Source organism: Homo sapiens, chromosome 21 (assembly GCF_000001405.40).
Source record: "Homo sapiens chromosome 21, GRCh38.p14 Primary Assembly".
Taxonomy (NCBI): domain Eukaryota; kingdom Metazoa; phylum Chordata; class Mammalia; order Primates; family Hominidae; genus Homo; species Homo sapiens.
The window spans coordinates 25783662-26360377 of NC_000021.9; the positions used below are offsets into that span (position 1 = coordinate 25783662).

The following is a 576716-nucleotide window of genomic DNA, read 5'->3' on the forward strand; positions in this document are numbered from 1 at the left end:
CTCACTTTGATTGATTTGAAAAAGTGGAGGGAATCAGACCATTTGGTTTTTTTTCCTTTGTTTTTGACAAGATTTTTGGTGCACAGTTTGAGAAATGGCAGAATTACCCCCCAGCTAAAATATTCGGAGGCTCAAAATTCATACTAACCTTTCTTGTTTCCTAAGCTGAAAAAAGCTGCCACGCAGGGTTCTTATGGCAGGTTCTTGTCAAATTCTCACACTGAAGAAAATCAATGACATATTTGAGAGCATCAAGCTTCAGAAGAATTTAGCAAACAGGATGTCAGAAACCTTTCAGAAATAAAATCATTCACCTGGGTGGATTTAGGGCTGAAATTATTCCATGATATGTTTGATAAACTTTCATGCCACTGAAAACATTTCTCCCTCATATTTAGGCTTCTAAAGGTTTTCTCGACTTTCTTATGTTAAAAATTAACCCATCTCATCTCTGTTGAGAAATAAATAATGCCCCATATCTTTGAAAAGATAAATCAATGTTAAGATTATGTTCTATGTCCTCACTTCATCTGTGAGGATGTCAGAATTTCTTTTGGCTGTTTGTCAAGTCATTGGCAATATCAGAATTATCTCTCAGAAGAGAAATAGTTGAACTTGTGTCACCCTGTGGGATCTATTGGGAGTGAATTAGATTGTGGAAACGGCATATGCTCTATCTGAAAGTCAATCTCAGTTCACTAACTAGTGTCCTAGAAATCTGAAGGAGGTAAGGATGAGAAACAATGTTTCCTCAAATCTCTCTATATTTTCACTATTTCCTAAAAGTTGATAACTAGAAGATCAATTTAGTATCTCTTTGGGGAGGAGCATGAGTAGGGACTGTGGTGTGTGTGGGTTTGTTTGTTTTTTTTTTTTTTTTGGAGATGGAGTTTCACTCTTGTTGCTCAGGCTGGAGTACAATGGCCAGACCTCAGCTCACCACAACCTCTGCCTCCCAGGTTCAAGTGATTCTCATGCCTCAGCCTCCCAAGTAGCTGGGATTACAGGCACACACCACCACATTGGCTAATTTTTATATATTTTTTTTTTTAGTAGAGATGGGGTTTCTCCATGTTGGTCAGGCTGGTCTTCAACTCCTGACCTCAGGTGATCTGCCCACCTCAGCCTCCCAAAGTGCTGGGATTACAGGCATGAGCCACCGCACCCGCCCTGTTTTTTCATTTCTGTTCCCTCTGATTGAAATGCTTCCTCTTTTTATCCTTCCTTTTCCTTCTTTCTCTCTGTCAAAATTCCCATTATCCTTTATTGTCCAGAATTGACCAGACTGTCCTTGAACACACTTCCTTTGAAGCTACACTCACCTGATTTTCCACCTCACTGACCCCTACTTTTGGGTTCCATACTAGACTCCTTTTTCTCTTCCAACCGCACATTAGGTGACTGTAACGTTACAAATCATCTATGTGAGTCATCAATCTTCATATCCAGCTTTGATCTCTCCCAGAATCCATTAATATCTCTATCTGCTTACAAGGATGTATAGTAAGACATTTTAATCAAAAAATGGCAAAAAGAAAACTCTTTTATTTTTTTTAGACCGAGTCTTCCTCTGTCACCCAGGCTGGAGTGCAGTGGTGCCATCTCGGCTCATTGCAACCTCCACATCCTAGGTTCAAGCCGTTCTCATGCCTCAACCTCCTGAGTAGCTGGGACTATAGGCACAGCACCACCACGATCACTAATTTTTGTATTTTTAGTAGAGGGGGTTTCACCATGTTCACCACGCTGATCTCCAACTCTTGATCTCAGGTAATCTACCACCTCAGCTTCCCAAAGGGTTGGGATTACAGGCATGAGCCACCGCACCCTGCCCTATCAGTAAATATTATATTATAAACACCTATCACAAATGCATAGGTACTCAGATGGATTTCTGGAGATGATTCTTTAAATGTGTTTAATTATGTTGATTGATTTTTGAATCACAAACTGATTTTGTTTTCCTGTAATGAACCCGGCTTGGCTCTGATGTATTATTTTGGCATGTTGCTGGATTCGGTGTACAAGTATTTTGTTGAAGGTTGGTTTTTTGTCTGCAAACATAAGAGATACTGGTCTGTAATTTTCTTTTCTTGTTGTCAGGCTTTCCTGTGGGTTTTTGCTGTCCCCATAACTAAGTTGGAAGTGTTTCTTTTGTCTCTTATTTCTGAACATTTTTGGATAATATTGTTATTTTTTCTTTAAATATTGGATAGACTTCACCAGTGAAACCATCTAGCCCTGGAGTTTTCTTTGTGAGGAGACTTTTTTATTAGTGGATTACACTTCTTAAGTAGATATAGGAAAATTAAGAGTTTCAATTTCATCTTAAGTCAGCTTGGACAAGTTGACTCTTTTTCCAAGAAATTTGTCCACTTCATCCAACTTGTCATATTTGTTGGCATAAAATTGCTATTATCCATTGTCTATAGAATCTGTGGTATATCTTGCTTTCATTCTTGACATCGAAATTTGGGTTTGTCTCTTTTAAAAAAAAAAAAAGGTCTTGCTAGGGATGAATCAATTTCATTGATCTTTTTAAGGAATTAATTTTTGGCTTTGTTAATTTTCTGTTATTTGTTGTCTTCTCTACAGATTTATGCTTTTATCTTTATTGCTTTCTTTCTTGTTTGGGTTTAATGTAATCATATCTTTCTGGCTTAACGTGAAAACTTATGTCACTGGTTTAACACATTTACTTATTTTTTGAGAATCCACAGACCATTTATTAAGATAAATCTTATTTGAGTCCATAGACAAGTCTTGATAAATTTAAAAGGATTAAAACCACACAAAGTATGTTCTCTGACTATAAGGGATTTAATTAGAAATCAATAGCAGAAAGATACGTAGAGAATACCCAATGATTTGGAAATTAAACAATACATTAAAAAGAATTTTTTTACTATATACATTTAAAGCTGTGCATTTCTCCTAAACATAGCTTCAGCTCCATCAAATACATTTTAGAATGTCGTACTTTTATTATAATTCAGTTTAAATATATACTAAGTTCCTTTGTCATTTCCTATTTTGCACACTTGGATTATTTCAAAATATATTATTTAATTTCAATATCTATCACAGTGGCTTTTGTCATTGTGAGAAGTTACGAAGATTCCAAATTTCTTATGAGTGGGTATTGTTTGCTCATAAAAGTTTAGCCCATTAAAAATGATGTGGCATATGAAATAACATAACATTTTATTTCCTTTTTTATTACTTCTTTGTAAAATCCAATTTTAAACATTTTATTAAAAGCAAAAAGTTATGATATAGTATTAAAATATTTCATTTTGGGCTGGGTGCAGTGGCTCTTGTTTGTAATCCCAGCACTTTGGGACACCGAGGCAGGTGGATTGAGGTCAGGAGTTTGAGACCAGCCTGGCCAACATAGTGAAACCCCATCTCTACTAAAAATACAAAAAATTAGCTGGGCATGGTGGCAGGCGCCTGTAATCCCAGCTACTTGGGAGGCTGAGGCAGGAGAATCGTTTGAACCTGGGAGGCGGAGGATGCAATGAGCCGAGATCACACCATTACACTCCAGCCTGGGCAACAAGAGAGAGAAGCTGTCTAAAAATAAATTTCGGTTTGAAGAATACATACATCAGTATCTATATATGTAAATCACATGTATTTATGTATATGTGATCTTTACACCACAGGTAACTTAAAAAATGTGAATGCTGTTCCCTAACAGACCTTTTTACTCTCTTCAGAAACTTCATAACATGGATATTTGAAGGAAATCCTAGAGCTGAATTTAAAGACGGGGTTTGAGGAGACTTGAGTCATTCTGTATAGTAAAATAAGATTTTGTTGTTTTGTCATTGTTTACCCATAAAATGAGGGAGGAGAGCTAAGCACTATGCCTATGAAGCCTGCATTGCAGAATCTTTCAGCAAGATTAATGTCAAATGTGGAATTTTAAGATGTTGACATTACTATATGTCAAAGAGTGTTATAACAAAGTATCATTAACCAGTGGCTTATAAACAACAGACATTTATTTCTCACAGTTCTGGAGGCTTGAAAGTCTGATATCAAGGTGCTGGCAGATTTGGTGTCTGGTGAGGACCCACTTCCGGGTTCATAGATGACGCCTTCTCACCACTGGGTCTTCATATGGTTAAAGGGGCAAGACAGCTCTCTGGGACCAATTTTATTTATTTATTTATTTTGAGATGGAGTTTTGCTCTTGTTGCCCAGGCTGGAGTGCAATGGCACGATCTCTGCTCACCACAACCTCCGCCTCCCAGGTTGAAGCGATTCTCCTGCCTCAGCCTCCCAAGTAGCTGGGATTACAGGCATGTGCCACCACCCCGGCTGATTTTGTATTTTTTGTAGAGACGGGGTTTCTCCATGTTGGTCAGGCTAGTCTTGAACTCCCGACCTTAGGTGATCCACCCACCTTGGCCTCCCAAAGTGCTGGGATTACAGGCGTGAGCCACCGCGCCCGGCTGTCTGGGACCAATTTTGTAAGAGCATTAAACCTATTCATGAAAGCTCTGCCTTCATGACCTAATCAGCTCCCAAAGGCCCCACCTCCTAACACCATCACCTTGGTGACTAGGTTTCAACATGTGAGTTTTAGGGAGACGCAAACGCTCAGAGTATAGTAGTTATATCCTTCCATGTCCACTATCGCCACCTGCACATGTGCCTCTCATAAAAATGCATTGAAAAGGTGAGTTTGGAGGCAATTAACCAAAAATCTACCCAGTTTTAGATTTAGGAAATGTAAATCTTAAGGAATGGAAAGCCTTCCTGCAGACGTCTAAGTTGTGTTTGGGTGTGTATTTATTTGAGTATATCTGCATATAAGTGTTAAAGAATCGGAGGACAATTCACTAATACACATTCGTTATCTCTAGAAAAAGGATTTTTAACACATTTGCTTATTCCAATTTCTACTATAAAAATAGATCACTGTAGTCATACTCCCACTTATGGTTAAGATGGTATAACCAGAATGAGGTAAGTCTCATTTATTTATCAGCTTAAACTGAGATTCCAGGGTTGCAGCATGCAGAGAGAGTAGAAACCACTGGGAAGCCAAGACAGCTAGAGTTCACAGAGCAGAGAGAAAAAAATCGCACAGAGATCAAGCTTGGGAGATCTGCAAAGGGTTCCCCTGGGGCTGTCCAGTGAGACCTGGTCAGTAGATATACACGGGAGGATCCTACCCAAGGCTGGGGAAGGAGCCACGTGACAGGAGCACAGGGAACAATCCTCAGAGCATACACAGGAGAAGTAATGGTTGTGCTTCCACCAGCCAGAGAGGAAAACCTTATAAGGCATAGAGTACTCGGAATGCTAGAGACTAAAGGCTGCCCTGATCCTACCTGACAAAGTTTAAAAAGAAAGCCTAGTCCCAGCGGGGCGTGGTGGCTCATGCCTGTAATCCCAGCACTTTGGGAGGCCAAGGCAGGTGGATCACCTGAGGTCAGAAGTTCGAGACCAGCCTGGCTAACAAGGTGTGAAACCCCGTCTCTACTAAAAATAAAAAATTAACCAGGTGTGGTGGCATACACCTGTAGTCCCAGCTACTGGGGAGGCTGAGGCAGGTGCTTGAACCCAGGAGGCAGAGGTTGCAGTGAGCAAAGATCGCACCACTGCACTCCAGCCTGGGTGACAGAGCAAGACTCAGTCCCCCCCCCCCCAAAAAAAAAAAAAAAACAAACCAGCAAAGCCTAGTCCCAGAATAAAATTTAAAATGACTTTTGGGAATAAAAAGTAATAGATTATTGTTAATTTCCATTACTTTAAAATCTGATCCATTACATATTATATGCGTGTATCAAAATATCACATATACCCCCAAAATATATACAACTATTATATGTCAATTTTTTAAAAGTTGTACCCAGTCTTCAAATTCCAACTAAAATGCTAACTGATTCCTTCATCTGAATTTTTGTAGCATTCTTTTATGGCAATTAACACAGTCTATATTTTAGAGATTTTATCCAATTGTATTGTAAATGGGTTTTATCTATTAGGTTGGTGCAAAAATAATAGCGATTTTTGCAATTACTTTTAATGGCAAAAACCACAATTACTTTCGCACTAACCTAATGGTTGTGCTGTAAATTCCCAGGGGATAGGGAACACCCAAGATTCATACAACTTTGTGTAAATATGTTAACCATCTTGCATTATTAGTGCCTTACATAAATCTGATTTTAAAATATATATTTGCCCAGTAAATGAATATTTCAGTAAAGTTTAATAAAAAAATATAAGTATTAACTGGCTATTAATTCATATGAATTTATGTAGAAGTCTTCTTAAAAATTTGAGAGTTAACTTAAGAATCATTCTCATATCATTATTGCCAGCATGTTTTCCAAAGTATGAGCCTAAATATATGGACTAGCCAGTTCTCATGGCCATTAGTGTACACTTGTAAAATTATTTTTATTTATGTTGGAATTTGCAAAGTCTATTTTCAAATCCAACTGGGATTATTTTTATGGCAGAGATTATTACAGCGGTATTTCTAAGTCATGTAGAAAAAAATGTGAATCTGGGAGGTTCTGTGATGCTTAGAGATTTCAGTTCCAACTTGTTCCAGTTGATGTCACTATGGCAAAGGTATCCCACACATGTGGCATACAGCAGCGGGGGAAGGAGGATACAAATCTAATAATGTGGCCAAATCAAGAGGAAACGTATTTGGGGGCAAGGCTAAAATGGGAATGGGAGCATGGCAGAACATCAGGATTCCACATCTGGAATCAGAGGGGCTGAGTGAATGCATTTACCTGATCTTCTATGAGTCAGCAAAACAAACACACAAAGCCATCGTGAGTTTGGAAGCTGTGAAACTGCTGCTCTTTGCAATGACAGATCTTCCTATGCTCTGAACTGCAGCAATACATTGAGGTAGCAGTAATTACAGACTTTCATATGGCTTCTCTGCTCTGTAGAAGTAGTAAATGAACCTCTTGGGGCTAAATTTCTAGCTTTGGGCTCCTGCACCATCTTTCTCCCTACAGGAAGTCACGACAGACAACAGAGGAAGTCCAAAGCAAGGACAACGCTGTTTATGAAAAGGAGTGGTAATGGTTCAGAGTGAAAATTAACAGATGTTGGGATAAAAATGTCTGCCTGGGTACTTTATGGCTCCAAAGTAAATAATATGTCCCTGAGTTTTAGCAGCTGTTTAGGGACTCCTGTATCTTAGTGTTAGTTTAAACGGCAAGGTAAAGGAACTCATGTAACTTAACACTGTTCATCAACACAAACTTACTGGATATCTTTCTGAAATGTGAAAACAGATCTGTTTTCAGATACTATTCAACTGTGCAAGGAGGCAAACAGATGTATTCATTAACACTCCCCACAGAGCATATTGTGATATTTGCAAATGGAAAATGCTGGAGCTGAGGTTACACAAATGTTTTCTGTTATGAAACTTCCTTCCATAAGACCATGATTTTCAAGGAGGATCTCATTTAGGACTGTTTTTTGTTGTTATACTTTCTGTAATGGGTGATTTTTCTAATTAAGATAATTTGCATTTTAACCTTGTTTTAGAAAGTGATTATTCTTTTTTTTTCTGTCTAAAGGTAGATAATGTTACCTGTTTAAATTCATTTTTTTAACCCAAGTTTTGCCTCAGGATCTATAAGTCAATTTTTTATAGTAAGATATTGGATGCCCAGTGAAGAAAAGGTTTTTGCCAAGCTGAAAGAAATTCAAGGCAAGATTGTGAGATGTCATTGGTACAATACACACCAACTAAGAATCCTTGTTTCTGTTTTATGCCTATGAACCAATAACAGTGATCAGTGTGGGGACATTTCATTGGAATTCTGCCTGAGAAAAAGCAGGAGTGTTCAGTCCTTCAGCGCCACCAACAGCTCTGGATGCCAAAGGACCATGCTGGTAGGGCTCAGAGTGCTCAGACAGAAGTATGAGGCAGAGTTTCATGGGGAAATGAGATGGGTCTGAGATGGGTAGGAAGAGGGGGAAAATGGGCCTCTCAATGCTCTCATAGCCTCTTAATGCTCTCAAAACAGCCACTGAGGCAATGAAATTTTTTTTTAACTTTTAGGTTCAGAGATACATGTGCAAGCTTGTTATACAGGTAAATTATGTTTCAAGGGGGTTTGATGTACAGATTATTTTGTCACCTAGGTAATAAGCATAGTATCTGATAGGTCGTTTTTTGATCCTCACCCTCCACCCACCCTCCACCCTCAACTAAGCCCTGGTGTATGTGGTTCCCTTCTTTGTGTCCATGTGTTCTCAATGCTTAGCTTCCACTTATAAGTGAGAACATGCAGTATTTGGTTTTCTGTTCCTGCCTTTGTTCACTTAGGATAATGGTCTCCAGCTCTGTCCATGTTTCTGCAAAGAACATGATCTCATTCTTCTTTTATGGCTGCATAGTATTCCATGCTATATTGTACCACATTTTCTTTATCCAGTCTACCATTGATGAGCATTCAGATTGATTCCTCATCTTTGGTACTGTGAATAGTGCTGCAATGAACATGCACATGCATGTCGTCTTTCTGGTGGAATAATTTGTATTCCTTTAATTATATACCCAATAATGGGATTGCTAAGGTCGAATGGTAATTCTAAGTTCTCTAAGAAATCACCAAACTGCTTTCTGCAGTGGCTGAACTAATTTACATGAGCACCAGCAATGTATGTATATGAGCATTCCCTTATCTTTGCAACCTCACCAGCATCTGTTATTTTTTTACTTTTTTATAATAGCCATTCTGACTGGTGAGAGATGGTATCCCACTGTGGTTTTGATTTGCATTAATTAAAAGAGATTTATTTATTTATTTATTTGAGACAGGGTCTGGCTCTGTTGCCCATGCTGGAGTACAGTAGTGTGAACAGGCTCACTGCAGCCTCAACCTCCCAGACTCAGGTGATCCTCCTGCCTCAGCCTCCTGAGTAGCTGGGGCTACGGGTGTGCACCACCACGTCTGGCTAATTTTTAAATTACTTGTAAAGATGGGGTCTTCCTATGATGCCCAGGCTGGTCTTGAACTCCTGGGCTCACGTGATCCTCCCACTTTGGCCTCCCAACATGCTGGGATTACAGACGTGAGCCACCACAGCCAGCCTGAAACGAGTTGAAAGGCACAGGGAGAACCCAGGTTTCTGTGGACTCCACCAGGACATGATGGAAAATGGACCTTGAATGAAATTCCTTGATTACGTGGCTAGGAAGACTCCTGGTATCTGCTGTGGTAACTTCAAGCCACAGAGGAGAGACAGAAAATTCCCTGAGTCCGGGGGATAATAGTCATGACAAGGGTGAAACAGAAAACGAAAAAAAAAGAGAGGAAGGGTTGATACCTGTTGACAGAATAAACACTACAAAGGAAAATCATCCTTGTAAAGTAAATTCTGTCAACATGAATCTTGTTCGTCAAATTTGATTTTAATATTGAGAGTAAGATAGTTTTCAGTTTGTCTGCTGGGACCATGATGAAGCACTTTCTTCATCTAGAATTTCCCTGGTGATCTTTCTGGGGATATTTTTCTGTATCCCAAGCTTTCAGCAAATTTTGATGTGTTGCCCACTTTGTGTGAAGAGAGATACAAAAGAAGCTTATGTGACCCCTGCTTCCCCATGTGCAAGACAAAACTGGCCCCTAATGAATTGAGATGAGATTCCCAAGATTTGGGGACTTCATGGAAGGGTAAAATTACAAAACAATAACAATGTTCTAGTTTTCTAAGGCTGCCATAACAAAGTCCTATGGACTAGGTGGCTTTAACAACAGGAATTTATTTCCTCACAATTCTGGAAGTTAGCAATCCAAAATCACGGTTGGTTTCTTAGGTCTTGAGGGAAGGACCTGTTACACACTTCTCTCTCCTTGACTTTTGACGGATTTCTTTTCCATGTGTCTTCACATCATCATCTTTCTTTTTCTTTCCCTCCCTCCCTTCCCCTCTCTCTCCTTCCTTCCTTTCCTTTGTTTTTTTTTTTTTTTTTGAGAGAGTCTCACTTTGTCACCCAGGCTGGAGTGCAATGGCACTATCTTGGTTCACTGCAACCTCTGCCTCCTAGGTTCAAGCGATTCTCCCACCTCAGCTCCTGAGTAGCTGTGATTACAGGCACATACCACCACGCCTGGCTAATTTTTGTATGTTTTGGTAGAGATGGGGTTTCACCATGTTGGCCAGGCTTGTCTCGAACTCCTGAACTTAGGTGATCCGCCTGCCTCGGCCTCCCAAAGTGCTGGGGTTATATGCATGAGCCGCCACACTTGGCCATGTCATCTTCCTTCTGTTGCTTGTCTGTATCGGAAGTTCCTCCCGTTATTAAGGATACCAGTCAAAAGGTGGGTTATTAGGCCCACCCTAATAACCTCATTTTAATTAATTTACCTTTTTAAAGACTCTATCTTCAAATACAGTCACATTCTAAGTTTCTGGGGTTTGGACCTCAATATATGAATCAGGGGCTTGGGGACAGGGGGAACATAATTCAGCCCATAGTAAGCTACAACAACAAACCCACAAGCCAACAACCTGAGGTGGATGACACATGCTTTCAAAATTTGTATTTTGTAAAATCAGAATTAAAAAACATGGCTGGGTGCAGTGGCTCATGCCTGTAATCCCGACACTGTGGAAGGCTAAGGCAGGAAAACTGCTTGAGATTAGGAGTTCAAGACCAGCCTGGGCAACACAGTGAGACACCCCATCTCTACAAAAAATTTAAAAATTACCCAGGCATGGTCATGTATGCCTTGTAGTCCCAGCCATTCAGGAGGCTGAGGTGGGAGGACCATTTGAGCCCAGGAGGTAGAGGCTGCAGTGAGCCATGATGGTCACTGCACTCCAGGCTGGGTGACACAGCAAGACCCTTTCTCAAAACCAAACAAGCAACGAACAACAAAACAAAACCTATGACATTATAATTTAATAAATTAACAGAAAAAGGATGTACTAGTGATGTAATCAAAGAATAAAGGAGTATTCTTTAAATACATTTAACTTTTTAAGCATCTCATATATTTATCCTTATTTTTTAGGACCAGTGAAATTTTGAAATTTTCATTAGTAACTGGTGAGGATGTGCTGAAATACATTACGGTAATTGTAACATGGCGCCCTAGGTAAAATTTGGTTCTAATATTTTCAAAACCTTAAATATGCTGGTAGAAACCTCGCAGGAGGTGAGGCCTAAATATATCCTGAGACCTTGCTTCTGGGAAAACCACCAGAAGGGATTATTTGATTATATCCATATTAAGCTGATAGTTTAACCAAAAGAGTAATTTCTAAGGAGGTAGAATGTTCTGTGACATCATGAGAGAATGAGAGAGCAAGAGTGACATAGAGGAGTTGAGGAGGTAGAGCAGCCCTTTTTTTTTTTTTTTTTTTTTTTTTTTTTTTTGAGATGGAGTCTTGCTCTGTCGCCAAGCTGGTGCAATCTCGGCTCACTGCAACCTCCAACTCCCTTGTTCAGGCGATTCTCCTGCCTCAGCCTCCCGAGTAGCTGGGATTACAGGCACGCACCACCAAGCCCAGCTAATTTTTGTATTTTTAGTAGAGACGGGGTTTCACCATGTTGGCCAGGATGATCTCAGTCTCCTGACCTTGTGATCCGCCTGCCTCTGCCTCCCAAAGTGCTGGGATAACAGGCGTAAGCATCGCGCGGGGCCGGGTGGCATTTTTATAAAGAGTTTATTTCCCTTTTTAAATTTAAGCTACACTATGCCTATGATCTGCTACTCTTTCTTATGGAGGTAGGGGTGTGTGCGTGTGGGTGTGAGAGAGTGTGTCTTGTTCTTGTTGTTGCTTCTGTTGTTGTTAAAGAAATTATTCATGAGTGATGCAGGGTTGAGACTTAGCCATTGATAGAAAATACGTGAGGGCAGATCTTCATCTCACACAAAGAGGGAACTCAAGTGATAAAGTAGAATTGAGCCTGGACTATAATTTTGATCTCTTGCATGTGAAGCTATTAAAACAGAATCATACATATTTGGAGAAAGGTTCTGATATTATACTAATGTATTCTGGTGTGATTTCTTACCGATGCCCTATGACAAATTCCAAGCCCTATAGGCAAAGTTTTTGTTGATGCAAAAGGATATTCTCATCAGTTATTTCAGAAAGAGGTGCATTCTAAATGAGGAAATTAGGACTGACAACTCAGTCCTTAGATTGGCTTGGCAAGGAGAAACTGTATGGCACCTGTTTCTGTTGTATAGATCTTTGCTGGTAGCACGGGATACCAGTGTCAGGAGACTAGCTCAAAGGTACTCTGTCTGGGTAGAGGATTACATACTTTCTATCCTCATGCACACTGGGCCAAGGCATCCGGTAAAGATGGCTCCTGGACGAAGAGCTCTGAAAGCTGCAGTATCCATTGGCAGCTGAAATAAAACTGTGTATTGCATTGAAATGACTTTCTGTCATTCGAGTTAAGTCCTGAACGTTGAGTTAAGTCTTACTAAAGGCTGCAACCTGTCTCAGTTGTGCTGAGCAATAAAAGAGTAGGTTCCATGTTTGGTCCATGTGGGAGGGACTTCCGCTCTTTAGATAATATATTGGTCCTGATGTTATTAAATTCTTATTTTATTCATTATAAATGTTTTACATGAACTAAAAGTATTGCATTAAAATATTTATTGCAATCACTGAGTTTTTCTGTGCCTCTGCAAATTTTACACCCCATTATCAGCACTGATTATTTCAACTATAAAACGTCATGATCTGTTTTACAGTGAGACAAGGAGTTTTAAGTTTCCAAGTTCACAGGAAATGAAACAAGAAATGTAACAATATGGTTTTATATCACATTTTGGGAGGCTGAGGCGGGAGGATCACTTGAGGCCAGGAGTTTGAGAGTAGCCTGGGCAACATAGTGAGTCTCCTGTCTCTTTAAAAAAATAATAAAACAGTAAAAATTTTTAAAAATACAACTTATCAAAATTTGTGGGATGCAGTGAAAGCAGTGCTTAGAAGGAAATTTATAGCATTAAATATATATATTAGATGAAAAGAAATATCTAAAATCAATAAGCTATAGGAAAGGAAACTATAGAAAAGAATAAGAGTGATGCAAACAGAGAAAAAAATAAAAATTAGAGCAGAAATCACTGAAATTGAAAATAAACCAAAGAAAATGAACGAAATCAAAGCTGGACTTCAGTTAATAACATTGTCACTACTGGTTCAATAATTGTGACAAATGTACCATACTAATGGAAGATGTTAATAATTGAAGAAGCTGGCTGTGAGACATGTCTCTGAACTGTTTGTATTATCTCTGCAAATCTTTAAATACATAGCTGTTACAAAAACAATGTTTTTTAAAAAATATTAAATATCTGGTTTGAGAGGGTGAATTCATTACTAAGCAAGTTGGCAGTATCTGCTTTTAAAAAAGCTTTGAGAATGACACTAAGGACCCATATTTTAGAGATGGCTCAGATCCGACATGGCCAAGACTCAGGAAAGGCATATTTTGGGTTCCTTTTGAAGTGTGAAATTTGAGTATGAAATTGTCTGAGATCTTCAAGCAGTCACCTTCCATCCATTTCCAAATGGGACAGGATATAAATAAGTTTATTGCTTTTGAAAGATCATGTGTAAAAGGGCTACAAAAACAAGGACATGGAGAAAAGGCAGAAGGTGCTTCTAGAAATAGGATTTTAAAAAGTGAAAGTTCTGCGTTAACAAGACTTGCAAAAAAACTGCTTAGGTTGGCAAGAGCTATTTTTTGAAAAAGGAATTTTGAAGGAAAGATCAGAGGTACTTGTCCCACATAAGGTCTGCTTTAGAAAAGATGGGATATTAATATTGCTATGTCACCTAATTTTGACTTTTAGAACAGGAACACCCCAAATAACAAGGGTGGTGTAACAAAATAGAAAGCTTGTCTCATTCTCATATTGAATTTGGAGCCAACTGACCAGGGCTTGGTTTCCTCATCTGTAAGATGGATGACAACAGCACATCATGGTGATGGTCATCATCATCATAACTATTAGACTGTGGCCGGGCGCAGTGGCTTACGCCTGTGATCCCATCACTTTGGGAGGCCGAGGAGGGCGGATCACCTGAGTAGGAGTTTGAGACCAGTCTGGCTAACATGGTGAAACCCCGTCTCTACTAAAGATACAAAAGTTAGCCGGGCATGGTGGCAGGCGCCTGTAATCCCAGCTACTCAGGAGGCTGAGGCAGGGGAATCGCTTGAACTTAGGAGGCAGAGTTTGCGGTGAGCCAAGATAGCAGCACTTCCCAGGCTGGGTGACAGAGCAAGACTCTGTCTCAAAAAAAAAAAAATAAATAAATAAATAAAAAATAAGAATCACAAACACATGTATGCACAACCCAAACACTGACAGAGAAAGCTCTGTAAATGAACATCCTAAGCCTCATTCACACAGGACAGCTTTATAGATTTCTTAACATCCCTGTTTTTAGCTATAGAATTGCTAATTGTGCAACAAATGCTATAGAGGTGCTCGCTTGGCATAAAAAGGAACAGTGAAATCCATAAGCCTGAAATCCATCAGCATACTGAAAACCAAAATGTGGGAATACTTTGGGAAGGAAGTATGTGTGTGGTATGGGAGAGAGCACTGGCTTTGCAGCCAGGTAGATTTAGATTGGACCCTGTCAGAGCCACTCACTCATAGCTTAAACTTGGAGACTTTGCAAACTTCGTTTTCTTTTTAGTTTTTTTTGGAGACAGGGTCTCACTCTGTCACCCCAGGCTGAAATGCAGTGACATGATCATGGGTTGCTGCAGACTCAACCTCCCGGGCTAACATGATCCTCCCACCTTAGACTCCTGGGTAGCGGGGACTATAGTTGGGTGCCACCACGCTCCGCTAAGTTTTGTATTTTTTGTGTGGAGACAGGGTTTCACCATGTTTGCCAGGCTGGTCTTAAACTCCACTCCTGGGCTCAAGTGATCCACCTGCCTTGATCTCCCAAAGTGCTAGGATTACGGGCACGGGCCACGGCACCTGGCCTGCAAATTTCTTTCGTCCTGCATTTCCCCACCTGTAAGGTGAAGATGTTCCCTGGAGATCTGTATTGTTAACGCTCTTAAACCAGTGACACACCCAGAAACTAGGACAGGGATGCTATTAGAATAAGAAAATATGAGAAATATGAGGATAGGAAAATGTTTCAAAGCAAGTTGCATGTAATGTAAACTAGATCTCTGAAGACAGGGCTGTTATCTTCCTGCCTAAAATAAGTGGTTCTGTATTATGGAACTTAGCTTTAGCTGGTGGATACTAGCCATGACATTTTGACTCAATGAACAATAAACTCTTCCACTGTCTCACTTCTCAAGACCCCCCAGATGTAACCTGCTAAAACACCTACAGATTATTAATTTTTATTCATATGCTCTCTGACTTGGTAGCAGGGGAGAGGCACTTAACGTTCTTTAGACAGAAGATGAAGAAACAGACAGTATGTCAACAAATTGTTAGTGTTAGGAGCCCTTTAATAACTTCAGCGAGGCATCCTTTTAGGAGCTCTAAAAATAAGCTTCAAATTTAAAGTGGCACCTAGAGAGCTGAGATTACAGGCGTGAGCCACCATGCCTGGCCCTATATTTAAATTCACGTGTATGCACACCATACCCAGAAAACCCCCTTTGAAAAAAATAACAAAGTTATTTCTAATTGGCAACATACAGAGTTGTACAGCTTATTGTTTACAAAATAAATCAAACTCTTAAACTGAACGACAGGAAAGTGAGAGTTTAAGATGAGAGCGGTTTTCTGCAAATTGGGACCAATACCTATTTTAGTCACCATTCCAGGTCTCCTGTTATCTGAATAGTGTCTTGTCTGATAGACTAAACTTACACACCATTACTATTGTTGATAATGCTAATAAACTAGAAATCAATATAATGAACTTTAGCCTGAAATTCCTTAAATATAAGTCTTTGCATTATGCCCAAGGTATTTTTATTGTATTGTCTTAAAATTTAGATTTTAACATTTCGTTAAGTTTAACGTAAGAAATGTATTCTTTAAGAAAAAACTTCCACTTTGGATGTTTTTTTTGGAAGAAAAATGCCAGGGACATCATCATACCTAGAGAGATTTAAAAACAGAATGAAGCTAAAACCAAAAATTTGGTTTTATACATTTTTTTGAGATGGAGGTTTTGCTTATTGCCCAGGCTGGAGTGTAATGGCATGATTTCGGCTCACTGCAACCTCTGCCTCCCGGGTTCAAGTGATTCTTGCCTCAGCCTCCTGAGTAGCTGGGATTACAGGTGTGCGTCACCACACTTGGCTAATTTTTTTATTTTTAGTAGAGACAGGAGTTTCACCATGTTGGCCAGGCTGGCCTCAAACTCCTGACCTCAAGTGATTCGCCTGCCTTGGCCTCCCAAAGTTCTGGGATTACAGGTGTGAGCCACCGTGCCTAGCCCAAAAATACGTTTTTATTACAGAAAAAAAGTTGGTTTCTTTGGTACAGATTTTTTTCCCCCATAACAACTTGCTATAAAAAAGTAAGACTCACCTCTCTTCTTCCAGCAACCCCCAGGGAATAAGATTATCCATCCAGTAGAGAATAGAACTAGGAAAGATAAATCCCTCTTTGACTTCTGATATTCTATTTTTCTGATGTTTTCTGTACCTCCATTACTGGTTTGACATAATATTTGGCCTTTGAGTTTTTAACTTTTCCCAGTTGTCATTCTTGAGAAAGTGAAAAGATAATAAGTTTCAACATAAATTTGGAGTAAGCTCCAGTTTTCACACAAACACAAATCACAAGGCACTTACAATGTTTCACGAGCTACAAGTCTTTTAAAAATACCACCTATTAGCCATTGAACACAGGGCTGTTACAAACTTATTTATCAGAGGACATAGTTGCTATGCTCTCCATATAACAACAGTTTCAAAAACTTGCAGCCATTAAAACTACATTTTTTTGGCCGGGCGCGGTGGCTCATGCCTGTAATCCCAGCACTTTGGGAGGCCAAGGCAGGTGGATCACCTGAGATCAAGAGTTCGAGACCAGCCTGGCCAACATGGCGAAACCCCATCTCTACTAAAAGTACAAAATTAGCCCGGCGTGGTGGCACGTGCCTGTAGTCCCAGCTATTCAGGAGGCTGAGGCATGAGAATCGCTTGAACCCAGGAGGCAGAGGTTGCAGTGAGCTGAGATCACACCTCTGCACTCCAGCCTGGGTGACCAAGTGAGACTTCGTCTCAAAAAAACAAACAAACAAAAACCTTTTTTTCCTCTCAAATCTTTTGATCCTGAATTAATACAGAATCTTATTCAAGTGGATGCTAACTCCATTGTGTGGAACTTTTTTTCTTTTCTTTTTTTTTTTTTGGACAGAGTCCTGCTCTGTCGCCCAGGCTGGAATACAATGGTGGAATCTCTGCCTACTGCAACCTCTGCCTCCCGGGTTCAAGCAATTCTCCTGCCTCAGCCTCCCGAGTAGCTGGCATTACAGGCCCCCGCCACCACGTCCAGCTAATTTTGGCATTTTTAGTAGGGACGGGGTTTTGCCATGTTGGCCAGGCTGGTCTCGAACTCCTGACCTCAAGCGATCCCCCTGCTTCGGCATCCCAAAGTGCTGCGATTACAGGCGTGAGCTACCGAGCCCAGCCTCTTTGGGACATTTCTTCTTTTCTAAACATACAGCAGTGGTGGTGAAAATATAAAATGAAGATATAAAAAGGCATAGTGATGCTCAAAACCCAAATTAGGGTCTGTGTAGACTGGGAAGCAGCACTTGGACAGAGACAGATGAGTGAGCTGAAGATCCAGGACTGTGGTTGTGGGTCGGAGTTGGGCTCTGTCGGGATAAATCGCTCCGCAGAAGACGGGCTAGAGTCTGCTCACCATTGAAGGAAAGGCCAGTGCGGTTTTTCTGCCCCTGAAATGTTATTCAGAACTCCTGCTGCTGACACTTTACCACTCAGGTTTCTGCGACAGTTGGGTTTCTGTGGACCTGAAGAAGAGGGAGGACACAGACTCACAAGCCGGAACGGCATGCGACGAGCCCCCCAGAGGCCCATAACTGAACTGCAGTGTCTCCAGCCGCGCCCTGTGCAATGATTTGGTTCTGCATTGCGCCCCCTAGAGGTGAGTGGAAGCAATGTCCAAGCTGTGGGCAAGTAGGATTGAGTACCCGAAGGGAGTGAAAGCAAAAAGCAAAACGCAAAAACAGCCAAGGAGCCTGCAAACCAAATATTGAGAATGCATGAAGAAATGCAATGCCAAGAAAGAAAACTGCAAGATCATCATCAAGTAAATGTGGGTCAGATAAAAATAATAGGACAATCTGAAAGAAGACTTTCACATAAATATTTAAGGTACTTCAAGGGAAAATTAAGAGAAATATTCTAAAAAAAAAAAAGTAAAAGGTAGAGAAAAAAATGTAAGACAAAATAGGCATAAATAAACCAACTATGGGTAAACATGAAAAATAACTGATTAGAAATATGAAAAATAAAAATCATAAATATACCTTAAGAAATTGGATAAAGTATATTGGACATAATTGAAGGAGAAAATTAGTTGATGAAACCATTCATGCAGAAATAGTGGATAGATGGAAGGCTTTCCCCATGTATTCAAAAGAAGGTCCAGAAAAGAAAATGGAGGGAAGAGTAGAGAAATTATATTTAAACAGTGACTAGCTAAGGCTTTCTCAGAATCAAGTTCAAACACAAGTTTTTAAATTAGGAGAGGGCTGGGTACAGTGGCTCTCACCTGTAATCCTAGCACTTTAGGAGGCTGAGGCAGGAGGATTGCTTGAGCCCAGGAGTTCGAGGCTGCAGTGAGCCATAATCACATTACTGCAACACTACACTCCAGCATGGGCAACAGAGTGAGATTTTTGTCGCAAAAAAAAAAAGTAAAAGTTAAAACATAAAATAAATTTACTAGAAGGGTAGTTCAAGTACCAAGAATAATGAAAAATAAACCAAAATAAGACACATTATAGTAAAACTAGGAAAATTTAAGTTACTGGGAAAAAAGATTACCACATATTAATAACTGAAGTTATTATCAGCAAAGATAGATGCATAGAGTGAAATAGTATCTTAAATAACCTTAAAGGCCATAATTATTAGCCTAGTGTTTTATACCCAGAGAATGAGGGCTATACTAAGAGTTGGCCACAGATGTCTTCTTAATTAAAAACAATACTGGTTGGGCATGGTGGCTAATGCCTGTAATCCCAGTACTTTGGGAGGCCAAGGCAGGCAGATCACAAGATCCAGGGGTTCGAGACCAGCCTGACCAACATGGTGAAACTCTGTCTCTACTAAAAATACAAAAATTAGACGGGCGTGGTGGCACATGCCTGTAATCCCAGCTACTCAGGAGGCCAAGGCAGGAGAATCGCTTGAACCTGGGAGGCGGAGGTCGCAGTGAGCCAAGATGGCACCACTGCACTCCAGCCTGGGTGACAGAGCGAGACTCCATTTCAAAAAGAAAAATAAAAAATAAAATAAAAACAATACTAACAACAAAAAACTATTAAAGGATATACTTCAGCAGGAAAAAATCTGAACCCAAAGAAAAGGCATTGAGATACAAAAATACTGTAAATATGGAAACTGATAAAATATTTTGGTGAGAATAATATGGACTATGTAAATAAAATTATACCTCTAAGCAAGAAGAAAATGAAAGAGCAGAAAAGCAATAATGAAGCAAATAAAAAGTATGGTGATCAGGAAGATCAGGAAAAGAAAAAGCAAAGAATGAGAATAAGAAAATAGAAACAATTCCAGCTGTGTAAATAATCACTAACGGTAGACAGATTAAACTCACCTTTTAAAGAGACTGAAATGATCAGAATGGATAATAAAGCAAAATCTAGCTGCATGTTGCCTACAAGAGGCATAGGTTAGAATTTTAAAAATAAAGGGATGTATAGTTATGCAAAATGGGAACAGTGAGTGAGAAAAGGGTGCTAAATACCTCCTTGCACATTTTTTGCTGTGGCAAGTTTCTGTGAATATATAGTTATTTCAAAATAGTTATCAAAAAGGGGAGTGGATAAAAAGCTATAGCATTCAAGTATCAACCGAGATAAAGGGGCATAGCAATATTAATACCATACAAAATCGAATATAAGACAAAAAGAATTTAATAGGGATAAAAAGATCAGTCCATAATAATTGAAAGAACAATCCACTGAGAAAATATAATAATTGAGAACCTGAATATACCTATAATAAAACCCAGAACTGTATGAAACAAGTTCTTATGGAATTACCAGGAGAGAGAAAACCACATAGTAGTAAGATTCCAGTATATCACTATCAGAATCTGATAAATTGGACCAAAATTAGTAAGGATGAGATTTACAAAATACATTGGCTTTATCTGATAGATACCTAGAATTCTCTCTCTGGCAAGCAGACATACATTTTTAGAGAGTATTTACAAAAAGTGTACAGGGCATTTCAAAAATTAACCACACACTATATCACTAAAGAAGTTTCAGCAAATGTCAGGGATTGAATATGACATAGACAATGTGCTCGCCTCATCATTCAATTAAATGGTAAATCAACAAATCTGCTTTTTATTTTTTATTATTTTTAGAAATAGGGTATATCACTTTGTCACCTAGGCTGGAGTGCAGTGGTGCAATCATAGCTCACTGCAGCTATGATTGAACCTGGGCTTAAGCCATCCTCCTGCCTCAGCCTCTCTAGTAGCCAGGACTACAGGTACGTGCCACCATGCCTGACTAATTTAAAAAATATTTTGTAGAAATGGAGGTCTCGCTATGTTGCCCATGCTGGTCTTGAACTCCTGGGCTCGAGCAGTCTTCTGGTCCTGGCCTCCCAAAGTGCTGGGATTACCTGTGTGAGCTATCATGCCCGGCAAAGTCAGTTTTTAAAACTATTCATATGGCTGCAAACCTAAGAACTTACTTCAAAAGAATTCCCACAAAAGAATTAACAAAATTCTTAGAACTGAATGATAATTAAAGTAAGTATATCAAAATATATGGGATTCAAATATTCACATTAATTTCTAACTTTAAATGCACTCGTTTAAAAAAGAAACAAGAAAGAAATGAGTGAAGAAGGTGTCTCAAGAGCTAGATAAGGCTGGGTGTGGTGGCTCATGCTGTAATTCCTGTACTTTGGGAAGCCAAGGTGGGAGGATGGCTTGTCCGCAGGAGTTTGAAATCAGCCTGGTCAACATAATGGGACCCCCCCACCATCTCTAGCCCCCCCCCCCCGAATTGTTTTTAATTAGCTAGGTATGCTGGCCTGCACCTGTAGTTCCAACTACTACTGAGGTTGAGGTGGGAGGATCACTTGAGCTCAGCTGTGAGGTTGAGGCTGCAATGAGTTGTGATAGCATCACCATACTCCAACCTGGGTGACAGAGCAAGACTCTGTCTCTTAACAAACAGCTAGATAAATGTAAGGAAACTATAAGAACAGAAATAAAGACAGAAATACAAATGAATGAGATAAAATAGGAAGGAATAGAAAGGGTCAAAAACGATTAGGATTAAGTAAAAGAGAACAAAAATATATGAAATTTAGAAATCATGAGTACTTTGAGCAATTTTATACCAATAAACCTGAAAAATTGTGCAACTGTAATTATCTAGGAAGAAAAGTATTAACAAACTCAAGAAAAATAGAAAAAAATTGATACCCATTTTAATTACACTGATATTATCAAAGCCTCCCTTGATAGGTGTTTCATGGACTCAAATATGTGTCTCAAATCTAATGGCAGATGCTGAAAATTGCAGGCAGGTTATTTAAGACAGTCATTTTACTCATGAATAATTCTGTGTAGTTCTCTTTCCTCTGGAGAGAAGTAGAGGTTTTTCATTTAACAATGATTAATTTTTTTCTAGTTTATCCTGGGGAGTCTGGCTTGTTATAAACAATACTGGAGGAATAATTTTTTGGTAAATACCGTTTGTCTGCCAAATTGATGATCTCTTTAGAGAGTGTTTTTGTTGTCTGGTTGGTGTTTTTTTTTGTTTTGTTTTGTTTTGTTTTTTTTTTTAAGAGATAGGGTGTCACTCTGTCACCCAGGCTGGAGTGCAGTGGTACAATCATGGCACATTGCAACCTTGAACTTCTGGGTTTAAGCAATCCTCCCACCTCAGCCTCCTGTGTCACTAGGACTATAGATGCATGCCACCACACCCGGCTAAAATTAAATTTAAATTTAAATTTAAATTTTTAATTATTTTTTTTTTTGGTGGAGATGAGGGTCTCACTATGTTGCCCAAGCTGGTCCCCAACTCCTGAGTTCAAGTAGTTCTCTCATGTTGGCCTCCCAAAGTGCTGGGATTACAGGCGTGAGCCACTGTGCCCAACCAAGATAAATTCTTGACTGTGGAATTTCTAGATCAAAAGTTTCAGTGCACTTACTGGTTGAGAAAACACCATCCCAGGCACCATCTCCCAGTGCTGCAGAGGGGAAGACTACATGGAGTTAGAACAGCTAGAGTTCCAGGACTAACCCCACCCTGTCACACATCCTTTCTCACTTAGCTACTGCCAGAACACCAAACCCCTTCAATCTGTATGTCTAGTGAGATCATGTAATTTATTGTCTGAACTTGGACATACACTAAACTGCATGTCAGGATGACACATACATGCGGGGACAGCCTTGGGGGGTTTTGTCATCTTACTCATGACCCCTATTGTTCAAAGCACGTCTCCCATAAATCTGACTTGATCCTCTGTACCCCTGCCCCTACCACGCCCACACCCATATTTTTCACTGTGGCCTTCAGGTCTGCACACAGCAGATCTGCATACATTCGGTCTCTTTGCGAAATGTTTCTTTTGCTTCCTGAATTCACCAGAAATGCAGCTCTCCGTTGTGAACACTCTTCTCCCTTTGACTTGGTGCTGCATTTTAGGTGTTATTGACCGGGTTAAGGGATACGCAGAAACATTTCTGGGTGGGTCTGTGAGAGTGTTTTTGGAAGAGATTAGCATTCGAATCCACAGACTGAGTAAAGAGGATCTGTCCTCATCAATATGGGTGGACATTATTCAATCTGATGAAAGCAGGGATAGAATAAAAAGGTGGAGGAAGGGTGAATTTGCCCTCTCTTCTTGAGCTGGGGCATCTATCTTCTATCCTTGAACACTGGAGCTTCTGGTTCTCAGGCCTTCAGACTCTGGGACTTACATTACTGAGACCGCTGGTTCTCAGGCCTTTGACCTCAGATTGAGAGTAACACCGTCAGCTTCCCTGGCTCTCAGATCTTCAGACCAAGACTGAATGACACCACCAGCTTTCCTGGGTCTCCAGCTTGCACACAGCAGATCATGGGACTTCTCAGCCTCCATAATTGTGTCCAGTTCCTATAACAAATCCGCTGTTACATATCTTATACAAATCCTATTGCTTCCCTTCCTCTGGAGAACTTGACCAATACACACCCTCTTCAGGGGAGCTATTTTTTCTCTTATACTCCTTGTATATCAGGGTGAGAATATAAAATTCAAAGGCTTCCTTCTTGCATTTCACTGCTATTTCCAGACCATTTATCCATCTTTTTGGGGCTGGGGAGTTGGGGGAAGGAAAGATTTCACTCTATCTTTGAGGCTTAGACTACCTGACTTGAAATATTCCCTCCTCTTTATGGCTGTTGTCTGGTGGCATCCCTACCACTCCTCCTCATGGCTGAGGATCGACTGTCAGCTATAAACATTTATCTCTACATAGACTGCCATCACAATGACCAGCAACTTCAACAATTAACATGATAGATTGGCTCTTTGATAGTATTATGTAGTGGCCGGGTGCGGTAGCTCAGGCTTGTAATCCTAGCACTTTTGGAGGCCGAGGTGGGTGGATCACCTCAGGTCAGGAGTTTGAGATCAGCATGACCTACATGGCAAAACCCAATCTCTACTGAAAATACATAAATTAGCTTGGCGTGGTGGCACGCCTGTAATCCCGCCTACTCAGAAGGCTGAGGCAGGAGAATTGCTTGAACCTGGGAGACGGAGGTTGCGGTGAGCCGAGATCGTGCCACTGCACTCCAGCCTGGGTGGCAGGGCAAGACTCCGTCTCAAAAAAAATAATAAATAAGAAAAGATAATATTATGTAGTTACTGTTATTCATTTTACATTTGATAATGTAGTGTGGAAGTTTTTTCAAAGAGTCCCTTTAAAAATTAGATGCCAATCTGATATATTTACACATATAAGCATGTGAGTGTCTGGATTTGCTTCCAATGGTAAAGGAAGATTGGCCATGAGTTGATAATGACTAAGATGGGTGATGTATGGATGGAGGTTTATTATGCCCTCTCTACTTTTTATGTTTAAGGGTTCCGTAACAAAACAGCAAATGAATCTGGGTGTTCCAAACCACCATGAGCTCTTTTTTCCTTGACTGCTACTCCCATGGAATCACTCAGTGTCATAGTCAGACTTAACCTTGTCAGCCCAGAAATTACCACCTCCAAAATTCCCATGTCATGCCTCTCATTCTCACAGCACTACTGCCTGTATTTCAAGCTCCCTTACTTATTCTAGGAAATTCCAGCATTCTCAACCTCATTAAGAGTTCCATTTTGGCTGGGCATGGTGGCTCACGCCTGTAATTCCAGCACTTTGGGAGGCCGAGGCAGGCAGACCACTTGAGGTCAGGAGTTTGAGACCAGCCTGGCCAACATGGTGAAACCCCATCTCTACTACAAATACAAAAATTTGCCAGGTGTGGGGGTGGGTGCCTGTAGTCCCAGCTACTTGGAAGGCTGTGGCAGGAGACTCGCTTGAACCTGGAAGGCAAAGGTTGCAGTCAGCCGAGATGCCACTCCAGCGTGGGTGACAGAGCCAGATGACAATGTCTCAAAAAAAAAAAAAAAAAAATTTTTTTTTAAAAGTGCTCCATTTCATTGACCCAACCACCACATTCTCTCTTGTTCCTCATCCCCTTTGTGTATTCATTTGCCTCCTCGTCTAGCTTAAATGATGTTGAAAATTCTTGCCACGTCTTCAACTCCCTTGCTTTTTTTCTTTCTGACATACTTGACTAAGGAAATTCTGACAGTTGAAGTCTACTGTCTGCCATCCTGGGACCAGTGGTTGAGCAGCTGAACATTTTTAGGAGAAATTCACCCAAATGGGCTGACTTATTTATCTTTAAATTCATGTTTACAACATTTGAACTGGCATTCAACACTGTCCAGTAACCTACCAAAATTTTCCTAATGTCTGCCTACCAAGATGACTAATTCATCAGCCTCTCCTCTTTCATCAATCCTGTTGCCCACCAATTATAGCTGATGATATCCTTCGCGCATCACTAAAGTGATAAAATTAATCTGAGAGAAATATTTTACTTTCTGATTAACTAAATCTTCAAACCTCTTACATCTGCATTCCCTTCTTCCTATCTATTCTTTCCTTTCCCTAAATAACAATTTCTCCACATGCTGTCAGAACAATTTTCCTTCCCAGGAACTTAGCTTCTTTGATGGTCTGCACTCTGTCTGCATTACTAGTCTACTAGTTTACACTGGATCATTCCCACCAGGGCCTAGGCTAGCTGGGACTTCTCAAACTGAAATTTGCACATGAGTCATCTGGAAGTCTCATAAAAATGAAAATTATGATTCAGTAGGTCTGGGGTGGGGCCTGCAATTCTTCATTTCTCAAAAACTCCAAGCTAATGCATGGGTTCATGCATCTCATTCTTTGAGTAACAAGGCTTTAGTGCATTTTAGAATCCAAGTAACAGGTGTACATATGGTAGAAGTACAAGCAGAAGTGATATGAGAAGTACCAAGCACAGCACAGGTATCAAGCCTCAAAAGAAAAACAGGCCATATCTCTGCAGAAGCAAGCACCTTAGGGCCTTCTGCTAGGTCCAGGTCGAACTGTTTAGTGTGCAGATTATGAACTGGTCCAGAACTGTCCAGTGGCAGTTGTGGGGATTGGGGAGCTTAGAGCAGTGGATTTTAACAACTGTGCTTGAGTATTTCAACAATCAGTAATTTGTACCAGTATGTACCAGCTGAATGCAGCAAATATGGTTTGGATATTCATCTCCAAATCTCATGTTGAAACGTGATCCCTAGTGTTGGAGGTGGGGCCTAGTGGGAGGTGTTTCAGTCATGGGGGCAGATCTCTCATGAATAGGGGTGCTGTCCTCATGGTAATGAGTTAATCCCTCTGTGAGTTCACATGAGATCTGGTTGTTTAAAAGTGCCTGGCACCCCCTCCCTCTCTCTCTCGCTTTCTCTCTCACAGTGTGATGCTCCCGATCCTCCTTCACCTTCCATCATGATTGTAAGCTTCCTTAGTCCTTGCTACTAGCAGATGCTGGCGCCATGCTTCTCATACAGCTTGCAGAACCATGAACCAAAATAAACCTTTTTTTTTTAAATAAACTACCTAGTCTGAGATATTCCTTTATAGTGATACATAACTAAGACAGCAATCTTTATGTCATATGACAAATTTTAGAAGAAATTAACAAAATATTCAGAGAGACAGCTCTGAGCTCAAGTTGGGAAGAATATTCTTACAGTGCCAACCAAAAGTGAAGTGGGCTGAGTGAAAAATAATTTCCTATTCCTGAAAGGATTTAATCCCAAGTGAAGTATTTGTCACAGAATACATAGAGAATTGTTTGGGTTACAGAAAAGGGGTCCAGATCCAGACCTCAAGAGAGGATTCTTAGATCTCATGCAAGAAAGAATTCAGGGTGAGTCCACAGAGTAAAGTGAAAGAAGTTTATTAAGAAAGTAAAGGAATAAAAAAATGCTACGCCACAGAGAGACAGCCCTGAGGGCTGCTGGTTGCCCATTTTATAGCTATTTCTTGATGATATGCTAAACAAGGCATGGATTACTCATGCCTCCCCCTTTTAGACCATATAGGGTAACTTCCTGACATTGCCATGACATTTGTAAACTGTCATGGCATTGTGGGAAGGTAGTAGTGATGATGACCAGAGGTCACTCTCATCGCCATCTTGGTTTTGGTGGGTTTTAGCCAGCTTCTTTACTGCAAGCTGTTTTATCAGCAAAGTCTTTATGACCTGTATTTTGTGCTGACCTCCGATCTCATTCTGTGACTTAGAATGCCTTAACCAACTGGGAAGGTAGCCCAGTAGGTCTCAGCCTCATTTTACCTGGTTCCTATTTAAGGTGAAGTTGCTGTGGTTCACACCTCTCTGACATTTGAACTAGATAATTTAAGATTCCTTGAAACCTTAGATTCAATGAGTTCTACTCCAGTAGAGAACTATTATCACTCCAGTGTCATCTTAAAAAAAAAATCTAAAACTCAATTGGACTTCAAATTGCAGTTTACTTGACGTCACAGTTTACAGACTGTTCAGATTTTTTCAGAAAGAAAAATTTTAAAATATTTAATGGATCAAAAATAGATATTCTTTCCCAATCTTTCTAATTCTTTTCTAATTTTCTTTTTCTTTCCTTATTGCACCTAATAAGTAAATTTTTCAAGAGCATAGAAAAACAGTCAATAAACAAAAATCAGTTTCTGAAGACTCGTGGTAAACAGTTGGAAAGTGAAATTATGATAAAGAAAAACATTTACAAGCAAATGCAGCCAGAACATGATATACTTAGGGATAAGCTGAACAAAATACATGTAAGACCTGTTTGTATACCCAAAACTACAAAATAGTGCTTGAAGAAGTAAAAGAAGACATAAATAAATGGAAAGATATACCATGTGATTGGAAGATTTAATATTGCTTAGATGACAATTTTTCCCAAATTGATCTATAGATTCAATGCATCCCTGATCAACATTGTATAGGCTTTTTTTTTCAGTAGAAATTTGAGCTGATTCTAAAATTTATGTGAAAATACAAAATACCTAGAATACCCGGGGCAATTTAGAAATAGATGAACAAAACTGGAAGACTTACACTACCCAATTCCCAACCTACCTTCATCATGACTGTGACATTGGAGTAAGACTCAATGGACTAAAATAGAGAATCTAAAAACCTTGCTTATATGGTCAATTAAATTTTTTTTCTCTTTTTTTTGAGACAGTGTCTCACTCTGTTGCCAAGGCTGGAGTGCAGTGGCACCATCTCGGCCCACTGCAACATCCACCTCCGCGTTCAGGCAATTCTCCTGCCTCAGCCTCCTGAGTCGCTGGGATTACAGGTGCGTGCCACCATGCCTGGCTACTTTTTTGTATTTGTAGCAGAGACGGGGTTTCACCATGTTGGCCAGGCTGGTCTTGAACTCCTGACCTCATGATCTGCCCACCTCGGCCTCCCAAAGTGCTGGGATTACAGGCATGAGCCATCGCGCCTGGCCAGTCAATTAATTTTTGACAAAGTTGCTAAGAAAATAAAATGGGAGAATAATAGTTTTTTCAACAAATGGTACTGGAATAATTGGGTATCTGTATGGACAAAACTGAGCCTCAATCATGGTATCACACCATACGTGAAAATTAACTAAGTAAATCATTAAATATAAAAGTTAAAACTTCTAAAAGAAAACTTCTAAAACAATCTTGAAGTGGAGGCAGATTTCTTAGAACATGAAAATTGCTATAACCTATATAAATGTGTAAATAAATGGGACTTTATGCAAATTAAAGAGTGTCTATCTTTTGAAAAACTATGTCAAGAAACCGAAAAGGCAAGCCACAGTCTGGGAGAAAATTGCAATATATTTTTCTGACAAAGAACTTGCATCCAGAATATACAAAGAACTCGAACTCAATGAAAAGTCGACAAAATATTCGAACAAACATTCCAATAAGACGATATAAAAATGACCGGCTGGGCGTGGTTGCTCATGGCTGCAATCCCAGAACTTGTAAAGGCCAAGGTGGGTGAATCGCTCGAGCCCCAGAGTTTGAGACCAGCCTGGGCAATATAGGGAGACGTTGTCTCTACAAAAAATAAAAAATGAGGTGGGAATGTTGCTTGAGCCCGGGAGGTGGAGGCTGCAATGAGCCATGATTGTGCCACTACACTCCCTCCTGGGCGATGGGAGTGAGACCCTGTCATAAAAAAATAAATAGGTCGGGCGCGGTGGCTCATGCTTGTAATCCCAGCACTTTGGGAGGCCGAGGCGGGCTGATCACGAGGTCAGGAGATAGAGACTATCCTGGCTAACATGGTGAAACTCCGTCTCTACTAAAAATACAAAAAATTAGCCGGGCGTGGTGGCGGGCGCCTGTAGTCCCAGCTACTCAAGAGGCTGAGGCGGGAGAATGGCGTGAACCCGGGAGGCGGAGCTTGCAGTGAGCCGAGATCGCACCACTGCACTCCAGCCTAGACGACAGAGCGAGACTCCGTCTCTGAATAAATAAATTAATTAATAAGGCTAATATTACCATAAGAAGATGCTCATATTTATTTAGGCATCAGAAAATGGAGATTAAAGCCCTATTAAGATACCACTACACATCCTACCTCTGCGAGAATGGCCAAAATTAAAAAGACTGACAGTGCCAGTTTTGGTGAGAATGTGGAGTAACTGGGACTTTCAGGTATTATTGGTGGGAGTGAAAATAGTATGGTACGCAAAGCTGCAATAATCAAAACAAAACTGGCATGGAGACAGACCATAGAGACTAGTGGAATGGAATAGAAAAAACGGAAATAACCCCTGTCACATATGGTCAAATAATTTTTGACAAGGTTGCTAAGATCATTCAATGGGAAAAGGGCAGTCTTTTAAACAAATGGTACTGGAAAAACTGGATGTCCACATGCATGACAATGAAATTGGTCCCTTACTTTACAACGTACACAAAAGTTAACTCAAAGCGGATCAAAGACCTAAACATAAGAGCTAAAACTATAAAACTCTTAGAAGAAATTATAGCAGAAAATTTTCATGATGTTAGGTTTGAAAATTATTTCTCGGATATGGCAATAAAAGTAAAAATAGATAAATTTGACTAAATTAAAATTTAAAACTTCTGTATATGCGTATGAATAGCCAAAATCAACAAATGAGGAAAAAGCAACTTACACAATGAGAACATACTTACAAATCACATTTCTAATAAGGGGTTAATATCCATAATATACAGTATAAAGAACTCCTACAACTCAGCAAAGAAAACCAAACAGTCCAATTTTAAAAACGGGCAAAGAATTTTTTTTTTTTTTTGAGATGGAGTTTCACTCTTGTCACCCAGGCTGCAGTGCGATGGCGCAATCTCGGCTCACTGCAACCTCAGCCTCCTGGGTTCAAGCGATTCTTCTGCCTCAGCCTCCTGAGTAGCTGGGATTACAGGGGACCACCATCACACTAAGGTAATTTTTGTATTTTTAGTAGAGAGCGGGTTTCACCAGTTAGCCAGGCAGGTCTTGAACTCCTGACCTCAAATGATCTGCCCATCTCAGCCTCCCAAAGTGCAGGGATTACAGGCATAAGTCACCACACCTAGCCTTAGGGCAAATAATTTGAATGGACATTTCTCTAAAGATGTACAAATGAGCAACAAGCACAAAAAAGATGTTCAGTATTACTAATCATTAGGGAGATACAAATGAAAACCACAAAGAGATACTACTATTAAAAAACCTGAAAATAGCAACTGTTGCTAAGGATGTGGAGGAACTGGAGAAATTCACTGTTGGTGGGATTGTAAAATGGTGCAGATGCTGTGGAAAACTATATTGTTTTCAAAACAAAGATTGAATATAAAATTACCATATGATCAAACCACTCCCCTTCTGGTTATACATCGAAAAGAATTGCAATCAGGGTCTCAATGAGATACTTATCCACCCATGTTCACAGCAGCATCATTTAAAATAGCCAAAAAGTAGAAGCTAACCCAAGCGTCCACTGGTGGATAAATAAACAAAATGTGGTATGTACATACAATAGAATATTATTCAGCCTCAGAAAAGGAAGGACGTTCTTTCTTCTTCTTTTTTTTTTTTTTTTTTTTTTTTTTGAGAAAGAGTCTCACTCTGTCGCCCAGGCTGGAGTGCAGTGGCTCGATCTCAGCTCACTGCAACCTCCACCTCCTGGGTTCAAGCAATTCTCCTGTCTCAGCCTCCTGAGTAGCTGGGACTACAGTTGCATGACACCATGCCTGGCTAATTTTTGTATTTTTAGTAGAGATGGGGTTTCACCATATTGCTCAGGCTGGTCTCAAACTCCTGACCTCAGGTGATCCACCCGCCTTGGCCTCTGAAAGTGCTGGGATTACAGGCGTGAGCCACTGTGCCCAGCCAAAGAAGGACATTCTGACACATGCTACAACATGGATGAACCTAGATTCAGGACATTATACTAAGGGAAATAAGCCAGTCAGAAAAAGATAAATACTGTATGATTCCACTTATATCAGGTACCTCAAATAGTCAAATTCATAAAGACAGAAAATAGCATGATGGTTGCCAGGAGCTGGGGAATAGAGAGAATGGGAAGTTGTTTAATGGGTACAGAGTTTCAGTTTTGCAAAGTGAAAAGACCTTTGGAGATTGGTTGCACAGCAATGTGAATGTACTTAGTGCTATCGAACTGTATACAGTCATCCCTCAATATTTGTGCAAGATTGGTTCCAAGATCCTGCTCATTGCCAAAATCTGTGGATACTCAAATCCCTTATATAGAATGGTAGTATTTGCATATAACCTCTGCACATCCTCCTATATACTTTAAATCATTTTTAGATCGCTTATAATACCCAGTACAATGTAAATGCTATGTAAATAGTTGTCAGACTGTGTTATTTGTATTAATTTTTTAATGTTGCATTTTAAAAAATATTTTGACTGCTCTGCATTCGGATGAATCTATGGATGTGGAGCCTGCAGTTACAGAAGGCCTACTGTACTTAAAAATGGTTAAGATGGTTACTTTTATGTTAATTAATTTTTAAAAATTAATTTTGAATAGTATGGTACAACCCCTTTGGAAAACACATTGGCACTTTTTTATAAAGTTTTTTTTTTTTTTTTTTTTTTTTTTTAAAACAGAATCTTGCTCTGTTGCCCAGGCTGGAGTGCAGTGGCATGATCTCAGCTCACTGCAACCTCTGCCTCCTGAGTAGCTGGGACTACAGGCCTGCACCACCACACACAGCTAATTTTTCTGTTTTTAGTAGAGATGAAGTTTCACCATGTTGGCCAGGCTGGTCTCGAGCTCCTGACCTCAAGTGATCTGCTGCCTCTGCCTCCCAAAGTGCTGGGAATTATAGGCCAGAGCCACGCGGCCGGCCTCTTTTCTATAAAATTAAATGTACACTTTCCATAATATCCAGAAACTCCATTGCTACACTTTTACCCAAGATAAATAAAAACATGTCCTCAAAATGACTTGTATGCAAATGTTCACAGCAGCTTAATTAATAGCCCCAAATTGGAAAGGGCCATCAATAAGTAAATGGATAAGCAAATTGTGATATTTATACAATGAAATACTTTTTAGCAATACAAAGGAATGAGCTATTGACACATACAACATGGGTGAATTTTTAAAATATTATGCTGAGTGAAAGAAGCCAAAACGAAAAAGTACTTACTGTATTATTCCATTTATACAAAATTCTAGAACAGGCCAAACTAATCTGTAAAGGTGGAAAGCAGATCGTGTCAAAGGGAGAAAACAAAATTGACCCAAAGGGCATGAGACGGGGGTGATAGAAATGTTCTGTATTTTAAGTGTGTTGGGGGCCATGTCTGCACGCAGTTTTGGAGCAAGCAAGCAATACTCTTTCTTGGTCAAGCAAATGAAAGCGTTTCCCAGATTCTGATAAAAGGAGCAAGAGACTCTCTGCTAGAATATTGATTTGTTCCCTGACATTTACAGTGAGGTACTTGAAGAACTCCCACCAAAGCTATTCACAAATGTGAAGCTGCAGAGTTTTATGTACGGTCGTGGGTGTTACTTGCCAACATTTACCCCGACTTTGCTGTACTCTTTCAGCATGTTGATATTCTCAGTAATTTTCAGGCCTTTTTTTTTTTCCTTTTTTTCCCTTGACTTCTCATCAGCTCCAAACCTCAGATCTCTGTTTCCTTCCAATACAATTTCTGAGTCCAGAGTGACATGAAGACTGACATAGCTCACCCACGAAATTGAAGTCCATTGAAAAATCCCCATTGCTTGGCTTACAGTCCACCTTTCTGTATCTCAAAAGCATTTGATTAATCTCTCCTGATTTCCCACCATGATCCATGTGGTGGTTGCACCAGGCATCCTCTCTCTTCTTCTTCCCACAACTTGTCTTTCTGCCAGGGACTTTGCTTCCAGTGTTACTGAGAAGATAAGGCCATCACATGTGACTCCCTCAGTTACACGTTATTCTTCATGTTATTTTTGATTCTGCGCTTCCAGCTTTGCCAGCAACCTAAGCCTAGGTAGGTGCTCTTCTTCTCTGTTCATTCTTGGTGCTGTAGTGGCTGGTGGGGGTTCATTCCACATATAAGCTATTCATTGCCATTAAGGCTTTCACTTGCCCGTTTTAAACAATTTTATTCCATACAAAAATATTCCAGAACTTTTTGTACAAGTCACTGCCTCATTTACCATTTGTACCAATTGTACTAATTATATCAATGTACCTGCCCACAAACAATGTGTAAGAGGGATTTTCACTGCACTCAACAATCCTTAGAGAGGCAATAAAGCATAGTGGGTGAAAGAGCTCCACCAAGTACTAGCCACATGACCTTGACTGAATTAGTTTGACTTCTGTGCTTTAGTTTCCTCATCTGTAAAACAGGGATAAATAATAAGACCTAGTAGGGATGAGTTGTTGCAAAGAGTAAATGGCTGGTAGATGGAAAACACTTGGCGTAGTGCTATATAATAGTGCTTAGTAAGTGCTATACACACACTAAATCTGTGCGTGTTGGTAGCTGAAAGTAGCTCTGTTGGGGATTTCTTCTATAAGTAATAATGTTGAACATTTATTCACATGTTTTTGGTCATTTGTTTTCTTTTGGGAAATGCCTTTTCAAGTCCTTTGCCAATTTGTTTTTGTTTTTGTTTCTTTTTCAACCCTGGCCTACAGAACTTTGCCAATTTGTAATGGCCCACAAATATTTCTTCACTGATTTTCAAGCTGTTTATGAGCTACGGCTATTAACTTTCTGTTATCCCGTTTTATTATTCGAAAATAGCTTTTCGGTCTGTTATTGGCCTTTATATTTGTTTATAGCATCTTAACATTTTTTTTTTCTTCTATGACTAGAAGATTCTTTCCATTATTGTATCACTTAAAGTTTCTATTTTCTGTATTTTCTCCTTCCTCCCATCCCCAGTCTGGCAACTGATAGAAAGTGCCTTGAGCTCTTTGGAGGAAAGTGCCCATCTGAAGTGCTCATTATTCAATTTTGGGGCTGTTTAGTAAATAATAATAATGTTTCTAAAGAGATAACTCCATACTGTACTTGTAAATCAAGGAATTTGTCCTCCAGTCTCCTCAAAGAGTGAGGCTATTACTAGAGAAGTACCATCATTGGCTGAAAAAGATGGACATTTGAAAAGCCACATATAACAAATGTTAAAAAAGAAGCCTCCTTCTTGAGATTGAACACTGTCTTCTGTAGACTTCCCTCAGGAAATGAACCTCCGAGAGCTGCTGTTGTTGCCTTTGCTTCTCTGGCCGTTTGTCAAGCTAAATTGAGTGGAGCTCCTGTGTGTTGTCTGTTTAATCGCCCTCTTTGACAGAAGCTTTCTCATTACCTACCTGGCCCTGTTGCAAACCAGCGCCTGGAGGCAGACATATTGCACACCATTTCCTCCAGGGTCTTGCTGCAGGTTGTCTCTGGGAAGTAATGAAAATCTGGAATGTTCTCAGTGGGCGGGCTTCAGACCCACTGCCCCCTGCCATGAACCCTCAGCAGGCCAGCAATGTAGTAAAAGCCATTAGTGAAGAAATCTGGAGGAGTTCACCTCTAGGCAGGATGATTTGACTTTTGGAAGATATTCTGGAGTTAGCCAAGATATTTTTATCTGAAAATTATTTCTGTCTTATAACTGTTCCCTGGAGGCTCTAAGAATAGCAAAAACTGACAAATTTTGTTTTTGTTGTGGTTTACTTTCCTTTAATCTGCTAACGAATCTTTTTGGCTCCACATGAGGCTGTGTCTCTGCAGCTGCATTCTTCAGGGCTGTTTCCCCTCAGTGTTTGGGGTATTCTGGCCTTTGATACAGAATCTTAATCTTAAGCTGTCTTGCCATGACAGGTGTTCATTTTGCCCAAGACTTCTTAGTTTAGGTGAATGTCAGGCAGAAACTCTTCTCTCTTCAAAAAGAAACATTAGAGCAGAATAAGAAAAAGCAAAACCACCTTTCCAGAGCCTTTTTAATAAAGGGATTCTTCTGTGTTTATAGGTTGTTTCATGACCTTGAGGATGACTTGCAGGCAAAATAAATTATTCAGAGGTTACCTTGGTTTTCAAATTAATAAGCAGGTTGTTAAAGGAATGCTTTCAAAGCCCTACTTCTTAGATTTCAAATCTTACACGTCTAGCAATTTGTTTTTCTTTTTTTTTTTTTTTGAGACAGAGTCTCATTCTGTTGCCCAGGCTGGAGTGCAGTGGTGCGATCTTGGCTCACTGCAGCCTCTGCCTCCCAGGTTCAAGCAATTCTCCTGCCTCAGGCTTCCAAGTAGCTGGGACTTCAGGTGCATGCCACCACACCTGGCTAATTTTTGTATTTTTGATAAAGATGGGTTTTCAATATGTTGGCCAGGCTGGTCTCAAACTCCTGACCTCAGGTAATCCACCCTCATTGGCCTCCCAAAGTGCTGGCATTACAGGTGTGAGCCACCATGCCCATCCAAGTCTAGCAAATTTTAAGACACACAAGGGAATATAGTGGGTTGAACAGTATCCCCCCCAAAATTCATGTCTAGCCAGAACCTCAGAATAGGACCTTATTTGGAAGTAGGTTCATTGCAGATGTCATTTCCATAAGGATCAAGATGAGATCATACTGGATTTGGGTGAGCCCTAACTCTAATGAGAGTGCCCTTCTTAGATGCAGGAAAACACACACACACACACACACACACACACACACACACACACACACAAGAACGCCATGTGAAGATGGAGACAAACACTAGAGTTAATGCTGCCACAAGCCAAGGAATTCCCCGAGCCACCAGAGACTTGAAAAGTCAAGAAAGGATTTTTCTTTTTCTTTTTTGGAGACGGAGTCTCGCTCTGTAATCCAGGCTAGAGTGCGGTGGCGGGATCTCAGCTCACTGCAACCTCTACCTCCTGGGTTCAAGCAATTCTCCTGCCTCAGCCTCCTGAGTAGCTGGGATTAACAGGTACCCACCACCATACCCAGCTAATTTCTTTTGTATTTTAGTAGAGATGTGGTTTCACCATGTTGCCCAGGCTGGTCTGGAACTCCTGAGCTCAGGCAATCTGCCCGCGTCAGCCTCCCAAAGTGCTGGGATTACAAGCATGAGCCACAGCGCCCAGCCAGGAAAGAACTTTTCTAAAGAATTGTCAGAATTGTCTGTGAGAGCATAGCCATGCTGACACCTTTATTCCAGTCTTCTGGCTCTGGATATGAAAAAAAATAAAATAAATTTCGGGTTTTTTTGTTTTGTTTTGTTTTTTCCTGAGATGGAATCTTGCTCTGTCACCCAGGCTGGAGTGCAGTGGCGCAATCTTGGCTGCCTGCAACCTCCATCTCCCGGGTTCAAGCGATTCTCTTGCCTCAGCCTCCTGAGTAGCTGGGATTACAGGCGCCTGCTACCACGCCCGGCGAATTTTTGTATTTTTAATAGAAATGGGGTTACACCATATTGGCCAGGCTGGCCTCAAACTCCTGACCTCACGTGACCCACCCGCCTTGGCCTCCCAAAGTGCTGGGATTACAGGCGTGAGCCACCGCGCCTGGCCAAATTTCTGTTGTTTTAAGCCACCTAGTTTGAGGTAATTTGTTACAGCAGCCCTAGAAACTAATATAAGGGGGTTTGATCCTTGGCTTTATTTACAAACTTAAATTTCTTTAAACAAAACGGAAGCTAAGGTATTTGATTACCTTTTTAAATATTTCAGTTATCTAACAAACTTTCCAAGACACTTGTGTCTTGATTTAATTAGCTATTTCCCTATTTCGAACACCTCTGTTGCTTTCATTTTTTTCTTGAAATCATAAAAAATATAGCAAAGTGTACATTAATTGTAAACTATATGTACATTTCTTTGCAAAGGTAGACTCTGGCATTAAAACTGTTAGCATTTGGGCTGGTCCAGTGTGCTTGGCTGATGGGAGCACAGTGCTGATGAGACTAAGATGCCAATTAGCCCTAAAGAGAGAAAAGCTGTGTCCTCCATGGCCCGGCTAGAACGTTTGATTCACTTAACAGGTGCATGCCACTGGGCAACCAGGGAGAGATGTACCCATCCATTATTGTTAAAGGATAAAACTCAAACATTTATATTGGTTTCTCTGATGACACCAACTTTATGTTTTGACAAGGAACATTATTTATACTAATATGTGAAAATAGCTAAAGCTTCATTCAGACATTAATCTCATAGGAAATGTTTGCACAAAAGGCAGGGAGATGGAAGACCAAGACTTCACATGACATTTCATCACAGACCAATGGCAGAATGAGCTACAGAATGCAGTTTTAACACTATATGTCTAGTGGCATAATCCTTCTAGCTTTAACTGGCAGCTTTTTTTTTCTAGGACTAAAGCCACCAGCATAATAAACATCTTTTAGATCTGCCTTCACCACAGAACTGTTTTTAGGAAACTCATCTATGATCCCAGGATTCACTGTTTGAAAGGAGTTGCTGGTGTTACCTTCAGAGACCTTAAATTGGTTTGAAATTATATAGTCACTAAAGAGATTGTGATTGTTATTTTAAGTTTTTTTTTTTAATTTGAGATGGAGTCTCACTCTGTTGCCCAGGCTGGAGTGCAGTGGCACAATTTCAGTTCACTGCAACCTCTGCCTCCTGGGTTCAAGCAGTTATCCTGCCTCAGCCTCTCAAGTATCTGACATTACAAGTGTAGGCCACCACACCCAGCTAATTTTTGTATTTTTAGTAGAGATGGGGTTTTGCCATGTTGGCCAGGCTGGTCTCGAACTCCTGACCTCAAGTGATCCACCCACCTCAGCCTCCCAAAGTGCTGGGATTACAGGCGTGAGCCACTGCACCCAGTTCATTTTAAACTATGCCTCAGTTTTCTCCTTTCTAAAATGGGGATCACAAGGACAACTACTTGATGGAGATAATTAATACATGAGTTTAACATAATATGCTCAGTAATTGGTACAAAAAAATAGCATAAATAAGACCTACTATTTGATAGCACAACAGGGTGACTATAGTCAATAGTAAGTTAATTGTGCATTTTAAAATAATTAAAAGTATAATTGGATTGTTTGTAATACAAAGGATAAATGCTGGAGGGGATGGAGACCGCATTCTCCATGATGTGATTTTTGTTGTTTTTTTTTTTTTTTTGAGACAGAGTCTCGCTCTGTCGCCCAGGCTGGAGTGCAGTGGCGCGATCTCAGCTCACTGCACCCTCCGCCTCCTGGGTTCATGCCATTCTCCTGCCTCAGCCTCCTGAGTAGCTGGGACTACAGGCGCCCGCCAGCATGCCTGGCTAATTTTGTGTATTTTCAGTATAGACGCGGTTTCACCATGTTAGTCAGGATGGTCTCGATCTCCTGACCTTGTGACCTGCCCGCCTTGGCCTCCGCAAGTGCTGGGATTATAGGCATGAGCCACCGCGCCTGGCCATGATGTGATTATTATGCATTGCATGCCTGTATCAAAATATCTCATAAGTGTGATATACATCCTCCATGTACTCTCAAAAATTAAAAATTAAAAAAGAACATGCTTAAAACAGCCTTTAAACTAGTAGCCATATATAAATGTTAGCTGTTACTTCTTCTTTAGGCTTTGGACAAGGAACGTATCTTTTCTGTGTACCAGTCTATTTCCAGTGCCAAACTATAGTGCCAAGCAAATAGTGAGTGCTCAATGAAGATTTGCAAGCGACTTAATAGCAATTGAAGGAACACAGAGGGATTGACTTTGCCTTGCCTTCTTGACCTGTTTTATGTTTTTGTTTCCCTTAAACTTTATAATTTAGGGATTAGGAGCAGCTGGTTGCTTATGTTCATAACTCAAAACACAAAAAGAGCTCAGCGGGTCTAACAGGGAGCGCAGCAATGTCTTTCACTGCTTAGACGGTGAACGGCTAAAGTTTATTTCCACGTTAACTGTTTTCATTGATGAAAACTGGTTAGAACATTATTTTTGGAGTGTTAGATACTGAAAAGATTGACTGTAAATCCATAATTTTCACAGCTGTGTTCTCCAAAATTTTCTTTACTCCTACAAGTGAAGAATGAAAATTACAGAAATATATCTATGTGTGCATAGGAAGTCGTTTGCTTTTGGGAATTCTCCAGTTGGTAATTCAGTTAATTTGCTACAGTAACTTACGATCTCCTTCTCAGAGTTAACTTCCTGATCCTCTTGAATTGCAGGTGTATTTGTCAGGTGTGGACAGGCAGGTCTGCGGTTGGGCTTGCGTCTTCCTCAACAGTTCTACTTCTGCCAACTGGGTTATAAAAAGCTCTGCTGCAATCTGGTGGTTTAACTTGAGGTATAGTTTCCCCGAGAGACGACGTTAGGCCTTAGGTTTCATAACCAGACCAAGCAATTCAATTAATCTTACTATCCATGAAGGGTAATTGGATGTAAATAGCACTAGAGAATCCAGCCATCGTTTATGACGATCATTGTAGGGGCTGTTTTTAGGCTGTCAATTTAGTGAGCTAGAAATACATCTTTCTTAAAAGTGAAATTAGGGACTACACTTCTCTCCATCCTCCATTTGCTGTCTTTGAAGGTGAAGTGATAATTCTGGCCAGGCGTGGTCGCTCACGCCTGTAATCCTAGCACTTTGGGAGGCCGAGGCGGGTGGATCACCTGAGGTCAGGAGTTTGAGACCAGCCTGGCCAACATGGTGAAACCCCATCTCTATGGGAAATACAAAAAAAATAGACAGATGTGGTGGTGTATGCCTGTAATCCCAACTACTCGGGAGGCCGAGGCAGGAGAATCACTTGAACCTGGGAGGCACAGGTTGCAGTGAGCCGAGATGGCGCCACTGCACTCTAGGCTGGGCAACAGAGTGAAACTCCATCTCACAAAAACAAAAACAACAACAACAACACAAAGAAAGAAAGTGATGATGCTTCTAGTCTTCCCCTAAGTAGGAGATGACTCCTCTGGACAAAGGATGAGAATGAAGAGTCAGGGGGAAGCAGGAAGCCCTGGAAAACAAGAACCATCTGCTGGGTAACCTCTGAGCTTAGTCTGCCTTTTTTGAAGTTCCCAGGGCTTGATTTATGGCACACCATGAACTCTGTTGTTACAATTCTTTATTTCCAATTACAGCATGATCTTCTTATTGAATGATGAGTTCCTAGAAGATTGATCCTTGATATACCCTTTATCATCACTGTTTAATCACAACGCCTGCCACATAGTAGGGGCTACATAATTGTTGAAATGAAATCCCTCCAGTTTCTAACCTTTCCTAACCTGTTCAGGAGAATTATATAACTTGATAGGTTCTTCACTACCTTTCCTGTCGCTCAAGGAAGAACTCAGCTTTCTTGATATATCTTGTGAATTTCATTCCAAAAAAGTGAAATAAAAATAGGGCATCTATTTCTACCCAGACCCTGTAGAGAACGACAACAGGCCATGTATCTGATAGGTGTGTTGGCCATGTGTCGGTGTGCTAGCCTGTGTGAACCTTGGTCCCTGTAAGGAGAGGGTATCCCCACTAAGTGAGTCCCCGTCCGTGGTAATTGTACTCTATGCCAGACAGTCAGATAATTCTGAGTGGTAGAGATCGGCTGGATTTCCAATGTACCCTAACAATAGACTGTGTTCTATCCTGCCTTGGTTTACCTGAGACGCTTCTGCATCTTTTTTTTTTTTTTTTTTTTTTTTTTTTTGAGACGGAGTCTCGCTCTGTCGCCCAGGCTGGAGTGCAGTGGCGGGATCTCGGCTCACTGCAAGCTCCGCCTCCCGGGTTCACGCCATTCTCCTGCCTCAGCCTCCCAAGTAGCTGGGACTACAGGCGCCCGCCACCACGCCCGGCTAATTTTTTGTATTTTTAATAGAGATGGGGTTTCACCACATTATCCAGGATGGTCTTGATCTCCTGACCTCGTGATCCACCCACCTCAGCCTCCCAAAGTGCTGGGATTACAGGCGTGAGCCACCGCGCCCAGCCGAATCTTTTCAGCCTGTTCCAACTCTTACCTCTTTATTTGAGTTACCATGACTAGGACTCAATTGCTGGAGATAAAAAAAATCTTGACCAAGACAATACAGGTAGTTCTTTAAGGACCAAAAAAACCCCATCTTCTACATTTAAGAGGAAAACCAATCTCACAGGTCTTTACAGGAACAGAGAAGGACAGCAGGGTTAGAGATCTGTACATACATTGATCAAGTCAGGTGTGGTTATGTGCTGGACCTCAGTTGGAAGAGAGCGAATTATCTAGAAACTCAGTGAGGAGGAAAGAGAGCAGGGATAACTACTGATAGTAGAGCATGTATGTCCTTGATCGTCGAGAAGGTGAAGGCAGAATTCATTTATAAGTAAAGAAGATTCATGGTATAGAGACCAGATATGTTAGGGGATGATGGCCTTTTATTTTATTCCTGGTAGACTCACTTGAGGAATAAACGTGGAGCACCAGTGGCTTGTGCTTAAATATGTCTTCTGTATATTTTGCTCAGTAGAGGCTTAATTGGGATAATTTCTACTTCTAATGTATAAAAAAGCCAGTGGTTAGCACAATTTCCAGAAATATTCACAATGTGTTCCATAGGAATGATTTCCCCCTAGTCTCATTTTTGAGACTAGAACCCTCTGGAATTACACAATATGGGAATCTTGTGTGTAAAAAGTGTAGAAGAATTAAGCTTACTGGTAATATACATCTTGATGTCAATCATTTGATTCATTTTCTTACTTTAATGATATTAACCTGTGAGATGGATTTTTGATTGATGGACCAGGGTAGTGGCTTTCAGAGAGAATGCCAAGAACACCAGTGTCTTGCTCCGTCTTAACTCCCAATTAAAAAAAAAAACTTTTAAAATAAACTTTTTATTTTAGAATGGGTAGAGATTTTCAGAATAGCTGTGAAGATAGTACGGAGTTTCCATATACTCCACACCCAGCTTCCTCTGTTATTAGCATCTTATATTAATATGGTACATTTGCCATAATTAATGAACCAATGTTAATATTATTAACTAAAGTCAATACTTTCTCTTTTCTTTCTCTTTCTTCCTTCCTTCTTTCCTTCCTTCCTCTTTTATTTCCTTCCTTCCTTCCTTTCCTTCCTTCCTTCCTTCCTTCCTTCCTTCCTTCCTTCCTTCCTTCCTTCCTTCCCTGCTTCCTTTCCCCCCTCCTTCCCTCCCTCCCTTCCTCCCTTCCTTCTTTGACAGAGTCTCACCTCTGTTGCCCAGGCTGCAGTGCAGTGGTGCCATCACAGCTCACTGCAGGCTTAACCCCCCAGACTCAAGTGATCCTCCCACCTCAACCTTCTGAGTAGCTAGGACTACAGGTATGTGCCACCATGTCCAACTGATTTTTTGATACTTTTGTGGAGACAGAGTCTCACTATGTTGTCCAGGCTGATCTCCAACTCCTGGCCTCAAGTGATCTTCCCACCTTGACTTCCCAAAGTGCCGGGATTGCAGGCATGAGCCACTGGACCTGGCCTAAAGTTACTCTTTATTTTACTTCTTTTTTTTTTTTTTTTTTTAATTCTAGGGAGCTATGACTGCAAGGGCTACCATATGTTTATTGTAATACTCAATGGTTTCCTCTATGTATTGAAGCTACTCTATTCTGAATATGGTTCTTAAGCCTTCCTAACCGTAAAAATCACATTGGAGCTTTAAAAATGCATGTTGCTAGGTTCCCCCACTGAAGATCCTGATTTATTTGGGCAAGGGAGTCGCTGGGCAAGAACCTACCTTTTTTTTTTTTTAAAAAAACAAACACAGGTGATGCTAATACAATAGTCTCTAGACTACATATATTTTGAGAAAATAGACCTAAACTATAAAGGGAAATTAAGAAATCCTTAGTACCACTTAGAAGTTGCCATATCTATTTCTGTGATGCTAAAGGAAAATTTTACTGTAAGTTGTTTTTTTTGGCATCACCCCAGAGCATAACACACAATTAGTATCTAACTCAATCATTTCTCTTCTTAAAAGCACTTTGCTGTCCCTCTTGGATGGGCAGGGCCACTTTCCAATGTGCTGCAATAGCATTTTGTTAAAACCAACATCTCATGTTAACACAACTATTTGTGGGCTTACACAACAAGAATAGATGGAGAAATATATCCCGGGAAGGAAAATATTATTATTAAAGAAAAACCTCAACTGACTAGCCACATTTTTATCCTGTAGGGATAGCAGAATTCACATCATGGAAATTTTTATGTTTTCCTTTAGAAAAACTACTTACGGAGCCCTTTGGTTATAAAACAAAAAGGCCCGGACCCATCTAGATTAGAGAAGAAGAAAGGGAGCTAAACTGATCTTCATGATGAACTTCAACGGAGTCATTCCTGAGGATGGAGGGAATGATCTATGCTGGAAAGGGCTATGTGAGTTTTCTTTAACCAGGCTCCAGAAGGAATAGGTTTCCAATCCCTGGAACTTAGAGAAGCCAGTGCAGAAATGGGCTGAAGCAACGTGATGAAAGAGTGAGATGCTACAGAAGAGACAACCAGGGAGAGGTTCCCTGGGGCAGAGAATGGTGGATGAGATTTAGGATCAGTGTTGCCAGATTCTGTCTGTTGCAGATTATTGCCTTTTTATCCTAGTCCTTTGTATACAATAGCCTTGTGTTAGTGGGTCATGTTTTAAAGCACAAGAACAAGGCAGATTGGACAGACCTAAAGCAGTATAAGGAGGTAGAGTCAGATGGCCCAAAATGATGAAAGAGAGGATTGGAGTAGGAGTCGGGTCTGGGACTCCTCAGAATTATAGGTGAGTGTGCTGGATATCCTCATTCATATGCATGGCACTTCGAGTTATTTGATCTGGACTCATAATGGCAGACAGACTTAAGGACTCAGGGTTATATTAACAAGAAATACCCTAAAGATTCTTTTGTCTTCCTGCAGATCTGAAAGATGAATATTGATAGAAACTTTTGTAACAAAGGCATATCTCTCCTACCATTTTTCCTCTGATTATGTTGTTCTAGTTGTCTGTGATTCTTATTGTCAGCACAGTGCTGAATTTTCAAATAGACTCTTGCTTATGAAGCTGGCAGTATTTCATTATTTATGACTTTGTTCAACTTCATCTAGTCTAAACACAAAGTAGATAGAAGTTGTGTTTTTCTATTGCTGACAGCAAAATTCTCTTGCGTGAACATATTTCTTTACACAGACAAAAGATGTTGAGCAAGGCATGATAGTTTTTGCACAGTACAGCTGAGGAGGATGGATGGAATGACTGCTGCAATATAAGAAACTAAGAAAAAATTCAGGGCAAAAGATCCCAATCTATATAAGCTAGTAAAACTGGGATATAAACATGAAAATTAAAGAGATACATTTTCCTGTAGCCTTTGTGCCATAAATTATATGAAAAGGGTGACCAATAGAAGAGAGAAATTTGTTCTTTAATCCTCTGGGAAATGCTAAGGAGTCATTTCTTTTTTTTTTTTTTTTTTTTTTTTTTTGAGACGGAGTCTCGCTCTGTCGCCCAGGCTGGAGTGCAGTGGCGGGATCTCGGCTTACTGCAACCTCCGCCTCCCGGGTTCACACCATTCTCCTGCCTCAGCCTCCCGAGTAGCTGGGACTACAGGCGCCCGCCGCCCCGCCCGGCTAATTTTTTGTATTTTTCGTAGAGACGGGGGTTTCACCGTGTTAGCCAGGATGGTCTCGACCTCCTGACTTCGTGATCTTCCCGCCTCGGCCTCCCAAAGTGCTGGGATTACAGGCGTGAGCCACCGCGCCCGGCCCCTTAGCAATTTTAAGGTAACATATTAATAGGTTATTGGGATTAGGACATATACACCACAGATTGACTATAGATTTCATGTTCCAATTCATTCATTTTTTTCACCAGAGCCACTGAGGAAATTTTTAATATAAGTCATGAAAAACGATGGGGCAAAATTGGAATTGCATGATTCCTTGCTTCCAGTAAAAAAAAAAAAAAAAGGTTAAGGATTAAGTAAAGGACTAATTTAAATTGGGCTCCCTACTCCAACCAATTATTCAGATTGTCTCATTTGATAGCCTCAGGGTGCTGCTGATACTGAATAATTTGATCCTTGTCTGGAATCTTTTCCTTGACTTCATTATTATACTTGTTCTTATCTACCTCAGGTTGAAATATATGTGATGGTCATGGCAGGTTTCTTGATAAAAGAATTTGGCTTGTTTTTTCAACCCATCACTAGAAGGTACCTTTTGGAGCTATCAGGTCATGGGGAAGGCTGTTCTGGTAAGACCTGTCCAGACTTAGAAAACCATGACAATTAGCACCCTTAGAAGAGGAAAATTTGGCTTAGAGGCAGGTAACAGAGACTCTCTTTAGAGAAAGAAAGGGTTATTAAATAATCTAGTGCAACACAATCTAATAGAAGTACAAAATAAGCCACATACATAATTTAATTTATCTAAAAGCCACATGAAACACAGTTTAAAAAGCAGATGAAATAAATGTTTATAGTATATCCAAAGTATCATCATTTCAACATGTAATCAACATAACAAATTATTGTTAAGACACGTTTTAAGTTCTTTTTCTATACACTATGATTTAGGATCTGGTGCATACTTCATATGTACAGCACACCTCAATTCAGTCTAGCCACATTTCACTTGTGCTACAGCCACAAGTGGCTGCTAGCATCTACTACATTGGTTAGAGCCTAGTAGAAGCTTATTGTACTTAATGGACATCTTTAGATAACCTTGTTTATTGAGTCCTTCACAGCATTCTCTACTCTTATCCACATCAGTTCTAAAGCTTGACGCCCCTTAGATGAGATAGTGGCCACAACTGTCTGCCTCAACACCAATGTACTACTTCCTTTTCTCTTGGCAATATCCACTAGAGAAGCAAGAAAAAGTAGCACTCACCTCCCCATTCTTCTTTGCAGCTAGGGGTGGCCATGTGACACAATTGTGGTCAATGAGTGGTCAGCAAAATTATGATCAAGGGTTTCTGGTAGCTGGTGCCTCCCCTTCCTTCTTCTGGGTGTTCTGAATGTGAGGCCTGGAACTGTAGAATCCCGAATAATCTCAAAGACACATGGGCTGACACCATGAAATAATTGAACCAACGCTAACATTCACCAACCTCCACATTTCTTTCTACAAAAATCACTGGGCACAGTGGCCCACACCTGTAATCCCAGCACTTAAGGGAGGCAAGCCAGGAGTTCAAGATGAGCTTGGGCAACAAATTGAGACCCTGTTGCTAAAATAAATAAATAAATAAATAAATAAAGTTAGCTGGGCATGGTGGTGTGAGCCTATAGAGTAGGCTACTTGGGAGGATCACCTGAGCCCAGGATTTCAAGCCTGTGATAGTGCCACTGCACTCCAGCCTGGGTGACAGAGCAAGACCTTAACTTTAAAATAATAATACACTGGGCACGGTGGCTCACACCAGCACTTTGGGAGGCTGAGGAAGGCAGATCACTTGAGGTCAGGAGTTCGAGACCAGCCTGGCCAACATGGTGAAACCCTGTCTCTACTAAAAACACACAAAGTAGCCAGTGTGGTGGCGTGCATCTGCAGTCCCAGCTACTCAGGAGGCAGAGACATGAGAATCACTTGAACCTGGGAGACGGAGGCTGCAGTGAGCTGAGATGGTGCCACTACACTCCAGCCTGGGTGACAAAGCCAGACTCATCTTGAAAATAGTAATAATAGTAATAATAATAATAATGAAGAAAACACCATAAAAACCTTAATTATTTAAGCCATTGTTCGTGGATTTCTCTTTGACTTGCATTTTATTTCACCTCTAAGTGATGCAAAACTTTCTGGAGCCTGCTCTGAACAGACTACACTCCTCGTTTGCCCTCTGGCTTCCTGCTAGCTCTGACAATGGGGCACTACAGGGAGACAAGAAAGTAGGAGGAAGGAGAAAAGACTCCCATTTTCCTTTTTTGTTCCAATCAGGGTTGTCCTGAAATACCTAGGGGGATTTCTAATTCCTTACTGGACTCTGACTGATACATCCCCTGCGGCCTCTTCTCTACATGGAATTTAGAAAGATAGTTTTAGGCTAGGCGCAGTGGCTCACGCCTGTAATCCCAACACGTTGGGAGGCCGAGGCAGGTGGATCACCTGAGGTCAGGTGTTCGAGACCAGCCTAGCCAACAGGTGAAACCCCGTTTTTACTAAAAATACAAAAATTAGCCGAGTATGGTGGCATGCGCCTGTAGTCCTAGCTACTTAGGAGGCTGAGGCAGAACTGCTTGAGCCCAGGAGGCAGAGGTTGCAGTGAGACGAGACTGCATTACTGCACTTCAGCCTGGATGACAGAGTGAGACTCCATCTCAAAAAAAAAAAAAAAAAAAAAAAAACAAAAGATAGTTTTAAAGCATAATTCAGTTCATATATACAGTGGCTTCTGATATCAATAAAAATGAAACCCAAAGTTTCTTCTACAGCCAGTGAGATGTTATTTCTTTGATCCTTTCTCCTACCTCTGCTCTGACACAACTGTCAGAGGCATTTGAACTAGAGTGACTCCATCCGGAACAGGGGCTGGGTAAAATAAGGATGAGGACTGCTGGGCTGTATTTCCAGGAAGCTAGGCAGTCTTAGTCACAGGATGAGACAGTAGGTCGGTACAAGATATAGGTCACAAAACCACCTCCTGATAAAGCAATGTGGTAAAGAAGTGGGCCAAAACCCACCAAAACCAACATGGTGATGACAGAGACCTGTGGGCATCCTCACTGTTCATTAGACACTAATTGTAGTACATTAAAATGCTAAAAGACACTCCCACCAGTACCAGTTTTACCAGTACAGTTTACAAATGTCATGGAAAGGTCCAGAAGTTACCCTATATGGTCTAAAAAGGAAAGCAACCCTCAGTTTTGGGAACTCCTCAACCCTTTCCTGGAAATCTCATGAATAATCCACTCACTGTTTAGCATATGATTAAAAATAACCATAAAAATAGCCAACCAATATTCCTTGGGGCTGCTCTGCATATACAGTAGCCATTCTTTTATTTCTTCACTTCTCTAATAAACACTCACTTTTCTCTGTGGACTCACCATTAATTTTCTTGCACAAGATCCAAGAACTCTCTCTTGGGGTCTGAATTGGGACTCCTTTCTGGTAACACAATCACCCAGAGTTCCTTCCTCTTCCAAATCAAACCAACCCAACATACTGTCACCCTAGGGACTCTGCCTGTAATAGTCCTTCCGGATGGATCCTCACTTTGCTCCAACCCTCCGTTGGTTCAGCCCTCTGCTCAAATACCACCTCATTAGCAAGGGCTTCCCTCACCACCCCTATAAAACACAGTTCCCTGTCCCTCTCAATCCACTCACCTGCTCCTTGTTTTTCCCTAGTAGTTTCCCCACATGATGTTTTGAAACTGCCATTGCAAAATTATAACCGAGAAAATTATTACAGTGAAAGAGAGCTGACCTAACCAACTTTGTCTTGCTTCTAAACTCCTAGCTGTCGTTGTTCACTCATGGGTGTAGGCCAAATTAACTTTGGGAGGAACTTAGTTTATAGTTTAACTTTGAAACAAAGATGATAACAGCCCTTTCCCAAAACAATCCCCTTTCCTTCCTGGGGACTAGACTGCTTTTGCAGGACTAACAAAATTGGCCAAATGATGAGAAATTATGGTTTAGGAGTCATGCAGTTGGAGGTTACAAGATTCTGACCCTCCCCAAATTGCTCCTGGGGATAACATCACTATTGTAAAACCTAAGATCAGTGCTTGAGATATTTTGCAAACCCTGCACTTGATGGATCAATATACTGGCTCATCTGGTCTTGTGGCCCCACCTAGGAACTGACTCAGCGCAAGAGGACAGCTTCAACTCCCTATTATTTCATCTCTGACCCAAGCAATCAGCACTCTCAACTCACTGGCTCCTACCTACCAAATTATCCTTAAAAACTCCAATCCCCAACGAATTTTTGGGGAGACTGATTTGAGTAATAATAAAACTCCCACACAGCCAGCTCTGCATGAATGACTCTTTCTCTTTTGCAATTCCCCTGCCTTGATAAATTGGCTCTGTCTAGGCAGCGGGCAAGGTGAACCCACTGGTCAGTTACAGTTTTACATGCTTGTTTACCCATATATTATTCATCTCTCCCAACTAGAATAAAACTCCAAAAGGGTAGGAACTTTGACTATTGCATTCATTGCCTTATCCCCATTGCCTGGAACAGTTTCTGAGACAGGACTCATGGGAAAAGGATCAGTAGGAAATGGAAAGAGATGGTATCAGTTTCAAGTATGATGATTTTCGAGTTGCCCCTTGAATATTCCTGTGGACATACCCAGTTGACAGAGACACTTGAGTCTGGAGCTAATGGAAGACATATAGTTAGTTGAATTAGATTTGATTAAAGCTATAGGTTTAGATGAGAACATCCAGGAATGGTTCATAGAAAGAGAGGAGAGTCATGATAAAATTGCACAAGACATAATATCAAAGAGAGAGATTGATACAATGATAGAGGTAGGAGGCAGAGAAATTCCAGGCAGACAGGGACGGGTCCCTGACAAAACTCCACCTTCAAGCCGAAAAGCCTGAAACCCATGGCCCAAAGTGAGAACTTCTATCCATTTTCCTGCTTAAATGTTGCCTTTTCCTAAACTACCCATGACCCACCCCACCCCCCATCCTGTGCCTATAAAGACCCCAGACTCAGTCAGAGAGAAGTGACTTGACTTCAGAGGGATGGCTTGATGGCTTGACTTCAGAGAAGACTGGCCAGAGATGGCTGGACTTAAGGGGAAGATTACTTGCCCATCCCATCCCCTTTCCAGGTCCCCTTCCCCTGAGAGCCATTTTCACTGTTCAATAAAATCCTCTGCATTCACCATCATTCAACTCGTTCACACAACCTCATTTTTCCTGGAAGCCAGACAAGACCTTGAGAGCTATGAGTGCAGACAACCAAAAAAGGGCTGTCACACTGGCCCTTTGCCGTTGGTGGTGGAGGGCAGCCGCCTCATGTGATGAGGCAAAGGGCCCACTGAACTGTTAACACTTAAGCCGAACGTGGCTGGCAGAGCTGAAATAGCACTGTAACATGTCCTCTTGGGCTTCAGGGGTCTTAGGTAGCCCCACTTGGATGCTGCCATGGGGCCTGCATAGAGTTTGCTCCTGCTGGCACCCAAAAGCAGCTGGCCAGATCCCGTATTTGCTTGCCTACTTGCTTCCTCCCACAAGGGGTTGAGTGTGGCAAGCTGAGTAAATGGAGTTTATTTCTGCCAGCACTCAAAAGTGCTCCCTCTGGTTCCTGCACTTGTTCACTCATATTTTGCCTCCTGTGAGAGGTAGAAAGGGGTGGGCTGAGTAAACAACGCACCCCTGTCTTGAATTCCACAAAGGAGTCAAGAAAATATCCTGCTTCAATACCAGGGGGGCTATGCAGCGATGTTATGAATGACCATCAGATTAGAGAGAAGTGGTGCTGCAGAAGTCCCGAGAGGAGAAATTGTCCAGGGGAAGGTGACTCAATGCCACAGAGAAGACAGGTGAGATCAGGACTAAACTTGCCCTTTTGGTTTGGTAAGCAGGGAATGTAAGCCAAAAATAAAATTCTAAGCCCTTCCAGCTGAGTGACGGACCCCTCCCTGCCCCCCATCTCTGCCAAGGGCATTCCAAAGAATTATGAAAAACTAGTACAGGCCGTGATGGGAAGGAAGGGTCTGACACGCCTCATTATACCCTCCTCCCTTTGGAATTCAGGTATGACTAACCAGCACTAACCTTAAAACAGCAATCTTAGGACTGACAAAATAAACTCCTTGTAGCAATAAGATACCAACATGACAGATAACAGGCCCTGAAAGAAATCAAAGTATTTTACCTGAAAACATATTTCTTTGACATATTTTGAAATGGCCCGGCAAAACTGTATCTTAGGGGAAAATCTACATTCTGTAGAGAATCACTTTCCTTTTCCAGGTCTTTTCCCTCATCCAGGAGATAATTAACTAAGAGTCTGGCACCTTTTTAAGTGTGATAAGAAACATTTACAGTCTATTCTCTGAAACCTGCTACCTGGAGGCTTCACCTGCATAATAAGAACCTTGGCCTCCACATCCCCTTGTCTTAACCCGGACACTCCCTTCTGATTCCAGGTCTTTACATACCACCTTTACTCTTTCAAACAATTGTCAATCAAAAATCTTTGAATTCACCTATGACCGGAAGCCTCCCTCTTCACCCCTCTACCCCTGCAACATACACCTTACATGTATTGACTGATGTCTTACGTCTCCCTAAAATGTATGAAGCCAAGCTGCAGACTGACTCCCTCGGGCACGTATTCTTAGGACCTGGGGCCGTGGTCACTCATGTTTGGCTCAGAATAAATCTCTTCAAATATTTTAACAGAGTTTGACTCTTTTCCTCGACAGGAAGCTTTGTCAATGCTGGTGAGGGCCATTGTGTAATGATGAATTGAGAGTTTTGTGGAAAGCCAGATTACCATGGATTGAAGAGTAAACGAGATGGGAGAGTGTGGGTTTATCTTTTGTAAAGAGTGTCTGAAAGGAGGAAAGACATTTCCTAACTACAAGACAGATTAGGTCAAAAGCAAATTGTCTTTTTTTTGGTTTGTTTTTTTAAGAGGAAAGATAGTTGGATGTTCCACACAGCACTGGAAATGAGTGACTGTTGCTGAGGACACAGGCCAAGGCCGACTTGGAAGGCCTCTGTACTCTATGTGGGCACCATTTCCAGACTCGCTGTTGTGCAAATCTGGGTTCATAGAGGTGCCTTGCTGAGTCTCTGGTACTGTCTTTTCAGTAAGTCCTCTTTTGAGACATGAATTGAAAGCACCATAGAAACAATGGACCCTCCCACTCTGCTCTGAAGCAGGCCTAGCCCCTGACTCCCTACGTTGCTGGGTGGAAGCCAGTCCTCTCTCCAATTTTGCAGATTTGCTATCTAAAGAATTTGCAGGCCAGGCGCAGTGGCTCACGCCTGTAATCCCAGCACTTTGGGAGGCTGAGGGAGGTGGATCATGAGGTCTGGAAATCGAGACCATCCTGGCCAACACGGTGAAACCCTGTCTCTACTAAAAATACAAAAAATTAGCCAGGTATGGTGGCAGGTGCCTGTAGTCCAAGCTACTCGGGAGGCTGAGGCAGGAGAATGGCATGAACCCGGGAGGCGGAGCTTGCAGTGAGCCGAGATAGTACCACTGCACTTCAGCCTGGGTGACAGAGCGAGACTCCGTCTCAAAAAAAAAAAAAAAAAAAAAAAAAAGAATTTGCAAAACCTTACACGTTCCTCTTTTTATGTGTTTCCTGCAAGCTGCAGGTCACATATTGGAAGAAGATCCTTGGAACAGAGGGATTGGTATAGCCCTGAGCTTCCCAAGGTAAACACACAAGCCAAGTCCTAGCAGCACCAGGTTAGGGTAAATAAAAAATTTGAAAGGAGCAAACTTGCTTTTGTTTTAAAATATCATAGTTTAATGAGAAATTTGAGCCTTGGTGACTGTCTTAACCCTTTTTTTTGTGAATATTGACGATAGGCCTTGATCCATAGTATGCCACGGGTACATGATCCTTTCACAAATCTATGGTGGTGAAAAATGTCTCTTTATAATGTGTTGTGTACTGGTAATCTGAGGCTGGAAGAGTTGTGGATGTGGTAAAAATCAGTCTTTGTGGTTGGCCCACATTTTTTTTCTTTGGCCTCTGGCAACTGCACCCTGTGTGTGTGGGCATAAGAACAGTATGGATCCATCACCTTACTGGCTTGTCAGCAATTACATAAGACAGCTCCACTTTCACTGAGAGTAACAATAATAATTTCTTCTGAGGACTTTTCTGGAAATGAAAACACTTTAAGCAAAAAGCAGTGATCTAATTTGGAAGCAATACCTAGCAGAAAGTGTATTCGTTTCCTAGGGCTGCCGTAAAAAAAAAAGACCACAAACTGTGTGGCTTCACACAACAGAAATGTATTCTTTCCCAGTTACAGAGGCCAGAAGTCCAAAATCAAGGTGTTGACAAGGTTGGTTCATTCTGGAGGCTCTGAGGGAGAATCTCTTCCATGCCTCTCTCCCAGCTCCTGGTGAGTGCCAGCAGTTCTTGGTGCTCCTTGGCTTGCTGATGCCTGACTCCAAATCTCTATCTCCATCATGTGGCATTCTGTCTGGATGTCTCTGTGTCCCTGTCTTCACAGGGCCTTCACATGACACCAGTCATTGGAACTAGTGTGCATTCCAATCCAGTACGACCTCATCTTAACTTGGTTACATCTGCAAAGACCCTGTTTTCAAATAAATTCACATGTACTTGAACTGGGGGTTAGGGCTTCAACATATCTTTCTGCGGGAACACAACTCAATCAAGAACAGGAGGCTATTGAGAAATAGGTATTTAGAAGAGCTCAGTAAGAATCCACATTTAGCATACAAGGAAGGAACATGGTATGCTGAGTAGTGAATTATAACTTTTATGTATTCAAGCTTTGGTAAAAGCTGGAATCCCTCTGGGGAAATTAAGAAAAAAAATCCCACTTTGATAGAGGCTGAAATTCTTGGTAGTGGAAAGCAGATGAGCCCACTCTGTCTAGCACATATAGCAGTTTCCCTCTCTTTAAATTGGATAAGTCTGGCCTGGAAACTAGAAATCTCGGTTGACAGCCATAAACCACTTAGAAGTAGTCAGAATTACAGTCATTTGCAATATACCATACCCTATAAGAAGAGCATCTCCTTAATCATAATATCCAACTCTCAGACTATCCTTTTATAGACATTGAGGCTACAAAGGCATTTTCTTGATGGATTCCATGGTCCCGGGAACTTCTCAGAATCTGCATGGCTTATTCTGGGAAATTTGCCAGACCTCAGCCTTTTAAATTTGTGTAACTTACATGATGAATAGTGTATTGTGTAGGAAAGCCTATCAAAATAAACCAAATATTTCTTCTTTCCTTATGATTAGAAAACCTGTAGTTTGTCTCTCCGAGTTAGGCATTACATTATGTTTCCTCTGGGTTCATTTCATTTTATAATTTAAAAAAACTATAGTGTATTATTGTCTATCTGTGCCATTATTTTCCTTGAGTTTAAAGATGTCACATCAAACAGAACTCTTTTTTGAACTGAATCTCTATTACTGGGGACCTGCACGTTTTGAAGCTGGCTAGGACTAAACATTTTCTTCATACCAGCTGTCACAAATAATTCAGTCTGCTAAATTCTAATACACTGGCAGAATGGGTGAGCAGTCCCTTGAAAAGAGAATTTTAAATATCAGTCTCTTCTCTCTTATATCAGTGTTCAGAAATTCCAGTGAAAACATTTGGGGAAGCAGACAGAATTAGTAATAATGGAATTAGAGTGCTTTCCACATGCCCATTTTGTGTTGATCTGCATTTAGGTGGAGGTTAGAACTCAGTCCCTAAGTCTTGAAAGTTTGATGGCATGCAGAGCAATGTACTGAGACTATGGGTCCCAGTCCTCAGGAATCTTATTGCCTCACCCCTCAAGAAGAAACCAATGGTACTAGTAACGACAAAATGCTGGAGACTGTATTAGTTTCTTTTTGCTGCTGTAACAACACAAAATTATTATCTTATAGTTCTGGGGGTGAGAAATCTGATGTGATCTCGGCTAAAAATTAAGGTATTGGTATGACTGGATTCATTCTGGAGTGCTCTATAGGATTATATGTTTGCTTTACTCTTCCAGCTTCTAGAGGCGTCACATTACTTGACTCATGGACCCCTCTCAACTTTACAACCAGCAATGGTTGGCCAAGTCTTTCTCATGTTGCGTCACTCTGACAGTGACTTATGCCTCCCTCTTCCACATTTAAGGACCCTTGTGATTACATGGGCCACCCAAGTAATCCAGGATGATGGATCCAGCCAATTGGCAGTTTTAATTCCATCTGTAATCTTAATTCTCACTTGCTACATAGCCTAACATAGTCACAGGTTCTGGGGATTACGATGTGGACATCTTGGGAGGTTGTTCTTCCATCTACCACAGAAGAGAGTAAATATATCCCAGAGGTCAGTCACGTGTCCTCTTCTGATCAGAAAGGTAGGAGGCTTAGTTCTGAACTGTGCTGCTCTGTAAGTGTATTTTACTGAGTCATTCTGGCACTGGGTGCAGTGAGAGACAATGCAAATTGCAAACCGTATCCAATTTCTGCCTCATTACTGTTACCAAAATGCCAGGGGCCTGCTGCTCACCACACAGAAAGCTGATCACTGAGACAATGAGTATTATCAGGGAAGAAGGCTTTCATTGCGTACTGCTGCCAAGGAGATGGGATGCAAGTCTCAAATTGGGGGTTCATATAGCAGGGAAGTAATGTAGCCACATATATTGTGTTAGTTTACTCTCACATTGCTATAAAGAACTACCCAGCCAGACATGGTGGCTCACACCTGTAATCCCAGCACTTTGGGACGTCAAGGCAGGTGGATCATTTGAGGTCAGGAGTTTGAGTTAGCCTGGCCAACATGGTGAAACTCCATCTCTATTAAAAATACAAAAATCAACCTGGTGTGGTGGTGGGCACCTGTAGTCAGTCCCAACTACTTAGGCAACTGAGGCAGAAGAATTGCTTGAACCCAGGAGATGGAGGTTGCAGTCAGCCGAGATCATGCCACTGCACTCCAGGCTGGGCAACAGACTGAGACTCTGTCTCAAAAATAAATAAGTAAATAAATAAAATAAGAACTACCTGAGACTGGGTAATTTATAAAGAAAAGAGACTCAATTGGCTCACAATTCCACAGGCTGTACAGGAAGCATGTTGGGGAAGCCCCAGGAAACTTACAATCATGGCAGAAGGGTCAAGGGGAAGCAAGCACGTCTTCACATGGCATCAGGAGAGAAAGGGCAAAGGGGGAGCTCCTACGCACTTTCAAATAACCAGATCTCATGAGAACTCTATCATGAGAACAGCAAGGGGGAAGTCCACCCCCATGATGCAATCATCTCCCACCAGCTCCCTTCCCCAACATTGGGAATTACAATTCAACATGAGATTTGGGTGGGGACACAGAGCCAAACCATAACATACAGGAAATCAGGAATTAGGGGGATGTAAGGAAGAGGAGTTGTCTAAATGCAGTGATCTGGTGAGTTTCAGTTTCTTGATACTATCTGGGACGTCTGGTGGTCAGTTTCCTGGGAAAGATACTCAAATTAGACAAATGTAAGTTTCAAGTTTTAAGACCAGGAGAGTCAGTTTCTATGTTTACTCAAAAAGATCACAAACATCAGTTCTACAAGGAAATTAGCCAGTTTCATTATTTCCTCCATTACCCCCTAAACCTGAGCATGAAATTGTCATCTTTTCCAGTAGCTGGGAAAAGCTAAAGATCTTGATTTTAAATGGCAAATCTAAAGATCTTAAGAAGGGCATCAAGCAGATGCCCTTCCCACTCTTCCATCAAGGAAAAGTGTCTGCTTCCTTGTTCATAGATGATGCCTTCTTGTTGTGTGCTCACATGGTAGAAGGGCAAGGGGCCTCTCTCAGGCCCCTTTTATAAGGGCACTAATCCCATTCCTGAGGGCTCCACCCCTCTGACCTAATCACTTCCCAAATAACTTCCCACCTTGTAATACCGTCACCTTAGTGGTTAGAATTTCAACATATGAATTTGTAGGAGACACGAACATTCACAGCATAGTAGATACGCACCACATCGATGCAAGATATTAACAGCAGGGGAAATGCATGCAGAAGGACAGGGGATATAGGAACTTGCTGTATTTTCAGCTCAATATCTCTATAAACCTAAAACAGCTCTAAAATATAAACTCTATTTAAAAAACAAAAATGCTGTCTAGCCAGTGTCTTTTAGGGTCCAGATGTGGGGGCCATTTACATTTTGGACTGCGTAGCATAAAGGAAAATTATGTAAAGCATGAACTGTGTAAGCTCTGACAACATGTCCTTGTGGGCAGGAGCAGACTGCAATTTCTGAGGCATATAAAACACGGGGTCCTCTGCAGGAAAAGAATAAATACAAAATGAAGTAGGAAATAAAATACTTATTTGGAAGAGGCTTTGCAAGTGAGGGATCCTGACACTTAAGTTTCATTAACTTTATGACATCTATCTTGGCTTGTGCGTGCTGACACAGAGAAAGTAGGGGTTCTGAGGGAGGACAGAATGCCATAAACACAGAGAGAGAGGCAAAGCCGAGAGACCCAGAGAAAGGGAGAGAAATCATTTGAGGGCCTTCCTTTCTACTTTTTTGTTGCAGGTTTTATTTTCTTGTGAAGCCGAAATTTGCTACCCATGAGTATTACCAACAACGTGCCCCTGTTAGCTTAAACTAATGTGTTGGAACCAAATACCCAGCAGACGCAATATCCCTTATGAGGAGGGGAGGGGCAGTTGGAAGTGGTTCCATTTTGTAAGTGGCACCACTGAGGCAGAAAGCCAAGCAGTAACCTGCTCAAGAAAGGCAGTATAGTATGGATGGTTCAAACAGAGCCTACTTCTTTGATTTTCAGTCCAATGGTCTCTTCATTGTCTTTGGAGGGGAGTTAACACCTCCTGAGAAAGCCAGTGCATTACGATCTCATTACTTATTCTCTGCCCACATGACTGGTTCTGAGGTTCCTTGAAATTCAATTCTGTCTCCGTTGGAGACTGAGAAATAATGAACTGAGGATAAACCAGGGTAGGTGTCATCACAAGATGACATTTTTGACAGTATGTCCAGAGGCCGCTGTTCATTACAGTTGCTTGTTGAGACCTCCTCCTGCCTTCCACTGGAGTGATGTGCAGTGAGGGTATTTCTGTAACTTTTCCTCCAGGAAGTTTCCTTTCCACTTTGATGTAACAGAGGAAACAGACAGTCTTAATTTAAGCTGAATTCAACTGTAGGCTCCTTAAGCCCTAGAGTTAGGATACAACTGGACAATGTGGCAAAAGACATAACACATACCGCAGATTTGTTAGAAAGAATGCATGCGGCAAGCGTTGGCCAATTATTCCGGTGTCACCTGGGGTGGCATGTTATTTTATGCTGTGGCGCTATTGCTAGTGATGGCCGCTGTGTATTTGCTCTCCAAATCCATGGAGATAGTTCAATGCCTTTTTACTGTGTACACTTGGCAGCTGCTAACTGCAGACATAAGAACAGAATCTCTGAGGGTAGATGGAGAAGCAAGTTATGTGACCATTTTTCTGTGTTCTCAATGCCCTCACTATACGTAAAAGTAAAGAATACAATTTCACACTCTCTCTCTTTTTAAGCAATTATAAGATGTCCAGGTCAGTGCTGAGAGATTTCCAAACACTAGCACAAAAAGTTCCTGAAAGTGGTCTTGGATAGGAGGAATGATTACTCTCTCCACTGAGGCAGGTGGAGAAGTGGCAGACACAGAATTCAAACCTAGGTCTCCCCGACTGCAGTGATCTGTTGCCCACCCACTGTTCAACCTTCCATTATAGTACTCACCGAATGCCTTCCCAGATGGGGTCCTCAAGTCCCTGCACCATGTGTCATCTTTGTATCTATAATATCTAGCTCAGTTCTTCTTACTTTCTGACACAGCGCCTCACTCTGTTGCTCAGGCTGGAGTGCAGTGACACCACATAACTCACTGCAGTCTTGATTTCTCGGGTTCAAGCTATCCTCCCCTGTCAGCCTCCCAAGTAGCTGGAATGACAGGTGTGAGCCACCATGTCTAGCCTCAACGCTTCTTAAAGGAAGTGAGTGAATGAATGAGTTGTAGCCCCAGCTTTGATCGAGTTGCTCAGAATGTCATAAAAAAGGTGGCCATGTGGATGTTTTGGTGTCCTTTTTCCAGGGGGATTTCTTCCTGTGCTGGAGGTTCTCTCTTGAAAGTTAATGGGTCTCAGCACAGTGCCTGAAGTGATTTGTGGGTTGGATCCTCTTAGGCAAGAGCCCATCTGTGGGAATCAATGTTTGGCTTATCCAGTAGACAAATTAGTCTGACATCACTATCCCTTTGAGGGACAGGCTGTTGTCTCCTTGTCAAGAGTGGATCATTTGCTGTTTAGTTTTCCTTCGGTACAGAAGGGCTTGGGTTTGGGGGTGAGTGATTCAGCACTTGGTTAATCAGCTATTCTGCATGGCATCAATGTTTTTGAATTTTTGAAATAAGTCTTGTGGATTCCTCTCCACTCCTCTTCTGTTTAGCACCACCTACACCTTGGTAACTCTGTCTGCTGACACTCGTTCTCCTTCAGTTTCTCCCCCACATTCCCTTTCTGCTGCCTGATGAATCTCTGGGGAAAAACTACCTCTCAAGGTTTTCCTGTCAAATGTTCCCTGGTAATGAGAACAGAGCTGAGTTTTTGGGTCGTTGCTATGGAGAAAGTGTGTTTTCTCATTGCCCTATTATATTTGAGTATGTTCCCAGTCTGAAATCTGTGGGTGACACTGCATTTGCACCCCCTTTTTAGGTCTATTGTATCTCAATTATATAAGCCTCAGTGTGCTTTTTTTTGTTTTATTTTTAACAGTTTTTATGTTCCCCTTTTACCACCCAGTATAACAGGTGGCCTCACGTCAGTGGTTGAGGTTGAAGACCATGAACCTAATATCTCTCCTGCATTATATTGCATGCATTCTGCTGCTCTTCATGCAGAAAGAAAACATTCAATTTTTAGATTCATGTGAACACTACAGAAATAACTAATATGTGATGAACACTGGCTCCTTCCATACTTCTCACATCTATTGGCTATTCCTGTGCTTCTAACTAGTTTTTATTTAACAACATTGAATGCTTAGGCACTGATAGATTCTAGAGCTTTACCTTTCTTTCTTCCTTTTTTTTTTTTTTTTTATAGCTGAAACCTTTCTTCTATGGAAATGGTATGAAAACCCGACAGGGAAAACAAATAACCGAGGTGAGAGAAAGGGGCTCAGAGCTCACCACTGCTCTTGTTCCTTGCAGGGGTCCGTCAGGTTCATCCACAGAACATCTTGGGCTGGCAGAGTTCAGATGGAAACCCACTCTACAAGTTGCCACAAAAATGAACAGACTACACGGATTTTGGGAGCTTACAGCTGAACGGGGAAAATGTTATGTGATCAACACGCAACTCATAGTCAAACAATGTCCTAATTGCTTTAAGAGCAGTAAGGTAGACCCTGAGTGTCAGACAGTATGGTAGATAGGACAGTGGGCATTGGAGATCTGGTCAGAATCCTGATTCTTCAACTCTCTCTGAGCAAATCAACTTGAACAACTTGAACTTCTTTGAATCTGTTTCTGACTTGTAAAATGAAGATAATGTGACCTACTTAACTTTTTCCAGATTTGTTGACAGGATCAGGCATACGATTGAGTGCAAAGTACTTAATCCAGTGTCTGGCTTATTGTCAAAGAGAGTATTGATAAAGACATTCCTCACAAGAATAATAGCTACCACCATTGATTGCTTTCTATGTAGTAGTCACAGCACTAGACAGAACTAGGAGTCTTGCCTCAGTCATCTCAGTGTCTTCTCTAAGCCTCTTCATGAGAAATCTTACAAATCAGGTCATTAAAATACAGGCTTAATATCTTATTCATGTATTTATTCATTCATACAACAAATATTTACTGAGCAGCTCTTAAATGCTAGGCACTGGTCTAGTCTTGGGGGACACTACAGAGATCTCTGCCCTCATAGATTAGATGTTGCTTTTTTTTTTTTTTTTTTTTTTTGAGATTCAGCCAGGCTGGAATGCAGTGGCGTGATCTCGGTTCACTGCAACCTGCACCTCCTGGGTTCAAACAATTCTCCTGCCTCAGCCTCCCGAGTAGAAGAGATTACAGACACCCACCAGCAAACGCCTGGCTAATATTTATATTTTTAGTAGAGGAAGGGGTTTCACCATGTTGGCCAGGCTGGTCTCGAACTCCTGACCTCAGGTGATCCGCCTGCATCGGCCTCCCAACATGTTGGGATTACAGGCATGAGTCACCGTGTCTGGCCAGATATTGCATTTTAATGGAGTAAACAGACTATAAAACAGTTGTATTACTTGGATGGTGGTTCAAACAGAAGGAAATCTCTGAGATGACCCTCAGGTTTTAATCTTGATGTTTTTACCTGATAATCAAGATCTGGCTTTGCTCAAGGAATCTACTCCATATTTACCCTCTGAGTTCTGAGATGATTCTTTTCTCCTGGAGTTCATAATCATGTCACAAATGCCACATTTATCAATACATGTGATTTAAGGTCCCATATCATCTCTTTGAAAAAAACTTGCTTGGAGATTCTGTGCTTGTTCATGCTTCCCAATTCAGTCCATGCATCCAATCCAATTTTAAATGTCTTCTCTTCTGGGAAACTGTCCTAAGTCCTTTAGGTCTCCCCTGATCCTAGTACAGACTTATGTCTGTCATAGCAGTAAGCCTTCAATATCCCAATTCGTTGTTTATGTATCTCCCTCCTTACTGTTCTCTGTGTTTCTTGAAGGCAAGGACCGTCTTTTATTTATTCCCTTTGTATCCCCAGAATCTAGCACATATAGCACTCCATTTTTTTAAGCTGATGATGAAGAAAAAGACCAATAAAAGATCTGTAGAAATACTATATGCGTATTTACACAAATGTCTATACTTAGGGGGAAAGTACAGCTGAATCTTTCAATATGTTTTACCACCTGCTCTGTAGATGCTGTAGATTGGTGGCTATAACTTGTGGGTCTCTGTGGTTGGTGAAGGTGGTGGTCAACTTGGTATTTCTAAACAGGTCTTTGTTTGCATTTATCTATCTGCATTTGCTTACCGCGAGCTATGATATTTAGAAATGTGCTTCTAATACTGTTATCTCAAAGTTCTTGCTCTGGAATGTAAGCATCTTGATTTAGATACAGAGAATGATAGGCAATGAAACCTGCCTGAAACGAATTAGCTAATTGGTTTCAGTTCTCCTAAAGAATGAATTTTCATCTCTGTCCTGTCTTCTTTCTTCAGATCAGTTCAGGACCTTTCTGATGTGATTTATCATAACAGAACTGTAATTTACATCAACCATCTGAATGTCCCTATGTAAGTGGATCGGGGATTACTTTTACTTGCTTCTTGCGTGACTCAATTTTGGAGAACACTCAACTGTTTACTGTCAGAATCTGTTCTCGAATGAGACAGATGTAATATGAAAAGTTAACAGTGGCCTGTGTCTCTATGATGTTTGCTCCCTCAATCTGTTATGCATTGTTTTCTCAAAAGTCATTTTCTAACTCCCGTGAATGTGATTCATTGATGATCTCTGCTTCAGACTATAAAGAGGGCTTAGAAAGAAGTAAACACTCAAGAGTTTAACTGGCTTAGTGTTTGGAGTTGCCCTTACTGGGCTCAAAGGATGCCACTTGCCTGTAATAACCAGCCACCCCAAGTCAGAGCCAGATGGAGGTGTGGGACTACAGGCAGAATATTAAGTTTGGCACCTTTCCAAACAAAAGTTCTTTAAATATTTTCCAGCATAGGTAAAGAGGAGAGGCTAAGAGCTGTGTTGGAGCAGGAAAAGGAAGGAGGACATGGGGGTTGTGCTCAGTTTCTTTGCTATTGCTCCAAGAAACTCAGCTTTGGCCCCAGCTTTTGTAACCCACATAGCTAAACAAACTGAGCAGGTTACCACATCTTCTTCTTGGGCCTTGTCTCATCTCTCACCCTAGCAGCAGCTTCTCAAAGTATTCTTCCCCATCACATGGAGTATCTTCTGAGATGTGCACAAAGTACCCCTTTCTCCATCTAGTCCATGTCTAGTGAAGTTTTTTTTTTCTAATCATGTATTAGTGTCTCTTACAGACTGAAACCTGGGACAGAGGCCTCATGCCCCTTGTCAGTCTTGCTCCAGATAAAAATCTCATTTATGTGACACACTTTATCCTTTAATTCTTCAAGCCTGTACTTTGCACATCAAGCTTCTACAAGAGTAGTTGGTGCTTTTGTCCTGAAGTCAAATTCTATGCTTTGTTCTCAAGTGGGTCATGGACCCCATCACTAAAGCACAGAAGAGAAACCGCTGCCTCCTTTCGGCCTATCTATATTCCGCTGGGCTATAGGCCTCACATCTTCACCATGCAGTATAGTCCTCATGACCTTACAGCCACACACCCTAGCCCCACTGCTCTGAAATCCTTGGACCAGCCATATGTGCCATGCAACATTACCTTGCCTGCACTCTGGCTTGTCACCTTTTCAAACAGCAGAGGAGCCTTTGCTTACCCCACCTGTGGGGCTGGTTTTTCCTGTAGCTGAGCAGGACCTTCATAGCCAGTTAGTATCTGCTTCTCAGATGGGGAAGGTTTACTAAAAGCACTCAACAGAGGCCACTTTCCTGACAGCTGACTGCATCCCCCATGGGCTAAACCATCTAAATCTCCTTCGGCACCAACCCATTTGCTTTACACCTTTAAGATCTCATACTATGCTCAATTTCTCACCATCATGCCTGAGACTCCGAAGATTAATTCCACCAAGTCTATGTTAACTGTCCTCTAGTTTTTCTGATGCTCTGTTTGTTTCCTTCACAGAACTTCACATGTTGTAATTATTTTCCTGTTCCTTTGCCTGTTAATTTCTTTGCCCCTTGATACAGTTTGGCTCTTGTGTCCCCATCCAAATCTCATCTCAAATTGTAATCCCCACATGTCCAGGGAGGGACTTGGTAAGAGGTGATTGGATCATAGGAGTGGTTTCCCCCATGCTGTTCTCCTGATAGTGAGTGAGTTTTCATAAGATCTGATGGCTTAAAAGTGGCACTTCCCCCTTCCCTCTCTCTCTCTCTCCTGCTGCCATGTAAGACATGCCTTGCTTCCCTTTCATCTTCCACCATGATTGTAAGTTTCCTGAGGCTTCCCCAGCCATGCAGAACTGTGAGTCAATTAAACCTCTTTTCCTTATAAATTACCCGGTCTTGGGTAGTTTATTATAGCAGTGTGGAAATGGACTAATACAGAAAATTGATACCAGGATAGTGGAGTACTGCTATAAAGATAACCTGGAAGTGTGAAAGTGACTTTGCAACTGGGTAACAGGCAGAAGTTGAAACAGTTTGGTGAGCTTGGAAGAAGACAGGAAAATGTGGGAAAGTTTTAAATTTCCTGGAGACTTGTTAATTGGCTTTGACCAAAATGCAGATAGTGATATATGGACGATGAAGTCCAGGCTGAAGTGGTCCTAGATGGAGATGAAGAACTTATTGGGAACTGGAGTAAAGGTGACTCTTGCTATGCTTTAGCAAAGAGACTGGTGGCATTTTGCCCCTGCCCTAGAGATCTGTGGAACTTTGAACTTGAGATGATTTAGCGTACCTGGTGGAAGAAATTTCTAAGCAGCAAAGCATTCAAGAGGCGATCTGGCTTTTTCTAAAAGCATACAGTCAGTCGTATGCATTCACAAATAGATGGTTTGAAATTGGAAGTTAGGTTTAAAAGGGAAGCAGAGCATACAGGTTTGGAAAATTTGCAGCCTGACCATGAGGTTGAAAAGAAAAACCCATTTTCTGGGGAAGGATTCAAGTCCAAGCCAGCTGCAGAAATTTGCCAATCACCAAGACAATGGGGAAAATATCTCTGAGGAATTTCAGAGATCTTCAGAGCAGCCCCTCCTATTACAGGCCCAGAGGCCTAGGAGGGAAAAATGGTTTAATGGGCCAGGTGCAGGGTCCCGCTGCTCTGTGCAGCCTTGGGACTAGGTGCCCTGCATCCCAGCTGCTCCAGTTCCAGCTATAGCTAAAAGGGGCCAAGGTACAGCTCAGGCAGTGGCTTAAGAGGATGCAAGCTTCCAGCCTTGGCAACTTCCACGTGGTGCTGGGCCTGCAGGTGCAGAGAAGACAAGAGTTGAGCTTTGGAAACCTCCACTTAGATTTCAGAGGATATATGGAAATGCCTGGATATTTAGGCAGAACTCTGTTGCAGGGGAAGAGTCCTCATGGAGAACTTCTACTAGGGCAATGCAGAGGGAAAATGTGGGGTTGGAGCCCCCACATAGAGTCCCCACTGGGGCACTGCCTAGTGGAGCCGTGAGAAGAGGACCACCGTCCTCCAGACCCCAGAATGGTAAATCCACTGACAGCTTGCACTGTGCACCTGGAAAAGCCACAGGCACTCAATGCCAGCCTGTGAAAGCAGCTGTGGGGGTGGAACCCTGCAAAGCCACAGGGGTGGAGCTGCCCAAGGCCATGGGAGCCCACCTCTTGCATCAGCATGCCCTGAATGTGCGACATGGAGTCAAAGAATATTACTTTGGAACTTTAAGATTTAATGAGTGCCCTGTCAGGTTTTGGACTTGCATGGGGCCTGTGGCCCCTTTGATTTTGGCAATTTCTCCCATTTGGAATGGGAACATCTGCACAATGCCTGTACCCCCATTGTGTCTTGGAAATAACTAACTTGTTTTTGATTTTATAGGCTTATGAGTAGAAAGGACTTGCCTTGTCTCAGATGAGAGTTTGGACCTAGACAGTTGAGTTAATGCTGGAGTGAGTTACGACTTTGGAGGACTGTTGGGAAGGCATGATTCATTTTGAAATGTGAAAAGAACATGAGATTTGGGAAGGGCCAGAGGCGGAATAATAAAGTTTGGCTCTGTATCCCCACCCAAATCTCATCTCTAATTGTAATCCCCAAGTGTCAAGGGAAGGACCTGGTGGGAGATGATTGGATCATGGAGGTGGTTCCCCCATGCTGTTCTCATCATAGTGAGTGAGTTGAGATCTGATGGTTTTAAAAGTGGCAGTTTCCCCTGCACCGTCTCTCTCTCCTGCCACCATGTAAGACATGCCTTGCTTCCCCTTCACCTTCTGCCATGATTGTAAGTTTTCTGAGGCGCCTCCCCAGCCATGCAGCACTGTGAGTCAATTAAGCCTCTTCCCTTTATAAATTACCCAGTCTCGCGCAGTTCATTACAGCCGGGTGAAAATAAACTAATACATCCCTGGTAAACTCTAAGCTTATCAAAAGCTGACAATGTCTAATGGTTCACTATGATACCCTTGAGCAACTAGCGTAGTGCCTGCACTCATTGGCCTTCAATTATTGTTGAATTAATGAATGAATTTTGCACCCTCATTTTAGATGGAATGGGATGCTCTAGGAGAATTTGTTCTTGATTTCATGGCCATATGTAGAAAGCCTTGTTCTAGAGGCAGATGGACATACATAATAATTAAACAAGCCAATGTTTACATTTGTGTAAAATGCCTATTATCTTGTAGTTGAATCATTTCCAATTTTTCCTAGTATAATTTTCTAATGTGCTAAATTTAGTATTTGTAAATGAAGTTTTGAGTTGCCTTAATATTCTCTCTTCTTCTTTTCTTAAATAATTCATGACCTGAAGTACCCTAACCTTTTATTTTCTCTACTTGTTCTTTCCTACTGTAATTTTTTAAAATCTCAGGCAACCTGAGAGGCAGCTGAATTCTTTTGTCATGTTGTATCATGTCAGCATTACCACACAAGTTTCTCCAGAGGCTGTCTTGTAATTACACTTGATTGGCTGATTATTCCTGAAAGGCAAAATAAATTTTACAGCTGTCTAGGTAAACTTTAAAAACATCCTCCAAAATGTGATATGTGTGAGGCCTGCCTTGGGATCATGACTTTCGATGGAACTAAACCAATGGTCAATGACCCATCATGGTATAGGCAAGTTCACCATCATCAAGAAATCAGTCTTTTTTGTCCTGTGCCTTCAATCTGATATTTCTCTCTACTAGAGAGCAAGAACATCTAGTCCCAAAGCCTATAGAGAATGTTAGTGGTTGCCTAGCAACATCATTTCCAGCACAAGTTTGTGGCTTTCTAAGCAAGGGAAGGGGGTAACCTTCCTGTCTTTCTCAGCTCCCTGTGAGTCTCTTGTATTTTTTTCTACTATGTTGACCTCTGGCTGATTGAAAACATATAAGATGATGTGTGGAAAAACTCTTTCAGATAGTTAAGTGTGAATACAAGATGGGATTATCACCTCTCATGAAAGCCCATTCTAGTCCCCGATTCTTTAGCGCAGTGTCTTTGCAGTCAGAATATGAATCGCTCGTTGCCAATTTTTGGTATATTCTGATGCGAGCAGAACTGCAAATGTTGGCCCCGACAAGCAAATTAACCACCTCCTAAATTATTTTGTTTTTTCTTCTGGAGATAAGTGGCCTGTTTTGTGGTCTGTTCTGTTGGTCCCCTGTCTCTCATTCCCCAAGCACTGCAAGGTTGATTTTTAAGAATATGTATTGGTGATTGCTGCTATTTCCAAGTGAGTTTGATTTACCTACTTTGTTTATTTTAGGTATCATGCACTTTCTATTTGTTGAGCCTCCTTAACTATTTCTCCTTATGTTTCACGTCTTCAAAACTTTTGTGTCATGCATCTGCCAAGCCAAAATCAGGAGTTCAATAAAGTCACTTGAGAATTATAAAAACATTTAGTTGTTGGGAGATAAATCTCTATAGGTCTCAAACATTTCTGCATGTCTTGTGAACAGAGCTGCCTTTGTTCTGGGATATCTTTTCAAGGATGCTTGCACAGCCAACAGTCTTGGAAGATAGAGATACTGTCTCCCTCCAGAGCAAAGGGAAGATTTGCTTAGCCTGGAAAGATAATGATAGTATGTCCTTCTGGAGCAAAGAAGGAACTTAGCTCATGGTTCATTATAAAATATGTAGGTTCCCTGCACTTGAGTCCCTCTCCTTTAGCACACTTAATTTCTTAGGTCTCTCTTTATATTTCACCATGGGAATTGGGGCTTGGAGAACTGGTGCAAATGCTAATACTCTATTGCTGAAGCTGTCAGTAATAAAGACTTTTGCCTCTGACTCAGGAGTCTCGTGTCTTCTGCCTGCATCTGTGAAATTGTGGCCAGACAACTTATTGTCTTGAAAGTATGGTAAAATATCAGACCCTTCATAGTTCTAGTCAAGTTCTTAGTAGCTTAATGCTCACTAGTTCAGTAAATATATGTGTTGGAACATATTTAAAATTGGTCTTAAGATACATTTCTTTTAAGGAACATTTTAGAAATTTTAGAGACCTGAAATTCTACATGACTTTCTACCAAGAGAGGATCAACTTTTGGGTTGAAAGAACTGAAAATGCAATGATGATCATTGCATTTTACTAATCAAAACTTATTTTCAATCTTCATTTTCAATAAAATTAAGTTAAAATTTCTTAGCTGGCATAACAAAGATAGTATGGATTTGGCTTACCTTACCTTTCTACATATGCCCAAAGCTCCGGAAAACTCAAATGTTGGAAGTAACTGATCTATATTTCACTAGACTTTTGTTTTCTGGTATTTCTCTCAGTGGGTGGTACTGTAATTTAGCAGCCATCCAAAATAAAACCTGAAAGCCCATTACTCTTCCCTGTTCTTCATTAATCCACATCCAATCATTAGTGTGTTAAAGATCTCTGTTTTCAAATATTGCATGTGCAGAGACTAAAAAGTGCACTGTATAAAATAGAGAGTATATTGGTAGTTACCAGAAGCCGGGAAAGGTAGGGGGAAGGGGGAGATGAAGATTGATTGATTCATGGGTACAAATATACAATTAGATAGAAGAAATAACACCTGGTATTTGATAGATCAGTGGGGTGACTACGGTTAACGTTAATCAATTGTACATTTCAAATTAGCAAGAAGAGAGTAATTCAAATGTTCTTAGCATTAAAAAATGATAAATATTCAAAGTGATGGATATCTCAATTACCTTGATTTGATTATATGAATGTATCAAATTATCACATGTACCCTGAAGATATTTACATTTATTATGTGTTAATAAAACAACTCTAGTCTTTTAAATATGTCCCCTATTTTCCACGCTTAGTATCAGAACTCTCTACTTTTTGCTTGTTTGAATCATTGCATTAGCTTTCTAACTGGCTTCTTTAATTCCTATTTGTATATTTAAAATCTGTCTTCCCAACTGGGCTCAGACCAGTGTGATACATCCAAAATACAAAACTGATGCTGTTTAAAGTGTGCTAGCAGCCCCCCTTTTTACACAGAATAAAGTCCATGCATTTCAGGATGGCCTCCATGAACTGGCCCATCTATATCTCTTTGGCCTCATGTTTATTTTATGATCTGTGGGATACGTATGGCTAGTGACCGAGAGCAAGGGCTCTGGAGTCAAAGCATCTGTTTATATTATGGTTTTTTCATCTATGAGCTGAGTGACCCCAGGAAGATTTAAATAGTATTCCATGGCTTAGTTTCCTCATATGTCAGGTGGGAATACAAAGAGCAGCTACTCATAGGGTTGTTGGAAGAATTTAAAAAATAATTTGTATAAAAACACACATTGGTCCATTTTGTGCTGCTATCATAGAATACTACAGACTGAATAATTTTTAAACAGTTTAAGTTTATTTGGCTCACGGTTCTGGAGGCTGGGAAGGCCAAGACTGAGGGTCTGCATCTGGTGAGAACCTTCTTGCTGCATCATAACATGGTAGAAGGCATCACATGGTGAGAGAATGCAAGAATAAGAAAAAGTGAAGGGTGCTGAACTCACCTTTTATAAAGACACCACTCCCTTGATAATGAACCCACTCCTGCAATGACAACATTAATCCATTCATGAGGATGGAACCCTCATGACCTAAACACCTCTCATTAGGTTCTGCCTCCCAACACTGCTGCATTGGAGATTACGTTTTCAACACATGAACTTTGGGGAACACATTCAGACCATAGAATAACATTTAGTGAAGTGTCAGGCACATAACAGATATTCTACAATGTCAGTTATATTAATATTAAACTGCTTGTTTTCATCATGTGCCATGTTTTTCTATTCTTTGTCTTGCTGTCTTTTGTTTTCCTTTGTGTAAAATGTTCTTGCTCTGCTTCACTATGGAACAGTGGTTGACAGCATGGGCTTTGGGTGAGATTAAAACAGGTTTGGATTCAGACACTTCCATGGATTAACTGTGCAACATTACAAAGAGTGCTCAAGAAGTGATTATTATTATCCTATGTACCCTTCAGGATTCAGCTCAGGGGAAATCATCTCTGTGCCAGTTATGAGGCTATTACCTTTTGGCATCAAATCTATCCTTCCATAGTTGGCATTTTGATGCTGGGGCCAGGATTCTGCAACCTGCATTTTTACTTTGCCTGCAGGCTCCGTGTTAGGCTCCCTCTACTTGGGAAGGAAGACAGAAGCAGCAGGGCTGAGGGAGGAAGAAGGGACTTCCACCTCCTGTTTGTGTCCTGTGTGCCTCCTGCCTGCTGCCTGTTCCTACTAGGCTGTTAGTTCTTGTTTTATCTTTTCAAAAGACAGAGATGAGGGTGAGGTCAATGAAGCATCTGCCTCAGGAACAAAATTTAAGGGAACACTAATACTAAGGAATCAGGATAAATTACTGTATATTCAAATATAATATTTTAAAAAATCAAAATTAAATGAAAAAAAACCCATAATGAACAAAATATCAAAATTTTAGTAGAGACCAGTGCCCGCTGAGCCACATTAGAGCCTGGGGCCACTGGTTTTAATAAAAACAAACTCATCAATAATATATTCAAAATCTACTTTGTTGCTAATTTCATTTTTAGTTGAGAGAATTACTGTGTTTGACAATTTCTCTTGTCCAAGAGATGATCTTTAATAATTTTTACTTAGCTTAAGCTGATACAGAGTGATAACAAATTAGCTTTTGGCATAAGTAAAATATTAAACTTAAAATAACACTGTGGGCTGGGAGTAGTGGGAGTAGTGGCTTATGCCTGTAATCCTAGCTCTTTGGGAGGCTGAGGCGGGTAGATCACTTGAGCCCAGGGGTTGAGGCCAGGCTGGGCAACATAGCCAAACCTTGTCTGTACAAAAAAATACCAAATTAGCTGGGTGTGGTGGCACATGTCTGTAGTCCCAGCGACTCAGGATGCTGAGGTGGGAGAATTGCTTGAGCTCAGGAGGCAGAGGTGGTTGTGAGCTGAAATTGTGTCACAGCACTCCAGCCCGGGCAACAGAGCAAGACTTCATCTCAGAAAAATGGAAAATAAAAATAACATTGTGAATTTTAATACACCTACTTTTCGGACTTTCAATATTTTTCTTTTTTCTTTTTCTTTTTTTTGAGATGGAGCCTCCCTTCATTGCCCAGGTTGGAGTGCAGTGGCATGATCTCAGCTTTGTAACCTCTGCCTCCTGGGTTCGAGCAATTCTTCCACCGCAGCCTCCTGAGTAGCTGAGACTACCAGTGCACGCCACCACGCCTGGCTCATTTTTGTATTTTTAGTGGAGACCACACTGTGTTTTACCACACTGGCCAGGCTGGTCTCGAACTCCTGACCTCAAGCGATCTGCCTGCCTCGGCCTCCCAAAGTGCTGGGATTACAGGTGTGAGTCACTGTGCCCGGCCAGTATTTTTCAATTACTTTAATGTTCTGGAAAAAAATTATCTTAAAAAATATACAAAATTCCCAGCCAGGTGTGGTGGCTCACGCCTGTAATCCCAGCATTTTGGGAGGCTGAGGTGGGCGGATCACAAGGTCAGGAGATCGAGACCATTATGGCTAACATGGTGAAACCCCGTCTCCACTATAAATACAAAAATTAGCCAGGCATGGTGGCGCGCGCCTGTAGTCCCAGCTACTCAGGAGGCTGAGGCAGAAAAATGGCGTGAACCTTGGAGGCGGAGGTTGCAGTGAGCAAAGATTGTGCCACTGCACTTCCAGCATGGGCAACAGAGCGAGACTCTGTCTCAAAAAAAAAAAAATATATATATATACATACACACACACACACACACACACACACACACAATTATGTATCTTTCTTTGCCTCAGCTCCCTGTGGTTCACCACAGCACTGCCTTTTCACTTATCTAGTTCTCAAGTTTATATGTAGGTAACTATTCTTTGATGCCCTTATAAGTTACACGACCCTGAGTGGTCAGCATCCCCCAACTTCTTAGAGGGACAAGTGGCGTGCAGCCACCCGAGATTGAGCAATAACAGGTCTCTTCTTTTTATGTGGCTCTTCCACCTACACGTGCCTACCTGCCAACTAAACTTGCACATGTACTGTAGTCTTCCTTATCCCCAAAATGCAGCTTGCAGATGGAACGAACAACTGCCAGTCCCCCTCATGACACCAACACGACAAAAAAGAGTCATCCCACTAATCCCTTTACTTGTGGATTTAGGACTTTCTGCCTCCACTATTGCACTTGGAACTGGAATAGCAGGCATCTCAACCTCTGTCACAACAGTCTGCAGCTTCTCTAATGACTCCTCTGCTAGCATTACAGATATATCACAAACTTACCCCAAAATCTTACTTCAGTCTAATCTCTCCCACTTCAGGTTCCTGTGCCACCCCTAATCCTGCTCAAAGCAGCCCTGAGAAACGTCGCCCATCACCCCTCCATACTGCCCCCAAAATTTTTACCCCAAGTTTTCATTACTCTTTCTCGTTTTATTTCTTCATTATTAACATAAAAAGGAACGTAAGGTCCTCTGAGCTGGCCACACCATGGTAAAGCCAAGGCATTCCCCGCCCCACCCTCCCCCCATGATAATGTACTTTGTGATATTCCCCCTCCTTGTGAATGTACTTTGTAACATTCCTCCCTGCTATTTTGACAATACATCCTCCCCGCCCTTGTGAAGGTACTTTGTAACGTCCTCCCTGCCCTTGAGAATGTACTTGTAACATCCATCCCCTGCCCGCAAAAATTGCTCCTGACTCCACCGCCTATCCCAAACCTGTAAGAACCAATGATAATCCCACCCTTCTCTGACTCCTTTCTCGGACTCAGCCCTGCACCCAAGTGAATAAACAGCCCTGTTGCTCACACTAAGCCTGCTCAGGTGGTCTCTTATACGGACACACGTAACAATATTAAGTTCTCTCTGTGATTTCTACCTCCTGAACAGATTCTGACAACCTCAAAGTGCAGAGTGGATTTCTTCCTGTTCTCTTTCCCTCTCTTGGGCACTTCCCCACATTTATACTTTGCTAATTTTCTGTATTCCAAGAAATATAGTCCTCCCTGCCCTGCACAGGCATTCATTTGTTCCTGTGCAAATTCAATCCATTCTTCAAGATCCATCTCATATGTCATGAAATCATTCTTTACCCTGCACCAAATGAAATGTTTCCTTATTTCATGGGACCATAGAGCTGTACTGGCATCCATACCATCTTACTGTACCTTGTTTTGTTGCTATTTGTGCATATATCCTATTCCGCCCCGTCCTCCCATCTGAGTTGTAACTTTGAAGATCAGGGACTGATCTTCTGGTCTTTCTCATCTTTGAACATTTCCTATTTGGTGAGGTCAGGAGCTTTGGAGCACTAGTCACAGAGAGAACTGGAGAAACAGCTGGGTCATGAAACACCGGGCTTCTGCACATTGGTGGGAAGCAACACCAGTAGGTGTTGAAGTTAGTTTTCTTTACATTCCCAGTGATCTCAAAGCTTGCTTCCTTTTTTGCCATTTCTGCCTTGATGCTCAGTTTTGGTCCTGAAAGGAACGATTAACTTTTCTTCTTTCCTTAGCCTGCTGAGCACAGGGTGGCATTTAAAACAGTTGAGAGCGCTCTCTCCCCTGAATTAGAAAGAGAGTGATTTCCAGGAAGCAGAAGTTCCCTTGGGATGTTTGCCAGTGGGAGTCAAACAGCCCTGTGTGAATGGCTTTGTGAGCCAAGACCTTCTCTTCACAGAAGTGATGTGATGCTGGCAGGACCCTTTAATGAAGGGACCATGGTAATTGAGATCAGTGGGGATATTCTGCTTACTTCTATAGCAATCAAAACACCTCCTACAAAATCAAAACATTAGGAACAGCCCATCCTCAGCCTCCCACTGGCCCCAACTTTGTTCTTTTAGAAAAGTCAAAGCCCACTGAGACTGGGGGGTAACTTTGTCAGAAGTTTGTTTATTTATATAGTTTAAAGACGATTATTTTCAAAGTGGAAGCCAACTGATTTCAGACTACAAAAAGAATTTTCCAAAAACAAAGCTACGAGGTCAAGTTTCAGCTTCATAGAAGGGATAATTTGGGCAAACTTCGCCAACCACAATAGAATATGACATATTAAATTACTGCTCTGGAAAAGGCATTTGCGTTTGTAGACCTCAGGAAACCCTGAATCTTGAGTGCAGTCTGAGCTGAGAGCTTTCCCTGAGAAGCTTGCATCTTTATAATACTGACTGCTGACCCACTTTAAGGTCTTTGTCCCCAAACCACAGAGAGAAGAAAACAAGATAATGCAGGTCCTACTAGAGACTCTTGTACCTTGGTGTATTTATGCACCCACTGGTGGGCATTGCATTTCCAAACTAGGGCCATGGTTGATTTCATGCTCAACCTCATGGCATTATTTACTATAGAATAGAGGATGAAAACCCCAAAGTATCACACTAGATTCCTGGTCCTTTCAGTATCTTTTCAAAAGCTTGGTGGGGTTTTCTTTTAGAGTCAGCCACACTAACTCTTTTTGATCATTAAGATGCTCTTTGCGGTAACCTTCTGTAGGTAAAGGGAGACATGGTACATTACACCTAGAGGTAACCAAAGGAGAAAATATATTTCCCTAGGTCCATCTGTTTCTTGTTTTACCTTCTCATTTATTCATTCACTGAGAGCATACTCTGTGCCTGCACCATGCTAGGAGCTGGTATGCAGCATAAATAGGAAATACATAATCACTGCCCCCAGGGAACAGCCTCTTCAAATACTCAAGCCTAGTGTAATTAAGGTAGCTCCCTCCGGATCTTTGAAAGGCTTTAACAGCGATAGCCCCTCAACTGAGAAACTTTGGATGTACTCAGTGAACTAAGTCAAAGCCTCAGATATTTGGGCATGGGAATTTTATGTAAAAACTAAAGGTGCTTTTAAAATATCATAAGCGGCTACTATTCACTCTGCCCGCCCCCCACCAAGTGGTTTCAACCAGGGGCAATTTTGCGTCCCAGGGATATTTGATGGAGACATTTTTAATAGTCATAACTGGGGAGAGGGTGTTATTAGTATCTGATAGGTAGAGGCCAGAGATACTGTTAAACATCCTACAATGCACAGGACAGTACCCCAAAAAGAATAATCTGGCCTCAAATATCAGTAGTGTTGAGTTTGAGAAACTCTGTTTTCCACCAATACAACTGTAACTTTTTTTCTACTTTTAATCAAGAAAGACAACTATTTTGAAAAATAATGCTATACTTGCCGAGTTTATAACTTACATTTCACATTAACAGTAAGCTGTAATTGGTATTTACATGTATCTTGACTATACAGTTGGGTTTTTTTTTCCCTGTCTTTCACTTGTTATCACATTAGATGTTGGGAAAGAACTAGTATTTTTGATTCCCAGTAGTTCTGCCTGACTCTAGCTTATGAGCAGAAAACCTCTTTTGATCTTCAACTTCTTGCCTCTAATGGCCTCAGCAGACATTCTATGCATCTGCCCCCATCACCTCTTGTCTCTTTCTCAGAAAGGTCCTGGGAATTTAGTATTCTTTCTTTAGAGATAGAAAACCCGAAAGCAAAAGGAGAAGGCTTAATCAAGGTCACCTAGCAGGGCTTTGCACGGGCTTTCTGCCTCTCCCTTGGCTCATTATTCACTGGTCCCTTCGGGGGAAATGTACACTATAAATCAGAAAAGACTATCATCTGTACTCTGCTAAATGTGTAAAGGTTAAATTTAGTCAGGCAGGTGATTTATACTTGCTTATTTCCTTTAAAACCTCATGGAGAATTAAGGGAGTTTTCAGCTAGGATGACAAGGAAGGAAATCTAATATTTCAGAGTTCTGCTGTTATTCTTCTTGGAGTATGAAACTATCATTTGTTTAAAAATTCCATGTATCCAGGAAGGCTTGCATCAGAATACATTTTTGTAGACATTAACTCATCATAATTTGATTAAACAAAATTTTGGTGTTGCATCTGTTAGGAATATCCTGAGTCACATCATCCACTCAAGGCAGAGAAACTGGTCTGCAAAAGCAAGGGTCGAGAAGTCTCATGAGGAATGTAGTAGACCGACTGGGAGAAAGTTTCTAAGAAATGATATGAAAGGGTTTGGTTTGGTTATGGAGATCATAAAGTGACAGATTTTTATAAAACTAGTGGAACTGCCAGCTTAGGAGATTTTCACGCACTAAGTCAGGCCATTCACTTTCTTTCCTTAGGAGGCAAAAAGCAATAATTCACAGTTATACATAGGAAAAAAAGCATATTCCCTCCTTTCCAATGTACCGCCCTCCCACCTTTTCTCATTACTTATTTTCCTTTCTTGTGATTTTTTTCTTTATTATTATGATCAACACATATCAGACAATATTTGGTGTCAAAGATGTACTTAGAGTAAACAATATTTCCTAAGGCCTCATTTACAATATTCGAAACTTGACCTGGAGAGCAGGTAGATTTTTATGTTAGTGGCCCCACTGAGAAATGGAGAACAAGGTGGTTCACCATGGCGCAGGGACATTTTGTGTTGGGCATGACAAAATATTTGAAATTAACAGTTATGCCCATCACCACAGTAAAAGGTGACTTTCAGAATACTTAAAATTCAATAGCTTAGTAATGTGTGATCTTCATCCACCCCTCCACCTCCACCTCTCCTTGCTATTTCTGAGGTTAAGACTTGTACTCTTATCTGAGGAACATGACTCAGAATTAGAGTACATAGTCTATGGAAAGATCATCAGCCTTGACTTCCTGGGCTCAGGTGATCCTCCCTTCTCAGCCTCCGAAGTAGCTGAGACTGCAGGCACATACCACCGTACCATGCTAGTTTTTTTTTTTTTTTTTTTTGGTAGAGATGGTGTTTCTCCATTTTGCCCAGGCTAGCTCAAGTGATCGGCCTGTGTGGGCCTCCCAAGGTGCTGAGGTTACAAGTCTGAGCCACTGCTTTCTTTATATCACTTTACTACGTAAATGACTTCTTAGTTGTGAATACATTTGATTTAGTGGTAAATAAATTTCTTCTCCCTGGGTTGTGGAAATATGAGTTTCTAATTTCATGACAGAAAAACTCAGCAACCAACTGTATTTCTTAATTATACTTTCATCTGAATGCTGCTTGTCTTAATTTGTTATGCTACAAATGACATAATAGTAACCCAAAGATTTGCCGTCTAAACATGTGTCTTTTAAAAGCTCAATAACTTAATGGTGCATTTTCGGCTGAAGCCAGTGTTTTGTTCGTACAATTCATGATTGCTTTCTGTTAAAAAGCATGACTGTATATTAGAATAGAATTTAACCCAATTTATTATGCTAAGGCATGAACAATCAATGGAACATAACCAACGATTGAATGGTAAGACTCGAAGAAAAAAAGAAACTGCCAATCAACCAAATATTTGCAAAATTAGTTGCAATAGGCTGAATTTTGTGTCCCCTCTAAAAATTCATGTGTTAAAATCCCGACACCCAAGATGATATTATTGGGAGGTGGTGCCTTTCGGGGTGGGGCCTTTTGGGAGGTCCTGCCCTCATGGATGGAATTAGTGATCTGGAAAAAGAGGCCAGAAAGAGAAAAAGAGTGGGGAAAACTCTGACCCCGACTCTCATCATATAACTTACATGAACATCAGCATTCCAGAAGACGGCTCAGTGGTTCTTTGAAATAATCTGGAATTAGGGGATGTTGTCTAAATTTATCTGCCTGCATCTTGTTCCAATAAATATATAAATTATAGGTTCAGGACTTCCAAAACAGGGCAAAAACTGAACTATCAGAAGGCATGGCAAAAACAGTTACAGCTAATATTGAGAAATAACAAACTGTATATACATATACTCGTACATTTTTCTATTTAGTATTCATTTATTTATTTTTCCAAAAGGAATAAGACCCACAGTTTTCAATATATTCTCAAGTGATCCATAAACTATAAGAAATTAAAAACTGCCTGTAAAAATCTGCATGATAAATAATATTTATCATAATGATACTAAAATGTAAACACCATAAAGGCAGGTGTTTTGTCTATTTTTGTTCACTTTTCTATCCCCAGTACCTGGGACATAGTAGGGACTCAGTAAATGTTCATTAAATGAAGGAAGAAATCACACAAATGCATTGTAAGAGCATAGTATTCTACTAAATAGCTAAAGAAAGGCCAAATGTTATTCAATACAAATTAAATGTTCCTGCTTTCTCTCTTTTTTAATTTTTTTTAATTTTTATTATTATACTTTAAGTTCTAGGGTACATGTGCACAATGTGTACCCTAGAACACGTTGTGCACATGTACCCTAGAGCTTAGATTATAGCTGTTAAGCAGAATATTCAAATGACTAGTGCCTTAGGCCATTGAGGGTGCTGTAACAAACTACCATAAACTGGGTGGCATATAACAATAAAAATTTACTTCTTACAGATCTGGAGGTCTGGGACCGCCAAGATCAAGGCACCAGCAAATTCAGTGTCTGGTGAGGTCATGCTTCCTGGTTCACAGATGGCTTTCTCACCGTGTCCTCACATGGCCCAAGAGACAAAGGAACTCTCCTCCCCATTGTCTCTCTCTGGTCTTTATTATGAGGTCACTAATTCCATCCATGAGGGCAGTCACTCTCAAAAGGCCTCACCTCCCAAAGGCGCCACCTCCTAATACAATCATCATGGATGCCAGGATTTTAATATATGAATTTTTAGGAGGAACACAAAATTCAGTGTATTGCAACTAATTTTGCAAATATTGGCTGATTGGCAGTTTCTCCACTTTTAATGCCATTCATTGGCTCATGCTGCCTAAGGAGTCTTGTGGCTTTTGCTCTTTTTTGCTTTATCTGCCCATTTGTCAATTTTCTGCAAGCCTGGTGGAGACCAAGCAACTCAATCAGCTCTTCCTCTTCCTATTGCCCTCAGAGCACCTCCTAGTGGCAAAAAGCAGGCATTGTAATCCCAGCAAGGCTTTTGAAATTTGCTTCTTTCATCCATTTATTTAGTTATTGCCTGCAAATGTTTCAACGATAATGTAATGATCCCTCTGCTGTCCAAAGGTTTGGAGAATGTTATGAAAGAACATTTTTGTTTTTTTCTGTAGCCTCTGCACTGACCTGTATTTCTGTTCCCAGGTGACTTGTACCACAATTTGGGGCAACAGAACATGCATTTAATGTTGGGTATAAACTTTTAATAATTAGAAAACTGAGAATGCCAAGAAACTATTACATGGTACATCTGTATAAGAGTATTTAGAATAAAATGTATGTGTTTTCTTAACACAAATCAAGTAATTTTGGGAGTTGATAAAAGGCTAATAGTTCAGAAAATTAAAATTATATGTTAAAGTCTTCTATGAAAAATACTTAACATAATTGCCATGTGAGAGAGCTGGTAAACATTAATGAAATTTCAAAATCAGTGCATAGAAGAGGGACATGGTCGATGGTTGAAAGTAAACAGCAGACTGGCCAGAAATCTGATTACAAAGACCATGCAAAAATGAATAGGGCCTGAAGATACCAAATTCCTTCTGTTTTAAACCAAATTGATTTTCCCCTAAAAGAGTGTTAATAAAATACTTCACATAGTGAGTTTAACTTTTCTTTCTCAGTCTCTAAGTTATCTGGTATACCATTGTTTTTGATGAATTGCTTCTTCCTTAGTTTATGTTTTGTGTCATTTCAATCTAAATTGGTTCAAAGGGACACCTTCAGATTTTCTTCATTGGCAATGACTATTGAGCCCCTATGAGAGTACAGTAGTCCCCCCTTATCTGAGGGACATACCTTCTAAGACCCACAGTGCACATTTTCTATACATACATACCTGTGAGAGTTAATTTGTAAATTAGGCGGAGTAAGAGATTGACAACAATAACATAATAAAATAGAACAATTGTAACAATATGCTGTAATAAAAGTTATGTGAACATGGTCTTTTTCTCAATATCTTACTGTAATGTACTCACCCTTCTTGTGATGATGTGAGATGTGAGATGGCAAAATGCTTACGTGCTGAGATGAAGTGATGTGAATGACGTAGGCATTGTGACTTAGCATTAGGCTACTATTGACCTTCTGACCTATTGTCAGAGGGAGGATCATCTGCTTCAGGTGATTCTGGATCATTAAGCCACAAGGATGACGAAGGTTGGGAGTCAGAAACAGACAGTGTCAATGACTGATGGGTGGGTTGTGTCTACAGTGTGAATCTGCTGGACAAAAGGATGATTCCTGTCCAGGGCAGGACAAAGCAGGACAACATGAGATTTCATCTGAGATTTCTCCTCAGAACCACGTGCAATTAAAAACTAATGAGTTGTTTATTTCTGAAATTTTTCATTTAATGTTTTCAGACCATGGTTGACCACAGGTAATTGAAACCCTGGAAGGTGAAACTGCAGATAAGGAGGACTACAGTGTTCAACTATTTACAAATAATGACAGTGGCCACAAAGATTACCTTGAAAAGAGACCGTGAGACAGTTTCACACAGACTGTGCCTGGATTTCCATGAGTCTCTGCCAACTGCTTTTTAAGGTATTATACCATATAATAATGTTTTTTAAATCTTTTAGTTGGAAGTGATTTTTTTTTTCTTGAGACAGAGTCGCGTGCTGTCACCCAGGCTAGAGTGCAGTGGCAAGATACCAGCTTACTATAACCTCCGCCTCCTGGGTTCAAGCGATTCTCCTGCCTCAGCCTCCTGAGTAGCTGGGATTACAGGCACCTGCCATGATGCCTGGCTAATTTTTGTATTTTCAGTAGAGATGGGGTTTTGCCATGTTGGCCAGGCTGGTCTTGAATTCCTGACCTCATGTGATTCACCTGCCTTGGCCTCCCAAAGTGCTGGGATTACAGGCATGAGCCACTGTGGCTGGCATTTTGAAGTAATTTTAGACTTTAAAAAAGGTGCAAAAATAGAATAGAGTACTCCGTATACTCTTCATCCAGCTTCCCCTGTATAACTATAGCACAACATTTTACATAACTATAGCACAGTCATCAAAACCAGGAATACAGTACTGTTTCAATTTTAAAATAATGTGCCTTAGCTGATGATGTTCTTGCTATACTTTTCTTTCTCATCTCTTTAAGTCTTTGTTGCTTCTCTTCTTCAGAAAGAGTAAAATTGAATTCTAGAGAGGTCCACTCATAAGAGGCAGACCTGGGCAATGAACTCGTTTTTTTGCCCTGTGCTCTTGAAACTGGATTCTCCTTTCTCAACAGCGTTAAGCTTCAGTTCTCTATGTTGCCAAAAGCCAAAGTTTTAGCCTGGGGCTCAGAATATTGGCTTATTTTTCCTGTATAAAGAACTGTCAGACTCTTCTTGACAGGGGTTCATATTAATAACCCTAATCTCCATCTCACGGTAGAACATGCTGTCTACTTAATAAGAACTTTTGCCCCTTTTCTGTTAATGCCATCCCTTTACACAAAAAATGAAATACATATATCATGAAGCTAATTATGTTCAGCTTAAATATTTATTTCAGGATGGTTCTAAATCCTATCTCTGGTCTGGTTTAGTGATTTTCATAATGCTTAGACATGATGACCATTTCAAACTGAAACCAAGAAAGAATATGAATATTTCTTTATAAAAATAAAAACACTTTTCTTTAATTAAAATAAAACCAAGAAGTTTCATGTGAAAGGTCACATTTCTAGCTCGTGCTGTGTTGTCAGCATACTCCTCCAGCCTTCTTCTCTCTCTCTCTGTGTGTGTGTGTGTGTGTGTGTGTGTGTGTGTGTGTGTGTGTGTGTGTGTTGTTTTGGGAATGTGTATAGCATCTTATCAGGAGCTGTTGGTTTGAGGTCAATGCCATCTCCACTGTCATCCCGATCAACAGTAAATACAAGAGTAGCTTCATGTTCTCCACAACAATAGAAAAATCCCTCCTGGGATGTTCTTTGGGAAGTACAAGAAAAAGCCATTAAAAGTTTCATGTTGACCTTTCTTGCTTTACAGAGGTTTGTTGGCAGGAAGTGTCTTGGTTTTCTTGATGGCAGAGATAAAGAAAAAAAGAAAAAAAACAAACGTGAAAAATTCCAAGGATCAATTTGCTATTCAGTTTGGAAAATAGTTATTTACAAGAAGCACTGTGGCATCTACAAGATCTTGCTACCTCACCCAACTACTCCCTCCCTAATCCAAAAAAATGAGAGAAACCCATTGCAGTCTGTGGTTGGGGTTGATTAAACATCCCTTGGGGCCCTAATGCCCTCGAAATGATGTGAAATCACTGGGTTGTGTATCAAAAGGGCAGGGTGAGCTCCTGGCTCATCTGACTTTAATCTCAAATGGCTCCACACTGGTAGTTGAGAACAGACAATTACTTCATTAACTTTTGGAAAGTCTGAGGCATTTGTGTTGCTTTCTGGACTGTGCTCTGCTACAGGGAGAGAAAAGACGAGGTCCAACGAGGCCATTCATGCCTGCCAAGTTTTCCTTTCTTTCCAATCCAGGAAACATACATTGGTAGTGGGTAAGATCCAATATTTTATAATGCTAAGACAGAGAGACTCACCCACTGAACAGCCCAGAGTGAATATTCCCCAAGTCTTGGCTGGCATGTAAGCCCAGAATCTTCACCCTTACTCTCAAACCTTTTGCCACCTCTATCCAAGAATTATTTTTAATAATGTCATGTTCTCTTCTTTCCCTTAAATAAATCCACTCATATATGAAAATTAAAAAGATTTATGTGTAGGGAATCATACACATTTGTCAGATTTATCTGTAACTTTAGGAATTTTTTTTTTTTTTTGAGACGGAGTTTTGCTCTTGTTGCCCAGGCTGGAGTGCAATGGTGCGATCTCGGCTCACTGCAACCTCCGCCTCCCGGGTTCAAGCGATTCTCCTGCCTCAGCCTCCCAAGTAGCTGGGATTACAGGCATGAGCCACCACGCCTGGCTAATTTATTTTATTTTATTTATTTAATTAATTATTTATTTTTAGTAGAGACAGAGTTTCTCCATGTTGGTCAGGCTGGTCTCAAACTCCCGACCTCAAGTGATCCGCCTGCCTTGGGCTCCCAAAGTGCTGGGATTACAGGCTTGAGCCACCGTGCCCGGCCAACTTTAGGAAATTTTAGAGAAGATTTAGAGGATGGTTTAGAGAAAAATATTATGCAGGAGACATTGAATTGTTAGGAAAAGCCACTGTAGAACTGGGGGCTGTTATTGCCAAAAATATTAGTTTGGTACAAAAGTAATGGCGTTTTTTGCCATTACTTTGAATGGTAAAAACCGCCATTACTTTTGCACCAACCTAACAGTTAAACCAGCAAAAGCGACACACATTTTACAAAAGAGTCATGTAATTCTGTATCTGAAACTGCCAGCAGCAGGGTGTTTTTTCATCCATTACTGCCATCTGAATATTTTCATCTTTTTGCCTCTGGGCATTAAAATGCAACTAATCCACCACCCACAAAACCCATTAGCATAAACAGTAAAAAAATGAGTGGTCAGACTACACAGTGATAGCACTGAAATTACTTGAGTAAAATGCAGATGTAATGAGGATGTCAGTTTCAGAGCAGTTTGCATCATAATAGACTGAACTGTCTTGGACTTCAATTCTGGGTTCTTTTCTAGATGACTATTGTCCTTTTTTTAAAAAAAAGAAAACATCTGTGTCCTGTTACTTTTTTTTTTTTTTTTTTTGCTTTCCCCCAAAGTTTTCTGATGTTAGAATTTAGAATTTTGTCTACTGTTTAAAAAGGAAAAAGAAAAATTTTCCACTAGCTCTCCTTTGAGAGAATGAGAGAATTCTAATTGCTTCTCCACTATAAAAGCACAAACTTCCATGAAAATGGTCATCGGAGAGCAGAGGTGACAGGATGTATACTGCTGAACTTTTTTGCTTCCACTCTTCTAGATAACTGCTGAGAAAGGCCCCCTTTAGCTTTGATATCCAAAAGGCAAAACAAAGAAGGTAAGCACCTTTCAGCAGGGCAAGGACAACTAATGTGTTCTTCTGCCCACTGCAGCTGAGACCCATGGTGCACCTGCATTCTTTTAACTGAGACAACAAAATTCTCCCTTTAATCCCCTTTTGGAAGGAGGAGGGAGAGAGTACTACCATGATGTATGTATTTTCCTTTCCTTACCTCTTTGTTCCTGAGTTTTTGCTTTTCAGACAATAAAATCATTAGAATTAGAAGAATTATTATTATTATTCCTAGTAATGTAGCAACTGTCAGTTCCAAACAAGCCTCCTTGGCTCTGACAATCCCATGCTCTGCTATACAACACAGTGAAAATTGGGAGCATAAACTCATTCTGTTGCCTCAACAAAATTATATTATGGGGTGAAGTCTATTGGGGATGGGGCAGGGTACTTCATAGCATGAAGAGAATGCAGAATAATGTTCTTAGTCCCCTGTCTGTGTGGCCTATTGAAAGGGAAGAGATTATAAACCCTACTGTGGAGTTAATAAAAGTAGAATCTGTAGGCCAGGGACTGCACGCAAGTTGACCTCTGTTGGGGAAAGCTCTGGGGGTACAGTGCTGAGAACCTCTCCTGGGAGTCAGATGTTTTTTGAATTATCTTTCTGTTTGAAGAAGAATCTGCCTTCCATTCATTCATTCAGGGCTCTTTTGAGTAGCCCATGTTTCAAATGAGCCAGGAGGGACCAGACATGTGATTATAAAAATACATTGAAATTGCCAAGGTGGAGTCTACAGCAGTGGTCCCCAACCATTTTGGCACACGAGGGACCGGTTTTGTGGAAGACCATTTTTCCACAGACCAGGAGTGGAGAGGGGAGGATGGTTTCGGGAAGATTCGAGCACATTACATTTATTGGACACATTATTTCTATTATTATTATATTGTAATATATAATGAAATAATTATACAACTCACCAAAATGTAGAATCAGTGGGAGCCCTGAGCTTGTTTTCCTGCAACTAGATGGTCCCATCTGGGGGTGATGGGAGACAGTGAGAGATCAGAAGGCATTAGAGTCTTATAAAGAGAGAACGAATTAGATCCCTCCCATACGCAGTTCACAATAGGGTTTGTGCTCCTATGAAAATCTAATGCTGCGGCTGATCTGACAGGAGGCCACGCTCAGGCGGTAATGTGAGTGATGGGGAGCGACTGTAACTACAGATGAAGCTTCACCTGCTGGCCTGCTGCTCGCTTCCCTCTGTGTGGCCCTGGTTCCAGAGATTCCTGGTCTACAGGAACTCGTCTCTCTTAGGTCTTTTTTCTTGAAGAGGGATTTGCTTTCCCAAACTTTTTTTTTTTTGAGACAGAGTCTCCTTGCCCAGGCTGGAGTACAGAGGTGCAACCTTGGCTCACTGCAACCTTGACTTGCCAGGTTCAAGTGATCCTCCCACCTCAGCCTCCTGAGTAGCTGGGACTACAGGTGGGCACCACCATGCTGGGCTAATTTTTTGTATTTTTAGTAGAGACAGGGTTTCACCATGTTGCCCAGGCTGGTCTTGAACTCCTGGGTTCAAGTGATCTGCCCACCTCAGCCTCCCAAAGTACTGAGGTTACAGGCATGAGCCACCGTGCCCGACCTTTCTGGAATTTTTTTTTTTTTTTTTTTTTTTTGAGATGGAGTCTCACTCAGTCGCCCACGCTGGAGTGTAGTGGTGCGTTCTTGGCTCGCTGCAAGCTCCGCCTCCTGGGTTCACACCATTCTCCTGCCTCAGCCTCCCGAGTAGCTGGTGCCGCCATCACGCCCGGCTAATTTTTGTTTTTTTTGGTATTTTTAGTAGAGACGGGGTTTCACCATGTTAGCCAGGATGGTCTCGATCTCCTGACCTCGTGATCCACCCGCCTCAGTCTCCCAAAGAGCTGGGATTACAGGTGTGAACCACCGCGTCTGGCCCTTTCTGGAATTCTTGAATCTTTAATAAGATTCTAGGCTATATGTGCCTTTGGTTGAATTCTCCTGAGTTGTTTCTATTTCTCTGAGTTTGCCATTTTTCTTCCTCTATTAAGTATCTGTATTCCAGGGTTTTGTGTAATTCACCAAAGCTTTTATAATAATTTCTAAGAACAATTTTGATCAAAGACCTAAGAAGACAAATAAAATTCTTCAGTAATAGGTATAATTTTCATCAAATGATTGCTTTCCTTTTTTTATTGTTAGGGCTCTATTGCTAAACGTGAAAGGGGAGCTGTCTCATAGATAAAACCCTCTGGTGTTCTGAAGGATGAATGGGAACAGTGGAGGCAATTTATCAGAAGCCTGTTTTTCTCTGCCAGGTCCTCCAGCCCATTTCCCCCAGGTCCATGGAGAGGAAACTCTCATAGGAAACTGACATAAACATAGACATTTCACTTTGGTCCAGCCAATCTACCATTAAGAATATTCAAATCCATTTATGAATGGATCTTGAGAAAGAAAAAATATATTGCTATGTTGGTTATTTTGTAAACGCCCAATGGGTTCACTTTGCTTGCCTAAACAGAGCCAATTTATCAAGACAGGGGAATTACAAAGGAGAAAGAATAGTTCACGCAGTGCCAGCTTTGTGGGAGACAAGAGTTTTATTGTTACTCACATCAGTCTCCCTGAGCATTCAGGGACTGGTGTTTCGAAGGATAATTTGGTGTGTAGGGACTCGAAGTGGGGAGTGCTGATTGGTTGGGTTAAAGATGAAATCATAGGAGGTCAAAGTGAGTTCTTGCTGTCTTCTGTTCCTGGGTGGGATTGCAGAATTGGTTGAGCCAGATTACCGGTCTGGGTGGTGTCAGCTGGTGCGTCGAGTGCAGGGTCTGCAAAATATCTCAAGCACTGATCTTAGGTTTTACAGTAGTGATGTTAGTCCCAGGAGCAATTTGGGGAGGTTCAGACTCTTGGAGCTGGAGGTCGCATGGCCCCTAAACTGTAGTTTCTAATCTTGTAGTTAATATGTTAGTCTTGGGAAAGGGTTATTATCAATTTTGTTTCAGAGTTAAACTATAAACTAAATTTATTCCCAAGGTTAGTTCAGCCTATGCCAAGGAATGAACAAGAACAGCTTGAAGGTTAGAAGCAAGATGGAGTCAGTTAGGTTTGATCTCTTTCACTGTCATAGTTTCCTCAGTTATAATTTTTGCAAAAGCAGTTTCACTTTCTAGTGTCTAATATTTTAGTAAGTCCTTCTCCTTCCTCCCATTTTCCTACCTTTTTGATCCTTTCTCTGTGCTACTTGCCAAAGTGTGCCAATTTCAATTCACTCATTTATTCAACAACTACTCCTTGAGCATCATCATGCACAAGGCACTAGACTAAACACTAAGGATTCATCCGTGAAGAAGACAGACAAAAAAAAATCTTGTCTTTGCGAAGTTTACGTTCTTGTGAGAGGAAGGCAATAAGCAAATAAAAGAGTAAAACATATGAGTCAGATGGTGCCCAGGAGAAAAGTGATGAAGAGAAGGATATATGAAATGCTTCTTCGTATGCTGTTAGGGCAGGGGAGAGAGTTAAGTTTTGGCAACCATGGTCAGGAAAAGCATCATCAAAATGGTGACATTTGATCAAAGACCTAAGAAGACAAGGGAATAAGGTGAACAGATAACCAGTGCGTTGCGATTTTTGGGTAGGGCTCAGTGGTGAATGCTCCTGTCTGCTCCACACGGCATCCACAGAGGCGTGGTGGTGGCAGGTGCCTGTAGTCCCAGCTACTCGGGAGGCTGAGGCAGGAAAATGGCGTGAACCCGGGAGGCGGAGCTTGCAGTGAGCCGAGATCGCGCCACTGCACTCCAGCCTGGGCGACAGAGCGAGACTCCTTCTCAAAAAAAAAAAAAAAAAAAAAAAAAAAAGATGGTCCTAATTTCAACACCTTGTATGTTAAGTCTCTGGATAAGCATTACCACCTTTAACAGTGGTTTATAAGTAAAAATTGTATTTTGCCACAAATCTGCAATTTGGGTAGGGCTCAGTGAGGAATGCTCCTGTCTCCACACAGCACTCAACAGAGGCAGCTGAGCCGAAGGATGGGGGTATGTTTCCAAGATGGCGCCCTCATGTGGCTGGTGAGTTGGTGTTGGCTGTCAGCTTGGGAGTTTGGCTGGGGGCCTCAGTTCCTCTCCATGTGCAGTGTGCACCTGTATGTGCAGGAATGGAGGAATGGAGTTATCATTTACTGAGAAGTGAAAGGCTAAAGGAGGAGCAAGACATCTGGAGTCAGATGTTGGACACATTAAGCGTGAGATGTCTGCTAAATATTCAGCAGGCAACTGGGAACCTGGAGTTCAGAATGGAAATTATAAAAAGAAATTGCCCTACCAAGGGAATTAACATCCTTGTCTTTCATTACTAGTTAATTATGCTGAGCTGACCAAGACAGGAAATGGCCATTACCCATACTTATCCCTAATAGAATGTGTATATTTATCCAAATGTGGTAGTTTTAAAACAAGTTCTTTGACATTCTTCCCATCAAGAGATGGAATCTATGTCCCCTTTCCTTGACCTAGGCAGGCATTTGTGGTTGCCTTGGAACCAACTGGGTATGACAGAAGTAATGTTATGGAACTTTTGAGGGTGAGGCATAAAAGGCAATACAGTTTCTGCCTCTCTCTTTGGGATGTTCATCCTTGAAACCCAGCCACCATGCTCTGAGAAAGCCAGGGCCACATGGAGGTGCACATTGCTTGTGGAGAGGAACTGAGGACCCCAGCCGAACTCCCAAGCTGACAGCCAACACCAACTCACCAGCCACATGAGGGCGCCATCTTGGAAACACATTCCTCATCCTTCAGTTCAGCTGCCTCTGTGAGTGCTGTGTGGAGACAGGAGCGTTCCTCACTGAGCCCTACTCAAATTGCAGATCTGTGGCAAAATACAATTTGTACTGTATAAACCGCTGTTAAAGGTGGTAATGCTTATCCAGAGACCTAACATACAAGGTGTTGAAATTAGGACCATCTTTTTTTTGTTTTTGAGAGGGAGTCTTGCTCTGTCGCCTAGGCTGGAGTACAGTGGCGCGATCTCGGCTCACTGCAAGCTCCGCCTCCCGGGTTCACGCCATTTTCCTGTCTCAGCTTCCCGAGTAGCTGGGACTACAGGCGCCCGCCACCACGCCAGGCTATTTTTTAAATTATTTTTAGTAGAGACGGGGTTTCACCGTGTTAGCCAGGATGGTCTCGATCTTCTGACCTCGTGATCTGCCCGCCTCGGCCTCCCAAAGTGCTGAGATTGCAGGCGTGAGCCACCGCGCCCGGCCAGGATCATCTTCTAAAAAATTTTTTTTTAGCCATTGTATTGCTAGTGCCTGGCATTGTCTGAGTATATGCAGTAGGCACGCAATAGCTGTTTTAAATGAATGAACCAAGATGAAACATCTGTGACCATCTTACAAATGGAAGGAGGGAAGGTTGAAAACACTGAGAAAGTCTCCTAGTTTGGAGGAATAGAGTTCAGCTCAGGAAGAACGTAGTTCAGGGTAATTTTTTTTTTTTTTTTTTTTTAAGACAGAGTCTTGCTCTGTTGCCCAGGCTGGAGTGCAGTGGCATGATCTCGGTTCACTGCAACCTCCGCCTCCTGGATTCAAGCGATTCTCATGCCTCAGGCTCCAGAGTAGCTGGACTTACAGGCACATGCCACCAAGCCCGAGTATTTTTTGTGTTTTTAGTAGACACAGGGTTTCCCCATGTTGGCCAGGCTGATCTTGAACTAACCTCAAGTGATCCACTCGCCTTGGCCTCCTAAAGTGCTGGGGTTACAGGCATGAGCCACCGCACCCGGCCAGGGTAGTTAAAAATTGTATGCTCTGAATGTGTAAAACAGGTTGTCCAAGAAATCTTATGGACAATAAAAGTCATTTACTTTGGAAATTATTCTAAAACATTTTGAAATAGAGCAATGTTAGAAATGAGATGCTGCCTCTGCTAGTTGCCTCAGAGCTGGTTAGTTAGCAGAGGATAGATTTTCTCGGTTTAATAGCCATAAAGGATCTTCATATTCTGATTTGATCTGCAAATGTATTCAACAAAGTGACTGCATGATGAAAGCAAGAAAATTATATAAATAATTTCCACTCCAATTTTTCGTATATGCCCAAAGTCATACCAGTGTAGAGCCTTAACATGTTTGTATGTAGGGGACAGGGAACAGAAGCGTATTAATAGACACAGGGCCATTCAAGGATCCTCTACAAGACAGTCATTCCTGATTGACTAGCCTAAATCAGAAAATGGTGTGTATGGTTAGGCCAAAATTAGTCTCTTCTTTTTTTTTTTTTTTTTGAGACAGGTCTGGCTCTGTCACCTAGGCTGGAGTGCAGTGGCACAATTTCGTCTCACTGCAGCCTCGACCTCCCGGGTTCAAGTGATTCTCCTGCCTCAGCCTACCGAGTAGCTAGGAATCACAGGTGCGTACCACCACGTCCGGCTAAATTTTTGTATTTTTAGTAGAGACAGGGTTTCACCATTTTGCCCAGGTTGGTCTCGAACTCTTGACCTCAAGAGATTCACCCGCCTCGGCCTCTCACAGTGCTGGGATTACAGGTGTGAGCCACTGTACCTTGCCTACATCCTGTATTTTCTAAAACATGCATTGCATTTATAATCATAGTGCATATTTTAAAGCAAAGACAGGAATCTGGGTCTCTTAACTCAGGAAAAGATTTAGGTTTAAGTTATTGCTTTGCATATATGAATTATAATAAATACTTTTCATGTGGCTGATGTTAGACAGTGTAGAGAAGAGAAGCAAGAGCAGAAACTCAGGGTCCACCAGCATCCAAAGCAGTGATTTTTATGATCCTTCACAGCTTAATCATGGGTGTGTGTGTGTGCTTGTTGAAAATGCAGAGTCCTGGGTCTCCAGAGATGATCTCAGTAGGCCCAGAATGGGATCTGGAAAACTGCAATGTTTGGCCAGGCTCATAGGTGATTCTGATGTAGGTGAATTCTTTGAGAAACAGAGATGTGAAGGACAGTGCTTCTCTTACCTACAGGACTCAGGTAGGAGAAAAATGAGACAGTCATGGCTGGGAAGCCAAGGGACTTTTGGGAAAATATATGTAAAATGTACTAAAAGCACATTATGATGATATAACAAGATGTTCTCCACCACAGCTGTGTATTAGAATCATCTGGGGCACTTTAAAAATATACCAGTGTGCAGATTTCCTCATAATGGTGGTAAATGTCCCTCTTTCAGCATGACTAAGAGATAAGAGAAGCTGCAATTTTCCAATTATCTGTGCATAGAAGAAAAAAAAATCCAACAGAGTGCCCACTGTGGGCCTGCAGCAAGCAGCCACCACAAACCTATGGGTGCAGAAATCAGGGGAGAGGAGTCTCAAGAGATTGGGGAAAAGGGTGGAGGGAAGCAGAGAACTTAGAGAAAAAACAGACAAAGCCACTCCCAAAAGATAAAGTGAAACAATATTTACAAAGAGAATGAACAAGGCCGGGCATGGTGGCTCACGCCTGTAATTCCAGCACTTTGGGAGGCCGAGGTGGGTGGATCATCTGAGGTCAGGAGTTCGAGACCTCCTGGCCAACATGGTGAAACCTCGTCTCTACTAAAGCTACAAACATTAGCCGGGTATGGTGGCGTGCGTCTGTAATCCCAGCTACTCAGGAGGCTGAGGCAGGAGAATTGCTTGAACCCAGGAGGTAGAGGTTTCAGTGAGCCAAGATTGCACCATTGCACTCCAGCCTCGGCAACAAGAGTGAAACTCGGTCTCAAAAAAAAAAAAAAAAAAAAAAAACCAAAAAAAACGAGCAATGATGGGCACTTGGCAGTTCAGAGCCCAGGCTCCGGAGTGGGGCCTGACAGTGTGCAGACCAGACATGGAGAATCCATGCTTGTTGGGGAGAATCAGACACAGGGAGAGGAGTGGTGCTTCTGGGAGACAGGCACAGCAGAAGAGGAGACAGAACAAAATTAAGCATCCTGCAGAAAATAGGAGACACAACAACTCTTCTATCTTTCCTGTCAACATCAGCCACAGAAGCAACTGCACAGAACATTGTTGAACTGAGGGAAGAAGCTGCTCCTAACTAGGTCTCCTGCCCACAGAATGAACAGGAAGAGGAAGGAGTGGACCAACTTCTATAGAGAACAACTGCCAAAGTCAGAAGTTGCAAATCAAAGTTTTTCTGCTGGTGATGTCTCCTCGATATAACCATGAACTTGATGAAAATTCTAAGACAACACTCAATATTTATGAAATATTCTCCAACCTGCATCTGGGAACATGGAAAATATCAATATGTTGAATCGGAAATATAAAAACTAGGTAGAGAAATCAACAAAAAATAGGAGAAAATGAAGCCAGAGCTGATTAAATTCAGGAAAAAAAATAGAAGAAAATCACAAAACTTTATCAGTAATAAAGAACAGATTACAAGGTGCCCCGAAGAGAATGGGTTCAAATAAAAACTTAATAAAGGGTATTGAATAAAAGAAGGATAGCCAAGAGAATGAAAAGGAGATAAAATAAAAAGGACCAGAGAAGATAGTTGAAATGGAAGCCAGACAAAGGAGGTTGCATATTTGTATTATTGGTGTTCCTGAAGAAAAGAAAAACAATATAACAGAATATTTAAAACTCTAATCCAAGAAAAAGTTCCAGAAATAAAAGAACTGAGTCAACTCTACACTGAAAGGGCCCAGTGTGGTATATAGGAAAACTGACCACAAATAATTCTGAGATAGCTCGGAAAATTATTAGACTTATAAAAAAAAAATCCTCAAGGCTTCCAGGCCCAAAAAATATTTACAAAGAGAATTAAAGATTGGCCTCAGATTTCTCAAAAATAACATGCAAACCAAGAAAACACTGGAACACCATTTTCAAGAAACCTAAGGAAAAACAAGCTGCTCTTCAAGTTTCAAGGTCACAGAAAATCAGTTTCAAACTCACCAGAATTCCAGGAATACAGTACACGTGCTCTTGCTGAGCAATTTACTGGAGGGTGAGTTTCACCCAACCAGAATATTTCTGGGAACAAAAGGACCAACAGAGATCATTTCACATATTTGACTGTAGAGCTGAGAATAATGTAAGAGTTCGTTCATGGGTTAATGAAAAACATGGATATGTAAACATTATATACTGATAAAGTAGAACAAATACAACTAAAAAGGTGGGAGAAGGGAGAGAAAAGGGGAAAAGTAGAGTAACACCATTGACTGACATATAGGTAATAGGTGGGAATCAGTATCATCTAGAAAAGACAGATAGTAACAGGTTAAGAAAGAAAAAAGGGGCCGGGCGCAGTGGCTCATGCCTGTAATCCCAGCACTTTGGGAGGCCACGGCAGGTGGATCATGAGGTCGGGAGATCGAGACCATCCTGGCTAACATGGTGAAACCCCGTCTCTACTAAAAATACAAAAAAATTAGCTGGGCGTGGTGGTGGGTGCCTGTAGTCCCAGTTACTTGGGAGGCTGAGGCACGAGAATGGTGTGAACCCGGGAGGCAGAGCTTACAGTGAGCCGAGATTGCGCCACTGCACTCCAGCCTGGGCGACAGAGCCAGACTTCCGTCTTAAAAAAAAAAAAAAAAAAAAAAAAAAGGGAGTAAGAGCACTACAGAAGATTAGTATAAAAGCAACCCATTAGAATAAAGATACAAGACCCAGCGCGGTGGCTCACACCTGTAATTCCAGCACTTTGGGAGGCTGAGGCAGGTGGATCACCTGAGGTCAGGAGTTTGAGACCAGCCTGGCCAACATGGTGAAACCCCGTCTCTACTAAAAATAAAAAAGTAGTTGGGTGTGGTGGCACGTGCCTGTAGTCCCAGCTACTCGGGAGAATCGCTTGAATCCGGGAGGTGGAGGTTGCAGTGAGCCGAGATCACACCAGTGCACTGCAGCCTGGGCGACAGAGTGAGACCCCGTCTCTAAATAAATAAATAAATAAATAAATAAATAAATAAATAAAAGACACAAAATTCATAAGCCAAAAGAAAACGCAAGAGGATAGACACAGTAAATATAATACATTCAGCAATTACAATCTAAAATATGACAGAATTGACATCAAACATGGTAGTTATATCAAAACTAGATCGGCTTAATTTGCCTATTAAAAAAGATTATTTTCGGATTGGCTCGTATAGCAAAAACTCAACTGTGTGCTGCACACAAGATACACACCGAAAATGCAGCAATTGAAATAGCTAAAAATAAAGGAATGAACGAAAATTTACCAGACAAATGGAAACAGTAAGACAGCAGGCATTGCAATCCCGATACAGAAGTAGAGACTTCAAGCCCCAAACAGAACACAAAAGAAATATAGAGCTATAAAATGGCCCTTGGGCATATGAAAGAATAGCCCAATTATTCATAAGATAAATACAACTTAAAATTGTACTGAGATTGTACTCTTCCTGACCCATCATATTAGCCACAGCAAAGTCTCCCCAAATCTCATTAATCTTTTTTGCGCAGCAGCTACTCCTATAATTCTATTTGGCAGCACTTCAGTTTTGTATAAATTACCTATTGATTAATCCCCAGACCATTGGGAGAATACTATCAATATACCTCAATTTAAGAATCAAGATTATAAGGCATTATCTTTTCATAATTATATATGTATGTATATATACATTTGGCTAGACATTTTTTTCATTAGCTTTAAAATTGTCAGAGGCGTCTGAACCAGAGCAACTCCATTTTGAATAGGGGCTGGGTAAAATAAGGCTGGGACCTACTGGGCTGCATTCCCAGAGGGTTAAGTCATTCTAAGTCACAGGATGAGATTGTAGGTCTGCATAAGATACAGGTCATAAAGACCTTGCTCATAAAACAAGTTGCAGTAAAGAAGCCGGTCAAAACCCACCAAAACCAAGATAGCAATGAGAGTGACCTCTGGTTGTCCTCACTGCTACACTCCCACTAGAGCCATGACGGTTTACAAATGCCATGGCAACATCAGGAAGTTACCCTATATGGTCTACCAAGGGGAGGCATGAATAATTCAGCCCTTGTTTAGTAAATAATTAAGAAATAACAATAAAATGGGCAACCAGCAGCCCTTAGGTTCACTCTGCCTATGGAGCAACCACTCTTTATTTTCCTACTTTCTTTAAAACTTCATTTCCTTTTCCTCTATGGACCCGCCTTGAATTCTTTCTTGCATGAGATCCAAGAACCCTGTCTTGGGGTCTGGATTGGGACCCCTTTCTGGTAACAAAATGATCAAAGTTAAAGCTGTAGTTACTGTAACTGAGTTGGCCTTGGAATGCCATCCCATATAGTGCCATGTTTGAGAGCTGGTTTTCATTTCATTGGTGGCATTAGAAATGTACTATTATATTAGGGTTAATTCGCCCTGCTACCCCAACTAGCTAGCTACCTCCCCTTGGGCCAGGCAAAATGGAACAGTAGCTTGTACATATGAATTGTTAACATGTACATATCTTCATACAGCAGTCATGTCTAACTGTCCCTAACAGGGCAAGGGAGATGACCGGTCATTTTTTCTCATGAAAACAAGATACACTCAGGTGAGTTTTGAGTTTGTTCACCATGCAGAATGTGACGAGATAAGTTTAATTTTCTAGCTTAGTGTTTTTAGCTTAAAATGTTGCAATCTAAAGCTAAAATGTTCACCTGAGGCCAAGGACAACACAGCAAAAACAACAGGGCCAATGTGTCCTCAGACCTTTGGAATCGCAGTCAGATATCACTATGAACTGAGTGTTTGTGTTTCCCCCAAATCCCTATGTTGAAACCCTAATCCCCAATAATGGGATGTGGAGGTGGGACCTTTGGGAGGCAGTTAGGATTAGATTAGGTCATGAGGGCAGAGCCTCACGATGGGACTAGTGTTGAAGGGAAATGAAGAGACCATCTTATTCTTCACCATGTGAGGATGTGACCAAGTATCCTCATTTTTCTAAGAAAAAGAGAATGAGTTACTATTTTTTTCTCTTCTTTTCTCCATTTTCCAGTTTCCCATGTCCTACTTAGCCCTTTAGAAATGCAATTATAATTGTTTACCTCTCCTTCACGAGACACTCCCTACAGGGCAAGGCTGTCTAACATGTGTTTCAAAGCTCCAGTGAAACTCTCCCTCACCAGGAGACTGCTCAGGAGACAACAGTCAATTTACAACCCAAATTATGCCCGCTACAAAACTCTCCCCCACCTGGAGACTTTCGGACACCTTTGTAATCGAATTCTGTCCACAAAGACGTCAACTCAACCGCCTGGTAGATAAGGCACCACAACGAGTACAGGGACCTCCACCTGCTCACTGCCTTCCCTGCATGTCATTCGTGCCAGGCCCTCCTTTTATTTATTTATTTATTTATTTATTTATTTATTGAGACGGAGTCTCGTCTGTCTCCCAGGCTGGAGTGCAGTGAGCCGAGATTGTGCCACTGCACTCCAGCCTGGGTGACAGAGCGAGACTCTCAAAAAACATAAATAAAATAAATAAATATCCTACACTGGTCAGGACAACTCCCTTCAACAAGGAATTATTCCCTGCAAAATGTTAGTAGCGTTCAGGATGAGAAACCATGCTTTACAGATAATCAGCTGTCTTAATTTTTATTTCCCTGGAACTTTTCCCTTTGTCTCTCATTTGGGACAAACTTGAGGGCCAAAATATGGCAGCAAAATGTTTTAGATCAAGTAAAGACTGTAAATTAGGTCTATGAAATATTTTCCCAGCACTGGGAGACACATGTTGGCCCCAACTTCCTACTCAGACTTGCAATTAAGACACAACAGGTGTGGGTACCCAACATGCGAAGACTTCTCACTGGTCTGTACGTCAGTAAATGGTCAAGATTGTTACTATGGAATCATTCACACCAGCACAATGGTGCTCCTCCAAGAATGTATTTATTTACATGAAAACACCATTTTATACAAATTGAAGACACATCTTAAAAGAAGGGTTTGTCCAGGCATGCCTTCCTCATCCCCTTATATTGCCACTTCCATTTTCATCTTCTTTTGTATCATAAATGAAACTTCAGACTGGTTAAAGAAAATTGAATCTGCCTCTTCTCCCCACCCAAAATTACTTCGATTATTTAATGTCTGTAGTCATCCTTCAAAGAAAAGTCTTGCCCGGGGTTATTTTATTTAATTTATTTATGTAATACAGTGTAGAAAGCGATCATGTCATAAGCAATGATTCTGTACAATCATCCTGCAGAAAATTGTTTTGGAGAATTCTTGGTAATTGAAGACCAGCAGAGCACCCCTCCCCACCCGCCCCGTAAAAGTGCTTACAATGAACAGGGATTCTTTTCTTTATCAAAGACCCAAAGATACGTGGACAAAAAAAGAAAAGCTTGAAGTCTCAATGCCTAATGTGTGCACATAAAACAGGCACGAAGAAACAAACGTGTGTATCCTCTTAATTCCTATATCACAAATATAGCAGAAGCAGCAATCTGTACAGTAAAATGCAGTCATGGAAAAAAAATCTCTCTAAAGCATCTGAAATACTTAAAAATGTTTAACTTTAAAATGCATAGTGATCAGGAAAGGAATACTTAGGCAAGAGAAGCAGCTGAACTCCCACGTTCACATGAAGCATCCCCCATCGATTCTTAAAGCATATGTAAAGTAGGACTTAATTGGGTCACAAACCACAAGAATAATATACAACTGGCTAAGGGGCTATGTGATAAATAATCAGGAGAGAATCTATTCATGCACTAGTTTGATACAGCTAAATTCTTTACAGTACACAAAACCCATTAATAATGTAGTATAGAGACCAAAATGTAAAGAGAGATAGAATACATTACTGATGTGTGGATTAATTCAAGTTCAGGCATCTACTTGTGTTACAGCACAGCTGTCAAAAGGCGATAATGAGTAAATCATAAAACGGGTTTGTTTCTTCCCACATTATTCTATAAATGGACACCGATGGGTAGTGAAGCAATGGTTTTGCTGTCCAACTTCAGAGGCTGCTGTGGCGGGGGTCTAGTTCTGCATCTGCTCAAAGAACTTGTAGGTTGGATTTTCGTAGCCGTTCTGCTGCATCTTGGACAGGTGGCGCTCCTCTGGGGTGACAGCGGCGTCAACCTGAAAAACAAGAGGAGAGCTGAGTAAAAAATAAAAATCAATCTTTTAAGGGTGAACATGGAGAAGCAGTAAAAAGATAAGGAGTACAGTACTCTTCTTTTGCCAAGATTGCAGAACACCCATAATTTTCTCCCCCACTTTGACATCTTGGAGCAGAACGCCTTTGCCCACCAGTTACACAGATGCTGTGCTCCATCTAGCCACCAGGTGGCGGTGGAAACCTTGACGCGCTTGCAACGTGTCCAGTGGTTGTTTCTGGTTCCCCAACTCCACAGTAAGTGGATAAACCCAGTGCAATGGTATTTTTTCCTCCCCTGTTGGGTCCATAAAGGACAAACAGAGTCAACGGAAGCCTGTTTTACGTGGAAGTGTTTTGGTAAAATAGATAAAACCACAAGAGTATCATGGAGGGAGATTCAGCAAAGTATACTGTATCTTGGGTGACACTCAAATCTGTGTAGAAAAATACTCGATTTCCTGGACTGCTGAATTTAGTCTAGCCCATTTCTATCAAATTTTATGTTTGTTAAAATGTTAAGGAGAGGTTTGAGAATCAATTAAAACAATAACATATACCAAAGGGGGCTATTATTTGGCACAAGAAAAAAGGAAGAGCAAGGACGACGCCATTCTAGATGATGTAATTTTTTAAAAACTGAGAATTAAGATACTATAGAAGTATGTTCAGCTCAAAGTTTAAAATCAGACCCTCTCTGTTAATATGTTGCTTTACCTCTAAGGTCAGGCCAGTAACTGAAGACGTTTTTCTCCCCCTGTCACTGTTAGAGCTGTGTGTGGCATTTACTGTCTGCAGGTTGGGCAGGGTACTTACCCCTACAACGTGGGCAGTGGCTGTTCTTGTTTTACTATATTTGTTATACCTCTCCCCGTTCGCAGAAGAGAGGAGGTCCTTAACTCTGCTGAATGAGTATGTTAAAATTCCTCTTTTGTAAAACCATGGTAAGATGAAGAGAATAAATAGAAAGTCATCAGAATGAAGAGGCATGTTTTCCAGAGAAAAGTTTGGATGTACCATAGAGAAGATATTCCTTCAAAGGGATATTTCCTAGAATGGGCTGCTCATTCATCTCTGGGAGAATACTGCAGGCCCATTCCCCCTTGTTGAGTGTTGCCAAGTGACATTCCTCCCTTATGCAGCTTTTCCCCCTACACACCCCATCTGGCATGGATCTGAGCCTACACAGCAATGCCCCTGAAGCCAAGGAAGAAAAAGTACCAGCGAGGATGTAGTGTCAGCAGTAAGACATGAGGTCTCGAGATGGAGCTAGATATGTCATGACTAGACCACACTGGCTGATAACAATTCAGACTAAAAGATCTGTCAATATGGCCGGGTGCAGTGGCTCACTCCTGTAATCCCAGCACTTTGGGAGCCTGAGGTGGGTGCGTCACTTGAGGTCAGGAGTTTGAGACCAGCCTGGCCAACATGGTGAAACCTTGTCTCTACTAAAAATACAAAAATTAGCCAGGCGTGGTGGTGCACGCCTGTAATCCCAGCTGCTCCACAGGCGGAGGCAGGAGAATGGCTTGAACTTGGGGGGTGGAGTTTGCAGTGAGCCAAGATTGTGCCACTGCACTCCAGCCTGGGAGACAGAGTGAGACTCCATCTCCAAGAAAAAAAAGGCCAGGTGAGGTGGCTCAAAATCCCAGCCCTTTTGGGAGGCCAAGGCGGGTGGATCACGAGGTCGGGAGTTTGAGACACGCCTGGCCAACATAGTGAAACCCCATCTTTAACAAAAATACAAAAAAATTTAGCCAGGCACAGTAGCACGTGCCTGTAGTCCCAGCTACTCCAGAGGCTGAGGCAGAAGAACTGCTTGAACCCAGGAGGCTGAGGCTGCAGTGAGCCAAGATCGTGCCACTGCACTCCGGCCTGGGCAACAGAGGGAGACTCTGTCTCAAAAAAAGTAAATAAATAAAAATAAATCTGTCAGTATAATCAGGTCCCCTGTGGTCCCTTCGGATAGCCCCACTTCATGAAGTGATTGACTCTTTTCAGTCTGGGAGTGAGGTGGAATGACTACCAGTGGCTAATCCCAAGGCAGCTGGAATAGGTAGATATACAGCTCCCTCATCCCTTGGGACAGAATGTTCCATCCATTATGTGCCCATTTTTTTTGAGTTGGAGTCTTGCTCTTGTTGCCCAGGCAATCTCGGCTCACTGCAACCTCTGCCTCCCAGGTTCAAGTGATTCTCCTGCCTCAGCCTCCCGAGTAGCTGGGATTACAGGCACCCGCCACTACGCCTGGCTAATTTTTGTATTTTTAGTAGAGATGGGGTTTCACCATGTTGGCCATGCTGGTCTCAAACTGACCTCAGGTGATCCGCCTACCTCGGCCTCCTAAAGTAGCACTAGGACTACAGGCATGAGCCGCCATGGCCATGTGCCCCGATTCTTACGTTTCCATTTATGGAAGAGACTGTGCGCCACTGTGAATCCCTCCCATCTACCACCCTGTGGCTCAGAGCTGCCTGAGTTCCCCTGCATCCAAACCCTCAGCTTACTCCAATGACAGACCTAGGCATCTCCCCTTAGCACACTCCCACCAACAAGCTCTGACCAAGGCCAGTACTCAGAGGACTCTGCTCAAATGGATGCTCAGCTTCACTGTCCTTCTGGGAGCAAATCACAGATATTTTCCTTATCCTCTCCTCTTTCCTTTGCTGTGCACTGTTGTCAACAAATGAGGTCACCTGGCTTTAACTGGTAACTGTGTAATTAGCCTCCAACTTGTAAGTTAAAAACCATGGTTAAAGATTAGCACCAATAATGAGAGATTTCATTCACTCTGTAAATCTGTGTGCCAGGAGACAGCCTATCTGCAGCAGTACGCCATTTGAACTTGGGCATCATTTTTGCTCCCCATCACCTCGAAACTGAGAACTCAAAGAATGCCCAGGTTAAAAAAAATTATCTTGCTTAGGAGATCAAGCACAAAGCTGCTATGTTTCTGATTGTAGAAAAAAGCCACAATGCTGCTTGATTGTTGGAATATTATACTTTTATTTCTTCCAGGAGGCACATCTACCATCACACTGGCTGTCAACAATCATTTGCATGCATCAAGGGCAGGGGAACACCTGGCAATTTGATAGGTTTATCTCCTCTTCAAACTCCAAAGCCTAACGCTTAAGAGTGCCCTGCTAGAGATGCGAGGCTCCAAGGCTGGTGCACAATCCAGACCTCTAACTCTCCTGTCTTTTCTTGGCTTCTGTTTTGCTACTTGATAATCCTATTACCTTTTGCCACTGAGAGGACAGCTACATTTTGCCATTCCTGCCATGGGGCAGCTTGGCCCTCAGACCTTAGAGGGCTTAGGAGCTACAGAAGAAGGGATTATCTTGACAAAAGGGCATCCAAGGAGTATGGATTGGATCTTTAATCTCCAGCCCCTTGAAAGCTAGATGCGAAAATCTGAGTACTCATGTCTATGGATAAAGGAGGAGCACCAAGTAAGGGTAGCCTTCCTCTCCAGCAGGCTCACCAATCTCTTCCTCATGGCTAAGCTACAGCAGTGGCATGGGCCACCATGTGAAGGCCAGCCCTACCACGACCCTGTGCAGACAGGGCCTCTGCACAGACACAATATTATTTCCCTTAAAGCAGAGCCAGGGAGGGTTTGAGCCCATGGTGCTTGTTCTGGAAGGAATGATAAGACAATGAAGTCAGAATTTCCATTTTCCAACTGGGCAGGAACATCTGTCACTTGCTGGGATGAAGACACACATACATACAACCACTGAATATTCATTCTCTTCCCAGACTGCCTGGATTACACAGCAGCAGGAAATGATCTGAGGTCTTCATGTGACTCTCGGTACGCTGCACCTTCCTGAGACCTGGACCCCTGCACTGCATGGTGGCATGGCTTCAACTGGCTGCTGCCTATGACACACGCTGAAAAGAGCTGAGCCCAAATAGCCTGACCAGCCTTGTTCTAAAATAGCTTTGAGGAGAACGTTTGACACTCTTTGGCTAACCTCCATACCCCCTGACCCTTTTCTCCCTGAACTTGATTCATTGGAACCATTTAGTCCTTCACTGTATCCAGAGTAATTTAGAGCTCAGCTATCCGCCTGCAGGGACAAGATTCTATTTGGGTGACCTTAGTTTCTAGGTCTCCTCCTATTGCCCCTAGAGTATTTACATGCGGGTGTGTGAGCTTGGAGGAGAGGCAGGAAACACCACGTTTACATTTTATTATGTACAGTAACCAGCAGGATGTGGATTAATAGATGTCCTTTTATACAAGGGACTGAGTCAGGCCAAACGACAGAATCCTGTCATTGAGATGGACCAGACGAGTAAAGGAGGGTAAGGGAACTAAGGCGAACAATACAACAATAGTGTGACACATCAAAGGAGCCACAAGTCTGCGGAAAAAAAAAATAAAAGCAAAGAAAATAGGAAGTTTTCAAGCTAGTGACTTATCCCTCGTAACCTCCCAGTAACTGCCTGCTACCTAGTTGTATAGATGCTTGTTTTCCTAATTTTGATGCCATCTCTCTATAGTTATATATAACTAGAAGGCAGTTGACTATGTTTATGGCCAACATCAAGCAATTCTTCAGGCAGGTTCAGGAACTCCTTTGCTATCCCTTCATAATTTTTTTTTTTTTTAAGACAGTCTTGCTCTGTCACCCAGGCTGGAGTGCAGTGGCGTGATTTTGGCTCACTGCAGCCTCCATCTCCTGGGTTCAAGCGATTCTCCTGCCTCAGCCTCCTGAGTAGCTGCGACTACAGGCGCATGCCACCACGCCTGGCTAATTTTTTGTATTTTTATTAGAGACAGGGTCTCACCATGTTGGCCAGGCTGGACTCGAACTCCTAGCCTCAAGTGATCCACCTGCCTTGGCCTCCCCAAATGCTGGGATTACAGGTGTGAGCCACCACGCCTGGCCTGTGATCATTTTTGATGCTTTCCTTTGATCTTCCAATTTCTCTTCCTGCTGCTCACTGTAAGCCACTCCTAGGTTCTGCACCCCCCCTCACTTTTCCTTATCGTGGCTTTCCATTCAACCTGACCACTCTCTCCAACTACTCTACAATGCCAACGTCAGTGCGTCTGTATCCTGGTGGGTCAGCTTCTGGCCGGGAAGAAAGGACCTCTAAGGACATCTTTTTATACAGTCACCAGTGTGACAGCATATTACTTAGAAAAAGTCATATGCCATACCTCCATAAAAGCCAAATAAAAGGAACTCTCTTCTTATTTAGATCATTAATGAGATAACCAGGAGGTGGGGGCGGGGAGACTTCTGGTGTTCAAGTGATCAGATCTGTGAGAGGAAAACTTTTTCACATCCTATAATAAAGAGAAGCTGTGCCCCCAACTTCTCCTTATTAAAGGTGACATGTCTGGGGAGAGTAGCAGAAAGAGCTACAATACGTATTTTTAAATATCCAGTGTCTATGTATGTGAATGTAGAAAAGTACCGCTTGCTACTAAACAGATCCTGGGATTAGTGGGCTTTGCAGGAACGTCCTAAAACAGGAGCAAGGTGGTTAATTCAGCTAGTGCTGAGATTTCCAGCCACCAGAGGGCTATTCTGACATGGAGGGCACATTTGGGGAGTGGTAATAATAAAGGGCTATTGCTTCACTGCTTGAAGCACCAATAAGGCACAGTTACCTCCTTGGGAAAGCGTGGCCAATGGCTCACAGAGTGACTCTCTGGCCTTATGGCTAAGTAAATTCAGTAAGTCAATATTTCCTGCTTATTTGAAAAAAAAAAAAAAAAAAAAAAACAACAACTAGCAAGTGCTCATTTCCAAATGCTAACAACTCTACCAATAAAAATACAGTTATGGGCCACATAATGACATTTTAGTCCACGACAGACCAAACATATGATGGTGGCCCCATAATACCGTATTTTTTACTGTACCTTTTCTAGTTTGTTTAGATACGCAAATCCCTGCCAGTGTGTTACAACTGTCTATAGTATTCAGTGCAGCAATATGCTGCACAGGTGTGGAGCCTAGGAGCAATAGTTGTAGGTGTGTAGCCCAGGTGTGTAGCAGGCTATACCATCTAGATTTATGTACATGTACTTTATGATGTTTGCACAGCGATCAAACCGCCCCATGCCACATTTCTCAGAACGTTCTCTCCAGTGTGAAGTGGTATGTGACTGTTCTAGGCTTGTTTCATTTATACATTTGTTCTCAGGAGTTTTTTTCCTAGGGTTCCTATCTCTGTGATCTTCTGCGGGCATTTTTCACTCTAAAAACAAAAAATCTCCTGGAAACCAAAGCTTTCATCATGACTTCTTCAGGCACGATGGTATGTAAGTACAATGGTATTCTGTCCTGAGTGACTGAGGTGAGTCCAACTGGAAATATTGATGTACTCATTTTTGTTCTTACTGAAGTAGGGTTACTGATTAATGAAGGTTAGCCAGAGCCGGAAATAAAGGTATTTCCATGTACTTGAGGGTGAGAGTGCCTGTTAAGGTAGGAAGAGGATGTTGCAGAAGCATCACTTCTGTGGGTGCAGACGCTGGAATGCTAAGAAAAATGGTGCTCTGAAAGCCCACCGTGCTCTCTCACCTGGGAACATGCCTAGGCTGGGTTGCAACTCCCTGTGTTCAGGTTCTACCATCCCAGCTAAACTACATCTTTTTTGAGGACAGAAAAGCGGAATGTGGTCTATTTCAACATTGCTGTACAGACACACTATGGGGCTGCACAGAGGGCTGCTTTCAGGAAGGACAGTCACAAAGGTCTTGAGGGGAAGGAGCTGAGAGGAAATAAACAAAACAAACACGAATGAGGTGGAGCCCCTCATCTAGAAAGGCTTCCAGTTGCTCTCCAGTAGACAGCAAAATGAGGAGAGAAGAGCTGAACAGCCATCCTTCCCGATTTTGCTCCTGCAAGGATACCTCCTGGCTTAAAAATTAATGTCAGAATCTGGGTCAAAGTGTCAACTTCTCCTCTGACATTTTAAGTCCAATGAGACACTGCTTGGTAAACTGACTAAAAAAAGAGCGTTTTAATTCAGGCAGCTGGAAGAGCACTTAAAAGGCAACCGGTTATCTGGGAGGTGAGAGATACCATTTTCCACTCCCTGAGGCTTGCGCGGAGAACTAAAAGGAAGGAGTGTTAAAATGATGTGTCAGGGATTCTCAAATCCGACTGCACATCTCATTCATTTGGGGAAATTTTCAACACTCAGATTCGCAGCCTCCTATTTGGGGATTCTTTTTCCTTAGGTCTGAGGTAGGACCTGGTCTCACGCACAGCCAGGGGAAGGAGCTCCAGGTGGAGGCCTTGCTTTTATGCTCAGCATCACTGGGGTCTGTTACGGGCTAAAACGTGTCCCCCTAGAATTCATATGTTGAAGTCCTAAGCTGCCAGTACCTCCACCTGTGACTGTATTTGCAGATAGGGTCGAAGAGGTTATTAAAGTTAAACAAGGTCATCAGGGTTGATCCTAATCCACTATGACTGGTGTCCTTGTAGGAAGAGGTTAGGACACAGCAGAAAAACAGAGTGAAGGTCATGTGAAGATACAGGGAGCAGACAGGCATCTGCAAACCAAGGAGAGATGCCTGGGGAGGAACCAACCTGGCTGATACCTTGATCTTACACTCCAGAAATGTGAGAGGGTAAATTTCTGTTGCTTAATCCACCCATCTGTGTTACTTTGTTATGGAAGCCCGAGGAAGCCAAGTCTTTGGCCTCTGGCATCAAAGAAGGCAACTTCAACGGACAGACCGGCAACAAAGAGAATTATATTAAATAAACTAAAAAGTGCTCTTGAAGGCCAGGCATGGTGGCTCATGCCTGTAATCCCAGCACCTTGGGAGGTTGGGGAGGGCGGATCACTTGAGGCCAGGAATTCAAGACCAGCCTGGCCAACATGGCAAAACCCTGTCTCTACTAAAAATACAAAAATTAGCCAGGCGTGGTGGTATGCCCCTGTAATCCCAGTTACTCAGGAGGCTGAGAGTGAGGTAGGAGAATCGCTTGAACCTGGGAGGTGGAGGTTGCAGTGAGCGGAGATCATGCCACTGCACTCCAGCCTGGGTGAAAGAGCAAGACTCCATCTCAAAAAACAAAGAAACAACAACAACAAAAGAAAACAACAAAACCATGAAAAAAACCAAAACAACAACAGCAGCAAAAAAGGGGTCTTGAATTACTCAAGTATGAAGACATCTTTATTTGCTCAAATATGGAATTAAATTTTTTTAAAAATTAATTTGAGCAGAAATGAAATAAGCTGATACTAATGAAAACCTATCTTACACTGTTTTGAGGGACATAAGCTTAGATACTATCACAAAAGGTGCAATGGCCAAACATGACAGTGGGGTCATTGCTTTTATGTGCTCACACTCTGATCTATGGGTCAGTCCGTTCCTTTCCACCCTGCTGCCTGCTGTTCTCTTGGTTTCCTTCCTCACACTGCTCATCCACGTCAGTATGAATGGGGAAATGAGGCTCCACCCCAATTTCCATCAGCAGCTTCTGTTGTAGTCTGCAGAGGTTTTAATTGCTGAGCAAAATGAAATTTCTGGCTTCACCACAAATTTCATTTATTTAAACTCTGCCTGTCCTCTTCTAATCAAGAATGGTTTAGAGCCCATTTCCTTGGGGATAGTGGAATCTTCAACTCCCTAGAAACACCTGGACTTTTCTCTGATGGAAAAAGCAATGGGGGCCAGACGCGGTGGCTCACGCCTGTAATCCCAGCACTTTGGGAAGCCAAGGCGGGTGGATCACCTGAGGTCAGGAGTTCGAGACCAGCCTGACCAATATGGTGAAACCCTGTCTCTACTAAAAACAAAAATTAGCCGGGCATGGTGGCGTGTGCCCATAGTCCCAGCTACTCAGGAAGCTGAGACAAGAGAATTGCTTGAACCCAGGAGGCAGAGGTTGCAGTGAGCCAAGATCCAGCCTGGGCAACAGCGCGAGACTGTCTCAAAAAAAAAAAAAAAAAGCAATGGGGAATATGAGGGGAAATCTGGACTCTGAGCTTGACCTTGCATAATTTGAACCCTTCTGTCTCGGCCTCAGTTCCCTCATCTACAAGATGAGAAGATCAATTTGATTGGTCATCATCAATAAATCTTTCAGCTCTAAAAATTCCATAACTCTTAAAATATCGCAATTAAATGTCACACAAATTTTTCAGTTTCCCTGTGCATATAAAAGTTATGTTTACACTATACTCTCTGCAAGACAGTTTCCTAAAAAGTTGCATATACTGTGAGATTTTAACACTTTTTCCCCCATCCAAATGGCATTTCAAATGCATAAAAATAACTTATTCGTAAATTTTCTTTCTCTCTTTCTTGTTTTAGTATAGCACCTTGAAACTAAGATATTTCAGGTGGAAGTGCAGGGTAATAGGTTGCAGAACTCTCAAATAACAATCATGTATGTTTTGGTGGGCCATTTGGTATAGTGTGATTTCCTGAGAAACTTTAAAGGTAAGAGTCTGCACTGAAAAGTCACATTATTTACTATTACCTGGTTGTATTGAGAGGCCAGACTATTTAAGACAAAAGAAATCCAAGAATAAACATGTTTAGTTTTTTTGGAAAAAGCAACTTCCTACTTCTATTTTTATTTTTAACTTCTTGTACTGGTTTTTGTTGCTTGTGTTTGAAAAAAAAAAGTCTAAGAGTAATCATGCTTTTTTAAAGTCATGCATTATCATTTGTATTATTTTGATAACTTCAACACAAATTGTAAGTTGAGATAACAACACACACTCTCAATACCTTGAGCAGAATATTCACGGTAAGTTGCAATGAATGAAAACCAAAACAAGAAAGAACAACTGTAACCCAAGCATCATGGAAGCACACTGATTCGTTTTTTAAAAGAGATACTTAGCTAGTTCTTAGCAAAAAGCTAAGCCTAATTCTCTCATAGTCTTAATTCCCACTTGGAAACATGCAGTCAAGTTTACCTACCTCCACCACACCATGATGAATGGATGTGTACTGTTTCTTCTTCAGCATCACCAAGGTGATGACGATCACTGTCGCTATGACAACACCGCCCACCATGAGTCCAATGATTGCACCTTTGTTTGAACCCACATCTTCTGCAAAGAACACCTTGAAAACAAATTAAGAAAAAGAATTTTAATTTCTAAATGCAATATAATTTACAATTTATAAACGCAATTAGAAGAATTTCATTTCTTAAATGCAGGGGACATTTGGATGAGGTTATATAAAAAGTTTCAGTATATTCTCTGCCCAACTGGTTGGTCAAATATTTGATGCTTACTTTAAAAAAAAAAAAAAAAAAAGAAATCACATATTTTCCTACTAAGAATGATAATCATAGTTTATAGAAGGATGTACAACATGTGGCTTCCCCAGTTCGAGGAAGTCTACTTTCCCCACAGGTCAAAACCGAAGTCTGCAGGGACCTGAAACCCTTTGACAGGTGGAACATTTGGTGAGTGGTGGGAAGATAGCGCTTGGATCTATCAAAAGCTGGAAAGGCACGATCATACTAATGAAAGGAGGTCAGCATTTTCCTAGTCATAGCACTCTGAGCCCTGATGTGTGACTCTAAGTGACTGAGACTTAGGTGTTTTTCAACTCTGCAGATGTCCTAATTTCCTTGGAGGGACACTTTTAATGCACAGGAATAGGCATTCTGAAACAAAGGAGTTAAACAATAGAAAAAAAGATATCTTGTTACCTACTTTTAGCTATAGTAATTCTGCAGAATTCTAATTAACCTTTAGCAGTGTAATGCTTTTTAAAGCATAATGTTATTTCAAAGTGAAGTACAGGCAACAAGAATTTTAAGTCACTCATAACTCATGCTTTCTAACTATTGTCTCCAGAAACCAAAATCTGAAATGTTGCTTTATTCTTGCTCTTTATTTGGATTAAACATAAAAATAATTTTGAGAACATTGTAAAGAAGGAATAAAATTTCATTTACTGCACTACATTGCTTCATACTGTTTATAAAAGCAAGTCATTATTTTTCAACTTTATCTACTTGAATGAAATTATAGAAGCACACCACAACTTTTATCATCTTGTTATATAAGGAGTTGATCTTATGCCAGATGAAGTAAAACTAAAGCTAAATATTACCACGTTTGCTCTGCAACTTAATGAAAATACAGGCATACATAGCTTTATTGTACAGTAGTGCTTACAGATAGTATTTAAAAAAAAAAAACAAAAAGGTTTCTGGTAACCCTGCATCGAACAAGTCTATTGGTGCCATTTTTCCAACAGTGAACACAGGTTCACTTCATGTCTGTGTCACATTTTGGTAATTATTTAAATATTCAAACATTAAAAATTATTATATCTGTTTGGTGATCTGTGATCAGTGGCCTTTGATGTTACTATTTTAATTGTTTTGGAGTGTCATGAAACATGCCCATAAAGACAGCAAACTAAATCAATAAATGTTGTGTGTGTTCTGTCTGCCCCCCAAACTGGCCACTCCACCCCCTCAACTCCCAGGCTCCCTATCCCTTGAGAGACAACAATATTGAAAGTGGGCCAGTAAATAACCCTACAGTGGCCTCTTAAGTATTCAAGTGAAAGGAAGAGTCACAGGTCTCTCACTTTAAAGCAAAAGCTAGAAATAATTAAGCTTAGTGGGCAAGGCATATTGAAAGCCAAGATTCTTGTGCCAGTTAGCCAAGTTGTGAATGCAAAGAAAAGCTCTTGAAGGAGATTAAAAGTGCTACTCCAGTGAGCACACAAATGATAAAGCAAAACAGCCTTATTGCTGATACGGAGAAAACTTTTAGTTGTCTGGATGGAAGATCAAACCAACCACAACATTCTCTTAGGCCAAAGCCTAATCAAGAACAAGGCCCACAACTGTCTTCAATTCTATGAAGGATGAGAGAGGTGAAGAAGCTGCAGAAGAAAAAAAAGTTGGGAGAGGTTGATTTCATGAGGTTTAAGGGAAGAAGCCATCTCCATAACACAGAAGTGCAAGGTGAAGCAGCAAGTGCTGATGTAGAAGCTGCAATAAGTTATCCAGAAGATCTAGATAAGACTCCTGATGAAGGTGGCTACACTAAATAACAGATTTTCAGTGGAGATGAAACAGACTTATTTGGAAGAAAATGCCATCTAGGACTTTCATCACTAGAGAGAAGTCCTGCCTTCAAAGCTTCAAAGAACAAGCTGACTCTCTTGTTAGGGGCTAATGCAGCTGGCGACTTTGTTTTTGAAGCCAAGACTGACCATTGTAAAAGTCCTAGGGCGCTTAAGAATTATTCTAAATCTACTGTGCCCATGCTCTATAAATGGAACAAAACTGGGATGACAGCACATCTCTTAACAGCATGGTTTACTGAATATTTTAAACCCACTGTTGAGACCTACTGCTCAGAAAAGACTCATTTCAAAATATTACTGCTCACTAACAAAGCACCTAGTCACCCAAGAGCTCTGAAGGACAGGTACAGGGAGATTACTGTTGTTTTCATGCCTGCTAACACAACATCCATTCTGCAGCCTGTGGATCAACTTTCAAGTCTTATTATTTCAGCCTCTTATTATTTCAAAATATATTTCAAATATATTTTGTAGGGCTATTCACTGCCATAGATAGCGATTCCTCTAATGGATCTGGGCAAAGTAAACTGCAAACCTTCTAAAAAGGATTCACCATTCCAGATGCCATTAAGAACATCTGTGATCCATGGGAGATCAAAACATCAGCAATAACGGGAGTTTGGAAGACAATGATTCCAACTCTCATGGGTGACTTTGAGGAGTTCAAGACTTCAGTAAAGGATGTCACAGCAGATGTGGTGGAAATAACAAGAGAACTAGAATTAGAAGTGGAGCCTAAAGACATGACTGAACTGCTACCATCTCATGATCAAACTTGAATGGATGAGGAGTTACCTCTTATGGATGAGCAAAGAAAGTGGTTTCTTGCAATGGAATCTACTCTTGGTGAAGATGCTATGAACACTGTTGAAATGACAACAAAGGATTTAGGATATCACATAAACTCGATGAAGCAGTGGCTAGATTTGCGAAGACTGACTCCAATTTTGAAAGCTGTTCTACTGTGAGCAAAATGCTATCAAACAGCATCACATGCTACAGAGACATCTTTTTGTGAAAGGAAGAGTCAATCGATGCAGCAAACTTCATTATTGTCTTATTTTAGGAAATTGCCACAGCCACCACAAACCTCAGCAGCCACCACCTGGATTAGCCTGCAGCAGTGAACATCAAGGCAAGATTCTCCACGAGCAAAAAGATTAGGACTTGCTGAAGACTCAGATGATCATTAGCATTTTTAGTAATAAAATATTTTACTAATAAAAGTAAAGTATATACATGGCTTTTTTTTTTTTTAGACATAATGCTATTGCACATGTAACAGACTAGAGTATAGTGTAAATACAAACTTTTTTTTTTTTTTGAGACAGAGTCTTGCTCTTGTTGCCCAGGCTGGAGTGCGATCTCGGCTCACTGCAACCTCTGCCTCCTGGGATCAAGAGATTCTCTTGCCTCAGCCTCCCGAGTAGCTGGGACTACAGGCACATGCCACCATATGCAGCTAATTTTTGTATTTTTAGTAGAGATGGCATTTCACCATGTTGGCCAGGATGCTCTCGACCTCCTGACCTTGTGATCCACCTGCCTTGGCCTCCCAAAGTGCTGGGATTACAGGCATGAGCCACCGTGCCTGGCCAACATAACTTTTATATGTACTGGGAAGCCAAAAAATTTGTGTGACATTTTGTTGCAAAATTTGTTTTATTGTGGTGTTCTGAAATTTCCAAGGTATGCCTGTACCTCCCTAAAAAATTCTTTCAATTTAGCCTCAAGGTAGTCAAATGACTGATTTTTCTAAGCTGAAACTAACATACTAGCAATCTGGAAAGGCAATATAAAATATAGCAAATGAAGCAACTTCTAAAAGTGTTTTACTCGTGGTTTATAACAAAATGAGAAATTGTTCATAATTATTCCCTTTACTAAACAAATATGCTAGCTCAACATTTTTATGAAAAGCAAATCATTAATTAGCTAATATACTAGTGTGAGGTAATCAGGAATAAATACAAGTCTGGACATATGCCTGTGCCTTTAAGAAAATACTGTAATTTTGTAATATTCATTGCACTAATTATAATACATTATCTTAACTAGTCCAGTAGAGGGAGCTGATTCTCCTAATTGCTGCCGCTGCCATTAGTCACTGTCGCATTATAGGCGTTAGTGTAATTGTGGGGATGGGCTTATATGACACAGGCCCCAGGCCCCGACAAATGCAAATCTGTACATTAATCGTCAGCTTTCTACCCCACCAACTCTTCAACTCTTTAGTGGTTCCCCAGTTTTTATTAACCTCTTCAGCAACAGCCTCATCAAGAGAAACCCTGATCTTATAACAACTGATACTAGATTATCTTGCCAATGAAAACCATGCTTCAAAAAGCTAAATGTCTTTCTACAAAAAAAGAACTATGGGAGTTAAGAATGCAAATCCAAATCCCAAGTCAGTTTTTTATTTGCTACAATTATTTGGAGTCAAGTAAGGCATAAATAATAATTTGGAGGTGTTTCTTTTAGAGATTAATACTAGGATTTATCAACTTTATGAATATTGAAAAGACATTTTCTGCTTGGAAAAAAGTAACACTCACACACACACACACACAAAACAAAACAAAAGAAGTGCCTGAGATAACTTTAAGTATTATTGCTATGGAAATTTTCTTACCATTTTTCTGTCCACCACTGAATGTGATAAAATTGTCGTCTTCATTAATTTAACCCTCTTACTGCACCTACTGATAAGATGGAACCCTAACATAATCCACGATTTGATTTATCTCCATTTCTAAGCTTTTGGTAAAGGATTTTATATAACTACTAGAGCTGACCACAAAGGAGATGTGGCTTTTTGATTTACTCCAATTCTAACATTAGGGGGGAAAAGTGATTTCATCTGAAAAGGAAGCTGCTGTCTTCTTTGCACAAACCTTTTGATGAATAACACTATCGGGAACATCATGGGGTCCTGCTCACTCCATGATCTTACTCTTGCAAGAGAAGTTAAATCATGGGAGGTAGGGGAGGGAATGAAAAGAAAGAGCTGGGGGAGAAATGAATGGGTAAAGGAAGACAGTTCCGGATGTGAATTTAAGCCACATAAAGTGTTCTGTAAAACCAAGCAGTGTATGCATGTGTTTGATCCTTCAAATAAACCTATTGTAAACCTATTTTCCCAGAAAACACAGTGGAAGTCAAAGTGGCTGCTATATTGAAATTAATTCCACTTTAAGTCCCGAGTCATGCACGAACTTTGCTGCCTTGTAGTCTGAAAGAACTATACATACAGCCTCTTTCTTTTCTTTTTTTTTTTTGGGATGGAGTCTCGCTCTGTCGCCTAGGCACGATCTCAGCTCACTGCAACCTCCACCTCCTGGGTTCAAGCAAGTCTCCTGCGTCAGCCTCCCCAGCAGCTGGGACTACAGGTGTTTGCCACCACACCCAGCTAATCTTTTTTGTATTTTTAGTAGAGATGGGGTTTCACCATATTGGCCAGGCTGGTCTCGAATTTCTGACCTCGTGATCCACCCGCCTTGGCCTCCCAAAGTGCTGGGATTACAGGCTTGAGCCACTGCGCTCAGCCTAGCCTATTTATTTTCTTCATGTTTTCATGGTAATCCTATAGGCAAGCATTGTATTTTTATCTTTTCCTTAATTTGATTTCTAGCACAGGATGAACCAGAGTTAATAGGTCATTTGGCAAGACAAACAGTAGTGGAAAGAGGTAAATTATTTTACGTACCAATTTTTGATGATGAACTTCATATCCTGAGTCATGTCGGAATTCTGCATCCATCTTCACTTCAGAGATCTCCTCCGTCTTGATATTTGTCAACCCAGAACCTGTATTACATCATAATTAAAGTATGCAGGACAACCAATTAGTTTTACTCATAAATAATAACACTGTAAGACAAAGCCTACCCAAAACTTCTTTCTAGGCCTGAAGTTAGAAGAAAATTGATAAATGACTCTTAAAGAAAAATGATACCCTATATTTAAAACTTCAATTACTACCTATTTTGAACAAAAAGAAATGAAAGGGTAAGGGAAACCTGAAAGTAAGGCTTCTGCTGCCTTTAAATACATGCTATAATTTTTGAAAATGGGGGAAAAGCAGAAGTTAAATCCTGGTTGAGAGGTTGGCAAGGATTTGTTCCTGGAATATGTTGGCTTGGCTTACGGGCTTATTGTTTAGCCTATTATGTGTCTTTTTCCATGTGCACTCATTACTTCAGAAATAATAATAAAAGGCTTTAAAAATGAGCATTAATTACCTGGTAGAACAAAACTGCTACTTTGGGGCTTTGTTCCAATTACAAATAAATTATGTTCATGTATCTATGCAGTGAAGCGTTGTAAAAATTATATAATTTTAGTCAAGTGTTCTAGTTACACAGATTGTAATTGGTTCGTCTGCTGAATAAAGAGCTATAGTACATAATTTTAAAAATGCTTCTTAGCAACTAACAGAATTTATAACCTACGAACTCTTCCTTTTCTATAAATTGCTATATGATTCTTAACACTAATTGTTCTGATGAATTTCATTATTCAAATAATAATTTGAAGCTTAAAACAAAATGCAGAGTCATTTAAAAACCAAAAACATAAGTAAAAAATGTAAATGTCAGTGTCCATGCTATAACATTTAATTATCAAACATCAGAATTTTAGGATGAAAAGGGCTTTTGAAGTCATCTTCTCTACCGTGTTCCCACCCAGGGGCAGATTGTCAGTTCCTGTTTGAACATAGAGGAATGTATCAATTTCCCTCCATTTTTTGATAGATTTGCCTGCCCAAACTGTCCTTTTTTTACATGAAGCCAGAATCAGCTTCCCTGTAACTTCCATCCTTTGAGCCTGATTCAACACAGAGCAAGCCTAATCCTCCCTTCCACATTAAAACCTTGAACAGGTATCACGACCCTAAGGAGAGGCATGTTCCTGCTGGTTCTTGTCTTACTTGGGCTACACATTCCCAATTCCTTTGGCTCCCAGGGGAATTCACTTCCTGCTCTTGGCCTAATCACTCTTTCAATCTTGTCTACGAGATTCTGGGAAACTTGTGACACATCTTGCTGACACTGAAAAGCACAATGTCCACAGCATATGATGTGCCAGTCTAAGAGCACAGCCTATACAAGGAGAAGGTAAGGATAATCTGACAAAACCTAGGAAATCCACGCTGGTTGTGACCTAGCACCATTTCCTCATCCAATTGTTCAAAAAGCTTCCACTTGATAACCTATTTGAAAAGAGACCCACAATCAATGTCACTCTATACCTGGCTTACAGATTGTGAAGCTATCTTCTCTCCTTTTTGCTATTCAGAACTTCATTTTCCTATCCCTACCTTCCCAGCTTTCCACAAAGACCACAGGCAATGGTGCTACTTCCCCTTCAAGTTCTCTTAGCCTGCAGTTGGTCTGGGTCATAAGAACTTGGACTTGGGTAGCAAGATGTCATAGTTTAAAATATATCCACAAATTTGCTGATACTCCTTCCTTCAAGAGGGAGAACTTGATTCCCTTCCTTCGAATGTGGTCGGGATGTAGTGACTTGCTCTAGTGAACAGAGCATGATAGAAGTGATGGTGTATGACTTCTGAGACTGGGCCAAAAAAGGCACTAAAACTTCCTTAATCTCTTTCCTGGACCTCTTGGTGCAGGGGTGCGAGATGCCATGTTGTAGGGACGCTCAAGCAGCATTACAGAGTTCACATGGTAAGATACTGAGGTCTCTTAGTAACAGTGACGTGAGTGAGCCACGTTGGAAACAGACCCACCAGGTCCAATCAAACCTTCAGATGACTTTAGCTCAGGCAGTGTCTTAACTGCAACCACATGACGGACACTGTGCCAGAACCATCCAGCTAAACCACATCCCAAATCCTGACCTATAAAAACTGTAAGAAACTAATGCTTGTTGTTTTAAGCTGCTAAATTCTCGCGTTATTTGCTACGTAGCAATAGGTAACTAATGGGCTAGGGCTTTCTTTTCTCATGTTGATCTATCTCGGGCTTTAATTTCCTTTCATCAGAAGTTCATTCTCTTTAATATAGACATAAAAGGCACAATGGAAGTGGGACAGTTTCCCTTTCTCATTCTTTAACTCTGGTCCTCTCAATGACCTAACCCTCAACCCCCAACTTCTTGCTACGAGACCCACAGAGTTCTCTATTCTTATTTATTTTCTTACTTTAATATTGTTAAGTATTTTTTGGTTAAGTTTCAACTCATTCTGCTGAAACGAACCTTTCTGACACTTATTTTTATAGGGTAGTGATGCTAAAACTCTCTTAATTCTCACTGGCTGTATATTTTAATCTTTCTATAGCCCTTTTAAATCTGAGATCCTTATATAACCAGTGATTTCTTTAGAGCTCACTCCTTTTCTGTTATTAAGATCTGGCAACGTGCCAAGCACGGTGGCTCACGCCTGTAATCCCAGCACTTTGGGAGGCCAAGCTGGGTGGATCACTTGAGGTCAGGAGTTTGAGACCAGCCTGGTCAACATGGTGAAACCCTGTCTCTACTAAAAATACAAAAAAAAAAAAAAAAAAAAAAAAAAAAAAATTAGCCAGGTGTGGTGGCGGGTGCCTGTAATCCCAGCTACTCCAGAAGGCTGAGGCATAAGAATCGCTTGAACCCGGCAGGTGGAGGTTGCAGTGAGCTGAGATTGTGCCACTGCACTCCAGCCTGGGTGACAGAATGAGACTCTGTCTCCAAAAATAAATAAATAAATAAAAGATCTAGCAACACAATAGGTTAGAACTATATTTCTGAGATTTTTAAGAAAACTTTCTTGAACAGTTTGAAGAGTCTTCCCTTTTAGATTTTGGAGCCAAATATTTATACTGAAAAATAAAAGTAAAGAATGAGCTCTGGCCGGGCACAGTGGCTCACACCTGTAATCCCAGCACTTTGGGAGGCCGAGGCGGGAGGATCACGAGGTCAAGAGATCAAGACCATGGTGAAACCCCGTCTCTACTAAAAATACAAAAAATTAGCCGGACGTGGTGGCAGGCACCTGTAGTCCCAGCTACTAGAGGCTTAGGCAGGAGAATGGTGTGAACCCAGGAGGCAGAGCTTGCAGTGAGCCGAGATTCGTGCCACTGCACTCCAGCCTGGGCGACAGAGTGAGACTCCATCTCAAAAAAAAAAAAAAAAAGAATGAGCTCTCGGCCAGGTGCAGTGACTCATGCCTGTAATCCCAGCCTTTGGGAGGCTGAGGCGGGCAAACAGTTTGAACTCAGGAGTTCGAGACCAGCCTAGCCAATATGGCAAAACTCTGTCTCTACTAAAAATACAAAAATGAGCCAGGTGTGGTGGCACATCCCTGTAATCCCAGCTGCATGGGAAACTTAGGTGGGAGGATAGCTTTAGCCCAGGAAATGGGGGTTGCAGTGAGCTGGTATCATGCCACTGTTCTCCAGCCTGGAAACAGAGACAAATCCTGTTTTAAAAAAAAAAAAAAAAAAAAAACAAAACCAAGAGCTCTCCACTAAAAACTTTACAAGCCCACACTACTTTTGAAATGATACTGTGAATACTTTTGGTGGTCCAAAAAAAAAAATTCATATTATCAAGTCAGCATGACAGATAAATTCATGTTTACAGCTCAATAGTTTGAGAAGCTCTTGGCAGAAGAGCTCTTGCTATAATAGTTCATGTTTGTTTAGCATGAATAGTCATCTAGGGAAGACTTTTTACATTAAGCAAATCTTACTAAAAGACAAAATCAGTAAGCTGGCACATAGGGAAATATTCATAATAAGGTGATAATGCATGTAATAAAATGTGATGAGTAGTTTCAAATAAATGGCAGGGACCTTGGTTTGCAGGCTTACTTAGAGGTCTTTCTTGAGTTGTGCTGATTTCACCCTAAGCCCTGGTGACTCCAGCTCTCTCTTCCTGTAAGTCATGATGAGTGGACAGAGCCTTTTGTTCATGTGGGGGCTAAGGGAGGTATGTCCTTCATGACACCTCTTGCATGGCTCGGGTCAAGGACCTGGTTTCCCTTTATTTGGACTGCAGAAGGGTGGTGATGAATTGTAACAGAAAGGGTAGCTTTCTACCCTATGTGAAGAGCTCGCTAATGTGTTTTTCTTTTTTATTCTGGTCAAACTGTATAATTAGTCCTTCAGAGTCTATTTTTTCTTTGGAAGTAAGCCAGGAGGAGGAGCTATAATGGCCACTATGCCCCCAAATCACCACTGTTATTACAATGGTCCCTACTTGACACTGCATGCTGGAAGCTACCATATTCTGTTTTTTTAGATATGAGAGTTAAGGAGAAGCCATTTTCCTCAGTCATGATTATAAAGCACTGGGTGGGGGAAAAACAAAAACCTTTTTTTAACTTGTTTCTGAGGACAACAGTGATTATTCAAAAACAATGCCATCACTTGAACGGCATGACAATCTTGGGAAGGCTTTCTAAGTTTGGAAAGGCTAAAGATATAATTCGGCACATTAGACTCAAGTGGGTGGTCTCTAAAATGTGAAGAAGAACCAAAGCTATGCTACAAAACACGGGGAAATTAGCCCAAATGTTTGATAAACTTACTACAAGCACAAAAACAGAACACACGCATGGCTTAATACATGTGCAGTAAATACTGCTATTCATAGACAAACCTTAACTAGAATCTTCCTCACTTCATATCTGAGCATTCTTTCTCAACTTTAGCCATCTTACTGGGCAACCCAAGCCTACGCTGTGTATGAAAGGAAGCTTGGCTTAGGCCACCCTCTCTTCTGAATAGAATTGTTCCCTTCTTCTTTGCCAATCCAGGTGCCTCAAATCTTTCATAACCTCTCTGGAAGCCCATCTCCAGTAAGTTCTCTACTTAACATGCCCCTGGGTTAGTACTCCATCTCCTCCCATCACAGAACATTCTTGTTAGCACTTAATGTTGCTTTGTATTTCCTTGTCTTCCAAATTCCATCTCATGTTTCCAAATATGCAAAATTCCTTCTATTATACCTCAAGCTCCTGAGAGCAGGGACCCTACCGTTTAATTTCTTTCAAACCTAGAAAGAATTTAGTGGATTGATCTTTGTGAAATCCCCAAGTGACATCATATTCTTACTGTTATGAGAAAGGTTTTGGATGGTTTTCTCCCACCAGTGTAATACCATTAACTATTCTCTAGCTCTTCCTTTAAAACACACTGTTTTTGTTTGACAGCGTTTGGAGGTGTCCTTTTTGTTAGATTTAGATTAAAAAAAATTTTTTTTAAAAGAATAGGCCGGGCATGGTGCTTATGCCTGTAATCCCAGCACTTTGGGATGCCGAGGTGGGTGGATCACCTGAGGTCAGTAGTTCGAGACCAGCCTGGCCAACATGGTGAAATCCCGTCTCTACTGAAAATACAAAAAAATTAGCTGGGCATGGTGGGGCGCATCTGTAGTCCCAGCTACTTGAGAGGCTGGGGCACAAGAATTGCTTGAACCCCCGAGGCAGAGGTTGCAGTGAGTTGAGATCGTGCCACTCCACTCCAGCCTGGGGGACACAGCGAGACTCCATCTCAAAAAAAAAAAAAAAAAATCAAAAAACAATTTTTTTAAAAAAGAAAAAAACATTGACTGGTAGTGTCACCTGTTCCTGGATGTTTCAATAGTAACATATAGGCTCTCCTGGCCCAATGTAGAAATTTGATAAAATTGAATGAGTCGAATGAGCGCTTTCTAAGTTACATTTTATGCTTGTAGATGAAGAGCATGTCTTTTAAAGAGAAGCACCATGAAAAAAGTCCCAAGGCAAATGACCAACCTGAGCTGGCTGTGGTTGCAATTAGAACTGAACTGACCCTCAGCCCGAGGCCTTACAAGTTGGCTGAGCAGAACAGGAATGTCAACTCCTGGCTCCTTGAGATTCCCTTACATGACATTGACAATAAGGAGGACATTAGAAGAACTGAAACTGTCTCTGACTCACTATAATTTAAGTTCCCCTTAAAAGCCTACAGACAGAAATTCATAAATCAACGAGACCAGCTGTCAAGACGTGTCACACTACTGTCTCTGCTGCCACTGTTAATCACAGCATAAAGGCATGAAGATGCCACAGGCAGACTCTCAGTCTTCATCAGTGACCGTGCTTGGAGGCAGTCATGGCTCGAGCCTGTGGTGGAAGTGTGAGGGACAGGGTGGGTCTCCTGGTCTGCTGCTGACTGTATCTGAACCAGGCAGCAAAGGTTGACCTCTGTGTATTAATATCTTCAAAGAAAGTTAATTCCCTGTTCTTTGACTATCGCCTGGGGACATTATGAGGATAAAGAAGAAAATAAATATGGAAAAGTATGTGTTATTTGGGATTAAAATCTCCCTGGAATACACAAATTTGTCAATTCAATAACTTTCTTCCTCTTTTTGATTCACTGAAAGCACTGGCTACTATCAGTTGGGTGAGGTTGTTCATAGAGTAGACACCAGGCACATATATGCTTCTGCTGTGCTATGACATTATTCATAAAATAAAAATGTGTTTCTTCTTAATGTTTGTGAAACTGTAAAAAAAGAAGTGTCTATTTCAGTGTTAATGGGATTTTTAAGTAATACATAAAAAAAGGGCTTATGTGCAAAATTATGCATCCACATCTGTTGTGTTACTTTAGCCACTCATTGAGAATAAGTACATACAACCCACAAAACAGAAGATGTATTTTGGGCTCTGGAAAGAAACCAATTCTGGTATTTTCAGGAAATCATGTCTACTTCAGTAACTGATTGAAGTTTGAGCCCAGTTCAGTTAGAAAATTACCCATCTGGACACCAAACAAGAAAGGAGAGATGTTCACACTGGTATCCAAGTCATCACCTGAGAGTCTACATCTATCTGGGCTTCTGTTTTTAAGGACAGGCTGTATATAATCGTCTCTGTTTTTGTTTTGTTTTGTTTGTTTTAAAGAAAAAAGAAAAAAAAAAACCCAAATTTGGAAGGGCTCTCTTTTAGGTTTCAAAGGGAAAGCTCAGAAACAAAAAAAATCATTTCACTCGGAACTTGGGAAATGAAGAGTAAGGAATAGTCAAGGGGAATTTTTAAAAGTTTGGTTTCTAAGGTCACTTCAAATTCTACTCTGCAGTAAGTACAATTGAGAGAGGCTTAAAATGCAGAAAGGAGACAACGTCTGCTCGAGCTTAGGCCCAAGATGCGGAGAGGCACAAGTCAAGCGGTTCTGATACCTGGTCGAGTGGTCAGTCCTCGGTCGGCAGCAGGGCGGGCATCAACAGGCTCAACTGGGCACAGGAAGCAAGGGACACAGAAAGCAAACAAGACAAATCAAGATGGTAAGTCGTGGCTCCCAAACATAGTCGAGCAGGGAAAAAAGCATATGCAATAAACAAGTTACAAAAAAGGAGCAGCCAGAAAAGAACCACAGTGAGTTAATCCCGAGCATCGAGGACCAGGAGGGGCACCACTTTAAATGGCTTATCGCTATTGATGTGCCAGTCCTGCTCCTTAGTTTTCTAATAAAAGCCCTCACCAGGATACGCAGCAACATCAAAGAAGAGGGGTGGGGAGGGTGGATTTCCCTCTGAGCTAGTTTAGAGATAGTTTCTTGGCTTTTGATTAGAAATAAAATATTCCCAGCCTAGCAGAAAACCTTAAAGATACTTCCTTTTACAACTGCCCAATCTTATCTTATTTTACAGTTAATTAACTACAAAAGGACTCTGTTAAATTTCCAGGGGAAGTGCAAATATGAATTTATCAGGAGAGCAAAGTTTTACTATATAATCTGCCATTTAGTGAGTGAATCAAATTTGTCCTTAGTATGAGGGCAGAAGAGGGAAACCGCAGTCTTTTTCTCACTTTTTCAAAAAGGCTGGCTTCCATTTGACAGATGACATACAGCTGAAACGTGTGAAATGAGGATATTTCATTTTATATTTGCCATTGTTCACAATTTTCCCTTTTTATGTGTTCTGGGTCCGACCCAAAGAAAGCAGTGTGGACAGCATGATATTCCTCACCATCATCTGACCTTTCCAAAGCACTTCTGATGCTCAGAAAATACTTCCTTGTTTTACGCTGGCGTTTGAAGAAACAAGGAATGGGGACAAAAGTGAAGTTTTTAGGATTAATAATGGTCATAGGGTAAATGAAGCCACGGAGGTAGGTGCAGGGGGAAGCTGCTTTGGTAAGGTGGCAAGTGTAAAGGGAAAAAGGTAAGACAAAGTGAGCACAGGTGCTGAAGGAGACACGGTGTGCTCGATGAAATGGCTTCTAACAATTTCAGCAAAACCATCCAGCTTACTGATGCACACAGGCCAGGCATTCAAAGGTGGGATTCTCAGTCCAAATCGATTTTGGATGCCACATGTTAATAGAAACAGTGAGGGAGAAAAAAAGTGGCAGTAAGCCAAGTCTCCAAAATATAAGAAAATATTTCCGGGAGCACTAGGATATTTGGATGAAATAAAAATTTGGTCCTTTCTCATGTAGAGACTGGCAGCATGGTGGAGTCAAAAGGAGGGTGAGGCATCTAATCCCAGGCCTGGGCCCAACATTTACAATGTCTGTGGCCTTGGGATGCGCCACTTCTGTGGCTGTTTCTCCATATGGAAACAGAAATGTTAACATCTGCATCTTCTAATTATGGTGAGGAACAAATAAGTAACCTTTAAAGCCTGTTTGAGACCCTACCAGATACTACAGAACTGCACTGATTAAATATCCTATGATTAAATATTCCATAGTAACTACTGATGCGAGAGTGACTATTCTCTAGTATTTCACTAGTGCATTAGAGGAAGACATAGTTCACTTCCTTCTGCAACTCCCAAATACATTTCGACAATGAGGTTTGGTTTTTCTATACTTCATTTTTTTTCCTATTTGCAGCAACCTGTAATGAGTAACTGTATTACTCCTTGTAAAATGCAGTTAGTTGAAAGGTCATTGTACTTTGTGAGAATTTCCTGATGATGAGGGACCCAATAGTGCTTCAACTGCAGTTAAGAACACAACAGACCACATGCACGAGGGCAAACGCGTACCTTGAAGTGGTGGTGAGCACATACATCAATAGTTACGTTATTAGAAAATGTATATGCAACTCGGGGCAGTAAGTTAAGTGTACCTGTGGTTTAAATGCAGGCTGAGGAGCTGGTAGTCCCACGGGCCACTGCTAATGTCACCACTTACTTTCTCTGTGATCTGGGGCTAATCACATTCTTTCTGAACTTCAGTTGTGTCACAAAGTAAATGGTTTTTCCAGGGTTCAAATGCGTATACTTATGTGAAAGAAACTTACAAATGATATTGTCCTATAAGTTTCTCTGCCTCTCCCCGCTCTTCTTCTTCTTCTTCTATTTTTTTAAATAGGCATGTATTATTTAAAAACAATAATAAAACCCTAACCCTATTTTTTAGGAAGATTAAACAAAACTAGTTTCAGTGACATAAACCCTAATCTGCTTTAAAAGATTGAAGCTGATTTAGTATAAATTAATGCTCAAAAAATAAGTAGCTCAGGGAGCAGACATTAAAAGTTTTTTAAAAGGCAATTATGATATCATTGCCGAAAAAAAAGAATACACACCAACAAAACAAAGTAGTGTGTTATTTCCCAATCCACTGCAAATACTTTCCAATTTTTCCAATTGACCTTTACTTAACCAGACAGTAACTTCATCAATGAAGTGCTAAAAAACATCTTACATTGGCTGTTTAGTAATTTAAAAACAAGAAATACATTATCTTAGCTTTAACTTTTAATAGAGTTAAAATAAAATGTAAGCAGAAATGAGTTATTCTCTTGCTCTCAGTAGCTTTGAATCAAATCCTTTGCTGTAAGAGGAGAGAAACAGAATGGTCAGACCTCTGGGATTTTTGAGTCTGTTACTTCTGGTATTCTTTGTAATAAACCTCAACTATTAACCGTGCTGCCTTGTACAAACTCTCTACCAGGCCAAAGGTAATGAGGAATCAGCAGTACACCAGTTTTACATATAGATAAGAGGCTGACAAGAACTGGTTTGTAAGTTTAATGAAATATTTATTTAATCTAAATTTCAACATTTAAATTGGCTTCCTCATTGCCTCTATAAAGCTAGTTAAAAATATACTAGAAGGCAGCTTCACATTTTGCAAATACATCCATACAAGTCTTATAAGACCTGCTTTGTCTCTTTAAAAATATTATTTTATCTACATATTATATCTAGGTATTATCTACAAAGAGGCAGACTGTTGGCCACAAAGACTTGCTGGCAGTCACTGCATGCTATGCTGCTCTTTGTGGCTGCCCTTCTCAGGCAGTCAGGAAAAAGTAGAACAAACACAAATGTCATCAACGCTAATGCTTCCAGCCAGATCATTTCACGATCTGTGAGCACAATTCTGTAACAACAGCTTCATTTCAGCCTAGCCATTCATTTAGGTTTTGTGGATGTGAAAACCAAAGAATAAAAAATTGTTAAGGCAAATCACAGCACATTGGAAAACTCTGATATGCTTATTTTCTTCAATGTAAATTTAAAAAATGGGCATCAGAACCTCCTCTGGATTTCACTGATTGTTCTTAAGAAAAACAACAAATTTTTGGTAAGCATTTGAAACTATGATAATGAGGACTGCATGAAGAACAAAAGGAAATCCTTTGAGAATTTTAGATATTTTCAGTAGTTGGGTGTATGTGTGTGTGTGTGCACATGTCTGTACAAAGAAAGACTAACAAGTTTCTGGGGAGAGGTGGGAGACGGTGTTAGAAGAGAGACGGCTTTAGGACTGTATCTCATTATATGGCTTATTATATTCATTATTTTAAGGATACATTGTTGAGGCCATAAGGTGATTCATCTTGAGACAGGCTGATAAAGTCTCTCTAATAAGATCCTGGCTCCATTAAAAAAAAAAAAAGCTACCACTGACATTTACTACGTTCCAGGAATTTTGCTAAGAGCTTTTTTATGCCTTCTTATTTAATGCTCATACTATACCTCTGAGTTAGGAATTATTGTCAACCTTATTTTACAGACGAGGAAGCAGCCAGAGAGGCTAAGTAACTTGCTCAGAAGCACATAGCAGGGCTGGAATTTAAACTCGGGTCTGTATCATTCAGGAGTTCAGGGGTATGGGGTAGTATTTAATATCCTATGAGATGATGGCCGTCTATTTTATTTAAAAACCAATTGGGGCCGGGCGCCGTGGCTCATGCCTGTAATCCCAGCACTTTGGGAGGCTGAGGCGGGCGGATCACGAGGTCAGGAGATCGAGACCATCCTGGCTAACACGGTGAAACCCTATCTCTAGTAAAAATACAAAAAATTAGCCGGGCGTGGTGGCGGGTACCTATAGTCCCAGCTACTCGGGAGGCTGAAGCAAGAAAATGGCATGAACCTGGGAGGCAGAGTTTGCAGTGAGCTGAGATCGCGCCACTGCACTCCAGCCAGCCTGGGCGACAGAGCGAGACTCCGTCTCAAAAAAAAAAAAAAAAAAAAAAATTGCTTAAGTGGCTTTTTAAATTGTTTGCTATAATCAATATATATATGTCAATGTTGGGACTGATAATGAAGAGTACTGCAACTCAAGACTCTGACACTGCAAGTTCTATTGCCTCCCAAAATTGTTATACCAGATTCTACTGTTCAAACAGAATCATCCAACAAGAATATCAGCTCTTTTCATGAGACCTAGGCAATGTAATAGCTGCGTGTTTGTCAAGTATCCAGAAGTACTTAATCAAGGGCTTTGCTCAAATGGACATCCTGGCAATTACCAAGGGTTCACAGTGTATGTGTGTGTGTGTACATTCACACGTGTGCACGCAGATTTTCTCCTAAGGCTGATGCAACAAGGTATGCTGTTAGTAAAAGAGCAAATTTAGCGTGCATTCAATTTACAAAATGAGATCGGACATTTTTCACTAAAAATTCTCATTAGAGACTGAATGAAGAGGACCTTCAATGACCAAAATCTATCTACCTGTAAAGAAACAAAACAATCTGCACTCAATACATTTAACAGGACAGTTTTCCAGGTCTTTGATAATGAACTGTCCCTAAAATTGTTTTCTTCTATGTGATTAAGAATTATTTTCATAAATGGTAAAGTTTTAATTATTTTTACATTGTCAGTAACATGCTGTTTGCTATTACTGTAAGGTGCCCTTTTTCAAATTAAGGAAACAAATTTGGGGTGATGATTCACATTGTGAAAATAGTCTATATATTTTCTGCAATGGTTCTTTAGAAAAAACTTGTCCAGTACACTTAAGGTCTAATATTATATTTAGATTTAGTACTAATTGCATGTTATAAGGTATATATATTTTTTACTTTATTTATTTATTTTTTTTAAATTTAAAGTCTCGCTCTGTCACCCAGGCTGGAGTGCAGTGGTGTGATCTCAGCTCACTGGCCACGTCCGCCTCCCGGGTTCATGCCATTCTCCTGCCTCAGCCTCCCGAGTAGCTGGGACTACAGGTGCCCGCCACCACGCCCGGCTAACTTTTTTTTGTATTTTTAGTACAGACGGGGTTTCACCATGTTAGCCAGGATGGTCTCGATCTCCTGACCTTGCGATCTGCCCACCTCAGCCTCCCTAAGTCCTGCGATTACAGGCGTGACCCACGATGCCTGGCCTATAAGGTATATTATAAATATGAAATCTCCATCAACATTTGCTGCTTTGATAAAGAAAATCAGGTAAAGTGCTGTTGTGTTCTTAAAAAACATGTTATTTGTATCTAGAAATCAAGGTGTTTGTGTGTAATTGTATACTTCTGAACATGTAGAAAAAGATAAAAGAAGCTGAAAGATATTCTTGCCTGAACAGGTGTTTCTGCTAAGAAATCCCTGTGAAAAAGGATGCCATCTACTGCTCAAATTTGTTGATAGAGAAGAATCTTACTTCTCTGAGGTACCAAAGGAAAAAACATTTAGAGCAATGTGCTCCTTAATTTTGGCAGCTGCCTTAAATTTAATTTTCTAAACACAAATTAAGTCTTAAGCAAAATTAAATTTTATTTATATGTAGTTCTCTATCTTTGCCTTTAACATTTAATTCAATCTGAAATTTCATGTAAGAATAAGTAGCCAGTGAAGACTACTTTGGTGCCTGTCAAATCTGCATCTCTGCAGGCCCTCAAAACTCCTCTCTGTTGGTAAACTGTAATTTTTCCTTATTTCACTATCTATCTGCTTTTTTGGAAGGTGGCATTCTAGGTCATTACGTCATAAACACAAGTTGAATTTTGTGCTTCCATTCCAGAGGGAACAATATACCTCACAGTTAAAAAACATTTCTAAAAAATTCCTACCAAAAGTCATCACTTAAGAACTTAGTCTCCTGGTGCCTCCATTTCCTCATTTGAAAAAGTCATAAACATAATAATATGATATACAGTACATGCTCTTTATGTATCCACTTTTGTTATATAATGTACCATTTTATATTAAGAAGAGGAACTGGAAAATAAAAATTAGAAGAATGTTATTGCCACACATTTTCCTTGTGAAGAACTGCCTCTTCAATAATACACTGTGGCTCCCCTTCGTCCGGGAGTGTTCACTCGAAGGATAATATTCCCTAGAATGCAAACCTGGACATGTGCGAAACAAGAGGCCCTTTACCTGCAAATGTTATGTAAATCATTACCATTTTGTTTTGCCACCTATACAATGGAGTTGTTGTCTTTTCCAACAATTGGCAGTTTACATGCTTTGCAGCATAAAAAATATAAAGAATAATTTACACAGATATATTATTTTAATGACATAGTAACTCCTAGTATTTACTTTTTAAAGTAAAATTATAATGAAAATATTTATGACTACATCAAAAAAAATTCACCACTCAAGAACATACAAAAGATAACTCTCTCTCTTGCACACACGTTATGTATGTGTATATATACCTCCCAGAACGCCCTTGCTGGCTCAGGGGACTCTTACCTTCGTTTTCTGTGTTGGCTGGCACAGAGTCAGCCCCAAAAGAATGCCACGGCTGGAGATCGTCCAGGCTGAACTCTCCATTCACGGGAAGGAGCTCCACGGTGGTTTTCGTTTCGGTCAAAGATGGCATGAGAGCATCGTTTCCGTAACTGATCCTTGGTTCACTAATCATGTTGGCCAAGACGTCATCTGAATAGTTTTGCTCTTTCTGAAGCAGCTCATCTAAACCAAACAAAACCATCTCTTTGGTGAGTAACAACAATCACAACAGCAGCAGCAGCAGCAGCCACCATTTACTTCTGCCAGGCAAGACTTCAACTGCTTTCACGTGCATGATCGCGTTTAGAGCCATGACATAGGTACCATTATCATCTCCCTTTTACAGATGTGAAAACTGAGGCACATGGCATTCAAGCTACTTATGCAAAGTCGCAGCTCACAAGAGCTGCTGGCAGGACTGCAGGCAGGAGCATGGCAGCCGGCCAATGTGCTGCAGCGTGGCACTGCTAGAGGTGAAAGGCCACAGGGGCTCAGCTGCCATTTCCTCCTGACACAGTTAGACGTCCCTAGTATACAATGATCGCACAGGAATAAACGCCAGGCTTTGGTGTGGCGGCAGTAAGTGAGGCACAATCTCATTCAAGCTGAAAGACAACAGACAATCTCCTGTCTTGCCTTGCACACTTGCAAGGATAAGAAAAGCATTAAAGGGCCAGTAGTTTGCTACCTTCTTGAATAGTTTTCACTGTCTTGCCTTGAAAAAAAATCTGCATTTCCTAAATGCTCCTCTTGTGCTGCATGACCTATGCTCTGAGGCAACAAGGAAACTGTTCCCTTGCCCTTCCAGATGTAGCCCTGCAGACAGACATCCAGCCTTCTCTGGACTTAACCACCCCTGGCTCCCCGTATTTCCCAATGTGAGCAGACACCAAATATCCTGCCTTTCTCCTCTGTTGCTTCCCTTTCCAAAGAATGCTGTCAGTGCCGCCTACCCCCCCACTTTAAAAATTGATTAAACAAGAATCAGCTTTATGGAACATCATTGACTTATCTTTTCTTACTGGAAAAAGAGAGCTTAGAATATAATCTTGTATCATGTGTAATTACTGCTTTAAAAACTGACCCCAGGATATGAAGATTTGTGAGTCTTCTCTTATGTCACCAAAGATTCACCATGTTTTTCTCTGATTTTTACAAATTAGAGACCGACAGACAGCACTGCACTATTAACAATAATATTTGATTAACCAAAATGTCTCATTTTCCAATCATAGCTGTGTCAAGAGTTTGCTGTAGTATATATTTCAGACACATCACTGGTTAGTTTTATTGCTAGAGAAAATGAAAATAAGATCAGGATTTAAATTTGATTTGTAACATTTTACAATCATCTTTCAAATTCTCTTTTCTATTGACAAAAAATGTATCTGAAAAATTAAAATTCTGTTCAAATATACCCATTAAAATAATTTGATGGAATAGCATTAAAGCTTGTGATTAATATCTTTTCATGTAGTCAGTTTTATTGCAAGTGATTTTAAATGATGGAAGTCCCAAGCAAATTAGTCCTTTTGAAGTCTAATCTGAGTTATAATATATCCCTATTCACTGTGGCACCGTTTCTAAAATTCAATACTTGATGCCCATGATGACCTTTCCCTTACAGATAAAAGACCCTCATTAGATTTCCTCCAACTTTTTCATGTTTTACAAAGCCATAGGTAGCGGCTAATAACTTAGCCAATGTCTGATTAAATAAATTAAATGAGCATTTCTTTTATATAAATCTTTTGCTTGTGACTGTTAAGCACTTACTATGCTAAAGAGAGGATATTCTGGAATACTAATAATTATTGGTGCATACACATTCATCTTGACAGGAAATAACCTTTGCCAGCGAGAAAGCTCTTGAACTCCCCAGGGGCTACGCTGTTCTTGGGTCTGTGGTATCTACTATCACTTACCATGTCCTTTATTTGGAAATGTTCTCACTGTTTCGCATACACAGTACTTATCTTCTTCCCTGTGACATCTCTGAATAACTCTTTTTACTCTTTTTTTCTCCTCTCTTCATCCCTGTCATTTTCTTCTTGTATCTCTTTCCATCTCTTTCTACAATTCTCCCCTTTGGAAATCCCATCGACTCTTGAAACTCTAAAGATCTCCTACCTTTGGGTGAATCTGAAATGTACTTCCCCAGCTTTGACTTCTCCCTCCCACTCAAATTTGTATATTTCCAACAGTTTGCTGGAGATACCAACTTAGGGCTCCCTCCTGATCCATGCACTTGGTAGGTACACAACTGTACTCAAGGTCCCTGGCTTTCCCTTCCACCTTTCCTGTTTTCTAATCATGGCAGAACCATTCTCCCTCCCAGTCACAGGCTTGAATCCTTCAGAGCCATCCAGGACTCCCTGTATTTCTTCGTGTCCAGTACTCACACTACCGACAAATCCTTTTGCATTCTATTTCTGAATTCTCTCAGCCATTTCCTGCTTGCTTTTCCACACCACCCTCACCGCCCCTAGGAATATGATTACTTTTCGCCTGGATAATTACGATAGTCTCCTCACTGCTTGCTATGGTCTGAATGTCCCCCAAAGTCATGTGTTGAAACTTAAATCTCCACTGTGGTAGTAGTGAGAGATGGGGTCTTCTGGAAATCAAGTCATGACAGTTCCACCCCGTGCCCCCGAATGGACTACTGCCTTCTAAAAGGGCTAGAGGAAACCAGCACAGGCCCCTTTATGTGCATCTGCCATGTGAGAACAGTTTTTGCTGCCTCTGGAGGATGCAGCCACAAGGCGCCTTTTTTTTTTTTTTTTTTTTTTGAGACGGAGTCTTGCTCTGTCGCCCAGGCTGGAGTGCAGTGGCGCAATCTCGGCTCACTGCAAGCTCCGCCTCCCGGGTTGACGCCATTCTCCTGCCTCAGCCTCCCGAGTAGCTGGGACTACAGGCGCCCGCCACCACGCCCGGCTAATTTTTTGTAGTTTTAGTAGAGACGGGGTTTCACCGTGTTAGCCAGGATGGTCTCCATCTCCTGACTTCGTGATCCGCCCGCCTCGGCTTCCCAAAGTGCTGGGATTACAGGCGTGAGCCACTGCACCCGGCTTGATCCTGGGCTTCTCAGCCTCCAGAATTGTAGTATTTCTATTGTTTGTTTATAAATTACCCAGTCTCTGGTATCATGATAACAGCACAAACCGACTGAGACAATGGTCTCCCTGCTGGTTTTTATTTTACGTTTGGTTCCTGAAATCTTAGTTCCTGACACACAAGAATGGCTCCCTCTTTGTTTCAGTGGGTCTTCATTTTCTACCGAATTAATTCCAACTCCTTTGCCAGATGCTGAAGGCCCTCTGTGGTCTGGGCCCACCCCGTATTTCTAGCCATGGAACTCACAGCTCCAGCTGTCTACACCACACCTCTCTCTCAGGCTAAATAGCTTGGGGTATTCCCACAAAAGACCATGCATACCCATTCTGACACTTTTGTTTTCTATTCCTGCTATCTTGGAAGCCCATCTCTGCTCATCTACGTTATTTGAACTCTTTAGAGCCCAGCTCAAATGCCCTCTCCTGTATGACTCTCCTCTCCCAAGGCAGGCATTATTAATCTGATGGGACAAGGAGACTGAGGCTGGGAGAAAGGAACCAATCTCTTCAAGACCCAATGGCCAGTAAGCACCAGTGCTGAAATCCAAGTCCTGGGCTTCATAACACCAGCCTTCCCATGTTCAGCCCCTATCTATTTCAGCCTCTCGTATTATCACAAAAGTAGCTGTAGAAATTAGGCATTATTAAGCATGTCTGTTCCAATATCTTTAGCAGTCTCTTCCACCCTTGTGGATTTGTAAGCTGACTTAATCACCGTTAGTCCTATGGAATGGTTATTGCTTTTGGTCATCAAATAAGCATTTCTCAGGCAGGGGCAGCTGGAAAGGGCCCTGTGCCCATCTTAGCCCTTGGCAGTAAAAAGGCAGAGGAGCAAAAGATCACAGTGAGAAATCTTACACTTGTACTTCACAGAACAGTCAGGGGAGGTTGAGGTACGCTGTAGTACCCTTTTCTCTTTTCTCTGTTACACTGTTGGTAGAAAAGTTCCTCCAAATGGCCACCAGCATGCTGAGCCCCATGGTGGTTAATTATATTCATTTTCAGAAAATGTAAGTGAAAAAGTGACAGATTCAAGAAAAGGTACATTTTTAGCAGAGTGAAACACACTTAGCCTTCGTTTTTTTTTTTTGGTCGTTGTTCAAAATAGGAAGAAATCCACATTCCTATCTTAATTCAACACAGAAAATTTAGAAATAACCACCCCTGGCTATGTCATTCAGAACAACGAACCTCTGCCTCCTGGGTTCAAGCGATTCTCCTGCCTCAGTCCCGAGTACTGTGATTACAGGCACACACTACCATGACCGGATAGTTTTTATGTTTTTAGTAGAGACAGAGTTTCTCCATGTTGGCCAGGCTGGTCTCAAACTCCTGACCTCAGGCGATCTGCCTGCCTTGGCCTCCCAAAGTGCTGGGATGAGGCGGGAGCCACTGCGCCTGGCCGTCAGTGTAGTTTTAAGAGAAAAAAAGAGGTAGACATGATGGATTACCATTATCAGAAGTGGAATTCAATTTCGTCATCATAAAATGTCTAAGGCAGCCAGCTACCTGTAGACATGACTAAGGGCTCAGGATTTTACCAGTGGCTTACACACTGGCACTGGGCAATTGAGCCTATGACAAAATACCCAGAGACAAATATGATTCTTTCATTGTTCATTCTGAGTGGGACTTTCTTTGACTTCCATGGTGAGACTAATCACACCGAAACCACACTTCCACTACATTAGTGGCCCTGATGGATTATCCTTTTATCTGAATTAATTTAATACTTAATTACAACACTCTGATGGCCTGCAATGGGGATTTTCAGAACTTTTAAGCATCTATATTTGCCAACCGCTATATTAAACTAAGAGACTGCTTATTTTCCTCCCAAGACTTATTTTTTCCCCTTCTAAAAGCTATTTGTTATGACCCAAAATTGTAGCGTTTATCTTTGAAGTCAAATATCTTCTATAATATCCAAGCATTTGAACCTTGTAGTTAACAGTGGAAATATTTAACTGAGTTTAGTGGTGATAATATTTAAAATATGGCTTCATCAATAACAGAGGTATTTAATTTCAAATACCAAACACCTAATGAACCCCATCACCTTGCTCTTTTACAAATGCTTCGAGGTGGCCAGGCGTGGTGGCTCACGTCTGTAATCTAGCACTTTGGGAGGCCGAGGTGGGTGGATCACGAGGTCAGGAGTTCAAGAGCAGCCTGGCTAACTTGGTGAAACCCCGTCTCTACTAAAAATACAAAAATTAGCCGTGCATGGTGGCGGACGCCTGTAATCCCACCTACTTGGGAGGCTAAGGCGGGAGAATTGCTTAAACCTGGGAGACAGAGGTTGCAGTGAGCTGAGATCATGCCACTGCACTCCAGCCTAGGCAACCGAGTAAGACTCTGTCTCCAAAAAAAAAAAAAAAAAAAATGCTTTGAGGATGTATACGAGGCATACTTAGAGTAACAGAGGGAAGAAGCCCTACCACTTAGTTATCATTGTAAACACTTTAAAGAAAACAACATCAAAAGATAATAATTTCATCTTCAAACAGCTAAATATTTTGTTTTTTCTTAGATATTCATGATCATTCATTTTGAGAAAAATAGCCTTATAAATAAAAGAACTGCTGAATAGGAAGCAGATGAATTCATCCAATATTCTTTTAATTATTAATCCACTAGCCAAATGTCTTCTAAGAATTTAACGGTCACATCTTACGATTAAAGAAAATAAAATTTATGGGCATTAAATCAATCAGTTATGTGTTACAAGTGTCAGTTATAATTACTGAACAGCTTCTTCCATCCACTGAACACAAGTGGGTTGGAGAAGAACATTTTCTTCATATAAAGGAGGTGCCACTCAGCCTTTTCCCTGTAAAGTCTGGCTGTTAAAGCTCTGATCTGAATCTATCCATCTGACAAAGGTCTAATATCCAGAATCTACAAGGAACTTAAACAAATTTACCAGAAAAAAAAGAAAAACAACCCCATCAAAAAGTGGGCAAAGGATATGAACAGACACTTCTCAAAACAAGACATGTATGTGGCCAACAAACATATGAAAAAAAAAAAAAAAGCTCATCATCACTGGTCATTAGAGAAATGCAAATCAAAACCACAATGAGATACCATCTCACACCAGTTGGGATGGTGATCATTAAAAAGTCTGGCAACAACAGATGCTGGCGAGGATGCGGAGAAATAGGCACGCTTTTACACTGTTGGTGAGAGTGTTAGTTCAACCGTTGTGGAAGACAGTGAGGAGATTCTGCAAGGATATAGAACTAGAAATACCATTTGACCCAGCAATCCCATTACTGGGAATATACCCAAAGGATTATAAATCATTCTACTGTAAAGACACATGCACACATATGTTTACTGTAGCACTATTTACAATAGCAAAGACTTGGAACCAACCAAAATGTCCATCAACGATAGACTGGATAAAGAAAATGTGGCACATATACACCATGGAATACTATGCAGCCATAAAAAAGGATGAGTTCGGGAGGTGGGAGCCAAGATGGCCGAATAGGAACAGCTCCGGTCTACAGCTCCCAGCGTGAGCGACGCAGAAGACGGGTGATTTCCGCATTTCCATCTGAGATACCGGGTTCATCTCACTAGGGAGTGCCAGACAGTGGGCGCAGGCCAGTGGGTGCGTGCACCGTGCGCGAGCCGAAGCAGGGCGAGGCATTGCCTCACCTGGGAAGCGCAAGGGGTCAGGGAGTTCCCTTTCTGAGTCAAAGAAAGGGGTGACAGACGCACCTGGAAAATCGGGTCACTCCCACCCGAATATTGCGCTTTTCAGACCGGCTTAAGAAACGGCGCACCACGAGACTATATCCCACACCTGGCTCGGAGGGTCCTACGCCCACGGAATCGCGCTGATTGCTAGCACAGCAGTCTGAGATCAAACTGCAAGGCGGCAGCGAGGCTGGGGGAGGGGAGCCCGCCATTGCCCAGGCTTGCTTAGGTAAACAAAGCAGCCGGGAAGCTCGAACTGGGTGGAGCCCACCACAGCTCAAGGAGGCCTGCTTGCCTCTGTAGGCTCCACCTCTGGGGGCAGGGCACAGACAAACAAAAAGACAGCAGTAACCTCTGCAGACTTAAATGTCCCTGTCTGACAGCTTTGAAGAGAGCAGTGGTTCTCCCAGCACGCAGCTGGAGATCTGAGAACGGCAGACTGCCTCCTCAAGTGGTCCCTGACCCCTGACCCCCGAGCAGCCTAACTGGGAGGCACCCCCAGCAGGGGCACACTGACACCTCACACTGCAGGGTATTCCAACAGACCTGCAGCTGAGGGTCCTGTCTGTTAGAAGGAAAACTAACAAACAGAAAGGACATCCACACCGAAAACCCATCTGTACATCACCATCATCAAAGACCAAAAGTAGATAAAACCACAAAGATGGGGAAAAAACAGAACAGAAAAACTGGAAACTCTAAAACGCAGAGTGCCTCTCCTCCTCCAAAGAACGCAGTTCCTCACCAGCAACGGAACAAAGCTGGATGGAGAATGATTTTGACGAGCTGAGAGAAGAAGGCTTCAGACGATCAAATTACTCTGAGCTACGGGAGGACATTCAAACCAAAGGCAAAGAAGTTGAAAACTTTGAAAAAAATTTAGAAGAATGTATAACTAGAATAACCAATACAGAGAAGTGCTTAAAGGAGCTGATGGAGCTGAAAACCAAGGCTCGAGAACTACGTGAAGAATGCAGAAGCCTCAGGAGCCGATGCGATCAACTGGAAGAAAGGGTATCAGCAATGGAAGATGAAATGAATGAAATGAAGCGAGAAGGGAAGTTTAGAGAAAAACGAATAAAAAGAAATGAGCAAAGCCTCCAAGAAATATGGGACTATGTGAAAAGACCAAATCTACGTCTGATTGGTGTACCTGAAAGTGATGCGGAGAATGGAACCAAGTTGGAAAACACTCTGCAGGATATTATCCAGGAGAACTTCCCCAATCTAGCAAGGCAGGCCAACGTTCAGATTCAGGAAATACAGAGAACGCCACAAAGATACTCCTCGAGAAGAGCAACTCCAAGACACGTAATTGTCAGATTCACCAAAGTTGAAATGAAGGAAAAAATGTTAAGGGCAGCCAGAGAGAAAGGTCGGGTTACCCTCAAAGGGAAGCCCATCAGACTAACAGCGGATCTCTCGGCAGAAACCCTACAAGCCAGAAGAGAGTGGGGGCCAATATTCAACATTCTTAAAGAAAAGAATTTTCAACCCAGAATTTCATATCCAGCCAAACTAAGCTTCATAAGTGAAGGAGAAATAAAATACTTTACAGACAAGCAAATGCTGAGAGATTTTGTCACCACCAGGCCTGCCCTAAAAGAGCTCCTGAAGGAAGCACTAAACATGCAAAGGAACAACCGGTACCAGCCGCTGCAAAATCATGCCAAAATGTAAAGACCATCAAGACTAGGAAGAAACTGCATCAACTAATGAGCAAAATCACCAGCTAACATCATAATGACAGGATCAAATTCACACATAACAGTATTAACTTTAAATGTAAATGGACTAAATTCTGCAATTAAAAGACACAGACTGGCAAGTTGGATAAAGAGTCAAGACCCATCAGTGTGCTGTATTCAGGAAACCCATCTCATGTGCAGAGACACACACAGGCTCAAAATAAAAGGATGGAGGAAGATCTACCAAGCAAATGGAAAACAAAAAAAGGCAGGGGTTGCAATCCTAGTCTCTGATAAAACAGACGTTAAACCAACAAAGATCAAAAGAGACAAAGAAGGCCATTACATAATGGTAAAGGGATCAATTCAACAAGAGGAGCTAACTATCCTAAACATATATGCACCCAATACAGGAGCACCCAGATTCATAAAGCAAGTCCTGAGTGACCTACAAAGAGACTTAGACTCCCACACATTAATAATGGGAGACTTTAACACCCCACTGTCAACATTAGACAGATCAACGAGACAGAAAGTCAACAAGGATACCCAGGAATTGAACTCAGCTCTGCACCAAGCGGACCTAATAGACATCTACAGAACTCTCCACCCCAAATCAACAGAATATACATTTTTTTCAGCACCACACCACACCTATTCCAAAATTGACCACATAGTTGGAAGTAAAACTCTCCTCAGCAAATGTAAAAGAACAGAAATTATAACAAACTATCTCTCCGACCACAGTGCAATCAAACTAGAACTCAGGATTAATAATCTCACTCAAAGCCGCTCAACTACATGGAAACTGAACAACCTGCTCCTGAATGACTACTGGGTACATAACGAAATGAAGGCAGAAATAAAGATGTTCTTTGAAACCAACGAGAACAAAGACACAACATACCAGAATCTCTGGGACGCATTCAAAGCAGTGTGTAGAGGGAAATTTATAGCACTAAATGCCCACAAGAGAAAGCAGGAAAGATCCAAAATTGACACCCTAACATCACAATTAAAAGAACTAGAAAAGCAAGAGCAAACACATTCAAAAGCTAGCAGAAGGCAAGAAATAACTAAAATCAGAGCAGAACTGAAGGAAATAGAGACACAAAAAACCCTTCAAAAAAATCAATGAATCCAGGAGCTGGTTTTTTGAAAGGATCAACAAAATTGATAGACCGCTAGCAAGACTAATAAAGAAAAAGAGGAGAATCAAATAGACACGATAAAAAATGATAAAGGGGATATCACCACCGATCCCACAGAAATACAAACTACCATCAGAGAATACTACAAAAACCTCTACACAAATAAACTAGAAAATCTAGAAGAAATGGATACATTCCTCGACACATACACTCTCCCAAGACTAAACCAGGAAGAAGTTGAATCTCTGAATAGACCAATAACAGGAGCTGAAATTGTGGCAATAATCAATAGTTTACCAACCAAAAAGAGTCCAGGACCAGATGGTTCACAGCCGAATTCTACCAGAGGTACAAGGAGGAACTGGTACCATTCCTTCTGAAACTATTCCAATCAATAGAAAAAGAGGGAATCCTCCCTAACTCATTTTATGAGGCCAGCATCATTCTGATACCAAAGCCGGGCAGAGACACAACCAAAAAAAGAGAATTTTAGACCAATATCCTTGATGAACATTGATGCAAAAATCCTCAATAAAATACTGGCAAACCGAATCCAGCAGCACATCAAAAAGCTTATCCACCATGATCAAGTGGGCTTCATCCCTGGGATGCAAGGCTTGGTTCAATATACGCAAATCAATAAAGGTAATCCAGCATATAAACAGAGCCAAAGACAAAAACCACATGATTATCTCAATAGATGCAGAAAAAGCCTTTGACAAAATTCAACAACCCTTCATGCTAAAAACTCTCAATAAATTAGGTATTGATGGGACGTATTTCAAAATAATAAGAGCTATCTATGACAAACCCACAGCCAATATCATACTGAATGGGCAAAAACTGGAAGCATTCCCTTTGAAAACTGGCACAAGACAGGGATGCCCTCTCTCACCGCTCCTATTCAACATAGTGTTGGAAGTTCTGGCCAGGGCAATCAGGCAGGAGAAGGAAATAAAAGGTATTCAATTAGGAAAAGAGGAAGTCAAATTGTCCCTGTTTGCAGACGACATGATTGTTTATCTAGAAAACCCCATTGTCTCAGCCCAAAATCTCCTTAAGCTGATACGCAACTTCAGCAAAGTCTCAGGATACAAAATCAATGTACAAAAATCACAAGCATTCTTATACACCAACAACAGACAAACAGAGAGCCAAATCATGAGTGAACTCCCATTCACAATTGCTTCAAAGAGAATAAAATACCTAGGAATCCAACTTACAAGGGATGTGAAGGACCTCTTAAAGGAGAACTACAAACCAACTGCTCAAGGAAATAAAAGAGGACACAAACAAATGGAAGAACATTCCATGCTCATGGGTAGGAAGAATCAATATCGTGAAAATGGCCATACTGCCCAAGGTAATTTACAGATTCAATGCCATCCCCATCAAGCTACCAATGACTTTCTTCACAGAATTGGAAAAAACTACTTTAAAGTTCATATGGAACCAAAAAAGAGCCCGCATCGCCAAGTCAATCCTAAGCCAAAAGAACGAAGCTGGAGGCATCACACTACCTGACTTCAAACTATACTACAAGGCTACAGTAACCGAAACAGCATGGTACTGGTACCAAAACAGAGATATAGATCAATGGAACAGAACAGAGCCCTCAGAAATAACGCCGCATACCTACAACTATCTGATCTTTGACAAACCTGAGAAAAACAAGCAATGGGGAAAGGATTCCCTATTTAATAAATGGTGCTGGGAAAACTGGCTAGCCATATGTAGAAAGCTGAAACTGGATCCCTTCCTTACACCTTATACAAAAATCAATTCAAGATGGATTAAAGATTTAAACGTTAGACCTAAAACCATAAAAACCCTAGAAGAAAACCTAGGCATTACCATTCAGGACATAGGCGTGGGCAAGGACTTCACGTCCAAAACACCAAAAGCAATGGCAACAAAAGCCAAAATGGACAAATGGGATCTAATTAAACTAAAGAGCTTCTGCACAGCAAAAGAAACTACCATCAGAGTGAACAGGCAACCTACAACATGGGAGAAAATTTTCGCAACCTACTCATCTGACAAAGGGCTAATATCCAGAATCTACAATGAACTCAAACAAATTTACAAGAAAAAAACAAACAACCCCATCAAAAAGTGGGCAAAGGACATGAACAGACACTTCTCAAAAGAAGACATTTATGCAGCCAAAAAACACATGAAAAAATGCTCACCATCACTGGCCATCAGAGAAATGCAAATCAAAACCACTATGAGATATCATCTCACACCAGTTAGAATGGCGATCATTAAAAAGTCAGGAAACAACAGGTGCTGGAGAGGATGTGGAGAAATAGGAACACTTTTACACTGTTGGTGGGACTGTAAACTAGTTCAACCATTGTGGAAGTCAGTGTCGCAATTCCTCAGGGATCTAGAACTAGAAATACCATTTGACCCAGCCATCCCATTACTGGGTATATACCCAAAGGACTATAAATCATGCTGCTATAAAGACACATGCACACGTATGTTTATTGCGGCATTATTCACAATAGCAAAGACTTGGAACCAACCCAAATGTCCAACAATGATAGACTGGATTAAGAAAATGTGGCACATATACACCATGGAATACTATGCAGCCATAAAAAATGATGAGTTCATGTCCTTTGTAGGGACATGGATGAAACTGGAAACCATCATTCTCAGTAAACTATCGCAAGAACAAAAAACCAAACACCGCATATTCTCACTCATAGGTGGGAATTGAACAATGGAGATCACATGGACACAGGAAGGGGAATATCACACTCTGGGGACTGTGGTGGGGTGGGGGGAGGGGGGAGGGATAGCATTGGGAGATATACCTAATGCTAGATGACGAGTTAGTGGGTGCAGCGCCAGCATGGCACATGTATACATATGTAACTAAGCTGCACAATGTCACATGTACCCTAAAACTTAAAGTATAATAAAAAAAAAAAAAGATTTGAATTTGCAAATACAAAAAAAAAAAAAAAAGGAAAAAAAAAAAGGTTGAGTTCATGTCCTTTGCAGGGCCATGGATGAAGCTGGAGGCCATCATCCTCAGCAAACTAACATAGGACCAGAAACCCAAACACTCATGTTCTCACTCATAAGTGGGAGCTGAACAATGAGAACACATGGACACAGGGAGGGGGACATCATACACCAGGGCCTGTCCAGGGGTGGGGTGAAAGGGGAGGGAGAGCATTAGGACAAATACCTAATGCATGCGGAGTTAAAACCTAGATGACGGGTTGATGGGTGCAGCAAACCACCAAGGCACATGTATACCTATGTAACAAACCTGCATGCTCAGCACATGTATCCCAGAACTTAAAGTAAACAAAGAAAAAAAAAAAAAGCTCTGATTTGGACACCAGTGAGAATATGAAGTCCCTCGGCTTGCTGGATTTTCTTCTGTCTAGGATCGAACCTCCACTGCTATTACTATTTTCTTTCCTTTTTGATTCTTTTGGATCCCATGGAAAAATATTTATCTGCAACTTCTCCACAAAATGGAAATTTGTTTTTAATCTTATCTAACAGGAGATTCGCATATGACCAATTCTTATCTTTTAAATAAAAATTTACTTATGTGCCTGCCTGAAAGGACTGAAGATCATACCTCTACGCTCTCTTCCATGTCCTTTCTTCTCTCTCCCCTGACACAGCTGCATTGGAAGTAGCTGTAAATGGGATGGACTAATTTTCCCTACCCAGGAGGCCCACTGTAAATCAAGCGGTCACCCACTTCCAGCTAGGCATTTTGCCACACCAGGGCTATGAGAAACAGATTTAATTTTCCAATCAGCAGTTCTGTGCATGTCTGATTCTTGGCTCAACATACAACTGCTATGCTGTTTATTATACTTCATCTCTCCATGGCCTCTGAAACTCCCCAAGGCTCGGGTTCGTCATCCGCAAAATCGTGGGAGGCTGGTTCCATGGTTCTTGCAGTCCCTTCGCTTTGAATCCTTTTGTCTGTACTCTTGCTACATGGGTGTTCTCTGGGAGTTTGTTAGACATGCAGAACCTCAGGTCCCACCCAGATCCAGGGAATCAGAATCTGCATGTTAATGTGATCCCCAGGTGACTCTCATGCATGTTACCATCTGAGAAGACCTACCCTCCACCACACTGACCACAGCCACGAGCTGTACCAAGACACCACCACACAACAGCCTCGGTTATCCCTTCATGAAAGAAAAACAAACATAATGGCTGGGCGTGGTGGCTCACGCCTGTAACCCCAGCACTTTGGGAGGCCGAGGTGGGTGGTTCACTTGAGGTCAGGAGTTCAAGACCAGCCTGGCCAACATGGTGAAACCCGTCTCTACTAAAAAAATACAAAAATTAGCCAGGCACGGTGGTGTGTGCCTGTAATCCCCATTATTCAGGAGGCTGAGGCAGGAGAATTGCTTGAACCCGGGAGGTGGAGGCTGCAGTGAGCCGAGATTGTGCCAACTGCACGCCATCCTGGGCAACAGAGCAAGGCTCTGTCTCACAAGCCAAAACCAAAAACAAACAACAAACAAAAAAACAATTCTCAAAAACAAAGCAAACAAAGCAAGGCATGAGATGAGTGTGAGCCAAGAAACAATACTGCCAGGGGAATATTGCCAAAACACCAGAGTCATGCCTTGAAGTTTCTTATCATCAGGGTCACATTTCTGAACCAGAAAGCCACAGGAAAGGAAAGACTGGTCACAGACTTCCTTCTTCCCTGGACCATTTGTTACGGGAAGTTCTCAGGAAACAGGTCAGTAAGTGTAGAGGGCATCACAGGACAAACTTCATTGCTGGGTTTCCCAGAAAAGAGCAGCTCTCCCCTACTGAAGACACTTTTAGCAGACGGGCCTTCACTAGTGAGTAAATATACTAAAGAAGCATGGACTTACTTGTAGGTCGGTGGAGCAGCTGATTTGGGAGAGAACCCATGAGATCTTTAAGGACGGTAGGGATGTTCTGATTAGCATATATGCTACAGCCATCTGCGATGCCAAAGCCATACTGTGATGGGACTATGCCAGTTATGACACCTTCATAACCATGAGAACTGCACTCATGGCCTTTTCATACCCATCTGCTGATTTGATAACCACAATAATCTTCCTTAGTGGGATCACTACTCCCACTGACAGTTGAACAAACTGACATCCATCCTGAGAAGTATACTTAAAACTAGCAAGTGGCAGAACTGAAATCTGAACCCAAGTATCCCAATTCCTAATGCAACCTTCTCACTGTTCCATGAAAAGTTCCATTTTATAGAGGACATGGCTATATTACTTGGATTAGAAACTAATATTAAAGAAGCATATCACGCCTGTAATCCCAGCACTTTGGAATCATGAGGTCAGGAGATCGAGAGCATCCTGGCTAACATGGTGAAACCCCATCTTTACTGAAAATACAAAAAAAATTAGCCAGATGTGGTGGTGGCACTGTAGTCCCAGCTACTCGGGAGGCTGAGGCAGGAGAATGGTGTGAACCCCGGAGGCGGAGCTTGCAGTGAGCCGAGATCGCGCCACTGCACTCCAGTCTGGGCAACAGAGTGAGACTCCGTCTCAAAAAAAAAAAAAAAAAAAAAAAAAAGGAAGCATAAACCCATCTATCATCACAAGCACCCTCTTTTTCATACATTTCAAATTTTTGATAGGTTTGAAAAAGAATGAATTCGACGGTATCTTTTAGAAGCCAGGATAAAAGAGATTAAAGCAGTAGTCCAAGGTCACGGAGATTCCTGATGGTGGAGCAGGGCTGAAAAGCTCCCTCTTCTAGCTAAGTGAGGCCTGCCTGTCACTTTGCTTGGACAGCCCATTCTCAATAGCACTTTCCTCCCAGAACACTCTCCCAAGTCTTTAGGTTTCCCTTTCTCAGGATGAATACGATGGCTACGTGAATGGCCAGAAGTTTCACCAACTCTAAGTCAAATTGTAGTGTAGCGACCTAGGCACTTCAATGGTCAAGAGAGATACAGCCCTGTATGACGCGGCCACATTTTCCAACTTGGGGAAGAATTTATACACATATTATCACAAAGTAAATGCTGTACCACAAATCCAGTTTTTATCTTGACCTCCAGAAAATTAGGTCAGTTATTTTTAGCTACACTATCAATCTTGAAAATCTCCCAGAGTTAAAACTCAGACTACATGTCTAAATCGGGGTTTATTTTTGTTTAAAAATAACAGTTTCCTGGCCACACATGTTTAAATGAAGCATGCTTTGTCCCCTTATGGTAACAAACTGCCCTGGAAGGGACACAAACAAAGCTTCACATCATTTGTGAAAATATTCCTTATTGCTAGGGACATTTTCCTGAAATATCACTTGTCTGGCTTAGACTGAGGGTACAGAAGAAGTCCCTTTTCCTTTAAAACACATTTCCTTTTGGCTTTCAAACATCATAGATCAAAGAACTTAGACCTACCAGTGGCATCAGTCAGTAATCAAGATAAAGACCAGCCAGGCTCCCTGGCATCTAAAAGCAGATTGTAGGGCTCCTTTTTCCCGTTTACCTGTAGAACTTGTGCCAATGTGCTGATCTGATTTCCAACTACATTAGGGAGTCTTGGTCCTGCCTGGGTTGTCAGGAACTTAAAGTAGAGACTAAAAAACAACTTTATGGCCAGGCGCGGTGGCTCACGCCTGTAATCCCAGCATTTTGGGAGGCTGAGGTGGGCGGTTCACGAGGTCAGGAGATCGACACCATCCTGGCTAACGAGGTGAAATCGCGTCTCTACTAAAAATACAAAAATTAGCCGGGCATGGTGCAGGCGCCTGTAGTCCCAGCTACTCAGGAGGCTGAGGCAGGAGAATGGTGTGAACCTGGGAGGCGGAGCTTGCAGCGAGCCAAGATTGTGCCACTGCACTCCAGCCTGGGCGACAGAGCGAGACTCCATCTCAAAACAAACAAACAAACAAACAAACAAACAAAAAAACCAAGTTTATATACTACAGAAATAATCTCTGAAAGATGCTGTATTAAGATTACAACACACACACACAAACACACACACACATATCTTCTTGTTTTGAGGAAACGTACAGTGAAGTATTTAGGTGTAAAGGGCCATTATGTCTGCAACTTCCTTTAAAAATTTTTAAATATATTTTTAGAACTTTTCTAAGTCTCCAATTATACTAAAACAAAAAGTTTAGTACTGTAGGCATTGTCAGCTTTAATTTATACATATTTGGATGTCTTCCTCTGGTTCGATTTATAGTGAAATTACATCATATGCCCATTAATGTGATACAAACTGCATGTCTTCTACAAACAAAAATAAAAATAGAAGTGAATGTAATTTTGATGCCTTTTTTTTTTTTTTAACTGGAGACAGAGTCTTGCTCTGTCACCAGGTTGGACTGCAGAGGCGTAATCTCGGCTCATGGCAACCTCGGCCTCCTGAGTAGCTGGGATTACAGGCGCGCATCACTACGCCCGGCTAGTTTTTGTATTTTTAGTAGAGACAGGGTTTCACCATGTTGGCCGGGATGGTCTCGATCTTCTAACCTTGTGATCCACCCGCCTCGGCCTCCCAAAGTGCTGGGATTACAGGCATGAGCCACTGCACCCGGCCTGATCCCTCATATCTTTTAAACATAAGTCAATTATTTCATATGGTCTTTAAGCCAAGAAACAGCTATCTCTTCACTCTTCACATGCTGGAGGAAAAACTGGCTGCCTGGCTGGTTGAGAGATGTGTACTTTGATGGCTGACCTGAAGACATTTCAAGGTGATTGTTACGTGAAATTCTCTCTTCAAATCTGACTTGAAGAGTCTAACCTCTGCAGCATATGTTATGACTTCACTGTGAGTCTTCTTTTATTAATAAAATATAATGTTTTTACTAATTATAAGAGTAACATAAATTTCATGCCAAAAATGTAGAAAAAAGGAATGAGAATTCATTTACAATTCTAACAGCAGAAATAATCAAGAGTAGTGGTTTTTTTTTAATGGTTTTATTCTTACAGCATTATTTTCGTCTCTTTATCACTTTACTATGCAATTTTTATGACTATGCTTAAGGAGAGTAAATTTTTCGAAGTTATTGAGGCAATGGAGAGTCTTTGGAATGAGGATAATTAGGCCTGAGGACACAGAGGAATCATGAGGAAGAATTCTCCAGTTTCATTCCTTTTTCTGGGTACAGTTTGTTTCTCCTTCTAAGTAAGTTCCTAGATATAGAATGAATTGGAAAAAATGAAACGTGAGGTTTGCTACGTCTATAACAGTATCACATTTCATTTTTTAAAACTGCCAATGCTTTCAGTGAGGACCAGAAAGTACAGTGAGAAAAAAAAATTCCTCAAATATTAGTTTTCATGCTCTTGCACGCATTTTTATAAAGGCAAAAGTCATTCTGGTGCCTGTATACAATCTAAAGGCATAATCTCCTGGAGCCTTCAGTGCTGGTTTTGGGGTTTTCTGGAGATCAATCCACAGTGTCCCATTTTTTCTGCTGGAGCTCTGAACCCACTAAGAGAGAGCAAGAAGAGATGTAAACCTCTCCTTTGCTTCTGATAAAGCCAAGCCCTTACTAGTCCACATGATGCTTTCTCTGGGGAGTGAGTCACATACAGGAGACATGGCTTGTCCAGCTGCGTGCTGGACTGAATTTCAGCTCCAACCTGAACCTTCCAACAGGACAAGGGAGGGAGGAGAATGGGCCGTAGCAAGACTTGCCCACAGCATTGCCATAACAGCTGTGCAGGCTGTGGGTACAACTCTAAGAGCAGCACTCATTTTGTAGTTTCAGTGAGTCGTGTCCCTAAAGCCGTGTCCTGTGTGACCAGCCCCGTCTCTCAAGCTCATGAGAGAAGTCTATCTGACCGGGATAAGAAGGATCCTGGGGCGGGCCCAAGCAAATGAATGAATTGGGAAACAGTGCCCCTCCCGGCAGCCAGCAAAAACTCCGCCATGCTGTGAAGAAAGTGCATTCTAATTGATTCATGTTGATACATGCTGAATTGATGGAATTTTATACTTCAAAGGATGCAAAGAATTGGTTAGCAAGTCTGATGAGCTCATGGTAGAAAGGATGATTTTCAACATCCATACATAGTGAATTTCATTCAAAGAGCCTAAAAAGACTTATGCAGATAATTATAAGGGGATCAGGCAAGTGTGTAATAGCACAAATTATATATATATATATATGTAAAATCACAACACAGGATTGGGTCCTTTTCCCACAGACAGCACATCATCCTTGTATATATGATAGCTCATTTGAAATGTTTATTTATGCAGATTTTAAAAAGCACACAAACCCTGTAAGCACTTCTGCACAGTGGCCTACTCGTGTTTTCTTTAACACAAAACTTGCTTTCTGGTGAACAATTCTAGATATAGCAATGGTTCTTTCTCCTCTGCTTTAGCTTATTCACAAGCTTCTTTAACTTCTTTAACAACGTGTGGGGAAACCAAGCCTGGCAACAGAAAGCACTTCACATGGGGGGCTTGGAAATGAATGGAAAGCGTCTGTCTTCAGGAGAGCATTCACGATGCACAGGAGTGAGAGAAGCTGAAAAGAGTCACTTTAAAAGAAATAATCTGCAACCAAGAAAATCAAACCACTTTATCATAAACTAGTGAGCCCCTCCCTCCCTGCCTGCCTTCCTTTTTCCAGGGGAGTGCTAGAAATAACTTCATCAATTTCTTTTCACTTGAAGGGCTCATGGTTCAGAAGAAAAGATGGGCATAAAAATAATTACTATTACAAGTGTTATGGTAGGGATACCGACAGAATGACAAAGAAACAAGCCTGGGCTTTAGGGATGTGACTAGTGATATTACAGTGGGGCCCCAGGGAAAGAGATCATTGTCCTAGCAGATACAAGTGCATGTACCGAGGCACAGAGGACAAGCTGCCCAGGATCTGTGACTCTTCTGGCTGCTGTGGTACAAGGGAAGTGAAAAGGGAAGCAGCTTAGCCAAGAGGCTTTCAGTTTGTGGGATACAGAGGGCAGAGGAATACACTGACCTATACCATGAGTATGCAATTAGCAAAATCCCAGCCTATGGGAATTCTACGGGTCAAGTGACCTGCGCTTCATGAACAGGTAAACTGTAAAAAAAGGATGGAGGAGAAGCCTGGAGATTATAAAAGACTAACCAGACAAGTCAGCAGTAAAAAATGGCCAAAAGCATAGCCGATAAGGATGCACACAAGAGTGATACAGCCAGAAAGATATTTCAGGAACTGGCCCAAGGAAAAACAGTGGGCATTTTGGTGGCGGTATTTGGGATAGGGCGAGATGCTATCGGGGTGGAGGATAAACTTCTAATTCTTGACCTGAGTTTAATCTACGAAAAGAGAAAATATGGGGGAGAAAGGTTCTGTTTACACATGTTGAGTTGCAATCTTTCAGAATATTGGGTGGAGCCAATGGAAACATGGACCCAGAGAGCTCACTTCTATGCTGAAACAGCCCACAGGGAAGCATCAGAATGAAAATGGAAACGTTCCCAATACTAGCAGAACTCCACAGGCGCTTTGAAAAAAACATCCACATTAGATTCCCCAAAAGGGATTTATCTGGTAATAAATTCTGCTAGACAATGAACAGTTCCACCCATGATAAAATAACATGTTGTTGCTGCAAATTCTTTGTATTGTCTAATTGCAGTGCTTAACGTAATAAAATCAGGCTGGTGTTATTGTTAAGAACTAGAGAGTGAAGCATTTTTTATCCAAATAAAGTGCAATGGGTTTTAAATCAAATCATTTTAGAATAAGAATCCTATGAGATAATAATAAAATGCAACTTCATCTTTTCCTGCCGAGAACAAAGAAGAAAATAGTGTAGGAGATGAAAAGTAAAGTAGACCCAACCTTTTTGCTAATTTGTTTTTAGATACGTACTCCATGCAGACAATGGTGAAGTGAAGTGAAGTGAAGGGGTGTCATCTTATTCACCTAGAGAACCACAAATCTTGGTGCTGGAAAGTACGATCCATTCGACATGATGGACTATTTCCCACCCGGCCACTCACTCGAGAATGGATAACCTGTTTTCCCGCCTGGGGTAACTGCTTTCCATGGATGTACAGCTTCAGGCCTCATACGAGAGGATCTCACAACAATCTCTTCAAACTTTTTCTAATCCCCACACTTTCCAGTCTTGGCACAAGACCTCATCCAGGCTTCTGAGTCTTTGTTGAAAATTTACACAAAATTCTAGAAATGTATTTTCTTTAAGATAGTTACTTTAAAAATGTTATTTTCATCTCAGCACAGTTAGCCTTTCCTTATCTGTTCTTAAAATGTTTCAACTTGAAACTAAAAAAGAAAAAAAAAAACACATTTCATCTCAAATTATGATATACTAAATAATTATTGACTTGGCCCCAAACATTTCTACTCTTTTCTTCTTACACAATCAGATTTAAAAATGTAACTACCTTTTCTAAACATACAATATTAAAGCATACTCAACTTCAGTAACAGGTAATGAATGTACCTCAAAAGTCAGAGCCTCTACGTTAAGTACCATAGTGCTCCAACATCGTTTTTTACATTTTTAAAATTTTATTTTTTATTGATACATAATAGATGTGCATATTTTCAGATTATATGAGAAAACTTAATATATTCATATAATTTGGAAAGATCAAATCAGTATAATGGGATATCCATCACTTAAATGTTTTTCTTTTCTTTTTGCTTTGAGGAAGGGTCTCTCTCTGTCACTCAGGCTGGAGTGCAGTGATGTGATCATAGCTCACTTGAACCTTGAACTGCTGGGCTCAAGTGATCTTCTCACCTCAGCCTCCAGAGCAGCTGGGTCTACAGGCATGCACCATCACACCTGGCTAATTTTTAAATATTTGTTTTGTAGAGATGGGGTCTCACTATGATGCCCTGGCTAGTCTTGAATTGCTGGGGTCAAGTGATTTTCCCACCTCGGCCTTCCCAAGTGCTGGGACTATAGGTGTAAGCCATCGTGCCCAGCCTGTCTTCTTTACGCTAGAAACTTTCAAATTAGGTTCTCCTAGCTATTTTTAAATATACAGTAGATTACTGTAAATTAGTCACCTTGCTGATAATTAAATACTAGGTCTTGCTTCTTCTATCAAACTGTGTATTTGTATCCATTAATGAACCTCCCTTTGTAAGTATGATGTAAGCAATCCTTACTTGGCTACACTATAAGCTTCAACAACAAATTAAAAAATGATTCACATTATAGAGCATTTATACATGCCTTTTCATCTTCCAAGTGTGGTAAACATTAATTAACCCTGGCTAATTAAAACAGCCACAGTTGACACATTTACTCATTAATCAGCCTCAAGCAAATGCAAAGCATTAAACTCTTTCACGTTTTGGTACCAATTAAATGTTATTATTTTTTTTTTAATGAAGAGGTCATAAATTTAAGACATGTAGTTCTTAGATTTAAATTTGATAGTGGTTGAAAAAATTTGACAATAGTTCACATTCTTAAAAGTCAAGGAAAATAAAAACATAACCGCATTATGGGTTGAATTTTCCCCCAAAATATATGTTGAAGTCCTAATGCCTACACCTAAGAATACAGCCTTACTTGGAAACAGGGTCTTTGCAGATATAAGATGAGGTCACAATGGAGAAGGGTGGGCCCTTAATCATATTAGAGAAGACACAGAAACAGAGACATGGGGAGTAACACCATGTGAAGACAGAGGTGGAGATTGGAGGGGTGCATGTACCAACCAAAGGAATATCAAGGGCTGGCAGCAGCACTAGAGCAAGCGAAAGGCATGAAACAGATTCTCCCCTAGAGCTGTAAGAGGCAGTGTGGCCCTGGCAACACCTTGCTTTAGGACTTCTAACCTCTAGAATAATGAGATAATGAGAGTATATTTCTGTTGGTTTCGGCCATGCGGTTTGTGGTAACTGGTTCCAGCAGCCCTAGGAATCTAATACACTGCCCATGTAAGTGAATATTAGCTATTTGCTGATAAGACAAGAATTTCTGGTTATAATAAATATACTGGAATAGAATGTGGTTTCTTTTTTTTTGAGATGGAGTCTCGCTCCAGTCACCAGGCTGGAATGCAGTAGCGTGATCTCGGCTCACTGTAACCTCTTCCTCCCAGGTTCAAGCAATTCTCCTGCCTCAGCCTCCCGAGTAGCTGAGACTACAGGCGCCCGCAACCATCCCCGACTAATTTTTGTATTTTTAGTTGAGACGGGGTTTCACCATATTGGCCAGGCTGGTCTTGAACTCCTGACCTTGTGATCCATCTGCCTCGGTCTCCCAAAGTGTTGGGATTACAGGCGTGAGCCACAACACCCGGCCGAATGTGGTTTCTTAGTGAGTCCTTTACTCAAGGCTGGAATTAAACAAAGGAGATGAATCACGAGCTCTATGATAATAGTCTAATAGTCTAATCTAGCCCTCTTAAGTGCAGAGATGTTTTCCCTCTGAACACCCGTGTGTTTCAGCTCTGTTCCTCTTCCAATGCCCTTCCACAGGGAACAAATCCTTTCTTGACCACCAATGGCTGCATGACTTATCCTGAGAAGATCATGGGGATTTTGGATGCCAGGTCAACCCTTACACTCAGCAAGGAAGTGGAAGGGCCTCAGTTTCAAACACTTTGTAAACACAGAGGTTAGGTCATTTCCTCTCCAATAAGCCAGAAGCTGAGCTGTCCCTGGCAGCAAACTGTGTGTCAAATGCCTGGCGGGTTTCAGGTTTTACTAACTCCAGAGTGACGAAACATCACCACCTCTAATGCCAGAAAGAAGTCAGCTGTTGTACCTGTGTCACAACTAAATTTACTGAAGTCAGGGCAGCTGAAGTAATCTATAAAACTTAGCATGTCAATTTCAATTTAGCGTTCACATTCAACAAATTGTGTATTTAAAAAAAAATCTCCAGTAGTCTAAAAGTTTTCATTTTATTCTTGTGTAAAATCTGGAAGACTGGAATAGAATGTTTTATGGTATGAGTGTTTAGTAGCAACATTAGGTTAACTGTGACCTTTTGGCTCAAGACATGAGAAAATATAGCTAACAATGCTTGGTTATGGGTTTGTCACACTATACTTTGTTATACTATCCAGCAGTATCCACCTGCTTTAACAGTGTGGATACACTAAAAACTAATTTAAAAAAATCTGGGCTGGGCGCGGTGGCTCACACCTGTAATCCCAACACTTTGCGAGGCCGAGGCGAGTGGATTACAAGGTCAGGAATTCGAGACCAGCCCGATCAACATACTGAAACCCCGTCTCTACTAAAAATACAAAAATTAGCTGGGTGTGGTGGTGCGCGCCTATAATCCCAGCTACTCAGGAGGCTGAGGCAGGAGAATCATTTGAAACCGGGAGGCGGAGGCTGTAGTGAGCCGAGATCGTGCCACTGCATTCCAGCCTGGGCAACAGAGTGAGACTCTGTCTCAAAAAAAAAAAAAAAAAAAAAACCTGTCAAATCCCTCCATACAAGTGTATGCACTTCACATACCAAGGAGGTCTAGGATTTGAAGTTCATCAAGGCCGAGTTTAGGCTGCCAGACCACAACCTCGTTTTAATGCCTTAGGTGCAGAAACAGGAGAAATAATACCTTCCATGCCTCCCCTGACTAGCTTTAGGATAAAGAAGCTGTGCACTAAATAGACAGTAGCTGAGGAACGATGAAGAGGATCTACCCAAAGTATGAATAAGCCAACTGCTATGGATCGAACTGTGTGCCCCTGAAAATTCATGTATCAAAGCCCTAACCCTCAAGGGACCTTTGGAGATCAGACCTTTAAAGAGATAATTAAGGTTAAATGAGGTCATGGGGGTGTGACTCTGATCCAATAGGACAGGTGTCCTTATAAGAAAAGGAGGAGGCCGGGTGCGGGGCTCACGCCTGTAATCCCAGAACTTTGGGAGGGCAAGGCAGGTGGATCACCTGAGGTCGAGAGTTCGAGACCAGCCTGACCAACATGGAGAAACCCTGTCTCTACTAAAAATACAAAATTAGCCAGGCATGCCTGTAATCTCAGCTACTCGGGAGGCTGAGGCACGAGAATCGCTTGAACCCAGGAGGTGGAGGTTGCAGTGAGCCAAGATCGTGCCATTGCACTCCAGCCTGGGCAACAAGAGCGAAACTCTGTCTCAACAAAACAAAAGAAGAAGAGGAAGAGACACCTCTCTTTCTCTCTGAGAAAGACCATGTGAGGACATGATGCGTAGGTGGCCATTTGTAAATCAAGGAAGAGAGGCCTCCTCAGAAACCGACCTGCTGGTACCTTGATCTTGGACTTCCAGCCTCCAGAAGCATGAGAAAAATAATTTCTGTTGTTGAAGGATTCAGTCTGTGGTATTTTGGTATTTTGTTATGGCAGCCCTAGCAGACTAATGCATTTATCTAGTCACACTCAGACAAAAGAAAGAGCACAGGTCAGAATAGCTTTTTCTAGAGGATTCTGTTTTCTTTCTTTCTTCGGCTTCTTTTTCTTTTTTTCCTGAAGGCAATAGCTGAATCTGAGAGTAACAAGGGGCTCACCAGGGATGTGCAAGGAATTTCTTGTACTGCCCCTTTCATGGAAATGACAAGGAAGTGATTTATTTCAGATGTGACTCAGTTCAGGATTTGAAAGCACATGTGACAAATGGTCAAGTAAAGAAAAAGCTTTTCTTTTTCTTTACTTGACCATTTGCCACGCAAGTTCCCAAGTTCTTCCTCCCTATCTTGCTTCATTACAGGCAGTGGGAAAAATCCAAACAGCTTCCCCCTGTGTCTGGGACATCTCCAGCTCTGTGGTGTATTTACTTTGAAGGAACAAAAAAGGGGATAGTATATGACTTCCATCCCAAGTCACTATAGGATATACTTTAAGAAACAAGGGAGTTTAAATTGCTCTGCTGTATAACCTGCAAAATTCATCTCCTACTGCAGAATAGAGTGAGTTGCTTCTCAGGATTCGCACCTGGAGTTGGTATTCAGCACATGTTTTCTTTGTAACATTTCTGTCAATTCTCTAAAAAGACCACACTTTTTGAGCTGGCACTAGGCTCTCTGACAATCTTCCAAGACGAAGCTTTTACAGTCCATCATTTACAATGCTGACAACTCCAGGCACATTTTGTCAATTTTCCCTTTCATCTCTTATTAAAATAAAATAATATCACTTTGGATTTGAAGAGAGCCTAAATGGATAATTCTTTAAGCAGAATGTCAGTATCAATGATAGAAAGGGAAGAATCTAAGAGGGAGGTAAATGTTCTATAAGTAGAGAAGTAGGTTCACAATTTCTGAAACAGCAAATCAAACAGCAAATGGGGGAAAGTTATGAAAGGCAGAATTTTGTGACTCAAGCCCATCTTATGCTTATACAGTTTTTTGTTTTTGTTTGTTTTGAGATAAGGTCGTCCCTCTGTCACCCAGCCTGGAGTGTAGTGGTGCCGCCAGGCCTCACTGCAACCTCCAACTCCTGGGCTCAAGTGATCCTCCAACCACAGCCTCCTGACTAGCTGGGATTACAGGTGTGTACCCCTAAACCCAGCTTATTATTTTTTTGACTTTTTGTAGAAACAGGGTCTCCCCATGTTGCCCAGGCTGGTCTTAAACTCCTGGGCTCAAATGATCCTCCTGCCTCAGCCTCCCATAGGGCTAGGATTACAGGTGTGAGCCACCATGCCTGGCCTTTTATACTGTTTATTCCCTTTAGATACAGTTAATGGACATTAATAAGCAGTTTATGCCAATCCCTTTTCATAGCTAATAAGAAGTCTTATCTTGGATAAATAAAACCTAGCCACTAATGCTGCCACACCCAAATAAACTCTCTATGCATCTGAACTTCTTGAGGTTAATAATGCTTCATTGTAATATTTTATAAAATCACCACTTTGGAAGTGAACACCACTAGAAATTCACATGGCCAGTTTATAGATGGGGACTGGGGGAAGCAGGGAGGATCTCTGCAATCCAGTAGTTAGGCTCTGCCAGAATGTATTTAGAGTTGTCTCTAAATACATTCTGAGTCTCTGCTTCATTTTTTTTTTCAATGAAAATGACAATGTCTGTCATCCCATGTTCAAGACAAATATAACAAGTTTCTAAGAATCCTTATATTTTTGTTATTGCATATAAGCATGAGTTTTAAAAACCTCTGAATGTTTAAAGGATCACCTGGGGGAATAAGAAAAATGCAGATCTCTGTAGGTCTGAGGTAGAGCCCAAGAATCTGTATTTTTAACTAGAATTCCTCTAAATTACTGTGCTTCACTTGGCCCCAATTACACATTAGGAGACAATGATTTCAGGATGACAATCAGCCTTTTCCATCCAAGGACTTAAAGCAGCTAAACCGAAGACACCGACAAATACCAGATACTTTTCTCAGTCTACTGGCTGATGGCACAAAAGTGCAGAAGTCACGTAGGGCAGTATGGAAAGCTCGAGCTAGGACTGGAGTCAGCGAGAGACGCTAGCTTCCCCTGTTCGTGGATTCCGAAGCCTCAAGCCCACATTAACAAGGCCTTAGACGACAGTAAACACCCAGACTCAGGCTCCTACAGAGGGCCCCCAGTTCTGCTCTAATATACCTATTTTTCTTTAAATAAAAAACATCTGATTTTTGCACCCCAGGTATTTAAAGACACACTTTGATTTCTGAAAGGCTTTTGACCACACATGAGGAACTCCTTGGGCCTTGACCATTTTTAGCACTTTCACAGTTTCTGATTTTGATCAAGCCACTTAATCACCCAGGATTCTGAATCTGAAAACCAGGAGGGTTTAATTCCACTTTCATGTTCCCTTGAGGAGCTGTTGGCAGCAGGATGAAGGCAGGTCCATACAGAACATGGGAAGGAAGCCAGGAAGCCAGCTTTTCCTTTCACATCAAAGAGATCTAGAAAGCAAAACCTGTCTCACATTTGCATACAATATTAGACTTACATATGGATGCCATGTCTGTCAAAAGACAGGCTAATTAGGGCATTAGTTTCTTTAATGGTTGCGATTTAGTAATTCACAAATAGTCCCACTTAATTTTTCATCCTATACCTAAAGGATCTACTTCACACTTGAAGTTTAAGAAGGCTTCTCCCTTAAGATAGAAAGAAGGCATTCAAGTATCAAAATACTGGTTTCCTGCCAAAAAATAAGGGATGAGAAAAAGCAGACACTTAGCTTATCAATCAAAATGCTGGCAGGGAAAGACTACTGGATTACCAAGTTCATTCCCCTAGCCTGCACTGATTCCTCTTTTTCTCTAAAGTTTCTTATTTTTTCAGTTTTTCTCATGATACTGACATTGCCAACCAGCAGTCTGGAAACTGTTCAGGTTGATTCTTAGCAGAAAATCGAGGGGCTCTCCTGTTACTGTTAATATCCTTAAAACACTTAAATTTGGTTAGTTTGCTTCAAGCATTCTCAGTATATTACAAAAAAAAAAAGTACTCAAGAATTTCTAGACTTTATTTTGACTGACATCAGCTACCCTAATGAACAGGAGGGGACAACAGCAAGGTATATTAGGAGCATCTCCTTCCTTTTTAATCAGAATTATATAGGAATTAAGAACTCTAAGGCCACAGTAGAGTATAGTATCTTGGAAGAAGAAAGCGGAGAATGTCTGACATTTTCACTGATCGTTTAGGCTGATGGCTTAAACCATTTCCACCCAAGTTTCTTACAAGTTAGCATTTCCAGCCAACATTACCTACTGCAATTTCTCTATAATCTTAAGGGTATTGAGCCCCCAAATGAGAGAGAGAAAAGAGATGTAAACTAAACAGGAGTCAGAGAAGGGGAAACTGAGTCTGTTGCACATCATTTACCCTTTAACATGATTTTAAAGGTAATAATGCTTATAAAAATATTAGTAGTAGTAAGGGATATCAGGTGACAAGCAGAAGTGCCCCTCTCCACAGATATGCCAGTGTATCTGTAGAAATACGGTGCTAAAATTAGAAAAGACTGAACATTTTAATTTATTAGGTAGACCCAAATAGTCTAAAAGGTTTCACCCATATACTTAGCAATAGTTTATGAAAGTTCCTTTTCACCTATCCTTATCATGACAAGGCATAACAGATTTTTAAAAAACTACCAATTGGCCATAATTTTTAAAAAATTACATTTTCATTGGTATTAATAATAAGAAGTTGTTCACCTTTTAATCTACAACTAATTATCAGATATGCATGCATTTTTTTTCTATGAATTGCAGCTGTTAAATTTTTGTGAATTAATCCAATGCATCAATTCCTTTGGGTTTTCACCTTAAACATTTTTGTGGCATACAATTTGTATAATGTGAATTTAGAAGATAATAGCATAGGTGACTGGGGTGCTACAATGGATTCTCACCTATTTATTAACTTTTTAATGAGTTGATTAGTCTCTAAATCAGTAATTCGCAAAGTTTAGCATTTATCAATGTCACCTGGACAGCTTGATAAAATACAGATTGCTCAGCCCCATCCCTAGCTTTGCTGATTCAGGAGGTCAGGGGTGGGATCATGGAATGTGCTTTTCCAACAAGTTCCCAGGTGATGCCAGGCGATGCTGATGTTGCTAGACTAAGGACCACACTTGGAGAACCACAGCTCTGAAATATTCCCTGGGCATGGTATTTGCAATACATACTTTATACCTAATAATTTGTTTCAGGACACACAAATGCACATGAGATTTGATACATACTCTCAAAAAGCTAACAATCAGTTAAGTGGTAATTCACTGACATGTACACATCAAAGTAATGTTAGACACATGTAATAGGCCAAGATTGGGGATGGGCATTATAGGCAGATGGAATAACATAAATAAATGCATCCAGGGCTATGGATATAAGATCAGCCTGGCTGGCAAAGTCAGACTCATGAAGGAGATTAATGGGAAAACCTATCTGTTTTGTCTGTCTCAGGTTATTTTGAGGATCAAGTGAAACTTAGAAACAATAACAACAAAAAAAGCAAAGTCTGTGATCAAGAAGAATTACTCTGTTGCAACAATATAAACTAAGAAAAAAATACGCAAAATTCTCTGCTGCCTTGGGAGATGATCTCATGATGTGTATCATTTACTTTTAATATTTTTATTTATTTATTTTTGAGACGGAGTCTCGCTCTGTCGCCCAGGCTGGAGTGCAGTGGCGTGATCTCGGCTCACTGCAACCTTCGCCTCCCGGGCTCAAGTGATTCTCCTGCTTCAGCCTCCTGAGTAGCTGGGATTATAGGCATGTGCCGCCATGCCTGCCTAGTTTTTTATTTTTAGTAGAGATGGGGTTTCACCATGTTGGTCAGGCTGCTCTCAAACTCCTGACCTTGTGATCTGTGCGCCTCAGCCTCCCAAAGTGCTGGGATTACTGGTGTGACCGACCGTGCCTGGCCAATGTGTATGATTTAATAGCCAGCAGCAACAGGCCACTAACATGCCATCTGCTAACAGGGGCTCTAGCTATTAACATCAACAGAGCTAAAAACTCTTATGTCTGATCCCTTGCAAATGGCGAAGACCTGGCTGAGAATTATTATCTCATGCTTTCAGAGAAAACTTTGCTTGTCCTGCACTGAAAAATCTGGCTGCAATAATCACATGGAAGAAGGTATGTTTGTTGGCATGGTTCATGGGCTGGCTTATGACTTCTAAGCAGAAGATACAAAATAATATAAAAATCCTGCAACATGCACAATGTAGCTGATATTCATGTTCTCTTTAAATATCTTAACACTGACTTACATATTTAAGGGTGTGGAGTCTTTGAGCTTGGGAAGCATCTTATTACTGAGGTACAAATGCTAAAAGAGGGACATTTCTTCTATCTACCGCATTTTCAATGAAAAGATGCTGAAGGTGAATAAACAGCTCTGCAAACCCAGTTTTGTTTAACTTGGCAACAGCAGTAAGTAAGTATCACTGGACACAGAGACACTGGAATAGATTCAGTCTTTAGTCTTATTCATCACGTCTGACCTTGGGCATATTACATGGTTTTCCTGAGCCTATGAAATCATGCGGCTGAACGAGCTGAAAACTAAGATTCTTTCCTTTGCTAATAAATTTCAGCAAACGATAGGAGTAAGAACGGCTGTCTAACGAGACTACCAAATGCTACGAGACGCAGCAAGCAATGTCCCTTTACCTAATGGATACAGCTTCTTAACTGTTTATCCAAAGTCTCCCCAAGCAAATTCTAAATTATTCTAAATTATTTGAGTAACAAAGATTGGGCCCTTATACCTGTGACGTGTCTGGCAATGACAAAGAATGTGGAACATGGGAAGCATTTAATACATATTTATTGAAGATCCTGTGTCCTTATTTCTTCAATCTCCTTGCTATTCACAATGGCGAATGATATGAATATACATATATATATCCTATCATGGTAAATATATATAACATAAATCTTACTGTTTTAACCATTTTAAGTGTAACGCTCAGGGTATTAAGTATATTTCACGATGCTGTGCAATGTGATGGACGATGCATCACGGCCATCCATCTTCCCCACTGAACTATTTTCAATATTGCCAAATTGAACCTCTGTGCCCTTTAAACACTAACTCCACAGTCCCTCATCCTCTCAGCCCCTGGCAATCAGCATTCTACTTTCTGTATCTATGAATTTACTACCCTAGGTACCTCATGTAAGTAAAGTTCCATATAAAACACTTTACAAAATTTGCATGTCATCCTTGTGCAGGGGCCAGGTTAATCTCTTTAATCATTCTAATTTTAGTATATGTGCTGCTAAAGCAAGCATCATATATATACTTCTTTTTTTTTGAGATGGAGTTTCGCTCTTGTTGCCCAGGCTGGACTGCAATGGCGCGATCTCAGCTCACCACAACCTCTGCCTCCCAGGTTCAAGCAATTCTCCTGCCTCAGCCTCCTAAGTAGCTGGGATTACAGGCATGCACCACCACGCCTGGATAATTTTGTATTTTTAGTAGAGACGGGGTTTCTCCATGTTGAGGCTGATCTCGAACTCCTGACCTCAGGTGATCTGCCCACCTCGGCCTCCCAAAGTGCTGGGATTACAGGCGTGAGCACCGCACCCAGCTTTTTTTTTTTTTTCTCTTTTGAGATGGAGTCTCGTTCTGTTGCCCTGGCTAGGGTGAAGTGGCAGGATCTCAGCTCACTACAGCCTCTGCCTCCTAGGTTCAATTCTCCAACCTCAGCCTCCCGAGTAGCTGGGATTACAGGCATGTGCCACCATGCCCGGCTAATTTTTTTATTTTTAGTAGAGACAGGGTTTTGCCATGTTGGCCAGGCTGGTCTCGAACTCCTGCCTGACTCGGCCTCCCAAAGTGCTGGGATTACAGGCGTGAGCCACTGTGCCCAGTCTATCACATATACACTTGTGAAAACTTCTAAGACTTCCTTACAAATAAAAGTGGTGACTGAGAACTAAGCCATATACCTAGTGATATCTCAGTGGTGATGATAAAGTTAGTTTTTATTTGACAAAATCTATTTGCTATCAGAATACTATACTTAAAAATCATAAGCTTTAACAATTAAATCGCATGTATAAAAATTTTAGAGAACATGCAGCTATAGCAACTTCAATGCTATACAGGAAGCTGAAGACATAGGTCCACACCTCAGTATCTGCCCTCAGGGGATGGGCAGACAAATTTCAATGCCCCCCCCCAACCAAAAGCAAAGACACAAAAGGCATGTACAAGACAATACAAGTTGTTGCCAAGCACTGTTTCAAAGAAATAAGATTTAACTCATGCTTTTAGGAGCATATGTAAATACATAATAATTATCAAAAGACAAACACATTAAACAGGCTTTTTTAAACGCACTATCTGAAGTCAATGAATCCATCAACAGGAGCTGAAATTAAGTAACGCCCTGGCCTTGACCCTCTGACCCCGTTTCATGCTCGAAGTCCAAAGCCTCTTCACAAATAGTGTTTAGGTGCACACCAAGTCAACATTCCTTTGGACACGTCTCATAACTTGGAACCGGTTAATAGATGGATCCACTATTTTTGATGAGATATTATAACTAACCTTCTATGATTTACTTTCTAAAGCAGCCCATAGTGCATACGGCAGGAAAACTGTTAACTAATAATGGCACTTACTCAGAAAATACATGCAAAATTTGTTTCTGAGTTGAACACCAACAAGCAAATTAACATGTCTTCCAAACTCCGTCTCACATGAAACAAACTCATGTCATTCCCAGTTAGTGTTTGTGGAAACATATTTCAAAATTAATCTCAAAATTCGGGAAACATATTTCAAAATTAATCTCAATTTGGATTCATCTCCATACTCAGGGTGGCAAACATCACTGATTTTTTTCCCCTCCTCTTTTAAAAAATGAACCTTGAAGGCAGATGCTTGTGAAAAACAGAATAACCAGCCCTTGTTCCAGTCTAAAATCATTGGTTGTTCCCAAGACTCTACAAAAAAAGCAGGACACATCTGCTCTAGTGTTCCATGCCAGGAAGTAGTTCCACAGCCACCACTGTGGTCTGACTTCACTTCCCAATCATTTTAATTTGGATTTCTTTTTAGATTTTGTTTCAAATTACAGGGCCATACAAACGAGCTGGTGAGTTGAGAAAATAGCTTTGGAACTGCATTGGATCATCAAAAGAAACGGCAGACTTTGGCGTGGGAGACCATGCCTCAGGCTCCATCCATTTGGTTGAGGTGCCCACACATGCACAAAAATAAAAGAATGGCATAAAAACAGACAAAAACTACTGACATGTCAGTCATCATGGCTTAAGGAAAAGCTCACAAATAATTTCTCTGGAATCTCACCAAAATTTGGAGTAAAAGATGATAGCATGCTAAATCAGTTCTCTTGCTACTTCTAAAATACTAACGTTCCTGAATGGGGCTCAAGGTGGAATCATTTCGAGGCAAATATCAGTTCTAGTAGATAAAAGTGTTGTTTAAAACCTCATTAACATTATATATAAATATTCCCCAAAATGATCTACAGATCCAATGCAATCCGCACTTTTTTTTTTTTTTTTTTTTTTGCAGAAATGGTAGTGGGGGCAGGGGGTGAGGAAGATCTTAAAATTCATGTTGTAATGCAAGAGACTCCGGATACTCAAAGTAATATTGAAAAAGAAGAACAAAGATAACGGACTCACACTTGCTGATTTCAAAATTTACTACAAAGCTACAATAATCAAAACAGTGTGGTACTACAGTAAGCACAGGCACACAGATCAAAGAAAAGAACTAAGAATTAAGAAATAAACCCATATTATCTATGGACAATTGATTTTGTGTAATAGTGCCAAGACCATTCAATGGGGGAAATAATAGTCTTTTTCTTCCTTTTTTTGAGACAGGGTCTTGCTCTATTGCCCAGGTGGCGTGATCAAGGCTCACTGCAGCCTCAGCCACCCCAGGCTCAGGAGATCCTCCCACCACAGCCTCCTGAGTAGCTGGGACTACAAATAGATGTTATCATGCCTGGATAATTTTTTTGTAGAAATGTGGTCTTGCCATGTTTCCCATTCTGGTCTTGAACTTCTGGGCTCAAGTCATCTGCCCACCTTGGCCTCCCAAAATGCTGGAATTACAGGCATGAGCCACTGCACCTGGCAAGAATAGTCTTTTTCAACAAATGGTGCTGGGACACTGGATATTTATATGCAAAAGAATAAAGTCAAACCTCTACCTCACACCATATATGAAAATTAAAATGAATCAAAGATTTAACTGTAAGAGCTAAAACTACAAAACTCTTAGAAGGTAACAGGTATAAATCGTTGTAACCTTGTTTCGGACAATGGTTTCCTAGATACCATACCATAGTAACTGCCACAAAAGAAAAAACTGATAAAATAGACTTCTAAATTGAAAATTTTTGTGTGTCAAAAGGATCCTATTAAGGAAGTGAAAATACAACCTACAGAATGGGTAAAATATTTCCAAATAATGTATTTGATAAGAATTTAATAGTATCCAGAATATATAAAAATTCTTACAACTCAATAATAACAGCAGGCCGAGTGCAGTGGCTCACGCCTGTAATCCTAGCACTTTGGAAGGCCGAGGTGGGCAGGTTGCCTGAGCTCAGGAGTTTGAGACCAGCCTGGGAAACATGGTAAAACCCTGTCTCTACTAAAAATACAAAAATTAGCTGGATGTGGTGGCATGTGCCTGTAATCCCAACTACTGGGGAGGCTGAGGCACGAGAATCGCTTGAATCCGTAAGGCGGAGGTTGCAGTGAACTGAGATCATGCCGCTTCACTTCAGCCCGGGTGACAGAGCGGGACTCTGTCTCCAAAAATAAAAATAAAAATAAAAATAAAAATAAAATTAAGAAAGTAAGGTAAACAACCCAATTAAAAAATTGGGCAAAGAATCTGAACGTACATCATTTATTTGAACTGAACAAAATAATCCATAACAAACCATTGCAATCGCATGAAGAAAACACTGTGGTTGATATTTAATTCCTCAAATTTCTGCCAGCGTCCATTTGGAGCACAATAAACAAGATCAATATACTGCACTGAATTATACATATTAAGGTCAACAATTTGTCTGCCAGAATGGTAGAGAGCGCAATATTTTTTTAAAAAAGGAAACTTTTTTTACATTCATTATTCCTAGAAAGTGTATTCTTTTTAATGTAGCTAAAAGGATTTACTTTTTCCTAAAATTATGGAGTAGAAATACATAAAAGAAAGTATCTGTTTGCCAATGGTAAAACTATAAAAATCATTCAGGAAAACGGATGCTGTATTACATGTGAATTTTTAAAGGTCATTATCAATGACTTCCACAGATCATCTGGATGACATATGCACTATATTTACAGATTCCATAATTAAGCTCCAAAGCAAGAAAAAGAGAGCTTACCTAATATCACAACCAAAAAAGGCATAGAGAGCTAAACGTATACAAAGCACTCTACTAACCACCACTATGGGGTGAGTTCGACACCTGCAGGTCTGTAACCTCAAGTCTGCAGACAGACCAGTTGGGGACCTAAGGTATGAAGTGTACTGGCATTCACACATTTGTATCTTGCTGTGTGGAGACATTTCAACATGGCAGTCCAAATGTCAGAAAACTAGGAGGCTGTCTTAATAGTATACCGTACTTTGCCATTCATTTGACAAAGCATTTTCATTTATAAATGAGTGGTTCTATTTTGAAAGAGAAATTGTCTTGGGTCAAAGATATACATTTAGACACAGGCAGCTAAACTTACAGGCCTCATGTCTGTTACTTAATAACACTAGGGAAAATATGAATAAGGAGCTCTGAGACTATTATGAAACCAATGGGGGAACAAGGCTTTGGTTGTTGATAATATGTATAAATGTTCTTGGCCAGATGTGGGGGCTCACGCCTGTATTCCCAGCATTTTGGGGGGCCAAGATGGGCAGACCACCTGAGATCAGGAGTTCGAGACCAGCTTGGCCAACATGGTGAAACCCTGTCTCTACTAAAAATACAAAAAAATTAGCCAGGTGTGGTGGCACACGTCTGTAGTCTCAGCTACTTGGGAGGCTGAGGCAGGAGAATCACTTGAACCCGGGAGGCGGAGGTTGCAGTGAGCCGAGATCACGCCACTGCACTCCAGCCTGGGTGACTGAGCAAGACTCCATCTCAAAAAAAAAAAAAAAAAAAAAGTTCTTATGTCCAAATACTTAAGTCAGCTGTAAACCATTAAATCTATATACATTTAAAAGTCATTTCTTATGAAAAACAAAGTCACACCTATGTTCTTATAAGAACAAAGTGACAGCTCTCTATTTGCTGTTATGATTTTTTTTTTTTGATGTTCATCCTTGACTAACAATTACACATAAGGATACTTGAAATTCTCAATAACATTAAATTTCTATTTTGTTGGGCTGGGAAGTGCTATAAATATTCTATTTTAAACCTAGTCTACTTTGGACCCACTAAACCCCCAAATCAACAGGCTTATTAGAAACAGAATATGGAAACACTGTCTTTGAAATAACCATGCTGCATTTTTCCTGAAGAGTGGAACATTTTATCAAGAGGCCACAGTAAAATTGTAATAAAAAATAAGCATCCTTTCATTATTGCGAATTTCTTGATTCCCCGCCATATCTTTCAATCCTGCCCCATTCACTATGGATTTATTCAGCCAGAGATCTTTCCCGCATCTGGTTTATAATAATTCATGTTTTTATTAATTTTGAATGCTAGAAGAAAAAAAATGGGTATGAAACAATTATGCCTTTGTTCCCTCTTTATTTCCTACTGCCTTTCTCATAAATTGGTTATTATAGCATTCTGTAAAACAGCCATCTCTGAAAAGAGCTACATTTTTAGCCTTGAGGTAGCTGCAAAGAGAAGCACACTTTGATAAATAACCTCAGTGCCAATACAAAGAGTAGAATAGAATCCTTTTAGCAGAGATTTAAGGAAGATTACAAAGGACAAAGAAAACACCAATCATTTTTAAGTAACAATTTGACAAAGCAAAGGTTGAAAGGATGAAGGGATTCTGCCCTTTTGAAGGATTAATAAATAATTAAAGCAGAATATGAACACTGAAGAGGAGCCATAGTTTCACTGAAATAATGATTCCATCGTTTGTTGAATGAAAAAATATTAATGAAGACCTACATAGTGATTTAAAAGAGGAGATTTTATCTCTATACAAACAATGCCTGAGGCCATTCTTTGCAAGAAATCTTCATAATCTGCCTGAAAATAACTTTTTAAAAAATAAAAACATTAATAAATGACTGAGCCTGGGAACTTGCACATAATAATTAAAATTGAATGAAAAAAATATGAAATTATAAAATAAAACACGGGCCTTTTATAACACAACAGGACACTTGAAAATTCACACTTATTTGTCATGGGAATAGCTTCAGACTGTGGTTGGCGGTCAAACAGGACAGCACAATTAAATCAAGTAGATGACCAAATAGCAGAGGGTCATGGTACAAAGAAGGACCATGTTGTAAAATTTTATTAATAAAGGTCCTCAGAACCCTGATTTATGCTTTGTTATCTTGGCCAACCACATCCATTTAGTTAGCTTGATCAATCACAGCTTTAGAGGATGCTGTGGCCTAGGAAAGAAATTTGTTTTGTGTGGTGCTTACGCTAGATGTCAAGGAAGGAGTTTTGGTCAGGTCTTTAGGGTTACGGAGGAGCCCACTTCATCAGTCCAAGTTAAGGAGCATCTGCCTTTTTATCCTGGGGACTGGCTTCAACCTTATATTTATAATTACTAATATCTAAAAAGTACCAGGGTCCTTGCTGGATCTTGAGGAGGCAAGGATGACCAACATATATCTGGAAGAGTTCACAGGATGGAGGGTTAGTAGAGATATAAACAAATAATTTACTCCAAGTTAGAGTATGGTATTGGAGGTGGATACCCAGTGCTTTCACATTGAGGTTAAGTAGGGGAAAATTCCACTTCAGAGAGGAAAATAGGCAGCAGAAAGAACACAGATTTTGGACTTCTGGCAGGTCTTGGCTTCCACCCCACTTTCATCACTTTACTATCTGGGCTGGGCAAGTTGGCAAACTCTCTTAGGTTCAAAGTTCAATTTCTTCAACTGTAAACTGGGGATGCTATCACTGAATTTCCGAGTATCTTCACTAGCCCATATGCTGCCTTTGTGTGAAATGCAAGAACAGCCCACTTCCAGTGGGTGTGCACAATGCCAGAGGGCTTGGCTCCTTGAGTGGGATGTAGAATAAAATTATCAGTCTCCACTCTTACCCTAAACCACCTGCCACTGCCACATCTCTATATGGCGGTCCTGTACCTCAACGGGGAACATTCATAAAGAAAGAATGTGACCATCAGCATTATCACAAAGAGGCACTCATTAGTTGGTTACATGGTTGTCACTCAAATGCCAGCTCTTTTCTCCGTTCTCTATGCAAATTAGAAAGGGTTTATAGGACTTGGGCATTTTACTTGAATCTTGAAAGGTGCAACTTTTCAAGCAAGGAAAAACCACAAGCAGCTTTTTTTTTTTCTTTTTTTTTTTTTTTGGAGACGGAGTTTTGCTCTTGACGCCCAGGCTGGAGTGCAATAGTGCAATCTTGGCTCACTGCAACCTCTGCCTCCCGAGTTCAAGTGATTCTCCTGCCTCAGCCTCCTGAGTAACTGGGAATTACAGGTGCCTGCCACCATGCCTGGCTAATCTTTCTATTTTTAGTAGAGATGGGGTTTCACCATGTTGGCCACGCTGGTCTTGAACTCCTGACCTCAGGTGATCCACTGCCGCCGGCCTGCAGCTGTTTTTTTTGTTTTGTCTTTTGTTTTTAAGGGAACTTGCATAGTTCCGAAAAGGAGGAATTGAAGTGGGAGGGGGCCAATGTGAGATAAGAGGTAGGGTGACTGGCTGGGAGTCTAATGACACTGATGAGAGGACAGGATCTCAGGTAAGTAGGGGATGTGCAGAGATTTCACATGAACACAGAAGGCCAAATATACAGAACTTGCAACTAATAAGAAATAATGGGTGAGGGAGAGGAAGGCATCATGGATAGTTTAGGCCAACCAAGAGAACTCAGAATAGAGTGTGTAAAACAAGTAAATTTCCAGAAGGACATGAGTGTTATACACATTGATTGCAGGTTCAGAGGCACATGGGATATTTGGGGTCTGGAATATGGCACTGGGATTCAGTACGCTGGCTGTGGCTAGACCCATGAATTTGGGATTCACTGAAGTTAGTGGGAAAGTAGCATGAACAGACAGGATGCCTCAGGGAAGCACAATGGAAGATACAAGGCCAGGGCCAGAACTCACAAGCATGATGAACCCTATGCTCTGGTCACAGTTTACTGCTCACAAATTTAATGTCAATTTTCCCCTTCACCGATAGCATTCCTTCTTCTCAGCATGACTCCATTCTTCCTCATTTTCACCCATAAAAGAGAATTCTAATTGGAAGCATAATTTACTGAAGCAGATATACCTCTCCCACTAAAGATACTGGCAGTTCCCCAGACTGGTGAAAACCTCTTATCCATAAAGCAACTGTTACCATTATTTAATTAAACCATTGTATCTCTCTACAGATGTTTGACTGCATTAAGCACATCCTAATTGCTTGTATTTATAAGCACAAACTTCTATACAAAAGGCATGCATTTTTAGGGACTTTAAAATTTTCTCCTTTTGCCAGTGTCTCTGAATTTTAGTATGCTATTTGTACTGAACTGACTCCAAATCTAAAATTTGATTATATACAGAAATAGCAAATAAATGCAACTCAGACTAATGACAAAGCATTTAATCAGAGAATATTAGAACGACTACAAGACATAACCTGGAAAAAAAATCTATGAAGAACCTATTTAGAAAGTAAGCTAAAAGCAACACTTTTTATTATGAGAAATTTTAAACACATACAAAAGTAAAAAGAATAACATGAGGAACCTCTAATAACATTTGGCTTAAGCAATTAGCACCCCTGGCCAATCTTGAAGTTTCAACTATATTCCTACTAAAAAGGGACGTATTGTTTTAAATGTTCCTTCAAATGAAAAAGGACTATAGATGACAACTAGGTTCAACCCAGAAAAGCTATTCTCCCCAGCAAACCACTTCTGTAGCTTTGACACTAGCAGCTCAGATAGTGTACAGGGTTCGTTATTGCAAACTTCTCTTTCTATAGAGAACAGTCATTTAAAAATGGAAGCACCCAGGATTCCAAATGAAAGGTTTTTAAAAAAGATTATCTTTCAGAATGTGGCATCTGGTATATTTAGAATGATATATATGTCATTACTTAAAAAAACCCAACTAATGGGTGGATTGAGAGCATATTACATACATACACACACACACACACACACACACACACACACACATTAAGAGCACATACGTAATATGTTCTTTATTTTTATTATACTTTAAGTTTGAGGGTACATGTGCACAACGTGCAGGTCTGTTACATATGTATACATGTGCCATGTTGGTGTGCTGCACCCCCTAATATGTTCTTAATCCAACCTAATGGCTGTTTTTTTTTTTCTTTTTACAGAAAAAGATTCCATGATACTAGTTATCTAAATATCCTCCCTGGTACTGAGATTTGAAGTTTATTGTGCTGCCCTATTCTTGGGCATTTCGTAATATTCAAGATATCTGAACCACCATCTGTTCTGTGGAAGTGTGACTAATTAGTGGCTAATGTTTTCAGTAGTATAGTGCCAAATAAAAAGTTCTAATAATTTAATTATAAAGAGTCAACAATAATTGCTGGGTGAGGGTGGAATATTGGTCATCAACTTTTTAGTCCTTTGTAATGGCTTATTTCCCTATAGTTATTACCTATGCCACTTCAACTGAAGTCACATGTGAAAACAGGCTTAAGATAGCTGTAAAAAACAAACAAACAAACAAACAAACCATGTTTTCTAGAAGATTTTAGCTTCAGTTCATTAAGACTGATAAATTATTTCATTTTGTACCTTCTACAACTTTTTGGAGAACTTCTTTACACTTATTTAATACATAGTATTTTAAAGGTTCCTTACTGATGTCTATTCTCCAAGTATACCTGAAAAGTATATTTGTTTGCTAAAGAAACTTGATACAGTGAAAAATTAATTGGAGATCTCTGTTCTCAATTCATGGTGTAGACTAAAAACTCCACCTCCACTATCTTCATAAATTCTTGCTCAACACTGAGTTGCTCCTTCTGAACAAAAGCTTGGCACACTATGAAGTTGCTTTTTTTCTCTTCTTTTTTAAATTAGAGAGGGGGTTTCACCATGTTGGCCAGGCTGGTTTCGAACTCCTGGCCTCAGGTGATCTGCTCACCTTGGCCTCCCAAAGTTCTGGGACACTGCACCTCCCTGACATATGAAGTTTCTTCTGCAAGTTATGTAGCTCAAAGTATAATTTCAGATTCCGTCCATTAATGTGCAGTACTGAACAGAACATCATCACTTGACACATGCCAAATATTTCACAGCAATACAAACAATATTTACAAGGCCACATAAATCAGGAAAGAATGAGCAGAATAACACTGGCATAAAATGGGAAAAAGTGAGGGCCAGCTGTTCCCTTGAGCGGTGTTTCAGGCACTTCAAAGTCGGACTTACTGTAATGGGTACATCCATCTACAACATCCTGGGTGCTCTGATTCCAGATGATAACCTGTATCTATTTCCAACCCAATTAACAAAGGGTAGGATTCTTTATGGGGAAGGATATGCCAGATACATATTGCTTATATGTTGGTAGACTACACACTAAATCTCCAGTATAGGTACATATGCTTATATTGAAAGATGCACCAACATAATCGTCATCTATGTACCTTTGTGAAGTAAGTTAAACAGTTATGGGCATTTTGGCAGCTGACAGAGACTCATGTGGTATTTTATTCTCTTTCCAAGAGAAACAGAAATGAGAGATCTTAAATGAAATCATTAGTCATTAGGAAAACTAGGGACATAAAAGACAGTGGGCACACAAGGTCAGTTTCCTGGTTTTGATAATGGACTATAGTTACGTAAGATGTCACTGGTGAGGCATGTGGGTGATGGATGCATGAGACCTCTCTGTACTATTTTTCCAAGTTCTTGTGAGAGTACAATTATTTCAGAATATAAGTTTAATAGCCCACTATCTTTTAAGTTTAAACAATGATGTGGTTCAGAGAACACTCATGGCTTCCCTGCTCAGCCATCAAAGAGAATTGTGACTTACTGAATATAACAATAACCTCAAAGTCACAAGTCACAGTTATGTGTTTTGGCTGTGCTACTTATAATGCATGTGACACAGGCCAGTAAGTTACTCAAATTTTAAGTTTGAGCTTTTTCATTTGTAAGATGGAACAATCGTGACACTCAAAAGATGAAGAATGAGTTTTTTTCCCCATTAATTGTAAAGTACCAAAGCATCATAATTTGAGAGCCATAACAAGATTGGGCAAATTAGAAAAAATGCTGCCACGTATAATTCAATAACAAGTGTCCAATTATTACAAAACTATACCCTAAGTCAGGCGACATTCCTCCAGTCTTACAAGTATGGAGAGGTAAGAACTGATTCAATTGCTAAGGCTAGTAAGCTAGTTCCAGCCTGACAGTTTCATCGTAAAAGGCAAGCTGTTCTATTAACTTCCATATTCCTCAAACAGATAACTCACTTCCTCAATTTTCCTCTGGGGGAAAATACATGTCCATGTGCAGCATCAAAAGAACAGCTTACTTACCAACTTCATCCTGAATCTCCTCGGCCACTGCAGGCACGTTGTAGAGCAGGGAGAGAGACTGATTCATGCGCTCATAAATCACACGGAGGTGTGTCATAACCTGCATCAAAGGATGACAACTCCAGGTCAACAATGTCTGGGGGTAGGAATGGTTCTTTTTCTTTCTTTTTTTCTTTTTTTTTTGAGACGGAGTCTCGCTCTGTCGCCCAGGTTATTTTTCTTACCAAGCACTGCAGGTAGATACAAACTTCCAAAAGAAAACTGACAAAACACTGCTACTGTTAAAAAGGTTGAACTGAAAGGGCAACTTTATTTTTCTTGTTCTCCTATTTCTGTTCTCTAACTTTTTGAGCTCAGGTTTAAGACTTGATCTTGAAACTTACCATTATCTTGTATGCTTATAACAGCCAATTAAAAAGGCTACCTCTGCCACCTCTGATTCCTAATACTGAGGCTCTCTTAACAGGACCCTCATGCCTAAATACATTTCTTTGCAAATTTCCCCCTAGAAAACAACGTATTTCAATTTGATTGGCTATTTCATGCTATATATATTTAACTCTTTCATTCAAGAAAATGTAAAATTTCACATTTCCTAAGGTAGATCCCAGTTTTCAGCCTTTGGGAACCGGGGAGTATAAAATACATTATTACTGGGCTTCATTTAGGCTCACATGAAATCTCAACATTCCAGTAGGTTTATGATTGCCTGCCATACTTCAGTTGAACCAGTTTTCAAGATTTTAGTTTATACAACTTTTGTTTTTCTCATTTTAGTCATTGGTTTTAATCAGTTCCTTAGCAATCAGTTAGCAGTAGACTAAGATTTTTACATTTGTTATTTTCATAACTCAGAAAATGCCAAACCACATATTGCTCTAAGACAAGCTTTTAGAATTTACCAGAAGTTAAAGAGCTCTTGCCATAGGGAAAACACCTATAGGTGCTCGGAGAATGCGTGGGATCCTGTCACCAACCCAAGAAGCAAGAATCCTGGATTGTCAAAGCTGCAGAAGATGATTATACCCCACGCTTACCTGGGACCGGATCTGAGCGGCTTTCTTGGGATCCACCATGCGCACATGCTCGAAATGCTTTAGGGTGTGCTGTCTGTCCTTCTGTTCTGCGCGGACATACTTCTTTAGCATATTGAACACGTGACGAGGCTGTGGGAGGAAAATGAAAAACTCTTTTTCAAGTTTGTGCAAAACACTGCTTCTTCCATTGGCGATGGGTTAGAGGTTCCACTAATGCATCCGGTCATGTGAACGTACTGTGAGTCACCTTTTTGCAGGTCTGCCTTCTAAACATTTCTCCTACTCCTTTCTTAATGGGTAATTACTTAGATCGGCTGCTTTTCACTTCCACAAGAGCATTTAACATTCTCGACATATATGATGACTGTCCTCCTTACTCAACATTTTCTTTTTAAATAGGAGTACTCTGCTATAGAAAGAGAACAGATTTGAGGTCTGTCAGGTTAAGTTAGGTCCTTCTCTTTTCGCACCCAAGGGGCATATGTGAGACTACATTGCTACGTGTACATTTTGAAGACCAGAGGTAATGTCACACAGATAATCCCATCACCAGTAACATGTAACATACGAAATCAAAATGAGAAAAACAGGAAATTTAACCACTATTTTGTAAGCCAAGGAGTAACTGAACTGTAAGAGACATTATATTTTTCTAGGAGAAAGGCCATTGCTAAACTGTATTTATTTTACTCTGAAATTTAATTAAGTTCTTTCTAAGCTATCAGATTCTAATTCTTTCAGCAACAATTACATTTCGTCTTAAGTGCTCCTATTTTCTTTCTAATTGGTTCCATTTCATTTTTATTTTAGTTTTACCTGAAAACATCCATCCTAATAAAAACTAAGGACAAAGATTCCCTGGTCTTCAACAATTTCATCACTATATGCATTCCACTACATGATTTTGTAAGATGATTTCCAAAAACACAACATTTCTTCTTCATTAAAACAAACAAACAAAAAAACCAGTTGTGAAAATTCATGTTGGGAATAGAATTTTGGTCATTTGGGCAAACCTAGCTATTATTAACCCATGTGTCATGAGTACCCTGAAAACCAGTTGGAAGGTACAAAATTTATTCCAGAGATGGTGTGTGTGGTGGTGGGGCGGGTGGTAATGGAGCTTTTGTTGTGTTATCCATATCCTATGGGATGTGCCTCTCCTTCCCCTTTTGCTTAGTTAACTTAGGAGCCATCTCCCTGCCATCTCAGGTGGAACGAGGTACCCTTTTTCTGTGCTCCTATGAAATACTGTGCAAATCCCCATTAATGTACCTAACTCATTAAATTATCTATGATTCTTACTCCCCTCTTTAATGTGAGATCCACAGGGCTGGATTTGGTCTTTTTTCTTTATTTGGAACCCCAATAACACAGTGCTTGACCCAGAGGGTGCTCTGTATTTGCTTGGTGAATGCCTGCCACAGAGGCCATGCTACTGTACTTGAGAAAACAAATACATATACACAATAAAAATAAAACAACTTGGGCTCATCTGCCTTCTTTTTTCCTAAAAGAAATGTGCTTCTCTATAATCCCCAGAAAGACAGCCATCACAGCTTGCAACAGTTCTTGGCAACTTATTACAACTCTCATCTGAACTGTGAAATCTGGTTGAATTTACAAATCAGAGGATGACCTTTTAAATCTCAGAAGAAAAGTAGTAAAAGAGGTAATGACTGATAAGCTATATCTCTATATATTGAAAAGAGGATAGGTTATACATGTGAATTAAAAAAAAAGAACATTTGAAAACATCAGAGATTAAAGGCTGACTCTTGTTGATTGTGAAGGATATTTGATATGCAGAGTTGTGTGATCAGGATCTTGCACAACCACCCTCGATGCTTGCTTGTTATTAAGCACCAAGGTCTTAGAAATCTCTCTAGTTCTGTTACCATTATTCATCCAAGACTGGAGACAGAAGGGGCTGTGACTAATCGCATTTAACCATGATGTTCCTTCCTGGCCTTCATGGATGCTTTCTTAGTTGCTCTATTTCATTTTTCTCCCTTGTAAAGGATTTATTGTTTTGAAGAAAATGGGATGAATTTTTAAGAGTTTAAATAAGAAAAAAAAAAAGCACTTCAATTAAAAAAGTAAGGATTGCTTTGGGAGTCTGAGGCAGGAGGATCACTTGCAGCCAAGAGTTTGAGACCAGCCTGGACAACATTACAAGAACCTGTCTCTACAAGAAAATTTTAAAAATTAGCTAGGTGCAGTGACACATGCCTGCAGTTCCAGCTACTTGGGAAGCTTGGTCAGGAGGATTATTTGAACCCAGGAGGTTGAGGCTGTAGTGAGCCCTGATTGCACGACTGTACTCAAGCCTGGGAAAGAGAATAACTGCCTGTCTTTTAATTAAAAAAAACAAAAAACAAAAAACAAAAACAGTAAGAATTGCTTTTCATCATAACTTCTTTTTTTCCAGTTAGTCATCTATGAATGTTTTTGTAAGATATTTTGTCCTAAAAGGACTGTCACCAACAAGCAGGTACACCAGGATGCCATGGCCCCAGGCTGGCCTTGGCATTACTACTTCAAGCTAAATTTCAATTTAGAGAAGATGCAGGTCATTTCTGATGACCAACATCTGGATCTCCCCTTTTCTTCTCCTATCACAACAAACAGCATATATTCCCACTAATTATTATTATTATTATTCTTTGAGATGGAATCTCGCCCTGTCTCCCAGGCTGGAGTGCAGTGGCGTGATCTTGGCTCACTGCAACCTCCGCCTCCTGGGTTCAAGTGATTCTCCTGCCTCAGTCTCCTGAGTAGCTGGGACTACAGGCACGTGCCACCATGCTCAGCTAATTTTTTTGTATTTTTAGTAGAGACGGGGTTTCGCCATGTTAGCCAGGATGGTCTCCATCTCCTGACCTCGTGATCTGCCCGCCTTGGCCTCCCAAAGTGCTAGGATTACAGGCGTGCGACCAGTGCACGGCCAATTAATTATTCATGTTAACATACATTTAAAAATAAGCACAAAAGCCTTGACTTTTCCCACCTATGCAATTCAGATGGCAGTATCTTTCAGATAGTATTTGCAGATTAAATGTGTTCAGTGATAGTTACCCAGAATGATGCGTAGTCCATTGCTGATACTCAATACACATTTATTTCTTTCACTCAGGCCTTATCTATAAATCATCGACCCCTTTCTTTCCTCTAAGTAATAAGAGTTCAATGTGTATTGACTGCTTCTGAATGAGACAGTATATTAAATGCTTTTTGCTGGTAACTCATCAAATCTTCGTCTCAGCCCTATGACAGAGTCATAGCAGCTCTCCCCACCTTATTGGTGAGGCATGAAGCACAAAGGAGATTGTGGTTACATAGGCTACATCCCTGGCCCAATGGTTACACAGCTAGTTAGTGTTAGATTTGAAGAATGGGTTAGTCTCACTGTCTTGGCTCCAGAGCCTCCTTCTCCTAATCACTTTGTGATCTGGCCCTTCAAGGAGAATCTAAAATAGACCAAGTTTAAGATAGTTCTACAAAGCAACTTACGAAGTTAAAAACAGGCCAGGCGCCGTGGCTCACGCCTGTAATCCCAGCACTTTGGGAGGCCGAGGCGGGCAGGTCACGAGGTCAGGAGTTCCAGACCAGCCTGGCCAACATGGTGAAACCCCATCTCTACTAAAAATACAAAAATTAGCAAGGCATGGTGGTGGGCGCCTGTAGTCCCAGCTACTCGGGAGGCTGAGGCAGGAGAATTGTTTGAACCTGGGAGGCGGAGCTTGCAGTGACCTGAGATTCCACCACTGCACTACAGCCTGGGCGACAGGACGAGACTCCGTCTCAAAAACAAACAAACAAAAACAAAGTTAAAAACAAAGAAATAAGTGCATGGTTAGAAAAGACAGTCTGTTCCAGGAGTACTTGCCTGACTTTCTAGTTTTTACAAGTGCAGGTAATATTCTGTGGGCCATGCTAACATCAGCTCCTTTAATTGTGCAGAAGGTTCAGATTTAGCTTGTTCAGTCTCTCAATTACTGTCCTAGGTTTCTGGAGTTCCATTATTCCTTAGCTAATGCATGAAATTATTTAGCTAATTATTAAGCTAATGTGTGGGGAGAAGAAAGAGCAAGATAGGAATGTCCTCTATCCATGTGGATAAAGGATTAGGATTACTGGAAAGTGATTCAAGGTATTAAAGTTAGGCTTTTGTGACATTCATGGTTTCTAGTGCTAAATTCATCCTTATCTTCTATTGAGATGGGTAATTAAATGGTGAATGTATTCACATGTTTTCAATTGCTGATCTCATTTAATACTGCCATTCTCCTTCAAAATATATTCCTAACTTATCCTGAAAATCCCCAGAGTTTGATAATAATGTTCCCGGACTGAACTGAGGGTTGGGCTACTATACCTCACAGCCCAATAACGAGATGCAGATGAACTGGGAGGAAGAGAGTTTTTATTTTTGTAACCTTTTACAGGGAGATGGCCTGGAAATTAGTGCCAGACCAACTCAAAATTACAAAGTTTCCAGAACTTATATGCCTTCTAAGCTGTATGTCTACGTGTAAGTGTGCATTCATCTCATGACAGAAGTGATTAACTTCTTTAATCCATAACTAAGGTCTGAGTCCTGAAGACCTTCCTCTGGAGTCTCAGTAAATTTACTTAATCTAAATGGGTCTAGGTGCTGGGGTGATTACTCTTATCTTGTCTCCTGCTAAATCAGGGAGGTTTGAGGAGTTCCTGCAGACCTCCAGTAAACTTGTTCTTGGAGGCCTGTAGAGTTTCTTCAGACTCCCAGTAAAACTTGTTAATCCTAAATGGGTCCTGTTAAGAATTCCTTGGTTTTGCCAGGAAAGGCCTAGGCAAAACTCTTGGTGGGCTTTTGTTACATTCCAGCCTCTGTATAAGGGCGCTGGCTTTTTTTTAGCTTTTAGTATTTAACTGAACCACTCAGTCAGTACGGAAACAGCTGTTACGGAGGCCTGCATTAGTGAGATTTGGCCTGCCACAATAACAGAGTAGCAAAGGAGGCTCTGAGGACTCCCCAGGCCTCAGCTCCTCCAGGGATAATGAGACCTGGGAAACCCCTTCACTGTTTATGTAAGCTGAGATGCGCATTTTGTGTGCATCTACATAAACACAAGCCTTTTCTTCCTAATGCCTATTGGATAAGCAAAGCCTGGGAACATCAGATAATTCAGGAAGACCTTAGGATATCTCCCAATAAATGAATTTGCAGGGTTCTGCTTCATTGATTTGGCCACCTAAACACATCTCTAGGAATCATGCTTGGAAATGAAAACAAAATCAGATTACCTTCTTTGTTGGACGGTAGGCAAATAAATCATACCAAATAAAATGGTAGTTATCTCTATCCCTCAGAAACAAATACTATTTTTAGTTAAGAAAGAAAAAACACAGGTGTAAAAAGAAAATAATTCTTGGGGCCCCCAAATCACTAAGCTAAAGGGAAAAGTCTAGCTGGGAACTGCTTAGAGCCAATCACCCTGATTGTCTACCCTGGAGAGGCTAATCAGAAACTCAAAAGAATGCAACTGTTCATCTCACCTATCTCTGACCTAGAAGGCCCCTCCCCACTTCGAGTCTTCCTGCTTTTTGTTTCAAGCTGTCTCGCCTTTCCAGACCAAACCAATGTACTTCTTATATGTATTGACTGATGCCTCATGTCTCCCTAAAAATGCATAACACTAAGCTGTGCCCCAACCACTTTGGGCACATGTCATCAGGACTTCCTGAGGCCGTGTCACAGGTGCATCCTCAACCAGGGCAAAATAAACTTTCTAAATTAACTGAGACCTGTCTCAGATTTGCTGGGTTCACATAGATAACAGTTCCCTATACTTTTATATTTTTGTTGAGGTTAAAAAAAAGACCTCCCTCCTTTTGATATATGATTCCTGCATATTTCACTCAAATAAATAAATAATTGCCCTCACAACTTTTGGCCAAAATACAAATCCTCCAGGCTTAACATTTGTTATTTCTTGAGCTATAATAATGTATCTAAGAATAACAAGGTGTCCTGATTGTCTAGTGAGGTTTATTTTATTATGCTAAGACAAAGATGAATTTCTTAAAATTTTAATTAAAAACACAGAAACCTTCATACAGGAATGGTAGGGAAAAACCCCTCTGTTATCTCTATAGAAACATATTCTCTTAAAGTAATTGCTATTACTATTGTCACAATATTCATACTTAAGACGGGTTATTCATATGATCAGAAAAACAAAAGAATTCAGTGGCTCACGAAAAGGATATTGATAAAGAGAGTTTAAGAAACATTTTTTTTTTTTAACCTGCAGGCATATAATCCGGATCACCCTCATGTCTTTAAATCTTCTGTTACTAGCAATAATTTTTCTGTGTATTAATACTACAGTCTGGTTATATTGGCATTAGATGGCTAATCTCATTATTAAAATATATGGCAAAGAACAGAGGAAGAGATCTGTCCCAGGAGGACTAATTATACCGAATCCTATTTATTGTCACTACTGTTTCTGAAACAGTGTTTAGCTCATAATTATGTGCTGTCTGTTTGCAACTGATGTGACATTTTTTAATTTGTACTAAACTCACCTCACAATCACACTGCCTTTTAAAAAATCATTCAAAATAATTTATTAAAGGATTAAGAACAGGCACCACCGAAATGGCTTAGACATCATTTACAGCAAGAGGAAAGAGAAACATAAGATTTACATTTTAGAACATTACTCATTTTCCTCTCTGGAAACAAGAGCGTAATGTATTTCTACCTCTAGGCACAGTTCCTGCCACAATTTGGTTGCTAATAAATATTTGTTAATTAAATTAATGAGTAACTTGCAGCTAGATACAATTTCAGAAATAGGCCCAGTAGTGCAGAATATCCTTCATAGTCTTCAAGTAGAAAACAAACACCTCTCTACTCAGAATAGTGGCCTTCCCAATTTTCACCGAAATACTGACATTAATAAACCTACTTGATGTATCTATATAGTGTGCTTGGGTACTTTAGAAAGTAGTTTTAACTGGGAACTCTTCCCAGAAAATATTTAATGGACTTCATAGCGTGCACAAACTCGTCTCAAAGAGAAGATTCATTTCATTAATTTCAAAACATCTCACATATTGTGTTCTTATAGTTTGATGTCAAATTGATGTAGGTAATATTGAAGAAAATTTAATGGCCTTTCCTGATAAAAGCTAACACGGTTTTGGAGATGGAGTCTCACTCTGTCGCCCAGGCTGGAGTGCAGTGGTGCACCTCCACCTCAACTCACTGCAACCTCCACCTCCTGGGTTCAAGCAATTCTCTTGCCCCAGCCTCTTGAGTTCAGCTGGGATTACAGGCGTGCACCCTCACACCGACCTAATTTTTGTATTTTTAGTAGAGAAGGGTTTCACTATGTTGGATAGGCTGGTCTCAAACTCCTGACCTCAGGTGATCCACCTGCCTCGGCCTCCCAAAGTGCTGGGATTACAGGCGTGAGCCACCGCCCCTGGTGCTAGTACATTTTTTATTGATTTCCCCATTTCTTAGACGTATTTACTTTTTCATTTTTCTTTTATACGATTTCTCAAATTTGGTGTTGCTGGGACTTGGGAAAAGTCTCATACATTTGACTAATGGCAGGATGACTCAATGCCAGTCACGTCTGAATATGTAGCTTATTACTTGACAGTTCACGTGGGAAGTGTATTAAAATTATTAAGTCCTATTGTCCCACTCCACAGCTTTATGCTTGATCTAGAAATCTGGCATCTTATCATAATAGACACTTGTGCCCTAAACCCGTTTCTTATGGAAGGCAGTGAAGTGTCAAGAGCGTTTAAAAGCCCTGGGCATAATCCTGCCAAGAAGGAAGTAAATGACTCACTGTACGGGAATCACCCCAACCTTTCCAGGTCACAGAAAACCCTCTCCTGGAGCATTAAATTGCACCCTGGTGGTTTCCAAAACTGAACAAAGCAATTCTCTCCTGCTTTCATAAATAGGTTCAGAACTATTATTTTCACAGTTTTACACCCTGGATTTCAAGAAATCTTGAGCATATAAAATGTAGAAAATTTCCGTGTGCAGGTTTAAAAATCACACTTTAGAGAGTTAAGTCTCTCTGTGCTTGAGATGATCTTAGTTAAACGTAATATTTGGGGAAACTGCCATGGGGACCTCTGAATCACCACCTTTATTGTCTTTAATGCCAGGAGTTGAGCTGAATTTTTAAAGTCTCCTGCAAAATTTATCCACCTTCCTTTCTTCAGAAAGGCAAACAAATGATCTTTGTAGTTTAAGGTGAGTATAAAAGGGCAAATGATAATCCCATGCCAAGGTGGACACAGAAGTCTTGAATGAAGCAATGGAGAAAATGGCAGTAGATTCTCACACTCTCCCCCTTTGGTGTTTCTTAAGTTTTAACAATATGGATCCATTAGATGGAAGGATATTGAACAACTAATCTCTATTAATCCACTTAGTTCATAAGGCCAGAGCAAAACTTTTGTTTATGGCCAAGGAGTTATCCCAATGTTCCTTCCCAGGGTATCCGGTTTGCTGATGCGGCTCTGATTTTGTACTGAACATGACGCAGGAGCATCTAGGAGTCATCTATCATCTGTTCTCTCCTTCCCGTGGAAGCAGATCACTTCCTCATAGGGATGTGTCACCAAAGCCTCCATGTACTTCCTCTAACAATCTTTCTCCTCTTACGGAGGAAGACATCTTCCTACTTCACAATTTTGTCTCAACTTTCAATGAATCCTTTTGATTTTCTAATTATGGCTAACAAAAGCTAAAACAACAGAAATTGCAGAAAGAGGAGAAAAATTAACTCCAATTTGCAGACGGAATAGGAGGAATCCCTTTATTAAATCACTTGCTCCTAGTTACAGGTTATAAAGATGGCAAACCTGGGAAGTAAAGACAAGAGTTTATGTTATAAAAGGTAGAAAATAGGAGTGGTTTTAATTCTCTCATCACTTAGTGACCTTTTTTCTTTTCTTTTTTTTTTTTTTTTTTCTGAGACGGAGTTTCACTCTTGTTATACAGGCTGGAGTACAATGGGGTGATCTCCCCTCACTGCAACCCGGGTTCAAGCGATTCTCCTGCCTCAGCCTCCCGAGTAGCTGGGATTACAGGCATGCGCCACCATGCCCAGCTAATTTTGTATTTTTAGTAGAGACAGGGTTTCTCCATGTTGGTCCGGCTGGTCTTGAACTCCCGACCTCAGGTGATCCACCCGCCTTGGCCTCCCAAAGTGCTGGGATTACAGGCATGAGCCACCACGCCTGGCTGACCTTTTTACAAATCTGGTAGGTTTCATAAATTTTTTCCAGGGTATTTTGCTAGTTCTCAGAAATAATTTATTTTGGTTGTTCAGACCACAGTCATAAATTAGTGAAGGCAGCATATAGAACTGAAATTTAGCACCCAACACAACCCCATGATTCATGCTTTCAGACAAACTCTAGCACAGAATGGATAAAGAGCTAAGATCTTCTGACCTGGGAATACAGAAAGGACAGAAAATGTTTGGACTTGTATGTCTTCAAGCTTTGTTTAGTCAAACAGTGAAACATGTGTACACTTAATGATGAACAGAATTAGTAATACAACCCAGAAGGCAAAGCGCACAGTGTTGCTGAAATCATAAGCAAAAGATATGTTCGACTAACTCGGACCCTTGCAGAGATTTGTCAAACGGTCTGATCATCCGAAAAATGCCAACTGTGACATATTCTTGACTTTTTAAGAGAGATTTACAGCAATCTGCTTTAATTTTGCATATTCATACTTGGACTATGGTGGTCCTGCTTCATACATCCTCTAACTGGTTAGCCTATTCAAAGAAAAGTACATTTGCATTTCTTTTAATTTTACCCTCTCCTCTTCCCATACCTAGGCAGTGTTATGACCTATTAGAAATTCTGAGTTTTTTGTTGATATTAAAACATTTATATAAGGAAACTCAAGGTGATGATACTTAAAAGCCAAACATCACCTGGCATCTTTAAACTGGTATCCATGGTCAACCTTCACAAAATGAATGAACCCCTTAAAGCTTATGCGAGATTGTGTTTGCGTGTGTATGCGTACATGTTTCCAGGGTGAGGATTCTTTGCTACCCATCTGTTCTCTATCAGTCATACCAGGCAGGTGAATAACTACTGGATCTTTAAATGTGCTATTTGTCTACAAAAACTAAATATTTATATTTTCATAATACATTTTCATTCTCAAAGATAAAATGAACATATATATTAACATTAAAATACGTAGGTTTGCTGGAAGAAAGCAGAGCGTAAAACCATACGGTGCTATGGGTTTTAATAGCATCCTGTGAAGACCTATTTGCATTCTGAAGGCAGTGACTGAGCAGTGCTCCACTGTGGAGGGAATCTGGGTGATGAATATGGCCTCAGTGGCAAAAGACAGCTTTTAAGCTAATGCCTTCCCAACATACTTCTTAATGTTCTATGTAACTTAATTAAACCCAGAAACCACTAGTATCTCTTGTTACATACTTCCCATTTGTATGTAGCAAGATTTTATCGAACTTGGTAAACATTCAGAAGGTAGGGAAGTAATAGTACTGAGTGGCTTTACTGAAAGAGCATGTATACCATTCAGCATAGTTTATAAGATTTTGTTCACTAAATGCTAATTCTCTCATTTTCCTTCCCATTCACTATCTGTTATTGGGTTTGCCCTTAGGAGTGCCCAAGCTAATGAGTCCCCCTTTGCTCACCAATGTATACAGAACTCAACTAAAAATAAACGGATGGTGAACAAATAAATAATAAATATGTAAGTATAGAGCAATTATTTACTTTTCTGAAAGATGATCTTTTTGGCCTGGCAGTCTTTCAACTTTTAATTCCATTCTGATTAGCTTCATAAAATTTTGGTTAAATTCAAAACCTGCTGGTGGAATGCCTTAAACATTATAATATTCATCTGTCCACATACCAAGAACTCAGCAAATAATTTTTAACTTACTATCAGTTACATTGAGGTACAGATGTCCCATATTTGCTTTGGAGATATATGCTATATACATATATTTTATAAGATAATTTCTTTTGCAACGAAAAGTGATGGGTAGAAATAATTGGTTTGTTGGGTGAAGGGCAATTAGCGGTATCATATAAAAGCTCAAGTTTAGTACCACAATTTCTTTTTTGCTTTAGAAAAGAAAGGTACACCAACACCCACATTGGTTAAAGTTTGGTTTAGTTGTAATCCACATCATATAGTGGCGAAAAATTTATTTATGAGGTGGTTTAAACCTTCTCATGCCATCACCTGTTTACCTGTGACAAACCTCCCATTAATGTCTACCCTTGTTATCTCCAATGACGGCTGTTTCTTGTTGAACATTTATTGCTCTTCTGCTGGAATTTACCAAATAGCCTTGAGCAAAATCTCAACTTAGTGATGAAACCGTGCTCTTTAATGAAGAGTCTCACAGAATTCATGTTCTATCAAAGAATTATGTGAAGAAGTTTCCAGAGATCTCAGCAAAATTTAACATGTGGCTGAACCATTCAAAAATGAGAAACCAAAGAAGGATGCCGATGCTATAGAAACTGCCAACATTTTTTTTTTGCTCAATTAAACTGATAGCCTGAATGTGAAGCAGCAGATAGAAGCATGAAATGAATTTCAGTATGGATAAGATGGTTTCAATCGTTAAGACACTGAAAAAATCCAAACAACACAACTGGGATAGATAAACAGATGTACAGGAAAATGTTTCCTAATTCTCACTTCCCTTTAGAAAATGCAGTTGTTGAAGTCAGAATAATAATCATGATAACTGTCTGATGAAAGATTTAGACTAAGTATCTGTAAAAACACCAAAAATCTCAGAATTACAAAGAAAGCTTTGGCTGTGTATCCCTTATCTTTAAAACAGTTCAAGTCTTACAAATTAGGGGGTGCTAAGGTTTTCCAAACCTAGGCCTACAATAGAAAGTTGATTGAAATAAAAAATCCCTATCTGGCCTTTGGTTTAACTGTACAGGATCACATTAAGTCTAATTTCTCTTCAACAGTCAGGACATATCATCATCTTCTGTCTATGAAGGATAAGCAGAACGCTGAGAGTTACAAGGGGAAAGGCTCAGACAGCATTTAGTTCCTGTTTCATGAAGCTATGAATAGTTTGAGTACGAGCCCTGACAAAGTAAAAAGCAGGAAGTGCATGACTGTAGAGGGCAGGTTAAGAAATGATGAATGCTTAGCTTTAAGTATTTAATCTGGTAGCTTGCAGGCCTCCAAAGGTGGTAGAAGTTAACCTCCTGTGCTGCAGTTCTGGAGAGGCATTTAATTCTTCCAGGGGGAAAAAGTGCTAACTCCTTGATTTTCCAAAGAAAGTCTAAGGAAAGTAAAAAGGTGAAGGGGTTGGTGTTTAGAAGAGTCACTAGCCTTCAACAGAGTAAGAGTTTTTTCTGAGTGCAAAGACACAGCTCTGCTCAACTTTTTTTTCCCATGGGGAAAACAACTATTTTAATAATTGTAATATTTCAAGTATTTATCTCATTTTTTAACTTTTAATTTTGGAACAGCGTCTTGCTTTGTCATCCAGGCTGGAGTGCAGTGGCACCATCACAGCTCACTGCAGCCTTGACTTCCTGGTTCACACTCACACCTCAGCCTCCAGAGTAGCTGCGACTACAGGCGCGCACCATCATGCCTGGCTAATTAAAAAAATCTTTTTTTTTTTTTTTTTTTGTAGAGATAGGGCCTTTCTATGTTGCCTAGGGTGGTCTCAAATTCCTGGGCTCAAGGGATCCTCCCACCTCAGCCTCCCAAAATGCTGGGATTACAGCTGTGAGCCACCACATCTAGCCTAAAGTATTTATTTTAAATACATGTGCCTATATATGTATGACTCTAAATATGAGTCAAACAATGCATTTTTAGGTTGACCATTCAGTGTATTTGCCTATAGGTACATAACTAAATCAGAAATTTGAAACATACAGTATACTCAGACACAGGGACTCAGGAAATGAAATTCATTAGTAGAACAAGGAATTCTAGCTGCACAAAAACAACATCTCATAACACTTCCACGTTTAGGTTTAAAAACTGAGTAAAAGTATGATTTAAATCTGAGCTTCAAAGAAACTGAAAACAATCCACATTGTTTTGGAATCCCGTGTTTGCAAAGTCTGAGAATATACGGTAGAATTTGTTAAGGGTTAGACAGGTAATTATTCTAAGTGGTAACATCTACAGAATCTATGGAAACGACACTTTTGATTTACTTATATTCAAATACCATTTACTGAATACAGTTGTCTGCATTTTCCAGGCACGGTGGTTAAGTATGAGGGAGATCTCAGAAATATTTATGTATGACTCCTATTACAAGATGTGATCTTTTTCAGACAACCACCAGTAAGCTCTGGATTTATGTCTTCAAGAGGAAGGTATAAAAGTCCTCAAGAAGGCATTTAATTACGCCTGCAATCTCAGCACTTTGGGAGGCGGAGGCTGGCGGATCACGAGGTCAGGAGATCCAGACCAACCTGGCTAACACGGTGAAAGCCCGTCTCTACTAAAAATACAAAAAAAAAAAAACATTAGCCAGGCATGGTGGCGGGTGCCTGTAGTCCCAGCTACTTGAGAGGCTGAGGCTGGAGAATGGTGTGAACCCAGAAGGCGGAGCTTGCAGTGAGCCAAGATCACGCCACTGCACTCCAGCCTGGGCGACAAAGCAAGACTCTGTCTCAAAAAAAAAAAAAAAAAAAAAAAAAAGAAGGTATTTACAATTTTCTTGTGCCTGCCAAAGTGCAGACCTAAGTGCCAGGTCAAGCCATACAACATTAAAACTTAAATGAACACCTAAAGATGGTAACTTAACAAAAATGGCAAGTAATGCCCCCTAGACTCCAGGCCTGTGACCACCCAGCCACATTTTATTACAAAGGAAAGATTTAAAGGTGAGTCATGGTGGCTCATGCCTGTAATATCAGCACTTTAAAAAGCCGAGGTGAAAGGATCGCTTGAGGCCAGAAGTTCAAGACTAGCCTGGGTAACACAGCGAGACCCTGTCTTTACAAAAATTTTTTAAAAATTAGCCACACATGGTGGAGCTTCTGTAGACCCAACTCTCATGAGGCTGAGGCAAAAGGATTGCTTGAGCCCAGGAGGTTGGGGCTGCAGTGAGCTACGACTGGACCACTGCATGCCAGCCTGGGTGAAAGAGCAAGACCCTGAAAAGAAAAGAAAAGAAAACAAAAGAAAAGAAAAGAAAAGAGAAAAGAAAAGAGAAGATTAGAGAAGAGAAGAGGGGAGGGGAAGAGAAAAGGAAAGGAAAGGAAAGGAAGGGAAGAAGGAAGGAGGGAGGGAGGGAAGGAAGGAAGGCAGGAGAGAAAGAGAAACAGAGAAAGAGAGAGAGAGAGAGAAAATAAATAAATAAATAAATAAATCCGAGTTAAGAATTTAACAGGAATCCTTAGATCAATCAACAACAGTGATCTGATTTTTGACAGTAAAATATTTCTTCCTAATCCAGTTTTTAATTTTTTTTTCAAATGAACATGTTGCCTAATTCCATATGAAGCAATGCGGAGGCCCACAATAAGCACGATTACAACCACTCTAAAATTATCCCCTTTGATAAAAGATGACACTTCGGCAAACATTCTTGCCACTGCCTTTCCTGTGATGGCTGATGAGACTAAACTGAGAGTTTAAATGTACATTTGTTAAAGCCTCCATTCAGCCCTCAGCTTATTTTTAGTCCCATCAATGTCCATTTAGCAAAGATCTTACTTTAGAGATTGGACTTTCAGCTGGAACGCTTCACAAGTTTCTGCTATAAAGATTCTGGTCTCAGCACCCACCAGCCTATCCTTCTCTGGCAAATGATCACACGGCTCCTCTCCTGAAAGCGTGTTCTCCAAAAAAGAGAGGAACCAAGGAACTTTTGTTCTGCAGAGATATAAAAAAAAATTTCCTGACAAGTGCCTTGCTAAGATAGAGAATTTTGGCAAATAGAAAATGAAAACGCTAATATGAATATTCTTTTTCAAAAGCTCTTTGTTTAGAGAGGAAGCTCGTTCTAGTGAGAAGGCACCACAGTGACTCGCGGCTCTACCCTCTCCCTTCCCAGCAGTGTCACCCTGAACCAGCCGCTCCATCTCCCGAGGTTGCAGTGATATCATCGGTAGAACAGGGTAAATAGTATCTTACGTCTTGGAAGAATGCCACGAGCTCTTTAACGGCTCCTCATGGCTTTCTGTGCACTGTAACTTTATCCATAGAAAGAAAAATCAAAATGGTGAGGAAAATCGGTGCAAATGGGTGACTTTCTGGTTAAGTTGCATAAAATGCACAAACAATTCCAGCCAAGATTGAGTGAGAAGAACTGGATTTACCCTCCTGCCTGAACCACCAATAACTGGACAATATATTCATATACAAACAGCGTTTCTTTTTTTTTTTTGAGATGGAGTCTTGCTCTGTCACCACACTGGAGTGCAGTGGCACAATCTCGGCTCACTGCAACCTCTGCCTCCCAGGTTCAGGTGATTCTCCTGCCTCAGCCTCCTGAGTAGCTGGGACTACAGGTGTGCGCCACCACACCTGGCTAATTTTTTGTATTTTTAGTAGAGACGGGGTTCACCATGTTGGCCAGGATGGTCTTGATCTCTTGACCTCGTGATCCGCCCGCCTTGGCCTCCCAAAGTGCTGGGATTACAGGCGTGAGCCACCACACCTGGCATAAACAACATTTCTGCAAGACATTAGACATCAGGTGAAGGACACTGATTCCTGAAAAGGGGAAACAAATGAGGACTTACAGCTGCCAAACTCATGGCCCTGAATTTCCAGGTCATGGTTTCAGGTGGGGAAACCCACACAGAGCCTAGAGGACTCGTGGAGTGGAGGACATGAAGTGTGTGGAGAGATCAAGGTAGTTGTAATTCACAGGACAGGGTATTGGTGAGGAGAGAGTTGCTCCAAAAGAGAATCCAGAGATGTGCAGAGTGATCCCTGAGAATATAGCTGAGTAATGATGGGTACATGCATGTGAAAGAAACTGAAGCCAGGGGGAAAATCACCAAAAAGAATTAGCATTAACAGTGCTTGGTGTTCACACAGGGACAGGAATAATGCCTCTTCCCACGAGTCAGGTGAGAAAACTTAACATTCATGGTAGATGACTGAGAAGGGTCTTGCCTCACTAGTAAGGAATAACTAGTCCTAGGCTGATAACTGCTTCTATCCCACCTAACAAATCTAAAAATGCAAAGCTCAAAAGGATCAAACTGTTTCCAAGTAACTCAACTATGTGACAGAAAAAAGCTCAAGAATATTACAAAAACACCTAGCATTCAACAGGTTTAAATTCAGCGTCCGACATTTAATAAAAAATTATGAGGCATAAAATGATACAGGGAAATGCCACATGTAATAATAAGCAATCAAAATTGATTCAAAGTTGACAGAGATGTTAGAATTAGCAAACATGGATATTTAAACAGTTTTCATATAATAACTGTATTCCATAGGTTCAAAAGTTAAGATACAGACGATATTATGGGTGTTGGGGGTAGCCCAGGTTAAATTTCTATATACAACAACTACAGTATGTGAGGTGATAAGATGAAAAACGGCCAGATGGAATTAAGGGCAGACTGAATGATACCATGGCATATCAAAATTAAATTGTTAAAAACCAGTGATATAGAGAAAACTGTAAAAACAGAAAAAAAAGACATGTTATTTTTAGAGAAATAAAGATAAAGATATCAACACAAATAAGACAGCAGAGTATCATCTTTCAGGCAGTGAAAGAGAAACCTCAATCCAGTATTTTTTACCCAGCAAAAATATTTTTCAAAACCAAAGGTATAAAAGGGACATTTTTGGTCAAAGCCAAACAAAGATTTCATCACCAACTTATGTGCACTCAAACTTTTTTTTTTAAAGAGACAGGATGCCCTTTGTCACCCAGATGGGAGTACAGTCATGCAATCACAGCTCACTGCAGTCTCGAACTCCTGGGTTCAAGTGATCTCCTATCTCAACCTCCTGAGTTGCTGGGATTGCAGGTACAAGCCACCAAGCCCAGTCTCTAAGACATTTTAAAGGAAATCTCTCAGGCAGAAGGAAAATGATACCAGCTGGATCTGCGCAAAGAGTTTACAGCACCCAAAATGATGACTTCATGGGTAAACATGTTGTTTTTTTTTTAAATTTACAACTCATTAAAAAATAACTGTTTAAAGAAAAACATCAACAATGTAGTAAGGAAAAAGTATGACAACAACCGCTTACAGAGAGAGAGAGAGATGAAAAATGGAAGTACTTTTGTAAAGTACTGTCTGTGGAGTGGTATAATATCATTTGAACTGACATAACATCATCGTGACAAGTTTAGAATGTTTTCTATAAGCCTAAAGCAACCAGTAAAATAACAAACTAGTTATAACTTATAAACCCACAAAGGAGATAAACCAGTAAAATAACAAACTAGTTGTAACTTACAAACCAACAAAAGAGATAAAATAGAATCATAAAAAATTTCTAATTAATCCAAAAAAAAAAGAGGAAAAAAGAAGAACAAGGAACAGACTGGACAAATAGCAAACAAATATCAAGATGACAGATTCAGTGACAACCATATCCATAACCTCATTCAGTGTACATGGTCTTCCCAATCCAAAGGAAAACGCAAGACCCAATTACATGCTGCCTACAAAAAATACACTTCAAATATAAAGACAAACAAGGTCAATAAGAGTATAAGGATGGAAAAATGCACCACATTAATATTAATCAAAAGAAAGCTGGAATAGCTTTATTAATATTAAAGTAGATTTTGGAGCAAAACATTACAAAGGATAAAAAGATCATTTCATAAGAAGAGGCTCAAGGAGGGCCTAACAGCCTGGAACATTTACACGCCTAAAAACACAGCCTCAAACTATACAAAATAAAAACTGATAGCACTGTTTAGAAAAATGGCCCGGTCCACAATCACAGGCAGAGCTTTCAATATCCCTTGCTCAATGACAAACAGAAAGAACAAATGGCTGGGCATGGTGGTTCACGCCTGTAATCCCAGCACTGTGGGAGGCCGAGGTGGGTGGATCACCTGAGGTCAGGAGTTCGAGATCAGCCTGGCCAACATGTTGAAACCCTGTCTCTACTAAAATACAAAAATTAGCTGGGTGTCGTGGCTCACCTGTAATCCTAGGTACTTGGGAGGCTGAGGCATGAGAATTGCTTAAACCCAGGAGACAGAAGTTGCAGTGAGCTGAGATTGCACCACTGCACTCCAGCCTGGGTGACAGAGTGAGACTCCATCTCATTTAAAAAAAAAAAAAAAAAAAAAGAACAAGTGGACATAAGTTACACACTCATGCTCAGAAAGTTCCTTCCATTCCAAGTAAGCTCTCCCACAGAATGCCGGTGAACACATCTATGCCTGTACCACTCAACATGCCTTTTTGGGGCAATGATCACTGAAAACCATGAATAAGTCTCATCATTGCTAATGTCATGACTGACAAATGCTTCCCCACAGAGAATATGGCCACTGCTCTGAGATGGAAATTTGAGTTCTAATTCTTTCTGGTCCACTAAAAATTCTTACAACTCAGCCAAATCTCAACTTTCCTTGACCTTAGTTATATTATTATACTTACATGATGAGGGGGCTGGGCAAGGTTACTTCTAAAATCCTTTGCCATGGTCTGAATGTTTGTGTCTCTCCCACCCCCAATTCATATGTTGAAACCTAAGCCACAGTGTGATGCTATTTGAGGGTGAAAGCTTTGGGAGACAATTAGGCATGAGGGCAGAGCCTTCAAGATTGACATTAGTACCCTTATAAAAGAGGGCCCAGAGAGCTCTCTTGCCCATTCCACCATATGAGGATACAGCAAAATACAAACAAAAACAAAAATAAAATAAATAAAAGATAAACAAAATTTAAGTTCTATGAACCAGGAAGCAAACTTTCACCAGACAACCAAGTATGCTGATGTCTTGATCTTGGACTTCTCAGCCTCTGCAACTGTGAGAAATAAACTTCTGTTGCTGATAAGGTACCCAGTCTATGGTATTCTGTTACAGCAGCCTGAAGGGACTGGAAGACATCCTTCCAGCTTTTGTGTTCGAACTTGAACTATGCCATCAATTGTCACCACCTCAGGAATATTAAATCAAGTCAGGGCTTGCAATGTGAGTCCCTGGGAGTCCTGTCTGGCTGCTCTGTGGGGAAGTGTGAGTACCTGCTGTGTAGAGATGACCTTGTGGAGGTAGCTGCCCTGTGACCCTTTGACCTTCAAGATGGAATGGACAGGGGTTGAACCTCTGAATAACAGTGCTCAAGGCATTTCTCCTCATTCTTTTTGTATGGCTTCCAGTTCCCAGTGCCCCACCCTTACTGTCTGTGCTGTGACCTGAAGTGTGAACTCGGCTGCAGCGAGACCTACCCGAGGAGGAACAGCCTGCAGAGCGGTGATGTAGTTCTCCAGGGCCAGGCGGCGGCGGTCATTGAGCATGGCTTCCACTCTGGCCATGTGTGTCTCCACCAGCTGCTGTCTCTCGTTGGCTGCTTCCTGTTCCAAAGATTCCACTTTCTCCTGGAAATGCTGCCATCATAAACACATATGTCCATGGGGACTGAATAAGTAGGATGAAGCAGCAATTTCAAGTCTTCTAAAAAAGACATCCTATTCCATTTTCTTCTAGTGCTAAAAAGTATCCTAAAGACTGCATAGTCATTCCAACATTGACTAATTCTACGTTTTATAGCTTACTTCACTTTCTTGCACTCTCCAACCCTCATCAAACCTACTTTCTCATTGAAAATCAGTATTTCATAGGCTCTCTGAAGGCTGATTTGACTAATAACTTTGGATAAATATATGCACTCTTGAAACTCTTATATTACATATTAAAAAAAAATCCCTCTCTTACTAACAGTACCTCAAGTAATTGACCATAATAAACTGTTGGTTTACTTAAGGTAATTTTGAGACTGGTTTCCATCAAAAATTCAAATTCTCATAATTTTTGCTGGAGGGAGAAGCAGCAGAAGATTGTGGTGACTGAAAAGATGTATTATTAATAAAAAGTAGATTGCAAGTTACAATGTGAGTTTTATGGCAATGAATTATAACTTGAAATAATTGGGAGCAAATATAAGGCAGGATTTAAACAACTCAATTACTAGACAATGATTAAGAACAGCTGAAGTTCATGGGACTATGAACAATCACACGTGAGGTGCTGGCAGATAAAGGTAAACCTGCAGACACTCATTAAAAAGACTGCTGGCATGTGATGTTTGGTAGGAAATGGGTTCAGGTTTTACCTGGATAACTGCCTTCTTATCAGCTTTAGGCAAGTTCTTTGCTTGACGTTCTGCCTCTTCCCATTCTCTCATGACCTATAAATTAAGGAAACATTTGAATTTAAAATCATCAGTTCATCCTTTGAATACAGACTTAATAGGATGGATGATTATGTTTTTCCTCTATTTTTGTCATTTTAGATATTTAAAAAATTTATTACATACCCCTTCCTATCTGAAGAATATTTGACCTCCCACTAGGATATAAATAATTAATCACAGCAGTATATTAAACATAAATGTTCATATTTATTGCAGGAATATAGCTTTTTGAGTCAAGGTTGGTCTTTTTTTACCCCGAGAACTGACAGTCATTTGATTTGATGTGAACAAATACCAACTATTCATGGAAGGCACACATTAACTGAACAAGGTCTTCCAATATTAAACTGAACACCTAAGTTTTACTCTCTTATGAAAGCAACTGAAACCATTTTAAACTGTATATTTTGACTTTAAAGAAAATATGACATTTTATGTGTGTGTGTGTCATGAATACAATGCCAAAAAGCAGTACATAATGGGGGAAGAAAAAGAAGACTTCTGCTGTCTAATATCCTAAGACCTATCCCCCTTTAAAGAACTGATGGGGAATTAAGGCCCTTTGAGCTTGCCAACCTAAGTCATGAACAGCAAGGATTACGCTAAGTCCTTCCAAAAACTCCAAGAAAACATGTAATATTCTGAATGCAGCAAACATGTATTTTTTTACAAGTAGCACTAATTTAGTAACCAACTGCTATGGTTTGAATGTAACCCCTAAAAAGCATGTGTTGGAAACTTAATCCCCAGTGCAACAATGTTGAGGGGTAAGTCCTGTAAGAGGTGATTCAGTCTCTGTCCTCATGAGTAAATTAGTATCATTATGGGGGGAGTGGGTTTGTTATTGTGAGAAGTGGGTTGTTATAAAACTCAGTTTTGCCCTCCTCTTGCCCTTCTTCCTTCCACCATATATGATACAGCAAGGAAGTCCTCAACAGATGCCAGCACCATGTTCTTGGACTTCCCCACCTGCAAAACTGAGAGCCGAATTTTAAACTTCTTTTTCTTTACAGATTATCCAGGCTGGGGTATTCTATTATAGCAACACAAACTGACTAAGATATCAGGTGAATGTGTTTTGTAGGAAATCAATGCTTCCTGCTCTCAACTTTGATGTTCACCTGGATTTCCCTGAGAGAAGTTCACTCATTAACCTGATACAAAAAGTAAAAGTCTGCACCTCTGTATGTTGTTCAAAGAAAATATTAACTTCCTACCACCTACAGCTGCCTTTTCAAGTGTATGACAAGTAGAATTTGTTTGAAGTGCAACTCTGAACTAGGTAAAATGAAGAAAGATCAAGGAAACAAAATATTGGTTTGGTGCCAGATGTGTACTTGCATACTCTGTGTACTCCCAAAGCATGAGAAAACTTGATTACTGTATTATAAGAGCCTGTTTTTTGTAGGTACTTAGCCTTAAGGAATAGACTCTTCTAACATACTTCAAGATGGGAAAGAAAAAGAGGCTTGGAATAAATAACTATAGATAGAAGACTTCTATGAGACAATACTATATCAAATCACCATGTGGGTTCCTAATTACAGATTTTATTGTCCATTGGCATTCATTCTTTGTATATGATAGGCAATTAGCTTCTTCTTGTTGTTTTTGTAAAACCATGGAGGAAACAAGATGGAATAAATATTTCATTACACTTGAAAAGCATATCAAAAATAATCTCAAGGTTCACAGCAAAATTGGGACAAATGCCCTGCTGCAATGAACAAGAATAGAACATGGAAGAAAAGAAACATATTGTCCCATCTGCTTTGGTGCTTCTACCAAGTTAATAAAGGGAACCTGTGGGCAAGGGGGAAATGGAAGACCATCTTTGCTTTATAGATGAGATAAGCCTTGCAATATAAATATTTCAATTTCCTGCTTTGGGAATGTTCACAGTGGTGGTACTCTACCAACAATTCTTCAAGCAAGGAATCTCAAAATTAGTTTGAGATAGAAGTTCAATGTTCTACTGCAATGTGAGAACTGATTTCCCATATTACATTTACATTTTTTCCATTTTACCTCATACACTTTAAGAAACTGGACTTTAAGCTTTAAGCTGGGGGAATCCATGAAATAATTAAAGAGATTTATTTAGCTAATGAGTTGCAAATAAGCATTACTATAGAAATTAACTCACATTTTGATTTTCAGAACAATTTAACAATATCCTATACCCCCACAAATAAACAAATCACCTGCACCATCCCACTAAGACTCTACTGCAAATGAATACACACTATATGTAGGCTGACCATCTCCCTGTGAACAGTGAATTTCACTGTGGGACTGATAACAAGTAGCATTACTGCTGACCCTGTATTAAGAGCTTTACAAAATCTATCTAATTTAATTGATTCCTCACAACAGCTTGTGAGATTAGCCAGGGCCATCCCATTTTACGAACCAGGTTAAGGTACCAGCTCGAGGCTATGCAGGTAAAAAAGGGAGAGGGAAGAATATAAACCAAGATCTCTGTGGCTCTAAAGATCATGTTTTTGTACCCTGTGGTACCCAATTTTTTATTATAAAATAAAAAATTCATTAGGTGAGCTAAGTTTATTTATATTTAGTGACAGGAGAAAGGGGCGCTCTTAAAATGTTGCTGCTTATCTTAAAAATAAAAACCTAGGCCAGGCACAGTGGCTCATGCCTATAATCCCAGCACTTTGGGAGGCCCAGGCGGGTGGATCACAAGGTCAGGAGATCGAGACCATCCTGGCCAACATGGTGAAACCCTGTCTCTACTAAAAATACAAAAATTAGCTCGGCGTGGTGGCACGTGCCTGTAATCCCAGTTACTGGGGAGGCTGAGGCAGGAGAATCGCTTGAACCAGGGAGTTGGAGGTTGCAGTGAGTCTAGATTGTGCCACTGCACTCCAGCTGGGTGACAGAGCAAGACTCCATCTCCAAAAAAGAAAAGAAATAAAAACCTATGAGTTGGGTCAGCTTTCAATTTGAAGGACTTCATTTTAAGCATATACTAAAAGTAGTAAGTTTATAAGTAATAAAAGTGCTCACACATGGTTCAGCTGTAGATTTCTATTTGACTAGATGCTAGTCACGACATATAGCAACAAAAATCTACAGGTTTAGCAACAAAAATCTACAGGTTTAGAGTTATACTCCACAATGGCAACAACAAACCAAAATATGAAAAAATTCCAAAATCCTCTGTATTTGTAAGAAAACATATAACAAAAACTACAATAAAACTTAATTTAAAAAACCGCACAATTTTTAAAATTTAAAATTCTCAGGACCTGGCCCTTGCAGTGGCTCTATGGATTCTTATAAAGCAATTTTCCACTGCAGGCACAAAGGTATCAATTTCATTTGGATTTATCAATCTTCAAAGACTTGGCTGTTTCATGCAGAGAAAATGACTACTACTAAGTAGAGATTTAAGAGGCAGGCAAGTTTAAAGTTGAAAAGTCCCTAGATTTCAGCACCACAGACTATGAAGATACATATTGATTTCAGGTGTCTCACATTCCTATGACCACTGGAATCTAGTAGACAACATTCTCTGCTCTGGGACAACATCTCTTAGGTTATATCAGATATATCTGATGACTAAAAGATGAACAAAATCTACAAAATCATGAACTAAGTCACAAGTTACACAGATGTGCTAAAAGTTAAATTATTATTTTAAAGAAGACCTGTCACATCTAAAACTAACAGAGAATTTGAAATAAGTTTTCTTAATAAGGTCAAAAATGAACAAGATATACTAGGAGAAAAAATCCAGGATTAAAAAAACACACATTAAAAAAAATGCTACAGTGGGTCCACGATGAATGCAGGTAGCAGGCTTCATGACTTGAGGTCTCAAGGTTTCTATCCAGCTTGGAAAGATAATGCAGGTGTGTCCAGAAATCACTAACAAAACCGGGGAGCAAATATTTAGAATTAAATGAAAGGTAAGAGCAATGACTGCCTGTCTCATTCTGAGTATGAAGTGGGGTGTAAGGAATGGGTGAGATGTGTCAGCGTGAAGAAGAGTGGGAGGGCATTTCCAGAAGAACTCAATGCCAAGGGCAAAGGGAAGCCCAAGATGAGATGAACAGACGATGAGCAGAGTGGCCTGATCAGAACAGCAGCTTAACGCTGTACAGAAAGCAAGGGTAGCAGTTGAGAAGGAAGAGGTGGTAGGAAGACCAGAGTCAGGGTACAGTGGTAGGCGCTGAAAATGACAAGCTGAGCATTCGGTGTTTATTTTTGTCATTGTTCTTTTTTTACGACTTCATGTGCCCAGAAGTGGATTTGTGAGGGCACAGGAAGCCTCTGAAAGCTTCATAAAGAAGGGAGATAGGATGTAAATTCAAATGAGGACATTTCAGTGGCAATAAGTATGATTCATAGTCCTCCAATGCTTTCCGAACAGTGCCTGTGTCTTTCCTAAGGAAAGATCTGATTTTCTTGGCATCAGGTGAAAACTTAATAATTCCCTGTGGCTAGCTTTCTAGTTCAATTAGCTGTTAGGTTTTCATCGTGGGCAGCCACTAGAACTGCACATTATATTCCAGAGCCAAAAGTACTGTGATTATAAGGCTTTTTTCCTCTTTATGTTATTATACCAAAGTAGATCCAAGTATTGTTATTCATCTTAAGGCAAAACAAACAAACAAAAAACAAAACAAACAAACAAAAAACAGTACCTGTGTTGTACCTTTCTAGATAAACTATTAGTTTTATGTTTTCAAGGGTAGATTTTCTTATTATTCAGGTGAGGCCAAGAGGTCAGGAGATGATTATCATGGAAAAGACAGTTTGTTACTCAGCTCCCAAGAAGCCGGTACATGCCACTACATGCAGGGTCATATGGGAAGCACCAGGGTTGGTCAGGAGGGGAAAACATGAGCAAGAGCCTTTTATTGTGGTTTTCATGGAAAGAATGAGCGAAGCAGGGTAGGCGGGTTTAGGACTGATTAGTTCAAATAATGGTGATGGGGCATGAGGTTGTCCCTAGTGGTCTGGTACCTGGTCCTGGGGTGATTAGAGCAGGTGAATAGTGGCCCAGAGTATAAGAAGGTGGTTGGGAGTAAGGAGCTTTTGATTGACTGGTTTGCATGGGAAAGACATGCTCAGGGGCCATTCATTTGGCCCTGGGAGGGAGGAATCTTCCTGGGGTCAGCAGGGACCCAGATCAGAAATTACAGGAAAGATTAATTGTCTACTAAAGACTGACTGTGATCTTAGAAAATACGCAGCAGTCTAATTCATAAATTGCATTTAATGTCTCTCAAGAGATTAAGCATCTGTGCTAAGACAAAAATTTCTCCTATCTTCTGATATTTGCCACAGAATATTAACACTAAAAATGAATGGCTTACTTTAACCTGAGATCTTTATTCATTCACTTTTATGTCCTACTTCTTTTCCCCCCACATTCACTCCTAGGTTTGTAGACTACAAATCAGAAAAGTGACTGGAAAATAATAAGTCCATATTTGTTGATTGAATGAATGAATGAATGAGGAATCTGAGCAAGGGCTAAAATCCTCCATATTATCAAACTCCAATACAACATCCAGTGCCTGGTAGCAGACATAGCTTCAATTGTAGTTGATAGTATATATGGATTAGCCATGTTTTAGACATAAGTTATTTTTTAATTTGCTTAATTAAGGACCTGCTAAAAAAAAACAAACCAAACCAAAACAGGTTTTTTTTTTTTTTTTTTTTTTCAGCAAAGTATAATGAAAGGAGTACTGTACTAGGAGCAAGAAAGGCCTGGATTCTAAATGTTGTCTCTGGCTCACTGATTTTGCTTTGTGCTAAAATGGGAAGCCACTCTCTCGAACCTCTATTCCACTATGTATCACTTAGGAGACTAGATGAAATAATCACTATGGTTCAGCTCAGTTTTAAGTCTCTATGATTTTACAGACTGTAAACAATCGTAGGTTCACAATTATAACAGTCTGGGATTTAATACAAAACCTCATCTTTACTAAAGAGCATTTTGATGGATTTTAATTTACAACATGTTGATTACAGGTACTACATATACACAGAATAATAATGCCAAGTACCTTTCTTCGCCAGAGAGAATGTTACAGACATCATTTAATTTGTGCTTACAAAATCCAACTATACCTGGATCCTTCCTAGGCAGCATGTTCACGGAGGATGCAAAAAACCCACAAACTGTGCCCACACAGTAAACATTTAAAATTAGAACTTTACATCTTTAAAGATCTTGATAAAGCCAGCAGGCCTGTGGGGAGACTGAGGCAGAGGCAAGCTCAGGTTTCCCAATATCGTAGGGCTGAATGATGGAAGAGCCAGACTTACCTGGGACATTCTCTCTCGGTGCTTGGCCTCAAGCCTCTCTTTGGCTTTCTGGAAATGGGCATGTTCATTCTCATCCCCAGGTGTCTCGAGATACTTGTCAACGGCATCAGGGGTACTGGCTGCTGTTGTAGGAACTATAAAGTAGAAGAGAAGGAGGTTTGAGAAAAAAAAGCCAACAACAACAGAATAATCCACTCGTTTAATAGAAAGCCGTATTTTCAGTTATTTCTCAGAACAGAGAATTTAGTAAAGCAGCGCATACAAGACGTTAATGCTGTTTAAGAGAACACCATGAGACACTGTGCAGCACAGTAAGGATGTCTTTCACCACTCCCAAGTACAGAATGAAGGAAAAATCTTTAAAATGGTCCATTTTGCAATTATAGCATTAGAGTTCTTTACGAAACAAGCATGCAAAGAGCAAAAACAGTTGGTGCTGAAGACATGTTTTTCCAAATCCCCATGCTTTCCTAAATTACTATTTTGCAATTTTGAAAGTAAATGATGATATCATCAATATCATACACTAAGACTCCTGCAGAAACCACAGATATCTGTAATTAGCCTGTTGTAGAATAACGGCACCCCAGGGAAAAGGTAAATGTATGATGTATTTAGATAACTGAATTACGAAGACAACCTTCATGAGACAGTATGGAAACACGACAAAAGATATATAAACATCAATAAACACATTTTTGAATCACAAAAGGACTTTTCTGTCTTCATAAATTTGACAATAGTCAATGAATTCATTATGCTAGTTGTCAAAAAGAAAGTGATTTCTATTTTGAATTCAACTAATACTGCTAAGCAATATTTGAATTGCAACATATACTGCTATATTATGTAACTCATGAGCCAAGTGAATTATAATACCTATACAAGCAATTTTCCAAAAGATTAGTGAGAATTCAGAGTATTTATGAGCTTAAAAGCAAAAAGAAAAAAGAATTTTGACTTAAGAGGAAGCATATTTAACATAAAAAACAAAATGAGACGTTTTCACTATCTTTTGAGATCAAATCAATTGTTTCATTCAAAAGGTTATTCAAATATCACCAATGTTCCAAGTATTCCTATTGAATTATTACCTGTGTATTACATTTGGGATATAATATCTCAAAGAGGACTTCAATGAGAAGAATTGATAGCTAAGTCATTTTGAAACTAAACTTGAAGTTAAATACGTTTTCTACATCCTTCAAGAAAATGTCTGGAATCTTAATCCAAAGTCTTCAAAGATATTAACTAAAACCGGAAGGCTGTTAAATAATTAAACAGTATCTTTCATTTTAAAAAGAAACATTCGTTTTGATTTTTTCCCTCCACTTCAATCCTGATTAATAATCATTTTTCAAAAAATAAAAGCAGTTGAGTGTCTATCCAGATGTTGCTTTCAAGTGGAAGGAAGGAGGCAGGGCATATTCCTGGTGCCTTTACACAGCTGCCCCTGTCTTCTCTGTAGCAAATGAGGGAGTGGTGTTCCTTCTTACATTGGCAGCAACGGGGGAAGGAAGGAAGGAAGGAAAGAGTCATGTGGGGATTTGCAATTAAGCACATTTGGATTTGAATCCCATTTCTTTTTCAGATCAGCTGTGACCTGGGGCAGGAAACTTAAGCACTCCATGTTTCAATTTTTTTATCAAGTGGTGATAACATGCCGCAGGACATGATAGGAGAGCTGGGAAAATGAGATACCATACCACATGTAAGTCATCCGGCAGAGAGGGTGACACACAGTGGAGCTCATACATGTTAGTGGCCTTCCCTCCTCCTCTGCTTAATACATCCTGTTCAAATCTCAGAGCTAATGCTAACCACGGGAAAGTTCTGATACTTTTATTCAAAGCCACTGAAAATGTTTTGGTAGAAGAGTGCAATAATAAAGAAAAAAAAGAAAAGGACAAGTTTTAAAATTTTAAAAATTGAGAAAAAGAAACAAAAGAAAATACAAACTAACAAAAAATAAATAAAATAGAACCACTGAAAATGAATTACACACAGGATCACAAAGTGCAACCTACAGGAAAAGCAGTATGTATTTTTCAAAAAATGTTAGGTGTAGCCCACATAAAAAAGGCCGAAAGTATCAAAAATAAGTAAATTGTTAATTTGTAAGATTGAAACAATAATTTTGAATATTAAGACCTTTTTGGAAAAAAGGTAAATGTTTTTCTCCATAGCTTCAAGCAAACCAATATGCAAGTATTTTTAACTTAATCATTAAGTTAAAATGAATAAATGCTAAATACCACGTTCTTACTGACTTTAACTTAATGATTAAGTTAAAAATACTTGCATTTCAAGTTCCCAACTTGAAATGAACATGGTATTTAGCATTTAAAATGTGCTTCCCTAGCTTTAGTCATCTTCTCATCTTAACTGGTAGAGCTCAAATGAGAACAAGTTAAAGTAAAAGCAGAAAATAAAACAGTAACATTCTTTTGCATAGTCCAATCTGGCAGAATGACATGTTTAGGCAAACCATATTTTATGTTTGAAACAAATGAAAATGTATAAATATTTGGGGTTATACCTGCTGATGAAGATAGTCATCTGGCTGTAACTGTTATAACCATAACATAAGCACCCCTTTGGAAAACTGGAATCATAAAACTTACTATATAAGAAGGAAATTTTTTCAGCTCCTATGGTTTGCGAACACTGTCTACTGTATAAAGGAAAGAAGATAAACACTATAATCTGAATCACTATAATCAGATTGGCCTAAGTAGAAATGCACTTAGCAACATAATAAGAGAATAACCATGGAACATGAATGTGAGGTATGTTTAATAGGACTGAGGATATTAAAAAGGATAAAAACCTTCTTTTTAGGCACGTGGAAATGAATATGAATACTATATTACCAACTTAATCCATTGAATCCAGAAATATTTCTGTGGTAATTAATTTTCTGTGCCAACTTGATTGGGCCGCAAGGTGCCCAGATTAAACATTGTTTCTGAGTGTCTTTGTGAGGGTGCTTCTGGATGAGATTAGCATCGGAATTGGTGCACTCAGTAAAGTAAATCACCCTCCTCAACATGGGCAGGAATCACCCGATCTGCTGAGGGTCTGAAAACAAAAGGGCAGAGGATGGAGCAGTTCACCCTTTTTATTTCCTGGCTGCCTGAGTCAGGATATTGGTCTTCTCTTCTCCCTGGACTGAAATTTACACCATTGTCTTCCCTGGTTCTCAGGCCTTTAGATTTGGACTAAATCATACCACCAGCTCTCCTGGGTCTCCAACTTGCAGACAACAGATTGTGGGACTTAGCCTCCATAATTGTTGTGTGAGTCAATTCTGCAGAATCAATCTCTTCCTATACATATATATCCTATTGGTCCTGTTTCTCTGGAGAACCCTGAGCAATACAATTTCTCTTCAAGTAAATCTTTGTTAACAGTCCCAGTTATTTCCCATAGTTGAGGAAGCTGTGTCTCTTTTTATCTTTAACTCAAATTTTTCAGCCATTCATACAAACTCCCCATCTCAATTAGTGTGAGTGAAATTATCCTATATTCATACCAACCAGCAAGCCAGATTACTGTCTAGTCAAGCAGAGAAGGATAGCATATGCTGATATTGTTAAATGAATTTAATAGTTCATTACTACTGCTCTGCAGCTGGTGAGGATCCCGGAAGGAGAGAGCAATTTTAAGGTGGAGTATGTCCAGAGAGCTCAACTTCTATTTCGTGAATATCCTTATATCCTAAAGAGATTAAATTCATAGGACTGACTACCATTTTGTGATTATGTCCACAGAAGGCCAGAGACACGTGTGCCCTATGTCCTCACCCATCAAGGTACTTCCTTTTGGGAAGGGAGTGGGGCTCAAGGAATGTCAGGATATGTCACAGGACACAGAGGAAACAGGAAGCTGTATATCAGCAGGTCACTGATATATTTAAGGTACTTAAAACACAGGTCACTGTAACCACTTAGAAAGTGGAAACAAACTGGCTTTAGGAGGGTTTATTTCTGGTTTTGCATTTTAAACTACCATAAAGCAGTTTATCCTGCTCACAGACCTCTGAGATTCCACGGAACCTCTGATAAAGGCTAGGATTTCGGCCGGATGGGGTGGCTCACACCTGTAATCCCAGCACTTTGGGAGGCCGAGGTGGACGGAAGTTTGAGACCAGCCTGATCAACATGGAGAAACCCCGTCTCTACTAAAATAAAATAAAATAAAAAAATTAGCAGGGTGTGGTGGCGCATGCCTGTAATCCCAGCTACTTGGGAGGCTGAGGCAGGAGAATCGCTTGAACCTGGGAGGCGGAGGTTGCGGTGAGCCGAGATCATGCCAGTGCACCCCAGTCTGGGCTACAAGAGCGAAACTCCGTCTCAAACAAACAAACAAACAAATAAATAAAGGCTAGGATTTCCATGTTGGCACTCCGTCTCAAATAAATAAATAAATAAAGGCTAGGATTTCCATGTTGGCCAAATGATAACAGCCTCTTTTCATCAGAGCCCACCATGCTAGGCATGTTCTGTGTTCTCGTTTAATACATGGGAAGAAAAAATTACCCTATTTTATTGCGTAGAGGCAAAACACTATCATTTAACATACCCATTTGCATCCCTAAACACACACAAATAAAGTCTGTTAAGATTGGGTAAGCCATAAAAAGGCTGTAAAGCTAATTTTTAGAGTAGTAAAGGGCCAATCCATCCACATGCTGGGGCACTGTAAAGGGTTTTTGTTGTTTTGTTTTGTTAATGAGCAGCACAACTTGGCAAAACAACCATATGCTTTGTTATGATGTCCGTTGGCTTGTTTTCTATGAAACAGCTGTTCCTGCCCCAAACACTATCTGGCAAATCCTTCAACAGAAGTTGGGTCATAAAGCAGGGATCAAGTGAAAGAGCCCATGGAGCTAGAATATGGAGGACGTTCTGGCCTTGGGTCCCTCCTTCAGCCTGCTCACTCATGCCTTCTGCAAGCAAGCTGGCTAGGTATGTTCCCCCCTCCACAAAAACCTAGACTTAAAACGAGACAAAACACAGGGTTCAATATCCTTAGCTCTAGGTTTTGACCTCTAGATGCCTAGTCATTAGCAGCAATACCAACATCACATGCATAAGCTTTTAACTTTTTAAATGACCTTTGTATTTTAGTCTCCTAACAGAGCCTTGAGGGGCATGGTAGGATATATAGGCTATTACCTCCCTTCCTTTTAATAGTGATCATGTGTATCTAAACACTCATAACAAATGAAAAAATGTAACAGAAAAGCAGTTCTAATTCCTAGTACATCACTGCTTCAAGGTGAATATTTGCTTCCAAATATACAGTGGCATTTTGGATGACTAACGCCTTCTACATAAGCCACATCCTTATTCTTTGCCACCCTGGGAAGTCAGAGGTATCAAAGCAGCTGAGACAGCAGCTCTGACATGGACAAACTATCCTGCCTTTAGTGCGCCTGTTCATTCTTTTATTCCTCCAGCCCACCAACATTGCAGCCCTTATTATATGTGAGGCACATGGGAGAAACCAATGAGAAAAACATGAAGGCCCTGATCCTGGTGGAATTATATTCTAGGGAAAGAAACAATTACCACAAGAATTTTTTAAAAGCCAGTAAGTCATATTGTTAATATGTGATTTGTATTATGGAGAAAAAGAGGAAAAAGAAAAACAGAGCAGAGTTCAGAAGGATCGGGAGAGCTGAGGGGAGAGGGGAAAGGTAGACCGCAGTAAGTGAGCGACCAGGCAGAGTCTTAAGTGAGGAGGTGACATTCAGATCTTCCCAGCTGGCTGCTGGAAGGACATGGCAGGCAGATGACAAAACTAGCACGGAAGCCCTAAGAGTTGAAGCTGGCTGGCAAATTCCACGAGACCCGCATGGCCAGAGCTAAAGAAGCAAGAGAGGAAGTAGTGGGAGAGGCAGGGAAGAAATGGGGGACATCATGTACAGCCTTAAAGCCACAGTAAGGATTCTGAGGGACCAGCGTGGGCTGTTTGAGGGGGAGTATATGTGATGGGGCGTTTTGTTGAAGGATCACTCTGGCTGCTATGGGACAAAAGTAGAAGGAAGATCTTTTAAGAGGAAAAGACAGGCTGGGTGCAGTGGCTCACGCCTGTAATCCCAGCACTTTGGGAGTCTGAGGCGGGCAGATCACCTGAGGTCAGGAGTTTGAGACCAGCCTGACCAACATGGAGAAACTCTGTCTCTACTAAAAATACTAAAATTAGCTGGGCGTGGTGGCAGGCGCCTGTAATCCCAGCTACTCGGGAGGCTGAGGCAGGAGAATTGCTTGAACCCGGGAGGCGGAAGTTGTGGTGAGCCAAGATTGTGCCATTGCACCCCAGCCTGGGTGATAACAGCGAAACTCTGTCTCAAAAAAAAAAAAAAAAAAAAAGGAGACAAAGATGAAGGTGGCTTGGACCAGGGTGGCTGTCACAGGAGGTTGTTGCCCTCAGCCCCCTTCCCACACGAGAAGGGTCAGATTCCCTTCTTTCTCTCACACCAAAATGCTGTATTACCTCAGGGAACTGAATATGAAAACGGGAGAAACTGCTTTCACATGTGCGTGAGGGCTCATTTCAATTTTAATACTGATACACGCATGCTTGTCACAATACTGCCACTTCACACTGTGATCTATTCTCAATACCTGCCAGAGCTCTGTTTTCTGGGGTGAAGTAACACAGGTTAGCTTTCAGTTTATTCATAAATGGCGATGCTGCACCCAACGTTCCTATCACAAAATGCTCCTCCATCACTGGGGCCAAGACACCAACGAAACATTTTCCATACCTGTGTTTCCTCTGAGAAAACTGTTAGCATTTGAAGGGAAGTTACTTTAAAACAGGGGAAAACCTGCTAATATCTTCAGGATGAGGCAGACGTCACTCTCCTAGCCTGTCTGAAGACTCCTTAGAGGATAATCCATTAAGTTGAACTGTACATGCACTGATTTCCCTCATTTTAGTTCTGATTTTGTAATCATTGCGGAGCACTCCATTTCATATTCATACTAATGTGGTACTTCACATTCATATAAGAATGTGGGGTCAAAATTAAAGGCACTGTGAAAGATTGCCCCTATCATTTTGATATGCATTTGTTTCCTCAGGCTCTGGGGTGACCCATAATTTTACAGTCACAATGGACTCAGGACACAAAAGAAGAAATGACCCACCTTCAAACAGCAATGACCGTGGCCATCTCCAACAGGCCAGAAGGCTGAATGTTTCCCTAAACCAAGGCTTATGAATGGCATTCAGTCGATATATTAATATTAGATTCTAACAAGAAAATTGGGTTAGTCTCCTTTCATCAGCAGAAAAGCAATTTATCTCTACAGCCTTGGTAACAGAAGATTAAAACAAATTAAGACCTATATAAATCATTGCCTTATCATTGAAAATGCTATTTGATACCGACCCAGCAATGTTGTCATTTGAGATGGCTATAATTTAGGAAAGGAGACAAGGAGGATCATTTATATATGAGTGAAATATAAACTTGTTAGCGTTCATGTGAAACTTTAATCTTGAAACATGGCAGAGCTTTCCGAGTGCCATGCTTATTATAACTTAAAAAAAAAGTGTCTCTAAAAAAAAAAAAAGTGTCTCTCCATTTTCCTAATTTCAAAAATAGTTAAAACTCCTAACGCATTCTACATTCAAATATTTATCCTAACCATTAAGTCCAAGATAGAGGAGCCATTTATAACAAGAAAATACAGTTTGTGATCCTCCAGTGTAATACCAGACTCTCTTAAAAACAAAATAACAACAAAAGAAAAAACAAAGGCATTCTCCCCCTAATATGCCCTTGTATTACAATTTTATAGTCAGTGCAATCATAGTTGGTGGAGAACACTATCAATGCATCACATGGACATAAGGTAATAAAAATATAATCTATGATGTGTTTACTCTAGTCAAGCTACATTTCTTTTTTATGTCCATGGACACATACTGACATGGGAATTTTTTCAAATATATGAACTGAATGTGAAGGAACGAATGCTGGCATTATTTTTTTATTAACATCTATTCTCTATTCAGCACATCACACTAAAACTTAAAAGCAACCTCAAGTTTGAATCTAAAAAATATATGTGAAGCAATAGCAATAACTGGCGTCCAGAATGGGTTAACCTTAGGTTATTGTTTTTTGTCAATTTGTCAGAAGCTATTCTTGACTTCGTTAATGGAGGCACATAAAGAAATAACCTGTCATAGCTGCTCAACACTCAATAGATGAGTTCGAAAAGTCAAAATCTTCAATATTGTCCAGTTTCATATAAACTGTAGCAGTAAAAGGAGATGGTACAGTTAACCTCTATGGAGGTCTTAAGGATAAAGCTGATTTCATTTTACCCCAGCCTTCCAGAGCAATCTTCTCCTACACTTCTATATTTCCTTTATATGGTTATTTACCTCTACGGCATATCTGGGTCTCAACTCATTAATAAAATTATCAGGTATTGATAGCCAGTACTCAGATTCCTTTGCTGGTGTCTCTCAAAATACCTGGCCTCGCACATCCTGGGGTCAAAAATAACTGCTGCACAGTTCACAACTGCAAAGATACGGAACCAACCTAAGTGCCCATCAACCAATGAGGGATAAAGAAAATGTGGTGTATATATACCACGGAATACTAGTAGGCCAGAAAAACCACAAAATAAAAGTCTTTTGCAGCAACTTGGATGGAGGTGGAGGCCATTATTCTAAGTGAAGTAATCAGGAATGGAAATACAGTATGTATTCCCTTATAAATTGGGAGCTAAGCTATGATTATGCAAAGGCATAGAGTGGCATAATGGACATTGGAGACTCAGAATGAGGAAGAGTGGGAAGGAGGAGAGGGATAAAAAACTACGTATTGGGTACAATGTACACTACTCAGTGAAATGGGGACACTAAACTCTCAGACATCACCACTATACACTTCATCCCCGTAACTAAAACCACTTGTATCCCCAAAGCTATTGGAAAAAAAATAAAAATAAAAATAAAAAAACCTGCTGTATTAAACCAAGGATCAGCTTGCTGGCTACCTTTTTTTTCCCCCTTGAGATGAAGTCTCGCTCTTGTCCCCCAGGCTGGAGTGCGATGGTGTGATCTCAGCTCACTGCAACCTCTGCCTCCCGGGTTCAAGTGATTCTCCTGCCTCAGCCTCCTGAGTAGGTGGGATTACAGGCGCCCATCACCACGCCCAGCTAGTTTTTGTGTTTTTAGCAGAGATGGGGTTTCGCCATGTTGGCCAGGCTGGTCTCGAATTCCTGACCTCAGGTGATCTGCCCGCCTCGGCCTCCCAAAGTGCTGGGATTACAGGCGTGAGCCACTGCACCCAGCTGCTGGCTACTTTTATAAAAGTAGTATTATCGGAACACAGCCTTGTCTATTTGTTTACTTATTGTCTATTGTTGCTTTCATGCTACCACTGCATAGTTAAGTAGTTATGACAAACTGCATGATCTACAAAGCCTAAAATATCTATAATCTGGCCTTGTATGAAAAATATTTGCTGACCACTTTATTAAACGATCCACTTACCCTCTTTTGGCAAATAGCTAAACAACAGAGCAGAGACATAATGAACATTCTTTTACCACAGGTAGAACATCTCTAATCTGAGAATCTGAAATGCTCCAAAATCTGATAATTTTTGAGCACTGACATGACATCATGGTGGCTGGGATAGCAACACCTTTGTTCTCTCACAGTGCAACGTACAGAAACTTTGTTTCATGAACAAAATTATCAAAAATACTGTATAGGCCAAGCGTGGTGGCTCACACGTGTAATCGAAGTACTTCGGGAGGCCGAAGCTGGTGGATCACTTCAGGTCAGGAGTTCAAGACCAGCCTGGCCAACATGGTGAAACCCTATCTCTACTAAAAAACACAAAAATTAGCTGTGTGTGGTGGCAGGCGCCTGTCATTCATTCCAGCTACTTGGGAGGCTGAGACAGGGGGATCTCTTGAACCCAGGAGGCAGAGGTTGCAGTGAGCCGAGATCACGCCACTGCACTCCAGCCTGGGCAACAGAGCGAGACTCCATCTCAAAAAAAAAAAAAAATTGTATAAAATTATCTTCAGACTTTTGTATAAGGTGTACATGAAACATAAATGAATTTCATGTTATTTCATCATGAATACATCAATATTCCGAAATCCAAAATCTGAAGCACTTCTGGTCCCATTTTAGAGAAGAGATATTTAACCTGTATTCAAAGTAGATGGCCCTTCTTTTTAAAAAATGCTGAGTTGCTAAGCAATCCAGTTCCTTTCAATTTTAGGGTCATCTCTAATTATTATGGCTTTGAAGAAAAAGCCATTCTTCCTATCTAAGCATTTCCAGATACCAAAGATTTAGCTTTTCACACTTGTTAATCTGATAGAATATACTGGCACTGACGTGACAGGTAGTTTAATTCACCATCACATCTTTTAATGCTTTAAAATTGTTCTCCCTCCCTAGGTTGGTTGGGGAGCAAAGTGTAATCCCAGGTTGCCTAATCTAATTTGGCAGTTTTAGTTCCAATGGTATTGCAGAATGTGCTAATGGGAACTAACATTTGCTACTGCACAGTGAAAAGAACAAGAATAGTGTGATTAAGAACAATAGTTCAAATTTGGCCAAAGATTAAATGGCCTAGGCATTCAGACTTCTGTCTTATGGCTCCTGTCTTTACAACGACCCTGGGGTTAAGGTGGCATATTCCATTGAAAGGCTGCGTGGTGTGAGTTTTCTACGATTTGAAAATTATGAGCTTCTGCGGCAACAAACTTGGAACCTGGGGATGGAACTTGGGGCCTGACTTGTTAAGTTCCAATTCTTTTCATATTCTCTGTAAGTGTACCAGTCTGTTTCATGTCATCTGGACCATTCTGATGTGCCTAGAAATCAATCTTTTTCCCTCCCTCAATCCTGCATGGGGTCAGGCCTACACCTCTGCACAAACTATAAGGCCATCAAACATAATCCTAAAGTACAAATAACCTGTGTAGCAAGACTATAGGACATCTCTACAGATGGTTGTCCTCCAGCATATCCTGGGATTCTAGGAAACTAAGATGAAACAGAGAGGAGAAAGGGGTGGTGCATAGGTGAACCAATGACTTCAAACTAAGGGATTTGCTGGTTTCTCTTCTGCTGCCACAGTAGCTTACATTAGAGCAGGAAAACTACGAGACCTTCAATACTATAGTCAGGACAGCAACAGCAACTTCCACTTTACCTTGCAAATATTGAGAGCTTGGACAATAGTCTAACAAATTCAATTTCAAACATCTGTCGAGAATTGGATGATGCTGACATTCTAACATTTCAACATGCCCCCAAATTTGTGGAAAGTACACGTGTTTACACCAGGAGAGTTCTATCTCTGAGTCAGATGTGGGGAAACTACTACTCTAGAACAGGATTCTCAACCAGAATGTGACCCCCTGGGCACATTTAGCAATGTCTAGAGACATTTTTAGTTATCACAGCTGGAGTTGTGTTAATGGCATTTAGTGGGTAGGGGTCAGGGGTACTGCTAAACACCCATATGCCTAGGACAGACTCCTAAAAATTAATTATTTGAATCAAAATGTTAATAGTGCTGAGGTTGAGAAACCTTGGTTTAGTTGTTTGTACCACATGTCAGCGCAAATGAAGGAGCCTGAGATGGGACACACTTTGGCCAGATCACATGGTGCAATCTGCTGACTAAAAATTGGCATGATGCTCTTTGAGAGATTAAATGCCATTAAGGAGTTGGTCTGTTTGCCTTTTGGGATGCAGTCTGATGGAGACAGCACCAGAAAAAATGGTCACACTCTCATATTTAAAATATAAATGAATCCACAAATATTTATATAATTTTATTGTCTACAAATACTATATTTTGAAGATTAAATGTGAAACCTTTTGCACTGTCCTAAACCCAAATGGGCAGGTGCAAAACTAATGTCAGAAATTAACTCAGCTCTCGTAAGATTCTTTATCCCAAATGAGAAAGGGTTTTTTTTTAATGATTTGAATTCCTATGTTCACGAATAAAATGAAAGCTCTCAGCCTTATATTTGTGGTTTAGATTTTTATTTAAAATAACAACAATAAAATATGTCCCTAAAATTGCAATGCTCAAAATTGGTTTTTATGACAAAAGTTTGAAACCTAGAAATGCCTGATTTATGGCAAATTATTGTTTTTATAATGCAAACCATCATACATTTTCTCCCTAAGTGTAATCTTTTATCAGTTCAACTGAAGAGCTTTTTCTATCTCCTTTCACATTTGTTATTTGACTAGAAGCAGCTTAGACTGAGCAACCTGTAAAACCAACCACCTTTGTGCAGAAATATCATCCAACTGGCTCTAGATTGTTGAAGGAGCAAAGTCAAGTCCAAGTTGCCCAGTCTAACAGGCTTGCTTACCTTCTAGTTCAGCTCCTTTTCTCTGAATTGAGTCTGCCATCTGAATTTGACCTCCAGATGACCATGACTTTTTCAAATCAAATGTGCAGTTTGCTATAAATAAGACCACATAGCTGCACAGGCTATAAATAACTAGAAATTATATGTTTTTTTCCTTGTCTGTTTGTACTAGCACTGCAAAACCCTTCACTTGCTGTGATTGAATAGTCTCTGTAGGCAGACAAGAAAATATAGCTGCCCAAAGCACTTCATCCTCCTAGAATGGAAAGGTGTCAGGATCCCAAATACACTGCAAGTAGATGGAGAAAATTACTGGGAAGGAGAAAATTACAAAAGAGACTTTCAGTATCTGTTTGGAACAGTGGATGATGAAAGTGGTAGTTACGTGTACAGCATGAAAATAAATTTATCAGACAATGATGCTTGTTTCCATCAGTTATTAAAAATGGAAAAATAGAATTCTTATAAATGCTAAAATGAAACAAGAGAAAAATAATCACTGTTTTATAAAAGAATGGGAAAGACATTTAATTTACTGATGCGTGCTCTATTCATGGCATTTAGGAAAAAATGTTAACATTCTTCATCCTCTTTTCACTGTTTTCTGTATTCTTAAAATGTGCTTCTGAATCGCAAATGTGATTTCACTAACCGGCAAAACAATGTCAGAACCAATGCTTAGCCATTTGGTGTGGAGTGCGGCCAAAACGTCATTTTGGGTTTCAAAGCCTGGTCCTGCCATGTTCGATGGCTTGGGACAAGTCACTAAGCTCTTGAAGCCTCATTTTTTCTCGTATGTACAAAAGGAATGAGGAAAATGCCCACAAAGTGTTCTGAAGAAAAATTAAATGATCTGTGAAAATGCTCGGTACAATGCAACTCAACATGCGTACCTATGTCAACACTATAGTGGAATAGCTAGAGCTTTTTCCTAGTCTGTCAACCCACTTGCTGTACTTACAGTGTTTTTAGAGAAAAATGCTTTTTTCACAACAGCAAAAGAAACGTTTATGTTGCAGCAGTACAAACCACATCCTTCAAAAGTTATACATAATGTGAATTATTCTGAATATTTTATGGAGGCCATTAAAAAACTTTATAGTTTAGGATGCAGTCTTTTTTAAAATACCTAATCCTTCATCTATAATTTATCATCTTTAAAAAAGATAACTGGCTTCATCAGTTTTGAGATGAGGGTTTTTTTTTTTCAGGATAATGTACACAAATGCTAATTATAAAATATCTAAGTTACAACTGAAATTGTGCCTCTTCTTCCAGCAATCATAAGCATAAATGGCATATATCATCCCTAACCTAACACTGGATAAATCTATTTCTGGATGGAATCCAAATTCAAATATGAGTACTAAAACCACATTTTAAAACTAAACTCGTCTGATATTACAACTGAAATAAAAACAAAACATAAGACACTGTAAGTAAGGCCTGCAGTGGCTGGACAATGCATTTCTTTATAGGAGGCTCTTTCTCTACTTCCTAGTCAAAAGGTGAGCACCTCTAACCTACCATTATGCCTTCTGGGAGAGGAGAAAGAGGGGTTCCTAATGTCTAAAAGTGACCCTTCATGTCTAAAGTTGAAACCGGGTCTTATAACACACATAAATTGAAATCTGCGTGTACGAATTAGTCCATGTACTACAATACCATGAATATTAAGTACTTTTTCTGAGGAAACAAGTTACTTATGTATTATAGTCTCTTGTTAAATCATGGCATCTTGATGTAACCGAGTACTCTATTTTAAAGATCTTTCTTCCTTTCTTTTCCTTCCAGTTTTAGTAATGAAATGGTAACCTTTGCTCTCTTTCTTCCCACCAGGCACTCCCTGCACAGCGCTTCCATTATCTAATTACGCTTATAATTATTATTAAAATTATTAATGCTTGCTTAGAAGTTCCACTGACTGACTTAGGCACCTTCAGAATTCTCCCTCATCAGGAGATCACCTCAAGGCTGCAGTTAATTTACAACCCGATTGTGCGGGATGCGCCAGCCCACTTACCGAACTGGATAATAACTCAAGTCTTTGGAACAAGTCCTGTATAGCAGCACCTCCTCACCCCTCCTTCATGCCCTGCATTCCAAGCTCCCCTTTTTAAGCCTTTGTTTTTTAATCCAAAATTTGAGATGGTTGCTTTGAGGCAGGAGCCTGGACCATTTCCCCATTGCTAGCTTTGCTAAGTAAAGTCACTTTCCTTCCACTGCACCTAGCCCTTGTTCTTCAGTTCTGCAAAAGCAGTGAGAGGCTAAGCCTGCTCTCAGTTACACTGATAGCTTTTAGGAAATAAAATAGTAATGGCAAATACAATACAATGATGTTGTCCATATAATATTCAATAAAACCAGACTAAATAAAAAGGAAATTGGTCAGAAATAGAAGAAACTTAGTCAATGATGTTCTTAGCCCAACATCTCAAGCTGTCTGGCAAAATCAGATGTAATTACAAGCAAGGTAATGGGAAGAAACATTTTACTAAGACAGGTGTTCAAGAAACACAAAACCATGCAAAGAAGGTGATGATGCTGGAGTTATGTGAACCAAGCAGCATCCTCCTCCCCTCTTCCCTTCCCTCAGGTGAATGACAACGTACGTTTAACAGGATCTCGGGCAAGAGGTTCCTGGGTAGTCTTGAGTAAACTTTGGGACACTATGGAAAAAATAAGAGAACATAACTAAAAACAAAAAGAGAAACATGGGAATGATGGCTGAAATGCACGAGTCCACTGACAAAAAAACAACCTAACAAACAAAATCACTCACTTAGGTTTGGTCCCTCCAACAAAACCAAAATGAACATATAAACATAAGATCTATTTTCGTAAGAAGTTAACATTTGAGAATGCTGGATATTTTGTCTCTGATAGTATATCCGAGTAACAACAGGTTTCTTAACAGAAGAGGATTTCTTGCTCCTTTTGTGCCAAATATCCCCAATTCCCTTCGATGCATTTTTTCACAAAAACTCCATTTATTTCACTCATTCATAGGACAGCATGTGGCTCTCGGCTCTGGCTGTTTGCTGAGGCTTATACTCTCTACTTATTCTTGTCCACCCATCTAACTGATCTTCAGCCTTTGCCTTCTTCATACATTATTCTGTCACCTTTCCCCTCTAAAATCAGGCATAGCTAGCCTCATCTAATACATCTCTGTTGGGAGCATCGACCTTTTGCAAAACCCTCAGCAAACTGTGTGCCACCCAGGACACCTGGACAGGTGCCCACTGGTCACTCCCAGCCCAAACTGATCAAAGGGAGAGAGTGTTAGGTGAAGGGATGGCAGTACTGGGGTGAGGTGGAGAGAATTTTAATCTCTTGAAGCAAATTCATCACTGCTAATAATTAAAACCAAATAAATCTCTTATTACCAAAAACTATACATGATATTTCAGAAAATGAATCCACCCAGGGAAAGGGAGAAAAAAGTTGCAAATCTGCCAGGAAACCTCTCCCACCGGCTAAACCAGTGAGAATCACTGTAACAAAAGGCCTTTGTTCCAAAGGCTGCAGGCAACAGAATTCTCCATTGTGTTCGCAATACCTGACCTAATTGACTGCTTTGTTTGAAACTGAAGAAGGGAGTCCTTTGAGCCAGAAGCTGCAATCATCCAATCAGAGCCAGAAAAAAAAAAAAAAAAAGCCCTTGAGGTTATCAGTTCCTACACCTGTTCACACATGGGACTGAAGCAGTCATCTCATTCACTGGCGATGGCAGGAGACCAACAGGAGCTTTTCCATTACATTCCTCTTAGATCCTGGGCTCCTTTACAGTGGGGGTATTAATGGTGCAGGCCCTTCTGTTGTTTTGCTTAATCCTAAGATCTTGCTGCAAAACAATTTATATAATCCCTAGGAATCTCAGGCAGGAAATGTGGCTGCCACCCTTGCAACACAGCGGAGAATTAGGCAGGAGTCTCTCAAAAAAGTAATACACAGTTATTGAGTTTCATTTTTAGTTATCAAGCTGAGCTGAATAATTACTTCTTGAGTAGTTCATACTTCCTACTCATGAACAACAACAACAAATAAATAAATAAATAAATAAATAAGCACAATTGGGAATTTCACTTGGAAGTCTGTTAACGACATGGAAGTCTCACATCTGGTACTGGACCTCCTGAGAATTACCTCTTTGGGGAAAATTTCATCATGCACTTAAGTCATCATGACTTCATATTTTTATCCCCCGGAATTATGAAAAGCTTAATGTTCAAGAGAAAGACTTTGAAAATTATGTTCTGGCGGGGTGCAGTGGCTCACGCCTGTAATCCCAGCACTTTGGATGGCCAAGGCAGGTGGATCACTTGAGGTCAGGAGTTCGAGACCAGCCTGGTCAACATGGTGAAGCCTTGTCTCTACCAAAAATACAAAAAATTAGCCGGGCGCAGTGGCATGTGCCTGTGATCCTAGCTGCTGGGGAGGCTGAGGCAGGAGAATCACTTGAACCCGGGAGGCGGAGGTTGCAGTGAGCCAAGATCACGCCATTGCACTCCAGCCTGTGAGACAGAATGAGACCCTGTCTTTAAAAAAACAAAAAAAATAAAATTATGTTCCTCGAGCCTTATGTCATTGAAAGTTTCTCACGTTAAGTCAAAAGTTTTCTTCTACTTTCAAGAGAAGAAGCAGAAGTTTGACCTGGCAAATGTCTGTGTGCTGAGCTCGGAGGGGGCAAGACGGGCACTTCTACCCTCCGGCATTTGAGATGCATGAGCTCAATTCAATCACATTCCCTCATCAGCACAATAAAAGACATGTTATGAACCAACTTAAAGGTATTCATCACAGCCATACACCTTATCAATGCAACTCAAGCTGCATCAGCCAGGCTTCCAGTGGTAGACAGTATCTGCACAGGTAGTGCACATGCATAAACATGAACACATATGTACACGGACAAACACATAAGTATGCATTTGCAGAAACGGCTGGCTGCAGAAGACAAAACAGCCACTCCAGCTTTGTTTAAAAGAGAAGCACTCAAAAGTCCCTCTGGATTGCAAGACATATGTGCTACAGCTAGGAAGAGAACACATCCATGGCCATGCTTTATCAGGGAAAGACGGAGAGGTGTGCTCATGATTGAACATACTGCGGAGACTCTGAGCAATTAGAGAAGTGGACAGAAATGTGGTTAGTGGTAGCAACAGGCCCATTCCCAAGAACCAGGAAAATCAATCTGTTACAAAAAGCAGAGTCAGTGGCGAGAGAGACGAAAGGTGGCCAGGCTCGAAGAAGGGTCCACTTACTGGCGCTGCCACACACGGCCATGCAGTACTCTTCTGTGTCAAAGTTGTTCCGGTTGCCGCCACATCCGCCGTAAAAGAATGGGGCACACTTCCCTTCAGTCACATCAAAGTACCAGCGGGAGATCATTGCTCGGCACGGCCCCGTCTCGGCTTGTTCAGAGCACACCTCTAATCAGAGGAGATGTGGGGAACCACATTTAGCATGAAAAGGCACTGTCTCTCTGTTCATGTATACACGTTTACTTCTTTTAATCCTCCCAGTGGCAACCTGGACTGGTTTATTAGGCAGCATCTACCAAACATTTACTGAGGAATTTAACTGGCCACCAGGACTAGAGATTTACACCTCTCAGAGCATGCACTGTCATCTGGTTTAATGAGTGCAGGACTCGGTAGCAATAAAAGGATTCCGGCCAAAGGTGAAAAGATCATTTGGCTGCTTTTAGATGAGTATGAAATGACGGAAGGTATCTGCACATCACAACAATTCTCCATTATAAAAAATAAACTTCTCTTTTTAAGAAGTCAACTTTCATGTAAGGAAACTGCTTTGGTTATGAAGCGAAAGTTTAAGCCCTCACAAACATCTGATTGCTTTCCTTAATAAATGATTGCCTTAACTCAAATATAAAATTAATTGCATATATTTTGAATGTTTTCCAGTGTTGGAAGCTGTCTGTCCATTGACTTTATCTGGAAACACATGTCATATCTGTAAATGTGACTTATACTCAATGACATTAACTTAAGACCATTCATTTGTATATTAAGATATGTACTAATATAAATGGTCTTAAATTAACTCTGATTTAAGACCATTTTATTTGTATATTAAAATATGTATTTATATATTATACATTAATAATTTAATTACATATGCATGAAGTACATCTATAACAACGTATTATTAATTCTGCTATTTAATTGATATTTATATATTAAAAATCTGTATTATTTGTATATATTTACATACACATTAAGTACAACTATAACAATGTATTATTTAATTATGCTACTTAATTGATATTTATGTATTAAAAATCTGTATTATTTGTATATTTTGTATATTTACCTGACCCTTGGGCAGGAATGTTCCAAACAATAAAACGCAGTCAATCAACTCCAACTGATTAATACACACCACGCACTGTTATACATTAAAACACATCTTACCTGTCAACATGTCTTGCCACCCTCCCCAAGATCAGTTTCACTCATCCCTGATTGCCTCAAAGTCAATCAGTGACCCATCCAATTGCATGTATAAAGTCAATCCTGAGTAGAATTATAACTCTACCTCCCATGTATATCCCATTTTTATTGGAAGTGAAACAACAGCCCAATTCTCTCTCTGGGTTTGTGCCCTGCCCTTGCTAGACTGACGCCTTAGCACACACAGATGTCTTCTTAGTTTTACTGACAGAGGAAAAAACACCTTTCTAAAAGATGAAAGCCACGCATCACCCATTACTTCCAAGTTAGGAATATTCAACAGATTCTTTTTTTCTTTTTATGAGACAGGGTCTTGCACTGCCGCCCAGTGGCACAATCTTGGCTCACTGCAACCTCTACCTCCTGAGTTCAAGTGATTCTTGCGCCTCAGCCTCCCAAGTAGCTGGGATTACCCTTGTACCAGCACGCCTGGCTAATTTTTTGGTATTTTTAGTAGAGATGGGGTTTCACCAGGTAGGCCAGGCTGGTCTTGAACTCCTGGCCTCAAGTGATACACCTGCCTCAGCCTCTCTAAGTGCTGGGATTACAGGCGTGAGCCACTGCCACTGGTCCTTCAACAGATTGATTCTAATTAGCCAATCAAAGACAAGGATCCATCACATCTAGGCATGGCTTTGAGCTTCACAGGCCAGAAGCTGCTCTGTCAGTAACTCAGAGGGGATATGGTCCCTAGACCCAATTCACTTTTAATAAATCAGGGTGCCAGTCCTTTAATTTTGGAAGATAAATAAAATTGCGAAGTAGATGGGATACTTACGTCAACAAGTTGGTTGGGTTTCATCCTGTAAGAGTATTGTGTACAGAAATCCAATTTGCTTTGGGAGCGTGGACTTTGAAAGCAGCAGTACTGAGTGAGATGGCCTTAATGATGGATGATAATGAGGTTGATGCTTTCGTAGCCACGTTTCCATCTGAAAACCACGTGAAGAGTGTCAGATCATCTTCATGTCCGTTGCATGGCGCATTTCTCCTGCGGAGTGTTTGACACCTTCTGGGCTTAGTGCTGACTGTCCCTCCTGTTGACATCATCGTGATGGTAGCCACCTCTGGTTTTACCAGTACTTTATTGCATCTACTGAAAGAGCAACGTGTATAGGGAAGTAAAACAATAGTTAGTCCCCATTTGTATTGACATTGTGGATCCCATCAACTATAGCCAGCAGTGGTCTCTGCTCCCAGAGCTTACCTTCAGTTGTAACAAACATCTACAGCTTCACTTTGCTTTCCTTCTCTGTATCTCCTTCACCAATGTGTACATATTCATGTCACATGCTCTTTAACGTTTCTAAGACACAACAATACCCATTATTAATCTCTTACTCAGGCAGTGTTAATTCCAATAAGACTGCAAGGCAGCAGTGCCTCCAGAGCCTGCACTGTGCCGGGAATTGGCACTGGGATTGCAAGCACCGTGGTCATTGCTACCAAGGGAGGCACAGAATCCCTTCACCCCATAGTCACGGGAGCATTGGCAACAAAATTTACCATGCCTTGGCAATTTATGCTGACCCTCACATTTTGGCATTAAAAAAAAGTATCATCTTAGAGTACCAAATATGTGTCTTCTTATAGATGTGTGCCACGGGCCTCGCAGTGAACATCACAGCTCTGCAGATGCACAAACCTTGTCTTTATGAGTCTATATATTAAATAAAAGTGGTAGAATTTTGGATGGGTGCAAGTCAAGTAATGGGATAAAAGAATGATGATCGAAGGAGATGATTCATGATAACTATGTGCCCTTATGTGAAACCTAGCAACAATTTCTTACTTATGATAAAGGCACAATCTCCCCAGTCCAGAATCTAAATGGCATTATATTAACATTTTCCTATACCACTAATTAAACATAATGCTACATTCATTTTATTTTCTTCTGCCTCATTCTATAACAGCTATGAAACCATTTGTTATAGCTAATTCGTAGAAGCCAGGCTAAATGAGCCCTAATCAACTAGAACAAGCATTCAGAACTCAAAATCCATTTACATGTTAATTAAGTAAATAGTATAAGCTACACGTTGAGCCTACAACTCTTGCTGGAGTCTCCAGCTGTAAGAGCCTTAACTCCTTCCTTTCATAAAGGCCAAGAAAAGAGTGAGTTAGTCCCTATTCGGGGAGTGTTGGTTGGTTCTCCCAATCCTGTTAGGGGCAGTTGGCACTCTTGACTTTGAACGGCCCCCAAGAGTTTCACTGCCTTGGTGGAGTCCAAGTGGGCATCATGGGCAATAGCAACAGATCCCACAATACTCAAATACAAAAGGCTACCTGAGATAATGCGGTCAGGAATGGGTGTAACAGTGTATGTTAATTTAATGTCAAATACATAATGTATGGAGAAGATGTACGTGAGGCTGGAAGAACAGGACTGACAGTGTGCTTTTGTTACTTCTCAATCTCTAAGAGACAGCTACCTTGTCCAACTGGTTCTCATCTGCTGACATGGAGGATGAGCAGATAGGCCTTCTCTTAACATGCAACCCCTCTCCTGGTGAAAAAGAGCTTCTCGTTATAATTCCCCCAATTGTCAGCAACCCTGATTCCCCATCACCTCAACTCTCACTTCCCAACACTTTCCCTCAGGGAAATAATGAGAACAGCAACTTCCTACAGCAGTGAAGCTGACTTCGGAGAGGACTGGGAAAGGAATGGAACGTATCCTCTATCACTCATAATTATATTCCTACTCTACTACAGGGAAAGGGAATGCAACTGTTTGTTTTCTCTGACTTTTTTGCTAACCCTTTATTATTCCAGAACAATTTTCCATGTAGTAGAAAAGAGAATCTTAGCCTACTCTGGGAGAAGCTGGGACTGAGGGTAGGGTCAGCACCAGCGATGTATGATGCTAATGCTTTTACACAAAGTATGAATAAGCACACAAGAAATGGCCAGTGCCTCTCAGAAGTGAACACGGAGAAGCAGCAGCATAGACTTGGGTTAAAGCAGTGTTAAGGGATTAATGTCAATTTAATAGTTGTGATACTGTACTGAGTGAAGACTATGCAGGGTCTCTTTGTATTAATTCTTTTTTTTTTTTTTTTTTTTTTTTTGAGACAGAGTCTCGCTCTGTTGCCCAGGCTGGAATGCAGTGGCACTATCTCCACTCACTGCAGGCTTCGCCAAGCTCCGCCTCCCAGGTTCACGCCATTCTCCTGCCTCAGCCTCCTGAGTAGCTGGGATTACAAGCACCCGCCACACACCGGCTAATTTTTTTCGATTTTTTAGTAGACACGGGGTTTCTCTGTGTTAGCCAGGATGGTCTCGATCTCCTGACCTCATGATCCGCCTGCCTTGGCCTCCCAAAGTGCTGGGATTACAGGCGTGAGGCACCGCGCCCGGCCTCTATTAATTCTTTCAACTGCATGTAAATCTACAATTGTCTCAAAGAAAAGATTTTTAATTTTTTTTCTTTTTTATTATACTTTAAGTTCTAGGGTACATGTGCACAACGTGCAGGTTTGTTACATAGGTATACATGTGCCATGTTGTTTGCTGCACCCATAAACTCGTCATTTACATTAGGTATTTCTCCTGATGCTTTCCCTCCCCCAACCCCCCACCCCCCCAACAGGCCCTGGTGTGTGATGTTCCCCGCCCTGTGTCCAAGTGTTCTCATTGTTCAATTTCCACCTATGAGTGAGAACATGCAGAGTTTGGTTTTCTGTCCTTGTGATAGTCTGCTGAGAATGATGGTTTCCAGCTTCATCCATGTCCCTACAAAGGACGTGAACTCATCCTTTTTTATGGCTGCATAGTATTTCATGGTGTATATGTGCCACATTTTCTTAATCCAGTCTATCATTGATGGACATTTGGGTTGGTGTCAAGTCTTTGCTATTGAAAAGATTTTAAAAAGCCCACATAAAAAAATGAATATAGGAAGCCAGGCATGGTGGCTCAAGCCTGTAATCCCAGCACTTTGGGAGGCCGAGGTGGGCAGATCACCTGAGGTCAGGAGTTCAAGACCAACGTAGTCAACATGGCGAAACCCTGTCTCTACTAAAAATACAAAAATTAGCTGGGCATGGTGGCGTGCACATATAATCTCACCTACTCGCGAGGCCGAAGCACTGGAATCACTTGAACCTGGGAAGCGTACATTGCAGTGAGCCAAAATAGTGCCACTGCACTCCAGCCTGGGCGACAGAGTGAGACTTGGTGTCAAAAAAAGAAAAAAATAATGATAATATAGGAATATTGATTTTTCAGTTTGCCTAAGAGTTCTAACCTTGTCTCTTTACTTGACTCAGAGATTGGAAGATTTGGAAATCTCAGTTTGAGAAAATTTCCTTTACATCCCTCTCTAGCAATGGGATATTAGTAAGAGATCTAACCAATCAAGATGCTCACCAAGTAGAAGAGTTTTAGAGCACTGAGACCTGAAACACATCTTCAATAAGCCGCATCTAGTTTCATGGAAGATAAAAATATCTCAAGAGAGAGTTCAAATGCTTATGTTTACATTTTCTATTTTTCTCAATAGCATAATTTCTTCCTTCCTAATCTACTGAAACTTCTAAAAACATCAGCAAAAAACCTGTTTCACATTAATTACTATTATCACTCAGTGGAAATTTATAAATCAGCCACTAAATGTAGAGGATGCAAAATTAGACCTTATATAACTAAACCCAAATAAGATTCCTGTGAAAATTAAAACCGTATCTTCAAAATGTATACTATATGTAATTATTATGTCAATTAAAAATAAAGTTGAAAAGAAAACAAATTTAAGAAAAAACAAAAAACTCTTCATCTGCCTTCTTTGTTCTCTTCTCAAAATGTAAAATACTGAGAAAACTAACATTTTGAAATCATTTTTGAAATCAAACTTATTTTTTGATTTCCAATCCACCTTTCTGTTCAAAGTAAATATCAGAGATAATAATGGAGAAAATTTGTTCAGAAAAATAAAAGCAAGAATATTTCCTAAAGAGAAATGTTAGAAACATAGGCAAAGACTTACATGGCTATCTAAGGAACCACAATCCTTTATTGATGTTGAATTTCTTACACTTTCAAGATCACAAATAGCTTTTCTGATATTCACTTATCTGAATTCTGCTGGCAAGGAAGCATTATGCCTTCTTTTGTAACAACTCTGCTCACTCTTCAAGACAAAATGCCATTTACTACACTGAAATGCTGGTGTATACGAAACACAAAGCAAAATCATGTGCTTCTAATAAAACTCCACGCATTTTATCTTTGTAAGGTAGGCCCTTGCTGAGATTTGTGCTCGTGTCAACGCTACATTCCATTTTCTAAAAATCAGTATAACACAAAATAATACAGAATCTAAGCCAGAGCTCCCTGGATTATACAAAATGATTATGCAATTCATTGTTCAAAAAATAATGCTCAACCACAAAAAATTAGTTCTGAATAGATATTTCAAATTGGAGTGAAATTCTTTGTGGACAACCAAGGTTAGAAAGCTGATTTTACATATTTTAATAAATTTAGAATGAACACAGTTGTGAAACTGGCAACCAGAATGGGGAGAAAATCTCCACTTTCAAATGTACGATAATTATAATGCCTTCTTATGAAGCAAAGTTAACAGATTAGCAAATAATTCGCTGTAAATAAAGTGGTAAATAAAGAATAAAGCTGGTTTTAGAATAAAGCAAAGCTGGTTATTATTATTTCATTTTTAATCATTGAATTTCAAGTATTCTCAGCCTACTGGAATGTATGTGAAATAAAACTATATTCCATGTGATGTATAAATTTTAAATTTACAAATTTTGGGAAAGCAGTCACAATCAAACTAGTCATTTAGAGAGAGCTAGGAACTATATTTTCTGAACTTTTTTTTAAAAGGCAACATTTTATAGCATTATTTTCTCCATACTCTACAAGAATATCTACTTAAACTTCACATAATACAACTATTTCTCCTTTCTGACAGAAATTCCCTATCTTGAACTCTTTTTCTCCAATTTTAAGTAGAGTAAAAAGGGCAAATGTAAGACAAATATAATTTATTTTTGTAATAAGTTACTTCCTTAATGTAACAGTGGAATAAAATGAAAACGACATAAATATTAAAATCCACTAAGTATACAAAACTTCAATATTTCAAATAAACGTTATAATTTATAAATATAATTATAATATATTAGATTATAATATATTATATAAAAACTTTATAATTTATAAATATAATTTATGTATTATATTTATAAATTATATATTATATACTATATATTACAATATATAATTATATAATACAATATACAATTTATATACATTTTATATAAATGTTTACATAATACATATATCTGTCTGAGCTCAATGTAGTTCATAACAACTTTATTTTTTTAGCCTAAGTTATTGCTGTAATTCTAAGTATTACTACGTGGTGACATTTCATGAGCCTAAGTTATTAAAATCAAACTTGTATTCTGTTGAAAAATAAGCAGACAATATTTGCATTTGATTCTACTGATGAAAAAATTTTAAAAGCCAACACAATAGAAAACTGGTTATTTTTTAAGAACGTGATTTTCCCAATTCTGGAACCATGTACTTTTAATAGAAAAGAACATTTTTCAAGTGCTTGTACGTAGTGGCAAGCAGTCGTCAAAAAACATGTTTAGAAAATTACTCTAATAAGGCAATAAATTATCAAATATTTATGACCTAGTAATCATATTTTACTAAATAGAAGCATGTAAAATTAGGCAAGCAAGCTTGAACTGAAGTCTTATGACAAATCTCACTTAAGCTCCAAATATGGATTGAAATACAAACAAAGATGATGCAAACAGCTGTGCATGCTAATGAAAGCACTGCTTCAGTACAAGAGGATGGTGCTAATTTGTCACGGAAGTAACTAGAAGATATCCGCAGTTGGCTAGCCTTTTTACTGAATTGCGTTAATTCTCTCAGGCTAGCCAATACATCTGTCATTCTAATTATACCTGACCCAATTCTCATCTCTCCATGATGAAAGATTGTTTATAAAATGCCACCTGAAGGAGATTTACTTGTAAAGTATTTAGACTAATCAGGACTCCCGTGACGGTGTTAGGGAACACTCACAAAAGGGTACCACTGTGGTTTTTCCTCAACCTTTGTTTCCTGTTTGTTATGGGAATAAACTTGCTCTTCACTGAGCTGCGTGGTTAGCGTGCAACAGGCTATTAACAAGAAGCTCAAAACTCGGGATATCATGTCCTGTATTGGAAAATAAGGGGAAGTGCTTTTTCTTACTGAATGAGAGACAGGAGTATGCTGGGAAACTGGCACTGTCTAGAAAAACAAACAAATAGAACACTCTTGAGTTACAGTGTATGCCAACTGCCATGGTATAAATACTCCCACCATTGGTATTTCAAGCTACTAATGGCTATGGCTTACAAAATTCCTCTATACTGTAATAATTAGCTTTTACAGGCTAGCAGGAGTTGGCTACACTACCATGTTAATGACAGGAAATAGGGGCACAAGTGAACACATGTAGGGAGACTGTAAGAGTTTTTCGGTTTCCTTGGTCTTGAGGTGTGAATTTAAGGAAAGAAAAGCTCAGTAGGTAGATGTCTCAGGATTGCCTCATACTTGTTGGTATCTGTAATATACCAAGAACAATAACACCAAAGGTAAGAATGGTTTTCCTTTTCAGTTTCTTACTTCCTGTCTCAATGCTGCAAATCTGCACCATATGGAAGGCAGGAGACGCTACTAGAGTCTACTACTCAAAATAGGATCATGGACCAGCAGAGTCAACACCACCTGGGACTCAGGCCCCCCATACAGACTCAACAACGATTGTTTTCCAAGGGCCTTGGATAACTCGAATGGATATCTCAGTTTGAGAAGCAGCATGATCAACCTTATCTTTTAAATGCAATAGATATGTCAAAACGTGAGACATAAGATTTAATCATTTTCCAAAAGAAGTAGTTAGGGAAGAATTAGTAAAAGTTGCATAGGTTTTGGCTTATTAAAAGAAGTACACATATATTTGGGAAAAGACAGATACAACAAAATTAGTAGTCTTAAGATTCAAATATACAGCTCAACAACTTAATTTGAACAGATTGAACAGATTGTCTATACACATTTATTTTACTCTGAAGTTCTGTCCTATCTCAAGCAACATTAAAACAGCTTCGATACCTCTGCCTTAGATCCAGTACCAAGATCATAATTTTCTTACTCATATTAAGACTATTGAAATACCAGACTTCTTAGAAAGCTGAATTCAAGTGGTATCATTCCTATAATATCCCAGAACATCAGAAATATCAAAGTTTTTATTTTTACTTGTAAAAATAATGAAGAAAGCCAAGATCAATTCAAGGGCTTAGAATATACTTCCTTTTTCTTTTCTTTTCTTTTTTTTTTTTTGAGACGAATCTCGCTCTGTCACCCAGGCTAGAGTACAATGGAGTGAACTCGGCTTACTGCAACCTCCGTCTCCCGGGTTCAAGCGATTCTCCTGCTTCAGCCTCCCGAGTAGCTGGGACCACAGGTGTGTGCCACCACGCCCGGCTAATTTTTGTATTTTTAGTAGCGAGGGGTTTCACCATGTTGGCCAGGCTGGTCTCAAACTCCTGACCTCAGGTGATGCACCCACCTCGGCCTCCCAAAGTGCTGGGATTACAGCATGAGCCATCGTGCCTGGCCAGAATGTACTTCCTTATACCACTTCTCTGTAAAGAAAGAATTAGATGATATTTCTGTTCCGGTTTAAAAAAAAAAAAAGAAAAAAAGAATGCCTCTAGATGTAGGTCATGGGTTGGAAGGATGGTCCTACTGTTTCATGTCCTTTTCTGGGGAAGACTGACATGTACACCTCTCCATGTTAACTGGCTTCTTGTCACAATCTCTAGCAGGCAAAGAACCTACAGATTCCAGCTGGGAACAGCAGTGTCTCTGGTTACAGCACAGATGCTAATCACCATTTGCTATTTTATAACAGTGGACAAGGGGAGAGTGAATTCCTTTTGAACAAAAAAAAAAAAAAACAAAACAAAACTAGGAAAGCAGTTTACCTCCATATCTCACTGTCTACATGGCAAATATGCATACGCAATGTTTCAAGTCAACATTTTATGTTGTTTTCTGTTTCTAAATAAAGCTACTAGACTACATTACACATTTTATCAAATACTTGCTTTTACCTTACTAAATGTGTATTTATCATATTTGCTTTGGCATATTTTTGTTTATTTTACTTTTTCTTATACAATAAAAAATGTTCACTGGTTATCTACAATGTGCAAAGCAGTGATACAGAAGTTAGAGCTTACATTAAAATGAGACCAGCCGGGCTTGGTGGCTCATGCCTGTAAACCCAGCACTTTGGGAGGCCGAGATGGATGGATCACTTGAGGTCAGCAGTTCAAGATCAGCCTGGCTAACATGGTGAAACCCTGTCTCTACTAAAACTACAAAAAAAAAAAATATATTAGCCGGGCGCAGTGGCAGGTGCCTGTAATCCCAGCTACTTGGGAGGCTGAGGCAAGAGAATCGCTTGAACCTGGGCAGCAGAGGTTGCAGTGAGCCAAGACTGTGCCACTGCCTTCCAGCCTGGGTGACAGAGTGAGACTTCGTCTCAAAAAAAAAAAAAAAAAAAAAAGCAAAAAACAACAAAACAAAAAAAACACACAAAACTTAGCTGGTCTTGGTGAGGCACACCTGTAATCCCAGGTACTCGGAGACAGAGGCAGGTGAATCGCTTGAACCATGGAGGCAGAGATTGCAGTGAACTGAGATCGTGTCACTGCACTCCAGCCTGGGCGACAGCAAGACTCCGTCTTTGGGGGATGAGACACAGTATTGCACGGGTATTTCTCTGTTCACTTTTTTATTTTTATTTATTTATTTTTGAGACGGCATCTCAGTCTGTCTGCCGAGACTGGAGTGCAATGGCACGATCTCAGCTCACTGCAACCTCAACCTCCCAGGTTCAAGTGATTTCTTTGCCTCAGCCTCCCAAGTAGCTGGGATTATAGGCACCCATCATCATGCCCGGCTAATTTTTATATTTTTAGTAGAGACGGGGTTTCACCATGTTGGCCAGGTTGGCCTCAAACTCCTGATCTCAAGTAATCCGCCCACCTCAGCCTCCCAAAGTGCTGGGGTTACAAGTGTGAGCCACCACGCCTGGGCTTCTGTTCACATATCTAAAGCTGCTCATCACTGCAGATCTCAACACCATAGCCCAGTGTTTTGCAACCAGAGAGAGTCTATCCCCTACTCCTCCCAGGGGACATTTTTGATTGTCATCACTTGGGGGTGCTGCTGGCATCGAGTAGAGGCTAGTGATGCAGCTAAACATCCTACAATGCACAGGACAATCATCCGCAACAATTATCTGGCCCAAAACATCAATAGTACTAAGGTCCAGAAACCCTGCCATAGCCCAAGCAAACACCAGAAGGATTCGTGATGCATTTTAGTAACTTTGCCCACCAAGACTACTGGGCAGCAGTCACCAGCACTTCAGAAATCCTGGGTAACAAATGCTAGTAAATTTCCAGAACAGATGCAATCATAAGAATTGGCAAGCAAGACTTTTCTTTGCTCCTATCATGAAACATAAGAACCTAAAGTCACGTGCAAGCAACATAAAATTGCCATCCATATTCTGTGATACTTGCATATTCTGTCTAGAAATTATACCCAATAAGAACATATATAAATTTAAGAAAGAGGCAACCCTACTCTCATAGTTAAAACACCTGAACAGTCTTACCATTATTATCAACTAAATATAGCGTAACCTTTAACATTTCCTCTGCCTTAATCTTTTTTTTTTTTGGACAGGGTCTCACTGTCACCAAGGCTGGAGTGTGGTGGTGTGATCACGGCTCACTGCAGGCTTGACCTCACCTGGGCTCCAGCGACCCTCCCACCTCAGCCTCCTGAGTAGCTGGGACTATAAGCCTGTGACACTACAGCCAAAACAACAATTTTTTTTTTTGGTCTCCCTATGGGGCCCAGGCTGCTTGCAAACTCCTGGGGTCAGGCGATCATCCTGCCTCAGCTTCCCAAAGTGCTGGGATAACAGGTGTGAGATACCATGCCTGGCCTGTAAACACTTTTTTTTTTTTAACACTGTAAAAGTCTCAATGTTTACAATTTGGGCTGCTGTCTTGAAAATTAAGGGATTCTCTTGAGCATCATTTTTATATGAGATTCATTCATTCTTGCCTCCCCTTGACTTTTTACTCTTCTACTAACAGAATCACAAAAAGTCAGGCATATTGGAAGAGGTGGTTGGAAACCAAAGATGAATTTTCAGGAGGGCAAAATGGTTAAAGGCTGAGAGAAGCAGCTGGTTAGGCTGTAAGCCACTCTGCTTTTGGAAACTCATTGTTCTGCAAGGGAACTAAAGATCTCCATTCAAATCCACAGCTTTGTAACCTGCTCAAGGAATCTGACTGTACTTAATCAGACCTATGGCTTGGCTAAAAACGTGTGCCCGGTTGGGTGTGGTGGCTCAAACCAGTAACCCAGCACTTTGGGAGGCCAAGGTGGGTGAATCACCTGAGGTCAGAAGTTCGAGACCAGTCTGGCCAACGTGGTGAAACCCATCTCTACCAAAAATACAAAAATTAGCCAGGTGTGGTTGCACACACCTGTAGTCCCAGCTACTTGGGAAGCTGAGGCAGGAGAATTGAGAATTGCTTGAACCTGGGAGACGGAGGTTGCAGTGAGCCAAGATCGTGCCACTGAATCCCAGCCTGGGTGACTGAGACTCCATGTCAACAAAACAAAACAAAACAAAACAAAACAAAACAAAACAAACAAACAAAAAGGTGCACCCAGCTGGTGCAGTGGCTCACACCTGTAATGCTAGCACTTTAGGAGGCCAAGGCAGGTGGATCACCTGAGGTCAGGAGTTCAAGACCAGCCTGGCCAACATGGTGAAAACCTGTCTCTACTAAAAATACAACAGTTAGCCAGGCGCGGTTGTGTGCGCCTGTAATCCCAGCTACTCAGGAGGCTGAGAGAGGAGACTCACTTGAACCCGGGAGGCAGAGGTTGCAGTGAGCCGAGATCGCGCCATTGCACTCCAGCCTGGGCGACAAACAAAAACTCCATCTTAAAAACAAAACAAAACAAAAAAAGTGTGCCCATGTAAATGTATGCATGTTTAAATGAACCTGAACCTCTGAGTTGCTGGATTTCTTCTTTGAGGTTTGATTTTTTTTTTTCTTAATTGCAAATTCTTGAGTTGAGTACAGTTATTGTGCCTGAGGCATCTGCACACTTTTTTTTTTTTAAAGCAACTGATTTGGGGAAAATATGAGAAAGACTAATATTCTTTAAAAATCTAGTTTCTGGCCTTTAATTAAATTGGACTAAAATTTTATTTTTAATAAATCTAGATATAATTGTATTAAAATGCCTTTCACTGATTACTTCTGCTATTCTATTTTTTTTTAATTGGTAAAGCCAGGTTCTCACTATGTTGCCCAGGCTGGTGTCAAATGTGTATCTTTGTGAATATACTAAACCACTGAATTCTCTCTCACACACACTTCTATATGGCTCTATTCCCTAGTCTCATCACATTTTAAGCAACCTAATTATCTGAGTGGGCTTTCTAGATTGAGACCATTAAACTACACGGAAAGATGCTTGTCCATGTCCTGCTTCACTCTGCCTCTATCAAAGTGTGTATCAAACACCTCGGAATCAATGGCTGCCATGACATGGGGCACAAAATAACAGGCTGTTACCTGTCACATCTATGGTCAGTGCTGACACTAGTTCTCTTGACATCATTAGCAAGCATGCTACAACCCGGGCGAGAGTAGAAGTGCATCCTCTCCATCTTCAAAACACAAAGGTAAAGGCCTGAGGCTTGCTCTATAAGGAGGAGCCATTACCCTTTTGCCCTGTTCCCAAATACTCCCTGGAGCTTTAGTTTCATTTTTGTACAGCATGCTACTACTGAGGCCTCCAACTGAAGTATGTGAGTTCATGTTCGGGTTCACAGCAAGTTAAGTTCACAGTTTACCCCAAGCTTTGTGGAGAGTTAAATATTAATCATAAGTAAAAATCCCGTTAGTGAATTATAGGATACCTTGTAAGTGTCATGTCCATTACAAACAAGTAACAACAGAGGCATGAGAATTAAGCTAAGCTTTGTTTCTTCTCCCCTTGAGATCAATACAAGCTACTCTGATTTACTTCAAGTATGTATTGCATTCATTCTATTTGGTGCTCTATCACCCAGTAAATCCCTATTCTTCCTTTATAATTACTGATACGCCAACTTCTCTGCAACATAGTAGGTGAAAACTTTTGTTCCGGGCTGAGCACTTTCTCTTCTCCATGCTGCCAAAATTCCTTCCTAGGCAGGCCTGAGAGACTCATCCCTCTCAAGGACAATGCAGATATGGCTAGAAGCAACCTGAGCAAGCCACTTTGTTCCTATCTCTGTGCCCCCAGCAACCAATGCCATGTCTGGTACCTACAAGTGCCTTGTGGATATTGGTGAAATGTATAGCAATAAATCAAATGGTACTTCTCCCAGATTAATTGTCACCAGAAGAAGAAAAATAATTTAATTCTGCCAAGGTCAATCACTTAGCCCAATATAAGCAATATTCGGATCAAACCTTTTAGCTTTTATCATCACATGAGACGGTGAAAGAGCCATCTGTATCAGTGTCTCTATCTGTTCACTTAACAGAAGAACTCCCACAAGGCTTAAAATACCTGCAAGAAATAAAACTCTATCTTGAAATGCAGTGGCATCTAATACTATCTTATCCAATTTTCAGCTGGATTTAAAATTTAAGTGCAGATATTTCAATATACAGTGTATATTCACACAAAAAAAATTTAAGCAAGAAATGTTTCTTTTAATCATAACATAATGTTCTCTCTAAATATCAGCTTTATTATACCAATAGATATGGATAGGTTACATTTATGCCTTTTATAATTAAAAGTCAACTTATTGGTTTACCTTTAACATTCCTCATTAGTAGTAAACATTAGTTTGCTAATGTTTCAAATGCAATGGAGGATCGGAATGATGATATAACCATAACTAAGAGAGCAACTAAGGTTAATTGAGCAGTTACTGTATACCAGGAATTATGCAAAGTGTTTCCTATAAATTAATTAATTTAATCCTCACAAAATAGTTAAATATTGGATAGGTCTTATTAATCCCTATTTTACAAAAAGAAGCAATGAGGATTCAAGGTTATTTGATTTATACAAATTTACACAGTTAGTAGCTTGTAAGGCAAAGATTTGAATCTGGACAGCTTGAGTTTGTAAATTGAACACTTACTGGGCATGATGGTAAGCGTTTAACATAAGTTACCTAAAGTCATTCTTACAAGAAACATGCAAGATAACATTACCATCTACACTACACACATAAAAAACAGGTTACTTAACTGGCCCAAGGTCATAAAAATTCTCTCAAACACTATACTAGTCTATCTCTAACCAAAAAAAAACAAACCCTACCTCAAAAGAAATCAACTTGATATGGCAGTATGTGAAATAGAAAGAACTTCACAGTCACCGTCTTATAGTGAGAATCAGGGGTTAGCAAATGGTTTACTGAAAAGGCCAGATAGTAAATGTTTTCAGTTTTGCAGGCAACACAATCTCTTTTGCGATCCTCAACTCTACTTCCAAAACATGAAAACATCCATAGACAATTTTTAAACAAATGGGATGGGCTGTGCCTAATAAAACTTTTGTGTAGAAAACAGGAAAACAGGCTATTTTTGGCCCCAATTTGCTGACCCTTGATCATTACTCTTATTTGTGGACCCCCGATCATTTTTCTATTTTTTTTTTTTGAGACGGAGTCTCGCTCTTGTCGCCAGGCTGGAGTGCAGTGGCGCAATCTCAGCTCACTGCAACCTCCGCATCCCAGGTCCAAGCAATTCCCCTGCCTTGGCCACCTGAGTAGCTGGGATTATGGGCACGCGCCACCATGCCTAGCTAATTTTTTTGTATTTTTAGTGAAGACGGGGTTTCACCATGTTGGCCAGGCTGGTCTCTAACTCCTGACCTCAGGTGATCTGCTCACCTCAGCCTCCCAAAGTGCTGGGATTACAGGCGTGAGCCACAGCGCCAGCCTGATCACTTCAAGTAAAAATTCTAAAAATTCAGAAATGCACAGTGTAAAATAATAGATGAATATATGCCTATATCAAAGGTATATGCATTTACAAGGGAACACAGGTTGAAATGAATTTGTGTGTATTTATAAAGAAAATAAAAAGTGTAATTTTGACATGAGTGTAGCAGAAATATCCTGGCCTATCTAGGTCCAAATTCTGATTTCATCACTTAACCAGTTATGTGACCCAGGACAATTTATTTTATTCTTTTTTTGAGACGAAGTTTCGCTCTGTTGCCCAGGCTGGAGTGCAGTGGCACAATCTCAGCTCACTGCAACCTCCGCCTCCTAGGTTCAAGCGATTCTCCTGCCTCAGCCTCCTGTGTAGCTAGGATTACAGGCGCATGCCACCACACCTGGCTAATTTTTGTATCTTTAGTACAGATGGGGTTTCACCGTGTTAGCCAGGATGGCCTTAATCTCCTGACCTCGTTATCCGCCTGCCTCGGCCTCCCAAGGTGCTGGGATTATAGGCATGAGCCATTGCGCCCAGCCCAGGCCAATTAAAAAAATTTTTTTCGGCCACGCATGGTGGCCTGTATTCCCAGCACTTTGTGGGGGGCGGGGGGCGGGGGGCGGGGGGTGCCGCCAAGGTGGGCAGATCATGAGGTCAGGAAATCGAGACCATCCTGGCTAACATGGTGAAACCCTGACTCTACTAAAAATACAAAAAAATTAGCCGGGCATCGTGGCAGGCACCTGTAGTCCCAGCTACTCGGGAGGCTGAAGCGGGAGAATGGTGTGAACCCGGGAGGCCGAGCTTGCAGTGAGCCAAGATCGCACCACTACACTCCAGCCTGGGTGACAGAGCGAGACTGTATCTCAAAAAAAAAAAAAAAAAAAATTCTTGGCCTTAGAGATCTTGGCTTTAAACGGGGAAGTAAAATTTCCACCACACAGCATAGTTACAAGGTTTAAAGACAGAGAATCACTGCTTTAAAGCACAAGAGGCCTGTTTTCCCGGCTACTTGGGAGGCTGAGGTTTGAACTCAGGAGTTTGAATCCAGCCTAGGAAACATAGCAAAATCCCGTGTCAAAAAAAAAAAAAAAAAAATTTAAATTACATTAAAGGGCAAGAGTGGTGACCGTGAAAATCTATATCTGCAACAAAGGCTTCAAAAATCTGCCAGTCTCCCAGGAGGTAAAATGCTGTCTGCTCTGCCCCAACGATGCCTTCCACAGTAGCAAAGAGCCTAGCCATCAGCAGGGGTACAACGAATAGTTGCTGAATAAATGGAACATAAGGAAGAAATGTCCAGTTCCTCTGGACAGGGCACAATTGGCTAGATTAAATAAAAGATTATGCCATTTATTACAATACCCATTTCAATCAGAATTTAGAATTTATGGCTCAATCAAAACTACCCTGATATCTCTGGTTTCTGAAGTACAATCCCTTCTTGAAGAACAGAAAATTAGGAGCAAGTATCTAAATACACCACTGTTGTACTCAAATCGGTAATGGCTTATTCCACTAGACCAATAACCAATAATATCCAAGTATTTTTTTAACAACCAAAGATGACAATAAGCCCCCAAAACCAGATAGATCTTGCAATCGTGTGCTCACTTTTATTTTTATTTTTTTGAGACAGGGTCCCACTCTGTTGCCCAGGCTGGAGTGCAGCGGATGTGCTTACTTTTAAACAATAATTTTATTCTACTGGAATCAGTGACAGAGAACAGACATCTTCTCATTTGGGTATCATCGATTCTAACACAATATGGCAGAGAAGATTATGACTACGCTAAAAGTGTCTTATTTTTCTTCCCTCCATTTCTTTCCGGTTTTAACGGGTTATGAAATTATTGAGTTTTTTATGAAGCACATTAAGGACTGGTATCAGTAGCAATATGTTGGTAATGATGACAATTTTCTTAGAAAGGATGGCTGTAAATCACATTTTGTTCCAGGTACTGAAACACTAACACTGAAAACAAGATTGTAAGCCTCCCTGCAGTATCTCATCTTTGCAAGTCACTTCTAATTTTTATGTTGAACACAGAAGCAACCTACTTGTAATTAGAGTTTTACAAAATGAGTAATCACCTATGGCGTTGCCATTGCTCTCAATTAGGGAAGAACCACAAGTCACCTTTTGTAACAGTGAGGAGGAGGAAAAGGACTCTTTGCAGCTGACCCCTTTAACGTTACCCTCTAAAACATCTACTTCTTTACTGGAATTAGCTACAAGCACAAAAAAATTATCTCGCATGGGCACAACTGACCATAACATGTTTCTGTTAGGCCCCCTTTCCCAGGAAGACTTGCCTCAATTAGAGCTTTTGTTCAGGAGTTTGAGGTGGAATGAATGGACCTGCATTAAAGATTCCTCTATTTCTGGGGCATTAACAGTTGCTATCTCTCAATGACCAGGTATCTTGCTTTCAGAAGGTTGCTTTTGTTGCTCTTCTTGCCAACAAAATTATTAACTTGTTATTTTTTAAGGTTCATTTCTTTTTTGCCTTTAGCCTGGAGTGTTTTGTTTATGAAATTCTTTTAACTGCCTTCGTCTTTCTACAGGAAATAAAACAATACAACATCTCTGTGTTCCGTCTTAATATCAAATAATACTACCTGCAAAACTCAAGCAAAAAGAACTGGACTAATGCAGACGATAATGAGACCAATTTATCTCAAGCAAATTGTCTTGTTCTAGAATATGGGCCTAAGTTTATGTGGCATCCTCTCATTGTACTGCATAACTGATGTCACTCCTTGTTCACCTGTTACCTCAACAGTACTAGCATCAAAACAAAATCTCTTTATTGTCTCCTGGAAAAATCTGCAGCGCACAGTAGCTTCTGAATTAATATTTGTTAATTAATCACCTGCAGTTAATGCCCATCTTTGCCAGCCTGGCATTGAAGGTCTCTATATTTTGGTCCCAACCTAAAAGACATCTGCTCTAGCTTAAATTGGACCAATCCTGTCTCCTAAATATGCCTTTCCATGGCACCACATTTGTTTTGCTAGTCCTGATGACTCTACAGCAAAATCCACTGGTAGACACACCACCCACCCACACTTTTGGCTCTAGTTCAAATGTCATGCTCTCCATGGAACCTTCTCTGATCAATCCAGAAGTTCCCTCTTACTCTCGGAGGCAGGTTCTGTGTTCACATTTCTTACAACACAGATGGCTTTGTACTTCTTTGACTTCTATTTCCTAAGAGATTTTAACATCCACTAGGGTTAGCTGGTCTGTGTGTGCTCATCATCCATTCCACATGGCCTAGCAAAATGGCTTGTACCAAGCAGGTGCTCAAAATCTAATGTTTCAAGTAAAATGGGACACTAAACTGGTTCTATTAAACAGCCCAGCTTGATGGAGATTCACCAAGGACTTTCAGTCCCACTGCAGGCTGCTAGCTGCTGTAATTTGTATTCACACTTCATTTAGGTTTCGAGAAGAGAAGCCCTGAAAAGCTGTCCTTCCCTGCTACAGGCATCAGGCTAACAAGTTCATTTGACCAGATCTGCCATAGTTGGTCCTAACAGTTGTATGAAAAACACCCTGAGAAAGCATGTCTCAGTATTTGAAAAATGGTGGTTTAAACAAAATGCGCATTTACTAGCACATTTACTTATGTGCTAAAGTGAGTAAGAAACTGTCATTAAGTAGGGAATGATAAACTTAATCCATCTTGCACTCTGTTCTTTTTTTTCAAAGAACATGTAAAACTTTCAATAAATTTTAAGCTAACGCTGAGTGTTTAATTCAGAATAATCTCAATTTTAAAAGCTCAAGTTAAAGAAATGTAGAACCTCAAAAATACTGTGTTAAGTGAAAGAAGTCGGACACAAAAGACCATGTATTATATGATCCCACTTATAATAACAGTCCAAAAAAGGGCAAATCTATAGAGACAGAAAGTAGATTAGTTGTTGCTTGGGGCTAGAGGTGAGTAGAGGGCTTAACTGGGAGTGAGTATGTGTGATCTTACTGGAGTGACGAAAATGTTCTAAGATTAGATTATGGTGATAGTTGCACAGCTTGGCAAATTTCTTAAAGCCGCTGAATTATATACTTAAAAGCAAATGAAACTTATATGTAAATTACACCTTAATAAGGTAAAAAATGCAACAAAGGGAAGAAAATACTATAGTGACAACTATGAATATAGTTGAGGGAGACAAAATAGCCCATGTTAAGCTCTAATAGAACAATAAATCTGAAATCATTAAACTTTAGCAAAAAGTGAGAGAAAGCCACTTTTTGTAAATGCTGTAACATTTGTGGTTGACCTTTATAAGTATTTGCAGTACATTAAAATTCAGTAAGTACATATTCATTCAATCTAGCTCTAGAAGCATCTTTTACTATCTGCCAAGCAGATGGCAGATATGAAATGCAGAACTCTTTAAGGAACAAATGCATACTCTTTAAGGAACTCAATCCAACAGTTTACTCGTTTCTGTAACATTTGGTCATTTAATATCAACTGAATGTTTGTTTTTATTTCATGGAGACAAGTATGACCTTTAGTTCTTTTAGTTCACAATATTTGCAACACAAACATTAATTCAATAGAGAAAGTCTAAGACATTAATACTATATTTACTTCTTGAAGAAAGCACTGCCGTACTTCCCAATAAAACAATGTAAACTCAACATAAATCACCTCTGTTAAAATTCATAGCATAAAATAATGCGATACTCACCAAATCTTTTTTTTTTTTTTTTTTTTTGAGACAATCTTGCTCTGTCACCCAGGCTGGAGTGCAATGGTGTGATCTCAGCTCACTGCAACCTCCGCCTCCTGGGTTCAAGCAATTCTCCTGTCTCAGCCTCCCAAATAGCTGGGATTACAGGTGCGTGCCACCACGCCTGGCTCATTTTTGTATTTTTAGTAGAGATGGGTTTTCACCATGTTGGCCAGACTGGTCTTGAACTCCTGGCCTCAGGTGATCCGCCTGCCTCGGCCTCCCAAAGTGCTGGGATTACAGGTGTGAGGCACTGTGCCTGGCCCAAATCTCCTTCTTTAATGAAATCTAATCACAACTACTCACTCAACTAAGATTTATCGAAACTACAAGCCAGGCACTCTGTGCAATACTGAATAAAATCAAGTCCTTACCCTCAAGGAGCTCATCGTCTAGGTGGTAACAGACAATATTATATAACAAACACTCACTGCCAAAGGAATACCAAGGAGTCACCTAACTCAGTGTTTGTCAAATTAGATGACTACCTGGTTGGGCGGAGTCTTGTAGAATTAACTTGGGATTTGCCAAGCAGCATATACAAGGTACAAAACAAACTGTATAATAAAGATTTCACATTATTTGAAATTGTTTGCTTGTTAAACCAAAAAAATTTCACAAGCATAAGAAGCCTTTTGGAAAAAAAAACATGTTTTTGATTGGGGAAGGCAGTGGTGCTAGGGTGGATATTTCCAACTCTGGTATTACGCTTTCTTTTCCTTGGGGGTGGGGGGAATCCAAGCAAATGGTGGATTACCTCGAACCACCTCTTCCACAGACTCTGTGGTGGTGGTGGTGGTGGTGGCAATGCTGGTGGTTCTCTCTGTGGCTTCTTCGTAGGGTTCCTCAGCCTCTTCCTCTACCTCATCACCATCCTCATCGTCCTCGTCATCATCGGCTTCTTCTTCTTCCACCTCAGCCACTTCTTCCTCCTCTGCTACTTCTACTACTTTGTCTTCACTGTGAAGGCAAACACAAATAACAGAAAAAGTCAATTAAACACATTTCAGGGAAGGAAAAGAAAAGTCGTCCATATGGAATTTTGGCAATTTGAGAAGAAACACACCCAAAACTTCAATTCAGCAGGTCTAAGTATAAATCCCAGCTCAGTGGGTCTGCAAAAATTTTTATCCTTGGGGACAGTTCTTAGTTTCTGCAGTTGCTAAAAGGGGATGCCATGAGTCTAACCACAGGACATTCTGGAAAAGGGAAAATTACGGAGACAATAAAAAGATCAGCGGTTGCCAGTGGTTCAGGGGGAGTGGGGAAGGGATGAATAGGTGGAGTAGAGAGGATTTTTAGAAACTACTCTGCACGATACTGTCATAAGTAATAATAGATACACAGCATTAAGCATTTGTCAAAACCAAGAGACTATACTACACAAAAAGTCGCCTCTCATGTTAAAACAGGAATACTGGTTAATAATAGTGTATCGATATTGGTTCAAACGTACCATACTAAGGCAAAATGTTAATCCAGGGGAAACTGTTGGGGAGTGGGGAAGTGAGAGGTAGAGGGAACTTTTTGTAGTTTCTGCTTGAATTCTTTGTAAACCTAAAACTGCTCTGAAAAATGTAGTCCATTATAAAAAGTGGGGTGGTGGATATCAAAACTGAGTTTGCCGTATTATGGGAATTACTTCTCATAGTGCACATACAAGAGCCGCAACGCATTGCACGGTAGCGGATACTCAGTATATGCTGGTGGAAATTGGTTTAAAAACTGCAACTGAGAGCTTAAACTGGACACACAGGTGGAAGATGAAGCTGACTTAAGTAAACCTGCAATGCCCTGTGGTCAGGGATGCCTGCTGGAACTCACACAGGTGGAAGATGAAACTGACTTAAGTAAACCTGCAATGCCCTGTGGTCAGGGATGCCTGCTGGAACTCACACAGGTGGAAGATGAAACTGACTTAAGTAAACCTGCAATGCCCTGTGGTCAGGGATGCCTGCTGGAACTCACACAGGTGGAAGATGAAACTGACTTAAGTAAATCTGCAATGCCCTGTGGTCAGGGATGCCTGCTGGAACTATTTAGTTGCGTACCCTATGGTTACTAACTGCTTATGTTTTGTAGAAAACCAAATATTTCAGTGGTTCTCAAATTTCAGTGAGCATCAGAATCACCTGGAAGGCTTATTGAAACACAGATCACCTACCTGCTAAATGTGGTGGCTCATGCCTGTAATCCCAGCACTGTGGAAGGCTGAGGTGGGAAAAAACCTAGAGGCCAGGAGTTTGAGACCAGCCTGGGCCACACGGTGAGACCCTGTCTCCAAAAAAATTAAAAAAAAAAAAAAAAAAAAGCCAGGCATGGTGGTGTGCACCTGTAGTTCCAGCTACTCAGAAGGCTGGGGCGGGAGGATTGCTTGAGCCCAGGAGTTCGAGGCTGCTGTGAGCTATGACTGCATCACTGCATTCCAGCTAGGGAGACAAAGACACTGCCTCCTTAAAAACAAACAAAAACCAGCCAGGCATGGTGGTGTGCACCTGTAGTTCCAGCTACTCAGAAGGCTGGGGCGGGAGGATTGCTTGAGCCCAGGAGTTCGAGGCTGCTGTGAGCTATGACTGCATCACTGCATTCCAGCCAGGGAGACAAAGACACTGTCTCCTTAAAAACAAACAAAAACCAACACAGATCACCAGGTGCCTGTGGCAGTTTCTAATGCAGCTCCAGAGTTTCTGAATCATGAGGCCTTGGTGGGGCCTGAGAATGTGCATTTCAAATTCCCAGGTAATACTGATGCTGGTGGTCAGGGGAAAATATTCTGAGATCCACTGCAATATGCTGAGAATAATGGCAAGAGATAACCAGTAACTCAGTGAAATTGGGAAGAGGATCAGAAATATTTATGGTATTAAACATTTACATGCTGATGCATCATAGTTTGTAAAAAATAAGCAAATTTGGATGGCAAAAGAAGGGCATGTCTAGAACAAAATTAAAAAGGCCTATTAGGAAATCCTTGTGGAAATCATGTACCTGTCAAGGCAGGCATGGTTGACAGCATTTGAATATCTAATAGTAAAAGCCTATCGTATACCACCTAGCAGGACTAGAGGAATAGATGTCCTTGATCAGATCACAAAACCAATACAGGAGAAAGACCTAGATGTGGCAGGGGGTTTCAACCTTTCTGGGGCAACTACCACAGGTCTATTCGAGAAGTACCATAGTAATAGAATTAAAAGCTGCTATGCTGACATTATAATGTACCCAGAAGGAAAAAAAAAAGCGAGAGGGAGAAAGCAGAAGGGAATTATTACCACAGAGCTGATTCTGGCCAACAAGGAGAAGCTCATCATTGGGAAAAGTGATAGGAACCCGGGATTTGTAGCCACAGGAAGCCTTGGACTCGTAGTGAGAGCACAGCATTATGTAGGAAATCAGATTCCAAACACGTGAGACAAGCGAACACTATGATTCCATGATCTACGACAATAGAAAGGAAGACTCCTCCATAAACCTGAAAGGCTTTCAAAGTCTAACAGGACCGCCATAAGTAGTTTTGCTGAGAGTGAAAGGGAAAGATATGTAAAGAGATTAATCCATCAATGGCAGGAATTCTCTGATTACCTCAGGATTTAAAGCATGTGTTACACAAGTTGTATAAAGATGTGTATGATCCCCATGGAACACCTGACTCTGATTACGTAGGATACAAGAATAGTATAAAGGGCGTTTATAAAAGTTTCAAAAAAATGTGTATGACCCCCAAGTGGAACGCCTTTCTAACTCTGATTAAATATGATGTAAGGATATTAAGTGAAGACATCCGAAGAAGTTTAGCATGTGGCTAAAGAATAAAAAGAAACTGATTAAGCAGAATAATTTATTAATAGCAACTTACTCATATGTTAATAAATGAAGTGTTAATACAGAGAAAATCCTAATCAGTTATTGTAACATTTCCACAAGACTAGGACGAAATAGGTGAAAAGAGAAACAGAAAACACTGGCACTGAAAATCAGATGTTGGAAGCCTTTATCTCCTCGTAGAAATAAATGAGGTGAAATAACTGACTTTTTTTTTTGACTGCCCAAATTATTGCACGAAAGTTTACTACGTGGGGCTACATTTCAAAAGAATCCTTAACAGTTGCTCAGCTGCCCTGAGCTTCTGCCTTTGCATTTTTCTGTAGGATCTCACTGTTGTATTACTGGTGAATCAAAGAAAGATGACCTGATGCATGTCATCAGTTAATTTACCGTGTTTGAGATCTCTTACTTATTCAATCAAATCATGGGCACTAACTAGCGCTGTTTTCCAATTTAAGTGGAAAATTCAGGGAAAGTCAGGAAGAAAAATCAAACCAGTATTCTCTTTAAATCATGATGTATACACGTGATCTTGAACCATGACTGGAATGACGATGTCCAAGTGTACCATCCAGGGTTTGGACAGCACCGTGTTTCCAGGTGGGATGGTGAAAACATGACCCTGGGTATCCCCAGGTTCCTTCTCCAGGCTTCTTTGTTATTACTTGGATGTGGCCCTTAAAGCTCTGAATAGAAACCATGTTTGTAAAAACAGCTGTTTAGTGTGATCTGCATTCTGGTATGTGTCTAGCCGTGAAAAAGAGTGAATTATATGCCCATCATCCATCCCTGCATCTGCCTGAGCAATTTACTGGCATAATAACCAGGAACGGAGACACGTAATAAATAGTTCAACCGGCTAAGGAATTAAATTACTTGGCCTAAGAGAACTCAGGTCCAAGTTCTTATTACCATAGCTTTGATTTCTGGAATTAAATTTAGATGTCCATGAATTCAATTATTCATTTGGACACTATTTAAAACAAGAGCACACGGTTTTGTTTGAATAATGCTGCATCTTCCCAAAGAATGCCAAACACAACAACATTACAACTTTTAACTGCAGTTTTCATGAACAGCTAGAAACACTGAAAGGAAAAAAATGACTTTTCCACCACTTCTTCAAATGCTGGACAGACTGTTGTCCTGTGGACTTGTTTTGAAAAGCTCATCACAGTTTAAGGAGTTGCAAGGGAGGAACAGTTTATGGAAATATAAAGCTGAGCATCATAAAACAATTTCCTTACAAACAATCAAATAACAACTCACAATAAAATAAACGCTTGGCAACATAGTGGAACATTCATACCACATTCGCAGACTTTAGTGGCTATCAATTTATAGTGGGTGGCTTTTACAGCTTTTAAACACCAATAACAAACATTTTTACAGAACAAGGGAACCATCTGAAAATGCTGACCATCCCCAGAGTATCTGAATTTAATAAGGTCAAAGGGACATTCCTACGAGGAAATAAATCACTGATGATAAAATTTTATGTGTCAGCATGCGAGATTTTACTTGGATGAAGGAGAAATGACATCACAAAGGTGACTCTCCTTCTGTTTCTAACTAAAGCTGACCTTGATATAATTCCACATGCAGGTGCCGCCTGATAAGTCCCTTTACAGAGTGAAAGATTTTGATTCACACACCAATTTTCATTTCTGTTTATTAAAGTCATGCCAAAAAAGTCACCATTTGTATTTTCTAAGAAAGCCATATGACATTCTAGAAATGGCAAAATTATAGACAGTAACAGATCAGTGGCTTGGAAAGGTTAAAGGCAAGAGAGGGTCGAACAGGAGGAACACAGAGGATTTGGGGGATAGTAAAAGTACTCAGTATGACACTACAATGGTGGGTACATGTCATTAGACAGTTTTCCAAACTCACAGAATAAACAATGCTGAGAGAATGCTAATGTAAACTATGGACTTTGGGTGATAATAATGGTGTCAGTGTAGGTTCACTGATTGTAACAAATCGCTCTAAGGGGGACGCTGATAATGGGAGAGGCTGTGCAAGTGTATGAACAGGGAGTATATGGGAGAATCTCAGTACCTTCTGCCTAATTTTGCTGTGAACCTAAAACTGCTCTAAAACAATAAAGTCTATATTTATTCTTTCACAGTCTCTGTTAAGACGGACTTTTTTCTTCTTGCTACAGATAAACAGGGAGGAAATGACAGAGAGAAAGCTCTGATTCTCATGGTTATGTGAATATGGACTATCATGAGATCCAACCTACTTGCACTGATGAGGGAAGAGGGAAGACAACCAATGTCAGTTCCTGAAATGCAACCAACCAGGGGAAAGCTCAGCAGGAAGAGGTTCAGACTCTTCCTCTGTGGATATGAAAATGGGAAAAAAGAGTCTAGAGGCTCCCAGAGTCAGAAGAGAGAGAAAATACAGTAGTTTTTTTCAAGAAGATAAACAGACGGTTCTCCTTCTCTCTGTCTCAACTCTCCAAACTGCCAGAGTCTAAACTGGAAGGTACAATGGCTGGATAAGTCAGTTTGTCCGAAAGGAAAGCAGTTTTTGAAATTACTGCTACTAAATTAGGAAAATGTTTCCGGGGAGGGAGGGCAAAGTAAGAAATAGCCAGTACTTCTCCCGCATAAAGGCACTGTTAGAAGCGAAACACAAGGGGACACATCACCTAATTCTATTTGAATTAAATATGAAAACAAGCAAACTGCAGGCAAATAGAACTCAGGGGAAAGGCCAGTAACTGGCAGGGGCCAGGAGAGAGGATTCTAGGGGCCAGCAAGTCTCTGTGTTCTGGTCCGGATGCTGGCTATCTAGTTGTGTGGTCTTAAAAAACTTTGCTTACTTGCATTACCTCTTATGTGTACTTCTCTCTAAATAAATCAGTAAAAAGGTTGAAAAGGGTTTCTTGTTACTTGCAGCTAAAGGCATAAGCCCACCTGGGGCCCTAGGTTTAAGGCCTCCAGCTTTAGGAAGATAACCACATGACTGGACTACCAAAAATTCATGACTCAGGCCTGAGGAGGTGGCTCATGCCTGTAATCCCAGCACGTTGCGGGGCCGAGGCAGGCAGATCACTTGGGGCCAGGAGTTCGAGACCAGCCTGGCCAACATAGTGAAATTCCGTCTCTACTAAAAATACAAAAAATTAGCTGGACGTGGGGGTGCACGCCTGTAATCCCAGCTACTTGGGAGGCTGAGGCATGAGAATCACTTGAACTCAGGAGGCAGAAGCTGCATTGCACTCCAGCCTGGGTGACAGAGTGAGACTCTGTCTCAAAAAAAAAAAAAAAAGGAATAAATAAATAAAGTCATGACACAGCTGATTAAGAATGAGCTATAAATCACAATCTTGATCTGAAATTAGGCTATATCATCATTCTTACACATTTAATGAATACTTATTCTGAGTGAGACAATTCACACTAACTGCTGTATGAGTAACAGACATACTGCAGATTAAACGCTTCAGAAATTCAACAGAGAAGTGATTGTTGCGAGCCAGAGGCATCTGAGTTGGCCGGAAGTGATAGGTGGCTGTGGGGATGAGGCAGGAATATCCACATAATGCACAAGTGGAATAAGAAGTAAATAAAATATAATGAAATTTTACACAGGCACTGAGTTTTAACAGTGAGGAAGGGTAAACTGCAGAGACACGGGGATTCAGGTATTTTTTTTCTTTAGCCAATGGATAAATATTTGAGTTGAAAGGCATATGTACAAATTGATGATAATGAGCAAAAAAGTGGCAATGCATTCATTCATTCATCCATTGAATCATTCCATTAAGTACCTCTCTAAGCCAACCCCTAGTAATTCAATCAACAATATTCGCTGTGCTTTACCAAGTGCCAGTACTATTCCAGGTAGTGAAGATAAAGCACTCAATTTCTTGGAATCTATCTATTAGTTGGGGAGGTGTAATATGAGCAAGAAAAAAAATTATGGAAAAGTACTATAGGGAAAGGAGATGGGGCTAATTGCTAATGAATGACTATGATAGATGTGTGCCAGGGATGGGTAGCATTTCAAACAGGGTGGTCAGGGAAGGGCCCCACGGAAGAGCCATGTGAACTAAAAATGCTGAAGTCGGGCACGGCAAAACCAAGAGAGTGCATGGATGGCTGAGGCAGGGGTAAGAGCAAGTGCAAAGGCCCAGGTGTGAGGAAGAGATTAGCACGTTCAGCAAAAACAACAAAGGGCCAGTGAGCTTAGGGAGTAGCAGATGAGGGAGGAAGTATAAGATCTGGTGGTGGAGACAGACAGGCATAGTGTTACCCAGTACGGTTACATTTCTTACAGCAACTGGAACGACTCAATGAGATTTAAGTTGCAATGATGTCTCTGGCTGCTGGGCACAGAATGGTCTCCAGGGAAAACATGAATGGATGCTGGGAAGCTGGACACTGGGCCAGGAGCTAGGGGTACACTGGAAAGCAAAGGTGGCTCACAAGGCAAGTAGCCAAAGGCCAGACACTGACCTCAGCACCTGTATAAATGCAAAATTACTGCCCTGATAACAATTACATACAGCCAGAAGACCCAAAAGAGTGAGTGCTAGTGTGTCTAGTGAGGCAGAGATTCCAGGTGTCTAGTGAGGCATGACTGAAATGTGACCCAAAGAAGGTCCGAAGTGAATGAAGTCCAGGGGCCAAAGATAGCTCTCCACTAGGCAGGGTGGGTAGAGCATGTGCAAAGGCCCGGTGACAGGAGGGAGGGAAACCTGAGCACCTGAAAGGGAATTGGCTGACAAGAACAGAAAGTGGGCTCCAAGAATGGCAAGTCAGCAGTGGCACAGAGCAGGTCTTGGCAAACTGCAACCCGCAACTTGTTCTTGTACATCCTGTGAGCTAAGGGTGGGCTTTGCATTTTTTAAAGGATTATAAAAAGAAAAGAAAGGGGGTAAAAATGACAGCAATATGTGACAGAGATTGTATGCGACCTGTAAGGCCTAAATACGGATTGTAAAAATGACCATTTAAAGTCAAACCAACTTCTCTCAACACATGCTCCTGTAAACCCTGCCCCACTTACGTTAGTGAATTAGTGAATTTCTAAAAAAAAATTACTGAAACAAGCAAAGAGATCCGAGAAGCACTAAAGCCCAGCTTTTGTGTAAACCAGCAGTTCCTGGGCAGAACCTTTAAAAGACAATCTCTCTTTACTCTGCTATCTCAGTACACACTTAGGGTAACATGAATATCCTAGCAATAGAGCAACAATCTAAACAATACCCCTGGGACATGATATAAGACAAATCCAAGGAGTGGACAGTTTATAGGAAAACTGGTACAGCTTCTTCAGCAAGTCAGTGTCAGGATATAAAAAGTGCTATTCTGAATCCTAAGAATTAAGGATGTAAGATGCTGGCCCTGGTGCCGGATAGGATGTGAAATGCATAACCTGTGAAGGACCTTTCTGGAACTCAGGGAGAATCTGAATATGGACATGGTATCCAATGGTACTAAAAATTTATGTTAATTTTGTGGGTGAGATGGTATCATCTGGACTCTGTAGAAAAATGTTCTTAGATTTTAGAGACATATACTGACATCTTAAATATGCTTCCTATCTGAACTTTTCTTTAAAATATCTTGGCATCATAAAAAGTATGTTTAAAGGGGGAAAATGATATTCTGGCAAGACTTAAATTTGGAATATAATTACAGTAAAAGGCTAAATTGCTTTTTTAAAGGCTATCTTGGAGGCAAGAAAAGTCATATATTATCAAAAGCAGATTATTGTTCTGACAGCTTTATGAACCAACTAGAATTAAGGAGAAGCACCTAAGGTCATAAAAAGTTTTGGAGTCATTTTAAATTCTTGATATGTGAAAAAGTTTGGTTAATCAGATGCTAGGCCAGAAAACTGTGAACGAGCAAATTCCTCATGTCCAAAGGTTTAGCTGCTACTAAGGATGGGTGATCCATATATATTTTGGGTGGAGAGTTGGAAGTATATGACCTTTGGCTGTCTAACAAATATTTGAGTTCCAGGGTCTGCTCTGGAGTCTAGGGATGCTGCAGAGAATAAAGCAGACAAAATTCCCTGCCTTCCTGGTATTTACATTCTACAGGGAAGGAAAGATATAAGAAAACTAAAACAACGATGTTACACTAGCACATTACAAGGTGACAAGTGTTACAGAGAAAATGAAAGCAGCAAAGCTAGGGGTGGGCTGGGGCTGGTAGTTGGCCGGGCTGTTGCAGTTTCTACAGAAGATGGTAAAAGAAGATGCCCTGAAAAGGTGTCAATGCAGCAAGAACTATGTGCCTGGCATCTCCTTCCACTGTGTCCATACACATGAGAACTACTACACAGCTATAGGTGGTCTGTGTCCAAAATGGCTACAAAGCAACCTAGGAAAGTCACAAAGTAAGAGAAAAGCCTGGTCCTTTTCTTTTGGGGGCACTTTGTGAAGACCTATTCCTTAGAAAGAAGAGAGAAGCTGCATGCTTCTGGGCTTCTCCCCCTCTTTTTTGGGAAAAAATAATTGGTTCTGTTAAGGAAGTGTATCAGTCTGTTTTCATGCTGCTGATAAAGACATACCCAAGATTGGGGAGAAAAAGAGGTTTAATGGGACTTACAGTTCCACATGGCTGGGGAGGCCTCAGAATCATGGCGGGAGGTGAAAGGCATTTCTTACATGGTGGCGGCAAGAGAAAAATGAGGAAAAGGCAAGAGAAAAATGAGGAAGAAGCAAAAGCAGAAACCCCTGATAAACCCATGAGATCTTGTGAGACTTATTCATTATCGCAAGAATAGTACAGAGAAGATCAGCCCCCATGAATCAATTACCTCCCCTGGGTCCCTCCACAACATGTGGGAATTCTGGGAGATATAATTGAAGTTGATATTTGAATGGAGACACAGCCAGTCCATATCAGGAAGCAAAAACAACAAACTCTGCTCCTCCTTCCAGCACGCTCCCCAAAATGCAGCAATACCTTGTCCTGCCCCAGATTCGTAAGTGGAGCCCCATTCCTAGGAGAAAACAGATACATCTGCACCACTGATCCTCAGTGGCAGAATATGCCAGGTATCTGTCCAGGAGAAGAAGCCATGTGGCTCAGGCTACAGGGTTTATAGCCCAAGGCCTCCCTTGCCTCTGTGCTCTGAGGGCTTGAAGTAAGTAGAAAAGTACTTTAAATTGTATCATAAAGGTAAAGATGATGTAGCTTCTTGGGTTAGCCACAACATTTAGGAAAAGCATGTTCTGGAGAGGTAAGACTTTTAGTTGATTTTCCATTAGTGAGCTAACATTTTTCCTCTTCCAACAAGCCCACTTTCTTGCATTGGTAAGTATTAAGTATCTTTTTTTAAAGTATCTGTGGTTGGTTGGCATCTGAGAAATCTGTAGGGTCAAATATCAAATAGACACCCCTAGCACAATGCCACAAATGCACAAGGGATGAGGCTATGAAATTTGTGAATTCTTTTCCTTTCTCAAGGAACGACTACACTTACATATACTCCAGTTAATTGTATGTTCTAGTTATGTAGATCCTAGAGAGAAGGTCTAGTGTGGTGATTAATGGTGACTTTCCAGAGCTCAGCCACGTGGGTTTCATTCTCAGTGCTGCCACCTGCCAGCTCCAATGTGACTATGAACATGTCACTTAGGCTGCTGTGACTTGGTTTCCTCATCTTTAACATGGGATGGAAATATTAACCACCTCAGGGGATGGTGTGAACAGCCAATGATGTAAATAACACACTTGGAACAGCACATGATAAGAGTTAAATACTGTGCCTATTTACTGTTTTTAACTACAGCTTAAATGTATACTTATGACATTTCTTTTCTTTTTATTGCTATTAGGTTTTGAAAATGGTATAAAAATATCATTTGTTTTTCACAGGTAATGTTTTTCTTGGGGCTTATTATTTTAGAAAAAAAAAAAATATATATATATATATAAAGAGCTATCCTTTACTGGGCGCTATGCCTAGTAAGTTCCCAACTGCTGACTATAGGCTCAGAGCCCTGCAGAGATGGGATGTAAACAAGCATAAAACAGTGTTTTCAGTGAAGTGCATATTAACAATAATGGGCTGAACAAAGAATGTTCATTGGTGGAGTTTGGGAGGGACAGACTGAAGAATAATCTGTTGAAGAGGTAACAGGTAAACTGGGACATGATGAATGAATAGAAATCTACAAAGAAGGTAGCAAACAGGACACTGTAGAAACAGGGAATGGCACCCGTAGCAGATGAAGAGTGATATGGTTTGGCTGTGTCCTCACTCAAATCTCATCTTGAATTGTAATCCTCATAATCCCCATGTGTCTAGAGAAAGACCTGGTGGGACGGAATTGGATCATGGGAGTGGTTTCCCCATGCTGTTCTCGTGACAGTGAGGGAGTTCTCAGGAGATCTGACAGTTTTATAAGGGGCTGTTCCCACTCTGCTCCTCGCTCTTCTCTTTCCTGCCGCCTTATGAAGAAGGATGTGTTTGCTTCCCCTTCTGCCATGATTGTAAGTTTCCTGAGGCCTCCTCAGCCATGCAGAACTGTGAGTCAATTAAACCTCTTTCCTTTATAAACTACCCAGTCTTGGTTATATCTTTATAGCAGTGTGAAAATGGACTCATACAAAGAGTGCTACAGGAATTGCCAATTCTCAGTATGGTGGAGGAGGGGGTGGACTGCAGGAAGGGAGCTGACTAGCTGTAGCTCTGCTCTTTTATGAAGGGCTTTGTTTCACAGGCTGAGGAGTCTGGACCATCATCTAGATGCAGAGCCTAGTAGAAAAGCCTGAAGCAGAAGAGTGGCAAGGTTAGTTGTATTGCAACAAACATGAGCTAGCAGAAGCATGGAGGACAGATAGGTGGAGGAGCGACAGTTGGGATGTGAAGGCGGTGCTCGTGAAGCCTACTGAGAACTTGGATAAAATAACAGCACAGAACTGGTGACTGGGGATGAAGGGAGTGAGTAAGAGGAGGAATCTGATGCTTTGAGTTGGAGAATAGTTACTAATGGTAACAGAGGATACAGGAGGAATTAAGAAATGGAGCTAATGGGTTCAGCTTTGATCATGGTAGACTTGAGATTCTGTAAGACCCCGCTGGAGAGGCATACAGCAGACAGCTGAAAACAAAGAACAAAAAAATCTGAGCCACTAATACACAGGCACTGCTTTTCTATTTCCATTAAATAAACAGTGCTGCACTTTGTTGTTTTTTAAACTAAAGAGCTGCCATTCCTGAAAGACCACAGATAATAGACCAGATGCCCACTCACTTTCTGCATGGATAATATGTCCCACTGTGATACCATTATTTAAGTAGAAACAAAATCTAGCCTTATGAAGTCTAATTATACCATTCCTCCTCCTTCCTTCCCCTCTCTCTCCCTGCAAGCATAATTCAAGACTGCTTTCCCATTCAGAGATCTATGTGAGAATTTTAAAACATTGTTGCTGATTAGTCTCTCTAATCAATAAAAGAAATCTACTATCGGCCAGGCACGGTGGCTCAGGCCTGTAATCCCAGCACTCTGGGAGGCTGAGGCGGGCGGATCTTGAGGACAGGAGATCGAGACCATCCTGGCTAACACAGTGAAACCCCATCTCTACTAAAACACAAAAAATAGCTGGGCATGGTGGCGGGCGCCTATAGTCCCAGTTACTTGGGAGGCTGAGGCAGGAGAATGGCGTGAACCTGGGAGGCAGAGCCTGCAGTGAGCCAAGATCATGCCACTGCACTCCAGCCTGGGCGACAGAGCAAGACTTCTCAAAAAAAAAAAGAAAAAGAAAAAGAAAAAAAGAAAAGAAAAAGAAATCTATTATCGATTAGATTTGATAAATCTATTATTGACTAGAGAGACCAATCAGGAACAATGTCTAAAATTGTGTATGAAAAGCCATTCACTCATCAAATGCTAGTGGCTGCTAAGTGTCTGGCATTCTGCTGGATCCGAGGCTCCAAAAGGGAAAAAGATAAGCTCCCTGTACTCAGAGAGATTACATTCTATGGGGGGAGAGAACGACAACGAACCAATAAAATACTAAAATGTGATTCATTTCAGAATGGAAGTAAATAGGCTGCTAGGATTGAGAATAATGAAGAAGGGGTGTTTTCTTCAGAAAAGAATGATCAGGGCCAGGCATGGTGGCTCATGCCTGTAATTCTAGCACTCTGGGAGACGGAGGTGGGAGGACTGCTTGAGTTCAGGAGTTTGAGACAAGCCTGGGCAACAAAGTGAGATCTTGTCTCCACTAAAAATTAAAAAAAAATTAGCCAGGTGCAGCCTGTAGTCCCAGCTACTCAGGAGGATCTCCAGAGCCAGGGAGGTCAAGGCTACAGTGAGCCATGATCATGCCACTGCACTCCAGCCTAGGTGACAGAGCAGGACCTTGTCTCCAAAAAACAGAATGATCAAGGGAATTCATTCTGGAAAGATGGCAACAAAACTGAGGCTGAAGGTGGGACCTTGGAACATCCATTATAGACAATGAGATCTGTCAGCCCGGGGGTTAGCAAGCTGGGGATATTGACTTGTGTGACACTGAGCAGGGGAGAGTCGGGGGAAAGAGAGGCATGGGGTGATACTGCGGAGGTAGGGAGGAGCTGGGTCAAATACACTAATACCTGTAAGGAATGTAGGAGGTCAAACCTGACACCAACTACGTGTTTGTTAGTTGTTACCCGTTATCAATTATCCTCAGCATATCCAAATAAGGCTTCATTGTTTTCTCTCTGTGCACTTGGTTTTTAAGCGTATTGGTAAGCCACGAACACAACTTAAATTTGGGGGTTCCAGGATCTGCTTTATGTAAATAAACACTCTACATCCTGGCTGCTGTACAGAGAATGGCTTGGTGTGGGAGAAGAAAGCAGCGCATGTGTCAGGGAGAGAGAACGAGAGCAGAGATTAGCAGGATACGGAAATAACTCCAGCAAGAAACAATGGGAGTTTAGATTAGTGCTGGAAAAGATGGAGATAAGTGGATAAATCCAGAATTCATAGGATGTGCAGAAGAGACGATGATGAGTTCTAGGTTCTCAGCAATAATCCCTAGGAGAGGGCATAGGACCATTACTGAGATAGAATAGCTTTGAGAGAACCACATTGAGGACTGGGTAGCAGGGGAATTAAGAACTCTCATTTGGACATGTTAGGATTCATATGCCTATGAAATAACTAGGTAGAGTCTGGCCTAGAGAAATAAACCTTGGCCTAGTCTACTTACAAATGGTATTTAAAGTCAAGGGCATGGATTACAGCAATCAGGAAGAGCGAGCCAGAAAGAAAAATAGTATAATAATTGTAAAGAGATAGCCAGTGTCAGGAATTTAATGGATGAAATGTCAAAACAAAACAAAATCAGCCAAGACAGGATAATTAAAACCACAAAGGCTAGGGTGGGGGTGGGGGGTAGAACTGGGGGGTGGGCACTCCTAAAGCCTGCATAAACAATGTGTAGGAAAGACAGGCTGGAAATGACAGTGACACACAGGTTACTAGACAAAGGGCTTCTGAGAAATGGCAAAGGTAACCAATTCTAAGAACTTACTAATCTTAAGGTGATTTATAGATAAAAGTCCCATCCTATAAATGTCTGGATTCTTGAGCCCAGAGATATTCTGGGTCTGTCTGTACTGGTATTCTGCTGGGCAGGTAAAGGGGTTATGAAGAGAAGTACTATCTTACTTGCCTGTCAACTAATACTGATGACAGAGCAAAAGCGTCATGCACTTTACAGTCGTGGTCATAGCCAAAGATTGCAGATGTCCTAGACACAGTATTTGAGACAGAGAATGGAACATACATAGCCAAGTTACTAATATACATGTTGGGTAAGAAGATTCCCAAATGGAAGGAAGGTAAAAAAGCTCTGTTCTAGTACAACCATTTGAGGATAGTATGGAGATTCCTCAAAAAACTAAAAATAGAGCTACCATACGATCCAGCAATCCCACTACTGGGCATTTATCTAAAGGAAGAGAAATCAGTATATTAAAAGAGGTATCTGCACTCCCATATTTACTGCAGCACTACTCACAATAGCCAAGATATGGAATAACCTAGATGTCCAAAGAGACTAATGGATGAAGAAAATGTGATGTGTGTGTGTGTGTGTATGTGTGTGTGTCCGTGCGTGCATGCACGTATAATGAAATACTATTAAGCCATACAAAAGAATAAAATCCTGTCATTTGAAGCAACATGGATGGAACTGGAGGACATATGTTAAGTGAAATAAGCCAAAAACAGAAAGTTAAACACCACATGCTCTCATATGCAGAAGCTAGAAAATGTTGATTTCATAGACGTAAAGAGTAGAACAGAGGATGATGGAGGCTGGGAAGGGTAGGTAGAAACTGAGGATAGAGAAAGATTTGTTAAAGGATACCAAATTACAGCTAGATAAGAGGAATAAGTTCTAGTGCTCTACAGCACTGTAGGATGACTACAGTTAACAGTAATATATGACATAATCTCAAACAGCTAGAAGCAGGATATTGAATTTTCCCAACACAAAGAAATGATACATGCCTGAGATGAATATGCTGATCAGTCTGATCTGATCACTGTGTACCCTGTAAATGTGTACAATTATTACATGTCAATTTTTAAAAATAAAAATTTTTAAAAAGGTACCTTTTAATGAACGGTCTATGCTTAAAATGTTGCTAGGTGTGTTTCAACACCAATGAGTTATATCTGAGGTTGGACCATAACTAGACGAGGCACTTAGAGATGCGGTAACTGTGGTCTCAGCATCCTGTTCCACTGCACTTAGTTCCACCATCATTGTATTACAGTAAATGCAATATTGCTATCCTGTGACTACCTTGTAAACATATTTTCATAAAACCAAAGTGCTTCATTACCACTTCTGATATGTGTATGAGTCCTTGGCTCCAATTTTCCAATAATAGTAGCTATACAATTATGTTGAAAACCATTTGAGGCTAACCATTAACATTCAAATGACGTACAATGGGAAACGAATGAATAGTATATTCTAGGAGATAAAAGATCAAACCTTTGATATATCTTCTCTTACTTATTAGTAGTTAGAGTTTAAGATACAATATTTCTTCTAAAACCATTTCAAAAATATAATTTAAATATAAAATTGAAGATCCTAAAAAAGTATAGAAGTTTTAAAGTAGAATGACTTTGCTATTTGAATACCTATTTAAATTTCTATTTAAAATGTCCAAAACAGCCCAAATCAATTCTACCTTCATTTTTATAGCAGTTTTCTAATCATGAGACATCATACTTTCTAGTCCTTTTTGCTTCCCTAAAATAAAAAAACTCCTACATATTTAAATTCATAAATAAGAATTATCATTACTTGATTACTACCAAAACTAATTTTAATAATGTTCTCAACCTTATCTAGGATAGAAGTGCTTAAGGAGCCATTACGTATTATTATTGATTATGATTACAAGACCTACAATAATTTTAAAATAACTAATTAAAAAGGGAACATGTTATAATAGCCATGATTATCAAACCAGAGGTGGGAGATGAGTCATTGAGCCCCAAGGAGAGTCTTTGTATTCGACAGTGTGAGATGATGGGTAGAGAAGTGATTTGACTAAGAAAAAAATCACCCCAGCTGGCGCGGTGTCTCACGCCTGTAATCCCAGCACTTTGGGAGCCCGAGGCAGGCGGATCACCTGAGGTCAGGAGTTCGAGACCAGTCTGGCCAACGTGGTGATACCCTGTCTCTACTAAAAATGTAAAAACTAGCTGGGCGTGGTGGCAGGCACCCGTAATCCCAGCTACTTGGGAGGCTGAGGTAGGAGAATTGCTTGAACTCAGGAGACGGAGGTTGCAGTGAGCCGAGATTGTGCCACTGCACTCCAGTCTGGGCGACAGAGTCTTAAACAAACAAACAAACAAAAAAAACATCCCATGCTGCTGGCCTGCTCCCCCAACAATTCCAATCTACGCATTTTAAACAAGTCCACTGTAAACTTTACCGGCTTGATATGCATTTACACCAATTAGTCGTTTTGGAAGCAAATACCGTGATACAGATTATTGCAATTTTCCCCATGTTTGAGGTAAAGAAATAGGCTCAAAAAGATTATATATGAGGGTAAAGCACATTTTAAACCTTTGAAGATATTTTTGAAGCAAAGATTATCTTATTTACTTACAAGTCTTTTCTTTCCTTGACTACTTGGATGCGTCTATTACACCTGGTTTCTGTTTCCACCCAATGTCTTTTTAGGCAGGTTAGTTCTATCATCATGAAATCACTGTAAGTGCAATACTGCCCTTTCCTTCATGATGTCATTCATCTCTTTCCCAGTTTGTTATCTAACACGTATTAACATTTTAGTATCCAACTACATTAATCTCATGACTACTAGCATTGAAAGAACTGATAAAAAGATAAAAGCAAACCCTTACTGCCTGGTTTGACAATAAGTAACAGCTCTTCACAAAGGCTGGCAATTAGGTCACTAAGCAAAAAATCTTGGAAGACCAAATTCGACCAACAGCAAACAGTGGTCTCAAATGTAAAAGAAAACTTAGGTTATATGCTACGCTTACAATAGCAAATTATGTATACTGCTTGAATTACTATTGATCTAAATAAAATGGTGCTATGCTATAAAGATTATTTTCAAATAATTTCTAATATCAAACTATACTTTTGAATACCCTTGGCAAATCTTTTCCAGAATTACACATTCCTAAAACAATGAGCCAATCCACAGGCACGTGTGGCCTACTATATGCTCAACATTCACTTCTCTTTAAAACAATTTACATGACAAAACAAAGTACAACAGTGAACATTCATCAGTTGCACCTTCAAATGTCTGACAACACAATCAGATGATCTGTGTGTCCTTTACTTATTAAATTGATAACAAATAGAAAATAAAATGTAGATCTGAAGGAAGCACTTAATTTTTTTAATTTGCTCAATTGCAAAAAATTTATTTATATAAATATATAAAATGAATTGCTATATTAAAAGAATAATACAAATTAAAATACTATAAATAATAACTTGACTGCCTTACAAAATCAATTTGAGCTACTGTATTTACAGATTGAGTAATCCTTATCCAAACTGCCTGGGACCAGAAGTGTTTCAGATTTCAGATTTTTTTCAAATTTTGGGATATTTCCATACATATAAGATATGTTGGAGATGGGACCCAAGTATAAACATAAAATTCATTTATGTTTCAAAAATACCTTATACACACAGCCTGAAGGCAATTTTATACAACATTTTAAATAATTTTTGTTTCAGAAAGGAAGTTTGTATACATTGAACACATAAAGTCACATAATTTTCTACGTTTGCTGTCATGTCAGTGCTCAAAACATTTTGGATTTTAGGGCATTTCAGATTTTGGATTAGGGATGCTCAACCTGTATTTTATGGTAATAAACCGCATTTCTTTAAAAATATTGTACATTCTTGGCTGGGCATGGTAGCTTATGCCTGTAATCCCAGCACTTTGGGAGGCCGAGGCCAGTGGATCACTTGAGGTCAGGAATTCGAGACCAGCCTGACCAACATGGTGAAACCTCGTCTCTACTAAAAATACAAAAATTAGCCAGGCATGGTGGTTGGCACCTGTAATCCCAGCGACTCGGGAGGCTAAGGCAGGAGAATCGCTTGAACCTGGGAGGCAGAGGTTGCAGTGAGCCCAAATCACACCACTGCACTCCAGCCTGGGCAACAGAGTGAGACTCCGTCTCCATTAAAAAAAAAAAAAAAAAGCTGAGTGTGGAAGCAGGCACCTGTAATCCTCGGGAGACTGAGGCAGGAGTACCACTTGAACTTGGGAGGGGAGGTTGCAGTGAGCTGAGATTGCACCATTGCACTGCAGCCTGGGTGACAGAGCGAGACTCTATCTCAAAACAAACAAACAAACAAACAAACAAACAGTACATTCTAGAGTTTAAGCTAATGAAGACTGTTCTCCCAGTATCTCACTCCATACAAAAATATATATTAAAAATTCAGGTGATCATGGCTTTGGCTAAGTGGCATTAGTCTACCACCTACAATTTTACATTGAAACACTGGGGATACTGCAAATGTTACCTAGTAAACTAAAAGTGTTACTTTGTAAACAGGGAGGGCAAAAAAGGAAGCTAGTTAGCTCCCACTTGGGACAGATTTTGTTCACTCTCTACCTCTACTCAAAGGAAATAGTTTGAACATCTCTAAATTATTTTCGTAATAATTGCCTTCCTTCCAAAACAAACATGGACTTATAATTTTGCTGAGTTCCTTGTGGTAAGTTACTGGTACTAGTTTAAGCCACATGGCTCCCAAGTAAAGCCAACAGTTTTTGGCTTGATATGCTAATATGTAGATTTTGAGGCCACAGTAAAATTAATTAACTAATTAAAGGGTTATTTTTCCATGTCACAATGGAGAGTCCTATCTAAATTAGGGGTTTTACACTGAAGATACAAATATCCAGATGGTTTCAACAAGAAATTAATGTTTCGGTGTACTATTGCCAGAGACCAGTTAAAATCATAAGAATCTGTATTTTCTTCCTCTTTTCCTACTATTTTTAAGCCAGGGAATTTGTACAGTTTAATTAAAAGATACTGGAGGGAAGAAAAGAGTCCATGCATCAGTAGCTTAGGATCCTTAGCACTGAATAATCCAACCCTCCAAATAACTCTTACAAATGAATCCTACAGTATTTCTCATTCAGCAATATCCTGTTACTGGGGCAACCTGTGCCATTAGGTCTCAGTAAGCAGCACAGTCTCATTGCCAGATGTAGCTCAGACAGCAGCAACTCAAGCCCTGCACTACAGAGGCATCTCCTCTTCCAGCCATCACCTGCTTGGAAACAAAAACAGACCCCACTGGTTTGGCCACACATCTGTAATCTGCTTAAGGCTATAAAAGTGTTTTGCTTTTCTTTTTGACATACATGTAGTCCAAGTTTATTCAATACAGGAATCGAGCATTTCTAAATAAGGACCTCAAAACTGGCAGCCAGTTCCCTCAAAAGAAAATGCAAGTTTCTGCTATTCTCCTATTCGTCATTTTCAAATGAGTTCTCCTATTTCAGTATAGACAGTCAGAAAGCCTCACACAGTCCTGGAAGCTGCCAACCCAGCATTATGACAGCTGCTTCTCAAAGCCATGAGCCATTTCATTAAATCCACTCTTACTTGACTCATCCACTGGCAAAGATTTAAAGCTTTAATTTATCTTTTGTATGATTCACTTTGCGGCCCTCTAAAGTTGTTAGGTTTTTTTTCCTTGAGCATTTAATATCATTTCTCAAAATGCAATGCAGAAAGGCAGCTGAAAGATTATATATTCAAAAACTTGTAACTCCAGAGATACAAATAAAAAGATATATAGTCAAATACAGCCTCTCTTTCTCTCTCACCTAATTTTAAAGACAAAGTACTGAATAGACATAAATTCTCATGACAGCCTGAGCTCATCAGGTAAGGCTATGAATGTTTCAACATCACTAGCTAAGTGGAAGACGGCATGTGCATAATTTATTACATGATTGAATGACAAGTTTTCACTAACTACAAATCATGTATTTGTGAAATGCACCATCTATAATACCATCTGGTTATTATTTTCTGAGAAAAGTTCTCAGAGCACAATGACCATAATTAAATTTGCTTTTGACTAGATGTAGCACTGTGCCACCTACAAATTGAGCCTGTGCAAGCGTTTTATGATGACTGCATTGATTATTGTTATCAAGATTTCACCCCTTGGTCTGGCGTGGTGGCTCATGCCTGTAATCTCAACACTTTGGGAGGCCCAGGCAGGAGGATCACTTGAGGCCAGGAGTTTGAAAACAGTCTGGGCAACATAGTGAGACCCCTGTCTCTACAAAAAAAATAAATAAATCAAAATAAATTAGGCAGGCATGGTGGCAATGTGTTTGTAGTCTTAGCCATTTGGGAGGCTGAGGCAGGAGGATCACTTGAGCCCAGGAGTTCAAGGTTACACTGATCTATGGTTGCAATACTGCACTCCAGCATGTGTGACAGCAAGAACCTGTCTCCTAAAAAAAAAAATCACTTTAATATAGTATCTGGAACATATCAAATGCTCAAGAGGTTTAGTGCCCTTCATTACACTGGAGGAAAAAGGTGACATTTTGTACCTCTGCATGCTCAGATACAGTTTGTTTTTGAGTTGGAAATATTTCATACTTCATCTTTTCTTATTCTTACAATTTTCCTTTATTTATAATGTAGCCATCCCTCTTCTGCCCATGGAAATAATGAAACATGGGACCCATCATGCTATGTTATTAGACTCCTGATGCAATTTTACTTAATTACTGCATGTCTAGAATGATATTCCTTAGTTTTTCTTTTCTTTTCTTTTCTTTTTTTTTTGAGACAGAGTCTTGCTCTGTTGCCCAGGCTGAAGTGCAGTGGTGCGATCTCAGCTCACTGCAACCTCCACCTCCTGGGTTCAAGCGATTCTCTGGCAGTCTCCCCAGTAGCTGGGATTACAGGCACATGCCACCATGCCTGGCTATTTTGTATTTTTAGTAGAGAGGGGGTTTTTCCATGTTGGCCAGGCTGGTCTTGAACTCCTGACATCAAGAGATCTGCCAGCCTCGGCCTCCCAAAGTGCTGGGATTACAGGCATGAGCCACCATGCCTGGCCTAGTTTTTCTTTTTTAAAGACCAGTTAGTTTTGGTGACACTATTAACCTTAAGTTAACATGATGACGTAGGTGTATGTGTTTGATGTGAATGCCAATGTGATTCAACTCAAATACTTGTTGAGCACCTAACTACCTAACTTATAGAAAATTATGCCAAGTATTTTCCTGCATCAGGTTGTACAGGCCTCATAATAAATGTAAATTCTTGGTAAGTAGGATAGGCTGTTAACCTTTAGAATACCATCAGGTCTTGGACACAATTTTACCTTTGAGTTCTGAGCACTTCTAACTACTTGTGGGCTGATATTCTCACTTTATCCATTCATAGAGAAAAAGAAATTTAATCGACTAAAACTCATTCTAGCTTGTACTTAACCATGAGTCTGAGATATGGTATGAACCTCGATCTTTTTCCTATATTGTGTTCCTATGTTACAAAATATTTATCATCCGAAGAATTATTTCATCATTAGCCATCAACTATTTAAAAACTGTGCTAAAGAAGACAAAATAATATGAGCATGAAAGAATGATATAATTGCCTAGAAAGGTGATGCAATAGGGAAATTATCACATTTTTATTGCTGTGTTCCCAAAGTACTGCATCATCTTTCAAGATGGTTTAAAAAAAGTCTGCATAGTCCCAGCTACTTGGGATGTTGAGGCATGAGGATCACTTGAGCCCAGGAGTTTGCAGCTGTAATGCACCATACTCACACCAGTGAATAGCCACTGCGCTCAAGTCTGGGCAACAGAGTGAGGTCCCATCTCTTTAAAAAGCATGATAAAAAGAAGTCTGGAGACTCACTGAATATAGTCAAAAATCATCTTCCACATATTGGCAAATAGGAACAACTGACAGAAGGAGGCATTTTACCAATTAGATAAACCAGAAGAAGAATGAAATTGATCACGTAAGTAAAACCTTAGGCTATGAGCCTTCACATGATATCCTAGATGAATTTTCTCAAGCTCAAGAATTGACAAGTGAGCAATGTATTTCTTTCTTTCTTTCTTTCTTTTTTGAGGTGGAGTTTCGCTCTTATTGCCCAGGCTGGAGTGTGATGGTGCAATCTTGGCTCACTGCAACCTCTGCCTCCCTGGTTCAATTGATTCTCCTGCCTCAGCCTCCCGAGTAGCTGGGATTACAGGCATGCGCCACCACGCCTAGCTAATTTTGTATTTTTAGTAGGGATGGGCTTTCTCCATGTTGGTCAGGCTGGTCTCGAACTCCCAACCTCAGGCGATCGGCCCACCTCGGCCTCCCAAAGTGCTGGGATTACAGGCGTGAGCTACTGCGCCCGGCTGAGCAATGTATTTCTAAGAATAAAAAGGAAATATGGTATTCTCATCCACTTAGTCATTCAACAGGAAGGATATCATCACTCAATATTATGTGACAAAAACATTAACCATCATTGCTAAAATGATGTGACAGTATTCCTTGCCATTTTATGATGCTTATGCAACACATTTTATGTCTGTGCAACACATTTATTTGATACCATTAGGAAGTGGACAAATGCCCAAGGCAGGAATCTCTCTAAGGTGATTAGAAGAGATAATGCAGAAAAAAAGGGGGAAAAAAAGACTGGCTTGATCATTTTAATAGCTGTTTACAAATCCAAACTTGAAAACATTTTATTCCTGAGGGAAGATGGCTATATTCTCTCTTCAATAAAATTATGAGCTGTCAATGTTTTAAATATCTTAAATTTTTACAATAATTAAATGAAATTGCAAGTATAAAAAAAAAAGACCAAGAAATATGATGAACCTAATAGAGATGTATTTGAAATGTAGAACCAGTATTTGTAAGACGGATATATTTCAGGTTCGTGCATGGCAGGTGATTAGCAGCTAGCTGCATTCCAAAGGATAATGCTCATTTCAGAAATCCATACCTTCAAAACTGGGAAAATACAGAATAAACATGTGGGTTTACCATATTTAAATTCTTCGTAAAATTAAAATATTTACTATGTTAACTCTTATTAAAATTGCTAATAGTTATTTCTCACTATTCCTTTATTCTTAGTTCTGTAAATTGTTTACCAAATAATCTAAAAATATGAAACAATAATAATATAAACGGCCCACTGTATCTAGATAGTCAATGGTGCTGGCCTGGTTTTCTGGTGTAGTTAGAGGGCAAGGTGACGTCTTGCCATATGTGACACTCCAGCAATCACCAGAACTGATGAAGTTTAAACTGGGTTCAATACGGAATTGTATATTCCAATGCACGCACACCTGCATACATGGCCATACGCACCCACACAAGCCACCCCGAGCTGTATTAGTTCATTTGCATGTTGCCGATAAAGGCATACCTGAGACTGGGTAATTTACAGAAGAAAGAGGTTTAACTGGACTTACAGTTCCACATGGCTGGGGAAGCCTCACAATCACGGTGGAAGGCAAGGAGGAGCAAGTCATGTCTTACATGTATGGCAGCAGGCAAAGAGAGAGAACTTGTGCAGGGGAACCCCTCTTTTTAAAACCATCAGATCTCGTGAGACTTATTCACTTCACAGGAACAGCATGGGAAAGACTTGCCCCCATGATTCAATTGCCTCCCACCGAGTCCCTTCCACAACACATGGGAATTCAAGAAGAGATCTGGGTGGGAAAAAAGCCAAAACATATCACTGCCCCCCAAACCAGAGAGTAACATTAACTAACCTGGCCAACATGGTGAAACCCTGTCTCTACTAAAAATACAAAAATTAGCTGGGTGTGGTGGTGAACACCTGTAATCCCAATTACTCGGGAAGCTGAGTCAGGAGAATCGTTTGAACCCAGGAGGCAGAGGTTGCAGTGAGCCAAGATCACACCACTGTACTCCAGCCTGGGCAACAAGAGCAAAAACTTCATCTTAAAAAAAAAAGAAAAAGAAAAAGAAAAAAAAAAACTCTTCCAAGTTATACAGTCTTAATGAAAATAAGACACGGTCAAAAGGAATCACTCCTCCAGATCTTAAGCAGCTCTTTAAAAAAAAAATGTTCAAAGAAATAGAAAAAAAAAATCATCTAATTATCCAGAAAGATACATCAAGTTACCTCTCAGCACACGCTCACCAGTGTCTGCAAACCTAAACCTAAAAGAATACATCGATAATTAAAGATTGTTTCTTAAAAAAAATGTGAGTACCTCCTCTGCAAGAGGAAAAGTGTGACTCTACAACAATTAGAGGGTCTTCTAACATTTCATTTGCTTTACGAATTCAGCAACCCCCATGGACCACTGGGTTCAATCAGATTCTGCAGTTCCAGGTGAGGAGCAGCTCTGCCTCCAGGGCTAGGCTGCCTACCTGGCTAGTCTTACAAGTTAGCTTTCCAAATGAATTTTCCCATGGAAAAAAATCTTACCCACGATGGCTGGAGTCTGTGTATTATTAACATTATGTACGTAATTATTATTATTAACATTATGCTACATAATGTTAGTAACAGTCTGGATTATGCTACATTACAGACTGCATAAATAGGTATTTTGAGGTGATCTGAGAATATGACCATTACAACACTGGAGAAAAATATACTCGGTAATTTACACATAAATTTCTGAAACACTACCTGTTTTGCCTATGTTAAAGATTTACCTCTTTTTCATACCTCTTTTTCAATGAGGTCATAAAACAGAGCTCATCCTACAAGGAATGTTTCTCTAAATGCCCCATTAGCGATAGAAAAACACTCATCTTCTATCAAAACAAGCCTCATTAACTACCAAACAACAAAATACTGTGAATCAAATATTGTTTCCAGGAAAATGGTAGCTCGTTTCTCCTTCTTCAAGAATTGTCACGTAGCATCCCCTGAAGATGTTTTAAGTCAGGTACGTTAAACTTCTATTCTGATTTTACATTTCAAGTGTCAAAAGGAGGGCTGGTTCCTGGAACAAGGAGGCTGCCAGTTGGCAGGAGCCCACCTTGTGTGTGGATCAGTGATGCAACACCTTTCTGGTTTTGTCCACATGAAAGAAGCCCTGCCCGCCTGCAGGGCTACAGGAAAAGAAGTTAAAAAATAAAATGGTGCAAGTGACCTGATATACTAATTATACTGAATCCAAACCAATTTTTTTAAATTTTAAAAACAAGAATAGTTAAAAACAATAATAAAAATTCAGTGGCTCAGCCTTAGAAAACATTACTAGGTTATACAAACCGTCTGTCTTAATGGAAAAATAAAGAGTGATAAGAAATTTCAAGTCATCCAGGAACTACACTGTCCAAATATAGTAGTCACCAGCCACATGTAACTATCAAACACAGTGTGTGGCTAGTATGAATTGAGACGTGCTGTTAAATGTTAAAAGAAGTGTTAAGACTTCTTACGAAAGAAAGAAACATAAAAAAAGAATGTGAACTATCTTATTAAATTTTTCATATTGGTCACATGATATTTCAGATATACTGGATTAAATAAAATGTTGTTAAAATTAAATTCACCTGTTTCTTTTTACTATTTTTAAACTGTCTATTAGAAAATGAAAAAGTAAGGCCAGGCACGGTGGCTCAAGCCTGTAATCCCAGCACTTTGGGAGGCTGAGGTTGGTGGATGACGAGGTCAGGAGTTCGAGATCAGCCCGGCCAACATGGTGAAACCCCACCTCTACTAAAAGTACAAAAAAAAAAAAATTAGCTGGGCATGCTGGCACATGTCTGTAATCCCAGCTACTTAGGAGGCTGAGGCAGGAGAATCGCTTGAACCCGGGAGGTGGAGGTTGCAGTGAGCCGAGATCACGCCACTGCACTCCAGCCTGGGTGACAGAGCGAGACTCCATCTTAAAAAAAGAAAACGAAAAAGTATGTGGCTCACATTACATTTGTATTAGACAGTTCTTTGCTAAAAGATGGGAGGCTCTATAACAGGGCCTATAGAAAAAAAAAGGCAAAAAAATTTCATAATGTTTTAAGAAAGTTTATGAATTTGTGTTGGTCCGCATTCAAAGTCGTCCTGGGCAGTGGGCTGGATAAGCTTTCTACAATATCCAATCGTGGACCATGAAGTCCTTACCAAAAGCTATGAAAAAAAATTTAAAATATACAATTTACTTTGTCTAATATTTATTGAGGACCTATGTGCAAGACATACCAGACACATAAACTATAGTTTGGATTCTAACAGATAAAAAGAGATATGACTACAATTAATTGGAAGATAAGTTATGGTCTTATAAGAAAAAGGTAAAGCAAGGGTAGTATAGCAGAGCAAGGCACCTGTAAAGACTTGTAAAGGCTGCATCTTTTCAGGTGAACATTTATAAATATATAGATTTTGACGGGTCATAAGAAGTGGCACTTTAGAGTTGACAAATATCTTTATCATACATTAACCCCATTTGACAAAAAAAGGAAAAATATTTCAGATGGGGCAGAACGGTGGGAATGAAAGCCTAGAGAAAGAAAAGGTCAATGGTTTTAGGATGCCAGGAGAGTCACATACATGTATAAGGCTGAAAATGCAGGCTGAAGCCATGTAAGAGACTTCTGAATGCCCTGCAAGAGAATTTGGACTTTTCTACAGGTAGAATAAACCATCAAATATTTCCTACCAACTGTCAACAGGATTAAAAACACATAGTAGAAAGATAGTAACACATGGGAAAGAATTATCTGGGAGGAGGGTGGATGAAGCCTGGGGGTGTGGGGGAGAGGGAGACTGAAAATGCAAGAAAGGGAGAGGAGATGATTGAGAGTCCAGCAGAACATAATCATAAAAGGGAAGACAGGAAACAAAGGGATAGAAGAAGGTACAAGAGTTGCTGAAGTACAGGAGAAAATTCAATGGTTTATTCAACAAACACGTACTGGGCACCTACCAAATGTCAGGTACCATGTTGCAGAAATTCACAATGGATGACGGTGGAGGGGTCATCTGTAGAGCATGAGAGAGAGTTACGCTGGGAACCAAGGAGAATGAAGTTGGGCTGGATCAACTGCTATGGGGAAGATGATAGGTCATCAAGACAGAGATAATTAGGTGCATCTAGTAACATTAAGATCCCAGCTGATGTTACAGCATGAATAAGAAATGGAATTAAGTGGTAAGGTTACATGACTTGATACTTTAGAAATCCCAGAAGCAACTAAAGAAAGAAATTAATTTTTCCTAGCTATGGAGAATTGACAAAAATATGTTTAGAAAATGTGAAGGGTTTCAGCCAAGTCAAGGATGTTCAATGGAATAGGTAAGAATGGTTATCCATTGATTCCATCCTGATTAGAAAGGCAGGCAGGGAAAAAGAGGATAATGGACTAAAAGCCTGAACTGGGGAGGTGATTATGAGGGAAGATCATGATCAGAGAGGAATATCAAAGCTATAAACCTTATGGTACTATTTCTAAGGAATTTCAGAGTCTAAAGCATGACTGTGTTCAGGTACTGAAATGGGATGTAAATGAAGGTAACTAGGAAGGAGCTGGCTAGCATTTCAACTGAATATCAACCTGGATAGTGACATCATCACTGAAGACTGTAATTGGTGGGGGTAACCATATGACCCAGTTTGCCTGGATCCTTCAGTTTATGACTGTGGTCCCAGTGTTCTAGCTGATATAGACAATAAACTCTATGGGGGCCCTAGTAGCAGATTACACCAGAAATTAAAAGAAAAAAAAACAAGCATCCTGTAGTTTGCCGATTATAAACTTACAACTCCTATTGAATGTGCTGTTTGGAAATCTGTAGCTCTAGGGAACATCTAAGAGAATACTGAAGGAATAAGATAAGTGATACAATCATCACCCTTCGGGGGATGAGACAGCATAAAATCAATGCCTGAACCAGATGGCATTTCCAACCCAAAGATTCTCATTTTATAATTTTATGATTTGAATATAGATGTTTGCCTTCAGTTAAGAATGAGAATCAGGTAAGAAGTAACGGGACTAAGCTCCCTAAGAAAAAGAGGCGAAAATAGGTTTCTTTACAATCAACAAATCAAAGGTAGTTAAAAAAAATTAACAAGCATTTATTAATGCCTTTGACTTCCACTATGAAGGAAAAGAAATGATAAAAGGCCAAAAAAAAACCCTTACACATCCACACAGAGAACGCCCAAAATCTCAAACCAAACCTTTAACGAAAATTCACCTTAAACTAATGACTGACAATCCCAGAGAGCATTTAAAAATATTTTTAAATTAATGACCAAAACAGAACGCCATTATTATTTCAACTCCCTGTTAGAACTACCAGTAACCTATGATAGTTATCAGTGGGATTTTGATCCCAAGTTTAATATTAAATAGTTAAAATTAACTCTGTGATGGGTGACTGATATTATTAATTCAACAGGATGCCATAAAAATTCATAGTTCAGATTTTTGCATAACAGCAGACTCTGATGGGAGTGGGCAGAGACCTTTTCAGTGATAAACAGAAAGATTAATTTACAGGATACAAATACTCCATACAAGATGTTTCAGCATCTCTGAGGCTGAACACAAAGGCCACCTTACCTCCCATCTGCATAGTCTGTGTCTGCTCCGCCCCACCAGACATCCGAGTCATCCTCCTCCGCATCAGCAGAATCCACATTGTCACTTTCTTCAGCCAGTGGGCAACACACAAACTCTACCCCTCGGAACTTGTCAATTCCGCAGGGCAGCAACATGCCGTAGTCATGCAAGTTGGTACTCTTCTCACTGCATGTCTACAAAGTGTAAGGAGAAAACAGTGAGTGGTAGAGTAGATGTGTTTCATTGTAAGAAAACTCCACATAAAATAATCAACATGCAGACCCAATATATTAGGAACCAATTTCACAAAGGAAAAGATTATTTGCTTTTTGAGTGAATTTACAACAGGATTTTTTTTAGCATGGGTTACACTTTGGTACTCTTTTTATTCTTGTTTATTATTTATTTAATAAGACCACGATGTTATATAATAGAGGTTTATACGAACAACTGGAATGGAAACTAATTGGGAAATAAGATGTAGCAGTCTCCACTGGTGAACAGATACCAGAGAATTAATGCCTTCTGGCTTAATTCGTGTATCCAGAAATTGTGCGCATTCCAGGTAGATCCCCAGCTCACTCCTACCTCCCTTACAGATGGAAGTTTATCTCACATGGACCTGCCTTATCCTAGAAATTCTGACTCTCTTGGTTCACTTTCAGAGTAACAATCCTGGGAAGAGAAGAAATTATCCCCTGCAGCCACTAAGAATCAGAACTTACAGTCATTAGAGATTTCTCCTTGAATGTCTTTTTGCTTTTCTGGGATTTGCTAAATTTGCACAAATCTAGATTAGCATAAAGTTCTGAGAGCATCCACTAGTGATAAATGAAGGATGAATAATTCAAGACATAAAGGTAGACAATGAAAATATTACAGACTGTATTTTGACCTTATGGGAGTCATTTCCGTTTCTTAGAGACAAAGGATTTTTCTTTTGAAAACACAGAAGGAATAAAAAATGAGGTTATCAAATAGGTAGCTGGACTTCAAATTATTTGGTTTGTTTTCTTAAACTCAGCAAGCTCTTAAACCTCCAAAACACATTTTTACATAAAAAACATTTTATTCTACAGTGGATCCAAATATACTATTTTATAAGAGGCATAAAATAATACTAAATCTTCAGTGGTATTTTCTGTCTAACAGCTATAAAGCTATGATACAATGGTTAAGCTAAGCTAGATCAGATTTCTCAACCCCAGCACTATTGATGTTTTGGACTGCCTAATTCTTGGGGGTGGCGGGTGGTTATCCTGTTGACTGTAGGATGTTTAGCAGAATCTCTGGCCTCTGGGCACTATCAGATGCCAGTAACACCACTCCCTCAAGCTGTAATAACAAAAAATGTCTCCAGACATGTTCCGGTGAGGGACAGGGGATCAAAATTGACTCAAGTGAAGCACTATGAGCTAGATAAAGGAGCCTAATTCTAGTTAGCCTAAGACTGATCTTGCCACAAATAAACCTATATAAATTTATTAGGAAACCTATCAAGGGGACACAGCAGCTGTGAAGGTGGTCTTACCACACAGTGACCTTTTCATGCTAAGTATCTTACATCTTTTATTGGCTTAGCCAAAAGCAGAGGTTAACCAAGTGCTCGGTCAGACTCACCCTGTGGAAAAATCAAGATGGTAGGCATGGCCTGCTGAATATAAAACTGGATGGTATAACTGAGAAACTGAATTCTAACTGGAGCTTTCAGGCTGGTATAAAAAAGCTACTTCACTGTTCTACCACTGTATTCACTAATAGATAACAGGGGAAAAGGCTAAATTATTAAAAAATTGTATATGACAAAAGAAAACAACAGGTGCATAAAAATAATCTGAAGGGTAAACTTTAAAGTTATAACTATTAGAGATTATATTTTTAAGTTATAAGGCATGGCACAGACAACTTATATTTTTAAGTTGCGAAACACGGCACAGGCACATAATGAATCTAGTTCAACTGGCCCTATTTTTGACTTTTTAAAAATATTCATGGATGGGGAGGCTGCGCATGTGTGGGGACAGGGGGTACACGGGAACTCTATTTTCTGTTCGATTTTGCTGTGAACCTAAAATCACTCTAAAAACTAAAATCTGGGTTACGGATAGTAGCACTGGGTTTTTTTCTTAAATAACTTATCAACATAGCTGTTGCCTCAAAATACCCCTAAAATGCCATTAAGCACGTCCCCAGGAAATCTTCACTTTGCAATAAGAAAGAATTTATGGGCTGGTACCTCTTTGGCGACGGTGTGCCAGTGAAGATGAGTTTCGCAAACATCCATCCTCTCCTGGTGTAAGAATTTGCACTTGTCAGGAACGAGAAGGGCATCACTTACAAACTCACCAACTGAAAGAAAGGAAAACCACTTCCCGTCATTCCATCTGTATCACAGTGTTCTTACCGCAGAAGACATCAAGGAAAGATAGACTTCAAGACAAGTTAAACAGCCTTTTAATGCCTAAGCAACCCAATCAAGACCCTACTACCTTTAGAATGTTACGTCTGGCCTCCTTAAGCAACTCCGTTTCTTGCCACTTCAAGTTTGATGGTTAAAATAATGCCTAAATGCTGCAAGTGAAATTGTCCCTTAATTAATCTGAATTTCTTGCTTCAAAATTAATCCTAAAAAAGCTGCTTAACTAGAGAACCAATTACCATTCTACTACAACAGGGGAGTAAAATATAAATATTGACATTGTCTAGGTAAGCATTTGAGCAGAATCAATATAAATCCCTACTTTTCTTTCTTGGACATTTTAATCTGCTTGTAAGTAACAGAAATTTTAGCATTTTTCTACTTCCTAAGCAAAAAACCCAAAAGTGTATTTTATATATATGTTTACATAACACACATAAGAGAGAGAGAGTTTAATTCAGTTTATTCTGAAAACTGTCCCTCAGACTTTTGTTAAATCTTTAAAGAAAATGTATATTATGCAAATTATTTCTAGGCATTTCTGGTATTGAAGATATAAAGATATTACATAAAGTCCTACATGAACTCAGTCTAATGAAGGTAAAAGATGGATAATTACCACATTATATGTAAGCTGTAAACTTAATTTTTGTTTACTGCAATATTCCCAGCTTTTAGCACAGATTCTTGCACATAGTAGGCAATAAATATCTGTTAATGAATGAACAAGTTAAATTCTGTAATAGAGATAAGGAAAGTGTCAGGCCAGTATCTTGGGTGCAGTGGGAAAAACCTCAAAGAAGAAACAATATTCGAGATGAATCTGAATGGTGAGAAGTAGTATGCCACATGGGAAATGAATTGAACTTCCATAACGTAAGGATAGACTCTGTCTTGCTTGCCATTATACCCCCACAATTCCTGGCCTAGTTCTGTCAAACATCAAGAACTCTATTATAGAATCCAAATGGATGGATGGATGGGTAGCAAAAGACCCTTCAAAATGAGGGAGCCTCCTGTGCAAAGACAGAGTAAAGAACCAGCAAGGCATATTTGCAGCCCATCTGGATATGGGTGGAAGCAGAAAGCAAGTGGCAAAGGGAGTCCAGAAGGAAGTAGCACTGGGGAAGCATGCTGGACTCCAATTTTAAAGAGGCTTAGGTTTTGGATGCCATTTTGGAAGAAGCAACATAGGCCAAAAGTTTTTTTTTTTTTTTTTTTTTTTTTAAGATAGACTCTATAATTAAGTGAAGGATAGATCAGCATAGTGAAACCATGAAAGCAGGGAGACCACCAAGTAGGTCACTGTGGTCCTTCAGGCAAAACATGCAAGAATAGACATAAACCCACAACTCCCACGGAGCAAGGAATACAGATCGTCCACACAGCAGCAAAGACAGGAATGAATGTCTTTCTTTCATAGTACGCTATAGGGCATTTTCTGAAATGCAACATAAAGAGGGATTAAAAGCCCTAAGAAGGGGAAGGAAGTAACTTTTCATTCTCATAAAAGGGTTTAAACTTTAGTCTGTTTCTAGCTCAAACATGTAAGATGTAGCATGATACTGAAGTACTTATTTCAATAAGTACTATTTAGATAAAAATCTAAGCAAATCATAGGGGAGAATAAGCACTGTATCTTGTCATTCCTTAAATCTTTAAAATGATCAATGATGCCCATAGCAGTATAGTGTGTGTTGCAGGGAATGCAAAAATTATGAGACATGGTACCCCAAAGGCTGCAGGTGTCACTTTGCAGGGAAGAAACCAGTGAGTACTGAGCACACACCCCATGCAGCTCCACAGGGCCACATCACGGGTTCTTTTATAAACCTCACTTCCCAGGGGAGGAATCTCCGCCAAGAAACCTAAGGCTACCTAACTCAGGAGATTATAACCTAGCCCCAGAGATAAGCATTAAGATATAAATTATAAGGAAAGAAATAACATGATAATGCAAATGATACCACATTTCTCTTTTACATAGAATGATATAAAACAAAACAAAACAAAACAAAAACAAAAAACACAAGAAGACCTGGAGAATGGAAAGTAAAGGTAATCTCATCCAAAACAAATACACCATTCCCAGGTGGATTTCTCAGGGTTTCTGAGGGCTCTCAGGGTTTCTGAGGTCAGGGACTAACCCTAGCTGCTTGGAAGAATACCTGATATCTGAGGCATCCCAATTTTCTAGGTTACAGGAGGCCAGAAGTACCCTATGGCCTGAAGATGCCCACCTCATCTGTCAGCTCTGCTCAGTCATATTTGCAAATGTCCAAACTAAGAAGTGATGCTTTTCTATTTGACAAGTAACTACTGGAAAGATTAAATGCCTGTCATGTACAAATAGGTCAAAGAGTTTAAAAAATCTAATGCTGGCCCAAAGCTACTAAATCAGTTCGTGAGAAGAGCCAGAGCAGGTATCAGATACACTCGACCTTGGCCTGCAAGAGTTCTTGGGGGCATAAATCAGACAGTAAGTGCCAAACCACAAAACCAAATCATCTTGTTTTATCTGCCCTTAGTCAATCTGCTGACGACTAGATTATAATGCAAAGCTAAAGTTACCAAAACATATTTACTTATTCACCAAAAGGACATGTACTGCATTAATCTTTTTGTTTGTTTGTTTTCAGACAAGGTCTCACTCTGTCACCCTGGCTGGAATGTAGTGGTTGGATCAATGGCTCACTGCAGCTTCGACCTCCGGGGGTCATGCAATCCTCCCACCTCAGCCTCCTGAGTAGCTGGGACTACAGCTGTGCACCATCATGCCCAGCTAATTATTTCACTTTTTGCAGAGACAGGGTCTAGATATGTTGCCCAGGCTGGTCTCGAACTCCTAGGCTCAAGCAATCTGCCTGCCTCAGCCTCCCAAAGTGCCGGGATTACAGACATGAGCCACCACGACCAGCCAGTCTGAACATTTTTAATGAGGAGTTGGTAAACAAGCTTTTCTTAAAAGCCTGAATTAATTAAAAGTTGCCTTGGATATTAGGAGTTCATTAGCTAAGGATGTTACTCTTACTTTCATCTGGCAGAAAATCTATCCAAGAGAACCATATTCTTGAACTTGTGTTTAGGACAGAGGTTGGCAAACTACTACTTGTGGACCAAGTCTGCCCACCCACCACCCCCCTGCCCCCAACACCTGTATTTCTGCATTAGACTGACTATAACAATTGTTCATTATGTTTATAAGTGGTTACTGAACTTTCTAACTTGCAAAACATTTCATTTGATACTGCCAAGATGGTCTTAGCTTCTTATATTGCACAAAGCTAAGAAATATGTGTCCCTCAAAATGAGAATGGTTTTTTAAAGGATTAAAACTGGTTACTTAATAAGCTCTCAGGACTAATGGCAAAATAGAAACCTCATTGTATTCTAACATTAAAATAAAATTTAGCAGTGGACAGCACTGCTTACATTACTTTTAAAATTTGATGAAACATGTTAGAAGGTTACACATCAGAAATTGTAAGCGATTCAACCACAAAAATCTGTTTTTAAAAACTTTTAATAAGCGTTAAGAGTGCTAAAAGTATAATGAAGCCTTTTTCACCAACTGGCTTAGCACGGTTTATATTTTCTCTTTTTAATTAAAAAATATTGTACTTAAAAATCTTTGCTAGGACAGCAGTTACATGGAAACTGTACTTTCTACTCAAACTTGCTGTGAACTTCCACTGCTTTGTTTTTAAAAACAAAGTTTATTAATTTTAAAAAGCCTATGATCGTATATACCTGGAGTTTCTCTCCACAGCCACGTATACCTTATTTTTATAAATGCTTCTGCTTATTTGCTTTGATCTTTCAGGTAAAAAGAGTTCTTAACAGAATTCTGATGTAAGAGATCAAAGACTAAAACAAATTAAACATCATAATGAGAAATCATGTTCCTGTTTACAGCAAACTTTAGGCAATTTGGCACCATTTATTTCAAGTGGATAAATTCATCAATATACAGTATGCATGTTTATTGAGAAACATACAACCTGGTTTCTTGCTAAAACAATTCACAATTTATATTCAAAACGCATGTCACACACCACACACACACACACACACACACACACCCAACTGAAAGGGTGTTTTCAAAGCTAATGAACAAAATCTGGGTCTGGCTTCTTGGCTATGAAGTCTTGGCAAGGTGAACAAGGATGGCAAATTCAATAGGAGTCTGCAGGCCTCAATCTGCTAGCTCTTTGGTGGTCTTTGGGAGGACTGTCTAGCTCAAATTACCTCATTTTGCAGATGGGAGGAAAAGAGCTCAGGTCAAGTGACTTGCCCACAGAGCCAACTGGCAGAAGAACTAGACTGAAAATCCAGGTCTCCAGTTCTCCATCCAAGAGTGGTAACTCAACTCACTCATTTAAACTCTGTTCAAAATGGTTCATTTGGCCCATTTCCTTTGGCTTTTACAAAAGTAGTTCACTTTTAGACTGTGAAGTACTTTAATATTATAATCTACAATGTGGTCAATTTGACAATAAAACTAGACTTAAATTAGCTAGCAAGCCATATAGAACAGCTGGGAATGCAGTCAGCGGCAGAGAATAGACCACATGTCAAACCGTGGCTTAAACACACGGTAGGATTATGTATCTCACCTAAGAAGTGACACTGAAGCTAGGGCCACTGCAGATATTCCATGATGCCATCAGGGACCAGCGTATTCCTATCTTTCTGTACTGCCATCCTGAGCACGTTGGTTTTATCCTCGTGTTTTATGGTCACAGAAATTCAAGACTCTGTGTCCAAGTTCCAGACAGAAGGCAGGAGAAACAAGACAAAGGTGAAAGGTTTTCTGTTGTTGTTTTTTCCTCTAATAAAGCTTTGCTGTTACTTGGGAGGGACATACTCCTCAGCAAATTCCACTGAGGCCATATGTGCCATTACTGTGATCTGGTCACATGCACCTGCAAGGGAATCTGTGAAAGTATTTTCAGCAGAGCACATTGTCACCCTGAACAAAAAAAATCTGGAATTCTTTTAGAAAGGAAAAAATGGGAATGAATATCAAACAGGCGAGTAGCAGAGGCTCCCACACTATGGAATTTAAAGTATATTTTTCGATTTCTTTATGTTGTCTTTTCAAAAGACAGACAGAATTCCAGGAAGCAAACAGAATTCAGAGTAAAAAGTACTGCAACTAAAACCACAGTAACTTCCCAATCCATGACATTGGGAAGAATGAGAAGGGAAAGATGTATCAAAACTGACTCTGCTGCCAGGATGGCGGCACCTGGGGGTGTCATCCCAGCTACTTGGGAGGCTGTGGTGGGAGGATCACTTGAGCCCAGGAATTTGAGGCCAGCCTGCATAACTTAGAGAGACCCTACCTCTAAAAATAAATGTTTAAAATAAAGACATTAGGCCGGGCGCGGTGGCTCACGCCTGTAATCCCAGCACTTTGGGAGGCCGAGGCGGGCGGATCACAAGGTCAGGAGATCGAGACCATCCTGGCTAACACGGTGAAACCCCGTCTCTACTAAAAATACAAAAAATTAGCCGGGCGTGGTAGCGGGCGCCTGTAGTCCCAGCTACTCGGGAGGCTGAGGCAGGAGAATGGCGTGAACCCGGGAGGCGGAGCTTGCAGTGAGCCGAGATCGCGCCACTGCACTCCAGCCTGGGCGACAGAGCGAGACTCCGTCTCAAAAAAAAAAATAATAATAAAGACATTAAAATAAAAAAAAAACAGACTGCTGAAGTTTTGAGCATCAGAGTGGGGTTGAGTAGATTAATGTAAAAGATTCTAGAGCCATACACAGGTTCTTCAAGGCACAGATTATTTGAATATCAGATTAAAAGACAATATTTCTATGAACTGCTGGGGACTAAAATGATGTTGGCCAGAATCATGGGAATGAAAGGCCAAAAATGCCTGAGGTCTTTGGACTTCTGCCCGAGGTGTGCCCTCTCTTCCTCATCTCTCAAGAGGTAAAGATGATTCAAGAAAGTGGGGGAAATGTTCTGGCAATGTAATTACTGTAAAATGCCAAAGCCTCGGTTTCCTTGTGCTATGGGCCCAGATCTGCCTTGTGAAGATAAAACACCAGTATTGTTAGTAACTCTGAACTGTGTGCCTGCCACCACCCTCAATACTTCACGTGCGTCTTCTCTCACCGTCCTCAGAACCACACCAAAGCAGCTACAATGATTTCACTTTATAAGAGAAGGCAAGGGCCGGGCACAGTGGCTCAAGTCTGTAATCCCAGCACTTTGGGAGGCCGAGACGGGTGGATCACAAGGTCAGGAGTTCGAGACCAGTCTGGCTAATATGGTGAAACCCCGTCTCTACTAAAAATACAAAAAAATTAGCCAGGCGTGGTGGTGCATGCCTGTAATCCCAGCTACTCAGTAGGCTGAGGCAGGAGAATCGCTTGAACCTGGGAGGTGGAGGTTGCAGTGAGCCAAGATAGCACCACTGCAGTCCAGACTGAGCGAAAGAGCGAGACTCCGTCTCAAAAAAAAAAAAAAAAAAAAAAAAAAAAAAAAAGAGAGGGTGAGACTGAGAGACTATGTAACAGTCCAGGTCACATAGAGAGTAAATGGCAGAACTGGGAGAATTAAATGAATTAATATCCCTAAAGTACTCAACTAGTGCCCAGAACAAAGTTGCTCAATAAATTATATTAATAGTATCCTTCTCCCCAGTATCTATCTCATCAACCACAGTAGTTTCTCATAATAATAATCATAGTAATCAAAACAGCAACAGCTACTCTTCATCATTCACTAATCACCTATTTCGCACCTACTGAAGACACTGGGGTTTTATATGTTCATTGCACCATCACCACCTACTTGTAGCCCCACAGAGATGACATGGTACTGTTTTACATGTGAGTACTGCTTATGATGGGGTGAATACATGACAGCAATCAACACAGCGGGGTGGAGTCCCTACGACTGGAGAAGCAGAGAATCTGAGTGATCAACTCTTTCAACTCTTGCACCGAGTGCTGGTCCTGGCTGGGAGGGGGTGTTTCCTAAATCCCCTCTTGCAGCCACTGTCCTTTATCCACTAACTCTTCACTGCATACTTACAATTATGTCTCAGTGCTAAGAATACAGCAGTGAACAAAACAGATAAAACGATATATGATCCTAGCGGGGAAGCGATAAAAAATACAGATAAAAATACAGTGTCTGTTGGATGGTAATAAATGTTACATAGATAAAGCAGAGAAAGGGGTGGTTTGTTTGTTTTTTCTGAGGGGTGAAATTTTAAATAGGGTGGTCAGGGAATGCCTACTTGAAAATATGACATTTCAGTGAAGACTTGAGGAAGTGAGGGAACAAAGTATTCAGAATCAAAGGGAAGAATATTCTAGCCAGAGGAAGCAACAAGTATTACACAAAGTCTTGAGGCAGATGCATGCCTGGTGAACTCACAGAAGAACAAGGAGATCAGTGCTGTCGTGGAGGAATGATGTGGAAGAGATCAGTGGGCAAGCGAGTGAGTGACAGCCAGGACAGGACAGGGACAGCTGACTGCACGGGGCCTTAAACATTGTCCAACTCTGGCCAGTACTCAGAGTAATGCTGGAAGGCTCTGGGGTGGTTTTCTAAGCTAATTATTCTTGCCCTAGGGGGTCAAGACTAGAAGTGAGAAGACCAGGAAGGGGGCTCTGGCATTAATCCAGGTGGGAGATGACAATGACTTGGACCAGGATGAGAGCAGTAGAGGTGGTGCGTGTTCTCAGATTCTGGATGTCGTCTGAAGGTCAGATCTAAATAATCAAATAGAAAGGAGTCAAGAATCTAGCTTGTTTCTATTCCAACAGCTAGAAGATGCTTTATACTGAAGATGATGGAAAAGTCTGGACAAGACTTTCCTAATTTTTCTGTGTAGATGTGTAGACAGGTAGAACTTTTGAGAATTATGTACTTACTAACTTGTATACACTAGATATGTGTATATGAAAATGACAGCTACAGATAAATGTTTTCTTAAGTGATTTTTTATTTTACCATTTCAGACTCTTACTCCACAAATTTTTTTGTCTTGAATGTGCTCATTATATGCTATCTTTTGTAACTTTCACATTAACAAATAGGCTGGGAAAATTTTCCTGGGAGGCATCTGTACTCAAGAGACGGGACGATTACTTCACAGAAACAGCCAAACATTTCTCAACAAACTTTCCATGTGATAAAACTGTTATGGTTTTAGCTTCAGAGTGTGGGCAGTTACTGGGTTCTCAAAGAGGACATGAGGGTGAATTACACATCCTTTTAAAAAGTGGCTGTTGCCGTCACCAGCATTTCACTGTAACTATTACCGGATAATAGTGAGAACTGACAGATGGGATTCTTCAGATGAGAACTATTTGCCAGATGGTAGGAACTAAATGGATCAAGATAAGCAAAAAGGCAAAAGAAGTGAAAACTAAAAGTTTTACCTAAATCATCTCTCCAACTTTTCCAAGTGCACAGATCCAGCCTCACATACGTACCATATACACACACAGATGGCAGAGTGAGTATAAGACAGAATAGTGCTGGCCGGGAGTGGTGGCTCATGCCTGTAATCCCAGCACTTTGGGAGGCCGAGGTGGATCACAAGGTCAGGAGTTTGAAACCAGCCTGGCCAATATGGTGACACTCCGTCTCTACTAAAAATACAAAAATTAGCTGAGCATGTTGGCGCGCACCTATAGTCCCAGCTACTCGGGAGGCTGAGGCCGAAGAATCTCCCGAACCAGGGAGGCGGAGGTTGCAGTGAGCCAAGATCACACCACTGCACTCCAGCATGGGTGACAGAGCGAGACTCTGTCTCAAAAAACAAACAAACAAACAAACACACACACACACACACACACACACACAGAATAGTGTTTAACCCAGGCTCTGAATAACACTGGTCTTAAAATAATAAAAATAGTGCAAAGGATTTACTTTAAAAAAGAGAAAAGAAAAAAAAAACCACGGGAACAAAATAAGTATTTATGGCCAGGCATGGTGGCTCACACCTATAATCCCAGCAATTTGGGAGGCCGAGGCAAGTGGATCACCTGAGGTCAGGAGTTCGAGACCAGCCTGGCTAACATGGTGAAACCCCGTCTCTACTAAAAATACAAAATTAGCTGGGCATGGTGGCGGGTGCCTGTAATCTTAGCTACTCGGGAGGCTGGGGCAGGAGAATCGCCTGAGCCGGGGAAGCAGAGGTTGCAGTGGGCTGAGATTGTGTCATTGCACTCCAGCCTGGGTGACAGAGGGAGACTCTGTCTCAAATAAATAAATAAATAAATAAATAAATAAATATTTGTTAGCAGTCTTGCAGCTTTTAAAAAGATCCATATAGGTGTGGGTTAACAAATTTTTTTATATTTTTTATTTTTTATTTTTTTAAGAAAGAGTCTTACTCTGTCTCCCAGGCTGGAGTGCAATGGCACGATCACAGCTCACTGCAGCCTTGACTTCCTGGGCTCAGGTGATCCTCCCACCTCAGCTTCTCGGGTAGCTGGGACTACAGGCACATGCTACCATGACCAGCAATTTTTTTGTATTTTTAGTAGACATGGGGTTATGCCATGTTGCCCAGGCTGGTCTCAAATTCCTGGGCTCAAGCAATCCACCTGCCTCAGCCTCCCAAAGTATTGGGATTACAGGCATGAGCCACTGTACCCAGCCTGGGTTAACAATTCTGATACGGCTACGCACATATACTGAAACTGAACAATTAAGTACATAGATGGTGGATGGAGTGAGAATTTATACATAACCAAGGAGGAGAGATATAGTGTCCATGTGGTAATACGTTAGAGTAGGAAACATCCGGATGAACTTGTATTTAGCTTAATATAGACTAGATATTATAGCTTAATATAAATACAACTAGTTAGCTATAGAAATATTTATAGATCTGCATAACATAAGGGTGAACATGGACAAATACATTGCCTTGCTCTATCAACTGAGAAGTCTTAAAAGCAAAGAAACTCCAGTGGCAACGAGCATCCTTAACATCCAGATTTTAATACTATTCTCCAATAACATTACTCTCCAATAAAAGGAACAAGGGCTCCTTGGAGGAACAGCTGATTCTAGGATTAGGGCTGAAAATATGCAAGATGAGACTGCAGCATCTTGTAAGAAAAAAAAAAAAGAGGCTATGTCAAATGAGCATAGGAACCAAGTGAAAGGGCTTCTAATAGCTAAAGCCGGAATAATTTGAGCAATAAAAATTATGAAGTAGTGCTGGATTAGAAATCAAAGTACAATGTAAATATCCATGAGTCTAAATGACTGAATGAATGAATACATAAATAGGAAAAAAGAGACAAATCTCCTGCGCAGAAGAATTCCAAATAATTTATGTAGATACTCTGCCCTCAAGAAAATGAAGCATAATTCTCTGCTCCTTAATTGTGGGCTGTGCAAACTGACTTCCTTCCAAAGAGTAGAGCACATAAAGTGGGAAGAAGAGTAATTTTCAAGTGGAGAAACTCAACAACCACCACCTGAGCCAGGTGATCAAGGTCAATGCCAACAGGGCTGTATCATGTTGATAAACACGTACCCTTGATATGATGTGATGAAATGGGCATTTTACCTCTGTGGTCTTCCTTCTTAAAACCAATAACCCCAGGCAAAGCATGAGAAAATTCCCACAGAGGGGAATCCTACAAATTATCTGACCAATACAAAACCTTTAAGGTTATTAAAAAACTAGAGAAGTATAAAGAAACTGTCATAGCCAAGAGGAAAGGAGGCTATGGAGACCTGACAATTAAATATAATGCGCCTTCCTGGATGGCATCCTGGAACACAGAAAGGACATTAGACAAAAACTAAGGACATCTGAATAAAGTATAGACTTTAGTTAATAACCATGTATCAAAATTGGTTTACTGACTGCAACAAATGTACCATATTAATATAAGATGTTAACAATAGGGAAAACTGGATGCAAAGCCTATGGGAACTCTCTGGACTATCCTCTCAATTTTCCTGTAAATTTAAAACTGTTGTAAAATATAAAGTCTATTTTAAAAAAATTTAATGGCTTGATATAAAAGTTCACATAATAAGGTGTCATGCCAAACTCCTACTGACTGCAATGTGGATGGCACCAGGTTCAAGAGCCAGAAGAGGCCCAGAGCTAGTGAACCGTATGTCTCATAGGGTTTTACTGGGGGCTTGCATACAGGGTAGAGAGTCCAGTGGTGGTGGGTTGGACAGAGGAACCGCAGCCGCTTGCAAAAGGCATGTGGTCTCTACAGCATTCTCATTTAACACCCTCCCCCTAACAATCTCCACCTGGCAACTTCCACTTAACTCATAACAAAGGGTCTCAATCCCCGGCGAGGCCCATGTTCCACAGAAGGAGATGAGGGCTCAGATGTTCCTTACAGATAAGGAATGGCTCTCTGGGTTAGCCACTCCTGGATTTCTTTGTTGTTGTTTTTTTGTTTTGGGTTTTGTTGTTGCTGTTGTTTGAAACAGAGTCTCATTCTGTCGCCCAGGCTGGAGTGCACTGGCGTGATCTTGGCTCACTGCAACCTCCACCTCCCGGGTTCAAGCAATTCTCCTGCCTCAGCCTCCAAAGTAGCTGGGACTACAGGCCTGCGCCACCACGCCCAGCTGGTTTTTGTATTTTTAGTAGAGACGGGGTTTTGCCACATTGGCCAGGCTGGTCTTGGACTTCCGACCTCAAATGATCCACCTGCCTCGGCCTCCCAAAGTGCTGGGATTACAGGCACCGGCCACCCCGCCCGGCCCACTCCCGGATTTCTTAACTCAGAACTCAGAATCAGGTGCACCTGCCACACAGGATCATTGTCAGGGCATGTTCAAGTCAAGTGATCCCTGTCAGGTGCATCTACCATACATAGAGGCATACCTATTTGATTCCACATCAACATTCTAGCCTTCAAAAAAAAGTCTATAAAATTATTGTAGTTGAAAAGAACTAGAATTAAAAAGAGCTTACCAACTCAGGCATCTCATCTGTGGTATCTATTAATAACTAGACAGCGCTTGGTTTGACTTTTTTTTAGAAAAAAATATAAGTAATGTGGCATTTAAATTTTTTAAAAATTCAAGAATTTCAAAATTATCACATATATACCGAAAATTCTTTGCTTTCCAAATTTAACCTTGTCTTAGGAATGTAAACTAACTGGTCAGAGAATTCATTCCCCTTTACAAATGAGGAATCTTGAGCCTGATGAGGTTTGCACAAAGCTAATGACAGAGGTGGGCTCAACTCTGAAAACCGACTCTCATTCCAATGTTCAGGACCCCAAGAAATGTTACAGTAGTCTTACTAATTTTGAATGACAGCTTCCTCATTAACCAACCCAAGATAAGTTATAGGTGCTTTTTTGTTGCCTCTTTTTGACTGCACTATTAGTCATATCTTGATTTTATCAATAACAGGACTTCTTGTTACAAGTATTTAATAATTCCAACATTCGTTAAAAGATGGAATTGTAAGAGTAATAGTTGTTAAAGCTTTCCAGATTAGGGGTTTTCAAACTCAAACCATGCTTCAAAATCACCTGGGATCCTGATCAGTCTGCAGATTCATCTTCTCCCTAGCTCCACAGCCTAGATCTGATTTACGTGTTCTGGGACGCGCCTGAAAACAGACCTTCCCAGGGTGGCTCTGCTTCAGGTGGCTCATGGATCACACTTTGAGAAATGATATTTGGAGCAGGGCTTCTCAAGCTTTACAGTGCCTATGAATCACCTGGGGGCCTTGTTAAAATGCAGGTTTTGATTGGACAAGTCTAGGGTGGGACTGAGTCTGCTTTTCTAACAAGCTCCCAAGTGATGTGATTCAGCTGTTCCTTCCGGCAGTAAGGGTCTACTTAAGATAACCCATTACAACTAATCTCATTAAGGTTTTTAAAAATTTTAAGTTACAAGTTATTGCTTTGTAAGACACTCTTTGCTTACCCACTTTTAATTATACAGTTTAGTGTTAAGTAGATTCATATCGTTGTACAACCATCACTACCTTCCATCTCCAGAACTGTTTTCATCTTGCTAAACTAAAACCCTGCACACCATTAAACAACTCCCCATTCCCCCACCTCCACTCCCCATTCCCCCACCTCCACTCCCCATTCCCCCACCTCCAGAACCTGGAAACCACCATTCTGTTTTCCATCTTTTTGAATTTGACTCTTCAAATTCAAAAAGGTACCGCATATAAGTAGAATCAAGTATCTGTCTTTTGGTGACTAGCTTGCTGTGTCCTTTTAAAAAATAAAAATTTTCATGCTTCTCTTCCATAAACCTGCATCTCATCCTATAGATTTGTCACTTTTGGCACCAACTTAAGGACTGAGCGCCTTTTCACACATCCCTAAGAGCCAAGCTGCTCCTGGTTCGCCTTTTGTTTAATTATAGAAGTTACAAAATAAGGTAGAAAGAGTTCTAGATTTGAAAACAACACAATGACTCAAGCAGATCAAGTGATTTCCAAATATTAAAAGGTGATATGATAAATGCCTCCTGGCCAGAGAGGTGCACATAGGGTGAGAGACAAGAATAAAAATTAAAACTTAACATAATTTGATAAGAGATCATCTCTGCTACTGCTGAGTATTACTAAATACCATTCTATGCAGGTCCATGTAGGATACAAAAGAACCGAGATATAGTTCTGGACCAAAACAGCTTGGAGCAGCTTTGTCTCACAGAAATATAATAGAGGCCACATATCTAATTTAAAATTTCCTGTAGCCACATTAACATAAAAAGGTAAAAAGAAACAGGTAAAATTAATTTTATTAATATATTTTAACCCAGTACATCCTAAATTTCATCATTTCAACATGCAATCAATGTAAATAATTATCATTAAGACATTCTACATTTGTTTTTTTCTCCCAGACTAACTTTTTAATATCTGGTGGGTTTTTTATACTCACAGCATAGTTTGGACTAGCCAGGTTTCAAATATTCAATGGCCATGGGTGGCTAGTGGCCACCGTTGGGCAAGACAGACTTAGCATCAGATTTTAGAGATCAATAATATATTTCAAGGAGTAGTGACTTGAATGTGGACAGGTTGGGGTTATGGGAGAAAATCTAAAGCCAAAGACACAAACCTAGGCAGAGAAACCATAATAAGCTTGAATACACTGAGACTGCAGTACACCATTTTATGCGCTATGCTATCTTAACGCATACATTTTAGTCAATGGGAGGCATATCACTAGGATTCTATGTTACCATCATTAACCCTATTGATCAGCAAACTGCTCATCTCCCCCCATTTCTCTTGTTGCAGTTCTCATATCATAAATTGTATTTATAGGTGTGTGATTAATTCTAATACAGAAATTAATTTAAGGTTTCCTTTAGACTTGAACCTACTTTAGCTTAGTTCAGTCCTCTGTATCCCGAGAGATGAGCTGAAAAAGCAGATATAGTAGAGATAATTCTAAATTCCCTACTTTGTTTCTTCAAAATATAGGTATTCTCACTGGTTGCTTTCTCCTAACACTTTCCTTTCTTTCTGCCTTATTTAAAAAAAAAAAACAAAAAACTCAAAGCCTGATAGATTTTAGAGACGCAATTAATTAAGGTTATATACGGGGCTTTTTAAAAACCACATAATTGCCGACAAAATACCAACCAGGTTGGTGTTCCGTGAGGCAAAAGAACCACAAGTCATTACCAAAACCTTAACTCATATGGGAAGGTAAAAATATACAGCATGCTGTTTTCACATACCATACTCAGAAAGCCATGTGCGAGGGAGGCTATAATCAAGACAGGAAGAGGCATTTTCACAGATAACTTCTTAACGGGGTTGTAGACTGTCACTCTCACGCCCCTCACTTGTTCTTTCCAACCTATTACCATCTGGCCTTGCTCCAACAATCTGCAACTCTTCTTTCAAGGTCAAGAACAACAAATGCCATCAGTCTCTTCTCAGCCCTCCAGTTCTCTGACTACTCTGCCACATTCTCTTTTTTTTTTTTTTTTTAAAGAGACGGGGATACCCTCTGTCAACCAGGCTGGAGTGCAGTGCTGTGATCATAGCTCACTGCAGCCTCCTGGGCTCAGACAACCTTCCTGTCTCAGCCTTCCAAGTAGCCGGGACTACCGGCACATGCCAACATGCCTGGCTAATTTTTTTTTTAATTATTTTTTGTAGAGACAGGGGTCTCGCCACGTTGCCCAAGCTGATCTCAAACTCCTGGCCTCAAGCAACTCTCCTAGCTTCAGCCTCCCAATTTGCTGGGATTCTAGGCATGGGCCACTGAACTTGGCCCACTTTTCTTCTTTAAATTCAATCTTCTCCAGTTTCCACCAATCTATCTCAAGCCAATCATTCTTTCCCTCTCATTGGCTCCTCTTTTCATAATTCTGATTATAAAGTAAGGCTCTGTCTTCTACTCTTCTTGCTTTCTCACTCAGACATATCATCCATGCCTAAGGGTCAACAGCCTCCTCCACTCTTTCAATTCTGACCTTTCACTTAGCATTCCCAGTCGCTTGCTGCATGCTTCCAATTGCAGGGTATTAATTACTTTTAGCAAATGTACTAGAATCAAGTGCCCAACTGATTATCAAATTCCGGAAGTGTACCCAAAGGACAATGACTAATTCCTCATTGGGTCAAAGTCTTTCCTATGTGGAAGCAAGAGAAAGGAACAGAACTAACACTGAACATTGTGAGGAGCCCAAAACATGACTCCTGCTGAACACATTCTATTTGGTTGTAGAACCCAACCAATATAGGCCCCGTTGATCGATTTCCCCACAACAAGAGGAGGTCATAAAAATCATGCTTCCACTTTCTCAATAGATACTTATCGCTCATGAATGTCTGTGAATCAGAAGACCATGGGACTATAACTCTACTCCACTCAAACTCTCCATACTCCCAAAGCTGGACCTCATGGTCCTCAGATCATGTAATACTCAGACACAGCACTCCAGTAAACCACTTTCTGGCCAGAAACTCATCCTTCCCATAGTTCCTCTCCCTTCCATCCACTACAGCTTGTTCATCATGATCCTGAGGTCCTGGATGCTGCAGCACTCTCTGCAGTTATCAGGGGAGGCTTCACTGCCTTCAGTTCATTTCCCTGCCAGCCTGGTCTAGGACCCTCAGCACACACACTCATCACTGCACATATCACCAACGACCACCCACATGCTTTTGATGCCCAGGCTCATTTGGTCCAGCCTATTTCTCTCCTAAGTGTGAGACTCAATAAATACACAACCACCCCACTGTGCTCTTCAAGAGCTTATTAACTGCCTCTTTTAGATTCTCCTGGGTATAGTCCAGACTTAAAATGCCTCACTTTGGGAGACAATGTAATTTAACCATTGGAGGAACAAATGTTGGTCTATATATTTCAGGCATTTTCCAAATAAAAACCTCCAAGAAAAAGCAAACTTGTATCTTAAAAGATGCAGAACTATTTAGGGCAAAAAGTACACAGAGAATGAGAAAGAAAAAAGATGTCACTGCATTTAACAAAAGAGTTAACAATATTGTTAACAATAACAAGAGTTAGCCATGAAGTAATTAGGATATAGTACTTGAAACTGGCACCACCTTTTACCAGGCATTACAATATTGCTATGAGTTCACAAAGCTCTGTTAGAGCAGAGGAAAAAGAAGGATTTGAATTCTGTCACTGTACTAGCAACACCACCTAGGGATGAGGAAGACAATATCTAATAGAATAACAAATAAAGTAAGTATACATGATTCATCAAGCTCTTCAATAAAAATGTATTTTAGAATTTATCAACATCCCTTTTGAATCATGTTTCAAAAATCACACAATCTGTTCAAACACGGATAGACCCCCAGATAAATCAGAATCTCTCTCTCTGTTACCACGCCTCTGTGGACTTAGAAATCACCACTTAGATTTGTAAACAAGGCTTAGTTTCATTATTGTAAATCAATTTGGCAGGACTTATCACTCCACAGAGAGCTGAAATAATTGAATTTCTGGACTTCTAAGGAAGAAGGTTTAAGTACATTAAGGCTTCCAAAAGGAAGATCACCAACTCTTCTTTAGCAGAAAATGCCCCTGGAGAATTTTGAACCATTTCTTGATCTAGTGGCAACTGGATGTTATCAGTGGCAACTAAGGTATCTGTCTACACCTGCTGAGGCTCACAAGTAAAAACTAAAAAGTACTGTGAATCTCTGTGATAATGGAGCGTAAAGCTACCACTTAAGTCTTTATTACTAGTAAGTAACGGATTTTAAGAAAAAAAGAGATACTCAAATCTATCTATAGATAACCAAAAAACCAAACAAAACACCCAGAAAAATCTAAGGTTGAAGAACATATATAATTTGAGACTTTTGAAACAAAACACCCAGAAAAATCTAAGGTTGAAGAACATGTATAATTTGAGACTTCTGATCAGAGCCTTCCTCAATAATGTAAGTTTAAAAACTATTACCAAAGTGACAAGATCCCATGTCAGATAGCAGAATGAGAACAAGGCTACTCTTCAACTTAGTCATCCTCTTTTATCACTACAACTTCAATCATAGATGTAAATGGAAATTTCTGCTTCCTTTGCTACTTTTCTGCTTGACTGAATTTTATAATGAAAAACGTCTGTTCCTTCCAGGCAGAGCACGAGTGTCATTCAAATTGTACACACCAGGCAAAGAGTGAATGCATTTGTTTAGATGCAAAAATCATTTAAATATGTGTCATTATAGGCTGCAGCACATTTGCGGATTCGGCAGTTTAAAATTCTCTTAAGCAATAAAGCAAGGCATCAAATGAAAGTGCACTCAGGCTTCAAACATCTTCAGACTATGTTTTCCTGTTTGCACACAGCGAGCCCCGCCTTCCTTTCCTGACCCCACTCAAACAGAAAGCAGTGGAACCATGCCCTAGCCCATCCTATTACCCCAAACGTCTTCCAGGTCAGCAATCCAAAGTCACGTGAAAGCTCCATCTTCAGTTTCCCTCTCCAGGGAGCAAATATTTTGAAGAGCAAGCATTCCAAGCAAGCAGAAACTCAGCCTTTAAATCAAACTAAGCTTAAAAGTAAGGTCCTGCCGCACACAGAAGGCAACAGAAAAGTGTCTGAAGAGATAGCTCCCATTTTATATTTAACATTTAGAAATGAGAAAACTGTGTGTGATTAATGCTTATAATTAGAGGGGGTTAACCCTTATTTCAAATAATGTAGTTCCTGTCTTTCATTTAAAATTATAAAGATGACTAAAATGTACATGAAAGGAAAATTACAGTTAGGATCTGCTGTGTTTTAACCCAGAACTGTGGTTTTTTGAAGAAAATGCTGGAAAAGATTCTGATTTGGTAAGAATATCTGGATATGAGAATCTTCTAAGAAAGGTGATTTACCATTTTCAGGCCAAAGGCAGAGAGTTTCTAACAATGATAAAATTAACAGGCTGTAGGATCTTCATTCTCTAAGCTTCAGGTGACCCTTTTAATGACTAAATAAAGTGTGTACTCAAGGTCACCCACGAGGAAGAAAAAGGTCAGTTCCCTCTCTTGAGGGACCCCCTCCCCACTCACGCTATTACACAGCAATTCTAGAGATTCACTTCATTTTTGGTTTATGTTCAAACTGTCTGGATATTTCAGGGCCTTCGCTTTTAAGTTTCCATAATAGGGCAGTTGACTATTTATATAAGTCCCTGGAAAATGTGTATTTTTAACGTCATCTAGAGTAGGCCACCTTTGGGGGAAAACAGCTAATGGGTTAAAAAGCCAACTGGTGTACCAAGTATGTACAAAAGACATCTTTTATAACAGTTCTCACGTGCAAAAGAACATTCATTAAGTATAACAATAAATAACAGGCAATATGTGCATTTTTCCAGACCCTAAGCACTTGATAAAGCCATATTGTCATTTTACACTCATTTTTAGTAGCTGTTTAATTGGTATTCCTGTATAGGACAGTTTTGTAGGTTTCCGGATTATTTCACATTCTCTTCTTCCTAGTTATAAATTTTGGTACAACTGTAAGCTCTCCTCACACTGTAATAATTACATTGCTGAGACCACATCTGTTTTTTTAAAAAAGATATTTTGCAAAAAATATATTTAAGTTGAAGTATCTGAAATACTTTTCAACGTCAAACTTTGAGAGGATTATGCTTAATTATATATCTTCACATCTTTAAATTGTTAAAAATGAATGCATAAATATTTCCTAGGGATTTATGCTTGATTCATTTGATTCTTACATACTAGTTGTTATTTACCGGCAGAGAAAGCAAAAGCAAAAAAAAAGAAAGCAAAAACAACAAAAATAGTTGATTCTGGTGCTAGTCCAGAATCAGGTTGATTTCTGCATCAATAGCAGGGTTTCTACATTAAATTCATTCAAATTTAATTAGTTCTCTGCATAAAATCAAGGGTCTAGGAGAATTTAATAAAAGCTGAAAACAATCCTATCCTTTGCCTGAAACAGATTTTTATCCCAAATGGTACTCAGCAATAAGCCAACAGAGAAAAATGGAATAACAGACATATGCCATGTTCACGAGTTCTCTGTTTAACCTAAGAAGTCTGAATTTGCCATTTTTTGATAAGGAACTGGTGTACATCTTAGAAGAAATATTCCATTGAGTCTGAATTCTTGGTGGAGCACCCGCAGAAAGAGAACCAGTAAATAGTATGTATGAGGCCTGGCCTGGACATAATGACTCAGGAATCATCAATGCAGGCCTCTGAAAAACCACTGCACTTATGAGATCTCCTAGCAAGTATGTGTTGTGTGAGAAAATGGACAACCCCAGGGTACTCCTATTAAACACTGATATTTAGAATTTCTGAATTCTGATTCTAAATATTTTGCAATATTTGGAATTTCTGAATCCTAAATATTGCAAAAGGTGGCGCGGGGAGGACGGGGAAGGGAGCCTGAAAGGAAAATGGAGGACAGCAGAAAGAAAATCAGAAGCAGCAGAATGACATCAGTGTGGGGAGAATGCACCCATCAACCGATGCCACTGAGAGACTGTGGAGGACACAACAGTGCCCAGTGAGTCCGACAACCAGAATGATAGCAAAGAGCTCATTCCCTGGAGCTCAAGGAACAGATGCCTGATAACAGGTGACTGTGGAGGGAACTGGAGGTTACGAAGATCACACAGGAACTTCTGACTACCATATAAAGAAGCATATCTGTGAAGAGACAGAGCGAGGGTGGAAGTTAAAGGAATACACAGAGTTGAATGACTGGAGTGAGGGATCAGGGAGCTCTAAAGAAGAGGAAAAATATGAGAAGGCTAAATACTATTGAGATGTGAAATTAAATACAGGGTCAGTAGGCCAAGGGTCTTTATGAAGTCAAAGATCAGATACAATGAGAGTAAAGGACCTACTGAAGAAGCTGTGTGCACAGATGCCCAGGAATTCAGACTCACCTAAGAATTTAGAACAAAGGTGGAAAAAGAAAACTAAGCTCAAATTATTTAAATAGTACAACAGGGTAACTTCTTGACATACTGAACATGAGCCTATTCATGTTAAATATGCTTGGAGAATATCATTAGTCCATGGCTTACAATCAATTCTAAGCTTTCAAGAAAGCAAGAGCTACAGGACCTATTCATAAAAATATAGCAACATTGGGAAACTAATTATCTTCCCAGCTGATAAAGATACCATCCAATAAATAGGGGGATCTTCAGTGACATCCAAACCTTCAAAAAATATATTTTAAAATGTTATACCACGTTCTCGGAAGGTAGTTAACACTAAAAAAGATTTGGGGGAACTGAAGCTGAGTAATATTCTTGAAAATACAGGTACCTAATCAATAAATAAAGAGAATGCCCCCCAAATTTTTCATGGCATGAAAATACTTAAAGGTTTAAGAGGGGAGTACCTACATCTATTAATACACCAAACACCTACTGAAACGCCACATTCATGTAATCACTTAATAAAGACATTAAAATAGGATGACAGGAGTTCATGTTTAGCATTTATAAATAGTATCCTAACCTTTAAGGTACAACATAAGAATCTGAAATTTCTAAAATCTATTATCACTGAATAATATTTAGAAGCAGATTTCTGTGAAAATTAATTCTTAAGGCCAGGCGTGGTGGCTCACGCCTGTAATTCCAGCACTAGGCCGAGGCGGGCAGATCTGTTGAGGTCAGGAGATCGAGACCATCGTGGGCAACATGGTGAAACCCCCTCTCTACTAAAAATACAAAAATTAGCCAGGCATGATGGCGTGTGCCTGTAGTCCTAGCTACTTGGGTGGCTGAGGCAAGAGAATCGCTTGAACCCGGGAGGCGGAGGTTGCAGTGAGCAGAGATTGCGTCACTGCACTCCAGCCTGGGTGACAGAGAGACTGTGTCTCACAAAAAAAAAAAAATCTTTATCATTAGCCTTAAAAACTAAGGACAATGAAACTATTATAAATGAATCTAATGGTATGTTTTATCTCTAAACACAGATGCCTCTGATACACTGACTTTTTACTAGACATGTGTAGGATAGGTTTAACCCTATTTCTGGAGTTGAATGTTCTTTTTATTAAGATCCAAAGACACTTGGTTTCTTCTCTTCTGAGATCCCTATGTTACTTCTTGGTTGTTACATAAAACCTGCTCTTCCTTTGTTGATCAATAAGGAGTAAGTAAAGTAAATGATTTTGCCATAATCTCAGAAATTCTTTTAGGCATGTGAAATTGCTGCTCCACATCTTCTGTCTTTCTAATGTTTGGGCTATTCTTTCTTTTCCCTTTCCTTTTCCAATATTTGGCTACATCCTCAATTCATTCATTAAATCTATATATTTATTAAATATGTACTATGTACCAGACATGTTCAAGCTCTGGGAATATTTCAGTGAATTGACAAAAGTCTCAATTATCGAAGAGCTTACATTTTGAACAAAAAGCAATTATTTCCCAATGTTTGAGCACCGCAGGAAAGGGTTAACCATCAGCATCATGCACTACTTATTCACAATATAGCTGCACAATTATTGTTTCCTCTTATCAGGCCCTCAAAGCCACTGATTATAATACTTTGTCCCAACCTATTACCCTACAAGTTTGCTAGTAAAATTCGAAGATGACCAGGAGCTATTTGCAGGATACTACAGGCTATGAAAGTATTACTCCAGAGTATAATCAGTTTTTTCCCCAATCCAATTGTATCATCTATTAAAAGAGCTAACATAATAAAAAGCTATATCCTGATGCCCAGAATTTACAGCGTAACAAGGACTAAGAAAGCAGGTATCTTAGAGGTAACTTTAGCCTATTAATGACATGTGCAGTACAAATAAAACCACATTGAATGTACAGATATTTTTCTGGACATCGAATAAGAGAAATAATCAAATGAATTAATGTCTGTCCAAATCAAAAATCTCTACAAGTGTTCCAACTTTAATGAACCAACTTAGTTCTATTCTAATTTTCTATTATTATTTCTCAAGGCTACCAACACAAACTACTTTCCCTGGAACATCCCCATGAATATATTTATTTATTTATTGTTTAATTTTTTTTGAGACGGAGTTTCGCTCTTGTCATCCAGGCTGGCGTGCAGTGGCGCGATCTCGGCTCACTGCAATCTCCGCTTCCCGGTTTCAAGTGATTCTCCTGCCTCAGCCTCCTGAGTAGCTGGGATTACAGGCGCCCATCACCATGCCTGGCTAATTTTTGTACTTTTAGTAGAGACGGGGTTTCACTATGTTGGCCAGGCTGGTCTCCAACTCCTAACCTCAGGTGATCTGCCCACCTCGGCCTCCCAAAGTGCTGGGATTACAGGTGTGAGCTACCACGCCCAGGCCCCATAAACATTTTTAAATCTACACCTCTTCATTTTCTTTACGTATCCCTCAGGATCCACATCATGGGTCTACTTTCTTTCAAACAACTTTTACCATATGCTCCAGCTCACACTACCATCTCCCTACCTCCTATGCTCACAACAACCCCTCATATGACTTACATTAAAAAGTTTACAATTATTAATTAGGATTGGAAGTTTCCAACAGATTTGTAGTCAGGAGAGACTATTCAGGGAACATGAGTCTAGTTTTGATCACATTGAGTTTGAAGTTCCTGAACAAACACGTGTCACTAAAGGAGTGAAGATAAACATGCTTCTAGAGTAAAAACAATCACAAGTACAAACCTCTACAACATCTTACACAGGGAAATTCAGCCCTAAAGTCTATCAAATGGGCATAAAGGTAATTTTATATTTGTATAATCTTAGGTTATAGCCAAGAAAAAGCAAACATCTTGTGAAGTTGAGATATAGCATACAACAAACTCAGCTCAATTAAACCACAGTTTAGCTTTATCTAATTCAAAGTTAGGACGCCTTTAACAGTAACTTGACTTGCAACTTCTAAGCTTAAAAGAAATTTTAGGCTGGGCGCAGTGGCTCACGCCTGTAATCCCGGCACTTTGGGAGGCCGAGGTGGGCGGATCACGAGATCAGGAGATGGAGACCATCCTGGCTAACACGATGAAACCCAGTCTCCACTAAAAATACAAAAAATTAGCCGGGCGTGGTTGTGGGCGCCTGTAGTCCCAGCTACTCAAGAGGCTGAGACAGGAGAATGGCGTGAACCCAGGAGGCGGAGGCTGCGATGAGCCAAGACTGCGCCACTGCGCTCCAGCCTGGGCGACAGAGTGAGACTCTGTCTCAAAAAAAAAAAAAAAAGAAAGAAAGAAAAAAAGAAATTTTCCAGATTAAAACAAATGTCTGGAAACCTTAAACTCAACTTCTTCCTGCCATCAAATATAGGCCTCCTTGATCGATTTCTCCATAACAAGAGGAGGTCATAAAAATCATTCACGGCCATCTCATTTAGTTGTCTCTTCTGCAACTTACTCCCTAAACTCTGTGCTTAAATAACTATTCTCCTGATTTTTCCGCTGTAGGTCTTCCCACTATGGAACATGAGCCCACCCCTTTCCCTTCCCACCATCCTACTGGTATGGTTTTACCCCATATATGGCATCTGTATTGTGAGTCTGCCAGAACGCTCATACTTAGGCGTATTTTTATCTTCGTATCTTACAACGCTGTTATTTTGTACTTTTGGCTTTTCTTTGTCTACAGTTAATATTTGCCCCATTTAAAAAATTTGCCTCATTTTCTATGCATCCATCAATACTGTATCTTTCCCAAACGCTCCAGTAGAACCCTAAGAAGCATGCTAAGTACAGGAAAATCTTTAACGCAGGTAATGCATCAATGCCATTTTTTCCTGGAGGCCTCTCTCCTGCGACCAGCCTCGTTCGTCTCCTCCAATCTGGACTAGCTGCTCTCCAGACGGTTGCACAGCTGTTGCCTGAGATTTCCCTTCACTATAGGGTTTCAAAGCCAAAGCCTAAGACTCACTGACAGGAGAAGGAAAAAAAAAAAAAAAAAAAGACAGACACTCCTGGGATGCATCACCAACAAGTTGAAATTTATCAGGGGATATGGAAGAGGGAATGTTTAATGAAACCACTCAGTGACTAATATGATAAAAGAGAAAGACGACAGAATTTATCCTTTCACTGAACACTGAAACAAATATTGAGAACCTTCTTTGTCAAGTACTAAAATCTGAATATTTCCTAACAGCCTTTGACACTGAAATTAAAATACGTCTTAATCCAGACTGTAGATTCATCTTTATGTCGTTTCTTATATCCATGATGCTTATTTGTGTACCTGAAAAAAAGCATATTCTTTTCCTCAGTGCTAATTGAGAACTGGCTTTAAAAATTCATTCTTTATTTAATCACAAACATCAAATAACTTTTTAAAAATATAATACGTGAGAAAAAAATTGTCCTTAATTTCATTTCAGTATTCCCTTCATAATAAGTAAATAAACAGTTCTGCTTTTATGGGTATTATCTGGAATTATAAAGATATGCTGTACCTAATTCACAATAGTAAACTGAAAAATTTTAAGTCCACAAAGAAGCACTTGTTTAGTTCTTTTCCTAGGGAAGAAATACATCAAAAGTTCCCATAATTTATTATGAGAAGTCTATGTCTAATATATTTTACATATTTATATACTATTTTTAATGTAGTTCATTATTTAAAACATAATGAAAGCTTGGGTTTCATGGCAAAGGCTGAAGTTAATTCAGTTAATGCCATTATTTTATGTTGTATGTAAGCTACTCTTCTACCCCAAGAATCGTAATAATAGCTGTCTGTACCACTCTAAACACTTCCTTAAATTTCATATTCTTCATCTGGCTACAATTATCCACATGGCATAAACCATAGAGCTCTCAATCCCAAAATCTTAAGTTTTGTCACACACAAATTCTGTTTTCTACTACAGCTGTCTGGAAAGTTATTTACTGGCTTGAATGGTTAAAAAAAACATCAAACTCGGCAGGGTGTGGTGGCTCACGCCTGTAATCCCAGCACTTTGGGAGGCCGAGGCGCGGATCACCTGAGGTCGGGAGCTCGAGACCAGCCTGACCAACACGGAGAAACCCCGTCTCTACTAAAAACAGAAAAATAGCTGGGCATGGTGGCACATGCCTGTAATCCCAGCTACTTGGCAGGCTTAGGCAGGAGAATCACTTGAACCCAGGAGGCGGAGGTTGGGGTGAGCTGAGATTGTGCCATTGCACTCCAGCCTGGGCAACAAAGAGTGAAACTCCATCTCAAAAAAAAAAAAAAAAAATCAAACTCAAGACAATATCTCAAGATTTTTATTTGCTTTGGAAAATGACACGATGAGAAGAGGGTTCTGAAGACAAAGGGGAAAACTGTTTCCTTTCTCTGCTTGGGGTAGGGACTGATGGAAACACAGTGCTTGAGAAAGATGCTCAGAAGCGGCTAGAGTAGAAAAAGAACTTTGAAGAAAGTCCACTTTCTTCTTTGATTCCTCATCATAACCATTTGTAATCATTTACCTCAGAATAAAAGAGAAAATTCCACGACAATAAACACAGCTTGAGGTTAGCTAGAAATACTGTTCACATTAAATTTATGGTAAAACAGCAAGCTGAAATGGTGTGGGAATTATCTAATAATTTCCAAGACTGAATTACGCAGCTATAAAGCAACAGCAGCTGTTTACTGGTTGGCCCAGAAAAGTTCACATTTCAGACCACCAGATCAGACATAACAGTATTAATTCCTCATACAGGGAGAAATTTTTGAAGACTCAACATAACAGAAATCCAGTGTTCAGCTGATACGTTATTAAATCTGACGGCATTTTTATGGCATTTTTAAACTATGACACAGCTTCAGGAAGTCCTGAAAACTTGAGCCTCTAAAGGCATTTTTGTCTTTTTTATACAACATAGGTGCAAAAAGCTGAAAAATGTGACCATGACCGTGTGAAATTTAAATTATACCTTACTTTTTATTTTTACTTCTGTGGATGCCAGTGTCTGTCTTAGTCTGTTTCTCCCTATATACACTGTATATGGAAACCAACTAAAAGCCTATCTAGGCCGGGAATGGTGGCTCACGCCTGTAATCCCAGCATTTTGGGAGACCAAGGTGGGTGGATCACCTGAGGTCAGAAGTTCGAAACCAGCCTGGCCAACATGGTGAAACCCTGTCTCTATTAAAAATACAAAAATCTGCTAGGTGTGGTGGTGCACGCCTGTAATCCCAGCTACTCGGGAGGCTGAGGCAGGAGAATCACTTGAACCCGGGAGGCAGAGGTTGCAGTGAGCCGAGATCTCACCATTGCACTTCAGCCTAGGTGACAGGAGTGAAATTCCGTCTCAATAAACAAACAAACAAACAAAGCAGCATCCATAAGAAATTAACACAAAATATGTTTAGCTGTTCATTTGAAAGCAAATGACTGGGGTTATAATTCACTTGTAACACTTAATAATCTCAAAGTTTTGATTTGTGAATTCCATTATCTCTTGGAGAAAGCTACAACACACATATAATTAGTGGTCTAACTCAAATAGTGCTGGAATTTCCTATAGAAATGGCTAAGCATGAATAACCAAAGTCGCAGGTGATTCCTAAGATTCTGCTCATTTTTTAAGTTTTTTTTTAAGTTTTTTGTTTCTTTCTGCTCATTTTTTTTACATGACTGAATTAAAATAGCTTTTAAAAAATTTCCTGCTTTCCGCCGGGTTGTGGTGGCTCATGCCTGTAATCTCAGTACTTTGGGAGGCTGAGGCGGGTGGATCACGAGGTCAGGAGTTCAAGACCAGACTGGCCAAGGTGGTCAAATTCCGTCTCTACTAAAAATACAAAAAAAAATTAGCCAGTAGTGGTGGCAGGCACCTGTAATCCCAGCTACTCGGTAGGCTGAGGCAGAGAATGGCTTGAACTCAGGAGGCAGAGGTTGCAGTGAGCCAAGATCGCACCACTGCACTCCAGCCTGGGCGACGAAGCTAGACTCTATCTCAAAAAAAAAAAAAAAGAAAAAAAAATCCTGCTTTCCAAAGATTACTGGTATCTTTTACTGGAAAATGGTTCCTAAAGACCATAATCTAGGTGCAGTACTGGTGTTTACCGCTACTGAGTTGGTCTTTTAGGCCTTTTCATTATTTTTAGGCCTGCAGCGGACAGTATTTATGGGGAAAAAATGTTATCTGAAATCTACAACAATATGTTATACTGAGAAATGATACCTAAAAGTCAAACTCATGACTACAGGGTATCTTTTTAATAGATTATATGTTACATGTGAATCTTCTTTTACCACATCAAAATTCTGATTCTCAAATACATGGGATGATTGAATTAAAATATCACACAACTATTCACTTATGTTACACCATATTACTTATGCACCAGGCTCAGAATTACACACTAATACTACCACCATTAATAGAAAAACAGTTGTTTCTTTACCCACATCTTCTTCTCATTCTTCCCCATTAAAGTTACTGTCACAACAAGGCTGTTTATTTCACCTGGGTGCAGGCAGGCTGAGTCCGAAAAAGAGTCAGGAAAGGGAGATGGGGTAGGGCCATTTTGTAAGATTCGGGTAGGTAAAGGAAAATTGCAGTCAAAGGGGGTTGTTCTCTGGGGGGCAGGGGTGGGGGTCACAGGGTGCTCAGTGGGGGAGTTTTTGAGCCAGGATGAGCCAGAAGAAGGAATTTCACAAGATAATGTCATCACTTAAGGCAAGGACCGGCCATTTTCACTTCTTTTGTGGTGGAATGTCATCAGTTAAGGCAGGAACAGGCCATTTTCACTTCTTTTGTGATTCTTCACTTGCTTCGGGCCATCTGGGCGAATACGTGCAGGTCACAGGGGATGGTTTAGCTTGGGCTCAGAGGCCTGACAGTTACAGAATCTCTTTATTGTCACAGCATGTAGCTGTGGAATACTATATTATCATACTTTTTACCATCGTTGAGTCTTAGTTTTTATGTTTCTCCTTAATGCTCATTACCCATCCTTATATCAGTTTTTCTCTAGGTATTTTGGGTATCTGAAACTTGTTCTCTAGCAGATTCTACAGGAAAATAATGTGAAAATATGCCCTGAGTTATTGTACGTTGATATTTATTTCATGTGATCATATCTGAATGTCAGTTTGATTGAATATAAAATCCTTGTTTTGGCTGGGCATGATGGCTCATGTCTGTAATCCCAGGACTTTGGGAGGCCAAGATGGGTGGATCACCTGAGGTCAGGAGTTTGAGACCAACCTGGCCAACATGATGAAACCCCATCTCTACTAAAAAGACAAAAAATTAGCTGGGCGTGGTGGCGGGTGCCAGTAATCCCAGCTACTCAGGAGGCCGAGGCAGGAGAATCGCTTGATCCCAGGAAGTGGAGGTTGCAGTGAGCCGAGATCACGCCATTGCACTCCAGCCGGGGCAACAAGAGTGAAACTCCATCTCAAAAATGAATAAAATAAATAAATAAATAAATAATCCTTGTTTTGCATTGGCTTTCTTTGATATGTTAAATGTTGCTTTATTTTCCTTTGGCATAAAGCACTGCTGTCAAAAAACTCTTATTAAAATATAGTTTCTTTGTAAGTGAAAAACAAAAATATTTCCTGCCCTCAAAAATTATAAACTTAGTTACCAAAAAGCAAAAAGTACTATGTGTATACATAAAAGCAATATACATTCATTACCATCTTGAAAACAATTATTTGGATATAAACTTTAAAATTATAAAATAATAGTATTCATTATAAATGAATGAAAACAGTAATGATTTTTAAAAACTACTACTCTTATCATGACCAATTACCTCTTCTTTTTGAAAAGTGAACTAGTTCCTACCTTAAAGACTTTGTTGACCCTCTGTCTGAATACCTAAAATACATCTCCTTTCTTGCCTTGAAATCTTATCCTTGAAATCTTGGCTCACAATGCTACTTCCTGTCAAGTCTTCCTTAAATTCCTGAGCTGAAATCCCATCCCCTTCAGGCCCACTATCAACTCTGTAAGAGGGAGGCCCACATTTCACCCACCTCCAGGGGCTCACACACTGTGGGTGATCAATAAAACGTACACAATGAATACGTAACTGACCTTTTATTGGTCAATTTTGTAGGACTTATTTCTCTGAGAATATTCAATTAACTACTTCCTAAGGTGGAAATTTGGAAAAGCAATATTTAAAATTGTTTAAATAGATTTAAATAGTAATTATTTTAAATGGCCTTAAGTAGAAATTACAGGCGCTTTTACTCTATCAATAAAAAAATCATAGCTAAATGTAGGGGTATCCATGCTTATGTTAAACTCAGGATCATAAATCAGTATTAAAATTTTCCTCCATATTTTCATAAACAATTATGTGGCGCATATATTTTATTACACCAACTATAAGATTTGCAAGGCATTCCGCCAATAACTGTTATATAAAAATCAACTAAACACAAATTTATCTACCAGGATGTTTATCACAGCATCATTTATAACAACTATTACACCACCACAAAATAAAGAAAACCACCTAAATGACCATAAAAAAGAGTAAACACATTACAGTGTCTGGTGTGATGCTACATTAAAAATTATGCTCTCCAAGAATATTTAATTTCACAGGTAGAGTATTCTAAAAATGTTAGGTGTAAAAAGCAAGTCACAAAACAGGAAACGATTAAATAACACTAAAAACAAAAGCAAAACATACATGAAAAAAATGTAGACTGCAAGGAAGCCAAATGGTTTTGATTATTTTTAGCTAGTGGTTGTATTTTCTCAACTTTGTACGTTGAATATATGTTACTTTTGTAATCAGAGAAATTTCTTTTGAGCACACATTTGCAATTCTTAGCATGTACTACAAATCAGATGTCCATTAGCCTTGCTATTCATTTTTCAAAGCAATTACTAACAAGCCTTGGGACAATATCATGCCAAATAAGCTGGGTTTCTTTTTCTCACCTATCATCTAGGACCTACAGAGATAGATAAATTCTGTGCTTCAAGAAAATATCAGCAAAGCCCACTCATAAGCCATAACAGCAGTTTTTCAAAAGTTATCGTTTCTTTTTAATGCCTCGTTACTTAATGACACCTGAATACAACTCCAGTAAAGAAGACAAAACTGAAGATGTAATGAAGTATAAATCACCCATGCTATTAGAGCTCTTATCAATCAAAACATTAGTTGTTAAAAGTCCCAGAAAGAGGACACAATACCAGGTACAATAATTAAAATGAAAAGAAACAAAACTGGAAACGGAGCCAAGAAACACCACTACGCTTCCTTCTTTTCAAAATGCGATTGTTAAAAAAGTCAGTCTCCTCAACTCATCCTCTGTCCTGAGTTTTAGAAAGCAAATCAAGCAGGAGCCAATGCAATTGAGGCAATTATGGAACTTGGGACAGGGCCAAGGAAGTGCTGCAGTGAGCCATGGAGGATGACCTACCTAGAAGGGCTCCATTTTTTTTTTTTTTTTTTTTTTTTTTTTTGAGACTGAGTCTCGCTCTGTCCCCCAGGCTGGAGCGCAGTGGCGCGATCTCGGCTCACGGCAAGCTCCGCCTCCCGGGTTCACGCCATTCTCCTGCCTCAGCCTCCCGAGTAGCTGGGATTACAGGCGCCCGCACCACGCCTGGCTAATTTTTTTGTATTTTTAGTAGAGACGGGGTTTCACCGTTGTTAGCCAAGACAGTCTCAATCTCCTGACCTTGCGATCCGCCCATCTCGGCCTCCCGAAGTTCTGGGATTACAGGCGTGAGCACCGCGCCCGGCCGAAGACACCATTTTTATAGGTGTTCTTGCTTAATCAAATGGAAGAGGGCTTCACTTTCTAAGTCTTCCTCACCCAGAAGGAATCTGTGAGATAAATGTAAGCTCTTCCCATTCTTCCTTCTGGCCTGAAACAAATGTGGCTGCCATATGCAATTTTGGAGGGAAAAAAAATTAAGGAAGATCAAGAATCTTCCTGAAGAATCAGTGATGATTAATGCTGCTTAAATTTTGTTGAAGATCGTATGAATGAACGTTATTTTCTTTTATTTTGGCATCATGGTGTTTTCAAAACTAAAGTGTATTTTCCCATACTGTATGTATAAAGCTCATAAAGTACAACTACCAAGAGATAAAACAAATTAATGATCATTCTGTGTCGACTTTCAAGTCTTTTGACTTTTTTCTATTATCCTTCAATGGTACTACATACAAATACAAAATTATATGTACTGATTTCATAGTCTATCTTTTGCTGATTATAAAAGCTACTCATTTATTATACAAAGTCATAGAAAATTGCTTAAATAAAATCAAAATCACCTGTAATCCCACTGTTGGGAGATAAACACTGATAAGATTTCTTTTCCGGACATGTTTTCTTTTACTTAGTATGCTGGTTCTGAAGCATGATTAACGTTGACCATTCAAAGGTCCCATGGGAAGGCCACATATAAAGGAGTCTGATGTCTCTCCAAGGATGGCTGATTAGCCTTTCCTGATGAAGAAATGCCCAGCAATTCTGGTCATTCCTTATGAGACCATGATGTAAACAATCAAGAACATTCAAGAATTTGCATCCTTCTTGTATGCAGCAGCTGGGCTCATTAAATAATGAGAATGATGAAGTCATCATTCTCATCACAGTGCATGTATAGGTCCCACACATGCATCTCCCATGACTTCAAAATTAGTAGGATTTCCACAGTGCAGGTCGGTGGGGAGAGGAGGCGCCATGGGCACCAATTCTCTAGCACACTGGATTACATACGGGGATTTACAAGATCCTTAAAGTCTACAATAAAAATGTTTTTCCATCCTCATCGCCATCTTTAAAGTTTGGTGAACTCTCATGTGACATTTCTGACTATTGTGTTGTACTGATGTGTCTCAAGAGAGTTGTTGTTTACATAAATTCAAAGAATTACCCTGGTATAAAATGTCACAGTATTCAAATACATCCTTTCCATGCTAAAGAAGATAGCTGTAGATAATTGATACAAAGGCAGCCAAGAAACCCAGAAAACAAGGCATGCTTTTCCTAAAATTGTATTAAAACAATAAAATTCAAAATTAATATGAATTGAATACCTTTCTCATTTGACCATATCTGATAAGATTTCTGGTCATTACTACTTACACATTTGGAAGGTCTTAATTACAAAATGAAACAGAATGACATTTAAGGTAAAATTCTTTCACTTGTAATTCCTTTTTTGGATTAAGCTATTAACCTGACTTTGCCCCAATAATTCAACAGTAATTTATTTTACGCAATGTTCCTTGCCTTTGCTGGTCAGAGACAAGTACAGAAAAGTGCCAATTTCAACAGTGGATCTATTACACCATGAAGAGCAGTCATTCAAATGGAAAGGGTTGAAAGCTTTGCAAAGAAAATATTCTCCTTGAGTAACAGTAATGATGTGCTTGAATCACACATGAGATAATTAATAAAATGTTCACATGATTAAGATGAATCTTACCCTCTGGTTCCAGAGGTACTACCAAAAGCAAAGGGTGAGATGAGAAAGCCAACTTATTCTCAAGGGAAATTATCCACTCCATGGGAAGAAAGTGGCAACAGCAACCTGACATACTTTCCCCATGCAGACAAGAAATGTATAGCACATATGTCCGAGGCAAAATATTACAGAAAAATAATCCAGTGCCACACTGGATCCTTCATCTGATAAAGAGGTTAGGAAGGTTGTATGCCACACATAACAAGCATTTTTCTCTCTTCAAGCTTTGTTTTGAATTTTAACACGCTTAATGTTTAAGATAATTTTATTTTGTTTGCTAGGTCAGTAAAAAAAAAAAACTCTTGTCTAAAACATATATTTGGATACAGTCAAGAGATTTTAGAGCATACTTATGTTAATGCTGAACAGTAATTCTTTGTTAAGCAGGAATAATATGTAAGAATGTTACCTACTACTACTATAAAGTAGAAAACATATCACATGGAGATTTATCCTATACTAGGTCATGGTTGTCTCCTCTGTCAACACAACGATAGCTGTGAGTTTCTTTTTTAGTGCTATTGTCTCTAATTCATAGTGAATATTTGTTTTAAAACAAATTTTTGTGTATACTGTAAAAAACACTGGACCAATAATCAAGAGAGCTTGGACTGTAGTGCTGACTCTCCCATTTATTTGCTGTGAGTTATAGCAAGAAATTCAACCTCTCTGGATCTTGGTAGTTGTATAGCCTGTGAAGAGAGACGAAGAACTAACACTGCCTGTCTATTAAGTGCAAGTAAAATGTACATCAGTTACACCTATGTCCCTATGTTACCTATGTTACACCTATTGGAAAACCTATGTTTTTCAGTTCCTTTTCCTGAAAGACAAGGCATGCTCTACATACTCTACCAGGTTATTTTATCAACTCTGTATTATACTCTGGGCTTGAGACCTTTGGAAAATTTGCCACTACCTAAGAAAAAAGCAGCACCTATATTCCTTAATTCTAATCTAAGGTTAATAACAAAGTAAGAGACAACATATGCTCTACTTGTCATATTAGGGTCTAATTTCAGGTCCAATGGAAAAGGACCAGTGATTCATAAAATGAGAAAATATGGTAAAATGATTCAACACGCCAAGTACCTACAGGAAATAGCAAATGATTATCTAGTCCCATAGTAGTCAAGAACAGTTAGTGTCAACGTGCTCATTTCACATCAGACACAACCAGAACTGAGAAATTTGCTTAACATGTCACAAGTGACCCAACTTTTTGAATTATGTACCTCCACATCAAAGGAGCCCAGAATCTGTTCGGAGGATGAAAGAGAAATCTGATAATGGTTGATGGCAAAGCCTTGGCAGGAATAAACTCCTTCCCTGAGAAAGAATTATTTTATAGGCTTCTCTCCATTTCTCCTTGCCAGTCTCCAGCCTGTGCTTCACAGCTGGGTAATTATCTGTCAGTGGAATGATATATTTTCAAGTGGTTCTCTTTCCATAATGGTTAAAAACATAAGGTGAGGACAGGTCATTAACTTTACTATCAAACAGGTATTTGGTAGATGAGATTAATTATTTAAAACCACATTACTTAGGCTGTTGTTTCCCTAAATGGTGCATAATGCAGTGTAGCACAACAAATACAAATATTTGGACAGTCTCCGTGTAATTATAATATTATTATAAAATCTTCTGACTTGATATTGAGATCTGAGAACATCTTTTATATCCTTTATTACTTGTTGTACTGTTCGTTCACTTGGAGGTTTTTTTGTTTGTTTTTGTTTTTTTAAGAGACGGGGTCTCATTATGTTGCCCAGGCTGGTCTCTAACTGCTGGGCTCAAGCAATCTTCCCACCTCGGCCTCTTACAGTGCTGGGATTATAGGCTTGAGCCACCACACCCAGTGGAAGGAGAGCTTTTCAGAGATGAGGAGGCTTGAAGAGCAGGGGCAAAGGAAGTGATCAACAGATAGGATAAAATAGACCTGGGGTTCAAAGGATATTTGCTACAACAACTGGCACTAGGTAGTAAATAACAATCTTAATGTGGATTTCATCTTTCCATCAACTTTAATACAAATCATTCTGAATAGAATATGAAGCAGAAAAATCTATGTAAAATGATAAGTTCACTTCTGAAACATGACTGCAGTTTTGAGTGTCATACCAGGAGCAATAATGCCCATCCAAAGCCCTACCTGTTCTCAGTGAGCTTACATTCTAATGAAAATATATTTGGAATACTTCATAGAACAGGTAAGTAAGAACCAAAAGAAACAAATCATTAACAAAGCCTGGCCCATCAAATTAACAGACTCATGATCTACTTCCTAACTTGTACTGAATTGTTCAATCTCTGTGTGTTATTTCTTGGTGTAATAACTAAGTGAGTATAAAATACACAGTTCCTGGGGACAGATGACTTCTATATTTTTTTGAGTAGGAGTTCTGTATCTAGAATTTAAGTGCTGCTTATTTTCATCTAATTAAACTGCACTTTTTGATGAACCAGAAAAGAGTTGAGGCCTTATAAAGCATATAGGAACAAGGAATAAGGAGGAAAAAGGAAACTCTTGAATTATCAGATGTTTAAGAAATCTAGTTTTCTACACTCTCTTCATCAATTACATTGTAAGTAAATTCACCAGGTGAAATCTTCTTTCTAATGCCCAGTGTTTTCATTTTATGTCTCAAATTATGCACATGAATGAACAGCAATCAGTATGCTCTTAGGACATTCATTTTTGACCATATATTACATAGATCTCCGGAATCTTCAGTAAATATCCTTACTTTGTAAGTTTGCTGTTGGATTTTCTTTGAAATATTCCTTTTAACCTTTATAAGAAGTCATCAGAATATACATCAATATTTGTCCACAATCTCCACAGACAATCTCTATATCCTTATTTACAACCTGCCTACTGATGAATACACTTGTGGAAAACATCTAGATGTAAGATACCAGAGCAAAGAACTTGACTTCTGCAATGACTGGTCACATAAAAACAACAACTAGGAACAGACTAATAACCAAGTTAGATTAAATATGGAGTATGACAGTTTCCAGAGGAAAAGAGCACGATACCACATAAAACTACTCAATTTTTTTAAATAAAATGTTGAGGTAAATTTGAGGTTTGTGACAAAACAAACATTAAACATTAGTAATCAGACTGTTTCCTCCAGTTTGATGTAAGCAGAAAAAAAGCCTTCCCAATTCCAATTCCTCTACTATCACCAAATAAGAGGAGTAGTTATTGTAGAACAGCCTTTTTTTTTTTTTTTTTTTTTTTTTTAGAAATTAACAAAATGCTGCAGCTTCACATTAGATTCTTTCTTCTAGAAAGTCTATGTGAAGAAACACACAAGGCCCCTGTTCATGAGAATCATCTATGCGATACGGTAAAATAAGAATTCCCGGATCCGCTACTATAGGCATTTTTCATTCAGGAGTCCTGGAACTGGCCCAGGAATTTGTAATTTCAATATACACCCTGGGTAAATTCATTCTGAGGCAGGGAACTCAAAAATACTGCTCCTATAGGGTCAGTGCACAGAATGTAACTGCAAGAGTCCAAAACACAGTACAACACAGAGTGGCAATGTGCTGAAGAACAAGTCTGTGTATGTGACCTAACAGGAGCATCCTCTTTTTCTTCCCTCAAGACCAGGCCCCCAATCAACACCAGCCCCACGGCCGGCCGGCTCACCTAAGCAGCGGTAGGGAATCACAAAGTGGGGATGGGTCTTGCACTGCTTGCGGCCCCGCTTGCACCAGTTCTGGATGGTCACTGGTTGGTTGGCTTCTACCACATTGGTGATCTGCAGTTCAGGGTAGACCTGGGAGAGCACACAAAAAGAATCAATTGTTACTTGAGGCAGGGGCTGGCATTTACAAGCATCTAACAAGCCTCCACTGTAAGGTACAGGTGGAGTGTCCCTTATCCAAAATGCTTGGGACCAGAAGTGCTTTCAAGGTCTCTGACTTTTTCCGATTTTAGAACATCTGCATTATATACTTACTGGTTGAGCATCTGGAATCCGGAAAGTCCAAAATCCAAAATACTCCAATGAGCATTTCCTTTGAGCATCATGTTGACATGCAAATAGTTTTGGGTTTTTGAGCATTTCGGACTCTGGATTTTTAAATTTGGGATACTCAACCTATACCACTATCCACTAAGAGTCAAGCCTGCTCTACCTCTGACCAAGCTAAAGAAATTCAGTACAAAGAAAAAGATAGCAAATGAACAAGCATCTAGCTATTCCATTCAAAATATTAAGCAATGCAACTTTTTAATTTATTGTACTCATTTAGACTTAAAATATTATTTTTCCAGGGGAGCTAAAATAGAAACAAGAGGGGGAAAGGAGGATTCTTACAAGCATGGGGTGATTTTTGATGTGAAATAAATTGGTGTAGGATAATAGTCTGTAATGTCCTAAACAAACGTTACAGTAGATATGGCTGGGGATATTATGTTTAGTAAAATTCAACCTCCCCCTATCTCTCACTAATCGGACAAACATTTTACAGGATATGACACATAGAAAGCTTTCTATATAAAAATCCTGCTCTTATTCCAAGTAATTTACATGAAAATAACTTATCGAAAAGTTATCAAGGGTGTCATTTAGATAAAAATAAACTCATGAATTCTCTTTGCTCCTATAACTAACTACAGCCCCTTGCTTTGATTACTGTTGTGAATACATCATGGTGTTTAACTGAGCACTTAGAATGAAATGTGAAACTTGATCAATTAAATCACATTTGTGAAATATCAAACCACTTCTATTTATTAATGAGTAGAGATTTGAAAGAAAAACATAAACATAAAAATCTATTTCGAAAATGTGCATTCCCTTGCATAAACCTTGCATTGCAACAGGGTGGTTGTTTTGCCAGATAAATAACAACGAATAGAGAAGTGACGGTATAAGCAAGGGAATGATTAGAATGCTGGGCCATGCAATCTCAAGTGGCAAAAGTGAGAACATGAGGGGAATTAGACACAGGTAAAAGGTGGTAGGGACCAGTGGAATCTGAGTCCACTGATCACACTCCAGGGGCTAAAGAATGTATGGCGCACAGGACTGGAGAAAGTGAGGTGGTAATAAGTAGTACTTGGAGAGTCAAATAATTGAAATTAAAATTTTGGAGGAGTTGCAGTGATTGGTCATTGCAAGGAGTATAATATGACCATTGTAAGCAATGGGTGATGGAGAATGATGAAAACAAGGTCACTGGAGGGATGAGAATCATGAACTGACAAATTGGAATACTGGAAGGATCATTGAGATCAATATTAGGATCACTTAAGAATCAGCAAATGAGCAGCTACACCTGATGACAGCAAGGCAGGAGCTAAAATCTTCAAAGTCTGAATGGTGAACATCGATGAGGTAGAAAGAGGTCTGGAGATGACCAACAGGTGGAGGAGCAAAGTGATTTGTCTGAAAGCATGCACTTCAAGCTGAGGTAGGGGGGCTTTTAGGGAAGAGAAAGGAAGAGTGGTTTGGAAACAAAAATGAAGAGGAAAAGAGGAAATGAAGAGGAAAAGAGGACATTCCCACCTCTAGGGGCAACGCTGTGAGGATTTTGAGAAAAGAACTTCGACCTGAGAAGGCTACAGGAGAAGTAGTGCCTTCCTTGGAGGGAGAACAAGGTTTCTGAGCAAGATAACATCCATGGGGAGTTAGACGATACACGGAATTTCACTCACAATTGTCCATGACATTCAGAGGGCTTGACAAATCTAAATTAATAATCCCTTATCTTTGAATAAAAGTAACTGAATCAGGCTGAATTTACTGCTTCCATTTTAATAAGGCAGTAGGAGAACTATGCATGGCTTGATGTCAATTGAGCGTGACTCAATCTCTGTCTAAAAAGTTGATATTTTGTTCATCATGGAGTTTTTTTGCAGTAATTTTGATTTTTAAAAATATTACATTAAAAATTCTTAATCTCAATTCCTGACTGCCTTGTTTACCTCACCTTAGTCCCAGACCCCAAAAAAATCAGTTAAAAAATAAGGTACTGTGAATGAATAAATAACACTGTGGGGTACACACCTAGAAAATGGAATGTCATTCAACACTAAAAGGAAATGGGCTATGAACCCATGAAAAGACATGGAGGAACTTAACTAATATTGCTAAGTGAAAGAAGCCCATCTGAATAGGCTCCATACTATATGACATTCTTCCCACTATATGACATTCTGGAAAAGGCAGAACTATGGAGACTAAAAAGATCAGTGGTTGCCACGGGTTTGGGTGGTTGGGGGCAGGGGGAGGATGAACAGATAGAGCACAGAAGATTTTTAGGGCAGTGAAACTACTCTGTATGGTACTACAATGATGGACATATGTCATTATACATTTGTCCAAACCCAAAAAATGTATACCGCCAAGAGTGAACCCTCAGGGAAACTATGGACTTTGGGTGCTAATGATGTATCAATGTTGGTTCATCGATTGTAACAAATGTACCATTCTGTGGGGGATGTTTATAATAGGAGAGGCTAAGCATGTGTGCAGGTAGCAAGTATATGGGAAACCTCTGTACCTTCCTCTCAACTTTTCTGTGAATCTAAAACTGCTCTAAAAAACCGTCTATTTTAAAAACAAAAATTTAAAAATAAGGTATCAATCAGTGTAGCAGCAGGGGATAAACTCAGTGGTAGAGGTATATGCTAAGAGAACACACAAAGAAATCTCTAAATCAGAATCCTGGGGTGGGTGCTGAGAGAGTTATTCTTGAAACCACTGCCACAGTAACCTAGCTCCAAAGGGATCCTGCTATTAATACTTCTCTTTATTTTACTTTGTTCTTAAGTATCTTAATATCTCAATGCAGGCACTTTAGATCACAGAAAATGCTCTAAAAATGCCACTAAAAATTTAATATTCCCATGGCTTTTTTCCTATATAATGAAAGGTGAAGTGGCTTTTTGTACAGGAATATAATTCTCCCACCGTCTTTACTTGTTTATTAGATCACAAAGCTGCAGCACTCATGAGTCATAAACTGTATGACACCTGAGAGTCCACCCTGAGGGACATGACTTTATGTGCAGTAAAGTGTGAGTTACTGCATCTTTCTAAAGGGTTCTTTTCACTGAAAGACAACCCTGCTGAGAATTTCCTCAGGAGTCATCGGTTTTCTATAAACCCAGTGGCAGGCATATTCACATCATGGTTCCCTCTATACAACTTAAAACCAACGAATTGTTTGTAGGGTACAAACTGATTACCAGGAGAAAAGGATCTCTTTTTCATGTTGGTTGCATACCATCTTCAGATTCCTATGGTAATAGTTGGTGCAACAGGGCAGTAACTGATTAGGTTGACTATTTCCAAGTAGGTAGAATTGCAAATTGACAAATTAAAATCCATGAAGACGGGGCTTTTCCCTAAAGACTAGTACTAGAACTTTATACAGTGATCAGCCAAACACAGAATTTACTTCCAGTTCCCACCAGGAAATCTAGAACATGCGTGTTATTTTCTGTGCTTCAGCTTCTCTCTCTATAACACCAACAATGACAATTGTTAATATGCAGATGGATGTGGAGATTACAAAATTTGAACCAGGCCGGAGACAGTGGCACACACCTGTAATCCCAGCACTTTGGGAGGCCGAGGCGGGCGGCTCACGAGGTCAAGAGATCAAGACCATCCTGGCCAACATGGTGAAACCCTGTCTCTACTAAAAATACAAAAATTAGCTGGGCGTCATGGCACACGCCTGTTAAGTCCCAGCTACTCCGGAGGCTGAGGCAGGAGAATCGCAGGAACCCAGGAAGCGGATGTTGCAGTGAGCTGAGATCACACCACTGCACTCCAGCCTGGTGACAGAGCGAGACTCGGTCTCAAAAAAAAAAAAAAAAAAATTTGAACCACATAAAGCCCATGCATAGTTTTTTCCTACTGTCCTATTAAAATGGAAGCAGTAAATTCAACCTGATTCAGTTACTTTTATTCAGAGATAAGGGATTATTAATTTAGATTTTCCAAACATAATGCAATTTTGCTGTTCCAACATCAGGAGGTTTATTTAAGGGGGAGAACATTAGCAATCAAGGTAACAAAACTTCTTCTGAAGCAGAGCAAGACCCTTTTGATAAAGCAACTGCCACATGCACAGCCAACTCCCAGCTCAGAAAGCAAACAACGAAACAAAACAAAAAAAGAAACAAACACGTTAAAATTTAAAATTCCAACAAAAATTCCCAATATCATCCCTAGGTTTTTATTAAATAACCCCAGTAAACATCCAGAGAGGAAAAAAAGCCTTTTTATGTTTACATAGATATAAAAATATTTATATTTATATAAAATATAAATATATAGCTCATTTATAAAGATATAAATATAGTTCATTTATATTTAAAGATATAAATATAAATATAGTTCAACATTTTAGACAAGAATAAAAATTTCATCAGAAATACAAATGTTCTCGTGGCTAGATTAAGTTCCTGATTTTTATCATAACTATAGTAGTCCTCCCTTATCTGTGGTTTTGCTTTCCATAGTTTCAGTCCAAAAATATTAAATAGAAAGCTCTATAAATAAATGAGTTTTATTTTTCTATTTATTTAATTAATTTATTTTTTTTTTGAGATGGACTCTCACTCTGTCGCCCAGGTTGCAGTGCAGTGGTGCAATCTCAGCTCACTGTAACCTCCATCTCCCAGGTTCAAGCGATTCTCCTGCCTCAGCCTCCTGAGTAGCTGGGACTACAGGCACCCACTACCACACCCGGCTAATTTTTGTATTTTCAGTAAAGACAGGGTTTCACCATGTTGGCCAGGATGCTCTCAATCTCCTGACCTTGTGATCCACCCGCCTTGGCCTCCCAAAGTGTTGGGATTACAGGCGTGAGCCACCGTGCCCGGCCTATATTTAATTTTAAGAAAGAGATAGGGTCATCCTATGTTGCCCAGGCTGGTCTCAAACTCCTGGCCTCAAGAGATCCTCCTGTCCTGGCCTCCCAAAGTACCAGGATTACAGGCATGAGCCACCATGCCCAGCCAACAATAAGTTTTAAATTGCGCACCATTCTGAGCAGTGTGATGAAATCTCAAACCCACACAGTCCAGAAAGTGAATCATCCCTTTGTCCAGCGTCTCCATGCTGTACATGCTACCTGCCATTGATCACTTCATCACAGCGCTTGTGTTCAAGTAACTCTTATTTGACTTAATAACGGCCCCAAAGTGCAAGAGTAGTGATGGTGGCGTAGTGTCATAATTGCTCTATTCTATTATTAGTTGTTGTGAATTACTTACTGTGCCTAATTTGTAAATTCAACTTTATCACAGGTATGTACCTATAGGAAAAAAACATAGTATATATTGGGTTTGGTACTATCTAAGGTTTCGGGCATTCACTGGGGGTCTTGGAAGTTATCCTCTGCAGATATAGGAGGACTACTGTAAGTATCGGTTCAATGTTTTAATATTTTCTTTGCAGCATCTCAAATCTTACATAGGAAATAAAGATAAAAGTTCCTTAAGCTGCTTAATTTGCATGTGTTTTCCAAAACATACATGTATTGCTAATATGACAAGCATTGCAAATAATTTGCTAATACAGCAAACATTAGCAAATCCTAACTCTCATACTCCCCTTCTTTTCTAAAATGTTTTTTATGTGAAACCCAATTCCAACTATTTCCTTGATTTTCCTTTTTAAAAAAGGACTCGAGATACTTATACTTAAAGCAGAAGCAAACCCAAGCCTCTGTCAGCTAGTAGAAAAATAAGCTGTCCTCAAGTCCTACAAATTTTCCTAAATTATAGCCACACAGAGCATTTGCTGTATAAATACGTACACTGTGTTCCAAACACACTCTTACCTAAGATCCCTTAGACTACACTTCAAATGCCTACGCCCATTAGGGTCCCCCCACATGGACAAACCTCCTCTGCACACAGTGAAATAATGCTAACCCCTCTTACAGAATGTTTTCTGGTATTTATCAGTGTGCCTCACATCGCTATTAAGTTTGTATCTGTACTGCCTGCCTGGTGAAAAGAAGCTTTCCTCAAGGGCAGAAAACATAACGTGGCATGTTATAGCCTCCCCGTGGAGCCCCACATCCATCATCTTTGGCTTTCAGACTATCAGGAGGCTGCTGACCCCCAACTCCTTTTATGTGGTGCTCCCACCCTCAGCTCTCTGAAGGAGGACTCATTAGTGACTGTATTTCAAACTCTGCAGCACCATCCCCTATAGCTTATTAGAGCCCAAGAAAACCAAACTGTACGTAGCATTCTTTCCCTCAAGGGCTTTCACGAACACACAAAGGCTGTCGTTAGATAAGGAAGAAACTTGACTGGAGGTGAGCATAAGTCTGAGCCACAGGTGGCATGTCAACACCCATGGGTGCATGGTGGCTTGCGCCTATAGTCCCAGCTACTCGGGAGGCTGAGGTGGGAGGACAGCTTAAGCGAGGAGGTCGAGGCTGCAGTGAACTGGGATCACGTCACTGCACTCCAGTCTGGGCAACAGAGTGAGACCCCGCCTCAAAAAAACAAAAAACAAAAACAGAACGTAACAAAAAAACAAAGAAAAGCCCCCAAAAAACCATGGGTGGACTCAAACTAGGCATCTGGAAGAAGCAGTTAGTCCAGGAAAGGAAAACAGGGAATACTCAGAGAGACAAGGGAAGATGAGAAACAGACAAGACTGGATCTGGCAGAGACCGGATCTGACAGGGCCTGCCTGTGCCCTCTAACTCTTTTAAGTCTTGGGATGTGCATTTGGATTCTAGGAGATGCCTTGTCCCCTTCAATAAGCCCTATTTCTAAACATAAGCTCCTTTAGTAGCTTTATGCTCCTTCCAATTGAACAAAAGCCAAGAAAAAGGCCCGGCTTGCATGCTAGTTCACTAATTCCCACCACATGATGCCCTCAATCTCTGTGCGCAGACCATTCTGTCCTACCACTGCATCCTCCACTTGCCTTGATCACTTTATCTGATCCCTGACCACTTGCTACCTCCTATTCTGCTGATGGGCTGTCTGTCCTATTAGAATATATAATCCTTGAAGGCAGGGACAATATGATTCATCTGGTGTTCCCTCAACAGTGGCAAACCCTGGGATAGCACAGTAAGTGTCTGATAAGCATGTAATTAATATTTCTGGTTAAGGTCAGAATCCATTCAATCAGGGACTTTCAGTATACATTAAGTTCCCTTTGGGTATTATAAACCTATCTCTTAAATAAGATATTCTAAATAGTTGTTGGATTATGGGCTTTTGAGGGAAAGTAAGTATCTCAATGCCTTTCAATATTGTTCTTCCAAGTAGATATGGACAGCTTATACAAATCATAGCATCTGCTATAAGCAGTAGATTACTGTAAATAAGCACTCAGCTGAGGAAGGCATTTAGGAAGAGTGACAAGTTAAGCTCTCACTTGGGCTAATGGGGCCCATTCAGTTAGTACAGGAGTCTGAAAAGCAGCCTACCTACCTGGTCATACAGCCATGTTTTATCATTGAAAGTGAATGTATCAGTACATGAAATAATTTTAAGAGTGCATAGGCCGGGCGCGGTGGCTCAGGCCTGTAATCCCAGCACTTTGGGAGGCCAAGACGGGTGGATCACAAGGTCAGTAGATCGAGACCATCCTGGCTAACATGGTGAAACCCCGTCTCTACTAAAAAATACAAAAATTAGCCGGGCATGGTGGCAGGCGCCTGTAGTCTCAGCTACTTGGGAGGCTGAGGCAGGAGAATGGCGTGAACCTGGGAGGCGGAGCTTGCAGTGAGCCGAGATCGCGCCACTGCACTCCAGCCTGCGAGGCAGAGCCAGACTCTGTCTCAGAAAAAAAAAAAAAAAAAAAAAAAGAGTGCATAAGAAATTCCAAATCCTAACAACCAGGAAAGAGGGGGAATAGAAACAATCTTAGATCATATTATATTAATATTTTTATATATAATAATTATTATTAATATTAAAAGCTTATCATCGGTAGCCTAAGTAGTTTTGTCTACTGAAGAAATACCTTAAAACCTGGTCACCATCAGAATGTTTTGTTCCACATTTTAAAAATCTGAAGTCTCTCTTCTCACTATCTCTCCAAGTTGGAAATATATTGATCTCAGACAAGATGACATTTAAGTTGCTAAATACGTAAAGCAAGAAAAGACATTGATGATATTTAAGAAAGCCAAGAAGAGAAATGTATATATTAAAAAAAAACTTTGTAAAGCCATATGTTGTCAGAGTCCTACAGAAACTTTGTCTCTATTCCCAACATTAAGGGCAAATGGAGAACCGAAAAGTCCCTTTTGTAAACAGGCCACCTAAGACAGGTGATTAATGCCAAAAGTCCTAAAATGACCAAAGGTATTTCAAAAACACAAAATCAAACATGGCTAACAAAAGGCTGAAAACAAAGTTAATGAACAGAGTAAATGGAATTGGAAATTGCTACTAATTCTGAAAACAGTTTGCCTACTTTTCTACTTAGTCATTCAATTTTTAAAATTCACCTTTAGCCAAATTCTTATTTCTTTTTGAAAACGCTAAAAATTATGTGGTACTAATAAAATGTTTTAAATATATTAACAAAACGTCAATGAGTAACATGTGATGCTTTAGCACATCTTAATTTACAGGTCACTGAAAGAGATGAGCTGAAACCCGCATGTGTTTTGCCAGGATTGCTGGAGAACCTGAATAGTTAAGGGAAAAAACCTGCATTCCAGACTGACTCAGGAACAAGACTGACTAGATTTGATCATTACTGCAATTCAGTGACAGATAGATGGGAGGGTTCATTTTACTATTCTTTCTACTTGTACATATGCTTGTAATTTTGCATTTAAAGCACTGAAAATTTAAATAAATACATTTAGTCCAGAGGAAACAGCCAGGTTTCTAAATTTATAACTGCATGTGAAAAAGGAAAAAAAAAAAAACCCAGATCCAAATTGTGTCTGCATGACTGCAGCTAGCATATATGAATATATACATGAAACAGAGAATCAAATGCTCTATACCAAATTGTTTCAGAGATAGCCTATCTTGTATATTTTCATCGTCTCAAAGCTTTTCCATACCAGTCCCTTTTTCAAAGAACATATCCAAGAAGAAAGTAAGAAAAATGTCATAACTGAGGGTTTCCTAAGTACCAGACATCACTGCAAATGTTTTATGTGTAGCACATCATAATCCTGAGTTAGTAATTACTCCAATTTATTTAAGATGAAACTAGAACAACTAAAATCGATGCCATTTCTAAGCATTCAAAGAGTATATTAATCATAAATTTTAAACTACTCGGACTTAGGCATATAAACCAAGACAAAGCATGTCCTAGACAATATATACTTCTGTTTCTGGATTTCAATGACATTCTTTAAATTTTCCTGGAATACAAAGAAATATCACATCTTAAACTATTCTCAACAAAAATTCTTTTAATAATGAGGAATACTGAAAATACAATCTCTAACTTAATTGAGAAAGAGAACTGGAAAACGAAAACGTTCTCTGCTTGCAACTTAATGAGGCGCTGAGAGGCAGCGTGCAGCTGATGAAACGCTACTGCAATAATGGGAGGTATCAGCATGCTATGTTTCCAAATGATGGCCTTATGTAAAAGCAAAGGCGGTAAAATGCTGCAGGGCGTTAGAATATTTCCCAATAATCTGGCCAAACTCTGCTTCTGACATTCTATATAAATATATTGTTATATCCACACTTTCATACTCAGAGTTGGAAAATCCTGTCAAAGAACCTTGTTTGATAGATAAGCTATTCTAATTTCAAAGTGTTGAATGAAAAACAAATTGTGGGTGGGAGGGAAGAGATGGGAGAGAAATAAAAATAAATAGGACAGGACACAATTGTGAAAACACAAGCAGATGTGTACACATAGCCTAGATTTTCCTATTCTCTCTTTCAATGTAGGGCTAATTTTCTTATTTTAAAATATCCAAACTGGCTTCAACTTTTTAACCCTAGAAGAAATCTACGGTCAGTAAAGCAATCCTTACATTTATACAGACCAGAAATGCATAAAATATATCCACATATAGACAGCCTGATCCCTCCATTCAAAAACTGTCTCACTCAATATGAATTTGAGATCTTTCAAATTCCAAAACCACAATGTATACGTGCCTATGATTTGCCAATTTTCAGCCTACAAGGGTGAAGGGTGCCCATAGCAAAGTAATAATGGTCAAGAATGTACCAGACCTTCTACCATAGGATAATGTATATAGTATACCTTCCAACTCGGTAAGATTAAAAAGACTACCTCTGTTGTTTGCTTTTTATTTAATTTTAATTTCATACAACTGTAGAATGGAAAAAGAAAGGTTGAGAAACAATTCGTGTCTGGGAATCCCATGTTCAGTTATGTATTTTAGAGGAGAAAGTTGGGCAAAGGAAATGGTTTTGCTCAACTCATCTAACAGGCAGTTTCTGCTTTGTGCAGGCACTGCTGTGCTTTGTTTGCTGATCCTGTTAATCTATAGATTAAGCAACTGTTCATTTAAAGCCAGAAGGTTAAAAAGGCAGAGAACAGATAATGTTAAATGGTGGGAAAGAAAACAGGAAAAAGAGAAAATACCCATAAACCAATAAAAGAGATGATAAAGCCACGTTCACCTAACTTTCCCAATTGGAAATCTCTGCCTGCATTTGAGGCTTAACCTGTTCAAAGTTCCCTCCAGAGACCTGCCCTGCAGTGTAAGTTACCAGAGACATCAACACCTTCAAGAAGCCCCTAGACCCTAGCCCCTAGCTCCAAGAAGTGCACTGCATGTTATTAAAAGAATAGAGAGGCTGGAAGAGCCTGTTTCAAGTTATCTCTTTTTTTTTCCTTTTTTTTTTTTTTTTTTTTTTTGGGATGGAGTCTCACTCTGTCGCCAGGCTGGAGTGCAGTGGCGTGATCTCGGCCCACTGCAACCTCGGCCTCCGAGTTCAAGCAATTCTCCTGCCTCAGTCTCCCGAGTAGCTGGGACTACAGGCGTGCGCCACCATGCCCATCTAATTTTTGTATTTTTAGTAGAGACGGGGTTTCACCATGTTGGCTAGGATGGTCTTGATCTCTTGATCTCGTCACCAGCCCGACTCGGCCTCCCAATGTGCTGGGATTACAGGTGTGAGCCATGGCACCCGGCCCAAGTTCTCTCTTTAAAAGAGGAAGAATAGTATGGGGACTCATCCAATTTCTTGTTTAACTGACAATATGTAACTCTTACAACACTTGCCTGTGTGTTTCTATCATAAAGTGAGGATATGGTTTAAGACTGTGAGGATACAGTCTAAGACTGAACAGGCAGCCTTCCTGGACTGCTCGGGTGACAAAGAGCAATGATGCCCTTAATACAGCACCTCAGGATATCATGAATGAGGGGATGGACAGGATGATCTCCCACAATGCTTTTCACACTATTATTTTGTAATTTGAATTCCTTCTCTCCCCAATCTAATCTACTCTTGGAAACAAGCTAATTTTTCTAAAAGTGTCTTGACCAGAAAGCATTCATGCTAAAAATCTGCCATAGCTTCCACCTATCTCCAGAATAAGACCCTCCAATTTGCAACCTCATTCTACCTTTGCAATTTTCTAAATTTTCTTCACAATTTAATTGTATTAATAGATTTATAAGGTCCTTATGGGCCAAGAATGGTATCCCGCCACTCAGCAACACCTGACACAAAAACCTAACAGTGCCCAATAAATATAGACTAAATTTGCCTGTATTAAATTTGGGAAGAAATAGATTCTTGAGATGTAGAATTGAAGTACACTTCCTTTATTCTTCTGGAATCCCAAAGCCTTTGGTTTAAGTAAAACTATGTGGTTTTTTTTTTTTTTTTTTTTTTGGAGCCGGAGTCTCGCTCTTGTCGCCCAGGCTGGAGTGCAGCGGCGCGATCTCGGCTCACCGCAAGCTCCACCTCCCGGGTTCACGCCATTCTCCTGCCTCAGCCTCCCAAGTAGCTGGGACTACAGGTGCCCACCACCACGCCCGGCAAATATTTTTGTATTTTTAGTAGAGACAGGGTTTCACCGTGTTAGCCGGGATGGTCTCGATCTCCTGACCTCGTGATCTGCCCGCCTCGGCCTCCCAAAGTGCTGGGATTACAGGCGTGAGCCACTGCGCCCGGCCAAAACTATGGTTTTTAAAAAATTTCATTTCATCCCAAAGAAACAGGACAATAAAATCTAACAATTCTAACTTTTAGCCCCTGGTTTTAGAATATGTTTCAAGGGGAATATTATTTTTGTTTTGTTCTATTTATATTTATAAATTCCTCAGGCCAAAATTTTGGTACTATAATAGTTTATTAAAGCAAGTGGCCACTTTATGCTGTTAAATGATGAATAACTGCCAGGCACAGTGGTTCGCACCTGTAATCCCAGCACTTTGGGAGGCCAAGACAGGTGGATCACTTGAGGTCAGGAGTTCGAGACCAGCCTGGCCAACATGGTGAAACCCCATCTCTAGTAAAAATACAAAAATTATCTGAGAATGGTGTGGGCACCTGTAATCTCAGCTACTTGGGAGGCTGAGGCACGAGAATCACTTGAGCCCAGGATGCAAAGAATGCAGTGAGCCAAGACTGCACCACTGCACTCCAGCCTGGTTGATGGAGTGGGACTCTGTCTCAAAAAAAAAAAAAAAAAAAAAAAAAAGATGAATAATTGACGTAGTTGTATTCGAGTTGTTTCCATAATGCTATGAGAGATACTTTTTGCTTCTAGTATAAATAACAGAGGAAAAGCACTGTTTTCTATCAAAGAATGTCAAAAGAAAATAACAACTCAACAGTCTACTGTGGTCATCTATGATTCACACAAACTACCCTAAACACTAAACAAAAAGAACAATATAAGGATTTTGCATGCTTAATGTGTTTGGAAGCATACTTTGTAATATTACAACCAAATATTTTAAGTCATACTATGGATTTATGACTTTACTATTGAATTATCATGGCCTTTGCATTTGAAGCGGATAAAAACAAACTGAAGGCAAATCTGGACTACACGCCAACATTCCACCAACTCTTGCCTAAACATGTCTTTAGAATTCTGTCGATGGAAGGCTGGGTGCAGTGGCTCATGCCTGTAATCCCAGCACTTTGGGAGGCCGAGGCAGGTAAATCACTAGAGTTCAAGACCAGCCTAGCCAACATGGTGAAACCCCATCTCTACCAAAATACAAAAATTAGCCACATGTGGTGGCGTGCACCTTGTAATCCCAGCTACTCAGGAGGCTGAGGCATGAGAATCACTTGAACCCAGGAGGCAGAGGTTGCAGTGGGTTGACATCATGCCACTGCACTCCAGCCTGGGCGATGGAGTGAGATCCCGTCAAAAAAAAGAAAAAGAAAAAAAAGAATTCTATCAATGGATAGAAATGGTCTCTGCAAAAGGAAAGTATAGGCTCCATTTTATGGGAAGCTCTCTCAGCATAAGCTGGATACAGAACTCCTGCCCATTACCGCTCCAATCTCTGTGCCAGAAACTACCATCCACAAGCATTTACCTAACGACGACTAGCGTGCTCTAGGTCAGAGCTAAGTGTTGGATAAAATCCACTGTAAGGCATGATCCCTAGAAATGTTAATTCTCACAACACTTTGGGTCTGTAGGGCTTTTGCCTACAGAAGCCACAGTAGGTCTTTGTCTTAGCTCAAAATGCTGCCTTACTGTGAATGGCTTAAACAACAAAAATGTCTTTTGTCACAGCTCTGGAAGCTGGAAGTCCAAAACCAAGGTGCCAGCATGACCGAGTTCTGGTGAGGCCGCTCTTCCTTGCTTGCAGACAGCCACCTCCTTGCTGTGTCCTTATGTGACTTCTTCGTTTGAGCAGGGAGAAAAAGGCAAGCTCTTTGGTATCTTTTCTTATAAGGGCACTAGTTCCATCACGGGGGCACATACTCATGACCTCATCTAACAGTTATCACCTCCCAAAGGTATCATCTCCGAATACCATCTCCGAATAGCCTGGGGTTAGGGTTTCAATATCTAAATTTTGGGGGAACACAAACATTCATCCCATAACAGTCCTCAATACATACTTGAAAAAAAAGGGGGGAAAAATCTCAAATGGTGCTAACACAAAATATTTTTTAAATGCATTGAAAGGCAGGTATTTGACCAATGACTAGGCAGAAGCAAAACTATTACGATTGGGAAAGAGGAAAGAATACATAAGCACAAAGAATTTGGAAGACTTGGGATTAAACAAAGACTCAATTTAAACCATAAGATCCAAGTTATCTTCTCAATCAAACTTTACAAGGGTTTATAACCAAGAGCAAAAATAAAAGACTGTGTTTTTACTTTTTCTCTTGAACCTTGCCCTTGACCAAAACCTGGATCAAAGAATCAAGGGCAAAAAAAACACTATGAATGATAACAACAAAACAACCCAGTAACACAAAATACAAATTCAGAGAAGCATGAGACTATGAAAGGAGCAGAGTAGATAATTCACAGTCAAAGTTATGTATTTATCATCATGTTAAGCTATGCACCAACATGTATACTGCAAAGCAATCCTTTGGAAAAACAAATTAAACAATGAGTTAAACTTGTGAGCAAAAAGTCAAAACGACGTGACGGTGATGAGTTCTGTTGGTTTTGTTCTATCCTAGGACCAGACTGTTAACAGCCACCTCAGACTTAGCCAGCTAGTTATCTCTAAAATATTTTGGTCATGAGAGACACAAAGTGAGAACGCAAAGTAAAAAATTCATCCACCACTATTGGGAGAAAAAAAAAATCATTAAATGAGTAGCTCTGTCAATGGTAACTAATGGTTTCCACGCATTTTTTTCAAAAAAAAAAAAAAAAAAAAAGAAGAAGAATTTGCCCAATGACAGATACCAGAATACCGTGAATTTTCATGGTGCTGAATCAAACACCCATCAACCAGGAATTCTATACCTAATGAAGCAATTGTTCAATAATAAGAAAAACATTGTTCAACAATAAGAATGATTAAGATGAAAGTCATCCAACAAAACGGAATCAAAATATTAATGTAATACAGGGTTTGAGATGATCTGATGAAAAGACTAGCTGTAAACAATGAGTCCAGTTAAAGACAGACCCTATGAATGAGAAGTATGGCAACAGAGGAGATGGTAAGATTATAACTTTGAAAATATAAAAATAATACAACTTATAAAACCTGTGAGAAGGAAACGTGGTAACATTGTGAGAGTATTCTTTTCCTTGCCGTTCCTAGCAATGAATCCATCAATACGGTTTAAAAAATAAAAACATGAAGTTAAAAAAAAAAGGCAAAACGAACACTTTCCAACACACGCATGAAAATCCAAGCCTACAAATGAGAACTATTCATTATTTCTAATTATAAAAGAAAAACACCAGAATAGCTACAATGTGGAAAGTGGCAGGAAGATCCTGAAATATCTATAAAGAATGTTCTAGAGAATTCAAGATGCACAATTTGAAAGAAAATGTCAACACTGTCTAAAACTTCTGAGTGAACTTGTCTCCCCTGCCACCTGCTCAATACTCCCCAAAAAGCCACTTAAAATCCTAATGCATGATGCACTCCCTCACCTCGCCCTGTCCAGCCTACAAGCCTTTTCTAATCCATACCCACTGTGTTGCAGCACTGGGGTCATTCTTCTATTTTGCCCATGCCATTCCTCATCCCTCTTCTGGCAACAGCTCCTCTCCCCACATCACACGGCCACACCCACAAGGCCAAGATGGGCTAGTCCTGATACTGAGTCCCTGCAGATACGGTGGTGGCTCCAAGGGCAGACGTGTAACTCAAAGCAGTGCCAACCAGAAGCACTCCCTGATAATGCCCATGGGCAGAACAAAGTTGGGATGCCAAACCAGGACTAACACTACCAGAGGTCGTGGCTACCAACATCCCTGGTCTCCTTGAGGACACCCATCTTAGCAGGAGAAAAGGAGTAAACACACAGCAGGAAGGTAAGCAGAAACAAAAGAGACCCTAATGGGGAAATTCTAGGCAGTACTGACCCTCGGTTCCAGCACCTAGGGATCTCATTTCTGTGTACATTTTTAAGAAATTGGGTAAGCATCCCCCACACTACGATCCTTCCCATCAGTGGGAGAAAATATTCTCCATATATAAAATACAAATTGTTTAGGGGGTTTTTATCACCTGGCAAAAGAAACTGCCTAATTAACCCACCCTATCTCCCCATTCTTCCTCAGAAAAGGAGATGTTCCCTCCCCTTTCCAAGACCCAGGCAATCACATATCCACTGGATCTCCTTTCTGCCTAGTTCTTACAGAACTGAATACCATAGTCATAGCTTACTGTAACCTTGTACTCTTGGGCCCAAGCGATCCTCTCACTCAAAGCGCTGCGACTACAGGTCTGAGCCACGGAGCTCGGCCAAAACCTAGTTCTTAAGAGATACCTGCAACTAGTGCTTAGGATGGGTATCAGTCCTTCCCACAGTTTAGTTTAAGCTTCCTTAGGCCCAAATTCCTTCCATTTAAAAATCAAAATCACAAAGCCTTTCCTTTTGTCTTCAATGACCTCAAAGCTTTTTGCCTCTAGGTCTTTCCTCCAGGAGTCCACAGCTGACTCACCATTGACCCACGTTGTTTTTCCTGCAATGGACTACAACGTAACTTCTCCCCATGCTATTCCACAGGGTCAACAATGACCTTCTATTTGCCAGATCCTAACAATGTTTTGTCACACACACATACAAATGTCCAAAAACAAGATATGAGCAAAAGAGATTGCTGGGTGTCCTAGCATTGAAATGCAGGTGTTGTCTTGCAGACCCTGAGGGTGGCGGGGAAAGGATTATCTGATTCTACAGCATGTTCCTCCAGTTGACTTGCTACTAAATAAGCTATTTTACGACTTACACCCTTAAAATTCTTACACCCTTATTACTTACATCCTTACAAGCTATTCCACACCCTTAGAGCTTTGTAAAGATGGATACTGCAGACACCCCATAGCAATGCAAGTGTTCCTGTACCATGGAAATAATTTGACGATATTCCAGATAATTCCAGATGATTCCTGTTCATAGCCATGCAACTCAAGTGTGCTGGGGAAGGAATTTTAAATCTCTCCAAGTCAAAATGAACCATTTTTCACATCTTACAGTTCATCTCATTAATGAATTGAATAAAATATTTGACATGTGTTCAGTCTGCATGACAGACATGATTTTACCATGTCAAAAACTACACTTCAACTGCTTTCCGTTTGCATCATGCTTGCACTCTTATCTTTCCCCTCATTTAGAAATTTACATGGCTTGCCTTCCAGCATGTAACGCCTCCTACTTCCTATCCTATCTCTCTGGCCACTGCTCATCTCCCTCATGGGGAATCGTCTCTCTTTGTTTGCCTTCAATGCTGCAATTCCCCAAGGTGCTTTCCTTCGGTTCTTCTCCACAGGTGTCACTGAGTGGGTAAAATGAGTGCAAGTACTTAGCATAGTAGCTGACCCTTTGTGACCCTTTGTGAATGCTCAATGCTGATGGTATTAGTGTCACTGTCACCATGTAGTTTTTAGATTGCTAAAATTATGATTTTACAAGCTTTTCTCCCCCTTTGAAGAACAGGCCCTGTGTTCTGTTCATCAATGCACCCTTAGTATCCAAAGACATTATGTCTGAGGAGGAAGAGAGCACCACAGGGTTCTAGAAAGGCATATAATCATCTTACATCCAAATGTATTTAATGAAAGATGTATTTAAAAGGACCCCAAACAAGCCTTGTTCCCTGACTTGCAACATGCAGTGAAGTTCTGGTTGAAGGTATGGAGGGACTCATTTCTACCTCCCTCTCCCACTTGCCAGATCATGGGATCTAAGACCCTTACAGCTCAGAGTCACTGGTGGCTCGGGATAGCACAGAGAACAGCACTGTTCCACGGAAACAGAATGCAACTGCCTATGGAACCTCAATTTCCTCACTGCCACGTGAAACGTCAAAAGAAACAAGTGAAATCAATTTTAATCACATAGTTACAACTCAGTAACATTTATGATGTATTTAACAACATATTCAAAACATAACTATTTCAATGTTAAACCTATATAAAAATGAATGTGATCATTTTACAGGTTTTCTCACATTATATCTTTGAGATACGGTATCTATCTTACACTTATAGCACACATCAGTTTCCACTAGCCACATTTCAAGTGCCAAACAACCACATAGGGCCAGTGGCTACAGTACTGGACAGCACACGGCTAGAGGCTGCAGCATGGCAGTCTCTGGGAGAACGAAGATATATGGTAGGGGACATAGTGATAAAGCAAGAAGGTGATTTGTTTAAATGCAAATCTACAATCACTCCTCTTCTCTGAAAAAATAAAGTCTAGGCCGGGTGCGGGTGGCTCACGCCTGTAATCCCAGCACTCTGGGAGGCCGAAGAGGGTGGATCGCAAGGTCAGGAGTTCGAGACCAGCCTGGCCAACATGGTGAAACCCTGTCTCTACTAAAAATAAAAAAAATCCCGGCGTGGTGGCAGGCGCCTATAATCCCAGCTACTCGGGAGGCTGAGGCAGGAGAATCATTTGAACCCAGGAGGCAGAGGTTGCAGTGAGCTGAGATTGTGCCACTGCACTGCAGCCTGGGCCACAAGAGCAAGACTCTGTCTCAAAAACAAAAGAAAAAAAAAGAAAAAAATAAATAGATAAAAAATAAAGTCTAGTGACTTCCTGTTGCTACAAAATAAAGCCCAAATCCATTAAAATGGCTCACAAGGTATGATGTTTTGGCCCTTTCTTACTTATGGCGCCTAATGTTGAAGAATCTGGCTGGTGTGTATCATCCAACAAGACTTCCGTGGGTGGGTGGTAGGCAGAGGACAGATAATACCAGAATTGCAAGAGGAAGGTGACAGCAAAGGGCTAATTCTCCCCACTCATGGTGGCCACCAACAATCTGGTAAAGTCCAGAACTGGGAAGAACCACTCTGTGCTCAACCCTTTGATACAGTTTGGCTCTGTGTCCCTACCCAAATCTCATGTCGAATTGTAATTCCCAGTGTTGGAAGTGGGGTCTGGTGGGAAGGGATTGGATCATGGGGGTGGTTTCAATGTTTAAGCACCATCCCTCGAGTGCTGTCCCGTGACAGTGTTCTCATGAGATCCGGGTGTTTGAAAGTGTGTAGCACCTCTCCCTTCACACTCTTTCTCTTTCTTGCTCTGGCCATGTGAACATGTGTCTTCTTCCCCTTCACCTCCTGCCATGATTCTAAGTTTCCTGAGGCCTCCCCAGCCATGCTTCCCATACAGCCTTTGGAACCGTGAACCACTTAAACCTCTTTTCTTTATAAATTACCCAGTCTCAGGTAGTTTATTACAGCAATGTGAGAACAGACTAATACACCCTGGGACAAACAACAGGCTAAGACAGAAAGTAAAGCTACCCAGGCATTAGTAGGATCTCTAAGTGAAACGGGAAAAGAGGGGTGTTCCTGGGGTCAAGAAGAGTAATTTTTGGTATGGCCACCATACAAATGTGAAAACATCTGGTTATTCATACGTGAAACTAAGGGAAGAAAAACTTAGATGCAAACTATGACACATGTATCAAAATAGTCGATTCACCAGAAAAGGACAATTTGGTCAATGTCATAAACTAAATTTTAATTCTAGCCTTTAAAAAAAGTTTATTTGACACTCAGAATACATAGTCTGTATGCATATATCAAAAAAATGGTATCAAAAACATATAAGTATGCACAGAGTTCTGATTTATAAAATTTATAACTTATCTACACAATTGTACTACAAGAACTCTTCAGCAGAATGTAAATATTATTTCTAACATTGACACTTTATAAAAGTCACACCCAGGCAAAAGCTGATTTATTATCAATCCATACTTAGTAAATCAGCACACAGAATGTTCTTGTAAAAATACATATAATGGACCATACGTGGTAGCTCACGGCTATAATCCCAGCACTTTGGGAGGCTGACATGGGTGGATCACAATGTCAGTAGTTCAAGACCAGCCTGGCCAATATGGTGAAACCCTGTCTCTACTAAAAATACAAAAAAATTTAGCTGGGCGTGGTGGCGGGTGCCTATAGTCCCATCTACTCAGGAGGCTGAGGCAGGAGAATCATTTATACCCGGGAGGTGGAGGTTGCAGTAAGCTGAGATTGCACCACTGCACTCCATCCTGGGCGACAGAGCAAGATGTCATCTCAAAAAAAAACAAAACAAAACAAAAAATACATATAATGAACTTAAGTATTAGTGATTTCCACTATTCATCATTTCACATCATGGTTCATACTCCTTTCAAGATAAAAATTACTTAATATGTAATATATTGTGATAATGTAGATGCTTTTTGCTTCTCAAAACACCAATTAGTAATTAGAGCTTGTCCTTTCTTAAACAGAGCGCTATCAAAACAAATTAAACCTTTTAATAATAATAATTTTAGTATTTACAATTTAAAATAAAAGGATCTCAATAGAATAGTAATATTAATTAAACAACAAACATTCATTATCCAAGTAGGCTAAAGAAAAATTTCTAGTACAAAAAGGATTACAACAAAAGAAAATGTTGCCAGGCTATCTGCTGTTTATAATGAGTGTCGAGAATTCTGCTTTGCCAACAAGCATAAGACTAATTACTTCTAATGTTCTTAAGATGCAGTCACATGCAGAGATAACTATCTAAGAAGTGTGAGATAAAATGCCTGGAACTCCAGCTATTTTAAATTGAATAAGAAAGGAGCACCCTGTATAGTAACAGCAAAAAGACTACAAAGAATTAAACAAAAATGAAGATCTCCACGAAATGACAAAGGATGATTTCCAGGATACAAAGTTAAGTTAAAAAAAAAAAAAAAAAAAAAAGCAAAGTGCAGAACAGTGAACTTTGTACTTTTTTTGTACAAGAAGGAAAAATATGTATTTTCTTTTGCCAAAAAAATAAATCAGGAACAATGAAAATGTTTATCAATAGAGAATGAGTGAAAAGTGAGCTTTCTGAGTATATTTCATAGAACTAACATGATAGTCAAAAAGTAAAATTAATAAGGGAGGAAAAAACCAAACTATAATAGAATACAAACAGATACAAATGAACTAAAATATGTATCAAGCTGGTAACAGAAAAAAATTAATGCTAGCACTTTTAACCAAAAGACCTTGACTGTAGAGCCGTGGTGAGATATATACTGAAGATGAAAGGAGTGTGGAGGGCTGAGCATGGTGGCTCATACCCGTAATCTCAGCACTTTGGGAGGTCCAGCCAGAGGATCGCTTGAGCCCAGGAGTTTCAGACAGCCTGGCCAACACAAGGAGACCCCATCTCTACTAAAAATTAAAAAAAATCAGTCAGGCCTGGTGGCATGTGCCTATAGTCCAGCTACTTGGGAGGCTGAGGTGGGAGGATTGCTTGAGCCCAGTAGGTCAAGGCTACAGTAAGCCATAATCTTGCCACTGCACTCCAACCTGGGTGACAGAGTGAGGAAAAAAAAAAGTGCTGTGACATCTTAAACTACTGTTTAGTGATGGTCATAATACGACATCATAATTTTAAAAACATTTATATGTATATCATAGGGTAATGCAAATAAATATATTAATGGTATGGTGAATCATTAGGAACCAAGATTTTTACTGTAGGGTTAAAATACTGATGCAAAATACAAGAAGTTAAATTTTTTGAAAACAAATGCATGTGATCCAACGTGAATTGCTAGCCACCGGACAGGACTTACTTCTTGGCAATACTGCAGGATGCCTTCCTTGGTATCAATGCAGGTTTTGGTCCCTGATGGATCTGAATCCCACTTCCCATTCTGGACATTCATGTGCATGTTCAGTCTGCCACAGAACATGGCAATCTGGGGTTCAGCCAGCAGGCCAGCATTACCATCAGTGGGTACCTGAAAGAAGAAGCTTCAGTTAGTTATAGTATCCATAGCTCCAAGGCAGAGGCTTGGAGGAAGAACAGGGATAACTATCAAAAAGAGTTCTATTCTTGCTCATTCTCAATTAGGAATCAGCCCGGTCTTCAACACTCCTTTAGATTAAGTGTTATGTATGCTACAGATGTTCTTAGCCACCTATAAGGCAATGCTTTCTTTTATACTAAAACAGAGAAGGAAATTACCAATACCGAAAGGAATTTATTCATGAAAAATTTACACGTTTTCCCATATGAGATTTTGTGGTACCTGCTGAAAGGTTCTGACAACAAAATTACACGTTTTCCTATAATAAATATAATCACTGTGGAGGCTACCGCATTCTTATAATAAACTCCACTGACTCACACAGAGCATGATGCCTGCCAGGCCCTGCCTGATGACCAAGACTGAAAATAATATTTGTGCCACCTCTCAGCACTGAGAGCAAGTATGGCGTTGGTAGTTAGCAAGTGACTGTATTATGATTTTGAACAGAAAAATTCACTGTAGAATTCACCATCCACAAATATAACTGAGTATGTTGGCGATCCCTCCTGGTTTCCCCCAGAATATTCTCTGGTTATCAGTCTCAACTCTTAACAAGTCTGTTAAGAGTGCTGGTGTCTCCTCTCCCAACCATCTGCAAGGAGCCAACATTTTCTCATTTGGAGCTCTACATAGTGCCTGCTGGGTAGTAAGTAAGGGGTCCTAGCTATTACCATTGCAGGCAATAGACCACTTCACAAAATAACTTCATGAAAAAGGGTGCCTTCTGTATTTTCAAACTCTTCTGTGTACAGGCATTACCTTTACAAAAATATTTTTAAAAGAGAAAATGGAAGTCCTGAAATATCTATACCGTGTCACTTAACAGGTTCTGGTATCTCAAAAAGAAAAAAAAATTCAGCAAGAAATGAAAAATATATCCACAGGAGTAAAGGTGTTATTAAACCAATCAATTAGAAGGCATATTAATCATGATAGGCCCTCCCTTGTCAAATCCAGCTGCTGGGGAAATGTGAGACACCCATGCCAAGAAGAATTAACTTCCAGCAGAAGCCATTCGTTCACACACTCAAGAACTGGGTGATTCCACGATAACTTGTATCATTCCTAAAAACTGTCCACAGGAGGAAAAACACCAACTAAAATTGCACTGAGAAATTTTCAGTTAAAGAAATGAAACAGTTTCCAAACATTTCTTCCCACATAAATGTAAAATAAGATACCTCTGGCCATTTTAGTCATTTTTACACATACTTCGTCAAAACCCAACAGAGGACTTAGGTCCTTACAACAAAAAAACAAAACAGGTCTTAGATTGAACCAAGTCATGAGTGCAAAAGCTGCTGGCAAAATCTCTAGAGCCATGTTTTCAAGTAACTTTTCCAATATTTAACGAAATTCTGCCTTTACATTGCCAGATGGTTAAGTCAAAGCAGCCGATGCCAAAATATCCAGATCATCTGCAGAAATAGCTAGAACCCCTCAACTCCATCTGAGCCCCTTGCCACTTCCTGTGACTTCCATGAAACTGGGGGGTCTCATTCTCTGACAGATGCAAAGCAGCAGGCTAAGTAGAATGCTCTATAAATTTAAATTTCACAGCTTTCCTGAGGGATTAAGAGGAAATTCATTGTCTTGATCTTAGAAATCGAAATGCAAATGTTGTCAATCTTACTGAAATAAGTAGTATAGATAATAACACTGCAAAAACATTAAAGAAAGTCAAATAATAATCAGATACCTGTGGATAAGGCCCTACATCAGATGCTATGGAGGGCCCTGCCCGTAAGGAATGTACAATCCACTAATGGAATCGCCATTGTTCCCACAGTACTTTATTCTGTTCACCTTCCGAATTCATTCCTGTCCCAAAGATTTCCAGTCTTGGCAGCATGTTGTTAACTGTACGGAGACACTAATGAGCCTTTACCATAGCTGGTAAATATTCTGTTGAAACAGTCTCCTCCTCTGCCTCAAACTCTCTCTGTACTTTTGTTTATCCACAATCTGTTCATTACAATGTCTAAGGAAAGCGTTCTACCTTCTTGTCAATACAAATGCACTTGATTCCATTTCCTCCCCGCAAGGAGAGGAAATTGACAATTTCTCTCCCCAGGGTAGCCAGCCTCCAAGAAGGCCCCCAATAGTCCCTGCCTCCTGCTATTCATGGACCCTGGGAAACTCCACAATGTATCAGGGTCTGTCTGTGCAACAAATGGAGTACAGCAGAAGTGATGATGGTGTAACTTCCGAGCATGTATATATTAGACTTAAAGATGCTGCAACTCTTTTAAAAACAAACCCTTTGCTACCAGAAAGGTCACTGAAGGGCATGATGATGTGTAACATCCAAAACAAGGTCATGAAGGGCATCACAATTCTTCATTGCTCTCTGGGATCACTCACTGTGAGGGAGGTCATCAGCTGCCATGTTCTGAGACATTTGGTGCTAAAACCAGGAAAGTTTTTGGCAAAATACACTGGATCACCCTACCTGACAAACCAAGTAAATGCTTCATTTTTTTTTCCTCTTTTGACTTAACTTCCTTTGATTTCTTCTATTTTTCACTTTGTCATCCTCCCTGCTTCTTGACTTTACAGCTATTTTAATGTCATCTGTTGGCATATGTGTGTATGCTGACTATCAAAAAGTGGTAATTTTTTAAACATTTTTTTCAAATAAATTTATTATGACCCTATAATTGTCTCATGTTCTTGCCATTTTTTAATGCCATCTGTTGGCATATGTGTGTATGTTGACTACCAAAAAGTGGTAATTTTTAAAACATTTTTTTCAAATAACTTGATTACGGCGCTATAACTGTCTCATGTTGTCTTCATTTTAACAATGAGAGTTTAGACTAGAAAATATATGCTTCAGTTCCTGTCAGGTTTTCCACCAGATGAGATTTAATATTAACTTTAAAAATAAATGTTTGGAGAATCGTGATGATTAACATGCTCTATTTTCTTCAAGTGGAGATCATTTAATAATTTAAACTGCGAATCCTCAATAATAGGGTAAGCTGTTGAATTAGAAATTGTAAAATTGGTTGTGTGTATAGATCTTCTTACATTTGACATTACAAGAGGCCCTTCACAAATAAATATCAACTCACAAAAGCCATGTTTCTCAAGTAAAATTTTTTCCCCCCGAACCAACACCAGATGTGTATATGGAAATCAGAGCAATTAGCTTGGAGATACAAATTGAACCAGAAACCTTCCTATTCTTACTGAAGCCCATCTGCAAACAATTCCATGCTTTCACTACATATGCCTGTCTCCCTGAATTAAAACAAGACAAACAACTCACGGCATCCTCACCTGCATCAAATAACCCATTTATGAAACAAAGCCTGGTTGCTAAGCGCAGCCACTCCCTGGCATTCAGCCAGAAGGAAATGTGGCCACATTAAACATTGCCATCCAAGGGTTAACTCCCTTTTCCTGAGTGAAGCCTCCAAGAAATGACTTAATAAATGATACACAGGGTCCTATTCAGGATCTGTTAATATGGACACTCTTAAAATTGAAATCTTTTAAGATTCAATTTACCTGCCAAATACCTGAAATCTGGCAGGTATTTGCTGCCAGTAAAAAAGCACAGTCTTACAAAGTCATCCTAAAGATAATTATTCCTAATTTTTTAAACATTTTTATTTTCTAAAAGAAAAGAAATATAAATACCTTAGTAGATGGGAAATATAACCACTTAACTACTACATTTTAGTTCTATTTATGTCTTAACACTATTCTAAGGTGAGTTAAGATTACTTTGCAAAAATCTAAGACAACATTTAAAAGATGAGAACTGTGATATAACTGGCCGTTTGTGGTCTATGCTTTTCTAAGACTGAATATGAAGGTAATTCTTGTAAACTGAATGACTTGCCACTGACATCATAAAACTGGAGATGCTTTCCCATGGGAAAACAGTGTTCCTGACAATGAACAAAATAACCAGCTAAAAACAATGAAGCATTCATAAATTGCCTCAAAAGCAAGAGGCTGTTTACCAAGTGCTCTGAACTACAGAGACGTACATATCAAACTTAAAAATGCTACAAGTCTTAAAAACAGAAAGAAAATATTTTTGTTACCAGAAAAAAAATATTTTTGAGCCACAATATAAAGAATACTGAAGTGAAATGGACTTTCCAAAGCAATTTTTAGAAATGGCTTTAAAAGAGGCTTAAGGGGATAACATAAACGAATATAAACATATATACCTAATCTGGACCAGTCTGCAGATGTGAATCTGGAAACCCTACGCCTACAGTTGCTACAATTTTCAATTAAATGCAAAGCCACCTTCTTGAACAAGTTCTCTTGTTGTCCTTTCAAACAGGGTGTTCCCTTTCTCCAAAAAGTTTCTCTCTGTTATCATCTAGGAGATCAAAATTCCTTATAGAGCAGGCTTGGCAGCATTCCTCCCCAACAGGGTCTCAACTAGGAGGGAAAAGTGAACAAGGAGCTCTCTGTTTTGCTAGCTGAGAGGTCCTGTTTGGCAAGGAGAGGGCACAGATCCATAGCTTAGTTGCATCCGTGGATTTATGTAATTTTAAGGTTTCTGGCTAATGAAAGCCATCTGTTTTCTGCATTTGAACCACCCGCTGACTAGTCTAAATAGCTGGCCTCATATAATGAAGTATTTGGTACTTTTTAATCAGTTCAAACTTCTTCGAGTCAGATTCTTGCATAATCTCAGTATTTTTTTTTGGATACACTGTCACACTCCACCACCCAGACTAGAGTGCAGTGGCATGATCTCGGCTCACTGCAACCTCTCCGCCTCCTAGGTTCAAGCTATTCTCCTGCCTCAGCCTCCCAAGTAGCTGGGACTACAGGCCTGTGCCACCACGCCCAGATAATTTTTGTATTTTTAGTAGAGACAGGGTTTCACCATGTTGGCCAGGCTGGTCTCGAACTCCTGGCCTCAAGTGATCCTCCTGCCTCGGCCTCCCAAAATGTTGGGATTACAGGCATGAGCCACTGTGCCCAGCTTTGTAGCGATACTATTTCTATCACATCCATGGTTTCCTGACATAAATACTGGATTCCCTTAACCTGGGCATAATTCAACTATACCCCACAAGAGTGCTTTACATTTTCATATTAAAACATTTAAATTCTCCATTGTCAAATGTAAAGAACTATTTTCTAGAATCATAATCTAGAAAATCTGAGTGAACCCCTTTCAGGGGAATAATTCATCTGTAGGGTTTTCTTTTAAATGCCAAAAAAGTATTTCCAGTGTAAGCGGAACATCTGCAGTTGCTCATTTCATCACTAACAGAGAACTGAAATTAAAATCAGAATCACAAAAGTGGACCATAAGAGGGAGGAAAGGGCACCAGGTAAGGATATGTCCAAGGCCATGGGGTTATAGGGACAGAGAAGGGAATTCAACCTATTCCGTCAAGGGTTCTGTTAATGTGACCGGGCTGTCTCTCAAATTAAAATGGAAAATTGCAATTTTCCAAGGCTTTGCCCCTGTGTGTGTGTGTGCATGTATTTGTGGTGAGCAAAAATAGAGAAGCTATTAAAAAAGAAAAATAAAATGTGATGACTGAAACTGCAAGTGGTTTCTATTTACCCTTGTGGAGAGTTGCCACATCTATTCACAGCCACTATTTGCTACACAATTATTTCAGAGCTTGAGTTTCGGCTTAAAAAATGATTTGCCATGAAAGCGAATAGGAGAAAAACAATTCCTTTCAGAGGAGTAATCTACATATTTCACTCCTGGAAACCTGAAATTCTTTTTGGGTCACTGTTGATCTGGCTTCTAATTACAAGCTATCCTCCCTTGATGTTTTTCACGGCCTCTGTTGATATTAGATTGGTGCAAAAATCGCAATTACTTTTGTGCCAACCTAATACCAAGCTTTTTTACTACTCAAAGGATAGATGTTCTCAAGTTGACCCAAAACTCCTACCCACTCATAAGAAGGCCAGTAAGTCATGCTTGCTGCTGGTGCCCAGTAGGAAATCAAGAGGTCCCTCAATAGGAGTCTTTGTTATTCACTACTCGTGAAATTAATAACCAACATTTGAAGCATGCATTTAGGCAGGACCCAGTAAGAGTGGCATCTACTGCTAGGACTGATATAAATGAATATAAAAGTGGAATTACAAAAAATAGAGCCTTATGCATGGCAAACAAACTCTTAGCCTCAAAAACAGTTTACAATCTAGTCAATGTCCATTTAGTCTTAAAAGGTGAATGTTTTCTTTTAACTTCATATATATACATACACACACACTAACATATATGAAACCATACACATACTATATAGTATGTGATGAAATGAGCGAGATGTAAAAAGTTCATCTCTTTCATTCTGTCTTTACAGTTTTTCTGTGTGTCTTTTGTTTTGTTTCGTTTTCTGAGACAGAGTCTTGCTCAGTCGCCCAGGCTGGAGTGCAGCGGGGTGATCTCGGCTCACCGCAACCTCTGCCTCCTGGGTTCAAGCGATTCTTGTGCTTTAACCTCCTGAGTAGCTGGGACTACAGGCGTGCACCACTACGCCTGGCTAATTTTTGTATTTTTTAGTAGAGACGGGTTTTTGCCATGTTGCCACTCCTGACCTCAAGTGATCTGCCCGCCTCGGCCTCCCAAAGTGCTGGGATTATACGCATGAGCCACAACGCCTGGCCTGTCTTTAAAGTTTTACTGACATGTCTCATACAGTCACCAAAGGGAAAAAAAAATGAAAAAAAAATATATATATAGTATTTGAGATCTTTATCCTATTCTGACTCTCTCAATATTGCCATATCTCATCAGCCTTGACCTTGTGAACATGCAGATAGAAAAAGGGTTAGAGGCAAAAATCAAAGACCTACTAAGGCCTTTGCTCATTATCTCATTTGACTCAGAAAAACCAAGATAAGTCACTTCCACATCTATTTAGATAATCAGAAGGGCTCAAAACCCGCCTAGAGTCTACTCAAGAGTGTTATTCCAAAGCACATGCTTGCTTTTTGACAGAACAAGCCAGCTGGCATTCCTGGTACTAGATGTCAAGCTTTTTTAATTCTTCAATCTTGAATATTATTTTCAAGTAATTTTTCCCCCATGGCAGTACTATTTTGCATGTCTTTGTTACTGGCTTTTAAAAAAATTACTTTTAGAGCAAGTAAAACGGGAAGCAAACCCACAGCTTAAATGTCTAATTTGCATTTCTCAAATTTAAATCACTAGATGTTAATATCTACTAACCTCTGGTAGTTTCCTCTTTAAGAAATCTCTCCTGAAATGCAAACACAAATTTCTCCAAAGTTAGTTCTTTCCTTAAATCTAATGCAGCCAACTGAATCTGCAAAGTAGAAGTCCAAATCTCCCAATGTTCCAACTACTAATGTTTATCAACCCTTACTTTATTTAATGTGTATTTTCTAGTTTTTCAACAGTTGACATATACCTACCTATGTACATATACACATGTATATATACCTGCTATACAGCTACTTGTATGGTATGTAGTGGGAGTGCTAGAATGAACACACACACACACACACACATATACACACAGTTTAAGAGCTCAATTTGCACAAATCTCAAATGCTGGTACTTTGCTAAGATCTCATTCTAGAATTAGTGCATTTAAGTCCATGTTGCTAACAAGGTGGAGGACTTGGTAACTGGGCTCCTCAGAGAGAGTGGTTTGAATGGCATTCACTGAAATAAATTTGATAGTAACAAATAAATGATTTTCCAGTATGGCTTCTACTTGTTCTGACAGCTAGGACAGATTAGCACCCAGCACAGAATACAACAAAGAAAAATCAAAATCTATTATTCCTCTTCATTTTTGGTACAAGAGATATTCTACATATATTCAATTTCTAAATTTCTACTGTTTTATATCAAATGTAGCCAAGCTAAGCCGGGATCAGCTGACCCTTGAGCTTGTGGGCTATAATAAATGGTTATTGTTCTAAGCCACTAAATTTTGGAGTGAGTTTGTGGCTTTGCAGCATTTTTGTGGCAAAAGAAATTAACACAGTCATGTATTTGATAGGAATAACTAAAATACTAAGTGATAGAATCAAGGCATAGATTGTTTCAGAAGGTAGAAACTTTCTCAAGTTGCCTTTTTTTAGGCAGCTGGGAGTACAGGCCCATACCACCATACCTGGCTAATTTTTCTGTAGAGACAAGGTCTCAGTATGTTGCCGAGGCTGGTCTCAACTTCCTGGCCTCAAGTGTTCCTCCTGCCTTGGTCTCCTAAAGTGCTGGGATTACAGAACTGGTCACCATGCCTGGCCATAAATATTTTATATTTAATGTATTATGTAAGGTAGGATCAGTTATGGCTTATGATCTATACACTTTGGGTTGTCCTAGAATTGGAAAGAATCTGAGCAGAGGCAAATAGAATGATACTGTAAACACATGTACTGAAGCTTTTAAGGAGATGGTAATCAATCTTTGCAATCTTTAGATCTGATTGATTTTGTGAGCTTCTTTTCTCCTACATTTTTTAGACCTCTGCAAATGATAAACAATTTGTACAAAGGCATAGTTTTTAAAAAAAATTAAACATATTTTGTTTACACAATATATTTCTAAAAGGAAATATTTCAAATCTGAAAGCAATCTAATGCTATTAAATAGACCCCGTTCCTGCTCATACCTCACATGTGGCTATGTGAATACAAAAATCTTATAATTATACTTCTCCCAGCAAAGGACATGCAAATTTCATCACCAAACATTCATGCTACTGCAATCACACTCCATCAAGCCATATGTGTTGAAATCTGTGTAACAAAAGCAGTGAGGGCTCTTGCCACACGTAGGCTCCCGCCCAGCCCTCTCCGGGAGGTAGGTATGTATGCAGAGAAGAGAGTGGGCTGAGAAATGGAATTCTGGCATGTTGGGTCAAGCAGACTGATCATGTGACACTCGCACTGAGATCCTACCAAATTTCACCATGTGGCAGAGTCAGCACCAAACAAATCCCAAAGTTAAAGCCTCAGTTATCACCTGGGTTTTGCTGCATAGACCTAGCCAAATATGTGTAAGAGTTATGAGCTCTAGACATAATTTATTTTATTGCCCTGAAATAGAGTATCCCCACATAATTTGCAAGTTTAATTGCAATTATATTCCTGGGGGTCACTCCTCATACCTGCACAGTTAGGATATTGCCAGGTTATTCATGGTACCTCACACAACACCTGGCAGTTATACACAGATCCTCATCTTTTTTTTTTGGAGACGGAGTCTCACTCTGTCGCCCAGGCTGGAGTGCAGTAGCGTGATCTCAGCTCACTGCAACCTCCACTTCCCTGGTTCAAGCGATTCTCCTGCCTCAGCCTCCTGAGTAGCTGGGATTACAGGCGCGCGTCACCACACCCGGCTAATTTTTGTATTTTTAGTAGAGATGGGGTTTCATCATGTTGGTCAGGCTGATCTCGAACTCCTGACCTCGTGAGCCACCGCGCCTGGCCTTACAGATCCTCATCTTTTATGCAATATCATATTCATCACTAAATAACGACACAGCATAAAAATGAACTTTTACTTTATCAGTGGTACTTTACAGCACTACAGTGAGTTTTCTAGAGTTTAAGGCTTACGCTAATATGCTTAATGCACAAGTAAGTGCAAACTTAACAGGTTTCTTTCTGGTTCTTTTATTTTTCCCCTCTATTTCTTCTCATTGACCCACTGCAATGTTGACCCACTCGGAACGTAGAGCATGGGCAAAAAAAAGAACCAAGAGACCATTAGAGAAGAGAATAAGTCTTTGAAAAGCTGCAGGTGGGAATATAATGGAAAACAAGATTCCAGAAGAGGTAGTGGGTCTACCATTTAACTAGAACATGCCCAGTAGAGCCATACTGATAAATCTGCATCTTAGAGTTGCTGATATACTTGGACAAGGGGAAAAAGAAGCATATTCCTCTATCCTTTGTCAGCCCAGAAATTTATCCCAACCCTATTTTCCTATACAGTTTCTACCAGCTTTCAGGCGTCAGGCCATTGTAAAACCAACATAGGTGGAGAGGGCAATTCAGGCTAGGATGGGGAGAGGTAGTTAGCGGGATTTCCAGTTCTGGGCTATAGTGAGGGAGTCAGTATACACTGCTGAGTCTGGTACATACATTCCACATTGTCCATACCCTTTAATATCTTTACAATTTCTAATACCAAAGTGGTATGAAAATACTAATGAAGTTAAAGACCCTTACCAAAATGCTAATTTTCCAGGTTAAGTTATCATATTGTCTTCAATGTGCATTAAAATCTCAGAGCAGCTATCGGGGGATAAGGAGAGTGAGTACCCACTAAGCTTGGAGGCCAGCTAAACTCTCTAGAAAGTCATTTCCATCTGACTTCCCACCAGCATGAGGCAGAGCAGTTCAGAGCATTTTTCAAGTGAGTCGGCCTGCCGTTACCAATGCCAAATTTAAAGCACTTATATGTTTTATCACAAGCCCATGAGCTTGTGATTTCATAAAATGGTACTAACTGGTCCTTGCCATGAGTAAATTCAAGTAACACGTATGAAGAAGATTTTAATAAAATTTTTTATTAGAAGATTTTAATAAAATTTTTTTATTAAAAGATTTTAATAAAATTTTTTATTTTATTAAAAGATTTCTTAAAGGTCATTAACGCAAGTCATATTAGAAGAGATCACAGGCAAGTAGACAAAAAGAATTTACTCCGTGAAAGCTCACTGAAACAGGAATTCGGATATTTGACATTTACTTTTGTTCTTGTCTCTCATATGTACACATCAAAGCACACACATTCACATGGATGTAAAGATAGTAAGAGGCCACCTGCAATCAGAACAAGTGAGATTATAAATAAGTATATTATATAAGAATCCAAGACAAGAATTCCTTACTTTTAAGGAAAGGGCATCAGAGATTTATGATCTTAGACCTTTACCTTTCTATTTTTAGCAGATTTACAGAAATATTGCAGGAACAGAACATGAAGTCACTTATTTTTGATAAGCACAAAGGATATTTACATTATATCGTCTGGTTTATTTCCTTTCAAAGTGTCATAACATTTACTCATCAGCCTTTACTGTGTGCTTATAACTCTCATACTGTTGTGGTTTTATTACTAGGATTTTTGGTCTAGGAGAAAGCTGCTTTACAAACATAATAGAAATTCAGTGAGAATATTAACTTGACATAAAAACCCAAGATAATTTTCAAACAGCATTCTTGTTCATTGTTCAAATTGTATTCTGTTAACTTATTTAGTTTAAGCCAAGATTACTTCTTTTCCTGCAGACTTGGAACACTAAAGAATACTCCAGGTTTAAATTCCAGGTTATTTGCTTGATAAGCCTGGGTAGATTGTCCTTCTTAAATAACTTACACCAAAGCACTATCAAAGAAGCTCTCCCTTTGTAGAGCCCTCAGATTCACAGAAGGAATTTTTCGAATTGCCATTTCTATAGGAATAAAGGCTATCAGGAACCACAATACTAGGAGAAAATAATTCTGAAGGGGAGGTAGCAGTGAAGACTCTTATTTCTATTTTCTTGACTATATTTATAAAAAATTGTTGCCGAAAGAACAGAAGACCAAGAGCCAAAAATCACACTGCAGTCTTACTCTTGGATGTAATGTTACTATCAGTTTCAGTGACACAACATCAGAGGCAATCTGATATTGACAATGGTAAAAATATGCAGACGCCAATATTAGGAGGGTGCAGTTAGTTGACAGTAGAGCCTATAAGTATTCATCTAAGTTTTCTCTGTTTGAAGAGAAGAAAAGAGAACATCAAACATTTCTAGTATATAGAGCAAGGATTCCTAATCTTTTTTTTTTTTTAATGTGCAAACAAGACAAAAGTTACTTCACTGTCTAGGGGTTATTCCCTACTCTTTAGCACTGGCCTGACTCTCTCACTCCCACATATAAGCATTCAATAAATACTTATGCCAACAATTAAGAAACACCTGGCATGAAAAATAATAACAGTAATAAACTAGAAGGTAGAAAATGTAATTATTGACAAAGGTGTGGAACAATACAAAATAAATTCCACTTTAGATACCTGTGAAATTTTTTATTGTGGCACCAGGAGAGTAATTTCCTAACAGAGAAAAGAAAACATAGCATCCACACCTCTGTCTTTACCAATTCCTAAATACCAGCTACAGTTCAACTTGTCCACGGACTTCAGGCTCCTCCTAGAAAACAAGAAGGCTTAAAAAGCAAGACAACCTATTAGCTATGTTGCTCAATAAATTTCAATGTTAATTTCCTAATTCTTTGATAACACATTCCTGAACTCCTTTGTAATTCAGGCAACATTTTAAAAATCAGATGATCTAACTGGACTCCAAGAATTACATAAACAGTGTGAGCAGTGAGACTTCGAATGTGCAATCAACTATTTTTTTAATCCTGCTGCTAAAAGCCTTCAGTAGCACAGAACTGGTTGTCAGAGATTTCAGTGTAACCTAACACCTAACGTGAATGACTGCTGTACAAAAATACAGCTGAAAATACTATGAGGAAGAGATAGAAACGGATTGTTGATGGCTAAGCAAAACAGCAAATGCTGATGGTTATCAAACACATGCCGTTCCCACTCTACACAGATAAGATTTCAAAGCTGTTTGAGTCCTAGGTTAAGTTTTGGGCAAGTTCTGGCTTGATGCCTTATATTCAGATAAACATTTTCCAGGCAGTGAACATATTCAAAGTTGGGGACAGTGGGGTAACCCGAAAACATTCCTGACCTTGATGGACAGATAATCCAATGGTGGAGACACAAATAAGGCCAAATTGGCTAACCAAAGGTGCTGGAGTGTTAATGCAGAGGTCTGGCAAGGGTACACCGAAGAGCTCTCAGGAAAGAGTGACTGGTTTGACTTGGAGAAGGAGAAGGAAGGCAGACCAAAGATCAGAGCAGAAAACATGCCCAGGCTGAGTATGGGTCGGACAGGAAGCATGAAAGGTAGCACAAGGCTAGCGTCCAAATGACCTTGAATTTGTAATAAACGTGTGAAGTCACTGGGAGCTGCTGCCACATTCCAAAGCAAGCAAGAGCAGCATCCCACCAGTGTATGAGGAGGATGCGGGGGCCCCAGGACAACTTTCGTGGGCCTCTTTCTCTCTTAAAAAAACATTAAAAGCTATATTTTAGGGCTCTGTTGATTGGTATAAAGACAACTCTAAGTCAGGCTGGATTCATTATTGTATATTCATGATTATTATCTTGTTCTTTATTTTTCCTTCTGATTTTAAAAGAAATTAAACATTTTTGAGGGCTCCTAAAGGTACTGCACAGCCAAGACTACGGTCTGACTGGAAGCACCAGGAGTAACAGGAGGCAGTAAACAGGAGTGGAGGTAGGGAAGATTCTAAGGCTTGTAAATTTCAAGGATGAGCACATTCGGTGCGGTGTTTAGGGGGTGAGTCTAGAGTGCTTTCATGGCCAAGGTCAACAGGCATTATTAGAGTGCACCAGGCTACAGAATGTGAGTTTGTCCTGACGGGGGTGGGGGAGAAAAAGAAGGAAAACAATCACTACCTCCCTGATTTATTAGCAAACATCCCATTCTGTCTAGCCCCACATCACATCAGGAGTTCTAAGAGTCAATCTGGCAGAGCAATTCATCTACGTTTCATTGCCTTGAGTGATGGGAACTTATTTTAATTTTCAAAACTAGCATATGTTTAACAGACTTGTGCAGAGCTGCCTATGTGACCTGGGGAAAAAATTATCTGGACTCTCACCATGCAGATTATCAGCTTGAATTGCTAATGCATTCCTTACCCCCGACGGATGTCTTTTTGACATGTCTACAGAGGAATAAGCCCTAAAACACAGAAATAACAAACTGTACAATCTATATCTCGCCCTTGGGCAGGAGGGGTATTGCACTGTGTGGGAAAGATTTACATTCTACCAAAAAATCTAAGCAAAGAGTATTTACATAAGCACAAAAATTTTTTCACAAACTTGTTCAAATAAACTAAGAGAAGAACACAACTGTGATCGCAAAACAGATAACATCACATAGATTCTGGCTTCTGACTTTACTGCTGTTGTTCATAGCATGTAATTCTAGATAATAAGAATTTTAGGTAATTAGAATAGAAGTGCCTCTTCAGATGTGCTAAAATGTTACGTGCATGGCTGTTTCTAAAGAGGGAATAATGTTGGTGTACACCTAACGCTAACCAACTGTGCCCTAATGAAGGTAAATCCCCAAATATCCATAACACTCACTTTGTTTTCTGTGTACGGCCAATCTCCAGTCAAGAGCTCCTTTACCCTGACACTAGTCTCACCCATGTTGTTCAGCTATGCAGTGGTTCTCCAACAGGGTAAGCTTGTTAACTACATGGGTCCTAGGCCACTTTGCTTTTTGAGCCCTATGAACTGTTTCTAGGTAGAGGTTCAAAGTTCTTGGCAAAGATGATTGTCACGACTTGGGTGGTGCTACTGGCATCTATCTAGTAGGTAGAAGCTAGGGATGTTACTAAACATCCTACAATGTACAGGCAGCCTCCGCTGTAGGCCCTCCCCCACCCAACATAAACAATTATTTGGCTCAAAATGTCAGTAATTCCCAGGTTGAAAACTCCAACCTAAGCCTTTACTTAGGGGGAAAGAGTCATGTCTTACTGTTCTCTGTATTTCTATTTGTTCACAGAACAAAATTAGCATTCAAATATTGGTTGAACCAAACAGAGTTTCCACTCAAAACATAATTAATCCAACTGACATCATATAAAACAATAACTATGTAAACTGTAAATCCTACAAAATACAGCCTCCCTTCCACAGAAGCAAAAAAAAAAAACGTTAATTTTTAAAAGGTAGTTGGTGTATCAAAAGTTATTAACATTAAGCAAGATAACCCCTTCAACTCAAGATTACAGAAGATTGCCCCATAATTATTTCATATAAAATGATCAAAAATAATTTTATTGTATTAACTCCCTGTGGGTCAATTTATAATAGTAATCTTTTAATTAAGAAATCTTGAGGGTTAATTATCCAGCTTTCATTTAAAAAAAAAAAATGAGGTGGTAACTATTTCTGGGCAAAGTTCACCAGGAAGCAAGACAATGCACTCATAACTAGGGTTCCAAGACCAAGCAAGCCAGTCAGAATCTCTCTGTAGGTAAAGACTTTCAAATTCTAGCCAATCATTTCATAATGAACAACTTAGACAAACGGAGAAAAGGCTTAAAAACTGGAATCTCTTTGAATAATGTATTAACTCTACTGGAATAACAAATATATACTAATAGGTTACATAAATCAAAAGCCCTATGAAAATATATAACTAAAAAAATTATTGCTAGAAACCTCTCTATGTCTTGTATCTGCAACTATGAACAGGGTCTAATCCATCACTGTCTATATCTCTAGAGACCTCAGGGGACTTACAGCTGGGTCAGGGTCACTGTAGGAACTGGCTGAAGGGACCCACACATGAAAGTACCAATATGATCTTTGGAATCAAAAGGCAAAAGTCAATTCTGTATTTAGTAATTACCAGCTGTTTGGAGAAAGCCAGTTAACTTTACCTCTTGATTTCCTTTATCTCTCAAATGGACATAGTAACATCCCACCTCACAGGATATTATGAGGATTAAAATGCAGTAATATACATAAAATGGAGAGTAAGCACTTTAAGAGCTAATCATATTGTCTCAACTTGTATCTAGCAGGAAGAGGGAAAAGAAAAGAAAACTAAAATGAGCACGTTCGTAAGACATCTGGGGAGCCTGAACTGATGAATACACAGCATTTGAAATCTCCTGCGAGCTATCCCTACAAAGATACCTGCTATTTATTCAGGAACCCTGAGAGAGGATTTCCTGCACTAAAGAAAATGCTGACTATATAACCACATATGACACACTGGTTTAAAGAATGTCTTATGCCATTTAAAATAGACAATCTTTCCTTGTTTATCTGCAAGACGTCTGCCTGCCAAGTTGTCTCTAAAAGAGACAAACTGGTAACGACACTGCAACACGTGTGTCGTCAACCCCAGCTACACGCTCAGTGTGGCAGATCTGACTCACCAAGTCTACATAGTATTTTTAAACTATCTAAGATATTTTAACTCATGCAGTTTAATGGCAATTTTAGCTCTTTTCAGAATGTCTGATATAAGGTTCATGAAGTCCACTCTGACAATTTACTATCCGTGAATCACAATGATTCTAAACAGAGCTAAGAAGCAAATTTCAAGATATTAAATTTTTTTGGTTCATTTCTTTAGCCACAGTATTAAATTTGTTTCTACACAGAACTTCTCTTGTGTAAGAAATTTGTTATTGCATGCTTATACCACTAAGTTATTAAATATATCACTAGTAATGTATACTCAAAATGGCCCAGTGAGGTTTAAGACATTCGTTTCGAAGTATGAATAAATGCCTCATTTCATATCTAATTCAGTGTTCTCAAAAACAGTTTTCAGAAAATGTCAACAGTTATTACCTGGGAGTGGGGAGAATTCTGTCATAAAACACATATGGGAAATGGATCATTCAAGATGGATACTGGAGGCTTTTGAAAAAAAAAACCGTAATAATGAAGTCAGTTTAACTTTTTTAAAACCAAGGTTTCCCAAAATGTATTTGACCGTGGGCCACTTCCATTGTGACACATTTAACATGCTTGGAACTGAATTTGAAAAATGTACTAAGAGATTTGAAATGGATGATCAAGCAAAACTTAACCAGATCATTCTGAGTGAAACAAAATAAACAAAACCAAAAGAAGCCTTAAAGGGAACAAAAGCAGGAGTGTTACCAAGCTCCTGCAGAAATGATGATTATAATAACACATCAGATTTGGCTCTAGGCAAAATAATTACATGACATGAAGAATTGAGAGCAAGAAAAGAGAGGATTAGAATGAAGGAGTGTTTCCAAAGGCCTAAAATATTTCAGAAGCAAATCATGAGCATTCAGAAAATGCCAAAAGGGTACAAGTCAAGAATTTTATAAGGTCCCAATGCAGTGTAAAATTCCAGGTCTTGGACAGGCACCATGGCTCACGCCTGTAATCCCAGCACTTTGGGAAGCCGAGGCAGGTGGATCATGAGGTTAGGAGTTCAAGACCAGCCTGGCCAAGATGGTGAAACCCCGTCTCTACTAAAAATACAAAAATTAGCCATGCGTGGTGGCAGCTGCCTGTAATCCCAGCTACTCAGGAGGCTGAAGCAGAGAATTGCTTGAACCCGGGAGGCAGAGGTTGCAGTGAGCTGAGATCACACCATGTATTCCAGCCTGGGTGACAGAGTGAGACTCCGTTTCAAAAAAAAAAAAAAATTTCAGGTCTTAGGTCTTTTAAACTATACAGGTGAACTAAATCATGGTGGTTTGTTCCAAACTAAGTTAAATTTTCACTTAGCGATATAAACGTGAGATGGCTAATGACAAGCAGATGCACAAATTTTATCACATCCCTGGATTCCTAAATTGCATTTGTGAAATTCAATAAAGTGACACGAAGTATAGACAATAAGTGAATAAGAACTAAGAACAGAAAAAGTAGAAGACATGGATATCTGCAGCAAAGCCCACACCCGAGGGGAGAAAAACATTAGTGCTGTTGTTTCCATGATACGAGCACAGGTTCCTACACTGATTTCACAATAAAAAATACAAATTACTTCTAATTTTCCCATTTTCACACAAGTGAAAGAGAGTTCAGCCCAATTTCTGAATTAAATTTTCCTTCCTATAGAGGGAAGGTCTTTAGAAAATCTTTACAAAATAGTACTACACATGCCTTGTGATATTAGGGTGATACGGTGATAAATTAAAAGCAACAGGTAATTAATATGATTAATGTAATACCCAGAGAACTTCACTATTTCTTAAATGTTTTCCTGAGATGTTATATTGAAACGTTGTGCTAAATGTCATTACATAAAATGTTGAGCATCACACAACAGCTGACAAACTAACCTTCCAAAAAGAAAGGAATAGATGGTCATTCACACGAAGGTTACATTTTACAAACAAAACTGGACACACAATACCATTCTGTGATGTTTAAGATACAACAAAACATGTACTGCTTTTTTAAAAATTGCTGTAATGAGGCTCTCACAGTTATTCACGTTTTATTTAGCTACAAGTTTTAAGATATCTGTGAAAGAAAACTTCTTTGTTTTAAGTTCTTGTTTGAAGATCACCAAGCTTCTATAGTGTCTCTCTGAAGTGGTGACACGCTGACTTCCAGGCACAAGCCAGGCACAAGAGAAGCTCTGCAGGAAACAGCAAGGCCACTCTCCATAAGGAGACAGGCTTGGCCATGACAACTGTGGCTTAGAGCTGAGGAGCACAGCAACTCACAACTAATGTCTTTGAATTTTAGGTACCAGCACTGAGAATCAAGTTCCTTTCCATGTTTTAAGAAACTAATAAAATCCTCAAGAAGACCTGTTTTAGATATTCATGACATTTCCTAAGGCATTCTATAATGTTAAAATACTTAGAAATGACTCAACCATTTGGCTAAGCTTACGCTAAGGGCAAATTCCTGTTTCTAGATGCGTCAGGTCTGGACAGCACCAATATGTGAGCTTCAACACCCAGAGACTTGACTTCTATTTAGCAATTTATATTTTTAGTAGTAGCCTTCCCTTCCTTCCTTCCTTACTATCACAGAAAAGAACAAAGAAAAAAAAATTCTGCTTCAAAAGCCAAAGAGTTCACTACTAAGAATAAATTCTATTATCTTCCTTAGACTATGCCTATTACTGGGTAATATAAATATATGTTGTTGGTCAGATGCAGTGGCTCCCGCCTGTAATCCCAGCACTTTGGGAGGCCGAGGCAGGTGGATCACGTGAGGTCGGGAGTTCGAGACCAGCCTGACCAACATGGAGAAACCCCTTCTCTACTAAAAATATAAAATTAGCTGGGCGTGGTGGCACTCACCCGTAATCCCAGCTACTCAGGAGGCTGAGGCAGGAGAATCGCTTGAACCCAGGAGGCGGAGGTTGCGGTGAGCCAAGATCGCACCACTGCACTCCGGCCCAGGTAACAAGAGCGAAACGCCACCTCAAAAAATAAATAAATAAATAAATAAATTAATTAATTAATTTAAAAAAAAAGGTCTGTTGTCAATGAAGTAGTGAAAAGGCCCGTAAAACAAAACACTTCATTATTTACCAAAGGAGCACCGAGGTTTTCCAGCGAAATGCAACCATTTTATTGTTCACAGTGATTCTATAAACGTTTTTCCTTTAAGACAATTGCGCATAGAGCAATACACTCAGTCAGTCACTCATATATTTGTTGGCTCTTTTTACTAAGCCAAAACAAAGATTATTAAACTCTTATTAGAGACAACAACAGTGTAATGGAGGCATGCTTAAATAAGGGAAATAAGAAAATTTATACTATACTGAGTATAATTTAAGCATTGATAGCCAAATGACCAATACGGCAATACTTGAGAAATGTCCAGTCATAAGAAGCTCCTCTGAACGATAAAGCCAAACTTACTGACAACTGACTTGAACTAATACCTAATTCAAGTCATCTGAGAGATCTAACCAACTGTTCTCATCAGTGAGAAACATTATATGTTATCTATTGCACAATATGACTGAAAGATAGTCATGTCTTGAATCTCAAATCTTCAGAATGATAAACCACAAAACTCTACTTTGACACCTAATGTATACAGATGAATGTCTGTCTACTTCCTACTGGAATCGTGATAGTTGAATTAAGATTTTTTTTTTTTTCACTCAGATCCTGTTTTCTTAAATAAGGAAAAACAATAATAAACTTACCATATTAAACAACTAAAAATCAGTTGTCCATAGATGACAAATGTGATACAATCTAGCTGTCACTAGATAAAAGGTTAATTTTGTAAACAGAGTCAGTTAAAAAAATAAACAAAAAAATAAGCAATTTAAGATAAAAGTACTTTGGCATGGTGAGACATTACACTCACTGGGGCCAGGAGTTCAAGGCTGTAGTTTGCTATGATCGAGCCTGTGAATAGCTACTGCACTCCAGCCTCACATAGGGAGACCCTATCTCTTTAAAAAAGAAAAAAGTGATGTCTCAAATATGGTGTTTGGGACTCACTAAAAATAACTAAATTTAAGGGGGAAAGATTAAATTGGTATTATATATGCCATATGCTTAAATTCTGATTTTAGCTCAACCTTATAATTAAATCTGTACTTTGCACCCATTAGACATTTCAGCAAACTGAAGTTCATTCAAATCAAAATCTACAAAAAGAACAAGATCCCAAGGCACTGAATTAGACTTTTAATATTCAAGATGTAAAATAGGCACTCTTTTAAGAAATTACTTTTAGTTCTCCTCTACCTTTAAAAAAAAGTTTCTCTCCTACTCGTGAACTAATTCAGAACTTTACATTTCTGTTACACAGCATATGATTTCTGCTTTATTACTTGGATATCTGTTTAGTATTCACAACATATATGTATCTCCATTAAGCCCAGAATTCTTTGACAGATGGTCTCACCCAAAGAACTCATAAATACTTGATTACTTCAACTTAGTTTGCAAAAATTAAAAAATCAGTAAATTATGTTACAGACTATAGTATTTTGAGTGTTAAAATCACTTCTAAAGAACACCATCACAACAGAACCCTAAATTCAGAATCGGGTTGACATGGTCTAAGAAAGTGAATAAACGGGTAAGTGATCTTCCTAGTGCATCATATTCTACACTAAAAATTCACCATTTATACTTCATTTCTGAAACTCAATGTCAAAGAGAAGATTAAAAATCTGGGGGCTGGGCACAGTGGCTCATGCCTGTAATCACAGCACTTAGGGAGGCATGGGTGGGTAGATCCCTGAGCTCAGGAGTTGGAGACCAGCCTGGGCAACATGGCAAAACCCCGTCTCTAAAAAAAGATACAAAAATTAGCTGGGCATGGTGGTGCATGCCTGTAGTCCCAGCTACTTAGGAGGCTGTGGAGGGAGGATCGCTTGAGCCCAGCAGGTCAAGGCTGCAGTCAGCCAAGATTGTGCCACTGCACTCCAGCAGAGTAAAACCCTGCCCCATCTCTCAAAGACAAAACAAAACAAAACATCTGACAGTTCCTGAGTAATCGGCAGCCTACGTAAGGAACCTATTAATACTGCATATGCAATTTTTATTAACACACTTGCCAATATCCTCATTTTAGGACTAGTCTAATGTTTGTATGATGCCAGACTAATTTTGAATGTCTGAATTATTCACAATTACTAGGAAGACAAATCATTAGACTATGGATTCAGTCTACAATCTTATTCTATATCTTTTGGCTATGTTAACTGATTAACAACTAGAATAGGCCGGGCGCGGTGGCTCATGCCTGTAATCCCAGCACTTTGGGAGGCCGAGGCGGGTGGGATCATGAGGTCAGGAGTTGAAGACCAGCCTGGCCAAGATGGTGAAACCTCATCTCTACTAAAAATACAAAAACTACAGCACGCTTGTAATCCCAGCTACTCGGGAGGCTGAGGCAGGAGAATCGCTTGAACCTGAGGGGCAGAGGTTGCAGTGAGCCGAGATCGCACCACTGCACTCCAGCCTGGGCGACAGAGCGAGACTCTGTCTCAGAAACAAAACAAAACAAATAACTGGAATAAAGAAAACAGTTCCCTGTCCGTATCAAACCAATCAGAACCAATATAAGAAAATGCTCTTCCACCAAAATACAGATTTGATATGGTTGACCAGATAATACATTTCTCTTCCTGGCCCTAATCTAGAACTTAACTTGGTTGTGACTTTGATTTCTGACATTTACAAAATGGCATTCAGTCCTTTATAACCCATTGACTTCGCTTATGTTGAAATTCCTTTGCAGGAGTTTCCAAACATGTTAAAGTACAGCATTTGGAGGAGAAGCAATGTTTGCCTCCTGGACTCAAGCGATCTTCCCACTCAGCCTCCTGAGTAGCTGGAACCACAGGTGCACACCACCACTCCCAGCTATATTTGTAGAGATGAGGTCTCCCTATGTTGCCCAGGCTCATGACAAGGAATACTGCATGCCAATAATGGATGCCAGCTGAGTGTCCTCTAATTCAACTGGATTCTGACACTGTACTTGGAGATTACACATCCCACAGGCTGAGGGCTCAGTACCACAAAACTCCCCCAACTTCAGATGTCAATCACAAGCCCCAGGTTGTAGCCTGTGCTTCTGACCAACTGGCTACCATTCCCCAGACCCCTTACTTCGTTTTGATTCATTGCTGGAGCACCTTCAGAGAACTAAGAGAAATACTTGCTTACATTCACCCATTTATTTTAAAGGATATTACAAAGGACACACAGATGAACAGCCAGATGGAAGAGATGCACGGGGTGAGGTGCGGCTGAAGAGAAAACGAGATTCCATGCCCTTTCCTGACATCCAACCCTCCAGGAACCTCCATGTGTTCAGCTATCTGGAAGTTCCCAGAACGCGGTCCTTCAGGGTTGTTAAGAAAGCTTCATTATGTAGGTATCATTGATCATTAGTTTATCAACTCAAACTTCAGCTCCTGGAGGTTGGGGAGGGTGACTGAAAGTCCTAACCCTCTAATCACATGGTAGGTTACCCAGCCACCAGTCATCTCATTAGCATATAAGACCTTCTTAGCACTGGAGATTCCAAGGATTTTAGGAGCTAAATGTCAGGAAACATATACATCAGGAAGACCAAATAGATGCCACAGTATCACATGACCATTTTCTTGGAGTCAAGATATTTGTTCTTCCTTAAAACTTCGATGTTTCTAAATATCCAAGGTATCCACATAAGGTTAAAAATAAACTTCTCACCACTCCACTTGTCATTTAAAATCATCCAACATTTTAACATTTCATCAAATCTCTATATCTATACAATAGTGCCCATCTCTTCATGTTTTTAAGAGCCCTGTCCTCACACTATTCTTAGTGAATAGACAGCAAGAGATATTATTCCCTTCTTACAATTATGCTCTGTGCATAATAAGATAGCAAGCCAAAGATAAAGCCAGGATTAGAAGTACTTTCTTAAATTGAGAGCTTATCAGAAGGTAAAGCTGGCTAACATGATTATCTATGTAACAGCACCAGACCTTCTCACTTCGAAATTCAAGACATCTCCAACCACTCAGAAAGGGTATGGGGGTTGAAAACAGCCACATTATATGCACGACTTCTATAACTTAAAGATAGCCAAGTTCATATCAAACTAAGTTATTGAATTTTATATCACTTTCTAACAAGTAATCATAGAACCATGACAAAACATACAAAATACAGAAGTTTTCTCCTTGACTTGGTGCAAATTCAATCCAATTACTCCACAGACCTCTTTTATTTTAGTCACTCAAACTTTGATTTTTCATTTCCTTAGTCGTACATTAGGACAAATGCAAATTATATACAGAAGGCAGCACATTTAGCCTTATTATCTCAAACTCATTCCTAAGCAAGTACATCTGCCTGGATGGTGAGGCCTCCATCAGAGGTTAAATGCAAGCCCTAGCTGGAAAGTTACTGGAAGGGCATGTGTCCTACCTGCCTTTCTCTCTCATCATCCCAGATCTTTATCTCCCCAATGTCACCACATTAGGAGTGTTTTGCATATAAATCAAAACGAAGCCCCAGAGAGCCCTTGGTAGGAATATCTGGACTTGTGTTTTAGAAATAGTTTTGTCAGCCAGGCACGGTGGCTCACACCTGTAATCCCAGCACGCTGGGTGGCCGAGGCAGGCGGATCACGAGGTCAGAAGTTCGAGACCAGCCTGAACAACACAGTGAAACCCTGCCTCTACTAAAAATACAAAAATTAGCCAGGCATCGTGGTGCACACCTGTAATCCAGCTACTCAGGAGGCTGAGGCAGGAGAATCGCTTGAACCCAGGAGGCAGAGGTTGCAGTAAGCCAAGATCACACCATTGCACTCCAGCCTGGGCAACAGAGTGAGACTCTGTCTCAAAAAAGAAAAAAGAAAAGAAAAGAAAAGAAAAGAAAGAAAAGAAAGAAAGAAAGAAAGAAAGAAAGAAAGAAAAGAAAAGAAAGAAAAGAAATAGTTTTGTCACATACACATCTGTGATCCTCTCACTCTGCACGCCACTGCCTCTCTGAAAGAACCAACATACCACACAGGCACGCACACGATGGACAATATACAGCCACCGAGCAATCATATACATCTTTTAAAAAGAAACAGGCAATTTCATGATTCTACTGTACCCTGGATCCATCAGGCTTTATCTAGGGAGTGCTATTTTTAAAATATGTACAGGCTTTTTTAGGTCCTCAGTAAGATCATGGAAGTGTTTTGCTCCCTAAGGAAAACTGAAATTTGAGGTATAAGACTGGAGTTTTACACCTCTAGAATTCATCTTTGGTAACCATGCCCATTTGATTTATAAATAATCTAAAAATATGGATTTTTAAGGAGCAGTGTATTTACCTTAGTCCACCTCATCTTTTTCTTTTCAGGAATGTTATCACAAAAATGTGTGCTGATTACTTCCTTGTATCTGAGCTTTGAGCAACTTACAAGGCAGACACTGGACCTAAAACACAGGTTGGTTGTTTTAGAAGAAGAAAAAAAAAAAGCTGGTTTTAAATCTGGATTTAAGTCTTGGCCCTGACTCCAAAGCAGGCCAGTTTATGTGCCTGTCTTCTGTTGCCAGATCTGTAGAAACTAGAATGTCATTCTCCGCTGAGAAACCACAAACTAGTTTCCTTAGACCATTCGTCTTCCTTTTTGAGACAGTCTCAATGTCACCCAGGCTGGAGTGCAGTGGCGCGATCTCTGCTCACTGCACCTATGCCTCCTGGGTTCAAGAGATCCATCTCTGCTCACTGCACCTATGCCTCCTGGGTTCAAGAGATCCTCCCGCCTCCACCTCCGCCTCCTGAGTAGCTGGGACTACAGGCATGCGCCACCACACCCAGCTAATTTTTCCTATTTTCAGTAGAGACAGCATTTGGCCATGTTGCCCAGGCTAACATCAAGTGATCCGCCCACCTCGGCCTCCCAAAGTGCTGGGGTTACAGGCATGAGCCACTGCGCCTGGCCCTCCTTAAACCATTAGTTTTCAAACCGTATTTGAAGTTCCTCAGAGGTGCGCCAGTATTTGAGAGAAGGTTAAGGTTTCAATGAGAGCAAATGAGATTTTAAAATCTTTTCTATAAACGGGGGTTCTATCCCATCTAAATTTTGCTTTTTTATGAAAAGGGTTACTGCCCTTTTTTTAAACCTAAGTAAAAACCCATACCCTTTACTTTGTTACAGGTGTGTTATAATTTCAAGTTGTCTTTTAAGTATGAGATAACTTTCATTGTTACAAAACAAGTGGGTTGGGAGTGGATCAACGAGACGGAGGTTTGCTCCTTCATTTAACAAAGAAACAAGACCAGAGAGCTCTTTCCTCACTGGGAGTTAGAAATGACCACAGACGCTAAGAACAGAAAGCAAGACACCAAAACTAAGAAAGGTTTTAGGAGCTACAATCTCTCATTTAGAAACTCCAGATAGAATTTTAAAGAAAAAAGTAAAAACAATATATTTCTACAATTCAAATAATATAAGTCAGAGTAAAAAACAAACAAACAAACCTACTTAGCACAACATAAAAATATTCTGGTTACTCATCCTAGAGATTTAAAAAAAAATCAGGAGGTGAGGCAGGTCCTATTTTTGTTCCTTCATTTAGTGGATCTGAGTCATGGCTGTTCCAATGATTTTCCTGATGAAACAAAATACATGTTTGTTCCATCAACAAAGGGCTACCCTAGGAAACTCATCTTCTACTGCAGTAAGAAGGGTATCATAGGTATTTTTTGTGGTTCTAATGGGTACTCAGAAAATCCTTATGTGATTTAATATACTCTTAAAAGGACCGTCTGAAACCAAAACATGTACTAATATCCAGTGGCCTTTCTCTCTGTATACTGGTTTAATAATAACATTCTGCATCAAATCCTTTCAGAAACCTATGAACAGAAGTAAAATGATATGATACCTGAGAATTATTTTAAAATGCTTCAGAAAAGAAAATGGGGCAGGGGGAGGTGCTGAAACAAGAACAGCAAAATGTGGTCAATTTTTGAAGCTGGATGATGTATATGTCTGAAATTTAACATAATAAGTTTTAAAATCTTCTTAGAGAGTTGGCAGATCATATACTATACACAAATATTGTACATGTTATAGGATCAAAATATGGGATTAAACTAAGGGACTGAAACTACTTATAGAATGTCATTCTCAAGCCAGGCACAGTGGCTGATGCCTATAATCCCAGCACTTTGGGAGATTTCTTGAGCCCAGGAGTTCAACACTAGCCTGGCCAACACAGCGAAACTCTGTCTCTACAAAAAAAAAAAAAAAAATTAGCCAGGCATGGTGTTCCTCTCCTGTAGTCCTAGCTACTTAGGAGGCTGAGGCGGGAGGATCGCTTGAGACAAGGAGGTTAAGGCTACAGTAAGCCATGATGACTCCATGGCACTCCATCCTGGGTGACAGAGAGATAGCCTGTCTCAGAAAACAAAACAAAACAAAACAAAACAAAACAAAACAAAATCCTCCTGCAAATATTCTGTTGGTGGATAGTTTTCAATGTATACAATACAGTCAGTACCTGTTACTCAATATTTATCCATTGCAAACACAACACAGAAACCTAAGGAACTCAAAAAGCAAACTGACATTTGTCAGGAACTGCTCCCTTGTTGGTCAAAGAAGAGGAAAAGGAGGGCTTTCTTCGATATTATTGTCTACTTTCTTGGTAAGCAATAAAGTGTTTGCAGTTTTATGTAGACTGGCGGGGTGGGGCGGGGAATTGTGACACGGTTACACTTTCGTATATATCAAGTTACTCCCATACATGATTTTAGGTAGAGTCTGTATTTTAATGTGGTAGAAAGGGGTGATTAGTATCTTGAACTGCAGAGGCTACAAAAAACAATGATGCAACATTACGTAAGGGATGAGAAATAAGTAAATAAGTAAAAAAAAATAAGTAAATTGAAAAGTTTGTTAATGCACAAAACCAAGTAACTGGAGAGAAAAGGACAGAAGAGTCAAAGAATCAAGGTCCCCAGACCTAGAGTGAGAATGTACATTATCGTGTGCATACCTTAATCTCAAATATAAGCTCATTATCAAATAATTGTGCAAAAAAATCATCTGTTACCTTGTGAAGGATAGAAAGGGTTATTTCTTCCAAAGCTCAAAATGTGGTCCACAGATAAGGTAAGGTTACATTAGTGGTTCTCCAATTTTAACTTGCACCAGACTCTACTCAAGGTTTTGTTAAATAGATCTCTGGGCCCACTCCCAGAAAACGGTTTGAGAACTATGTGTTTATACTATGGCTAATTCTTGCAAATCATCTGATTTTGAAACCAGTCACAATTTTTTGAAACATTCTATGAGAAACATCTTATTAATAAGAATTTTCAACAGGGCTCAGTGGCTCACGCCTGTATCCCAGCACTTTAGGAGGCCGAGGCAGGCAGATCACGAGGTCAAGAGATCAAGACCATCCTGGCCAACATGATGAAACCTCGTCTCTATTAAAAATACAGAAATTAGCTGGACGTGGTGGCACACACCTGTAGTCCCAGCTACTCAGGAGGCTGAGGGAGGAGAATTGCTTGAAGGATGCAGTGAGCCAATATCGGGCCACTGCACTCCAGCCTGGCAACAGAGCGAGACTCCGTCTCAAAACAAACAAACAAACAAACAAACAAACAAACAAACAAACAATTTTCTGGCAAAGTAAGAGTATTTTACAAAGAGAACAATCACACTGGTAGAGAACTGCACTGCATGGATGGCCAAATTAAATCATTACACCAAATAATTTGCAAACTTCATCCCTACTTTGGTCACAATAAGTAACATTGTACTTTTGAAAGATATTACTGTCTGAGAACAGAGTTTCATCTTACCCAAATACAGACTAAAAACAATGCCAACTTCACAGTACTCACTTACATAGTTGATAAACAGAACCAACAAGTCCTCTAATTGGTCCATTTGAATCTGGGGAAGAGCTGGCTCCAATCATTGTCAATTACATCAGCAACTGTGGAATACTCCCTGAGATCAACAAACTGTTAACTGCAGTGACCACAACTTGACCCAGGCCAGAGCTTCCATCCTCGGGAGGGTGAGTCAACAGCATGTCAACACTAACCCAACTTCTACCACGCACAGCAAGGCTGTGCTATTTAGGCGTGGATCACACGCACACTGCGCCAACTTCTAAGCTAACAATGGACAACCAAAGCCTCCGGAACTCTGTCTTGGGTAGAGTAAATCAATTTCCTTTTGTAGGATTTTCTTGGCACAAAGCCAAGTGTCAGGGGCTGTGGAGAAGGAACTGCTGGCCCAAATTCCATCCAAGGTTGACCAGTGGTTTAATCCCTTCTCTAAATCAGGCCTCTGGCAAAACAGCTAGAATCAGGAAGCCAATTCATATTTAACAAATTCAAAGTCTATCACAACACAGGAACTTGTTAGGCAAGAAGATAACTGAATGAACACCTTTAAAAATTCTGCTTTTTTAACAAAAGCTGTCTACATTATTTTCTCATGGGAGTTTTGGTACTAGTGTTAATTCATAGACTCTCCCTTAAACTCAAATAAATTATCTATTGAAAGAATGGCAAGAAGTACTGCCAAACTTCATAGGGTGGTTGGGCTAAATGTTCTCAAGTTCTTTTCCAACGTTAAAACAACCGGATTATAAGAAACAATTCATTTAATGGAGCATTCTGGAGGAGTAAAGACAGAGGATTTGGAATGAGACTGCATAGGTTTAAATTCTAACACTAACTGTAATTCTGGCCAAAAGGTTATGATGTGGGGTCCTCATCTGTAAAATGGAGTATCTATCTCATGGAGTCAGTGTGAGAATTAAATAAGCACATAAATTTCTCAACATGACGCCTGGCACCTAGTCAACACTCAAAATAGAGGAAGGCTAATAATGATGACATGCAAATCTGATATTGCAAATACCAACGCAAAGAGTCTAATGAAAACTTTCTAAATTATATGTCATTGGTTCATTATTTAAGCTTCTGAGGTTTGTACAAGCACAGATTAACTCAAATGTTACTTAACGTTTTACATTTACTATAAACACCCTGATGATGTATTTTACAGTTTCTTGATTTTTCCCTACAGTTTGGGCACAGTCTTATTATGACAGAAAAGAAAGCAACAAACCCAAAGGAAAGGCTTTTCCCTAGACTGCTTTTAATTTTCTATTAACTGCCCAATTTTGAAAAATAGATCTACAAAACTGGGTTCTGGATGACTGAGTTCTTTTACTTTGGGGACAAGAGCTGATGCTAAAGGAGAAGACAGAGGATTAAGAAATTTACATTCTGTCATTTACAAACATGGGTATGAACATGAACAGAGCCTCTGAAAACATCTGGCAAATAGAAGACACTATGAGCCAATCAATCACCAATGCTGGCTTAGTAGTCATATTAATAAATACTTGCTGAGTATATACTATGTTCTCTGGGCTGTATTATTTCTTTTACGCCTCACAACAACCCTAAGTTTGGTACTTTTCTATCGGTTCCAGTTTACAAATGAAGAAACAGGGAAGAGTAAGGGGAGTTTTCAAAAAGAAATAATATCAACAGTTATTACATCAAGGGTTTCACAAATGAAGCATTCAAAAATTCAGAAAGGCAATGAATTGCTTTGCTAGACCTGTGGAAGGCCCTCAACCTGCACAGGTAGCCAACACCCGGTACATACCCAATTACATCCAGTTAGGTCACCTCTGTATGGCTGCAAGGAGCCAGGGCCATGTGTGGTGCCTAGCCACACTATATACATAACCTGGGAACCATGCAGCAAGATGGAAGAATAGGAAACAGTATCCAGAATCCAGATGTTAGATCTCAGGGGTAGGGTATGCACAAGGAGTATTTGCACCATTTAAGGTGATAACGCTGCTGTCTCATGGCAACATGCGGGGCAGTATAAGAGGCTTGGTAAATATCCACTGGACCTTCCCTAAGCTTAGCACAATGCGTCCTGGATGGAGAAAATATCAAAGCCACCAATCTGAGCATGTTGTGGAACCAGAGAGACTTAAGAGGCTGCACCACCACACAGCCCTCACTCGATCTTTCTAGGCTCTGCTAAGAATGTTGCTGCTGGCTCACTGCAGAAACTAACACTTACTCAAAGATGGTGCATCCTGTGCTTATTTTCACCAAGCCTCATATCCCCTTCTCTGCCAGACCATTTTAATACCATTAGATACTTCCCTATTCAAAATTAAGACAGTGTCACTGGGGCCAGGCACGGTGGTTGATGTCTATAATTCCAGCACTTTGGGAGATAGAGGTCGGAGGCTCGCCTGAGGCCAGGAGTTCAAGACCAGTCTGGGCAACACAGCAAGACCCCATCTCTACAAAAAATCTTTAAAACTGCTGGGCCTGGTGGTGCAAACCTGTAGTCCCAGCTACTCAGGAGGCTGAGGTGGCAGCATCGCTTGAGCCCAGGAAGCCGAGGCTGCAGTGAGCTAAGACCACACCACTGCACTCTAGCCTTGGCAGCAGACTGAGATCCTGTCTCAAAAAAAAAGTAAAGAAAAAGTGAAAAAAAACAAAAATAGTGTCACTCAGCATCACTTAAGAAAATTAATAAAAATAGGTACTACCTGTATTTCAGAGATAAGTAAAACTTATGTTGAAATGGTCAATGCTAGATTTTTATAAAAAGATGTCCAATTTTTAAAAACTCATTCAAGTTATAAGAAATTTTATAATCTTTATTCCATGTCAAAGATAGGCATTAGAAAAATTCAGTATTACTTTACTTTCCATAATTGTCAACTTTTATAAACAATGTGGTGGAGTGGGAATTAAAATCTGATAATAGTTTTGATCCATAAAATGAGTGGGAAAATCAATTTTAAGGCAGAAAAAAATGCTTCAAGTTAAACACTTACTATTAAATATTTAAACAAAAAAATGTAATAAAGATACCTTCAAAACTGGCTGGGTGTGATGGCTCATGCCTATAATCCTAATATGTCGGGAGGCCAAGGCAGGAGGATCACTTAGCCTAGGAGTTTGAGACCAGCCTAAGTAACATAGCAAGACCCAGTCTTAAAAAATAATAATGATGATGAAGTTTTGATAATCAAAAGTTATTATCCCTTTTGGCTTTACCATAGAGCTACAGATAGGTGTCCTGGTTAGGTCACTTCTTTTATTCTTCCCTAGCTTTACTGAAGTATAATTGACAAAAATTATGTATATTCAATGTATACAACGTGATGTTTTGATATATGTATACACTGTGAAATGATTATCACAATCAAGCTAATTAACATATCCATCACCTCAGAGTTACTTTTTTTGTTCTGTGTGGTAAGAATATTTAACATTTACTCTCGCAGACGTTTTCAAGTGTACAATTCACTATTATTAACTAGTCACTAGGCTGTACATTAGGTATTAATCTCATAACTGCAAGTTTGCACCCTTTGACCAACATCGCCTCACTTCCCCCACATCCAAACCCTGGTAACACCACCCTTCTACTCTTGTTTCCATGAGTTTGAGTGTTTTAGGTTCCACATATAAATGAAATCATGCAGTATTTGTTTTTCTGTGTCTGGCTTATTTCACTTAGCTTAAGGCCATAAGTACCAGGGGCCTGGATTTCAACCTCACCCCTATTGTTTATTGCTACTTGGGTCAAATTATGTAGCCTCCCTGTATTAATCTGATCTCACGCTGCTAATGAAGACATATCCAAGACTCAGTAATTTATAAAAGAAACAGGTTGAACTGACTCACAGTTCAGCATGGCTGGGGAGGCCTCAGGAACCTTACAATTAGGGTAGACGGGGAGGCAAACACGTCCTTCTTCACATGGTGGCAGGAAGAAGAAGTGCCAAGCAAAAGGGGGGAAAAGTCCCTTATAAAGTGATCAGTTCTCGTGAGAACTAACTCACTATTACCAGAACAGGATGGGGGAAACCGCCTCTATGATTCAGTTATCTCCACCTGGTCCCTCCCACTACACATGGGGATTATGGGGACTACAATTCAAGATGAGATCCAGGTGGGGATGGAGCCAAACCACATCACTCACTGAACCTCATTTTGTTTATACTTCATTTTGAGATAGTATTTGCTCTGCCTTTCTGATAAAGCTATGCAGAATACCAAGTTAGTACCTGGTTTCATATATGGTTTATAATACATTATTCCTGATACAATCTCAATTTACTGTTTTTATACAGCCTATTACTGCACAAACATTTTATATCTTAAGCAATGTGGATTTTATTATAATCTCCTACACTAAATAGTTATAAAAACATTAGCTATTGGTTTGGGAAAGGCTACACTCAATCTTAAATTTAAAAGTCAGTTACAATTTTCCATTAAAAAAATACAAAATAAGCTACAGATGTCTTATCATGGTCAATTCTCTTGAACAACTTTCTGGGTTAAAATGCAGAAAATATAACAGATCTCAGTATACAATTCAGTGGGAGAAAGAACAGTTCCACTAAACTGCTTTCTTCTGACTTACCATGAGAATTCCAAAGATAGCATTAATGTCAACTTGAAAAATGATATTACAAGCACCAATGCTAGAAATTTTAGATCGAGGGAGTTGCTCCTTGATGTTCAATGTGCTGAACAAAGTAAAGCAAATGGGCCTGAAGTAATAATTTATGCTTCCAGTACTTTCAAAAGCAAGTTTTGATATAAGAATCAGTTACCCATGAAAATAGATGAAATTCACTGAAATGACCTAGTTTTATAATACAATAAAACGTTCTTTTCAACTTTATAAAAGTAATGTTCCTCTGAAGAACAGCTGGGAGGATTCTAGATATCACATCAAAATACGTGCCTTCCTAACATTAGAGATGTTTTACGTGGAATGGGATGGCTTGCCTGTGGGATGAAGTCTCTGGGGAGAACTATCAAAAGCTGGCTGACTACCTACCAGGAATGGCAGAACCAAGGAGTCCTACATTCAAGATGTGCCAAGAGGGAGCAGCCTCTAAGGCAGTGATCTCTAACCTTTTTGGCACCAGGGACTGGTTTTGTGGAAGACCATTTATCCATGGGGTGTTGGGGGTGGGATGGCATGAGACTGGATGGGATGGGATGGTTTTGGGATGAAACTCTTCCACCTCAGATCATCAGACATTAGTTAGATTCTCACAAGGACTGGACCAGGCAACCTGGATCCCTCCCATGTTTAGTTCACAATAGGTTTTGTGCTCCTGTGAGAATCTACTGCCAGGAAGCAGCACTCAGGCAGTAATGCTCACTGGCTCACCTGCCTGCCACTCACCTCCTGCTGTGTGGCCCGGTTCCTAGCAGGCCATGGACCAGTACCTGTCCATGGCTGGGTGTTGGGGACCCCTGCTCTAAAGTATCTGCGTACAGTTAAAAAGACTCAAATAGTACAAAAGGTGATAATATACAAAGTAAATATGTACTACCTTCTCCTCCATTCCAATGTTCTCATTGCCCAGAGTCAGATTTTGTCAGATTCACTTGAATCTGCTACTGACATAATACACATATAAATTTTCTGTTTTTTATATAAATTACTGTTTAATCTGTGATTATGCCTGCATTCTGAATGTTTTCACTTATATCGGTATGATTTTAGATATTTCTATACATCAGTATGGTTATGCCCACTTTTAATGTATCAGCATAATATTCTACTGTATAAGAGTTTTTTAAAGGCTTGCTTAGTTGATACAAATAATGCTCTCATAATATCCTCATCTGTGCGCATTTATACAATATACTATGAACTAATTAGTTTCTAGAATTCCTAGATCAAGGGATATGTACATAAAATTCTAAATGACTGATCTAAAAAATTTCTGTACCAGCTGCATGCAGCGGCTCATGCCTGCAGTGGGCAGATCACTTGAGGTCAGGAATTCGAGACCAGCCTGGCCAACATGGTGAAACCCTGCTTCTACTAAAAATACAAAAAATGAGCCAGGCGTGGTGGCTCACACCTGTAATCCCAGGTACTCGGGAGGCTGAGGCAGGAGAATCACTTGAACCTGGGAGGCAGAGGTTGCAGTGAGTCCAGACTGTGCCACTGTACTCCAAGCAAAGAAATATCTGTTATCAATTGACAGTAGATGAAAATGCCAATCTGGCAAGCCTTTTTAGTCTTTGCCCATCAGGGTTTTAAAAAACAATGTTATATCACTGTTTTACTTTGCATTTCCCTGACGACTATGAGATTGAGCATATCTTCATAGGTTTATTGGCTGTGTATTTTTTCCTGTGTACTATAAAATTCTTTGCCTTTTTTGTCCACGTCTAATAGAGATTCTGTTAGACATCCACACTGAAATATTTATACATAAAATTATAGAATTGAAATTATTTCAAAATAACCCAGTGAGGGAAAAGAGAATTGAGCAGGTTGAGAAAGGGGAATACAGATAAAACAAGACTGGGTGAGAGCTGATCATTGCTGAGCATTCAGCGCACTATTCTCTCTTGTGTATGTTTAATTCTTTTCATAATAAGTTTTCAAAAATGTTCATTTTTCTCTGAAGATGTTCATATTTAGTATTTCTTACTGATTTGTAAGAACACTTCATGGAATAAAAAAGTTTGCCTTTTGTTGCTGACAAACTGTACTGGGTACATAATACTAGGTAATCCAGTATTGGTACTGGGTAAATAATTACCCACCTTCCTTCTATGTACAGTCAGATAACCCAACACCATTAACTAAATAATCCATCTTTCCCCTTTCTGATGTAAAAAGACACTTTTATCTTGCACTAATTTCCAATATATGCACAACTTTATTTCTAGACTTCCAGTTTGCCCCATTGACCTATCTATGCATGGGATGTGCAGTTTTAATTTCTATATCTTTACATTTTGCTTCTGGTTTTTTATTGGCTATTCTTACCTAATGGTTTTTCCCAGATGACTTTTATAATAATTGTATTAATTTTCCTAAGTATCTACTACACTTATAAACACCCCTCCCTGCAGAACTCCTTCCCAAAGACAGAGAGCCTGCTTTTCTCTTTCACACTGGTATGTTTTTATGTTTCCACCTAGGGTCTCATCTGTTGCATGCAAGCTCAGAATTCACTTGACATGCTGATAGCATATAATGTTAAAGAATTCTTCTCTCAGTGTAAAAAATATTTAGCTACTGTGGAAGGTCAAACTGCTAAAACCGACTGGTGTAACATTTGAATGCTGCCCTTTATATAAGCTTTATTTTTATAAATAAGCATCTGACTAGAAAGTCAGTAAAAGAGCATGATATAATCAGTCTGAAGCCCAGTGTTTTAAATATAATACACTAATTTTAGACCCAAGTATTTTAGTTTTGCTTTATTGTCTACAGTTTCTTAAGAAGATGTAACTTAAAAGAAAAAAAAAATCTTTTAAATGGCTCAATCAATTTATTAGAAATAAGCGGCAAAGAGCATCTGTTCCCACAGAGCAACTGTTAAGTTAATCCCCATTAAGTCGGCCTCAAAGCACTTGGATGCAGCTACAGGATGTGGGTGTGATAGGATCACACAGGCGAACACCTGATAGGGCCTTACACACACCGGGCTAATCAGAACATCAAAAAAAAAACCTGAAGTCTCTTGGAAGGACTGAAAAATCCAATCCCTCCCCAACCCCCCCAAAAAAACCTCCCAAAACAGACTATTCCATTCAATTCAGATTTTGTGAATTAATGAAATTTAAGAGCCACCTGAAACCACCAAAGATACACAGTGATTTTCTCCCGAATCTAAGGTCCAAATGACACAGGTAGAAAAATGCACTGATAAAATGTTAACAAAAATGCATGTCTAATACTTAGAGCTACGTGTGAGCAGGTTTTAGGAGAAGGATATTGATTCTCCCTGAGGCATGAGCATTACCCACCATTTCAGGAAGCCTCTGCAAGTGGAGAAGCCACAAACCCCTTCAAAAAGATCTCTCAATTACCCACTTCCCAGTCCCCTCTGATATGTGGTAAACAATTATTTCAATGAGGTTGGCAGAGATTTTTCAAAGCTAGCAGGCAGGCATTTTGCAGCTACCTCCAGCTGGTCCAAGCAGCCAAGGCTGTCACCAGTGCCTGGTCACCGCTGAAAACACAAGGAGGGGCAGGACTAGGGCAGGAGAGTAGATGGAGAGAGCTGTGTCCCGAACCAACATTCTTGAGATTCCTTTGCTAGTGTTTTTTCTTCAGGGTTCACTGAGAAGAGGAAGGTCAGATGGGGAGGGACAAAACCCAAGGAAATGAGGCTCATTTCAAACTCTAACAACTTGATCACAAACAAAATGTATGTAGAATTACAAATAAGTTATTCTGTTTTCAGGCATCAAAAATGTTATCAATGAAATGTTGAGATGCTAAAGCAGTGAAATGTGAAACGAAGCAGTGTCACAGGCAACTGGGCCTCTCCCCTGGCCCATCCCAGGAGGGATGAAGGGTGGCTGATATGAACTCTAAGGATTATTCTGAAGGGGCCAACAAATGTTACAAAGAGGCTCAAAAATAAAAATCAGAACCATTTTTCCCTCATTCATCCAGGGCCTACTCCTGGCCATGTTCTGTGCTTTGCACTTTATTCAATTTAATTCAATTTTTCTCCTAAGCAATCTATTTAGATACTTTGTAGATGTGGAAATTGGTTTAGGGAAGCTTACATCATTTTCTTGCAGTCATATTTCTAGTAAATTGAAAGAGTTGTGACTCAGATCCAAGGTCTGAATGACTCCAACATCCACACTCAGAACTTCCTTCACTTGGGATTGAGAAAAAGGGAAATAATGGAATTGGGAGGGGGAGAGAAGACACCAAGTAGAGATATCAGCATTCAGAACTTCCTGCAGGAGAGGGTGAAAGAAGCTGGCAGCCAGGAACTGAGGGCCTTACTGATTACTTTAGTATCTTACCAATCAATTGCATTCCAAGGCTTGCTTACTTAGGAGGCTGACTGCTTAGTCCAAGAAGAAACACTGGCTGAACTCTTTGACTTATTTTGCTGGAGGCAGAGAAGATAAGTGGTTAAGAGTAAAGACAATGAAAACATAGTTTAAACCCAGTCCACTGGCCAGCTCCCTCCCAGCTGGGGATAACAGTAGGTACCTCACAGGCTGCTGAAAAGAAAAAATTAAGTGAAAGCACTTTTCAACAAGGCCTGGTTCATAGAATGAGCTACATACAGTACCTGGTAATTAGTATTACTATTGCCACAACCAAGGAGGCCTCTCAGCAAACTATTTTTACATATGCCAGAAATACAGTTATTTTTTCCAGACTAATAAATCACAAACAATATGGCACGGTTGACCGCCAGGTTACTGATGCAATTTCTTTTCACTGGAACCAAAAAACAAAACCACCACCAAATCTGAACTAAGTATAATACAATAATTCTCCCTGTCTTAAATTTTAAAATACAGAAGAAAAGATGAATTGCTGTATACTCTAAACGCTCTTTTAAATGTTTGGAGTACAGAATGTCTTTCATGAAATCATCTTGATTAAAATGTACATTCTTTTCCAAGAAGGGAGTAAACTGAGTATGGAAGACCCTCACCATTAGTTTTTATAAATGATTGATCAATGGGAATCGTCACTGAAAAATTGCATACAATTTTTGGAATGAATGCAAATTGATGGAATGTTTGTAAGCTCATGTGCTTCTTCCAACACCCCAGCATGCTCCCACCTCACAGCCTTTACACTGTATTGTTCTCTCCAGGTTTAATACTTGTAGAAAAGGGGAAAAAAACCTTTTTTCTCTACCCTGTTAGGTTCAGCACATGAGGCCTTGCCAATTAAACTGACGAGACAGATTCGCAGGGGAAAAAACACAAATTTTATTTAATGTTATTATTTTTACATGAGGGAGGGGAGAGGAGGGAGCTCCACAGAAAAGCAAAAACCCAAAAGAAGCAGTTAGGCCTGAGAGCATACACACCATTTTAACAAAGAGCAATAAACTGTGGAGAAGTCACAAGACAAAGGAGAGGGGATTAGGGCTTCCAGGGGAAGTGTGGTAAGGTAAATATATGGGGGAAACTAATAGAAGATAAGGGTTATTTCAATAAGGTTTGTTTCTGCAGGCGATGGTGCCACCTCTAGTGGTCTCTCCAGGGATGGAGAGGGGAAGGAGGATACCTTCACACAGCAAAATTTTTATAAAAAGGGGGTAAAGCTTGTCCTGGGTCTGCTATTTCTCGATTGTCTTCAGCTCAAATTAGTACTTTGCTGAAATGGCATATTTGGGGGTAGCATATTCTGATCCCCTTCATACCCTTCCAGACTGTGTCTCTATCCAGCTCCTCACTGGCTTAATTTTTCTTCATAGCACTGACCACCAAGTGGCACAGAGTATACTGATTGACATCTAGATAGACAGATAGATAGACAGATAGATAGACAGACAGACAGACAGATTGACTGATTTGCTCTCTGCCCCACCCAACAAAGTACAAGCTCTGTGAGATCAGGAAGCTGGCCTCTTTCATGGTTGTATCCCAATGCTTGGCATAGTGTTGGTGTTCAATTAATGCACCAAATAAATGAACGGATTTCCATATTATATCAATATTTTCTTACAATTAGAATTTCTGTGATGTTGATAGTGTAAGAATTTGTTTTTATTAGTTTTCAACAGTATCAACATTTACTCATTATGTAGTTACAGTATTGTATTTTTTTAAAGTAAACAATAAACAACACTGTCTTTGCTCCAAATACCTATAATGTGAAATATATAAAACTGGCCGACTGACCACAGAAACGGCAGTTAATAATCAAAATTACATGTGTCTGGCTGAATGGACTCCACGACCTTACACTAGGTTCTGTAACAGCAGCATTTCATCACAATTTGTTAAATTTGAAGATAAATACCGTCTCTTTTCTGGTCAAAGATTCTTATATCTTTGGAAACTTGACAGAATTAATGTTTTTGACTTGTTTTTCACCACATAACATCAGGAGAGACTTTAACAGCAGTGAAGTGGCAAGGAGGACGCTTTATTTATATCCGTGTAATCATGTAACCCACTTCATGCTCCCACTGAATGGCTCCAGTAAACTGAAATCACAATTTCACTAATATCTACATTCCAGCTCCAGCTACATTTGCCTGTCAAATGCAACAACTTACAGTTAAGCTTCTGCCTACACGAGCAATCACAGAACCATTAAATAAGAGGATTGCTTGTTTGAACTACTAGATCAGCCTTTCCTTATTTTTGCTAATCTGTGTGGTGTACGTTCATTACCTTTTTTTTTTATGTTAAAGACCACCATGCGTAACACTACTTGACAGCAGCAATTTATAGCAGTGGTCCCCAGCCTTTCTGGCACCAGGGAATGGTTTGATGAAAGACAATTTTGTGGTTTGGTTTCGGGATGAAACTGCTCCACCTCAGATCATCAGGCATTAGATTCTAATAAGGAGTGTGCAACGCAGCTCTCACTTTCTTACATGCGGTTCACAATAGGGTTTGCGCTCCTATGAGCATCTAATGCCCTGCTGATGTGACAAGAGGCAGGGCTCAGGCAGCAACACTCACTCACCCATTGCTCACCTACTGCTGTGCAGCAAAGCTCCTAACACGCCACAGACCGGTACCAGTCCATGGCCCAGGGGTTAGGGACTCCTGATTCACAGCATTACAATAAATAATAAATAATTAAAATATTACCTGATATTTGGCAAACAATCCCTCTCTAAGTCACTACTTCCAGCCTATGTTCAGGCTAGAAATGCCAAATAAAAAAGCACATGTCTGTCTGGGCACGGTGGCTCACGCCTGTAATCCCAGCACTTTGGGAGGCCGAGGCGGGGGGATCACGAGGTCAGGAGATCAAGACCATCCTGGCCAACATGGTGAAACCCTATCTCTACTAAAAATACAAAACAAAAACAAAATTAGCCGGGCGTGGTGGCGGGCGCCCGTAGTCCCAGCTACTCGGGAGGCTGAGGCGGGAGAATGGCGTGAACCCGGGAGGCGGAGCTTGCAGTGAGCCGAGATCGCGCCACTGCACTCCAGTCTGGGCGACAGAGCAAGACTCCATCTCAAAAAAAAAAAAAAAAAAAAAAATGGGCCAAGGATCTGAATAGACATTTCTAAAAAGCAAATGTACAAACAAACAAAACAAAACAAAACAAAAGCACAAGTCCACAACTACATAGCTCCAGTTTCCCTAAACAGATTTACCCATTCAGTAAACATTACATGTACAAAGAACTTAAAATAGTATGAGATTTAATGTTAAGAAATAAAATGTAGGATCTAAAACGTAATCTATAGCATAATCTCAAAAATGGTTTAGAAATGACATAATAATACAGACATTTGTGGGTGGTAGGATTATGCATATTTTTATATATTTTTAAATATATTTTTCAAAAGCTTCCTATAAAGAATGTAATTCTTTCCCAATTCCAAATCTAGCTTAAACATAATTTTACAAAAATTATTCTCTCAGAATGTAAACTAGTACCACCTCTATGGAAAACATTATGGAGATTTCCTAAAGAGTTAAAAGTAGATCTACCATTTGATCCAGCAATCTTAATACTGGGTATCTACCCGGAGGAAAAGAAGTCATTGTATGAAAAAGACACTTGTACACATATGTTTACAGGACCACAATTCACAAATGCAAAGATGCAGAACCAACCTAAGTGGCCACTGACTAATGAGAGGATAAAGAAGATGTGGCATATATATATCAGGGACTACTACTCAGCCATTACAAGGAACAAAATAATGTCTTTTGCAACAACTTGGATAGAGCTGGAGGCCATTATTCTAAGTAAAGTAATTCAGGAATTGGAAAACCAAAAACCGTATGTTCTCTCTTATAAGTGGGAACTAAGTTAGGAATAAGCAAAGGCACACAGAGGGACATATTGGACTTTAGAGACTCACGAGGAGGAGGGTAATAGGGGACTAGGGATTAAAAGAAAAACTAGACATTAGGTACAAGGTACCCTACTTAAGTGCACTAAAATCTCAGAATTCACCACTACGTAATTCAACTAAGTAACAAGAAACCACTTGTACCCCAAAAGCTACTGAAATAAAAATTATTCTCTCAAAAATTTTAAGCCCTAAACTTCAGTTCCTATTGTTTATATTTACTAAGAAAAACAACAGAAAACACTGTTTTAAAAATGGTGGATTTTTTTAAGGTTAAAGGTATATAAGACAGCTGCCTAAGGAAACGCAGATACCCCTGTACCTTGTTGTTGTTGTTGTTTTTCACTTTTTTAAAAAACATAGAGATGGGATCTCCTTATGCTGCCCAGGCTTGTCTCAAACTCCTGAGCTCAAGCAATCCTCTGACCTCAGACTCTCAAAGTTTTGGGACTACAGGCGACAGTCACCATGCCAGCCAATATCCTTGTACTTTTAACTCATTCCTACAAGCCATGAATCCTCTAAGCATTGTCCCAGACACAGCACTGGCAAACTTCAATCGTTTTCATCAGAATATAAAGAAACACAGGGCATGCTTAACTTCAAGGTTGATATTTCCTTTGTGAGTAAAGCCTTGCCACAGATGAGAAGTCCTGAGGATCAAACAGGAAAACTTTAAGTTTAATTAAATCTAAAATCATAAAACCTAAGTTATATGACTAAGCAAACTCTTCAAAGCACTCAGTCAACATCCATGCTGGTAAATATTTCAGGAATGAAATGAAAAATAACTTTCAATTCTAAAAGTTCATCCATCATGCATGCTTCACGTTGTAAAGCAAATATTTCACAAAAATGAGTTTACAACAAAAGAACACCAATCCCACTTCTCCAACCCTCCATGTCAGGCAGTAAGCTTTCCACATTTGCTTACATTCTGAAAATAACTATTTTACATGCCAGGAATGCAATAGGCTTAAGCTGTCAAAAAGTATCATACTTTAAGTGTAACTGGGTAAGAACTATGGGCACACACACAATAAGCCTTCCAAAACAAGGGGAGGTAAATGAAATCTTAATACCTGTGTTTCCAGAAGCCCAGAAATGAAGTGCAATTCCTTATAATCTGTACATGTTTACATACCCATACAGACAATAAAATGTGTAAGGTAATGACAGGTCCATCTCTCCCCTTCCTTTTAGTGGGCATCTGACATTTCAGGGTTCAGAATCACATATCCTGGGTCCCAAAAGGTCCCCCCATTCCTATTCCAACAGTGCTCACAATAGAAAAAGATGAACTGATCACTGGACCCTACATCATCTCATATATGTATAATACTAGTCCACAGAGAGGTTGAAGATATGCCTGGTAACTCTATTCATCCTACCCCACAAGTTTTGTCCAAATCAGGCCATGCCTTCAAGTGGGCCAGATTGTCTTAAAGCTCCTGGCTTAATATTTAACTGATAGCAACAACCTAACGTTAGTACCTTAGTAACTAAAGGGGATGCAGCAACATGAAGCAGAAAAAGTGATGAAGAAAGAGATTAGAAGTTAGAGAACAGGGACTGGGCTCTTGATCCTTAAAATGTGGGTGATTTTGAACAACTCAACATCTCCAGATATTACTTTCTTCATCTGTAAAGTGGAGAAGCTTAAAAAGGAGGTCTTATAGATTCTACCTGTTCCAGAAACTATGATTCTCTTCCTAGACAGCTGCAGGTTGAAGAGACTCTCCTAGAGCTGCACTGTCCAATACAGTAACCACTAGCCATCTGTGGCTACTAAGTACTTGACATGCAGCTGGTCTGAATTAAAATATGTGAAATATGTAATCAGGTGCGGTGGCTCACAACTGTAATCCCGGCACTTTGGGAGGCCAAAGCGGCAAGTCACTTGAGGTCAGGAGTTCAAGACCAGCCTGGCCAACATGGTGAAATCTCATCCCTACCAAAAATAAAAAAATTAGCTGGGTGTGATGGCACACGCCTGTAATCCCAGCTACTCAGGAGGCTGAGGCAGGAAAACTGCTTGAACCCAGGAGGTGGAGGTTGCAATGAGCCAAGATTGCAATGAGCAAGCTAGATTGCACTCTAGCCTGGGCAACCGACTGAGTGAGACTCCGTCTCAAAAAAATAGTAATAATAAAATAAAAAATAAATATGTGAAATGTGAACATTTTGAAGACATAATATGAAAAAATAATGTATTTCATAAATAGCTTTTATATTGACCCCCTGTTGAAATAACATTTTGAATTTAGTGACAGACTAAAATTAATTTCGCCTGCTTATTTTTTTATGTGGCTACTTGAAAACTTTAAATTAGATCTAACGGTCCTATTATACCTCTACTGGATAATTCTGCTTTAAAGTCAGTCCTGGGCATGCATGACGCCCAGAGGAATTCACAGATAAAATGAGCCCAGGAATCTGTATGGAATACAGACCTGTAGGTTACCATTTCCATATTAAATGTGTAAAGGGCTGTTTTAAAACCATGCTTTTGTTTTCTTATTTTGTGCACCAACAATAAATCAACAGCAAATATCATTGGGTCTAAAAATAATTGATATCTGGCTGGGCGCGGTGGCTCATGCCTGTAATCCCAGCACTTTGGGAGGCCGAGACGGGTGGATCATGAGGTCAGGAGATCAAGACCATCCTGGCTAACATGGTGAAACCCTGTCTCTACCAAAAATACAAAAAAACGTAGCTGGGAGTGGTGGCGGAAGCCTGTAGTCCCAGCTACTCGGGAGGCTGAGGGAGGAGAATGGCGTGAACCCAGGAGGGAGGCAGAGCTTGCAGTGAGCCGAGACCGTGCCACTGCACTCCAGCCTGGACAACAGAGCGAGACTTCGTCTCAAAAAAAAAAAAAAAAAAAAAGATACCACTTCATTTATGCTATGCCTGAATCCTAATTATCAACTGTAGGCCTTAACAATAATCCTAAGTGGATGTGCCTTTATGCAGGCACTTGTGGCCTTTTTGTTTTCTTTGAATTAAATATACAAAGTAATAATTTATCTTACTTCATAAAAAGATTATAATCTCCCATTTTTTAAAACACATTTGATATTAGTAGGAATAACTAAAATGAACTCGTATGAATAGACCATTTTTATTTCATTGATATCTAACTAGGAACGTTGCAACTAATTTTTGCAATCTGTATCAATTTGTTTAATATATTTTAAATGAACAAAGAAGCAGAGATAGTTTCTAGAGAGCTTATTTACTTAAAAATACAACAGATATTAATCAATAAAATATTAATAAGATTCAGGTGAGTCGAGAGTGAGTACTCAAGTTCTCTTTTCTCACAACGTATTCTTGGAGTGCCAACCTTTTCAGTTCAATGATTTTATGCAAAGGTATACATCTAACTGCCTGCAAAATAAACTACTGACTATTTTAAATCAGATAAAGCAAACAACAGCCCCCAGCTCTGCAATCCAAAGCCAGCAAAGGTCACCCATTTCAGACTGGGTTTGAAGCATAGCCAGTTATGATAGCTCAAATATTTTCAGATGTATGAAAGCAGAACAGAATTCAGAAATATACATTCTTTGGCAGACAATTTTTTTAGAACCAAGTTTCTCAAATTATATAATACAAACTATATGACTATTAGAAAATTATGCATGAATTAAAGGAGATTTATTTAATTTTCAAATTCTAATATAATTAAAATTTTCAAACTTAACTATATGGGCTTCACGGGTGAAAAAAAGTATAATTTAAAAATATGAGCAATATAATATGACAGAAATATACATTCAAACACTCTTTCTAATTTTTCATAAATTAACAACTATTTGAGACATGCACAAATTTTCATGTGTTTTTCTGAAGGTGGTATCCAGAAGTGATAATTTTCCTGACAGTTTAACATTTTTTAAAGACATGCCAAGATTTAAATAATGTAGCTTTTTGATTACTCTTTTTTTTTGAGACAGAGTCTGGCTCTGTTGCCCAGGCTGGAATGCAGTGGTATGATCTCGGCTCACTGCAACCTCCGCCTCCTGGGTTCAAGGGATTCTCCTGTCTCAGCCTCCCGAGTAACTGAGACTACAGGCATGCACCACCACGCTCGGCTGATTTTTGTATTTTTTGTAGAGACGGGGTTTCACCATGTTGGCCAGGCTGGCCTTGAACTCCTGACCTCAAGTGATCCACCCACCTCAGTCTCCCGAAGTGCTGGGATTACAGGTGTGAGCCACCGTGCCCGGCCTTTTTGATTACTCTTAAAACTGCGGGATCAAAATGAAATGTTAGAAAGTAAAACCAACAGCAGAAAGTAAAACCAAGAGCAGCTTCTGAGGAATCATATTTTAGACATTTCTTTCAGACAGATTCTGTAATGTGTCAAACTATTGGAACATATTTCAACTAAATATTTAAGTGAAGACAAAATCCCTACTACAAAACCTCCAAATACTCTAACAATGATGATTCTATCAGGCCTACTCAGAACTACAGGTTTTCCCCACATCTTGATTTCAAAGCATACTTTCTGTGACGTATCTTCATTTAATCACTTTTAGAATAATTGAACAAGAAAATAGGTAAGGAATTAAAATAAATTTTAAAATGGCAGTCCCATTCTTACTGACATAAATTTATTAAGATCAATGTTCCTTTTTGCATAGATCTTCCCATTCTGTTTCAATAACACCAGCAAGCATAAACAGATTTGAAAAGCTACGCAGCCACAGAAAACAGGTTCAGCATGACAGACAGATCTAGCTCAAAAGAGGTGCTCAGTGTCAAGCTCTTTTCTAAAAACCTCAAAGCTTGTTTTGTCTGCTGTTGCTTTCAAAGAACAAGCACAACAAAATTGTTTTGAGGAAGTCTCTAGATCAAACGAAAGACAGTTAACCAACAGGGAGAGTAAACTGACTGCCACTGCTGTCCACACAGGGCCACAGAAATCATTGCTTTGTTCCATCACTCTAGCTGGAAGGCCTTCCCAGGAATGCAAGTCTGAACCATCTAGAGTTCTCTCAGCCAGAATGAAGGCTCAGCTCTTGGATGTTTCTACCATAAAAATGAGAAAGCATTTCCTACCTCCTCCTCTGTCACTCCACAAAGATGTGCTTCCTGTGTGGCTGGCTAGCAGATAAGAGAAGGTAAGCAAATCCCAAAAGCCTACTCTAATCGCTCACGGAGAATCTTAGCTTTGGTTCAGAACGTTAAGTCTACCCATTTTCCTCTATCCCTTTATGGTACTGTATTTCTTCTACATCCCAGAATGCCAGTTGCCACTCAATATCCTACCTCTCCTTTACCCTTAAGAAGAGAGCCGGAAATGTAATTTCTGATAGCAATGCTCCCAGCTAATAGAGCACATTTACATGCTCCCTTGCATCGAGGTGTCACTATCTGGCCCATGAGATTAAGCAGACCTTGAAAAGGACTTCTACAAAAGCTCCTAAACCTAACTGAACCATGAATATCAATGCCTCGTCCCCATTTTAGGAACATTTAAAAGTACTCCATTTCTAAGAAAATGAAGTTCAAACTCATTAAGGGCATCCAAAATTTATAATTTCACACTGTCTCCTTCACTTATTATACCCCTGGGCTTCCCCCTTTGAAACTCTACACCCTCGCTGTTTTTTCTGTCTGGGAAGCCCTCCCCACCCCAGTTCACCTTCACACATCCTTGAAACCTAGTTCAAATTCTGCCTGCCTTCTCTGGGAAGAGTTTGTACCTCCTCTATTATAGCCTTTGGCACACTGTACCTAATTATTTCTCCGTCTCTTTCTTCCTCCACTGGACTGCGGAATTCCTCAAGGCACAGACTGAGTTACCTTTCTATTTACTCACAGCCCCACCCAGATTCTAGATCTCCTGTCATAACTGAAACACAGAATCCATGCAGTATGTCCATAAAATGAATAATAATTTCACAAATTCAAAATGAGAGAAACAATAAGATAGTAAATTTTTTTTTTTTTTGAGACGGAGTCTCGCTCTGTTGCCTAGGCTGGAGTGCAGTGGCACGATGGCTCACTGCAAGCTCTGCCTCCCAGGTTCACACCATTCTCCTGCCTCAGCCTCCCGAGTAGCTGGGACTACAGGTGCCTGTCACCACGCCCGGTTAATTTGTTGTATTTTTAGTGGAGACAGGGTTTCACCATGTTAGCCAGGATGGACTGGATCTCCTGACCTCGTGATCCACCCGCCTTGGCCTCCCAAAGTGCTGGGATTACAGGTGTAAGCCACCGCACCAGGCCATAAATTAGTAATTTTTTAAACATCTAACTCCAAATAAATGTCAACATCACAGAAGTCAATCACAAATGCCCTGAGAAAACTTGCAGTAGAGACATAAAAGGGGAATGCACAATCCAAATATTCAGCTAAACATTCTGCATTAAACCTTCCCCCTCATCTGCACACAGAAGAATCACGGGCTTAGGCTTGGCTTTGTGTTCAACCTCTGATAGAAATGAGCAAACGAGCAATGAAGTCAACATGTCAGATTGCTTTGTAAATCTAAATAACTTCGCATGTGATAATAAATTCTAAGAATGCATCCAATGTCTTTTTCTCTGCAACAACAAGACACTAATATTTTTTTCTCATCTCATCGGCTATTTATTAAATCAATAAATACAATTAAAAACACATGCGCATAAGAAATACTCTCAATAAACTGAAGGGATGCTTCCCATCTGTGTCCCTACAATATGACCCAGAAAATTCACAATGATATAAATTTAACCTTTGAGTCTAGCTCACAAAAGTGAAGTGAAATATCCAAATAGCAAATACGAAGAAAGGAACTACCAAGAAACAAGGAAAGTCAGCCTCCAATTTTGTTCATTTAAGTATACCCTCTCTGCCACCACAACATTCATTATGTTTGTCCTGGACAGCTCTAATGGCCATGCTGATTGATACTCAGTGTTAAGGCCACCTCTGTCCAACAGACAGAGGTGGCTTCTACTCTGTTTCAGCCAAATACTCACATGGCTACTCTATCATCACCTGGAAATCTCCCAGCTTCCCTCAGGAATTCCCCCCTCTCCTATTTCACTGAACAAGCAGGAATAAGTGATTCCAAAATTGCAATTTTGTCTCAAATGTACTCTTAAAAGTGAAACCCTCCACAATTCAACTAGCAGCAGTTCTGTAAGCTGCCTTTACATTCAAACACCCTATGGGTTAGCCAAGAACGCCCCTCCACAACAACCATAGAATTTTTATATTCGTTTTACTTCTGTTGCATTTAAATTTTCTGGATTCTGTGGTATAAGAGGATTTAACACTTGACACAAAACATTCAAAATAAGATTGAGAAAATACTAGCAAGATACAAGGCTAATCATAATGACCTCAATTAGATTTTCAATTCCTGTCAAGTTAATGGTATATAGTAGTATTGGCTTCAAGCTCTTCAAATTGAAAAATACAATTCTTTTAGATAACAGAGGTAATAGAATTCAATATATTTTTTTAAAGGGCCAATTTTGATCCTTGTCACACTAAACACTAGCTGTAAAATGGCCAAAAAAGGAGCCAAAAAAAAAGACAATGACAGAGAAATTTTCATTTTCATGCCACTAAATTTAATTCCAATACACATTTTCTTTCCAAACTCTACTAACTTCTTCACACAAAATTATGTCTAGGCACCCTCTATTGAAAGTGTCCCAATCAATCAGGGCATGGATGAAATATTTCAAAAATGAGGCATTTTTTCTTTTTGCAGGCCAACTGAATTTTTGAAATACAATTGCAAATGACTGAACGTGATGTATTGACAGTATTTATGAAACCTTTTCACAATAAAATGTTCCAAAAAGAGGCTGAAAAAAAAGAATCTTATTTAAAAGGCTTTAATCTTCTTTCTATGCTTGTTCGCAGTTTCTTAAATGTTGAGAAGGTTGCACAGCTGTTCGAATCTTCAATCTGAACGTAATTCTTTATCACCACAACATAGAATTTCTAGAGAACTCATTTATTTAGTACATACAAAATGTAAGGCATTATCATGAGTGATCAAACAAATTACTGTATAGAAAAGTGTGTGATCACAATCAACACTAACTTCTCTCTCCCACCACTTGTTTTCAACATTTAATCACCCAAAGTAGATCTTCTGTCTACAATTATTCTTTTACAATGTAGTAAATATATAGTTCCTTCCCCCAGTTATCTAAGTTTACCTTCACATACTGAAATGATCAGAGAACTTTGACAATACTACAGAAACTATTGCATTCACAACACACATCCTTCTACGTAGCATTCTCTTATATTCCTTACCCAACTTAATTTTTTCCAAGTCACTTCCTTCCTCCTTTTTATTCTGTCTACCCTCTTGGGGGCAAGGACCTCGAAAATATTTGTGAAATGAAGGAGTGGCCCTTTCTTGGTTGTACCCCTAAGAATCTAGGTTTCTTTGTGTATGAAAATAAGCTAATTTCCACAGAAATTTGGCTTTAATTTTAAATTGCTAATCAATTTAATATGTAAGTATCTATGATTAATTATTCTTAGAATAATTAGTCTGCATATTTTCACATTTCTATGGGAGTTTCTTAGGTACTCTTCAGTTATATCCTCAAACTAATTTACTGTAATGACAAAATTATATTTGTGTTAAACCATAATAAGCAATTGAGAGCATCAGGATGGAGAATATTTGCTACTACATATCACTTTTCATATGATGGGTTTTAATGTTAGTCTCTGAAGACTTAAGCTAAGACTTCAAAAACTTTGCATCGGTTTTAAAGGCTTAATCTTTGAAGTAGATGAGGATTTTTTTTTTGAAAGATAAAAAAATCAATAAATACAGTTAAGAAACAGTGCTTATCCATCTTTATTCTATGAGCCTATCAATTCAATTATAAACAAAATAACTGAGTAATGATATTTATAAAAACAACATTGGCCAGGCACAATAGCTCACACCTGTAATCTAGCACTTTGGAAGGTCGAGGCAGGAGGATCGCTTGAGCCCAGGAGTTCAAGATCAGCCTGGGCAACATAGTGGGGACCCCATCTCTACAAAACATTTAAGAAATTAGTCAGATGTGGTGGCACATGCCTGTAGTCCCAGCTACTCTGGAGGCTGGGGCAGGAAGATGGCTTCAGCCCAGGAGGCCACGGCTACAGATCACACCACTGCACTTCAGCCTGGGTGACAGAGTGAGGACTTGTCCCGAAAACAAACAAAACCAAACACAGTATCAATATGCTTTTGAAAATTCATCCAATAGTAGGAGTAGATATAACAAGTCCTTTTTTAAGATGAATAAACCTTTAATGGATAAAGCCATTTTCTTTACTTTCTCTTAAAAATAAAATTTATGTTGCCTCACTAATTTTACTGTGAAATAACGAGCACACAGACAAGGAAAAACTAAACAAATGAGTTTGTAGTAACTTGGGATGAGGGGCAGGTCTAAAACACGTTAAGTCTATCTCAACAGTAGGATTAAACCTCTCATTTTTCTTCCTGTAAAATATCTCCAGGGGGTCAAAATATATTAGTTATTCAATGTTTGAAATTTAGCAAAGCAGCAAGAGTAATAATGCATTTCTTCACTTAACACAAATGACTTTTCTTTATGCAACAGATCTCTTATTCTCATAAGTATCTTTTATGGCTGAAAAGTAATTTATCAGTCTGTATCATCTAGGATGCCTTACATTTTTCAATGAAGACAGTATGTGGCTTTCTGGAAGCTAATGAAAGCCAAATTATTAAATAAGAGACAAATTATTAGATTCTCTCAAAAAAAGCATCAGGCAAAAAAAAAAATTCCTATCAAAATCACCAAAAAATTGGCCAGGTGCAGTGGCTCACACCTGTTATCCCAGCACTTTGGGAGGCCTAGGTGGGTGGATCACTTGAAGTCAGGAGTTCGAGACCACCCTGGCCAATGTAGTGAAACCCTGTCTCTACTAAAAAAAAAAAAAACAAAAACAAAAATTAGCCAGGCGTGGTGGCACATGCCTGTAAACCCAGCTATTCAGGAGGCTGAGGCATGAGAATTGCTTGAACCCGGGAGGCAGAGGTTGCAGTAAGCCAAGACACGCCACTGCACTCCAGCCTGGGTGACACAGTAAAACTCAGTCTCAAAAAAAAAAAAAAAAAAAAAAAAAAAAATCACCAAAAAACAAAAGAAGTGACAATTATTCTTGTTGAATCAAATTTCTCATAAGAAAACCTTCTGACTTTGTGAAGAAAAAAAGGAACCATCTGGAAATTAAGAGATTCAAACACTGTTTGGGGTCCATCATTAATAAGACCTTAAGGAATCACTGCACTTCATTCATCAGGATCCATTAATTTACAAAACAGGCTTATTCATCTTTTCCCTTTTCCAAAATGTTTGTCCTATTTATTCCTCATCCCTGCTCATGAACCCTCCACTCCTGCTTCTGGAACCATCTTAATCACTCCTCACTGTATCTACTGTAATCAGGATGTTTATCACAAATATGGCTTCTGTCATTACACATCCTCGTATGTGAACCCACTTCTTGTCTTCTTGTCTTTAGTTGGACAGGACAATTATAATTACATGAGCTGGTTAACAAAAACCCATGTGAATTCTTTGGGACTCTGCTTCTTGATTTTTCCCTGCGTTCATCATCATTTAACCACAGTATCACCAGTTTCATACACTCAAGGCTTTCAAATATCCTTGGCCTGCTTTTGAAGCTAAAAACCTTTTATTTTTGAGCAACATATGCTGATTTTTAAAAAAAATATATAATTTCAATTAAACAGCAGATCACTATAAAGTTTTAAAGATGTAACAGCCATAACATGGCTGGTTACACAAATTCACTTTACTGCAGCTGGGCGCGGTGGCTCACGCCTGTAATCGCAGCACTTTGGGAGGCCGAGGCAGGCGGATCACGAGGTCAAGAGTTTGAGACCAGCCTGACCAACATAGTGAAACCCCGTCTCTACTAAAAATATAAAAATTAGCTGGGCATAGTGGCACACGCCTGTAATCCCAGCTACTCGGGAGGCTGAGGCAGGAGAATCGCTTGAACCTGAGAGGCGGAGATTGCAGTGAGCTGAGATCGCACCACTGCATTCCAGCTTGGGCGACAGGGCGAGACTCCGTCTCAAAAACAAAACAAAACAAAAAATTCATTTTATTTTGAAACTGATTTCCTAGAGAAATGCCGCATTCTCAAGCAATCTGCTTTTTGGTTTCCCTGTCCTTGGGTGAACATAACTTCAAGCTTCCATATTAGGACCAAAATTCTTTTGCTGGCATTTGAAATCTTCCATTTCTACCCAGATTGGCAAAGCCTGTTTATTCGTTTTGCTAGCAAAGATTCTACTGAAAACTAAACCAAGTCTGTTCACAGTTCCTTGCACATAGCTGATAGCCAACTAATAGTTAATAATCAAGCCAGTGTATAAACTTGCTCAATATTAGACATCTGTGGCAAGCTGCCAGTGTGTACAACATTAAAAAATAGGTCTCTGGGAGGCCGAGGTGGGCAGATCACTTGAGGTCAGGAGTTTGAGACCAGCCTGGCCAACATGGTGAAACCCCATCTCTACTTAAAAAATACAAAAATTAGCTGGGCATGGTGGCGAGTGCCCATAGTCCCAGCTACTCAGGAGGCTGAGGCAGGAGAATCGCTTGAACCCAGGAGGCGGAGGTTGCAGTGAGCCGAGATCGCGCCACTGCACTCCAGCCTGGGTGACAGAGGGAGATTCTGTCTCAAAAAAAAAAAAAAAAGGTCTACATCCATGTTATGTGGAAAAAAAGAAAAAAAAAAACTAGGTATTTCCCATTTGTGTAAAAAATGCTTATGCTTTTTGCACATTTCTGTACTGTTTTAAATTTTTCAATGAGCATGAATTATTTTCATTTTTCAAAAAACCAATTGAAATACACAATACATATTTAATAAATGAAATTTTATAACATGTATTCTAAAAATTGTATCTGAGATACCATGTGCTTTTTAAATTTAGATCAAACTCATAGACAACAATCTGTCAATTTCCTGCAATAGTCTTAATTGGCCAATAAGTAATTTGTCAATAAGTGAAACATCATCTAGATTTTTAACTTTCAACTATGCAGGAAACTTACATATACCCATTGTACATCAACATCATCACCATACATAGCAGCAACTAACACACAGTGCTTATGCTATGCCATCAGGTTACATATATATTAACTCACACACTGTTTCAAGCATTTAACAAAGATATTAATTCGATCCTCAATAACTAGAAGTACTCATCCCATTTTACAAAGGAAAAAACTGAGGCACAGAAACTTGCCCATGGTCACTAGCTCAAAAGAAACAAAGACAGAATTTATGCCCATGCATTCCTGCCCTGGTCTAAACTCTCCTGATTAGTGTGCAATGCTGCCTTCTCTACATACCTGAGAAACACTCAATGACTCAGTGTTATTGGCCTAACATCACGCCTGGCATCAAATTCAACATTATAAATTGAGAACAACTCTGGTTCGTTCTACAGAGGTGACATTTTTAAAAACCTCTCATCTTCCCCATTTTAACTATCTTCTTTCGTAAGATACTGTGAGTCTCGCAAGGTTCAAGCTAAATCTCTATTGCATGTTTCTTCAACATGTAGCCACACAAAATAAACCTAAATAAAATGATCTCTTAGGTTTCTATTTCAGCAGATTTAATACATGTGAACCTGAGACTTCTGTGGCCCTCTCTGAATACTCAGCTAGCTAATCTACTAAGCATCCCTGTTTCATAAAGCTATTAATTGATGCACATATCCAGGCTTTTAAATTTAAATATGTGAATTTATTCCTAGAGCAATCATTGTACTCCAGTTTTTGCCAGATTTCTACTTCTGAAGAGGTACCACTCAAGCATAATAATAATCTATAACCAAGATTAATCTAAAGAGGAAAATTTGCCAAACTTTTTTTTCCAAGAAAAATACTAGTGTCCTCACAGTAATGATTATTTCTTAAGCCATCCACACTAAACTGAAAAAATAGTTACATAACATTTCCCCCTTTACTAAGCTTTTCACTTGCAAAATCAGCTTCAGGGTTTGAGTTCTGTCTGCTTTTCTTCTTATACAACAATAAAAAAAGAAATACATATTTTATTGATTAAACTTGCTACTCATTCTGGGGTGTGCTCATTCCTTCCCCTGCCACCTTCTGTCTTCTGTGTACAGATGAGGGTGTTATCTGTACACTGGCTGTGAGACCCACAGGGTGACAGCGTTTCCAAGGGTTTGCAAAAGACGGCATTTCCCATCCATCCCCACTCCATACATTTGCATCTGAGCTCTCACTATGAAAAGGAAAAGATTTTTTTATTTCTGTTTTCTTCAGCCCTTTTCTGTCTACAAAGCCAATCTCCTCTGTTCAACTCATCGGAACATTTATACTATTTTACAGAATAGTGTTGCCTGAATGTAGAATCACAACAAAGCCAGTTGAGATCTTTAAATTAAAAAAAGAAAAAAAAAAGATTTCATAATCAAGCATAGTCAAGTGAAACAGAGAGAGGTTGAAAACCACCAGACAAAAACAAAACACAAACAGAAAATGTGATTTTTCCCTATCCTCCTCGTTGCCACTGTTCATCTCATACTCTGCCCATCAAGATGCTACTGAAGCTCTCTGGTCCTGCATTCAGCCCCTTACCTTTGACCTCTCAACTCCTTATTTCAAATTCCCTACTCCTGTTGAGAATACCCTGCACCAGCATCTGTCACTCAAGTGAGAGAGAGAGAGAGAGAGAGAGAGAGAGAGAGAAAGAGAGAGAAAGAGACAGAGGGTGTGTGTGTGTGTGTGTGTGTGTGTCTGTCTGTCTGTCTGGTAGAGGCAGAGAGGAATGTAAACAAATATTGTATATGCAGAAACTTAACCTCCAATCCCCAGACCTGGGATATAAACCTGGCTGGAAATTTACTACCAGGAAATGCTCCAGGATTATCTATGATCTCATCCCATTGTTCCTTACTTTTTAAATACAGGAAGTTTTCTCTGTAACATATTTACTCAGTATACCTAATCTGTATTTTCCTTTTGGTATTTTAGTACATTCCACTTTGTTTTATTATCATGTGCATGTTTTATTTACCCTGCAAACTTCCTGGGAGTAAGGGGAGGGAGGAGGGAAGGGGAGGTAATGAGGTATGCAGTCGAACTAAACCTTACATTCTGGAAGCTTTAAATTTAAAATGCATCTGTACAGGTTTATCTTTACATTTGTAATTGATAGAGATTTTAAAAGAAATGTATTAATGAAAGATGCTTTGTAAGATTCTCAAGGTAATACAATTTGCAGAAACAATGTACATTTCTACTGAATTTAATGCACTTCTCACTGATAGTTTAGTGGCCACGTGAAATGCAAGTAATAGCTATGCTTATTTCCAGAATGACTGACAACATTCATACAAATATCTGTAGAAGACTCTAGTATGCAAAAAACAGTAACATAAAATAGAGATCCTCTAGCAACAAGACTTAACATAAAGACAACCTCTCCCATTCCTTCAAACCAATATTGTTGATCACGTTATTTCTTTTTAATTTTTTTGAATCAGCCATTCCTCATTTAACCTCGTGAACTTGCATGTTCCTTTTCATTTCCTCAGTCAGGACCAGTATTATTCCATCTAGTAACTTCTCCGCAGTACTAATAGCCTTGCAAATGTCGTTCAGGAGCCTCTGCTGGTTCCGGTGACAAGAGAAAAGCTTCTGCAGTCTGCCAGTTATCATGGTTTCTCATCGATTAGCAAGAACCGTGACTCCTTACAGATCACCATCAAACCTGAGCTTTACTATTCTGTGTGTCGGCTTCTACCTTTAGCGAGGTACTAGTCAGTAGCAGCAGGTTTCCATAAACTATAAATTAGCACTACCACAAAGGTAAGATGATTGTGACTAGGTTAAACCCTCAACAGAGGGAAATAAAACTTAAGAGGAAGCTAGATTTAAAAATAAATAAATAAATAAATATTAGGGTAGTGAAACATCATATAGATTAGGGTTTGTTAAACTCACACCTCTATCAACATACCAGCCAAAATCATCAACCCAGATAATAACCATGTTTCCCCCGATAGCCAAGGCCCCATTATCATTGCCCTTATTCATTTCTTTTCTACAGCCACCTGCAGCAGACCTATTTTCTAAGCTCTATAAAAGACAGTCAACTCGTAATTACATCTTTTCAGTGGACACAGAGAGAACCAGATAAACCACCCTCAAACCTCAGTAGACTGAATTACCTACCCTTCTACCAACACTTCGCAAAATGGCATAATGTGAATCTCACCTCCACCCTTTAAAGGAGTTAACAATAGCTACTGAAAAGGTCCCAAAAGATGGCAGAAAGAGCATATTAATGCAATTAAACAGACCAAAAACTAAATTCGAATCTGCCTACATGCTTCCTCTTTTTATACAGAAAGAAATATTGCTCAACAAAGTTACATATTTAAGTTTTGACAAAAGCTTCAAAAATACGGTTATCATATGCTTTTAATTCCTTAAATGTATGGTTTTTAATCTGTAGTAAGACCATTCGGGAAAACTGGAATAATTCTACAAATAAATGTAAGTAAGTCATGAGAGAAATCAGAATTCTCTTAGTTAAGTGCATTTTTTTAAAACATGGAAAACGAAATTCTTTAACTCTTAAAACAACCTGTCTTAACTAGCCCTAAGGTGATTCCTGAGCCACTTGTGGGTAAAAATCAGAAGAGAAAAAAGTTCAATGACCTTGCAAATTAGAAACTAAAAAACTAATGGTGTGATAGTCTGTACAGCCTCAGTGGAATTACAGGAAAACATCTGCCCGGAAATTGCTTTTTTTCTTTTGGAAAATTACTAGGAGGCTGGGGGAAAAGAGGGGAAAAACGGGTAAGGAAGGTTGCAAATGTTAAGATGCCAAACAGGAACCCAACCGAAGTCCGAAGTGAAATACAGCCTCCTCTGGCCCAACTGTCATGCAAACAACTTCTAAGCATCTTCAGATGTAAAGAAAAACAGTCATTGTGCACAGGCGTTAGCTGAATGTTCGAGAGTTGGATGAATGGGGAAGACTTGTTATACACCTAGTGGTGGGTGGATTTCACTAGGCTGCAGCCTCCACACAGCTTTTCTTTGCTGCACTGCAGAGGCGCCATCTTCTCCGTCTTAATCTTCACTCAATTCGATCCTTTTATCTGCACCCTAAAAAAAAGACCCTTCGGACCCTCCCCAGCATCCTGTGCCCCCAGGGGAACTAAACCAGAGTCCCCAGAGCTGCCAGGGAAGAGGCCGCGCCTTAATCAGACAAACGCCTCCTTGGATGCACAGGACAGAGCCCGTGCCTCCCCACCATCCGCCACTGCCCTTTCCAGACGCACATCCCACTCTCCGCCTTATTTCCTCCCCGCCAAGGACTTTACAGCCCAGCACAGAATTAAGCCTCGGAGGTGATCCGAGGGTGGGAAGCAGAGGGGCCCCGAGGCTCCGCCAGAAGCCCCGGCAGCGTCTCTGCCCCCTCCCAGGCGGACGCGCAGCCCCGGGAAGGGAGCCGGGCGGGAGCCTCGGTGGCGCACTGAGACTAACGCGGCTCGGCCCACGGCGAGGGCGGGGTGTCGCGGCTTTTGTTCCCGCGGACCTTCTGCCTCTCAGACAGAGCTTAGGGTGCGAGCGAACTCCCGGGACGTCCAGACTTGGGGAAGGCGCGGGGTGGCTATGGGTCTCCGACCCCTCCCATTTCTCGCAAGTTACACAAAAGGGAGACGCGGACATGCACAAAGTTTGCCTGTGGAAGGCGGTGCGCGACCCCGACGCCGGCTCGGGCTAGGGTCGCACCCAGGCTGCCGCCGCCAGCAGCCGCGAAAAGAGGTTGGAGCAAGGAAGGGGGATGGGGGTGAGAGAGGAAGGTGAAACGAGGCGGAGAACGCAGGGAAAAGCGAGGGGCTCCTAGCTTCCTGGGCTGTCCCGACTCCTCCTCCTCCTCCCCAGGGCCCAAGAGAAAGGAAAGGGCAACGATTCAAGAGCGAAGGACTGGCTTTAGGGACGCTGCGTTTTCGGTTTTCCCCACGTGCTCCTTCCCCCTTCCCCCCTGTCTGAATGTCTCTCGCCTCCCCCGACCCCCGCTTCCAAGGCAGGGACTAAGTCGGGGTCTGGGCTCAGGGTCGCCCCCTACCCTTCTCGCCCCGGGCTGGCGCGGAACCAGGGAGACCAGCGCCTCGCCCGCTCCCTCTCAGCGGGCCGGAGCGCGACTCCCTGGGGCAGGGCTGGGCCGAAAGCGGGGATGCGCTGGACGTCCGCAAGCGGGGGCGGAGAGGAGAGGGGTCCCATTGACGGACCCCCGGCTTCTCTGCATTAAAGACTTGGGTTAAGGTCTTGGGGGGTATCGCGTCCCCACCGTGCAGCCTCCCCCCGCCTTCCGAGGCGCGGCACCCACCTCCAGCGCCCGAGCCGTCCAGGCGGCCAGCAGGAGCAGTGCCAAACCGGGCAGCATCGCGACCCTGCGCGGGGCACCGAGTGCGCTGCTGTGCGAGTGGGATCCGCCGCGTCCTTGCTCTGCCCGCGCCGCCACCGCCGCCGTCTCCCGGGGCCCCCGCGCACGCTCCTCCGCGTGCTCTCGCCTACCGCTGCCGAGGAAACTGACGGAGCCCGAGCGCGGCGGCGGGGCTCAGAGCCAGGCGAGTCAGCTGATCCGGCCCACCCCGCTCGGCACCCGAGAGAGACCCCTAGCGGCGCCGCCGGGGAACTGCGCCCGCTCGCGCCGGGAGGGGCCCTCGCGCCCCGCGCCCACAGGTGCACGCGCCCTTGGCGCCGCCTGCACCCCACGCGCCCCCTCCGCTCCCCGGCCGACGGCCCACCTGGGCTTCGTGAACAGTGGGAGGGAGAGTCTGGGGCCAGGAGAGGGACGGTGCAGGATCAGGGAAAGGTGAGTCCTAGGACGCTGAGGCTCTAGAAAAGTCGAGAGCGCTCCTGCTCGTCCCCGTGAGCTTGAATCATCCGACCCCGCAGGCCTCCCGGGGGTGTCGTATAAAGGACTGCTGCTAGGGTGCGTTTTTATCCGCATTTCGTTTTTTCTCTCGGTTTGGAGAGGTGGGGCAGGCGTTTCTGGAAGAGAATGAGAACGAGTGAAGCTTAAAGGAAATAGGATTTTCTTTGCTTGTTGAGACAGCAAAACCTCATTTTTTAACCCCCAACGTCAAAAGCAGGCACGAGCAACCTGGAATTTCTATCTTTAGAACGAACCAAAGGAGCAAGGCGCAGGACCTGGCAAAGAAGCGGCCAACCCATTTACTTCTTCTTGAAAGCAGGGTTCTGGGCTTGGGTTTTGTTTCTTTCTTATATTTTTGTTTGTTTTTGGTTTTGTTTTGTTAAAGGGGGTGGTCAGTGTGGATTTTGCGGGGCGGGGGGTCTTTTTTTGTTGTTAAGCAGGGATGTAACATCCATCTGAGTTGGGGAAGAAGGAAAAATTAGGAGAGATCATTCGTATTCGACCCCCGTAAATGAGGACTTCTGACCTCAAACGCTGCCCTTGTTCTTCATTGTGTCTGTCCTGAATTATAGAAATGAACCTTCTGCCATGCCACTTTCTCCTGGATTAAACACAAACCGTCCACTGTCCAGTTAGTGTCCAGATAGTTTAGAATGCTCTAGAACTGCCCAGATATATCCCCTGCTCTTGACCTGAAGTAGCATTTAGTTACCAAGCCACAGCCCACTCCACACAGGGCTTGGAGCGAAGGACTGAAGCCAGGGAGTGCTCTGGCCCTTCTGAGGGCTGCACTGCAGCCTGCCTTCTCTCCCTTGCTCATTGCGCTGACAAGGGTGCCTAGGCCCGGGAAGGATGGCTCAGCCAGCGGGGTACAGACTTCCTTCCTGGGAAGTCATTTCTGTACCAGCTCCCCTAAATGTTGTCTTGTGTGTCTTTTCCCGCACTAGGCATTCAGTCTTGACTCTTGGATTACTTTTGCCCCTGAATGTCCTTTGGATGTCCTCAACAAATAAGGACAAATATTTATTGTCATGCAGTATTTGTTTATACGCTTCATGTCATTTACTTCCTACAAAAGCCAAAGAGGCTGTTACTATTATTCCTATTTATACATCAGGAAAATGAAGCTAATGAACTCCCAAATCTAATAGCAAGTAAGTGACATGAAGCTGGGACAGCAGGGAAAAGCCTAAAGTGACAGGACAAACCCAGTTGTTCACTTTCTGCACCACATTTACCCACCGCAATTCCGTATTTGTTCCGGGTCTGCATGAGCAAATAAGGCAAAAAAGAAGGTATCTGAATGCAAAGAGAAACGTGGTCCAAAGCTACAAATCTTGCAGAGTCCACTGCAAAATGCAAACGTGAGACCCTTTGTTACATTATTAAGAATTTTAAGGCCGGGCCTGGTGGCTCATGCCTGTAATCCCAGCACTTTAGGAGGCCCAGGTGGGCAGATCACCTGAGGTCAGGAGTTCTAGACCAGCCTGGCCAACATGGTGAAACCCCCATCTCTACTAAAAATGCAAAAATTAGCCGAGCGTGGTTACTCCTGCCTGTAATCCCAGCTACTCCAGAGGCTGAGGCAGGAGAATCGCTTGAACCTGGGAGGCGGAGGTTGCAGTGAGCCAAGATTGTGCCATTGCACTCCAGCCTGGGCGACAGAGCGAGACTCCACCTCAAAAAAAAGAAAAAAAATTAAATTAAGAATTTTAAGATGGCAATGGCAGAGCGTTAAACCAAGCATGGGGCTCCTCCCACCGCAGGGCCTGTGAGACTCTCCAGGGTTGCATGCCCATGAAGCCAGCCCTGGGAAGGAGGAGGCAACTTTAAGAGTGAGGGACTTTTCTTTGGGAGGCTGAGGCGGGCGGATCACGAGGTCAGGAGATCAACACCATCCTGGCTAACACGGTGAAACCCCGTCTCTACTAAAAATACAAAAAATTAGCCGGGCGTCGTGGCGGGCGCCTGTAGTCCCAGCTACTGGGGAGGCTGAGGCAGGAGAATGGCGTGAACCCGGGAGGCTGAGCTTGAAGTGAGCCGAGATCGCGCCACTGCACTCCAGCCTGGGCGACAGAGCGAGACTCCGTCTCAAAAAAAAAAAAAGAGAGTAAGGAACTTTTATTGAGCATGAAATTCAAAATTGTAGAGATGAGATCATAATCTATAAAAATTAAAGTTCTTAGATTTAGCAGTTTCTCTTTCCACTGTTGAAATTCACCACACTGACACATTCCCTGGTCAAGATGTTCCTGGGGGAAGATGATTATGCTGCTGATTGCGTCAGAATGATGGACATTGCCTGCATGTTCTCTGGTTCCTTCACTACTCAGAGATCCTGATGGCTTTTTGCTTTTCAGCCACTAGCTCTGTTCTGCATTTAATGCCATTTCCTGCCCTGAGGTGTCTTGCAGATCCTCCAAGCAGAAAACGCAGGAACATCCCTAGTTATAACCCTACAAAGTTGGGGAAGGAACCAACAACCACTTGTCTGCTGGAATTCCTACAACAGCATCCCCATCCTAGTTTCAAGTGTCTCCATTTGTGAGATATTCACTGGCTCTCCAGACTGTGCATTCTATCTTTGGGCATTTCTGGTTACTAGAATGTTCTTATCCCATTTAAAGCTCACATCCCCCGCCTTTAAACTCCCACTCAGATATCCTTGTATCCCCAGTGACCAAGCAGAATAATTCTTTTCCACACTTCAGATCTTTACAAATTTGCCAGCGGTTTTCATGCTACTTCTTCCTCTAGAGTCTTCTCTTCACAAGGTAAAACAGGCACTTCCTTCAACAGTTGCATAATGGCATGGTTTCTGGTTCCTTCCACACCTTGGCCATTCTCTAAATGTGTTCTGGCTTGTCTGTGTCTTTTTACAGTACTCGAAGTGTGCTCTGACTGCTGCAACATGGGAGATGTTGCCCACTACTCTGCCTGGAGCCTCATGTTGCATTTGACTGTTTTAGTAACCGCATCCCACTGCAGACTCCAATTGGTCCAGATACCCCATTTCTATTTTATGCATAGTCTGCTGGGCCGCGTTTCTGTCGTCTTGTGTTTAGGCTGTTATCTGTGCCCTATAAATATCACCAAAAGCAATCGTTAAGTCTGAGCCAGATGAACCCTGCAGGGGTGCCATAACTTACCATAGACTGGATGGATCAAACACCAGAAATGTATTTCCTCACATTTCAGGAGGCTGGAAGTCTGAAATCGAGGTGTTGGCTGAGTTGGTTACTTCTGAGGCCTCTCTCCTTGGCTTGCAGATGGCCACCTTCTCCCTGTATTCTCACATGGTCTTCCCTCTGTGTCTTACTGTGCCCTAATCTCCTCTTGTTATAAGGACAGCAGATATTGGGTTAGGATCCATGCTAATGACCTCATTTAACCTTAATTACATCTTTGACCCTATCTCCAAATATGGTCACATTTTGAGACACTGTCGGGTTAGGACTTCAACATATGAATTTGGGGGTGGGGGTACATAATATGTCCTTCTTTAGAACAGCTAAGACTTATTCTATAATCCTGTCACTCATCTTTGGCCTTTATTTCCAGTGACCTTTCTTTCATTTTCAGTCTGAAGATCATTCAACTCAACAGAAAAAAAAAAAATAGAAATGGAAGAGATCTACTTTCTGTCTGTCCTGCATCAGCATTGCATCATGATCCCCATGCAGCTGGCTTACCCCTCCCGCAATCATCAGGCTCTGAAAAGAAAGAAAATGACCTTTTATACTTTCCTTTAGAAAATTTTGTCAAAGCTTAAACATTGACATTTAATGACATTTAAAATCTGTATTAGTTTACTAGAGCTGCCATAACAAAATATCACAGACTGGGTGGCTTAAACCAAGAAATTTATTTTCTCACAGTTCCAGAAAAGTCTAAGATCAAGATGCAGATAGGATTGGAATCCTCAGAGGTCTCCTTGGCTTGCAGATGGCTGCACCCTTGCTAAGTCCTCACACGTTCTTTCCTCTGCACAGGTACCTCTGGTATTTCTGTGTGTCCTAATCTCCTCCTCTTACAAGAATACCAGCCAGATTATATTAGGGCCCACGCCAGTGGCCTTAATTTAATTAGCTCTTCAAAGGCCCTACCCAAATACAGTCATGTTCTAAGGTACTGGGGGTTAGGGCTTCAACATATGAATTTTGGGGGAACATAAGTCTATAACCAAACCTCTAAAATTCCCCTAAAATTATTCTCACATTTTAAGCTACTCTGATGTCCGTCCTTGGGAGTGGATTCCTTCTACTTTTTATTCATGTCCTTTTGAAATCAGAAACCTTCCTAGGTAATTAGAATATTTCTTTAGCTGCTTCCTGGTTGAATATATGGATTACTTAGCCACTCCAGACTTCCGGTAGTGTTGGGAATTACCATGCTTTCCATGAAGATGTGAGCTTGCTGGGTATCATGTACGTTGGCAGACGCAGTGACGTATTTGAGAGTTTCACATGCCTCTTAACCTGTCTTTCCTCCCAGAACCGTGTGCTAACTCCTCATCAAAGACCAGAAGTAGATCCTGAATTGTATTCATTCTCATCTCTTTCTACCTCCTCCAAGACAGAAGGACATGATTAACTTCTTTATCTCAATGTCAGCCTTCAATAGCTACAAAAGTCTAAACTGTAAATAGCGTTGAAGCTTTGCATAATAAAATTCTTTTCCCCAGTGATGGGCAGTTTTTCACATAGTAACATTCTTTTAATCTTTTTTTCTTTTTAATGAGTAGACATAAAGAAATGCTTAAATAAATAATTATCAACTAACTTACCTACATTTAACTACACATACCTAACAGACCTGAATATAGGCAGAGGATGTGACATTTTACTTACCCTTTTATTAAAGTTACTGCTTCATTTATTGGTCTTTACTTCACTAGTGCATCCATAAAATGTTTACATTTTTTTAAACAATAAAATACTCTTGAAATTAGTCCTTCTCTGTAATCACTACATAAAACTGCTTTAGAGACAGCCTTCAGATCAACTAAATTATATTTTACAAAATGGCTTAGGTATTTCAGTAGTAACTCTATGGAACAACAGAATTCACTGTTTAACCAGGGACCAATATTGGCAGCTGGCTTCCATAACTTGTTTGAGGAATGTAGTAATTCCAAGGTTGCTGCAAGGACTAATGTACAGGAATATTCCTGTATTTTATGGAATAAAAAGGAAGAACGAGAGGAGAAAGAAATAGATAGTACATACCAACCCCAGAGGTAGGGAGTATGAAAATCAATCAAGTAGCCAGAAGATGTAATGGAGCCATGTGGGTCTTACGTCAGTTCTCTTCCTTAGAGAACTTTGGATAATAGGGCAACAATATGCTCTGGTGGAAAAGAACTCAGGCCTTGAGAAAGCCTGAGCACTACAGTTTCTGAAGAATGCTCCTTTCATTAGGTGGTGTGGTGATGAATTGTAAAGGCACCCAGCACAGTGCCTGGTTTACCATAGAAATCGGTTCTTTTTTCTTGAGAGAACAACAATTCGCAATAGCTGTCACTTAAGTGACCAGCATAATCCTGGCTTTGAGCTTGCCAGGGGCTGCCAGTTAGAACAATGGCTGTCAACCCCGTGTTATTTATTTAGATTTCCTAAGTAATGTTTTGCTAATAAAAGCTCCAAATTTGTGAGTGATTTACTCTTGTTTTATTTATTTAATAAAGTGGCACGATTTATTAATTTAATTAATTATTTAATTAATTATTAGCAGTGGCACAATCTCAGCTCACTGCAACCTCTACCTCCTGGGCTCAAGTGATCCTTCACCTCAGCCTCCAGAGTAGCTGGGGCTACAGGTGCGCACTACCATGTCCAGCTAATTTGTGTACTTTTTGTAGAGATGGGGTCTTGCCATGTTATCCAGGTTGGTCTTAAACTCCTGAGCTCGTGATCCACCCTCCTTGATCTCCTAAAATGCAGGGATTATAGGCATGAGCCACTGTGTCTGGTTGATTTATTTTAATTTAAATAAAAGCAACTCGAGGTTAGCATCATATCAGGCTACTCTCAGTTGTATTCTAGTATCTCTCTTGAGTGTGGGAGTAAGGGATGGAGCTGTAGCTAGTTTGCTGAGAACTGGACAAAACCCTGACCACTCCCTAGGGCGTGTGCCTAGGATGTGAAAGATATGCCTCCTGTTTTCAGACGGCACCGTGCTTGGAAAGGCTGCTTGCCAGAGGTGTTGAAAGGATGCCACTGGGCTGGTCCTGCACAATGGAAGACCACATCACATGCTCCAAGAGAGTCACTCCCCAGAGCAGCTGCAGGAAGCCACAGCTCTGTGGCCTGGGATCCTTGCCACACTGAATATTAGTGATAGACATTGGAGCCGAGGGGATCTTATGCTTCAAGGCAGCTGGATCTCTTTTTTACTGGTCAAATCATACCTAAGGATTGTCTTTCGTGTCCTAGAGACTTTGATGAGTAATTCAACTTTTAAAATCCAAGTGAAGGCTGTGGCTAGAGAAGCATGAGCTAAACCTAAAATGAATGGGAACATTACAGTCTAACAAGCCTTGAGAATTCAGGTTCACATTCCCTAAAGAAACAACATCCTGAATGATGAAACAAACACACAAACCAACCAACAATTTGTGATGTGAGATACCAAAACAGACACCCCTTTATCACCTAAGATGGACTGTAAGGTTAAGGAAACAAAGTTACCTACAGGGTTAGGGTTCGGGGACTGGCTGGCATGACCAATTTCTCAATTTCTATGGCTCTAAACTCCCTAATAATAGGAACTATCAGCCCCATCCTGTGATTTACAACCCAGACCACTACAACTCTAATTGGAATGAGGACCAGCCTTACAAACATTCTTTTCTGATAAGCAATTGCAGACCTTAAGCCAGTGTCAGCCAGTTTATTAGAGGCTGTGCACAAACTGTCTTTGGGTCCTGTAGTTCACCTTTTGATGTAAAGAGCCAAATTTTACCTCATTTTAACACTAAAACCCTGCCCCAAAGTGTACATGGGATGTCACATACATATTTACCCATTGCACATGCACTCAGCTCCCCTCATAAATATGTATATCTTTTCCTCCAAACCTGCTGAATATGTATGACTCCACTGTGTGAAACAGACCCTGTGAGGCATGAAACCCAACTGTCCTTCCTCTCTTTTGAAGAGAGACCACATTCAGCATACACCGAAGACTATGTCTTCCGGGTTTGCAAATTGATATTGCCAATAAAGCTCTCCTTTCTGTTATTTAGCCATCACGATGGTCTTTTGAATGATAAATTCACAAAAGCACCAAATCATTCAATATACAACGTTGTCCCTGAGCAAACACCCAACTTTATCCCTTAAATAACATTTTTGTCCCGTGTGTAATTTATTCAGTTAAATATAACTATTAGAAATGAAAGTGTTCAGTATTGGTGGATCAATAAAAAATTTTTATATTCTCACTTTGGGTGGGAATTAAAAAAAAACTGGTTCATTTGCTCCCATTAAGGAGCTAATGTTTATATGAGAAAAATATCTGGGCAAGAAAAAGAAAAGGCACAGTGAAAAAAGTACATCAGTAAATACAATTTAGTATAAAGTATTTGTGCACATATATGTGAATTCATCAGAAGAAAAGTAAGGATCAGGCCTGGTGGCTTGTGCCTATAATCCCAGCATTTTGGGAGGCCAAGGCAGGAGGATCACTTGAGCCTAGGAGTTCAAGACCAGTTTGGGCTCAAAATGAGACCCTGTCTCTACAAAAAATAAAATATATTTTTTAAAATTTAAAAATTTTGGCCAGGCATGATGGCTCACACCTGTATTCTCAGCACTTTGGGAGGTCGAGGTGGGTGGGTTACTTGAGGTCAGGTGTGGTGGTAGGCACCTGTAATCCCAGCAACTCAGGAGGCTGAGGCAGGAGAATTGCTTGAACCTGGGAAGTGGAGGTTGCAGTGAGCCGAGATCGTGTCACTGCACTCCAGCCTGGGCGACAGAGCAAGACTCCGTCTGAAAAAAAAAATAAAATAAATTAAAAAAATAAAAATTTTTTAAAAAGAAAATGAGAGTTACAGACCTGTAGCGTTGGAAGGGTGAATAAGGGACCTTCAGAGGAGGTTTTTTGTTTTTGTTTTTTATCAGGGTATTTGATAACAACCATTAAGAAAGAAGAAAGGAGGATGTTCGAAGGAGAAACCATGTAAATACATCAAGAGTGTTCATGATGGGGGTGGTAAGTGGGAGTTAGCTATAGGAAGAGGTTTTTTTTTTTGTTTTTTTTTTTTTGAGACTGACTCTTGCTCTGTCACCTGGGCTGGAGTGCGGTGGTTTGATCTCCACTCACTGCAGCCTCCCCCGCTGCCCCGGGTTCAAGTGATTCTCCTGACTCAGCCTCCCGAGTAGCTGGGATTACAGGCACGCACCACCAGGTCCGGCTAATTTTTGTATTTTTTAGTACAGACAGGGCTTCACCATGTTGGCCAGGCTGGTCTTGAACTCTTGACCTCAAGTGATCTGCCTGCCTCAGCTGCCTAAAGTGTTGGAATTACAGGCATGAGCCAGCACAACCGGCCAGGAAGAGGTCTTAATGTTAGAAGACCTGAGGAATTTAGGTCAGATGGAATAGGCAGCAGTGGGCAATTAGTCACTACAGATTTACCAATCATGATCTGACATTTTAACATTTCTAGAGGCTTGTCCACGGGGAAAGTATAGGGAGATTCAGAGGATGAAAAAGTTGAGATTGGGAAGAGAAGGAAGAAGAATGTGCCAGAGGTTCCAGGAATGAACATAGATAGGGTCTGTGAAAAGTTTGTGAAAAAATCACACAAGGACATCTTATTACTAATAAGGATGCCTAAGGATTACAGTATGTCAGGCTGAGGACGTATACAGACGGGATCTCTGAATACTCATGAGTTGTATTGGGTTAACATTGCATGTCACAAATGAAGAGGTGAAAGAGTAAGGGGAAGAGAAAGGAGGGTTTGTACCCAGTTCTGTCTAACCTGGACACCTTTAGTGACAATGCTGAACTGCAAAGGAGAAAAAGTGATTTGAAAACTTTTTTTTTTTTTTTTTTTGAGACAGAGTCTCAGTCTTGCTGTCTTGCCCAGGCTTGAGTACAGTGGCGTGATCTTGGCTCACGGCAACCTCCGCCTCCAGAACTCAAGCTATCCTCCTGCCTCAGCCTCCTGAGTAGGGGTGGGATTGCAGGCACACATACACCTGGCTAATTTTTTTTTTTTTTGTATTTTGTATTTTTAGTAGAGATAGGGGTTTCATCATGTTGCCTAGGCTGGTCTTGAACTCCTGGCCTCAAGTGATCCACCCGCCTCAGCCTCCCAAAGTGCTGTGATTGCAGGCATGAGCCACTGCACCTGGCCTGAAATCTTTTTTTTTAAATGAGGGAAATAATAAATTTAATGTTCATTTTGTAGGTGGAAATCAGAAGTACATGCAATAGGAATTAACTTGAATATGATGCATAAAGTTTGAAGCAAAGGTGAGTGATAGATGAACATTGGTGATGTAACTCCGGAAGTTGTCTGTCATAACTGATGACTTATCCCCATCATATGTGCTGAAAACTACTCAGATGAAGTTAACAACCTGATATTACAAAATAAGCATATATATTTTGTGTTTATAAGAACCTAATAATCATCTGGAGACTTAGTACTTGGGGGGTGAGCTATAGATAGCCCTGTGTATCAGGGTTTTCCAAACAAACAGAACCAATGGGATATATATAGATATATAAAGACACTTCTTATAGGAATTGGCTCAGGAGATTATAAAGGCCAAGAAGTTCCAATATGTGCCCCCTGCAAGCCGAAGAACCAGGAAATCCAGTGTAATTCTTGCATGTGAAGCTGAAGGGCTGAAGAGTGTCTGCTGGTATTGAAGGCTCAAGAACCTGGAGCTCTGAAGTCAAGGGCAGGAGCAGATGATGGATGTCCCAGCTTCAGAAGAGAGAGCAAATTTGCCTTCCTCCACCTCTTTTATGATTCCTATGCTCAGTTAATTGAATGATGCCCACTCACATTAGTGAGGATGGGTTTTTGATACCCAGTCTATTGATTCAAATGCTAATCTCTTCCAGAAATACTCTCACAGACTCTCCCAGAAATAATATTTTACCAGCTGTCTGGGCATCCCTTAACCCAGGATGGGCTAAGAGACAAGTGGACACATAAAGTTAACCACCATACCCTGTAAATATGGTATGAGAAGGGATCGAGTCATATTTCATATCAAGATTATTTTCCAATGCATAGATGCCTTGGAATAATACTTCTTATAAAATAATGAGTAACATTTTCTAGCACAAGTTCCAAACTGTGTACCATGGAACCCTAGCTCGGTCATATGTTGCTCGGTATTGCATGCATACCCGAAAAGAATTCTGTAATCAAGTAACTTTGAGAAATAAGAGGTTAAACAAAATTAAACAAATACCTTCACTTTAAAATGCATACAATTCTTTAAGATGATAATCTGCATTTTGAATTTTAAAGAGGGTAGGTAGCTTCAGTATGTAGCATCACTCCCTCTCCCTATTTCTTTTTTCTTTTTTTTTTTTTTGAGACATAGTCTCTCTCTTTTCCCCAGGCATGATCTCTGCTCACTGCAACCTCTGCCTCCAGGGATCAAGCAATTCTCATGCCTCAGCCTCCTGAGTGGCTGGGATTACAGGTGTGTGCCACCATACCCGGCTAATTTTTTTTTTTGTATTTTTAGTAGAGATGGGGTTTCACCATGTTGGCCAGGCTGGTCTTGAACTCCTGACCTCAAGTGATCCACCCACCTCAGCCTCACAAAGTGCTGGGATTACGTGCACACACACCTAGCTAATTTTTGTATTTTAGAAGAGACGGGGTTTCACCATGTTGACTGATCTCGAACTCCTGACCTCAAGTGATCCACCTGCCTGGGTCACCCAAAGTGCTGGGATTACAGGCATGAGCCACCGCGCCTGCCTGGCACCTCTCCCCATTCCTTGTTTTTGTTTGCTGCACCAACTCCTAGTGTTGCACAAAGCATGCTTTAGGGAATGTGGTTTGGAAGCATTCGAATCAAACCCTTGAATTTTTTTAGACCCTTGTAGAAGTGAAGGTTTATAGTGTACATTTTTGTCAAAGCAGATGGGTTCTTTTCACTGAAAGTTGTTTTCACACATGACCTTGAAAATAAATTAATAAAAAAAAAGTAGAAATATTAGGCTGACAGACATTTTAAAGTAGGGCATAAGATGCCATAAAAAGCCTTTTGAAAGTTTAAAATAGGAGTTAAAGTGTGTGTTATATGGAAGATACCAGATTAGAGTCTTTGAATATTTATTATATAAATGTGCAAGTATATGACCAGCTTCTTCCCAGTTTGGGGGAGTAATGGGACGGCATTCAGTTCACATTTGAGACTGCTTCTCTTTAAATTTTCGTAAGTGAAAAGGAAGAAGGATCACTAAGTTTACAAAGACAAGTCTCGGAATAAGACTTTCGTTCACTGTATTGCCTTTAATCATCTGGTGGGAGGGCCCTCAAGAAGTGGCCAAGGCCCTATGAAGATTGGTGAAGAGTTTCAAGGAGGAGAATTGAAGGAGACAGCTATGGGATTAATTTTGAGAGATGCCTTTGCTGAAATGTCTCATAAAATATACATGGAGAGCAAGGGCACAAGGAGACAGAGAACTCTCTCGGCCAAACAATAAATCAGAATTTCCATAGTTTTTCTCTGTTAGTCCTTATTGAAAAATTTGTCTACTGCTAATGGTGTCAAGTAGCCCTGCCAGCCCTCATTATTGTACCAAAAAGCAAAACGAGGAAAAGGTTTAGGGAGCTAGGTCTAAAAGGAATATCATTTCTGTTTCCCAACAATTAGTGAAAACAGATTCTGTTACCAAAATCTTGCAGAACCAAGGGTCCTAATACCCACTTTATTCTGGTGAGTTTGTCAGTCGATAAAAAATACTAACAGGCCAGGTTCTTTTCTCAGATAAACAGTAAAATAACATGGTTATAAACAGAAAAAAAATGGTGAAAACACAAATCTTGGTGTATTAGGCCATTCTTGCATTGCCAAAAAGAAATATCTGAGACTAGGTAGTTTATAAAGAAAAGAGGCCGGGTGCAATGGCTCACACCTGTAATCCCAGCACTTTGGGAAGCTGAGGTGGACAGATAACCTTAGGTCAGGAGTTCGAGACCAGCCTGGCCAACGTGGTGAAACCTCATCTCTACTAAAAATACAAAAATTAGCTGGGTGTGGTGGCATGCACCTGTAATCCTAGCTACTCAGGAGGCTGAGGCAGGAGAATCACTTGAGCCTCAGAGCAGAGATAGTGCCACTGCCTTCCAGCGTGGGCCACAGGATGAGACTCCATCTCAAAAAAAAAGAGAGAGAGATTTAATCAGCTTATGATTCTTCAGGCTTTGCAGGAAGCCTGATGCTGGCATCTGCTTGGCTTCTGGTGAGGCCTCAGGAAACTTACAATCATGATGGAAGGTGAAGGGGGAGTAGGGATGTCACATGACCAGACCGGGAACAAGAGAAAGCATGGTGCCACACACTTTTAAACAGCCAGATCTCATGAGAAGTCACTCATCACAAGGACAGCAACAAACAGATAGTGCTAAACGATTCATGAGTAATCCACCCCCATGATCCAATCACCTCCTACCAGGTCCCGCCTCCAATACTAGGGATTACAATTCCACATGAGATTTGGGTGGGGATAAGTACACAAACTATATCATTCTGCCCCAGCCCCTCTCAAATCTCATGTCCCTCTCTCATTTCAAAATACAATCATGCCTTCCCAACAGTCCTCCAAGGTCTTGACTTGTTCCAGCATTAACTCAAAAGTCCAAAGTCCAAATTCCAAGTCCAAAGTCTCATCTGAGACTCATCTCTTTCCATCTATGAGCCTGTAAAATCAAAACAAGTTATTTACTTCCAAGATATAATGGGAGTACCAGCACTGGGTAAACATTCCCATTCCAAAAGGGAGAAATCAGCCAAAAGAAAGGGGCTATAGTCTTCATGCAATTTCAAAACCCAGCAGGGCAGTCATTAAACCTTAAAGTTCCAAAATAATTTCCTTTGACTCCATGTCCCACATCCAGGGCACACTGGAGCAAGGGGTGGGCTCCCAAGGCTATCAGCAGCTCTGCCTCTGTGGCTTTGCAGCTGGGTACAGCCCTCATGGCTGCTCTCACAGGTTGTTGAGTGCCATGGCTTTTCTAGGCACAAGGTGTAAGCTGCTGGTAGATCTGCCATTCTCAGGCCTAGAAGGCAGGGGCCCCCTTCTCACAGCTCTGCCAGGTCATGCCCCATTGGGGACTCTGTGTGGGGTCTCCAGCCTCACACTTCCCCTTGTCACTGCCCTAGTAGAGGTTATCTTTGGAGGCTCTGCACCTGCAACAAGTTTCTGCCTGGGCACCCAGGCTTTCTTGTACAGCCTCTGAAATTTAGGTTGAGGCTGCCAAGCATTCTTTAATCTTATATTCTGTGCACCTACATACATAACACTGTGTGGAAGCCTCCAAGTCTTATGGCTTGCATTCTCCAAAGTGGCAGCCCAAACTGTACCTGGGTCCCTTTGAACCGCAGCTGGAGCTGGAGTGGCTGGGATATGGAGAGCAGTGTTCCAAGGCTGTGCAGGGCAGTGGGGCCTTGGGCCTAGCCCACAAAACCATTCTTTCTTCCTAGGTCTCTGGGTCTGTGATGGAAGGAGCTGCTGCAAAGGTCTCTTAAATACCTTCAAGGCCTTTTCCCCATTTTCTTGGATATTACCATCTGGATTCTTTTTAGTTATGCAAATATCTCTAGCAAGTGGTTTGCTCTGCAACCTGCTTGGATTCTTCCCATGAAAATGGGCTCAGCTTTTCAACCACATGGCCAGCCTGCAAATTTTCCAAACTTATACGCTGTCCTTCCCTTTTAAATATGAGTTCCAGCTTTAAGTCACTTCTTTGCTCCTATATCTGAGTCGGGCTGCTAGAAGCAGCCAGGTTAATTCCTAAATGCTTTGCTGCTTAGAAATTTCTTCTGCCAGATACCCTAGGTCATCACTCACAAGTTCAAACTTCCACACACCCCTGGGGCATGAAGAGAATGCAGCCAAGTTCTTTGCTAATGCATAGCACATGTGATCTTTGCTCCAATTCCCAATAAGTTCCTCATTTCCATCTGAGACCTTGGCAGGCCTGGACTTCACTATTCATATTTCTGTCAGCATTTTGGTGACAACCATTTAACCAGTTTCTAAGATATTCCAAACTTTTCCTCATCTTCCTGTCTTCTGAGCTCTCCAAACTCTTCCAACCTCTGCCCAGTTCCAAAGTTACTTCCATGTTTTCAGATATCTTTATATCAATGCCCCCATTACTCAGCACTAATTTTCTGTGTTACATCGTTCTTGCATTGCTGTAAAGAAATACCTGAGATGGGTAATTTGTAAAGAAAAGAGGACTATTTCCCTCACACTTCTGCAGGCTTTACATGAATCACAGTGCTGGCATCTGCTTGACTTCTGGTGAAGCTTCAGGGAGTTTTCAATCATGGTGGAATGCAAAGGGGAAGCACACACATCACCTGGTGAAAGCATGTGATGAGCAAGAGAGAGAGAGCGGTTGGGGGTGTTGCCACACACTTTTAATGAGACCAGATCTCATGTGAACTCAGAGGGAGATCTCACTTATCACCAAGGGAGTGGCCCAAGGCATTCATGAGGGATCCACCTCCATGATTGAAACATCTCCCACCAGGCCCCACCTCTAACACTGGGATTATACCTCAACATGAGATTTAGACAGGGGCAAATATCCAAACTCTACCACCTGGTTTTCAGGTCATTCTAGAGCACTAGCAGCTACCCTGGCTTAAATCCTGAAAAGTATCAAATTTATGTGTTTTTGACCGACATAAGAAAACAGGTCAAAGATTTGCTTAGTCCATTGTACCATTTCTGCCTTAACTACTTGGGAGCTACTGGGAATTTTCTATTTTTAAAATCAGGTTGTATCAAGATTGTTTGGTGTTTTTCTTTTTTCTTTTCTTTTTTTTTTTTTTTTTTTTGAGACGGAGTCTTGCTCTGTCGCCCAGGCTGGAGGGCAGTGACGCGATCTCCGCTTGCGGCAAGCCCCACCTCCCGGGTTCACACCATTCTCCTGAGCGCCTCAGCCTCCCGAGTAGCTGGGACTACAGGCATCCGCCACCATGCCTGGCTAATTTTTTGTATTTTTAGTAGAGACGGGGTTTCACTCTGTTAGCCAGGATGATCTCGATCTCCTGACCTCGTGATCCACCCACCTTGGCCTCCCAGAGTGGTGTGATTACAGGCGTGAGCCACTGCGCCTGGCCCTGTTTGGTGCTTTTCGACCAAAATCTCTAAACAACTCCAAAAGCCATAAACAGACTAAGCTAGAAAAAGGCAGACAAAGATATTAGAAACTAAGCTTGAGTAACTCAAGTCTTTAATGCTGTCTTACTAGTCTCAGTAATTCAGCACCTAGGAAACATCCACAGAAGACATTTTATCAATCAAAACAAAGAAGCTCGGGCAAGCACAGTGATGTGTGCTCACTCATAGATAGACTTGTTTTTGAAATTAGTCTTCAGTGATATTCATTCAGTGTGAGATTTAGTCTCCATAAACCGAAGCACAACACAACTTGAAGCTTTACTGGACCCTTGGGAGTGAGAAGCAGTTCTGTAATGTGTCTGTGATTAAGTAGCAGTTTCATCCTGATTTTTCAAGCTCAGAGCTCTCTACCCTTTCACATGCTTGAAGACAAGATGTTGGACAACTGGCCCAGAGGATGTTTTCCTCTCATTTCTGTAATCTTCTGATAAGGAAGGAACGATGTGACTTAACATGACTCTCCTTCAATCTGAACGTGCCAGTGTACCTTCTTTCCCATCCCACTCCATATATACTCTGTGTCTGTCTTTTGTTGTTGTTGTTGTTGTTTGTTTTTTGAGACAGAGTCTCACTCTGTTGCCCAGGCTAGAGTGCAGTGGCATAATCATGGCTCACTGCAGCCTCAACTTCCAGGGTTCAAGCAGTCCTCTCACCTCAGTCTCCTGAGTAGCTGGGACTACAGTTGGGTACCACCATGCCCAGCTAATTTCTTCAAATTTTTCATAGAGATGGGGTCTCATTATGTTGCCCAGGCTGATCTCAAACTCCTGGGCTCAAGCCTCCCAAAGTTCAGGGATTGCAGGAGTGAGCCACTGTGTCTGGCCTCCGTGACTGTCTGAAGTCTCTCTTTCACAACTCTCTTACAGTTCCTGTTAGTTGAGGAAAAAAAATCTGGAATTACAGTGTTTACAACTGAAAGGGATGAAGTAGTCATTTAGGCCAAGTCTTTAATTTGATGAGGACTTACTGGAGAGCCAGATAAATGAAGTCCCTTGCATATGGTCATATGAATATTTATTGGCAAAGCTTGGCCTTTGTCCTCCTGACTTCCAGATCTCATTTCATCTTGTGGTGCTTCCAGCATCTGGCCACCTTGCTAGACCTGAGTCATAAAAGCAATGGGGCGCTAAGACCAGCCATACTATAGGAAGTGGTGACAGTTTCCTCATTTAAAGTTGGGTTGTCTTTCTAGAATCTTAGAGTTGGAACTCAACTCAGAAATCACCTGTTTGATCCTCCCACAAAGGCAGGTGTCTCTCTTGCAATATTCTTGAGACAATCATCTGGCTTCTGCCTCCTTATTTTCTATTATCGGGAGCCAGCTTCAGGAAATAAAACATTTCACTAGAATTTTTGTGTTGTTACATTTAGCTAAAATTTACCTTCTCTTCACTTCTGTCCTTACATCCCAACACTGCCCCATGCAGTAACACCAAATGCAAAGACAGACTGTGCTTTCGACCACAGGGCACTCCTCTAGAAGTGTTAAAATACTTATCCAGTATTTCCTCAAGCTTCTCTTTTTTTCTCAAAGCTAAATATCTGATTTTTCTAAACTGTGCCTTATAGGTTACAGTTGCTGGATCCCTTGTGATGCTGAACTTTGGATGTATTCCTTTTGGCAAAATGACTGTATCCTACTTATCCACCAATTTGACAGATATTTAATAAGCACCTACTAAGTTGCAGGAGATTTAAAAAATACAAGCATGTAAATAAGAAAATATACAAAGTGATATATAACAATACAGGCTGTGGAGAAAAATTAAGCAGAGCAAGGGGAGATGGAAAATTTGTGTATGGTTAGGAGCTTGGGACCTTGCTATTCTATTAATACAGTGATCAGGAAAGGCCCCACTGATGTAGTGAGCTTTGAGCAAACAAGTAAAGGAAATGAGGGAGGAAGACTTGCAACTGTTTGGGGAGAGAGGATTTGGGCATAGAGAATAGCTCCTGAGGCAGAAATAAGTCTGATGTGTTTGGAGAACAGCGAGGTGGCCCTTGAGGCTCCAGTGGAGGGCGTGAGTGGGAGAGTGGGAGGAAGTGAGGTCAGGGAGGTTGTTATGGGCTGAATGGTGTCTCCCCGGAATTCACATGTTGAAGCCATAAGCCCCAGAACCTCAGCACATGACTGTATTTCGAGATAATGTCTTTAAAGACCTAAAATGAGGTCACTAGGGTGGGCCATAATCCAATATGACTGGTTTCCTCACAAGAAGAGGAAATTAGGACACAGATGGGCACAGGGGGAAGACCATGTGACGACACAGGGAGAAGAGAGCCATCTATAAGCCAAGCAGAGAAGCCCCCAGAGAAGCCAATCCTGCTGACACCTTCATCTCAGCTTCCAGCCTCCAGAATTGTGAGAAAATAAATTTCTGTTGTTTAAGGCATCCAGTCTCTGGTACTTTATTATGGCTGTCCTAGAAAGCTAACACAGAGGGGAAAAGGGCCAGATAGTATAAGACCTTGAAAACCATTTTAAGTTCTTTGAGCAGAAGGGGAGCCAGTGAGGGTTTCGGAGCAGATGAAGGTGATGACTGGGCTCGTATTTTAAAAGCATCACTCTAGCTTCTGTACTGAAAGCAGTCTATGGGGAGGCAAGGACAGAAGGAAGAAAACCAGGAGGAGGCTATTGCAGAAATGTACATGAGGGTGGAAGGTGGTGAGGAGAGGGAAGTTTTGGAATATATTCTGAAGTTAGAGCCAAAAGGATTTTCTGATGAACTGAAATTGTGATGTGAGAGAAAGAAAGGAGTCAAAGATGACCCAAGGCTTTTGGCCACAGCAACTTGGAGAACGGAGTTAACATTCATTGAGATGGAAAGAACTGTAGGAGCAGCGGGCTTTTTTTTCCTTCTTCAACTTTTAAGTTCAGGGGTACATGTGGAGGATGTGCAGATTTGTTACATAGGTAAACGTGTGCCATGGTGATTTGCTGCACAGATCAACCCATCACATAGGTATTAAGCCCTGCGTCCATTAGCTATTTTTCCTGATGGAGCAGTGGGTTTTAAGGGGGAGGACCAAGAGTTCAGTATGGACACATTAAGATTAAGATGCCTACTCATCTTTGAGTTTGAAATGCCAGCTAGGCTGTTGGATGCATGAATTTAGAATTCAGAGGAGTGGTCAGGGTAAGGATACAGATGGTACTGAGTGAGATCACTTAGGGTGAAATGAGGACAAAAAGAAGGCTTTGGAGGCTGGGGATTGTGGCTCATGCCTGTAGTCTCAGCACTTTGAGAAGCCGAGGTGAGTGGATCACTTGAGGCCAGGAGTTCAAGACCAGCCTGGCCAACATGGCAAAACCCTGTCTCTACCAAAAATACAAAAATTAGCCAGGTGTGGTGGCAGGCATTGTAATCCCAGCTACTCAGAAGGTTGAGGCATGAGAATGGCTTGAACCTGGGAGGCAGAGGTTGCAGTGAGCTGAGATGGCACTACTGCACTCCTGTCTGGGCCACAGAGTGAGACCTGGTCCCCCTGAGCACCCCCCCAACAAAGTAAAGGATTTGGGATTAAGCCCTAGTGTACTTGGAAATGTTGAGGTTGTTAAGATGAGCAGGAAAAAGAGAAGCAAGCAGAGGAGGGGCAGCGAGTGGAGTAGGAAGAGAAAGAGGGTGGTTTCCAAGGAGCCAAGTCAAGAATGTGCTTCGTGAGGACAGAATGATTACTGGGTTGATGCTGCAGATACTGTGTGTCAAATAAGGTAAGGACTGCATTGTATTTAGTGATAGAGAGGTCATTGCTGACACTGACAAGAGCCAGTTCAGAATGGTGGGGACAGAAGTATGATTTGAGTGGGCTCAAGAGAGAGTAGGGGAAAGAAATTTGAGTCCAGCAATGATTAAAATATTCTTTGGGAAGACTTTTGCTGTGAAGGGAGCAAAAAGCTGAAGGTAGCTAAAGAGAGATACCAAGAGAAGGTAATTTTATTATTATTTTTTGAGACGGAGCTCACTTTGTCACCCAGGCTGGAGTGCAGTGGTGGGATCACAGCTCACTGCAGCCTCAACCTCCTTCACTCAAGCGATCCTTCCACTTCAGCCTTCTGAGTAGCTGGAACTACAGGCACGTGCACCACACCCAGCTAATTTTTTTATGAGCTTGAGCCTAGGAGTTCAATACCAGTCTGGGCAACATAGTGAAGCCCCATCTGTACAAAACAATACAGAAATTAGTGCTTGCTTCAGCAGCACCTATACTAAAATTGGAATGATACGGAGAAGTTTAGCACAGCCCCTGTGCAAGAATGACACGCACATTCATAAAACATTTCATATATTTGTAGAAGCACATAGGAAAAAAAATACAAAAATTAGCCAGGTGTGGTGGTGTATGCCTGTAGTCCCAGCTACTTGGGAGGCTGAGGCGGGAGAATCACCTAAGCCCAGAAGGTCGAGCCTGCAGTGAGCTGTGATTGCACCACTGCACTCCAGCTTGGGAGTGGAGTATCGCCCAGCTGGTCTTGAACCCCTGGGCTCAAGCGATCCTCCTGCCTCGGCCTCCCAAAGTGCTTAGATTACAGGTATGAGCTGCCGCACCTGGCAAAGAGGCTTTTTTTAATTGAATATGTGAAAATATATTTGTATGCAGAGGAGAATGATTCTGTAACAAAGGAAAATGGACAAAGCAGGAGAAGGAACAATTGTTGGAACAATGTCCTAGAGTATAAGAGAGAGTGGCACACTGAATACAAGCACAGGAGTTGGTCTTAGATGGGACTGACATCTCTAGCTATATTACCTTATAGACAGCCACATGTAGCTATTTAAATGTAAATTAATTTAAAATGAAGACAATTAAATTTTTTCTGGCTGGGCTAGGTGGCTCATGCCACCTCAGCACTTTGGAAGCACTTTGGAAGGTCGAGGTGGGCGGATCACGTGATGTCAGGAGGTCGAGACCAGCCTGGCCAACATGGCAACACCCCATCTGTACTAAAAATACAAAAATTAGCTGGATGTGGTGGCATGCCCCTGTAATCCCAGCTACTCGGGAGCCTGAGGCAGGAGAATCGCTTGAACCTGGAAGGCGGAGGTTGCAGTGAGCTGAGATCGTGCCACTGCACTCCAGTCTGGAGGACATAGCAGGACTCCATCTCAAAAAAAAAGAAAAAAAAAATCCGTTGTGCTAGCCATATTTCAAGTGTTCAATAGCTGCATATGGTTGGCGACTACAGTACTAGACAGCAGCAACAAAGAATATTTTGGTCATTACAGAAAGATCTGCTGAGCATGCCTGAGCTGAGAAATGAGGGAAGGCAGACATATGTATGAGCGCCTATGCAGAGAGGTGAGTAGATGTGGTTGCGGGGAGCTTGTGGAAAGTCTTTCCTGATTTCTTCTGTTTCTCACTAAAGGCTACTTAGGAGAAGGACCTGGAGCTTTGAGGAAAAGGTGCAGACTATATCTTTAGGAGATAGAGAGAGTGAGGGGACACGGGGAAAATGGCAGAATTGCAGAACAACTTTTAAGATCCACTTCAGGCCAGCACAGTGGCTCACACCCGTCATCCCTTTTTTAAAAACTTTGAGACAGGGTCTTGTGCTATAACCTAGACTGGAGTGTGGTGGAGCGATCTCGGCTCACTGCAGCCTCAACCTCCTTGACTCAAGTGATCCTCCCACATCAGCCTCCACTACACCCGACTAATTTTTGTATATTTTGTAGGGACAGGGTTTCACTATGTTGCCCAGACTGGTCTCAAACTCCTAGACTTAAGCAATCTGCCTGCCTTGGCCTCCCAAAGTGCTGGGCATAAGCCACCACAACTGGCCACACCTGTAATCCCAACACTTTGGGAGACCGAGGTGCGAGAATCGCTTGAGGCCAGTTCAAGATCATCCTGGACAACGTAGTGAGACCTCTTCCAAACAAAAAAGAATTTTAAAAGTTAGTCAGGTGTGACCGGGTGTGGTGGCTCATGCCTGTAATCCCAGCACTCTGGGAGGCTGAGGTGGGCAGATCACAAGGTCAAGAGATCAAGACCATCCTGGGTAACATGTTGAAACCCCATCTCTACTAAAAATACAAAAAATTAGCCACGCGTGGTGGTGGGCACCTGTAGTCCCAGCTACTCAGGAGGCTGAGGGAGGAGAATGGCGTGAACCCGGGAGGCGGAGCTTGCAGTGAGCTGAGATCGCGCCACTGCACTCCAGCCTGGGTGACAGAGCAAGACTCTGTCTCAAAAAAAAAAAAAAAAAAAAAGTCAGGTATGGTGGTTGTATTAGTCCGTTTTCATGCTGTTGTTAAAAGACATACCTGAGAACGGGCAATTAACGAAAGAAAGAGGTTTAATCAACTTACAGTTCCACATGCCTGGGGAGGCCTCACAATCCTGGCAGAAGGCAAGGAAGAGCAAGTCACATCTTATGTGGATGGCAGCAGGCAAAGAGAGAGCTTGTGCAGAGAAACTCCCATTTTTTTTTTTAAGCCATCAGATCTCATGAGACTTATTCATTATCATGAGAGCAGCACAGGAAAGATTCACCCCCATAATTCAATCATTTCCCATAATTCAATCATTATGGAAGCTGCAAGATGAGATTTGGGTGGGGACACAGAACCAAACCATATCTGTGGTGCTCATCTGTAGTGCTACCTACTTGGGGGGCTGAGGCCAGAGGAGCCCTGGAACCCAGGAATTTGAGGTTGCAGTGAGCTATGGTGGGCCACCACACTCCAGAGCCAGCCCATCTCTAAAAATAATTTTTAAAATATCCACTTTAGGTTAGTGATCTCTAATTTAGGGAAACCAATCAGCATGCTGTGTAGTTTTTTCCAACTTATGTTCACTGGCATGAATGCACTGTTACAGTAGGTAGAAAGCTGGGGCTAGTCCAATGAGTGGTTCTCTATCCTGGCTGCATGTTAGAATCACCTGGGTGAGTTATTTAAAAAAAAAAAAAAAAATCAGAAGCCTCATCCTTGTAGCCAAAGGATCTGATTGAACATTCTGAAAATGGGGCCTGAGCAACGAACAATCTATTTAAAGCTCCCAAGGTGATTCTAACACAGACATGCTTTTTTTTTTTTTTTTTTTGAGACAAGGTCTCCCTTTGATGCTCAGACTGGAGTGCAGTGGCGCCATCTTGGCTTACCGCAACCTCAGCCTCCCAGGCTCAAGCGATTCTCCTGCCTCAGTCTCCTGAGTAGCTGGGATTACAGACGCATGCTACTACCACCTGGCTAATTTTTTTTGTTCTGTTTTTTTTTTTTTTTTTGTATTTTTATTAGAGATGGGGTTTCACTGTGTTGGCCTGGCTGGCCTTGAACTCCTGACCTCAAATGATCCACCCACCTCAATCTCCCAAAGTGCTGGGATTACAGGCCAGATACGTGTTTAAGAACCACGGAGTTAGAGTAAGAATGTGGAGGAAATGTGCAGAGTAGAGATGAAGGATGGGGAACTGTGTTACTGATGGATCATGGGTTCCACAGGTGCAAAGAAAGGCACTCAGGATTTGTGCAGGGATGGGGGACGGGATGAGATTGAGAAGTGTTCAAGGCTGATGAGCAATGAGAGATGGGCTGGGAATCTAGGGCTTCTTGGGTGACAAATACAAATTGGGTAAAGGGCACATGGAGATTTGCCATGCTGGTCTAAATCAGCACAATCAACATAAATGTAGTACAGATAATTTTAAATCTTTTATTGACCTTACTAGAAAAGAAACAAGTAAACTTAGTTTAATAGTATATTTTGTTATCCAATGTATGCAAAATATTATTTCTTTTTTTGTTGTTTTTGCAAATTTCTTAAAAAAAAAAAATACAGACAGCATCTTGCTTTGTCGACCAGGCTGGTCTCAAACTCCTGGCCTCAAACTCCTGGCCTCAAGCAGTCCTACCACCTCAGCCTCCCAAAATGTTGGGACTACACAAATGAGCCACCACACCCAGCCCCAAATATCATTTCAACATGCAATCAGTATAAACATTACTGAGATATTTGTCATCCTTGTTTTTTTATAGTTAGTCTTCCAAGTTTGTGTGCATTTTACACTTCAAGCACATCCCAGTTCAGAGCAGACACATTTCAAGCGCTCGGTAACCACATGTGCAGTGGACCATGCAGGTCTAGGTGGTGGTGATGAGGTCGCAAATGTTGGATGATCTCTACAGAACATTCCTTTCAGAATACAAACATACTATAATATACTCAATCTTAAGGCAGCTGTATATGATTATATAGAATTATGTTCTTATTTAACCCAATATAGCTTTTCCAGAAAAGTATCATGAGAGTCTTAGTCACATGCTCTGCTAAAGTCCAAAAATTCCATGTTGGCCACACTTATCTAATAGAAATTAGTCTGGCATGAATTTCCTGGTGAATCCGTGCGAGCATCAGCTTCCAGAGGTGTCAGTTTCTTTTTTCTGTGTATTCTCATGCCAGTCTTTTAACAATCCAGTCTGCCTGCTTGCTTTCATTTGTGTGGAGCTGATCTTTTCTTATTTTCTGACAGTTGAAGTTACTTACTCTGGGGGAGAAAGGACGATGGGAAAATGAGCAACCACTTGCCATTTAAGTGGTAGCAAAGCTGGATTTGATTTATTAGACCTGATGCTAGGATTCCAGATTATTATAAGCAAGAAACGGCTTGCATTGCTTGTGGAGGATCACGTGACAAAGGATTGACCAATCGACCATGGAAATAACTTGAAACTAAGTTGCCAAAGAGGGGGTGGTTGGAGGACAATGTCTAGATAAAAGGGCACCAAGAAAAATGAAGGAAAGGATGTTATGGAGAGAAAAGCAACAGAGAAGAGTGCCCTCACACGTGCTCGCAGAAAAAAATCAGGAAGTCGACTGGGGAAAAAAAGTTTGTGTGGATGCTTCTCTGTCTACGTACTGATGCTCAGAGTGGGAAAGAAGCAATCTGGTATTTTAACACAGGGAAGTAGACATGGCTTCATAGATGACACCAAGTGTTGGTAGAATAAAACTGATAACTAGAGTTAAGGAATGAGAGTATAGTTCTTTTTCAAAAGAAACTGACCTGGGAGTATGCTCTTTTGCTTGCCCAGCTGGAAAAACATTTAAAAGCTCCCTCTTCAAACAGACAGCTTGAGTAGCCCCAGACCCAGGCGAACTCTTTGTCATTGTCCATGCCATTAGGGCAGGATTTTAAAACAGGATTCTCACATCACTGCTCTACGTTGGAACACTGAATCAGATTATCTTTATCAGACAGTCTACACTCTATTCCCCCTCTTGTTCTGGTTTTATGCATTTCTGTGCTAGACTGAGTACATAATTTGTCAATAAAGCACGGATTTTGTGAATCAGACACATCCATGTTAAACCGGGGTCCATCATTTCCCACATGGTGACATCATTCCTATTAGCTAAGCTTAGTCTCTATCCTCCTCTACAAAATGAGGATAATGCAACATACTCCCTGGGGCTATTATGAGGCTCCTGGGGCTATTATGAGGCTTAGGGATGACATCTGCGAAGGGCTTGGCACCAATGGGCATTCAATAAATGCTAGTTGGGTATCGAGACTGTGGACTCAATTTAGACAAAGATTTTTCATCTGGTTTAGCTGGTTATTATATATGACAAAAAGAGATCACAATGTGATAGTTGGCTAAAGCAGTCTGAGTCTTAAGTGAATTCTGCTCAGGGCCTTAAAAATAGACAAAGGAAAAATGAGAGCCAGGCTGGGACATCTTCAACAAAAGTTTGACATCATTCTTGTGAAAGTATTGGGAGGATTCTGATGGGTGGCCTTTAGTCTGACATATTTCAGCCTTCACTCTTTCTCATCACCTTATTGAGCTATAATTCACATACCGTACAATTCACTCATTTAAACTGTACAATTTAATAGTTTTTAGTATATTCACAGAGGTGTGCCACCATTGCCACAGTCAATTTGAGGGCATTTTCATCACTTCAAAAACAAACCCCTCTGCTTCTCTCTCCCCCAGCCCTAGGCAACCACTAATCTACATTCTTTCTCTGTAGATTTCCTTGTTCTGGGTATTTTATATAAATGGAATCATACATTATGTGGTCTTTTGTGATTGGCTTCTTTCACTTAACATAATGTCTTCAAAGTTCATCCATGTTGTATCACGTGTCAGTACTTCATTTCTTCTTATGACCAAATACCATTCCACTGGATGGTATACCTTATTTCATTTGTCTGTTTGTCAATTGATGGGCATTTGGGTTGTCTCCACCTTTTGGCCATTATGAATACTGTTGCTGTAAACATATGTGCATAAGTCTTTGTGTGGGCATTAAAAATAAAAAATTTCCTTTGAGTATATGCCTAGGAGTGGAATTGCTGGGTTTCAGCCTTCTCTTGGTTTTTCTGTTACAGGGAAGATCAAGAGTTAAGGACTGTACCATTATCCCCCTAAAAGACTTTCCTGTAAGAATCTTAAGTTAATAATGACTGAGCACCTACTGCATACCAAGTACTATTGTAGGCACTGGGCAGCTTCAGTAGGCGTATCGGATTCTAGTCTCTCCTGGGTCAAGATGGAGCCTGACACTAGTGACAACTTTTATTCACAGCAGTCATAATTGTAGGCTACCTTATGGGAACATCTGGTATGCCCAACTTACAGGGTTGCTGTGATACTTTGAGTATCATGCTTTTTCTATTTACTTGTGTATGTCTGCCTTTAGCTAGAGGCAGTAAATGTGGATCAAAAATAAAGATGTGGGGCCCGGCATGGTGACTCACGCCTGTAATCCCAGCGCTTTGGGAGGCCGAGGCAGGCAGATCACTTGAGGTCAGGAGTTCGAGACTAGCCTGGCCAACGTGGTGAAACCCTGTCTCTACTAAAAATACAAAAATTAGCCAGGTGTGGTGGCGCATGCCTGTAATCCCAGCTACTTGGGCGGCTAAGACAGGAGAATTGCTTGAACCTGGGAGGCGGAGGTTGTAATGAGCCGAGATTGCACCACTGAACTCCAGCCTGGGCGACAGAGCAAGACTCTGTCTCAAAATAAATAAATACATACATACATACATACATACATACATACATACATACATGCATACATATATGCATAATAAAGATGTATGACTTTCTTTATTGTTGTTGTTTTGAGACAGGATTTCACTCTCTAGTCCAGGCTGGAGTGCTGTGGTGTGATCCTAGCTCACTGCAGCCTTGAACTCCTGGGCTGAAGTGATCATCTTGCCTCAGCCTCCCAGACACCTGGGACTACAGGTGCACACCATCACGGCTGGCGAATTTATTTATTTATTTATTTTTTAGAGATAGGGCCTTGCTGTGTTGCTCAGGCTGGTCATAAACTCCTGGCCTCAAGCGATCTTCCACTTTGACCTCCCAAAGTGCTGGGATTGCAGGCATGAGCCTCCACACCTGGTGCAGCCGTACAGCTTTCAAAAATGAAGAGAGGAACTCGTGGGCACTACTGGCATACATCTAAGAATAAAATGTGAACAATCTGGTTGTTGTGTTATAACAACTTGGTTAATACAATATGATATTGATGAGATGCTCCCAACTCATCTTGGAGTAACTGAATGATGCTACCTGAAAGGTAGATATGAGTAGGAAGTGGAGGTATACAGGGGCTGGAGTGGGGCAAGGAGGCTTTCCAGGCATGGAGAAAAGTGTAAACTAAGACACAGCTTATGTGAGAAACAAGCATAGTACAAGTAATCTAGTGTTGCTGGATCATAAGGGCTTCTGGGATAAAGAATCTTCAAAGAAGGAGAGATATAATTGCTTAACATACAGCTCACCAATGGGATTATGCAATGATTTATAACTGTCCCCTAGATAGCTGTGTGGCATCAGACAAGCCATTAACATCTCTGTGCCTCATTTGTCATCAAATGCTGCATGGGAATAAAACGTCATGAATTATCTCCTTTCTAAAGTGACACATGAATTGCTAAAAAAAAAAAAAAAAGAAAAATTAAGTTCTAAAGAACTTTCTTTTTTTTTCTTTTTTTGAGATGGAGTCTCACTCTGTTGCCCAAGCTAGAGTGCAGTGGTGCGATCTCGGCTCACTGCAAGCTCCTCCTCCAGGGTTCAAGTGATTCTCCTGCCTCGGCCTCCTGAGTAGCTATGACTATAGGCGCCCGCCATCACGCCTGGCTAATTTTTTGTATTTTTAGTGGAGATGGGGTTTCACCGTGTTAGCCAGGATGGTCTTGATCTCCTGACCTCGTGATCCGTCTGCCTCGGTCTCCCAAAGTGCTGGGATTACAGGCGTGAGCCACTGCGCCCAGGCTAAGAACTTTCTAATATTGTCCTATATGTAGCCAAGCCTTGTGCAGATAAAGATTATTATTGCCGTTTGGGACAAGTGGATGCTTTCAGAGAGTCTTAGTTGAGGTTTCCTAGAGGCTGAACCTGAGATAGAGATCCTTATGCAAGTGGTTTATTGAACTTACTAGTTTTGGAAGAAACTAGTAAGAAGGTGAGGGAAGCAGAAAAGGGCAGGAGGAGAAGCAAATGCAAATGTTAAAATAGAAGGATTTAACCACTTTCAAAAAGAGGGCACTCATTTACAAAGTAGTAAAGGACACACATTTAATTATATAAAAATGTGCATAGATGTTTGGAAATTTTGACATGTAGTCACAGAATAATGTGAAAATTATATACAATTATTGACATTCAAATAGCAGAAACATAGAAAGTCAAAGGTTGGCCATGGATGACCCTCATCAAGGGCAAATGTGTACACATCTATGCACTTATATTTAATGGCAATGAACTTGTCAGCTACAGCCTGTTTGACATTTACAGAATGATGTGTGATAATGGGATTGATGAATTCATTAGCATTATGAATCATACATAAATAGAATCTTTAGCACATTTTATTAAGTGTGAACTAAAATATGTTGTTTGGAGAGGACAAAGATTACAAATGTTTTAAACTGGGTTCCCAAAGGGCAAGGAAAATTAAACAGTCAGATTCCACCCTAAATGATCAAAAGGTGGAATGTACATCTCAGTCACGTTGTGCTGATGTGGCAGTAGGGCCAGAGGAGTTTTGGAAAATCCAAAGAAGCACAAAGCTTGAGTATGAGCATAAAGGAAAACACCAAGCGCTGAGTCAGACACTGGACAAGAAGTTCTTTTCTGATTTTTCAAATGAAAAGACTGTACAGTTGAGATTAAGGTTCATTAATTTATTGATTCAACCAATATTTAGAGAGCACCTCTTACGTGCTGGGTCCTGTGGTTGTTGCTGCAGTTACAGACATGAAGAGGCAGGAATGAGCTCCCAAGCCAAGTATGCAGGATTGTGTCATTTCTCGTTCCATGCTTTTTGCTAATCATGTCTGGGGGTTTATAGGCTGTGTCTACATTTGTGTGGTTTCCTAGAGATTTCAAATATTAAAAAATATCCAAACCCCTTCCCATTGCCTTAAACTCTTCCCTTAATTCATATTCCAGAATTGGCACAGGGAAAAATGGATCTCTTCTTTCCCCCAGGAAAAAAACCCCACAAGCTTATAGTTATGGTAAATTAATTGGTGAATATTCTTCATTAACTATTCTGTATCTTAATTTTTTTCCCTGAAAAATGAAAATGTTACTTATACCACTGGGAGCATTTTGCTGATTATTAGTATCCAAGGTATAAAATTTTTTGAGATTCTGGGAACAAGAACTCCCCCATGGAGAGATTAAACTACCTTCTCTTATACATTATAGAGTTTACTATCTTGATTTATTTCTTCTTGTTGATCTCTAATCCATCCAATAACCATAGCCACTAGTAATTGTGAATATCTTTTTATTATATCGGGTTTCTTGTAACTTTGAGGATTTTGTTTTAGTAAATTAAATATATTATTTGTACATGTAATTTTGCTGCATAGAACAACTGGATTTCTGGATAAGTAGCTTGAATGTTATGTCCTAGAGAATAGGAGTTTATTACTTGCTAATATGGCTTATTACATTCTGATGAATATTTTGACTATGATCTGAGTTGAATTGATAGGAATACATTTTCGAAGTACTTAAAAATTATTTATGGTGGTTCTTTTGTAGTGTTTTCCTTTTTATAAAACCACACTGTCTGAGAAGAACTCTCTTACTTCTGTGTCTTAACTTGTGGGAACAATTTATTTATTTATTTATTCATATTAGAGATGGGGCCTCATAATGTTTCCCAGGATGGCCTCAAACTTCTAGGCTCATGGGACCCTCCCGCCTCAGCCTCCCAAGTAGCTGGGCCTACAGATGCCCACTGCTGTCCCCGACTATCTATATGAATTATCTTTATCATTGAAAATTTAGGCCAGGCGAGGTGGCACATGCTTGTAATCCTAGCACTTTGGGAAGCTGAGGCAGGTGGACTACTTGAGCCCAGGTGTTCAAGACCAGCCTGGGCAACATGGTGAAATCCTGTCTCTGTGAAAAATAAAAAAATTAGTCAGGGGTAGTGGTGCACACCTGTGGTCCCAGCTACTCAGGAGGCTGAGATAGGATTGCTTGAGCCTGGGAGGTTGAGGCTGCAGTGAGCTGAGATGGCACCACTGCCTTCCAGCCTGGGTGACAGAGTGAGACCCTGCCTCAGGAAAAAAAAAAAAGAAAAAAAGAAAAAGAAATTTTATCAATGTGTTTGTGCTGGTGTCAGTTTAAAGCCTATAGAGAGTCTTGGAATTTATGGGATGTTGAATTTTTAAAAATTCATTTGTATTAAGTGGACTTTTTATAAAAGAGTAAATACCTAATTAAAATAATATTTTATCTGATGTTACCAAAGAGTTCTTCATTTCAACGTTCCATCCCTGAGTAAGTTAACTTATGAGGAATGAATTATATTACCTAGCAACCTCCATCCATCTTACCACATTGTTAAAAGCCTATATTCTGCAAATAATTCACGTAATGAAACAATAGGCATAAATTAAGTTATACATTTAATTAACATATACATAATTAAATTATATATACCAAGAAACATTAAACTTTTAAACAATTATAACCAAATTCATTGCTCATTTCTTCTAAATCGATATTTACATCTTTATTGTTAATTTCTAAGAAAAGCCTTAATAAGAAAAATAACCTAGGAGTATCTTGAATTAGCAAATGTATGTTTTATAGAAATTCTACATTTTATAGATTCTATCACTGCTTCTACAGTACATACATTTTTATATTTATGGATTCATTGGTATCCTATAAATAGCCTGGATTTTTAATATAATTTATACTACTAGAGTATAAATTATACTCTAGTATAATGGTTCTCAGGTGCGCATATCAGAAGACAAACACAGAGATGGTTGACATTGACATATAGCAGACTTTTATCCCCCTAAAAATGCATTTTTTTTAGCAGGTTCAAAATTGGAAGCATGAATTGAAACAACACAGAAATAACATGTTTGCTTACAGTGGATAAATTTTGTACTATTTTATAGAAAACCTCTACAAATTTAAGACAAGTTACCGAGCTTGTTGACAAGTTATGAGGCCATATGAAAAGCAAACACACAAACAACAACAAACTAGGCACTAAGAAAAAGTAAAAGGAAATTAAAGTTGGTCATTGCAATTTAATTAAGACAATAGTTTGAATGCAAATGAAGACATAAGACAAATTCAATGGAACATTAGAAATTGTCTTGCTTGGTACTGTAGTTTATATAAGCAGAAGCGGAGACATACTGAGGTTAAGTTTTCATCCAAAGTCACCATTAGATTGTGGCAGAGCTGGCTCCTGTCTCTTGTTGAGTCTTCTTTTCACTGCCTGACATTGCCTCTTATAAACAGGACATGGTGCCAGTTAATTATAATTGCTTAAGAAAAAGCAATTGAAAAAATGGTGAATGGTAATTACATATGGGCTGAAATAACATTGATATAATCAGGAATATTTGGGGGAGGAAACACCATTCTAGAACATCTATTTCAACCTTGGCAAGCTGGAATGACAATCTGCAACTTTATTTTTACCAGTTATCACTTACTGGTATAATGAAACAAATGCTAACCGTAAAATTTAATTATTAAATCAAATATTAAAATAATTTATAAACATGTTTAAATCACATTGCACAAAGGAAAGAAAAGGGGTTGTATCATTTTCAGGCATAAAATCATTTCCTTCTTCCTTTTAATTTGATGTTAGACCAGCTTTTTTCATAGTCAAATTTGTACGGAAATGCCCAGAGAGGGCAAACAAGGAGCTTAACAGATGTCATTTTGCTATTCTGTGAAGCTAAATAGAACTGTAGTTTATTGAATGATTTCTCTTACTTCTACTTCTGCTTGAATGTAGATTGGGGGATGGATAGTAGCTGAGTCCAATTTAATTTGTTCAATTACTCACCATTTGATTTATTTATATCATATGATAAATTAATCAGTTTGTTTTAATCTATACTCTGTATAGGGTTTACAATAAGAACATCATTTAAAGTATGGAGTGCAACTCTTACAGGTTATATATATTCATTTTATTTTACGAAAATTTAATGTCATATACTTATGCATTTAATAATATATACCAAATATTTATAACAATTCATCAAGCTTGACATTTTTTTAAACAAGAATAAAATTTCAAGAAAGTTGGAAGAAAATACAAAGAATTTTTGCTCCCTCTCCTCATCCATTTGAAAGCAAATTGCCAATACGATGCCTTATGACCCCAGAATGCCTCGGTAGATTACAAATGAAGACACTATCATACAACAAAATACAACCATTGAAATCAGGAAATTAACCTTGATATTATTAACATCAAGCTTGCCAGTTGTGTAGAAAGAGGATCCAGTTTAGAATCATGGGCTGCATTTTACTGCCCTGTCTCTTAAGCATTTGTAGGCTTTGGAAAGTTTAAATTTTTTCTTGAGTTTCATAAATTTGACAATTTTGAAACTCATAGCCTAGATATTTTGTGGACTATCACTTAATATGGATTTGGCTGATTTTATCTCATGATTAAATCCATGCATCTTTGGCAGGGATATCACAGAAATAATGCTGCTCCCTCATTGCATGCTGTCTGTGGTGCATGACTGTGACTTGTTCAGTTACTGATGATGCCTCTGTGATAACTGGGTTAAAGTGGTGATTGCCAGGTTTCTTCACAGTCGTTTACTCTTTCCTCTTTAAGAAATAATAAGTATTTCATGGTGAAGTACTTTAAAACTCTGCAAACATCTCATTCCTCTTCAAACTTTCATGTTATTCATTTCTTTCTTTATATCTTTTCTTTTTCTTTTCTTTCTTTCTTTTTTTTTTTTTTTTTTTTGAGACAGAGTTTCACTCTTGTCACCCAGGCTGGAGTGCAATGGCATGATCACGGCTCACTGCAACCTCTGCCTCCTGGGTTAAAGTGATTCTCCTGTCTCAGCCTCCTAAGTAGCTGGGATTACAGGCACCCACCACCATACCCAGCTAGTTTTTGTACTTTTTGTAGAGACAGGATTTCACCATGTTGGCCAGGCTGGTCATGAACTCCTGACCTCAGGTGATCCACCTGCCTGGGCCTCCCAAAGTGCTGGGATTACAGGCATGAGCCACCACACCTGGCCTCTTTCTTTATACCTTTATAGATTTGTGGTCTACTTATTTAATGGACTAAAATCCACTACTATGATTATTTATTTTAATGTTCCAATTGTTGCTGTGGGCACCACTTTGATTGCTTTTATAATCTTTTGATATTTCTCTATTATTCTTTAAGTATTTCCTGACTTTCTGGTACAGCAAAAGATTCTAGGCTCATTTTGTACTTTTTCTTTCCCATCCAGGAATTGGTCATTTTGCTAAAGGGTCCTGTTTCTTTGTAACGAGAATAGTATTTAGAAGCCAAGATTTGGTTGCTAAATGTACTCATTACTCTTGGGGTGCCACTGCCTCCAGACTGTTTCAGAGGACAAAAACTAAGGAATATATAATAATATGCAGACATGCACCCATATATATGTTACTTATATGTCTACATTTATATACATTTATAAATTCATACCAATTCCTTCCATTTCAGTTCAATACCATTGAGTTCATTCTATTTTTCTTTCATTTCAATATTTGTAGCTTTCTTCTCTGACAGTTGAGAAACCTGGTTTGCCAATTATACTGAATATATTTATTTATTTCATCACACCTGTTTCCCTCCAACAGTCCGCTATATGTGGCTAAGCTTCCATTGCCATTCTACTCTCCACCATCCACGGGTGCTGTTGCATTCTGCTTAGGCTCTGCTGGCCTCGGCCAGGCCATCCCTCCATGAAGATGCCGTCTTTTTTTCTTTTTTTGAGATGGAGTCTCGCTCTGTCGCCCAGGCTGGAGTGCAGTGGCACGATCTCGGCTCACTGCAAGCTCTGCCTCCCAGATTCACGCCATTCTCCTGCCTCAGCCTCCCGAGTAACTGGGACGGACTACAGGCGCCCACCACCGCGCCCGACTCATTTTTTTTTTTTTTGTATTTTCAGTAGAGATGGCATTTCACCATGTTAGCCAGGATGATCTCGATCTCCTGACTTTGTGATCCACCTGCCTTGGCCTCCCAAAGTGCTGGGATTACAGGCATGAGCCACTGCACCTGGCCTTGTTATGGTGCCTTTTTATTTCTTTGCTCCTAAGAAATAGTCCTGGACTTTGTGATGCTACCTTACTGTAACATCAATGTTAATGCTTTTAAATATTTTCCACAGGTGTTAAGTCATTTATTACTTTACTAAGTCACAGAGTGCCATACATTTTATATGAAGGATAGGGATCCATTTCCTCAAATTATAACTGCTAGTAAGACAGAAGCATAGTGTGATGGTTTATTTTAGGTGTCAACTTGACTGGATTAATGGATACCTACATAACTGGTAAGACATTCTGTCTGGGTGTGTCACACCAATCTCTTAGATGGACTAAACCGGGAAGATCCACCCTCAACACAGGTGAGCACCATCCAATCGGCTGGGGGACCACATAGAACAAAAAGGCAGAGAAAAGGTGAATTTGATTTCTCTCTCTTCTGGAGCTGGAACACCCTCTTCTGCTGCCCTTGGACATCAGAATCCCAGGTTTTCCAGCATTTGGGCTCCAGGACTCATAAAAGAAGCAGCCCTCTGTGTAATCAGGCTGTAAGCCTCAGACTGAGAGTTACATCGTCAGCTTCTTTTGTTCTGAGGCTTTCTGACTTGGGCTGACCCGTGCTGCCACCTCTCCTGATTCTCCAGCTTGCAGACTCCCTATGGTGGGACTTCTTAGCTTCCATGATCATGTGAGCCAATTCCCCTAATAAATTTCCTGTTATCTATGTAACTATCTGCCATTGGCATCCAAACCAGAGTGATTCACTCTTCAATAAAGGCTGAATGAAGTGAGACCTTCTAGGTTACATTCCCAGGAATTTAGGTACTCTTGGTCATAAGATGTTTATGGTTGAAGGAACAAGTTAATTATGCTAATTAAGACCCAGAACTTAAGGAAATGTCCTGATATCCAGATATCTTAAGAACAGACCAGGCAAGGTGGTGCACACCTACAATCCCAGCACTTTTGGAGGCTGAGGCAGGTGGATCACTTGACCAGACTGGGCAATATAGTGCAACTCCATCTCTCCAAAAAATACAAACATTAGCCAAGAGTGATGGCACACACCTGTGACCCCAGCTACTTAAGAGGTTGAGGTGGGAGGATTACCTGAGTATGGGGACATCCAGGCTGCAGTGAGCCATGATTGTGCCACTGCACCCCAGCCTATGCAACAGAATAAAAAGCATTCTTAGTTTAGGAATAGGTTTCGCTTTAAAGATTATAGTACATCCATAAATTCTTGCTGATATCAATAGGTAAACAAAAGAAGAACAATACTAATAGACTGTTACAAGCTAATCACAAGCCTTTGTATAATAATAAAGCACATTATTCTTAGTTCTAACATTGTATATAAGCAAGCATTATGTTTGACGTAGGGGCGTTCCTTCTCTCGCTTTCTGAGGATGCCCTACTCTGTAATAAGAGTAGTCTCTAGTAAACTATCTTAATTTCACTCTACTCTGCTACTCACACTGAAGTCATTCCTGTCTGAAATCCAAGAACCCACTCTTGGGGTCTGGGACAAGACCCTTTTTCTAGTAACATCTATCTATCTTCTATCTATCTCCCGCCTATTGGTTCTATCTCTTTGGAGAACTCTAATACACACAGTAAAGTTAAGATTAACACACAGAAGCAGGTCATGGATTATTCAGGTGGAACCACAGGGGACATTTGGTTGGGATTGCATGATTAACGCCCTACCATGTCATGTCATTGATCAATGGTCACTTCTTTCCTGAGCATTAGCATGTCTCTAAGATTTGCTCTTATCTATCAAATGAATGCAGAATGCCATTCATGTGATAAACCCCAACAGGTCCCACAGAATTTTCACAGTCTATTGTGTCAAGTTGTACTTAAGAGAGATTTTTTACTTTATGGATCAATGACTGGATAGATCAAAATGAATCCTTTAAAGCTATCATATTTTATCAGTTTGCTGCAGTTGTCTTGCAGGCTCAATGAAACCATGTTTCCTAGAGTCCAAAAATCTGGGAGGTGACCATCGACTCTTCTAGATGAGCTGGTGTTCTCTGCTTAACTAACTGCTCAAGTTCATTCCATGAGGGAGAAACCTCCCTTTTTGACTTTGAATACCACTGCTGAGAATTGTGCTTCTATTTCACTTTGTGGAATGCTTGAAGTGATTTTTACAGAATTCTTTTTGGAAATGTTAATACTTGTGGAACAAATGGCTTATTGTTAAACTTGGAGCTGGAAGACCTGGATTTGAATGCGGATATTGCCAGTTACTAGCAGTGTGACCTCAGTTTCTTCAGTAAAACAGGATATTATCATTGTCTGACAAAGTTTTTTGGGCCTCAGTTAAAAAAATGTTAAGTTAAAGTCATTTCGGTTCTTGAAAGTGCCAAGCAAATGTGAGGCACTATTAGTATTTTGTAAAAAGCCATTTCTTTAAAGGGAAGACAATTCATGAAGAAAAAATTCAAATGAAAGCAAAGTAATAAATAAAATTACCGTAAGAACTGATGAGAGAATTCTGATTTTGTAGATGGAAATTTGTTTTTGAATTTAATGAATATACATATATTTACTCCTTTAAGTAGTTATTTTATGTTTCAAAAAGATTCAAACATTTTAATTGCAAAAAGTCTTTGCCTTGCTTTAAAAGCAAGTTTAATTTCAGGGACAATACACCTATTCATTACCCAAACCATTCCTAAGCAGTAACAGCCTTAAGAGCCTATTAATGTAAGGGGGGGTGTTAAGTCTTATTCAAAATGAATTGAACCCCTGACTCCAAGTCAGCTAGTTTATATTCTAAGACAATGAAAATTAAGAACAATGATTTAGCGACTCGAGAAGACTCAATCTAATATGATCCGAAAAAGGCCAATTATCGTAACTCTTTTAGCCAATATTAACTTCTGAATGTGTCAAATTCTCCATCTTGGAAAAACTGTGTTGACTCCAGCAGACATAAGAAGTTTTCTTCTCTCATTAACAAACCTTCTATGTTAGACCAGAGGAAGAAGCATTTAACTGGCATTATTCTAAAAATAATGAAACAATTCAACAAATACATATTTTATAATGATTTTGTATTAAAATAGAACTGGTTTTACTTAATTGGTTGTAATTTAAAGTTCAAAATCTTAAAAATATATTTGTTGTAAAAATGTCACCAGGTTCTGTGTTATCTCTTTTCAATTTTCCTTGAAAGAGTTGCTCATTATGATATTTAAATTCTTGTGTCTTACATTTGAAAATTAGTACTGATTTTTCAATACAAAAAATCCTATCGAAACAGCTTGAAATCTTAGCAGTCTTTGTACTTTTCATAACATATTTTATTATACATATTTTATATACAAATAAATAATTAAAAATATATAAATTTTATTTTTAATTTTTTTGAAACAGGGTCTTGCTCTGTCACCCAAGCTGGAGTGCCATGGCACGATCTTGGCTCACTGCAACCTCCACTTCCCAGGTTCAAGTGATTCTTCTGCCTCAGCCTCCCAAGTAGCTGGGATTATAGGTGTGCACCACCATGCCTGGCTAATTTTTCTATTTTTAGTAGAGACGGGGTTTCACCATGTAGGCCAGGTTGGTCTTGAACTCCTGACCTCAAGTGATCCACCCGCCTCAGCCTCCCAAAATGCTGGGATTACAGGTGTGAGCCACTGCATCCAGCTCTGTATTATATACTGTAGTAGTCTGTACAAACAAAAGCATGTATAGAATTTTGGCATTCATGTTGAAAATATGACCACAGATTTCTTCTTAGGTACATGGGAAGATTGCCTTGTATTCTAGTTTTAGGTTTCAGCAATTTCACCACTGACCATTTTATTGAAATCATGTAGTGCTGTAGGTAGTCAGATAATGAGATGCCACTTAAAAGGCCTGAAATACTTGGGGTTGCATAATGGGGATGTATGTACTACGTTAGAGGCTAATTCCAAAATTTGGGGAAAGACTAATAAAATGTTTCTCTTGTCAACTGAAGAATGATGAGGTTCATAAATTTAGAAAGGTGAGCTTTGTTTTTTATAAAGAATTGCAGCCCTCGGGTGGCCATTCTGACAGGGTTGGAAGTGTAGCCTCCTGCCAGAAGCCAGAAACCGGCACTTTGAGGGAGGGAAGAATAAGACAGGAATTTATGCTGAATGCGGTGGTTGAATATACATTTTTGTTTGTTTGTTTGTTTGTTTGTTTAGACAGAGTCTTGCTCTGTCACCCAGGCTGGAGTGCAGTGGCACAATCTCAGCTCACTGCAACCTCTGCCTCCCAGGTTCAAGTGATACTCCTGTCACAGTCTCCCGAGTAGCTGGGATTACAGGCACCCACCACCACGCCTGGCTTATTTTTGCATTTTTTAATAGAGATGGGGTTTCACCATGTTGGCTAGGCTGGTCTCAAACTCCTGACCTCAAGTGATCCATCTGCCTCGGCCTTCCAGTTGTTTGTTTTTGAGGCAGAGTCTCACTGTTGCCCAGGCTGGAGTTCAGTGGCCCCAACTTGGCTCACTGCAACCTCTGCCTCCCAGGTTCAAGTGATTCTCATGCCTCAGCCTCCCAAGTAGCTGGGGTTACAGGCGTGTGTCACCAAGCCTGGCCAATTTTTGTATTTTTAGTAGAGACGGGGTTTCGCCATGTTGGTCAGGCTGGTCTTGAACTTCTGGCCTCAAGTGAGCCTCCCGTCTCAGACTCCCAAAATCCTGGGATTACAGGCATGAGCCACCATGCCCCACCTGAATATACATATTTAATCAGCTATAGGAAAAGGCACAAATATACGAAAAGAGAAACGTGCACATAGTTGAGCTTCATGCCTGTCCATGGGCATCATGTTCAAAATATGGTGGCATTAGTATAATCTGAGGATGGAGTTTTCAGCCCTCTGACTCAAAAGGTGAAGCAGGCAACACAAAAACCCTCACTATGCATCCTCTATAAACCGGCCAGAGCCACTTCATGTTCGGTGTTCTTTTGTCAGGAAGGAAAGCTGAGTGGTCGTTTTGTCAAAACTGCAAAAGGAAGGATAGTCACAAGGTTGGTGGAAATCACTGGCGGAGCCAGTCTTTCCCAATGGCTGGTTTCTGTTTAACCCTTAAGAAAGAAAGCCTCATGGCTGTTAGCAAGGTTGCAGGGGAGGTGAACGAGGCATGTTCAATCTTCCATGTCATCATGGCCAGGAGCACAGTTTTCAAGGTTTCTCTGCAGTACCCTTTGCCAAGAGAGAGTTCTATTCAGCTGGTTGGGGGGCTCAGGATTTTATTTTTATTTCTCACTCTTAAGGGGAACATCAACTTAGAGGGTCTTGTCCATGAGACTGAAATGTCTTCCAGTTGTCTTCGAGAAGAATGTCCTCATTTGAGTTTCCCTGAAAGCAGAGGGCCTGAGACAAGTATGTGGGCTCAGGTAGTTTCTTTGGGAATTAATCCCAGGAAGCAGAAGTGAGAGAGTAGAGGCATGGGAAAACATGGAGTTATTGAGCTAGCTACCCCTGTGGAAAACTGGGGCTCCATTCTGTTGAAGAGCTTCTAAGAAACTTTGTGGAATCCCTCAGACATGTTTCAGGGAAGGACAGGGAGACTGGGACACCCGTCTATTAATTCAGTCTCCCATTGATTGTGGGTTTTGCTAGAGGCACTTTGGCACCATGCACTTCCAAGTGTGCCTGTTTAGGGGAGAGGCAGGCTGAGTTGCTTTCAGTGACTGCAGAGAAATCCAAATTGTGAGATGCCACAGCACAGCTTGAGGTGGGATGCTGGTTGCTTGCACAGACTTGTCCTTCGCAGCAGTGCTGAAATCTAGTGGCCAAGGGAAGTGGTTGAGGCACCACAAGTGTCTGCTACAGATAAGAGAAAGCAAATAGTATAAAAGAAGTTATTATCCAATTATTTCTAATAGAGTTGAGGGAGTGTCATTGCTGTAGGGTCATGGTCTGTACAGAGTGGTGTATGAGATGAGGACGTGCTACCCCAAAATATGCCTCTTTGGCGTAAAGATTACTTTGAGCTGATCATTTTTAGACACTAGACACAAGAGAAGTTTTGAAAACACAAACATTTCCCTTTTGTAAGGGAAACTTACACCTATAAAGAAAAATGTCCATTTGTAAGTGTGTCTCCCTCTCTGTACGAAGAAGGGAAAGATGATTAAATTACTAGAGACCCACCCACCTAAATCTGCATAACAAGCCTTACTCTTATTTACTGTGCTGTTTCCAGTCACATCCCCATTACTGGCCTTCCCAACACCCTTCTTTCTTTGTTTCAGCAGAAGATGGTGCTTAAGCCTGAATTCTAAGTCACCTCTTGGAGATTTGCTCATTTCTTTGGGTATCTCCCAGTATACATGAGGTATATATGTTATTAAACTTCCGTTTGCTATACTATGCAGCCATAAAAAAGGATGAGTTCATGTCCTTTGTAGGGACATGGATGAAGCTGGAAACCATCATTCTGAGCAAACTATCGCAAGGACAGAAAATCAAACGCCGCATGTTCCCACCCATAGGTGGGAAATGAACAATAACACTTGGACACAGGGTGGGGAACATAACACACTGGGGCCTGTCGTGGAGTCGGGGTAGGAGGAGGGATAGCATTAGGAGAAATACCTAATGTAAATGACAAATTAACGGGTGCAGCAAACCAACATGGCACATGTATACATATGTAACAAACCTGCACGTTGTGCACACGTACCTTAGAACTTAAAGTATAATAATAAAAGTAAATAAATAAATAAACTTCCGTTTGCTTTTCTCTTGTTAATGTGTCTTCTGTTACAGGGGTCCATCTCAACTAAGAACTCTGAAAGTTAGAAAGAAAATTATTTTTCCTTCCCTACAGTTTAAAATGAGAGTTAAAGGCATTTTCTTGTATTACACAGAAGAAGGAGAATGCTGTGATTTTTCTTGATTAATGTTGAGTATCGAAATGGATGTCTTTCTATAATGACTGGAGTCTAATTAGCTATCCTGATTTGAAGAAAGCAGGTTTTCAGAAACACAGTGTCATATGTTCCTCCTAAGTTCATTAAGTAACCAGTGATCTGCAATTTGGTATCCCAGATGGACCTACCCTCAGGAAGTGAATGTCCTGTGCAAAGGGCTATTTTTCAGATAAAGCTCCCAAGATATGGAATAGTGTTGTAGAAAAAAATTGGGTTCTTGTCATGCGACCAGGAAAATTTAGACATGCAGATGCATTGTAGGGTGAGTAGGGCAGGATTTATTAAGTGAAAAGAAAATGGGAAAGAGGAACTCTCAGCAAAGCGAGAGAGAGTCCTGCCAGCAGGTCTCTTGCCTCACAGATTGAATCCCAGGTCACCACCCAGGAACTGAAGAGGCCAGGCTCCTCCCCGCTGCAAAAGGTGCAGACTTCCCAAGGCTCCGCCCTCGTCCTCCCGGTGCATAGGTGGACATTATTCAGAATCAGTCGGGAAAGGGCGGGTTTCATCTGGGACCAGCAGTTTGGTTTTTCAGCCTTCAGGCTGTTTTATGCTTGGAGGTGGGGACCCTTTCGCCGGGGACCCATGGCTGGCTTCTGTCTCTATCAATAGCATATTTGAGTGCAGGGCTGAGGCAGCCTCTTGGAGGCTTATTATCATGTATCAAATTCTTACCCCAGAGAAAATCAGAGTTGTGATTTGAAGCGTTATTAGGGTAATTGCATCTGAGATTTTGAATAATCATCAACAGTCACCTAATCTGCATCACTTATTTTATAAAAAGGCTAATAGACATTAATAATTTACCTAACATCAAATAGTTTGTGAACAGACAGGCTGGAACTCTTCAGACTGGAATTCAGTTCAATACTCTGCAATGGCATCATAGATAATATGCATTTGTCAATTTGCATAATCAATATTTTATTTTTGTACCATGCAGGATCATTGTTTAAGTACACAGTGATATACTTCCTGACCTTTAGAATTTTAAATCACTGGGCTTAGTGAAATCCCCCAAACACATTTAAAAACTCATAGAAAGGCATATGAATGCAAGCATTTGGAGTGTTCTGAATACCAAAAGCCAAAACCAGTACAGGTAAATGACAAGCATCACTTAAAAAGAATGTCTGAACAGCTGGCTGAATAAATCAGCCAAAGTTGAAACACTCTTTTCACTTGTCTGTGAAATTTTTCTTCCTAGAAGTGAGGGAGTCCCTTGAGGGAAAGAGGATAACAGGTAAGCGTATTCACTGTTTGCCACTTCTAGAAATAAAATGCTGCGTATGTATTCATATGTATGATATATAACACACAACTAAACTTTTTTTTTTTTGAGACAATGTCTCTCTTTGTTGCCCAGGCTGGAATGCACTGGTGTAATCACAGCTCATGGCTCACAGCCCACCTCCTGGGCTCAAGGGATCCTCCCATCTCAGCCTTCCGAGTGGCTGGGACCATAGGTGCACACTACCATGCCTGGCTAATTTTAAAATTTTTTATAGAGATAGGGTCCCATTACGTTGCCCGGGCTGGCCTTGAATTACTGGCCTCAAGCAATCCTCTGGCCTTGGCCTCCCAAAGTGCTGGGATTACAGGTGTGAACCACTGCACCCAACCACAAGTAAACTTTTGAATCCAAGGAGACACATGGTGTGGGGTCCAGACTGCTGTGACCATCCTATGTCAGGACAAGTCTAGTGCTTCACTATCAAAGACATTTCTGAAACATGGCCTGGGCTTGGTGGCTCACGCCTGTAATCCCAGCACTTTGGGAGGCCGAGGCAGGCAGATCACCTGAGGTCCAGAGTTCGAGACCAGCTTGGCCAACATGGTGAAACCCTGTCTCTACTAAAAATACAAAAATTAGCCTGGCATGGTGACGACCTCCTGTAATCGCAGCTACTAGGGAGGCTGAGGCAGGGGAAACGCTTGGACCTGGGAGGTGGAGGTTGCGGTGAGCCAAGATTGCATCACTGCACTCCAGCCTGGGTGACACAATGAGATACTATCTTAACAAACAAACAAGCAAACAAACAAAAAATGAAAGAAAGAAAGAAAGAAAAAGAAATTTCTGAAGCAGAATAAAACACCAGCCACTGAAATTGGATTTAATATAAGTGCTTTGTGACTTTGGTTTATACTTTTGTTGCTAGGGACATGGAATTTTCATTTTTACCTCCAGCTTGGAACCAGCCATAAGCCAGTGTCTCCTCATGGCTAGCTAAGAGCATTTCCTAGTCTGTTTGGGAAGGAGATAGAACCTCATTTTCCTTTCTACATTCCCTATGAGGCACTCAAATTCCTTGAAATCATATTTCCCAGGAATCACAAATGAACCAATCTAAACTCTGTGGGGATGATAGACTTTCTTGAGGTCCTCTGGATTTCCTAGGTCCAAGGATTGGTATTTGTGGTAGTGGGTGATGCCCAAGGGTGAAGGAGAACTGTTACTATATTCAGAACCCTGAGAGTTCATTCTGTCCTTCACTTGAAGGAAAACTATCAACAGGTAACAGCACCCCTTAGACTTGCTCCTTCTTCTGTGGATGCCCTTTTCTGGCCATGGGCACTTGAAGGAAATGAATGAGAGACCCAGGACATAGGCGCTGGGGAAGGAGTAGAGATTGATGTCAGCTCTTTCCTGGAAAGGTTAACAGAAACTACAGGGCATGATTTATTGAAATAATCTGGGTGAAAATGCTTGTATATGCTAATCTTATTTTTTATTTTATTTTGTTTTATTTTTGAGACAGGCTCTCCCTCTGTCACCCAGGCTGGAATGCAGTGGCATGATCTTGGCTCACTGCAGACTTCGCCTCCGAATTCATGTGATTCTCCCACCTCAGCCTCCTGAGTAGCTGGGATTACAGGTGCGTCCCACCACTTCTGGCTAATTTTTTTTTATTTTTTTATTATTATTTTTTTTTTAGTAGAGACAGGGTTTCACCATGTTGGTCAGGCTTGTCTGGATCTCCTGACCTCAGGTGATCCGCCCGCCTCGGCCTCCCAAAGTGCTGGGATTACAGGTGTGAGCCACCGTGCCTAGCCTAATCTTATGTTTTAATTTCAAATATTATTTTTATAATTAATGTTCACATCCCTTATTTATTGAATGAAAACAATGCAATGGGTTAGATAAGTGCTAGAACTAATGCTCTATAATAAACTCTAAAAAACCCTAGCCGGCTGGGCGCAGTGGCTCATGCCTGTAATCCCAGCACTTTGGGAGGCCGAGGCGGGCGGATCACAAGGTCAGGAGATCGAGACCATCCTGGCTAACACAGTGAAACCCCATCTCTACTAAAAATACAAAAAATTAGCCGGGCATGGTGGCGGGTGCCTGTACTCCCAGCTACTCAGGAGGCTGAGGCAGGAGAATGGTGTGAACCCGGGAGACGGAGCTTGCAGTGAGCCGAGATTGAGCCACCTCACTCCAGCCTGGGTGACAGAGCGAGACTCCATCTCAAAAAAAAAAAAAAAAAAAACACCCTTTCTTGGTGGAAAACGTCAAAACTATTTAAAGGGAGTGAGAATAGTATAACGAACCTGGGTATGCATCTAATCTAGCTCCAACAATTATACAATATCAGTTCACAGCCAATTTTATTTGATCTATATCTCTCTCTGTCCCTCCTCAAATTATTTCGAGGCAAATACCGGACATATTTACATTTACCTTTAATCTTTTCTTTTCTTTTTTTTTTTTTTAGATACAGGGTCTCACTCTGTTGCCCAGGCTGGAGAACAGTGGCACGATCATGCGTTATTCACTGCAGACTTGAACTCCTGGCCTCAAGCAATCTTTCTACCTTGACCTCCCAAAGTGCTGGGATTACAGGTGTGAGCCACTGTGTTTAGCCTAGACTTACCTTTAATAGCTTTTGATAAGTTATTTTTTAATGTAATTTTGATAAAATAATTGTACCTAAAATGTACTAATGTGTTGGTATTGTCTACTATCCAATCTACGAACAAATTTTACTGATTCATTCGTAACTGACCCCAGAGTTGGTTTGTTTGAATCACTGTAACTGAGCCTCTATTATAAAGATCATACGATGTTTGTTTTACCTACTTTCCCTTTCCCCTTGTCCTTTTCTTGCTCTATGCGTGCTTGCTTGCATGTCATTATTTCAGTAGAGGGTAGTCACTAATAATTGATTAACTTCATATCCTAACCTACAGGGGTGCCTGGCAGATTGATGAACTTGTTTTTCTTTTAAAGAACCATGATCCTTAGGTTATGCAGACCTCCTTGATGGTGTCCAGAAATTTGGGTAGAGGGATGCCAACAGCTTTGATCACTGGGGGAGTTTCATCTCCCATATACCCACCTTACTCATACAAGTCCCCAGTTAAATTCAAAGGCAGGGCAGATTTGAGAGACTGTCTCTCCTGCCCTCTTGCTTTGGTCAAATTGAATAAACCTTTCTCTGTTCCTGAGTGCTGATGTGTCAGTGTTTGGCTTACCATGCATCAGGTGCACAGACCTAAATTTGGAGATTCTGTAACATCAAGACCCATATGACGTTCACATACTGGATTAGGCTGATGACTCATATATCTCTCTTTTAATGTGTGACCATTTACATCTCTTTCTCTCTCTCCTCCCTTTTTTTTTTTTTTTTGGCAATTTCTTTGTTATTAATGGTCTTGTTTTAAAGTGAAGTATTGTCATTTAAGTTTATATATCAATGTTATCATTATTTGTTTATTTACAACAAAGTTTTATGCCAAGGCAGTCATGCCATTACCCACCTGACCTGCTTTTCCACCATCAGTTTTACCTGTGTGTGTCCCTGGATCATCAGGAAGCATTGATTGAGAATCTTTTTCTCTTAATCTGCCTTACTATTTTCTAATGTAGTTACTGATCAAACTTAGCAGTAACCCACTCATTTTGTGTGTAGGCAAAAGCAACTATGAATAAACAGAAGAAGTCTCCCACAGTGGGTAAATGTGTGGACCTGGGTTTGAAACCTGATGAAACTTGCTGGCTGTGACCCCTTGGGCCAGGGATTAACTGCTGTCACTCTTAGTTCCCTCAACCCTCAGGTGCATGTGATTATATTCACTGCCTGATATGGTTTGGCTCTGTGTCCCCACCCAACTCTCATCTTGTAGCTCCCATAATTCCCACGTGTTGTGGGAGGGACCCGGTGGGAGGTGATGGAATCATGGGGGTGGGTCTTTCCTGTGCTGTTCTTGTGATAGTGAATGTGTCTCATGAGATCTGATGGTTTTAAAAACGGGAGTCCTCCTGCACAAGTTCTCTCTTTGCCTGCTGCCATCCACATAAGATGTAACTTCCTCCTCCTTTCCTTCTGCTGTGATTGTGTATCCTCCCCAGCCACATGGAACTGTAAGTTCAATAAACTTCTTTCTTTTGTAAATTGCCCAGTCTCAGGTATATCTTTATCAGCAGCATGAGAACAGATCAATACAGTAATTTGGTAGCAGGTAGTGGGGTGCTACTCTAAAGATACCTGAAAATGTGGAAGTGATTTTGGAACTGGGTAACAGGCAGAGGTTGGAACAGTTTGGAGGGCTCAGAAGACAGGAAAATGTGGAAAGTTTGAAACTCCCTAGAGAGTTGTTGAATGACTTTGACCAAAATGGTGATAATGATATGGACAATGAAATCCAGGCTGAGGTGGTCTCAGATGGGGATGAGGAACTTTTTGGGAAGTAGAGCAAAGGTTATGTCTTGTTATGTGTTAGCAAAGAGACTGGTGGGATTTTGCCCCTGACCTAGAGATTTGTGGAACCTTGAGCTTGAGAGAGATCATTTAGGGTATCTGGCAGAAGAAATTTCTAAGCAGCAAAGCATTCAAGAGGTAACTTGGGTGCTGTTAAAGGCATTTAGTTTTATAAGGGAAGCAGGGCATGAAAGTTTGGAAAATTTGCAGCCTGACAATGCAATAGAAAAGAAAATCCCATATTCTGAGGAGAAAATCAAGCTGGCTGCAGAAATTTGCATATGTAACAAGGAGTTAAATGTTAATCCCCAAGACAATGGGGAAAATGTCTCCAGGGCATGCCAGAGGTCTTCACAGCAGCCCCTCCCATCACAGGCCTGCAGGCCTAGGAGGAAAAAGTGATCTCTTGGGCCAGGCCCAGGGTCCCCATGCTGTGTGCAGCCTGGGGACTTGGTGCCTTGTGTCCCAGCTGCTCCAGCCATGGCTGAAAGGGGCCAACATAGAGCTCGGATTGTGGCTTCAGAGGGTGCAAGCTGTAAGCCTTGGCAGCTTCCATGTGGTGTTGAGCCTGCCAGTGCACAGAAGTCAAAAATTGGGGTTTGGGAACCTCTGCCTAGATTTCAGAAGATGTATGGAAATGCCTGGATGCCCTGGCAGAAGTCTGCTGTAGGGGAGGGGCCCTCATGGAGAATCTCTGCTAGGGCAGTACAGAAGGGAAATGTGGGATCGGAGCCCCAGCACAGAATCCCTACTGGGGCACCGCCTAGTGGAGCTGTGAGAAGAGGGCCACCATCCTCCAGACCCCAGAATGATAGATCCACTGACAGCTTGCTCCATGCACCTGGAAAAACCGCAGACAACACCAGCCCATGAAAGCAGCTAGGCAGGAGGCTGTACCCTGCAAAGCCACAGGGGCGGAGCTGCCCAAGATCATGGGAACCCACCTCTTGCATCAGCATGACCTGGATGTGAGATTTGGAGTTAAAGGAGATCATTTTGGAGCTTTAAGATTTGACTGCCCCTCTAGATTTCAGACTTGCATGGGGCCTGTAGCCCCTTTGTTTTACTCAATTTCTCCCATTTGGAACAGCTGTGTTTACACAATACCTGTACCCCCATTGTATCTAGGAAGTAGCTAACTTGCTTTTGATTTTACAGGCTCATAGGTAGAAGTGACTTGCCTTGTCTCAAATGAGATGTTGGACTGTGGACTTTTGAGTTAATGCTGACATGAGTTAACACTTTGGGGGACTGTTTGGAGCACATGATTGGTTGTGAAATGTGAAGACATGAGATTTGGGAGGGGCAAGGTGTGGAGTGATATGGTTTGGCTCTGTGTCCCCACCCAAATCTCATCTTGTAGCTCCCATAACTCCCACTTGTTGTGGGAGGGACCCAGTGGGAGATGATTACATCATGGGGCTGGGTCTTTCTCTTGCTGTTCTCATGATAGTGAATGGGTCTCACAAGATCTGATGGTTTTAAAAACGGGAGTATGCCTGCACAAGCTCTCTCTTTGCCTGCTGCCATCCACATAAGATGTGACTTCCTCTTCCTTGCCTTCTGCCATGATTGTGTGGTCTCCCCAGCCATGTGAAACTGTAAGTACAATAAACTTCTTTCTTTTGTAAATTGCCCGCTCTTGGGTATGTCTTTATCAGCAGCATGAAAATGAACTAACACACTACCTTAGAGTGTTAGTGTGAAAAGAGGCAATGTTTGAAAATTTTTAGCTTGGTGCTGCCCACACTGTGAGCATTCAGTAATTGTGAGCTGTAATGCTCACTGTTGTGTTCCATTCCCACAGTAATTTTTGTGTATGTGTTTTGATTTTTTAGACTTAAAAAATACAGTTTTAGATTTATAGAACAATTGAACAGATAATACATAGAGTTCTATACACCCACCCCATCCCTACCTCTCAATTTCCCTCCACAATTTCCCCTATTATTAACAACTTGCATTGGTGTGGTACATTTGTTAAAATTAATGAACCAATATTGATACATGATTGTTAACTATAGTCCATAGTTTACATGAGGGCTCACTCTTTGTGTTGTGTACTTCTATGGTTTTGACAAGAGTATAATAACACATATCCACTGAAAGGGATCAGAATATGCTACCCCAAAATATTCTACTTTGGCATAAGAATTATTTTGAGCTGAAGGCAATTTAGAAGCAGCAGACTCAGGAAGAGCTCTCTGACCTCTCTTTTCTGCCTAAAAGCAGGGGATAAATTTCCCTTTTCCCATACTGAGGAGAGGAGAATGATTCTCCATTCTTACAACCAGAGAGAACTTGAGTTTGTGTAGCAAATCTCAGTAAACAGCCCTTATCTACCATGTACTTCCTAGTCACCTTCTCCCAATTTACCACCCCTAGGAACCCAAGCTCCCCATTTCTTTTGTCTAGTCATGTCTCCCCGAGTTATCATCCTTTGCTAAAATGGTGTATTAGTCCCTTTTCATGCTGCTGATAAAGACATACGCTAGACTGGGTAATTTATAAAGAAAAAGAAATTTCATGGACTCACAGTTCCATGTGGCTGAGGAGGCCTCACAATCATGGCAGAAGGTGAAAGATATGTCTTATATAGTGGCAGGCAAAAAGAGAGAGTGAGAACCAAACGAAAGGGTTTCCCCTTATAAAACCATCAGATCTCATGAGACTTATTTAGTACCATGAGAACAATATGGGTTAAACCCATGATTCAGTTATCTCCCACTGGGTCCCTCCCACAACATGTGGGAATTATGGGAGCTACAATTCAAGATGAGACTTGGGTGGGGACAGAGCCAAACCATATCACATGGTATATAAGCCCCAGGGTCTAACTACCTCTCTGAGTTTTCAGTTCTCTTCTATGAAGCCCCTGTGGACATAAAATTAAAAATAAACTTTGTCTGCCTCTTCTCTGATTAATCTATCTTTTTTCAGTTTAACTCTTAAATTCCAGCCACAGAAACTAAGAGGGTAGAGGAAGTTTTTCCTCCCCTACATATTCATTATAGTTTCATACAGAACAATTTAACCACCCTAAACATACCCTGTGTACCTATTCATCTTTCTCTCCCTCCCTTAAAATCTCTGGCAGCCACTGTCTTTACTGTCTCTATAGTTTTGCCTTTTCCAAAATGTCATATGGCTGGAATCATATAGCACGTATCTTTTTTAGTCTGCTGTCTTTCACTTAGCGATATGACTTAAAGTTTCATTTAAAAAAACGCATGTGATTTGTAGTTAATGGAAAGGATTACATAAAGCACATTTTATGTGAAGACATGGGAGTTGCTTTTGATATTTTTACTTCCTTGATTCAATATGAGACTGATTAGAGGGCTTTCTCTTCCAGCACTGACCAGAGGGTAGAAAGAAAAACGCGAGGATTCTGGATTCTCTCTTTATAAGCACATTGTTTATGGTTATAGCTCATCCAGGTTGAGTTTAGTGCAGTGGCTCCTACAGCTGATCCGTGAACTAGCTGCAACCTGAAAATACAGATTCCTTCATCCCTGGGAGTTTGTGACTCTGGAGCACTGGAGAAAGACCCAGGACTGCATTTTTAATGGGCTTCTCATGTGATACTTACTTATACAGAACCATTTCTTTGGTAGTAAAAAGGAATACCGGCTTTGGTCTCAGAGGATTTGGCGTCAAGTCCTCTCTCTTCATTGAAGCACCAAATATTTATTTAACTCCTCCCATGTGCCAGACCTTGGACCAGGCTCTGGATTGATACAACAGTGAGCTTAATAGTCATGCTTTCTACCCTTCACAAGCTTACACTGGAGAAGAGGCAGGCATTAAGTACACAATTACAGAAATAAATCTTATTCATCAACTATGCTAAGTGCTAAGAAAGAAAATACAAAATGCTATGAGAGAGTGTTAAAAAAGGGATCTGGCTTTGTTTGAAATGGGGTCAATGATTCACTTTTCCCTGAGATAATGACTTTGAACTGAGATATTATTTACGTGACATGAGGGAAAGATGTCTGCCACCCGGGCACACGAGGTCCATTTGGCTTGGAACACAAGGAGAGACAGAGATGAGGCTGCAAATTAACCACTTGATATCTGTCCTTCTGCAGATCAACAGCCAGGGTCACTGGGTGTCTAGCTATCCTCCTACTCAACTGCACTGAAATTTCTCCCAAATCTCCAAAACATGTTTAGTAATTCTGCCAGTTATATTTATCAAGAGCTTAAACAATCAGATTGTTAATAGCCTTTTCTTAAAAAGTGTTAGAATTTTAGTTGTTAGTGAATGATTCTTAAAAGGCTGTTCTGTCTTTGGGTTAGGGCCAATTGTTCATTTACTGAAAGATATACACGGAAAAGAAAAGGATCTGATTCTGCATTGCCACTACTTAAGCGCTGTGAAATGCTTGAGCTTTTGTCAGGTGTCTGTAGCCTCATTTCATCTTCACTGTAGACTTGTGGAAATGCATTATTATGACGCCAATTGTACAGATGCAGAAGTAAAGGCTGAGAGAAATGTAGAGGTTCACTGCATTGACATAGTGAGGAATTGATTGCAGTGGTTGGCTGTCAGGGAACAGTCAATGTCCCTAGCTAGGACAATTTTAATACTACCATTGTGTCAGTTTTGGGCCCCAGTTATGCATTCTCTTTTGGAAGACATACAACCTGGACATACTTATGTGAACCCCGAAAATCTGAGGCAGGTCTCAGTTAGTTTAGAAAGTTTATTTGCCAAGGTTGAGGATGCACGCCCATGATGCAGCCTCAGGAGGTCCTGAAGACATGTGCCCGAGGTGATCAGAGCACAGCTTGGTTTTATACATTTTAGGGAGACATGAGACATCAATCATCATATGTAAAATGAACATTGGTTTAGTCTGGAAAGGAGGGACAAATCGAAGCAGGGAGTGGGCTTCCAGGTCGTAGATAAGAGACAAATGGTTGCATTTCAAGTTTGTGATTAGCCTCTCCAAAGGAGGCCATCAGATATGCGTTTATCTCAGTGAGCACAGGGGTGACTTTGAACAGAATGGGAGGCAGGTTTGCCTTTAGCAGTTCCCAGCTTGACTTTTCCCTTTAGCTTGATGATTTTGGGGGTCCAAGATATTTTCCTTTTCTTTTTTTTTTTTTTTCTGAGACAGAGTCTTGCTCTGTCGCTCAGGCTGGAGTGCAGTGGTGCAATCTCAGATCACCGCAACCTCTACCTCCCAGGTTCAAGTGATTCTTCTGCGTCAGCCTCCCATGTAGCTGGGATTCCAGGAACGTGCCACCATGCCTGACTAATTTTTGTATTTTTAGTAGAGATGGCGTTTCACCACGTTGGCCAGGCTGGTCTTGAACTCCTGACCTCAGGTGATCCACCTGCCTCGGCCTCCCAAAGTGCTGGGATTACAGGCGTGAGCCTGGCCTTTCCTTGCACACTTAACATCCCAGGATCTTACTTAATGCTGGGAATGAGGTTCTATGGAGGACTCCCGGTGTTTTTTCTCCTGCTCTCCAAAGCCAACCAAGATCTCTTCAGAAATCTTCAGCTCAGCCCAAAGGAGAAACTTCCAAGGTAAAAGAATTTTCCTAAAAGTATAAATGATATTAAGAATTCTGCCCATATGGACTGGGATTATGCTTTATTTCCTGATGGGCCTTTTTCAAAATAAATCATGTTCCTACTCTCCATCTTAGCAGATGATGAAGGCAATTGCTGCTGAAATGGAACCATGTGGTAACCCCTGCATTAAAGCAAGTGTAGGTTTATTACATACATTGGACACAGTAGGTGACAATGTAGAATTATTTATTTTAAGGGTACAAGACCATTTACCTTCCTTCCTCAATATCCTTCTTATACCTTATTATAGTGCTGCACTTTACACTGTAAGAATCATTCCTTGGAATTTGTAAGGCCCTGAATATAAAAAGCCACTGTTAAAATAGCATGCTACCTAAGAAAAGTAACCCATTAACATCCATTAAGGCTTAAGTGTTAATTATAATCATGAAGTTTGAAAGTTATGGCTAAATGATTTATTATTCAGAAGCCAAAGCCTTCTAGATTTGTTTGACTCCAAGGATAGAGTCAAAAGTTCAAACGATTCTAATAATGCAAAAATATCAAGAAATTATGGAATCTTCTCATTCCACCCTTCCTCTTTATCTTAAACTGCTACTATTTCAAAATATATGTGTTAGTCATGCCGATTACTGTGAGGTTATCAAGGGTAGTCTTCAATATAGAGCCTTTACTTTCTTTTCAGAGCTTTATGGGAGAACTGGTTGTCTTCTATGTTTTCCCTTGAGAATTTTGCTTATCTGTTGTGTCTGTCCTAAATGCTACAGTAGTTGGTCTCAGACTGAGCTGTGTTTTTGTACACTGTCATGGACAGTAGCATTTATGAAGCATTTTTTGCATACAATTCTTGTCTTTGATAGTGATTATATTTTGTATTTTAATAAATTATCCTGGGCTGGGTGTAGTGCCTCATGCCTGTAATCCCAGTACGTTGGGAGGCCAAGGAAGGTGGATCACTTGAGCCCAGGAGTTTGAGACCAGTTGCAGAAACCCCATCTCTACAAAAAATACAAAAATTAGCAGGGCGTGATGGCACATGCCTGTAGTCCTAGCTACTCAGGTGGGAGGATCACCTGAGCCTGGGGAGATCGAGGCTACAGTGAGCCAAAAGCATGTTACTGCACTGCAGCCTGGGCAACAGAGTGAGACCCTGACTCAAAAAAAAAAAAAAAATTACCTTGAATTTTTCTTTAAAAAATAAAACATATTTAGAACTCAGGTTTTCTCTCGTTGAATTCTAAGTCCTATTACTCAGCTGAGTTTTTTTATGGCCTTGTTGAATTGTCAACAGAGACAGTGGATTACTGATTCATCAAGTATATATTCTCTGTAGCAGGAAAATGGAATAAGGAATGTACTTGCATTTCCACATTACCTGACACCATCATTTTAACTTTATTCATTAACTTTATTTTACGGTGTGTGAGACTCAAAACAAAAATCTGCCATTAGTTCCAGTTTGGCTCCAAAATAAAATATTACTTTGTTCATTCATTTTCACATGTTGTATTAAAGTGCTGTCACTGGGCTGATGCTATGATCCTCACCGGAGGGAAATGGATGGAGCACATTCTATGGAGGACATAGAGAGAAATCTGGAGCATAAGGAAAAGGGCCAGGCTACGTTGGGTTGGACATCTCAGTTGATGATACAGGGTATCCAAGAAGCTTTAGTTTCCCACGTATGGTTAGGATCTAGGTACCTGGATATTGAAGATATAGGAAGTAGAACATAAGAAATAATTTTTCCAGTTCACAGCTTTGTTTTGAGAAAGGCTCTGAGCAAGTAAAAAGGAGCAAATGCTTATCTGAGTAGAACTTCAACGGTATGGCTTGTGATAGCCAGTCTCATGCAGGTACGTCCTTGGGATTTAACATATACAGGCTGGGTTCAGTTTAGAGGATTCTCTAGCAATTTGAGAAGCCAGGAAAACCTCTCAAACCCCTTAGACCCAGACAGAAAGAATCAATGAGGGAATGATTCACTCAATGAATAATTACCAACTGGAGTGAAGGATTCTCTAGTCTAGTGATTCTCAATGAATAAGCATTATACCATCTCTGTCAGAAATGTATGTATGTTAAAATGCAGATTCCTGGGCCCTACCTCAGGCTAACTGGAGCAAAATTTCTATGAAGTGGGGTCTAAGAATATGCATATTCACAGATATGCTAGAAGGTTCTTATTCATATTTACAGCAGACACTTATCCTTGGGGATATGTCAAACCAGCCAAGTGGGAATGAAGGTAAAACTTTGAGCCTACAGCACAAATGGGCTGAGATATTTTGGGTAGAGCTTCTTCTTATGGATAAAACAATAGTCACATGAGTAGCAAAAGGCTTCATAAAATATTTTGACCTCCACAGGTGACATAACTTTCTTTTGTTGTCAACTCCTGATTTATTTTAGAGAAATTTTGTTTTTAAAAGTTCTCTCTGATAGATAAATGTGCTGAGGCACTGAGTGTACTTTTAGTTCTTGCATTGGGATGTAATCTAATAAAATAAAATTCCATGCAGCTATTTGGATGACATCTGTTTGAATAGCATAGTGGGGCAAATAGATTTGTGTCTATGTATATTATTTGTGTGTTGTATTATTAGCAAATATGATAGTGTTAGCAAATATGATAGTATTATCAGCAAATATGATAGCAAATATGATATGATAGTTGTATGATTAGCAAATATGTATATTATTTACGTGTTGTATTATTAGCAAATATGATAGCTTTAATAATAATCTAATATTAATTTATACTACTTAATTTTGACAAAGAAGTAGAATTGAAGTAGAGATTTGATATTAAAGGCATTTATCCATCTGCTTTGGAGTGGCAATTGGTATATAGACAATGGGCTTTAGATTCACATAAATGTTGGTCTCACCTTTTCCATTTGCTCATTGTGTGACCTTGGCATATTATTTAGCTTCTCTGAATCTGTGTTTTTTTAACTACAAAAAGAGGACAATAGTACATTACTTCTATGATATAGAAAATCACGGCCGGGTGTGGTGGCTCACGCCTGTAATCCCAGCACTTTGGGAGGCCGAGGCAGGCGGATCACAAAGTCAGGAGATGGAGACCAACCTGGCTAACATGGTGAAACCCCATCTCTACTAAAAATACAAAAAAAATTAGCCAGGTGTGGTGGCGGGTGTCTGTAGTCCCAGCTACTCGGGAGGCTGAGACAGGAGAATGGCATGAACTCAGGAGGCAGAGCTTGCAGTGAGCTGGGTACCACAGCGAGACTCCATCTCAAAAAAAAAAAAAAAAAAAAAAGAAAATCACTTTAAGGCTGATATATATGGTGGCTCACACCTGTAATACCAACATTTTGGGAGCCTATGGCAGGAGGCTTGCTTGAGCCCAGGAGTCTGAGGTTGCAGTGAGCTGTGATCGTGCCACTGCAGTGCAGTCTGGGTGACACAGTGAGACTCCGTCTCAAAGAGAACAAAAGAAAGAGAGAAAGAGAGAGAGAAAGAAAGGAAGAAAGAAAAGAAAGAAAGCAAAAAGAAAAGAAAAGAAATAAAAAAAGAAAAAAGAAAGAAAAAAGAAAAGAAAGAAAGGAAAGAAAGAAAAAAGAAAAGAAAGAAAGTAAAAGGAAAGAGAGAAATGAAGAAAATCAGTTTAATATAGTACTTGGAACATATCAAATGCTTACAAAATTTAGTGCCCTTCATTGCACTGGAGAAGAGTTAGGTGGCATTTTGTAGCTCCGTATGCTCAGATACAGTTTGTTTTTGAGCTGGGAATATTTTAGACTTCATCTTTTCTTTCTTAGTCCTATAATTTTCCTTTATTCATAATGCAGTCATCCCTTTCCCACCCATGGAAACAGTGAAATGTGGGACCAGCCATGCTATATTATTAATTTTGCAAAGCTTGCTGACAGTGACCTCTCCAGCAGTAGCATTCACTCTTTTGCCTTAAAAAATTTCCCACAAAAGCTCTCCACTAGGCATAAGCATTACTCTTAGTCCTCCCACTGCTTCAGTGTGGCACAGTCATCAGTAATATGTAGATTTCCACTTTGGCTAGGGTCTATTTCTCTGCTTTGCTCAGAAGGTACCACTGACCTTTCTGATTAGCTGAGTTGCAGATGACTGAGCTTGCACATAAAAGGGACAGTCAGAAAATAAATCTTCCCTGTGTCTGTCTAGACAGACTCCAAGAGTCAGGAAAAATTCTGCTGAAAGTCCATAAATCTTCCATCTTTCTTCCTGAAAGCATGTACGAGAACAGTTCTCCTGTCACTACGTATGAGAGCATTCCTGAATGTGTGGGTAGGGTTTTTGATGTCAATTTTTTTTATATCAACTGGTAAAACTTTATTTTACAAGCAACAGGAATTGGATCAAATGATTATTATAATCCAGAGGAAATATTTTGGAACCACAGCAAATGCCATTATACATACTGCCAATACAGATTTAATAGACAATACTGAACTGTACAAGAGTTATTTATTTTTCCTTAATCTCGAAGCTATTTTTAGTAATACAAAAAAGCCATATTAACATTTTTTTCCCGTTAGAAAACATGATGTACAAAACTTTGGATGAAAAGATAAGTCAAATTTCGTTTAATCACTTGGAGGAAAATCCACCAACTCTCTCAATACCACCTTTCACTCGCGTCCGTGTGAAGAGACCACCAAACAGGCGTTGTGTGAGCAATAAAGCTGTTTATTTCACCTGGGTGCAGGCGGGCGGGCTGAGTCCAAAAAGAGAGTCAGCGAAGGGAGATAGGGGTGGGGCCGTTTTATAGGATTTGGGTAGGTAAAGGAAAAAGGGGGGTTGTTCTCTGGTGGGCAGGAGTGGGGGTCACAAGGTGCTCAGTGGGGGAGCTTTTTGAGCCAGGATGAGCCAGGAGAAGGAATTTCACAAGACAATGTCATCAGTTAAGGCAGGAACAGGCCATTTTCACTTCTTTTGTGGTGGAATGTCATCAGTTAAGGCAGGAACCGGCCATCTGGATGTGTATGTGCAGGTCACAGGGGATATGATGGCTTAGCTTGGGCTCAGAGGCCTGACGTTCCTGTCTTCTTATATTAATAAGAAGAATAAAACAAAATAGTGTCGAAGTGTTGGGGCGGCGAAACATTTTTGGCAGGGGGTGGTATGGAGAGAGAGAATGGGTGATGTTTCTCAGGATTAGGGGAGGCGTGGGAACCTGGAGTGGGAGAGATTAAGCTGAAGGAAGATTTTGTGGTAAGGGGTGATATTGTGGGGTTATTGGAAGAAACATTTGTCATGTAGAATTATTGGTGATGGCCTGGATACGGTTTTATATGAATTGAAAAACTAAATGGAATAAGAGAAGGAGAAAACCAGGTATTAAAGTTCTAAGAATGGGGAGGACCTAGGACATGTAATTAGAGAGTGCTTAAGGAGATTTAGCATAGTTCTGCCAGCAAAGATTATTTATTTAAGAGTTAAGAGTGGCAGTTTGGGGATAGCACCAGGAGATATCAGCTGTGATAGCTTGGAGAAACAGTGTAAACTGGCAGTGTAAACAAGAGCAGGGCACGTATGAGTAGTTGAGAACAGTGAACAGGAGTATGACTAGACAGAAGATAGTAGGGATGACAAGTTTTTTTGGGGCACAGTCTTAAGTTGGTCTGGTGTCTGGAATAAGACTGGGGCCTAATAAAAAGGAGCGTCCATACAGGAGCTTAAATGTGCTGTACCTTGTAGGATTCCGAGGACAGGCCTGAATTCTGAGAAGGGAAAGTGGTAAAAGTACTGTCCAGTTCTTTTTAAGTTGGTGGCTGAGCTTGGTGAGGTGTGTTTTTAAAAGACTATTAGTCTGTTCTACCTTTTCTGAAGACTGAGGACCGTAAGGGGTATAAAGGTTTCACTGAATACCAAGAGCCTGAAAAGCCGGTCTGCTATTGGACTGTATAGAGGTGGGAAGGCCAAAGCGAGGAATTATGTGTGACAGAGGGGAAGAAATGACTGCGGTGACCTTTTCAGACCCTGTGGGAAAGGCCTCTACCTATCCAGTGAAAGTGTCTACCTAGACTAAGAGGTATTTTAGTTTCCTGACTCAGGGCATGTTGAGTAAAGCTACTTTCCCAGTCCTGGGTGGGGGCAAATCCTTGAGCTTGATGTGTAGGGAAGGGAGGGGGCCTGAATAATCCCTGAGGGGTAGTAGAATAGCAGATGGAACACTGAGAAGTTATTTCCTTGAGGATAGATTTCTACGATGGAAAGGAAATGAGAGGTTCTAAGAGGCGGGCTAGTGGCTTATACTATAGCATAGCCTGCCTTTGCTGGTGTGGTGATTAGGCCTGGTGGAACTGCCATCAATAAACTAAGTGTGATCAGGGTGAGGAATAGGAAAGAAGGAAATATGGGGAAATGGGGTGGAATGTCAGGTGCATCAGAGAGATACAGTCATAGGGGTCAGGTGTGGTATCAGGAATAATGTGGGAGGCCGGATTGAAGTCCGGACCAGGAACAATGGTAATTGTGGGAGACTCAACAAAGAGTGAGTACAGCTGAAGGAGCTGGGGAGCAGAAAGTATATGCGTCAGGTGTGAGGAAGAAAATAGCTGGGGAGCAGAAAGTATATGCGTCAGGTGTGAGGAAGTTATGAGAACTGTTGAGAGTGAGTTGAGCATAGTTTGTGATTTTAAGGGCCTCTAAAAGTATTAGGGCAGTGGTGGCCACTGCACGCAGACTTGAGGGCTAGGCAAAACAGTAAGGTCAAGTTGTTTGGATAAAAAGGCTACAGGGTGTAGTCCTGGTTCTTGTGTAAGAATTCTAACTGCACAGGCCTGCACTTTGGCTGTGGGTAATGAAAAGGGTTGGGATTTGTCAGGGAGAGCTAGGGTGGGGGCAGTCTCTAAAGCTGTCTTCAAGGAACGGAAAGAGGAATGGGGAAAGGATTTAGGATCTATGGGGTCAGCTAGGTTTCTTTTTGTGAGTTTATATAATGGTTTTGTTAGGATAGCAAAACCAGGTATCTAAAGTCGAAAGTGTCTAACCATGCCCAGGAAGGAAAGGAGTTGTCGTTTTATAGCTGTTGGGGTTTGAGATATCAGCTGAACAGGATCAGCAGGGAGAGCACGTGTGTTTTTATGAGAATTACGCTGAGATAGGTAACAGCTGAGGAAGAAATTTGGGCTTGACTGAAGTAATGGGGGCTGTCTGTGAAGCTTGCAGCAGTACAGCCCAGGTAATTTGCTGAGCCTGATGGGTGTCAGGGTCAGTCCAAGTGAAAGCGAAGAGAGGCTGGGATGAAGGGTGCAAAGGAATAGTAAAGAAAGCATGTTTGAGATCTAGAACAGAATAATGGGTTGTGGAGGGAGGTATTGAGGATAGGAGAGTATATGGGTTTGGCACCATAGGGTGGATAGGCAAAATAATTTGGTTGATAAGGTGCAGATCCTGAACTAACCTGTAAGGCTTGTCTGGTTCTAGGACAGGTAAAATGGAGGAATTGTAAGGAGAGTTTATAGGCTTTAAAAGGCCATGCTGTAACAGGTGAGTGATAACAGGCTTTAATCCTTTTAAAGCGTGCTGTGGGATGGGATATTGGTACTGAGCGGGGTAAGGGTGATTAGGTTTTAATGAGATGGTAAGGGGTGGATTATAGGTCGCTAAGGAGGGAGTAGAGGTATCTTATACTTGTGGGTTAAGGTGGGGAGATATAAGGGGAGGATGTGAAGGAGGCTTTGAACTGGGGGAAAAGGTGGCAATGAGGTGTGTCTGTAGCCCAGGAATAGTCAGGGAAGCAGATAATTTAGTTAAAATATCTCGGCCTAATAAGGGAACTGGGCAGGTGGGGATAACTAAAAGGATTGCTTAAAAGAGTATTGTCTAAGTTGGCACCAGAGCTGGGGAGTTTTAAGAGGTTTAGAAACCTGGCTGTCAATACAACAGTTATGGAGGCAAGGGAAACAGGCCTTTGAAAAGAAGGTAATGTGGAGTGGGTAGCCTCCGTATTGATTAAGAAGGGGATGGACTTACCTTCCACTGTGAGAGTTACCTAGAGCGTCTGTGATGGTCTTGTAGGCTTCTGAGGCAATCCGGCAGTATCAGTCTTCAGCTGCTAAGCTGAGAAGATCTGGGAAGGAGTCAGAGAGCCTTGGGCCAGAGTTCCAGGGGCTCTGGAAGTGGCTGCCAGGTGAGTTGAACAGTCCGATTTTCAGTGGGGTCCTGCACAGATGGGACACAGCTTAGGAGGAATCTTGGGCTGTGGGCATTCCTTGGCCCAGTGGCCAGATTTCCAGAGCTTGTAGCAAGCTCCTGGGGGAGGCAGGCCTGGAGGAATGCCTGGCCACTGAGGTTTAGGCGTTTAGAAGTTCTTGTGTGCTGGAGATGTGGCTGGGGTTTGTCTCATAGTGGAGGCAAGGAATTGCAACTCAGAAATATGTTGCTACTTGGCTGCCTCTACTCTATTATTGTACACCTTGAAGGCGAGGTTAATTAAGTCCTGTTGTGGAGTTTGAGGGCCGGAATTTAATTTTTGGAGTTTTATTTAATGTCGGGAGGAGATTGGGTAATAAAATGTATATTGAGAATAAGACGGCCTTTTGACCTTTCAGGGTCTAGGGCTGTAAAGCATCTCAGGGTTGCTGCCAAACGAGCCATGAACTGGGCTGGGTTTTTATATTTGATGAAAAAGAGCCTAAACGCTATCTGATTTGGGATAAAGAAAAAGGAGCATTAACCTTGACTATGCCTTTAGCTCTAGCCACCTTTTTAAGAGGAAATTGCTGGGCAGGTGGGGGAAGGCTAGTCACAGAATGAAACTGGAAGCCAGACCAGGTGTGAGGAGGGGAGGTGATAAAAGGATTATAGGGTGGAGGAGCAGAGGCTGAGGAAGAATTGGGACTTAGCCTGGCGAGGAGGGGAGAAGTCAGATGAGTCTGTAGAAAAGGACTATTAGAAAGACTCAGTGACACCTGGGGTTGGGACTGAGGGGACAGGCAGGAGGGAAAGAAGGAAGATTTGGGACTAGTTGCATTGGGAACAGAGACTAAGGAGGGATTGATGTGTAAAAGAATGGCTGGACGTCAGGCACCTCAGACCGTTTGCCTATTTTATGACAAGAATTATTTAGATCTTGTAGGATGGAAAAATTGAAAGTGCCATTTTCTGGCTATTTGGAACTACCGTCGAATTTGTATTGGGGTCAAGCAGCATTGCAGAAGAAAATAAGACGCTTAGATTTTAGGTCAGGCGAGAGTTGAAGAGGTTTTAAGTTCTTAAGAACACAGACTAAGGGAGAAGAAGGAGGAATGGAGGGTGGAATGTTGCCTATAGTGAAGGAGGCAAGTTTAAAGAGAAGGGTAGAGACGTGGAGTAGGGGATGGGGAGCAGCCAAAGCAGGCATCCCCGCAATTGACTTGCCACCAAGGGAACGTGGGTGAATGACCAAGGCAGGTGTCCCTGCGGAGATCAGACACCAATGGAATGTGGGTGAATAATCAGAGAGGCATCCTTGCAATGATTAAACACCAAGGGAAGGCTGCCTTCCCGAGTCCATGACCGGCACCGGAGTTTTGGGTCCGTGGATAAAATGTGTCTCCTTTGTCTCTACCAGAAAGTGAAAGGAATTGAAATTAAGAGAAGGGAGAGATTGAAGTGTGGTGCCAAGATTGAAAGGAGAAAGAGGTTGAGAGATAGTGAGGGAGGTTGGAGAAGAGAGTAAAAAGAGGCTGCTTACCGGATTTGAAATTGGTGAGATGTTCCTTGGGCTGGTGGGTCTGAGGACCCGAGGTCATAGGTGGATCTTTTTCACGGAGCAAAGAGCAGGAGGACAGGGGATTGATCTCCCAAGGGAGGTCCCCCACTCCGAGTCACGGCACCAACACCAAATTTCACTCGTGTCCATGTGAAGAGACCACCAAACAGGCTTTGTGTGAGCAATAAAGCTGTTTATTTCACCTGGGTGCAGGCGGGCTGAGTCCGAAAAGAGAGTCAGCGAAGGGAGATAGGAGTGGGGCCGTTTTATAGGAGTTGGGTAGGTAAAGGAAAAAGGGGGGTTGTTCTCTGGTGGGCAGGAGTGGGGGGGTCACAAGGTGCTCAGCAGGGGAGCTTTTGAGCCAGGATGAGCCAGGAGAAGGAATTTCACAAGACAATGTCATCAGTTAAGGCAGGAACAAGCCATTTTCATTTCTTTTGTGGTGGAATGTCATCAGTTAAGGCAGGAACCAGCTATCTGGATGTGTATGTGCAAGTCACAGGGGATATGATGGCTTAGCTTAGGCTCAGAGGCCTGACACCACCCAAAGTGTTTTATGCAGTGAATAAAATCAAAATAATGCATCTTAATAAATTCCAGCTGTTAAAAGAACAAACTTAGCAATATATAACAGTTTGCTACGCAGGATTTTTGACTATTCACTTTGGGAGTTATTTTTTAAAATCCACTTTTTTTTACTGAGTCTTACTACATATCAGGCACTGGACTTGGCCATCTAGGTAACTAAGAAAAAGTTGGTTAAGATAGGAAAGACCCATAAATCAATCCTTTGATTACCAAATGCAATTTTTAACTTTCAAACATCCCCAAGATCAAGAAACCCTAACTAAAAATACATACCCTTCTAAGTGTTATTTGATTTTATTAGTAGCAAGGGTGTTTGGTAAGGTCGTGAACCTCTATTTTTGATCCATTATTCCAATTAAAAGCATGCGTCAAAAGCTAATTTGTTATTTTTCTAATGTGTTTAAGATTTGGCATTCAGTTTTTACACATGTGGTTCAGTGATTTATCATGAACCCTAAACTGCACACTGCTCAAAAACAGCAACACAGATGTGCGTTACATGAAATAATGGTTTTTGATACATATCTTCAAATTCAATTCAGTTTAGGGTCCAGTGAAGAAAAAGATATCCAGTTATCGGGTGGTAAAGAGCAGAGGAGGTAAACTAGTTAAGATTATTAATATGCAGTGAAGTGTTATTGTCTATCTTATCCTTTGAGTAACAAGATGCTAACACGCTTTCAAGAAAAAACTGCTTAAAACTATGCTAAAGGCCCATGCATTGACATCATCCATTCAACACCGTTACTTTGTTACATAAAACGGTTTTCTTAAGGTGTAACATATTAGGCAATAATTTGGAAATTAGCCAAGCACTAAGCAATTATAATAGCAGGTAATACACCATCAATTTTTGAAACACATTTGGCCACATTTCACAATCCATCTGCAGTATGGATTCTATAGACTCTCACTCAGTTTAAAATTTGTTTCTGGACCTGAATGACAGGAGAATGGCTTTATGAAATTTTCTCATAAGACATTTAAGTAGTCTTAGGTTCACAACCCTTTTGTTGTAAATGATTTAATCTGACATGCCATATAACTACAATACAAATAATTATGTTCAATTCTTAAATGAAAACTAAATGCCAATAAATGGTAACAGATTTGACATGGAATGTTCTAAGATCTTCCTCTACATAATCTGCCATGGCAGATTATGAATTTCAGAGCTTGAAAACTTCAGATTAAGAACCACAAGAAAATTTACTCTTGATGGCATACAAGATCTTCCTAAAAATTAACCTAAGACCTAGAAGTCTCAGTATTATTAGAACATAAAGAAACGCAACAAATCTGTATATTTTATTCACATATATTTTTGTTTTTAGTGTGCTCACAGAAAATTAGAACACCTTAAGTAGGAGTTTAATAGCAATTTTTGTAAGCAAAGTTACATTCCATCTCTAAGTCAAATTGGTCGACGCTTCTCCAGCATTTACAAAACATGATAGACAAGATGCTACACAAAACCATTGCATCTGAAGATTTTTTTTTTCCTTTATTCTCAAAGATGACTGGAAAAGAAAGCATTATCTGCTGTAATCAAAAACATACCACAGTATAAACAGTAACCATTCCGCTTATCACAGCTTGGTTGAGTTTAAAATTTGTGTTTAAAAGGTCCAAGATGACTGCAGTTTTACAAAAATGGGCAGGGTGGAAAGTCGCAAACTTCATGTGCTTCTGGATATCAAGATTTGTTTTTATACAATAGTCACAGTTAAAAACACCCTGCTGGTAATACATAATTACACTTTATTAAGGTCATAAACCAGCAATAAACAATACAGCCTATATAACTTGTAGTTCTACTTAATCACTGACTGGTACACCTAACATGAGATAAGTGAAAAGTTCCTATGGTTTAAATGAACTCCTAAGACTATGATCATTTTTTTTTTTTTAAATATGGGTATTGGTGTTTTTTCTTTTTTCCTCTTTCCTTCTTAGTCAAGACTTGTAGTGTTGTAAACCTGCCTCACAAAATACATGGTAATAACTTTTCTTAAAAAAAAAGACAGCCTTTACACCATTTCTAGTGGCACATTATTTTGGCAATGTTATGTACCACTTCCATTTCCCCATTGTGACCCCTATCACTTCATTTGATATCCCTTTTTGACCCACCCATCTCTTTCATATATGGGCATATCCATAGATTGACAAAGGAAGTTTACATTTTTGGATAAAGATGGAGAGTATGCAAAAACATTAATACTGATGCAAAAAAATAAAAAAATAGAAACAAGGCAGAGGAAGAAGGTGTTTAAGCTCTCCTCGACCTGTTGGAATGGTGGTTAACAGAATGATTTGAGATGGGATCTGTGGGGAGGGGAGAAAAAAAACAAAATTTTGTGCTTAAAAAAAGTAAAAGATTGATGTCAAATATTTGTACTAAGATTGCGGGTGGCAAGAGTTAGCATCCTGCAGTTAGAAGCAAAATTAGAGATTTGGACTGGTCAAGGACAGCATTGATATGTGTGGGGTATGTAAATCACCCAAGCTCTGCAAAAGTACTGAGAATAACTTGTATTTTCCAGACTGAAAACCTACCATGATGGGGAGGGATTGAAGTGGGCCCTGGAACAACTCCGGAATACATTACAAGCTTAAGGGGAGAGCAAGGAATTTAGACCATAGAGCTCATCATTCATCATTTTATTCCACATAAAATGGGTGTTTCAGCATGTCCAAAAGCATAGATAAGGAAATTGAGCTTCCCAAGAAGTTAAGCCAGTTGTTTGCAGTTAGAGAAAGCATGTTTTTATGAAGCTGTCCTACCCAGGAGCGGGGAACAGGTCCCTGGGCTCTATGACCATGGAAATCTCTAGATGAGTAAAAGAAAGCTTGGCAAAAATTGGGCAGGATCCTCAAACAAAGATTGAGAAAGGCTTTTCTCATCTGTGAATCAGAGTTCTGGACTTTCCTGAGGATGAGAACAGCTGCATGGCTGAAATGCAGCAGCCCAGAGCAAAGAGGGTGCTCCCTGGGGGGTCACAGCTGGTGAAGACTGAAAATCCAGATCCTAAAATTCAACCAGACCTATCATACCAGCAGGCCACCACGAAATGACTGCAGGTTTCACTGGAGAGACGAGGTACTTGGCCTGCGAATTGCTTTCTATGTCCTAGACAAGTAATTGCGAGTAAGCCTTGAGATAGCAATTTGATAGTCTTTGATAGCAATATGACATTGCTACATCCAAGTGTGGGAGTCAGTACACTTATATTGCGCATATCTTGGACATTTTAGGTTTCATTTTCATTTCTTTTTACCGTCAAACTGGGGGAAAGATTGGCCCTTCATCCCAGATTGTATTTATGCTCATTTTTGTTTTCACCCCTGCCCATGCCCACCCAACCACACTCCTGTCCATCCTCTCCCTCGCTACTCATATACCCCTGGGAAAAGCTCACTGCATTTAGATCCCAGGTTCTTCTCCCCCAAGGCACATCGCTTAACATTAATGCTGGGTGCTCACTTGATGGCAATAACATTTCTTTTGAAATTTTCAAGAATATGACTCTTCAAGAAGCAACAACTAGAAATAATTAAAAGTTCACATGACTGTCAGAGAAAATATAGCAGAGGCAGTAGCAGTCCTCGCTGAGAAACCCAGGGAGCAACTGGTTGGGCTGAGAAGGTTCGTGAGGAATCTTTCATGGAGAAAATTATTTTGCCAACAGTTCCTTGATTATTATTTAATCATACAGTTGGCTCTCTTGTGTTCCTTTAAGATCTGTGAGATAGGTACAAACAAGATTTTATATTCAATAGCTTATACCTGTAAGCAGTACAGGCTTTTAAAAGATTGGACTTTTAAGGCAAAGGTAATTGGTGTGAAGTATTAGCCACTTAATGGAAAATGATAAAATGGTACATGTTTCAATCAGAATTATGAGCTGTGCTCGACGTGGCTGTTTGTAGCTGAAGTTCACTGATTTCTGTACAATGATGAATTTCTTTGTGGCAGCTAAACTGCTCAGCCTAGAGTTACACAATCTTCAACGATGACGTTTCCACCCTTTGCTTGGGTCATTGAATGTCTCAGGAAGAGGCATGAAGAAGAATGAGGAGCTCGACCCACCTGGAGATGGGTAGACATGTTTGCTGAGCTATCAGTGAATTGACGCATCCAAGGATGCTTTTCTCCCTACAGGAATAATCTCCCGTCATGTCTCAAACTTCTCTCCATCTCACTAGTGAGGATGAATGCTGTCTTCCTCTAGGGTAGTGGAGGACAATCAGGTCACTGCCAGAAGACAGCTTTTCACACTCTCGCTTTCCTCGAGAGAATGTTAAACTAATTGGAGTGAGGCATGAAAGGATGAAATTTGGCCAAATTGGCAGGTGTGAACGTCCTTTCTTCACACCAAGTAGAGTCAACTGGGGAAAATGATGGTGCTGTCCTGATGTGAGACTGTTTCTCATAGCACGGTGCTGGCCACTGCATGACACTCTCTACCAGCAGAGAAGTGGAGTGCTACTGTGAAAAGAACTGACGGATATGATTTGGTTCTGGGAAGTGAGTTTTGTAACACCATGCTGGAAACTAACTCATTAGCTGTGATCTTGCAAAAATTCTGGCATTCTGAGATAAAGCAATTTGATCACCAGTATGTCATATAAAGAGGTTTTGGAGTAGCTTTAAAAGACACAGTAGATCAATATGAAAATGAAATGTATCCATCTAATAAGAATATTCCTCTTGGAGGAGCCAGTAAAAGTGTGTGTTCTTGTGCCTGCCTTTGTGTGTGCAGACACGTGTGCATATGTGTGTATGTGCAGCATACATGTGTGTGGTATAAAGAAAGAAAAAAATCTTGTTGCGTAGGAAGAGTTGTGTAGAGCCTACTAAAAATTATATAGCCAAGGCATGTCTCTTAATTTTGGAACTACTAGGTGTTAAAAAGCAAAGGAAATGAACATCAGAGCAAGTGAAATATGAGAGCCAGAAAATATCAATGTGAGTTTTGATATCAATAGACCAATGAATTGCCAATGATGCAGAAGAGCTTTATGAGCCTTGGCAGGCAATTAGGTAAGAGTAGTTTCTTCTGGAGTGGCAATTTGAAGTGGTTATTAACTATATACTGAAATTTGACGGGCTAAAGAACCCAGTTAAAAAGAAAACCATCCATATCGAATTGTTCCCTCTACTTTGTTTAAAAAACAAAAAACTTCATGATGAGCTGAAGTAAGAGATTTTTATACCAAACAAAGATGACTAAACTGAAAGTATGAAACCTTCTATTTTTAGTGAATCCTGACATTCTCTACTGCTAGCATTCCCAGCTTCCAGATAATATGTTCTCCAGTTGGCTGGTTATTGTGCTGTAAATCACATTTCACTATATCAGCAAACGATGGCATGAACTTGAAGAGCAAAACAAAATCAGCTTGGAAAAACTGACATAAAACCTCTAAAGTCTAAAGGTAGTCCCTTCCCTTAGAAAATGACTGGATTGATTACAATTGCATTGTATTATCAAATATGTGGTTTTATTTTAATTTTGTTTACTTTTTATTTGTTTACTTTTTGAGAGATAGGATCTCACTATGTTGCCCAGGTTGGTCTCAAACTCCTGGCCTCAAGTGATTCACCTGCCCTTATCTCCCAAAGTGCTGAGGTTACAGGTGTGAGCCATGGCACTATTTTTAAAGATTAAAATATATTTAAACAATTAAATTCCAAGTGAAGAAAAACATAGATAAAGTGGAAGGTGATTAAAAAAGCAAGTGTTTGCTGCACTCTGTTTGCTGTTCTTTTCTCTGTTAGTTGCTGAATCACACTTATGATAAATTACATTTACAATTCATTTGAAAATAAAGCTAAATATCAAGTTTTGGGATATTAGAAAGTAGAGGCTACAGAGAAGTATTCTTATCTAAATCAATAGGAAAAGTAGAATTTTTCCCATTGCTATGTGATAACATAGCTTATCACTAGCCAATTTCTCACTATCTGCATAAGATTTTGCCAATGGACAGAAATCTGCTTCCTTACTTTCTGTGTCAATCAAAAATAGTATCCTGAGATATTATTTTGTGTTTCACAGACTAGAAATTTTTAGCAACCTGAGGACATGTGACTTGAAAACATGAGCAGTGCCAAGAATTATATTCTCTTCCAGTTTTCATAGCTAAAGGGAGTTAGAGTTGAACAATTCCCAGAACAGCACAGAAAGCTAGAAAATATTAAATTTACAGGCTAAGGCTTTGCCATTGAAAGCTGACTATGGAGATTTTTAGGGTAGGCAGGAAGAACAACACAATCTAGAAGTTTGGGATCTTGCTATATTTCCCCTTCACTAAGACTTTTCTAAGTAAATAGTTAATTAATATCCCAGGATCTCAATTTCCATATCTGTAAAGTGAAAGATTTGAATGGATAAACTATAAGGTCTCTTTCAAATAAAAAATTTTATCCTTGTATGGCACTCTCCATAATTACACACATGTATAATCTAACCCTATGGAACTACACATTAATTTCCCAAGTGTGATATTTATGATCTCTTCTGATGGTTGCATGCCATTTGTTAACGTGACTTTGACCTTTCCTGGTCTGTGTGGCAGCTGAGCTACTACTGCTATATCCTGAACCAGGGCTTTGGCTAAGCAGGGATGTCCAAGTGCATTCCTTATGACCCAGAGAGGCTCATAATTCCATACAGGAACATTCATGGGACCTTGAAGAATTTATGTTTGTGTTGGTAAATTTCTCTTCATGGCCTCCTTGAGAGCAATGAAAGAAGTGTATTTTCTGACAGCTCCAACTTCTTACTGCCTGTGTTTGCTCAGCATTATTTCAGTCATAGGTGTCCGGAACCCCAGAAAGTGCAAAGACATCCTCACAGCTCCATGAATATATGACCAATACTCTTCAGAGGGGACTGAAGATGGATTAGCACTTTGTAGGTAGAGGTTCAAATCCCAATTGCAACAGCAGGCTGTGTAACCTTGGGAAATTTGACCTCTCTCCTTTGTAAGTGGGCACAATGGATAACATGAGACCATATTTGTAAATCACCTGATGCGGTATGGCAGGCTCAAGGAGTGTTGTCTTTGCACTGCCCTTCCATGCTGTGTTTATCCTGTTATGAATAAAATGAATTCAACCTGTTAGACTGTCAGCGCCTTCATAACTGGCCTTCCCTTTCGGCTTGAGGCATGCCATCTGCCGTATTTTGCACCAACTTCAAGAACATAATGTACTTACAAAATACTTGTCAGTGTGGACTCTGAATGAATTTTTATAGCATTAAAAACAAAAACAGACAATCAGAGCAAGGAACAAGAACAAGCCATTTACAACAGAATAAACACAAATGGCTAATCAATATATGAAAAATTGGTCCAACTTTATCCTCAGAGATCCACAATTTAAAAAAATAACAGCTTCGAGATAATTTACATACCATATGATTCGCCTATTTAAAGTGTATATACTTCAATGGTTTTTAGTATGTTCACAGAGTTGTGCAACCATCATCATTAATTTTAAAACATATTTATTACCCCCATAAAAACTCATACTCATTAGTGGTCATTCCCTTTTTTTTTTTTTTTTTTTTTGAGGCAGAGTCTCGCTCTGTCGTCCAGGCTGGAGTGGCACCATCTACGCTCACTGCAAGCTCCGCCTCCCGGGTTCACGCCCTTCTCCTGCCTCAGCCTCCCGAGTAGCTGGGACTACAGGCGCCCGCCACCACGCCCGGCTAATTTTGTTTTTTTTTTTATTTTTAGTAGAGACGGGGTTTCACCGTGTTAGCCAGGTTGGTCTTGATCTCCTGACCTCGTGATCCACCCGCCTTGGCCTCCCAAAGTGCTGGGATTACAGGCCTGAGCCACCGCGCCCGGCTGTGGTCATTCCCTTTTTATCCCTTAATCCTTTCCTTCCCCTTAGGTAACCACTATCTACTTTCTGTCTATAGATTTTCCTGTTCTGGACATTTCATGTACACAGAATCCTACAATATGTTGTCTTTTGTGATTAGCTAGTTTTGCTTAGCAAATTGTTTCCAAAGTTTATCCATATTCTAGCACATTCACTTTATGCCTTTTTAAAAAATTTGGAATTTGTTTTTTTATTTTTTAAATTCATATAAGATATATCTAACATAAAATTTGCTACTTTAACCACTTTAAAATATGCAGTTCAGTGGCATTAATTATGCTCATAATGTCATGCAACCTTCGCGGCTATTTCCAAAACGTTTTCATCACCCCAAACAGAAACTACAACCATTAAGCAATAACTTTCCATTCCTCCTTCTTCCCAGGGGTTGATAACCTCTAATGTCCTTTCTCTCTCTATGTATTTGCCTGTCTTAGATATTTCATATAAGTGGAATCATACAATATTTATCCTTTTGTATCTGTTTTATTTCACTTAGCGTAATGTTCAAGTTTCGACCATGTTGTAGCATGTATCAGAACTTCATTTCTTATGAATAAATATACCATATTTTGTTTATTCATCTGTTGATGAACACTTGGGTTGTTCCTACCTTTTGGCTACTGTAAATAATGCTGCAATGAACATGGGAGTGCAGATATACCTTCACCATATTGATTTCAATTTCCTCTGGATATATACCCAGAAGTGGGATTGATGGATCATATTGTAGTTCTATTTTTAGTTTTTTGAAGAACCTTCATATTATTTTTTATAGTGGCTGTACTAATTTATATTACCACCAACAGTGTATAAGGGTTCCCTTCACTTTGTATCCTTGCCAACACTCATCTTTCATCTTTTTGATAGAAGCCATTCTAACAGATGCAAGGTGATATTTCATTGTGATTTTAACTAGCATTTCCTTAATGATCAGTGATGCTTAGCATTTTTTCATGTATCTATTGGTCATTTGTATGTCTTTTTTTTTTTTTTTTAGAAGTGTCTGTTCAAGTCCTTTGTCCATTTTTAAATCAGGTTGTTTTCCTTTCATTGAGGTGTTTGAGTTCCCTATATATTTTAGGTATTAACTCCTTATCAGAGATATGGCTTGCAAATATTTTCTCCCATTCTGCAAGATCTACGGCTTCAATGCAATCCCATTAAAATTCTTTCATTTTCTGCAGAAATAGAAAAAACAATCTTTAAATTTGTATGGAACCACAGAAGACTCCAAATAGCCAAAGCAATCTTGAGCAAAAAGAGCAAAGCTGGAGGCATCACACTTCCTGATTTCAAAATATTTTAAAGTGATTTTAATCAATAGATAGTACTGGCATAAAAACAGACACCAGTGAAATAGGATAGAAAACCCAGAAGTAAACCCACATACTCACAATTGATTTTCAACAACAGTGTCAAAACATAACATTGGGAAAGGGCAGTTTCTTCAATAAATATTATTGGGAAAACTGGTTAACCACAGGCAGAAGAATGAAATTGGATCTGTATTTCACACTGTTTACAAAAATTGACTCAGAATAATTAAAGAGTTAAATATAAAATCTGTCTTTTTGATTAAAGCCATCCTAGTGAGTGTTAAGTAGTATCTCATTGTGGTCTGATTTGCATTTCCCTGATGGCTAATGATGTTGAATATCTTTTCATGTGTTTATTGGCCATTTGTATATTCTTAAACTGTTAGTGGAAGTGCAAATTAACTTTAAAAAGCCACTCACTTTGGAGGACAGTTTGGCAATTTCATTCATTTTGAGCCAACAAACCCATTTGTGGGAATTTACCTTAAGAAGATAATTACAGAACTATGAAATGATGTGTGCTCAAGTTATTGCAGCCTTCTTTTACAATAAAGAATCGGAAACATACTCTGTAGAAGTTTTAAAAAATAGTAATTTTCTGATATACACAAAATGATGTACTATGCAGCCATTAAAATGATGGTATGGAAATAAGTACTTCACACGTAAAATACCTATAATATACAAGTCAAGGATTCCTTATCCAAAATGCATGGGATCAGAAGTGTTTTGGATTTGGAATTTTTTAAGATTTTGGAATATTTGCATATACATAATGAGACTTCTTAGGGATGGTACCCAAGTTCAAGCATGACATTTATTTATGTATCATATATACCTTATATCCATAGCCTGAAGTTAATCTTATACAACTTTTTCTTTCTTTTTTTTTTTTGAAACGGAGTCTCGCTCTGTCACCCAGGCTGGAGTTCAGTGCTGCATTAAGCTCACTGCAACCTCCGCTTCCCAGGTTCAAAACTCTCCTGCCTCAGATTCCTGAGTAGCTGGGATTACAGGTGCACGCCACCAGGCCCAGCTAATTTTTGTATTTTTAGTAGACATGGAGTTTCACCATGTTGGCCATGCTGGTCTTGAACTCCTGACCTCAAGTGATCCACCCACCTTGGCCTCCCAAAGTGCTGGGATTACAGGCGTGAGCCATGGCGCCTGGCCTATACAATATTTTAAATAACTTTGTGAATGAAACAAAGTTTATGCACATTTAGCCATCAAAAAGCAAAGGTGTCACTATCTCAGCCACCCACGTGGACAACCTGTGGTTGTTTGGCATCACCATCATGCCTGACTGAATTTATATGCCACCAATGAACAATTATTTTCTTACTCTTATTTATACATGAGTCTCTAATAGTAAAGACAATGACATACCATCAATACAGTGAAAAAATACTGTGTTCAGCATAGCTAAGCAGAACAGTAGCATCACCAGAATATCTGTATCAGCTGTTAAACAATAGCAGCAATGAACAACGACAGGCTTTCAGTCCCCACTTGTGACCTGTTACGTCAGGTCAGATGTGGAATTGCCCGCTTGTGACATCATGTAGTTGCTCAAAACGTTTTGAATTTTGGAGCATTTTGGATTTCAGATTTTCAGTTTAAGGATGCTCAGCCTGTTCTGTTGAATAAATAGTGTGTCACAGAGTAGCATGCCATTTTACCTTTTGTCTTTTACCACTTTCGTGAAAACGTTCGCCTTCTTCTCTTTGTATTTGTGTACATAAGGAGATGTACAGCGGATGACTGGTAAAAGTGAACAGTGTTTACCTCTAGGTGCTGGAATTTGGGATAGCATTTTGTTTTTCCTTTGAGATTTTCTCTGCTGTTAGAACTAAAGTAATTCAGCCTATATCAAAACAACAATAATAAAGTTACTTTCAAAGGAAGAATAATTTTGCTCTGAACTGTGCCTACCACTATCTCCCCTTACTATTGAGGACCACACCATTTTGACCCTGAATTTCTACTTTCAAACCACAAGAGAATCCCAATAAACTATAGTAACATGGAGAACTGGTGTAAGAAAAACACAGGAGCTTGTTTTCATTGAATTTCCTTGCAATAATTACACGAGTTTAATTAAAACAAATAAATTAGAATTGATACACTGGAATCAATATGCAAAAAACAAAATGTGCTTGTTTTACGGGTCCTAATAGGATTCCAAGCAGGAACCATTTTCTAGCATTTATTTCTAGCACATCTATCTTTGAATGGAAATTTGTGGGAGATGATGAGAGAAATCTAAACATTTCCCATTTTGGTGCTTATCATCAGCCCAGAAGGTTTAGTTCATCCAGTCTTGTTCAGAATTGTTCATGCTCTGTCATGCCTGTGCTCATTGATGTGGTTGGCTCCGTGTCCCCACCTAAATCTCATCTCCAGTTGCAATTCCCATGTGTCAGGGGATGGGGCCTCGTGGGAGGTGATTGAATCGTGGGGGTGGACTTCCCCCTTGCTGTTCTTGTGAGAGTGCGTGAGTTCTCATGAGATCTGGTTGTTTGAAAGTATGTGGCACTCCTCCCCTTGCTCTCTCTCTCTTGCTGTCAGAGGTGATTGAACCAGAACAACTCCATTTTGAGTAGGGGCTGGGTAAAGTAAGGCTGAGACCTACTGGGCTGCATTCTCAGACAGCTGGTTAAGCTTTCTAAGTCACAGGATGAGATGGGCGGTTGGCACAAGATACAAGTCATAAAGTCCTTGCTGATAAAACAGATTGCAGTAAAGAAGCTGGCCAAAACCCACCATAACAAAGAAGGCCACATGAGTGACCTCTGGTCATTCTCACTACTCATTATATGCTAATTATAATGCATTAGCAAGCCAAGAGACGTTCCCACCAGCACCATGAGAGTTTACAAATGCCATGGCAATGTCAGGAAGCTACCTTATATGGTCTAAAAAGGGGAGGAGTACTCAGTTCTAGGAATTGCCCATCCCTTTCCCAGAAAACTCATGAATAATTCACCCCTTGTTTAGCATATAATCAAGAAATAATCATAAAAATGGGCAACCAGCAGCCCTGGAGTAACCATTCTTTTATTACTTGACATTCTTAGTGAACTTGCTCTCACTTTACTCTATGGATTCACCTTGAATATTTTCTTGCCCAAATCCAAGAGCCCTCTCTTGGGGTCTGGATCTGGACCCCTTTCCAGTAACACTGCCACCACATGAAGAAGGTGCTTGCTTCCCCTTCGCCTTCCATCATGATTTTAAGTTTCCTGAGGCCTCCCAGTCATGCTTCCCATTAAACCTGCAGAACTATGAGTCAAACCTCTTTTCTTCATAAATTTTTATAGCAGTGTGAAAACAAACTAATATACCCAGGCTGTTCCACATCTGGCTAAAAAGACCCTCTGCACCTTGAATTGCTAGACAAATCCCATTGTTCTACCAAGACTGGCTTTGATTCACATCTATGCTCCCAATACTGTGTAAAAACTGCCTGGAGATCTGTTTCTTGCTTATCTATCTTCACATCTCCAGAGCTCTGTGCCTGGAATACTGTGAGCACTGTGCCTGGAATATTGGCAGCACTCAATAAATGTTTGTTGAGTAAATGCATGCATGTGTGCATGCAGGCAGTGGTCAGATTGTAAAAGGCTTTATAAGCCTTTTACATGCTAAAAGGGAATGCTAAAGAAAGGGAAATCAGGCCAGGTGCGGTGGCTCACACCTGTAATCCCAGCACTTTGGGAGGCCGAGGCAGGTGGATGGCCTGAGGTCAGGAATTCAAGACCAGCCTGGCCAACATAGTGAAACCCCATCTCTACTAAAAATACAAAAGATTAGCTGGGTGTGGTGGTAGGTACCTGTAATCCCAGCTACTAGGGAGGCTGAGGCAGGAGAATCTCTTGAACCTTGAAGGCGGAGGTTGCAGTGAGCCAAGATCGTGCCATTGCACTCCAGCTTGGGCAACAAGAGTGAAACTCCATCTCAGAAAACAAGAAGCGGAAATCAGAGTCAGTCACAGGAGTAGGGTCCTATGTTGCCTTAGAGGTAGTGTGGCTGCTTTCTTGATGTCCTCTCCTTACTCGTACCTGCCCAGTCTTGTAGCTTTCAGTATGATCCACAAATTCAACACACACATACCCCCACCACGCCCAACATACACACATATACATACATAAATACACAAACAACAGAAAAGAAAATGTCACCACATATTTCACATGACCTTAGTTCTTTGTTTAAATGAAAAAAAATCTCATAATTTTTTCTCACTGAAAAATGAATATATAGTCAATGTACACTAGACTATAGAAAAAAGTACAAAGAAGAAACATCACTTGATATCCCATTATCTACAGATGAATGGTTAGAGTTTTGCTGTCTTTTCTATATAGGCATATATATTTACATATATATGCATATATTTAAGTGGCTGATAAGACAAAAAATAAAACAATTAAAGGAGATGTTCTTTTTTCTTGGGAATATCAGTTGAACAGACTGTACATTTTGTCTTTTGTAAATTTAAGGCTAGCTAGAAACTCTTACACTTGGGAAAAAGAAGTATTCACAGATCTTTGTGTTTTTGTGTGGCTTTTACTCCCCTTTTACTAATAGAATTTTTTTTTTTTAAATCAAGAGTAAACATGAATGAAGGGTTATAGATTTTGGAAAGACATAACAGAAAGCAGCTGCCTCATGCACCCTCTCTCTTCACTTCTAATCCTGTTCACCAAAGCTAAGGACATTCAACCATTTGCACTTTTTTTCATATGTATCTCCTTATTTTTAAAGGACATGCCTATATTGCTATTCTGGATTTTTCATTTTTAGTAGTTATCTATTCTTACCATGGAAGATGAAGATTTCATTCTCTTACATGCCCCCTCCCCACTCTTCCAACCCATGTTCCTTCCTTATGCTCCAAATACTGTTCATCATCATTTTTGTTCAGAGTAGACTGTTGAAGACATTGTTTCAATAATCTTCTCATTTTATTTACAGTTAAGCTATGTGTCATTTAATTTTTCTTGTAGAACATTTTGTTTTTCCTGGAGTTTATAATTGTGTTATTTTTTAGTTTGTTTGTAAGTATGTTTATTTAGATACTGAGAAAAAAATTTACTCGAATTTTACCAGTGCCAATACCTGGTTTAGGGTAGAATATTTTTGAAAATGACCTACAATTCCTAGTAAATTGCTTGAGCAATTTTCTGGTAGAATTTAACAAGATGAAGAGCCCACTTTAGAGGTTGGATTTATCTGCCCAGCTAACTGTCGTCAGCCTTATGATGAGCTTCATAAACTTTAGCCAGACTTTATTATACCTAGTCTAACAAAGTCACCTAGCCAGCTTTCTTTCTCTTTAAATGTCTCTACCAGAGAAATCTTGACTGGCTTTATCAGAAGCCTTTGCTCTTGCAGCAAGTTTGACATAAAATATTGACACTAACCAGTAACCAATTCGCTTGGAAAGTTCCTTCAGCTATGTTCATCATTAATTCTTCCACTTAGTTTCCCCAAGAAGTGGAAATGGCCTCCCAATACCTTAAAACACATTGGGTAATCTCTACATTTCATTCTTTCCTTGAAGACATCCTTCTTGGAGCATGCTATTTTCTGGCTGCATTGTAGGTTGATGAGTCTCTAGACTTGCTGCACAGAGATCGTCATGGGGACTTCTTTTGCCATCTTCCTGGGAATTCCCTTTCCCCTCTCCTAGATTGGATGAAGAGTTGGTCTCATGGGGGTCTGTGACCGTTGCAATCGCACTTACCAGGGCTCTGCATTTGGCTTAGCACTCTGCTGTTGCCATTTTGAAATTCTTAATAGCTGGGCACGGTGGCTCACACCTGTAATCCCAGCACTTTGGGAGGCCAAGGCTGGCAGATCACTTGAGGCCAAGAGTTTGAAACCATCCTGGCCAACATGGTGAAACCCCATCTCTACTAACAAAACAAAAATTAGCCAGGTGTGGTGGCAACGCACCTGTAATCCCAGCTACTCCAGAGACTGAGGCACTAGAATCTCTTGAATCCAGGAGGCGGAGGTTGCGGTGAGCTGAGATCGTGCCACTGCACTCTAGGCCTGGGCGACAGAGCAAGACTTTGTCTCAAAAAAAAAAAAAAAAAAAAAGAAATTCTTAATAAGTTCTGAACAAGGGGCCCTGTGTTTTCATTTTGCACTGGGTCCCGCAAATTATATAGTTGCTCCTTATTGGACTCCCAGGTTTCTGTCTTTTGGTTTTTTTTTGGCAACTCTCTCTTTTTGGGGGAGCACCTACTCTAGCAGCTTCCTAAGTAATGCTGTATAAGAGATAAGAGTTTTTGAAATTTTGCATGTCTGAAAAAAAATCTTTATCTTACCCTCATATTCTTTTTTTTTTTTTTTTTTTTACTTTAAGTTCTGGGATACATGTGCTGAACGTGCAGGTTTGTTACATGGGTATACATGTGCCACGGTGGTTTGCTGCACCCATCAACTCATCATCCAGGCTTTAAGCCCCATATGCATTAAGTATTTGTCCTAATGCTCTCCCTCCCCTGTCCCTACCCCCTGACAGGCCCCTGTGTGTGATGTTCCCCTCCCTGTGCCCATGTGTTCTCATTGTTCAACTCCCACCTATGAGTGAGAACATGTAGTGTTTGGCTTTCTGTTCCTGTGTTAGTTTGCTGAGGATGATATCTTACCCTTATGTTCTAATAATAGTATGGTTCAGTATAGAATTCCCAGGTGGAAATTATTTTCCTTGAGGGTTTGTTTTTGTTTTTGTTTTTTTTTGAGACAAAGTCTCATACTGTTGCCCAGGCTGGAGTGCAGTGGAGTGATCTCGGCTCACTGCAACCTCCGCATCCCAGGTTTCCTTGAGGGTTTGAAGGCATTGCTTCATTGTCTTCTGATGTCCAGTGCTTCTGTTAAGAAAACAGATGCCCTTTGATTCCCGACCTGTGGATACGATCTGTATTTTCTCTCAGTTGCAGCTTTGCCATCTACTTTCTGGCAATCAAGCTTGATTGCTGTTGTCTTGTCTCATCTCCTTGTTTTTGCAGGTGATTATTTAAAAGTCACCATTTTAGCAGTATTTTGAGAGAGAGCAGATGTAAACACACATTTTCAATCCGAGCCACTTTTAAATGTCTGTGTTGCTTATAAAGTCAGCTCTTTCTCTTCGTATGTAGAATCAGGTGGTAATGGTGGGGATAATTTGCATAAGAAGCCTTAGTGCCTTCTGGAAGACACGAATCTTTCTTTTCAAAATTTGGTGGCACATGCTTGTAATCCCAGCTACTTGGGAGGCTGAGGCAGGAGCATTGCTTGAACCCGGGAGATGGAGGTTGCAGTGAGCCAAGATGGTGCCGCTGCACTTTAACCTGAGCCACAGAGCAACACTCTATCTCAAAAAAAAAAAAAAGAGAGAAAATTCAATGTTAAGGAAACCTTTGCTCCTGATGAGAAAGAACACGAAAAACTGCAGGGAAAAATTCACTATTAGAAGGAAGTAGACTGTATTGGTAACCTAGTTGTGCCTGCTGGATCAAAGTTTGGCTACATGAGATTGAACAAAAGAACCATCTCCTTGTTACCCAAGGAGATGTATCATGCCAAATCTATTGTTTTTGTTTTGTTTTCTTCAAATTATTTTTTCCTTAATAACCTGGCAGTGATTCAAAATATGAAAAGAAGATTCAGATGTGTTCTCTTTAAGGGGGATTCGACCATGACTGCCTTACATAAGCAGGATCAAAGTCCATCATGGGACTGGATTCCAGAGAACAATGATGGTAAGAAGGCTTCAGGGCTCACAGTTTGAAGAGTGTTGTTACAGAAATTCTCTGAGGGGTAGCAGGTGCAGAAGAGTCATAAAATTTAAGGGACCAACCATGGATAGGCTGTTGCCAGGTCATGAGCACCTTGAAGCATCTCTTGATGGCCATTCATTAGCCTAAGTATTTGTTGTCTGGGAGAACTGAGCAAGATGAGCTGCACAGTTCAGTTGTCCATAGGGTCATGTTTCTTCAGCACAGAGACCTGGTCTCCCTGATCATTGTGGGTTATGGAAAAACGTGACCACACTTAAGGCAGAAGTTTCAATTCCCTCTGCAATTTTTCCTGCAGCACTACCTGCCTAAACACTTCACATATATGTCAATTCCCTTCCAGATTCTCTATTGTTGAACACGAATGTGTGTGGTTTTAAACTATTATGAATAATGCCATCAATATCCCAAATCACATATTTTTGCATATTCTTCATTTTTTCCCCATGCACATTTTACATATTGTGTTTTGCCAGCATACCTCCAGAAAAGTTGCTTCTTCCTCAGACTTAGTGTAATTTTACTTAATTTTTTTTAAAACACAGCAAATATAACAAATGGAAGAAATGACAGGGTCATTTCAGCCTCTTTTTATTTGAATATCTGTATTTCTTAAGGTTCATTTTCATCTTTGATAGAATTGGAATGCATTTACAACATGATTATAATATCTGATTATTAATAAATCAGAAATAAGGATGTATTTTTTGTTATCACTGAGATTTCACCTTCATGTAGCTCTGTACCCACTTCTAAGTATATTTTACAAGCATTTCTCTAAGAATTCCAACCATGTGAAAGTACTCTGGCAATAAAATTTTAAAAGCCTCTGTTTGCACTTTGTACTTTTTAAAGGTAAGAGAAATTTGAGGCACAGGTGGGCAGCCGAGCCCTTGAGAGAAAGCAACAATAGCACCAGGTTTATCACCGTTCAGGTAAATGTTAGAATGTGGAATGCTTTTATTATCCCTGACATAGAGATCCTTCCAGTGTATTTAGACTGAGGGGTAGTTTTATTGTGCCAACTGTCAAAAGGTATTGACTTCAATGTATGTGGGAAAAGATTGGACTCCAGAGGCACCGTGATTTTCCTTGCTCTCCTGGATGGTGCTGCACAGCCCACGGGGGCTCTGGCGGCTGCATACATGTGCAGTAAGTGCACCTGAAAAGAATACATGTGCTCAGGTGTGTATTCTGCCATCCAAATTTGCTGTACAAGCTCCCTTGAAGTTGACTATTGATTTGCTGCCAAATGCAAGGGCAAGAGACTTAATGAACAGTTGGCAACATTTATGCCAAATTATCTTTAATTTTTTTAAGGGACTATATCTTTTTCAAGTAGTCTGGCAGTGAACTTCAGCTTCACTCATTCTCTCACCCTCCTCAATATCCAGTTAGTTATTTGGCCTGGCAATTCAACTTCCAAAAATCCCTCTCAATTCAGTATCTCCTTTCCATCCTGAGCTACCGCTGCTCATGTTCTAGCTCATGAATTTAATCCCAACACTAATGAGGCTCCCTGCTTACTGGATCTTCCTTTCTTAATAACTCATCACTCTAAATCCATTAGGTCATTGTTCTTAAGAATCTTAATGGAGAAAATATTCACAAGAGGTTAACGTAATGCAAAAGATGGTGAAACGCTCTGGAATAAGGATGGAAGCTTAATGGGAAACAAATACCCCATCCTATTTTTGCATGTCCTCTGATCTCCTGCTGGGGCCACCCACTGCCAAAAACAACCAAAAGTTAGAGGGCAAGCAAAAGAGCATGGGTGATACCATCTATCTACAACAGTTAGCTTCTTAGGGTACAGACTAGGTGGAGAGATACCATGGTGGGGAAAACGACATGTGGACGCCATTCAGCACAGTTACTTTTTCTGACTCTCCCAAGAAGAACGCATTTTCCCCTCATTGATATTCCAAGAGAAATATCATTTTATTGGTACCTCAACTGAGGCACCTGTGATACTATATTTGTAAATTATTTCCATGTTTAGACCTTAGCTCCTTCAGTTAAGAACTATATCTTAATTATGTTCATATCTTTAGCAGTTAGCACTATCTTGCAGACAGTGGTGCCCAATATATGTTTGCTAAATAAAAGAACAAATGATGGCATAGTTGTCCTGGTGTCTTTAAAGAAAATAATGGCTATAAAGAAATCCTTTACACCTGTAATCCCAGCACTTTGGCAGGCCAAGGTGGGTGGATCATGAGGTCAAGAGATGAAGGCCATCCTGGCCAACATGGTGAAACCCCATCTCTACTAAAAATACAAAAATTAGCCAGGCGTGGTGGCGGGTGCCTGTAGTCCCAGCTACTCAGGAGGCTGAGGCAGGAGAATTGCTTGAACCCGGGAGGTGGAGGAGGCAGTGAGCTGAGATCACGCCAGTGCATTCCAGCCTGGGGACAGAGCGAGACTCTGTCTCAAAAAAAAAAAAAAAAAAAAAATCAGGTTAGCTGGAGTCAGGGATTAGGTAATACGGAATGCAGAAATAGTGTTTTCTTACTTAGATCATGAGCATAAAAGCACTTTGTGAGATATAATGCTATTCAAATATTACTAGCATCATTTCCATTATTCTGGATTGAACATAAGAAGGAACAAAAGAGAAACAACAAATAGCAGTCAATAGGGAGAATGTTAAATCCTTTGGTAATACCTATTACATGGAGAAAGTTAAAACAGACAAACAAAGGTCCTTATTCAGCTAGGAATGGTGGCCAGATCAGGGTCATTGAAGTCTAGTTTCTTTTCTAACCCTGACTTGCTTTGCAGTATTTGGTAAATCACTTAACCTTTCTGCGGTACAGTTTTTCCAATCCGTTAAGTGTCTATTATAGTACTTTCTCCTTACTCTCGTGCAAGGATGTTTGGGTGATTCATTTGATAATCCTGTAAAGTACTTTGAGTCCCATAGAGAAAGCCAGGGACACAAGATTTTAACTGGGATTATTAGTTAGAAAGTCTTTTTGCCTTGGTTGAATCTCCGTTTTTCATTTGTAGCTCACCTGCTTTTCTGTGGCTTTCCCAGTTCCATCCTTGTTCCTGTACACAACTGTGAGGGTGTAATGATAACCAATTATATATCCCAAATGATGGGGCTATCATTAGATTAACTAGTTGGGTAGATGTAGAAAAATTAGAAAAGTGAGAAGATTTTCAGCTTGTCTGCAGATGACTAAGGAAAACACTTAGAGTGGGTGCAGTGGAGAAAGATTATTAGCCAGTGACTGAAATCAATTAGGAACCTAACCAAAATGTTGTTATGTTCGTTGGCACTTGACCATGACCTTTTTGCCTTCCTAAGGAAAAATAATAACTGGCTCCAGGTTTAAAGAAGCTTCATAGTTTACATTGCTTGATACATTAAATTTTGAATACGTTTTGATATTGGTCCAGTTTTACAATTTCCTTCGAATGACAGAACCTTTACGGAGGACAATATTAGCACCTCTTTATGGAGCAACTGAAAAACTGCAATAATATCTCCACCATATACTTTTGGAGGATTGAGAAAATGTGTCATCGCTTGGAATTCCTAATCTTATTTTATTCATTCAGGTTGAGGAATAATGTAAGATATTGCTCCACTGTGGCTTTATGAAATTTTTTACTTAAAAAAATCCAAAGCATGTAAGTATTTATCTCATGGCTTAAATGTTCATCACTGTAAGGAGAAGTTTAAGATTGGAATGTATCTCTAGCCTTGCTCTCTCTCCCCCTGAGATCTGGCTTTATACTTTACAGCAGTAGGTTTGCAAATCAAAATGCCAGCTTGACCTAGCTGCCAGAAAGTCCTGAATATGAATCCCACAACAGAATTTATTAATTTTCCTTTACAAGTTGGTAATTTCTTATTTTCTCTTAAGTAATGCTAATTTCGGGTACACCCTTGCCATGAGGGAGGTTCTAGGTCTCCAGTGTTATTGTCATACACTGGCATGTATACTGTCATCTCTACTGGTATTATATAATGTTGTTGCTGGTACAGGCTTTCCCCAGAATTTATAGAGATGGAGACAACACGAACTAGGCATCATCAGTCACAGCAACTCAGTTTATAGTTATTGAAGGAATTGTTGAAGGAACTCCTGAGTCAGTCTGTAAGTGAAATCACAGACATGTAAAATAAACACTTACATTTTAGATTATATGATGATGCTAAATTTTCTTTAAGACATTGGAGAATTAATGTGGGGGCAAAGAACAGGGCATGACAGGAGAAAGGGCCAACTGGGTCCCTCTCCATTTACAATGAGTATTATCTATTTTATATTTAATTTTTATCTTTTCTATGAGGCATAGTTTTATTAATTTCAGTTATACACCATAGGCAAAAAAATGTTCCCAGTTAGAGATCCTGCCAAGCATCTCTAATCAATGTTGAAGCCCTGGTGGAATTAAGTTGGTTGCTTTGCTTTTTAATTTTTTTAAAAAAATAAATAGGGTATATGGGCTTGTTGTAAAATAATTCAAACAGCAAAATTGCAAAGTAGATGTCATCTGATGTCATAGCTGTTCTTCCCCTAGCCATGCAGTTTCACTGCTTTTGAAACTCCAGCCCCCTTTTCCTAGGCTAGCTCTGTTGGGAGCCTTTCAGAAATCTTTTCTCTGTATACACACACGCATGTGTATGTTATGTACATATGTATCAATCATGTCTTTATTTATATCGCTGCTTTATTTCAGTCAGGCTGCTATAACAAAATGCCACAGATTGTAGCTTAAACAATAGAAATGGATTTCTCACAGTTCTGGAGGCTGGGGAGTCCAAGATCAAGGTGCTGGCAGATTTGGTGTCTGCTGAGGGCCTGCTTCCTTCATAGATATCTGTTTTCTTGCTGTGTCCACACATGGTGGCAGGAAGGGCAAAAAGGCTCTCTGAGGTCTATTTTATCAGGGTGTTAATCCCACGTGCTTTGCCCTCATCACTTAAACACCTCCCAAAGCTCCACCTCTTAATATCATGATTTTGGGAGTTAGGTTTCAACGTATGAATTTGGGAGGACATAAACATTCAGACCATAGCAATCACATTATACATATTGCATGTCAAACCTTATATATATAAGATATATCTTTTTAATTTGACAAAAAAGGATCACTTTCCAGGTACTATTCTGTAATCTACCTTTTGTGCTTTATTATACATCGTCATCATATTTCTGCTTCAGTGTGATAAATCTATTGTATTTACCCTAATGGCTACAAAGTATTGTCCTGAGAGATATCCTAATTTATTTTTTTAAATGATTCCCAATTGACTGGCCTTAAGTTGCTTCTATTTTCATAGAAGCAATAATTATCATAATGCTACAATAAACATTATTGTACATATAACATTTTTGCATTTGGGGAGAGTATGTATATTGCAGGAGAAATTCTTAGAAATGGAATTTCTGGGCATATGAATTTTCAAAAATATTGCCAAATTAAAAAGGACTGCATATATTTACTCTCCCACTAGCACTGTGGGAAAGCCTTTTTTTTTTTTTTTTTTTTTTTTTTTTGAGACAGAGTTTCACTCTGTCACCCAGACTGGAGTGCAGTAGTGCCATGTCGGCTTACTGCAACCTCCGCCTCCTAGGCTCAAGCGATTCTTCTGCCTCAGCCTCCGGAGTAGCTGGGATTACAGGTGCACCACTACTACCCAGCTAATTTTTGTATTTTTAGTAGAGATGGGGTTTCACCATGTTGGCGAGGCTGGTCTTGAACTCCTGACCTCAAGTGATCCACCTGCCTCGGCCTTCCAAAGTGCTGGGATTATAGGCGTGAGCCACTGCACTGTGCCCGGAAAATCTTTTTTATTCATGTCTTTACTACCATTGGTCAGCTAAGCCAGAAGACAGATGACAGAGGGCTGGTCTATTTTTGAATATTGACAGAGAAGAATGAGACTCTGGGCTGGGCGCGGTGGCCCATGCTTGTAATCCCAGCACTTTGGGAGCCCAAGGTGGGCAGATCACCTGAGGCCAGGAGTTCGAGAGCAGCCTGGCCAACATGGTGAAATCCCATCTCTACTAAAAATACAAAAATTAGCTGGGTGTGGTGATGTGCACCTGTAGTCCCAGCTACTCAGGAGGCTGAGGCAGGAAAATCGCTTGAACCCTGGAGGCAGAGGTTGTAGTGAGCTGAGATCATGCCGCTGCACTCCAGCCTGGGCAACAGAGTGAGACTCGGTCTCAAAAAAAAAAAAAAAAAATGAGACTGATCAATGTTGCTTTGACTTCAATTTACTACTAAAACAGCTAGCAAGAAAGGGAAAGGGTACTCGCTAGACCAGTGGGTCTCAACACCTGGAGCAGCAGCAGTAGCACCACCTGAAACTTACTAGAAATGCAAGTTCTCAAGTCCCATCTTAAATCTGAATCAGAAACTCTGGTGGCAGGGCCCAGGAATCTGGGTTTAACAAGATCTTGAGCTGATTTTGATGGTGGCCCAAGTTGGAGAATTACTGCAGTACAGCTTGATGAAAGTGAGAATGCAGTTTCCCAGTGCTTTCCTTATGCCTCTTGGAGGTGAACCTGGAGTCCTCTGCTTTAGGTTGAAGGTACCCAGGGCTTTGTACTCCCTGCATCTCACCCCACTGGGGTGGAGCAGGGGACCCACTGGGATTCAGTGTATTACTTACTTTCATATAAGGCAACTCTTGTTGTCCCATAGTTATAAAGCTCTGTGTTCTGTTTCTTATTGTATTACGTGTACGTGGACATGCCAAACATTAACAAATATTTGGCTTCTTGTCTATCTGAAAAATGGCCCCTCATTTCTATTTAACATGAATTTCTTTAATTATAAGTGAAGTTGAGCATCTTCTTATTTTTATGGGCCACTTTGCACGTTTTCCTCTTATTTATTACTTTCTATATTTGTCATATTTTCTATTGGTTGGTTGTCTTTTTAAAAAAGAATTAAATTGTAACAGCTGTTTTAATTCTAAGGAAATTAGCCTTTCATCATTTGTGTTGCAAATTCGTTTTTACCTACTTTGTCATCTATCATTTAAATTTAGTTACAATACATTTTTGCATCACAGAGAGTTAAGATTTTTATGTAGTCAAATTGATAAGTTTTTATGTGTCTGAATTTTGAATTTTATGTATGCTTAGATAGATCTTCCCAACCCTAGGATAATTAAAAAAACATATTTTTTCCTAAACTTTATGGCTTTATTTTTAGCATATACATCTTTGATGTGAATGGAATTTATTGTGACTTAACAACTGAAGTATACATATTAACTTCCATTTCCAATGGAATATCATTGATTGAGATTATAATTAACTTATAGCTCAATAAAAAAAGAGTTTTAACCCAGAGTTTTCCTAACCAAGAACAGAGTATACCTTTACAGTTACTTATTTTTTCATTTTTTTTTCCTTCGGGAGTGATTTAAAGGTTCTTTATATAGTTATTACATATGTATTTTATAAACTTTTGGAATGTGATGTTTCTTATTATAAGTAACCTTTCTACTAATTATTTGCATATAATAAAGCTCAATTTTTTTTGTGTATTGATTTCATAATCACCTTACTGAATTCTCATATTATTTTTATTAGTATAGTTTTTAGAGGATTCTTAGGAGTTTTCCAAGGCGATGTGGTTTGGATCTCTGTCCCCACCCAAATCTCATGTTTAATTGTAATTTCCAACTGTTCATTGCTTGTAATCCCCAGTGCTGGAGGTGGGCCTGGTGGGAGGTGATATTGGATCATGGGGGCTGATTTCCTCCTTGATGCTGCTTGATCATGAGTGAGTGCTCATGAGATCTGGTTGTTTAAAAGTGTATAATGCCTCCCCTCTCTCTCTCTTCCTCCTGCTTCAGCCGTATGAGCATAACTGCTTCAGCTTTGCCTTTTGCCATGAGTAAAAGCTCTCTGAGGTCTCTCCAGCTATGCTTCCTTTAAAACCTGCAGAACTGTAAGCTAATTCAACCTCTTTTCTTCATAAATTACCCAGTCTCTGGCATTTCTTTATAGCAATGGGAGAAGAGACTAATACACAAGGTTGTAATAATTATCTATGAATAATATAAAGCAGCCTGTTTTTGAAATTAGACTTCTGTTATGGAGTGAATATTATGGTGGAATATGACCTTTCTAAAATTTTTCTGTTCTTAAAAACATCATCTTGGGCTGGGTGGTGGCTCATGCCTGTAATCCCGGCACTTTGGGAGGCCTAGGCGGGTGGATCACAAGGTCAAGAGACCGAGACCATCCTGGCTAACACGGTGAAACCCTGTCTCTATTAAAATACAAAAAAATTAGCTGGGCATGGTGGTGGGCACCTGTAGTCCCAGCTACTCTGGAGGCTGAGGCAGGAGAACGGCGTGAAGCTTGCAGTGAGCCGAGATTGCGCCACTGCACCCCAGCCTGGGTGACAGAGTGAGACTCCGTCTCAAAAAAAAAACAAAACCATATCATCTTTAATGAAGTAAATGTCATACAACAAAATTGACCAATTTTACATTTGTAATTCTGTTTTAATCATGTAGTACAGCTGTATAATTACCACAATCATCATATAAAACATATCAATCCTGCCAGAAAATTCTCTCCTACTCCTTTCCTGTCAATTGCTTCTCCCTATCTCTTGTTCCTGGTACCACTAAATAACTTTTGGTCATTGTAGTTTTACCCTATCTAGAATTTTATATAAATAGACTCATACGGTGTGCAGTCTTTTGTGTCTCACTTTTTTCACATAATATATCATGATATGGCTATACAATAATTTGTTTATATTCACTAGTTGATGAACATTTGGGTTGTTTACAACTTTTTGGCTATTAATGAATAAAGAGGCTATTCATGTACATTCAAGTACATGTCTTGTCTGGGTGTGTGTTATTATTTCTCTTGGGTAAATACTTAGGAGTGAGCCTGCTGAGTTGTATGGTAAGAGTATATTTAACTTGGGCCGGGTGTGGTGGCTCACGCCTGTAATTCCAGCACTTTGGGAGGCCGAGGCGGGTGGATCACGAGGTCAAGAGATCGATACCATCCTGGCCAACATGGTAAAACCCCATCTCTACTAAAAACACAAAAATTAGCTGGGCATGGTGGCGTGCGCCTGTAGTCCCAGCTACTCAGGAGGCTGAGGCAGGAGAATAGCTTGAACCTGGGAGGCGGAGGTTGCTGTGAGCTCCATTGTGCCACTGCACTCCAGCCTGGTGACAGAGCAAGACTCCATCTCAAAAAAAAAAAAAAAAAAAAGTATATTTAACTTAATAAGAAACTGACAAACACTTTGTATGACTCTACCATTTTGTATTGCCATCAGCATTATATGAGTATTCCAGTTGCTTCACATTTTCACCAGCATTTTGTATTGCTATCTGCTGAATGTGTCCCCAAAAGTCACGTGTTGGAAACTGAATGCCCAGTGCAATAGTATTGGGAGGTATGGTCTTTGAGAGGTGACTGAGTCATGAGGACTCTTCTTTCAAGAATGGATTAGGTCTCTTATAAACAGGGCTTACAGAAGTGGGTTCATTCTCCTTCATTCTTCTACCATGTGAGGACACAGTGTTCCTTCTCTCTGGAGGATACAACATTCAAGGTACCACCTTGAAAGCAAAGACCAGACTCTTACTAGACAAGGAACCTGCCAGCACCTTAGTCTTGAACTTCCCAGTTCCCAGAACTGTGAGAAAATAAATTTCTGTTATTCATACATCACCGTTTCAGGTATTTTTATTATAGCAACACAAAACCAAGATGGGTATTGTCTTTTAAAAAAAATTCTAGTGAGTGTTTTGTAGTATCTCAGTGTGTTTTTAATTTTCATTACCTTAATGACCGATGTTGCTGAGCATCTTTGCATGTACTTACTTATCATTTATAGATATTATTTGATGAAGTGTTTGCTTGAATTTTTTTGTCTAATTTTTATTGGTTTGTCTTACTGAGTTGTAAAAATTCTTTATATATTCTTGAAGCAGATCCTTTATCAGCTATATGTTTTGCAAATGTTTTCTCCCAGTCTCTGTGACTTGCCTTTTTATTTTTTAAATGATACTTTTTGAAAAGCAAGCTTTTAAATATTTTGAAATCCAGTTCGTAAATTTGTTGCTTTTATAGTTTATGCTTTTTAAAGAAATTGAGTGTAACCCAAGGTAACAAAAATTTCTCCTGTGTTTTATTCCAGAAATTTTAGTTTTAACCCTTACAGTTAGGTCTGTGTTCCTTTCTGAGTTAAATTTTGGATATAGTGTGAAGATGAGGATTAAAGTTCTCTCTCTTCTTTTGGTATATAAATATCCAATTTCCCAGCACTATTTGTTGAAAATGGTATCCTTTCCAGAGTGAAATACACTGGCACCTTTGTTGGGAATCAATGAGCCATATAAGTGTAGGTCTATTTCTAGATTCACTATTCTGTTCCATTGATTCACACGTCAATACCAGATGTCTTGATTACTTGAGCATTATAATAAGTCTAGGTGTAAGTTTTATAGTAAGCCTGAGTGTAAGACTTCTGACTTTATTTTTCTTTTTCAAAAGACTTTCAACTTTACTTTTTCTTTTATTTTGGCTATGCTAGTTGGTTTTCATTTCTATGTAAGTTTTAGAATTTTCTTGTAATTTCTGTGGAAAACACTGCTGGGATTTTGGAATTCTGTTGAATCTATAGATCAGTTTGGGGAGAATTGATATTTTAATAATTTTGAATCTTTTGATTTATGACCACAATATATATTTTCATTATCCAGATGTCTTTAATTTCTTTCAGTAATGTTTAGTAATTTTCTGTCTACATGTTTTACAAATATTTTGTTAAATTTATTCCTCTGTTTTTCATATTTTTACTATATTTTTATGATATTTGTTTAAAATTTCCAACTGTTCACTGCTTATATATGAAAATGCTACTGATATGTTGACTTTGAATCTTGTGACCTTGCAGTTAGTTCTAGTAGATGTTTTGAAGATTTCTTAGAATTTTCTACATAGACAATAATGTCTGTGAATAAAGATAGTTTTATTTATTTATTTATTTATTTATTTTTAAAATTTTTTGGAGGCCTTGTGGATTTGAAGAGTTTTTTTTCTTTCCAGTCTTATACCTTTTTAGTTTTTTTAAAATTTTTCCTGCCTTATATTGTATTGATAAGAACGTTCATACAATGTTGAATAGGAGTGATGAGAGAGACCATCCTTGCCTTGTTCCTGACCTTAGAGTAAAAGCATTCAGTGTTTTGCCCTTAAGCAGGATACTGTTTTTAGTTTTCTCATACTTTTTTTTTTGAAATGGAGTCTCGCTCTGTCACCCAGGCTGGAGTGTAGTGGCATGATCTCCACTCACTGCAACATCTGCCTCCCCAGTTCAAGCGATTCCCCTGCCTCAGCCTCCCGAGTAGCTGGGACCACAGGCGCCCGCCACTATGCCAGGCTAATTTTTGTATTTTTTATTAGAGACGGGGTTTTGCCGTCTTGGCCAGGCTGGTCTCGAACACCTGACCTTGTGATCTGCCCATCTCGGCCTCCCAAAGTGCTGGGATTACAGGCATGAGCCACTGCACCCGGCCCCTATAGATGCCTTTTATTGGATTGAAGAGCTTTTATTTTATTCCTAGTTTGCTGCAAATTTTTTTTTTTATTATTACAAATGGGTGTTGAATTTTGTGAAAACTTTTTTCTGCATCCATTGAGATGATCATATGGTAAGTTCCATTTTAGACAATTGATATGATGACTCATTGTTTTTCTAAGGTTAAACTAACTTCACATTACTAGGATAAACCACACTGGATTATGATGTATTATTCTTTTAATATATTTCAACTGACTGAAGTATTGTTAACATTTTTATATCTATGTTTATAAGGGATATTAGTCTTTAGTTTTCTTTCTTATAATTTCATTACCTTTGGATAAGTTAAAAACATTTCAGTCGTATTTTAGTTTTTCCACTCATTACATTTAAGACTTTAAATAAACATACACTTTAAACTCTATTTCTATATATATCAACTTTAAATAATATATTCTGGAGTTTTAATTTTAGGTAGGATGGAGTAAGCACACTCCTCCATCTCTGAGTGCACACTCCTCCATCTCTTAGTACACACTGAATACAGCTAACTCATTAAATATAGCTTTAAAACCTGGGTATAATGCGTATAACAGTGATATAAGGACACTGGAAAGTAAACAGTAGCAAGAAGATTGGGAAGAAGACCAGAATTTAAAGTTTTATGAAATGCCAGTTAGTTTATCTTTTTTTTTTTTTTTGTACCACTATCCCTTGGCATGGATTCAAGGTAGTCTGAAACTCAAAACCTGTACATAGACATGGCATGGATAAGGAACAAATTACAGACAGAGCTCCAGAAGAGGCCCTATAGTTTTGACTTAAGCAGTATGAAGCAGGGCTGGGGGTGGGAGGCATCACTTAATCTCCAGAGACAGTGAGGGCAATCCATCATTTTTATTTTCTTTTTCTCTATGTTTCCTTGTACCATAGTCCCCAGGCAATGCTGTGGCAATGACAGCAGTGGCCTACTGGACCTGCAAGGGGCTAAAAGTCTGAGCTGGGGGGGTCCCTTCCTCTTCATTTGGAGAAGACTGATCTCAACAGAGTGATATGAACACTCATTGATTTTTTTTCCCTCTTTTTATCCTCCCACCAAGTGGCCTCATATGTAGGACAATTGTTGGAAGAGCATGGTAGAGCAGGATAATTGAAGCCCCAGCTCTTTGTCCAGAGGACTGAAAGGGTAGCCCCAGGAAACTGAAGAGTATCAGCAAGATGTGGTGAGAAAGGACCTCAGGGAAATGACTCCCTGAAAGTAGCTTATGAACTCTCAGGCTTGCTCCTTAGATACCCACTTACAGATCTGATTCTAAACAACATATCAACGACTTTGAGGTCTGAGCTAAGGAATAGATCATCACTTAATTTCCATATTGGCCACCGGGTGACATAAACAGGAGACAGATCAGAATAGCACTACAAATGCTTTGAGGGAAGAAAACAAACCCAAACCGATATTGAAACTACAACCCAGGAAAAGTCAGTTGGAATTTGTGGCCTGAATCTAACTGGGTCAGCTGCTGAAACAAAACAAAAATATCAGCATTCTCCATGGGATTTAAATAAGACCCAGAGTCTTATATTATTCAAATGTCTGTGATATGATCTAAAGTAACTTGGCATCTTAAGAATAAGAAGAATCTCAACTCTTATGGGAAAAGATAGTCAACAGAAGCCAACGCGGAGATGACACACAGGTTAAAATTTTCTGACAAGGTCTTTAAAAGAAGAAAGGGTGAATACATTTGAAATGAGTTGAATGAAAGATAATTTTAGCAAATAAATAGAAGACTTAAAGAACATCCAAATAGAAATTTTAAACTGAAAAACATAACAATCAAAATAAAAACCTCTCCAGATGGTTTCAATAGCAGAATGGAGATGGCAGTGGAAAGGGTGAATTCTAAGAAAAATAGAAATTATACAACTGAGAGAAAAAAGATGAAAAAGAAAACAAACAGAGACTTAGGGATCTATGGAACTCTACCACAATGTCTAATACTTCTGTCATCAGAGTCACAGAGGGAGGAGAAATATTGTTGTATAGAAAAAATATTTGAAGAAAAATGTTTATAAGTCCTCAAATTGGGCAGAATTTCTATGTAGCTCCTATAGATTCATGGAACGCAGGGAAACCCAGACAAGATAATCCTAAAGAAACATGTTTAGGCATATCAAAAGCAAACTGTTAAAAATTAAAGACAAAGAAAAAAAAGCTTGCAGGCAGCTAGAGAAGCACAACTCATTACTTATAACTGAACTATGATTCTAATGACTACACATCTCTCATAGAAACCATGACTGTCAGAAGAAAGTGAAGCAATATTTTTAATGTGCTGAGAGAAAAAAGTGTCAACCTAGAACTCTATATACACTGAAAATATCCTTCAGAAATGAAGGTAAAATAGAGACCACAGATGAAAAAAAACTAGAAAATAATTCATTGCCAGTAGACCTGCTCTGAAAGAATTGCTAAAGTAGGTTTTTCAGACAGAAGAAAAAATGATACCAGAAGGAAACTTGGAACATTAGGAATAAATAATATCTTTTAACTCTGATATGAATGGTTAGGAAATTGGCACATACATCCTCCTTTCTGATATCTTTTTTTTTTTCTGCCAGTGTCCATTTTTTCTTAGCTATACTCTTATTTATACATTTCAATGTCTATAAATTTGCACAATTGTCAAGCCTTACTTCTATGTTTTAATCAATTCAGTGCAAACAATACTTTTATGCCATGAATTCTTCCTTTCTCAAGTTCTTTTGATGACAGCACTTGTTTGGTGAGAATTTGTTATCAAGAGGTTTTATATCCCTTAAGAAGGTCTGTCTATAATCTTTTGACTCACAATTTTGGATACTAAATGTTGGTATGAAGAAATCTGAGGTCACTCTGATTTTCCTCCCATGCAAATGAATTGCTTTTTCTGAGTGAATGCTCATTCAGCTTTTATTTTTATTCTTAAAGGTAAACAGCATCACCAGAATATATCAAGTTGATTACTGGAATGAATTACTTTTTCCTGGAACATGATGAATCCTTTTCATCCTCAGACCCAGATGTTCCTTTATTTCAGAAACATTTTCTTCTATTTAATTTTTAAATATTATTTTCTGATTGATTTGCTTGACTCCCAGGGTTAGTCAAGTTTATGCCAACTTTATTTGGTCTCTCTTACATATCTATCTTTTAAATTACTTTTGCTTCTTTGTTTTTTGCATTTAAGTTTTCAGATTTTTTTTTTCTTCTTTTCTGAGACGGAGTCTCGCTCTGTCGCTCAGGCTGGAGTGCAGTGGCGCGATCTCAGCTCACTGCAAGCTCCGCCTCCCGGGTTCACGCCATTCTCCTGCCTCAGCCTCCCGAGCAGCTGGGACTACAGGCGCCCGCCACCACGCCTGGCTAATTTTGTTTTTGTATTGTTAGTAGAGACGGGGTTTCACCGTGTTAGCCAGGATGGTCTGGATCTCCTGACCTCATGATCTGCCCGCCTCGACCTCCCAAAGTGCTGGGATTACAGGCGTGAGCCATCGCGCCTGGCAGTTTTCAGATTTTTATCAGCCTTTCTTCTATGCTCCCGATTCTTTTATAAATTGTATTACATTGTTTTTGTGTCTCTATATTGCGTTTATGTCTATGGTATTTGTATTATTAACTTTTGTTTCTTTTGTGAACTCTGGTAGCTTGGTTTCACTATCTTTATTTCCTCTTTAATTTCATATCCCTTCTCAGAAAGTCTCCTTTTCAGATCGTTTTTTTCCCTCTTTAGTTTCTTGAGCGTGTAGACTATTATTTGTTTACTTTTTTTTTCATTTCCTGTGGTAATTCTTCTGATACATATTCTTTTTAAGTGTTTTTCTTCTATATTTATAACAATTGTACAGGTGGTAAATTATACATGCCATAGTACTATAGCCAGGTCTGCTCCTTGGAAAGTCTTTATGTAATATGGAAAGAAAATCTGGAGGTGGGAGAATTAGAAATCTGACATCAGTAGCAGGAAGATTGGATCTAGATGATGGGGAGACACAGGGTGGTTACTTCATTGTGTAAGGCAGAGATTGGGGCTGGGATGTGACACTCTGAGTTGGTAGGAAAAAGAGCCTGAGTGTAAAGAGAAGAACAAGGCTGATCTGAGTAGCAAGACCCTCTACCCTACCTTACTGGAATAAGCTCATCCATGCACAGAAAGCTGTAGGAAACTGTGCACACTGCTATCAAGTATAGTTTTGAATGGCCAAATTATTTATTTGATGTTAGTTAAGCAAACAGTTTTTACCACCGTGAAAACTTTTTCTGCCTCTATCATTTCTGCTGGTCTCCATATAGTCCCATTAAAAAAAAAATCAAGCAATAAAAAATATACATACTAAAAGTGAAAGCTGATCTTAAACTTCCTCCCAGTCCTTCACCTCCTTCCTAAGAAGTAACTACTATTTAACAATTAGCTGTGCTGTGTCTACATCTTGACCTTTTCCTGCGTATGCTTATACATAAGAATTTTCTGTCTTTACTAATATATCTTTTCAATCTTTCTATGCCAGTAAATATTTTTCTACTACAAAAATCATTTGTATAGTATTATATACTATTATTGTATACTATATATTGTACTATATATTGTATACTATATATTGTGTAGTATTATATACCTATTATTTATTTAACTATCTGCTGTTCTTGGTCACACATTTACCCTAAAATGCAGCAGTGAACAGTCCTCTATGTGGATATTATGAGAGTTTCTGTAGCATATAATCCTAGAAGTGGATTTTGTGGGTATAAGAATATGGACAGATAAAATTTTGATAAGTACTGAGAAATAATACTTCAAAAAGCCTGTTCCAATTTACTGTCTCATTAATGAGTCTATTTTCCCACATCTTTATCAAAAGAATATTATTCTGATTTTTTTATTTTTGCCCATTAGATAAGTTAAGAATTGTGACTCATTACTTATAAAATTTGCATACTACCAACTGCAGTGGAATTTCAGCATATTTTAAAAATACTCTTTGACCCATTTCTTTTGTAAATTTCTGTCTATTTTTAGTAGCTTTTTTCAGTTCTTTTTGGTTTCTAGAGGTCCTTTATATTGGTTATTAATTGCTTCTCTGTTGAAGATGTTGGAAATATTTTCTCAGTCTCTCATTTTTGAATTTATTTATAATCTTTCTATTATTCAAACTATTTGAACCTTTATATAGCCAAATATTTTAACTTTATGGCTTTTATATCTTTGCTTATAAGAATGTTCTCTAAGGTTAAGATGAAGTTTGCCTATATATTTTTTTCTGATATGTATGTAGTTATTAATGCTTTTAATGTTTTATTGAGCTTAGTTTTTAATCTGTCTGTAAATAATTAGCCTCTTATTTTGACACTGCTTATTGAATTGTTGGTTCTTTTTCCTCTAATTTGAAATATCACCTGCTTTATCTTTCCATATTGATTTATGTATCTACTCTGGGACCAGTGCCACACTGTTGTTGGTATTTAGAATGGTCAGGCAAGTTCTTCCTCATTATTCCTCTCTTCAAAATTGTGCTGGCTATTTCGTTTCAAGCCATCTGTTTAGAGTTTTGATTGGAAATGGTATCAAATTTATACATAAATTCGAAGAGAACTGATGAAACGGGAAAGTTCCCTTATTCTCCTCACAGGGCGTGTGACAGGGGCATGACTGGTTTCTTCAGTGCCCCACTGCCCAAAGCCCTAGAGGGAACATGCAGACAGTCAGGTCGGGGGGCGTCTAGGGTTGAGTGTTTACAGCTCTCAAAGCCCCAGTGGGCATGTGTTACAGTGCACTCTTTCAGTTTTGCCATCCACAGGTGGCTTGTATTAATCAGCTCAATTACAGCCTCTGCCTTATTGCAAGGACAGAGGGCTTTCTGTATCCCGGGGTTCTTGCCCTAGAGTACTGGAAAAATCGGATCACATGTGGGCTTGGAGGATGGGTGCAAGGTTTTATTGAGTGGAGGTAGCTCTCAGTGAGGTGGATGGGGAGGGCAAAAGGGGGATGGAGTGGGAAGGTTGTCTTCCCCTGGAATTGGGGTGCCCAATGGCTGGACTTCCCTCCGACTGAATTTCCCATATTGTCTGCGTCATTCTGCTGTTGATGGCCTGCTGGCATCTGCTGGTGTGTTCTTCTGCCAGTGTGTTCCTCTCAACATCCAGACACTTGTGTGTGCGCCCGCTAGGGTCTCAGAGATTTTATGGGCACAGGATGGAGGATGTGATGGGCCAGAGTGGTCTTGGAAAATGCAACATTTGGGTGCAGAAACAGGAGTGCCTGTCCTTACTTAGGTCCCTGGGCACAGGCCTGAGAGTGAAGCCCTCACCAGGGACCCTGCCCTTCTCTATCCAGCATTTCCCTATCTCCCTCCTGTATCACTGATATCTTTTACTATTGAGTCTTCACATCCAGAAACATAATTTGGCCTTCTGTTAATTTAGAGCTTCTTTTATTTTCTTCTGTAAAAATTTACAGCATTCTTTATATTATATGTTTCTTATTGAATTTAATTATGAACAGGTTATACTTTGTTATTATCATGGGATCTTTTAAATACATTCTAATTGGTTATGACAGGTTTAAAAAGCTACTCTTAATTTTTCTGTGTTGATCTTGTATCCCAACTAAATCCTGTGTTTGTTCTAAATGCTTACTAGTAGTGCCTCTTAGGTGTTCTAGGTGGCTACTCATAGCGTCTGATAACAATAATAGTTTGTCTTTTTCTTTCCTATATTTACACCAATTTTTTTCTCCTAACATTTAAAGGTTTTTTTTTTTTTTCAGTTTCCTGTAATGATTATTTATTGAATTTGGAAGATCTCCATTGTGGTGTTAATTTCTTAAAAGCTTAGTGTTTCTTGCTTGCTCTTATTTGTTGCTGAGGACTTAGATTAAACAGTTTATTGCTTTTGAAGTATATTTTGTCAGTCCAGTTGAGGGACTGAGTCTCAGTCCAGATGAGGGACTGCCAGTTTGTCTAGCAGTTGATACAAACTAATTACCTCTGGTAACTTTGCAGGAGCTGAAAACAGAAGTGTGACTAGTAAGGTGTGAAGGTGGCTTGATTTCTAGATATGAGGCTCTTGGTGCTTGTTGGCTGACAGACACTCTCCCTTTCTTTAGTTCAGCAGCCACTCTGGTAGTCTTAAACGTCAGAGTTTTTAAGAGGGGTATTCATAGCCCAAATCTAGGGATAAATGTAGGAGATGGAGGAAAGGGGAGTTGCCGTTTTATTGGTGCCACTGTTTAGTTAAAATACCTAAAACATTTTCTCATTCCCCTTTTTCCTGCCTCCACTGCCTTTGGATGTAGATTTATTCTGGAGTTCTGTTGGGAAAACACACTATTTTGGAATGTTTTACTTGTCTACTGAGAGGGTTCTTCGGCTATTTTGGACTATGTTGTCAATCTATTTGCTATTGCTGTGTCACTTCTAGAAACTCCTCATTGTCCTGGACTACTGGCAAAGCTTGTTTTCAATGCTGTTATGAATTTGCTAATTTATTTCCTTTGTATCTATTGTATTTATGCACAGACTTTATGTTAGATCCTTTTGGTTGATTGTTATCCTTAATTAGGGATAATGCCATCTGGACCTGTTAATTTGCTCAAGAACTGAGTGGAGAGGGGTGGATGGAGGATGACACATTACTCACTATTTAACAAAATAAAGGTTTTTTTCCATAATAAAGCTTGTTATATAACAGGTAAAAAATACAGAAAAACAAGAGGAAGAAAATGATCATTCATAATTCAGTCATGACAATCACTGCTAATATTTAGATATGTTAGCAGTGATATCATATTATATATATATATTAGATATATTAAAGGACTATCAGTCCTCTCCTGATGCATATTTAACATTCTTGTGATTATATTCTGTGCAGCATTTTGTATTTATTTTTTCCAGTTAACATTTTAACACATTTCCTGTATCATTAGGAACACTCATGATTAAATCCTTACTTTAATAATATCATAAGATAGAGTAAAATGGATCCTCCAAGGGTGATACTTACTTGTCTTTGGCCATTTGGGTTAATTTGGTATTTAGTTCTTTTAAGAAGGAAATTCGATTTTTATACATTTATTATTAAATTTTTTGAAATAAAATCTACAGTGAAATGTATAGAGCCTAAGTGTCTAATTTGATGTTTTGATAATGCTTACATTTAAGTAATCATGACCCCAATCGGATACAGCATATTTACCTGACTCACTTTTTAATTTAATTTAATTTAATTTTTGAGACAGGGCCTCACTCTGTCGCCCAGGCTGAAGTGTACTGGCACAATCATAGCTCACTGCAGTTTTAACCTCCTGGGCTTGAGGGATCCTCCTGCTTCAGCCTCCTGAGTAGCTGGGACTACAGGGGTACACCATGTCTGGCTAATTTTTTTTTCATTTTTTGTGGAGACAGGGTCTCACTATATTGCCCAGGCTGGCCTCAAGTGATCCTCCTGCCTCAGCCTCCCAAAGCCCTGGGATTACAGTCATGAGCCACCATACCTGGCCAACTCATTTTAATAATGTCTAATGATGAACACCTATAAGAAGGTTTTTCATATTTATGTACTTGGACTGTGATTCTAAAAGTGAAATAACTTGGCTTTATTTTACAAACCTTTTAGTGGACTTTACTAAAATCGCTTCCAGAAGTTTGTATCAATTTACATTCCCACCAGTAAGTGGAGAGTGTCAATCTTTTTTTCTGTGATCCCCCTAACATTTTTTGACTATCCCCCAGCAGATAAGCTGCACAGTTTCTTGTTGAAAGCAAGTTATGACTCTTTCTGTTAATATCTACTTCCACTCAATCATGGTTGTGTGTGTGTGTGTGTGTGTACGTGTAAACCATCACTGTTCATGCATTCAGTGGTGTTGTAACATTTCTCCCACAAGCAACCTTCATTGGCATTATTTATTTATGACAGTGTCTTCCTCATGAAATCATGTCTCAGTAGCTCTTCTCTGTCTTCTTTCAAAGACTGTGGTATTTCTAGTCACACAGGCTCTAAAATTCATGAGTCCCAATTAATGTCTCTTTTGCTCCAATTTATTCCAACTCTTGTTCATTCTGTTTTCCTGGCTCACAGCTCTTCCTACTCTGTCTTTCCATTTTCATTCTCATTGCCTTATTTTAGCCCTTTATGACCTCTTACTTAAAAAATTTCTATAGCTTATACCTACACTTTCTCCCTACGCAAATCTGTCTGACCCATGATTGCTAGATTAATCACTCCAGAGAATTTGTGCTTAAATATTGTTACTCAAAATACTTTAGTCTCCACTCAAAATCCTTCTCCTGGGGATGTCAGCAACATGGCAGAACAGGAGACTCCTGACTATTCCATCTCTCACAGACATACAAGTAAACACCTACACATGAATTAGTTCTCTCCAAGAGGAAGCTAGAATCCAGTTGAAAGTCTCCCACACACTGGAAGACTGAGAAAATACCCACATCCAAACAGGTAGGAAAAGCAGAGACACACTTGCACTAATCCTACCATGAGCACAACGCCTTATAATTAGGAAGGAAACTCCAACTCCCAGCTTCTTCCAGAAGGTTGGGAGTCTTGTACCACATGTATAGTGCCCAACTTTTACAGTTCCTGTGGGAGGGCTTTGATCTTAAGTTACCATGCTTGAAGAACAGTAGGGACAGTGCATTGGAGGATTTCTCTCAAGCACAATGGACAAAGGGGCTTTTGAACCATGTGAGGACTCCCAGCTACTCTAGCCCCCAGGGATCAGCCCAACTTCTAACTTCCCCCTAAAGAGGGTTCAGCCTAAGACTTTTCAAGGAACTCCCTGTGGCTCTGGCTTCTAACAAGCTGGTATCTGGGAGTCTAATAAGGAGCCTATAAGGATTAAACTTCTTTGAGTCTAAATCAGAAAGAAGGCACTCCCTGTGCCTTCTCCCCTTGCTGTCTCCTGATATAAATTCCTGCAATCTCTCATTAGAAAGAGAAGGGTGTACCTCTCCATGTCTGAAAGGAAAAGGGGGCACTCTCTATTCCTCTACCCTGGCTTGCTTTCACGATAAGATCACACAAGGCTCCCCCTACAAGGAGGGTGTGAAACTTCTGCTTGCTTGAATAGGAGAGTGGGCATCACTTGCACTTTCTTCCTTGGCTTGTTCCAGTGACGATTTCAGCCCTACAATATCTCCATGGAAAGAAGTTTGATGCCTCCACCAGCAAGAATGAAAGGGATGGCACTCCTCATGCTCTTTTTCTCAGTTTGCTCAGGAGATAAACTCCTGAAATATCTCATTGGAAGGAGATAGAGGGACCTCTCCATGACTGAAAAGGAAAGTGAGAAGTCCCTGACCCTTCTGCTCTGGCTTGTTTCAGCAATAACTCCAGACCAGAAGCCTGTCCCTACTAGAAGAGTGAGAGACTTTTGCTTGCATGAACAGGAAAGTGGGCGTTCTCTGAAATATCTTCTCTGGCTTGCTCCATCAGTAAATACAGATCTGCAGGTCCTGGAAGTAGTTTCTGCAAGCACCAAGGACTCCATCTTTTACAGTTTCCAACAAGGTACTGGCTTCTAAATTACCTAGATCTTGGAGTTAATGGAGCTCTACATTCCTGAGTTTCCTAAGTTACAGAGAACATAAAGATGACTTTTAAACATGCAAATTTTCAGCAAATATTTCCACAGGTCCAAAGTGAGAAGTCTGATCAAGAATACAAGTATCTCTCTCAGTCACTCACCTTGTGTACAGCAGAACAAGTGTGAGATAAACTCTGGCTGTCAACTTCTCTGCAAAGAAAGAAGGAACTGGAACATATCTTACACCTCAACCTCTTCAGCTGCATTCTAAGGAACTGACTTCTATCCCACTTCTCTCAAGGCAATAGCATGACTTGACACTCTCTAATTTCTTTGGGGACACTAAGAACAAAGACATCAGGTTAGATGAGTACAAGGAGTTTGGAAGCACCAGGAATCTCTGGCTGGGCTGATGGGGGAGAAACATCTTTTACATGGGACCAGTCTAACAAAATTGAGAGAGATGGTTCTTTTATCTAATGCATGGAAACAAACATGAGAGCCAAGGAAAAATGAAGAAACGTGGAAATGTGTTCTAAATATAAGATACATCTCTGGAAGCCAACCCCAATGAAGTGGAGATATGTGATTTACATGACAGGGAATTCAAAAGGACAGTCATAAAGATACTTACTGAGACAAGGAGAGCAATGCAAGAACAAACTGAGAACTTTAAAAAAAGATAGAAAATATAAAAATAGCAGCAAACAAAAATAATTGAGCTGAAGAATACAATAATGGGGCTCAAAAATTTAATAGAGGGTTTCAATACCAATCTATATAAAGCAGAAGAAAGAATTAGCAAACTTGATGACAAGTCATTAGAAGTCATCCAATCTAAGAAGTCAAAAGAAAAAAGAATGAAAAAGGGTGAAGACAGTGTAGGGGATTTGTGGGACACCATTAAGTGGAATAATATATACATTATCAGTGTACCAGAAGGAGAAAAGAAACAGAAAGGGACAGAAAACATTCAAGGAAATAATGGCAGAAAATTTCCTAAGTCTGGAAAAGAAAATAGAAATCCATATCCATGAAGCTCAATGGTCTGTTATAGGATAAATTCAAAGGGACACACACCAAGACACATTACAATCAAATTGTCAAAAGTTAAAGACAAAGAGAATATTGAAAGCAGTAAGGGAGGAGTGACTTGTTACATACATGGGACCTCTAGAAGACTGTCAATGGATTTTCCACAGAAATCCTGAAGGGTAGAAGGGAAAGGGATGATATATTCAAAACTGAAATAAAAAAAAGAACCCTGCCAACCAAGAATACTATACCCAGCAATCCTGTCCCTTAAAGGTGAAGAAGAGATAAAAACTTTCTGAGACAAACAAAAGGTGAGGGAATTTATCACCATTAGACCTACCTTACAAGAATGCTAACAATAGTCCCTCAAGCTTAAGGAAAAATTGTTAAGTAGCAACATCAAAGTATATTAAAACATAAAACTTACTGGTAAAAGTAAGTATGTAGTTAAACTCAGAACACTCTTAGATTGGAACAGTGGTGTGAAAATAAATTTTGTTTCTAGCATGAAAATTAAAAGACAAAACTATAAAAACAACTGTAGTTACACTAACTTGTTAAGGGACACAAACTAAAAATTACAAAACATGTCAAAAAAACAAATGGAGAGGAATAAAAGTATAGAGTTTGTGCAAGTGATCAAAGTTAAATCATTATCAGCTTAACAAGGGATGTTCTTAGCATATGATGTTTTATATAATCCTCATAGTGGCCAAAAAAAAAAAAAAAACAACTCCTTAGTGGATACACCAAAGATAAAAAGAAAGGATTCAAAGCATACTGTGATAGGAAATCATCAAGCCACAAAAGACAACCATAAGAGAGGAAGAGAGGAACAAGTAATCTACAAATTAACCAGAAAACAATTAACAAAATGGCAATAGTAAGTCTTTATCTATCAATAATTACTTTAAATGTAAATGAACTAAGTTATTCAATCAAAATACATCAAGTGGCTAAATGGATTAACCAAAAAAAAGACTCAGTGATATGCTGCCAACAAGAGACTCATTTCATCTCTAAGAACATACATAGACCAAAAATGAAGGGATGGAAAAAGTTATTCCATGGAAATAGAAATCAAAATAGAGCAGGGATAGCTATACTTATATCACACAAAATAGACCTTAAGTCAAAAACTATAAAAAGAGGTGAAGAAGGTCATTATATGACGATAAAGTGGTCAATTCATCAAGAAGATATGACAGTTGTAGATATGCATCCATCCAAAGTTGGAACACCTAAATTGGTAAAGCAGATATTAATAGATCCAAGGAATGAGATAGACTGTAATATAATAATAGTAGGATAACTAAATACTACACTTTTAACATTGGACAGATCATCTAGACAGAAAATATTGGACTTGAAGTATGCTTTATTTATTTATTTATTTTGAGACAGGGTCTCACTCTTTTGCCCAAGCTGGAATGTAGTGGCAAGACCATGGCTTACTGCAACCTCTACCTCCCCTGGCTCAAGTGATACCCCCACCTCAGCTTCTTGAGTGGCTGGAACTACAGGCATGCACCACCATTCCCAGCTAATTTTTGTATTTTTTTGTGGAGACAGGGTTTTGCCATGTTTTCCAGTCTGGCCTCAAACTCTTGGGCTTCAGCAATTCACCTGGCTTGGCCTTCCAAAGTGCTGGGATTACAAATGTGAGGCACTGCACCTGCCCTGAACTACGCTTCAGATCAAATAAACCTAACAGACATTTATAGAACATTCCATTCAACAGCAAGAGAATATAAATTCTTCTCAAGTGCATCTGGAACATTCTCCAGGATATATCATATGATAGGCTGAAAACAAGTCTTAACACATTTAAAATGATTGAAATAATATTGAGTATTTTTTCTGACCACAATGGCATAAAACTAGAAATCCATAACAAGAGGAACCTTGAAAAATTCCCAAATATATGAGAATTAAACAGCCTGTTTCTGAATAACTGATGGGTCAAAGGGGAAATTAAAAGAGAAATTAAAAAATATCTTAAGACAAATGAAAATGGTAACACAACATATCAAAATTTATGGAATGCAGCAAAAGCAGTCCTGTGAGGGAATTTTATGACAATACATGCCTACATCAAAAAAGGAAAAAGATTTCAAATAAACATTGGTAGAAACGGGATATCCACATGCAGAAGAAGGAAATTGGATCATTTTCTTACACCATATACAAAATAAACTCAAAATGAGTAAAAGATTTAAATGTTAAGGCCTGAAACTGTGAAGTTGCTTGGAGAAAATGGGAAAAGCTCCATGTTGTTGATCTGGGCAATGATTTCTTGGACAGAACTCCAAAAACCACAGGCAACAAAAGCAAAAATAGACAATTGGGATTGCATTAAATTAAAAAGCACAGCAAAGGAAACAATTAACAGAGTAAAGACACACCCATGAATTGGCAGAAAATATTTGCAAAAACTTAGACATCTGATGAGGGCCTGATATCCAAAATATATGAGGAACTCAAACCACTCAATAGTAAAAAATCAAACTGATTAAAAACTGAGCAAAAGATCTGAATAGACATTCCTCAAAAGAGATATAAATGGCCAACAGATATATGAAAAAAAGTTCATAATATCTAATTATCAGGGAAATGCAAATTAAAACCACAATGAGATATGACCTCACAGCTGTTAGAATGGCTATTATTAAAAAATAGGAATGATAAAGTTTTGATGAGGAGGTGGAGAAAAGGGAACTGTTTATTGGTATGTAAATTAGTATAGCTATTTTGGAAAAGAGTATGGGAGTTCCTCAAAAAACGAAAAATAGGATTGCCATATGATCCAGCAATCTCACTTCTAAGTATACATCCCCAGAACTGAAACTGATATGTCAAAGAAATATTTGCACTCCCCTGTTCATTGCAGCATAATTCACTATAGTCAAGGCATGCAAAACTCACAAAAGCCAAGGTATAGAACAAATGAATGGTTTAAAAATGTGGTAAATATACACAATAGAATACTATTTAGCCTTAAATAAGAAGGAAATTTTGCCATTTGCAGCAACATGGATACAGCCAGAGGACAGTGAATGAAATTATCCAGGCACAGAAAGACAAATGCTGCCTGATTTCTTTCATATGTGGAAGCTAAAAAAGTCGACCTTACAGAACTAGAGAGTAGAAAGGTGGTTACCAGAACCTGGAGGGATGGGGAAAGGAAAGATGTCGATCAAAGTGTCCACGGTTTCAGTTAGACTGGAGAAATAAATTTTAGTGTTCTATTGCACTTTATGGTGACCACACTAAAAAAAAATGTACTGTATATTTCAAGTTTGTTAAAATAATAGATCTTTAACATTCTCACCACAAAAAATTAGTGAGTTGATGAATATGTTACTTAGCTTGGTTGAAACTTGAATGTATACATCAAAACAAAAGAGCATATTCTATAAATATAGATGATGATTATTTGTCAGTTTTTAAAAATTGAATCTTGGCATTTAGGGCCCTCCATAGTCTTCCATTTTTATTCCTCTTTATCTCTTTGATCATATCTATATTCTAGCCAGAGAGAACACTTGTTTTAATCATATTTGACACAATTCTCTATTGTTCTCTGCTTTAGTCAAGTTTTTGCCTTTTCTGGAGTACTTTTTGCTCCTCCATGATTTAATTTTTCAAATTTTACCTTTTCTCAAAATTCAGTATAGATGTCATTTCTTTCACAAAATTTTCCCTGTTAAGCCCAGAAAAATAATCTCTTTTCCCTCTGAATCATTAGGGTACTTTATTCATTTTTGTTTTGAGTGTTATTTTCTTACCAAGAAAATATTATTTCTTTCAGTATTATGTTGAATTATGATTCATTCACTGTCTAAACCTCCTTATTGAGTGGAAATTTCTATGAGGGCAAGTTACAGGTTTAAAATTATTTATTTATTTTTTTCAATATCTTGCACACAGCAGAAAATTGGCAAATAAATGTTTATTGTCTGAGTCGTACTGGGGAGAGGAATGGAATTTGGAGCAAAGGACATAACTTATTTGAATATATTGGAAAACATACCAATCTAGCATTTGTTCTTTAAAAAAATGAGTTCACAAGTGAGATATGGAGCAAGATTTTTAGAGGTTCAAGGACTGACACATTTCTGTGGGATATTCTGGTTTGACTTCCAAATCACCTCTGGGTCAAGACACTGGAGGTGTTTTAGAGCTTAAAATAGAAACTCGGAGCTCAGTGAAAAAATATATGATCGATTATTGCTGCAAATGTATAGAAAATGGAATTAGCACATGCCCGTAGTATTTCAACCATGCTTAAAGACAGTCTTTCTGTTGCCTTAACCCCTTTTGACCACAGATGGCCGTATTAAGAAAATATTTATTAAAAATCACAGAGGTCTATTCTTCATCTGCTAAACTGGTAGATTTTAAGGATATGGTCCCTTCTCCATGGTGCTTTAATATTTGCTAAATGTGTATGTGCACACATGTGTGTGTGCACTTCACATCTTATCCGGGCATATTGGAAACCTTGTAATATAGTTTTTGTTTATTTTTAACCTTCCTCTCTACTGCCTTCCACTACCACCATTTAAATACACAAAACTGTCACTGTGTGAGATATGGCCATTATGTTGCTAGCTCTTCTGTGATGTTTATAAAATATGTCAACTCCCTATAGTGAATTGGCATTGTTTTGCTCTCCCACTTCCTATCAACGAAAAAAAGCAAATGCCCCCAAGTAAATAATCTAACTCATTAACCCTCACTGCATTACAGAGATGGAAAAATTTATCAATAATAAGAGCTGAGCATCAGGGGAAGATGCTTTATCTTACCCCAAACCTGGAGACTCATCCCGGGGGGCACCAGGTCTCTGCAGTAGCTCCCATCTCCTTGCCCATACTCTTACTCTCCACCTGCACCATTCATCTGAATAAATTAGCCTCACTGAGAGGAAGATGACAGCAAAGAGCGCACCTGCAATGTAGTGTGACTGCCGCAGCTTAGTAAGGGGTTTCCAGGGAAGCGGTTTCTAAAACACAGGGGAGGAGAATTGTCAGGGTTTGGCTCCTTGTGAAATTTGCCTGTCAGAACAGATGATGCGTTTGGGCATAACACACTCCAGTTTGTTCTTCTGGCAGTTTCTCTTCTCAATTTCAAGGCTTTCACAGTTTTGCTGCAACTTATCCTTTTAAGGGGCTCTTCTTCTCCCATTTCTCCATTGACTGTTGGTCCAGAGAGGTGAGAGATTATGTTGAAATTGTCTGCTTAGGACTGATTTGCTGTAGAATCAGGCCAATCACAACAACGGGCCCCTCCAGCATCTGCCCTCACTGCCCTTGTTTTCAGGGCACCATCCCCCCATCCTCCGGTTTGTCTGGAATTGGAGGGGGTCTGGGGGACTGATGTTCCACAAGCCATGATCAGACTAGTTCAGAGGGCAGTGGGCTTTTTCTGGAAATGACATGGGGAAGGATGTGAATTTTGGAGGTGCAGGGAGAGCAAGGAAACGTAATACAGATGTGATCATGGTGTACTGTTTGTGGGAGCTGTCTTGTCTCTTAAAATCTTGGGGGATGTTTCAGTTTGGAATAATAGGTGAGTAGTTAAGGCTAGAATATGAAGTATTCATCCAGAAGTGTTCATTGGCAAATGTTATACTAACTTGTGTCACACAGGTATGGTGTTTCTGCCCATTGAACCTCACCACAATGTTAAGGAAGTAAATCTTATTATCCTCATTCTATTAATATTGCAGTTGAAGCACAGAGAAGTCACATGGGTGGTAAGAGTTGGCACTGGGGCCGGGCGCAGTGTCTCTCTCCTGTGATACCAGCACTTTGGGAGGCAGAGGCAGGCGGATCATGAGGTCAAGACATCAAGACCATCCTGGCCAACATGTTGAAACCCCGTCTCTACTAAAAGTACAAAAATTACCTGGGCATGGTGGCATGTGCCTGTAGTCCCAGCTACTTGGGAGGCTGAGGCAGGAGAATCACTTCAACCTGGGAGGCGGGGGTTGCAGTGAGCCAAGATTGCACCACTGCACTCTAGCCTAGCCTGGAGACAGAGAGAGACTCAATCTCAAAAGAAAAAAAAAAAGAGTTGGCATTGTAATGAAATCTGGAGCTCTGAGCCTGGTCTATAGATTTTTCTAGTATCTAATCTCCCAAGAGGGTAAAATTCCATTTCTAAAGTATCTGGCCTTGCTTTCTTTAAATAATGGATAATAAGGATGTGGGGGGTGGACCTCTGCGAAGGAAGAATTTAAATATCCAGAGGGAGAGAATGCCTCTTTAGATTTGTGGTCTCCGTGATAAGTAGAGCTGCTCTTTTAATTTTATTTCAAAGTTAAATGATAGTAGTGAGTGGAATAAAGGCACCAATCTAAGAACTGTTTTCCAATTCTCTGCTTTCAGCTCTAAAACAAAGAGAATTTATCATTTGCCTTCATATACTGTGCTGTGTAGGTACCCAGAGACAGCAAAATTCCAATTAAAAGAGTATTGATTGCTCATAAATTAATGCCATCCATTCAGAATCGATGGTCACTTAATGTCTTTCAATGATTTTTATTGTGAGTCAGCTCAGCCCTTGTACTTTGCTTATTAAATGTTCCAGTATAATCGTACGCCTATTTAACATGGGTGATTCTTTTGCTATTAACATATGGTTTTCGATTTTCATCCAGTTAGCACTATTAGTCATTCCACATGAAAGTCAGTGCAATCTAACAAACTCGAACAACTTCCCTCACCTACTCTCAGAGATAATTTATGTATCCCTCATTCCTCTGAGCCCAAAGCAGGTAAACATTTCCAATTAAACTGAAGAGAGTAATAGAAGCTCTCCAGAATAGTAAAAAAAAAAAAAAAAAAAAATCCACAAAAAAACCCCAAACAAACAAACAACCTTCCACCCTACCCCCCGCAAAAAAAAAAACAAAAAAACCCAAGAACAAAAAACAAACAAACCCTCCTAGGAAACTAAAGCATAAAAATGTCATGGGAAGTTATAACTGGATCCGTAGGGGATATAATTTCATTGCCTGTAAGCAAAATCGTGATCTAATGGTTTTCGGAGACATGGGGTACTGGACATCTGTGAGGGGCCTGTGGAATCCCCCAGAGCATTGTGCTAATTAAGTAGGAAAGGGAAGCACGTTGGGAAGCCACCAGATGTCAGGCTGAAGTCTGGCAGTAAAGGGAGCTGGCTAAGCTCAAGGAACATACATTTCAGGAGACAGATGTGATCACTGTATGAGGCTTGGGTGAAATTTATCTTCCAGTTCAATGGCTGGACCAGGACGTGAGGTAACCTGTGGCCAATCAGGATATCCTTGTGACTAATGTTAATCCTTCAGACTCCTCAGATTTCATCCCACTTCTTTGCATTGGTGTCACAGCTAGAGTCCATGAAGGATAAGCAACCGAGCAGCTTCTGCCTACTTTTGCACTTCTATTCTGAAGAGAGCTGTTCATTTATTTAGCCAGTATCTACTTTTGGCATTAGGAGCTTTTGAGTGAGGTTGAGGGAGTGGAAAAGAGGGCAGAAATCCAGGAGAGGAGCGCATCAAATGGGAACATTCCTCAGGGACCAGGCTCCTCGCGTTCTGATCCTAGGTCTCTCACACATTGGTTGCAGGTCATTTAATTTCTCTCTGTTTGTTTGCTTATCTATAAAGAAATTGTACCAAATAACACATCCCTTCCAGAGCTAAAATTTGTTCTACTACAGGGTCTAGAATAGCATCCTCCAACTGTTTTGCTCATGTACTTGCTAAAAGAATTTTTTAAAAGGGTGTGTACCCCCACATTTTAAAGATGACATGCCATAAATTTAATTAGTTACAAAAGATGTAGTTTCCAGCATATTGTCTATTGCATAAGGGTTTTAAATACATGTTTTTCAAAACTGTGAATTTAGCTCATTCCGCTTATGATACATGTCACCACATCACCTAATTAACAAAGCCAGTTCTTATTGTCAGATCATTCAGCCAAATAAGACTTGTTTTCTGTCAGAAAAAGTCTGACTTTATTTTGTAATTTAAATAAATACATCAACATGCACCCTGCTGACAATCATCTCATTTTGGAACTCCAATTCTAGGATGAATAACTAATTAGATACTTCGAAAACTAGTAAGCCAGCTAGCTAAAGCAGGGATCCTTGCCATGAGTTGGCCAGCCCTTTAATGTTTCTTAATGTGTCCTTAAAGTACTGGTCCTTAAGAGCAATGTAGTCTCCAATTGTCCCTTTGTTTAGTGGCTCTGAGGTTTGTAAACAATGGGACAAGTCACTGTGTCAGTTTCAGATTGAATGAGAGATATGCTTTTCTTTTGGAAAGTGGGAGAAGGGTCATTATGAGATGGGAGGTGGGAAAAGGAGAACTAGCAGCCTGTAGATACGTTATTAGGCAAATTTATTTTAGAAACAATGCCTATGGAAGTTGAGAATCTGGAAAAGAATCTGCTTAAAATCACCATGATATGTATCCCCTGGGGAGTTTTCATGTACCCCTGCCAAGGAGTACACAGCCCGGAAGCACAAAGAATTGGTAGGGGGTAGGATACTCTCCACTGTCATTTCATGCCAAGCATTTCAATAAGGCCGGAATGGCAAGGACTGTCTTTTGTTAGGGCTGGCAGCCCCCACACATGATGCATACTCCCCTTTGAAATGAATTGGCCATCAAGCAACTTTCTATGATTGAATTCCCAGGTCTGTCGTTAGGGTATTGCCACTTTATCACCTAATATTTACTGAGAATCTAACTTGTAGGTGCTTCTGGGAACATAAAATATAATTTATGCAATTTATGAAGATTCAAATTTTCCAGAAGTCAGGATGCCTAGAGGCAAATACAGTAGTGATTAAAAGCAATGACTCTGGAATAATTTGTCCTAGGTTGGAATTCGGTCTCTGCAATTTTGCTTGTGTTACGGGGATAGCCTCTGTTTTCTCATCTGTTTAAATAGAAGAAATAATACCTCTTTTACAGTGTTTAATGTTTTCTCCATTTCTCCTCACTCCTTCGTCCATGTTTCACCTTCTCTGCAATGATTCATCCTTGTAGACCACATCACTAGAGTTCCCTTGCCAGTTAATTGGCTTCCAATATTTGCTAAAAAGTGGTACCAGGGGAGATTGGAGGGTGAGGAGAGAGGTGAGATATCTTTTCTAGGCCCTCTTTGGGCCATACATGACACCATGGCTGGATCCCTTCAAAACTACAGACAACTTTTGCTGATGGTCTTGCCTTCATATTTCAAATCTAACTCTACCTCACAGGCTTCTCATAATTTCTAGTCTCTGACCATACCATCAGAATATATTTACTGTGATGTTTCAAAGTTTTTCTTCAAAGGAACTTCCCTCTCCTTTACTCAGTGGGTTCTGGATGTGAGACGAGGCTTATATTTGGAAACTGGGCAGGGGATACCCAGTTCATACTGGGGTGGCTGCTTTACCTTTCTGATCACCCTGATTATAACAGTTAAGCACTAGTCTCATTTGCTGCCCACTTATTTTGCCTCTAGGAACTCTGTCTTCTACCGACCACGTCCTTATTCTATCCTCTGCCCTCTGTTATGTTGGCTCTGGCATTTCTACTTCACTTAGTGTGTGACCTGTTGCTTTGCCTAAGCTTCCAAGGGCCATCCTAGCAGTGTATGAGCATTGTTTCCCAGGGTCTTTGCCAGAGTGTCAAATCTGTATTCTGAGAGAGAGCTTCTGTGCTAATAAACTCTCCCTCATCCAACTTTACAATTCCCTCCTCTCCCCTTTGTCTAGCACTCTCTCAGGATTCATTTTTGGGGTCATAATCTCCAAGTACCAGCTAGTCTCCATCAACCAGAGTCTGTAGCACCTTTGGTGCTTTCACTTTTCCCTCGAATTGGTCCTTAATCACTCTTAGCCAGTCATTATCTCTTTTAATGAATCAATGGCACTCAACAGCCACCCAATTCCATCCTTATATTTGCCTTTCCCCTCAAATATCTCAAAAGCCAGACATACTGTACCAGTTAGTGCTCCTCCTTCCACTGGCATCACATCCCAGTGTACAACCAGTGAAAGGCTTAATAATTGCACCACTGAAGCATGCCTGGTGCTATCTATACTCTACCTGCCACTAGTGGTGGGGCCTCTTTGTCAGCCAGCTGGCAGGTGATGCAGCTCCAAAATCCAAATTTAGAGTCTTCTTCCTGGGATAGCTCCCGGTATCAACTCACTTAGATTGGGTTCTTTGGAAAGAGATTCTGAGATGAGGAGCTACAGGTAGAAGTAGAAAGTTTATTGGAGGCCAGGCACGGTGGCTCACGCCTGTAATCCCAGCACTTTGGGAGGCCGAGGCGGGTGGATCACAAGGTCAGGAGATGGAGACCATCCTGGCTAACATGGTAAAACCCCGTCTCTACTAAAAATACAAAAAATTAGCCGGATGTGGTGGCGGGCGCCTGTAGTCCTAGCTACTCGGGAGGCTGAGGCAGGAGAATGGTGTGAACCCGGGAGGCTGAGCTTGCAGTGAGCCGAGATTGTGCCACTGCACTCACTCCAGTCTGGGTGACAGACCGAGACTCCGTCTCAAAAAAAAAAAAAAAAGAAAGTTTATTGGAAAAGTGTTCTTGGGAGATACACTGGTAAGAAAGTCAGGGTGGCAAGATTGGGAAGACCAAGAAGCTGACCTCCATCCAATTCAATTGCAAGTGCGGCTTCAGCTGATCCCAAGGAGCCCTCTAGAGCTGAGATGGTCCTTTAAGTTCTCTCAAATGGAAGCAAGGCGGATAGACATTTATATCCCTACAGCAGCTAGCCATTAGCTGTGGGACCATTCTCTGCAGAAGGAAGTGTAACCTTGGGCAGGAGTTCTCTGTGGCAGAGCCAATTCCCAGTGTGGGATGCAGCTGTGAACCCTCAGCAATTGGGAACTGGGTGCATCCACCCTCAAAAGAGAATCTGGACAGAGTACAACAGCACTACAGCCACATTGCAGTCCAACTCTCAGCCCCACTGAGAATGCAAAAGATGAACAAGAATGTCTTTTAAACACATTTTCTTCTTTTGCTTGTCAATTTTCAGTTCGTAGCCTAGATATTTCCAGTGTAGCAACAAAGACATTTCAACAGTGGTCACAGCAATGGTAAAATTGGACACAAATAAAAATGGAAAGTTTTGACAGTTTTAGCTGCATTTAGTTAAATATTGTGTTTATGCTCATTATTTGGCATAGCTCCTGTTGTTCTTGAGAGTATTTCAGAATATGCTTATTTAATTTTCTTTCTTTGCCATTTTTACTTTATTTTTTCCACCACATTTACTTTTCTGCAGTTAACTGACAATAAAAACAGAAGTGGAGGAGCTCAGAAGTCTACCCCAAATGGGCCGGGCGTGGTGGCTCACGCCTGTGATCCCAGCACTTTGGGAGGCCGAGGCGGGTGGATCACGAGGTCAGGAGATCGAGACCATCCTGGCTAACACAGTGAAACCCCGTCTCTACTAAAAATACAAAAAATTAGCCGGGCGAGGTGGCGGGCACCTGTAGTCCCAGCTACGCGGGAGGCTGAGGCAGGAGAATGGCGTGAACCCGGGAGGTGGATCTTGCAGTGAGCCGAGATGGTGCCACTGCGCTCCAGCCTGGGCGACAGCAAGACTCCTTCTCAAAAAAAAAAAAAAAAAAAAAAAAAGTCTACCCCAAATGTTCCCCAAGCATGCATTAGTGACTTCAAATACCATCACTTCCGTATTACATTTTGTCTCCCTTATATTCCTAATGAGGCTTACCTGCTTTTGGTTCTTAGGAAAAGGTCTGGGTGGAAAATATCAGCTATTCTTGCCCTAGAGAGTCTTGAAGCAAACACTAACATCCACTGTCAAGCAAATGAAAAGTCTAAAAGATAGGACAGAGAAGCTGTTAAGCTTTACCCCAACTGAAAGTTTGAGTTGAACTAACTTGGACTTGTTCTGCTGACTGGCTGTGCAGTTTTGGTGATATTTTATTAGTTTTTCCTTCCTTCAAAATTATGCAAAGGTCATGGTCCATCATGAAGTTTTATTTTTAATGTTCTATTTCTTTTTGTTGTTATCAATCAAAGAACATTATTGCCTGAAATAGTTTTCCCATTAGATTAGGATGTTAATTGGTTGACAGAAATAATTGCTTAAAATGAAAGAACCTCCTCTTGCTGCTCAAAGCCGAGGAGCCTGATACTGTTTGTGATACAGGCCATTGGTAAATACTGTTGACTTGTGACCTGTGGTTCCCCATTCACTTGTTCTTTTTTGGAAGGAACAAGATGCTCTTCCTGCCTGGGGCTTTGCTCTGCTCAGCTATGCCACCCTCTGAAACATGTGATCTGCATTCCAAATGCTTCACTGACAGGTTCTCTATCACCCAGCACAGGTAGATCACTGTCATTGGCATCTATGTGAGTGATGAGTTCTGTTTCATCATAAATAACCTGAATATTCATGTCCTAGACTATTGGTGACACTGGAACCTTCCTATTCATGAATACAATACTAAGAACATTGCATATACCTATTTTGCTATAGTGAGAAAAGCCCTCAAATCTCACTCTCAATATTATAGTACCCTCCCACCCCTCCACCCACAATTTTCAATGTTTGATTACTCTATAAAAGGTAGATAATTATCTGAATTTATAAACAACATAAATAATTCTCAAACATTTCACACAGCAACTACAGCATGAGGGTTGAGTCAATCAGTCTTAACAGACACTCTTAAATTCATCTCCAGAGCATTTAGCGAGACTGAGAAAGAAGAAAAATTCTCCGCATTCTAACATTTTCGTCCTAGGTGAGAATATTTGCAGTCAGAAGCTTTAAAATTGCTGACAGTGGCCACCACATGTCTCCTGGGAATGTCCACATTCTCTCTGCACAGGGGTGCCTACTTTTTTATTTTTTATTTTTGAGACAGAGTCTCCTTCTGTCGCCCAGGCTGGAGTGCAGTGGCATGATCTCAGCTCACTGGAAGCTCCGCCTCCCAAGTTCACACCATTCTCCTGCCTCAGCCTCCGGAGTAGCTGGGACTACAGGCGCCCGCCACCATGCCCGGCTAATTTTTTTGTATTTTTTTTTTTTTTTTTTTTTTTTAGTAGAGACGGGATTTCACCGTATTAGCCAGGATGGTCTCCATCTTCTGACCTCGTGATCCACCCACCTCGGCCTCCCAAAGTGCTGGGATCACAGGCGTGAGCCCTTGTGCCCGGCCAGGGGTGCCTACTTTTTATAGAGAGATATATAGGGGCTAGGCCACAGTTGCACAATCCCATTTAACCAGAACTCTCAGAGCCAGAGAATATAGACAGCCCTGAAACATGAGAAGGATTGAGCATAAGCAATATTTCAGAAGCTGTTTAAACATGTCATTATCTGGCTTTTCTATTTCAGTAATTTGTAAGCAAGCTGCCTCCTCTATAAACACATCAGCAGGAAAGGAGAAAGCCATGTTAGTTATTGCATCTCTACTGCCTGGGACTTGGGGAGACAACATCAATTTTAATGCATTGAAATGCAGAAGTATCTTTGAGGGAATCCCATTTGGATTGGATCTCTTTGAGGGAATCCCTTATTTGGAATAAGACCACTGGAAAAGTCTGGGCTACTTTAAGGAAAGTGGAGAGATGTTCATTTTATAAGACTGAACTTGCACATATTTCCATGAGTGAATAAAGCAAATATTAACTAATGGTTTTTTTTTTTTTTTTTTGAGACGGAGTCTCGCTCTTTCGCCCAGGCCAGAGTGCAGTGGCGTGATCTCAGCTCACTGCAAGCTCCGCCTCCCGGGTTCACGCCATTCTCCTGCCTCAGCCTCCAGAATAGCTGGGACTACAGGCGCCCACCACCGTGCCTGGCAAATTTTTTGTATTTTTAGTAGAGACGAGGTTTCACCGTGTTAACCAGGATGGTCTCGATCTCCTGACCTCGTGATCCACCCGCCTTGGTCTCCCAAAGTGCTGAGATTACAGGCGTGAGCCACCACGCCCGGCCAACTAATGGTTTTTAGCTAACGTTTTCCAGCAAGATTTGGGAATAGAAATGTGAACAGAAGCTCAGCATAATTACTTATTGTTCTGTCCTGCTATGAGCATTACTTATTTCACACATGATTATGGTGAAGTCTTCAGGCTGAGTCTAAGCTACGCTCATCATTGGGTTCCTACACATTTGGGTGCGTCTTGAGTCCTGAAGGAGTCTTTTGAGATGGTAGCAGGGGTCCTGAGTGTAGCATGTGTCTATTACTTTTCCCTGGGTGGCCATAGGTCCTCATCCTGGGCCCTATGAAGAGGGACTACAAGACAAAAATTAAATATAAAAGAGTTGTTTTCTAAAACTTTTCTAAGGTATGTAACTCACGACAGCACTACTTTAAAGGTTTTATTGCAGAGTACAGCCAGACCCACCTGGACTTAGCTATGAGGGAAAGTTGGAAAGGATGCCAGTCACATTGTGTGGCCACTGACACTCTTGGTGTCAGCATAAATTGTGCTGTGCCCTTTAGACAAAGAATTGATGGCTGCCTGGCAACCTTTCTGTATTGTCTCTATTACTAGTGGTTCTCAACTAGTGGAAATTTTGCTTGCCAGGGGACATCTGGAAATGCCCAGAGATATTTTTAGTTATCACAGCTTGAAGGAATGTAAGTGGTTGGGGGGAGTTTTGCCCAATGAAGGGATGCATTTGCTCAGGTTGCTTGGGCTTGCTTACAGCATGGCAACCAGATTTTATGAACAAAGCCCCAAACTTGGCATTTTTATAACTAACCTTGGAAGTCACATTGATTCACTTCTGCCATGGTCTGTTGGACAAAGAAGTCACAAGGGTCCAACTACATTTAAAGGAAGAGGACATAGATACTGCAAGTTCATGGGAGGGATATCAAGATTGCATTGTAAGAAAAACAAGCATGTTGGGAGATATTGTTGTGGCCACCTTTGGAAATTACAATCTACTGTAAGTAAAACAAGAATCAATCAATATAAATTTAGGCTTGAATCACTTCTCTTTTTTTGAACGAAAGATAAAACTGTAAAGAAATATAGAGATACATGGAAGGATGATGTTAAATCAATACAAAATGATCAGTGAGTTAAAAGTTACAGGTTCTAGGAAACATGGCTGGTGAATACAATAATAATTTATTAATTTTAATGTCAGCTTCAAATTTTTGGTTCTTTGGAAAATTGTTTAGGCCCCCAAATATATAGGTCTATGTATGTATGTATGTATGTATGTATGTATGTATGTATGTATGCATGCATGTATGCATGCATGCATGTATGTATGTATGTATGTATGTATGTATGTATCTATCTATCTATCTATCTATCTATCTATCTATCTATCTATCTATCTATAGCTGCATTGATGCTGTAAGTCCAGAGCAGTTTTGCAAAATAGGCTGTGTTGCTAGAGAGATGCTATTTTCCTTGGCCTGTTTTTAAGCTGCTATCCAATAGAACATATTTTTTTTCCTGGTTGAGAAAAAACTGGATATGATCAATATAAAAAACTGGACAAGACACTGTGTGGTATTGGTTGGTAATCAGACAAAGCTTCTTGCTGTGGAGCACACCTTCCTTTGATGTCATTTGTCTCCATTTATTGGAATGAAAACTTCTCAGTGTATGAATCTTTAGCAAACAAAATGAAGAATGCTGAAAAGAAGCACGTAGCACATACACTTGAAAAATTAGGGAGAAACAACATTAGCAGAAAAATGTTCTTTCTGTTTCACCTGAGATAAGTAGCCTATGAAATCTTGTAATCATTGAAATCATAATTTTTTTTCTTTTTCTTTTTTTTTGTTTTTTCTGAGACAGGGTCTGGCTCTGTTGCCCCGGCTAGAGGGCAGTGCTGCAATCACGGCTCATCGCAGCCTTAATCTCCTGGGCTCAAACGATACTCCTGCCTCAGCCTCCTGAGTAGCTGGCACTACAGGCATGCGTCACCATGCCAAGCTAATTTTTAATTTTTTTTTTTTTTTGTAGAGATGGGGTTTCACCATGTTGTCCAGGCTGGTATTGAACTCCTGGACTCAAGTGATCAGATCGCCTCAGCCTCCCAAAGTGCTGGGATTCCAGGCATAAGCCACCATGCCCAGCCTGAAATTATGATTTTCAATAGAACTATTGGCTACTGTTAGATTTGAATTTCACAGATTGAGTCTGGTAAACTCATTGGTGCTTATTTTGCAGACTGTACTATCGGTCTCAGCATTGAACTTTTAGAGATTTCTTAAATGACGTTATGGGATTATCTTGCACATCGACATTATAATAAATTCCTTCAAGGGCAGCCCTTGACTGAAGTAATTTTCATAATTACGTTGACCTGAAAAAATATCCTTGCAAGAGACACTGTGCCCATATATCACAGAAATACAGGTATTGATCATCATGTAAAGGGAGGACTGTGCCAGTGTTGGCTGCAGAAGGTGGGAAGATCTGCAGACTCTTTTTGTTAGAAACTGTTGCAGATTAGGTTCCCCAGGAAACAGACTCTGAAATAGAGATTTGTATGCAGGTTTTTTGGAGGAGTGCTCTTGGGATCAATACTCTGGAAGAATAAAGAAAGTAGAATTGGGCAGAGGGAGAAGTTGAACTTTGATATAGATGCAACAAAGGCCTCAGCTTATTCCATGGGTCACAGTGGAGTTGGGGTAGCCCTAGAATGAACCAAATAGAGGTTAAGGGGTCAGTACCTTATACATTGATGTTGACCATCACTGGACGTGGGCTGACGCAGAAGAAGGGTCAGAACTTTGGGTAAAATGACTCTCTTTAGACACCGGCAGTTCTTGGAATGAGGCTCTGCTGAGAATTCTCAGCAATCAGTGTTTGCAGCAGGTAGGGGAATAATTGTCTCAGTTCTGAAGAGGGCATTCCTCAGCATCTACTGCAAAAGCTTATTTGAACTGCTGAGGAATACAGCACAATTAATATAAACCTAGGTTCTCTAACGTAGATTATGATGAAAGCCTTATTTTGAAGGAATACAGTTTCATTCAAAACCCATCAGCATCAAGCCCAAGATCTCTCATACTCGTAATATCATCAGGTGATACTGGTTAATTCCATGGCAGTGAAATGTTAGATTTGTGCCATTTCCAGAAGTTCTTGTGTAAGATGCTTCAACTTCTGCAGATTCACAACAGTTGTCATACTTATTGTGAGATGAATGCATCTCCAAGATAGAGATGTATGCATTCGGGATGAATTTGTTAATAATCATAAAGACAGTTTAAAGCATCAAGGATGTTTGTTTTTAAGGCCCTTTGTCCTGCTGCTGAAGGCCAAATTGGTAGCCTGGGGTTAAAGCTAAAAGGCTGTGTTGTCTGTTTTATCTCTGTATGGAAAAATTTTGACTTGCCATCTCAAGAGAGCCATCACAGATGTCTCCTAAGAAAGAACTGGTTCACATTTTGGCTTTAACACCATCAGAATGATCTGATTATAGATTCTCATCCATAAGGAGATAGTATATAGTGGTTAAAAGCATAGACTGCTCAATTCAGAGCACAGTTCTGTCATTTTTTTTTCTTAGTGTCCTTGGGAAAATCAAGCTCTGTGTTTCTCAGTTTTCTCATCTCTAAAAATGGGTATAATAATATTGTTATAATAATAGTACCTCCCTCATTGCATTTTAAAGATTAAATGATAAATATATGTGCATGACAGAGGAAGTGATTTGCAGGTGTTTGCTATTATACTGCTCTGTTTTTTTTTTTTAAATAAGAATGAGCCAGCTTTTTCTGTATTAAATTACTGTACCATTTGTCAATTTGCTGGAGGTGCACCTTTTGCTGTAAGGAAAAAAATAAAATGAATAATGTTGATTGAAACAAAAGTAAGTATTTTTGAATAATCTTGGAGTTGACATTTGAAGATTTTCCTTAGCTCTGTCCATATGGATCAGGAAAAGATGTAAAACAAACAAAAAAAACCTTAGTCTAGATCTTTGCTGAAAGAGGGTGAGATTGGGAGTTTACTTTTGTGAAGAACCTGTGTCTCACATCTTTGATGTATTGTCTCAATTAATCATCAGAACTGTCCTATGAGGTTGGCACTGTAATTTTCTCCTTTCTGCAGACAGAAACCACCCCCCGCCGACAAAAAAAAAAACAAAAAAAAACCCAAGACAACAAGAGGTTATGAGTAGAAACCAGAGCAGAGTTTTGGCTGTGAAAGAAAGTAAGTCAGTGTGACATTACTGCAATGCTGCAGAGATAGACCCCTATCATGTAATCACAGTCTGACAAGATGTGTACAGAATGCAGATGAGCTGGAGTACTTGTCACATGATGACCGGCTGCAAAGGTGTTTCTCTTGGGGTGACAGCAGAACCATTAACTTTACTTTCTCTGAAATCATCTTTTTTTTGGGGGGGTAGTTAGCTAGTTACTTCAATAGAATAAAAAGAATGAAAACTCATTTAGCGATATAATTACTAAATTATTGGGCATATGTCTCTTTAAAAATGTAATGCAAAGCCATTCTTGTGAAATAGTGTTTTTGGTGCCCCCACCCCATACACCGTTAAAGATTAAGTTGACTAAGCAAGAAAAGGTGTTAACATTTTTGTCAGAGACCCCTGGGAATCAATATATTTTTGTTCCAAGTCACCTTGTATTGTAGTTCTCTCTGGATATTTGGAGAAAGAGGAGATAGCTAGATTAAAGAACTTTTGTGGTGAAAATTACTCCACTTGAAGGCTTGTCTCTATCTTTTCTGCTTCAGAACTTTATGTTGATTTTGTGTGTCGGCTTGCATTTTTAAAAACTATAATATGGAATAGAACTACATTTAAATCAGGGAAAAAAGATACATATGTGGTTTTGAAATTTCTAAAATTTTGCATTTGGATAGTTCCTCTGCAGTTGCTCAGTTAACATATTTTCTTTTTCTATAAATAAAATGACTTGCGATCTTCTCTCTATTCTAGGAAGTCTCAAAGCTCTTCCCAAGGAGTAAATCTTGACAGAAAAAGAAAAGCAAATTTTTGGGGGGAAAATTGTGAAAAAGAGTATTAAATTATTTAAAAATAGACTGATCTGGAAATCATGGAGGAAATGATGTTTACACTGTGTTTAAAAAATAAAAAACGACTCAGTGGATATGCATGGTCCTTTGCACTTAATAAGCTAAAGAGGTTCAGATGGAGGATGATACAGTATAATTAAAATAAAAGCGGGGAATGACCACGAATCAGTCATGGTAAATCAAAAGAATAAAGACATGAAAAGACTTTTTGGTATATATCAAACCATTTTTGAAAAAGAATTATGTGGCTAGAGAGAGTAACAATGAAAAAGATATGTAGAAAAATTTCTAAAATATAAAAAATATTATGTTTACACAGCTGATAAGTTTTTATATAGTAAATATACTAATATCAGTGCCCTTCTCCTGGTTCCTTTGAATACAAGATTAATGCAAAATATTTTTTAAAAATGTATCCTCTTTTGAGCCAGTGAAAAGTGACACTTTTTTTTTAAACGAAGTCACTTAGAATTATGACCAGATGGTTAAAGAAGATAAATTTTAAGAGTTGATTTTTCAAATTTTAAAGGAAACTGCTGTTGGTTTTCAGTGTGGTTCAGTGAGCTTCATAGTGCATATTTGCATATGAAAAATGCTTCCATAATATTGTATTTAATTTACTGGCAAACGGCTCGAATATATATTGTGGGTTTACAATGCCAAAATACCCAGTTGATTTGATAAAGCTACAAGTAAATTTTGGAGTTGAAGAGAAGGGAGTAATAAATCAGTTATCTGTCAACTTGCAGAACAAAGAAAATACTTACTTACTTCCCCATCCCCCCAACTCCTTTAAACTGGTTGAATTCATATTGTTTAGACAAAATGTGATTGCATTAGTGATTAGTTATTGATTAATCATCTTATAAAGATTAAATTATTTGATTTCTTTAATTAGTTGATTTTTTAAAAATTGGCAGTGAAATCCTTGAAAAACATTAGACCTATGTAAATAGAGCCTGAGTAAATACTCACATAATATTTAACCAATATTTGGACACACTACCAAGGCATCTTGTTAAGGTATTGAACTAATGACTGAATTCTCCAACCACTGAAAAAAATGAGTGATGGACTAATTATGTAAAAATGTCTTTTATCCTGCATGTGATTAAATTGGTCTGTTATTTGAATGAAGGAACAAACCTTTCTGGTTGTACTATCCAAATCATTATCATGCAGGCACCATTTCTGTTATTTAAATGTAATTTTGTCAACTGTAGACATCATTGTTGCTTCTCCAGCATTAATTCCATTACTGCCCTGTGATAGAGCAGCTGCTGACCTGGATAATTGACATGATCTCCAGCTTCAGAAGCGGACTCTAATTGGCTCAGCCCAAAATGCAATCCCATCTCCTTGGTTCCAGTAATTGGTTCAGGAGTGTCACATGACATGAACTGTTCTAATCAGAGTGAAGACCATGATATTTATTCAAAGTTGTCTCTCCTTTTGTGTGGTGTGGTGTGTTGATGTGAGGCCTGGAATTGCTGTAGATACTTTGCTATCTAGTCTCAGGATAAAGCTGACACATCAGGGTGTGCGGAGAGATCAGTGAATTACAGAGAAATAGACGGGAGCCCTGATCAAACCATGCCAGAAGCCTAAAGGTCTTTTGAACTTCATTAGCTGATGCATTCCATTTATTATTATTCAGTTCATTTATTTTATCTCTATATATCATATATAAATATAATAAACTTATACTATGTTATAAATGTTTATTATATTTATATAACTTATTACATTATGTTATAAATATTTACTATATTTATTAGTCAGTTTGTGTTGGGCCCTTTAGTATGTACAAATGAAATCATCCTAAGAGTTTCAACGACTCAACAGCACCATGGCCAGGACCTATTATTGGTCCTTCATCTTCACTTCCCTACACAAAATCACTAATATGAGATTCTTTTCTCTTCTAGCTGCTTCTAAGTTGAGTTTGAGGTACAGCGAGGTGTGAAGGTAAAGAAAGCTCTCCATACCTTAGCTTTGAATAAACCTTCAAATATTTGGATGTAGTATAATTTATTTAACTCTTTATTTTGAAATAATTATAGATCTATAAGAAACTGCAAAAATAGCACCTAGAGTGCCTCGAATCCTTCCCTTCATTACCCTCAATGGTGAATAATATATAATCACAGTTCAATATCAAAGCAAGAAAACTGACATTGGTGTAATACTGAGCAATGTTTATTTTATTTTATTTATATTATATTATATTATATTATATTATATTATATTATTTTTGAGACAGAGTTTCTCCTCTGTCGGCCAGGCTGGAGTGCAGTGGCACGATCTTGGATCACTGCAACCTCCACCTTCCAGGCTCAAGCGATTCTCCTGCCTCAGCCTCCTGAGTAGCTGGGATTACAGGACTGTGCCACCACGCTGGGCTAATTTTTGTATTTTTAATAGAGAAAGGGTTTCACCATGTTGGCCAGGCTGGTTGTGAACTCCTGACCTCAGGTAATTTGCTCACCTCTGCCTCCCAAAGTGCTGGGATTACAGGCATGAGCCACCGCGCCTGGCCCAATGTTTATTTTTTAGTAGAATGATTTTTGTTTTGAGAGAAGTTTTGAAATAAACACTAATAATTCATTCATTCTTATAGCTGGGACATTCATTTTAGTAGGTTAGCATATATATGCTATATATATGTATATATGTGTGTATATATATACATGCCATACATATGTATATATGTTAGTACACACATGCCTTCATGCAAAGATACATATATCTATTTAGAGGATCAGAGTATTATTCAAATATTTAGATTAATACATTGTAAATAGTTGTAGCTTTTTTTGGACATATTACTAAGCACATCTGTAATTTATTTTTATTTTTTAATTTCTTTTTTTGATACATAATAATTGTACATATTTTCAGCGTACATGTGGTTTTCTCTTTGCCTTCTAGGATACCAAAACTGAATAGTTCATCACTTTATGGTTCCCTAATATTAAGTAGGGTTCACTCATTCTTTTTAATTCTTTTTTCTTTATTTTTATCTAACTGAGTTATTTCAATAGGCCTGCTTCAAGTTCTGAGATTTTTTTTTCTTCTGCCTGATCTGATCTATTGTTGAAGTGTTCAAGCGTATTTTTTATTTTACTTAGTGAATTCTTCAATTCCAGGATTTCTGTTATTTTTAATGACATCCATTATTTGGCAATTTTTAAATTCATGTGCTGAATTGTTTTTCTGATTTCTTTGCATTGTTTATCTGTGTTCTCTTCTGTCTCAGTAAATTTTTTTTTTTATTTTTATTTTTCCAGACAGAGTCTCATTCTGTTGCCCAAGCTGGAGTGTAGTGGCATGATCTTGGCTCACTGCAACCTATGCCTCCCAGGTTCAAGTGATTCTCCTGCCTCAGCCTCCTGAGTAGCTGGGACTACCAGTGCCTACCATCACACCCAGCTAATTTGTGTATTTTTAGTAGAGATGGGGTTTTACCATGTTGACCAGGCTGTTCTCGAACTCCTGACCTCAAGTGATCTGCCAGCCTTGGCCTCCCAAAGTGCTGGAATTACAGGCCTGAGTTACCACACCCAGTCTATCTCACTGAGTTTTAAAAATATCACTGTATTTTATATTCCTTTCAGTATACATACCCACCAATGGGATTGCTGGGTCAAATGTTAGTTGTTTTAGGTTCTTTGAGAATTTTCCAAACTGCTTTTCACAGTGGCTGAACTAATTTACATTCACACCAGAAGTGTATAAGCATTATACTTTCTCAGTAACCTTCTTAACATCTTATTTTTTGAGTTTCTAATAATTGTCATTTTGACTGGTGTGAGATAGTATCTCATGGTTTTGATTTGCATTTCTCTAATGATTAGTGATGTTGAGTATTTTTTTGTATACTTATTCACCATGTGTATGTCCACTTCTGAGAAGTGTCTGTTCATGTCTGTTTCCCATTTTTAAATGGGGTTGTTTGTTCTTTGCTTGTTAATTGGCTTACATTCCTTATAGACTCTTGATATTAGACCTCTGTTAATGTATAGTTTGCAAATATTTTCTCTTATTCTGTAATTTGTCTGTTTACTCTGTTGATAGTTTCTTTTGCTGTGCAGAGCTCTTTAATTAGGTTCCATTTTTTCTTGATATTGCTTTTGGAGACTTATAAATCATTCTACCAAAATGACACATGTACTTGTATATTCATTGCAGCACTACTCACAATAACAAAGGCATAGAATCAACCTAGATACCCATCAGTGGTGGTCTGGATAAAGAAAATATGGTACATATACACTATGGAATACTAAGCAATCACACATACACAAAAACAAAATCATGTCCTTTGCAGCAGCATAGATGCAGTTGGAATCCATTCTCCTAAGCAAACTAATGCAAGAACAGAAAACTAAATACCATGTGTTCTCACTTATAAGTGGGAGCTAAGCACTGAGTACACATGGACATAGTGTGTACTCAGGAATAATAGGCACCGGAGATTACTAAAGGAGGGAGAGAGGAGTGGGGCAAGGGCTGAAAAATTACCTGTTGGATACTATGGTCACTACCTGGGTGATGGGAGCATTTGTACCCAAAACTTCAGCATCACACAACATACCCATGTAAAAACCTGCACATGTACTCCCTGAATCTAAAATAAAAGTTGAAATTTTTTTAAAAAGAATGAGTTCACCTAGGATATACTGCATTTTAAAATAATTTGATTTTTAAAAAATTTAATTTTTAAACTAATAGTAAAATTAACTATTTTTGGTGTACAGTTGAAACAATTTTAACACATAAACAGATTTGAATTCCCATATTATAATCTGGATGAGAAGTTTTACTACCCTAGAAATTTCCCTTTTGCTCTTCCTTTGTAGTCACCCCTTCACCTCTCCTCCATCCTCTCAACCCTTGGCAAATACTGACCTATTTTCTGTCACTCTAGTTTTGTGTTTTAAAGAATGTCATCTAAACAGAATTATAAAGTGTGTACACTTTTGAGACTTGACTTTTTTCACTAGGCATGTTTTTGACATTCATTCAAGTTGTTGCATATAAAAGTAGTTCATTCTTTTTTATTGCTGAGTAGTATTCCATTCTATGGATGTATCACAGTTTGTTTATTCATTGATTTATTGAAGTGCATTTGCATTTTTTCCCAGTTTTTGGTGATTATCACTAGAACTGCTATAAGATTCATGTGCAGATTTTATTGTGAACACAAGTTTTGATTTCTCTGGTTTAAATTCCCAGGAATGCAATTGCTTAATCATATGGTAAGTATGTGTAATTTTATAAAAAAATGTTAAGTTGTTTTCAAGAGTGACTTTACCATTTTGCATTCCTGCCAGCAATATACAAGAGTTACAGATGGTCTGTCTCCTTGTCAAATAAAATTGTTTATTTTTAGCCATTCTAATAGATGTGTGGTGATATCTGCTAGTGATTTTAATTTGCATATCCCTAACAACTAATGATCAATGTTAAATATCTTTTCATGTTCTTTTGAATCATCTGTATACCTTCTTTGGTGAAGTTTCTGTTCAAGTCTTTGAGTTTTAAAATTGGATTATTTTCATACTGGTGAGTTTACAAGGTTCTTTATATGTTCTGGATACAAGTACTTGTTGGATATGATTTTCAATATTTTCTCTTAGTCTGTAGCTTATCTTTTTAGCCTCTTAGTGGCGTTTTTCACAGAGTGAAAGTGTTTAATTTTGATGAAATATGGTTTATGAGTTTGTTTCTTGTTGGACTAATGCTTTTGATATAATGCCAAAGGACACTTTGGCTAATTGAGGTGATAAAGATTTTCTCCAATTTTTTGAAATGTTCTATAGTTTTACACTTTGATTTAGGTCCATGATTTTTTTAAGTTCGATTTTCTGTGAGGTATAAGGTTTAAGCTGAGGTTCATTTTTTATGTATGTATGTACAATTTGTCCAATCGTTTGTGGAAATGATGATCTTTTCACGATTTGATTGCCTTTCCACTTTTGTAAAAGAAATCAGTTGGCTCAAGGGAATGAAAAGACAAACCACAAATTAGGAGAAAATATTTGCAAAAATATACCTGATAAAGGACTGTTTCCCATAATATACAAATAACTTAAAATTCAATGATAAGAAAAAATAAAGTCAATAAAGAATATATTGATGGAAAATGAACAGAGGAAAAGATGTTTTGTATCATGTATCATTTGGGAATTGCAAATTAAAACCATGAGATACGGCTCTACATCTGTTCCCTGTCACTATAGACACCTATTAGAACAGCTGAGATTCAAAACACTGAACGCAAATGCTGGTGAGGATGTGGTGTAACAGGGATGCTCATTCATTCATTTCTGGTCAGAATGCAAAGTGGTACAGCCACTTTTCAAGATAGTTTAGTAGTTTTTCACAAACCTAAATGTACTTTTATCATACAGCCTAGCAGTTGTGCTCTTGGTATTTATAGAAATGAATTGAAAACTTATATCCACACAAAAGCATGTACACAGATGTTTTTAGCAAGTTTCTTCATAATTACCAAAACTTGGTAGCAAATAATTTTTTTTTTGACAGAGTCTCGCTCTGTCACCCAGGATAGAGTACAGTGGTGCGATCTCAGCTCACTGCAATTTCCATCTCCCAGGTTCAAGCAGTTCTGCCTCAGCCTCCCAAGTAGCTTGGATTACAGGAGCACGCCACCATGCCTGCTAATTTTTGTATTTTTAGTGGAGATGGGGTTTCACCATGTTGGCCAGCCTGGTCTCAAACTCTTGACCTCAGGTGATCCACCTGCCTCAGCCTCACAAAGTGCTGAGATTACAAGCGTGAGCCACCATGCCCCAGCCCCAAGTGTTTTTTAATAGTGAGTAGATAAATAAACCGTGGTATATTCAGGAAATGGAAATTTATTCCGCGTTGAAAAGAAATGAGCTATCAAGCCATGAAAAGATATGGAGGAAACTTAAATGCATATTAGAAAGTTAAAGAAGCCCATATTAAAGTGTTACTTGTTGCAGAGGGTCCAACTATATGACATTCTAGAAAAGGAAAAACTATGGAGACAATAAAAATATCAGTGGTGCCAGGGGCTTGTGGGTGTAGAGATAGATGAACAAACAGAGCACAGAGAATTTTTAGAAAAAAAACGAATTGTCCATATATGTGGGAGTCTACTTCTGGATTCCATTCTGTTTTATTGCTTTATGGTTTTTTTGTTTTTTGTTTTTTTTTTTTTTTTGATGGAGTCCCACTCTGTCACCCAGGCTGGAGTGCAATGACACGATCTCTGCTCACTGCAACCTCTGCCTCCTGGGTTTAAGCAATTCTCTTGCCGCAGCCTCTTGAGTAGCTGGGATTACAGGCACCTGCCACCATACCTGGCTATTTTTTTTTTGTAATTTTAGTAAAGATGGGGTCTCACCATGTTGGCTAGGCTGGTGTTGAACTCCTGACCTCAGGTAATACGCCGCCTCGGCCTCTCAAAATGCTGGGATTACAGGTGTGAGCCACCATGCCCAGCCTGTTTTATGTTTTTATCCCTCCACCAATAGCATAAGACAGCTTTATAGTTAGTCAGCCTATTTCATAATATAGCTTTATAGTAGGATGTCTATAGTAGTGTTCTTGGTGTTGCGGGTTACTTTCAATTGTTCCTTTAATGTGAAGTTTTGTATCACTTCTTCTAAGTCATCTTCATCCTTTTTGTCACTACTACATTCCTTATTTATGTCAATAGGTTTACCTTCTATCAGTTCTTCTGGCTGCATATCTGGAGTTCCTTGAAAGCAACAGTGTATTAATCTGTTCTCACACTGCTATAAAGAACTACCTGAGACTGGGTAATTTATGAAGAAAAGAGGTTTAATTGACTCACAGTTCTGCTGGCTTAACAGGAAGCATGATTGAGGGCTTCAGGAAACTTACAGTCATGGCAGAAGGTGAAGGGGAAGGAATCACGTTCTTCACATGGCAGCAGGAGAAAGAGAGCAAAGGGGGAAGTGCTACACACTTTCAAACAACCAGATCTCGTGAGAACTCATTCACTATCACAAGAACAGCAAGGGGGAAGTCTGCCTCCATGATTCAATCACCTCCCACCAGGTCCCTCCTCCAACACATGGGGATTACAATTTGATATGAGATTGGGGTGGGGACACAGAGTGAAACCATATAAAGCAGTATCAACATTCTATCGTCAGCTATTTCCTCTATAACTCCATCTGTGTTGCATTCAGATTTAACTTCTTTCTGTGCTTTCATTTTTGTTGGACAATTTTCTCTTTTCATTATCCATTAAAAAAAGTCACATGGGTTTATCACTAAGGGGACCAGGAGACAACATGACTACATGCTCTGCTATCTGTGCATGAATTGCATAATGTACAGTGATAATCACTGATAGATATTAAAATAAGTTATTGATTAGTCATGTATCATGATGCATATCTGTTATTATGTAGTGATTTGTGGACTAAAATGCTGGAAGCAAAACTTGTACTTTATGAAATTATTCACATGTATACCATAGTAACTGAAATTTGAACAGAATGATATGATTTGGCTCTGTCCCCACCCAATCTCATCTTAAATTCCCACGCATTGTGAGAGGGACCCAGTGAGAGGTAATTGAATCATGGGGGGAGGTCTTTCCTGTGCTGTTCTCCTGATAGTGAATAAGTCTCATGAGATCCGATAACTATTTAAGGGGGAGTTTCTCTGCACAAGCTCTCTTCTCTTCTCTGCCACCATGTGAGACATGACTTTCACCTTCTGCCATAATTGTGAGGCCTCCCCAGCCACATGGAACTGTAAGTCCATTAAACCTCTTTCTTTTGTAAATTTCCCAGTCTCACGTATGTCTTTATCAGCAGTGTGAAAACAGACAAATACAGTAGCTAATGCAGTGTTCGGAGGGAAATTTATGGCAATAAATGCTCACACCCACAGACCAAGAACAGCTGACTTTGAACACTGTTCACACAAAGACTTTGAACAGCTCCAATATACATGACTTTCAGCTACCACTGTTTAATTAAATGTATCAGTCTCTCAACAATACTGTTCAAATTTCAGTTACTATAGTATACATGTTGTTAATAATTCCATAAAGTACAAGTTCTCTAGGGAGTTCCAAACTTTCCCACATTTTGCTGTCTTCTGAGCCCTCCAAACTGTTGCAACCTCTGCCTGTTACCCAGTTCCAAAGTTGCCTCCACATTTTTTGGGATCTTTTCAGTAGCATCCCTCTCTACTGGCACCAATTTACTGTATTAGTCTGCTTTCACACTGCTGATAAAGACATACTCGAGACTGAGCAATTTACAAAAGAAAGAGGTTTAATGGACTTACAGTTCCATGTGCCTGGAGAGGCCTCACAATCATGGTGGAAGGTGAAAGGCATGTCTCACACGGCAGCAGACAAAAGAAGACAGCTTATGCAGGGAAACTCCCCCTTATGTAATCATCAGATCTAGTGAGACTTATTCACTATCATGAGAACAACACAGGAAAGACCTGCCCCATGATCCAATTACCTCCCACCGGGTCCCTCCCACAACATGTGGGAATTCAAGAATATCAGCTACACTTGCAAATTTTGATATGCTATATTTTCATTGTTGTTCACTTCAAATTATTTTATAATTTTCCTTGAGATTTTTTTTCACCCATGGTTTACTTGGAAGTTTGTCTTTTAATTTCTAAAGGTGTATAATTTTTCCTACTATATTTCTGTTATTTCTAATTTAATTCCATTATTTCAGAGAACATTCTTCGTATGATTTAAGTTCTTTGAATTTGTTAAGGTGTATTTTATAACCCTGGATATAGTCTATTTTTTTTATCTGTTCCATGTGCATAGAAAGAAAATCTATTCTGCTGTTGTTTGGTAGAATGTTTTATAAATGTCACTTAATTACAGTTGTTAGATGGTGTTGGTCAGTTCTTTTATATCCTTGATGACTTTCTGTCTACTATGTCTATTGCTTGACGATAGAGGGGTTTTGAAGACTCCAATTATAATTGTGGACTTACCTATTTATTCTTTCAGTTCTGTCAGTTTCTGCTTCTTGTATTTTGAAGCTCTGTTCTTAGTTGCATACATGTTTAGGATTGTATTGTCTTTGGGGTGAATGAACTCTTTTATCATTATGTAATTTGCCTTTCTATCCCTGATTTTTTAAATCTCTGAGTCTATTTTTTCTAATGTTAAGTCTACTACTCCAGCTTTATTTTGATTAGTAGTTTCATGATTTATCTTTCTCTGTTGTTTCACTTTTAAATGACATAGTTCATTAAAATGAGTTTCTTGGAGACAGCATGTTATTAGACCATTAAAAAATCTGTTCTGACAACTTCCATATTTTAAGTGACATACTTGGATCACTTATATTTAGTGTAATTTATTGATGTATTTGGGTTTAGGTTTACCATTTATTATTTGTTTTATTCTATTTCTAGTCTTTGTATTCTTGCTTCGCTTTCCCTGCTTTATTGTGTCTTATCTGAACATTTAAAAATTCAGTTTAGTTCATCCAATGTATTTTTACTATTTTTTACATAGTTTATTTTATGATTGCTGTAGAAATTATAATATGCATGCTTAAGTTTTTGCAGTCTACTTAGAACCATTTTTTTCCTACTTCAGACGGGATTCAGACAACATCACATAGGTTCTAAAATGATTGCTTTTAAAAAAACTGGATCTTTGATTAACCATGTAATGCAGACCCATCCTTATAACTTTTCTTATGTCTTAGAAGTATATTACCCAACATATAGATATTGGTAAGTTAAAGAAAAATACTATTTTACTCTAAACAAATCTATTATAATATCACTACTTTAGAAATAAGCTATTTGTTAAAATAATTTGATGTGTATAGAGCAGAGGCTTATTAATATTGAATGCATTTATGAAGATAGAATTTGATTTACAGGGATTTCCCCCCTCCAAATAACTGAATAAGTGAGTGAATTAGCATACACTTAACATAGAAAATGAGTTTTCTGTGCATCAAAACGTATTCACAGAAAAACTTTCATTTGTGATACTTCTTATAACTAGTTTCTGGAAAAAGAAAATAACTGAATTGTGACTTTTTGACATAGTTAATAAAAATGTTGTCTACCTTTTAAATTCTAATAATACTTTAGAACAGGAATTAAAGTATGGCTTTTATTACAACAATATCAATTAGCATGTATGTGTTGTTTATTTTCATATTTTAATTGCTACTTCTAAACAACTATATAAAATTAATTCCTTCTTAATATGAGAAAACTGAAAAATGGAGAAGTTAAGTAATTTCCCAAGATCATACATCTTGAGTAAAAGAGGCAGAATGAAAATTGAGTAGTATGGCTTCAGAACTCACACCGTGAAGCACCATATTATCTGATCCTTAGAGGAGAGGGCAGTAGTATTTTGGTATTCTCAACTTAAGAATCTTTAAAGTTATTTTTAAAAAGAAGGGCAATATGTTGTATGTGTGTCTTTGTGTGAGTGTCAGTGTGTGTGTTATGTATGTATATTTCTGTATAATTTTTTATCACAATAAGTTTCTAATTTGGTTAAGGATTTTGTGTTGCTTCCATAATGAGAAAACGATTCTATCAGGCATTAGTGTATTCTAATGCTTTGATGTTTACTTTCAGGCTTCCCTTTGATCTCTTTACATATTGATATGTGTACAAATAGCATGGGACAACCATGTCTTGAATGCCACATCTAAGAATGGCCACAAGATTACAGTCTTAAAACTTTAATGAGCAGAACCCAAATTGGTAACATTATGCATGTGATGATAATTGCTCTCTAAAGCGGATCTTTTCTCATGCCATTCTCCATTTTTTTGAAGGCTTAATTTAAGAACACTATTCACCAGCAGTTAAATGGCTACTTTATTCTTTTCTACTTTATTTATTTCCCATTCTTTTTCAGATGTTGCTTTCTGTAAATACTGGTCTGAAAGGAAAGGTTCAGCAAATCAAATTGTTGAAGGTTGCAATGTCTGAGAATCGGAACCAGCTTTGCTGGTATAAAATATGTAAAAGGACATTCCCATTATAGAAATATACTTTTCTTATTCTCCAGTAAAAAAATAGGAATATATTAGGCACTACATTCTTCAAATAATTTGAAAATTCTACTATTCTAATACATGATATGAAATGTCTTAATAAGAAATTGAACTTAGGATGGATAAATCTTTTGTGAGAAAATGTGCCTACAGATATTAGACTTCTTTCATTCATCACTTACCTAATCCCTGTCCCTTTCTAGATGTTGACAAAACAGAAAATGACAGGTGATTCCTTTGCAGTATTTACAATGCTTTGATATTTATTTTTGTCTTTAATAATAATCATCTATGAAAATTTCTGAGACATTTTTTCCACTATCTAAACTTCAGTTTTTATTTCCTCCTTGTTCATCAGCTATCTCTCTTTTCAATTATTTCATTTTAGTATATGTTGGACTTTTAAAGATTGGCTTTAATATAAAAATGTACATAATTTCATGGTAGGAGAGTTTTCACAGATTGGGCAGAATCATGCAACATATTCTTTTAATAGGCATTTAGAAAAAGAAATCTTAGTACACATTCGTATGTACACTAAATAGTTCTAATATTTTATGTGTTTGATAAATATGATGATCCTGGAAAATACATAGCAATGGTAGTCCCAGTTAGACAAACTTTCCATTATAATTACACTGGCCACAAAGGCAGTTTGTTTACATGGCATCAAAGAGCCTCACTTGCTACACCATTGCTAAATCCTGAGCCCTAGGTTTTCATCAGTGTCAGTTATAATCCAATGAGATCAAAGGTGAAGGTGTGCCAATGAAAAATCACTCCTGACCTTCCATCATGGCAGACAGGAGGCAGGATTAGATTGCAGCTCCGACTCAGATGGACAGAGAAGCATGTGGTGGCTAGCACTGTGAATTTTAGCTCCAGAATGACTGCAGGAATAAATCATGAAACCGGAGAGGACCCACAGACCCTCTGAAGAAAGTGGATTGCTTCTGCAGGACCCAGGAGACACCCTAGATACTGTGATTGCACCAACTGTGGAAGTGGGAAAGGGAGATCTTCTGTCCCTAAACACACACCCCCCACTGGGGAAATTGAAGGTCTACTTTACAGGAGAAGATCCTGATCTTACCTGGAGCTGAGTCAATTTAGAGAGCCAGGCAAGATGCAGGGGTACAGGAAGCCATGGGAAAGCCCTGTAGGCTCGGTGGGTCCCCAAGGCCATTCTTGCCTGGCATTACCGGGATTCTTCAGGAAGGTGGCCAGAGGTGCAGGGAAAATGCCACAGGGAGAAGGAAATCTCCAGCTGCACTTTGTAACGGTTTGAACTGATTGAGAAGCCTCCTGGCCAGAACTCGTGTGAGGGTGTGAATCTGGCATGCAGACTCCACAGGAGGAAGAACAACTAAAACCCTCCTTTCTTTCATAGCTGGGAGGCAGGTAGCCTGAGGCAAGTTCTCAGCCCTGCTTACCCACTGCCTAGAAATAGACTCAGTGCTGTTAGTGGGGGCACGGTGGGAAAGAGAGCAGCCCTTCAGATTGCATGGCAGCTGGGTGAGGCCTGTGACTGATGGTTTCCCCTACTTCCCTGACAACCTGCATGACTTAGCAGAGGCAGCCATAATTCCCCTAGGTCCATAACTCCATTGACCTCCATTGAATATCACCCCCATCCCCCACAGCAGCCACAGCAAGATCCACCCAAAGTGAGTACTACATCAAGGGAATGCCCTATGGGACAAAAGAATCTGAACAACAGGCTTCAGCCCTAGACCTTCTCTGTGACAGAGCCTATCCAAATGAGAAGGCAACAGAAAACCAACTCTGGTAATATGACAAAACAAGGCTCTTCAACACCCCCAACAATCACACTAGTTCACCAGCAATGGATCCAAACCAAGAGGAAATCCCTGATTTACCTGAAAAAGAATTCATGATGTTAGTTAGTAAGCTAATCAGAGAGGCACCAGAGAAAGGCAAAGTGCAGTGCAAGGAAATCCAAAAAATAATACAAAAAGTGAAGGGAGAAATATTCAATGAAATAATATAAATAAAAAATAATCAAAACTTCAGGAAATATTAGACACACTTATAGAAATGCAAAATGCTCTGCGAAGTCTCAGCAATAGAATTGAACAAGTAGAATGAAGAAATTCAGAGATCAAAGACAAGGTCTTTAACCCAATCCAACAAAGACAAAGAAAAAAGAATAAGAAAATATGAACAAAGCCTCCAATAAGCCTGTGATTATGTTAAACAACCAAACCTAAGAATAATCAACATTCCTGAGGAAGAAGAGAAATCTAAAAGTCTGGAAAACATATTTGTTGGAATAATCAAGGAAAACTTCTCCAGCTTTGCTAGAGACCTAGACATCCAAATACAAGAAGCACAGAGAACACCTGGGAAATTCATTGCAAAAAGATCATCATGTAGGCACATTGTCGTCAGGTTATCTAAAGTTAAGATGAAAGAGAGAATCTTAAGAGATGTGAGACAAAAGCACCAGGTAACCCATAAAGGAAAACCTATCAGATTAACAGCAAATTTCTCAGCAGAAACCCTACAAGCTACAGGACATTGGGACCCAATCTTCAGCCTCTTCAAACAAAATAATTATCAGCCAAGAATTTTGTATCCAGTGAAACTGAGCATCATGTATGAAGGAAAGATACAGTCTTTTTCAAACAAACAAATGCTGAGAGAATTTGCCACTACCAAGCTACTACTACATGAACTGCTAAAAGGAGCTCTAAATCTTGAAACAAATCCTGGAAACACATCAAAACAGAACCTCTTTAATGCATACATCTCACAGGACCTATAAAACAAAAATGCAATTTAAAAAACAAAAACAAAACGCAGAAAACCAAGGTACACGGGCAACAGATAGCATGATGAATGGAGTGGTACCTCACATATCAATACTAACATTGAATGTAAATGGCCTAAATGCTTCACTTTAAAGATACAGAATGCAGAATGCTAAGAATTCACCAACCAACTATTTGTTGCCTTCAAGAGACTCATCTAACACATAATGACTTACATAAACTGAAAGTAAAGGGGTGGAAGAGGCATCATGCAAAAGGATACCAAAAGCAAGCCAGGGTAGTTATTCCTATATCAGACAAAACAAACTTTAAAGAAACAGCAGTTAAAAAAACAAAGAAGGACATTATATAATGGTAAAAGGCCTTGTCCAACAGGAAACTATCACAATCCTAAACATATATGTACCTAACATTGGAGCTCCCAAAATTATAAAACAATTACTAATAGACCTAAGAAATTACTAATAGACCTGAGCAACACAGTAATAGTGGGGGACTTCAATACTCCACTGACAGCACTAGACAGGTCATCATGACAGAAAGTCAACAAATAAACAATGGATTTAAACTATACCTTGGAAAAAATAGATTTAACAGATATATACAGAATATTCCATCCAACAACAGCAGAATACACATTCTATTCAACAGCCCATGGACCTTTCTCCAAGATAAAACATATGATAGGTCACTAAAAGAGCCTCAATACATTTAAGAAAATTGAAATTATATGAAGCACTCTCTGAGACCACAGTGGAATAAAACTGGAAATCAACTTCAAAAGGAACCTTCAAAACCCTGGAAATACATGGAAATTAAATAACCTACTCCTGAATGATTATTGGGTCAAAAAATCAAGATGGAAATTTAAAATATTTTTTGAATTGAATGACAATAGTGACAAAACCTATCAAAACCTCTGGGTTACAGCAAAGGTGGTGATAAGAGGAAAGCCCCAAATGCCTACATCAAAAAGACTGAAAGAGCACAAAGTGAAAATGTAAGGTCACATCTCAAGAAACTAGAGAAACAAGAACAAACCAAACTCCAAACCAGTAGAAGAAAGGAAATAACCAAGATCAGAGCAGAACTAAATGAAATTGAAACAAAGAAAAACAATACAAAAGATAAATGAATAAAAAAGATGGTCCTTCGAAAAGGTTAATAAAATTGATAGACCATTAGCAAGATTAGCCAAGAAAAGAAAAGAGAAAATCCAAATAACCTCAATAAGAAATGAAACAGGAGATATTACAGCTGACACCACAGAAATACAAAAGATTATTCAAGGCTAATATAAACACCTTTACACGCATAAACTAGAAAACCTAGAGGAGATGGATACATTTCTGAAATGACACAATGCTCCTAGCTTAAATCAGGAAGAATTAGATACCCTGAACAGATCAATAACAAGCAGTGAGATTGAAATGGTAACTTAAAAATTACCAACAAAAAAAAGTCCAGGACCAGACAGATTCACAGCAGAATTCTACCTGACATTCAAAGAAGAATTGGTACCAATCCTATTGACACTATTCCACAAGATAGAGAAAGAGGAAACCCTCCCTAATTCATTCTGTGAAGCCAGCATCACCCTAATACCCAAACCAGGAAGGGACATAACCAAAAAAGAAATCTATAGACATATATCCTTGATGAACATAGACGCTAAAATCCTTAACAAAATACTAGCTAACAGAATTCAACAACATAATCAAAAAGATAATTCACTGTGATCAAGTGGGTTTCATACCAGGGATGCAGTGATGGTTTAATAAGTCAATAAATGTGATACACCACGCAAACAGAATTAAAAACAAAAATCACTTTATCATCTCAATAGATGCAGAAAAAGCATTCAACAAAATCCAGCATCGGTTTATGATTAAAGCTCTCAGAAAAATCGGCATACAAGGGACATACTTCAATATAATAAAATCCATCTATGACAAACCCACAGCCAACATAATAATAAATGGGGAAAAGTTGAAAGCATTCCCTCTGAGAACTGGAACAAGACAAGGATGCCACTCTCATCACTCCTCTTCAATATAGTACTGGAAGTCCTAGCCAGAGCAATCAGACGAGAGAGAGAAAAAAAAAAGGGCATTCAAATTGGTAAAAAGGAAGTCAAACTGTCACTTTTTGCTGATGATATGATCATTTACCTCAAAAACCCTAAAGACTCCTCCAGAAAGCCCCTAGAACTGATAAAAGAATTCAGCAAAGTTTCTGGATACAAAATTAATGTACACAAATCAGTAGCTCTTCTATAAGCCAACAGTGACCAAGCGGAGAATCAAATCAAGAACTCAACCCCTTTTATAATAGCTGCAACAAACAAACAAACAAACAAACACACACTTAGGAATATACCTAAGGAGGTGAATGACCTCTACAAGGCAAACTAGAAAACACTGCTGAAAGATATCATAGATGACAGAAACAAATGGAAACACATCCCACTCTCATAGATAGGTAGAATCCAGATTGTGAAAATGACCATACTGCCAAAAGCAATCTACAAATTAAACACAATTCCCATCAAAATACCACCATCATTCTTCATATAGTTAGAAAAAACAATTCTATAATTCATATAAAACCAAAAAAGAGCCCACACAACCAAAGCAAGAATAAGCAAAAAGAACAAATCTGGAGGCATCACATTACCTGATTTCAAACTACATTATAAGGCCATAGTCACCAAAACAGCATGGTACTTGTATGAAAATGGGCATGTAGACCAATGGAACACAGCAGAGAACCCAGAAATAAGCCCAAATACTTGCAGCCAACTTATCTTCAACAAAGCAAACAAAGACATAAAGTTGGGGGAAGGACAGCCTTTTCAACAAATGCTGCTGGGATAATTGGCAAGCAACATGTAAGAGAATGAAACTGGATCCTCATCTCTCATCTTATACAAAAAAATCAATTCAAGATGGATTAAGGAGTTAAATCTAAAGCCTGAAACTATAAAAATTCTAGACGACAACATTGGAAAAGCCCTTCTAGACATTGGCTTAGGCAAGGATTTCATGACCAAGAACCGTAAAGCAAATGCAATAAAAACAAAGATAAATAGCTGGGACTTAATTAAACTAAAGAGCTTTTGCATGGCAAAAGGAACAGTCAGCAGAGTAGACAGACAACCCACAGAGTGGTAGAAAATCTTCACAATCTATGCATCTGACAAAGGAGTAATATCCAGAATCTACAACAAACTCAAACAATCCCATCAAAAAGTGGGCTAAGGACATGAATAGGTCATTCTCAAAAGAAGATATGCAAATGGCCAACAAACATGTGAAAAATGCTCAACATCACTAATTATCAGGGAAATGCAAATCAATATCACAATGCGATACCACCTTACTCCTGCAAGAATAGCCATAATCAAAAAATAAAAAAATGGTAGATGTTGGCATGGATGTGGTGATCAAGGAACACTTGTACACTGCTGGTAGTAATGTAAACTAGTACAACTACTATGGAAAACAGTGTGGAGATTCCTTAAAGAACTAAAGGTAGAACTACCATTTGATCCAGCAATCCCACTACTGGGTATCTACCCAGAGGAAAGAAGTCATTATACAGAAAAGATACTTGTACACACAGGTTTATAGCAGCAAAATTCACAATTGCAAAATCGTGGAACCAACCAAAATGCCCATCAATCAATGAGTGGATAAAGAAACTATTCTGTTGGAACAATTAATGGAATTATCTCTTTGAAGAGTCCCAGACTGAGTCAAAAAACCATATATATATACATGTATATATATATATATGTGCATACATATATACATGTATATATATGCGCATACATATATACATGTATATATATGCGCATACATATATACATGTATATATATGCGCATACATATATACATGTATATATATGCGCACACATATACACACATATATGTGCACACATATACACACACGTGTGCACACACATACACACATGTGCACACACACATGCATACATATATACACATATGTGCATACATATACACACATACGTGCATACATATACACACATATGTGCATACATATACACACATATGTGCATACATACACACACATATGTGCATACATATATACACACATATGCGCATACATATATACACATACATATGTGCATACATATATACACATACATATATACATATATACATATATGTATGTACGTATATATATACATTTATATATCACAGTTTATATATGTGTGTGTGTGTGTGTGTGTGTGTATATATATATATATATATATATGAGATGGAATACTACTCAGCCATAGAAAGGAGTGAATTAACAGCATTTGCAGTGACCTGGATGAGATTGGAGACTATTATGCTAAGTGAAGTAACTCAGGAATGGAAAATCAAACATTGTATGTTTTCACTACTATGTGGGAGCTTAGCTATGAGGACACAAAAGCATAAGAATGATACAACGGACCTTGAGGACTTGGGAGGAAGGATGGGAGTGGGGCGAGATATAAAAAACTACAAATAGGGTGCAGTGTATACTGCTCAGGTGATGAGTGCACCAAAATCTCACAAATCACCACCGAAGAATTTACTCATGTAACCAAACACCACCTATACCAAAATAACCTATGGAAAAATAAAAAATAAAAAGGAAATGAATTTGTAGCAACAGTCCAAATTAATAGCTACAACAGAAGTGTAGTTTCCAGGTAGACCAATGGATAATACATTCCTTTACTTGCAAGACAGCCTGCCTATAATGCAGAAGAAAAATGCAATAGTTGGGATAGGCTAAGTTAGCCTGCGGCAACAAGCAATTCCATAACTTTAGTGGCTCACAACGGAAAAGAGTATTTCTCGTTGGCACTGCATATCTATCAGCTCTGTTCCACGTAGTATTCACTCAGGCTGTTGAGGCAAAAGGAAGAAACGATCATGAACTGCAGGCGCGAGGCACTAAAAGGAGTTGGAAGAAAGAATATTTGGGGAAAAGTAATATAGTGTATTAGAACAATTAATGGAATTATCTCTCTGAAGAGTCCCAGGCTGAGTCAAAAAACCAGGTTCCACTTCTTTCTTGGCTGCCTAATTCTTAACACTTGGACAAATTTATCTTGAACCTCTCTGAGCTTCATTTTCACAATCCAGAAAATAAGGGGATGGGGTCCCATGACTCTTAAGGTGCCTTCCAGCTTGGAAGCTGTGTGATCAGAGGCTCCTGATGGCTAAAATAGGGACCCTTTCACCAGCTAGGACCTGGAACTCATCACCAAAGTTTTTCTCTAAAAACTCTTCTGAAAGACAAATATCACATGTTCTCACTTATATGTGGAAGCTAAAAAAAAATAAAAAAAATAAGAAAATAAATTAAAAAATTGAACTCATGGAGAAGGAAGTAGAATGATGGTTACCAGAAGCTAGGAAGGGTAGCGGAGAGGGGGTATAAAGTGGGGATGATTAATGGGTACAAATTACAGTTAAATAGAATGAATAAGATCCAGTATTCGGTAACACAATGGGGTGACTATAGTTAGCAATAATTTATTGTATATTTAAAAATAAAACAGTGAAATTGAAACAGCCCTAACACAAAGAAATGATAAATGCTCGAGGTGATGGATACCGCAATTACCCTGATGTGATCATTACACACTGTATGCCTATATCGAAATATCTCATGTACCTTATAAATATACATAATTATATTCCCATAATAATTAAACATTTTTTAAAAGAAAAAAGCTACTCCTATATACATTAATTTATCTGACTTTAGCAAAAAGAGCTAGGTTTTTTGTACAAGTGAGATAAAAATTTCATTTTGAACAAAGGTGGCGAGGTGGCCAGGCATGGTGGCTCATGCCTGTAATCCCAGCATTTTGGGAGGCCAAGGTGGGTGAATCACGAGGCCAGGAGTTCGAGACCAGCCATGCCAACATGGTGAAATCCTGTCTGTACTAAAAATACAAATAAAATAGCTGGGCATGGTGGCGGGCGCCTGTAATCCCAGCTACTTGGGAGGCTGAGGCAGGAGAATCGCTTGAACCTGGGAGGCAGAGGTTGCAGTGAGCCGAGATTGCACCATTGCCCTCTAACCCAGGCAACAGTGAGAGACTCCATCTCAAAAAACAAAAAAAGGTGGAGAGGTAATCTCTGACAGAGATAGCTAATCTGATCTCTGATCTTGTTTTGATAAAAGCCTTGATTGCTAATAATAGTCACATCATTTTTTTCATGTAAATTTTTCCTCTTTCTGGTGTCATCAGAACTTTCAGCAAACATACCCTTCTTCACATGATTTTCCAGTGTACTTCTGGTTCATAGACTTAATCACACAATATGAATTATTCAAATCAGCAAGAATTATGAAGGAGGAAGCAATCTCAATATTTTCCTCTTGTTCTCAGAATAGTGCACACTTTCCCACCTCTGTTTTGAAGAGAAGATGGAAGATGTGGATATTAAATCCAACATTGCACACAAATACTATGGCAAGGCAGTTAGTCAATAAGGATTGAAAAAAATACATAGGAGTGTAAATTTTATCATTTCCTTTGACCATTATTTAAATTATTCAAAAATTAGCTGACAGTATTTTTATTAGATGTAAATTTTTTCTTTTAAGAGTTGGAAAATTTCAGACCACAGGAGAAGCACATACAGGCAGATTGAAATAATTAACACATAGTTTAGACAACCTTTGCATGCTTGCATAGCCCAGAATATGTTAGAATGATGCTTTCCGTTGAGAATAGTGGATAAGAGATGATTGCCATCTGGGAGGAGATGAAGACGGGGAGATGGAGAGACAGATAGATGAACAATTAATTTGACAACTATAGATATGTCAGGTTGTATGGGAAGGCAGAGCAATTAATTTAATCCCGACTGAATAGCTGGGAAGGAAAAAGAGGAAACATTGTGGAGAAAAGCACAAAAGTCTGAATGCTTGTGCCAATGACCTAGAAGTAGAGAAGAATCCAGTGTGCCTAGAAAATAGAGTGTCGGATAGAACAGTAGGAGGGGCCTAGGCGATGCGCTGTGAAGACGACCCTGGAGGCCACGCTGGTGAGTTTTCGCTTTTTTGAAAAGGATGAGATGTAGAAAGCGGGGTGGATGAGAGACTTTATCACTAATGGTCTGTCTCTCATTGGTGAATAGATATGAGTTAGTTTTGATCAAAATGCTGAATTTGATAGACAAAAATTTATTGTTCAAAAATATCTGATATGGAATATAGTTTATATCAAATCTTTTATTATTTTGAGACAGAGTTTTGCTCTTGTCGCTCAGGCTGGAGTGCAATGGCATGATCTCTGCTCACCGCAACCTCTGCCTCCCGGGTTCAAGCGATTCTCCTGCCTCAGCCTCCTGAGTAGCTGGGATTACAGGCATGCACCACCACATCCGGCTAATTTTGTATTTTTAGTACAGATGGGGTTTCTCCATGTTGGTCAGGCTTGTCTGGATCTCCCGACCTCAGGTGATCCACCCGCCTCGGCCTCCCAAAGTGCTGGGATTACAGGTGTGAGCCACCGTGCCCAGCCAGCTTATATCAAATCTTATTTTACATTGGACTTCATGGGTTTTCACCTCCCATCTCCTCCCAATATGTTACTTCCAAATAGTGATTTATTAAAAAAAAAACCAACTCTACAAATTTGCTTCTCTGACTGATTCTGTGACATTTGCCCATACGCACACATACAAATAAAACAAAAGAAAATTGGGCGTAAGAAAATATTTTTTCCATACTAGGTTTTGAGAAAAAATTGAAACAGATTATTCAACCACTATATACAAAATTGAAGCAGCAAGATAATTTCATGCAAAAAATTTCTCCTTATCAAGACATTTTATGCTTTTAAGGGAAATAAATATGTGTTCTAAAGCCATAACTTTGTCCTACAGAGAATTTGAAGAAATCCAGTTTTTCCATGATGATGTTATCCAGAATTTAATTACATAATTAAAGAAGATTTGCTATGATTAGGAAATATCAAGGCATTTAGAACAAGATAAATTGTAGTTTCAAAAAAGAAATTCACACCCTTCTATAGATGCTCCAAGGCTTTTATGCACACGCAGAGGTTTAGAACAAATTCATTCAAGCACTTAAATGGTAAATAATCCTAACGTGAATATCAGTTCATTCCTAAAACATCACTGTTTTTATGGAAGTTTGAAATAAGATTAAACCAATTTTTATTTAAGACCTATAAACGGTTTTGATTAAACAACTAAATTCTCTTTCAAAATAAAGCTAATGGCCACAAAGAATGATATGTATGTAAAGGAAAATCTTCAGCATTCTTTTGCAGCTGTGTACTGCTTGGCTGGTGGAGGGCTCTAATATGAACTTGGACCTCTGCCGATGGGCTTGCTGCGATGCATGATGTACAGACACCTGCACTGATAGCCATGAGATTCATGCTGTTGTATCAATGTCATACCTCACAGGCCTAACAAGTAAGTACAAACCTAGGAAGTAAGAAAAACATTCACACTGAAAAAAGACTAGCTGGGGATCTGATATTTCTTAGTTTGTAACCTGGACAGAAGTCTCCCATACAGAACTCCGCTGGCAATCCAGATTTGGGCATCATCTTTTCAACAAACATTTGAGTTCCTTCTACGTTCTAGTGAGGAGGAAGTTGTAGACAGCTTGGGCAAGGCTCCTGCTGTAAGATAGTGTATAAGACAGACATTGATGAAATAGTAAAGAGGCAAATAAGATCATTACAGATTGTGATCATTGCTATGAAGAAAATCAGCAAGTTGATACCTAAGAGAGTAACCAGGGCAGGGCCTTATAGAGAAAGTAATAGGAAGAGTAAATGAAACGATACAGTTGAGGTTAAGATTTAAGGACGTGAATGTGCTCGACATCCAAAAAGCCATGAAAAAAGAATTCCAGAGGAAGGGCAAAACTCTTGAAGAGAAAAGGAGCTTTCATTTGTTCAGCAAATGCTGTTATGCAAAACCTAAGTGTAATGACAAGGAGCGAAGAAATTCATGATCTGATAGCTTTTGTTCAGTATCTATCTTGGCCATATCTTGAGACTATGGAGTGGCATTGATGGCACCTATATTTCTATTTTATTTTTATTTTTTATTATACTTTAAGTTCTAGGGTACATGTGCACAATGTGCAGGTTTGTTACATATGTATACATGTACCATGTTGGTGTGCTGCACCCATTAACTTGTCATTTACATTAGGTTTTTCTCTTAATGCTATCCCTTTCCCCTCCCCCAACACCACAACAGGCCCCAGTGTGTGATGTTCCCCACCCTGTGTCCAAGTGTTCTCATTGTTCAATTCCCACCTATGAGTGGGAACATGAGGTGTTTGGTTTTCTGTCCTTGTGATAGTTTGCTTAGAATGATGGTTTCCATCCTTTTTTGTGGCTGCATAGTATTCTGTGGTGTATATGTGCCACATTTTCTTTCTCTCTTTTTTTTTTTTTTGAGAAGGAGTCTCGCTTGGTCGCCCAGGCTGCTGTGCAGTGGCATGATCTTGGCTCACTGCAAGCTCTGCCTCCCGGATTCACGCCATTTGCCTGCCTCAGCCTCCTGAGTAGCTGGGACTACAGGCGCCCGCCACCATGCCCAGCTAATTTTTTGTATTTTTAGTACAGAAGGGGTTTCACCATGTTAGCCAGGATGGTCTCAATCTCCTGACCTCATGATCCACCTGCCTTGGCCTCCCAAAGTGCTGGGATTACAGGCATGAGCCACCACGCCCAGCCTTCATGCCACATTTTCTTAATCCAGTCTATCATTGATGGACATTTGGGTTGGTTCCAAGTCTTTGCTATTGTGGATAGGATGGCACCTATATTTCAACTTCACTTTTGTAGCTCATGTGTCCTTTGAGGCAGCTTGATTTTTAAGAATCAGGTGATATTAGCTAGAACCTCTTCCCACTGGGGGTAAAAGATTGGGAGGGGGAGCAGCACAGGCAGGAAACACAGATAAAAGTGTGGCTTGCATTTTTTCTAATCTTTTCTGGCTTGGAGTCTTTAATTTTGCCAACAAAATGCAGGAAATGACATATTTAGCCATTTTGAGAATTCTTATCTTTTTCCTCACCTAGTTGCTCCCAGTGAGAACTATCAAGGACACAAGGCATTTGTGTAAGTTGTCAATATTACCGAAGACATAGGGTAATAGAAAGGGAGGTTACTGCTCAGCTTTATAGCAGATGAACTGTTGAGCTGAATATTTCACATTCTGCTTCTGTGGAGTCCCTTGAGCATTTCCGTCAACTCAGATTCTAGGTTTCTTTCCCATCTCTTTTCTTCTTCCTTTTAAAAAATTAAAGAAGTTTTAGTTGATGAATAATAATTGTATATATTTATGGGGTACAATGTGATGCTTTCAGATATATATACACACATCGTTGAATAATTAAATCAAGCTGATTAACATATCCATCACCACCTACTTAGTATTTTGTGTGTTTGGTGAAAACATTTAAAAGCTACTCAACAATTTTGAAATATACAGTATATTATTATTAACAATGGCCACCATGCTGTGCAATAGTTTCAGTTAGACAGGAGGTATAAGTTTTAGTGATCTTCCCCTTTAACTGCTCCCAGCAACTCCAACAAAATCCTGCTTAGCAGCCTTCAGAGTTGCCAACATTTACTCCTTCTTTGAGGGCTCAGCATTGCCAGTTGGAATGATGGTAGCTGTTGGCTTGGTGTGACTTGAAAGCCTAGCCTGCCCCAGAGTGTTTCCATCAGTGGTCAGACAACAGCATCTGCAATTCTTACTATTACAGCCCTTCTTCTGTCTTACTCATGACCTCCAGAAGAGCCCTGAGTCTGCTGCCCAGAAGAAGAAAACCTCATAACCAGTTTTCATGCCCCATCAGCCATTACAATTTTTTTTTTAAGGGAAAAGTAATTCTTCAGGTTGGTTGGAGAGTAGAGACAAAGAAGGGGGGGAATGGAAAAATAGCCCAAGCTTCTACCAGGAAAGCAGCATGATCCATGATGGGTCAACCCTGAGGGCTAGGGTAAGAGTGGGAGTATGTTTAGATATAGGACAAGGTGGCTTTGTAGGTATAGAATGGAAGCAGGAACTCCAAAGGATAGGTTTGTGCATGCGTGCGGTACATACCGTGCAGAGGAGAAAAGATACTGGCTTCAAGCTTTGTGTATGGCTCCCTCTGATCCTATAACCCAGACTGACTCAGTGACCTTGCCTGACCTTAGAGAAATTTTGCAGACGGACTACCTCATGAGCTCACCAAAGCAAAGTAGCTTGGATAGTTCTATATTTTAGCTAGAGGCAAGAATCTGTACTAAATATAAAGGTTTGCTGCCTTGTTTTTTATTTGCCCTTAAGAATTTTTATATTCAATATAATCTATATTTTTCCCCCAGAAGGACTCAGTAGATTACCTCCTTATTACTGATTTATTTAAAATTCCAGTTTTAGCAGAGAGAGGTTTCTCTTTAGTCTTTCCACAGACAGGTAAAATGCCAAATTAAACATGTAAGGAGTCCAAGTAAAAGGAATACTGATTAATCGGTATCTTATTTATCTTTGGAACATTTAGCAATCCTCTTTCTTTAAATAGGGAACTTATGGGCCGGGTGCGGTGGCTCACGCCTGTAATCCCAGCACTTTGGGAGGCTGAGGCGGGTGGATCACGAGGTCAGGAGATCGAGACCATCCTGGCTAACATGGTGAAACCCCGTTTCTACTAAAAATACAAAAAATTAGCCAGACGTGGTGGTGGGCGCCTGTAGTCCCAGCTACTTGGGAGGCTGAGGCAAGAGAATGGCGTGAACCCGGGGGGCGGAGCTTGCAGTGAGCCGAGATCGCGCCACTGCACTCCAGCCTGGGCAACAGAGTCAGACTCCGTCTCAAAAAACACACAAACAAACAAAACAACAACAACGACAAAAAATAGGGAACTTGTGAATCATTGACATTGGGATGTAATAATTTATATATACATTTATGACTTACTTTTAGGATTTTTAAAATTATGATTTTATCTTGATTTCCACCTTAGTTTACAAATTTTGGAAAAGCTGGTATTGATTTCTTATATATATTTATTCAAATCATTTCTGAATTTATGTTTAAAATGTTAAAGCATACTGAATTGTATAAAAACAAAATAAAAAGTGCCTTGAATCCTTCTATCACTACCCAGAATGATCCACTATTAATATATTGGTCTACTTTCTTCTTGTCTTTTTTCTATTCAGGTATATTAGTGCGTATATAAATATACACACTAACATACTTAAAAGGTGTATCTATTTATACCTAAAACAAATTTGTAATATTCTGAATAAGTAGTTTTAAATGATGCTTTGTCACCTAACAATTGTCATTGGGTATTTCTCATAAACATGAATTTAAAGCATCCAGAGAATAAGAACGTATGGAGGCCCCATATTTTATTTTACCACCCCATGCTGTTGGGCATTCTAGTTGTTTCCCATTGTTTGTTATTTACTATAATATTATAATGAATATTTTTGAATATAAAATTTCTATTTCCCTTTGAAATAATTAATGGGTCAAAGGGCATGAATGGCTATTTAAAAAATACATTTGATGCATATTTTAAATGTACCTCTGGAAGGAGTCTATCAGTTTCTCTCTTCACAGTGTTTCTCTCTTCATAGTTTCTCTCTTCATAGCATCATTTCATTGTATTCTCATGGATACCGGGTAATATGATGCTATGAACAACTTGGCCAGTTTTCTGGGCAAAGCTGTCATGGTTTTTAAAATTGTTTTTATCTTTTTATCTTCGATTGCTACATTATTACCTCCATAAGAAATATTCTTTTTCCTTCCCCTTTTTAAGTCTTAAAAAATAATCACAATACTTGCCTCATAAAAAAATTGGGAAACACAAATGTGCATAAAATGCTAAGTACCTATTAGGAATTATTGTTTTTAAGCCATTATGGTGACAATGAAAAATCTTCAGAAATGATAATCAGTTGCAAAGAACATACCCTATGCTTTGATATCCTAATCTTAGACAGATGCTCCTGGTGCCCACGTTGCCTTTATTCAGCTCTCTTCTGATTTTAACCACAGTGTGGTAGACAGTTCGTGAAAGCTCATATTCTTCTCTTCCTGCCAGGATGTTGCTGGAAGCTCTTGCAGCTGTCTCTTACATTCTTCCCCAGGGTCTTTTTCAACAGAGATCTCGCAGCTGGCTTGAATTTTGCTGTCTAAAGGTGCAGGGATGGGGAGGGATTAATGCCTAGAGGACATCCTTCAACCAATGGGAGATGGGAGGTAGTGAAAAAATATTCCAATTTCCTATATTTCTGGTAGACAATTCTGGGAGGCATTCCATGTATGCTTCTCAGAGCTTCTGGCAGAGTCCCACTCTTGTTGCTTACAGCAGAAACCTCAGTAAAGCACCATATAATGTCTTTTCTCTCTTTGTGTCTGACTCTCCTCCCTTATTTCTGTTTCCTAGGAGCAGTTTGGAAATAAACTAACTGCAACCAAGTCTTTGTTCTAGGCTCTTCTCCGAGGGAAACCCTAACTACGATATCGTCCCTTTCCCTTTTTCTCCAACAATGCAGAGTTCTTTCCCCTTCCCTTGGAGAACACTCAGTTAATTAACTCAGCCATTGCATATTGAGGGTCAATCCTATGCCAGGCACTGCTTTGTGGAGGATGCGAAGACAGACTCAGATTCTGGCCATCTTGGAGCTATATTCTAGTGGAGCAGGCAGAAAATGAGCACAATAAGTAAGCAAGATGTTAGACTTCAGAAGTGCTAAGGGGAAGAAAGGAAGAAAGGTAGGAAATGTCTGGGGAAAGAGGTGCATTGCAATTTTAGATAGGATGGCCAGGAGAGGCTTTATTGAGAAGGTCTCTTTTGCGTAAATATCTGAAGAAGGTGAGCCACATCAAGATATGTCGGAAAAATATTCCATCTGAGGAAATGGCAAATGCCTGAGCCCTAAGGTAGGAGTACTTCTGGAACACTTAGGAATATTGAGAAGACCAGTGTGGATGAAGGGAGGTGAAGGAGAATGAGGTGCTATTGCCAGAGAGGAAGCAAGGTGATAGACAGATCACATAGGAACCTTAAGGTCTTTGGTATTTACCTTAAGTTTTAAAATTTATTTATTTATTTATACTTTATGCAAATCAAAAGTGACAGGGAAGCAATGACTTTATCTATTGGAGTCTTAAAATTGATATATAATAGTTGTACAGGCCTGGAGCAGTGGCTTACGTCTGTAATTCTGCACTTTGGGAGGCCAAGGCAGGCGGATCCCCAGGTCAAGAGATCGAGACCATCCTGGCCAACATGGTGAAACCCCGTCTCTACTAAAAATACAAAAATTAGCTGGGCATGGTGGCACACGCCTGTAGTACCAGCTACTCGGGCGGCTGAGGCAGGAGAATCGCTTGAACCTAGGTGGCGGAGGTTGCAGGGAGCCGAGATTGTGCCACTGCACTTCAGTCTAGCAACAGAGCGAGACTCCGTCTAAAAAAAAAAAAGTTGTACATATTTTTGGGGTACATGTGATGTTTTGATACCTGTGTAATGATCAAATTAGGGTAATTGGATGTCCATCACTTCAAACATTTATCTTTTATTGGGAACATTACCATTCTTTTCTTCTAGCTATTTTGAAATATACAATAAATTATTGTTAGCTATAATTTCCCTATTGTGCTATCAAATACTGTAAATTATTCCTTCTATCTAACTATATATTTTAAGTTTGATGGAGAATTACTGAAGAATATTGAACAGAATAATCTCAAGGTCAAAAGGATTATTCTGGCTGCTATAATAGTCTTCAGGAGAACAAGGGTGGAAGGAGAAGCCAGTTATGAATTATCGCAATAATCCAGGAGAGAGATTATGGTGATTTGAACCTGAGTCTTAGCAGTGGAGGTGGTGAGAAGCATTGAGTTCTATATATTCTGAAGCTGGAGTTGACAGAATTTGCTGATGGATGGGGTGGAGAGAGTGAGAGAGGTAAGGAGGCATAGACAATTCCAATGTGTTTGGGCTGAGAGACTAAAATAATTATGTTTGCCATTTACTAAGTTGAGGAAGCAAGCAAGAAGAGAAGATTGGAGGGGTGTATGGGAGCTCAATTTTCCACATATTAAACATATTCCCTATTTATTACTTTCCAGGAGGAATGTCAAGGAAAATAGGTGATTGCATATATGAATCTGGATTTAAGAAACAAGGTCAGGGCTAGATATGTAAATTAGAGAGTCACTAGTATGTAGATGATATTTTGAAACCTTGGAACTGGATGAGATTTGCAAGGGAGTATGTATAATAGAGAAAAGAAGAAACTCAAGGTTGATATATTAATTTTCTAGAGCTGTCATAACAAAATACCACAGACTGGATGGCTGAAACAACAGAAATTAATTTTCTTGCAGTTCTGATGGCTGAAAGTCCAAGTCAAGGTGCCAGCAGGGGTGATTTATTTGGAGGCCTCTCTCCTTGGCTTGCAGATGGCTGCTTTCTCAGTGTGTTTTCACATGCTCTTTCCTCTGTGTGTGCATATCCCTGGTGTCTTCATCATCCTATAAGGACACCAGTCATATTGGATTAGGGCCTCTCCCTTATTCCCTCATTTAACCTTCATATTACCCCTTTAGAGGCTCTATTCCCAATACGGTCATATTCTAACATACTGGGGGATAGGGTGTCAACATACACATTTTTAGGGGGAACACAATTCAGTCTATAACACGTGGATATCTTGGACATTCTGAAATTAGAATGGAGGGGAGATAAGAAAAAATAATCAAATAAGACTGAGATGGAGAGGACAGAGAGGTTTAGAGAAAAAATTGGAGATATATGAAATAAAGAAAGTACTTTGAAAAAGAAAAAGGAAACAATTGTGTCAGAGGTTGCTGCTATGTCAAGTAAGATAAAGACTAAGGATTGAATATTGAATTTAGAAATGTGGAGGTCACAGTTACCTTGATAAGATTAGTGAGTGGTAGAGTGCTGGGGGTGAGCGTCTAACTGGAGTGGATTCAGGATTAAATAAAGAAAGAAAAGCCAGAAGCAAGAAATAAAGACAGCTCTTTCAAGGAGTTTTTAAAAACCAATTGCCTAAGAACTTCATGTTGTAGTCTTTAATTTCAGCCTTATTAATGGAGAGGGGCAAGATTGGTGAATTCATTGACATGCAGGAACATGGAGTAAGCTTCACAAAATTAGGTAAAACTTGGACTTCCCACTCTAAGATGGTGTGGCGGGTAGAATAGCGGTCTTCTGAAAATGTCCATGCCCTAATCTCCAGAACCTTGGATAATCTTTGCTAAGCCTTATACTCTTAACAGAGAAATACAGAGACTTAAGATGGTTAAAATGAACTCTCTCTACGGGAAACATCCAACAGAGACATGTTACTGCCCTGAGCTCTCTAGAGGGACTCTTTCTCCTTAACTTTGCTTAAGCCTGCCAAGTTAGCTTTCTTTTTGATTCTGTGAACTAAACAGAATCTTTCCAACAAAGTCTTTTGTTTACCTAAGTCGGCCAGAGTTGCTTATAAGGAAAGAGACCTAAGTGACACACTGTTCCTTCCATTTGGAATGCCTCACACAACCCAATTTCATTTCAGTTTCACTTGCTGTGTCCCATCTATTTTACTTTCTGGACTTGATAGTGTGATGGTTAATATTAGGTTGTCCACTTGACTGGATTGAGAGATGCCTAGATGGCTGGTAAAGTATTGTTTCTGGGTGTGTCTGTGAGGGTGTTGCCAGAGAGATTGACATCTGAGTTGGCGAACTGGGAGAGGAAGATCCACCCTTAATGTGAGTGGGCACCGTCCAATTGGCTGTCAGTGCAGCTAGAACAAAGCAGGTGGAAGAAGGGGGAACAAGCTCCCTTGCTGAGTCTTCTATTTTTCTTCCCATACCAGACACTTGCTCCCACACCTGCCCTTAAACATCAGACTCCTGGTTTTTCAGCTTTTGGCTGGGACTGAAGGCTGCACTGTCAGCTTCCCTGGTTTTGAGGCCTTCAGACTTGGACTGAGCCACTACTAGCTTTTTTCTTTCCCCAGCTCATGGACAGCCTATCATGGGACTTTGCCATGTCGTCATATAAGCCAATTCTTCCTAGTAAACTCCCTTTTATATATACAAATATTCTATTGGTTCTGTCGTTCTGGAGAACTCCAATACAGATGGGGTTGTCTACTTTACCTTTTTCCTGGAGTCTTTTCTTTACTGATTGACTGGATGGCAAGTAAAAAATAGCTCTAATTTGTGCAGGTGCAGTGGCTCAGGCCAGTAATCCCAGCATTTTGGGAGGTCAAAGCAGGATGATTGCTGGCATCCAGAAGTGTGAGACCAACCTGGGCAACAGAGCAAGACCCTGACACTACAAAAAAAAAAAAAAATTAGTCAGGCATGGTGGCATTTGCCTGCAGTCTCAGCTACTTGGGAGGCTGAGGTAGCAGGATCTCTTGAGCCCAGAAGTTGAGGCTGCAATGAGCTGTGATTGCTCCACTGCACTCAGCCTGGGTGACAGAGTGAGACCCTGTCTCAAAAAAAGAAAATCGCTCAAATGTACTACAGTGAACTTCCACTGTTAGAACTACAGTTGGATTTTTCTCTCCTAATACCTATTCCAGCCCCGTGTGGTAGGGAACCAGGAAACCAAATTCATATATCCTGCTCTCTGCTGATACAGATAGCTATCAAAAGGCCGTAAGTTGAACAAAATGCCTTAGCAAAATGAGAGCAGTGTTAAATTGTTCTGTTTTAGAGTGGTGTGTATATCAGAAGTTGATTATCACAATAATTCTCCTTAATAAACAACAAACCTCAGTGGTTGATAACAATAAGCATCTATTTAGCTTATGAGTCGACGGGATTCAGCTGATCAGGCCTGGGTTTGACTCTTCTCATGTGTTTACTGTCAGCTGTAGGTTCAGTAGGTGACTCTGCTGTCCTTGGGTGGGCCCTCTCACAAATCTAGGTGGCATCTAAGGTGGCCTTGGCGGAGATGACTGGGGCAACTCAGTTCTGATCCTTGAATCTCTCATCTTTCTCCTGGGACGAGAGGGGCAGCTTGGTCAAGTTCTTATGGCAGTAGCAGAGGGTAAGAGCAAGCAAGCTCCACCATGCAAATGTCTCAGGTCTCTGCTTGTGCCACACTTGTCAGTTGTCTCCTTGGGGCAACTCAGGTCATTCTAGCTCCAGAGCTCCCAACCAGTTGGCCAAGACTCACTGGACCTGCAACAGAGCTCACCTATTCCCTCTGCCCAATTTTGCTTCTCCGAAAGCAAGTCCTATGGCTGAGTGCGGAATGAGAGAGCACCATTGAGCTATACGCACGTGGTATAGAGACAAGGAAGACTGACAAACTGGGACCATTATTACCTTTGATCTATCACAGGGTAACTTTTCTTATTTCTTTTTCTTCTGTATTTGTGTTTTATGATCTTTCTACAACAAATACCTGTAGCTTGGTTCATAAAGAAAAGCTTCCAGGCAAGAGCAGATTGAAATAATCAAAAACTTAGGAAAAACTGCATAGTATACACACTTGGCTATCACATTGGCTAAAGTACTTAGTAATCTATTGAAATTTACCAAAGCAGCTGACTTGATGAATACTTGGGTTATTCTCAAACTTGGTTAAGTACCCCCTTTCCTTTTTCTATTCACTGTGGCTAGAGCTGATAAATGAATGCTGAAATGTATATTGCTCTTATAGACTTGAATGTACTAGCAGCATTCTTGCTGGGATTAAGTGTTGCATGCTGTCCTGACAGAAACGAAACTCAATGACTTGTCTATTTCTGTAAGCTGAATACAGTGAGTTTGGAATGTTGTACAACTCTAAGACTGTGCACCAAAATGCTCAGGACTGGTGTGTTCCCCGTTGCAAAAAGCTTACATTCAGGTGAAGGAGAAAGCAAAATAAATAAATAAATAATTAATTAGATAGCTACAAATGGTGGTAACTTTGTGAAATAAATTAACAAGAGAGTAAGACAGAGAATGATAGGGGAAGGTACCTCTTTTAGATGGGTGATGTGGAAAGACCTCTCTGGTGATGTAGCTCCTTTATTTTCTTATTTTTGCATAAAATTTTTAGAGTGTGAGGCATCATCATGATTTCAGAGACATGAGGCATGTAACTTGGGACAAATACATGACTGTATTTGGTTGAAGATGTTTGTCATTTTTGCATTGTGCCCTATGGCTAAAATGTTCTGATTTTGATCATGAAACAAAATTCACCACAGTTATGGTTCAATTGTCAAGGAAGAAAGAAATACTACATCACCAGAGAGGTCTTTCCACATCACCCATCTAAAAGAGGTACCCTCCTCTATCATTCTCTATCTTACTCTCTTGTTAATTTCTTTCACAAAGTTACCACGATTTGTAGCTATTTAATTAATTAATTATTTATTTATTTTGCTTTCTCCTTCACCCGAACGTAAGCTTCTTGCAGCGGGGAACACACTAGTCCTGTTGATAGTGACACTCCTAGAGTCCAGCACAGTGCCTGTTTATTATATGAATGAAGATGCACCGTCATTGAAATATTACACTTAGGAACCATATGTATTAATTACCCAATTCACCTATTTAAAAAACTCAATGGTTATAAAAGTAACAACACAGTTTTTTTCCTGCTAAAAATAGACACTTGCATGTCTGCTAGAGGCTCCGTTTAAAAATACTTTCAATCTACACTTGGTTAATTATAAATAATATTCACTCTTTAGTAGTGGTGGGGGTTGTATGATCAGAATCAGAAGTGCAGGTGATTCTAATACATTTATGAAGAAATAACTCTCTGGGATTCATGGTAATTGATGTACTGGCACGGTAAACTTTCCAAGGAATGTTGATTCTGAAGAAAATCTGCAGCTGGCGCAGTGGCTCACGCCTGTAATCCCAGCGACTTGGGAGGTTGAGGCGGGAGGATTGCTTGAGCCCAGGAGTTCAAGATCAGCCTGGGCAGTATAACAAGATGCCCATCTCTTTAAAAAATTAAAAAATTAGCTGAGCATGTTGGTGTGTGCCTGTAGTCCCAGCCACTCAGGAGGCTGAGTGAGAAGATAGCTTGAGGCCCAGGAATTTGAGGCTGCAGTGAGCTATGATTGTACCACTGCACTCCAGCCTGGGTGACAGAGGAAGACTCTGTCTTAAAAAGTAAAGGAAGGAAAATCTGTAACTCACAATCTATTCAATAAGGTACTGTTCCGTTGTTTGTATTGATTATATGGGCAGACTTAAGAGAATGTGTTTGTGTGCAGGCAGTGAGGTAGTGTTTGCATGTGTTTGTGTGGGTGTGGTTAAGATTATGTGAAAACAGATGAAAAGGTTACAATAAGAAAACATTAGAAAATCCACTGATTCTTTTTTCTTTTTTTTCTTTATATACTTTAAATTCTAGGGTACATGTGCACAACGTGCAGTTTTGTTACATATGTATATATGTGCCATGTTGGTTCGCTGCACCCATTAACTTGTCATTTACATTAGGTATTTCTCCTAATGCTATCCCTCCCCCATCCCCCCACCCCATGACAGGCCCTGGTGTGTGATGTTCCCCACCCTGTGTCCAAGTGTTCTCATTGTTTAATTTCCACCTATGAGTGAGAACATGTGGTGTTTGGTTTTCTGTCCTTGGGATAGTTTGCTGAGAATGATGGTTTCCAGCTTCATCCATGTCCCCACAAAGGACATGAACTCATCCTTTTTTATGGCTGCATAATATTCCATGGTGTATATGTGCCACATTTTCTTAATCCAGTCTATCATTGATGGACATTTGGGTTGGTTCCAAGTCTTTGCTACTGTGAATAGTGCCACAATAATCATATGTGTGCATGTGTCTTTATAGTAGCATGATTTATAATCCTCTGGGTATACACCCAGTAATGGGATCACTGTGTCAAATGGTATTTCTAGTTCTAGATCCTTGAGGAATTGTCACACTGTCTTCCACAATGGTTGAACTAGTTTACAGTCCCACCAACAGTGTAAAAGTGTTCCTATTTCTCCACATCCTCTCTAGCACCTGCTGTTTCCTGACTTTTTAATGATCGCCATTCTAGCTGGTGTGAGATGCTATCTCATTGTGGTTTTGATTTTCATTTCTCTGATGACCAGTGATGATGAGCATTTTTTCATGTGTCTGTTGGCTGCACAAATGTCTTCTTTTGAAAAGTGTCTGTTCATATCCTTTGTCCACATTTTGAAGGGGTTGTTTGACTTTTTCTTGTAAATTTGTTTAAGTTCTTTGTAGATTCTGGATAGTAGCCCTTTGTCAGATGGGTAGATTGCAAAAATTTTCTCCCATTCTGTAGGTCTCCTGTTCACTCTGATGGTAGTTTCTTTTGCTGTGCAGAAGCTCTTTAGTTTAATTAGATCCGATTTATCAATTTTGGCTTTTGCTGCCATTGCTTTTGGTGTTTTAGTCATGAAGTCCTTGCCCATGCCTATGTCCTGGACTCATTTTTTTTTTTTCTCAAGGAACAAAAAAGAACAGTCAAAAGCACCTTGTCATTGTTTAAAGCTAATTTGTTTTAAGCTATGGTGTCTCTTATTCAAGAGTGAGAAGTTTCAAGAAGCAATTTAGATAATATTTTTTCTTAGTCTTAATTTTGATCTAAAGTTTTCTGATCAACAGTACCCAAATAATATTCAATGCTGGGTAGTGACCCAAAGATTTCTCACAGAAAGCCTGGACAGTTAGCACCTTGGATAACCCGAGGCTGTTGTTCTGTTCCACATTTCCTCCTTGAATTTCCACATTGAGGAGCACAACAGAAATTTATTTTCTCACAGTTCTGGAGGCTGGAAATCTGAGATCAAAGTGTCTGTAGGTTGAGGGCCATAGAGGAAGGATCTGTCCCTGGCTTCTCTCGTTGACTTGTAAATGCCCTTTTCCCTGTGTGTCCTCATATCGTCTTTCTTCTGTATATTTCTGTGTTCAAATTTCCCCTTCTTGTAAGAATATGAGTTGTATTGGATTAGGTCCCACCTAATGGCCTCATTTTGGCTTACATACTTCTTTAAAGACCCTGTCTCCAATATGGTTACATTCTCAGGTACTAGGGATTAAGACTTCAACATATGAATTTTGGGGGTCTCACAATTCAGCCCATAACAACCTGTCTTCATCAGAGTCTGTTTGCCCTCAGGAGCCAATTCTAAATACAGTGATAAAATAAGGTTCATGACCTCTTTAGCAGGAGGGAGTGGCCTAAGTTAGTCAGTCTGGGTTGAGACTCCAAGACCCACATATCCACAGAGATGGGATCTTCTCCAAGCCCTTTTGAATTTTCTAAATCTTGACATCTGTTCCTTCTCATCGGTTTCTGAACGCATGTTCCAGCTTCCATATATTGTAGTCTATCTGGGTGGTGACTAGGTAGTTTGCTTAGCTGTTAAAAAACCTCTCTCTCCTTGGGTAGATGCTTTCATCTAGGGTTGAACATCAGAATCATTATAGAGGTGCTTCAGAAAAAAAGACAAAGAAAAGATGTACTTTTATTCAACCAAGTAAACAAACAAACAACTTTACAAATGAGATTCTGACACAAATTCTAATTAAAGACCAATACCTCCCCTACTACCAAATGTTGCCTGAGATCTTACACCAAAAAGAGTGACTAGCATTGTCACTTATGTGTTAATGAGCAGCACCACCTTCAAGAAGTTGCTACTGGAGTCACCACTTAGATGGCAATTAAATATTAACAACAATTAAAGTTGAGACTAGCTTCACCACCTCCCTATGCAATTAAATAATAATGACTGTTAACTACATGCCAATCATAACTCTACAAGGTAGATATTATTATTATTTTATATTATATTTTTGAGACAGAGTCTCACTCTGTCACCAGGCTGGAGTGCAGTGGTGCAATCTCGGCTCACTGCAACCTCTGCCTCCCGGGTTCAAGCAATTCTCTTGCTTCAGCCTCCTGAGTAGCTGGGAGTATAGGCCCGTGCCGCCACACCTGGCTAAATTTTTATTTTCAGTAGAGATGGGGTTTCACCATGTTGGCCAGGCTGGTCTTGAAACCCTGACCTCAGGTGATCCACCAGCCTTGGCCTCCCAAAGTGCTAGGATTACAGGCGTGAGCCACCATGCCTGGCCGGTAGATATTATTTTTAATCCCTGTTTTTCAGATAAGAAAAATAAGTCTTAGGATGTCTGTCTTAGTCTGTTCAGGCTGCTGTAACAAAATACCATAAGTGGGGTAATTTATAAATAAAAGAAATATATTGCTCACAGTTCTGTAGTCTAGGAAATTCAAGATCAAGTCATCAGCAGATTCAGTGTCTGGTGAGGAATTTTGCTCTGCATCATAGATGGCACCTTCTTGCTGTGTCCTCACGTGGCAGAAGGGGCAAACAAGTTTTCTCAGGGTTCTTCTCTAAGGGCACTAATCCAATTCATGAAGGGTTTGCCCTCATGATCCAATCACCTCCTAAAAGTCCCACCTCTTAGTACTATGGTGCTGAGGATTAGTGTTCAACATGTGAATTTTTGGAGGAAGGAAATATTCAGACCATAGCAATGTCTAAGTAGATTATTTAAGTCACATAACTAGTAAATAGTTCACATAGTGTTTGAATTTGGATGTGCCTAAAATTTAAGCACAACCTTCACCACCTTGCTATACTGCTAGCTGTTTTCCTCTAGCTTGTGTCTATAGCCAAGTGGTTAGTCCTAACCTAGCTAGGCTAATTTCTGACATCCAGCCCCACCTTGCCAGACCATTTGGAATCAGCATGTCTTGAGGAAAACGCCTCCATGATATGACACAGCTACTGACTCCTGTAAAAAGTCTAGCCCTCAGCTTCTGCTGTTCTTTTGTGTTCTTGTGTCTGGCTTGCTACATTTTGTCCTACTGCCTATGCTTTGCATTTTAAAGACTGTCTTCTAAAACACCTACAAAATTTTCAGGAGGACTAAAATTTTCATTTCCAAAATACTCAATGAGTATTTTATATTATAATTTAAAATGCTTTCAATAGTCAGCTCTTAGGAAAATCTGGCTCTTAGTGCAGAAATGGAGGATGTAGCAGACATCTGTTCAATTACAGTATTGATAATAGAAAAGCTTTTAAAAATCTACACCTCATAATATGTTAATGCAGGGAAATACTTCTTAGCAGTTTTTATAGAATCTTGTCTTTTGCACAATAAAAGGCAATTCTCCATTTCAATGCAGATATTGAGTAAATGAAAATTGCCTTTTTAAATTTGAGAGGACAGAAGAATAAAGATATTTGGCTTGAGATAATTGCTTACACTGTTGGTGAAAGCTAAAGTTGTTTCTTATAATGCAATAATGACTGCATTTTAAATAACACAGATGAGTTTCACTCTATGCATAGATAAATAGTTGTATGGAAATCAAATTTTCATAAATGAAATTACACTTTAAAAACACAATACTCATAAGTTACTTATAATTTTTGTAGCAAAATTTTTTTGTAAAAATAATTGCTCAGTATTCACTATATAACTTCAGCTATTTAATTATGGTAAGAAATTTTTTTAAAAGGAGGCAGAGCATGATGGCTGAATAGAAGCCTCCACTGATAGTCTTCCCTGTAAGAACACCAAATTGAATAACCATCCACACAAAAAAGCTTCTTCATGAGAACCAAGAGTCAAGTGAGCAATCACAGCACCTGGTTTTAACTTCATATCACTGGAAGAGGCACTGAAGAGGATGGCAAAGATAGTCTTGACTTGCTGATGCCATGTCTTCTCCATCCTCTGGCAGAGAGGCATCTGTGCACTTGAAGTGGCGCTGAGAGAGCATCTGTGCACTTGAAGGGAGAGAGAGTGTAGTGATTCTGGGACATTTAATTGGAACTCAGTGCTGACCTATCACAGTGGAAAGCAACCCTGGGCAGAACTCAGTCAGTGCTGATGGAGGGAGCATTTAGACCAACCCTAGCCAGAGGGTAATCACCCTTCCCAATGGTCAGAACCTGAGTTCTGGCTTCTGGCAAGCCTTGCCACTGTGGGCTAAAGTGCTCTGGGGTTCTAAATAAACTTGAAAGTCAGCCTAGACCACAAGGACTGCAATTCCTGGGCAAGTCATAGTGCTGTGCTGGACTCGGAGCCAGTGGACTTGGGAAAGCATGTGAAATGCCGGGTCAGCCTAGGGACTCCTTGTACCACCCTTACCCCAACCCTAGACAGCACAGCTCACACCTCTAGGAGAGACTCCTTCCTTCCACTTGAAAAGAGGAAAAGAGTAAAGAGGACTTTGACTTGCAACGTATATACCAGCTCAGCCACAGTAGGATAGGGTACCAGGCAGAGTCTTGAGGCTTCTATTATAGGCTCTAGCTCCTGGATGACACTTCTAGACACACCCCGAGCCAGAGGGAAGGATCTAGTCCTGGCAGGATTCATCATCTGCTGACTAAAGAGTTCTTGGGCCCTGAGTAGTCAGCAGTGGTAGGCAGGCAGTACTTGCATGCGCCTTGGGTGAAACTCAGAGATGTATTGGCTTCAGGTGTGACGCAGCACATTCCCAGCTGTGGTGGCTATGGGGAGAGACTCCTGCTTGAGAAAAGGAGAAGGAAGAGTAAAGGGGACTTTGTTTTGCAGCTTAAGTACCAGCTCAGCCACAGTGGGGTAGAGCACCAAGGAGGCTCTTGGGGTCTCCAATTTCAGGCCTTGGTTCTTAGATGGCATTTCTGGACTTCACCTGGATCAGAGGGAAGCTCACAGCCCTGAGGAGAGAGTCCCAGGCCTGGCAGCACAAGCTGATTGAAGAGCCTTTGGGCCTTGAGTGACTATTGGTGATAGCCAGGCAGTACTGACTGCTGGCCTGGGGTAGTGGTGGCCATTGAGAGACTCCTCTGCTTGTGGAAGGGGGAAAGAAGAGAGGGAAGGACTTGGTCTTGCGGCTTGAGTGCCAGCTTAGCCACAGTAGAAGAGGGCACCAGGTAGATTTCTAAGATTTCTGACTCGAGGCTTTGGATCCTGGATGGCATCTCTGGACCCTCTCAGGGCCAGTGGGACCTTGCTCCCCTGAAGGGAAGGACACAGCCTGGCTAGTTTTGGCAACTGCTGATTGTAAAGCCCTAAGGTCTTGAGTGAATATAGGTGGTAGTCAGGCAGTAGGTACTGTAAGCCTTGTGCAAGACCCAGTACCAGGCTGGCTTCAGGTCTGACACAGTGCTGTTCCAGTTGTGGTGGCCACAGGGGCTTGTGTCAACTCTCCCCTAGCTCTGGGAAGCTCAGGACAGAGTGAGAGAGACTATTTGATTGAGAGAAAGTAAGAGAAGACAACAAGAGTCTTTACTTGGTAATCAGAATTCTTCTGGATCTTGTTGAAGATAAGGTGGTATCTCTGCAAGAGCCACCGTGTTACTTGAGTAAGGATGCCCCCTAATGCAAATATGGCTGCAGTGACCAAAACCTTAGATTATAACACCTAAGTCTCTTGGAATATCCAGAAAGCCTTCCCAAGAAGGATGGGTACAAACAAGCGCAGACTGTGAAGATTACAATAAATACCAAAGTCTCCAATGCCCAGACATCAATGAACATTCACAAGCATTAAGACCATCCAGGAAAATATGACCTCACCAAAATCAACCAAATAAGGCAGCAATGACCAATAATGGCAGAGATATATGACCTTTCAGACAGAATTCAAAAATAGTTGTTTTAAGAAAACGCAACAAAATTCAAAATAACACAGAGAAGGAATTCAGAATCCTATCAGATACATTTAGCAAAGAGATTAAAATAATTAAAAAGAATCAAGTAGAAATTCGCAATTGAAGGCCGGACACAGTGGCTCACACCTGTAATCCCAGCACTTTCGGAGGCTGAGGTGGGTGGATCACTTGTGGTCAGGAGATCGAGACTAGCTTGGCCAACATGGTTAAACCCCACCACTACCAAAAATACAAAAATTAGCTGCGTGTGGTGGTGCATGTCTGTAATCCCAGCTACTTGGGAGGCTGAGGCATGAGAATTGCTTGAACCTGGGAGGCAGAGGTTGCAGTGAACCAAGATCACACCAATGAACTCCAACCTGGGGGACAGAGTGAGACTTTGTCTCAAAAACAAAACAAAACAAAAAAAAGCAATTTGCAATTGACATGCTGAAGAATCCATCAGAGTCTCTCAGCAGATTTTTTTTTTTTTTGTTAAATTTTTAATTTTTGTGAGCATTTAGTAGGTGCATATATTTATGGGACACATGAGATATTTTGACGGGGCACTCAGTGTGTAATAATCACAGGGTAAAGGGGCATCCATCATTTCCGGCATTTATCCTTTGTGTCACAAACAATTTTATTTATTTATTTATTTATTTATTTATTTATTTATTTATTTAAGATGGAGTCTTGCTCTGTCGCCCAGGCTGGAGTGCAATGGTGCGATCTCCACTCGCTGCAAGTTCTGCCTCCTGGGTTCATGCCATTCTCCTGCCTCAGCCTCCCAAGTAACTGGGAGTGCAGGCACCTGCAACAATGACCGGCTAATTTTTGTGGTTTTTTTTTTTTTTTTTTTTTTTAGTAGAGACGGGGTTTCACCGTGTTAGCCAGGATGGTCTCGATCTCCTGATCTTCTCGTGATCCACCTGCCTCGGCCTCCCAAAGTGCTGGGATTACAGGTGTGAGCCACCACATTCGGACTTCTTTAGTTATTTTTAAATATACAATACATTACTATGGGTGTAGTCACCCTGTTGTGCTATCAAAATTGTAAATCTTAGTATCAAATACTATATCTTATTCATTCTATCTGATTATATTTTTGTATGCCTTAAGCATGCTCACTTCCCGCCACTCCCCACTATCCTTCCCAGTCTCTGTTAACCATGATTCTACACTCTATCTTCATGAGTTGAATTGTATTCATTTTTAACTCCCACAAATAACTGAGAACATTTATCAGCAGAATTGATTAAGCAGAAGAAAGAATTAGTGAGCTTAAAGACAGGCTACTTGAAAATACACAGTCAGAGGAGACAAAAAAAAAAAAGAATAAAAAAGATGAAGCATTTCTACAATAGCTAGACAATATCTTCAAAAGGGCAAATCTAAGAGTTATTTCTCTTAAATAAAAGGTAAAGAGAGATAGAGTAGAAAGTTTACTCAAAGGGTTAATATCAGAGAATGTCCCAAACCTAGAGAATGATATAAATATTCAAGTACGGGAAGGTTATACAACTCGAAGTAGATTGAACCCAAATAAGACTACCTCAAGATATTTAATGATCATACCCTTGAAAGTCAAGGATAAAGAAAGGATCCTAAAAGCGGCAAGAGAAAAGAAACAGGCTGGGCATGGTGGCTCACACCTGTAATCCTAGCATTTTGGGAGGCCAAGGTGGGTGGATCACTTGAGGTCAGAAGTTTGAGACCAGCGTGGCCAACATGGTGAAACCCTATCTCTACTAAAAATACAAAAATTAGCTGGGCGTGGTGGCACATTGCCTGTAATCCCAGCTACTTGGGAGGCTGAGGCAGGAAAATTGCTTGAACCCAGGAGGCAGAGGTTGCAGTGAGCCAAGAGCATGCCACTGCACTCCAGTCTGGGCAACAGAGTGAGACTCCATCTCAAAAAAAAAAAAAGAAAGAAAAGAAAGAAAAGAAACAAATAACATACAATGAAGTACCAATACATCTGATAGCAGACTTTTCAGGGGAAACCTTGCAGGCCAGGAGACAGTCGAATGACATATTTAAAGTGATGAAGGAAAGAAAACTTGTACGCTGGAATAATATATCCAGTGAAAAGATCCTTCAAACATGAAGCAGAAATAAAGACTTTCCCAGACAAACAAAATATGAGAGACTTTATCACCACCAGAACTGTCTTACAAAAAATGCTAAAGGAGTTTTTTAATCTGAAAGGGAGATTAATGAGCCATAATAAATCATCTGAAGGTACAAAACTCACTGGTAAGTACATAGAAAAACACAGAATAGTATAACATATTGTGCATAGACTACTCACATCTTAAGTGGAAAAATATGAGTGTGCATATGAGTACATAAACTAATCATATCTTAAGTAGAAAGACCAAAAGATGAACCAATAAAAAATAATAACTACAACAACTCTTCAAGACATAGACAGTACAATAAGATATAAATAAAAACAACAAAAAATTAAAAAGTGGAGGGACAAAGTTAAAGTGTAGAGTTTTTATGAGTTTTCTCTTTGCTTGTTTGTTAGTTTGTTTATACAGTCAGTGTTATTAAAATAAAGGGCTATAAGACATTATTTGCAAGTCTCATGATACCCTCAGATGAAAAATATATAGCAAATCACAAAATATAAAAGCAAGAAATTAAAACATACCACCAGAGAAAATCACCTTCACTAGTATGAAGATAGGAAGGAAGAAAGAAGGAAGAGAAGACCACTAAACAACCAGAAAACAAAGAACAAAATGGCAGGCATAAGTCCTTACTTATCAATAATAACATTGAATGAAAATCAACTAACCCCTCCAGTCAAAAGAGTTAGAGTGGCTGAATGGATGAAAAAATAAGACTTAACAATCTGTTGCTTACAAGAGGAATACTTCACCTATAAAGATGCAGATAAACTTAAAGATTTTCTGTGCAAATGTAAACCAAAAAATAAGGAGGAATAGCTATGCTTATATTAGACAAAATAGATTTTAAGACAAAAACTATAAAAAGAGATGAAGAAAGTCATTATATATGATAAAGGGGTCAGTTCAGCAAGAGGATATAACAATTTGAAATATATCTACACTCAACACTAGAGCACTCAGATATATAAAGCAAATTTCATTAGTGCTAAAGGAAGAGCTAGATCCCAATACAACAATAGCTGGAGATTTCAACACTCAATATTCAGCACTGGACAAATCTTTCAAACAAAAAAGTCAACAAAGAAACATTGCACCTAATCTGAATTATAGACCAAATGGACCTAATCGATATTTACAGAATATTTTCTTCCAACAAATGCAGAGTACACATTCTTCTCAGCATATCGATCATTCTCAAGAATACACCGTATGCTGGATCACAAAACAAGTCTTAAAACTTCAAAAATTGAAATTATATGAAGTGTCTTCTCTGACCACAATGGAATAAAACTGGAAATCAACAACAAGAGGAATTTTTGGAAACTATACAAACACATGGAAATTAAACAATAAGCTCCTGAATGACGAGTGGATCAATGAAAAGATTAAGACAGAAATTTAAAAATGTATTGAAACAAATGATAAAGAAAACACAAAATATCACAATCTATGGGATACAGTGAAAGCAGTATGATGTGGAAGGTTTATAGCTATAAGTGCCTATATTAAAAAAGTAGAAACACTTTAAATAAGCAATCTAACAATGCATCTTAAAGAACTAGAAAAGCGAAAGCAAATCAAAACCAAAGTTAATAGAAGAAAAAAATAAAGATCAGAGTAGAAATAAATGAAACTGAAATGAAGAAAAAAATACAAAAGATCAACAAAACAGAAAATGGTTTTTTGAAAAGATAAAATTGAAAAACCTTTAACCAGACAAAGAAAAAAAAAGAGAAGACCAAAATAAATAAAATCAGAGATGATGAAAGAGACATTACAACCAACATCACAGAAATTCAAAGGATTATTAGAGGTTACTATGAGCAAGCATATGCCAATAAATTGGAAAACCTAGAAGAAATAGATGAATTCCCAGATATTACAACTTATTACAATTGATCTGTGAAGATATTCAAAACCTGAGCAGACCAATATGTAATGAGATTGAATCTATAATGAAAAAATTTGTCAGCAAAGACCAGAATCCAGTGGCTTTATTATTGAATTTTATCCAACATTTAAAGAACTAATACCCATGCTACTCAAACTATTCCAAAAAATAGAGGTGGAGGTATTACTTCCAAACTCATTCTATGAGGCTGGTATTCCCTGATACCAAAACCAAACAAAGACACATCAAAAAAAGAAAACTACAGGCCAGTATCCCTAATGAACAATGATACAAAAATCAAACACTAGCAAACAAAATTCAACAACACATTAAAAAGACCATTCATCATGACCAATTGGTATATATTCCAGGAATGCAGGGGTGTTTCTACATACATAAATTAATCAATGTAATATACCATATCAACAGAATGAAAGACAAAAACCATATGATCATTTCAACTGATGCTGATAAAGCATTAGATAAAATTCAGCATCCTTTCATGAAAAAATCCTAAAAGAACTGGGTATAGAAAGAACATACCTCCACTCAATAGTAGTCATATATGACAGACCCACAGCTAGTATCATACTGAATGGGGAAAATCTGAAAGTCTTTCCTCTAAGATCTGGAACATGACAAGAATGCCCACTTTCATCACTGTTATTCAACATAGTTCTGGAAGTCCTAGCTAGAGCAATCAAAAAAGAGAAAGAAATAAAGGGCATCCAAATTGGAAAAGAAGAAGTCAAATTATCCTTGTTTGCAGATGATATTTTCTTATATTTGGAAAAATCTAAAGACACCACCAAATAACTATTAGAACTGATAGACACATTCAGTAAAGTTGCAGGATACAAAATCAACATACAAACATCAGTAGGATTTCCATATGCCAACAGCGAACGATTTGAAAAGAAATTGAGACAGTAATCCTATTTAAAATAGCTGCAAATAAAATTAAATACTTAGGAACTAAGTTAACCAAAAAAGTGAAAGATCTCTGCAATGAAAATATAAAACGCTGATGAAAGAAGTTGAAGAGGCACAAAATATTGGAAAGATATTCCATGTTCATGGATTGGAAGAATCAATATTGCTAAAAGGTACATACTACCCAAAGCAATCTATATATTCAATGCAATCCCTACAAAATACATATGACACTCTTCACAGAAATAGAAAAAATAATCTAAAGTTTATATGGAACCACAAAAGACCCAGAATAGCCACAGTTATCCTGAACAAAAAGAACAAAACTAGAGGAATCACATTACTTGACTTCAAATTACTACAGGTATCGTAACAAAAATGGCATGATACTGGCATAAAAACAGACATTTAGACCAATGGAACAGAACAGATATTCCAGGAACAAATCTACGCATTTACAGTGAATTTGTTTTCAACGAAGGTGCCAAGAACCTACACTGGGGAAAGGACAGTCTCTTTAAAAAATGGTGCTGGGAAAACTGAATATCCATATGCAGAAGAATAAAACTAGACTCCTATGTCTTGCCATACAGAAAAATTAAATCAAAATGGATTAAAGAGTTAAATCTAAGTCCTCTAATTATAAAACTACTGCGAGAAAACACTGAGGAAACTCTCCAGGACTTTGGATCTGGCAAGGATTTCTTGAGTAATACCACACAAGCCCAGGCAACCAAAGCAAAAATGGACAAATGGGATCACATCAAGTTAAAAATCTTCTGCACAGCAAAGGAAACACTCATCAAAGTGAAAAGACAATGCACAGAATGGGAGAAAATATTTGCAAGCTATTTATCTGACAAGGGATTAATAACCAGTATATATAAGGAGCTCAAACAACTCTATAGGAAAAAATATAATAAATCAATCAAAAAATGGGCAAAAGATCAGAATAGACATTTCTCAAAAGAGGACATACAAAATGGCAAACAAGCATATGAAAAGGTACTCAACATCACTGATTATCAAAGAAATGCAAATCAAAATTTCATGAGATATCAGCCCAGTTAAAATGTTTTTTATCTAAAACACAATAACAAATCCTGGTGAGGATGTGGAGAAAGGGGATCTTTGTACACTGTTTGTGGGAATGTAAATTAGTACAGTCACTATGAAGAACAGCTTGGAGTTTCCTTAAAAAACTAAAAATAGAGCTACCACAAGATCTAGCAATCACACTGTTAGGTATATGTCCAGAAGAAAGGAAAGAGATCTCTGCATTCCTATGTTGTTGTTGTTTTTTTAAATTTATTTCCAACTTTCATTTTAGATTCAGTGGGTACAGGTGCACATTTAGTACAGGGGTATATTTTGTGTTGTAGGGGTTTGGCGTCCAGATTTTTTTGTCACTCAGGTAATAACTATAGAAGTCAATAGGCAATTTTTCAATCCTCAGCCTCCTCCCACCCTCCCTGCTCAAGTAGGCCCTGGTGTCTATTGTTCCCTTCTTTTGTGTTCATGTGTACTCATTGTTTAGCTTCCACTTAGAAGTGAGAATATGCTATATTTAGTTTTCCATTCCTGGGTTAATTGACTAAGGATAATGGTTTTCGGCTCTGTCAGTGTTGCTGCAAAAGACATGATTTCATTCCTTTTTATGGCCAGGTGGTATTCCTTAAGGTATAGGTACCACATTTTCTTTATCCAATCCACTGTTGATGGGCATTTAGGTTGATTCCATGTCTTTGCTATTGCAAATAGTGCTACCATGAACATACATGTGCATTTATCCTTATGATAGAAAAATTTATATTTCTCTGGGTATGTACCCAGTAATGGGACTGCTGAGTTGAATAGTAGTTCTGTTTTAAGTTATTTGAGAAATCTCCAAAATGCTTTTCACAGTGGCTAAACTAATTTACATTCCCACCCCCAGTGTATAAGCATTCCCTTTTCATTTCAACCTTGCCAGCATCTGTTATTTTTTGACTTTTTAGGAATAGCCATTCTGAGTGGTGTGAGATAGTATCTCATTGTTGTTTTGAATTGTATTTGTCTAATGATTAATGATGCCAAGCATTTTTTCACATGTTTGTTGGCTGAGTGTATGACTTCTTTTGAGAAGTGTCTGTTTGTGTCTTTTGCCCATTTTTAAATAGGGTTGTTTGACTACAGTCAATAATAATTTGTTGTACTTTTAAAAATACGTAAGAGTATAAGAATAATTGGATTCTTTGCAACACAAAGAAAGGGTAAGTGCTTGAGGTGGTGGATACACCATTTTCCCTGATGGGATTATTATGCATTGTGTGCCTGTATCAAAATATCTCATGTACCTCATCAATATTCACATCTACTATATACCCCCCAAAATTTAAAAAAGAAACACATACAATATACATATAAAGTACACATATATATCTTATATAACTTTGGGAGAAAAATAATACTTAAAAATAATGTTTCTAAAAATTTTAAATTTCTAAAATTGTAAATATAAATGTTTGATATTTGAAAAATAAAGGTATTGAATTACATGAACTAATAATATATCATTATGACTCGAAGTGGGCAAAGGCTAGCAACCATAAAAGGAGAAAATAGAAAACAGCTTGTTAACTTTAGTTAAGGACAATTTTATACTTTTATTCAAACAATCCTATGTAGGGTTCAATGTCTTTCTTAGGAAGTTTTGGTTGAACAGTTTTGTCCTCTATACTGTGCTATCATATTCCATAAAGTATTTCTGTTGAAAGAATTTTCAACTCTTTACTGAGTCAAAAGTTGAATGTCATACTCTCTTTCTTTAAAATTGATCCAAACCAGTTCTCTGTCATGAATTAAGATTAAAACTTTCAACGCTCTATCCTATCTTTTGGTTAAATAAATGAATGGGTGATGAATAAATATAGGGTGGTTGCCATGGCAAATCTTTAAAAAAATTATCTAATTATCAAAGTCAAATCAGATTTTTAAAAGTAAAAAGGTCTTTTACATCTGTAAGACACAAAGTACATGTATATTGTTATTGTTCTTAACTAGCTAGAGATTAGATATTACATTATCTCAAATTTATTGTAATAAATAAATGGAGAGTTGCATTCATTTTAATTTACAAACATTTTAGTGGGTTCAATGGTGGTCCCCCCCAAAAGATGTGTCCATATCATAACACCAAGGATCTATGAATGTGAACTTATTTGAAAAAAGGGTCTTTACAGAAATAATTGAGCCTCTAACTGAGAACATCCTGGATTTTCTGGGTGGCTCCTCAGTCCAATGACGAGTTCCTTATAGCAGAAGTAGAGACCCAGAGATCCAGAAGAGAAAGCTATGTGATGACAGAGGCAGAGCTTGGAGTCATGCAGCCACAAGCCAAAGACCACTTGGAGCCACCTGAAACTGCAAGAGGCAAGGAAGAGCTCTTTTCTAGAGGGAGTGCAGCCCTGGGCGTATTGCCCTAGTAGCACCTTGATTTTGGACTTCTGGTCTCTAAAATTGTGACAGAATAAATTTCTGTTGCTTTCAGGTACTAAGTTTTTGGTAATAAGTTGCAGCAGCCTTCGGAAACTAATACATATATCAAATAGGCGGAGGACCAGTATGCCAAAGAAAGGAAATGATTTGTTGGCTCTTCATGCTGAGTAGGGAGGAAGAAAACAAGCTATCCAGTATGTTCATCTCCACTGCTCTCCTCTAAAAGGAGATAAGTCTCTACCAGTCTCTACTATCAAGATATAAAATCTTTAATTGTTAATTTTTTATTGAGATATAACATCTATCATATAAAGTACCAAAATCTCAGGTGATACTTTTTGCATATATATTTATGTATTAATATGTTCAAGTTTCTACACACACATACAATTGTGTAACAGTAACCACCACTCAGATGGACACAGAACATTTCCAGCATAAAAGAAAGTTCCCTAGAGTCCATATCCTGTCAAAACCTACCTATCCACAATAGCCTCTGAAAACAAATACTTCGATTTTAATACAAAAATTAGCCAGGTGTAATGATGCATGCCCCTAGTCCCAGCTACTTGGGAGACTGAGGTGGGAGGATTGCTTGAGCCCAGGAGGTAGAGGCTACAGTGAGCTGTGATCACATCACTGCACTCCAGCCTAGGTGACACAGTATTTGTGACAGGGTCACCTGTCTCAAAAACAAAACAAAACAAAACAAAAACTCATTCTATTATTAGCAGAAATGGGATCATACAGTTTGTATTTCTTTGTGTCATTATTTGTCCGTAATGTGTTATTTGTCTGTATATGCTCATTATTATGTCTGTAAAAATCATCCATGTTAATTGTATTAATCAATAGGTCTTTTTCTGTTTAATTAGGGAGGTGAATATTCCACAAAATATTTACTCTTCTCTTAACAAACAGTTGGGTTGTTTCTAGTTTTAAGCAATTGTAAGAAAATTGCTAAGAATATTCTGGTCTTATATCTTAGTGGACATATGTGTTTATTTTTCTTGGGTATATATGTAAGAGTGAAATTATTTGGCCATAGGGTAGGCATATATTTAGTTTTTATAGTACTATTAAGAACTGTTCCAAAATTATTGTATCAATTCACACTTCCATCAACATGGTATGAGAGTTCCAGTTGCTCCACATTCTTGCTGACACTTACAATTGTTTGCCATTTAAATTTTAGCCACTGGTGGGTGTTTAGTGGTATCTTATTTTGTGTTTTAATTTGCACTTCCTTATTGAATAATTATGTTGCGCATCTTCCCTTATGCTTGGGCTATTTTAATAACCTCTTTTATCAAATTCCTGTTTGAGCCTTTTGCCCATGAAACAATTTTTTTTGTCCTTTATATTATTGAAAATTCCTTTCTGCTTTAGTGAATCAAGGACATAAATAGTCAGTCTTTCATGGGTAGAATTTAATTTTTCTGTGCATTGGTCTATTCCCAGAGAGCTTTAAATCTTGCTTAATTGTGCTCACCTTTTTATACATCATGGATTTTGACTCTGGTTCTTTCGTTTTTCCATTTCATTTTAGTCACCAAAATGCTTAAAACTAGAGATCAACTTTCTTAGCTGCAAAAGCTTCTAGCCTTTCAAGAAGTTCATACTTTATGAAATTGCACATTAAGCATTTATTTTTCAGACCATTTTTGAACATTACTCCTAAATTAATAAAGTATTCTGATACTGCTTTAGTATTGATTACAGTAAAAAGGGTTTGAAATATAGCTGTTCTTTATGCATAAAATACCCAGCTAGGACCAGTACTGCCAGAGAAAAACATCGTATTGAATGGCCATTTCCCTACCTAAAAGATGTCTCAATCTGAATTTATTTGGCTACACTAAAGAATGCAGTATATTTAGTTTTCCATTTGCATAATGTGTTTGTGCTATAGATAATATTTTAAATTGAAAAGTTTGTTTTAAATTATTTTTACAATGAAGACTGTTTTCAGCTCTTTTTATATTGTGCATAGTTTTTTTATGTAATCTACTAGCATGTGTTTTTTGTAGACTGTTTAATGACTGGATATCTTCCTCCAATTTTTGAAGTACAAAACCAGTGTATTTTACTTGTACACTGTTTTAAAATCTATTAAAATTGTCATTTGACTTTTTTCTGTTAAAATATACTTTCTGAATACAAAGCTATTATTACATTGTCGGATATCAGAATGCATAATCCTTTGGATGAGTATATAAGTTATACATTTCTGCAGATTGATCAATTAAATATTAATTTATAGTAATATAATAACTGTAATATTATTATAGTGATGGTATTGTTAATAATAGTAATTGATGAGAGAATAAAAGATTTATATCTTTTATTGTTAAAGTTGGACACCAAAAATTAATGTTAGACAGCTGCCCTACCCTGCTCCAACTGCTCAGAATTTCCATTCTTCATCCAGTGGGATTTTGTAAACTCCATAGAGACTCTTCCATATTTTTTTCTACTTTTAAGTTGTTGTTTATTTATTTCCTTAACACATCATATATGTTATTAGAGAATAAAGCAATCGTAAGTAATTAAGAGAATAAACTGTTTCTTGGTTGTTAGAAATATCCTGGGGCCAAGAGACTCATCTCCTATTTAAAATAATGTATTGTGAACATTCAGTATTGTGTATTATAGAAAAATAAATTCCTGAGGAATAAATAATTTGCTTTTAATATTAAAAAGCTTTATCTTCCTAACTAAAAAGGTTGATACTAAAAAGCCAGAACCCAGATTTTTCCCCTTCTAGCTTTTTTTTAGTGTTTTTTTGTTGTTTTAATGGGGAGAAAGAGAGAAATTGCCTAATACTGATTAAAGCATATGGCCTTATCTTAGGAGCAGTCCCAAGGTTTTGACAAAAAATATAAAACATTAAAAATAGGACTTTATGTGCTACTTTTTTGGGCTTGGCTGGAGGACAGGACAAATACACAGTGGTTTTATGAGCCCCCCTGGTGTATAATATTTATCTTATTTGCTCTTCATTTATATTTAGTGCATGTTGTAAAACTGTGTAAGGCTATGAGGTAACTTTAGAAGTTATAATGGGCAACAGCTCTTAATGGAGACTTTTCAAAAAATTTTTGTTTACAGATTCACTTTGAAGAGTATTAAAGACACATTCAGCTGAATAAAGCAGACTCTATGTATCATAGGCTTAATTCATACATGTAATAAAATCTTTCCATGTGCTTGCAGAAATAACACAAAGATCAATAACCGGAAGGAAGCCAGAGGGATGAAAATGCATGGTAGATGAAGATTGTTTTGCACAAGACAAGAGAAAGAATATTTAAAGCTTGCTGACAGATTAATATGGTCTGCTTTACATTTTGTCTGCTATATTACAAAATAGTTGCATCTATTCTCAGAATTTTAATCAAAGCCACTGAAGGAGAAAAGTGGGCATTTAGAAAAATGAACCTACTGTTTGGCTAAGGATCTTCAGCAAAGTAGTACATTCTCAATAGCATGTTATTGTTCGTTATTTCACAAAGACCTCATCTTCAAGTTTTGTTGGGCAACTAGATGTGTAGCCTGTGAAGTTCTGATAAATAATGATGGTACATGATGATACCAATTTCTTTAATTCTTGCCTTTAAAAGATGTTGCAACATAAAACAATACAATAACTGGTTCTTGATATATTTGGCGTTTAAAAAATACACACTTAGTGGAAATCACTCTAGACATTTAAAAGTAACGTTGACCTTATGAATATTTGCATATGAAAAGTGAAAAGGATCATCTTAAGTGCAGTAGTGCCCCACTGATAGCATGAGTTAGGACAGTTGGTCTGGATGGCCTTGTGAGTATCTCCTGCCTTCATCACCCCTCCACCTGTTCTTCCCAAAGCTTTGCAAGAGATATCAAGAGACTTGAGAAAATATTTGCAAGACAAGGCAGAATCTTTGGTCAAGGACATGGAGATTGGGCAGGCTAAGTTTAGCAACTCAACTTTAGTGATCAATGGCAAATAACACCAGGCCTCTCCATGTTAAGAAGTGATTGTGAATTTGAGATGCCAGAGAGCTCATGCTTGGTTAAAGGAGCAACTATTGCTCAATTCCAATGTATGATTTTCAATCAATTTCCAAGAATTTCCTTGTGTTTAGGTTCTAAACAGTCTACTGTTAAAACCATGGGTACACATTGGATGTTATGGTAATACAAAGGAAATGGTTAGACAGTATACCCATTTATGGAAGTTCCTGTGGTCCACCTACAAAACACAAGTTGACAATCACAGTGGCTGCTGTCGTCAATCCTGGGCTGTTGTGCGCTGCAGTATTTTCACCCTGGCCATTCAACACAGTTCATGGACATCATGTCTTTCCACTGATACTTTTTTAAAGATAGTTTTTATATAACCAAATCCTTATTCCGTTTACAATGAGGTGCTATAAATGAATTACCTGAAATTATATGTTTGTCTGTTATCTTTCACTATTTCTACTTCACATTAATTTTTAGCTATAAAATTGATAAACCGATGCTTAGTAATATCTCTTTCCTTCTTTTACTCTTTGGTTTTCAAATTTTATTTCAATGCCAGAGAATTTCATTTACTAGGAACAATGTATTACAACACATTTAAAAATAAACTACTTAAATTTGGATGCCAATAATAACAATACAACTCAATGGAACTTGAGTTGTTAAACTCAGCCTTCCTGCAGTTTGATAATTGTATTTCAGAGCTACCTCACCATGAATTCCTTGCAAATTTTTTCCCTGTAGACAAAATTAAAACTGAATTCAGGAAGTTCCAGGGGGCTTTGTACTTGTTGTTAATAATGTTATTGCTTTATTGATCAACCGTGTGGGTAGAATAGGCATAATTTTTAGCACACTTAACCTATTGTCAAAGTCAAGATCCTAAAGCCTTCCAGCAACATCATAAACTTGGTTTTAAAATATCCCTTTTGAAAACATTCATTGAAAGAGCACCTGCTGAGAGTCAGGTAACAGGAAGAGTTATAAAGATGTATAATATGCATTCTCCACCTTCACAGTCTAGTGAAGGTGATGGTGGATACAATTTAAATGCAGTCAGAAAATAAAGGTCATGTAATATAGCATATTTCATACATTAATAAATGATTTTATACTTTGAACAAACTCATTTCAATATTTATTTTAGTTTCTAACTATGTAACAATTTCAAACAACTGAGTATTTTCTCTTAACACTGAAATTTCTAATGTCTTATGTACTGTCAATGTGAAATTCATAATACTGACTCCACTTATCCCCCGTGCTGGAATGCTTATATATTGAATAGTGTTTGGATTTGACAATTACATTGGTAATTGTCTTGATTCCAAGGAAAGCATAGAAACATTTTTAAAAATGTAAGATAAAAAAATTTAGGAGATAAATTTAATCATTTCTTATGTTTTTACAGTCATTGTCTTTCACTGGCTCTGAAGTGAATAGCAACAAACATCCTTTACTCCTGGTCTTGATACTAGTTCTGACTAGGATGGGGAGGAAATTGGGAGTTTTTTAAATAGTTTCTCTAGGAAGCAGAATGTAATTATAACAGGTACTGTCCTGGCAATCTTTGTACTTGAGAAACCTGTGAATACCTGTGTTGAAGTAGCCCAGATCATGGGGTTGGTTTTGTGCCACCCCCATGTGGCTTTGTGCCACTCTGTCTTTGGCACTCCAGTGTCCTGTAGTGCCAGAAACCCAATCCTGAATTCCAATCTGTGGGACCAAGACCCTGATATTTTCCTAATGGTGCATATCATCCTTCCCATATGACCGGCAACCTGTTACCCCTCTCTGAGCATCATCAGGAACCTGACTTGTCATGTATCCTCCTCTTTGGCCCATCCCATCTCTTTTTCTTCTTTTTCTTTTTCGAGACAGAGTCTTACTTTGTTGCCCAAGCTGGAGTGCAGTGGTATGATCATGGCTCTCTGCAACCTTCACATCCCAGGTTCAAAGGATCCTTCCACCTCAGCCTCCCGAGTAGCTGGGACTACAGGTGTGTGCCACCACACCTGGCTAATTTTTGTATTTTTTTGTAGAGCTGGGGTTTCATCATGTTGCCCAGGCTGTTCTTGAACTTGATCAGCCTGCCTTGGCCTCCCAGAGCATCTCATCTTTTGGACTGGACCTTCTTGAGTACTTGGACCTATGTGAACCAGGCTGACTCCCCTATCTGACTTCGAAAAAAAAATACGTTAATTTTTTGGCTACTCCTACAAAAGGGTTGAGTATCCAGTACTCTTTAATGTGGAATTCTCCTCCCTTCTCTGGGTGATAGTGAGGCCATCGTGTTCTGTGTTGTAACCTGTCTGAGACTCAATAATATTTGCGTAAAAGTCCACAGTATTTTAGAGCTTTTTAGAACAGAATTAGAACCCTGGAACTACCAGTTGAGTGGATCTCCCAGGATATCATGCAGTCTCACTGCCACAGGACTACATTAAGGAAATGAGCAAAATTGCAAGGTCAAAATCATTTGGCAAGGAATTCTTTTCCTTTGCTTACATCTAATTGGTCTCTAGCCATGAGATATGCTCATATAGAATTAACTTCAGATTTTAAAAATATGGGAAATGTGAGTTCTGGTTTTAATTGCTTCCTTGGCAATTAAACGTCTCTACTGGGAAAATATAAAGTTAAATACATAGTTACTGCAGGTATCATCATTTTGGAACTTGACAATATTGTGCACACTGAAGTGATCACAGTTGAACTCACATCTCTTATTTGCGTTTCGGTACCTTTTCACACAACTTTTCGTCTCGTAAAAAGGTGGTCGTTGAAAATTTTGAAGCATGACTTGAAAGCTTTACAAATTATTGTTATGACTTTGAGAAGAAAAAAAAGTGGAAAATATTTTTAAATTAGGAAACCCATGGCTTTAAATTAAAATTTTGGGATTCTCGTCCTTATAGCACTGCTCTTGACTAATCTAAATACCTATAATAATACTGGGTTTAAATGTGAGCCCTTCTCTGGCGCACAGGGGGAATTGATTAGAACGATTAACTAGAGGCATTTTCCTTGGATTTTATTCTTGGCTCCAACATAGATTTTATTGGATCCTCTTCCTAAGCCACCATCCATTGTGTTAGAAACATATATCACTCACTGTAGCTAGGCAGCTGTGAAATGAAGCATGGGATCAACTCTGTTTTTCACTCTGTTGAGGAAAAAAAATCATTTTTAAACCTCTTATTTCACATTCTTATAACTTTTGGGGAAAAACATTCTACCCCCCTTGGAAGTTATAGTTTCTCAGTGTCATTTTCAGACCCGGGTGATCCCCTCTTCTGACACACATATAATTATGTTCTACATTCTGAGGATTTATTGAGTGTATTGCCAACTGGTCTTTAAAATACATTCTTCAAATCCTGCTTTTGCTTGAATAATGTCATCTCTATCTTCAGCATATATTAATAACCGGAATAGTAAAAGAAATTTGCCTAAGAAGTAAGTTATATTTAAAAGCTATTTGATGCTATGTATATGATATTACCTGGTGATATGGTTTGGCTCTGTGTCCCCACCAAAATCTCATCTTGTAGCTCCCATAATTCCCACCTTTTGTGGGAGGAACCTGGTGGGAGATGATTGAATTATGGGGACAGATCTTTCTCATGCTGTTCTCATGATAGTGAATGGGTCTTATGAGATCTGCTTGTTTTAAAAGTGGAGTTGCCCTGCACAAGCTCTTTTATTGCCAACTGCCATCCATGTAAGATGTGACTTGCTCCTCCTTGCCTTCCGCCTTGATTGTGAAGCCTTCCCAGCCATGTGGAACTGTAAGTCCAATAATCCTCTTTCTTTTGTAAATTGCCCAGTCTTAGGTATGTCTTTATCAGCAGTGTGAAAATGGAGTAATACATCTGGCATTTAAAAAAAGTACTATATTTATTGCATATAAGTGAAAATTTATAAAACTAACTATATTAGTAAGGATAGAATAGGTTAGGCTTCTATGAAAAATTAGCCCTGGAATCTGGTTTAAGACATACAATGAAGGTTAAAGACAAAAGCAGATTTATGTAATGATCATATAAATTCTGTTAAGGCTCAGGGAGCTTTTCAGAGTAGCTCCTCTCTCTGTGTGATGACCTCTTTCTCTGTGATGAGAGGTGAGGTCACTTGCTTCTTGTGGTATTTCCATTTCAACACATGGTTTCTACAGTTGCCTGTTATAGAGAAGATAGGTTCTTGAATGTCTCAGCCTGGAGCTGACCTGAATTTCTTCTACTTAGTTTTCACTGCCTAGAACCAGGTTTCTCAACTATGGCTGGGGTGAATAATTTGTTTTGGGGGACTCTCCTTGCACTGCAGGATGCATGCCAGCATCCCTGGTGTCTATACACCAGATACCAGAGGTGTCCCCTCTGGCTGTGATAACCAAAGATATCTCTAGAGGTTGGGGTGAGGGCAGCAGTGAATGGAAAAATTGCTTTTGGTTGAAAACCGCTGAACCAGAGGTAGTCATTTAGTTCTAACTGCAAGGTTGTTGGGAAGAGTGGTCTTCTTGTGTTTACAGGAAGGTGAGGAAAATCAGACATGGATATGCACTAGTAGACTGCAACATATTAGCTAACGGAAATACAGACTTTTCATCATTTCACTATGTATCTAAACATATGAAAAATGTTACTGTGCTTCAATTTTAACATAAAACAAAACAAATAATACTGCATGTCCAAAGTAAATTTAACAACTCTGAGCAATGAACTAAATTTTATTAAATTGTAGAAAGAAACATTTGTAGTAAAAATACATTAAAGGAAACATTTAAAGAAGTTGAAATAATAATTATTGTATTTGACTATAGGAGGCTTAGGAAAAACACTAGCAAATAATTTAAATATGAGCATTAGAAGGAACAAACTAGTGTGACTATGAAAACTTGTTTAGCATCTCTGAACGTATGTTTAATATTGAATATAATTTGTTATTAGCCATTAAAACAACCTCTTCTGGGATAGCCTAGTTCAATGTATACTTGTTTACACATGTTGACCTTGGTAATATGCTTTGTAAATGTGTTGTCAAGTTGTATTTATTAGTCATGGACTAAAGAATATCTATTAGTCACAGGATAATTAGAATGCTTTCAGTTATAAGGCTAGAAACCTAGTGGAACCTTCTTCTGGCAGACACACAGAGAGAGAGAGAGAGAGAGTGAGAGAAAGACAGAGAGAAAGGAATTTTTCAGAAAGAGTTTTTGTTTTACAATAACAAAGCTTTGTTTATTGTTCATGTTACATTTTGGCTTTAGCTCTCCTCCACATATCTTCTCATTCTGGGGCACAGTTTGAAGGAGCAGCCCCTATCTCAGACTTGTGGAAGAGGAAAAAAATAATCATAGAACAAGCTGATGGATCTTATGGTCTCTACTTGGGCGTATCATATATTCCTTCTGCCCATATTCTATCAATTAAAGCAAACCATATGGCCACGCATGCTGTCTGTCAAAGGGTGAGAGAAGTATCTCCTTCCACAGGGAGGTGCTGCCAGTGACATGACCATAGGAGGGATATAGGTCCTCTTACAGAGAGGACAAGAGATAATTGTGAACAATAATATCATCCATTACAGATGTTGAGATGGCTCACTGAAGATAGGGACAGAACTAGAACTGGGCACAATTGCAGTCGTCTCTGCTTCTCTTTGTTTTAGCCACATTCTTTCCAGCTATGAACAGGAAGTCAACAGCAGTCCTAGATTTATACTTCCCCAATTAGCAAAATAAATAAATAAATAAAATTAAACTAAAATGAAATGACTTCTCTTTGCTTTACAATAACATGACTGACTGGCCATTCCCATGTGTCTAAAAGTAGGGTCGCTAAAAGTAGAGCAATGAGATTTCATCTGGTCCATAGTCATCTGGTCCATAGTCTGGATGAGAAATATTTCCCTAAAGGAGAATATCTCCCTAAAGGAGGGCAAGCAGCATAACCTGCTGCTTATGAAGAAGGTTCTTGCTTCTCCTTCTACTTCCGCCATGACTGTAAGTTTCCTGAGGCCTCCCCAGCATGCAGAACTTTCTGGAGGCTGAAAAGTTCAATATCAATCAAGATCTTGCAGATTCAGTTCCTTGCTGAAGGCCTTCTTCCTGGCTTGCAGATGAGTGCCTTCTCACTGTGTCCTCACGTTGTGGTGAGAGAGAACTCTGCTTCCTCTTTTTCTTATAAGAACACCAATCCTATTCGATTAGGGCCTCGTCCTTATGACCTTATTTAATCTTACCTCCTTAGTTCATTTGTCTTACTGTAATACAATACCATAGGTAATTAAAAAAAAAAAGGTACTGGGAAGTCCAGAGGCTGTGTAAAGGGGTGACTTCACCAAAACGCAGTAGGACAAGGTATAAACAGACAATATAAAAAGGTGAGTTTTTTCATCTTTCTTTAAGTTTGTGCTTTCCTATTTCCATAGTTATACAAAAAGTTTTGTCATAATCAAAGGGTAAAACTTGCAGAACTCAAAAATCAATTATGGGGAAAAATGGTTTCCCACGTGTTACTTGTAAACCTACGAATAGGGATCCAGAACAGTAACAGCTTGTTACTGCATTAAAGTAGTAATATTGTTAACTTGGCAAAGAAGAGAACTTTAAGTTGCTTTATTCTTGCTTCCAATTACTATTGATTTTTTTTCAAAAACTCTTCTGATGTATTGAGATTTTTTAATGTAGACGGTTGAAAAAAGATCAGTGAACCAACAATTATATATTGTAGCCATTTGTAGGTATGTCAGAGATAGAAAGAAGCTCAAATTATAATAATTGACTTCCTACAGCACATTTGGTAATGTCTGGAGATATTTTGGGTTTTTAGAATCAGAAGGGAGAATGCGATTGGTATCTAGTGGGTAGTCTTATAGATACACATCCTACATTATACAGGATGGCCCCTCATAACAAAGAATGATCTGTCCCAAAAATGTCAATAGTAGTATCCAGGTTGAGAAATCCTGCATTAGGGAGTTCTGTTGAGATCAGGAAGCTCTGGACTAGGGTAAAATGAAAATTAAAAAGGATATAGATACCAGAAATGAACCCACGTGGGTGTGTGCCTGATTGGGTAGAGCCCATAAAAGGCTTGTCCTGAAATTTTTCCATCATCATCTTTTTTTGCATTTAAATTTCAGTCCATAATTGGCCATGCTTTCTTTAATTGAATGAATCCTAAGAACACTATTAGAATTAGAAGGAATCTTAGAGGTAATCTAGATCTTGGGCAAGGAAAAGTCAAAATGTCTTCAATGGCCAGACTAGTGACCAAATATGTGATATGGTGAAGTTAAAGAGAGACTCTGTCAACTGAGAGGGCCTAAAATAAACAATATTCTGGCAGCAGTAAACATGCCTGTACTCAGATCTTGATTTCCAGTCCTATTTTCCAATAAAAGGAACAAGGCCTCTTGGAGAAATGCCTGATTCTAGGACTGGGGCAGAACATATGAAATAAATATCAGTCTGGAGCATCTTAAGGTGCTGGAAGTAAAAAAGTCCTTAACAAACAAACCAATCTATATTGATAGGGTATGTCAAAGGAGAACAAGAGCCAACAGAAAGAGCTGCAAATAGCACTACAATAATTTGAGCACTAAAATAAAGAAGTATTGGATTATAACCCATGGATAAAATAAATATCCATGAGTCTATACTGATATAAATAAGTGATTTTATAAATTAATAAATAGGGGAGAAGAGACAACTCTCCCATGCAGAAGATTTTCAAATATAACTCCCCACATCTTATGTGTGAGCTGCACAGAGTTATTTCTTTCTAATGTGTATGGTGTGGAAAGATGAGGGAGAAAGTAACTTTACAGTGGAAAATCCTGACTACATTAGCCAGAAGATCAAGGTCAGCATCAAAAGTCATAAATCGTGTGGATAGCATGTACCCTTGATATGATGTGATGAAACTGTTACTTCCTCTGCATACCCCTCAACTCTAGTCTACTTATGGGAAAAACATCAGATAAATTCCAATACATGAGCATCCTACAAAATACTTTGCCAATACTACTCAAAACTGTCAAGGTCATTAAAAAACAAGGAAAAGTCTGGGAAACTGGCACAGCTCTGAGGAGCTGAAGGAGACCTGATGACTAAATGTAATGGGGTATCATGGATAAGATCCTGGAACAGAAAAAGGATATTAGGTAACAAATGGGGAAATCCAAATAAACTATAAACTTTAGTTAATAATAATGTATCAATACTAGGTTATTACTTGTAACCAATGTACAAAGCTACTTGTATTAGTCTGTTTTCATGCTGCTGATAAAGACTTACCAGAGACTGGGCAATTTACAAAAGAAAGAGGTTTAATTGAATTAAAGTTCCACGTGGCTAAGGAAGCCTCACAATCATGGTGGAAGGCAAGGAGGAGCAAGTCACATCTTACATGGATGGCAGCAGGCAAAGAGACAATGGGGAAGATGCAAAAGCCGAAACCCCTGATAAAACCATCGGATCTTCTGAGACTTATTTACTACCATGAGAACAGTATGGGGGTAACTGCCCCCATAATTTAATTATCTCCCACTTAGTTACTCCTACAACCTGTGGGATTTATGGGAGTACAATTCAAGATGGGGTTTGGATAGGGACACAGAGCCAAACCATATCACCACTATAAGATGATAATCATAGGGGAAACTGTGTGCAGGGGATATATGGGAACTCTGTCCTATTTGATAATTTTTTCTTTAAAACTATTCAAATGTCATCTATTAATTAAAACCAATTAAAGGGAGGGGTAAGACCTAAGAGATCCTAGAAAATGAATGCCCTGACTGTTTAACATTTTGCAGGTTGATTAAAAACAATGGAATTGACTTGCAATGAAAGTCAGTCCATAGATGCCCAATTTGTAATCTCTAATCTAGTCAACCTCCTTTATTTTGCAGATGATAGGACAAGAGCCTCATCATTAGTAAAGGGTTTACAGAAGTTGCACGATGATCAATTGCAAAAATCAGAAACCTGGAAGCCAACTGAACTTCCTGGGCAGCACTCTTTTCTCTAAGTAGCCTCTGCTGTGGGTGTGCTGCTTTGCTAGAAAAGGGTGGCAGTTATTAGTGACCAGTTACTTTTTGATCTTCATGTTTAGATATGTGTGACTAGACTGACACTGAAGCTTATTATACAAAACAAAAATAAGAAAACAGAATTTTACACACAGCAAAGTTCTTAGAAGAGCAATTTTAACAATTGTCAAATATTTTTAAGAAACAAAGGAATAGTACTTCTATAACTTGTCATGAATTTTGCAGCAGCTAAAATTGGTGGAGCAGTAAGCTTATGTTTTTTTGTTTTGTTTTGTTTTGTTTTGTTTTTTACAATGGTGATGAGATTAGGATAAGTGAGAATTCTGGGGATTTAAAAAAATCTGGTGTTGTTTGAATAATACAAGATAAACTATTTAAGTAGGAGTCATAAAATGCAGACTAATTCCTAACTTAGCTGAGCTATCACCTTCATGACTTTGGATATGAGCAGAGCCTAAGAAGTGAGAAAAATGATGCCAATTTAAATATTCTTATCTAGAATACCCTTATGTGGTTGAATACTCATATTATTAATGCACTTTAGATGAATTGATATTCTTATAAATGCACAATGAGTATAGAATATAAACATAAAATATATTCTTTAGTGTTATTCATCTTTTAACATGGGAATATTCTATATTAATCATCAGTTTGAAAATTTACTCTTTTAGTTTGAAAAATTGGTTCTAGTTTTACAGATTTTTTCCAAAGTTAATTATTTATTTCTTTTTAATGGCACAGTTCATGGAAAGAAAATGTGGTATTTTTTTTTTTTAATCATCAAATCAAACACTTGGAATTTCCCAGACCGGTCTAAGTTCCCATTTTCTTTCTCTTGTTTTAAAATGGGTAGTAGTTTTAAGAACACTTGTTACAGATTACCTCACTTAATCCTTAATACAATCCTCAGAGGAGGAACCATTATTTTCCTGCTTTAAATATGTGGACACTGAAGGTGACAGTGAGTGAATTGCTGTCTGACTCCAAGTAAGATCGTGTATTTACCCTCTATGTTCTATTGGCATATACAACAGATGTTTACAAAAATTAAAAGCTGATTACATCGTATCTACTTCAAACCCTGCAACAACTCCCCAGTCCTATTAGGAGCAGGACTCAGGGAAGTCTTCTATGAACTCCCTGGTGCCCATCAACAGGCCCAAGAGGAGCCTGGATGGCCTTGATTTATGGCCTTGCTGTTCTTTTTACTTTATAGAATTGGTCATGCTTTCAATTATGTATTTGATTATTTGTGTAATATCTTTTATCACATAGTCTGTAAATTCTCTCAGGACAAGACCACATAATTCACTGTTGCCTCCCTGCTACCTAGAACACTCTCTGGGACACAGTAGACCATGAAGAATAGTCACTGAATGAATGAATGGGAAAGGGTAATTTATTTACATATGACAATATAGCATTTAAATGGCATAGTTTAGACCCTTACCCTGCCTGTAGTCCATGCAAGATACTGACATAGTAAGTTACCTTGTTACTTTAGTAATAAATGTCCTTGGATAGAGCTCTGGATAGATTGTTCTAAACTGAAGTCTATTCTTCAGTCAATGACATGATAGTGGAGTGTATGTATATCAAAGTTTATTGACTATTAAATTATGGCAATTTGAAATGTGTATTTACTTTCTTAGAAATTCTGTTTGCCTTATTTTGTAAAAAATAGAGTGGAGTTGATGGTAATAAGAGGAATAAAAACTGATCATGTCTGCTAGTTGTGTGCAGGGGATGGGGAGAGGAAATTCAGAAAGAATTAATCTCCTTCCTTGGTAAAGTACATGTAGTGGGTTGAATAGTTGTACAGTATAGTCTCCAAAATTCATGTCTACCTATAACCTCAGAATGTGAACTTATTTAGGAATAGCATCTTTGTTGATGTAACAATTAAGATGAGGTCATATCAGATTGGCCATAATTCCAATGACTGGTGTCCTTATAAGGAGAGGTCAGAACACAGAGACACACACAGGGAAGACGGCCATGTGATGATGGAGGCAGAGATTGAAGTGATGCAGCCATCTAGCCAAGGAACAACAAGGACTGCCAGTGGCCACTGAAGGCTAGGAGAGAGGAAGAGAATAGATTCTTCAGAAGGGATCAGCCCTTCTGACACCTTGACTTTGGAAGTCTAACCTCTAGAAGTGTGAGAGAATAAATTTCTGTTTTATACCATCCAGTTTATGATAGCTTAAACATCAGAAATTTGTTATGGCAGCCCTAATTCCAAGGATTCTCTACTAGGAAGCTAATGTATTATGTTTGATCTCACATAATTTAGAAACATCATTAGCTATAGCCTGAGTAGAAGGCCCCCACATCCCAGCCACAGGACCTGATGCCCACTCCTCTCTTGCTTCACCACACTGCACGCTCTCATTGCATCCCCACCTGAAACGAGAGTTCTCCTTTCCCATCTGCAGAACCAGCCGACGGTGGGCAGTGATAGCCATGGACCTTCTGCACAAGTCCAAGGCTGCAGAATCTGCACGATATGAACAAGGGACCCAGGCGATTGGATTTCACTATTTATCAGAGAATGGTGAAATTTTTCAGGGAAAGGGACAGGATGTAAAGAGGTTTAAGAGAGAGGACTGCAAGGAGTGAGTGGGAGGACAGTCAGGGGACAGAGCGCTCTTCAAAGGTATCCTATTAGGGCCTACACTTGAAGACTTACTAATGTTTTGGCACATGGGTATGATATCATATACCCACCCTCCCCTTAACAGTTTTGGAACGAATCCTTGAAATTAAAACCTCTTATGTGGTTGGCACACGGTTGGGGAAAGGCAGATGAGGGGTATTCTGTACAGGCAGGGGGTTAACCACTCCTGGCAGCTATCCAGTGGGAAATAGCAATTCTTCAGGTTTAAACAATGGTAGATTTGCATTTCTCTGATGGCCAGTGATGGTGAGCATTTTTTCATGTGTTTTTTGGCTGCATAAATGTCTTCTTTTGAGAAGTGTTTGTTCATATCCTTTGCCCACTTTTTGATGGGGTTGTTTGTTTTTTTCTTGTAAATTTGTTTGAGTTTATTGTAGATTCTGGATATTAGCCCTTTGTCAGATGAGCAGGTTGCGAAAATTTTCTCCCATTTTGTAGGTTGCCTGTTCACTCTGATGGTAGTTTCTTTTGCTGTGCAGAAGCTCTTTAGTTTAATTAGATCCCATTTGTCAATTTTGGCTTTTGTTGCCATTGCTTTTGGTGTTTTAGACATGAAGTCCTTGCCCATGCCTGTGTCCTGAATGGTAAAGCCTAGGTTTTCTTCTATGGTTTTTATGGTTTTAGGTCTAACATTTAAGTCTTTAATCCATCTTGAATTGATTTTTGTATAAGGTGTAAGGAAGGGATCCAGTTTCAGCTTTCTACATATGGCTAGCCAGTTTTCCCAGCACCATTTATTAAATAGGGAATCCTTTCCCCATTGCTTGTTTTTCTCAGGTTTGTCAAAGATCAGATAGTTGTAGATATGCGGCATTATTTCTGAGGGCTCTGTTCTGTTCCATTGATCTATATCTCTGTTTTGGTACCAGTACCATGCTGTTTTGGTTACTGTAGACTTGTAGTATAGTTTGAAGTCAGGTAGTGTGATGCCTCCAGCTTTGTGGCACATATACACTATGGAATACTATGCAGCCATAAAAAATGATGAGTTCACGTCCTTTGTAGGGACATGGATGAAATTGGAAATCATCATTCTCAGTAAACTATCGCAAGAACAAAAAACCAAACACTGCATATTCTCACTCGTAGGTGGGAATTGAACAAAGAGAACACATGGACCCAGGAAGGGGAACATCACACTCTGGGGCCTGTTGTGGGGTAGGGGGAGGGGGGAGGGGGGAGGGATAGCATTGGGAGATATACCTAATGCTAGATGATGAGTTAGTGGGTGCAGCGCACCAGCATGGCACATGTATACATATGTAACTAACCTGCACATTGTGCACATGTACCCTAAAACTTAAAGTACAATAATAAAAATAAATAAATAAATTAATTAATTAAAAAAAATAAACAATGGTAGAAAGTGGATCTACCATGATTGATAATAACCCATATGAAGAAAAGGTGTGGTCAAGGCCACAGATTTTCTCTCCAGAGTACATGTCTCAGGTGATGCTCTGAGGCACGGAAAAGGGAGTATCTTCCCCCATGGGTTTTACTTTTGGCAAACACAAGATAAAACAACCTTCCAAAGCATGTGAATGTTACCTAGAGTCAAATAAATCATTCTTACTTTAGAAAGACATAGTTTAGCCAATAAAAGAAATGCAAATCAAAACCACAGTGAGATACCATCTAACACCAGTCAGAATGGCTATTATTAAAAAGTCAAAAAATAACAGATGCTAGTGAGGTTGTGGAGAAAAAGGAAAGCTTATATACCGTTGATGGGAGTGTAAATTAGTTCAGCCGTTGTGGAAGACAGTGTGGTGATTCCTCGAAGACTTCAAGACAGAAATACCATTTGACCAAGCGATCCCATCATTGGGTATACACCCAGAGGAATTTAAATCATTCTATTATAAAGACG

General features: G+C 39.8%; 1 protein-coding gene, 4 long non-coding RNA genes and 3 pseudogenes across 16 annotated transcripts, besides 24 other annotated features; 3 read left to right on the top strand and 5 right to left on the bottom strand.

The window, feature by feature from the left end:
- Positions 1-16489: 16489 nt before the first annotated feature.
- Positions 16490-23332, bottom strand: LOC105372757 (uncharacterized). Its single transcript, XR_937622.2, has 3 exons — positions 23163-23332; positions 17853-17961; positions 16490-16687 (listed from the first exon to the last, which is right to left on the bottom strand). It is a non-coding gene; the product is annotated as an uncharacterized LOC105372757 (long non-coding RNA).
- A 55352-nt stretch (positions 23333-78684) lies between these two features.
- On the top strand, positions 78685-82178 carry LOC105372756 (uncharacterized). Its single transcript, XR_007067828.1, has 3 exons — positions 78685-79180; positions 80482-80665; positions 82098-82178. It is a non-coding gene; the product is annotated as an uncharacterized LOC105372756 (long non-coding RNA).
- On the bottom strand, positions 96889-387467 carry APP (amyloid beta precursor protein). 11 transcript variants are annotated; one of them, NM_000484.4, is made up of 18 exons: positions 386903-387109; positions 328318-328485; positions 306282-306411; positions 269575-269687; positions 267339-267532; positions 238179-238381; positions 216354-216521; positions 213699-213755; positions 198683-198816; positions 192293-192367; positions 191409-191567; positions 171966-172094; positions 170929-171028; positions 128080-128301; positions 121363-121416; positions 113912-114012; positions 108061-108207; positions 96889-98110 (listed from the first exon to the last, which is right to left on the bottom strand). In NM_000484.4, exons 1-18 carry the CDS (start codon positions 386957-386959, stop codon positions 98009-98011), a joined length of 2313 nt encoding a protein of 770 aa, NP_000475.1. In that variant the 5' UTR covers positions 386960-387109; the 3' UTR covers positions 96889-98008. The 11 variants fall into 11 exon arrangements, with proteins under 11 accessions (NP_000475.1, NP_001129602.1, NP_001372182.1 ...); NM_001136130.3 differs by lacking the exon at positions 328318-328485; NM_001385253.1 differs by lacking the exon at positions 216354-216521.
- Positions 134407-134980: an enhancer, noted in NCBI's record as "H3K27ac-H3K4me1 hESC enhancer chr21:27290380-27290953 (GRCh37/hg19 assembly coordinates)". NCBI's record gives its function as "activates a minimal SCP1, AML or CMV promoter by ChIP-STARR-seq in primed H9 embryonic stem cells {active_cell/tissue: H9 hESC(primed)}" and the evidence as "EXISTENCE:reporter gene assay evidence [ECO:0000049][PMID:30033119]".
- Positions 134981-135553: an enhancer, noted in NCBI's record as "H3K27ac-H3K4me1 hESC enhancer chr21:27290954-27291526 (GRCh37/hg19 assembly coordinates)". NCBI's record gives its function as "activates a minimal SCP1, AML or CMV promoter by ChIP-STARR-seq in primed H9 embryonic stem cells {active_cell/tissue: H9 hESC(primed)}" and the evidence as "EXISTENCE:reporter gene assay evidence [ECO:0000049][PMID:30033119]".
- RNU6-123P (RNA, U6 small nuclear 123, pseudogene) lies at positions 159383-159484 on the bottom strand (annotated as a pseudogene).
- Positions 171003-172202: an enhancer, noted in NCBI's record as "CDK7 strongly-dependent group 2 enhancer chr21:27326978-27328177 (GRCh37/hg19 assembly coordinates)". NCBI's record gives its function as "activates an origin of replication core promoter dependent on BRD2, BRD4, P300/CBP, MED14 and CDK7 cofactors, with strong dependence on CDK7, by STARR-seq in HCT116 cells {active_cell/tissue: HCT116}" and the evidence as "EXISTENCE:reporter gene assay evidence [ECO:0000049][PMID:35650434]".
- Positions 177057-177752: an enhancer, noted in NCBI's record as "OCT4-NANOG-H3K27ac hESC enhancer chr21:27333032-27333727 (GRCh37/hg19 assembly coordinates)". NCBI's record gives its function as "activates a minimal SCP1, AML or CMV promoter by ChIP-STARR-seq in primed H9 embryonic stem cells {active_cell/tissue: H9 hESC(primed)}" and the evidence as "EXISTENCE:reporter gene assay evidence [ECO:0000049][PMID:30033119]".
- Positions 184319-184428: an enhancer, noted in NCBI's record as "active region_18320". NCBI's record gives its function as "activates an Ori minimal core promoter by ATAC-STARR-seq in GM12878 lymphoblastoid cells {active_cell/tissue: GM12878}" and the evidence as "EXISTENCE:reporter gene assay evidence [ECO:0000049][PMID:35858748]".
- Positions 204193-204694: an enhancer, noted in NCBI's record as "H3K27ac hESC enhancer chr21:27360167-27360668 (GRCh37/hg19 assembly coordinates)". NCBI's record gives its function as "activates a minimal SCP1, AML or CMV promoter by ChIP-STARR-seq in naive H9 embryonic stem cells {active_cell/tissue: H9 hESC(naive)}" and the evidence as "EXISTENCE:reporter gene assay evidence [ECO:0000049][PMID:30033119]".
- Positions 213718-214531: an enhancer, noted in NCBI's record as "OCT4-NANOG-H3K27ac hESC enhancer chr21:27369694-27370507 (GRCh37/hg19 assembly coordinates)". NCBI's record gives its function as "activates a minimal SCP1, AML or CMV promoter by ChIP-STARR-seq in naive and primed H9 embryonic stem cells {active_cell/tissue: H9 hESC(naive and primed)}" and the evidence as "EXISTENCE:reporter gene assay evidence [ECO:0000049][PMID:30033119]".
- Positions 214532-215344: an enhancer, noted in NCBI's record as "OCT4-NANOG-H3K27ac-H3K4me1 hESC enhancer chr21:27370508-27371320 (GRCh37/hg19 assembly coordinates)". NCBI's record gives its function as "activates a minimal SCP1, AML or CMV promoter by ChIP-STARR-seq in naive and primed H9 embryonic stem cells {active_cell/tissue: H9 hESC(naive and primed)}" and the evidence as "EXISTENCE:reporter gene assay evidence [ECO:0000049][PMID:30033119]".
- Positions 239692-240191: an enhancer, noted in NCBI's record as "H3K27ac hESC enhancer chr21:27395669-27396168 (GRCh37/hg19 assembly coordinates)". NCBI's record gives its function as "activates a minimal SCP1, AML or CMV promoter by ChIP-STARR-seq in primed H9 embryonic stem cells {active_cell/tissue: H9 hESC(primed)}" and the evidence as "EXISTENCE:reporter gene assay evidence [ECO:0000049][PMID:30033119]".
- Positions 295171-295696: an enhancer, noted in NCBI's record as "H3K27ac-H3K4me1 hESC enhancer chr21:27451148-27451673 (GRCh37/hg19 assembly coordinates)". NCBI's record gives its function as "activates a minimal SCP1, AML or CMV promoter by ChIP-STARR-seq in naive H9 embryonic stem cells {active_cell/tissue: H9 hESC(naive)}" and the evidence as "EXISTENCE:reporter gene assay evidence [ECO:0000049][PMID:30033119]".
- Positions 296734-297599: an enhancer, noted in NCBI's record as "NANOG-H3K27ac hESC enhancer chr21:27452711-27453576 (GRCh37/hg19 assembly coordinates)". NCBI's record gives its function as "activates a minimal SCP1, AML or CMV promoter by ChIP-STARR-seq in naive H9 embryonic stem cells {active_cell/tissue: H9 hESC(naive)}" and the evidence as "EXISTENCE:reporter gene assay evidence [ECO:0000049][PMID:30033119]".
- Positions 297600-298467: an enhancer, noted in NCBI's record as "OCT4-NANOG-H3K27ac hESC enhancer chr21:27453577-27454444 (GRCh37/hg19 assembly coordinates)". NCBI's record gives its function as "activates a minimal SCP1, AML or CMV promoter by ChIP-STARR-seq in naive and primed H9 embryonic stem cells {active_cell/tissue: H9 hESC(naive and primed)}" and the evidence as "EXISTENCE:reporter gene assay evidence [ECO:0000049][PMID:30033119]".
- Positions 298468-299333: an enhancer, noted in NCBI's record as "OCT4-NANOG-H3K27ac hESC enhancer chr21:27454445-27455310 (GRCh37/hg19 assembly coordinates)". NCBI's record gives its function as "activates a minimal SCP1, AML or CMV promoter by ChIP-STARR-seq in primed H9 embryonic stem cells {active_cell/tissue: H9 hESC(primed)}" and the evidence as "EXISTENCE:reporter gene assay evidence [ECO:0000049][PMID:30033119]".
- Positions 300105-300642: an enhancer, noted in NCBI's record as "H3K27ac-H3K4me1 hESC enhancer chr21:27456082-27456619 (GRCh37/hg19 assembly coordinates)". NCBI's record gives its function as "activates a minimal SCP1, AML or CMV promoter by ChIP-STARR-seq in primed H9 embryonic stem cells {active_cell/tissue: H9 hESC(primed)}" and the evidence as "EXISTENCE:reporter gene assay evidence [ECO:0000049][PMID:30033119]".
- Positions 323761-324407: an enhancer, noted in NCBI's record as "NANOG-H3K27ac hESC enhancer chr21:27479739-27480384 (GRCh37/hg19 assembly coordinates)". NCBI's record gives its function as "activates a minimal SCP1, AML or CMV promoter by ChIP-STARR-seq in naive and primed H9 embryonic stem cells {active_cell/tissue: H9 hESC(naive and primed)}" and the evidence as "EXISTENCE:reporter gene assay evidence [ECO:0000049][PMID:30033119]".
- On the bottom strand, positions 339045-373478 carry LOC124900466 (uncharacterized). Its single transcript, XR_007067829.1, has 2 exons — positions 365476-373478; positions 339045-339321 (listed from the first exon to the last, which is right to left on the bottom strand). It is a non-coding gene; the product is annotated as an uncharacterized LOC124900466 (long non-coding RNA).
- Positions 355951-357150: an enhancer, noted in NCBI's record as "BRD4-independent group 4 enhancer chr21:27511930-27513129 (GRCh37/hg19 assembly coordinates)". NCBI's record gives its function as "activates an origin of replication core promoter dependent on BRD2, P300/CBP, MED14 and CDK7 cofactors, and independent of BRD4, by STARR-seq in HCT116 cells {active_cell/tissue: HCT116}" and the evidence as "EXISTENCE:reporter gene assay evidence [ECO:0000049][PMID:35650434]".
- Positions 365275-365844: an enhancer, noted in NCBI's record as "NANOG hESC enhancer chr21:27521254-27521823 (GRCh37/hg19 assembly coordinates)". NCBI's record gives its function as "activates a minimal SCP1, AML or CMV promoter by ChIP-STARR-seq in naive H9 embryonic stem cells {active_cell/tissue: H9 hESC(naive)}" and the evidence as "EXISTENCE:reporter gene assay evidence [ECO:0000049][PMID:30033119]".
- Positions 385612-385821: an enhancer, noted in NCBI's record as "active region_18321". NCBI's record gives its function as "activates an Ori minimal core promoter by ATAC-STARR-seq in GM12878 lymphoblastoid cells {active_cell/tissue: GM12878}" and the evidence as "EXISTENCE:reporter gene assay evidence [ECO:0000049][PMID:35858748]".
- Positions 385862-386131: a silencer, noted in NCBI's record as "silent region_13235". NCBI's record gives its function as "represses an Ori minimal core promoter by ATAC-STARR-seq in GM12878 lymphoblastoid cells {active_cell/tissue: GM12878}" and the evidence as "EXISTENCE:reporter gene assay evidence [ECO:0000049][PMID:35858748]".
- Positions 386320-386844: an enhancer, noted in NCBI's record as "H3K27ac hESC enhancer chr21:27542299-27542823 (GRCh37/hg19 assembly coordinates)". NCBI's record gives its function as "activates a minimal SCP1, AML or CMV promoter by ChIP-STARR-seq in primed H9 embryonic stem cells {active_cell/tissue: H9 hESC(primed)}" and the evidence as "EXISTENCE:reporter gene assay evidence [ECO:0000049][PMID:30033119]".
- Positions 386320-387461: a biological region, named in NCBI's record as "H3K27ac hESC enhancer GRCh37_chr21:27542299-27542823".
- Positions 386632-387461: a silencer, noted in NCBI's record as "silent region_13236". NCBI's record gives its function as "represses an Ori minimal core promoter by ATAC-STARR-seq in GM12878 lymphoblastoid cells {active_cell/tissue: GM12878}" and the evidence as "EXISTENCE:reporter gene assay evidence [ECO:0000049][PMID:35858748]".
- Positions 387206-433723, top strand: APP-DT (APP divergent transcript). Of its 2 annotated transcripts, NR_186396.1 has the most exons (4): positions 387206-387391; positions 396876-396940; positions 431084-431200; positions 432041-433723. It is a non-coding gene; the product is annotated as an APP divergent transcript (long non-coding RNA). The 2 variants fall into 2 exon arrangements; NR_186395.1 differs by lacking the exon at positions 396876-396940.
- On the top strand, positions 407046-407152 carry RNU6-926P (RNA, U6 small nuclear 926, pseudogene; annotated as a pseudogene).
- On the bottom strand, positions 443899-452253 carry MARCKSP1 (myristoylated alanine rich protein kinase C substrate pseudogene 1; annotated as a pseudogene).
- Positions 497994-498925: an enhancer, noted in NCBI's record as "OCT4-NANOG hESC enhancer chr21:27653974-27654905 (GRCh37/hg19 assembly coordinates)". NCBI's record gives its function as "activates a minimal SCP1, AML or CMV promoter by ChIP-STARR-seq in naive H9 embryonic stem cells {active_cell/tissue: H9 hESC(naive)}" and the evidence as "EXISTENCE:reporter gene assay evidence [ECO:0000049][PMID:30033119]".
- Positions 527562-528274: an enhancer, noted in NCBI's record as "OCT4 hESC enhancer chr21:27683542-27684254 (GRCh37/hg19 assembly coordinates)". NCBI's record gives its function as "activates a minimal SCP1, AML or CMV promoter by ChIP-STARR-seq in naive H9 embryonic stem cells {active_cell/tissue: H9 hESC(naive)}" and the evidence as "EXISTENCE:reporter gene assay evidence [ECO:0000049][PMID:30033119]".

Excerpts from the sequence above, each read along its gene's own strand:
- APP (NM_000484.4), bottom strand. The coding sequence starts at position 386,959 with ATGCTGCCCGGTTTGGCACTGCTCCTGCTGGCCGCCTGGACGGCTCGG. Across the intron at positions 267,533-269,574 it reads GGCACACCGTCGCCAAAGAG|ACATGCAGTGAGAAGAGTAC; the intron begins GTACCAGCCCAT and ends TACACTTTGTAG. Across the intron at positions 114,013-121,362 it reads AGGACTGACCACTCGACCAG|GTTCTGGGTTGACAAATATC; the intron begins GTATCAGAACCG and ends GATGTAATACAG.